General features: G+C 37.2%; 2 protein-coding genes across 9 annotated transcripts; one reads left to right on the top strand and one right to left on the bottom strand.

Moving 5' to 3' along the window:
- The first annotated feature begins 35,636 nt into the window (after positions 1-35,636).
- RALYL (RALY RNA binding protein like) lies at positions 35,637-443,423 on the top strand. 8 transcript variants are annotated; one of them, XM_074883741.1, is made up of 13 exons: positions 35,637-36,250; positions 37,161-37,247; positions 177,798-177,844; positions 180,490-180,621; positions 225,963-226,241; positions 350,428-350,503; positions 372,635-372,667; positions 404,409-404,456; positions 408,720-408,883; positions 409,538-409,618; positions 417,244-417,357; positions 421,512-421,690; positions 440,263-443,423. In XM_074883741.1, the coding sequence occupies exons 5-13, from the start codon at positions 225,986-225,988 to the stop codon at positions 440,278-440,280; spliced, it is 969 nt and encodes a 322-aa protein (XP_074739842.1). In that variant the 5' UTR covers positions 35,637-36,250; positions 37,161-37,247; positions 177,798-177,844; positions 180,490-180,621; positions 225,963-225,985; the 3' UTR covers positions 440,281-443,423. The 8 variants fall into 8 exon arrangements, with proteins under 8 accessions (XP_074739842.1, XP_074739823.1, XP_074739851.1 ...); XM_074883722.1 differs by lacking the exon at positions 177,798-177,844 and having other exon boundaries at positions 35,637-37,247; XM_074883750.1 differs by lacking the exons at positions 177,798-177,844; positions 180,490-180,621 and having other exon boundaries at positions 35,638-36,250; positions 37,071-37,247.
- An 86,359-nt stretch (positions 443,424-529,782) lies between these two features.
- Positions 529,783-540,479, bottom strand: SLC7A13 (solute carrier family 7 member 13). The gene is made up of 4 exons (XM_074883799.1): positions 539,693-540,479; positions 537,033-537,164; positions 534,978-535,342; positions 529,783-534,232 (listed from the first exon to the last, which is right to left on the bottom strand). The coding sequence occupies exons 1-4, from the start codon at positions 540,414-540,416 to the stop codon at positions 533,987-533,989; spliced, it is 1,467 nt and encodes a 488-aa protein (XP_074739900.1). The 5' UTR covers positions 540,417-540,479; the 3' UTR covers positions 529,783-533,986.
- Positions 540,480-545,292: the final 4,813 nt, after the last annotated feature.

Here is a 545,292-nt window from a genome sequence, read left to right on the forward strand (position 1 = left end):
GGGAAACAGGCAGAAAAATGGGGAAGTAAACAAACAGAATTGTGAGGCACAGTCTGAATAAAGGATTTGATTGAAAGGTGGGAACTTGATGACTCCCTGGAAACAGGAATTCAGAAATAGCACAAATGCATAAATGTTCAATGACGTAGTTAATAGAATCAACATGAACTTAAATAAAGGAACAAAATTAAAGGAGAATAGGCAACTTGAGTTCCAAAAAAGTTATGCAGGGTGAGATCTACATGCATGGCACTGAACTGAAACTCAATCAAGTTAACATCAACTCATGTATTACAGTCCTGAAAGCAGAATAACAGAGGGGTAAAACCACTCTGACTATGAAATATATACTTTTTTTCTTTCTGTATTGGAGATAGCTTGTCCTCCATTGCCCCTGGCAGTTCTTTACTTTTTTTTTTTTTTTTTTTGATGTGTGGGTGGGACTAAAGACATTTGCTACAAAAATACTATTTTTTAAGAAATCACAAATTTACTGAAAAATGCTTATTAAATATATCACATGAAAGGGCAAGACCAGTAAGGAAGGTAGCAGAGGGAAAGGATCCAAGTCTTAAAAGTTAATTGTCTGCAGCAGTTCAACTAGTTTTCACTTTAGCTGAAAAGGGATTTCTTGTCAGCTGGATTTTCAAAGTGCAGGCATGTATATGGATCCTTAAACTACAGTACCATTCATTTTCTCAGGCACAAGCCACCAAATAACAGTACTTAAAGATGCTACTGAAATGTATTTACTTAAAGGATCTGTCTAGAGGTTGTCATTTCTTTACATTGTTATCTTACATTTTGATAAAATGTATCACAAGTCCAATGTATTCTTGTTTCCTTATGACACTGTGCTTTTATAGCCAAGAGAGTCTGATGAGATAGCTGTATAAAGGTCGTCAAGGGGACATAATGGAAAAATATCTTTCTGGCTGTTCTTCTGAATTTATAGAACAGTTTCATTTAGTTGAAAAATAAAGATTTAAAATTGTATTACCATTAAAATGTATCATCTTTTTATGGTTAATGGTGGTATAGTAATATGTTCAAGAACACAAGTAGTTCATAGGGCATTCTCCAACTAGCAGCATTATTAAGTAATGACCTACAAATATTGACATTTGCAAGATATAAAAGGACATTCTTGCACCACATACTAAAGTTGTGCATTTATCTCTTTTCACTCCTTTCTTCAAATGAAGTTATACAGTGATAGCATCCAAATGGCTATCTATTGCAAAGGCTATAAATGCTGCAATAACAAAGTTAATAGGATAATTCTAAGTTGCCATTCTGAAATACTGATTAAAGCAATTGTTACATTGAAATGGTTGTGTCTGTTTATAGGGCATAAATTTGAAGACAATTCTACATAAACACATTAAGAACTGTATTTCAGTGGCATTACAGCCTTCCAAGGAACTGAAAACTGATAACTAATAACTGATAACTAATGACTGATAGATAAATTTGGTATTACTCAGACTCATAGAAGCAAATTAAAATGAAATAAAAATATAAAATCTCGTCTCCTATAAGCCTCTGAAATTTTAGCATATGTATTGCTTTTGAAGAACTGAAATCTATTCATAAAGTTTGTGCAGAAACATATCTTCACAATACTATAGTAGGAGATTTAGGCATGATAAGCAAATAAGAAGTGAGACAGAGGAAAATGAACTGATTTATCAAACAATCAAAACTAGTATGAATGAAAAAGAGGTAGTAGGGCTTGAATACCTGACTTTCAGAAGAAGGTATGATATACCAGACATTCTGACTTTCAATACTTAAAAATTATGCAGTTAAAAATCAATGAGACAGATCTAGACTGGATAAAGGTAATGCATCAGTTACTGTGTAAGTTAAAATTTCCTTGATTTCTTAGCTAAAAAGAGATTCAGGGACAGCAAACTGCACATCCTGAAGTTCACTGTAAGAAGAGTGTCATCTTTTTTCATTCTAGCACATGATGTTATCTCCTCCTCAAATCACTCTATCAGACAAATGGGAATTCACTGATGGACAGGTCATAATTCACAGTCTGCTTCTTTAGGTGTTGAATACTGATGTTATTAGGATGATTCTTCTTTCCTACCATAGTAGCCTGCAAATGCAGAGAATAATTCTCATATCACAGGCTGTGGCTGTCACAATTAAACTAACATGGAGGCAAAAGCTTTAGGACTTCCTTTCTTTCTGAAAAATAAACATCAAGCTGTGATTGCCTGAGTCACAATTTGGTTACTGTTATGTTATTTGGGCTATTTGGCAAACTATGTACTGCCTTTACTTAGAGCTGACAATATATGTTATTTAACCTTGAGTTAAATCACTGCTATTCACAGGGCCTGTATCACTCACAACTTTAAAATCTGATTATAGCAACATATTTTAATTTTAAACTCTATAGGAATATAATGAGAAAATGGTGCAGAAGGAGCATAAACATGGCTGCCTACATCAGCAACAAACATACTGTGCATTGTGCATAGGCTTCAAGAACAAAGGTGCCTTCCAGGATTACAGTAAGTCTTATGCCTATAAAGCTGTCCTTTGCTGCTGTGGGAAGGTTGCAAATAGAAAAAAGGCTCAAATTTGATTAGTCAGTATAAATGACAGGTTCACAAAACTATTTATGCCCACAAACACCACATTTAAGTATGATCTGAAAATACTGTAAGCAGTGATTTTACATTTTTCCACAAATCATCAATAAATTATAATTCAGGCCAATACTAGACCTATGTGTCATACTTAATCTCTATAAAATAATGTTTCCATTTCTAAACGTTTTTTATCTATGTGGTATTTTTTTATTAATTTAATTTAGGTAGAATTTATTTTATTTTTAATTGTGCTTCTATTTTCAATGAAAATACTATAAAAACTTCATTAAATGCACTTATCAACCAAACCCATAATATCATTTTAAAAATGTATTGGGTTTGTTACTCACTTCTGGGCCATAAAACTACCCTGTTTATAGTCAGTTTGGTTATGTTCCTTTAATTCTGCACTTATTGTTCCCTGTTTCACTTTTTGCATTGTCTAGTTGTTGGTAACCATCCTAAAGTGAATTACATCACCCAGATCTGGTTTTTTTGCTCAAGTAGTGGTACAGGTTTTTCTAGTTGGTCCATCAAGCCTGAGACAACTTACTAGCTTGCTACTTAGTGATAATAAATAGTACTCACGGTTTCAGAGAGCTCATCAGATTCATTGACAGATTTTTCAGTAGTTTTCACTTCTGGTAATCCTTGACTTTTATGTTATAAATATTTATCAGTTGTTCCTCAATGAACCCCTTGGTAACAACTGTATCTGCTCTTCCTTCCAAATACTAAGTGGGAATTTATTTTGACTGCTTAAGACTGTTCTGAGTTATTGTAAACTATCAGCTTTATCTATGCTAATAGTGATAAAATTGTTAGAATTTTACATGTCTGTACTCTATCCATGTCCTTAGTAAAGGAAATAGATCCTGACCATAGACTGGTTTTCATGAACACTTTTAACTTACTTATGCTCCCAGATATTTTCCCATTTGTTATTTTTGTTAGGTTTTTAATGACCACATTCTCTCTTAAGAGAGTTAGCTTTAAAATAAAAGAGCCACCTTCTGTGAAAGCAGAATTGTGTGTTTTATGACGGTTAGGTGGCTCTTAATAAAATGTGTTCACTTTCTCCATTATCATTAACATTCTTCCCACCCAATTTTGTAGCTGATGGGTTTCAGCATCAGGAAACTGATCCTTTTAGAGTAGAAAGACACTTATCATAGGCTGGGACTATGCTACATTTTTCATATAACATAATAAACAACATCTAAGAAAACCATCATTTTTAGGGCAGCAATCAATGAGACTTTCCTGAGTTTGAATTGGTATTACTACACTTTTCTGGTTTCTTTTTTAGAAAACTCAAAGTTTCAATAGATAATAGAGTCTTAGCATTTGAGCTATCTGTGATAAAATATAAAAAGTGTAACTCTGTATGTAATATGGATAGAAATTTAAGAAATGCTCATCTTGTCTTACAAACTGATGATCTGTAACACATATTTCATTAGCATCTTCTCTGAAGTATCAACTAGAACACTGATCCATGACAGTATCACAGGTCCTGTTTTTCTGAAGGGTCAATCATTCTAAAATGCTTTATGACTAGAGCTGTCTGATATATTGTTTTTTTCTCCAAATATTAATTCTGGGACAAAAGTGGTCTTGCGCTACATTGTTCATACATCATTTTGATAAAGTTTCATAGGAATATTCTGTGTGTGAAAGACTTTTGAATCCTAGACAAATGAATTTATGGATTGGGATGTGTGAGAGACCTGAACGTACCCTTTAAAAAAGCAGGCTTGCATATATTTTCCACATATAAAAGTAAGAAGTTTTGTAATGGTTCTGATTCTGCCATCCCAACATTATCCAACTACAAGTTATGTGTGTACAGAAAGTTTGCTACTTTGGCTACCACTCTGGTTGAGAAAGAGGGCTGAGGACTTTGATCTGATGGTAGTTAATTTCTTCCCAAAGTGGCTACCTAGTAAAGACTAGTTGCCAAAATTATGAACTGAACACCAGTCAATGCAATTACATAGCAATCAACACTGTATTCTTTTGTTCAATGTAAAATTAGAAATCATAATTAGCAAAAACTAATCTATCACGTGGTTTAATCCATAGAAATTTCAGTGTAAATATGTTATATTGATTACATAATTTGAGTGCATCTCCGGACTTGTTATATTTTCAGACAAGCAGCTTCAAGTTTTCCTTGTAAATGTAATGCAAGGTAAGATAAAACTTCTGATTCACATAAAGTTAATATCACCGAGATTTCACCCTCTTTCATTGATTTTTTTTTTGATGAATATTCTTTTATTTCCAAGGAATAAAAAGGGTTGGACAGAGAACAGGATAATTATAAAAAACTGGGACAATATCAATATCATTTAAGAGCTGGGTTTAAAACAGTGGGTTAGATCATCAAGCCTTATACAAAATGAGTAATGAAAACATGACTAAGAACTAATCCCAGATGAATTGAACTGAGAACAGCATGGGAAACAGATCCCCACAGATCAATAAGTAAAGTTAAAAAATCAAAAGTTATTAACTCGTTCACAGACTACATGAAATGCCAGGTAATACAGCCAGCCTTTTTGTATTATTGTTTTCTATTTAGGCAAGTAGGAGCAGCATGCAATGTTTTTATCATGTTATTAGTTTCACTTGTTAAAGTAATCTCATGTTTGCCTGGGCATCTGCAGGTAACTTTGGACTGCTGTAACCAACTTCACAAACTGATATAGTCTGCTTTTGGGAAGAATGATATTGAGTTCTAATAAGATCCAGATGGTAGAATAGTCTTTGAGATTTCATTGCTGTTTGCTGCTGTAACATCTACCACTCCAATCAGAGACCAAAACACCACTGTAGACAATATTAGACAAGCACAAAAGAAAACAGCACTTCAAAAAGGCAACAGACAAATGAGGAAATAAAAGGTAACTGCAAGACAGTTTGAGGCAGAAAAACAATCAGAGATTTCAGCAGTGCCAAATATATCAGACCTGTTGCTGCTGCATCATACATTTCATGCCAAAAAAGGAAAGGCTTTGCATTGACTTCTAACTGGAGGGCTATAAAAGCACTGTCCACCAACAGACTCTAATTCTGAACCAGTTACCCAATTAGAAATAGATCTCTGTAACTGGGAGTCTTGAATTCCAATAGAACAGCCAAAAAAGAGTCTCTGCTGTTCTAAAAAATGCCAGATTAGGAAGTATAGTAATGCTGTATACTCTTACTGTATCTATATAGAATGTAATATCAGAATTCCCTTGCATATAAATAGGGTATTTTAGTGTTCATGTCCTGACATGTACCCATGACAGTTTGGTCAAAGCTAAGATATGTGCATAACTTCTGAAGTTGAAATGTAACATAGCAAAAATATATTTTTAAACAGACATATCATCATAAATATAAAACCAGATCTATACAAATAAGCAAGAAAGAAAAACTCACTTTTAGAGAAAACTAAAATCAAAAATGATCAGATTCTATATCATCAGTATCCTGGTTTGAGTGAGTGGCAGGGGTTTTTTGGTAGCAGGGAAGGGGGCTACAGCAGTGGTCCCTGTGAGAAACTTCTCGAAGCTTCCCCAGCTCCAAGTAGGACCCACCTTCGCACCAAGGCTGGGCCAATTATCTACACCTCTGTGATAACGTATTTAAGGGGAACCTGGGAGGAGTTGTGAGGAGTAGTTGTGAGGAAAACATCTGTGTGAACACTGAGGTCAGTGGAAGAAAGGAGGAGAAGGCAGGGGAGGTGCATCAGTGCACGCCCCCTGCAGCCCATGGTGAGATGGCAGGGCTGCCCCCCTCGCCACCCATGGAGGTCTATGGTGGAGCAGATACTGAGTTGCAGCATGTGGGGGGCCCCACACCAGAACATGTGACTCCACCTGAAGAAGGACAAGACCCTATGGGACAGCTAGAATTTATTTAGATATTTAGATAATAATAATCTCATTATATTTAATATTACAAACTTTCAGACCCCTGTTACAGAGGCTCTTAAATAAACCACCAAAAATTAAAAATTTATAATTAACACAATTAACTAGCTCTCCGTAAATTACAGGTTCAAATGTCAGTGAGAGAACAGAACAACTTTCTAGGGTTTAACGGCAACCCAAAATGCAGAACACAGCCCCACTCCCTAGGGTTTAACGCCAACCCAAAACGCTTTATCACTCACCTGACAAGTGAGGGCTCTCAACCTCAAGGACCTGCTCAGGGCAGCGTCCCGACCCAAGGTCCCTCGAGGAGTTTCCTTGGGCAGCGTCCTGACCCAAGGGGAGAATCCTCACCCGCAGCGTGCTGCTCCAGAGGACAAGCTCCAAATGGCTCCCCAGGAGACTGCATTTATACCCAGGCCGAATCTGACCTGTAGTCAATAGCGGCTCCAATTGGCCAAAGGCCCCAACTACCGGGAAGCCCTGAGAACAAAGGCAGTCAGGAGCTGCTACACCTCAGCAGCCAAGAAGCTCTGTTTTCATTGGGCAGGTGCACCTGCCACAAGCCCTCCAGTGATTGATACAGAACTTTCTCCATTTTTAAAAGACAAAAAAAGCATACGGCGGTTTTGTGATGATCCACTACAGAAATGCAAATGTTCAAGTATCAAATTATGTATAGTTAATAAGCCATTTCTGTCCATCCTTCCACTGCAGTCTACTTGATCAACATTGTTTTAAGTTTATCATTAAAACTGTTAATCTGAAAGCAGAATCATAAAGTTTAAGAGTATCCATCAATATCTTTAAGAACAAAAAGGAATTTGGAATAGGTGTGATGAAAATTCATCTGAGATGAAATAAAGCAAAATTAATAGTCTGCTGCCTCATCCAGGTACATGAAATACGTCATAGGTCTGGTCTGAAAAATCAGGAATGAGTGACTGCTTAATATAATATTTTCATATCTCTGTTAAGGTAAAAAATGTTAATATATTGAAAGATACCTGAATCTTGGAAGTCATTAGAATGTATGAGCTGAAGAAACAACAATACACATTTCAAAATGGACAGGGAGTATGAAAGTCTTAGGGAAAAGAACACTTTCTAGAATATGATAAAGTGTTAATAAATGGGGTCATTCAGATTATACTAAAAAATCTATTAGCTAAAGAAGTATCCTATTGTGTCATAAATTCAAAATAATAATTCACAGCTTGTATTTGTTTAAATAATTTTTCTGCATGTGGGAATTTGCAATCTCATCCAGGCACATATTAGTTGCAAAATCAAGGCCTAAAATGAGTTGATTCATTCACTCTGAGTAGCTACAGGTGAATCAGAATATAAATATAATAATTAAAAAAAAAATTAGCTCCAGTCTTTACCTTCTTCTCCTAGAAAAAAAGAAAAAAAAAAAAAAGCTGCAAGATTTCACCCTCCTTGTTAGTGTTCTTGGCTGAAATTATCTCCGGGTCTGCTCTTCCTTACATACCACAGCATCCCATAGGTGCTTCGGTAGCAAAGACAGACTTATAAATACACAATGCAGAAATACTCGACAGTCTCAGGAATGGCTTTGAGAAGTATGATTATGAACAGCCGCAGCCCAGAGCAGTAGGCAAAACACATTCCTTCAGACAGGCTTCCCAGAATAGCAACAACAAGCCAAAAGACATTCAGTCTCACTAGAGCAGAGGTGGAAAACATAAGAGGAGGATGATCTGCCTATACAGTTTGAATAAAATACTGAAGTGTTTTAAGACTGCGTCACGTGGTAGTAGCATATAACACTCTAACTGGACACACATCAGTACTGGGGGGGACAGACACAAGGTTCCCATCTCAGTCCAACTTTTTACAATTTTGGGGAATTCATATCTAGAATTCTTATTTAGAGCTCTCTTTAGTTATAAATAATGTAAGAAATGCAATATTCCATCCTTATCCCAAATTCAAAGTACAATCACATAAAAGAAAAAAAAAATTTAAAAAATGTACCATTTTATTTATCTATTTTGTTTTGCCTTATTTATTTCTGACTGTGTGGCAGCTCTGTAGACCATTATGCCATCCTGGAAATTTAAATAATAATATGAAAGAAAAGATTATGTTCCAGAACTCCAAAGATTCTTGAGATATTAGATAAGCGTGAAATTTTCACTCTTTTCTTCTGAAAGCTGAACACATACCTCTTTACTATGATACAGAAGTTCTCAAGCCATTCGTGTGTTCAGGAAGCCTTTTTCCAGAAAGTTATTTATCTCCTCCTATAGCATTTGACAGAGTGATTTCTCAGAATATGAACTGATAATATTGTTCCCCAGAATTACAGTTTTTAAGAAATATCTCTTGACTGACATTCAATTTTAATAACTTTCCAACTTTTAGGCAGTAGGAGTTATGGGCTTCATTCCCTTTAGCAAATACTTCACTTGTGTTCAGTAGAGCCTCATGAAAGCACTGCAGAGCTGCTTTTTTACTTTTCAAGGTCTGAAAAATTAAAATAAAAAATCCCTCTTGTAAATGAGGTGCAAAGTCTTAGTAAAAAACAAACCAAAAATATGCAGTATGGCTCAAGGTGATAATTTTTTCAGTGTGGGTATTTCTAATTTATTACAGCATTACAGAAGCTCACTTTTCGTGGTTGTTTTTTTTCTTTTTTTTTTAACTTTCCAATTTTCCATGTTAAGAGTAATACTAAATTTCTACTTTAAAAATGCTGGAATCCCATTTTGGGGTCCTTTTATAATGTATGTTTCTAAACTGTTGCAAGATAAACTTTTTCACAATTTGCTTCACTTTTGGTAAACTGATGTCCTCTGTCTGAAAGAAAAAAACATTATCTTCCAACTAGCTGAAATTCTTGAGACTTTAGCTCTGGTTTCATGCATTTAATTTTAAGATCAAGTGTTGAAAATTTGGTTCCAAAGGTTGTCTTTCCCTTTTCTTGTGTTTTGATTTTTGTTGGTTTGTTGGGGTTTTTTTCCCCAAATATGATAGAAAGGCAGGTTTTCAAAGGTTGTGCTATGGAACTTAGAGATAATATGACATTCTTAGACAACAAGTATGGGCAAACATTAAACATTAATAGGAAACTAGAGCCCTGCAAAACTTAGGATGTTTCAGTGTCACCTGTCTCATGCCAGACCTATCATAAGTGACAGACTGTGAGATGCTGTGCTGGTTTTGGTTGGGATAGAGTTAATTTTCTTCGCAGTAGTTGGTATGAGGCTATGTTTTGTATTTGTGCTGGAAACAGTGTTGATAATACCCGGACATTTTCCTTACTGCTGAGCAGTGTTTACACAGAGTCAAGGCCTTTTTTGCTTCTCACCCCACTCCACTAGCGAGTAGGCTGGGGGTGCACAAGGAGTTGGGAGGGGATACAGCCGGGACAGCTGACCCCAACTGACCAAAGGGATACTCCATACCGTGTGACGTCACGCTCAGCAGTATAAAACTTAGGGAAGAAGAAGGAAGGGGGGATGTTGGAGCGATGGCACTTGTCTTCCCAAGTAACCATTACACGTGATGGAGCCCTGCTTTCCTGGAGATGGCCAAACACCTGCCTGCCCATGGGAAGTATTGAATGAATTCCTTGTTTTGCTTTGCTTATGCATGCAATTTTTGCTTTACCTATTAAACTGTCTTTATATCAACCCACAAGTTTTCTCACTTTTACTCTTCTGATTCTCTCCCTCATCCCACCAGGGGGGACTGAGCGAGCAGCTGTGTGGGGCTTAGTTGCCAGTCGGAGTTAAAGCATGATAGATGCCAATAAAGGGCACAGACATACAGATTTTACAAAGTGCTCCTTCTTTCAAAAAAATAAGGTCTAGAGTATGTAAACAAAAATGTGATACATTTTTAAAATGGATCAGTGAAAGCTCTGTATTTAATTTTACAAAATATTTCTTTCTTTAATATGATATTTTGCCTATTGCCCTTCTAAAGTGTGTTACAATTAATATATTAAAGTATTTGAACAAACCTTTTGAAATTCAAAGAAAAATATAAATGAGTGATCACTTAACACCAATAAGCTCTTTCCAAGTTAATAAAACACCTATCCATATTTTTTGCAAAATATATGAACATCAAGGCTTCCTAATTTAGCAAGTTAAGGAGAGAGACTACTTAACAATCAAATATGTAAACCATTTATTTTCTGCAGAAAGTATACCTGTGACTAAATTAATCACATAATTTCCTCAACATTCTTGAATCCTCTTTCGCAAAGTTAAAAAGCAATTTTTGTGTTAATTATATATGTAAAGGTGTCCAATAAAGAAAAAATACCAAAAAGTCAGCTTAGTGTATCATGGAAATGATAATGCCAACAATGAACTATAGAAATCATATAAAATAACATTTTATTTTTGAAGAGGACTTTGAACATAGCAGTAAACTTATTTGTTGGTATGTATATCTGCACTCCTTACAGTCTGTAATAGGGGAAACTGAGATTTTCGTGATAATGCATCTCTTTGTATGGATAACTAGACTATAATAAAAGTGTCAATGTGTATAAATACAACAGCATTACAACAGAAATACTTTAATTTAGAAGTGCTTTGGCTCTAATAAAGAGAAAGATATGTTTCAATTCTGCATTGTTTGTTTCAAGTCTCAGACAACATTTGAATCTTCCCTTTCATTTAAATGGCAATGATGCAAGTTATGTTACTTCAGTTGTTTGATATTAATGCTAAACAGATGGAAGCCAGACATAGGGTAAGCATTTATAACATGAAGGGCAATTCATATTTCCCACAAATATGGAGGTATTTGCACTTAATGTTTACAGCAGTCTGAGTATGACACTAGTCAAACAAATCTTAGAATAAATATTGGTTGGTCACTGAAAGTTACTCTGTTTTATCAAAGGTTTAAAGACAGTTGCTCTTTACTGTGTTTCCCCAAAGATTTCCTTAATAATCACACTTGCTCCCCAGCTCTCAGACACTAAAATTTTCAGCAGTCCTACCCAGACTCAGGGCCTCCTAGAAAGAGACAGTTGTTAATACTTAAACTTGGATAGGTAATACAAAAGAGTACGTAATTTAACGGTTGGGTTTAAGATTAGAGGCTGTAGCAACTTCACAATGTCTCAAAAGTCAATGAAAATGCTTTTGTTGATGTCTGTGGCTTAGTACCTTTCTAAGAAACAATTGGTAGAGTTTGGAGGAAAGCCCAGACAATAAGGTAGGTACATTCATCTAACTTTTGAGGTGGTCATGCTAAACTCATTCTTACCACCCAAACTGGAAATAGGCACAATTTGGTAGACTTTTTTGAAGGTCATCCAAAAATTTTTTGAATTGTGCCTAAGGCTTCACTGACTCTTATCAGTCAGATTTTTACTAGTTACAGAAGGAGTCTATGGTGACAGGCTCAGAATGGGATGTCCATATATTATCAAGTGAATTCCTGATAGTCTGAGAAAAGGGCACAGGATTCTGCTGAGAGGTCAGAAGGACTTAAATGATACTCCTCAGCTTATCCATTAATGTTCCTCTCAACATGTGACCACAATTGTAAATTAACTGGACTGGCTACAGTGTGTTGTTCTAAAATTTTCTAAATTGTTTCTAAATGTTTCTAAAATTTTGAAGTCTTTTTTAGTGTTTTTTCACCAGTGTGATACTGCCTTTCTTGCCCACCTGATGATCCATGCTGCAGTTCTTGCATCACAGACGATGTAACCCATTTCTATGTTTCAGTCTGAAACTATGATTATAAAATGCACTCAGTATAGTTACACTAAACATGTTTTGCACTTGTGATGTTGTCTTTATAGATGTCAGACAACACTATTTTTCTTTGTAATCTGATACTGAAATTAAGTGTCCATAAATTTACATTACATTAATTTGTCATTGTAGTTAGGAATTGATATTCTAGCTATTTGCAGTGAGGTCATTCTAAAAATTTCATATAAAAACCATAGACTTTTATTGATTTATCACCCTTCTTTGATGGAGTTCACTTCCACACTCCAAAAACCTACTGTGGAACATTATCAATTGATTTGTAATGATACTCAGAGCTGCTACTGCCTTGTAAATATTAAGCAGTGCAATAAATGAACTTAAGTCCTGCAGAAAAGTAGAAAGCATTTTTTGCTGCCACATAGAAAAATATCATAATGGTTCCAACTACACTGATTATTTTTAATAGTAAGGAAAGAGCATACACTAAATCATACAAGGAGAAAATCAAAGGAACAGAAGTCTGTGAGCAACCATGATTCTCCAAGGAAATTAATAGACATTTATAAGAACATTTTACTTTGTGTAAGAAATGCTTCCCTTGCTGGATAAAAGTAAGTAACTGAACATGTTCAAAGAATTTTTAAATTAAGCTATGAGATAAAAAGCAGTTTAACAGTTCAAAGATTCCTAATGAGTAATACATACTTCTAGAACAATAACAACTCCAAAGTTACTAAAAGCTATTATCAACAGATATGGCAAATCTATTGCTGACAAAGTGCAGATACTGTATAAAAATCATGCTAGTGTAGGAGTTCCATCTGCATAAAATTGAATAGGATTTCAGGATTTAGCTCATGCAGTGTTATTTCTTCAATAACTCATTTCAATCTCTGCAAACACTACTGCACTGAAACTAATAAATTAGTTAGGAAGAAAAAAACCAAGACAATATGACAATACATTTCAAGTTGTTAATCAGTGAATAGTCCTTACTTGAGCTACCATCTTACCCCTATATATACTTTCCTATGTGGGGTCCTCAAAGCCCTGCATACTTAAAAGGTCAACTCACATTCTGAAAAATGACCTAATATTCATAAACTTCTTGCAAACAAAGCCTTCTGCTAAATTTTAGTGAGAAGTCTAGTTAAGCCTTGAGAATCTCCTAACCTGAAATATTATATACTGGGGAGATAAAGAACCCCCCTGAGACAGGGACATTTCATTCCCCACTCTCCCACACTCATGCCATAAAGCCCGTTCCCATTTCCAGTTCAGCCAGAGGCAGTAATAGTAATACATTCATTTCCTATGCAAATTATAATTAAAAAAAAATCTCAATATTTACCTCCTTTGCAAAATAATTTAGATAGAACTCAGGGAATAACAGATGGTTTTGTTTAGTTGCTGAACCAAAAATCAAGGGAAGAGGAGGTGAGTGACCCCAAACAGAAAAACAAAGCACAACCAATTAAATTTTGTGTCAAATTGAAATCTACAATTTCATTGTAAATGCAGACATGCTATGCCTTCTTTATTTTAGACTGCAATTAATTGCTGAGTTATATTGGTTTTGTTTTTAATAATATATTGCTTTATTTTTTATAATATAAAATATTTTTCTGGCTGAGACTTAGCAGAATTCTACCCAATTTTGTGAGTAGTTTGAGTCCTCCAAATCTGCATATTTCTGGTGAATTTAGTATTTTTTAAAACAGATCTGCCACCTCTAATATTATTAGTCCTATCTCATAGCTAGCAAAACCTGAGATACCCAGAGAAGTAGATTGCCCTGAATGAGTCAGCATTTCCCAGCAGACCTGGGAAAACAAGAATATCTCCTGGGGTTTCGTTAAGAGCCCTACCAGTGCTCTGCCTGCACACTGCCCCCTGCTACAGCAGATCAGAGCAACGTGGCTTACCAGTACTAAGCAGCTAAATACATTAAATCCATTCAGATATTCTGAGGTAATCTTCCTGTGGTCCCTGACAGAAATCTTGAAAATATCCCCAAGTTAAAATATGAGGTTAGTTTTAGTTCCTGGCTTTTGATTCACGTATTAGTAACCCTCAGGTTTCATATTTAAAAGAGGAAAAATTAACTTCCATATTATCAAGAAGCTAGTTTTGCGGGAATTAAGGTTGTTTTGCTTCCAGTCCTCTGCAAGGGCCTTATTCCCTTGGTTTTGTTTAATTTGATTAGTTTGTTTGCTTTTGATCTGTACATAATATTCAAAAGCTCGTATCTCAAGCTCTAGGCATCCTTGCCATATAGTTAACAAGCAATCATGTATTAATTATAAAACCAGCAATTTAATTTTAACTTCCACAACAAAAGATAACCAAACAAGAAAATTAATCTAACTTTTCACATCCTATAAAGAAAATTTCTTCTCACATACTTCCCAAAGATCCACAGATGAAAAAATTAATGTCCAACAGATATTTTCTTGAAGTTAAGGAGTAGGTTCAGAACAAATCAAGGGACTTCACACAGACTGCCAAATGTTATTAAGTTAAGAGAGATCTGCTCAAAGATTTCTTATGATCACATTATCCATTTTGAAAGACAGTCAGGGTCCTATATTAAAAGTGACTCTACACTGGTCCAGAAATGAGCAGAGTCTGAAGTGCTATGGGCTAAACTGAAGAAGTATGTTCTTATATCTTCCAGACCTTATAACAAGATGAAACAGATAAGAGGAATAAAACATTAGAAGAATAGATATATGTCTGGCAAAGGAGGCAAGAAAAGACCTAGAGACTTCACCAGTGAAGCAGTTCAGTGTATACAACCACCTCTTTATGAAGGGAGGAGGAAGTAAGGATAAATTTACAGCTGACAATACCAGAGCAAGTTCAGCTACTGGATTTCTTGGAATGTTATCAGGTAGTTCCTGTATCAAAAATAAAAACTACCAACTCCCCCAATGTAAGCAGTTTTATAAAATCCAGGTTGAAGTACTCTGTAAACTTCCATGGTACTTATTGGCACTCCGGCCAACCCCAGTTTCAATTGAAGTGTAAGTTTTTGAGAAAATTCTTGCCAAAAATCCCTGGCACCATTTGGTATCCTAAGACTGTGCTACCAGGGGAACTGGATGACACTATAAAGATGCTAAGTAAATTCAAAACAAACACCAGGATGCATTTCTTTATGCAAAAGGTAGCTGAGCTATGAAATATTTTGTGAAAGGATGTTAGAAGTTTACGTAAGCTATTGCTTTGTTCGTGAGATCTGTTGAGGGCTACTAAAGAGACAGAAAGTATATTCAACTCTGGCAGTTCTTGAGATAGAAGAGTGATGTAAGAGAAAGTATAATATATTCTTATGTTCTTATACTCTTACCTTTACACTTGCTTTTGACCACTTTCAGAAATAATATGAAGCTAGATAGGCCTTTGATCTGTTGTAGCATGGCCATTCTAACCTTTTTTATACTCAAAATCCAGTGTACGAATTAAGAGAAACAGGTAACTTTCAGAACAACAAACTGTAACTGATGATAAGGCAAAAAAAAATCTGTCAAATAAGTGAAATGTGAAATAATCACAGAAAAGACTTTGTGTGTGTGAAGTTGTATTCTCCATCTGAAAATACTGGAATAAACATTCAGTGCTTTGATGTTGTAGATTTACTTTTTATCAAAGTTAATTCAGAATTCTGTACTCAATTTGTTATTGTCTTCTTAATTACTGCCAACAAAACAATACAGATTGGTATACAAAATCTGTGGCTTGAGGAATTTTCTTCCCTTAAGAAGATTATTTTAAAATTTGTCAACATCACCATGCAACTCATCTGCAAAAAAGTAGCAAAGACTCTTATGGATAGTCATAGAAAGAAATGTATTTTGGCCTATGTTTTGTCTGAAGTGTTTTTGCCATACTAATGAAACTAGTAATTCATTACTAAGGCTTGAAGGAAAAAAAAAAAAAAAAAGTGAATATACATAGAAGATACCTTCTAAATGTGCAGATTTCAGGCAGAATGAACCTGCTTTGTACCTTAGTGTTCTAGCAGAAACTGAATTTAAGAATAATGACCTGCATTTCCCAGGTTTGACTGCAAACAGTGAACTGAACTGAAATTTCCCCCGTCCTTTGCTCCAGAAAGGAATTTTTAACATGATGATGTTTATTCCTGCTGTCTTCTAAAGATCCTGAACAAGTATTCTGAAATGTCTAGAAGCACCAATTCAAGAATATCTTACTTTTTTATTTGCTTTGAAATGTTCCCTATATACAAGGAAATATGCTTCTAGTAGAGAAGCCTGAATGCTCCTGTCACAGGATATTCAGCAAGATGAAAGGAGTTATAGCACAAAAGAATTCTACCATTGAAGTCCTACTGACTTTAGGCAAGAGACTTTTGAGAACAACTTCTCCAAACTTAGAATTTTGAGTTTAATTTTAGTTTAATGTCCCAAGTGTGTTTTTGCAAAACAGGAGCTCTTTGTAAGATTCCAGAACCTCCCTATGCTCCCCTCACACCCTGCAATAAATCAATCACAACTACTATGGTAGGAGCTGCAGTACGGAATGATGTTTTTCTAGGCATGTGGTCATGCCCTTAATTCCCTTCCCATAGTTCAAATTGGAAATCACAAAAATAAATAAATATATGAGGAAAGTGAGGAAGGAACGTATGTAGAGAGATTATTCTGGCTTTATACGCAGAAGAGGGTTTTACTAAATATAATGAAATCCATCAGAACTTTAGAAAAATACAACTGCTAATCTTTGCATTTGTAAAACAAGATCATTATCAAGTGTACAAAGCACAGCTGACATACCTGGAAGAGCAATTGTTTTCTTTGTGAGTGAGTTGGGGGGATTTCTTCTAAGATTCTTTGCTTCATTACGCATGTTGAAATTAATTTTCAGCTTTTTTCTCTCACATGTCCTGATTATATAACAATATCTCTTTAACATGGACTTTTTATGTCAAATTAATTTCAATATTTATTTTGCATTTGTAATCACCATTTGTTAAAAATGCATCCTTGCACTTAAGGTAGAACATTGCTCTCCAATTTTTGTGCAGTTACTCCCATTGACTCAATTTTTAATCAAATGAAGTTAACAGCTTTTGTAAAGTTTGCTTGAAAAAAATCTAGTGTCAGGGAAGTCAAGAGAGATTCCATTCCTTAATCTCACTTAAATTCACAATACCTTCCTCCTTTTCCTATATTCTGAATAAATAAAAAATAACAATATTATGCTGATTTGTAAATGCACTGAACAAGTTGCTATGTGGAGGTCACTGAGTACCTACTTTCACAATGAGCAAGTTGGAATACTGTAGCCAGTATCTGAGAATACTTTGGTTTGGGAATCAATGCCATAAATGTTCCCACACAGTTTGCTTTCAAGGCCAAACAAAGAACTAGAGGGATTCATAAGCATTTTTATTGTTAGCAGTTCTGGATGTTACTGTTTGAATCTTTCATGATGCTGATACCCAAAAGTACAGTATCATCAAATATCATGATATTATATCAATATTTCTCTGAATGGTGAGGGCTCAGTGAAGCTCTGGGAGCTGTGAGTGAGCATGCAGATCTTTTTATCGCTCTGCAATGCTAGTCCCTGTGTTGGTAGAACTTTCATCCCCTCACTAAAATCACAGCACAAGAAGAGTTGTGTCTTTTCTTTTCCCCCTACCACCCACTGTACCTTCTCCTCCTCTTCCATTCATCCCATAGAAAGAAATTAGGCCATCAGTGTTTTGACTGTGTCTCACTCTAGGTGGTGGGCAGACATGTGGTTGAGGAGATTGTGTGGACTGGGGATGCTGAATAATGAATTGCTGAAGGGGAGGACTGTGAGAGGACTTGTCCCACAGATCTGAAGAAAATGGAGATGGGGGAAGCAGAAGACACAGGAGACCTTCCACAACCTAGTAGACCAGGACATTACCTATAGCAAGCATAAAGCCACCTGATGTCTCTATCTAATGCTCTATGGCTTCAAACACCCCCAGGACACACAGGTGAAATTCAGAAATAAAGAGAAATGACATAAATAATTCAGTGCTAAAAAAATTTTCTTCCTTGAGGGACAATCTCTTGAGTTTGGGTGTATGAATCATGTTACTTAAACTCTTTGATTTGCCTGAGCCTTTCACAGTTTTAATCCAATTGCTATTTTCATGGCTTCACATACCACAGTGGTAGGCACTTTACAAATGCAAAGTATTCATGATGAAATAAAATGAGACTCTGAAAGTAGAACAGAAGTGATAAGACTTCCTTAGAAAAAGTGTGTTTGATCACTCTGCCCTTCTCAATAATCCAGAAGAGTTCCACCTTCTCCCTTCAAAATGAATGTTCATCGCAAATTATTTTGCCTGGTTGCATTACTGCTGTGTGCTCTGTTATGGTCAGGATTCTGCATGAAATAAAATAAAAAAGTGAGGGATTGAATCTTTATGTGATACCCATCATGCAGTGGTAAGGAAACTTCATTTCTGCTGTATCTTTTTAACACCTACATTTCTCAATCTTATTTTCTGTTCCGCTTTTAACTGTAAGAATCTATCTAGATTTAAAAGACACAGGGGCAATATGTGAAGGTCTGGTAGGAATTAGGCAGTCAAGGCTCTCTTAGAAAACCCTGAACACTGCTGTTCCTCTCCACAGGAATCCGGCAGAGACTGGCCAAATGAACAAGGACTTGCCAGATGGAAAGTTAGAAGTGTGGCCTTTTTCCCAACAGAATGCAGAATTGTAAAAGAGAAAAAGTTGTTCAAGTGCTATTCAATAAGTTATTCCTACCCAAAAGGATTTCCAGGTTAACTTCAATAATTTTTTATGATAGGTTCCTCCTTTTTAGGAGGACTTCATGGAAACACTGTCAAATTCATAAAATGTTAAGAGCAGTGTTACTTTGGTTCTCTTCTTTAAAGGATCTACAATAATAATCATAATCATCATAATCACCATCTCATCTATAGATCTCTTTCAAAAATCAAAAAATCATTTCTCTCAAACATGTTCTTTGCAGTCTCCTCTAAGCCACAGCATCTGAAGAACATTGTTTTTCTAAATCACTTGATGTTAAGAAAAGTTCCATGTGGAAATTACATGTAATAAACAATGATTTTTAATCACAACTATTCAAGGACACTATGTTTTAGGAAAATGCTTCTTAAGAAGGACATGTTAAATCCTATCTTGCCTTCAGCAATGCAAGCACTTGTGTTTTAACTTTTTTGTTTTAACTCTTTTTTGTTTTAATGTTTCAGCAATTTGTTCTGTTTTAATCTGTTCTCTTTCACTTCTCTACTGAGTATTGATGAACTAGACAGTCTATCACAGTAGTTACAAAGAACCTAAATCTAACTCCAACAGCTTATGTCAAAAACCTTAACAGTTTTTGATCACCATCTGTGTGATTTTATAGACATTAACATACCATTAATATTACCATTAACTTACATTAACAAATGTATTATGATAAAAAAATAATGAAGTGATCCAATGAATCTTGCTCATGCAAGTTAGATTTAATCTATTGTGATTCAGACCTTGAGTAGAAGAGAGAAAAGAATTATAGTGAGAATCTTTAAAATGAGAATACTCTAAATAACGATTTCTCTCTATATAAAGCAATGTAGTTTTAACATTATGGTATTTGCACAGTTGCATCATTCCATAAACAAAAAACCAAAAAGCTCTGAATAGGAATATAGAACTTTGGTTGACTGAATTTTGTTTCGACTAGAATGAGGTGAATTGAATGAACTCTAAAGTAGTCAGCAGTTACTAAACCATTTCACTTATTCAAGCATTTAAATATGCATGTAGGAAGACTAATATATAAAAGTTCCTATTTTAAAAGATCTTGGTGTAGCTATAATGAGACATATCGGCGCCACATTCAAAAAAAAAAGTTCCACATGATGTAAATCTCATGGTTCACCTCCTTCTCTCCTAATATTTTCCCCTCTTGAATCCAGTAATGTCACCATGAATGTCAAGATCTAAGAATTAGTAGTGTGTTAGAAGCTAATAGTCTGTGAAAGTGAACTCAGTATAGAAGACAGTAAATACTTTACATAGGTTTAATAGATCAGTATAACACTAGAAAACAAGAGATTTGTTTGCATGAAACAACCCAGCTTCTGCTTGTATTTACACCAGACCAAATACAATTTCAATTGTGGTGGAAAGCTTTTCTATACTATTTATTAAAACACAGTATAGCCAAATATTCAACATCACATTTTGCAGAAACAGTAATAAAACCAAAGATTAAGTTTACACACAAGGCATTTTATGAATCAGCAGCTATCTCATACAGACAGCTAAAGTAAAGAGAATCAAAAAGTGGGCATAAGCAAGCAAGTAACTGTATAGAACAGAAAACATCTTTTTTCCTTGGATTTAAGACCTGATCAGTGGTTGCAAAGTTTCATAAATGTACTGAAAAACAGTTCAAATTATTTAACCATATAGTCTAGTGTTTTTATGAAATTATATTTTTCAAAATATTCAATTTCAGCTGTTTGAGTACATATGTCCATCATCGCTGATTCAAGACATCACGACAAAATTCCAGCAATCTGAAAACATCCCACAAGAAGCAAAGGTTTACTGACACTTTCAAACATCTGGCTTTATTTTCATAATACAAGCTGTCTGAAAAAAAGCATCTGTAAAGACTTGATAAACACATTTAGAGGAATTATTATCCAATTCTGACATTCCATCTTAAAAAGTATGCCAATCAAGGAGCACAAGCTGTTGCTTCTTTTCCAAAAAGCAAAACGAATGTGTGCTTATTAAAACTCCTGATAAAATTTAAAGAAGGAATCCAAACAAACCCATCTTTCATTAAAATTTTTAAAAACTCAAATGTATATAAATAAGCCTGAACTCATTTGTTTTTCTCCACAGTGCTCAGTTTCTCAGAGACTCTTCATTACAGTCAGGAACTTCAAGCATTGATCTATACATATCTGAGTTGGCTTTGATCACTCCTTCTTGTCACAAGCATATTCTGCACACAGAGGCTAGGCAGTTGTCTCATTAATAACATCATTCAAAAGTTTTATAAAACATGCTAATGCATTTAACTGACTTAATCAGTTCTTATCATCAGGAAAATATACCCATTCAGTCAGTAGCCATACTATATATATATGTTATTGTGCATTTATAGGAATGACAATCTAACATTATTAAAAGCTGCACTCAGCTGAAGTCTGAGCTTTTTGGGTTTGACCACTGAGCTTTCAAATAATTACATAGTTTGACTTTTACGAAGCCTATATCCTGACTCTAGAACTCTGAGTTTTTAAGCACTAATCTCAAAGATTAAATTCCAAGTTTTGACAGCACCTTTGGACAAGTGAGGATTTGGATGTGACACCTTCCTCTCTGCCCTTCTGTAGAAGCTGTCATTATGTTGGTTCGGCTGAACAAGTTCACATAAAGGAGAGCTGTAAAGTTAGCACATACAGGGAGGGCTCCCAAAGGCGGGCAGCATCCCTGCCACTGGTCAAAAGTAAAGAAAAACATTGCTGTAGTGTTATACACAATTGATGAACTACACGGGGTACAAAAAAAAAACCTAGCAAGATTTCAGTAAGAATTGCAAGTCTGGTTGAAAAGTCTATTCCCTTTATACACTCTTGCAGAGGTACAGTGTTTATCAGGGTGTGTTCTCCCATTAATAAGACTGGCACTCCAAAGACATCTGTCTTTAAAGACATTGACTATACCTCACATGCAGTCTTACCTTTTCTTGCTCAAGCAAAGTATCATGGTGGGGTTTCTCTGCTTTTCAAGGAAGGGAAATACACAGTAGAGTGTTGTTTGTTTGTCACATCCCCTTTCTGGGGGGAAGACACAGGATTTGTCCTGGCTTCTGTCAAACTCCCCTTGTCTCCAGCTTACTCCACACTATTTCCCATAAAGGGAAACTAGGGTACTGCCAGTACAGAAAGTGCTTTAATGCATAATATTGATATGTATGTATTTCATGTCTTCAAGTTCTGTGCTTAGTATCTACGCACAAATTTGACTAAAGGCTACAGTTTCTATAATCTTTGAGAGTCCCTAGCCAATGTTCATGACAAAGCAAGGAACAATGTAGCATTACCTATTTTAGAGGATCCATTTTCAAATACAGTGTAGGGCAGCCGTACCTTCAATATTTCAAATTTAGAAAACATGGTTGTTTGTCTCTATGAGAAGAATCACCATATTACCTGTAGATCTTACATGTAGATATTGAAGAGTCCTATTTACAAACACAAAAGCTACTAGTCCCAAGGTCCCTTGATTATTCCTGAGGAAGTAAACAGTTTCCTGGGCTGTACATCCACTGCTTTCCATTAGCGTATATTACCACATGTGATTCCAGTCCACTTAGTAGGAAAAAGCCAAATAGGAAAGTATTTCCATTGTGACAAACATGTGTTAGTCGAAGTAGAAAACACTGGAGATGCTATTTCTCTTGACCACATTTGTTGCAACCAACGTGTATGTCTCTTACAGGAGAGATTATAGCTCATTTGAGTAAGGAAAACTGGTATGTGGAAACAGAGAGAAGCACCTGAACATCATCTCTATGCTGTGTTCTTCATCCTGTTCTAATGATCTAATAATCTTCCAATCCCTCTAACTTTTCATACAATGCATTGGCAGGTTATAGAAATGTATTGCACACTTTTCTGTGCAATGAAGATTTGCACAGACCTAATTACAGTAAACATTCTTAAAGAATTGCACACTAACAAAAAGGAGCTATTGAATTTGTTCACACATACAGGACATGCGCTGCAAAGACATGCTCTGTAAATTTCTCTTTCTCTGTAAACGTATATTCATCTATGCATAAATAGCCAAAATTACTTGCGAAGCCAACAGATTGTGAGCCAGAATGCAATCCTCACTGAAAAGACAGTTAAAGAGTGGTCCTTTCTCCATGCATGCCTATTTTGCATTCAGGCAATGGATTCAGAGGGGATTCTATCAGACTGAAGAAAGCTTTTTACTCTCATTTATGCAGGCTCAAACTCTGGGAATTATAGATACTCCTGAGACATACTTTATGATTGTTCATTGTCTTTGGAAAAGGGGAGACAATAGAGAGCTTTAGTCTTTCAACAGATTACAAAAGCAAATCTAAATATTTTAAGGGATTCGGCTGCCATGGTAAGGAGTTACTGATTCATAAATCAAATAAAATGAAATTCTCTTTACTCTTCCATTTGCCAATTCAATGACTTATAGCTACACAACAGAGACATTACTGAGGCAACTTGTGTTCCTGACTGCTATCCTGTTGCCAGCTGTCCTGTCTCCTGACCAAGTCTGTTAAGCACTATGCACGTTCTGAGACCATATAAAATCTCAGCAGACACAGATGAATGCCTCACAACCTATGACTTCCTACTTTACTTTTCCAAAAATGCCAACAGGCAATCTCTGAGAAATTATCAAGAGGAATATTACTGCTGTGAGGCATGCTCCATTTTTATTATCAGGTCAATATCCTCCACAGCACTGCTTATCTTCTTAAAACTTTCACATAGTTTCTCTGATTACCAACTTTTTTTTTACGTTACTGCAATTTTGAATTCAAAAAATTCCTTACCATACTCACTTTACTAGAACTACCTATGGCCTGACCTAAAATTTTTCACTTCTCCTACTTCAGGCAATTTCTAACCCAAGCACTAATTTTTTTACTCCTTTTACTTTCTCAAGCACTTCCATATTTGTATTCATGACTAACTCTTGGCTTTAATTCTCTATCCTTTTTCCTCTAATTCTTACAGATTTCACCTATATCTCCTGCAGCTTCTCTCTAACCTCTATTACTTGGTTTATTTTCTCTCTCCCTCTCAAGAATGTTCAAAAAGAGGTTGAAAAAAATACACCTTACTTATCTTCTAAACCATTTTGCAGGTTATTTGCTGGTTTATTACCCAAATTCAAAGCTCTTCCTCTAGTCCTTAACCTTCTCCAAATTTTCTTTGGATTTCTTGAGTCTGTAGGTTACATTATGTATTGGAAGCTTTTTTTTGGAAAACAATGTGAATTTATAGGTCTGGCTACACAATGCGAAGGTTTCCACTTACAAGATGATTGCTTGTCACCACTGATCCTGATTAGCTGGTACCATCACTTCAGACTTCCCAGCATAACACCAAGTATAGCTAGTATTTAGTGATCCTTATCCACTTAAACACTTTAACATTGTCTCCTTTTTAAAAAATCTGGATAATTTTGACAAAACCAGATCAACTGCATATACAGTTATGTCACTTTATTTGAGAAACCTCTAGCAGGAGAGAGGTGGGGGAGCAGAGATAAATAGCCATGAGGGTGGGCTGGTTACCCTGGCTAGGCTGAAGTCAGAGTAGCGTGACCAGTAGTCCAATTCTTTAACTCCCAGTCTCACCCTCAGAGAAACAAAACTAAATAAAAAAAGGAGGGATAAACAAAATGTATCATCACAAAGCCTTTGCTCACTTCTTTATCCCTCTACTCCATCATTATTTCCTTCTGAAACTTCACTCTTTCTAAAGCATAAGCAATTATCTTACATATTGATGAAGCTACAAGAGTATTTTCAGCTTTAAAATGTTAATGGCAATCCACATTGTAAAAAATTCCTCCCACAGCTTGAAGTGGTGGTGAGGCCAAAAGGGATCTCCACTGACTTGGAAACCTTTCCTACAAATTTTTAATAATATAAGTACTGTTTAGTCACAAAATCATTCACCTCAAATCAATACTTCTACTTGTATGAAGATCATTTAAATGAATACTTGCAACACAGAGACTCCTGGGTTTTTTTAAGAACCTTGGTTTCCTACAGATTTAAATTATTTAAATGGTATGTTTTCTTCTCTGTGTATATTATCTGTATGTACATTATTTTAACTCATATAAAGAAAATGGACATGTAAAAATGTATGTGCTGCTTATATTCAAAGTTAAATTGTTTTTCATGTTGATGTACAGCTTTTTTATAATTGGAATATTTTAATATCAGATAACAATCACAGAATATGCTTCTTACATGCAGACAATTACAACATTTTGACAGGGAGTGGAAATCTTATTTTGTTGTGACAAATGAACGTCATATTTACAAAGCACAGATTTATTTGTTGCTACAAATTATATGAATGCCTATATTCTAATTATGGTTCTAGAAACCATAAAAAAATCAGTATTTCTACAAATTGCTTACATTATCAACAGTATTACATTTGGCAATCTTCAGACTGGTTCATTTTTTCCTGATCTCCTCCTTTTATCCTTCCTCTATTTTTGTCATTCTCATTCATAAAAATGGTCACCAGAACCCACTGGTTTCTCCTGGGTTTATATCATTCTTTCTGAGCTGCAGTGCAACTCCCTATCAGCATCACTATAAACCAAGAATATATACTTCCTTCTTGAACAGATAAGTAAGACAGTCTGTAGATGAGAGAGGAATATATGAATAGAAATGCATTTTAATCCAACATGCAGTCATGTTGTAGAATACAGAGGGAAAAAATATTAGGCAAGTGTGAGTAAGTAAAAAAAAAAATATTACTAGGCTACTTTCTTACTTCTACCTTCCCTTTGTATAGCTAATATCAGCAAATCATTGATAGTGATTTAATGCTTCACTGTAGGATTGCTATGTTATTAGCATTACCAATTGCACTGCAGGTGACTTTCTTGATATGGTAGATGTTGGCTAAGAACTAGCATTCCTGTAAAAGTTATAATTCTACCTTGAGAGGTCTCTAATTATTCCTTTTGGAAACTTCTAAAAACAAGGCAATCAACAGTTGTTTCCTCCAAAGTCGCCTTGATACTTGTATTTCCCGTATGTATTTTCAGAAATGAAGAAAAAGTTCTCCTAGTGACACTTTCCAAAGTTTTCTGATAGACATGCCTTTGTACTTGAGCAGGTCTGCTTCTGAGAAAAATGCTGCATGTTAAGAGTTTCAAAAGCCATAGGAGGAAGGATTTTTCTTTAAATGAAGTTCTAGGGAAAAACAATACCTTCTCTAGAAATAACCTGTGATGTTCCTCCCTTTGTACTGATGTTCTGTCTTGTATTCTAATAGACATAAAAATTATCTAAAATTTTCTATTACAGTTGCAAGGCATTTCCCAATTTAAGTAGGAAAATACGGGCTTCAAAAATTTGCTAGTAATGAATATCATACATCACTAGCAATAGGTTTATGATATCCTAACGAGTTAGTGCTGGCATGCAGGCTTTCCTCACTTGCTTTATATTTTACATTACTTTTTGATCAAGGACTTCCATCTGACAAAAGTGCTGTAAGAACTGAGGAACCTGGAAGGCAAAGAGGTAGAATCATGTTCCCTCAGCATGTGACATTTCATTTGGGATTCTGGAGACTGAGCTTCTGCTAACAGGTCAGTGACCAGACTAAAGCAGTGGCCAGCACCGTTTGGTCTGTGTAAGCAGTAGGGTAGATACAGCCCATTCCACCTTAAGTCCTCCCTTTTCTCTACAGGTACTAATCACTGCTAGTACTAGACTAACATTGTCCTCCTGCATGAATGCATGTGAATGCACACATTCTGTTCCACTAAAGGTGCCCCAGAACCAGGTCTCTGGGAGTTTGCAAGTGTTTGTCTAGTGTGAGCCAAAAATTAGGCTAATAATTCAACAATATGGGTGTTTGAGCTATAAATATTCCCTAGCATTGTTTCATTTCCTGGCAGAGACTTAGATCTTGAGCTGTCGTTGAAAGCGGAACTGTTCCTACAGCGCAGTAGCACTGGGTGTAGTGGGTGTCATGCACCAGCAGTTGTAGGGTGTAGACAGCATTCACCTGAATACTTGATTCTCTTACTATTACTTTGGTGATTAGGCATTTTATTCAACACATTTCTGGAGTTTGCTTTAAGTCTATCCAGTTCAAATGTTCTCATTCAGTGTGTGAAACTGGGGAAATGGTTTAGCATGTAGAAAAAAAAGAAGCAGATGCTAAAACTGCTGGAGTGGTGGGGGAAAGCGAAGCTTTAACACGTGAGCTACTCTATTTTTTAAACAGGTATATGCTGTATCTTCTACAAGAAATTTTGTTCTCTGGAATGGAAACACTGTCAAAGTAACCATACACAAACACAATGGCAACTAAGTGCTTGTTTCTTTGGCTGTTACTACAATAGCAAAGCTACCCATTACAGGGTGAACACAAATTTGTCTCTCTTTCACAGTGAGGTGTATTTTAACAGAAAAGTGGAAGCTTTTTTGATATCTAAATTGGTAATGCTCTTGAGTAGCATGGGCTTGATTGTCAAAATATTTGGGTACCCATAACAACAATTTAATGGTTACTTGGAGTTTCTGAAGATCAGACTACACCAAGTTCTTACATAAATGGTAATTTCATGGACAATTTATGGTTTTGTTTTTCTTTTTTTTTTTTTTTTTTTTAATGGAACACACATGCAAATTTGGAGATTTCTTTCTTTTGAGGGAGATGGTGATGGTGTTGGTAAGCAGAGTATAGATTGAATTGGGTATCAGTGGTCTTTGCAGCAATTACCTACCTAAAGGAGCTGGCAGATTTGAAGAATCTTGATCTTTTCCAAGATTTATTTGTGCTGAAACTCCTGCTTTAATCTCATAGAAAATAATGGGATTTGTTTGGATGGCTTTGTATATCTTCTCTCCATTTGCTTGTAACATAGTGTGGTGGGTTGACCTTGGCTGGACATCAGGTGCCCACTCAGCCGCTCTCTCACTCCCCTCCTCAGCAGGACAGAGTGGGAGAAAATAAGATGAAAAAAAACCTCATGGGTCAAGACAAAGGCAGTTTAATAAAGCAAAAGCTGCATGCAGAAGCAAAAGAAGACAAAAGATTTTACTCTCTACTTCCCATCAGCAAGCAATGTCTGGCCACTTCCCAGGAAGCAGGGCTTCAGTATGCATAGCAGCTGCTCTGGAAGACAAAGGTCATAAATAATGAATGCCCTCATTCCTTCTCCTTTCTCTTAGCTTTTATTGCTGAGCATGACATCATATAGTAAGGAATATCCCTTTGGTCAGTTTGGGTCAGCTGTCCTGGCTATGCCCCCTCCCAAGATCTTGCCCAGCCCCAGCCTACTGGTGAGGAGGGAAATGTTGAGACAGCCTTGATGCTGTGGGAGCACTGCTCAGCAGTAGCCAAAACACTGGTGTGTTATCAACACCTTTCCAGCCACCAATACAAAGCACAGCACTATGAGGGCTGCTATGGGGAAAGTTAACTCCATCCCAGCCAGACCCAATACACATAGTCAATTCACATCAAACACAATAACTGCCAGTAATTGGCATCCACCAAAAAAGATAACAAAGTCTAAAGTTTGAAAAGGTAGACTTGAAAGAGATTTGAGTTTAGAATTGTAAATGATTCTAGGTATATAACTTCTGTTAAGAGCAATTGTATTTGTATGTTTCATGATGACTATGTATTTCAGGCTGGATTGTGCCTTTGGGCATTATCCTGTAATGGAAGTAATTTGTGATGTAAGCCAGAAGGAGGATCGTTCCCAAGCACAGTTTTCCAGGCTTTCTCCGTGTTGGCTAGAGGGAAGGGAGTGTGCCGCATGAGTCATTTACAAGCTGCAAGGCGCTCAAAGAGCTGCAGCAGTGCAGAGATTCAGCTATATGAGAGAGCCAAACACAAAACCCAAAAAATCTTAATGCAGCTGCATTGACAAAGGTGGGGGGAAAGGGAAATCTGTCTTGTGCAGATTTGCTAGATGGTCTCACAGGCTAATGATTTACCTCCAAGGAACAGTGGGATGCTGTCCTAGAACATAATACTTGATAAGTAGGAGATGGAGGAAAGAAACTGTGATTGTGAAAGAGAGCTTGTGTTTTTCAGGATAAAAATAAGAGAAGATAAATTAATAAATGTTACTCAGCATGCCGATGTATGTTTTCAAAATTACTGACCTCAACTTACCTGATATAATTATAGAGTAAGTCTTCTCCTGTCTAGAAATTCTCTGCGTTTATGCACGGCACATGAGGTTAGTCAGACACGCTCTATTACAAATTGTCTTTCCACTTTAAAAAACAAAAAAAAAAAAGTTTAATATAATTTTTTTTGAAGGAGTCCTTTACCTGTATTTTGCCTAGAGGCTGACACTGAGTGCTTAGCACTCTTACGTGATGTTTCCAGTCCTCTCCAGGACAACACATGAATAAAACAACATACATAAAAATCCTCTATCCTCCAGCCATACTGCTACGGACTACGATCCTGTCAGAACTCGTTAGCTAGCTAAGATTAGCTCTTGTTCATAACTAGAATGCAGGGTCAAAAAAAGAAAATGGTAAAGCAGGTTATGTGATGCAGGCAGACCTATGTATGGATATATGTGCATTTCCTGCATGCAAAATGGTGCTTATGAACAGTGGAACACTAATAACTATTTTTTTTCAGGAAATTCCTAGATTAGAATTGCCTATACAACCTTATTTTACCTCTTAGTGCACAATTATTATGATCAAGACCAGCTGTATAGTCACATACTTATTTCTTCATCTATCCTTGCCTTATGCAATACTCACAAATGGTACTCAGGATGGAAAACAGTGCCCTGTAGTAAAGGAGAACACTGTGTGTACCTCATATCTTATTCACATCTCTGAAAACTGAAGCAGCTGAAAGCAAGAACAATGATTGTTGCAAGTTTAGGGAGATGAATACTTGGCTGGTAAACTGAGTTCTAACTGACACAGAAGCACGTTATGGTTGCTGAGTCACTGAAACTAGACTTAGAAAGTTTAATTTAATGTATGTTTGTCCATATTATGGGTGTCCAACTTGAGCATGTGGGATCTGATTCACAGACGACAAAGCTCTTTCTTTCCCATTGTTTCTACCAAAGCCAGGTTTCTCAGTTTAGAAGTCATTTTTTAAAAAACTCTCCAACTCCATTTCTCATATTGCCAGAAATTTTTAATGTTCTTTTTTTCTCTTTTTAATCTTCTACAACACATATAATTTTCTTCTTGAGTTACTACTTGTTCTTGCAAAGGCACACTTTCCAATGTTGTGTCTGATGAACCTATAAATGCACCCTCTCAGCTTTCAGTGTCGTTACGTTCAACCATAAGTGCCAGTCATTAGCCATCATTTAATTCTGGTTGATACACCACAATTAAAACAAACAAACAAACAAAACAAAAATCCAACCCACCAAACAAACACACCCCCCCAAAAAACCCATACAAAACCAAAAAACAAGCAACCCTGAAAGTATGTTTTGAATTCTCTTTATATAGAAAGATTGTCATATAGAAAATTAATGCATAAGAACAGATGGTGCAGACCAGTGAATTTGATCATAAGCTGCCTTATCTCATACTGTTCTCAGACTTATTTACTGCAAAACTCACAAAACGAGACATGCTTATTATAAGTTGTACTCATTAATTAACCCTTTCAAGAAAAGAGCAAATTAAAAGAGCAAAAGGCAACAATTTTGAAACTAGGAAGATGTTTGGGGTACACAAGATTCTCACTGATTTTTAATGTAGATGTCACTTGATTCATTTATATAAAATAGCATGTGAAAGTAGTAATTTTGAGGACATAAAGCTTGCATGCTGTGTGCTCTGACCATGACTGTTTCAAAAAGCATAGTACACAAAGGCTGAAAGATCTAACTTTCCACAGTACAAAGTGTTCAATAGTTAAAAACTCCTCCTCTCGAAAACCCCTCTGACCTAACAAAAGAAGCTAAAAAGGGTACCATGAAAGTGTTGAAGATTTCCTACTTTTTATTCCATTCCCCTACATAGTGGGTGTAACATTCAGGTACTTTATTTGTATTTTACTTTATTTGCTCTTATTTCTTCTGTCATTTATTACTGGACTTTTTTACCTGCATTGTGCTCTGCCACTTGGAAATTTCAGCTGAAAAGCTTGTAATAGAAGTGAGTTAGCTCCACTATATAGATAAATACAGTGTCTTAAAAGCACTATAAGAGAAGTAGAAGGAGAAAAAGTGCAGAATTTTGTGAAATTTGACGATTCTGTAGAAAAAAGAACAACAATGAAAACATGCAGAGAAAAACAGATGAAGAAAAAGTCTTTTAAAAATATGTTTCAGTCTAAAGTAATATCCCATATTTATCAACATGGACTGGACTTGATTTTTAACATGTGAAGTAGTTCTCTAAGGTATTCTCTGATTCTCTCTAAGGTATAGCAATTTAATCAAAACAATACCAAGACATAAATGGATTTAAATGATGATAGCTAACTCTACATTAATTTGACAGTTTGAGAAATGCTGAGTTGTCTCTTCCTTTAACAGTTTAACAATGTAATATCTTGGCTAACTTCAAGTAGTTCTTTCATTTAGCTTTTATTGCCAGTCAACTAGTTTTCCCTTTCCTGTTGTCATGGTAGACACAAACAACACATACAAACAAAATACCCCACAGCCTTATAACCCTATAGTTACACTGGAATGTCTCGAAGGGATTACATACAAAGTAGCCATTAAAGCAGGGTCAGGCTGCTGTATCTGCAAAAAGGACCACTATTTGTTTTATCATTGTTATTATTACAGTTGTTATTATTGCATCTGATGTTTTGGCTGACTTCTGCCAGTGCAATAGGAAATCCTAGTAACTGCAACTTGAGCTCAGGCTTGCAGGCTGCTGAGTCATGCTGATGGATCTGTGCAAAGCCAGTATGTTAGTGCTGGACTCCAACTAATTGCTTACTACCTGCAAGGTGAAGCTTTTTTGTTTTAGGAAAGTGTAAGTGCAGTGAAAGTGATGTAAAAAAACCCCAAGCTGTGTGCTTCTCCAATACTAGCATCAGTGGAAAGGGAAGAAAATTGCCAAAGCAAGGTGTATATACAGCAGCAGCCCTGTGCTGAGAGCATAGATGTTTAAATGCAATCAAGAAAAACAGATTATAGGCAATGAGATAAACTTAGCATGTACTTATTTCTGCTCCTACGAGGGGGCGGGAGGGGGGAAGGGAGTGGTACTGCAGAGGTGCAGGAAAGGCATGTGAAATACTTGGATTGTACGGCATGACTAACAAGAACAGCAAGCCCAGCATAAGCCACAGAGCACTGGCTGTGAAGTACAATGCTTGGGAACCTTAGGAAGCATCTCTCTTGCTGGTAGCCAAGGCAGAGGCACAGAAGTGCTGGTTCAGACACTTTCTGCCCAGAATTCTTGGTTACTTTTAAGGATAACCCTTAGTCATGTTGCAATGGAGCTCAGCTGCTGTGCTGCAGAATGAGAAATGGAAAGCCTAAAAAATGCCAGCAGGCACTTTATTTGCATGAATTGGATTGCACATGAACACTTATGCCCTCGAAACGATCGAAGTGGCACTCCTTTTCCTTCTTTTTCAACTGCATTCTTTTACTGTATACTTTGTTGAGCACTGCACATAACCAAGCTATAATGTGTGCAATGTGCTGAACTTTCCCTCATTTTGGCGTACAACTGCTCTTGGAGGAAACTTCCAGCAGGAGTAGCCATAAAGTAGACACTGATGAATAAAGGCTTCCTGTGATTCTGTGAAAACAGCATTCTCCCAAGCTCTTACTTGCTTGCTTGCAACCTATTCCAAACACGTATTCTTGCCAAACTTCTTGCAGCTCTTACTCCCTAATGTTTACTTCACCTTAATGAATTGTAAGCAGAAAAGTAACAGAAGCATATTTTGGTGATTCCTTATGTAAACCTAAGGTTAAGTCCTTAGGAACCAGTTCATTTTGACAATATTTACAATGCTAACTATAGCAGGAAGTGATTTTGTCACAATTTCTGAGCCCGAATCCCCCTCAGCTCTGTCTCTAGACCTGGTCTGGGACAGCTCAGTGCACTGCCCCTGGGATTTAAAGCCACCCCTAAGCCCTGCACCTTTAACTGTTTATGTCCAAGTTTACCCAATGTATCATCATGACTTTTTAACTCATTTATAGTTTATGCATTATGCATGTTTACCTTATTCCTAGTTCTTGGAATCTAATGAGTAAACAATACTTAAAATATATTGTCTAAAATGTATGTATCCAGTTTCCTATATATGTGTCAACATGATCCAAATTTACAAGTCAGATCTATTATACCACTTTGCATTATTAAAACATCATCCTTTCACTTTTGTTGTTGTTGTTATTTCAGGAAGACATATGTGCTCAAAATTACACAAACAGTAATGAAAACTAAAAAGCAACACAATATAGGATTGTTATTTAGGCCTCAATTCTGCAAACATGTTTTGATACTTAAGTATCATTTAAAAAATACCTTGGATATTGAACTGTATTTCTGCATGCAGTACCTAATGCTGTTCAAAATCAGAGTGCACCATCCAAGGAAATACATCTCCCACACCTGAAATTTCAAGACATGATAGTTTGTGATACCATCATGACAATATGAGTTCATTGTCATACGTATGTACATCGTACAGTTCAGTTGGTTAGTTCTGACACCAACCATTTTAATTTCTTGTAGATTTTGAATCTTTAAGGACTTCCTTTGTGTTTGTTTGTTTGTTTTAAACCTTCTCAGATGTGCACCTCTACTCCTGAGAGTCAAACTTAGCAGGAGGAGAACAACTAGAACTGGCATGAAATGCCAGAACAAGCCCAGTGCCAAAATAAAAAGCAAGTAAGAAAACGTAACTGTTTATATATATTTTTTAAACTTCGGCCAGTGTTCTTTTCAAACTTCATAAAAGAAGTTGAGAGTAAAGAAGAAAAGGAGCATTTCTTTTCATTTACTGGAAACACTGGGGAAGAGATAAAGGACGGGAAAGAAAGAAAGAAAGAAAAGAAAGAAAGAAATGGTCAGGGCAAAGGAAAAAGCGCTGTGTGAGGATGTGAAGAAGGCAGGCTGGTGCCCTCACCAGTCTTTTATATAGCAGGGCATCCTCTCACTGGCCAGAGTAATTTTTATAGAGTAATAACCTGACTGTATCTCCTGCCTCCTGACCCGGATGAAAAGAGAGGGGCTCTAAAAAAAAAGTGAGTGAGGAAGAAGGGGGGAGGAGGGAGTGGGGAAGTATTGCCTACATCGTTCCCTCCCATCACAGCACCTGGTTTATGGATGCACACTTCTAGTCTTCTATTAATTTATCTCATACAGATGCCTCTGGCTGCTCTTCCTTCTACTACTGAAGCAGTGATTACGTAAATTTTTTGGGGAGATTGTTAGCTGTGAACATTTTGGGGGCCAGTGGAGTGAGGCCACAGCGTTTGCCGGCCGAGCCGAGGCAGCGGGCTGGGGCCTGGCAGTGCTGTGCGCAGGTCTTGCTTCAGCTGGAGCCAGAGCGAAGCTGCTCGCAGCCCCAGCCGCCGCTCTCTGCGACTGCTGTGTTTGTTAATAAGGAGACAGGCGAGGAGAGCTAAAAAGGGAAAAGCGAGCATCTTGAGGAAACTCTCAGCAACAGTAGCATACAGCCTGCTCCAGTAGATTTCTTGTCTGTTAAAGGCAAGCGGAGAGAGCTGCCACCAGCCCAAACCTAGAGCTGCTTCAGGGCCGCCCCTGTGTGCTTTGGGGCCCAGCCCCAAATACTTCCATCGCGATGAGGAGGCTGCGGGCAGGTGCCTGTGGTGCCCTGGGAGGGTGCCACCGGGGTCACCCCGCCGCAGAGCCCCCTGCCCTGCGCCACGCTGCTTGCCACTGCGGACTGCTGCCGGTGTGCCCCCCTCCTAAAACACTTGTTTCCTTCCCACCTCGGCCAATAACTTTGTTATGGGGAGCAACAGCCCTGCCACTGGGAGGACGGGAGGAGGGAGCGGCCATGAAGCAGGGCAGAGGCCAAGAAACGAGGGAAATAATGGATGGGACAGCTGGCACCTGTCCCTCTCTCCCCAGCCCCAGACGTGAAACGCTCTCCGGCAGGGGACGGGGGGGCACAGGTCCTGCTCAGGCGTGACGGGTGGCACAGCGACCCCGCCCCAGTGCACGGCACGGACCCGCTCCGAGCGGCGCACACACGCGGAGCACGAGTGGCAGCAGGGGAGCCCCGACGCACGACCCCCCCCCCCTTCCAGCCGCAGCGGCGGGAGCGGCGCCCCTGTGAGCAAACCCTGGGCCGGAGCGGCGGGAGGGGGTCCCCGCTCCGCGCCTTGCCGGCCTGCCGGGGTACCCCCGCGCGCGCGCGCACGCTGAGCCGGAGCTGCAGGAGGGCACCCCCGTGCACACGCGGGGCATCGCGGCGGGCACCCCCTGCAGACGGCGGGCTGGGCGGCGGGGCTCCCCCTCGGCGTGCGCGCACACGGGGCACACCCCGGCACAGCCCCCCCCGCCCCCCCCTCCCCCCCCCCGCCGGAGCGGCAGGAGGGGGTAACCCGAGCGCACACACCACGGAGCGCGGCGCTGGACCGGGGCCGGGGCACGGCACACCGCCCCCCCCGGGCAGACGCCGGCCCCGCTCCGCTCCGCGCTCCGCCCGCCGGCCGCCCCAGTCCCGGGGGCGAGCGGCGCCGCACCGGCGGGGCCGGCGGGGCAGAGGGCGGCGGCGGGGCCGCCCCGGCCCGAGGGCAACAGGCGGGCGGCGCCGGGCGGCAACTTCGCGCGGCGCCGGCGAGCAAGTTGCGCTGCCGCGCAAGACGCGCCCGCCTCCGCACCTCGCCCGCGCAGCCGGCTGCGTGCCCGCGCCTGGGTGCGAGTGAGTGAGTGAGTGAGTGTGCGAGTGCGTGTGCGAGTGGCACCTGCCGAGGCCGGGCCGCCGCCGTGCCGCGGGTGCGGAGAGCAGGAGGGAGGCGGCGGGCTCGGGCGGGCTGGGTCCGCGCAGGGTCCGCGCCGGGTCCGCGCCCGGCGCCGCCGCCGCCGCTGCGCCCTCCCGGCTGCGAGTCCGCCCGGCTCCGGATCACGTGGCGGTTGCCGGAGGCAGAGACTAGAGAGGAGAGAAAAAAAAAAGCGCCTCATTCCTTCTTCCACCGCCATACTGTATTTTATAGTAACTCTCATTTTTATTCCTCCCTTTTACTCCCGCTCGGTGAGTACCTTTCCGCTGACATTCTTGTCCTCCTTTTTTTGTCCTGTTTTTTTTTTCTTCCTTTTGGTTTTTTTGGGGGTTTTTTTTTGTTTTTTTCTTCTTTTTTTTTTTTTTTTCTTCCTCTTTGATTATTGTTTAAATGGATTTGATCTTTTGCTGATGACAAGTTTTTTTTCCTAGCATGCGATGGTTACTAAACTGTGAGCAAAAGGTGCTGCTGGGGCCGGGAGTCACTGGGAATGAAAAATGATAATACTAATAATACAGACTTGCCAGTCCAGCAACAACTGATATACATTTAGTAGCTATATATCTATATATGCAACTGGTTTTGTTGTGGCACGGAAAAGCGATGTGAAATATGATGCTTATTTTTTAAAGATAAGAGAAAAGGCATGTTTCTAACTCTTTTTGCAGAGGATTTTCTCTGGTGTTGTTTTATTTTTATTTTTGGGTGTTTTTTAAGGGGTTCTTTTTTGTAAAGAGATGGGAATTGCAAATGCATTTCACAGCAGTGTTTACACAGAGTTTGTAATCTTGCAATACTGGTGGAAGCCACAGAGCAAGATGTTAATTTTATTATTTTTGTTATTGTTTCCTTTTTTTTTGACACTCAGTGCAATCAGCAGGGGTTTTTTTTCTTCTTTTTCAGTTTTTGATGCCTGTTTATAATGTGAAACTTTTCTTGCAGCATGTTACAGTTATCATTTTTAAATACTTTTTTCCTCCTTAAAGATAACAAAGCAAAACAGAAAGCCAAAGAGATGATCCTTACTTTTGCATATTTTGCACCTTGACTTTTTTATTCTTTTGCCAGCAGTATTTTATGATGGTTATTATTATCATGATGATGATGATGATGATAGATATATACATATATACAAATAAATACATTTTCAAATGATGGCAGTGGAAGGTTTTCCTGGAGAATGAAGTGCGGTTTGGTTTCCTTGTCAACGGAAGATGAAGTGAACAACTGAACATCTCCCCAGTGCAGGTACTTCATCTCCTTGTAGGCGTTTCCACGCTGTGTAAATTACATTGTGAGATTTTTATTTTTTTTTTTTTTAAAAGAAATCTCTTTCCACCCATAACTAAAGGTTTCTGTGCAATACACATGAGGACTGAACTAAATATCTCTGCCTCGTGATTGCTTGGATGTGTGCAAAATGTTGCACTAATTGAGCCTAGGTCGGTTAAGCTGAAGAGAGGTGTTTTATGTGCTGTACTGTATAGAGGGGAAGGCAGCTGGGGAAAAAATATCCAGACACCCCCCCCCCCGCCCCCCCCCCCCCCCCCCCCAACCTTTCCCGTTTAAAAAAAAAAAAAAAACCTAAACCCCAAACCGAAACTGATGAAACCTTGAGATCCTCATTATGAGTACAAATACTTACAGGACTTTAGACAAAACCAAAAACCCTGGCCCTGTATCGTGATAACTCGTGTGTTTGTGTGTGTCTGTTTAAAAATTATCCATTAGAAAATAGCTGTGAGAGAAACAGTAAAGAAGGCTCCCTTGGAGAGCTGGCTCACTGCCACATGAGGCATATTTCGTAGCCCTAAGGGCAGCAAAACCCTTATATCCAACTTCTGCTCCTCATATTAAAAAGGCATAAACAAGGCAGCAGGTTGCCTCTTATGAATTTAATTCATTGGGATGGAGATTAATCAGAAGCAGATATTTGCTTGAAGGTGTTTCGTTTTGTTTTGATGATTATTAATGCCACTGGCTGACAGGGAATGGGAAACTGTTACTTTCCGTGACGGTCACTGAGAGTTCAGGATTGGAGAAGAAACTGTTACTTTTCATTGAGAGCACTTAAACGCTTAACAGAGGCTGCCCCTGATGTAGAGACAGGATATTGGTTATCTAAAATACAATTTGGAAAGATTTTTCCAGTTAACAGGTTTCTTTTCTTATTTTTTTTTTTTCCCAGAAAGAGATATAGTACAATATTATGCGAAGGTTGAAGTGCTGAATGCTTGGATCTGCAGTGTTCTCTGTTGTTTACTTTATTGTGATGAGATTGCTTAATGTATTTTATATAAACAGCTTTTAGGGATCTATAACTGACTATAAAGATAGGCTGTGTATTCAGATGTGGAAACTAAAGTAAGTTACAGGGGATATATTTCTTTTCTCACTGTGGTATAAGCAAAAATAATTCGTAGAACTACAAATGCATTTGGAAGTTTGAGGCTTCGAACACTTATATTTACATTCTTGTAACTTAACAGCTTCCTTTAAAGTAGAAAGTGTGGATAAGAAGTCTTCAGCATTCTCTTGTGCAATTAGTCATGTTGAAAAATAAATACATTCATTTGTCTCTGTAGAAACATAACTATTAAGTATTTACAGTGGCTTTTTCCAGCTTAAATGTAATAAAAATGTTTAACATATTTATGCACTACTTCTGCTTTGACATGATGGAATACTTTTGGCAGTATATTGGGGTCAATAATCCATGTGTCTAGAAAACACTGTCTAGATATTTGCATGATAGATTATGATGACTTCTCTGAAACAGCGACGATCTGTTGTGTCAGTGCTCCACATTTCAAGAAGACTCAGCCTGCTTATTTTTATATTGTTTAATTTGAAACAAGCCATTAAAATACAAGAGTGATTGAAACTTTATTCTCCATCCCTCTTTTTATTTCCATCCCTCCTTATTTTTAATTTAAAGTTTTTCATTAAATTATGTGGAACTGCCAGTAAGCAAAATATTTTTGATATTGCTAAAGCACTGAAATAAAGTAACTAGGCTAGCAGTTTCCAGAATTACGTTCCTTTTGTCCTTTCTTTTAATATTGCAGGTGTGTTGTGTGAGTAATTTTGTACAGATAGTTGCTGACTGAAGATCTAGTCCTGCTCACCTAGTCTTATTTTGAAGTCTGAGAAAGTTTTAGGAGTGCACTGTTTTCAGCACCCAGATTTCATCTACAAAACACCTGTTGTCTGAGCTGCATGGTAATTAATATACATACATTTCATTTGCAGCGATCTGAGGTGTGATTTTGTATATATCAAATGGCCTAGGGACTTTAAGATAGGAATAAAGGAGCTAATTTTGAAAGAGGATACCTCTCCCTCCTGCAGTATGTGAGCACAATAGGATTTGGGTTGGTGGAATCTGTTCCAGCTTGGTGTTTCAATAGTTATGCTATGACTAATGCTGTTGAAAGCATGTTTGGAAAGCCATAGTTAATGTAAAAGACAATTGCCCTTTTGTACTTTTGAGGTTAATAAAAATTTTGTCTAAGAATTGCAGCATTGTTTCTACAAGTGATGATACAATTACATTTCTTATCTTTAGTGTGAGATGGACTTGTACTACCATAACTGCTGAAAGAGATGAGTATCCAGACTTAAATGACATGTATTTTTCTTTACATCTGTTCCGATATTCAGGGGAGCTTAGGAATTTAAGATACCTTTGTAAAGGTTTGTAAACTGAAAGCTTTAGAAAGCAATTTTTCTTTTCTTTCTTCATAACTAACTGCTATTAACAGCACTTACTAGCAAATAAGAATGAACAGGTGAACAGAAGTTACTAACTTTATAGTGCCCAGAGCGCTGACTCATAAATACAGGTTTTTAGCTGATGTAGTGGCCTGAACTGGCAACAGAAGCATATCTTCTCACATTTTCTACATAGAAAATAGGACTAGAGGGGCCTGTGGAGTCATCAACCCTGTTTTGCTGTGATGCTAGACTGGTCGTCTTATTTTGTTCAGATTCAGCAAGCTCTGGTTTAAATTTAGCTGGGGCATCACTCCCACTGCACCTCTTTGAAGGTTAGGCAGAACCTCACTATTCAGGCTGTTAGAAACCTCATTGCCACCCTAAATTTATTCTCAGACAGTTTACGCTCCTTTTATTTTTGTGTCAGTGCTGTCCCTAAACAGTAAGGTTCCTTCTCCACGTCTGCTCCTCTTCAGAGTATATTTCTAGAGAGCAGTCACAGCCCCTTTTCACTCACGTTTGCTGGGCTTACTGGGAGAGGTTCCCGATCGTGTGGCCAGCACTGGCTCTGACCAAAGTCATGCTGCAGCAGAAACAAGGCAGCGGCATTCAAATCCTCTTCTGCCCAAGCCGGTCTGTTCTGCTTTCAGTTGCAAACATGGCAGTCTGGTTTGTGGCTCTCACATCAGCCGGAATGTTTCTACCCGGAGTTGTGCTTGTGGACATGCCTTCTGCTGTTGGAACAGGCTTTGCACTGTGCAGACCTTCCCTTTGCTCTGCCTAACCAATCTCAATTTCTCTTGCTAGAACGTAATGGCAAAGTACTCTGAGGAATTTCTCCTGCAACACTCTGATGTTAAACTCCCAAGAATCTTCTACTTATTGTTTTAGTATTTTGTATTCATATCAGCCAGGGGAACCTGAATGGGCTTGAGGCAATGCTGTATCGGGGACTGTCTTCTATCAGGAATAAATGTGAAAGTTGGCTACAATGCTTTTTAAAATAGCTTTTCCTTATTAGTTTCTTCCCAGATTGCTTATACCTTAGTGCTCTAGTCTTCTAAAGCATTATTCTAAAAGCAGTTTATTTCTCTTTTACAGTGTAATTTTTCCTATTTTCTTCATTCCCTGCCTTCTGGGTTTCAAAAGATAAAAAGATAAAAAAGCTTAGTAGTGTTTAAAGTGTAGGATTGTAAAGACTGATAGTTCTGCCCCCAGATGAATGTTTTTAACTTCCCTTGGTCTTCTTAGAGGATGTGGTGCTCTGTCAAATTCGGGAGCTGAATCCTTTATGTTTTAAGTACTTATAGAATTTCTGAACAGCAGGCTAAAGATGACTATTTCCTGATGAAAAATGTGTTCTGTGACACTGTCTACATAGTCATTCAGTTTGTAACTTCCTTAAGCTCCCATCTAGACTGATAGAAGAAAACAAAATGCTACTTTAAAATGGTATGAAGATTACAATGTAACATTTTCACCTTTGTAAAGTACCAGTATTATTTTATGGTCTTTGAACAGTTAAGGAAGTAAAATGGCTTGAAGATTGTTGCTTTGCATATACACACATTAGAATAATTTGTACCATTTTTTTTCTTGTCTTTACTCTTTCCTGTTTCAAAATGACACTCTAATCTCTATAATGTATTTAATCCGTCAAAAGCATTTATACTGAGGTTTTGGAAGTATTTTCTAAGAAAATTTATTTTTGCACAATGAAGTGTGTTTTTCCATCTCAATGAATCATCTGCCAACAATTAAAACAAAAAATCAAGTAGACCTTCAAATTATTAAGTGAATCTCAGGTTGCTTAGTGTAAATACAATTAATTTGTTTCTATCATTATGATATTCTGTGATAGAAAGATAGGTAGATGAATAGATAGAATCATATAGATAGATATTTTTGGAGATGTTTTTAGTGTGATAGAGAACTAACGGAAATCTTACATTCATTAATTATCTTTTAGGGCTGAACCAAAAATTTTGTTTAAGAATGAACAGTTTAACTTTCCCTGTGTAGTAAATTTGTACACGCCGATATTAGCTACTGCCACTTGACAAAAGCTACAGAGTTACATTGCCTCCATGATACTCCTCCAAGTGTCTCCCCAGCATCCAACCCAGGCTCCTTGCGTGCTGGCTGGTCTGCCAGGATGTCAGGGCTTAACCTTTCTGCAATTACATTTCAGTTTCAGGAACAGAGTTTTTTGCTCTGGTGTAGTTCGTTCATGGTTATGGTAGCAAACAATAATTTCTACTCTAATTTGGCTGGTAGAGGTTTGAAGAAGCAGAGGTGGCTTTCATGTGAGTGATGACCAACAGTAGGTATGAACATGGTGGAATATGAATGACACTCACCAGGCTCTTTATTTTTCCTTTGCACACTCATGAGTCTTTCTCCCAAAATACCTAAAGCTCTGAGTAAATTTGGTTTATATCAGTGGCCCTTCCCAGGTGGCCTTCTCCTGTTGTCAGTGATTATTGGCTCTACTGATGTGCAGTCTCTGAGCAACCAAGTCAATGGGAAGCTCTGAAAACAGCTGAGACTTTGCATGGGCAGTTCTGTGGTTCTCTGAGAACTGCTTACAGTCCCTTAGACAGCCATAGCTTATCAAAGGCAGTACAGGCCATTATTATTATTTAAAGACCAAGAAACTATAAAGGATCCAAGCATAATTATTTGACCTTAATAATTATTAAATGACTTGGTGAAAGTCAGGTCTCAGTCTTCCAACTGCGCCCCATACCAACAGCCTTTATTTGAGCCTGTTCAGTCACATTGGTTGCTTTAGTTAAGATCCTCCCTTAGGTCAGGCATGTGCTTTGTGTTGTGCAGGGTCAACAAAAAGGGGCTATATGGCACAAATCAAATATTAATGGAATTCTTCACCTGACTGAAGCAAGGCTAAATTTGTTCTGTACAAAAACATTGCACTAACACATTTCATTCAGTAAAAAGGTGCCTCCATTTTTGCTGAGAGTCTTGCAGAGAAGCTGAACAGCATCTGTGTCAAATAGATACAAGACACATATTGGTAAATAGTGATAACTTTACTATTTGGAAGAGGCACTGCACGTGTATTACTTGCATGTGGTATATTTAGGTTGACTTAAGAGATGGAGTTTCACTCTCAAAGAATTATGTTTGCATGATATTGACAATGCTGGTCGTTCTTTCTGTTTGGTTGTGTTATAATGGAGTTCAAAAGTACTAAAATGTTTGCACTACCCTAGGCATCCTCTTTATTAGAACAATATGAATTAATCAAATGCAAAAAATCAAAATGCATTCATGTAACAAAAATAGTTTTGTGCATTTTTGCATGCCAGGCCTGCACTCAGGGGTTACCAAATGCTAACAGCTCTTCCGTGGGTAGAGGGAGTTATAGTAACTCGCTGACATTTTACAATGAAACACTGTGCTTTTAGTAATTACAACATCATGCTTCTAAGCTTTATCCGTAATGCAGAGTTACTTTTTATAAAAGAAAAGGAATTCTACCTAGTTACAATATTTTATCAAAAGATCCTTCACCCAATAAATATTGGGATAGGAGTTATATAACATTTAAAAATGTGCTGTGCAAACTGTCATGCAGTGTCTATGAAATAGATACCCTGAAGGTATAATTAAAACAAAACTTCCTGTTTTGGTACTGATGAATGGAATTAATTATACTGTGTTCTAAGTAACAAAAATATCAGTGCTGTTATCTCATTTCTCATCTTGTATTTGCCACTGATTTCACAGGGTAGAACTCAACACTTGAGATGTTTCACAGTAGGTCAGTTTTCTAATGTACTTTCTACTGTGTACTCTCTACTGTATAAATTCACATCCACTTTTTTTTTTTTTTCAAACTGCAGAAGAAGAAGGATGTAATTATGTTTTATTCCTGCATATACAACTTCCAGTTAAATGGGAGCTCTGTAAATGGGACAACTGCAAGATTGGCTCTGAAGAGGTTAGCATCTTCTAGTTGTGCAATTGTAAGTTGTAGACAATTAGTGTATATTATGCACAATTAAAAGAGACGCTACATTTAAATTTTGATGTTATGTCACTTTTGCTTTCGGGGAATAGTTCATCAGGACATTGATGCCATTTTTATTGTTTATTATTTTATGAGAAATGCATGCTGTGTTACCATTCATCAGCATGTACCAGCTGTGGTGGGTGATATAGAAACAGAAAGGTGCAGAATTAAACCATGGTCCTATTAAAATCAGTGATACATATACTGGTCAAATTTTCCTGTCAAAATATTTTTTTCCTGTAGATTTTTGATAAAGTGATTCACACAAAAGGCTCAATTCATCTCACTTAACCTTGCTGTTTAAAAAATAGGTTTTCAGAGCTAAGCTAGTCATCATTTTAGCCATCTAAAAGTTAGTCATTGAAGTCTAACACAGTCGCTCAAGGCTTTGTAGTCAATGGAGATATATAGACACCTTCAGAGAAGTACAGATTATATCCCATGAGAGGCATCTATGGATAGCTGAGATGAACAACCTTCATAAAATGCCTCTCTCTTTTCACTCATGAGAGAGAACCTAGATGGGACATTTAAACTAGATTACTAACTTCTTAATGGATGAAGTTAGAGGAGATGAATCTCATTCTTCCCACCCCATCTGTTGAAATACTAATTTCTTAATAAAATATTTGGATGAAAACTTATTTTTTGTCCACGAAAATCTTCATGGCTTTAAGTTTTTACTTGAATTTCTTTTTAACTTCTGCAGTAATTTTTTTACAGAAATGCAAATGTCTTTCTAAACATTTTGAATCAGTTCTAGACTATGATAAAATTCCCAAAGATTTCTGTTGGGGCCAAGATGTCACACTTCTTTTCCATTGCTTCACCCAGTTTTCTGTTTATAATATAATCCTACAACTTGATCAAGTTTGTGAACTGAGGTGATACAGGCAATGTAGGTTAAATATTTAGCTATTAGTGGCATGCTGCTAATATCCTCATGTACATGCTTGTTATAAAAGATTCCAGTAAAACCCGTGGTTTTGAATATCCAGATGTTCAAATCCAGGGAAATTTTTTATTTTTCCCTGTCTCAGGTAATTTTCTAGAGAAGATTGGAATTTTATAACACTGAGTGTTAAGCTTTGTATAAATCAGCTCCTAAACAGTTTACTTCAGTGACTTCCTTTAGATCCATCCCAAGTCATTGTGAGTAGCAGGATGTAAAAGCATGAGCCAATTTGTGTCACTTCCCAGTATGCTATGATATTATCCTCTTTTTCCACAAACTTCGAATTCTGCTATTTCTTTCAATATGTGTTTGGGCTTTCTGTAAGATTTTGTACAGGTACTGAAATATGTGAACATAGTGTATATATTTCCACCATGGGGTTTGTCTTATTCTCAGAGCAGCATTATCTGAGTGCCTGGACAAATGTCATCAAAGCTGCTCACAAAGGCCATATTTTTCACTGACAGCATAGTATGAAACTGAAAAAAAGCTGAATCAAAATTAGAAATTAACTGTTTGGTATAATAGGAATAAGCACAGAACTCGGTGTAGTAAGAGTTAATTGCACAAATACCATAGTGTTACTACTATGATGAAGTAAGATGCAGCTATGAGCTCTAACAGCCACATTATAATGGTTTGTACAGATTCAGAAATCTTACGGACTTGTGAGAATTGAGGACTTAAGAAGTTGGAGTTCTCAGCACTCTGAAATCACTGCTTCAGATAAGTGTAGTAATATGCTCTGGGGACTATAAATTGTCAGCTGCAGCTACTGTGTCATAGGATCATAGAATCATAGCACATGTTATACACTTCACCACCACTTGGCCTTCATCTTTGTTCCTCGCAATGTATCTATATTTCTACCTTAGGTTTTTGTACTGTCCCTAAAAAATGCATTTTCTGAGCAGTATTCACGTAAAACAGATTTACAAGGATAAAACCCTTTACTGACTTGATGAAGGTTTTTCCTCTTTTCCCTGTTTCATTTATGCACCATAACGTTTCCTTTTTCACTCACTTTTCAGTCTCAGCTCAGAGTTAGGAGCACAGTGTTGCCACAGGAATATAATGTTCTCATGACCATACAGTATCAGGACATAGATGAACACAACTAGATTTCTCAATGAGAGTAGGGCATATAAGCCAAACTCTGCTATTTGATATAGCTGGGTCTAACTCTGCCAGCTGCTCTGGGTGAGTAGGTGGTCCAGGGACCCTGAATGAGAATACATGTTCAGGAACATGCTTGTGAAAGGAGAGATTACAAGAAAAATAATTACAGTTTTGTTTAAGGAAATTTAAGGAAAAGCTATTTCAGGAATGCCACTTTATTTTTTTGGTTTGTTAACATCCTATATATAGTGTGACATTTCATCTCAGAATTTTTAAAATGGGTTCAGAAATTCCTGATACTTGGTCACAAATATTAATGAATGTTGTAAATATTCATTATAATCAGAATAAGACTGGCTACTTTTCACTTTCAGACCTTTTAAGATCAAAATCAGCCCTGCCATAGAGACCCATGTCACACTGGTTTGCAGTGACAGAAGAAAGTATATTTTAAAATGTGGGGTGTGTTCCTTTGAATTTCTGGATCCTTTTTATCTTTTATTTGTAATTTTTTTTATTTCAGACTTGCTGGACCTTCCCTCCTGCTCTGGACCTCTCCCCTGGCGTCGGCACAGCTCAGAAGGATGAAAGAAAAGGAAGCAGTAGGAGAGGGATGGAAGAGGGGAGAGGAGTAGAAAGAGAAGGAGGAGGGACAGCAATAGAAATGGAGAAAACAATCCCCAGCGGTTCAGTTAAGGCTCCAGACAATGGGGATGTTTGCAGTCCCCGCTCCTCCTCACCTTCACCTCAGGCTCAGGCCACTCTCCCTCTCCACCACCTTAACTTTCATCAGCACTACAGATATTTCACTACTCATTTCTATTTTTAATTAAGGAATGAAACCAGAACAATTAAAATCTTGCAAACAACAAAATGTAGCCCTCTTCTCACAAATTATAACATGATGCTATTCATGTAACTTGTCCTTGAAGTAGTGTTATTTTCCTCCTAGTAAAGCAGATTTCCTTCTTTAACTATGAAAGTATGGAATGGTTTCATACTTCATGAGTGAGACAAAATAAAGGGTTAGGTTTCTCATTCCTTTTATAGCCAAGGTGAGCCCTTTACATCAGCGTGCACATGAATTTGTTTCAGTTTTATTCATCTAGATCCAAAACCAGACTTTCTACTGGTCTTTATTTGTTTATTTTTTACCTTCCCTTCTTTCAACGCTTTACTTCCAGGGGTCCTTCTTACTCCTCATCATCTTAGTAAGAGTATAAATTAAAAACTATTCCTAATTCTTTCAGTTAGTTTGAAATTTGCAGTGTATTATTCAGCTTTGTAGACCAAATACTCCCACCAGGGTAAAAAATGCAATCTGATTTTTTTCTGTGCAGTGTGACTATCAGACAGACAAGGAACAGGGACTGCACTACTCAATGAGGGTCTGGCACTTGGCTTGGTCCTGGCATCTGGCTTTTCTTCCCAGCTGGAAGGCCAGCCACTGTGAAGGTGGAAAAGCACTCAGATTAAAAGGACTCTTTAGCCAAACGTCTTTTCATTCCTTATATATACCTGCCACCTCACAGCCGTTCCCACCAGGAATCCCATCTACCTGACAAGGTTGTTTTCAGAGTGTTAATAGAAAGGGCAGGTCCAGTAATTGGTCTTTCTAAGAAGGAAATATAGAGCTTAAATTGGTCCTATGGCTCCCCTATACCAATCTGACTCATACAACAAAGCCACTAAGCCAGTACGTAAAAAGTCCAGACTTAATTTTTAAATGGCAAATACTAGGAATTCCCAAATACTTATTATGTACTATAATCAATGGTAATTGAGTGAAGAAAGGTGTTAGATTTCAACAGATTTTGGATGAAACAGGTATTCAGATATACAGATGCTGGTGAAACAGGTCCAGAGCAGAACAATCAGGTCCAAAAGGCTGAAATAAATTTTATATCCTAAAAAGACTTTTTAAAAAAGTACTATAGACAAAATTATTAGGTATTGTGCAAATCTAAATGCAATAGGTCAAATGGGAACATGCTATTAAATAAAAATACAGTACATAAAACTGCAAGAAAACAATTACTTCTTTCAGGGATTTTATGTTTAAGGATATGTTAAATTTTGTTAACATATAGGACAGCTTAATTTTACATTTTCTCGAAAGATACACTCTAAACTGATGCAATTGACTGTTGTCTTACTACCTGACTAGAAACCTTAAATGTTAGTTGGTATTGAAGTCTGCCTGAGGTATTGTTCTTATAGTTTGTTTAGATTTTGTTTATTTGTGCCCAATTTACTTAAGTCACACACTTGAATAGTAGGTTTCTGTTTTCAGCAGGATACTCAGAGCCCCTAAACTTGGTACTTCGGGTCTCTGAGCAGTCTCTACGAAAAGTGGGCACCTTGAAGGAGCCCTTTGGGACAACTTGGTGAGGTACCCATATTCCCCATACTGAGATCTGTGGCTGCTTGAACCAGGTAATTACTTTTGGCACATCACTCCCCTGCAGTTTGTTAAAGGGGAGGGTTCACTGAAGACTTCCCTGGACCTTCAGGAACTTATGGTCTGAGGTGGAGCTTATTTTTTTTAAGGCAGGTAACACTGGTGCAGAAATCTGCATATGTCTTTGAAATTTAGACTATGTTTTCCAGCCTTAAGTCTTATTTAAGGTCAATTAAGGGAAGCCTACCTTAACTTTAGGTAACTTTAGCTGATAATACAACAGAAGTTGTGCAATTTGAAACTCATCCTCAACTGCCATTGAAATATAATGCAATCCATTTCATGCTTCAGAATTTAGAGTAATTTGCAAAGGGGAGAAATTTGACTTTTTTCCTCCTGTAAGTAGATATTTTGAAGCCACTGGTGCTGGTGAGGTCAGTAAGACTGCCCACACAAGTAAGATGAAGAAGGAGCTGTGGAAATGGATCTGAAGCAAATATTTTTCAAATCAGACTTCCTTGGACTGACTCAAATCCTTTGCCTTTCCTCAGTTCTACCATCCTATCATCTCTGCCACAAATATATATTTTAACTTTGTAGTTTGCTTTGCAACTTTTATCTTCTTCAGAGTGCGAAAAAAATAATTTCATGTAGCAATTGCTATTTCACTTCAAAGTGTAACTACAGTATAATCCATAATCATCAATTTCTTTTATGACCAGCTGTTTGCTATTATTTTTTACAGCCTTGCAGTGCGTCAATAAAGTATCTTTATAGAAGTGGAGTAATAGAGTTGGCACCTTTGAAACTAGGAACTTCCTACTGAAAACTTGGAAAGCTTTGATCCTTTCTTGAAAGGGTAGTACTCTTTACATATGTTTATAAACTCCCCTTTCAAATGAAATACTTTGTGACATATGATACTTAAATACATGTGATATAAAATGTATCTCATGGTATTGGATGCTACATGTAACGTGTAAGTTTTGAAATAAATTACATTAATCGTCTGGTATTAGACTTCATCTGTGAAATTCAAAGCAAGATTTGCCTGTTAACTCTGCTGCTCACACAGAGCAACAAGCATAAGTACTTTTGAAAGTCAAGAGAATTTTGGCCAGCTCTACTAAATACAGAATTAAAGGCCTGACTTACCTCAGCATCTTTATGGTAAAGATTTACTGTGTGCAGAATGTAGATTACTGTATATGATGGCAATCTCTATTTGGCCCAGAAAACAGAATTATGGTGGAAACAAGGCTGAATGAAAGTTGCCATCATCATCAATAATTCATATATGAAAGATAATTTAAGTAAATATGCCAAGGAAAAGGTATATCAGGTGCACTTTGAACATAAAATGTGTGGCTTTCTATGTGTAACTTGTAGCAAGACTGCGCCCACCTAGAAACTGGGAGTCAGGTACTGCTCTGACTTGCAGTTTTGCAACAGTTGGGGCGTGAACCCATTTGGATTCCACCACAATAGATTTTTATCTGAGAACATAATTTCTTATTTTGATTTTTTTTTTTTAATATTAAAGATGAGAAATTGTGTATGAAATTTCCTCATAAAAGTCTATCTTTTCCAGTCTCATGTATTTTGAATAGTACAGAGTGTACCATGTTATGTAGAAGGTGTACCTATGTAACTATATCCAAGGATACTCCCTGTCTTGTAATTAAGTCTATAACAACTTTGTTATTGATTTCATTGGGAGCAAGACCAGGCTTCTGTTTTCAATGCAGTAGGCTGCGTTTCTGATATAAATGTGGAACAGGGCATTAACTCAATAGAACAGACAGTCTGGTACCTGTTGAATCAGGGATTCTGATAATGGCATAATAAAGATCTGATTTAATATAAAAAATGCAATGTTGTTTTTCCTAGTAAATGAGTTGGTATATATTTTTTTCTGGTATACTGAAAGTGAAAAAGAGCTGATGTAGTGGGTCAAACTCAAGGTCCAGCTAGCTCATTGTTCTGTTTCTGATGGTAGCAAAGAATAAGAAAAAAATTACATTCTCGCAAGAGGTTACTTTCTAGTAGAATATATAGAATACCAGAATAATAATGCAAGAATAAACTATACTGGCCTATAGTTTATAGTTTATTTTATACTTCATCAATATTAGTAAATTGATACAGAAATTGATACCTTGTACAATTAGATACATATCAGGACAGATCACATTATCTTACCAAACAGAGTAAATATAATATCTATTAATGATCATATCAATTAACAGCAACTTCATATTCTGTAGAAAAACAAGACCTCAAAATACACTGTAGAAAGTATGCTTAAAGCAGAAACACATTTTTTAAAATTAAAAAATAAATATACATTTACAATATATTTGCAAGATAATGTAGGAATACATTATTAGATTAGTATTGCAACTCAGATCAAACTCCTGAAGTAATTTCAAATAATAGGAGTTTGTAATTTCCTAAATTCTGTCATTTCCTAACTTTGTATTCCTTGACTTTGCCAACCTACTTAACTTTTTTTCAATGTAGTGTTTTTTGAATGTATATGTGTACAGTCTATATTTACTATATTGAGGGAGATTACATGTCTAGACACATATGTGTGAAGTTTCATTATGAAATATGTAGCAATCATAGCATAAAAAGACAATTACTTATGAAAATTGTTTTGGAGCATTGCCTCCTTGTAGCTTTTTACTGAAGCTATAAATTTGAGTTTCCCATATTTTCTGTTTGCACCATTGTATGAAGAAGTAAAAACAGTAAGATTGTGAAGTAGAAGCGTGCTTTAATGAACAGAGCAGACCACTCAAGCTTGGTCATATCTGTATCTCAGCAGAAACTCTGGGAGGAGGTCCTCTGGTTTTTGTGAACTTCAGCTTCCAATATGTGTTCACCTATTTACATTTAGAGCAGTAACATTTCTTTAAGGATTTACTTTATTAGTCAAATTTTATCTGAGAATTTTAAAGCCTTTGTGCTTTACAAATGCTTATCATTTAAGTAATGATAACATAAGAAAACTTTATTGATTTGTGTTGCCAAAGTGCATAGGAACCCAGGCATGAAACAAGACTAGAAGCTTATTAAAAAAATAGAGGGTGAGTTTCAACCTCAAAACCATATGATTTATATGCAGCTTGCAACTCACCATGAGTGCTCAGGATTCTGCAGTAGGGTATGTATTCAATAATAACAATTATTTCTTCAAAATAATACACACAATGTAAATATTTAAATTCTTTTCAATGTGAAATCATCTGAAGTATTTGCATGCATTACCTCTTCTGAACTCATTCAGTCACAACCTCTCACAGCAGTATATTGCAAATATATTCAGAGAAAATATCCTTACCCATTCAAAAATATCATAGAATCACAGAATGGTTTGGGTTGGAAGGGACCTTAAAGATCATCTAGTTCCAACCCCCCTGCCATGGGCAGGGACACCTTCCACTAGACCAGGTTACTCAAAGCCCCATCCAACCTGGCCTTGAATACTTCCTGAGAGGGGCCATCCACAACCTCACTGGAACAACCTGTTCCAGTGCCTCACCACCCTCACAGTCAAGAATTTCTTCCACATATCTAATCTAAATCTTCCTTCTTTCAGTTTAAAACCGTGACCCCTCGTCCTATCACTACACTCCCTTATAAAGAGTCCCTCCCCATCTTTCCTGTAGCCCCCTTTAAGTACTGGAAGGCCACTATAAGGTCTCCCCAGAGCCTTCCCTTCTCCAGGCTGAACAACCCCAACTGTCTCAGCCTGTCCTCACAAGTGAGGTGCTCCAGCCCCCTGAGCATCTTCATGGCCTCCTCTGGACTCGCTCGAGCAGGTCCATGTCCTTCTTATGTTGGGGGCCCCATAGCTGGAAACAGTACTGCAGGTGGGGTCTCAGAACAGCGGAGTAGAGAGGGAGAATTACTTCCCTCGAGATTAGCAATTTTTCTTTCATGCTATATATTTTGTACATAAGCCTTCTGCTATACTAGAGATATCGTACCATTGTCCTTGTATCATTTTTATAAGTCCCCAGATAGTTCTTTCACTTAGAGATTTTTTTATGTTACTGTCTTTCTCAACACCTTTTAACAAAGTTCAGCCTAAAAAAAAGGAAAATAAAAAAGTGTTTTTATTAATAGAATAATAACAGAATATTTCAGAGCAGGTGAAGCAGAAAGAGACATCAAAGCCAAGTTAAAAAATAGTGAAATTATCACAATGAAATTTTCATTTTTAAATGAGCTGACTTATGTGGAAGTAGTTACATTCCAATAGTTAAAGAGAATCTATGAGAAGCTGCTGAAGTTGTTCCTTCATATACCATATAAATATATATATATAATATATCCTCTATCTTACATGATCTTATCTTGTATGATGTATGGTGTAAGATAAGATGTAAATTTCTGTTTATTTACAGCAGAGTCAGTTTGGTTTTTTGCCAAGAACAATGTATTAGACCACAACTGAATCATTAAAAAGGAAGATACTTGTTTTGAGAAGCAAAACTAAAAGAAATAATTTTCTTTCAGTGAAACCAAATGTTAGTTGATATGAATTAATAGAAAGATATTGCATGACCTAATAGTCTGGCTTAAACACGAAGTTTCATTTGCACGTTTAGTCTCCATCTAGCTGATGCAAAGCACACAAGGCCTGTGGTAGGGCAGGGAGTGATGTGACTTTTGGCTTTAGACAAGATTCCCCTTGGTTGTGTAGGTAAGGACTGCTCTCCTGCCGACCAGCAAACATGGACGTCTTTTAAAGTTTCATATTTTAAGTTTATACTTTACATGATCACATAATTAAATATGGTCAACTCCTACAACTCACCAGTTTGTCTAGGAATAATATATAGATATTTTGTAGACAAAAATTACTGTGCAGTTGAAATGCAAATGTTGTGTCTTGGGGGAAAATTCCCTTCATAATACCTTATTCTACATCACTATATTGAAAACCGCTGTAGCACCAGATAAGATAAAGTGTGATTTCTTGTAAATCAGTATTGATGTTTTCTTTAGTCAGATTCTCATCCAATTACTAAAGTCAGACTTAACTAGACAGTAAAATTTTTTTGAGATTCTAGATTCAAATGTCTGCTGTAGGACATCTACAATTGCCACTTTTTATATGTCAACCATAGGCAAAATTTTGTAACATTTAGGGTGCAGTTTAAAATGAAATCTTGTTGCAAAATAAATTAAGCCAGAATTCTGTAATTTTTTTTTCTATAAAGACCTGGAGGAATGTTGCCATTGTCTGATTTTTTATTGATGTAAAACACTTGTCCTTTGTCAAATCCCAACACAACGAATTTTCCCCATCTTACTATAAAAATTGTTTATAAATTAGAGTATTTTGGACTGTGGTGATATTGTGTGTATAGGAAAGGATTATAATCCAAACCAGTAATTTTCAAAAACATGTCAGCAAAAAAAAAAAATAATTATTTGAATATTTGGGGTTACATAGGTTCTTTCTGGTTTTAGATAATATTCTTAATGAAATTGATTATTTTTACAAAGTCATGTTTATTTAGAAAAATGAACAACGAGAAGTTTTCTTGTACACAGCGGAAGGCAGGCAATGGGAGAGAACTTTGTCATTCAGTTTCTAGGCTTCTTTTAGGCCACATTTTTCCCAAACACATTTTCCCAGCCTTTTTTTTTTGAGGACACATTTACAATGTAGACACTTGTGCAGTCCCTCTGCCCACTGCAGCTTCAATGTCTCTAAGATCTTGGAGTGTTTATGTGACTTTCAGGAGACTCTGGGTATGGTTTATTAGGTCAAATTCAAGGCTGGGTTAGTGCGACCTCAAACCTGCAGTTCAAACTTCTTTTTTCAGCTCACTCCTCTGTAAAATCTTCTGTCTAAACAAGTACTCCCTAAACCCCTTGCAAAGGATCAGTGTTTTGGACTGCAGGCACAGTTTTTCCAGTAGGAAGTTACAGCATAAAGAAAGAGAATTTCCTCGTCCATTGAACTAGAATGAAGGTCATTTGCTGGAAAACAGGAGGCTGATCAGCAACACCTGTTTCTTTTACTGAACATATATTAATTAATTCATCTAGTGGGGACTTCCCTGTTAATTTCTTTCTTATGATTATGAGGGCTGAAGGTTATATTGATTGCACTTTCAAAATAAACACTGGTGTTAGTTTGTTTAAGAGCACAGAAATAAAAAAATCATTGGAGTGCAAATATGGGATATCATATTTTCTTTACAGAAAGCTGAGAATATTAAAATAATTTCCCTGTTCCTGTAAACTGTCCATTTATTATGGCTCATTTCTTCTGCATACATACACCGCAGTTAACCTTCTTTGAGCTAAACAAACTAATCCAGTGGTGGGCTTCAACCTTTGACCACCCATGAGAGTATAGTTACATTTTATGGGACACATTGAGGAGTCTTCCCTCCTGATATATAGGAGAATGCTGTAAGAAAGAAAAAAAACATGTAGAATCTGCAAAGGTACTGGACAGAGGGAAGAGCATATTATCTAACAGAAGGATGTGCATGCTCAACAGAAACAATTAATGCCTGGATGTACACTATGATTCCCCTCCACCCTTCTCCTTTCCTCCCTTTAGGATTTCAGTTTCACATGGAAGCATCCTTCTGTCAATTGTATACGTCCCTCTACAGAGCTACTAACATATCTGAAATCTTTCCACCAGTCCTGTAAAATTAAATGCAAATAATCCCATAAGCAAATAGTAAAAGACAAAAAGGCTACCAAAGCTAATGTTTTTTTTAAGTTAAGCTAAAATTTTAAAAATACTGTGGCCTGGACATTTTTAGACATAGTGACCAATATTTGCAGCTAGTATAAATTGGCAGCATGTCTTCATTAAATCAATGGAGAATTGATTACCTGATTCCATGCTCATAACTTGTTCATAGCAAATGTAATGGGATTTGCTTCCTTTTAGTGATAAGTTGTGGAAAATAGGATGATTAGTTCTATACTGGGAAGATAATTTCGGTCTTATTGCAGAGTGACTAATGGAGCTTTAAAAATGTTGAGGTATTGCATATGTGTGCTGTATGTGGAGGGTGGGGGAAAATGTGATGCACATGAAACCTGAGCACAGAAACTATGAACTTGGAAACCATCTTTTTAGTGAAAGCTATTTAACTCTAGAGCCTCTCCTTTGCATTTTGAGAGGATTTAGAAGAATGCATTATTCATAGAGAAAGAATAGTTAGAAAGTCAGTTGTTTCTGATGAAGGGTGGTGGGCACAAGCTTGCATATTTTTTAGCCATTTTATGCTACACGCTACTGCAGAAAAATCTGTCTTGTGCTTTGAATAGTGTATTGATTATAATCAATCAGACATTTTACATAGACTAAAGTATGCCCTTCTTAGCACAAACTGCATTGACAAAGAGAGTGTATTAATAAATCCTAGAAATTTTGTCATTAATTAGGCTCACTTAAATGTAAAGTATAAATGTGCCATCATTCAATAGCCCGGTTTTTAGATGGATTATTGGAGATACAATGGAGCATGTTATTATATTAAATCTTGAGAAGGGTTAAATAACAGAAGGGTTCAAGTGATACAGTTTTCAGATGTTCAGCTGTCAAAACACCATTTTTCTGATTGCTTTGCTTTGGATCAAGAATTGCAATTTGCTTTGGGAAGTATGATTTGGTGCCAGTATAGCTGAGAGGGGTTAAAGGATCATGCCATGCAAGACACAATTTTAACTATAGGATCAGATCTTTTGAGAAAAAAAGATGTTCTCTCTCTCTTTTGATAAAGAGAAAAATATCCATAAGTTGAAAAAGTCATTACTGTAACACTTTTTTTCTCTTCTGTGTTTTAGAACCAATATTATTTTTTTCCATTGGTATGTGTAATGACCCATCGTTAATATATGCTACTTAACTTAATCTCTCTGAAACCCAGCTTATTTTTTCCCAACATTGAAATGGGAGTAAAACCCTTCATCATCAAAATTATTGTTGATGATTCATATATTGAGTTATCCATCACTGTGTAAGATTTAAAAGCAAATATTTTAGCAGCTGTGTTTTCAACCACTGTCACAAAGTTGTCTATAGATATGTCGAAAAGGTAGCCCACAATACTAGTAAACCTACAATCTATTCTGGGTGTTGTGCTCAGCTAAAACTCACTCAGACTGGTAGAAAGAGAAAATATATGGCTGGAAGGTGTGGAATAACTGTCTTTACCACTCATTGTTTCCTTTTTGGCAAAGCCCTTGTAGCTAGCAGTATTCTCTACATTAGCACTGGTGGACACATGTTCTGAAAGAGTTTTTTCTTCTGGAATAACACATTAACCTGTTGAGACCTGGGAGAGCTGAGTGGTTTAAATGAATAGGCAGTGGCCTCTGTGAAGGTGATATTATCTTACATATAGGTAATAGCTTTTTTTGTTGTGTTAGAATGTGACACAAGAGAGGCTTTGAAATGAATCAGAGGTAGGTTCTACTCATGCCGGACCTCTGTCTGAAATTGCCTCTGATCAGCCAAAAAGGAAAGGCATCCCTGTGAAATGATGGATGGATTTGTCTGGTTAGGAAAAAACACAGTGACAGCCAACCAAAAATTTCCTACATACATATTTAACCAAAAATACTAAACAATACGCTTCATTTTGTCACTGGAAACATTTTGTTATGGGATGATGATTCATCACTGAACTTTGCTCTCTGCCAATGGAACAGCTCTCTTGGGAGAAAAATATAATCTATATCTGTCTTATTTGTTTGACAAGCCAAAAAAAATCAAGAAGCAGACTTCTGCTTTTGTTTCAGTGATTTAAAGTATTTTTTCTAACTTTTTATTCAAAGAAGCTGTTTGTAAATCTAGTCTAGAAAAATGCTGTTTTTATAAGCTTCAGCACCATGTTTCATTTGGAGTGAATGAATTATTCCTTGCCAACAGACAGCTGTAAATACATAAAATGCTCAAGCTTTTTGAGGCTTGGCTCAAATGCCAGCACAAAATCAATGTTAAAAATCAATGCCTTATATGTGCAGTACTTTACTTAATCATTTAAAAAAATTATTTCAGTGAGACATAGAGGGCCAGATCCAGAGCAAATTGTCAGAAATAGTTTAGCTTCTGTAGAGTTCTATTGATTTATTCCTGTGCTAGATCTGGCCCACTGTGGAAACTAAATTTAATATAACTGTATTTTGTAATGTATTTATTTATTAGTACTGAACATCATTACATTTTCCACAACCACAAAAGTGGATTATGTTCATGGCAAATTCTTTACATACATAGAATGTGTAGTTGTGTCTTACATGCAACAAAATTACACTTGACATTTATAAGCTCAGGACTGAGTTTTGCATTTCATTTTGTCTAATTTATAAAACAAGTTCATTTCTAAAGTTACACCACTGATTACAACTACTAATTTGCATAAATGATTAGGACACGTCTTGTGAATTGGGGATTATAAATGAAAATTGCAGCAAGTATGATCTTTCAGAAATATACTTTCTACATTAATTTGGTATAGATTATTCACATTTAATAATGTAGGATAAACCACTTAGTATCATGCTTTAAATATTTTGTAAGTATATCTTGGGAAAGCACAGAACTACTAGTAGACATCACTACAGCTCTCTGCTATTGAAACATTGACAATAAATAGGGAAGGCTGTTCAGAAATTGTTTCTTAAACCTAATTCAGTATGTCTTGTGCTTATCCATGCATTCTGTTGCACTATTGGGATTATTAGGTGGTGCAAATGCTGTGGATTCCAGTGCTGGGTGTGGAATTAACCACAGAGTAAATTCTCTGGTATAGATGAAGAGTCAGACTTTCAGAAATGATAACTATGATGCTATTGACTTTACTTGCAGCTGATAGTGCTCATTATCTCTAAAAAATCAGGAAATAATTCAAGTGGAAATTAAAATATGTTACATTATAAAAACGATCATGTTAATATTATTGTGAATGCACTTTCTCAATTCCTGGCATCATGCATTTGAAATTCTTTACTTAATACTTCGTCAAGGTAATTGCCCTCATTTAATATCAGTCAGCCCAATCCTCATGAAAAATATCCATTAAACTCAGTAATAATTTTCAGTCAAGTAAAAAAAAATACAGACTGCATCTTGTATGACTTTTTTCCTTTTTAGCAGAACATCCATTTCTAAGGTAAGTAAACTGGCTATTGTAATCTCTTTAATTGTTATACTGTTTTCTCTGGTTAATAACTAATACTTCTTTTAATTTGCTTTCTATCTATGATACCTCATTTATTATAATTTGCTATAGCCTGTATTTAATACCTAGAACTATTATTGTACAGAATATATTAATTAGGTCATACAGCAGTTTATATCATTGGGTGAGAAAGCTGAAGCAAGGTAATTTATCCTGCATAAAAGGGCATTATGAATCATGGCCAGTTGCCATTTGTGCACAAGCAAATGTGGGTTTCCATACTTAAAATATGAAGTTGTCCTATGGTATTTTTTGTCACACTTTTGATCAAGACAGATTTTTGTTAGTAATATAAGGAAAACTGTGTTCTTCAGTTTGCAAAGCTGATTGATTACATATTGAGACTACTCACCAGATTAGACATCACATGTCAAGGCATAGACTGGATAACTTTTTGAGGTCTCTTCTAATTCGCTTTCATGTTTCTGTAATTAATTGAAGTAATGAATAATACAATGCATTTTCATGTTTGTGAAAGATTATAGGCAGCCCCTGTTAAAATTCAACAGTATATGACCATGTTTATATTTTATCTGTTATATATTTGTCTATTCTGTTTATTTTTTCTTCTGTCCTTTTAGAATTCACTCTTTTGTAAAGGATTAGTGTCCTGGTTTTGGCTGGGATAGAGTTAATTACAGAATGTTATCAGTGTTAGTTGTTTCACTTCGTAACAGCAACAATACCAGCTAATATTACACTCAGGAACCTAAGACAGCATTAATTAAATTTTGCCATCAAGAATATGAGTATTTCTCATCAAGGAAAAATTAGTTTGTGATTAAAAGAGCTGAAACCCTGTTGTCCCAAAATTCAGCATTTGTGGCAATGTGTAATTCAGTTATGCCTTTGAACATCATGGCAGTGTTATGAAATAAATGAATATATGTATATCTTGAGCAGGCATTTTGTTGTTAATTATATTTAAAGTTTGGAGTGTATAGTTTTCTGTTCCATTTGAAATAATGGAATTTGATTCACTAATCATATACTTGAATACATTAAAGGGGAAACAGTGTCTTTATGGTTATCTCATGAAGATTGTACAGCAATGGAAAAAACTCTGTTAAAAATGGAGACTAAACAGGGACTAGTTTGCAAACTGAGGAAGACATGTAATACACAGTCATGAGAAAACATTTTGCTTCATACCTGGCATTCATTCACAACAGCTTTGTGTGATATTATTTGTGTAAAAGGGCATATGGTTATCTTTGCACTCCTTAAAGTGGTTCTCTGTGCCGGAGGGCTGCTCAAAAATTCCCTTTGCTGCCGGTAACTAAGGAGTTATTACCACATTCAGAGACTGCTAGGAAGGCTGAATCCTGTCCTATTTCCCCTGGCCATTCTCTGTACTAGTTGCGAGGAAGGGAAATTTTGTGGCCCTTACTCTGGAGCCTTGGCATCACTGCGGGATCTCTCCACACTGTGCTCATCACCCCTGCGTCCCGCTTTCTGCCTTTAGCATGCTGTGGAGCAACTGCAGTGCTCTGAAGCCTGTCTGTTGGTTGTAGGTGAACATTTATTCACAGCTGTAAAATAAGCCTGGTAAAGACAAGTGTTAAACCTGAGAGAGAGAGTTAAATCCTCATTCTGAGGTAGTTAAAGGCAAGGTTTCCATTAACACCTGCAAGCCCATGATTTTGTCTTGGCTGCATTGCAAGGATCTCCCTGCCCGAAGCTGCTTCTCTTCTAGACAGACATACTGGGATCAGTCTACGTAGTGACAGATCCATTGGACAAATTTGTTTTGCTTATGCAGAACCAAAGTAAATAAGATCTACAAAAGACTCCTGCAAGCAGTTTGGGGAATAACATCGAGTCTCAGCATGAATTGCTACAGCTCTCTCAAAACACATTGCTTTGTAAAGAGGGAACATTTTCCATATTAGCTCTACTGAACTGATTGTCATTCCCTTTCATGCTGCAAAAGCTTATATTTTCTTGTTCAGATCTGTGTTTTCTGGAGTACAGCATTCTTATATGTCTTTTAATAACTGGTTCAATAATATAGCATTTCATTTCAATAGTTGAGGAAGACTGGAGTCTCAAGTCTTACTAGAGTGAACCTCCCTTTAGTTTTAAACAGAGATTTGACTGAATGAAATAACCTGTATTTGATGAAACTGTTCTTCAAGAGGGGACAGGGCAGACTGCACAGTAGTTTTTTGGCCATGAAGTCAGCTGTATGAAGGCAAGGTAAGCTGACAGATTGAATGGTTCCACCAAACCCATTATTACTATTGCTTTTCTGGGTCAGAATACAAATCCAGTAAAGGCAACAACTGCTTTGACAGAATATGAGATTACAGTAGTCCTGCTATAATCCCTGTTTTTAGATGAGACAAGGGGAGGTGTTTTTCATTCTCATCAGCAGTTGAGAAGGTTATGTTTACTAAGACTGGGTGCAAAAGAGTTATCATCATCTCCAAGGAAGCATGCAGGACTCGAGTAAATTTGCCAAATATGCTCAAATTAGAGCTGTCATTTATCTGTGAGTGAACAGATGGGAACCATGAATGAAGACCATAGCCTTCAAATGTCATCAGGAAAAAAATTCAGGTAGAAACAGAAAGCCCATCTAGGAGAAGCAGCAGCATGATAGCCCTAGACATCATGTTTGTTTAAAATTGGAGGACCGATCAGACAACTATTTCAGGTGGATCTTGTACATATGTATATGACTGATTAAAATAATTTTCTCAGTAAAAAAAAAGTGGTTTATGACTAAGAAAGAATTGCCAGTATTTTTTTGTAGGTGACTAAGTTGTCATCTGGGAAAGGAATCCATGCTAGTAGTAGTATACATTCCTGTATACCATGTTTCATTTTAATAATGATTAATTAAAATAACCGACACCATAACTCCTTTCATTCTTTTGTATTTTCTCATGTACTTTCTCCCTGTGGGACTAAGCACAAGTTTTCAGTTGAGTTCACAAGGTATTAGGTACCTCAGATTTTATACACATTCACTTTGAAACATTTGAAACCATATTTTCATTTAAATGTTTTCATTACAATCAAATCAAGATAGATATCTAGAAATGCAGATTACCCAAATTAATGAATATTTTTAGATATTAAAATTGTTATGGAAACTAATATATATGTTGAGTACAGCGCTGCGCTGGAAATAATTAGAAAGGAAAATATGGGGCTTAGTGAAAAGAATCATAAAGAGGGTAAGGAATTTGCAAATAAGCAGATGACAGCAGTGTCAAATTGGGATGTATTGTGCTGCAGGGAGTTTACAACTGGAACTTTATGGAAATAATTCTGAGATTTTTTTTTTAATAATTTCACTATTGATATTGGTAAATACTGGGAGTGTGCTGGTGAAATTTACTCATATCAGGCAGAATGGCATCAATAATACAGAGGAAGAGTAGGATATCATATAGGAGAAGGTGAGTAGCCTTTAGGATTGGGCTAATAGAAATGCAGTTAAATATTAAGTGAGGGCCACTTATTATTATTTTTCAGCATAAGATCCCTTCCAGTCCTGTATATTTTAGCTCTTATTAATTATGGATAGTTTATATTTTGTGCTGCCTCTGGTTGGTTTTTAACTATTTTGAAAATCACACCCCTTAGGGGTGTGATTTTTTTTTTTTTTTTGTTAACACAACTGGAAAATGGTGAAATTATTTTTTCAATAAAAATAACTTCTAAACAGAATTACCTAAACATGAAAAAGTCATACTCACTGAATTGTAAACCCCCAAAAGCAAAAATATATAATGAAAGCTGAAAAATATTTCAGCTTTTATAACACCAGCAGCCAACCTAAAAGGAGTTGAGTCTTCTAAAACAGATGCTGTCTTGTGATGGAAGATAGATTAGCCTGTGAGTCTGAATAAACGTTGTCTCTAATTAGTATGCAAATCTCACCTGCTCCAGGGTTCTTCCTCTTTCAAAAACTATGATCTATTTAGTGTTTCTGTGTTTTCTGGTGAATAATCTCACCCACGAGGTTTCTTTTTCATTCCAATTTTCTTCATACCTGTAATTTTCAAAGCATGCTGTACTGTTTTACGTCAATGTTTTCTTCAAAGCACCAAGCTGAGAAATGTTAGCATTTCAGATATTAAACAAATCCTGAAAACATATCCAAACATTTAATAATAAAAATATTTTTACTTAATCCTATAAAATTCTGTATTGCAACATGTATATTATACATGCAAAATACAAACAGTCCAGAGAGGACCTCAGATGTTGAATGAGTTTAATTCATCTTGTAAGCATTTGAGTTGATTAGCAGAATATTTGATATCAGAATGTTAAATAAAATATATAAATGCCTTTAAAATCCAATCTTATACCATTGAAAATAGTGATGATTTCACCAGAAGAAGGATCACATCTTAGTCAATGGCATGTCAGCATGCTATGACATACAGAAGTTTTCTAAATTTCTGTAAAATTCTGAAAAAATATTAACCTACTCAAACCTGATTCCTCCTTCCCCTCCCTTTTTGCTGATATGATTCCCTGTGTATCAGCATGGAACATAAATGAAGTATCTAAACAGTTGGACCTGATTCACGATGTGGATCTCTTGAGGGATATATTCACATCATCCAACTTCAGACAACTCCTTTCTGGACTCTGACTACCTTTTGAAGGAAGCAGCCCTTTTTCTGCTGTCTAGATAGGAAAGTTAGTCTTCTAAGTTTAAATAGTCAAAATCTTCATAAGCTGACTACCCTCCACTATGTAAGCAACCCTCTGGGGCTGAATGCATGTGCACATACACACTCACATGCCCACACACTCGTGATCATGACCTGTGATGGCAATTCCTGCATGTTTAGATGTCCCTCCAAATGCAATGGATGAGAAGACTGTGCATTACACCTTAGACTGTATATATTTATATACAGTGATTGTCTATATCTGCTGTCATGTGGCAAGAAACTTATTTGGAGTGTTGTATGAGTACTGCGGGACTATTTGATGGAGTAATCTCTGTTCTATGAATTGCATGAAGTCATTTAGCTACGCCCATTCTATATGCATAATTCCTTTTTAGTGGCCTTGAAATAATGAAAAAGGAATTCATGACACCTGTATTTTATTTTCCAGTTGTGTGCAGCATGCATCTTTGGACAAGTCACTTAGATGCAGATCCTGAAAGATTTTCAGGTCTCCAATTAATTCCAAAGGCATCTTTAAAGGTTTGGGCTTTAATCTTTCTAGCCTTTGATATCCTTAGCTGCAAGATGAAAATGTTTCTGTGAACATATCTTTGCAGCCCCTTGGAGACTCTTGCATGAAAGGTCCTGTAAACGTGTAAACCATTTTTTTATTTTTTTCTTATTGGCCACTAAAGAGAATTTTGCATGGAATATAAGCATTTGGAACTACAGGGGTTTGCAATGTTTATCAGAAGCAAGAAATTTGCCCTACATATTTGTGTAACTATTACAAAATTGAAGCACCAAATATAAATAATGCATGAAAATATTTAAAGTATGTTTTCCCTACTATTTTTTATTATTTTATCTGATTGAATAGGCAGCAGTGTTGAAGCTCTGTTTAGAAACTGTCTCAGTCTCCTAGGAATGGTGCTTCTTAGTAAAAGGTAGCAATAGAAAATTGTTTTAGCATTAGTTATTCACCTGATTCTAGTTCAGCACTCAGAAGTGAAACCAGCAATCTTGTTTGTTAAAGACAATGCACAGAAGTATATTACAGGTGCCAATCTATAAAATTGTCTGAGACGGAGAAGAGTAATAGGTCAAAGAGAAGCTATAAGCCCAAATAGTCAAGAAAGAGAAGGCTCTGCACCACCATTTCCAGAACAATCACTGTGATTTTGATTTGGGGTATAAGAATGCACAGAAATCGGTGGAAGCTTCGTGTTTAGCAACACATAAATGTGAAGGCATCAGTCTGTGCTCTTCAGTGCCAGCCAGGTAGGTGGCAGGTCCTCTGCAGCTGTAATACACTGGCCTGGAGAAATAGGAGTAGGTGACTGTGTCTGGAGTGGTGTGTGGTACCATGGGGTGTCTTGCTGCTGAACAGTCACACAAGGTCCTGCTGAGGAAGAGGTTTATTTTTCCCATCTCACTCTCTTGGTTGCTACAGGTTAGCCCTATGCAGCCTGTTTAAAGATTCTTGTCCAATAAATGCCAAAACTGGGATGAATCCTGCCTGGCTCAGAAACAGTGCACAACATAGGTTGAGCATTGGAACTGCAAAAAGTCATGTTGCAAGTAAGCTATATTCTCATAATGAATAAAAAAAATTCTCAGCTATGCTCTGTCACATACTAAGAATACATTAAAGTTACATATATGAAAAGGATAGAGGGAAATACTTGTGTCAGAGATCAATAATCTTCAGATCAAATAGACGTTGTGTTTACATCAGTGGAAGGAATTTACTAGAGTTTGGACTCACATGATAATGATAAAATATAAATGATAACAAATATTATATATTTATCAAAGTATAGTAGTATATAATACCTGATACACTTCAGCTGAGCTGTCTAAAAATGCTTTACAAACTGTTATCACTGGTGATGAAACAGACTTTTCAATATGAGTCAGTGTCAATCTTATGTTGGTTAGTGGATACACTGAAATTTATGTGAGAATTATGGACTAAATATCATCTTTAGAAGGAGAAAGACCTCATTTGGTAAAGTAGGAAAGAGGCCTCAGCTCTGCTGAAAGAGGTGGAAACTCTCTGTGCCTCACCAGATTCAACTCTGAGTATTCATTTTAATGTAGGACTTTAAAGAATGATTTCTGGAAAATTTTAATTTTAAATAAAAGAAGAAAGCTAAAATTTGTTAAAAAATTAAGTTGAGATTTTTTTCACAGTTCAGATTAAATTAGGATCCAGCTAATAAAGAAACTACCCAAACCTCATCATTTTTGTGACTTTTGAACAGTTTTGTACTTTTCATCTTTATGTTTCCTGGTTTAGTTCTGTATTCCTGTTGGACAAATTATTTGCATTATGGTAGGCTTTTATACAAAAAAGGCTTATAAAATCAGGTTAGAGCAGTATGGTTTCAAAGAAGACTAAAGCAAGACCAGCAAGAACATTTCTACTGAAGGTCTAGGAATAATTTGCAGTAATGCAATAAAATTCCACGCATGTAATTAAGGGCTAAAGAAAAAGACGCTGAAGTAAATTTACTCCTGAATTTAGTGCTGAGAAAGCAATATTCAAGAGAATACAATGAATGACCTTTTCAGCTCATTATTACAAATACATCTTTGGACCTAACATTATTGGTTATAATTCTAACTCAGCTGATTAGTGTAACTGTATTACCTTCAAAACACTACTGGCTAACACAAGTGAGATTCTTTGTATTCTGCTTCTTCCCTTCCAGACTTGGTGTTTCCTATTGCTCTCCAAAGGGTTAAGCTTAGAAGGAATCATAAAGTAGCCACACATCCTGTGAGAATTCTGTTTCTTTCCCTTTCCCTCTTGTGCAGATGGGTTGAGAGAGAGAGGTGCTCTTGAGGCAGGTTTCTCGGGCAGACATGAAACCAGACCAGATGCTAGCAGACCAAGCAGTGATGCATACACTTCACTTTTTTTTTTTTTCCTTTCTGTTAAATACATTTGTTATCCTGAATCAAGTCTTTGTCCTCAGATGACAATTAATATATTTTATTTAGAATGCTGAGCCATCATCAGCTTTAAAGATGCATGGTGGGTAGGGTGAGTTTCACCCACCCCCTATACCTCATTAACTTTAAACTTCATTAATTTTCTATAGGCAGGAAAAAAAAGTGAAAACCTCTTTAAAAACTGAAATTTCAGAATTTGCCAGTGATTTTTTGTGAAGAATAAAATGAAAAAAAGAATTAAATAAAATGTTTATAGGGAGTGCTTATTACACTTACTTATATTCAGGAAGAAATCAAAGCTAAGGATATTTGATACAAAGGGAATGAGAAAAAGTAGTGTGTTTTGGTACTTAAAACCAGCCTTCAATTCTCTTAATAAAAACCAGAATAAACTGTTTACTGTCAAAGAAGGTTTATACAACTTCTTTGAAAATGGCATTGAAAAATTGTCACTTGGCAAACTTTCAAAGCACAACATCCTATCTGCTGTAGCACACACCTATACCCCATTTGCTCCTACCAAAGCCTAAAGGAAGCCTGAATATCACACAAAATCTCATTTCTGTCAGCTAAATTGATTTGGTGAAGATGCAGAAACAATTTCATCTAGAGGATAGCACAGTTGCTGATCTAAAGAAAACATTCTCCAAATGACTTGCAAGCCTTATAATTTCCTAGTTTGTGTTTGGGAAATGCTGTCTTGAATATAAAAATTCAAGCTTTTGCAAATGAACTCTCTTTAAAAAATCTACTTATTTTTTCACCAATAATATCCCGTTCTAATTTTTTGTGAGAGTTTTCCCTGGGTACTCCTTGTCTTAGATGAACAATCAAAAAAGCCAGCACACATTTTTAGCTTCATCCCTGTTTCTTTTTCATTGTAGCCAAGTTCATCTGTATGCCACAGAATTGTCGAACAAAGAAGCATCACTTTCAAATATTCACAAGGGAAGGAAATGATGTTTCCCTTGTGTGGGCTTCTTTTTATTTTTGTTTTTGGTCTTTTTGATGTTCCAGTTTGCTGTACAGCTATAATCTCTCCTGCTTTGTAGGGTGTGTGTAATAAATGGGGTTTGAAGTTCCTTAAACATTTTAGCTTCGCTTCAGCTATTAATCTCAGCAGCCATTTATTGGTTTGTATGCTACAAAGCAATGGAGATTATCCTTTAATTAATTCCATTGAGGGGTTCAGCTGCTACCATCAACCACAATATGGTTTCATAAATTAATATTGTAGGGGAAATATAATGCAATTTATTATAACATTTATATTAAAATGCAAGTAATAATACTAGAAATCCACTGTAACAAAAGGAGATATATATATATATGTGTATCTCCCAAATGCAGTGATTAAAAGAACAATTGCGTATTACATTTTCATATTTTCATTTTATTTAACTGTTTTAAGTATATTTCAGAATCCATCAGAAAATAAAAAGATAATGTTTTCTTGACTTCTACATAGGTAGCCATCTTCAAAATTATGAAATGACACCTTACATCTAGATATATGAAAAATATATCATTGATCTTTAGAGCTTTGCTTGAGATCAAACTTTCTCACTAATTTGTTTGTACTATTGTAGCTTAATCAGTTATAATCATGCATATTTGTACACGTGAACATTTTTTTGAGTACTTGAGGGACAACATCAAATACTGCCTAAAGCATTGCCAAAATCTCTGGAAGCTGAAAGTGCTTGGCATAGGCACCTTTTCTGCAACAGAGGACTGATTATGTTAAAAAATATGCTAACAAGGGTGTTTTCTCTAGCATGACACTATACTGAGTTTAGCTTTTACTTTGAAAAAGACAACAGTTATGGCCTGATTCAAAACTAATTTGTGTGCTAGTAGTGTTGGTGTAAGGAGAATAAGTTTGACTGCCAGGACAATGCTGTGCAATTTTACTTTCTTTGATGTTGTTAAGTGTTAAGATTTCAGTTGTACCTAACTTCTAATGGAGGTAGCAGAAATAAGTAGGGAGGTAAGATGGTTCTTCTGTGCCCACCCAGACTAAGTCAGAAGCTAGGCAGACCTCAGGAAGCCCAGATCAGTTAAAATTGGCAAAATAAGGTGTTGTTATCAGTGGTGCTCCTTTCCTGAGTACTGCTTTCAGTAGGATTTCTTGTAGATTGGCAACCTTATATTAACCAGAGTGTGTGTTCTCCCTAAAAGTCTTCATATAGCATTATTAATTAAGTTAATTAATTAAGTAGAATCCTTAAGACAATCTGCAGAAATAGCTTTATTAAACCCCTGAGCATTGTAAGATATTGCAAAGCCTCTTTGTGGATTCGATGTAAATCTAATATTTCACTGATCTGGGCAAAGAAATGCAGAGCTTAAAATGGAAAAGTTTTCTATACTAATTATAACTTTTTTGGTTATACAAATCAGAAGTGCTGAGTTATTTTTCATCTTAATAGATAGACATTCCTGTGTTTTCTGGCAGTGTAGGTCCAGTTTATTGATCAAGTTTTGCAAGGACAGAAGCAGAGCTCTGTGCTGAAATATTATTGAATCTGCTGCTTTGAGAATTGCAGTGTGTAACAATAGAAATTACAGCTACTCAGTGTCATGTAGAAGCTGATGGAAAACACTGTGTGGCTTAGAAGCTTAAATCCTCACACAGGGTTAGTGTAAAAGTAGACTCATGCCAGCTATCCAGGCTCTGATGTGTCAGTGATGTGCAGACGTATTTGTGTTGTGACGAATGTTGCACAATGGCACCAAAATCATGTTCTCAGCAAAAGAAGCCCTGGGAAGGTACGTGTGTACCTAAGCAGCTAACAACAGAGAAAAAATGCTGCCAGGACATACTGTTTAAATGCAATCCACCTAGCAAGAGCTACCACTGAGGTCTGCTCAGGAACTGATATTACAGTCCATGGGCTGCAGTCACCATCCAGGCTGAATGTGTTCGCTTCACAGAAGACCCAGGGCATGAGGTTGTTCCCAGGAGCAGATCCAAGGTTCCACTCCTTCCTCTGGTGGTTGACATAATTCATTCCAGAAAACCAGAATCTAGAGTGGAAACGTACCCAACAGGACCCGTTTAGTACTTGTAGATGAAATGACAATCTTAATTTCATAATAGACAAGATACAGTTTGTAATCTGTGTGTTTACAAATGGGTCTTATTTGTTTATTGTTTTTTTAGATTTCTTTGAGTTTTTCTGTCACTTGTTCATCTTAGTTCCCAGTTCATACAAAGCAGCAAGGCTCTGCAATATATATTATAGAAAAAACGTACAACTAATTTAGAAATGGAAAACTACTCTCAAAGCATAGACTTTGTGATCATCTTTCCATAATTTCTGTTTTACTACTTGCAATAGCCGTTATTATTTTTTGACTCAGGTTGTTTTTTTTATTTTCAGTTAACATACTATGGTGATATGGTGAACTGAAAAACACTGGATCGACTGATAAATCTGACCTTCATCAGATTTGTATTGAGTCTTTAATACTAGTATGTGGAGCAGTTCAGAAGCATTGCAAGATTATCTTCATGACTCACAATAGCTGTGAAGTCACAATACCATATATATATATATATATATAGTTTGCCATCTGCACTGACTAATAATATTAATTCATCTGATGACAGGATGAGAAGGAAAACCAGTTCATTGAATAAGAGAAATTGAAAACATGGTTCAAAGCCTTCTCAGTCAAATTGTCCAGGAAAAGACATGATACACCCGATTTATTAATGTTGGGTTTGACACTGTATTTAATTATTTAACAGAAAAACTTTGGCAGCTTAATTACAGTGTATAGTTAGACTTTAGTGAACCTGGGTTTTCTGGCTTCTAGCCAATAAAAATGATTTAATATTTGCTTGTCTTATTTTTATCTGTATAAAGTAGTACATCTGAACAAAAGGATAACCTTTTGAAAACAAAAGTTAATGCCTTACAGGTTCAGATCTTTACTTGTGATGGTCTCTTTAGTAGCTTGTTATCATTCTCATGTTATAACATTGAATGACTAATCAAATGAAAAATCTGGTTCCTACATGCAAATCCCATATGTTAACAATGGTCTATTTAAATCTTTAAAACAAGGTATAAGTCATGGATAGGGCCATGAAATAGATCGCTAATACACATTAAGTTTTAATACAGGAGCTTAAAAGGAAAAGAAAATTTTTTTGGAGAACTGCTCAGTGACAAATTATGATAACTAGGAATGTCATTACTGTTTGTATATCCTTTTAGGATATATCTCTAATAGCTGGTGGCACGGGGATAGCAGAAAGTGTTATACATGTGACTGTTCTCCCACAGTTAAGCACAGAAGCACTGGAAAGGATCCAGGAGCATTACTCGCCACATGGTACCTGGCCTTTCACATTGCATGGGCTTCATGGACTCATTGCACTTGGGACTGCACACAATGGATTCTCCCTCTTCATTTAATGCATATGAGCAGCAGCATTGGGAATCTGGGTTGAGATACCAGAACAATTAATCTAACCCACCACACAATTGGAAAAGGAAATTTGTGTCCCCCCACAGAAGACAAAAGTGTTACATTTGTGTCTTTCTGAATATGAAGTTTCTAAAAACAGAAACCTTGAAAATCAGGGATGTGGAGTTAGGGTGCACACCAAGGTACAATGCCCTAACCTTCATCCCCGAGATGGGTACTAGACAACCAGAGCAGGCAGCTCTTACCCATTTCAGTATGAAGAAGTGAGGATACATGTGCCACAGGTACATGTGGCATGAGGCACTTTGGGCAGAGTTAAGGGTGATCATCAGCTCCAAAAGTTTTGGTTTTGCTGAAGTTTTAATGTCACATTCATGTGTAACATCACATTAATGAGAAATCATTTATGAAATTATGTTTATCAGTTCACCCTGCAGTTGAGGCATGCCTGTGATTAGCTAAAGGCAGAGATGTTATGTGATTCTGAAATGCTTTTTCCCTTTCTTAGATCATCTTCTAACAACATGTCTGAATGAGCTGTCTATGACAGATGAGAAAGAAAAAACACAGAAATATCTTAAGTGTTAGGACATGGTGTTTACTACCAGGCTAAGATGTGTGAATCTCCTTATGCTTCTTTGTGGCATCTTTTGACTGTCTTGTCACTATTTTCCCTTCATCTTCTCTCATTCTTGTTCAGTTAGACCATTAGGCCTCAAGAATCCTGCAGCAAGTTATAGGTCTGCTCCTTGTTCTCTCACTCCTTTTGCCTCATTTTGCACCACAGACAACAGATCCAGCATAGTAACTTATTTCTCTTTTTAAATATTGCTCTGCTCGCCCCCAGAAAAAACAAAATTCTCAGTAAAAGTACAGGCTGTGGAGTAACTATAGAAGTTAAAAACAATTAAGAAATGTTTTAGTATTATCAGAGTTATGGCTTGAACATTATGCCTGTGGAAAATATAAGTGAATGTGTCAATAATAAAATGATTTGGAAAAGCTATAGATATCAGACTAGGATGACTACAAGCTGAGAACCTCAACTGTATGGAGTACTTTTTGAAGCACACCAAATCACAGGATAACCCAAGTAAACATGGACTTCATAGTATAGAAGTACCTAACTTTAAGCCCAGAAGAGAACTCTGAAGTCTTTTTTTTATACTGTACTATTCGAGAATTGCTTTTTAGATAAGCCTTGAATTGGAGTGAAGTAAATTCTTCCTGTAAGTGTTTCCCTTTCTTCAGGAAGCAATAAGTGGTAAGTTTTGATATCAGTCCTGTTGCTGTATCCACCTGTAGAGTTTATGATACAGGATGTAGAGCTTTCTCTGAATAGGGTATATGCATCCCTGCAGTCAAAAGATGGAGAGAACCTGACTAGCCCAGGAAGCATGATGTACTTAACATCTAGAATGTCTTACCTTTGTAATGCAGTGGGAATGGTTTCTGTGTTGGACCAGGTGATGAAGTCCCAGTGCAAGACAACATTCAGGAGAGATGTTTATTCACTTAATTTTTTCTGGTCTAGAAGCCAATGTACTTAATGCAATCAATAAAAGGGCTGATTAATTATGACTGACAGGAGCATCATAAGGAAAGCCTGAGTACAACACAATTGTACACAGGAATGATTGCCAGCATTACATCTGGGAACAAATGAGGAAATGGGGACGAATGAGACCTCCACTAATGTCTCCCCCTTCCACCTCCATTGCACCACCCAGTTTCAGCGGAAACAGAATGTTAATTAAACAACTGAGAAGGTGATTGTGCTCAAGGATTTTGAAGCAATTTATCACACATTTGCTACATTATGTAGTGAATTCCTCAGCATCATGCAGGATCAAGGGATATGAGAGCATGATGGACAGATAAAGTAATGGAAAAGCAAGGTGTTATAGTGGTATGGACAAATTGGACAATAAACATAAAATGAAAGCATCCCCATTTCATAGAGAATAGGGCTAACTACAGAAAGTTCTTTGTTTTCACAAAGGTTTATGTGTTCATACAGGGTAATTATTGAAGTTCTGTTGAAACCAGTGTAATTATGTTGATTTACACACACACAAAATCTGACCTAAATAGGAAAACAGGAAAAGAAAAGCATTTCCTCCCTCTCCTCCATTATCTAATCTTCCTTGAAATGTGACAAGGTCCTCATGCAAAATGAAAGCAGATTTAGAAATAGTGAGAACATCTGAAAAAAATAGACTGTTCCAGGGATTTGTAATAATGATTTCTCCTGACTATCACACTCTCTTAGATAAAATAGACGAAAATTTCTACCTGCAAACAGCAGATTCAGTAGCTCTCTAGAGGTTTAATCTTTCACAGATAGCAAGAAATCTGAGCTGAGTAAAAACCCAGAGCTCTGCATAATATAAGTTTCTGATGGAATGATGTTCTGTTTTGTGAACTACACCATTTATCTTTATTTCTTTGTAGGTGATGCTTTCTGTGAATACTTCTGAACTGGGCCATGATAAGAGTAAAAGCAGATGCAGAAAGTCTGTATGATATAAATAATGATTCTGCTTGACAAAGTACTTTTGACATTTTAAGAGGGATACTGTTGAGCAATTTGCTCTGGTTTGTTGCTCTCCCATGAAAGAGCTAATTTAGTCCAGTTAAAAGGCAGCTTTCTCATTGGCTCTGAAAAAAATCAGTACTTCGTATGCAGTCCATATCCACAGCTTACTTGGGAGCTGGCTTTATTAACAAAATGCTAGCCCACTCCTTCTCTGGCATGGCAAAGTCCTGGTGGATTCTTTGTCTAGCACCTATGTCTCCTCCTGCAGAAACACACTCTAAATCCACTTATGCAGTTAATAAACCAGAGCTATAAAAATCTGCATGTCAAAGACCAGCAATAATAGTGATGATTACATTTTTTCTTGCTGTTGAGTTTATCTGCCATGTTTTAGGAGGTCACTAAATGAAAAAAAAAAAAAAACAAAAACAAAAAAAGAACAAATAAAAAAACATGCCAGCTGATCTAAGATCTAAGGAAGAAACTAAGGAAGTTTAGGCATCAACTTTTTCAGCTAAGGTGCTGAGGGGAAACTTGTCATTAGAGGCATTTTAGAGTGAACTGACAATGTGAGCTGCACTCTAACATCCCCGTGAGGGTTCCCAAGGCCATCACTGAGATTAGCTTTGCAAATCTCATGCCCGTGAATTCACTTCTGGTCCTCCAAAGGATCCCATGTGCTGTCCTCAGGGCTCAAGCAACATGGGGTGCTGCAGGTACAATATTGTAGAGCCCATCACACTGCCAGCTACTGGTGTTTCAAGCAGGTACAATGCATTCTCAGCCATACTTGAGACCATGCATTAAGAGTTTGTCTAGGATATGGAGAACTAATTAACTCTCTCTCCATCACCCACCTGTATTGTCAAAGATGATGAATCAAGAGAAGGGCCTGGCATCTCTACTATATGCAGGAATAGGGAAAATACAATACATAGAATTTAGCACAGCACAGTGCAGGTCTGTAAGTAGAGCTTTTAGCTAATAGAGGTTATAACTATTAATAACAGTCAGTCCCTCAAATACTGTGATTAGTGTTTTGTCCTCCTCTCTTCTTTAATAAACCCTTCTAACAATCTATTTTTTGTTTTCATTTGAGTGGTATATTTCCTTTGATTTTCTTCAGAAAACAGTAATTCTGTCCTCTGCCAATATATCTATGGCTTAGTCTACTTGCCATTCTTCGTTCTTATAGTTTGATTATCAGGTTTCATTGATGCTTTGTTAATAAACTACATTCATGCTCTCTGAGCATCCAGTCTTGCTATCTAATAAGGTCACAGACCTTATATAATACAAAGACCGTTAGCTGAGGTGATTATTTTGAGATATTTTGCCTCACTGACTGCAGTTGAGATAGAATAAAGCCTATCCTTTAAAATGGATTTTTTACCTCCATTATTAATTCAGCTTAGTGCCATATCTTTAATATTATGTCGGTGAGAAAATAAAGTGGGGTATGATATTAACATGTATCCTAGCCATTTCAGGTATACTCCTGAAATAAAAAGGATATCTTTGTGGGTGTTGTGAAACAGACTGTACAAACTGATGTAAAGGAATTTATCTGGTTTTTGTTTCCTTGCTTGTTTGTAAATCTCATTTCCCTAGCTTGGGTTGTATCTTTGGCTGATATTGGATATTCTATTGTCATTTATGATACTTATTTGCAAAAATTAAATTTATTTCAGGTCTGAAGCCAACTTTCTGTAATAAATATATGTGTTTGAATAGAACTTTTTTTAGTTTTCTTCAACCAGGAAATTTTCCTTAAAATTAAATTTGGTAACAAGTTTATTGGACTTTTATTTTCTTTTGAGGATTTTCAATTAATGTGTTAATTGAACTCTAGCATGCACTAAAAATACTGAAGTTTCCAGTTGATTTACAAAAAAGTACATGGGTTACAAGTGTCTCTCAACACATCTGCTGTTTGGGAGACAACACACAGAGGATAGATTTTGCCTAATCTGTGGTCAGCTCTTGACCGTTGGATAAGACTCCTAGAAAAGTTAACTATCATTTAATGTGCCTGTGATACAGATACATGCCATTTAGTATCTAACAGTGCTATCAATTTATATAGGTTTCAGTTATTAAGATTTTGGTTAAAGGATACTTGAATCTAATTGAGTGGATGATCATATATAATGTTTTAGTTTAGATTTTGTTGTGAGGAAATACTTTCTTTTTTTCTCTTAACTTATTTGATGACCACGGTAGAAAAATCCCAAGATGTTAATAAGACTATATTTGGCAATGTGAGTGGAGATGGGAAAATACACTATAAATCACAAGTTTCAGTGGACTACGAGGGAGACTATGACATTCCAGCTAAATATACACAAGGAAAATGGTACGTGTAAGGCAAAACATCATAAGTGAGCTCATTTGCCTTTGCTCTTGAGAATTTTCAGTACAGTCTTTGTTTCAGCTAAATAGGGCTTTATTATTTTAATTAGTTTAATGTCTTTGGCAGGGAACTGTTTTTGGAACAATACATGGATAGGATGAGGATAAAATATAAGGAAATAGCACCTCAATATCACTGAATTAGCCCATCAGTAGAAATCATTTGTGATGTTAGGTATGCTTGGCAGAAAGCTTGCAGCAGCACTGCTATGTTAGTTATCAGCCTAGATCTATATATGTTACATCTCTAACATGACAAATAATTACTTAGAAAACGAAAAGGATGGATTATTTTTTTAAAATCACTTACAAACAAAGGAAGTATCAAGAAGGATAATTGCAAGAAACATTTAAAATGAACATAAAAAGACTGTGACAAGATGCTATCATTTAACTGGTAATGCTTTACTTAAAAATGGAGAATAATTTTATTCTTTGTGATGTGCTTAAGGAACTTTTTCTCTAATATATTAGACATATTACCTGTAATTATTAACCTCATCTAGATACAGATTCTCTGCTGTGGGTCTTCCTGAGAAGCTCATGGAGAGCCATTTCGCACCTGAAATAAATCTAGTCTTTCCTATAGTGCAGTAGTCAATAGTTTAGTATGTGTTGGAACAGACTGTCTAAAACAGCCCCCACTTGTGTATTAACTGGAGCAATGTTTCTTCATTGGCCTATATGCAAACTTACAAAGAAAATGCTGTAATTGCTCCTGGAAAGATGAGCAGAGCCCATGGCAAGGCAGAGAGGCAGATGCTTCGTTTCATTCAGGACTAGTGTCTGGGGCTGGGCTGCCATTTCTCACAACCCAGAGCTTTCTGCTTAGATGCAGATGGGAACAAATGACTGATGTGGTCTTCTGTAAGGCTTGCATTGGTCTTCTTGATGGGAAGGAGTAAGAAAAATAGTAGATATATTGCACTGTTAGGAAATACTTTTTAAACACACACTACTCTGCAGTTTTCTGACATTTTTTCACCCTCGAGTTACTGTATAATTCAATTCCAGGCATCATGACTTTTTGGTCAGTAGAAGGAAATATACTAAAATCACCTTTTTGAACATGATTGCTCTCACTTATCCTCATTCTCACTTTCCAGCATTTAATTTGATTTGTAATCTTTATTTAAAGAACAATAAAGATGAGAGTCTTTATATATTGAAAAACTCATAAATTTGTAGTGAAAATCATTTCAGGAAGAAAGAAGCTATACAACAGAGCTATTAAACTTGTTGTCAGTAGGATTCAGCCTGTAAGACTTTCACATTCACATGAACAACGCTGGTAAGAGAGTAAAGAAAAAGCATTTTATACAGTGCCATGTTATACACCTAATAAAAAAACTACACGTGCTGGTAAGTTTATTGCAAGATTGTACAATTAACCTTTTTGGTTCTAGTCTTCCTTTGTACTGCTTATGTTTCTGTGAATCACTAATAGTTTGTGGCAATGGGGGTGTGTGTGTTTGGTTACATTGTATTTGGAATCAGAAAAAAAATTTTGATAAAATGTAGATGGTGTTTTCAATACAAGTTGATCTTAATGCTGTCCCAGCCAAATGTAAGTTTTTTTCAGTAGAATCTTGTGTAAGGTATTAAAGTATTACTGTACATAAGCAAGTGACATTTTTTAAGTAGTTCTCACAGGTAGAAAGTAATATATTGACTAATACTTTTGTTATTTTACCCTTCTAATCATTTTATATCCTTAAACTTCATTAACTTTTCATTATGGGAGCTTTCCTACATAAGCACCCCAGCACTGTCCAAAAGATCATCTTTCTTTTTCTATGCTGTTCATTTACATTTGGGGGGAGTCTGATTCTAGTTTTACTTCTGGTTATCTCCACTGACTTTATGATTTCATGACTCCTTCTACATGGAGAGTAAACAAGATTTATCAGCATAAATAACAGCAGAATTAGACTCACAAAGTTAAACCCTATATTTTAATATTTGTACAAATGAAGGTACTGTCCTTTTCCCTGTCAGTTTCATCTTCCTTACACTGTGGACTTCCTTGGTACTTCTAAAACTTAACATATTAAATGGGACTTAATTTCTGATTATACCAACTCCTCCTTCCCTTTTTCTCTTCCTTGATATATTCAACTTGGGCCAAACCATAAGAGGTTTATTATACTCATGAAAATGCAGCAGCATTACCTCATTACACTAGAATTTATGTGCAAGAATTAAAAGAAACATTTGGAGGGCTATTTAAAACAGATATAAATATATCTGCCATGATTAAAGATAAGTAATTTAATTTAACAGAAACTGTTAAATAAACAGCATGTTGTAATAGGTGGCAGAGTTCTGATGCCAATAAGGGAGGCTGCCAGAGGCTTTCAATCATAAGCCTCCGTTTTCAGTTACTGATAGCTCTGCCAAAAGTAAACCATTGTGCCTCTAATACTCTGTGCTGAATATATCCCTCAGATATTTTGTTAAAGTTTTCATTAAAATGATCTTTTTCTTAAGAAAGCTTAAGAATAGAAAACCTGTCCCTCCAGCTTTGCCCTCTCATGCCATGTAGGAAGGATGAAGGGGAAAAAGGAAATGTCTGGAGGCCAGGAATGGGTCTGTATGTGGACAGGACAGGAGCAAGAGGGACTGTGGTAAAGAAAGATGTTAAGGGGAAGAGTATAGATAGAGCTGAAATAAATGTTCCTGAGGAAGATTCAAGAAATTGAATAGGGGGGAATAACAGCACCTATGCTAAGGGATAGAGTGAGGGCTTACATGGGGTAAGAGAGAGGAGTAAGCTGTGGGGCAACATAGGAAGAGGCAGAGAGGAGCTGGCTGAGGAAATGAATTTGGGAGATGTAGTAGGAAAAGAACTAAATAGGAGGCCAGGATGAGGGAAAGACTCACAGGGAACTCGGTGCAGAAGTGTTTTAAACCCCCAGAATTTAGTAATTTTATTATTTTTTTAAAGATATAGCAATGAATTCTATCATTCATGAATGTCTGCTTTCCCTTATTTAGAAAATAGCAGAGAAATTTAAGTGTGCCTTAATTCCCTGAAAGGTAGGACCAGCTGGAGGCTAGCAGTGTTACCAGTGTCATCACTGGTTCAAGTACTTGCAGAAACTTCAGCATGACTATCCTTGCTGAGTACCCCAAAGAGATCAGCTTCTTTCAGCAGCTTTATATGGTTAATTTTTTTGTAAAGGCTTATTATTACACTGCCTCCGAACTGTGCCAAAGAAACACTAAGGCTGCAACTGAGGAACCCAGAAATTATGAAACACCTGAACTAAGGTTACTCAGGCAACCTGAATTATCACCCCAGGTGTGTATTCATTTTGATCCAGTCTTTCACTCCACCACCACGACATGGTTTTTTGCATTCTACATCTCCATTCAACTCTGGATCTTTACAGGGCAAAAGCCCTTGTCCTCTGCCCTTGTCACATCCTTCCTCAGGACCAGAACTGCATGTCTGCTTCATGGTGAAGGATTAAAGACTTTCAAGTGGTTTTCAGTAAACAGATTTTCATAGTGAGCCTTTTTCTTGCTCATGTCTTAAGATCTCTGTGTGAAAACACAATTATATGCCTACCTTGTTGCTTAATGAGTTTTGATAAATGTCATTGATTAAATACAGCATTGTGCCTTATTTTCTGCCACAGAATTTTTTTAAAAAAAGTATTAGTTTAGTCTGTAAAGCCATAGCATGTAATTTAGTGATAAATTATTCTGTATCTCTTTTACTATATTACTAACATATTACAAAGGCATTATAATAAGCAAAGAAGAATAATTACATGCAAGTGTATACATAAATGTAACACTACACAGATTATGAACATTTCACTGACTTCATCAAAGACATTAAAATCACCAAAGCACTGAAAACACATTAAAATGACATATTTTGAACTGCGTTCTACTATGAATGGTTTGGTGGGGTGTTTTTTTGGTCTTGTTGGTAGAGAGCAAAGTCATCCATGATAATGTGAGACAATTGTTGTTGGTTATTAAGCTGTATTTCCTGGTCCATGTCTGTTAGTAGGAGAAGGATGAAGAACCATGTAGTGGAAATTGTGAGGTACGTGATGATACGGGAAATGTTCCCTCAGACAGCTGTTTTTCTGCACAGAGAATCTTTGTGAAGAGCCTGCAGAGGTTTTGCTTGTTAAAGTACTTTCAGCTGAAGTAGTCCCAAGCCTTTTTTCTAGAAAGCATCAACTCACAGGCACTGTAATATCTCGCTCAGTGCTCCACTGCACTTTGGTGAAGTTTTGCGAAAGAATTCTTCTGCTGGTAGCTTAAATCATTACAGTCTTAGCAGGGATTGTAATGCTGCCTGTTCCCAGCCTTAGCAAGTGTTTTGTTGAAAACCATGTGCTATATGATGTTAAAACCATCATGCTAGAATGCAACCCATTGTAGAAATCAGTGTCTTTGCCAAAAATCAAAGAAATCAACACTTTTAGCAAAATCAACATACATATTACAGTCATCCACATTAACAAAATGAAGGTTATATTAATTCATAGATAAGTGTCCCTTCTAATAGCTTATTAAATGGTAGAATTGTTGTGGCTGTGACAGTAAAAGAATACAAAAGTGACAACAGTTCTTCCTACAAGCATCTTTAAATAGTTACATTCTGTCTTCTTGACATCAACCCATGTCATTCCTAGTTTTAATATGCATACAAAAATAGCATATTTTTCCTACCTCATTAGCACAACAGTATAAAACCCTGAAAATGAAAGCTATACTGGCATTTTTTTTTTTTAAGAAAAAACTCAGATGAAGGAAAAATATGTATAAATCTAATACATCTCTGTCTAGGCTCTATCTGTTGCATGTACTAAAATAACATGAGCTTGTATTAAATATCTTCAAACCAGAGCCAGATGAGAACTAATTTCCATTTACCACATTAGTAATGGAAATATTTTAACCTTTTATGGAAGAGCAGATTTTTTGAATAGTAGTAGCTTCCAAATCCTTTCTGTTTCAATGTTTAACTCATTTGATTTTGCAGTTTCACTAAAATTATAAAGAAAGATGCATATTGTGCGAAGAATAAGGTTATGGAGTGCCTGCAGAAATACAGGGAAAGAGACAGGAGAGTTCATGGAATTATTGAATAGCTCAGGAAGAATATAAATTTATTCATACCTGTGAATAGATACATATTTTTAATCTTTGGTATCAATGTTACTGCAATTACAAGTGAGTTGCAGATATGCTAAAGCATAGCCTTTCCCTCTTAGTGTTGATCACACAGGACAAGTGCCAGGTGTTGTCTCAGCTCAAAAATAGCACTACAGATCTCTCCACGACTAAGTCTGTAGACACCACCTTCCGAAGAGAAGCTGCTTTTAAATCCTCCTTGCACCCACTGATCAGCCAGACAGTTTCTTTTCTCCATGAGAGGATGAAGTTCAGGTTGTGCCTGCCCAAAGACATCAGGCTCCTAGGCATACCAATTAATTTAATCTAGCTTGGCCCATCATAAAGACACATCACAAGGCATTAATACAGGAAGGAGACAGACCCCTGAAGGTGCAGGACTAGGGAAAACCTATTTATCCTGAGGCTGTTAATGGATGAGATTGATCTAAATGTTATCTATACTGAAAGAGTTCACAAGTCTCTGGCCCCAAAACCTTCCTTTTGCTTGTGAGCCTTAACAGCTGTACTCTTCATGTTCACAAGAGAGAAAACATGTCACACACTGCAAGAGAAAGAAAAACCTGATTTGCTGAGGTGAGGTGCATTTAACAAAATGCTAGATAAAGAATTTTCAAGGCTGTTATGGAGGTGAAGAGTAACTTTTGGAAATTATAAAGAAATGACAAAATGAACAGAAAACTAGTCAAATGTTAAATAAGGTCTCCTACCTTATTTCACTGGAAGAAGACAACTATCAATTCCAAAAGCTTCATGAATCATACAACTTAAAAAATATTCTATAAAATATTTTTGGATGGAAGGAGCATGCCAACTTTCATGAAGTGATCTGGAATTCATGAAGAAATTTCATGATAATGTCAAAAGCTGTTTTCCTGTGGTTCTCAAATAGACACCTAGATAGAGTTTCTGAAAACAACCCTCCCTCTCTAGGTCAACAGTGAATTTTCTGTGCTGCCGGAGGACTGTTTTTCTGCTCTCTGCTCAGGGCTAAGAAGGAAAATCACAGAGGGGAGAAAGAAGAGAGCTGGGAAATGGACAGGAATAATCAGGAGAAACAGAAGGATAATTAACATAATTATTTGTCATCACTTGGACAACTATATTTCTCAAAACTATATTTCTTGAAGTAATCGGATAATTTATATCCAATAATTTATATCCAATTAGTAAGAATTGTGCATAAAATGAGAAAATAATTTTGGATGAGTGGAACCTGATTGTTTTGAAATAAATATTCAAGAAGTATATCTATTGCTCTAAGAAAAATCAGCTAGAGTGGGATTTTCTAAAGATTTAGCAAAGAAGTTGGTCATAAAGACATTTTGTCTCTCTGATTTCCCTAAATGTTTCTTGAAAAATAGAATGAAAATTACTGTATATAAAGATTGCTTTGTGTTTCTTGGAAGTCACCATTCATTTTCCAAAGGAGCCAGTACAGGAAACACAAACTGGAGTTAGATGTGAAAGAAAAAGAAGACAGTCAAGGCAGTAATAATATTATCCTCTCTTTTATAGAGATGAGAATGAATTGAAAGTCCGTTTTAGAAAGCCGGGAAGAAAGATGTGGTTTTTTGTGCATTGAATTCTTCAAAGTCATATACAACCAATAGCAAAGGTTTTAAGGGGCATCAGACAGTCAAAAGAAAAACTTGTTTTGTTCTTAACAAATCTCAATACTTTTTTATTTTCTGTAGTTGATGTTTCTGCTTAAGATTTGGATAATTTTAATTATATTTTACTGATTAATTGGTTTAAATTGGCAGGAAATATGGTAAAAGGGATGACAAAGAAGACTTATTTCTGTATGATAACTCTGACATTACAAAATAGTTCAGTTTGATTATAAAGGGCATGTCTGACGTTGAAATTTAATGAATTCCGCTCCATCTCATGCAACCTGTACAATCTGAAACTGATAACTGCAGAAGGCAAACTTCCTTCTGCTGGTGGTACTAGAAATAAGCATATATAATCATCCAGACATTCAATGTTTGTATACTCAAACCAAATTTTCTGGATTATTGTAATGGAGCAGTGGTATCCCTGAGTCTTACCACCTTTCAGGAACATAGAGCAGAATTTTGGCAAAGTGAACTGCAAATGAATGATAATGAGTGACCTGAGATTAGTTTTTCACCTGTTGCATGGCCCCAGTTTAAAATTGTATAAAAGGGCTCCACACCTTCATGGAAGCCATTTGAATGTTTCTTGTTTACAATGAGCTCTGACAACTTGTCTCTGGTGTTAATGCAAAATTTCATCTCACGTCTGAACTATAGAATTAACTGGGAAATGTCAAAGCTACTTGAAAAGTCTCTGTAGCAAAGATTTCTCTGAACAGGATTTTCATAAACAATGAAAGTCAATTAAATACTTGGTATAAAAATAAAAAAAATCATAAAAACCAACGTAAAAGTGTTTGGAACCCACCTTCCGTAGCTAGCAGATAATGCAAATTAGTGGCAATTGCTTCCTCTGAGCCTCTGGGAGGGAGAAAATTAGCAACACTAAAATGAACACCTTGCCTAGATTTTTGTACCTTTTGAGCTTCCTGTAAGCAGCCTGGATTTTTAATTTAAAAGACTTAATAAATGCTGAACATTTTTTGAAAAGACCCCAGGATGACCCTCACCCTGTGCTATGAGGCTGCAGCTTCCTGCTATAGGAGTGGTTTCAAATGTCCAGACCTTCAGAGAGATTAGGTAGCCTCTCCTCTGTTCTAGCATCTAATTTTTTCAAAGCATAAATATGCATGGAGATAGAAGCAAAACTAACTGTGTCATTAAAACAATTATTTGAAACTATATGCCAAAGAGAGTAACTCTGTTGTAGGAAACATATGTCACTTTTGCTAGCAGATTCAGTTTTCATTTCTAACCCAATTAAAAAATATTTTGTTGAGAATAACTGTTACTTGCAGATTAACAATCCAACATTATATGTCTTTCAATTAATTAATTATGAAGGATATTTCTATTCTAGGTCCTACAACGTAAGGATAAATCTCGGCTTCAGTGATGTATTAATAAGCAATGCCAAAACATGTAATGATTCATTGCTTTCATTTAATGACTCAGAAATATTTGATACTCTTGAAGTATTAGGAATGTTCCACCATCCCTCCATGCTCAAATTTCTAATATATTTTAAGGAAAGGAGCTTGAAACTTGGGGTATATATTTTTTCTTGAAACTTGGGATAAATATTTTTATAAGATTTAATAAGAAGCTGAGTATCTTTTCAACATTAAATATGACTGACTGAATTATACAATGGAAAATGTTATTTTTAATTTTACATCTATTTAACTAGAGATTGCTTATAATGTATGGGTTATCTCAAACACAACACATGATAAAAATTGTCAGATATACAGTGGTGCTATCATACAGATATTTTTGCATTTCTCACATGTCTTGAGGGAGTGTCTTCTAACTGAGTAAGTGAAAAATGCTGACATTTGGTATTTACAGTGGCTTTATTTTTCTCTTCCAATGTGTGTATTTTCGGTAAGGGTGTTTATTTATTAACCCATTAATAATACATTGCCCAACTCATTAATAATATTTTGCCCATATGTCCTCTTAAAATTATTCTATCATAATTTTATATTTTGTTGTCATAAAGCACCAATACATAACAGAATTGACTATAGATGAATAGCAGTACTTAGAGCAATGAACAATGACAGAATTTAATTAATGCTTCTAATAAATAGGAAGAAAATGTTTTAATGTGTGGGGTTTTATCCTTTTCTTAATGTCACTATTTAAGCTCATGAAAAAACCCTCATCTTATAAAAGTGAATTGTTGGAACAAAATTTCAAGTAAATATTTTCTAGAAGACCAGTAAATAAATAGTAAAGAAAACACTATAAATTAAAATACCTATATAATGGAGTTTCTTGGACGAATTTAATTGGAGAAAAAAACCTATCAATTTTAAAGCTTTTTCTGTTGGGTGCTCTAGAAAGTTTATCTTCTAATGCGTCTCTTTTGATCATTGTTCTAGTTATTGTTAGCTGTTTTTTCTTTTCATTGTTTTTTGTGTATAAATTTGCAAGTTCAGTTTTTCCCTTCCTGGAACCTTTCACAAACTTTCTTGGTTTTATGCATTCTATAGGACGTGAGGTGTTGCATGGATTTTATTCTTACTTTATCAAAATAAATAATGGATCAGGCTCATGTTTTGATCTGCCTTTTGTGAAATCTAGAAGAAAAAGTAGAAGGTGTGGAAATAAGTCAAGAGCCATCTACAATTGCCTACACCTGTTAGCCAGTTTTCTGTCAAGAGTGGGGCTGTCTACAGGAATCTAACCCTAAAATAGTACTTGATATTGCCACATTACTTTTCCCAGAAATATTTCAAAAGCCACATAGCACAGGCAAGAATGATTTCCCTGGTCATAGAAAACACACCTAAACCTGAAGTAGTATCTCTAAATAAACAGTTTGAGTTAACTCTGAACAAAAAGTCTGTAATAGGAAGAAAAGGTACCATGTCCAGTTGAATCTGCAGCAAGAGTCACAGAAGGCCAAGTACTAACACAGAGATTGCAATTTGCACAGGAATACATGGTTTAAAAATTGTGAATTATTTGCAAGCAGTTAAGTAGTACTTGTTTCAGTAGTGCTGACAGACTGTTACTCAGTCTACTTGAGTAACAGTAAAAGTTACTCATGTTGCTCTTAGCTCTAGTAAATATCTTTCCCTGAAGCCTAGATTTTAAAAGGTGATTGTTTTTCTTTTTTTTTTTTTTTTAATCAACATCATATGTATATATCCATGAATATATACAATTTAAAATTAATCTGTTTAAAATGAAATTTGATCTTGATAGTTACATTTCTGGCTAAAAACTATTTATTTACATTTTTTATTTAAATGAAAATCAGGTATTACTAATTTAATTACATTCAAAAACAGAATAAAACCAACATATTCAGTATTTTTATTTTCGTACTTTACAGCAGCAAAAAACCTCAGAATTAACAATTTTTTAACTTATAACTAGTGTCTTTCTTCAGTGAGACTTTTCTATGTCTTCACTGGTTTGGATTTATCTAATAAATAAGATGAAAGCAAATGTTTTTTCATTTAGACACATTCATTTGAAGCTGAAGGACAAATAGAGGGAGAAAAATACAGGAAAGATTTTTTTATATATATACTTTGGAAAATAAAACAAAACAAACAACAAAAAAAATGGTGGGAGAGGATGGAACCTGTTAGTATCCAAACAGCCCAAGTAAGGAGCTCAGAAAATCACTTAGTCCAAACTGATTTTCAGAGCTGTGAGCTCAGACCAGGCTGCTCAGGGCTGCATCATGTTGGGGCTTGGAAACCTCTGAGGATGGAGCCAGCACAGCCTCCCTGGGCAACTTGCACCCTTGCCCAGCCCTGTCCCTCTGTGACAAAGCGTTGCCATTGGTTCTTCTGTCTTTGAGGTAGAATCTGAAAGAGGGGAGTGATAACACTTCAAATGACAGGAATAAGATGTACTGAAGGTCATGGGTAGGGGACTTGAGGTCCTTCTCAGTTTGGCTCCTCACACATCATAGGAGCAGACCCTGAAGATGTTTATGTAGTGAAAATGCAGGACCCAATGGAAACAATTTCTTATTCTTCAGATTCAGTGTAGAACTAGAAAAAAAATCTTGACTTAAACATTATACTATTGACTAGAGTAGTGGCAAACAGCTGTTTTCAAGGGCAGTATCTCCTGATTTTCTCTAATAGAAACAGTATAATTAAGATGTAAAATACTTATGTTATTGCACATTAAGACGAGACCTGCAAGACTTAATGTATTACATTAAAAAGCTAATTGAATTGAAATTTATGACCTGGTGGTCATTTAAGTGCTGACTTATAAAACACTCTCCATTGTATCTGCAACATATAGACTAAAATTCCACAGAATATTTGTGCTGGATTGATTTACGAAAGTATATAAAGTGATCAACTTTATCAAGCAAAGGGAAAACTTACCAAGTTTGTTATTAATTCAATGGACAAGCTTAGTTATGAAATCTTACTTCATTCTGTAAGCAAACTGTTGAGGTTTTGCCCTTTTAGCATTACTTTAGCCATGTTATTTAAATTCTTGTGTAATTATAAACCACACTTTCTCAATAACACAAAGATTCACGTCATTAAGTTTTAATTAATAGCACAGACTGATTAGCAGTGGCTGAATACCATCAAAGTGACTTCTTTAATCTTAAGTGACTTCTTTAAACTTTTCAGAAGTCTGACAAATGAATAAATGTGTTCAGAATTCAACTTAAAAGTCTCACAGACACAACCTATACTGATATTATTTCAGCTTTTCAGTGTCTGTGGATGTAAGATTTCTCCAGGGGAGATCAAAATATTATTTAAGAGGAAATACGTGTTATGTCTATCACATGTATCTGAAGTTATTGTATTTTATAGATCTCAATCTAACAAATTTTAGTTGTGAAGATTCTTTCATTATATTACCAATCTGTTACAAAATTATATTATAATTTATATTCTTCTAAATTTTGGTGGTAATGGCTGTTGTATAAAATCTTTTAGAATATTTGTGGAAGCTGTTTACTGTCTAGTATATTAATAGAGAGGTAATATTATAATTTTACAGCTAGCTAAAAACAACAATAAAAGTCACCTTTATTTTGTGACTCTCTCCTCTAGTGTGCTCTTGTGATGAGAATAAAGTAGTCTGTTAAATTTATGGGAAATCTCTTTATAGGGAAACAAGACTTTATAGAATACTTAGTTTGGTGAGCAATTAACATTTTTGACTTAATGTAGGATAAATTCAGTATTTCAATAAACTGACTTATTTAATAGTTCAGTTTTAGAGTTAAATGTAGAGAAGGGAAAACAGCTATCACAGTAATGAATATGTTTTTGTTGAAATAATTTATTAAAATTCAGACCCAGAGTAAGAGTGTACCTGCCTTCTGTGATTATGTTCCCTGCAACACAGCATACTATAACCACCAAAATAATCTGAGTTCTCATTTACAGTTATGATTGAAAAACATTGGATTTAATAATTAGGAATTCACAACTTGAAGCTATTTGAGATTTCTGTGAAACTGAAATGCACTCTGCAGGAAAGAAAAAAAAAATCTTTTCTGGAAATAAGTTCCTTTCCATTTAACTGATGCCGTAAAGTGCAAGAGGAATAACACCTGAAATAACTTTATAAGGTTTAGAATGCTTAGAGTTCTGTTCTTATATTTTATTACCAGCAGTCATGTATCACTTTTTATTATTGGTTGTTTATGGTTCCAATTCCTCAGCCTCTAGGCCCTGCCACCATAACTTCCAGAAATATTCTGCTACCAGAGTTAGCATAAGATATGAGACATTGTTATCCAAGAATAAGCCATACCTCTGGCTTATTCTTGGAGGAAATGACATGGTAGTAAAACAAAGGGAAGAACATGAAATGGACGCTGATGGCCAATGTTTTCTAACTCCCTAAGGCTGGGTGTAAGTATGAATTGTGTGAACAGCTCTTGGCTCAGTGCCCCTGTGAGGCTTGGCTGTGTACAGGCACCCTCCGGTGCACTGGTGTGTCGAGAAGGAATCTGCACATATGGGCTACACCACACTGAGCCACTGCACAATCAGTCAGATCTGTGAGCAGGACACTTGCAATTCATCCAAGTGCTGAAGGTCCATGGCTTACCATGTAGACATGGACTAAGTGACTGAGACAAGATCCATTGTGTAAAAATATAATGCACTGGGTAAATGTTCTTTAGGCAGTGTTTGGGTAAACACAGTGAATACAGCCAAAGAAAGAAGAGCGGTGCAGCTTCTTCCCCAGTATAGGACACTGGATGTCAATGATGGAGAGCTGCAGGTCTCACAGCTCACCCTGGTTAAATGTTTCAAGGAGGGACACATGAAAACCATTCCAGACAAACGTTTCTTGCTCTGCAGGGCTTTCCACTGGAGCAGACATGAAGATAGAGGAATTTGTCTTACATTTTATTTCCCTCCTAGGCCTCATTCAGAATTGTAGGTAGGCACTCTCCGAATTCAGGAATTGCAGGTTAGAAAAAACACTGGTAATGCATTTTATTCAATAACTTTTGACATGAAACACGAATCTAGAATCTAGAATCTAGAATCGAATAGCATAGCATAGCATAGCATAGGAATAGAATAGAATAGAATAGAATAGAATAGAATAGAATAGAATAGAATAGAATAGAATAGAATAGAATAGAATAGAATAGAATAGAATAGAATAGAATAGAATAGAATAGAATAGTTCAGATTGGAAGGCACCTTGAAAGATCCTCTGGTCCAAACTTTCATGTGAAAGGGCACCTAGATATTGGCCCAACACTAGCAGGGAATTCGTACCTACCTCACCCTATCTAAGGGCACTGGCCATATGTACATGGGAATAATAATAATTATTATTAAACCCATATTATTGTTGATTTTTTGTTGTTGTTGAGGAATTTAATTTCTTCTTCTAAAACAAAGGAGTTACTTTTGATAGAGTTTCTGGGAACAAGGGGAAGTATGCTTGCTGGTTGCATATGTGTGGGGTATGTGAGAGCTGTAGGTATTTATGGTGGTTTTCATGTTGAAACCAGATCTAGTTACAGCAGTTCTTGAGTAACTGAGAAGCAGCAATCAAGGCTTGACCACTGCTTTGAGCATAGATATACTATGTTCTGTCATATTCACATTGTAAGCCCTCTTCTGGATCTGGCTGTCACATCCTCTTTCAGATGCAATTTAGATTAAAAATGTTCAAGGACTTCATTTTTGAAAGCACTTAGACAAAGTGAGACCAATAGTAGAATGCTCAGAATATCTGATTATATTACATTTCTAATTTCCACTTGTGTTCAACCCATGTCAGCTGACCCTTACATACTATTATGTATCTAATTTCATCTGTGGGTGCTTGGATAATTCTAGTTTGACTGTACATCTCCCTTGTTTTTCTTTAATATTTTACCTTAGTTTAAGAAATCATGCTGATGTGGCAGTCAAGAAACTTTGAAGAACCAGGCTGCACATAGGGAGAGTTGCTTTCAAAGCATACTAACGCTGACAGTTCAGTTTCATTTTGAATTGTGAAGGTCTAGTTTTCTTTGTAATCATGCTAGGCATTTGATGTCGATATTATCTTGTGGTAGTGTTCCATGAGTTAATTATATGTTAAGATGGTATTCTTCTTTGTCATGAAAGTATGTGTGCTGCAATAGCTCTGTACCTAAGCATGGGAAACAACCCTGCAGATGCTACTCTGCATATGGAAAAAAAAGAAAAATGTCTGCTGAACTTTCCATATAGAGAAGGCAAGTTTTACACTTAAAAAAGAGATTCAACAGTATCTTAGATTAATAGAAATACAATCTCCAGACTTTAATATTTAATGCATAACAACATTCACCAGTGGTAATACAGCAATGATAATGAACTGCAATAAGAAATATACAATTTTTTTTCCCTACTGATAAACCTTTACAAGACAGGTTGCAATCTCTCTCCCTCTTATTCGCTTTTGGTTTTGTAGCATGAAATGTAGTATGTATAAACTCTATTTAGAAAGATAATTTGCCACAAAATTTTTTGCAATGTGAAAGGTTACTTATTCACAGAAAGTCAAGCAGTAAAGCAGAAAATGTCTGTGTGAATGAGATTTTTTTGGGTGTATAATGTCATATTCTCTGCAGTACAGGAGGAACTAAATGCTGTTAGAAGCAGTAAAACTCATTTCTTCTTATTATTGTAATACTGACCTTGGTATTTTGTAAAACAGCCCCCCATTTAAAAATAAAAAATGAACAAAATAAATGAACTGTTCAGATTACAAAACAAATGCTTAAGAGATACTTAGGGACCAGTAAAGAGGACTCTAATTTCCTGTGTTTTTCTGTCCTCTAAATGGAGTTTTGAAGTATAACATCATACACAGCCACTGGGAATTTCAGATCCATAGAACTCTCTACCTTGTTTCAAGCAGTAGAAATAAATGTTGGAGATTTTACAGCAAAGATGTTAAAAAAACCAAGCCCTCCTATTAATCACCCAAACCATTACAAGCCATATCAATATGTAAGAAAACAAGAAAAATAAAATCATTTAAAAATAAATAAAAACACTTTAAAAGTACCCTAAATACAACACTGCATAGCAAAAAAATCCCCAAACCTGAAACACTTCCTTCTTACAAGAAAGTGCACTGTATTTTCCTGCTCCTTATAACCCTTTGAATGTACAAAGGACTGGATATAGTCTCACTTGGTTGTTTGTGCTTATGTCATGGTCTTATCTTAAATGACTCAGATGACTTATGTCAACCAAACAAAAAAAGACAACTAATGTAAGAGTGAAGACGGGTATGGTATCTTTCACTAGGTGTCTGCATAAAAAACTAAACCATCATTATATCTCACGGTGATGCAATCATTGACAAAATGTAAGGCGATGCTAATATATATGTAAGCTCTGCTGTCTCTGTATGATGGGTACTTAGCTAGTACATAAACAAGCACCTACATGTAGGCACCTAACTTAAGTGTCTTAATTTTTGAGCGGAATCCTACTCTTTATCTATGGAGATTTATATAAAGTGTTGTTTATATCAGAATGTGAAATTCAAGATTTCAATGACATAGATAAAAAGGATTTAACATATTACAGATATAAAAAAATCTCCATATCTAACAGATATCCACCAATTTAATAGAGGCCCAGTGACTTGATTTTATTAGTTGAATGTGAAATTCAGATAATGTTCGTGGGCTTCATTTGGATTAAAAAATCAAAGAGAAAAAAATTACATCAAGTTCAATATACATTTTTTATGTAAGTGTGAGCTCAAATCCAATGCTAAATGACCTCTGATTTTTATGTGGGGAGAATAAGGGTGCAAGGCTTCTTATTTACAGTGATAGATTTTTCTGAATGAACCATTTTATCAACAGCTTCTTACAAGTGAAGAAAACTGGGAGAATGTAATGATGCTTATAAAAAATGATGTCAGGAAATTTCTGGGGTTTGGGAAATGCACAAAAAGAGACCCCAGTCAACTGGCTGGAAAGTTTGATTTCACACAAAATACAGGAGAATTAAATGAATGTTTCACAGCTGCTCAGTTCAGACTCTCATTTTCCATTCCAGATATCTTGCAAACAGACACATTTCTGGGCATCTCATGTCACAGATCAGTGCTTCAACCCTCAGCTTGCATAGTAAATGACTTATTCTTACTTAGGTCTCAGCCATACCCCAGATTTCTGTTCTAGTCAGTATGGAGGTTAAAGCATGATCCAGCATGAATACACCTGTGCATAAAAAAACCCAACACTACCTATAGTGCACTAAAAACTCTTTTTTTTTTTTTTTAAATACAAAGGCAAAGTACGATTGATACAAAATGCAGTCAGTAAGAACAATTTGCCACTGTAGCATAATTTTGTATTAATAAAACATCTTTCTTGTGGATATACATTTTCTCTTTCTTTCTGGAAGCTGTTATACTTTATAAAAGTACTCTAATATTCACTGGATGAAAGGGAGAGGGGCTAACATTTGCCACAAGGCTGAGGGTAGTAGCCTTAGATATAGCTAATCAAAATCTATGTTTGTGGCTACCTTAGAATGTCAGGATGAAAACACCCAAGTTTGGGTTTCCCAGTGAACAACAAGACAGCGCCTGTTTTGAGGTACTTCTCACTAGCTCATCCTATTTCTCCTTTTGCTTTGGTGCTAGAAAACTAGAACTGAAAGTCATGGATGTTCAAAGAACTGAAACTAGAACAAATGTTCAAAGTGACAAAGTGGCAAAAATGGTCTGGACTCTTCCTGTTTCTCCCTGGTCTGGCAAACACATCTAAATAATACCCAAAGGGCAACATTTGCAGCAGTGGAGCTGCTTTGTTCCCCTGACTGAATCATTGCTCAATAACCTTATCTTTAGTAACAATTTCCCTTTTTCATGTTGTGCAGGCCCAGCGAATCTTAGGTAACATGGCTTCAGGCTCAGTACAGTACTTAGGCACACATCCTGTGGTAGATTTACTAAGATACAAGAAGATTAATCTCAAGGGCAACACACAGAATCTTGGACAAGTCTCTTACAGATTCACTTTTAATGTTATCACTTCAAAGGATCATTTCTCATATCCAGTCATAAATTTCCAAAAGACTATGTCATTAAAAAAATAAGAATTAGGTCAAATATGGGATTTTGGCACCTGGTTAAGCAATATACAACAGTCGTATTGTCTCATGTTGGTTATAAAGATCATAAATTTACAGGACAATATGGACATGGAAAAGCAGGATGAGAGACTTTCAGGGTGTGGATGTTCTAGTGCTACCAGCTGTTTCATAGCTGCTTTTGCTTTGAATATTACTGTGCCTCTTGATACTGCTATAGAAATGACCAAGGTTTTCCTCTTGATAATTCGTTCTGATTAGTTTTTTTGGTTTGGAATAGATTTTCTTATTGAATATAACTGGCTGTTTTTATTGCTATCATTAACCACTAATCCAAATTTTCCCTTCTCTTGCTCTTAAATCAAAAATTGAAGGAGTCCACACCACAACAAAAGAGTTTTTAAAATATATAATTTTAAAAATTTTAAATTTAGAAATATAAAATAGGGAGAAATTTCAATAAAATATTTGTTAAAAAGTTCACCTATCACTTTCCGATAATTTCCCTGACTGGAATAGTGACTCCGTGTTGGCCAGTGCTTATAGATCTATGAAGTAGCTTTTCTTTCTAAAACATTGCAGGGACTGCTCAAGTAGAGGAAATTCCTGTCTAACATTTTCAGATTTTTATAAGCCACAGATATCCAAATTAAAAAAATCTTCAAAAGCTTTTAAGAATTGAACAATGTAGATGGTGGTATAAAGATTGGTACTGAATCTGCATCAGTTTAGACTTATTCTATTCTAGTGTTGAAATTTTACTTTGTCTGGAAAAGAACAGAAATACCAGAAACCTGTGTCGTAAAACATGACTGGCAGTCACATGTTGAGGATGAAAAAGTAATTCTACATATATGAGTTCTTTCAATTACGGGAAATATGTGAACTTGTGATAGATGATGTATTCAACCCACTTCATAATAAAGAATGGACTGATACAAAGATTAATGAGAAGGGTAGAATTTTAATCGTTGTCTTTTTATTCAGCAAAGAGTTGGTCCTGAATATAATTACACGGATAAAGAAAGTCTGCCTTTTTGAAGAAGAAATGGATTTTTTTTTTTTTTTAACTGACCCTTTTTGGCATTTGCTGGAAGTTTAATTCCTGAAATAAGAGTTCTCTTCTACAAACAGAGAGCAGTGTTTTAGCACAGAGAGTTCCCACTATGTTATTTGAAGAACTGGGAATTATTTGTATTTCTGTCATGAAATGAAAATTGTTCTGAAACTAGAATATCACCTTGAAAAGGTGAATAGACTAACTTGTTAATAACCATCTTCAAGAGCTGGTCAAAGTGGACAAGAAGGGTCTATCAGAGCAAGAGAAATCCCCAAGGAAAATTTTACCGACTCTGACTTTTTACACCTAAAATCTCCTCAGGATAATAATAACAACACTGTGTCCATTGCAAGCAGCCCCCTGGCCCACAGGAACAGCAGAGTACAGAAACTGGCAGAATGGTTAATTCTGCTCCTCATCTTGTCATGACTTTTAGTAGGACAGAAAGGCAAAATACATTAACCATTATTCTAATATAGCAATGAGTCAAGAAAATTATGGGGTACTTCTTTAAGTGCTTAGATATGCAACTGAAAAATCAGTCTTAACTGGGATACTCATGTAGTATGAGACTTGTGTCTATAGAAGTCAGAGGTCATAGCATTCCTTTGCTTCAGTTTCCCTGTTTTTACAGTGAAGGCCTGATCTTTTTTTATTCCTCTTTAAAATTGTTGCAATGGTGACTTGACTAGTAATCACAGATGACTATGAACAGCTAAAGGACTATGAAAATATGAAGTTTTTGTTCTTGTTACTGTTTTTTATGTTACATTGTTCTCTCATCCTCCCTACTAAGTATGAAATATAATTTGTACAATAAATGTATTATGGCCTTAATCCATGATATTATAATTTTAGAAGCCATAACGGTGTGCTTTACTTACTTCATAAATATACATGGGTAGCTAGATTTAAACTCTTTTTCTAATTAAAGTGATGGGGTCAATAGTTTCCCTTCAGCTTTCTGGTTTTGTGTCAGCACAGAGCTTTCCTGAGGCTTACTCCCGGAGTCAAAATGTTCTTAACACTGACTTGGGAGCAGCATTAGCTCCCAAATAAATGCATCTTCTCTATTAAACCCCTAGACCTCCCTTTATGCTCAAGATTAAGCAGAATCTCCTATCTACTGGGGCTAACAATTCCTTTCTATTTCAAGATAAATTAAATTCAAACACAATAAATATCAGAGGCAAAACAATGCAATGCAGATTTATTTGTATGATTATAGCCTCATATAAATTTATAGTTCTTCACAATTTTTTAATTACTTCTGTTATTAAACCTCTGTATAGAATCAATAAGAGTTTGGGACAAAAACCCACAATGTTTAGCATTTCATAGCAAAAATAACCTTTAGCAACCACCTGACATTTCTCATCTTGCCTTGAGTTTACTTCAAAGGAAAAAGTCAGTGGACAAAACTTGGAAATCTCAGATGTCTCCCAACCTTAATCCCAATTTAAGACTTCAGATAGCTAGAAAGGTTTCTGTCTTTAACTGATCATTTTCTGTGCAAGCTAGGAGAAAACAGAAGGAAAGAAGAGTGAAAAGTATCATAAAACTGAATTACTTTTTCCCCTTTTATTTTTAGCTTTGTCTGCTTTGTGGGAGCTGAAGGGTGCAGAGGGCTATAAACTTGCTTCTGCCTGTGAAAGGTAACAATTGCATTTGACAGCATCCTGGCATCCACCAAAAGGGCTTGACAAACCATGTCCTTGTGCTATGATAGTTGAAATTCCTCCTCTGATTCAGAAAAGATTCTACTTCACATTTTCCAGGTCACTGTATTGTAAGGAAGGGACATCTTAACTGTGGTGGCCGGAAACAATGACCTTGATAACAAGGTATGTAGAGAGAACCAGATGTTCACTCTAATATGAAGGCTTTTATTAGATATATATTACTTCATTAAGGAATATCACCAGTTTGACCCATAGACCATATTCCAGGCAAACTTCCATACAATTTGTTGTGTACATATCAGTCAGCAGAAGTCACAAGTTTCAGATTACTTAGTTCATCAGATTAGTCTTGGACTTTCTATATTTAAAGTAGAAGAGCAGTGATATCAGTTCTTTATAAATACATTAGAATTTAATTCTTACTGATTTCAAAACTGTCTATCAAGACCAAAAATTCTGTGCACATATTTTTAAGACAGAAGTTGGTTTTTTGGTATGCAAGGTAATACTATTGCTATTTAAATTGCGTGTCTCTTGAAATGAAAATGATAACTAACCAGCAGCTAATAATTTATCAGCATCTTCAGGATATTTGTTAAGAAGTGGTATTCCTCCTTTCTCTGACCTAAAGGAATTCTCTCAATGAGTGCTCTTACTTAAGAAGCTTTTAACTGAGAAAAAGCCATTAAACCAGACTGTAGTTAAGTATACATTTGGCAGCTAAGACTTCTTGCACATGATGGTTAGGAGAATCTGCAACACAGATCCCTGCAGATTTATTCCCAAAACTGCTGAAACAATGGGAAGTCTGTCATTATCGTGTAGCAATTTGGGCTCTGCTCCAAATGTGAAAATTCCTTTCAATGTGTGAATACTGCAACTGTATTGAGTTGATTATTTGTTATGAAATTTAGGTGTTTGCTTAAAGTTGTTTGCTCAAAGTTACTGGTGTCACGTGAAAAATGTTAATGAGAGAAGAAGAGGACTAGGGTTTCCAAGGTAAAACGAATAGGACAGAGGTAAGACAGTGTAGGAAAGGAAACTGGTGAGCAGCCCACAGGGAGTTCTCCAGAATCAGCTTTAATTAATGTTCCAGTCCACAATCCTTGTACAAAAGCTGAGATCTGATAGAGATTACTAACAGCATAAGGCTATCCTTTATCATTTTAACTCAAAGGAATACATCATAAATGAGATGAATGTCATCAAAGATTGGAGTAATAGAAATGGCCTGAAGTATAATCGTGTAAAAAGGCAAGGCCAGGAATGTGGGGTTACTTAATGAAACCTCTAATTAAAAATTAAGTGCTTATCAGTAATAGATCACTGAGAAAGAGAGGGCCTTCAGGATCATCCCAGAAATACTATCAGGCACAAATATTTTGCAGCCATGGAAAAGACAAGTGTGTAACTAAAATTTATCAGAGATGTTTTCAACAGAACAAGGGTATAGCTATACTTGCTGACCAGCCACAGGCAAGGCCTCATCTCAAATACAATACTTTTGTTTAGAAAATGTGATTTCAAACTTGAATAAGTGCAGAGAAGGATTGCAAAATTAATGATAGGGAGACAGAATCTATGATACCAAGTAAGTGTGAAAGGGATCGTTTCATTTAACCTGAGGCTGAGAAGAGAGAGAATTGCTTTGTGTAGGTAGAAGAGTACATGTAAACTCTAAGGAAAGAAGAAAAAAAAAAAACCAAAACATCTGAAATATAATTTATTCTGAGCAGTAGAAGAAATGCATCTAGAATGTGCCCGAATAAATTCTGATGAGAAGTTGGATACTGGATCATTAAAGCACTGGGGTTCTGAAAACACTCCCCAGAAGTAGTGGAAGAAAAAAACCCTTAACTACTCTCACAGTGCTAGAGTTGGCATCTGTGAGGGATGGCACTTGTTTTCTCTTGTGACCAGCAGGAAGCTGGATGTGCTTTGGGGAAGCTGGGGCTCAGCCATTTTCATATCAATGTGGGAACAAAAAGGTGGGGAATTCATCAGCAGATGACAAAATCAGTATATTATCTATCCCTTCGGATAGTTACTTGTATGCTTTAATAGGGGTTCAGAAGAAATTTCTGTGAAGGTCAAGCAGGCTAAGACTGAAATTTCTTATTTGCTTTCCTCATAGTATCAAACATAGATTATTTTCATAGTATTTTGCAAGCTGGTGATACTGCACTGTTCCAGTGGGTTCAGAAGTCCTCCAAAGTTAAACATCTGCTACCATAGTGGTAGCATACTGATTTCCCAAATCCCAGAGATTCAAGATAGCAGATGGAGACTAAATCTCAGCAGATGAGGTCACTTTACCTATCACGGCCCTTTTTATCTAACAAGATTCATAACTGCACTGAAAAATTGCCAATTCTTTAAAATTAGTTTTTTCAGAAAGACCTATACTGTCCAATGCTGAACTTAGTTTCTGAACATCTGAACAGCTACAGCTAAGTCTATAAATAAAAACTGTGAAGTGATATTTAATTCCATTACTTCAGTGGTTCATCCTTTCATCTATGACACAACCAAAAGTATAAATTTGCAGAAATAAATATTTGCCTTTTTTTTTTTAAAAAAAAGGGGGGGGGGGAGTAACTGAATGGTTCTAAATAAAAATAGAAAAATATATGAGTGAAAGATTACTCTAATTTTTAATTGAGACTGTCAGTATCAAAGTTCCTTCTTCCAGCAAGATCTGTAACAAAAGAGAATGCACGATACTGAAAAATGTTTACAGGCTTGTTAGCTGAATATGGCAAGCTGATCCTGGCATTGCTAGACTCACATATCTGGAAATTTAAGTAGTCTCAGCAAAGGGAAAATAGTCCATTAAAGCTTCAGTGACTATCATTAGGGTAAATTAAGTCTTTAATATGGTTTCCTTTCATGCCTTTTTCAGCTAGTAAATTTAATTCTCAATAACAGTTTATTTCTTGAGATGTAAAAGTCAATGTCATAAAATGCCATTTGAAATTTTTGAGAGCCCACTATAACTGTCTTTTAAGTTTTCTTGACTAGCACAGAAAATATGGAACAACTATTAAACTGCTGTTCCCCTAATAAACATTAATTATAAGACAGCAGGTAATTAATCACTGATAATGAGCTATAGATGACTTTTAATGGTCAGCTAATAGTGTCATGGGCCTTTAATACTGAAAATAATTAAAATTAATGACAGATTGTATGGTGAATATGCATGATAAAAATGTGCTTATGGTTCAAAAAGCAGGCACCCAAATATAGGAGGAATATCTTTCCCTGTGACCATGACACTTTAGGTTAGTGCTTAGGGCACTTTCAAGGGGGGAAAACATGAATTATTGTCCCAGTTTTAAGGATCATTTGAAACAGGGCTTGGATTTGGGTTACAACTTACTATTGTTGTTTTTTCCTCTGAAAGTCAAAGTCTAATCAGCATACTGTAGTTATTCTCCATTGTTGTTCTTCCTGGTACAAGAAATCTTTAATTATAGCATGGAGAGTGAATCCTTAATGGGAAAGAAAACTTTTCCATCACCTTTCCATTTCTGGAGCAACCTATAGATGATTACTAATTCACTCGTTATAAAACAGAGATGTGACTTGAAATCTCTCCCTGTCTGCAAAGAAAATGTAATTCTGGCCTTTCCTTTTGTCCTGGTTTTGGTTGGGATAGAGTTTTGGTTTGGATAGAGTTTTGGTTTGGTTTTTTTAATTTCCTTCTTAGCATCTAGAATGTGCTTTGTTTTCGATTCAGTATGGGATTTGATACAAGAGGACTACTGATCATGTACTGATGTTTTCAGTTGTTGCTAAGAAATCAAGGACTTTTCAACTTTCCATGTCCTGCTAGTATGCAGGTACATGAGAAGCTGGGAGGGAGCACAGCCAAAACAATGGACCCAAACTGGCTAATGGAATGTTCCATATCTGTCACGTCCCTTTTGCTTTCTCAAGCTGTTTTTCTTAGTTTCTCGCAGGCCTGGTTTCTCGTCTCTCACATCATCATATATTGTCATGCTAAGTATATGTGCTTATATAACCCAATAAGGGTTGATCGGGAAGCTCACTCTGGCTTCTGGGAGTGTGGTTTCAGGATTCTCTCTTCTCTGGGATCACTAGCCAGGAACAGACTGGGCATTGTTCAGCAGGTGGTGAGCAATCATTGTACATTACTCATTTGTATTTTTTATTATCACTATTATTATTATCATCATTATTTTAATTTTACTTTATTTCAACTATTAAATTGTTTTTATCTCAACATGTGAGTCTCCTTACACTCATGCCTCCAACTCTCTCTCCCATTCTTCGGGGGCTGGGGAAGGTGAGTGAGCGGCTGCATGGTGTTTGGCTGCCAGCTGGGTTTAAACCATGACACCTTCCTAGATGGTACCAAGTGTGATACTGCTCTGTAATGTTCTGTCTTTTGGGGAGGAAGAGCAGCTCTTTAACAGAAACAGAGTTATGGCCCTGAAAGGGTTTTCGAAGCCATCAACAATTTGCACCTTAATATTGTTCAGAATGAAAAAGCTTGTTTGCACATCCTATCCTGTTGGGTCACTTCAGCACCCTAGCATTCAGCTGGCTAGTTGTTGGGAAAAAAACTCTGCCCATGTACACTCTGGTAGCCTGAAGATTTGCCAGTTCTGGTAAATTCTCTCTGGCCTGATAGGCACACAGCACAGCACAACACAGTTTGCATCTCTAGGACTAGATTTTCTCCTGAAACAGGTCTAAGCTTTGTCCTCAAACAAGTCTCACCCATACTGACTAGTTACTTCAATACATTATCTCCCAAACCATGTTTGACATTGTTGGGAAAGTGCTAGTTTGCCAAGGCCAAAGCCATGTCAGGGAGTGTGCTAATAATTAAATAACACAGACAACTGTGGGATGGAGCTTAAGCCCATGTCCTGCCACTCTCCAGTTTGCTATTATAGATAGTGTTTGGTATCTAGCTTATGTCATTACAGATTCTGGGACCAGAACCTACATATTAGGTCTTACCATGCTGGTGTTAAAACATTTTCTTCAAGTAGCCTCTTCACTGTTAGTAGCCAAATTAATAATTAAGAATACTAATGTTAAGGACACATAGAAAAGCAATTTACTAAAAGTAAGAAAATTCAGGACAATTTGGGGAATAAACTTTTTCAAATTTTGTTTCTAACACAGTGTATAAAAGGCACTGATAAGTATAGGGTTTTATATGTCAGAAGCAAAAGAACCAGTTCATCAAGGTGGGAACAGATGTGAATTCAATCTCTAAGTGGTCTTGTTTTTGCAATAATTTTCCTACTTTATGCTGTCCCCTTCTATTTTTTTAGCCCCTGTCAACATGCCATGTCATCATGACATGTATTAAATCCCAATCAGTCAAATATTTGCATAGGTGAGCAGCTTTACAAATGCCAGCAGCCACAATCAAGCAAGTTTGACTGCCCATGTGAGTAGTCTCTTGCATTTGCAAGCTTTTTTGAGAGTTCACGTGAGATTGCAAAGTCTTTGCAGGTGGTACAGTAATAGTGAAACTTTAGGTTTTATTCTAATTTTACACCAGGATTATTCCATTCACATCACTGGTGGAGATACTTTCACTTTGCAGTTATGTAAACAAAAGTCCATGGTGTTCAGTATTTTTCTGGGTGTTGTACAAACAGGTAAGGTAATAGGTTTTTAATATAAACCTCAATCATCTAGTCTAATTAAGAAATCACACAGAACACCACAGAATTAATATTATTGATTTTTTAGTAGTTCTTCATTTGCTTTCTGGATTAGCAAAAGATTCTTAGTATTGTAAATGAGCAACTTGAAAAGGTCATAGAAAGTAGGTGAGGAAGGGAAGGAGGAAAAGAAAGTCTGGGAGCAGAGATGCAGGGAAGAAGGAGCAGGAGTGAATAATAAGAAAATTATGAAGAAAATCAAGAAACAGAAGAGAAGACTGGGGTAAGAAAGGGAAGAACATGAAAACAAGAAAGAGAGGAAGTAGAAAGATGAGATCTATACTAATCACATTCACAAGGGGATCACGAATTCACAAGGGGATGCTTCACCTCAAAAGTGTACTTGTAAAGATGCCGATAAATCTGAATCAACATTTAACAAGCCAGCCCATCCAGTGCAACTCCTGCATGGCACACCCAAACAACCCATATGCACACCTGCTGTCTTGCTTCTCGTGCTGCCCTTAAACCCTTCCAAGACCTCTCTTAAAAATTTCTCCTCTTTTCTCTGAAGAATCCATTTCAGAAGACAGACTGCACTTGTGTTCCTCCCCCCATGCTTGCTGTCCCTCCTCAGGTCCAGCAGTGGGTGAGAGAAGAAATCTGAGTGCTAATGAAAAGGACATTTCGTATTATGGAATAAACCCTTCACTCAAACACAGAGTGAGACTTTTTACCATGGCCTGTAGTGACAGGACAAGGGACAATGCTTTTAAACTGAAAGAGGGTAGGTAGTTTAGGTTGGACAAGAGGAAGAAATTTTTTACAATGAGAGTGGTGAGATACTGGAACATGGAGAAGCTGTGGCTGCCCCCTCCCTGGAAGTGTTCAAGGTCAGGTTGGACGGGGCTTTGAGCAACCTGGTCTAGTGGAAGGTGTCCCTGCCCATGGCAGGGGGGTTGGACCAGATGATCTTTAAAGGTCCCTTCTGACCCAAACCATCTGTGATTCTGTGATAATCACCTTTCAAGTTGTCTTGGACTGGATTTCTGTGCTTTGTTGGGCTTTTTTAAACCAATGTTTTGGTTATATTTCACTAGAATAAAAAAAAATAAAAGGCAAATATGAAATATAAAAAAAGGTTTTATATCACCATTCAGCTGACAGTGTTGGTAGTTATAGCTGATGTCCTGAAAGTCAAATAATGAAATAATAGTGTTACATTTCAGTATGCCTTGACAATAAGATCAGGCCAATACCCTACCAACAACAAAAGGAGAAATTTATTTAAATCACAACTGTACATAAATGATAGAAAATTAATCATGATATTGCCTTGTCAAAGGCACTGTTTTCAAGGTTGAATATTTGGCAATATGACATCTTTTTTTTTAATTTTTAATATTAATAATGTTGCTAGTATTAATGATAATATTTGTAATTAAAGATGATTTCTTACAAGGACATCTGGGTCATTTGAAACTTTCAGAAAGATTGTAGTGTTTTGGATGAGCGCTCATATGAGCTTGCTGCCAAATTTCAGATAAAACATAAAACCAACCTTCTGACGGCTTGTAGTCATTAAAGAGAAGAAGATACTTTTTGGAAGAGTTGCAATGTAAAGCACCCACTGTGTTGGCCAAATTCCAATGTGGAAAATTACATTCTGCCTACTGACAATAGTCTCTTCTATTTCAAAAAGCCAGTCCTGTTTTTCACCTACTGTCCTAGATATTAGACATGTGTCTAACCTGGAGCGTGGTGCTAAATCCATCACATGCTTATCTACCTTGCTGAATTGTCACCCTGATTCATCTATTAACTCTATTAAATATATGTCCCATTTTTAATAAGTGGGATGGCAATTTAACTTCTATATAATATACAATAAAGTATTACACATAACATCCAGATTCAGAAGCTAATAACTCAGGAAAGTGACATGCTAGGTTTCTTGTATTAATGATACATCTATTGTAATAAACTTTTCTTGTATTCTGTGAAACACATTTAAACACATATGTAAGATGCTCTTCCTTTCAACAGTTGAGTACTTGAACAGTTTTAGTCACCTGCAAAATCCCATCAACTTTGAGTTGCAGATATACAAATCACATTTTTTATTTATAAAGAGGAAGGATGAGAATTTTAAAAGCTCAAATTACTTAATTGTTCTGCTGCCAACACCGAACTTTGAGCTGATTTAGAATAATGTTGAAACCCTCCACAAATACCTCAATTGCAAAGGCAAGTGATTAGTACTTCCTTAACTCTTTAAAGACAGTCATGTTGAAACAGAACGTAAGTCTTTTTGAGCAATAAGGTGACTGTCAGTGGAAAGGATAATGCATATGTGCAAGCTGATATTGTAATGTACAGCTCCAGCAGTCCCAGAGCTCAAGCAGCAGCAGCTACAATGGTTCATGAAAGCACCATGGGATCTTACAGGAGGAACGGCAAAGTACAGCTAGATCATTGCCACTATTTCAGTAATAGGGCTCCAATTAGGACAGGATTGTTTTTTCCTTGTTTTGCCCTGTAATTACATATAATATCCTTGATAAGACTAAGTCCTGTGATAAATTCTGCATTTTTGCTTAGCTTAAAATAACAAATGTACATGTTTTCAGATAAGCAGATAATTTAAAATCTCACCATCAAACTCATGTGTCAGGACTTCTTCAAAGACTGAAATCAGATTCTGTTTCACGTTCAGGCATATAATTTTTGCAATGGAAAGAGACATAATGCTTCCATAGCAACACATTAAATACATCAAGTCTAAGCCTTGAGAACTACAGACATAACTTTAACAGGAATGTTCAATGATTATTAAGAAAAAAGGTTTTTGTTTATGCTTCATATATATATATATGCAAGTACATCTAGTATTTCTTATTGATGATTGAGCGAAATTTACTCTATACACCAGTGAAGCTAAAGACAGCCCCCATCCCTGCCTTATGTATTGTACAAAATCTATTAGTAGATGGACATTTAATAGCTGTACAAGTGTATCTTAATGAACCTTAGGATGGTATAGTTTTCCTTGTAATTGCTGACAACTATGTTGCTTTACATTTAAGATCATGCATGCTTATCAGAGATGCCATTGACTTGTACTTGTTCTGTTTATTGATTGCTTAATTAGTTTCCAAGATAGCTAATCAGGGACAGATGCAAGTGTTTAAGCATCTCTTGCTGTGTCTTACTCTGAGCACAAAATTGTGGAGCAGCTGTGTGATTTGAAGAACTAAATTAACCCCACTGAACTGAACTAGTTTGAATCATGATATAGGGTACAATGTTGGTGTCGCAATACTCTCTATATAATGTGAAATTAGTTTGAGGGAAGCTGGTATGCTGACTCATCCTCCAAAAAGTAACTGGAAAGAAGGCTTTCTTAGTTTTCCAAATGATAATGCAAAGATCTTTTTTCCTCTTCCTTCTACACTATTGTTTGCTAAATGTAGACTTTAACCTCAGAATAAAAAGGGTTTTGCTCACAATAACAACCTCTAGGGATTTCTCTGTCACAAAAATAAAATCAAGTAAATGTCAACATTCTTAGTAGGGAACTTTATACATCACTGATGAAGCTGGGTAAATAATGGACTGTGGAGGGTGGTATCTGTCTCAGAAATTTAAAAACAGTTTAAGCTAACACAATGTTTTGTTTTGACAAAAACAAAATTCTTTTAAATTGGTTCTTTTAAAGTGGTAACAAGTGTTTATCTTTAATAAAAGTACAGAAAATGTTGAGAAAAAAAAAAGTTTCAAACTAAAAAATCCAAATGTTTTTGGATGAAAATCTTGATATTACAGTTATAAATTTTCTGAGATACTCCTTAATGTATATCTCAGCGTAACTGATGCAAATTCACATTATTTGGGCTTATTAAATCTGCTTTATAAAACAAAGTGCTTGGTGTAAAAGGTATCACAGAGCTCTACCCATAATAATACTAATACCATGTATAAGAATAGTCTGGCTGTCTAAGCATTGACCTAAGGGTAGGCATTCCATATTTATAATTAGATATTAATAACTACTTCTCATGCTATTAAAATCTAAAAAAACCCTCTTTTCCAGGTTTGTCCTCATAATAGAAATGAACCATAGACCCATTCAGAAAGAAATTATTCTCATGTTATATTGAAGTATTTGATGTTAATATAGGAAAGAACATTCATTGCTGCATAACTGTTTACATAGAATTCAAGCCTTACTATCAGAGTGACCCCTGATAGTTTTACCAGGGGTTCAGTGTATTTTTACAATTACTTCTTGAAAGATGATCAGGAAAGCTCTGCACATTAGCAGAGATCTGCAAAAGTTTAATGCATGTTTTTTAGCCCTTTTCCCAATATATGCTTAAGAGTCCATACTCAAAAGTGTGTCTTTATTATCTGAGAAACTGCTCTGCCATGTTACCCACAGCTGTTTAATATGACATCAGAGCAATGGTGTTGAAGGCTCCTATTGTATGTGTAGGCAGGAGAGATGTGAAGATACGATTAGTAATCAATCTCACATTTATACTCAAAGGACACTGAACCAAGACAGCACTTTAATAGAAGTCAGTGAATAAAAAAAAAAAAAAGGGGGGGGGAGAAAAAAAAGTTTTTAAAATTCTTTACTAAAAATAATTTGTCACAAATGAGACTTTGAAATAAGGAACATCTTAAATGTTGTCAGAAAATTCATGCATCATTTTTATTCTCAACAAATATATCAGCCTATGATTAACTTACACATATATATGAACATTTAATTTTTTTCTAATGCAACATATATACAAGTTCATCTATACACTCTTTAATAATAGAGTATTACTACTAAAATATTGATTCCTGCATCAATCACCATTTAAAAAAAGAATAAACTTGGAAGAGAGCATGTCTGAACCTAGTGCTTGAAAGAGGCTCTACCAGCTATTTATCACTCACCAATATTTTGCCTGAAGTTCTGAAATCAGTCATAAGATAATATCAAGATAAGTCATGACTTCAAAACTCCTTAAGTTGTTTAATGATGCTTTTTTGTCTTGAGTCATACTTTTTCCTGAAGTGTTTTTGCTACTGAAGCCACTAAGAATTCAGATTTCATTCTGACTTTTTGTTTCAGTGATAAAAATTAACCATTTTGCTAAATATTCCCATTAAAGGACATAGCCAGGATGAGTAACTCCTCTGTATTGACAAGTTAATAATTTTACTAATCTAGGGGTTATTTTATTATTTGAAATCACATTCAGACTAAAATTTTATTATACTGAAGTCAGTAACTCTTAAAATAAAAATGCTTGGCCATTCCCATTTGCTTATAGCAACACAAGTGAAGTTAAGATGTTTCCAGTGAATACCTCTACTGGCTTTATTTCCTCATCTATTTCTACTTTAATATGAGTGGGAATAATAATTCCATAAATACTGTAAATTTACATTCAAATAAACATAGCTGAACATGGAACATGGAGCAAAACAAACTCAGGAAATATTACCACTACACAGTATTTTTAGCTATTTCTATTTTACATCAAAAGAATCATGATTCTGATTAGTAGAACTAGAGAAGGAACATCTTACAATCCTATCTTTGAAGAAAATTAAGCATCTCCAGAAGAAGCACAAAATATGTGTTGACTTTTCAAAAAGTGTACAGCAGTCTGCTAAAACATTTTGTTGGTAGAACACAAAGAATGCAAAAAAGTGATGGCATTGCAGTCTGACAAATAAAAAGAGAAACTGTGGAAATTTAAGAATAACTAGTAATAGAATCTGAAAATTGGAGGACTGCCAGATTTACTTGATATTATTTGCATGACTTGCATAGCCAGATCTTGTAGTAGTTTGGGGACATATAATACAATAGTCAGTGCAATATAACTATAATCCTGTTGCAAACCCTAACTACAGACCGATGAGTAAAAATGACTTGCGGTAGTCATTTGTTCTCCTGAGCAGCCAGTACATCCAAATCACCATTTACTGTAAGCACCAAGAGTTTTCACAATACAGGAAGAGATTATATATTAGCATCAGGCTCTCCAGAGTCATTGGATATAGAGGATTAATTTAATAGGTCTACTTAGAGTCAACACCAGGTCCCAACTCTTAATAATATAAACCTAGAGACAAGGGGACTTTAGAAAAAATCAAAATAACAACTGGGATGTGGATGAACATTTTATCATATTATTGCTATGGCTCAATAACTGTTTTCTAGAAAGGCATCTATCCAACACATTGATTTTCAAACCTGCTATACACTTCATTTCTTGATGCAATGTGATCATGCACTAAGCGATATTCTGAAAAGTTGAAAAATAGTATATTTGTCTAAGTGCTGGTCTAAGATGCTCGGTGTTATCTGAAAGAACATGTCATTAGTTCCCCTAACTTTACTGAAGCTCTTCAAAGCTACCAGCTTAAAATAGACAAATAAATGTGTTACTTAATAAAGCTCCAACATTTAATTATAGCCAGCCTCAAATCATTTTAAACTGGTAATCAAACTTTTTTTTTCCCAACCTTAAACCAACTACATTCCTAGATAGACATTTGAGAAGCCAATGACTTTCTGCTCTCCCTTGTGCCACTTAGGGAGCACGCGGAGGCGACAGTAACATGAGTACTTCAGCAAATGGTACAAACAGCCAAGAACAAACAGTTCCTGGAGTCTCCAGTGGCACAGACAGTAGCAGGGTAACATTGCCTCTCTCTATTTGCCAAAAGCATTTCAAAGATGATGTTCCGTATCCTTGGAAATGTCAGGATTAGTTGATTTCCAACACTGCAAGCCCACGCTTTACAAAAAATTTTCTAGTATTGCATAGTTTAATTTCAAATCTACCCCAGGATTCTTGTCCCTGATATTAGATGCGTACATAGATTAGATAGCTCTGCAAGAGTGAATTCATGTATGTCTGGTTTTAATTGCAGAAGTGGATTTATTGATGAACAGTTTTTCTCAATATGATAGTTACTAGTAACTCCGTAGTCTCTGGAAAATTGTGCTATCTTTTATTTAAGGTAAAAATAACCCACTAAAAGCAGATTAATTCAAAATTTATTAGACTTGAGAAATTAAAATTCTTCAGTCTATGCCTGAACAACTGAATTATACCCTAACTCCTCAAACTACTGAATTTTAAGTATTCAAATAAATTTCTTTGCTCAATGGGATTTTTAGACAAATATCTATTTGCAATTTGTGCCTGTTTTGCAAAGATTTAATAGTGAGGAAGAGCAGAATGAAAAAGAAACAGTTTCAGTAATGATGTAGGCTGCATGTTCAGAAAAAGTAACAACCTGTTCATTTAGTCAAACAGCTCTTAATGATCTATACTTAATGCAATTTCATATGTTGCTTGCCAGGTGAGAGAAGAATACTGAAGTGTAAAAATAAAAAGAATCTCATTCCCCTCTCCAATCTGCTCAACAAGAAATGCAGGGACAGCAGAAGCAGCACTTCGTGTACAGGTGGTCCTGAGGCTGTTCCAGTCCAACTTCAGGACTGTTCAGCAGCTGCTGCTCAGAAGACTCCACAACACATTGTTAATACTGCTTAAACAGCATTAACTTTGGCCCAGTTACCATGCACTGAACTGAGTTAAATATGATGCTGCATAGAAAAACTGATTTTTGGCTATTAAACCCCTGTCCTCCATTAAGCTGAGAAAGCTCAGCTGAATACCCACAGAGATGCTTCTGAGGTCTATTAAGAGGGAACAGCATGGAGCTTGCAGTTGCATCAAAGATATTGTATCAGATCAGTGCTACATAACAAATTATCACAGTCTTAAATGGTGAAGAAAGAACAGCGTGATTATGGGAGCTGATATAATTAATGTTTCCACTTTAATAGTTATCATTTGGAGAGTTTTAGTTTCACAGTATGTAAGTAGCTTAAAGAAATATTTCTGTTGGGTATTGTACTCTTAGTGTTGACTTATAGACAATCATTTGCTGAGTAAGTTCCAGCATTGATAATGATACTCAAAACTATAAACACGCCAAACTAATTCGTACATTTGATCTTTTTTACTTGTCAGAGAACTATTTTTCTGTGTATTGTACACTCTGATTGATTTTTGAAAAGCTTGTTGGTTTCTGTGGAGTCCAACTAACATCCAAGCTTCTTGACAATATGTCTTAATTTAAAAAAAAAAAAAAAAATCAATAACATAAGAACAATCAATTTAAAGTTCAAAACAGTTCATTTCTTAGTCTCTGCTTATGGAAACAAACACCTGTTATGCTCCAGGCAGTTCTGCCTGGGCTCTTTTCAAAGGAATTCTTCCATGCATGATACCTGTGTGACAGACTGCATACTGCATGTTTCATTCATGCCAGACTCTTCTCAGCGGTGCCCACGGACAAGACAAGTGAAATGGACACAGATTAAGAAATATGAAATTTCATCTGAACACAAGAATCATAGAATCATAGAATGGTTTGGGTTGGAAGGGACCTTAAAGACCATCTAGTTCCAACCCCCCTGCCATGGGCAGGGACACCTTCCACTAGACCAGGTTGCTCAAAGCCCCGTCCAACCTGGCCTTGAACACTTCCAGGAAGGGGGCAGCCACAGCTTCTCTGGGTAGCCTGTTCCAGGGTCTCGCCACCCTTACAGTAAAAAGCTTCTTCCTTACATCTAATTTGAATCTACTCTCTTTCAGTTAAAATCCATTACCCCTTGTCCTATTACTGGAAAAAAACCTTTCTATTGTGAAGGTTGTTAAACACTGGCAGAGGTTGTCCAGAGAGGTTGTGGAGTCTCTATCCTTGGAGATATTCAAATGATATCTGGACATTGATCTGGGAAAACAGTCTAGCTGGCCCTTCTTGAGTAGTGGGGGTGGACTAGATGATCTCAGGAGGTCCCTTTCAACCTCAACAATTCTGAACTCCATGCTATGATAAAGCAGCTGTGAGCTGTGGAGCTTCAAGTTTCTGAAGGAGTTCAATGAGTACTTGCTTGGGACTGCTGCATCACAACAACCATGCAGAAGGTATTTCATTGTATTTCCATCCTAGTCACATCTGAAAACTTGCTTGCTTGTGAAGCCACGTGTCTCTGTAGGCTTTACAAGCAGCTGAGATACATGGAAGTATTTGTCTTGAAACTTCAATGATATGAGTGCAAGGTGATGACAAACAATACTAATCTGAAGTTTGCAGTTTTTAAAAGGCACCCACATGCATGTCTGTGCCAGGGAGCAGCAAGAAGCCATGAGGGAAGATGAGCTGGGATTTGAGAGCAGGTATGGCATGAGTAGGACAGTGCCCTCCCTGATGATGCATCAGTGCTGGGTAGTGAGAGAGACAGGGTCCACTGACAGTGCCCAGCAAGATGAGATAATGAGTCAAGTCCAAGGTGAGCCCAAGGATCCCTTCAGGAAGGGTAATAGGCATAGCTGGAGACAAGGCTGCCTACAGCATAGGTGTAAGGTCTACTCAGGAAACCCATAAACCAGGACAGCAGGAGACAGGTCTGGGCTCAGGACACATACAACTTAACTCAAGGCAGGTCTGGGTGTCCAGGCAGGAACATGAACAAAACCCCTGTGCCCACGGGCAGAGGGGGTGGGTGGTAGCAGTATATGCTACTGTTATGTACTGTTCATATGTGTCAATGATCTGAAACAGTTTTCTTTAAACCTTCATTTTTTATGCAGCCAGCAAGAACTTACTAGAAGTGTGAGTCTAAATCCTGTCCAGTAAAAGCAAGTCCTTCCACTGACTTCAGTAGACATATATCAAGTCCTTGTGCAGCACTATCTAAACAAATAGAGAAAAGTCTTTTGGCAAAGAGACATTTTGATATACAAGGTCCAACTAATCCTTAGATGAGAACTAAAAATTAACTTGTGGGTTGCAGCCTCTTCAGTCTGATTTTTTATTAGATACAAATAATCTTAATTTTTTCCTCTGAACCAGCTTTTCAATGGCTCTTCTTGTAGCTGTCATGCAGTTTTAATACACAATGAACATTCATTACAGCAACATTAATCTGGCAGACATTACACTTCAAATAATTGTTGCCTGCCTTAATTCCTGGTTTGTCCTTTTGTAAGCATTAATTACATATGTCAACAACAATCAGTTTAGAGTAAGATAATTGCAGGTATGGAAAAAGGTTACTCTTAGCAAATATGTACTCGAAAGATAATGTCTTTATAGTATTAGGATTTTATTTACTTCAAGAGCTTCATGAATTTGTTGGAGGCCCCTTAGCTTACTTATATGAACCAAATGGACAGTCCATTATAATTTTTTGTGTATGTGCTTCTCACACTAGCTAACAGATTTGGTTGGGGTTTTTTTTCATAGCAAACAAGATGTTGATGTTTGTTCGTGATTTGGAACAAATGTGTAGATATTTATAGATATATATTTCACTCTAATATGTTAAAAGAACTACTCAATAATATGCCTTTTTGAAGATACACCTAACACTTTTTGCCAGATTGCCTCAAATGCAATAATTTTGATAAAAATTTCCGGTGTCAATGCCACTGCTCATGTATTTCATCATACAGATGTTTAGCATTCTGTTAGCTGTGGATCCTGTGCATTTTTCAGGATCTGCAAGCATGCTCTGAATTATTTTTTTAGATCCTTGTTTTCATTTGCTTTACTCACAAAGACAAATCAAGTGTGTCTGCATCATCCATGACAGACTTATATAAATATTATTAAAAATATGAAGTGAAAGTGAACCAATAAACTCTCTAGTTATTTTGATACAGCATTTCATTATTTTTACAGGCAGAAAGCTTTCCTAATATCTTATACCTCTACAAATTAGAAATCTTGTTGTGCTATTCCCAGTGGGGCATAGAGGACAACTGATCTGTATTTTCATGTAATAATAAAACTTGTCATTTAAACTTGCTAGACAACTTTTTTCATGTCACCACTTCATCTTCTTCACAGTGGACATTTCCAATTTATTCAGTTTTTATTCACAGGTCATGTTTTATAAACTTTTGATAATTTCATACACCTATGCTTAGTATTAACCTCCCAGATCCCTCCCATTTGTCTTTGGGCATACTGGGACCCATCTCCTGGCTGAATCTTCACCAACATCTAGCAGAATGATATAGCAGAATGACATAGCACCCCTCTGTTCTTCATAAAACATTTCTCTTTAAACCTGTCAGAGTGACACTGTTTTCTCTTGAAGCAATAGTGTGTTGGTATTATTTGACCAATATGAAGTTTGTGGGCCAGTATAACTTCTAGGTCATTTTATGTTGCACTGCTACATACCTACTTTTCCACAAATAATTCATCATCTGCTCCAGCTCCCTAGAGCTGATCTTTTGTTCTTGTTCAGCTCAGCCACATGCATCACATAGTAGGTCTCTAGAAAGCAGAGCATCAGTAGTTATAGACCTAACATGCTGTCCTTGAAATAGGGGAAAACAGGTAACTGCTACCTGTCAATTTAAAAAAAAATCTGCAAGACAAACATTGCTCCAGACTACCAGAACCATCTCAAACCATAGTTATAATCTTCTAACAAACAAAATGATGACTTTTTTCAACATATGTGATTATACTTATGAGAATGAATAAAGTATTTTTTTTCTTGTATACACTGAATTCAGGTTAAAACTCCAGAAACAACCATAGGGGAAACTTGCTTTTGAACCATAGCATATTCAAAGTCATAACGGTGAGATTATGAGATAGCTCTTTCAGCAGCTGAGTGAATGCTTTATACATCACCAGTACAAGTTTTATTTTTTATTATCTAGGGTTTCCAGAGATTTTTTTTTCCTAGACTGTTTTACTCAAATATTAACTACATAGGAACATAAATTACTTGTTTTTCTGTGTCTGTCCCCACCCTATCAGTGGTGTATTTCAGGCAGCTGGAAGAGTCTTTTTGAACAATTTCTTGTATGATAACTTGTATTGAAATGCCTTAAACTGACAACGAGCCGAAGAACAGGATACTGAATAAGCTAAAATGGGTATCAACCTTCTGTATAAGATGGTTAAGGCATATATATATATATATAAGCTCATTATTAAGACCTTATCAGATTTTAAGTTATTAAGGGATTTTTTAAAAAGATAATTACTTTTTATCTACTCATGAAATCTACCGATGCAGCGCATTAATAAAACATCTAGCACTTTCAGAAAAGGTTGATAATTAGTTGTCAGCACTTAACTACTAAGGACAGCTGTAGAGGATATATTCTTAACTTATATTTTATTCAGGTACTAATGGTTAATGTTAGAAGCATAATTAGCATACTAGGACATGATGATTCATGCTTTTATTGATTTTGTTGCAGCCAACTTTATGCTTCTATGCCAAAATTGTCATATTGATTATTTGTGGCTACTGGTATGCAGCCCTTACATCAGATTTCTGTCTAGACAGTAACAACTTCTATAAAATATTTAGTAAGAGTCTCCATGACCCAGGAGTTTTCTTGAAGCTTAGTTTTTCTTCTTTATTTTCACTTTAAAGGCTGTGAGCAACTGAAAATGCCGTGTGATTTTTTGATTTGGAGACCATGAGTAATATTTTTCTGGGGGCTATATTTTTCTGAATGTTATTTTAAATATGCAGAGTATATTATGGAACTGAAGAATTTTAGCATATTGTGTCTACTAATCATAAAGGAGGTGCAGGATATGGGGGCTGTTAAGAACATTTCACATCAGCAGAAATCTTAAACACTTAAGCCAGACATCTTGAATGTAAAGAATACATTTTTTTCTAGTATAATATATTTAATCCATCAGTTAGCTCTGAAGAATTAAGAGCTAGATGATCTTTCATGTGGGAAATACCCATGCAGAGGACACCAAAACCTGTCAAATTCTAAAGAGGCTTTGCTTTCAGAAAAATTTGCTTATCCATGTAGTCGAATATACTTGAGATCAACCACAGTCATCTCTCTGGAAATGGGAGTTCGGGAGAGTAATGACACACTTCCCTCCAGGCTTCTGGAACCACCTAATTCAAGTGTGATGCAGAGGGGCTCAGTCTAGAACCATATGGAGAAAAGAGAAAGAGAGAAAGGTACATCCTGAGATCCGAGGCAGCTGACTTGGCATCTAAAATAGGGAAATGTCAAAAACATGGACTTTTTTTTCATGAATCTTCATTCTTTGATATCATAGCTACAACTGCCTATGTGCTGATATTTGTAATAGTTGCCACACAAAAAGGTTATTATATGGGCATCTAGTTTGCATAGACTGGTGGACCTATATTTATACTGAATTTATATCCTTGAATGTCAGAAGAAAACCCAGATACAATGCAGGGCAGAAACCCAAGATGCTAATAGGATCATACGGTGTGCTCACATCCCACCCAGAAAATACAAGCAATCAAGACTTAATGTGGCTTATGAATCACATCTGCCCTGACTGTTAGACAGAGATGTTGTCAAGGAGCTGGTAAATGGGGCAAGGTCTTACCACGGTTAGGAAATAAATTATGGTATGTCTGGAATATGGGAGATTTTCTTCAGTTACTTTAGGAAAAAAGACACAAAAAGCCATTATCAGGAGCAGAGAAAAGGGTGTTTAAGAGTTTCTTTATTCATTCAAGGTAAACTGTGTCCAGATAAGACTTGTTATAAGAATGAAAATAGTAAGAAGGTAGTGCTACATGTAGATTTAAAGCAAAGAAATGTCTTCCATTCTCATCTATGTATACATGAGATATTTCTAACACAGTGTTTGTAAGCATTTGTTACAATTCAAAATACCAGCTGAATCAATACCCACCAGTGTGCTCACTATTTACGAGCATCCATGTGAATGTGACTTGTCTTGCATATGCCTTTTGGGAAGGTCTATTTGAATTTGTAATCTTATGTGCATGCAAACACATGCATTAGAGGGAACAAGCATATTTGCTATCCATTGCTCATCATTTGTCACTCCTTTTTAAAAAAGTTTTAATCATTCACTGAAGGCACAGTGTAATATGCCTAAGGAGACCAATCACACAATTTAATGACCACAAAAAGTTGAACTGAATGATACTCAATGACCTCGAAGATGAAAATATTTTCTGTTATTTACTGAATACTTGCTGCTATGACCACACAACATGTACAGTAACTGGGCCATATTTTGCAATGCTTTATTGACAAAAAGAAAAGGTATCATTGTCAGTTTGGGGGTTGTTTGGGGTTTTTCTGTGTGATTTTGGGTTTTTTTGTGAATAAATCAGCTTTACAATTTAGTTTGCAATCTTTTAGGTCAAAAAGTTTTCCTCACATTCTAGGCACATAGCCAGTGTTAATACTAAATAAATAATAATGATAATCAGAGTACAAAGAGGGACAAAGTCAATTGCAAAGATGTGGAGAAACGTCTTTTTACAACATTGTCTCTAGCTACAGAAAGGTAAATCATGGTGAAACATGAATGCTGAACTACAGGAGAAGGTCTGAAGCTACAAGTCGTATTACTGGGATATTTGTAGATGTACCACGAGTTTTACACTGGAATGAGACCTAAGATAAAGAGAAAATGCTAAACATTTGAATTCTAGTTTATAGCCAAGTGGAGACATATTAAAAAGAAGTGAGTTCATTGGTTTTTATTTCAAACAGATCTCTATCAAATTAGCTACAACAAACTGGAAACTTTCTGAGCTGAGATTTGGTTTAGTTGCTACAGCCTTCATTCTAGTATTTAAAAAATAGTCTGAGCAAAGGACTGAATTTCCCAGTCCCACCAGAACTGGTTTAAAGTGACATGATGGCAGGGAGTCATCATTTATGCGTACTTTGTTTTATGAAATCAAAATAAACTATAACCTTTCTGCTAGGAGTCAGTAACAAAAAGGGCTATGGTGAAAATAGATGGACGATCCCCTATAAATTTAATCAATAAATGTGCTTCAACCTTCACTTGGAAACCTGGAAAAACTAAATATCTCTGCTGGGCACTCATGAAAGATAATGGTTTCTCCTCTTGTGAGCTCTCAGTCTATAACAAAAACCTTATTGATGGAAAAGGAAAAGAAAATGGATTGGGAAAATAATATCTAAGGATACCAACAAATAAAGGCTATTTATTAACAGCCTTGTAGTTTCTTGGACAGTGGGTTTTTCCTTAGTATTCCTGTCTGTCAGATGGAGCAAAATAATAAAAGACCTTTCATGTGAATTGTCTGAAAAAAATGAGGTTTTGATTTAGAATTGTTTTAATCCAGTCTCAGTTCAAATTAAACGGAATCTTCCCCTTCCCCTTCCCCCCCCCCCCCCCCCTCCTTTTTGGTTTTGATTTCTGTTACATTTTAACTTCTAAGACAGGTTACTTACAAATGTTGAAGCATACATTTCCAAAATCAGATGAGTTTACTCCATCCTTTAAGGGATACATAACTGATGCATAGCTGCAGTGGATCTGAGGACCCTTGGCAGATGACATCAGATGGGCTGCTCCAGAGCCACAAGGTTACAGACATCTCTTCAGACTGAAAAAATCCAGGTCCCTCAGCCTCTTATATTGCCCCAAACCATCCTTGCAGCTCTCCACACAGCTCGTTCCAGTTTGATTGCTCCAGTTTGTACTAGGGGACCCCAAGTTGTATGTGGTACTCCAGATGCAGCTTTACAAGCACAGAATAAAGGGGAATAATCACCTCCATTTACCTCCTGCAAACATCAGTGTAAAACAGGACCTTATCTGAACTGGTATAACTTTGTTGCTGCCTTCTGCAACTTAGCCTCAGAGGGAAATTTAAGTTGTTCCCAGAACCCTAGAGGTCTTCAAAATGCAACAAAAGCATTCCTCACCCACATATTGAGTAATTTTTTTTTAAACTACTAGTTTTTGCCTTGAGAATGCTTCAGGCCCTCTCTTCCTCTGTGATCTCTTCAAGACTAAGAAGCCAAATTCTCTCCACAACATCATTGAAGTTCTAAATAAGCACTCCCCATGCTGCCCCACATACTCAAATGAGGGTGTGCTTTATGTCTTCTGTATACAAGAAATCTTTTTTATTTTATTTTTTTCTCCAGGAAAGCTAGCAAATAATGTATACTGAGATACTATTAATTCTTTCTTTATTTTGCCTGTGCTAGCAGTATCCAAAATGAACAAACTAAAACTAACAAAATTTTGACCCTCCTTCCAGAAAAGACAAACACTTAAAGATAAAATAGTTCATACAGCTTTTAAAGTAAAGAAACTTTCTGAAGATTATCCATCTATGTAGGTATTATACCTGGATACACAACATTTATGTTATTCTTTTTGCCTATATGATACCTGTCTAGAATAAGAGTAAGGGTTTTTTGATAACTTTTCAGTACATTGGATGAAAAAGAAGTATGACAGCAGAAAATATCTGATAAATTAAATTTGACATGTTTTTTATCTATATAAAATGGATGCTGAACAGCTGGTAATTGTGAATATTTTAGCAGTCATTTTTGATGTGGAATATTGCTTCTGTGCTCAACATTAATGAGATGTGAGTTGTACTTCATCAAATTGACAGTTCTCAGGTTCTTTTGATGAGTGCGTGATACGTGTCTCAGAATAGTGGGTAATGGATACATTTACCTGTGAAGAGAAGAAAAAATTCTTAGTTTCATTACCTGCTAGTGACCTAATTTGGCCATGGATTATGAAGCTGTGCAACGAATATATGGGTACATATAAATAGAATAGCTAGAAAAAGTATAGGTAAAAACAAATAGAAAAATCTATTCAAAATAATATAAAACATGAGCCTTTCTCTAAAGGAGCAGGAAATAAAATACACATCTTACAAAAAATAAGTAGACCTAGAATCTGATCAACAATTTAGGAACATTTACCTTTAGTGAATGACTAGGATTTCCCCTTCCGTAAAACTTTTAGCTGCCGTATTTATTTTATTGAGTCTGTATTGTTGTTATTGAAAAAACAAGTTGTAATGATACAAGAAATTAGCTGTTGGCTCATTAGAAGTTTCAGAGAGAAGTCAGAGGGATTATTCAAATATTTAATGTTATTAACCCACATAAGCAGGATTAGTACCTTTGATTGCTTGATTGCACTGTGAAAAGAATATAAAGAAACTATGACTGTTCATACGCATGTTTAGGAAGATGATTATAAAGCCATCCACAGTTGCATCAGTCAGATGCATATATGATTTTGACTAGATCTGCTTGAGGTCAGTGAGTGAGCTGTCATGTCTCACCATACAGTTCTTGGGTTTTTTAATGTTTTTTAATTGTGAATCATGGTTCCTTGCACACACACTAGCATATAAAATTAATTTTGCCATCCTTACCTGTACCAGGGGCCTAAGGCTTTGAATTTCTTTTTCTGATGGTGAACCTGCAAAACAGTCTAGAAAATCCCAGTAGAAGCAATGGAAGAAAAGGCTAGGCATCTGTAAACTGATTTATCAACACTGCTGGTGGAAACTGGAAAGGTAAAAATTTGATGAAAATGTCATGCTCCTGACTTCCAGGTATGAAACCATAATAATATGTAGGTATCCACATTCTACCAAATGAATTCAGGATTATTGTATGATGAGTGATGGTCACAGTAGGACGCTGGTAAATAACCAGCTGCTAGCTTTGAGGTTCTGCGGTGCCAAACTCCAATGGAATTAACTGAAGGTATTTTGAAGAATTTATTTTGGTTTTCTAGACAAAGGAATTGTTGTACTTCTCATTTCTCTAAACTTCATAAAATGTTACACAGAAAAGTATTTGTTACAATGTAATTATTAGGAGAACTGTAAATGAAAAAAAATGTGATAAAGGGATTCATGTGCTAAAAACAAAAATTAGCAGGTACTATAAAAATGCAGGAGACTCAGTTATACAGGAAAAAACTGGATGTCCTTGAACTCTGGAGTAAAAGAACTTGGATGAAATTCAACAGTGAAAAACCCAAACATGCAATGGCCTTATTAATAATAACACCATCATAAGAATCGCCAACATAACACACAGGAAAAATCCTGGAGTCTGAAAGAGTCATGGGACTTAAAAAGTGCTGAAAGCAGAATAGTACCTTAGTAACCATCAGGTCTGTGACTGAAACCACAACATAAGAACGTGATAGGTGAATGCAAGCTCTCAGGATCTCATTTCTGATTTAGGACCTAATATAGCAATAAATGGAAAACATACATGCTTTAAACTTGCTAACTACCAGTCCAGGTTGCTACAAATCTGAAATCTTTATACCTTACAAAACTTTCCCTCTCATCTGAAATTTAAAAAAAAACCCCAAACATGATTGCTTTAATTGTCTTAGTCTCAGTTTAATTTAGGTGAAATTTCTCTCCACCTTCTACATCTTCACAAAGGTGTTAAGGACAAGAAAAGGCACTGGAGACCTTTCCTCATCTCTGATGAGGATAACAATGAAAATGATTTGTTAATACCACAACACTGAATTTAATTTCTAAGACTGAGAGCTTCCTTGCAATGAACAGAGACACCATCTAAAAGTTTATTGCATTTTTAAATATGGTCTGATTAATGGGCACAGTTCCACCCCATGAAGACCTGGCTTATATCTACCTATAGAGAAAGGTTTTAGTAAACCTCTACAGGAGTTGATGAGTACAGGTAATTATTTTCCAAGTCTAAGATCTCTTCAAGCATTATGCGTGTCTAACCCAGATTCATTTTTTAAACAAATGGTAAAGCTATGAAGATTTTAGAGGTTTCTGCTATAAATATAGAAGAGACAGTAAAAATTACAAATGCAATTTTAATTACTGTATCAATAGCTCTATTTTAACAAGGTTTAAAGAGCATAAATATTTGATTCTGCTCCTCAAATGAACGCAGATAAATAAGTAAAAGCAATAATTTTTCTATTTCTGAACACTGATTTGACGGACCTCAGCGGGTTACAGAACACAGTTGCAGACTGAAAGGTGAAATATACGAGTTTTAATGAATCTCAAGAATCTGCTGTAGCATAGCCTCGATTATAATAAAATTTCTAAAGCTGTGTTTTTTTAAAACAAAATCACAAATCAGGCTTCAAAGTAACAATTTTTTTTTAAATTAATAAATATTGAATGTTTTGATTAATCTCTTGATGTGAGTTTGTAGCATATATTTTGCTTACAGCTCAGCCACAAACTGTAATCATAAACTTCAGATATCTAATAGCTATTCAAACTGAAAACAAAATATTCCAGTAATTTGCAGATCTTTGTGTTGCAGGTTTTAAGAAAAACACCATATATTGTGACACACATCGTAAAATTAAGTCATATGGCAGTGCTGCACTGTTTGGGAACATTTGCACTTTAGGAGGCTGGCAGATTCCAGATGAGGCAGTTTGTGGTACCTCTTTGGCTTTATCACATTAACTTTGGAACTGTGCTGTAGGAAAACACTTTCTGGTTGTACAAGCAAATAAATAACTAATGATTTTAGTACTACTTGCATTTAGTGTTTTATGAAGCAAAGATCAAAACTAGGAAAGTAGTAATATTTTCAAAGAGTATATTGTGAATTATAATGATGAGAACAACACCTAGACTATTGATTAAAAGGATTTCAACATTCTTATGAGATAAAAAGATCTTAAATGAATGTTAGGTATGTAATAATAATTTATTTTGGTTACTTACACTCAAAAACTTACATAATTAATTAATATATTTAGCAGTACATGTGTTTCTCTATCAGAATTGTTATATTTTTAAAGATAATTTCATTAGGAAGATAGAGTCTCAGTTTCAAATAATGTAGTTTGCAATTGTATTCAGTACAATTTTTTGTCCAGTCACAAAGTCCATGTTAATTAAAATCCATTGTATGAATTTTGAAATTTCATCTCTGAAAATTTCAAACTTTCTGCTGTTATGCTGGATAAATCTTAGAAATTTGAAAATGTTATGCTGTGCTCAGAATGATTGTGTGATCCCAAACCTGCATAGTGCTGTGCTCCTCATATTTTGGCTGAAGTTAGTAAGAAATATAATAGTCAACATTTTTCCCTACATATTTCCCTTGAAAAAAGTTGCACAATCACTGTATCCTCTCTCTTCCTGTATTTCTTATGTTTTTTAACAGAAGTGTCTTAAGAGTTACAGCAATACACACTGAGAAAGAATGTCTCAGTCCCATAGCCTACAATTTTGTGAATCCTGTTAGGAAGGCATATATATGGTATCAAATTTTGTAAGGATAGAAATGAAAACTGATTTCCAGAATTTTTAAAAATTATTTGATATGCTTACGTTGTACACTCACTAACTTTTTCTTCTGGATCCATTAGTCAGTGAAACTGATGATGGCATTCTACATGACACTAAAACCTAGTAAATCAGCTCCTAGCTAGTCAGTAATTATGAATGACTAAACAGATGAAAAAAACATATATACATAATTCTGAATACATTAGCACTCACCTTTCAATAGGGTCATGGTTAGAATGAACCAGGTACTGGTGTTTGGGTTACTTCTTATGGTCAAACTGTCATTTCACAGATATACTCTTAAAATATTATGGCAATAGTTTTCTTTGTATTCTAATTTATTTATGCATTGAAATAGACATCCTCAAATAGAATTTAATCCAGTCCTTTATTTTTTCCTCTGTGTGTTCTACTTTCCACATCTTTATGTCATAGACAATCATTTAAAAAGGAAAGTTCACAATGTCATTTTGCCTGAGACTATTAACTTGACTGCAACCCTGCCTGTTTTATCTGCAAAAACGTAGATCCTCCTCAGGGTTTCCAACCAGATGGACTACTGCTAGTACATCGAACTGCCAGCCAAAAGAGCTGATTTCTGACAGGCATAAATAGGGGTTAGAAAAGGATTTTTCAGATACAGAAATTAAACAATGTCTTTTTAACAGTGCTGCTTTTCCCACTCATTGCCTTAAAAACTGGGAGTGCATTCTTCTTTATTTTGCTTGGTAGATTCATAAATAGAATACTTTAAGAATGAGGTTTATATTTTAAGTAGTTTGTTTAAAATGTAGATATTTCTCTGGCTGCCTCCAAATTTTTTTCCCTCTAATAAAATCTGAAAAATATGAAATATTTTCTTTGCTATTGTAGTCTTACCATAATAACTGTATTTGCATCATATTCTGCTTATCACCATCTTTTATATCTACCAATTAATCATTTGTGAGGCTAGCTGGCCTAATTTTGAATGTGAGATAACGATTATTATTCTAAAATGATCTGTTGGGGCTTTTTTTAAAGTTCCTTCAGAAATAAATATTATGAAATATTTCAGACAAATTTTTCTGTTATGACAAATAAACCTTTACTTTGGCTTTCAGAGCATGAAAATCACATCCTTATAGCTTTTAGAATTTTACTTTTTAACAGAAAAAGCAATGCTGATATAGTGCAGTGCTGATAATTTTTCTCTTTTCTGTAACAGAAGTTTAAGGCATCATGCTATTCTTAAGTAGCTTAAATGATGGAAGTCAAATTATAGAGGAGATATGGGGAAGAGTAAAATTTTTTCTCAGCACAAAACATCTTTTTTCTTTTGAACACAATCACAGTATGTTGAATATATATGAACACAATATATGAACACAATACATATTTCAAGGTTTAGTAGTTTGACACTCAAATCAACAATATTTCTCTAAGAAGCTCCCCATTCTTTTTGTGCCTAGACAGCTGAACAGGGACAAGAATCAATATCTAGAGGGGGCATACGATAGTACATTCTCTTCAAGGCATGGTCTCAGAAGTAAAATGTGCTTTCTGATATACTGTTATCAGTTGGTCATATGTTCTGATTCTGTTTATGTAGAAATAAATGTCCCAGATGTGCACTGACACCTGGAAGTTGCATTTCCACTTACATGTATCATATGCATTTCAGTCAAGGTATATATTCAGAGATTTTAGAATATTCTCATTTTGAAGCTGTAAAAAGAAGATCCAAACTCTAATTTGATTCCAAATAGTGTTTTTCCCTACTTCTCTATGCATAATTATTTTATACTGATGAGAAAGACTGATGAGAAAGACTGATCCAACAATAATGAAGTCAGTGTAAAATTACTATCAGATTTTATATGTTTTGCATTAAGTTGCAGAAGACCAACTATAGCAGATTATGTGGAAACAGGTTAAACTTTACTAAGATTTAAGTGAATTACAAGATGGCTTGCCATGAACCTCTGTCATCACAAGTCATAACAGATTCATCTAGGGGCCCAGGACAAAACTAAAATAACTTAATAGGTAGGCAGTACTGATGTCACAGAATGACAAATAAATAACATACCAAAAATAGATATGAAATCACTATTTTGTAGAGTGGAGACAAATCCCTGTAGTAGGAGAGGCTATCAGGAAGATTGTGAATAGTATACTAAAGGTTTGAGAGGGAAGTTTATAGTCAAGATAATGACAAAGGTCTGTACTACAAATATAAACACGGAGTCTGAGTTAAGACAGCAAATAAAAATTATTACACATTTAATTGCCCTTAAAAAAACAAACAGTGCTTGGACTGAAGAGGTAAAATAAGCCTTTACTCTACTTGATCAGATCAACCCCTCTCCAAAATTGATGTAAGGGATTCACTGAACTTTTTAAATGGATTTATCTGTATGTTTTACTTCTGTGAAAATGCTCACAAGTAGCTAATATTAAAATTAGATGTAAAAGACCAAAAAAGATATTTAAATCGAGTCTTGGCTCAAGGTGTCCATTTCTGATACAGGTGAAGTTAGGATTTTTTTACTGATTTCTGTAGCGACATAGAAAGATGATAGGCAAATAATTTACTTACAGATTTTCTTTGATAGGATACTCTCATACAAGTTTATGGTTTGCCACAGGTAAAAATAGTATTAAAAAAAAAACCAAAAATGAAGGGACTGAAAGAGCCTAAAGAGAGTGCATGCAGTATTGTTATTGTCAGCTTTTTCTGAGACAACAGTAGATGGTGCCTATAAATACTTTGTGTCTAGGGTTCCACTCACAGAGTTTGTAAGAGTGTAGGAAAACAAGTAGAATAAGCAAACAAGGAATGGTGGATACTTTAGAAGAACCTATACTTATCTTTCTTGGCTAAGAACAAAAAGGAAGTGTTATGACTGAGCTGAAGCAGGAATATATTAAAAAGATTAGAACCTGAGGAGATCTGTGGAGAGGTGAGCTAGGATGTTAAAACAAATGAGCTGAAGAAGGTGCTGACCATAGGAAGAGACTAATCACATAGAAAGTGAATAGATGAAAACTAAACAAGTCAATAGAGAAATTACCATTGACAAGAACAGAAGACTTTGTGGTATTTATGTCAAGGTTGTCAGAGAGCTAGTTGCTTTTTGGCACTGTTTTTAATGTTTGTATATGTTCTTTTCCATATTAAATAGTAAATATATAAAATGATTGCAGCTCATGCCAATCCAAAATGTAAAAATAACATGACTGACAGAGGTAGATAGAGTCAAAACTAACAAATGGGAAACTTTACCACTGCAAATAGTAGGGAAAAAAACCTCCGAACATGAAATGGTAAAAAACATAAAATCGCAAAGACTGTTGAAGTTATCTGCCATAGGTTGGAAAGCAGTGAAGAAAATATAGCGGAGTACTGCTAAAAAAAAGTTCTGGATCTTTCATTTTCAGGTGTCCAAGTGGATACACATTAATGACCTCTTAATAATAGTAAGCACTATATGTATCTCAGACCCTTTTAACACATCTCTAGTTATTCGAAATGGGAGTCACTGGTATTTTCCAAATACACTCTGACAGTCTTACCTTGTATGTCTTAGCAAGAAAATTACCACTGGAGTTCAAGGAAATGAGATAGCTGAAATAAATGTTGCAATCTGAACATTCATTCAGACGGTTTAAGACAACAGGAAAATTTCCAATCTAAGAGTTTAAAAGACTGATAAATATCTACTAGGAGGAAACAGAGGGAGAATCCTTACAAAAGGCACTTCTAATCCTACATTGCTTTGCCTGGCAATACGTATTTCAGATCATATATTTTAGCTATTGAACTAGTGTGGTCGTTTCAGAATACCACTTCTTTGGTTACAGATCAATCAAGAGAGACTTCTTTCCTTACTGCACAAAGTTCCTGAAGAGAGCTTCAGCTATATCGTGTCTTGAAGCAATATGCTTTTTTAACTGTCTTATTGTTGGAAATAATGGAAGTAAAATAAGAACAGAAGAACAATCAAAAAAATCACTGTCATGTCTAGCTTAGAGTGCCAGTTCTGCACAGGTTGAAATCTGAGCCTGGCTAAAACTACCCATGTGTGCGAAATCTGTCTAGCAGGGTGCTAAATGACTTTTCTTTTGTCTCCAAAGCAGAGATTATTTTCAAATTAATCAGATAAATGTGCTACACTCTGAATTAGCTCAATATACCACCAAACCAATTCCATGTCCAACATTTTCTGAGTGAGAAAGCTCCCAGTGATGCCCCAAGGAACAGTAATGTGCTCAGAGCACAGCTGAGGCACACAGGTTGTATACAACAGATGGTAACAAGCATGTGTTTTAGGCAGAGCTGCATGACATTTACTCTAAAAGTGTTACTTTTTCTTAATATCTTTTCTTGGTGTTTTCACTATGCTGCCAATCCTCATTCAAAAGCTGGGGAGTGTTTGCTTCATACAGGAAGCCTGAGAAGGAGCCTTCTTCATCAGTAGTCACTTGTTCCTCTCTTAGTTGTTCATTAACACACTGCAGAGGCCTTTCCCTGAATCATAGTTTGGAAATTATCACTTCTTATTTCTCAGTAATTTGGCATTAGTTGAAAATAAGAAAGCTGTATAAAAAGTTTCAGGAAAAATAATCTACCAATTTCTGTACACAGAATTGCTTTGTTACTTGCCCATTAGAAATGCTTCTAAGTGAGCTATCTTAGCTTAGATCCCCATGTAGACTTCCCACTGCTTAAAATAAGAAAACCATTACTTTCTGAAATCACCATTGCTTTTATGAGACTTATCAGGTGATGAGGGCAAAGGACATTCAACATCCCAGCCAGCTCTTTCCTGCTTTTGAGCACCAAGTACCTCTGCAGTATCAGGTACAAATGAGCTATTTAGCAATCTTGTCATATCTGTGTTTATAGCACTCTGAGTTTACAGCAGATATGCTAATGTGAACAGAGCCTCTCCTACTTTGTGTTGATGCACAGTCTTCTTTCTGTACATATTCAGGGGATTTTAGATTTGATTTTTGGGGAAAATTGCCTTTTAAAGATGGAAATTGTGATGAATGTCAGGAAAACTTGAGAACAACTGTAGTGAGCAGAGCATGGTCACATCAATGCTTGACCTTACAAGAAGTCATCTTGCAGTTCATTTTCATTGTGGCATGTGTGTTTCTTGCCAACATTTCACAAAAACATTTCTGTCTGAAACAGCTCTCTAGTGTGGAGATATATCAAGCTCCATTAACAAGGAAGCCAGCTGTACTGTTTATAGGTGTATTAGATTTTTTTGATTATGAATAAAGTTTTATGCAGTAGATGGGAGAACTAGCATAGATATTCCTGAGACTTGTCACTGTCAGGGACTTTAAAGCAAGAGTTTTGTAATTTGTAGAACTTTTTTATTCAAGCTTCAGATCTTTCATTCATATTAATTCATACTCCTTAGGTTTCACTACTGAAAAAAAACATCCCTCCTCCTCTGGAGAATTGAAAACAGCAGAGAATAAACTTAAAATCCAGTGACAAAACAATAAAAAAAACCCCAAACTTTTCTGAAATTTAAATACCTTGCAAGCAAGGACATGCTCACTGAACACTGATCAACATGCTGTGAGCACAGACATAAGGCTGCTCCTCTAACTTTGTGCTATTCAAGAATTCAGAGAACTGTCCAACGCTCTCCCCAACCTTTGATCTGTGCCACAGCCAGGAGTAGCCCAAGTGGGACAGAGATGGCTGGGGCACAGGAGCTGACACACATCCAGCCCCATCTTTGCAGGCTTCTCAGGCTAAAGCTCTCTTGTTTTTCCAAGTAAGGAAGAAAAGGCATCTCACTCAGGTCTTTGCAATTTTTTCCTCCAAAGCAAGTTTCAGTTTTCAGACAAAACCTTCAATAAAAACAATCTGTAGGAACCCAGAAGATATATATATTCAAGGACTAACTTCTTTCTCCAGTGGAAATTTTTAGCTCATTCAGGATTAAACAAAGCACTGTACCAGATGAATCCAATAAGCAATCAGAACTGGATAAATCCACAAATACCTTATTACAATCTAGTACCGCCTTTTTTTCTTTTTATTCTTTTGAGAAGTACGCAATTGTCACCAGGGCATTGGTTGAAGAAAAGGATTATTTTATCCTTCATGTGAGTGTGGAAAGATCGTAAAAAAAATAGTTTTTCAGTACTAAAAAACTGATATTGTGAATTAACTTTTTGCAGAATCAAGGGATTGAGGAGGAATTGGTGCTACAGTTTAAGTGCTCTGAGGACTGTGTCCGTTGGAGAACTTTTTGACCCTCTAGGCTGATGTCAGTCCCTTATTCCCATTAGTTGGTTTATGTTTTCCTATCTCACCCAGAGGTTTGTTGGGTTTTTTTAAATGATTAAAGGAGTTGTAGCAAGAATGTTCTGTGCTAATATAAGTCTTACGCTAACTTAATTTAGTCAGTATTTCCTATTTTTCCTTGTTCTAAACAAAAGTGAGAGACTCTGAAGTCCTGATGACTGTATTACTATGTCAAATAGGAAAATATCCTCTTTGACATTTCCCACACATGCAACTTTCTTTTTTTTTTTTTTTTTTTTTTTAACTCAAGTTGTTTAACCTTGCTTAAATCATGACAGCAATTGAGGTTAATTTAAATGAACTGCATACTCCTATAAATTAGTAAATAAGACAGTCAATTAACCAAATTAAATCTTATTGGAAATTGGCTGCTGCCATCTGGAAATTTTTTATTAGACTTTATAGTTGGCATGACCTTTAGAGTGGAGCCAGCAGGATTTTTTATTTCTCTAAGAAATGCTTGACTTAGAAGAATGAAGTATTTGTAAAGCATTTTTAATATTCCTGCACTTGCTGGATAACTATAGTGGGATATAATATATTCCTGTCAGTGAAGAGGCAGTTGAATAGGTATGGAGTTTCTTACTGTAAAACCTGAATTACACGTCTATGAGCCGGAATCTGTTAATCTGTGATTGTTTTTTTCTGTATTATCTTATACAGTCTTCTAATACACTGTGGAATCTATCATAGTAAGATTGGCCTTTATCTGTCAATCACTAATCTGCTTAACTTCTTTTTAAATTACCAGGTTTGTTTTACCTTTAAAACTTCCAGGGAAATCAGAGGTATGCTTATATTGAAAAATGATGGTTTAAGGAATTATTTCAGTGGTTTCCAAGCCATCCTCTCTATGGGCAGCTTGGAAGTGTGTTGTCTGGACAAAGCATTGCATATTTGTACATGCTTTCCCTTGCCCTGTGAAAACAACAGGGTGATGGGGTTATGGGGGGTAGCTTGTTCAGTGCTAGCTTGGGGGTCATGGTATAATTTTGGGGCAGATAAAGTGTCTGTGTTACTGCATGAAATTGCCCTTACCTTTAGTGGGTGGCCTCATTCAGGATGCTTAACCTGCAGCCTGTATAGGTCTGTAGATGGCAGCTTATATTGATGTTGTCTCCTCCTTCTGGTAGACCTGTTTCCTCAGGGACTTTGGCAGCAAGTGATAGACTGCCCAGGTAGGTTGCCCAAAAAGGTTGTGGTTTCTCCATCTTTGGAGATATTCAAAAGCCATATCGACGTATCCTGAGCAACTGACTCTAGTTGTTCCTGAGTAAGAGGTGAGGTGTGGACAAGATGATCTTAAGATGTCACTTCCAACTTCAGGCATTCTGTGATTGAATAACCCATGCTCACGGCCACTGCAGCTCCTTATGAGTTGTCTCAAAGTGCCTTCTTTGTCATAACATAGGGTCACATTCTTCAACATGATCAGGTAACAGACCCTAGCAAAGAAAGTAATGATAGAAAAGAGTTGCCAAACTCCTGAGTTGTTGACCTAAGCCCTGGCCTTTTGCCTGGCTCTGAGAAGCCCCTGGGATAAAATTATTTGCTTCAAGTCATAAACTGCTTTTGCCTCTGTCAAGAAATGTGCTACATGATGCATGACTAATACCCAGTAAAGCTGTCACTGTACTACACCCATATGCATGAACAGAAGTGCTGTGGTGCCCAGATGCCACAGAACTGGTCATACGGCTGGGAAGTTCTCTTAACTGGGGGAAGAGTTCTGTTTTTTCAAGCTGAAGAGAGCACCAGAACTATACAAACACAAGTAGGAATTTTTCTTTTTTTTTTTTTTTTTTTTTTCCCCCAGAGATCAACCGGAACCAGTTTGGGAAAAGAAGGGATTTGGAAAAAAGGGCACTATTGTGGCATGGGTAACAAAAACTTTGTATGGATACATATGCTTCATATATAAGTGCTATTGAAGCACAGAATGGTTTCACCACACTTAAGGATCTAGCCCTACATGGTCAATGAATGTGATTTCTTTTTACTGTATTTCCAGTGATGTCCAATGGATGGGTATTGCTCTAAAATGGACTTCAGACTTTGTGCTGTTCTCCCTTTCCTAAAATAATTACCATAGATAAACATTGCTTAGTGTAAGATCTCCAGCTTTTCATATTTAGAGAACTTGCTTGAACAAATCATGAACGGTTCAATAACTACTTGGAATGCATCAAATTACTGGGGAACTAAAAGACTAGGTTGAGCAAAATCTTGCTAATGACTGAGGTCCAGCATGTAAGAGCCTCTAAGCTGTCTTCCCTAACTGGCTCTTGGCAATTTGGCAACTACTGACAACACGTAGAATTCGTGTCACATTTCCTGGAAATGTATCTGCTACCAGAGTTATGTCCTGGGGGGATTTTATGTGATGCTGACAGAACTGAAGAACTCCACTGTAGAAAAATTTTGCACCCTTCTAAGGGGCAGCAAGTGGCTGAATGAGCAGGGAGAGAATATCTGCTGCAAGGATTTCATGGGATCTTTTCTACAAAGAAACAAGAGAATGCTAGAATTGCTCTGACCCTTAGGTGTATATATTTTTCCTGAATTCCACAGGACTGTCAGCATATTGCAAGACAAACTGGGGTCTGGAGACACTTACAGAGGCACTTACAGTGCTGAGGTGTCCTAACTCTATTCCTTCTTATGAGGAAAGACTCGGACTTCTGCTGACTTCAGAGGTCAGATTTGTCTTAGTCCTTTTTAATTGATAAGCTGAGTATCTAAGGAGCCTTGTAGAATGAAATAATGTGGAAACAAAGCTGTATATGACAGTGGAAAGGTTTGTTTGTGGTGAGGTAAGGATCCATTTAATTGCATTCATTAGGTAATATGAAAGCACTGAGTGTCTGCTACATTCATTCAGGTACACCCTTGGGACTCCTGTTTTTGGGGGATGACTAAAAGCTAGCTTGCCCTGCCTCAATCAGAAGGCAGAGTGAGTTTCTGAGATGCTATGGTTAATGTGTACTGTACTGTTTCCACACTTCTGACATAACTTTGTAAACCAGTTTTCCAATACACGGTTCCACAACATAATTTTTTGTTTATTTTAAAAGATAGGGTGGTGTTTTATTTCTAGCTGTTTTCACAACAGAACCTTTATTTCATTAACTTTCTTCAGAGTGTCTTCTAGGTAATAATTTTTATTTGTGATAAGTAGCAGATAAGAGGTTTTTGAATTCTGCTAAACCACTGAAAGTAATGATTGGGAATGTCAATAATTTATACCACTTTCTTGCAAGTGTCTCCTGTATAAACATGAAAACTAGGCATTAATCTTATACTCTTGCACACTCTATGCTGGACAAAAATGTTAGCTGATCTCTTTTGCAAAGATATGCTTAAATACACAAATCACACTATATTAAGGGTAGTGTGAATATACACTTATTGTGATTAAAATAAAATACATAAGTGAAATGTGCATCAAAAGCTTATAAATTCTTAATGTCATTAGGTCTGCCCAGAGATGCTAATTTCTCTTGGTCTCAAACTGCAGCATTCGTTTGCTTCTAATTGTAACAGTATTTCTGCTTGCTTCAGAATTTTTCCTAATTACCAGATTTGATAGATCTGTGGAACTGAATATATTTATACATCTACCACCACGCCTGGAAGCATGAGAAAGCAATAAATAGATAAGCTGTCTCTTCAGCTCCACTGGTGCTTTGCAGTCCCTACGATGCTGTATCAGAGATCCAGAATATTAAATTACCTGACAGTCATTAAGTCCTAAAACCTGGATATACTAATAATGTGTATTAAATATTTTACTTAAATTGAAGGCATATTATCTGTCTTTGTCCTTGTCTTTGTTACTAAATTTAACTAATACTAAATTTTAATGTATTTCTCTAAAAATATATGCATAATAAAAGATTTCATAGCAAAGATTAAGTTTTGGGGATGAATGAAACCTTACGATGTACTGAGTGCAGGTAGTTTGTTTACTCCTAAACTAAACTGTCCCTTGCAATTGGAACTGGGCTTCTTAGGTGTCTCTTTGCTGTTTAGCAACTTTAAAGTAATATCAGGCTACTCTTCAAGGAAACATTGTATGAAGTCACTCAGATTTTTAGCCTCTTATTCTATAAAATACCAAGCTTATGAATATTTCTTTTTCTGAAAGCATTCAGTGGTACATTAGTGTAATGAGCAAAGTTTCATTGGCTTCCTCTTTTCTATAGATATCCATCATAATGTCACAGTTCCTCTGCTGAAAATAGTTCAATATGAAAACAAAATTAAAACAATTGACTGTTGTCTTTCTTTTTCTTGTCAGCGCTGTGGAAACAAAAGTCAATATATTGGAATAAAGATAGGGCGAGTTTTAACATGAGATGTGGGCTCTTTGGTTTTTCTAAGGAAACCCTGCTACTGCTTTCTATAGGAGGCAGTTCTTGACCCTTCCTTTTCTATAGAGCTGCGAGTCCTTCCCTTTGGCCAAGGAAGAGATTATAAACAATTTTACATCCTAATTTAGTTATCACCAAAAGATGATACTATGTAGTTTATGAGGTTTTTATATGTTTTTTTTTTAGTATTATGCTATAGCAAAGAAGGAGAAAGCCTTCCAAAAGAGGAAAAGAAATTGCCATCTTGTGTGGTGTGATGGGGAAAATTCATGGGAGACTCAAATTCTCTTCCCATTAGGCAGTTAAGTGGATCTTTTTACTCCCTAAAATTAAATTTTGTTTGCTTTGACTTCTGAAAAATCAGGGAAGGAGAAAAACAACCTGTGAATGTTTAATGTATCTTTCTGGGAAAAGATGAAAATGAAAATGAGAAGTTGAGGTCTATGAAAGTGATTGGGAAGCCAAGACAATTTTGCTAGTAATTATACTCACAGTTCTATAGAAGACCAAGTGATACTGGAAAACAATATGGCAATTATTAGTTAATTTTCTCCTGTGTTCATGTGGAATTTTATTCTAGCATATATGGTTAATTTACTTAGCTTCCCTGTATTTCATGGTGTTTCAGAACAACTTGTTCACTGTACAGAATTCTTTCTTATTAAGTAAGATTTATTTCTTATTTAACTATATAAAAGACAAGTTATTGAAGGTAGATAGAAAAATCTTAAAACCATTTTAGATACTAAAGAGGACAAATATAATTTTTTAAAGTTACATAATTATCACTTTGAGTCTTTGAGAGACTAACCTTTCTTGCAGGAATATGAATTGCAAATGTCTAGTTTGAAATAATTGAGGGTTAAAAAGCTATGAGTGGCAGTTTAAGTATACGGTAAAATAATCGGTTGTTTAGAGTGTTATCTTTTTCTCAGAAACTTTATATTTTATGCCTATATTATCTCAGTACAGTTTTTTCTCTGAGGTCCTATCTGACTGAAGTTGTATGGAGTGGAACATGCATGTTTTGATAAGTAACTCTTGTGCCATATTTATTTCTCAGTGTGGTACATAGCAAGTTTTGCTTTCTCCACGTACTGTAATTTGTTTGTCATAAACTTCATGAAACATCAAGGGAGACTATTGCAGCTGACAGAAACGGGTGCTGCACCACTGATTTAAATGGATTTTTGCCTGCCTACATCCATCATAGATTTGGTTGTCTTCCAAAATATTTTTTCTGTCGGAAATGACAATTTCAGCCTGTTCCACTGGTAATATTGCTAGAATTAATGGTGGTATTATGCAGTGAAATGTAACTGGCCAGATTCTACCAATTGGTTTTCTTATTAGACAATCTTATTTTTGCTTATATTGCAATGCTTCTATTTTATGACAAATGCAGGTTTTTTGAAATTAATTCCAGTGCAGCAAAAAAAATAAACCTTTCTGTTTTGATGGTCTTACCCAACCTTCATTACTGTGTTGATATGCATAGAGACTGCTGCTGCAAACAACACTTTGCTAGCCAGTCATTCTGACAATATTGCTTTCCCTTTGCTGCATCAGATGTTAAATTGTCTCTGCTTTCAAGGCCCTTCACAATATCATTCCTCCCTGCTTATTTCCCACTCGGTGTCAAATTCCTCACTCCTGCTCCCAAACGGCTCCCAACGTCAGCATCGTCCCTGCTTTCTGCTATGTGTTTCAGCAAACCCTCCTTTCTCTTGCACCACCTCTCATGCTTGAGAAGAGATTTTTGTAAATGCCTGTTGGGCTACTTCATTATCCTCTTCAAATCCCTGCTTGACTCCCCTTTGCTCTGATGCCTTCAGGGATCGTGCCGACAGTTAGCCTGGTGATGTGTTATGACTACTGCCAATATGGTCCCACAGTTTCTGTGTGCTCCCCTGTCTGCATCCATCTGTTCTCTCTCCTCTCGCACTCAGGATATGCTTATGCTCCTGTCACTGTTGCTGGGGGAATGACAGGAGAACTGAAGTAACTTCACATTAGCTAGCAAGGATGCAAGCAGCTGGGAGCTCAGCATGGGTCGACCTTGCCCGGTCCCGGGGTGCAGCATAGCTCTAGCCCTGGCCCTAGGGAGCAGGAACTCCTCATCAGCTGTCCTTACTAAGCATGTACGCAGGGATTCTGCCCTATAGTCAGGGTTGTGTATTGAACTTTTCCACTCTTCAGGTAACTTTCATCCAGCTTTAAAAATCTGACTTGTATGAGACAATCATCTGCAATTGAGTAAGTATTAGAGAAAACAGAAGGTAATGTACTTTTTTTTTATCACTAAATTGCTACTGATTCTCTGATAAATAAGATAGAGGCACACAAAGTGAAAAGGATGTGCAACTCCAATACATATCAAATAGAAATCAGAAGTTTTCAAGTCCAAGATAGCAATATTGACTAAAGATTGCAAAGAAAAAATTCCATGTGTTGGTGTTGACAAATACTATCTCAGTAAATGTGAAAAGATGATTTCACAAAATCAGCAACACATTGACATAACCAAATAGTTGATGTTTTAAAGTTGTGCACAAATACAAATAGAACAGATAATAAATAGATGATACAAAGACCAAGTTCTACATCACTGAAGATATTTGAGTACCTCCTGTACTGGGCAGCATGTCTTGGCTGTTAGCTGGGCATGATTGAGCCTTCTTTGGGAGCTTCTACCACAGTTGTGCTTATTGCCTAGTACTATCAGACCATAAAGTAACCCTGTGCATTCTTGGAAGTTAGGCATTCAGGTATCTTTACCTGTGCTTAAGAGCCCTAAGAAGCTATTTAATATCAGTACAATATAGAATTACTCTGAAGATTTGAGGAATAGATATCCTAAAGCCACAGAGCGTATATAACTCTCCCTAATCGAATAAGCAGTTAACTTTTGGATAGACACTGTTTAGAGCATTTCCATTTAGGAGGGCTGGGTTCAAGGCTTTCTGTGGATTTAGCTGGATTACATTTTGTTCAAAAGGTTTGGGATGTATTACAAAATGTTTATTTTACTGATTTTCTAGAAAAGAAAGGTTTTTATTTGAAAAATGTGTTTGACCATCAGAGTCATTTCACCTAATATCGGCCAATTTGCTTTGTATAGAATTTCTTGTTATATAGGGGACCAAAAATAATTTCTAGTTTTGTAGACAGATACCTTTGGAGTTTTCAGGCAAAAGTAAATTTTTATGCCTAGCTTTAACAAAACTAACAAACAAAACCAACCAACCAACCAAAACTCCCCAAAACACCCCGCTCCCCAAATCTAATACTTGAGTATAATTTAATATCCTTGGCCTTCTCTGGGGGAGATAAAAATATTTTTTTCCTTTTAAGTAATTCTGAAATGCTTGTATGACTACCTGAATAATGAATGGAAAGAAGTTGCAATCAAGTACTGCTTCAAATGAGAGCTAGGCAAGACAATAGATAAATTATTCTCTAGAAAGATTATGAAGTACCTAGACAACTGAAGTGTTAAATAAATTCAATATGTAACCCTTATTCTTATTAAGAGTTATAAGAAGAATCTATTTTGAGATCATTAGTCTGAAATCTGGATGTAACTGATACTGGTGTTATTACCAATTAGTAACTTGCGACATATGGTGGTAGTATCATTAGAGATAATAATAGGTAAGGCTCTTAAACGATACTTGCAGTTTTGCAGTGTTAACCTCTGACTCAAGTGGATCAAGAAATTGTTCCTAACAGAGTCGAGCATTCTTACTAGGAGAATAAAAAACAATGAAGTGTAGGGATATGGACCTTTGTTTTAATCTGACAGCAATATTATCATTACTGATGCATTGGCTTCCACACTTGCTTATTTAAATAAAGTTTTAGAAAAGTGACTATAGTTAGTACTGCAAAATATGTTTTAAATGTCTTCTGTTCTTTTCAGTGGAACGTGGATGTTTGTCTTAGCTGCGGGGTTTTGGGGAAAAGTAATGTATTGGGTGGAAGATTAGGACACTAGTAACAACAGGGAGAGCTGAATATGTCTGACCACAGACATAAGTACTTTTCAGGAACGCTTATTAGATATGAACTATTGCTGGAATTAAACACATAACTCACTGAAGTTAGAAGTCTGAAATGGGGAAGTCTTTCTAAACTTGAGGTGGTGAAAGGGGCAGTATTGGTATAGCAGGTCTAGTGACTTGTTGTAAGACTTTTCTCAGATGGTCCCTGCTTGCCCATCTTTCAATCCTTGTCTCAGAACAGGTATAACAAAGAAATTATTTTTCAAGGGATATCACAACTCAGTGTTTAGCTGACTTCACTGTCACATTGGGACTACTTATTTAAACATGTCAACTTATCTCCTCTGCAGTTTAATTAGTAAACAGACTTCCACAGTTCATAATAGTACCCTTTAACACCTATTTTACTACTTAGTCTCACTCTTTTTTTAATTAAGTGTTTTCCCCCAGCATGTACATAAATAACCTGCAAATAATATTCCACCTAGGTTTTATTTCTAGGTAGTATCTAGAAATAACACTAACATCTCCAGCTATTATGTCTTATTACATAATGATTTAATATGATTTTTTGGAATATTGGACACATGTAAATGTGAAAACAGAAAACTAAATTTAAAAATTTGTTATTACTTTTGGGAATTTTTTAAACAAAAGTTTTTTTGGTCAAAAGTAGCCATGCATAACCTTCAGAAAAAGGACCAAGTCAAGTAGTCCTATACATTTTTCTGCTTTTCACTGTTACTTACCAATAACCTCCAGAAGTGGTTCATAGCTAGTCATTACAAAAGCCAAATATTAAATATACTTACATTCCCACTGAGATTTTTCTTTTTTCTTTACAAGCAAACATTACAGCTACCTCTTACAAGAAGCACTTGATTTTAAGGGCCTGATACAATACCCATTAATGCTAATGTGAGTCTTTCCATTGACTTCTGTCAAATTTCAGATTGTCTTGCACATTTAATTAATATGAGAGGTTACTGATATTTTTTGATAACTTAGTCATGTTGAGGACCTAAATATATACTGCTGATATGCTTTTCCATACAATACTTATTGGCGCAATATAGACTGTATTACTTTAATACTGAAAAGTACAATCTACACTGTCTGAATGGAAAAGCAGGCTGCACAACATTTCTGAATCTCTAGATTCAGTTATGCTGTGTTATAACTCTTACTGGGGAAATACATGCCTAGAAAAACATGATTTGAAGGGAACTTAAGAAACTTCTCAAGATGATCATGATAGGAAAGAATACCCATTTTCTCCATTAATTATTTCAAATGGCCATTGTGGCTTCCTGAAAAACATTCTTGTGAGCAAAGCAGTTTCAGTCACTTAAAACAAGGTGACATGGTCAGTTTTTGGAAGGGGCACATCTCAGAAGTAGTGTGGGGGAGAAATGGCCGGCTGCTGCAGTCAGAGGTGGCTCTGACCACGTGTAGCCCAGTGCAGTCAGGAAGCACTAAGGTCCCTTAGGATGAACAGCTATATACTAAAGCTCCACATCTTTGAACAGATCTTCAGCTAATGCAGGTTTTGTCATAGTGACATTTGCTATAGATTTGCCCCTAGCACTGCTGACCTGCCAAACCCCGATGTAACTAATGTTTGTTCTCTGTTGACACTTGACATTCTCATGAATATTTAATAACTCTGGCTCCTTCTTCTTTTGTTAGACATTTGATGGTACCTTAAATGCTGCTTTACTGCTATAAATAGCTTAAACTTTTTGGCTTACTGCATAAAGAACCGTTTATAGATGACAGTAACAGATAATCAAGTAGTCTTACCAAAATTAGTATAATTTTTACTTTATATTTTGGACCTCAGACCTAGAAACATTTTAGCATTGGGGTTCCCAACAGAATACTTTCTGCTGCTTTTGGCTCATGTTGAAGATTTCCACTGGATAACCTTTTGTTGTACAAGATAATTGTGCATTCAGAATGTATTCAGGAGTGTGAATAGTAAAGCAATTCAGTAATCATGAAAACACTTTCATTTAGGGAAAGAATGCTATAGTCTTGCCTTGTTCTTACTGTGGTCTTGCCACTAAGAGCTTAAGAAGGTCTTCAAAACAGTAGCTAAAAATCAGTAGCATTTGATAATAACTTGCAATACTTTTCTTCAGAACGTTAAGATTTTAAAAGTAAAACTTGATTCTAAACCAGATTTTTTTGAGTGAGGATTAGATCAAAGGAGTGATGGAAAAAGACTTGATACACTTGAAGGGAAGATGACTGTACAACACGTGTAATATTTGTTGGTCTGACTGCCTGTACAACACCTTTACCGTGATTGTAACTGGAGAGAAGGTGCTTCAGTGTTGGAAGGTTGAGCCATGGACAATCTTGGTCTGGAGGTGCAGAGTCAAGGGGGGAACATAGGAAGTTTACTTGCCATAAGGTTTTTCTCCAAAAGACATCATAATAAGCCAGTAACCGAAAGAGGGGAGGAATTCTTCCTTCTTCTCCTTTCTCTTTTCTTACTCCAAGTTCCACAACACAAACATGGATCAACGTTTGTATCCCAAAATACAAACTGTCTAGACATGCAACAAAGACCATCCATTTCCCATAATGATTTTGATGGTCTGATCTTGCTATGACATGGTAGCTTGAAAGAAGAATCTGTGCCTTGGGACACTATACACATCTTTGAATCATCATCTTTGCATACCTTAAATACACTACCCCGTATTTTAGAGAGATTAACAAAGTTTAAGTCTTTGGGGCCAAAGCAGTTACTGTAACTCTGTCTAATTTAAAAGGCTCAAACCAAATCTGGAACAACAAATTAGAGTTTCTGATATAAAAGAATGACATTTCAAGGAAAGATGGAATTCCCAGTTATTGTGGTTTGGGGGTTTTTGTTGGGGTTTTTTTGTGGAGGTGAGGGGTGGTAAGCTTAATTTGGAGAATATGTGATTAACAACAACTAATTGAATGCACACATTGCTCATAGAAGTAATCTATGTGGAGCTGACGAAACATTTTTCACTAGTAAAATTTCTATGTATGGAGAATGTCTGTAAAATGTGGGGGAAATATATTCTGAAATTATTCATCAAAAATAAATGCTTATTTTTAAGGATTTTTTTCCCAGGGGAAAAAAAAAAAAAAAAAAAAGAAAGGATATTTTAGGGGTTTGTACATAGCTAGACAATGCAGCAAAAACTGTTCATGTGATGTCAGTGGAAAAAACTAGTTCCTACAACTTGTCTTTCTTAATGGACTGTTACTGCAGCAATTTTCTGCAAAGGTCTGACCATTGCTGATTCAAAAATCTTAATTATAACAAAGTCTTAATCTTTTTATTGCAATTTTAAAAGACTTAATGTAGACTGACAGTTTACAAACTTGAACTGACAGCATTTGTAACACTTTTAGCACCACCGTGAATAAGATGCAGGTTCTGTTCCCATTAGTTATTTCCACAGAAGTATCTGTGTCATTCATTAGGGAGGAATTCAGTTCTGCACGATGTCATTGATGAAAATGAAATTTGCTTTAATAAAACTCTGTCTTAAATATTAACAGTTAAGGGCTCTTATATTTCTATCACGTTAGGTTGTTGTCCAAAGGAAATCTCTTGCTCCTCTCTTCAGTTCATATGAATTCTTTTTTCCTTCCTAAACGATACATTATTCAGTAAATTACAATAAAATTCTAATAGCAGAACTTCAAACAGAAGGATAGAGAGATTCAGTTCTGTCCTAACAATTTATCCATAATTTATTGAAGGTTGAGTGTTATGTCATGTTCTATTTTATCTTAAAATACTTTTATTTCTCCAAATTCAAGGAAATGTAGATACCCCAATTTTCAACGTCACACTCATTTGGCATATCGTAATTTTAGATCTCTTCAGATATCTTTTATGTGATTACAACAGAACTTACAAGATTTTCACATTAATCTTTGAGATGAACATTTAAGGGATGCACTACTCAGTTACAAGGTTGTGTGACCTTACTGCAATGTATGTGAAACAGGCTTTTCTGATGGGTCCCTTCCCTTGTTGTTTCTGTTTCAGGGATAACATGGTAGAGCTGAGTTTCTCTGATTTCCTGCTGTATTTCTGGTAGCTCTGCGTGAATGGTGCTGGATGAGCAAGTGCTGCCCTGCACTCTGAACTGGCTAAATATGAGGCACTGCCAAACCCAAAGTGATTCTGTAAGCTCGGGCAGAGAGCTGTACTCTCCCATGTCTGTAGGGTGTTCAGAATGGATCTGCTTTTGGAATTCAGCTGCTTTGCTTCTGTAAAGCTCCAAAAGTGGGACACAAGACCTTTATGTGTCCAAGGATTCACTTTTTATGTGCCTTCATCTTCAGGGCTATGCATTATAGGATGAATTTAAAATCCCAATGCTAAGCACTAATTTAAATCATAATGAAATAAATCTTACCTTAAATAATCAATTTTTAATTTTCTATAGTAATGGTTATTTTTATTAAGCAGCTATAAAAATAAAACCGTTTTAAAACAGTGTATTGTAGCATAATATAGTGCTAGAACTGAATACACTACTGTTTTCAAATGACCAGGAAAATATATTGTATTGTAGTTGGAATAAACACTTTCACATGAAGAAGATATTCTTTCCCACATGCCAGCTAAACTTATATAAAAGTATATAAACTAAAGTTTTCATGTGCCACCACATGCATTCACACATCTGCACACACGTGCATATACATACACTATCTATGGAAATAAAAAGTTATAAGTGTTACAATCATCTCAAAGATCAGGGCTAGTACTTAAATCCTTTTGGAGAGCACTGATTTTTTCCCAGAACACTGTCCTTGCTTCTATATCAGCATTATAGATGCCTGTAAAATATACTATATTGGCATTTCGAGTGTTTCTGTTAGTTAAAAAAATGATATTTTTGTCCGCGTAACTAAGGCAGAAGCAGTTGACCTGTACTATTTTAGGTGGAATTTCTGAAGAGCTTTTTAATATTATGTGGTTAGTTCAACAATGTAAAATCTCTTTTAAAAAGATTTATTTAAAACAGAGTTCGATGTTAATATATATTTTAATCAATTCCACCTAGCCATGTTCTTGTGGAATATTAACATGTATCATTGTTCTGCTGAATCAAAGTCTTCTTAGAGAGAACTGTCTCATCTTTTTGGAACACTTGAATAACACAAATCATTATGCAAAGTACGCATAGATTTAGCCTGTTGCTGGACATGCAGCTATGGACAGGAACAAACACTTTACCTGGGTCAAAAATGGGCCAGGTATTTAACTTTTTGATAACTATAGGTTATCAGATTTCCCTTTCATTTGTTGATGTGTTTTGCTGTGGTGCCCATTCTGGAGATTAATGAAAACAGGTCAGATATTCAGAAAATGTGAAATAACAAGGAAAGGGATGCTGGATTTCACTTTGGTGAATAGTAATGCATATGATGCACTTAAAGCAAATAATTTAGCTCTGAATTAATTTGAATCAGAAATATGTTGAATGAATGTACTGGAATTATAATGTCTAGTAAAGAACATCACTGTACAGATATTTTTAAAAACCTTACATAGAATAAATAGTAGTCTGTTCAGCACGTGCTTTCCTTTATGAAGAAAAAGACAACAGAACCAAAATGACACAAACAGCATCTTGAAGGCCCTGGAGCCACTTGAAACAAAGTATTAGTTTTCAAATTTTCCCGTACATATATGTGTGTGTGTGTGTGAAAGGACAAAATATTGTGCATCCCTTTCTCAAAACTTAAACCAACAGTAATTCCAGACAATTAAATGGGTAGAATTGACAAGATTTTTTATTTTACTGTGTCTGTCAATCATGTCAGAACATAAAGATTTTAAAGGAAAAACTCCTAATTTTGATTCATCCAAATGACTTTCTGTTCTTCTTTAAAAATTCATAGAATCATTTTAAAAAAACTTTGAGTGGATGCAATTTTCATTAGGTGGATTTTTCTTTTTTAATTACTCTTATTTTTTTTCCTAATCTTAACAAAATTAGGATCAGGATTTATGATTAATATTTAATCTACATAATAAACCTGTGGGGTTTTTTTAAACTCTGGGGTGTTAGGTTATGTTTTCTTAATATTTTTCATACACTTCATTATTAGCTAGATTTGATCTTGAGTATATGTCAGTTTAACCAATATGAATATAACAAAAGGTAAGTATCAGTGTCATTGGCAACCTGTTCCAATTCCATTTATATTTGGTGACTGGATTCCAATACCCTGTTTATGCATAACATTCCTTGTTGGTTGCCACTTAGATATTATGTTATTCAAATCTAGTTAGGTGGTTCATGTCAAAAATGATGCTAGTACTGTGCAAACAGCATAAATTATCTTCACTCACTTGTAAATACCCATGTTTGTTTATCAGCTGGTGTATACCTTCTTGAATTTAAATCTATCTTATATTACCCAGCAAACAATGTTGGTCTACTCTTGTAATAATAATTACTTTGACAGGAGAAAATTTTAAAAATCCACAGAAACATATGATATTATAGTTATCTCCACTTACTAAAGTTTCTAGTTTTTTAAAGAAGAAGAAGGTTTGGTTTTGGTGGAATGTAATTGTTAAAGTAACTCCAGTAAGATACCACCAGTCTGAAGAATTCATGCCAAGAAAATAGCTTTATTGGGTTTTGCTCTAAGATGATATGTAGTAAAGTGAACAAAATCTTTTTTTATATGTTCAGCCTGAAAAAGATGGCTGAGAAGCAACTGGGAGCTATATGACCAAAAAGGAGTGAGGTCAGCATCCTGTGGCTTGGATACCAATATGTCTTATGGTTCATACAATAAGAAAACGTGAGAAAGAAGTAGCTTGTCACTTTGTGCTTCAGGTAGCAACCCACAAATGTTGGAGAGAGTTTTATTCTAACGCTTTTAGCCTTTCTTGATGTAATATCTCTCACTACACTGCAGAATTCTTCATGCTAGTCTATCTATCTCCTCTGTATTTTATCCTGTCACTCCTCGTATTTCCAACTGGAAGATGGAAAGCTTTGTTTGGGCAAATCTGTGTTAGGAAGAAAGTGCTCTGGTAGCAGCCTGGAATTGAAAGATGCACATACATGCACATACATGTATGTGTATATAAATATATGTGTGTATGCGTGTATATGTGTATGTATTTTAATACTTGCCATTCCTGAAACAGTTGACTCATGGATAGGCAGAAGGTAGAAGGATAGCTGTGGAAGGCAGAAAGCACAACTTAGAATAGCTATGAATTAGTGGTTTAAGGAATTGTCCAGGAAGAAGAGTAACTAACGATGCAACTGAGCCATAACCTCCTCAATTTATTTGATTTTAGGGATAAACTGACTAATTGCTGTCTGGAACTAAACCCTTTATTGGAAGCTGTTATTAAGATCCAGTTAAGAATATGAGTGTAAAAGTTTCCTTGTTATCTGTAAATGGACGGCATTTAAAAAATACAACAGTACTTTCAGTGAATAGTGTCATGACTTTGGGAAAGCTGTTTCAACTGAAGTTCAGAGGACCTAAAAGATATATACACTTTCTGCTTATCTCAGGGCACAAAAAAACAGTGTAAGCACATAGAATGGTCCATGCAGAGAACTGTAATCAACAATCTTTGTTGCTGGACCTCAGTTTGTAAGACCTGGCAGACTTGAAGGCATATAGAGGATTTTTAACTTATATAAGAGAGAAATTCACATAGATCTGTATTTCACACTTTAAATTGAGGATCTTCTACAGCTACTGAGTTTTCCAGTTGAAGGAATAGCTTCTTACAAATCTCTTAAGGTTTCTAAAAGAATTTTGTATGCAGTTTTTCCTGCAACATCAGATGTGGTATACGTTTCAGTGCTGTCCATCTCTCCATATATGAAGAACTACTGGATAAAATTCTGATACTATTGAAGTTGATAGGAAGTATCCCACTGGTTCCAGCAGGTAAAGGTTTTCATTTCATTAGTCTGTATTAAAGAAAAAGAAGCCAGTGAGCCAAATTGTCTGACATTTTCAACTTTGGAACTGCAAGCAGTACATTAACATACATTGTTTGACAAGTTTCTTACTCTCTTTTAAAACAAGTCTGCAGAGCTTGAGCTGTGCCCTTTTAAGAGCACAGAACCAGTCTTGAAGAACACAAAGCTCATGGCTACAGCACTGGTAATACAAAAAAAATAGCTGGGATTTTGGTCCTAAGAAGAACACCTTTTACCTGCAGTGTCCATATCAGTCATCCTCTGTGCTCAGATGAACAAGTATTCAACTATTTCCCATGCTACACTGCAAATAGCCTGAATCCTAACTTTAATTGATATCCGTTGGCTGACTTATCTTCCCCTCTGTTTAATGTTGGTTTTACATCTTTCAACAACTGTTCTCTCATGATCCTTCTCCTTCAAAGTGAAATCTTATTCTGCAAATGTTGTTTGCATCCCCAGCTTTCCTCTACAGAAAAGCAGATAGGATCTGACTGCAAACAATGGCTTGTCACTTAATGTCTCTGAGCTTCCTTATAAATATAGTGAAGGGTACCGCAGAAAGTGGGAAGTTTGCTATCTTCATATCTTGCCAGTGTTCTTGCTGGAGGCATAGTAAGGTCTGAAATATATTTAGGTCACTAGTCTGAGGACAGTTACTTTCAAAAAACCCAATCAAAAATAAAACCTATGTAAGGAGGAATAGGAGGTAAAAATAAAAATACACTCAAAAGCACTCTTCAAATAACTTTGAGGCTAGGAAAACTGATGAGATATAGTAGCCATGAAAATGTTCCCTCTTCCCAATGAAATGGGAAAACTGATTAGGTTTTAATAAATGCTGATATTTACTAGGCAAAAAATTCTGGCTAGCATTATAAATTTCTTACTACATGGATGGCCTTATTTGATAAGCTGTGGTTGCAAATTCACTGTGTTTGAAAACAGAAAGCCAGTTCTGAAGCTGTTTGGCATGCATAGACAGCCTTATAAAATGTGTACATCTTTTGCAGATGAGAGGAAAAGACAATGTCTATTTCAGCTAGCAGTTTTTAATTTAAGCTATTAAACTTTAGGGTGTATTTGTTTAATAAGTATTACAACAATAACTATTATTTAATCTTTAGTATTTAATCTGTTTAAACTTTAGGATGAACAGACAAGTTCCTGTTATTGACTTAAAGCCATGTATAGAGGTTACTGAATTGACTGTATTGGCAGGTCCATATGCAACCTGTTTAAGTCATAATTTGAAATATAATCTAAAAGCCTGGAAAGAGCAAGAAGGGAGCAGACAGAAGATGGTAAAAATAAAAGTGGCTGTATAAGTCTTCCTCAAACAACCATAACACTATAGTTGTGATTGCAATCTTTATATTTTGATTGGGAAACATAATGTATTTTGTGTCAAAGTGAACGGGAAGCTTGTACATCTGGTCTGTCCAGCGTTTCACCCTAACTCCTCCCTTCCCACCGAGCACTATTTTCTCCAAAACTGACAGATACTGATCACCAAGTAGAAAACCTAAATTTCTATGTCACTAAGGTTGATTGGACAGATTATCAGAGACCAAGGAGCATCTTTTAAAAAATTAGGTTATACTTGAAACTTCAAAAGCAAAAAATCATTACAAGGAGTGAATAAAATCTTTACAGGTTTTATAGTCATTGGGGTGACAAACAGATGGGGGTTTTTGGTGTTTTGGTCCAAAATATAACTAAGCAGCAAGATCAGTGAAATATAAGGTTTTACAAATACTTGGGCTCTTCATTCTTCAAATGCTTAAGAGGTTAGATTCTAGTTTTTAATAATATCAGGTAATACATGAAATTACAATGATCTAATTTTTCATTACACAAATTAGCTATAAAGTGGTTTAGATAAACATAAGAACATTAGTGGTGTTCACAGCATCTTCAAAAAGCACTATTTCCATGATGGTAAAGGTTTTCTATTTCACAATTTATCATATGAAAAGTTTTTAATTTGCCAAACCCCATACATCGTGCATACAGATGAACAGAGAGAATACATTAATGAGGCAGATCACCCTGAAATGGATAGAATTAGCAACATCTGTAAACTCAGATTTTCAGTGATACTGAATTTAAGAGTTATCACATGAATCATACATAATTTATTTGGATTCTTAGTGAATAATAAAATATAAGAAGGTAAAATGTACATGCAGCTTTACATTAGAAGAATTACCAGTTCACCTTAATGCATTTCAAAATCAGTGGTCTCCCAGCGAATCATAGATTTCCTAATACACATGGGTAGAGAAATAATTGTTATGGATCTTCTGAAACTACAGCTGATGAGACAAAACATTTTTTTAAAATATAGGTTTAAATCAACTAAACCATGAAATATGCAAGAACTGTAATATTTAAGCAGTGTGTTTTACTTTGGATTAGTAAAAGATCAAATTCTTTTTAGAAAACCCAGAAATAAAATTTAGTAAAATCATTATTAAACTTGAATGCAGAAGTAGAATATCATCACTACTGGAATTCGTTTCACAATAGTAACCCTGAGATCAGGACAGTGGGACAGATTTGCAGGAAATCAGAGCAAATTAACATCTCTTGCTTTGAATTACTCACCTATATGTATGGATAGAAGATTTCTGCCCTGAAGGTTTTTACAGCACAAGTCATTCATGTGAAGTGTTGAGGGGGGAGAAGAAGGAATGTTTCAGAGGGGAAAGTGCTTTGTGTTGAAGCACTTTCAAAAATGGATTATACTGTTATCCGCTTGAAAGTGATCTTTGTTTCTAAGGCAATTTCATTTGGTATTCTAATCCTTTCAGGTGTTGATGTTTGCTTTGCCGTATTGAATCTGGAATAGGATTTTTGCATGCTTCCTTGGGTTTTCTAGCCATTAAAATAGTCTGTGCCAGTCAACTGGCATAAAATTGGTGTTATTGTGCCATGTGATTCCTTGTGTATTCCTGTGAAGCCCAGCAGATGCCTTCTGTAGTTGGCTTAAAGTGTGGCTGCAGTTGCAAAAGTGTCTACATGTAGAAGAGCAGTTTGGGAACCAGTTTCCAGAAACAAGGGGTGTAAAGGTGATAAAACTGGCTCCTTGGCTTATTTACACTTATTCCAGGCAAAACAAACTGATAAACTGGGTATCCACAAAAGGGCAATTGTTATTTATACTACTGATGTGAAGTGTATGCAATAATTGGAGAGGAGCATGGATTTTGTACCAATTGCATAGACTATTAGAGAATTCTCTTCTTTCACGTCAGTGACTTAATGAAAATTTTCTAAAGTTATTTCTAATCCATTTTTTTATTTGTTAAATAACATGGACTGAAGATGCAGAAGCCAAATCTTGAAATGCATTTCAGTGATCACTTAGAGCATTAACAAAGGAGGTGCGTTGTGACCACGAAGCAATCTTTAATTCTGTATCTACAGCAAAAGCAATATGACAAAAACCCAGTAAACATTGAAAGCTAACAGTCAGCAAAATTATTCATCTTTCATGGGGAAAGACTCCTATTTTACTAACAGATGGGTAAAGAAAGTTTTGAAACTTTCTCTAGCACAAATTACTTCAGAAGAAAAAGAACAATACAAACACAACTGGTGATAGTGAAGTCTTTCTTTTTCTTTTTCTTTTTCTTTTTCTTTTTCTTTTTCTTTTTCTTTTTCTTTTTCTTTTTCTTTTTCTTTTTCTTTTTCTTTTTCTTTTTCTTTTTCTTTTTCTTTTTCTTTTTCTTTTTCTTTTTCTTTTTCTTTTTCTTTTTTCTTTTTCTTTTTCTTTTATTATGCTGCAGTTTTCCGGAAGAAAAAGAGCTATGAATGGAGGGTGGATGGAATTGGTTTTCTGCTTTTGTTAACTTAGGCTTTTCCTTGGTCTCTGAAGGCATTTTAAGTTTTTTAACATAATTTTGAGCACAACAGTCTTTTTAGGTAGCTTGGTGCCCTTGGCCCTTAAATCATAGCTACTTGCTGAGTTATGTTTGCCTCTCTGCCCAGAGCAAGATGTGGCAGGAACCTCCCTTTACAAGAGTTCAATCCAGGACATGAGAGATTTCCCATATCACAAACTGGACAGGAAAGAGTGAAAAGTAACAGTAAGCAGAGTATTTTCTGAATTGGCTTATAAAGGGTACATGAGTAAGCATGTCCTACTAGAATGCAAGGTAGATTCACAAATGCATCCTTAGTCACCGTACCATGGGAGATAGAAATTGCTAGCACAGGCTGGATAATTTCAGTGGCTGTGCTTTTATTTTAAAGGAGAAAAGTGGTGTGTGTGGGGGAAGCAGAGGTGTGGGCATCAAATTAGAAGTCATAATTACCAGAAGTTAGTCAGAATTTTTTCTTCCTCCCCTTTCTCCCAAGCAAAGTTGAAGGAGGACATCATGCATCCCCTGCCCTCTTCATGGTGTTCTGACCATCTTCAGCATGGGATTTGGTTGCTACTAGGAATCCATTTATCTTGAGAGTCAATCATGGAGGATGGGAAAGGAAACGGTGATGACTCCTTCAGTATAGTAGAATAAGCAAAACAGAGATTCAGTCCTTCCTCAGCTGTCTGACATTTCCATCTCATAGAATTACATTTAGTTCTCCATTTGATAGACCTCAAAGCATAGACCAGATTCTCAATGTGAAACTTTTTCGTGTCAGCACTGATGTTCATTTTTCTTGGCCTGCACCGACATGGATGAAACTTTTGTGTAATAAATGAGGGGGGTTTGGGGCCTTATTTTTTGAGCAGATGGTTTGCTTACATTGGCATATAAGGCACAGGACTTGCAGATTTTAACATGTGTGGGGACAGATGCATTTTTGGTGCATCCACATCTTGTAGTTATTCTTCAGTCAAGATGAATTCCACTACTTTTCTTACACTGCAGTCCTAGAGAAAGGGTACCCCTCTCTGTCTTTGGCTCTAGCATTGCCAAGTAACTTCTACCATATCAGCAGAGGGAGCAGAGACATGTTTCAATTTTGTGTATGTAATGTTAATTCTACCCAAATGTCTCAAAAGTACAGGGTAAAAGTTCCTAAAATTCACTTAAAATAACTATGTTAATCCATAGATAGCTCTAAGATGTGTTACAAAATATCACCTTGGTGCTAGAAAGGAATGTTTTGCCAAATAGTTGTTCTTTGTATCTGGTACTGAATAATTTCATAGCCTTTCTGTGTTTAAAATGCTTGTCTCTGAACAGCAATATTTACTATGGAAGCTATGTGAATTTTTCTCAAATGTATCTGTAGTCCCTGTTAACAGATGTATGGAAAGACTCCTTAACCTTTCAGCATTCTGAGAAATCAACATAAGAGTGAGGAAATAAGACCTGAAAAAATTAAGTGACTTGCCTTATGAAAATCTTTTATCTGAAAATTTTAGATATCCCGAGCCTGAGATGTCTTATGCAGACACTTGTCCTCTTTCTTCAGAATAACGCAGACTTCTGCACGTACTTTGGCTTCAAATTGCGACACTAATCAGGGAGCAGCTTTCATACGTAAATACTCTAAATGTATACAAGTATTAACTACTTTGCTTTACTACAGTTGAGTCAGATTCAGATAATATGTACTTCATAACTGAAAAATTCTTCTCCAGTATGCCTTTGCAGTAAGTAGTACTATATATCTATACCTTCATTAGTGTTGTCTATGAGAATACCTTTTTCTAAGAGACTTTTATCACAGGTCTACTACTCTACAAAAGTAAGATTTATGCTCTTATTATTGAGATAGAAATGTACATTTTCTTATCTATCCAATTTATGAAGGAATTATGTTTTTTCATTGTGTAGAACAGGAAAAAAAAATTGCTGCATAAACCATCTCAAGTATGTGGTCCTACACAACAAAACTTAAATGATTTATTCCGATTAGTTTATCATATATCAGAGTGCCCATGCACTCATGTTGTTAATCAGTAACACAGAAGAATGGACTCATTGTTTACCAGCAACACAGAAGATCTTTGATTAAAGACACCAGTTTCCCTAAATTTGTGAAAGCTGGTGCTATTGCTGAATTTTTAATTCATATCCTCTCTCTCTCCTCTTCACATATTTGTGGATAAGTGGTTAAAATGAACTACATTCAGAATAAGTCAGCAGCTGGCTTAGAAGGAAGATGCTATTTGATGACAGTGCTGGCTTGTCACCGACATCCCAGACAAATCAACCATGCATTTTAGGAGTATCTATTTTATAAAGAGGATTTGCTGTAACAGGAACATACAAAACCTTGATTCCCACAGTGAAATGACCAGCTATGATACATAATAAATGATTTTTTGCCTGGTCTTTAAAAGCTGAAAAATTCTTGTTAGGTAAGTGCCATCATAACACTAGCCCTGCATTCTGTACATTTTCTTGACTTTCATACTTTATTCTAATTGAATTGCAGCTTATTATAGCTATTTTAAGAATCAATACTCCTTCACAGGGACAGGATGAATAAGAATCAATCTGAACACTTCAGATCTTTCGTCAGGAATTGCTTCAAATAGCAGCCCTTTCTCTGCAGTAATCTGCGATTCTGTTAGCAGCATCAGTCACTGACAACAAGACACCTGAACTGTGTTTCTTTTCCTGTTCATTGGGATCTTTCATTGTTACAGAGACTGATATTCTTTCTTATAAGGTTAGAAAAGATCCATAATAGCTTTCATACCATTATATTTTAAACTCTAGACTTCATTAAAACACTCTTTAGTTCCTTTACTTCCAGCCTCCTTGCTGCTTATGAATTATTCAGGGTAGATTTCACTTGAGGTAAATAGTTTGATTTGAAGGTTTTTGTATCTGGATTTAGATGCAACGAGAAGTGTTAAACGCTCAGAATTTTAAGTGAGGAGAATTGCAGAGGCTCAGCTATTAAGATGGAAGACATTTGCCGTTAGTGCTCTGGGGCTGCCATTGAGATCTCAGTGCGGTGCTATTTGTCATTCTGAAGTAGGTAGGCATTATGATGCCTGGAGTATAAATCAGCCTTTACATGGTGTCAAGTCCTGAAGCACTTTGAACACTCTAATCCACTTCTGAGTTAACAGAACATTTTTGGTTTTACAAGCTTTAAAGTTTCCCTTTTTATTTAACCCTGTCATCATGTTATTAATCATCATTATTTTCTAAAATTTTATATACCTCCCCAAATACAGTTCTTAATGTTTTCGCTTCAAAGTTGTGATGATTTCACTGAGATGACCTTTAGCTTCATTCATCTAGAAGAGATGCAGTTTCAGCAAAATTAATTTTATTAATTCTCCTCATGTAAAGAGGAATACTGTCTTTTCCTACTAGCAGGCTGGGCAGGCCAACTCTATTTGGCTACTGCACCAAAGGATGCTGTCTGTTCTTTGTCTCCTTTGTCCACTTCTGTGTAGTATCACATTAGTGTTACCTCCTGGACAAAACTGAAATGGAAGACTGGCAGTTTCTATGTGGCTGGTTTTGCCATATGCCTGCAGTCCAGTAGTCAATATTAGCTCAGCACAGCAAAGCAAACTCTTTTAAATGTTGATTGCCTTCTTTCATCTGGGCACCTAGCCCCCATATAAAGGGTCAGTTCAGAAACTGTACATACTGTAGGATGTCAGTTCATTGAATTTGAGTTTCTGTTCTTGCACTGGTTGACTGAATGCTTTAACCATCAGAGAGCATTTTGTTTATTGCATATTGCTATATACAGTCTTATATAGACTTTAGTCAGTACAATTGTGCAGTCAGTTGAACTTACAATGTTTTTACAGGTGGAGTTGTTAGCATTAATGAAGTCCATTAAAATCACTTGATTTGCCTGCCAGGCAGCACAGCCTGCATGTACTGGCTGCATGCCTTCAATTGCTAATACACAGCAATGGAGTCAGAGTTATGAAAGAGCCAGTTACTCCCCATGAACTGGCAGTAACACCACTTCAGCTGGATATGTTAGTACCAACCTACTTCTGTGCTGTGCACTAAAACCCCACTCTGGTGGAGTGGTGCTAGGAGCTCTCTGCTGTGCCAGCCAGCCTGGGTGGAGGGGAAAGAGCTGGATTCACTCAGTTCAAGGTATTACCGCTCACTTTGGAGCAATGCAGATTACACTTTCAATTCTTTAGTCTGTGGAATGGAGACTCCTGAAAAGGCAGGAGATCACTGAGGACAGTGTTGACAGATTTATTTGTTTATGTATTTATTTAATGCTGCTTCTTAAATTTCACACAGTGGAACATAAGTGTTCCAGATCTAATTAATCTAAGAGATTGTAGGCCAAAGTTAAGTCACTGCTATCTCTGCTAGAAAGTTTCTTTTCCTATACAGACACTTAAAGTTGTTGTTTTCATTAAAGTGCTCATGTTCAGTAAGGAAGTATAATAGTTCCGTGGCAGAGTGATTGCTTGTGTTAGCAGTAGCACATTGAAGTTATATGACCTCTCATTAATCTGCACTTTGATAAGGTTCTGGAGTGGTAGGATTAATGACATTCCACTGTAAATTATTCAAATCCCTGCCTGTGCGCTGACTAGCTCTTTGGAGAAACATGCAAGTGATACTGAATCTTTTACTGCCTTAGAGAATAACTACAGCAATCCAGAGACAGAAATTTGCTCATCTGTATTGTGGGTCATGTGAATCTGCCTAATAGTAGGCAGACTTTGTTTCTTTATTTTTCTGCACATGATTTGATTTCTAAAAGTATTCTACTCATACAAAGGCTGTTTTTCCTATTCCCCCATCCTTTTCATTTCAGCTTTTGGGTCCCATACAGCATGCTGGGAGCTAAGTACCTAGACTAGCTTGGTGACATTAACTTCATTTGGTCCACAAGGCTTTTGTGGCTGCTTATGTTTCCCTTGTGCCACGTCAGCCTCATCAAATCCTATTTTTCCTCTTGGCTCCTTTCTGTCAGCCTGCATTCTTCTGAGCATTGTCTCTTCAGCCATATCTCATCCCATGCAGTGCTTTCAATTCTTTTTACCAGCATTACCTCCCCTGTGAGGATTATAAACCCTGCTCCTGGTGCAGCAAAACTATGTGGATTTCATGGCCAGGACAACCTTTCTCTATAGAAAAGAAAAATGAGCATGTCCCTCTCACATTTTAAGATCTCTTCCAGAAATTCATGGACCTGAATGTCAGAGGGACTATTAGTATTTCTGGTACAGTGCTATATAACAGCCCACAGAATTACTCCCTCAGTCATCCCTCTATCCAGCTGAGTAAGCTGTGATTAAAAGGTATCCTGGATCAATTTACAGGAAACAATATATCTAACAACGGAGAGTTTTCCACATCCTTTAACCTTCATTGATTACATGTTTATCAAGTGTTCAGCTGGGAGTCTAACACCTACTCATGACTTTCATAGCTGTTTCTTAGACATAAGAAAAATAGTTTATTCTAGTTGCAAGTAGTACTGTGTACTATATTCATGTCACTTGGACATTTTGTCAGGTCAAAACCAAATCCTTGTGCATGACAAGTTAACTCTAACCTCTTTCAAATTTTCAATTTCTTAAGTGTAAAAACTGAATACAGTATAGACTGTTGTCTCAGTGTTATACACAGAGTCATCCTGCCTGAAAATTTCTGCTCTCTATATTGAGGAATTGTGTTAGCCATTGTTGTAGTAGCTTTCTGTTGAGACTTAATGTTCATTAGAGGAAAGCTCAAATAAAGCCAGTTGGTGATACTGTCAAAAGGTGAACTTCCTGCAGTGGAGCGCAGCATTGAGCAATGTCAGCTGATACACCTCCCTGGTTAAGGAGTGTTTTCTCCTCAGCACAGTACTATGCCTAAGTTCTGCTGATAATTTCTACGGATAGGAGTCATCCTTTAATTTGGTTGTGTATGGTCCTAAGGCTGCTGTGGTATCCTGGGTGTGAGTGAGTATCACTGCACAAGAAGGGACGGCTCCCCAGGGACTCTACCTTACCTATCATCACTGGGCATCTCCGCACCATACTTTAGTAAACATTATGGAGTAATCCTGTGATGAGTTACATTCTGGTGTACAACATGTGTGGTGCCTAGGCCGCTTCTCAGCAGTTTGCAAACCACTGCTCTCCCTTTTTCAAGTTCATAGCAGGGTGACACTAATGAAAAAGCTCACAAACCTTATCTCTACTACTCTCCTTCCCACAAATTTTAGACTGTTTCCAATTAAAAGAGCTCACTTTTTATTCTTGATTGTCCATTGTTACTGAAAATAGTGATCAAAAATTTTCATTTTACTGCCATAAAACAATCTTTAGAATTAACTATTTATGTATCTAGAAGTTGCTGGTAGACTTTCTACACCAGTGCCTTTGGATTGCTCAGTGTTCTTCAGCCCATGAGAATACTGCTGTTTGCTGAGCTCATACTTCTCAAATTACATTAGCCTGCTTTAACAACACAAAAACAGATTTCAGGGACTTTGCTTAAAATCTTTTACGGCAGTTTGCCTTTGAAACTGCTACAAAAATGTAATGGCTTTTCATTTTGATTTGCTGGCAAGAAACAAGTTGACTGCCCTTTCTTTGGAAAACTTAAAGGCTGAACAGAAAATTATTTTGCTGACACACCAAATGCTTTTTGCAACTGAACTGATTTTGTTCAGTAATAAAAGTTGATTGGTATAATGAAAGAATGTTTTATGTAAGCATCACACTACTGCAGGCCCCCAGCCTTCACTGAGACACTCAGGCCACACTCTGAACCCACTTGAATCAACAGGCTTAACCACATGGTACATACTGCAGTACAGAAAGCTCAGAGCAAAAGATGTCAGCCTCCAATTATTTCTCTTTTTATTTTTTATATGTCCAAATTAGGTAACATGCTGTTCCCTTCTATCCTCTCTGAAATGTATGCATGAGTATATATTTATGTAGAGATGCATATATTCACATATAAACACACAGATATGTATGTACATATGTATTAATAGTATGCTTTCAATTTATTTTCAGCAGTCTAGTTTCTATTTGGCTGAGGACCTGTGGCTGCTATCTCACTGTTAACTTAGCTATGTCAGAAGACATCATTGTCCAATCTCCTTTCATCTCTGTATTCCCCAAATGGATGATGCAGTAATCTAGGGAAGAAGGCCTGAGAACTGTTAACATGTTAGTGGCTGGTAGTTTCTAAGCAAGTTTTCTGAGAAGCAAAAAAAAAAGGCACTGTTATACTTCCCAGTGTACGGCAGGAAAGGATACAACCATTACAAAAACTATTGCTGTTTTCTTACTGAAACTCAAGAAATCACTGATGTTTTATATGGCCAGCTCTGTCCCAACTAATATAAGCTTAAGCTAAAGATAGATGCCTTGATAACTGCCTGTTCACTAATGGTTTTGGCTTGTGCAGTTTAAGATTGCTATTCATTCGTTTATTTAGATACTCCTCTTTTTTCTACTGCCTTCTTTATCTTCTGTTACTGAAGCATTTAAATCTAAGAACTTTTATTCCCATATGCCATAATTGAGTTTAAATGTTAATTTTCCCAATTTCCTGAAATGTATGGTTAACAGGAGTTTCATATCTTAAGCAATAATGATATTTTTTTGCACCAGAACAATAAAAAATGCTCATCCAATTTCTGTTTCAAGTAATGGAAGCTACCCACTTCACTTAACTACTAACACTTCACTCATTTTCTCTATCAACCTGATGAAATTCCTCTGAAGTCTCCACATAGTTCTACAGAAGGTTCCCATTGCCTGATGCTGTTGACCACAGAGGTACCTGACATTTCTCTTACTCATTACTCTTTCAGTTTCTTTTTTGCTTGAAATTTATTTTAGATTATTAGATCCTTCTTTTTTCTCTTTGATTGTTATTAAAAATTATTTTTACTCTGTCAGCTTAGAAACACAGAAATGGAAGGATCTCTGAGCTAACAAAGTCTAGTCCCTTGCTGCTGTTGTAAGAACCAGCTCATATAACACCCTTAGCTAGCCAATGAAGCTGTAAAAATCACCATCTCTTTTTCCCAAGAAGTCTTGATTTATTCAGGATTCCATTCATGTAAGTGACTGCACTTCCCTTGTCCATGTATACTGTCTTTTGAAGTTGTTTGTGATTGTGGCTAGTTTCTGGCTTCACAGAGGAAGGGAAAAATGTCTGCATGGGCTTAAGAAGGTTTCCTGATGAAGGACTCTTAGTCCCGTGAATTATCACAAAAATCATAGGTTTTACTCAGATGAGTCTGCCTTTGATAAACTTATTCCCTCTGCCTGTTGTGACAGTCCAGATGTGCCACTGTTGCTGTTTCACCCTGTCTAGGGGGCAGAGAAGTTGATGGTCTCTGTAGGTGCAGAGCGGTTTTGTTTGGTTTTCATGCTGGTCACACACAGTAGAAGGCTCCTTTAAATAGGGCTGGCAGAAGTCCATGCTGTCCCTCACTGTGGGAGCAATTAACTCTATTATACAGATAACCAAGCTCATAGAAATGAGGTATGGGTACCATTACATGCCCCTGCAACATTTGTTTAATTGCTAAAGCGCTTGTTTATGCACTGCTTTGCTGGAAGAAAATGTATTAAACTATAAAACAATGATCTGTCAGATATAAAGCCTGCAACCTTGGGGGGATCATTACAGGGCTCAGATCAGAAGAATTTAAGAAACTTTGTCATATATCAAATGTCTGAGACCTAAGCTTCATCTTGCAGTTAGCTATAAGGCAGTTTTATGGACTGTCAGTATGAAGAGAGTATTTACATATTTTTATCAGCCAGTAATTGGGTTTTTTATCATTTGTGTTTTCTGTCTTCTTGAATTACACTATATCATGTTGTTCATAAGAAACTGCAGCATTGTCATGTTAACAGGCATTGCTATGTTACCTCAAAACATCTGATTTACTTCCTTGTAGTTGTTCGGTGGAACAATGAAATTAATGAATTGTGTTCAAGCCAGTGGCAGCTTTGATGTTTTTTAGCTGGCAGAGATATCAACAGAAAATGTTATGGTAGATGTGAGTATGCAAATGTGTATAATCCAATGGAGGTTTAACAGTACAAAAAAGAAATAACATATGTTATTCATCAAGCTAAAACTAACTACAGAAGAATAAGTAAGTGCTCTACACAGGTAAAGATAAAAAATGATCAATACCTTGTAGACTTCTCCTATATGTTTCTTTCCAAGCCAGTCTTGTTTGCCCCATGCCTGTTTTTGCAGGCTTGGATATAGCCAGTGAAATCACCACTGGAGGCTACTGCTCAGGATTATACAGAGATTCAAATATGAAACTTGTTGCATGTTGTGATACCTGCATTTCACAATTATCTCTGGAGACAATTAGGAGAACGTTGCAAGGTCCTTTCAAGGTAATTGTCATTCTTCATCATTCCGCAGAACAAATTTTAGCAGGGTTTATGAGGTTTTAGGGGGGATTGAAACCACTGTACCCTAGATAAGACCCATCTCTGGTTGAAGCCTTATTAAATTAAAAGATATTTGTTCTTGCAAATATGTGTCAAACTTGCATCTTGAATATGTGTATGTAAAATGTAATAGCCTATGTATGTATTCATAATGAGATACACTGGTCTGCCTTACATTTATTGGGTTAGTCACATAATTTTAATTGGTGCAAGGCACAATTAATTTACTGCTTTATGATTTCTGATAAACCTTTGTGGAGCATAAGCTGCTGTACTCAAGAGATCTGGTCAAGAGACGCTGTACTCAAGAGATGTGGCAGTTGCATCTGCTTTAGCATAAGCTGTTATTTAAGGCTGAAAGTTCTTTCTTAGTTGACTGTTATGTTTACCATGTGTTACCTTTGTTATTGTGTATTTAGATGCCAAAATTTTAAAAAGTGGAAAAAGTAGCATACTTTCTGTCCCTATGGGCTTGTTAGAGTAATTATGACTCCTTAAGTAAATTCAAGGTTCTGGAAAATAAAACATGATCTTAAGTCTAAACAAATTGTCTAAATTATGATTTTTTTTTTTAATTTAAGACTATTTTATTATGTAATTTTTTTAATACTGATTGTTCTTGGGAAAGTCAGTGCAGAAATTACTTCTACTGGGAATCTACACCTTCCCATACCAACAGTATTAATTACTTCCAGTCCTCTTTAGGTTTTAGACCTGAAATCTCTCAGTCCTTGAGGGTTAAGTGTAAAATACTATTTTCAAGCTACCTAAAGACATCTATTAATGCTAACGATCTTTGGAATGAAAGAAGGTGGTATCACTTATAGAGGTGGTGAGAATATCTGTTTTAAATTATGGTATGTTCTATTTTACAATCAGTTTTAAATCTTATCTGAAGTTGAAACACCAGCACACTTCTGAAATGTCCAAAAAATTTTCCATGTTCATGTGTCACTCAAGTATTGATCCTGGCTGCCTCTGAAACTTTGAAATCTAATGAGCTCACAGCCCAAGGTCTTGTAGCTACAGGCTATTTCTTCCAATATCTCATAATATTCTTGCTTGTTTTTAAAACTACCTATACCTATTTCTCATTTTAGGTTAGATAACCTTGGACCATCAAACTGTAAGCTGTGGTTAAAATTAACAGTCCTTTGACTTGCACAGTGACTTTTCAGAACTTTCAGCACTGATCATATGCCACTTTGCTCAGTGTGACTAACTTGCTTTGACTGTATATTTCAGTTGTGCAGATACGAGCTTTAAAAATTCATTGCAGACTTCCTTCAATCCAAAAAATAAATATCTGCATACACAACCCTGGTTCTGAATTTTTTTTACCATCTTTTTCCTCCCTCATTCACAGTACTTTTTTAAGAGAAGATAAAACTCTCCAGAGATAGCAATCATCAGTATTGGTATAAACTGTCAATTTTGGGCTGATGTTCCCCGGTATTCCTTACATTTGGGTATCTCAGAACAACCCATTCACACACCTTTGTGAGCTAAAATGAGAACTGGGGAATACTATGACATGTACCTGAGGCTTTTCTGGTTCTATAAGCTTCTTGCTATGCTTTTATAACAACCACATTTGCATTGAGCTATTTCTGTTAGCAGAAATCTATCTCTGCTACCTGGAAGCCACTTGGACTTCATGGCTTCTGAGAGCTCTCTGACATGGAAATCAGAGATGCTCCATCTCTACAAAAGCTTCTGACTGAAGTGCTGCAGCTAATGAGCAAACCTCTAGACCTGAAGGCATGGTTTTGGAGCAGGAGAACAAGTGCTTTTCAGTGAGGTCATACCTGATCTGTGTAACAAGAACTTTCTTATACAGAACAGACCTTTTTGGATTTGTGTGAGCAAACTTTTCCTGTGTCACAATACAAGCTTCCAGAAACAGGCTGCTCTGTACACAAAACTACTTCCCCCAGACTGTTCATCATTGCAGTGAAGAAAGCAAACTTTTAGGCCAATCTAGAGAAATTGGGATGTAGTTTTTAAGTGGCACAGGCTGAGAAAATGAGCTAATACACCAGAATAATAAACATCTTTTATAACAGTGAGATTTTGAGTTATTCTAAGAAAACTCATACACTATCCCTCCATAGCTTGTTCTGAGGTAATTGATCAAGTATGATGTGAGTACTGCTCTCTAAATTCTGCATGCTTTGGTGGCCACAAAGGATAGATGAAATTAGGTATCATACTCAGACATTTGTACAAGACATTGCTGGTTAATGACATTTTAACCAACAAGATATTAGTGGCCATTGTTTTGGATGATGCACCCCAGGCTGTCCTACCATGATCAGTCAAGCCAAAACCTGAACACATAACCATTAGGAAAACAGAACTTAATTATTTACCTATTAGTTACAAATTTTTGTGTGGCGCTGTTAAGAGGCCAAAGATAATAAAGAATTGCTCATACTGTTGTTTGTATGTCAATAGCACAAATGTCATAGTGTGTGCAAGACTGTGCAGGCCAGCATGTGACCATTTTTCTGAGGGAGGGGATCCTCAGCATTGCTGCCTTCCAGAATCAGTTTCCACAGTGACAAAACAATCCTTCAGAACAGGTGTAGGGAAGCTAGCCCAGGGCATGGTCCTTTTTCTATACCAACAGAAATGTAATAGTTGCTTAAATACCCTCATGAAGGCATCATCTATGCTTTGATATGTTTACCTTTCAAAATGAGTCAGGAAGTATATCATGACTGATATTTTGTTATGCATTGATTGGTAACCTCTATGGATTTCTGTATCTGTCCTTATGGCCATTCATGTGTGCACATTTTTAGATCACGAGATTCTGTTCAACTAGAAATGATTGTTTTTTCTGATGTTTGTTTTTTTTTCTCTAGACTTTAGTACCTTAACAACCAAGCTATCTTCTATTATGTGAATGGGTATTTCAAGAACAGCAGACATTTTAGGAAGCTCATATCTCTCTTAGCAGTTTTCAAAGTATTTGCTTAGAAGTATAATGCACTGCAAAACCAATAGCCATCATCATCATCATCACAAAACACAATATATTGAGGAAGAGAGTCCATCCACATAGGCTGATGATCTAGAAGCTATGGCTGCTGGTCTGCTTGTTTACCTTGATAGTCTTGTGTATGTGGTATAGTTTACAAAGAGGTTAATGCAATAATTTCTTCCTCCAAATTAATAAAAACTGGTGGACATTTGACTTAGGGATTTACTTTCCCATTGTGCTAAGAAAGCAATTCTAAATACCTGTGATTGCTGTTGCATTTTTACCTCTTTGGACTAATTTAAAAATCCCCACTTCTTCCGTGAAAAATGCTGTGAAACACACAAAAGTCCTTATTGACCTCACTTAGGTCTTTGACCTGACCTTGCCGAATTCACGTTCTTTAATGAGAGAAAATAAAAAACTTGAAAATGTTAAGGTCTATTAAACTAGATCAACCTAATAAGGTTGTGTGTAGGTTACAGAAGACAGAAACTCACAACTAGTGAGAAGTTAAAATCACTGGCAGAGCAACATTTGCCTGTGGCAAATTTTCAAATAGAAACTCTACTCTTTGTTACTGTTATAACCTGTACTAATAGAAAGTGGAAAAATGTAGTTTTTCATAGCTTAAAGGAAAGCTTGTGTATTGTCACAGATCCTTCATGGAAAATAAAATTAGCAAAATATTCATATAGCATAAGAAAAATCAATTATGCCATGCCTAGTAAATGATTAATTTGCCAATAATTTACTGCTTTTTATTTAAAAAATAAATCTTCCTGTTCAAGCATAATTGAGAAAATCTATTACTGCAAAATGGTTCTAGGGAATTGTTTGCTTCTTCAGGGGTCCAAGTCCTCTTGCACAAAGAAAAAAAAAGAAAAAGAAAAAAATCCCCAGCAGTTAGATGTCTGACTGTGCTGAGAGAGAAGGATAGGATAAATTTCAGCATAAATCTGTCCTGCATGCCTTCTGTGTAATGTCTGGACCATAGATGTAAGGAATAAATTATTTTTCCCAGACACTTTTCACTTCTATCTACTGCTCTCAAACAAAACAAGAAAGTATGATGGAATAAAAGTTTGATCCTAAAATACTGTCATTAAGTTGTGTAGTCTTATCCATGGTACAAGATTAATTGCATAAAGATATATGTTGTATATTTATTCAGACTCTAAGAATACAAAAAACATGACTGGTCTCAGCCTTCCTATGCAATACAGAGTAGAAAGAAACCAATGTAATAAAATGGTTTTAACAAATGACTTAATTTCCACAGAGTGAATGTAACTAAAGCCTTAGGCATTTTTGTTTATTTCCCATTTCTAGGATTAGCCAGTTCTAGGGCAGGAGGAGAGAAATTAATATAATGACCTCTTATATTTTTATCTTCATTTTATTGATCCTAAATAAGCTCAGTATATTTGGAGGATGAATTCTATTAAGTAGAAAAAAGTCAAGGGATTTAGAAAGGCACACTTAGAAAAACCTAATTTTTGACTAATAATTTATAGTCACCATGGAAGTTACTGAGACAGTCATAAGAGATATGAACATTCTTTGCAGAGGAAGAGGAACAAGAGAGGACCTTGAGCTTAAATTGCCACGAAGTCATGGTATTTATTAGAGGAAGTATTTCACTTTATCTAAGACAGAAGAAGAAGACATGTTACTATGTTTTGATGGTTTTTCTCACTTCACAGGAGAGAAGGGAGATGAGGGAGAAAAGAGATAGGAGAAAGAGATAAAGGAGAAAGAAAACTCATATAAGGAGGAAACAAATCCTTCTTTTTCACTGTGTAATAATCTTACATTGGGGGCATGGACAAGATGAACTCCAAAGGTCCTTCCCACCCTCAACCATTCTGTGACTTTCTGTTTAAAGGTGAGGGCTAGAAAATAAGATTCATAATTTTCATTTTATGTAACAATTTCTTTTAAACAGAATTTTTCCTTTACGATATATTGGTCTGATCAATAAGTATTCCAGGTTAAAGACATGGCACACATCGGGGGATACTGAAAATATTTCCAACTAGAGTATTTTCTGGAATGACTCAATTCAACAGAAATATGAGTAGCATACTATAATGATGTATTTTAATATATTTCAGAAACATCTGCTATTTGCTAGTCTTGGCTACTGGAGCAGGCAAGTCAGTGGTCTAAATCAATGAAACTATATTATTAGGATACTGCGATACAGAAGCAAGGTGAGAGCTGATGTCCTTCAGATTAGGTTACTTTCTGTATGTATTTAACTTCTCCCCTATCTCCTGACTATAATAAATTATAGCACAGAGATGCTTATTTAAATGTTTTAAAGACATAAACCAATGAAATAAAGCAAGTATATTTTAGTACAACATGAAAGGAATAGAGCTTATACAGGTATATTCTGCCTTAATTCCTGACTTTTGTCATGTATAAAAAGGGAGCAAAAAGATATGGGATGAATTGAGTTATTCTTGTGGGAATGAGAAAACTCTCATTTCTAAGTCCATATATATAGACTTATTTTTCCTCTGAGTCAGAGAACAATGCAAACTGGCTGTTGAGGGGAGTCCATGCACATGTTTTGATATTGTTTAATAAACAATATTATACAGAGAGAAAGCTAGCAGCTGTCCTTTTTTTCTTCTGTCCATAAATCTGCCACATCACTGAATCTGACAAAGTGAAACTCTCTACCTTTCAGTTTGTGCATAACACTGTTGCCAAACTTCATAAAGATATTTTATGGCCTGTTGAAGTGCTAAGACACCAGACTTCATGAAATATGAAGTCTCTAAATGGATTTGAGCTATATCACTTGAGGAGTCTAAAAAATATCACTGGGAGTCACAGCTATTAGTGACAGCGCTGTGGAAAAATCTCACTCTGCTCTGTTATAAAATATCCAAGCACTGGTGCTGCTAATGATGAGCAATTTTCACCCAGACACTGAATTATGGTATCTAGGTCCAGGATGCTTGGGTCATTTAAGCATCCTTTGTATGGCAAAAAGAGTAGTGGCTACGGATTTCTCACTGCCTTGGTCTGTGTGAAAGGTAGGGTACGAGGTATTGGTTATCCATCAGCACAAGCTCACCAAAGCAGGAACTGCTGTAGTCCCATGCTTTCTACTTCTCTTGCTCAGGCATTTCTCGTTTTAGCTCCTACAGATACTGATTCTGCACCACCAAGCAATGAGCTGCTTCAGAAAGATATGATTGAAAGGTCAAACCACCATTTTCCTTGAATTAGCTTCTGAAATGTCCTTGTATGCAACCACATGAGTATCAGGACTTTCACAAGGGAAGGTGTGAGAATCACATTTGGGGAGCCAGTACTGTGACAGTCCCAGCATACTGTACCTGAAGCACTGCAAAACCCCACTAGCAGTATTTCTGTTGTTATTTTATGGTCTCATAACCTCATGTTCCATCAGTCCAAGTCATGCAGCACTGATTTCTGCCCCTCCATCCCCCAGGTACATGTTGCCAAGATATAACCACTGCCAAGACTCCAACTCTGTAAGAAGTTCATTTAGAGTTCACCTCTTCAAGAACACATACAAAGCAAAAAAGGCCTCTGCCCTCAGACCTAGCAAAAGAATGCACTGATCCAACAAAACAAAATGTCTGTGTTCATTTATTTTTTTCATTCAAAGCATTTTTTGGTTCAAGTCAGTCTTCCAGTGTGTACGTCAGCCTAATTCTTCTCTTACTTTCCTGTAGGGAGATTTCTACTCCAGGACGTGGATTTAGCCAATCCCAAATTTATCACCCAGCTAAAACATGTTTTTACATCCTTGCCTCCATTCTCCCCTATAACTGATTGCAGGCAACTTTATTCCAGATTCTTCAGTAAATCCAGATAGAAAATATCAAATAACAACATTGCTGAGATGACCAAAGCTCAGTTATGAGGTGATACCTGGGATTCAGGATGTGAGTTAGTAGCTACCCCTGAGTCCTTTCACACATCCCTGGGGGAAGATAGTTTGTCAAGTTTAATGTCTTAGTTGCTTGGCCTGTATCAAACTTCTTAGGAAGATTTTTGTCTGGAGCAGATATGCTTATATTAAAATGAATAACTTTTTTCTATTAATTTGATCTTGTTTTAAGAAATCCTTTGTTTAAGTGGTTGACTGTGGTGTGTTGATCTTGTCTTGTTGTAAGGTGCTCACCAACACGATCTATCACTCTACCTCCATCAAGAGTATAGGGTGAGAAAATATAATTAAAATCTCATGGGTTGAGATAAGGACAAGGAGAGCACTCAGTAATCAGTCATAGGCAAAACACAGTTGACTTGGGGAAGATTAATTTAAGTTATCACCAGCTAACAACATAGTAAGATAATGAGAAATATGAACAAATCTAAATACACCATCCCCCCGCCACCCCCCCCTCCCCCCCCCCCCTTCTTGTCCATCTTGAAGCCATCTGGAACTGGGTCTGTCCAACATGGGGGCAGCTTCTGGTGCCTTTTCACAGAAGCCACCCTTGCAGCCCCCTCCCACAACCAAAAACTTGCCATGTAAACTCAATATGCTAATCCATAAAACTGTAACAAGAACAATAGAAAATTATTTTCAGTAAAATCCAAAAGAAAAAAACTAAAATAGTATTCCAGAGGCCCTCCAATTTGGTTTAGGATCAATCGGTCATTCAAATTAACTGAAGACATCATGCTTTTTTTTTTTTTTTTGCCAAGGTACTAGAAGTATGAAAAGTCTTTGGAATACAGTTTCATTCCCTTCCCAACTAGATAAGTAGCCCAGTCCGACTTAAATAGTTGCCTATTCCCCTAGCATCGTTCATCTTCGGTCTGTGCACCAGCCTGAAAAATAATAAAAAGTATGTGTATATGTTCTGGAGAGACAAGGGGAAAGCGCATTTCTCCTGAAAGACAAAGCTAAAATTTCTTCTTCCTTTCCCACTGTGTCAAAACAGATTGCTGCTAGGCTCAGCTGAGAAAGAGTGGAAATTTTGCATTAGCTCTGGTAGAGGGTGATAGAAGTTCATCTAAACATGTAAGCTCTTCATATTCTGTCTGCTAGAAGCTGCTCTCCTAATAGTCATGACAGCCTAAATGGACACTGTCAGTGTATGTTAGTCCTTGAAAACATCAGCTGATAGTGTGGTAAAGCCATCAGGAGGGGCAGCCCTGAGGGGCAACAGAGTTGAAAGAAAACTGAAATCTGAAGGTCTATCAGGGTTGTTACTGGCAGCTTCCACACAGCGTTGATGGATGATGTGATGTATTCTCTCTATGGTTTAATGTTTAAGCAAGAAAAATCTTCACATAAGTGATGACGTTTCAGCTGTCCATGTCTCTAAGCATAGTCCCATGTATTCTACAATACTTTAAGCTCAAGGCAGTAGTTACTATGACCATATGCCCATGCAATTGGGAGTACTTCACAATAAGGTTCCAACTCTCACTCAAGCGTGGTGGTGAAAATGTTTCTCCATCACTGCTGTTTGTCTACCAGAGGACCAAAAGAAATAGTCATGTTTTGGAAGGGGCTTCTCAGAAGTTTTGGTTTACCTTCTGGGGATGTGAGTTCTGTTATTTCCTCTCTTTTGTCATCATCCTGTTTTTATTTTCACCAAACTAGCTGTCACATCAACATTTGAAAATTTTGATTCTTTGGAGCAGCTGTGTTAATTTGATTCATGACCAATGGCTGAGTTATGAGGGAGACTTTGTAGATGATAGATCAAAGAGGAACAAAGAGTGAGGATATTTTGTTCTTACTTGTTTTTCTGTCTGACTTAACTTCCAAAGTCCTCTTATTTTCTCTTTTGTTTTCTGCTGCCTAGACTTTGGTCTGCAAATATCAGTGTATCATAGAATCTGTCCAAATTTGTTTTTTCCCTTACCTGAAGAGAAATAAAATTGCTCTTCAACTTCAAACTTTTGAACAGGCTTGTGGGAGGCTACATGCAATATTTTTGACTTGTATTTTTCTTCAGTGGGACAGAAGCTCCTCAAATTTCTTCTACTTTCTCTCCTCCTAGAGTTTAAAACCCCCTTCTTTCCTAGGTATTAGGCTTTCCTTCTCAACATGCTTGATTTTTGTGTGAGGATTTTTTCCCCATTTTTTCCCTTTTTATCACTATTTTAACAGGATACTTATACTGAAACTGAAGGTAATTATTCTGCTGTTTTCTATTAACTCATTCCATAAGCTGATTTCAACTGTTCCAAATTGGATTAAAAAACTGAAAGAAATATCAGCTGTCATGCTTCCAGGCATTTGGTGACTTTGCAGGATTAGGAATACACTTATCTAATAAGTGTTTTTTTCCATAAAACTGTCTGATACAGCAGTTCAGAATTTGCCTGGAAGCAGCTAATATTAGCCAATGTTGAAAAGAGGATAACAACACTTCATATACCATTGATATAATCAACGTAACAAATCCCCTCTTCTATGACTCTGTTTCTTGTGCCTATGCCATTGCACATCGCACCTGTACAGGTCTTCATTTACACTTGTGCTGTAAGGATATTTGAGAAAATCACCTGCTTTAAACTTGTCTTTTGTTTTCTTAAATTTGCCAACAGGTAGTAAGCACAAGCCAGGCTTCTCTTAGCATAGCTCTGAAATAGAGAAGAAAATCAAGAAACATTAATGCTGACTGTAAATGGGTATTTAATCATTTGTTATAATGATGAGGCATACTATAGTAGTCAGTATAATGCTCATTATCCAGTGCAGAGAGTGATTTGTATTCATTAATATATTCACAGGTTTATATTCAAACATCTCCATGAGCTGGGAAAGTTAATGTGCAAATGAAACAATAAAAAATATATTTAGAAGAAATCCTGTTAGGGGTTAGGTGAGAAATAAAAACTACTTGAAGGAAGGTAACATGTTTTTTTAAAATTAATTTTAACTGTTTGAGGCTAAGCTGCTGCATTGCATGTGCTAAATCAAAGGAACTTTTTACTGAGTAGAAATGGAGACAGTTGATGATGATTACTGGCAGCAATAGTAATCACTATCAATTATTAAATTCTTCTGATGAAATTAAGAAGCTACTTATCATAGAGGCAGAGGTGGATTAGCCTTTAAAATAAATAAAAGACAAAGTACTGGAACAAGCAGAGTGTCTCAATTTGCATTAGGTGCCAACACAAACTCAGCCCTACAGAAAGACTGGACCACCATGGCAAGGATGGGGTTTTTTTCTGCCTTTCTCTTCTCCTCCCCTTCCCTTCCCACCTTCAGCTGGAGAGCAAAGGGAAGGTTTTGATGACCTTGATACATTTCCATGTCTCTTCTTCGGAGATGCAAACAGACCTTATAAAGTTCACATGTGCATATTAAGCCTATAACCATCTGCTGCAATTATGAACAACGTGGTGGTTAAGTTTAGCATTTGGAGAGGAGGTCTGAAGGTCAGCTGCGCTTCAACTCTAACGAAGTATCTTAGGTTGACTTGAATAAGTGAAAAATAACAGCAATAAATGAGCACCTAATTTTTTAAGTGGGTTAACTTGTGGGGTATTTAAGTCAGGACTAGAACCAGAAGAGGATGATATGCTCATATCTCAGATATAACAAGAATTAGAACATTCTTAATATCCTTAAGATGCTGAACTATCTTCTTGACAGTTTTTTTTTTAATTTTTTAATTGTGATATTGTGAAAAGAGGAGACTCATACCTTAGCATGCATTTGCTGTATCTTGAGCAGAACTCTTGTTATTTATTTGGTTTTTGGAACCCATTGCTTCCTTTCCTGCATGAGGAGATGGAATATATTAAGTAGCAAGCGCTCTTGGTGGGTTGTAGGAACAACCAGCTCTCCAGAATATGAGTGCCTGTTGTGTAAACTCTGGGTGTTTGTGACTCATATTTTAGTATTCTGTGAAAGCATGCATCTAGGTAGCTCTGTGGGTTTCAAATGTTTATTTTCTTTATATAGTTGCTCATTGCCTAGATGCTAACAAGTTTTTGTGAAGTTTCAATTCTGAGAGGTGCCACCACATGTTTTTTCTAGAAACCATAATTATGATAACAAAGTACATTCTTTCTAAGAATGTTTCAGTTACTTAGATTAAAAGGATATCAAGAATTACACAGTAGTCTCCTTATGGAAATTCCCTGTTTGGCCAGGGTTTGCTACGTTCAGTGTGGATGTTTAGTGTATCCACTCAGTTTTGGCAAATTAGGGTAAAGTAAGTCTAGCTCCATCACAATGTGATAAACACTTCTTTTAAAGTGCTCTGTGCTCTTGTGAACAGGTGATCAAAGTCTGGGCATGCAGCCCAGGGACTCTGGGGGATGGTGAGAAGTATTATAAGTACAAACAAGCGGAGGAATGATTCAATACAGTGTTTAGACTCTTTCTGTTGCATGCCCAATACAAGAAAGGAAGAGCTATTCATGAGCAAGGGGCAACCTATCATTATCCAAAAAGTTTTGAAGTATCTGAAGTACAAGCAGGGAAGCTAATACTGCTGCCACAGCTTCTCAGACTTGCAGATTATGTTCACTGACATGGTGTGAAGGAGTATAGAAAGGTGGAGAAGTTGAAGGAACAGCCTCACCTATAATTTATAGGCAATGTTTCTTTTATGAGATGGAATATTTAGAAATTAGCAATAACTTTACCAAAGACCTGCTCAAGTTCACTGGAAAATATTTGGACTGTAAATGCCCTTGTTTTTTTCTGGGAGGTGAGAAAAGGTGTAAGGAACAGAGAGCTGTCTGAATTGTTATGACAGCCCTCCTGATGCCCATTGAGCCTGGACTCAGCTCCTGATCTCTTCATAAAGCAGGACAATCACAGATTGTTAACAATAACTTCAAGGTATTGTTTTTATATCACTTTGCCACTTGGTCAATGAGCATGATTCTGCAGATGCTGTTTCTTGTTTTGCTTTTATTTACTTACATAGGGAACTGTGTAAATATGACTCAACGTGTACTGTTTTATCTGAGATTTAGAGAACTTTGAATACTTTGAAATTAATTGTTTTCCAACACTGCTTTTTCTTGCTTCTATTCAACTCAAGCAGTTGAGTTACTAAATAGTTTCATGTGCCTTTAAATTCAAAAATATAAAAATACCTTAAATTTCTGATTATGTAAAAAACACACTTAAACTTTTAATACAAAATGAGAAAATGCATGTAGAAATCCTATTCTATGCTGTTTGTTCAGTACTGAAACATACTTGTAGTCTTATTTTATATCTTTGTGAATGATTGTGAAAGTTTATAAGAAGTTTCCTTTTGTTAAAAAAACCAAACACAACCTCCCCAAAACTTTTAAGTACTTGACACTTCTGCACATTTTCAGAAGTCTTTTTCAAACCATGATTTAAATAGAGCACAGGCCTTCATCAGGGCTATTTTATATTTACAAAATAATTTAATTCTCAGTGGGTCCTATTCTAGTTTTTACAGGTTTTAGATGGTCTTAGTTCTGATGTGAAAAGTAAATGAGATAATCAGACTCTAAGTTCTAAGGATATAAGTTGGAAAATATTGCTTAGTTTATTAATATTGGAGGTTTTAGTGCTTCTATAATGGGTTCCAACTCTGTTATAATCCATAGCAAAAAACTTTCTAATAATTAGTTTCAGCTGTTAAGATTTCAGTGCTTTCTTCTTTATTGAATATTCATTTCCATCTCAGCTGAGGTCTTTGTGTTGATCTCAAGGGAACAAAGCTTTCAGACCATTACTTCATAGTTTTTATTTCTTTCAGGATAAAGATTTAGGGCCTAATGACAAAATAATGCTCCATGAATCCTCATTAGAATGCTTTACTCGGCTGGTCCCTCCCACAGTCAGGCTACTTGTGTGCATTAATCTGCTGTGTACATTGATACTGATCAAATACTATATTAGCTCTGGAGGAGACTGTGAACTGCTCCAGTCCTGGAACTGAATTGGAGCTGTGTTTGACAGACAGCTCTGCTCTGGTCTATCTCAGCACCAACATTCTCACCTAATTAATCCTTATAAAAAAAAATTTTTAAATCCATCTGTGTAATGATCAAAAAAAAGTTAAATTAAGAAGTAAATGTTAATATATGAGTAACAAATATTACTCTGATACTCCATGTTTAATATTAAGTAGTGGTTATGTCATCTGGAGCTGAGAAGGGGAGGAAAAGGGAGGGCAGTCTGCCTACTAACGGGCATTAGGTTATATACTTGATGTCAATCCCATAGAAATTGTAACAATTTTTCTGCAATCCTCACAGGTACACCACTGGCTTATGTGAGTAGCTGAAGTATATATCATGAAGAGTTACACAACTTTTCTAGAAAAGCAAGCTGCAATATTGATTACAAATGAGCTATTGCACTCCAAATTATTCTCTAACTGTGTAAACCAACAGGTGTGTGTGCTGAGCCTGAGAGACTGCTAATTTTTGCAGTTTTGAGGATTTGGTATTCTGCTGGGGGGGGGGGGGGGGCTGTCTTCATATAAAAGGGGACGAAAGAGAGTCAGCTGAAGTAATGCAATTAACTATTTGTACATTCTCAGTCTATTATTTAATGGTAAATTTAACTCACTGAATTGTTTCTGAAAGATTGCAGCTATTTCAACTCCTTAAGTAACATTGGAGTAATGATCATTGTTAGAACAGTTACAAAGGTAACAGACTTAAAACTTATCCTGTAATATTTATGCTTCCCTGCTTACTTTGGGATTCTGTAAGTATTAAATGAGTGACATCTTACCCTTCTTAAAATGCCCATCTTGCACTTCTCAAAGTGTTGCACTTACTCTGAGAGGAGAAATCCACATATGCCTTTTAGCTGTGACTTCAGTGATGTCTGCAACGTATGATTTCAGAATCATCTCCTTTGTAAGCAGGCTGACCTCTAGACTTGTGTTAGTTTCTGCTCTGTGATACTGACCTATATGCTTTTCTATTGCGTGATTGAATAATAATAATACTAATAATGATTATAGAGAGTGTTCTTCACAAGGCCTTCAAAACGTGCTTTGTAGTTGGCATATGGTGTTTCTTATTAGTTATTAGTTATAACTTATTAGTTATTTCTAATTAGTTGATTCAGTCCTTGAAAACATAGGTATTCAGCTATAAGCTACCCCTTGGACTTCAGGTTGCTGAAGTTCTTTACGCATCCATTGCCATTCTGCTAGTGTTGTCTTGGAGGAAAAATTGTAAGTAACTTAAATGCCACTTGAAACATGCATCAGAAATATAATTGATATGGTTTTTCTTGTTCAAAGTAACAGCTAAACCCTCCCAGTAGTTAGAAATAGCAACAGGTTGTAAATTGAATATTGTCTAGTGCTGTAAGGTTTCCTTCTTGTTTTAGCACATGACTAGAAATGCTAGGTGGGGAGAGGTGAATCTTCTGAATATTCTGTGTACAGTTACTAATAAAAGAGAACAGGGAGTAAAAAAGCTCTGTAGGTCACCCCAAATAGGAGTCAGACCTTGAATGATTACAACCTTCATGAATGATGTCTGTGCTCTGCTTAATATGGGATTAGAAAAATGAATTAGTGTGAAGCAAAACTGCAGTTTTGCCTGACTTAAATACTCAAAATATTAGATATACTCAAATTGTGTAACTTTAACTGCTACTTTTCCAGAAGTTTCAACTTGCAGATATTTCCTTTCAGCCATGAGACCTAAAAACAACAGTAAGACTTTTGATTAAAAAAAATGTGATTGTCAATGGCTCATGAAGGTAGGAAAATCTCAATAATTCAAATGTCATGATTTTCCAGTAAACTGTGTGTATCTAATATTCTGTGATTTGAGTATTTTTGAGTAACAAACTTCTGAAAATTGCGGTTGGTGTATTAATTTTTATGAATATTACTCCTCTTTCTATCTTTCCATCTATTTCAATTAAACTATAGTGATTTGGTCAGAGATGGAAAATGAAAGTAGTCAATTTGTTTTGGAGGAGAATTCTTCAGTTGATTTTCAGCCTTAGTCGTGTTATCTATTTCTTTGTAACCTGCTTTACATACTATCATAGAGCTAGTTATTAAAAAAAAAAAAAAAAATTAAAAAAAGCCAAACCCAAACTGAAACTTCATTGTAGTTCAGTAGAATGGTGCAGTATTAAGTTGATACACACACATGTTTGTTTGTTTGTGTATGTGGGGATGAAATGAAGAGGAATTTTCTTCAGAAAGAAGTCCTGCAAGTGTGTCTCATGCATGTCAATTCCCAGTTCTGTAACTAAAGTTCATAGATACATGAAATTTTCACTAATTCCTCAGTTCTTAAAACTAAAATTACACTGATAGTTTAGTTGTTTTTTCAGATATTTGTTATTCCAGAACTACCAAATGCAATGATCTGGGCCTTGTAATGCAATGATCTTTTTCAGCTTGTTGAATCTGGTACTTGAACTTTATGCAAAATTAAATTCAAATTCTAATGATAGCCACTCTTTAGCTATTCTTTTTAAAATCTACTGTAAGACCGATTGTTATGAACATTGAAGTGTTCACAGGAGACAGGAGTCTGAGGCTATGGTCAAGGACAAGTAGACAATCCATCGTTTTCAAAACGTCTGGTAGGTCAAGTTGTATACAAACCTTTTTCTCTTTTGGGGAAGACATCTCAACATTTTTCCCCTTATCAGAAATGAAATGCAATGTATCTTTCCAAGAGAGAAGTTGTCTGGTGTTTTTAGGATAATCTAATTCCATTAATAAAAGCATAATTACTCACTGCTCATGTTTGACATTGATTACTTACTTAGAAAAATATTTGGATTTTTCTTCCTTTTGTATTCTTTTTTTTTTTTTTGTCAGCAGTTAATGTTACAGACAGCCGTTATAACACTTGTCTCCAGAAGCTTTAATACCGTGATGTTTGCCCATGCTAGACATGTTATACTAGATACGAGATGGCTATCTCTGCCAGCAAGCCTTACTGTCTTGGAGACTGCTTCCTTGATTTATACCGAACTGGCTTCTCTGAAAATAGCTTGCTTGTACAGGCTTTTATCCAATCTGGAATGCTCTTGATGAAGGCAGAGACATGGGAAGAAATTGTACAGTGCTAATGCTGATGTTGCAAATTTCTGATAAGTTTGTGCTAAACCTAAACAGGGAAACCATAGATCCCATAAAGGTAGGTGGCCACTGAAATACACAGTTACAACAGTACACTGAACTGCAAGTTGATGTACATGTCAGTAGTTCAAAGCTATTCAATGTTTTTTCTATGAATACTGTGCTGGTTTTGTCTAACCCTTTGAAATAAGATTTTATCAAAATTCCCTAACACAGAAAGCTTCATAGTTCTGGTCCTGTTCATAAGCAAAAACTTCATAAACTAGTAAAGTTAACTAAGAACAGTTCTCCATTTAGGGGCATGCACTTTCTAAGAATTTAACTGAAATTCCATCTTCTCTTTTATGGAATATGCTCAAAAAAACCCAAAAAATCCAACAACAAAACAAACATTACTTGTCTTTGGGTTTCACCTTATCATTTTGCCTATAATGTTTCTACTAGCACTATAGGAATCTGAGGTACTAACGAATAAGTAGTTGTATTTAGAAGTCTTACTAACTTTGTTTCTGTGTCTTTGTTCTGTATTTAGTATATGAAGTGAATATTTATTTTCTAAAACTTGAAAAATGAATGCCGTGAAATCAAACTCTAATAGGACTTTAAGAGATTAAAGTGCTTGTGTCTATTTTTTATTGTGATCATCCATTTTGAAATGAAGCAGGTATGCAAAGATGTTTCTTTGAAGTATTTTGAAGTTGGAAATGGTGTTGAAAGAAAACATTTCAAAGAAGTATACTGAGCTTTGCTGCAGTAGCTGATACTGCAGCATGTTGTCGTTAGAAAACGGATACATTACAACTTTTGAAGGATAATTGTTCAACCAAATGAATGTGCAGTCAAATGTTGAATTTAAGAAAGTAGATGTCAGTCTTTGAAGCAATGCTGCCATCATGATGCTTGGAATAATAATAATAACTAAGTTCAGAGGTGGATTTAGGTGTGTTTTAAAGCAAATGTAGTGTCTATCATAAAATGACAATAACTGAAGTCTTTATGCAAGCTTTTCTGTTTCTGCAAATTAAGATATAAATAGCAGATAAATTGGTGTATTTTGTTTAAGTAGCACTTGAAATCAAATGAAATTAGGTTTTATATGGAATATAAGTGAATCTTCATTTCTAAAGACAATAGATCATAATCTATAAAGATTTTAAAACCAGCCTAGAAAAGGGCACAATTACAGTGCTAGGAGGAACAAAGTTAGAAACTTCAGAGTTTTTGCATAACAAATTTTATGTTTGGATGATGAGAATATGAAAGTTTGGTAGCATGGTTGTAATTTCTAGACCTCTTAGTGAGAATAGTCTGCTTAAATTCTTCCAAAACAAATCATTGTGGGAAAAAAAATGGTATTTTAAGCTGTTGATACTTTTATAAAGTAAAAATAGCATGAAGAGCAATAGTTATCTATAGATTTGAACATTGGTATGCTTCATAGCTGAAAATTTCATCCATAATCTGTCTTTACTAACTCAAAAATTATGAGCAGTGCAGAATGATAAAAATAAGTGCTATTGACCTCCAGTATAGGAAAGGAAATTTATCAGCTTTATCTACACTACTAGAGAAAAGCTTTTGTTGCATTTTATGTTATATGCAATATATATTCATATTAAAAATACTTTAACAAGCTGGATTCTAATCTACTAAATACAGCTGCTGCTGTTAGCTTTGGTACTGTGCCCCCTTGGAGTCACATTTAGGTGTTACCCCCTTAAAGGTTATGAGACTGTCCTTTATTTTACTTCTTAAGGTCAAATTCTGCCTTCAAAACCTGTACTAGACTCCAGCTGCTGAAGTGTATCTGAGGGCATAATTTCTGCCTTAAGTGTTTGTCATTGGAACTACATGTTTAAAACCTGGGAGGAATTCTGCTTTCAGTTGCAATCATGTAGCTAAATTTAGTCCAGGAGGGGACTTTAGGAATACAGATGCTTTTAAAAGTGTGCTTCTTAAAGTGCCTTTTGTTGTTCATTTCATTATTTTGCTGTGCTGGGAGATAAACTAGATGTGGCATGTACCAGTTTTAGACAAAGACTAAAACCTGACAACAGTTAGAAAAGATTTCTACAGAAACTTTGGGACTCTGAAAATGTGTCTTAAAATCTGTCATCAAAGTAGTCAAGTTTTCTAAACTAAAATTGTTTTCTGTCAATTATTTTAATCTCAAAAAGTTAATATGTAGTTCTTTTATCTCACTTCTGTTCTATAAGAACCTTTTCTTTGTAACCATGTATAATGTATGATTTCAAGACTCAGTATAGGATAACTCAAGGTCTCTATCTCCAGAACATTTCCATCCCCTTCGAAGAAGAATATGGTTTTCTTCCTTTTCCCTTCCTGCTCCCAGAAAGCAATGGGACACAACAAGCTGCATCTAAAAGACATAAATTCTGCCTTTTTTTTTTTTTTTACCTCACCCAAAGATTTAAAAACCAGTGGGAACATCACTTAGTAGGAATTACACTTCCAAGATTGTTCCCATAAGTTATAGTACATTTCTCTTAAAGCAATGTAATCATAAGTTTCATGTACCCAGAGCTCTTGGGTGTCAAAACACCCAAAAAGATCAGATTTGGTCTCAATGAAAAGATGAGCATCTTATCACCTGAGGTTTACATATTTATGTAAAAAATTGTTAAATGCATGTAAAGAGATGAGAAAATGGTTACCAACAGACCTGAGTGGTCAGTGACTGAAATAACATTTAAAGACTGATTATTAAAGACTAATAACCTTGGGAATTGTGACAGCTGGTTTTATCACAGTAATATTTTGCTGTAATTATGGTGGCATAAGGAAGTGGGTAAGAGAACCTGTGGTTTCAACATGAAATTTAGCCCAATTCCATGTCAGGTTAGAACAAACAACTCCTGGCAGTGTGGAAATGGAAAGCAAGAAACATTTCTCTTGTTCAGCCTTAATAAATCTCAAAGTTCAATTTGATATTAGAATAAAGGTTATGGCTGGGCTTTAAATGATAGTGTATAAAATGAAGTTCACACTTAGGAACAATATTTAAGAAGAAACATTTACTTCCATTTACGCCCTCTCTGGCTACTTTATACAAAGATGCATTTAGAGTGCAATAAACTATAGTAATTTGATGCTTTCCAGGATGAAGAGAGGCCACAGGCTACAGAACAATTAAGGGAGAGTATCTTGCCGGCAGGACCAGACTGAATGCAGAGGTGTCAGTCAAGCCTCACACAATTCTAATGAAACCACAGGAGTAGAACCAGAACTAGAGCTTATACATTTCCATATTCTAGAGTATTTCTACATGAACTTGCTTCTACTAAAATGGTTAAAACATAAAAACTTTCTTAACTTCGGCAGATTTGTGTTTGTGTGTACACATTTTGCAAATAAGGGTGCGCATAATGCCTTTTTAAACTTTATTTCAGGGTACTACTTGTCCAAATTTAAATTGCAAGTAAGTGTTTCTTCTTAATGTAACCAAGACTGACCTTCTTAAATGAATAAATTCAAGTGGGGAAAAATAGCTATTGGTTAGAAATGTGTTGTGACATAGCTGTCAGGTATGAAATCTACTATCAGTTGATTGAAATGAAAATAATTTTAATGGAAAATGTGTAGAATAAATGAAGATACAGACTGATTAAATCTTGATACTTGCAGAATGTGAAAACATGTAGATTTTACATAATAGAAACAGGGAAATTGCCAAAGATATGGAAGAGCTCATAATGAGGAAGCACCAACCATCAAGAAAGAGGAAATCTGAATGCAGCTAGTGAATGTTAGCGCTCTACCTCCATTTGTTCAAGGCCAGCCAGGAATGGTCCTATTCTCACCAATTTCAGTGAAACAGCCAATGGCTGCAGGACTCAGATCTTAGGAAGGAGTTCTTTGATCAAGAGGTTTGAGAGGTTTTTAGGAGATCAAAGTGGAAAAGCTTTAACCCATCTGTGTGATGTGCATTTTGAATCAAAATGCCCTAATTCTCCTTTTGATAACAAAAAGAGAAGGCAGGATGAAGTGAGGAGATGAAGAAAAAAGAAAACAGGGAGCTTCGTATTTCTTGAAAGAATATTAGCTTTCATAGTGACCACTTGACATCAAAGAAGAATGCTATAGATCATTCCATGGAAGGATTACATAAAGATGAAATTGCAGTGAGAATAAAGGATTGACTTTCATAGCTTTCAATTCAAAAAAATTGTCCAGTAAGGAGAATTAGTACAAGTATAATCACATATTTAATCTGTGATCCATTTGAAACTTGTTTCTGGACATCTGCCTTAACCTAATCATTTACTAATTCTACCTTGTTAATGTGTTTTTTAAACAGAGAGCAATATTTGGATTTTGGGAACTTCAATAAGCAAAAATATACAGGTGAGGTTGAATTTGTAATGTTCCCCAAAGATGTGATTGGCAATATGGAAGTCATAATTATTCCAAATAAAAATGATACAGTAGTTCACAATCCTAAACTTGGGTTATTATTTGCAGCATCTTACTAAAGAGAAATTACAGTAAACTGCTAAAAATCACATAAATATTTTTTAAGGAGACTGAAGAAAAATTATGTGAATTTAAAGTTCCTTCTTTCTATGACTAATAAAAACCCAGTTAAAAATATGTGCTTTCTGAAATGTAATGTATTTGTTCCATGAAGATAGCTAATAATCCGAACTCTGTATATGCATCTGTTTAGCCTCAATGAATGTATTCAGGACTGGGACACTAGCATCCTAGATCCAATCTAAATGCAAAGACCAGTGTAAATCTACAGTTCTAAGCCATGAAACTGGTAGTAGCGTGCGAGAAAGATGTTGTCATAACTCCTGAAGACCTTAGTTCAAAAGCAATACATCTGCAGGAGTACTTGACAAAAAAAAATATACAATCAACTCTTTTCAGCCTACCATAGTGATATGCACATTTAGATGCTTAGGAGTAAGCAGTTTCAAATAAAAGTAACAGATTCTGGAAACTAGTGGAACAGACTCAGATTTGACTCAAGCAGACACCTTATCAGTCTATTCAGAGAGGAACTACTACTGACACATGGATACTGACTAAAAAGTAGATGCAACTCATAAAAATCTCTGTTCTGTTTTTGAAATGGACCAGCCCTGATGCTGCAGCCAGTGTTTGCTCAGCCACGAATGCTAATTTGGCACTAAATTATGTTAATCTGGTTTGGGGAATGTGGGCCAAACTATTATGTGCCAAATCCTGGCCTTTGTAGAAGCACAAATGTAAGCAAGCAAATGATGTGATGAAGAGCAGGCTGGTCAATAACCCTGCACTGCAATTCTCTCTTTCTTTCCACCAGAACAGTAAACTTTAGTGTCACTGCAAGTTTCATAAGAAAAAAATTGGCGTGGGTGGAAGGGGATTCTACTCATGCTGATATGTAAGTTATACTATATTTAGTGAGGAGATATCTTCTTGAAAATATTTCCAATGTTTTCTACATTGTTGCTCTATTGCATCAACTCATTGAAAAGAATTCAACCTTGGTAGCTTAGTATTAGCCCAGATCCCTACGTCACTCCATAAAAACCTGGTAAACAGCCAGAGCCCTTGACAGTTGGTGGACAGCAGAGGAAAACTTTGCTTGAAGCTGCAAATGATGAAAGAAAATTTGAACATGGATACCTAATCACTTATTAGTGAATATTATTTATCATTATGTCTAATATTAACATAATATAATAAATTGAAAATATTTAAATCTCTAGAGTTTTTATATCAGAGTAGTAGTCCTTCACTAAAGCATTCTACTTTCACCAGTTTTCATAGGTCATCAGCTTCTCTGCTGATACATATTACCAGATGGTCCTTGGACTGTGCTGCAAAAATGCAAATATATCGGTAAAATCTGGCTTTCATAAAGAGATGTTCTGTTGAAGTCTGTGATATATTCTTGAGTACGTGCATGTACAAAAACTTTGCGCAAAATAAGAGGCCACCAGTAATGTGAAGCTTATGACAATAAGACATTGTCTGGCTGAAAATAAACTTTTGTATTCAAAGTTAAAAGAGACCCCCAACAGAATGTATTAACTAAGGAATCTGGATTTTCTGTGCTATCTTTTTTCCAAATAAAAGCAACACTTGCTTGATGTTTTGTAGTTTTTATTCCTTGTTGTGAAGTGTGGATGTTAAACTAATTGGAAAAAAGATGAGTTTTCTCCAAAGTACCTTTGATCAACAACATATGTGGGTTTGCACATTCTTATCTGAAAAGTCAGCATTAACAGTCTAATTCCCCTCTATGCACTCTGGATATACAGTTTTATGCAAGTCTTCCATTTTACGCTGTGTATAATGTCCAAATGCTATAGAAAACATGAACTATCTATAAGATGCAGCATATGTTCACGGACAGGAATACAATAAAAATAATAAAAGAGCCATGTAATTTGATTACGTTGCAGTTTACATTTATGCTAAGGCCAAGGAGGAAACTGTGAGGATGATACCTGCTTAAAAGGACCCAGGAGATCAGGCAAAACTTTGACAGGAGAAATCAGAAGTGTGCAGTCCAGTGAAGAATTAAACTACTGGGAGTAATAATATGGGCTGATGCACTCAATATAGCAGTAATGCCCTCTGAGAAGGATAGGAAATAATTCAGTTCCTCTAGGCTGCACAGAAGCTAAATACAGTATGACAAGAAATAGTAGCAGTACTCATTATGTCTGATTGCTAATTACCCCTTTGAATGATTCAGTTTTGCCTGCTACTAGATAATTAGTTTAGTAATTTATGGCTGCAGCACAAACTAGTATTTTAATTTTCACTGCACAGTTTTCACAACACCTACAGTTCAGATAATATCTCCCTTTTTATTCAATTTCAAATTGCTTTTTTGATAGCTGATGGAGGGGAAAAAACAAGCAATTCTTTCAATTTCCTAGCATAGCTTTAATGTTAAATTACATATTTTTATGTAATTTTATTCCAATGTAAACTATATAAGTGTAGACAACAACTGTACCTGAGCTCTTAACATGGTTTCTTTATAGATTTGGGAACGGATCCTGGAAACACTTGTACAGGAATATTTTCTGTAGTAAAGTTGCTCATTGTCTCTGCTCAGACTGGAATAAAGCTACTCCTGTGTATGACTGTTGCCAGGATTAGACCCTTGGGATAAAGTAAGTTTATTTTTTGCATTGTTTTTGCAATTGCACAGATGTTTCTGCACTCCCCAATTGTTTTGCTTACAAGGATTGATTCTTCTATATAAGGAAGGTACAGACTTCAATTGGTGACATTGAGAATGTGGCTCTTAGTGTATTGGTTGGTGGGATTTAAAAAGTTCAGCAGTTTTCACAAATAGCTTTATATTTCTTATAAAATCAACTACTTCTTAGTTCACTCAAGCATGAAAGCTAATTCTAATAGGTATTCAGAGATATATATTTGGTAATTTGTGAGCTGTGTTGTTTTTCTAATAAAGCTACCACATAGTAATTTGGACTGCCAATGGAAGATGTGTATCTAAGTACCAGTAAGGATCAAGGTCATATTTTAATTATTTGTAAAATGTTTTAAACCTCAATTTTGCTTTGCTGATTTAACCAAAATACTATTCTTTTGTCATTATGTGACTTTGTGTGAGATTTGTGTGACTGTTTCCTCCCTTCTTATGAACAGGCCTACCTGTGTTTGATACACACCATCACTTATTATCCATAAGTTTATTTTGATCATATTTCAAATAGCATAATAAAATCTTAAATATAGACAGGACACAGTCTGATCCTTTTTTTTTTTCTTGTTTTTCTTTTTTTTTTGTTTTAAAAATCTTTCTATACTCTTTTCTCCTGTGTCTTTGGAGAGACATACTCTGGTAGTGCCTAGGGACTACTTAAAATGAGGCTATCCTGTGTGGAGCAGTTCACAAAGTAACAGGCAGTTTACCCAAGATACTTTCAATCTACATAGACTAGGTAAGTATAAGATTTGTTCTGAGGTATGGAAGGGGCAGCAACTGAGTCATGGGGAAGCTGCATGACTTATCCAACTGGGTGTAACACAGCAGCAGCAAAGGTGCTGTGGGTAACATGGCATGTGGACTAAATAGAGGGAGGGACCAAGGAGCCAACCAAAAGAACAAAGAAAGTCTACTCAAAAGCACATATAGTTTTGCATGGCTGAAATCTCTGCTTTTTCAGAGATCTCAGCAATCTTTAGTTGCTGTTGCTCCCTCTCTTGTTACAGTCACCTTAGTTGTAAGTAAACTGCTGCTGCTTCACTTCAGCAGACAGTTTTTTCTGCTTTTCCTCCTGTATATCTCTGTTTTGTAATGATCATTTTTCTTTCTCTACCAAGAGAACCAGATTGAACAAAGCAAGTTTGCTCTTAAATTTCCTGTTAATCTCTGTGCTAGTTAAGGAATAAGTGTATAGAGAAATGAAAGATGGCTCTGTAGGATGCACATCTTCTTTTTTCAAAGGGTGAAAAAAATTCAATGCCTTCTCCTGGCCTTGGAGGAAATTAGCAAAGCTTTTCTTGTACCCAGTGGTGTTATATTTCAATGGCGTTTTGTCATCCTTTGGAGGCAGATTTCAGGGCCAGGTCTCCTCTTTTGAGGAACAGCTTTCTTTACAGAGCAATGTTGGTTAACCTTCAGAGGCAGTTCAGGAAAGACATCCTTGAACTTGACCTGTGAGGTCCTACTTCTCAAAGAGACCACTGGTTTTTGAGTTTTCCTCCCACAATGTCCAAGGAGCCAAACACAGGGCCGTGGCAGAGTCTCAAGCACAGTCACAAAACAGTCAGGACTGCTTAGTCAACGGCATGTGCCCTGCTGTGCTGTGTCCTGTGTTAACCAGCACCTCATTGCAGGGTGCAGTCTGCAAGCACCACAAAGCAGGCCTGGTCTGAACATAGATGCTTCATTTTGGGAAGGGAAGAAAAGGAAGGCAGGAGTTTAGCCAGGTGGATGAAAACTGTGCAGCGCCTCTCTTCTTTAAGGTCAGAAGGCAAGCCTTGGCAACCTGTAATTTTAATATAGCTCTAACCAGCACTTCTTTAAGCAAGAGGTAAAACTGGCAAAAACATGTGCTTGCACAGGATTTGTCAATGTATTCTTCATTTTTTGTGCACAGAGTAAATTCTTTGTAATGTTGGGGTACTTGTTCTCATGAGCAAAAATGGTGGTTATAAACAAATGAATCTTATCTCATCTCAAAATCTTTTTTATTGTCTGGCCTTTTTTCTGTTATGTGAATCCCTTTCTTCACCTTTACTATATAATGGGAATATCCACGTGCTGTATCACATTTTGGTCTCACGAGGTTTCGTGCTTTGTGGGAGGTAAAGAGCTTGGAAGGAGCAAGTAGTGAAACAGGAAATTGGTGCTGAGAAATGGAGTGGTTCATGTTTGTTGATTTCATAGAAGAGACCAAATAATTTGAATGGAGACCTTGAGGTAACCTATGCAAATGAAAAACTTGATAGGAAAGTCACATTGTTCAGCTTTCACATTCACATTTATCAATCTAAGAGGTGCATTAGCAGGCTATGATTTTGTCAGCACAAGACCATTTTTATTGAAAAATGTGTGCATTTGTTGACTGTTTCATATTGAGTTTAGCATTTCAGAGTTCACATTCCAAAGAAAGAAGAGGTCTGTACTAAACATTGGATTATGACAAGCCTCTTTGCAGAAGTAATTATGTGATTTTCTTGTTCAGGGACAGCAACTGAGATACTTGGAATATCAAAGGAAGCATAAAAGTGTGTTCAAAATCATTGCATTACCATTCCTAGCACATTAACACTGTTACAGACAAATCAGTTGGGACTAGCGGGCAAATATTTAGATTATTAAAATGAGTTTTTCCTTATGGGCAGCAGTGCAGATTGTTTGCAGGTACTGTATTACTGAGAAAAATATTTGGCATTATGAGTTTATCAAGCTTGCTTTATTCATGTTATTTTGTTTTCACTGCAATTCGATAACATAATGTCTGTGGCTTGTACTTGCAGCAAGCTTTCTGTCCTCTTCCTGATGTTTACCAGCACTGGATCAATGTTATAAAGGGCAACTCTGACACCGTTATTTCTGTGAACATCAAGCTTGTGTTTATTATAGAATTAAACTGCACCCTTTATGGCCAACAGTCTAACTTTTGAAATATGTATTCTCCGACCCATTTAATAAGTAGTTCGCTACAGACTGAATGTAGTGACTCTTTTCCATTACCAGTTGCACAAAGAAGAGGCTGTTCCTGGTAAAGCAAGCTGTCACAGCATCATCTTGACCTTTCCAACTTTGGAGCAACTGTTTAAATTCTTTCTACCTGGCAGAGATTTTCACTTTCATGGTCATAACAGCCTATCCGTCTGCTTTTTCTGTTAGCTGTCTTCTGCTAGACATGAATATTGCATGAGAATAAATGTATACACAAGTAGTACAATTGGAATTTTCCTTGTTGGTGCCACATTGCCAGATGAAAGCACCCAAATAGTGTGTCGAAAACTACATCCACTTCATATTTTCTGTGATGGGGAGGGAGAAGGTAAAGCAACTAGGGCTAGTTCTGCATTCTGAGGATCCTGTGGGCAAAAGCAGCTTGGGAAACATGATACAGGTAGATTTAGATTGGACATAAGGAAGAAATTTTTTACAGTGAGGGTGGTGAGACACTGGAACAGGTTGCCGAGAGAAGTTGTGGATGCCATATCATTGGAATTGTTCAAGGTCAGGTCGGATGCGGTTTTGTGCGTGATGTGGTGGAAGATGACCCTGCCCATGGCAGAGGGGGTTGGACTAGATGATCTTTAAGGGTCTCTTCCAACTCAAACCATTCTGTGATTCCATGATTCTATATGGATGTTCCTTCCCAGTATTGTAGTAGCACCTTAGAAACTTTTGATGGGCAATGAAATTTAGAGCAGCCATAAAAGTAAAGTCAAGCTGGTGCACAGCAAACCTAAGGTGGTAAAATGTCAAAACATTTAAAGATACTTCCATACTCCTGACTCATACTTAAAGATATTGTTGATTCATTCCTGCAAAAAGGTAATAATGTTTTATTCTACAAAAAAGCCCACAGAAACTAGTGAACTATGATTTCTAGGACTACAGCCTTCATTTTGGGTTAGGTCTATACACTTGGTAACCCTCTTCATTACATGAGAAAGTGTTTTGTTTGCTGGTATCTCAGCTGAAAAACAATGTTCTTGATGTTTCATATTTGGAGAATAATCATTACAATGACGCTGGATACTACCTCCACTGGAGTGGTGGCTATATAACCTGGTGGTTAAACTTGTCTTCAGAGGTGCACTGCACCTTGATCCGCTGAAAGTGAGTGATTTAGATACACATGCTCTGGCAGTTCTGGACATGCTCCAAAGGCAAAACTTTACAGAGAACCACCATACTTTGAGTCAAAAAGGAAGTCAGATGAAACACCAGAGAAATGGGTAACTTTGTGCATATCATCTTCAATTCTGTCACTATGAGGAATAAACTGTAATAATTAGATTAGAGGTCACTGTAACTGGACAAATAACAAATCTTTGATTTTTCTGTACTTATACGGATGCAAGAATTAATTATTACTCTGAAAGATATTTCTGTAGCTGACAAGTTACATGATTGCTTTAGTATGCTGTCCTTGAGGCTCAGTTATAATTTGGATTCATGACTATGTCTATACTGTTATACTTGCCTGGCATACACGTCTGAGCATGGACTTGCCTCATGGTGCCAGTTTTGTGTGAACTCTGGGTCATAGCTAGGTTGGTGTAGAAATAAGCACCCCTTCATTTAAACTAAGAACTCTCCTGTGTGTTTTCAGTGCCTTCTAAAAGGGTACTATAGGAGTACTGCAGCACAAAGGAATTGGTGTTTCTGTAATTTGCTTATGTTATTCTAGAGTAGAAACAAGTAAGAAAGCTTTCTCAAGATGTGTTGCTGGGCTAATATAGGCATAGCTTTTCAAGCCAAAGAGAGAACCTTTTTAGAATGTGGGATGCGATTTTTCTACTGCAGTTTTGTGCTGAAACTCATATATCATTTGTAAATTCTGTTTTCTGAGTCATGTAGCTCTGGACTGCTTCTAAAGAAAAATGCAAATTGGGGGGGGGGGGGGGGGAAGTAATGTGATAGAGACAGGCTTCAAAATTCTGTTGTTTTTTTCTTTTGCCATGCTTATAGTAGGAGGTTGCATAGCAATAGATAAAGCTGGTGGTTCTGAGTAACCTGTGTTGAATTCCAAATTATTTTATTTTTTGGCAGTGGCCCAATCAAATAAACATTGCCAGGGATTGTGTAAAGTATCCCAGTAAGTCAGCCGGCATACAGAATACTTAGAATGAAAATGTTTTCAGTTATTGTCTTGGAAAAAGCCTTTGTATTGATAGTCTATTTTCTTTTAGCTGTGGGAACAAAAACCCTAATTTTATGGCCATTAAAATGTTTGCCATGAACATCTAATGCTGAGAAATTTTTTTCAGAGTCAGAATTCCACTGAATTTCAATTTCCTCCTGTTGAGTTTAGATGCAAACATTGTAGTAAAAAGTAAACACAACCAGTAAGGTGTTAAAGTGATCCTGGCTGGTCATATGGCTGCTGGAGCAAGAGGGAAAAAAAAGACTGAAATGAGAGGGAAGAGCGTGACACTCTGTCCTGGCTGACTGGAGCTCAGAAAGCATCTGGGGATCATTGCCATGTGTTTTGTGGTTGACTTGCTGTTGCTTTGTGGATAATAAACAAGCCCCATGGAGAGGGCTCTCAGAGGATTACAGCTTGGAGCTCTGTGCTGCTCCCCTTGCTGTTGTGAGTGCCCACTGACATGCAGCAGCAGCACCAGAACTGCCTTTGTGGTCCTACTTGGCACATGGGGACATTCTCACCCCAGTGGCAGGGAGTAGGGAAAAACAATTAGTCTGAAGGATCAGGGCCTGAGGAGGAATTGGGTCAGAGATAAGATAAAAGAGAGGTATAAGAAAAAATGGCAGTGTTCTGTGTTATCCTGCAGAACAGGGATGCTTCAACCTCAGAGGCCTATGTAAGATGCCCACTTACATGTCTGCAAAATTGAATTAGTGTATGTGCCCTCTTTGTTCAGCTAAACTGTTCTCTTCATGCTCTCAAAAGACTGTTTGCATTTGCGGTACCTTTGTTCCATAATATGCTGAAAATAGTTGGAAAGAGCTCACAGGGAAAGCTTCTGACATCAGGTCTGCTGAGGCATTTTTGGATTCACCAGTGGGTAACGGAATCATACAGCCTTTCATGATGTCTCAGCTCTTCTTGGGAATCAGACAGGTCTGGTTTAGTGAGTGTTTCAGGATTGTGTAAATGGCAATGAAAAGAAACGTGAAATTAATTGATGTTGTTGTTACATCAATAACAGAATACACTTTCAACATATATAATCTCTGAGCGATAACAGAGATGGGTTTAACATTGATTCAAAGATTTTATTTTCTAAGCACAACTCTTAAGGGCATTTGTTTTTCAATGTCAATTACTCTAAGAATGTAAAATGGAATGATAATTTTTTTTATATGATGAATATTTCAAACTTTCCTTTTTTCTACCTACATTATTCTTCATTATATTTTTACTTGTGGCACTATCTCTACAATATTCATTTAATTTAGATCAGTGAATACAAGTTATTTATGATTTCAAATAAAATCTCTTATAAGTCAGTCTGTCAGCAGACCAGTCTTTTGGAAAAATGAAAGGTACAGTGGAAAAAGAATCTACATTTATCTTTATTACATCTTTATTGCACACAGTTTATAGCCAGTGATATTTGTATGTGTGTGTCTCTGTGTGTGTGAGAGAGAAAAACTACCGTGCAGTGACATTTTGCTAAAAGTATTTTAAAAAATACAAAAAGGAAGAAATGGTTTGGAATTTAACTAAACTGGAATTATTTTGAATTACTAAGAATTAGAGTGAATTCAGCTGGAAGCACATTTTGGTCTGACATTTGATTTTGGGAATTAGAACTGTTTGTTCCTTCTTCGTTTACATCATGGAAGGGAGCAAAAGGAGAGAGCTGGCAAAAAAATGGAAAGTAATGTAGAAATTACAGAAGGAAAAAAGGCAGTAAAGTCACTATTTATTTTATTTCATGGTAAAGGTTCAGTAAGCAAGCACTAGTATCAAGGAACTTCAATCAGAAGTTAAAGATCACCTTTTGCAGGAAGGGTGCCAGTCACATGGAACAAACCTGGACAAAAGATAGGGAATTTACATTAAATTTAAAATTCTTGTCCTCTGAAGCCCAAGTGGAGGGTGTTCTCCCAGATGCAGTAAAGCATAGTCCTACTGAGGACGGGGAACATCCAAGGTACAGGTTTCATGTCATGTGCTGTGGATACATCTGTGCTTGGTGTGATTCTACATCCTGGATGCTCATCTTAACTGTACCAATGACTGGGACTGTAAATGTGGTGATTCTCAAAAGCAGAGGTCTGTACCACCCCAGTTTTAAGTTTCTCTTTATGCAATAATTGCAGTGCCCATTTTGTCATTTTGGGGGGATTTAGTGACCCAGTGTGGAACCACTTAAACTGTATTTTATGCAGTAAATTATTCTCTCACTGTAATTTTCTAATACAGACAGAAGAAACCAACCTGCTGAACTATGGATACTGGTGATGTCCTTAACCTGAGCCCATTGTACTAAGACAAGCAGGGCAAAGCTGGGACTTTTTCTGTTGCCAACTTCAAGTCTAGTAGATTTACATTCTGAAATATGTCAGAAGATTGTTGTTAGAGACTTTCTATTTAATCATCAGCAAATTAATTTAATGTCTGAAGACTCCTGTGAACAGAGATATTTTACATCTGATCTGATTGATAGGTTCTCTGCCATCCAGTTTCCATTGGCATAAGGTTCTCATACAGGACTGAGGATTGCTCTGAGACCATGATTGGATTTTAAATGGTTATATCTCTCTACATCCTTCAGGCAAGGAGTTTGAATGGGTACTTCTTTCCACTAGTGTCCAATTAACAGTGCAAAGTACAATGGTGGAATCTGTGCCTGGGAAAGGTTTTACATGCTTTGCTCTTTAATTCACATGTTAAAAGAAAATGCTATCCCCTTCAAAGATGACATACAGAAAATGGATTCACTTATCAAATGTCTCTCTACAAGAACACAGAATTTTGCTTATGTAGGTGCATTTAATCTTATGCATCTTTTATTTATGAAGCTCCCAAAAGAGCAGAGTTTAATTTCTTCAAACGCATTCCCAAAGCAAAGACATGAAAACACCTTTCTTATTAGAAAAATCCACAAACTCGTATTTATCTAAAAATAATTATATCATAGAATCATAAACTCATAGAACAGTTTGGGTTGGAAGGGATCTTAAAGATCATCTAGTTCCAACCCCCCTGCCAGGGCCAGGGACACCTTCCACTAGACCAGGTTGCTCAAAACCTCATCCAACCTGGCCTTGAAAACTTCCAGGGAGGGGGCAGCCACAGCTTCTCTGGGCAACCTGTGCCAGTGTCTCACCACCCTCACAGTGAAGAACTTCTTCCTTACATCTAATCTAAATCTACCCTCTTTCAGTTTAAAGCCATTACCCCTTGTCCTATCACTACATGCCCTTGTAAAAAGTCCCTCCCCATCTTTCTTTTGGGTCCCCTTTAGGTACTGGAAGGCTGCTGTAAGGTTTCCGTGGAGCCTTCTCTTCTCTAGGCTGAACAACCCCAAGTCTCTCAGATTGTCCTCATAGGGGAGGTGCTCCAGACCCCTGATCATCTTCGTGGCCTCTTCTGGACTCACTCCGAAGGTCCATGTCCTTCTTATGTTGGTCAACCCAGAGCTGAACATAGTACTCCTGGTGGGGTCTCATGGAAGCAGAGTAGAGGGGAAGAATCCCCTCCCTCAATCTGCCAGCCATGTTTCTTTTGATGCAGCCCAGGATATGGCTGGCTTTCTGGGCTGCAAGTACACATTGCCGGGTCATGCTGAGCTTCTCATCAAACAACACCCCCAAGTCCTCCTCCTCAGGGCTGCTCTCAATGCATTCTCTGCCCAGCCTGTATTTGTGCTTGGGATTGTCCTGACCAAGCACTTGGCCTTGTAGAACTTCGTGAGATTTGCACAGGCCCACCTCTCAAGACTGTCAAAGTCCCTCTGGATGACATCCCTTTCCTCCAGCGTGTTGACCACACGACACAGCTTGGTGGCTTTGGCAAATTTGCTGAGGGTGCACCCAATCCCACTGTTCATGTTGCCGACAAAGATGTTGAACAGTGCCTGTCCCAATACCAACCCCTGAGGAATATCACTCATCACTGCTCTCCACTTGGACATTGAACCATTGATGGCAACTCTTTGAGTGTGACCATCCAGCCAACTCCTATTCACCAAGTGGTCCATCCATCAAATCCATGTGTCTCCAATTTAGAGATGAAGATGTCATGCAGGACAGTGTGAAATGCTTTGCACAAGTCCAGGTAGATGATGTCGGTTGCTCTTTCTTCTCTTGTCCACCAGCACAGTAACCCCATTGTAGAAGGCCATTAAATTCGTCAGGCATGATCTGCCCGTAGAGAAGCCATGTTGGCTGTCACTAACCATTTCCTTATTTTCCATGTGCCCTAGCATATTTTTCAGGAGGATCTGCGCCATGATCTTGCTGAGCACAGAGGTGAAACTGAATGGCCTGTAGTTCCCCAGGTCTTCCTTTTTTCCCTTTATAAAAGTATCTGAGAAACGTAGGCACAATATTATTTCTAGCAAGGCTCTACTTTAGACATTGATTACTGCACATTAACTGCCAGTTTCTAAGCCAATAATGATGGGATGTTTACAATGTAAACTTAAACAAGCCAGCCTGGAATTTAACTGCTGGCTTTAAGATGAATACTGTATAAAAAAAGATAAATGGAATAAAATTTTAATTGAAATAAAATAAAATAAATTAAAATTTAAAATAAAATAAAATAAAATTTATTTCTATTAGAGTTATCACTGACATTTGAGAGATGGTCACGTACATCACCTCTCCCCATAAGAAAGATTTAAGTTATAGATCTTCTCACTCTCTCTTTTTGTCTTAATTTAATGCAGAATTTCAGGCAGAATTTGCTCTGCTTGTTGCTTTTGGATACAACTCTTTGGACCCTAAATCAAACGTGTTTCAGACTTTGTGAAAGTCAAAGACATTTTCAGTTAATACTTCTAACAATGCAAGCTTTTCTAATTTTTTAATATACCTTCTGATTGATTGTTGTATGCATTTATACATCTATATGCAAAAAACCACATGCACACCCATGTGCACATGACTTACTACATTAGAGATTCACTAGAATTTAACCTTCTATTTAAAACAAGCCAACAGGAAAATAAAAACACAGCTACTTTCATTCTCTGTTCAGGAAAACCAATCTTGAACACATGATCTTGTGATCCAATACAGAAAGTAAATAAAATAGATATGTTCTAAAGTATTTCTGGAGCTTTTAATACAATTTATCATATACATTAAATAATATACATTAAATTAGTAACAAATGTATGTATTTTTATTAGTAGTGAAATAGAATATCTTCCTCCACTATCGTATTTAAGTAAACTTGTTCTGAAAAATTTGAAGATTGCTTCCTGGTTAATACTACATACCAGTTGCAGCAATATCCCCACTATGCTAGTACTTTGTCTATCACTGAAGATGGGTAACGTCATCCTCCTGCCTGTACAGGTTCATTGCACAAAACGTCAGCCTGGACTTGGGTTGCATCTTGTCCCATTTGAGTTTACAAACAGCTGAGTCTTCCTGAGTGGACTATTTTTTTTGTATGCCGGTTCTTCTTATCAGGACCTGTTTAGGGGGGATCATCTTTACCAAAATGGAAAGTGAAATATGACAAATATTAACTGCAACTCATAATTGCAATTTTTTCTTTTTCTTTTCCCTAGAGACTCAGATATGATGGTAATGAGTAATCTTAAAAATAAAATTTACCAGTTTTATTCTTTTTCACAGGACTTTTCTTCTTTTAATCTGATTAACCCTTCTCTAAGGTGTCTAACTTGTCAAAAGGTATGAATGTATGAATCAGTAACAGTCCTTCAAATAGATCCTACCATAGGTTATGGGAACTCCAGAGATACAGCTATGTAACCATTTTTCTCCCTTTCCTACAATGGAAAAAGAATTCATTGTGCTGACTGTATGTGTAGATATTGTTCCAAATGAATTAAAGAAAAATTATGTCCAGTACACTCAATTCTGTACCCTTAATTGGAAAATGAACATGGTTTGTCTTTGTTCTAAATAGATTATGAAAAACTCTGTTAGAAAGTAAAGCTTTTAATGACAATTGCTATCATTTTTATTTTCAAATTAATTTCAGAGTTTATTCATACAGATTATGCATTTCTACTTTGAACTGCTAAATCTCTCTCTCTTTTCTGGTTTAGGGCCAAATAACCCCAAATATCTTAAAATACAAGTTCAAATAGTCCACATTTATAAATTGCGTGTATAAAAGATATAGAACCATCCTACAATTTATACTGCATAGGCTTAAAAATAATTGTGTTCTTATCTGCTGGGTGGTCTTCTTTTATGGAATTTGATAATAATGAAATCAGTGGATCCCTGTAAACTTGATAGCTATATCTGAGAAGATGATACCACTCTATAAAAATACAGTTTGAAGCCTGGGACTGACCAGCTTTTATATAGAAGAGAAACTAACAGTCAAAATGTCTGGCAAACACAGATTGCAAAAACTTCTTTGGTTATAGTATTTTAATGTCAGTGCATATAACTAAATGTATATATTTAACATATATATTTAGTATTCATATATATATAACAACACCTTGTTGGTTATTGTTTTTTAGTTGCAGTAATTCAGGAAAAGTTCTTTACTTTGGAAAACACCTTTGTAAAAGGCTAATATTTTAGCATGTCAGCTCTAAAGACTTCATAATACCAGGACTCCGTACTGAAATGCAAATCGAACCTCTCTCATATTTTTATGGAAATAGGGCTGCCTGCCTGTGTCTACCAACCTGATCTAGTGACCCAGGTGAAGCTCAACTATGTAGCTGTACTCGAGGGGGAGCAAGGTGTTAAAAAGGCAAAATACTTTTCCTTCTCTGCCACATGTTCACAGTTCTCTCTTCTTGGCAGCTTTTCTGTGATTCCTTTAAGCAATTCCAGTAAATAAACTGGCAGTTTTCTGGTTCACCCCATGGGACTGCTGTTATGCTCAATGAAAGGCATTTTCCTTCTGAGTTTCCCTGTTCTCAGGGACAGTATCTGAGTTATCTCATATTGGTTTTGATTCTTATCCAGACATTTTTTGAGTGTGAGCATCAACATGTGGCCACTTTGGAAACCATTTCTATATCCAGTCTAGCAACAAGGGTAATGCTGCTCTGACAGAAGTTTCCTGACAGGGCTGTCTAGGGTACTGAGCAACGTCTCATGGCTCACTGGTGCTCCCTAGTTCTGCCAAACATGCAGAGCTTGGTGGGAGCCTAGTCCATGGTTCAGAATCAGAATTGCTGTGACCATGCAATAAATGTGAGCATGACATTCATCAAAACATGAGTTTTCATCACCCTTTTTGAAACAGCAGTTAAACTCCCTGTTTTCTTGATGTGTTTGTACTGATACATTTTGATGCATGGTGGTGGTTTTGGAGTATTCCATATGATTTTTGAAGAGAATAATCCTAAATAAAAAGAATGTATAGTAAAGCCTGATGAAGATGAACAATGCATCTCAGAAACCCCAGGGCCTCTACAGGGATCAGAGTTGCTGACATATCATCATGCCAGCTACCAGAGAGATTGTGAAAAAGGCAGTGAAAAAGCAAATATTTTTTGTATGGTAATAAAAATCTCTTAGTCATACCAATGGATGAAAAGAGATAAAGATAACCTTCCAGTTCCAACACATTCATTTTATAAATGAATGAAACTTATCAATTGAACAAAACTTTGGATTTTAAAAAATGAGGTAGCTGACAGATATGTAAATTAAGTTAATTTTGTTTGGTTTGCATTTCAAAATCAACTTTCATAATAGTTGCCACATGTAAATTCAAGTTAATGTTATGTGCCCCCAAAACAAGAGTGCTGCAAAATCTTTGTCCTGCCACTGGAGATAAGTATTAGCAGGATTGGATAGTTAGTTATTCCAAGATAAGGGGCACAGGTGCTGATCTGATGAATTTATTTTGGATGACTGTGGAATGTTTTTCCTTTTGATGTGTGTGTATATGTGGTGGTGTTGGGAAACTACTGTTTTAGGGTTAGTATTTTTGCAAGTTAAAAAAAAAAAAAGAAAGAAAAAAAAAAAAGAAAAAGCTGGTCAGAGGTTTAGCTCCCTTTCCTGAAGTTAATAAATATTCTAAAGAAGAATGTGTATTTTTGGGTGAGGAGTATGAAGAGGGAAGTGTTGAACTAGCAAGAGAGATTAAAGGGGAAAAAAATTTAAAAAGAAATGGAGAAGTATTTTTCTCCACAGGCTGTTAGAGAAGCAGGGAGTGATGGAGTGGGTGTTCAAGAAATGCAGCAAATTGGCAGAATAGAAGCTAATCAGGCAGGAAGGAGAAGATTATGGATGATTAGGGACCTAGGCAAAAGCTGCTTATGTTGCTGGAGAAGGGGGCTAGAGAGCAGATGTGGCCTATAAATGGCCACTTCTTTAAAGCTCCTATTTGATACAAAACAGCAAGACTGTAGGTGCACTGGATAGGAGAGCAAGTCACGATGGCATGAGCGTGAAATGGCTCTGAGACAGAAGGGAGCTGAGTGTTGCTGGAAGGAGCAGAGATGGGGTATGCTCCAGGCCTGTGTGAAGTGAGGAGCTGCTTTGAGTGGCACTCTGCAATGAGCAGCAGCAACTCTGGCCGAGCTGCTTGTCTTCCCTGTGGCAAAGCCGTGCTAAGACAGCCTGGTGACAGTCAGAGGCAGGAAATACGGAGGAGGTTGCAAATCCAGGAGGGAGATTCCTCCCTGTCCCACCTACTCTGCTAGCAGTGGGTGTAGCAAACCAGACTCCACGTCTCACACCATACTTTCCTGCCTTGCTGCATCTCATCTTCAGCTTCTTTTCTTTCTCAGGACAGCAGCAACAAGGCCTGTCCCTGAGGCAGCAAAATTCAACATTGACTTGATCTTGGTCTTGCAGAATGAAAGGATGGGGGAGAAAAACAAATTTGATATGAGATACAGAATGGGAAACTGTTGAAAATGGAGTTGTAAAACTGGAAGCAGAATGATTGTCAATAGCCCTACTAGATAGAGCAATAGCCCTACTTTGGGATTGAGAAGAAAAGTACGCTTCAGGGGGAACATTTTCGCTCTCCTAGGCTAAATATTCCACTCTTTTCCTTAAATTCTTCAAAAGTAAGTTTGACTGCACTGTTTGCTTTGAAAACTCAGAAGAAAATTGACAAATATATTTTACTAGTCCTTTAATGATTCCATGTCACCTCCAGGAGTTACATGTATGGTTTCTAGTTTGTGTGTGCTATGACCTAAGTTATAAGTTGCTTGTCACAAAGAAATAGAAATTATTAACAATTATGAGATACCGACATCTGTTTCTTAAGCATTCTTTAAACAGATTAATCCAGTGTGATAATTAAATAATTAATCTTTTTGCTGTCTCACACCTTTTAAAGACATCCCCTTGTGTCTTCATTGTAAGCAAGATTAATTTTCTCTTGAAAAACCTGCTTTTTGGCCATTAGTATTCTTCTTCCTTCTTTCTCAACAAATTAACCTGGACTTAAAGATTTCAATGGAATATTATATAGTTTTTAAGCCTTGCTTATTGCAGCTTTAGATCAAGTTGAAAGTGAAGGCAAGAGCACATCTGTTGAGTGGGCACGAATGAAAATAGTCATTCAACTTTTAGCTGTCAGCAAAAGAAATAAGGCACAAGGTAAAGTCAAAATTTTTCTATAGTTGACAATTCTGTTGTAAAATCACATGTTTATGTTTTTTCTGAAATTATATGCGTCTTGCCTGCCTATTTAACGTAAATTACGCTCCTTCATTTTTTCCCAGTAACTCTTCAAATTGTCATTTCCTTTGATCTTTTTAAGGTATATCAGCAATATTACAATGAGTCACAGTTCTCACCAATCATCTCACCTTTGGCTTGCATTCAATAGCCTGCTTTTCCAAGTCTGAAAGTTATTTCATGTTCTTTTTCTTCGCTTCTAATTCAACACACATTGTGTATAATTGCAGGGTAGAGTGATGATTACTCTCCAAAGAATTACAATCAAACTTGGCTTGTTAGTGTATAAAGCTCTGGCTGTTAATCACAATCATTTAAGCAGTAGCTAACCCTCACTAAAACACAGATGGCATGTTGTTAGCATTTCAAGCTACCCAACTCAGACATTGTTGATGTATCCCAGAGAGGACTTTGTTATGCTTTTCAACACTGCTTCTCTTCTGTAACGCTGAACAGTATTTGCTGGGTTTGATACCCTCTCAGACACTTAGGATGAACACATGAATACTGTACAGCTGTAGCAGCTCATGCAAATAAAAACACTTTTTTTTTTTTTTCTACTGAAAATGAAGAATTTAACCGTACAACCCAGATTGAATACAAAAAGGAAGAAAAAACCCAATATAAACAAGAAGTTGTCTTGATTAAAACTAGTAAGTAAGTTAAAATATGTACATATTTGACTTAAGAAAACCTTGGCAAGCTTGATCAGTAATGGTAATTTGAGAAGGTCCCATGTTTGCTGGCTGAGTGTCCTAAGGTCTGGTGATTTTCAACAAGCCATAAAATAAATAACTATTTTTTCAAGTGCTACTGACCTAAATAAAAACTCAAATACTGTCTATCAAAGAGTAGAATGAATCTTACCATCAGTGCCAAGCCCCTAAGCAAGGATTTTTAATAAGAATGATGAAATGCTTGATACAATATGACAATACAATTTACAAAATCCTGTATTTCTCTGAAAACATGTGTTTTGCAAAGGTTTAAAGTGACTACATGCAGAAAAGCTGAATTCTTACACTGTAGAAAAGGATTCTCTGAAAGGCCAGGGTGTGAGCAAAAGACAAAAGACAAAGATTCTTGCTGCTGTACATGTTTTCTACATAGACACAAAAACCTCTTTTTGTTCTGGAGCGCTATGTGTGCAGCAAAAAACCACAATTACTGAGAAGCTGTGATTCCTGGTCCTCTATATTGTATGATTCTTAAGTTGTCACAGAGGCCTTACTGATGAAATCCACATTCCAGCCATGTTACATATATGATTCAGGGGCTTTTGCCTCAATACAGTGACACAGTACAAGGCAACATACAAGAAAAAACATACTTCTGTTGTTTCCCAGAGCTGATATGCTTTCAGATTATTCTTTATAGCACTGATCATCAGAAGTACACCTTCATTTCATTTCAGATAAGGTGTAGTATCCACATAGTTGTCTACAAAGAATATAGTCCATGTCATATGTAGCTGCTTTTCCACTTGCAATAGGCATGTACTTTCTCTGTTGTGCTCAATGTTCATCTTGATTTCTTTGATCTGAAATGAGGGGTGATATTGAATATAGTATAATTTGAATCCAGCACCCTCATACCACTCAGGACAAAGATTGTCTTACCTCAGCAATCAGGGAATTGAAGTTTTGAGACAAATTCTGACCTTCTCACAACATGGGTTTCTGCATCAAACACCTTGAAATTGAGTTTATTTGTACAGCAGCAAGTTTAATGTCAAGTGCTTGAATGAAAATTGAATTAATTTGTTGCTTTCATTAATTGACCTCCTTTAATTTTCAAACTTTACATGTTTGTTTAATCTTAATACCTTTTGATTTATTCATGAAATGTTGCTCTTCTGCGCTTTGTAATAATCTCTGTCTATTCAAGCATTTTTAATGTGATATTCTCCATCCCAAGTTTTTAATGAGGTTTCTTATGTATGTATTTTTTAAATAAAAATCATGGAGGATTTTTTTATATTCATTAACTGAATATTAGAAACCATGCCTGGTTAGGAAAATCTCATCAATTTAAGGTTCCAGAATAGGTCACCAAGTGTCATTCCAATAAAAATGAAATTTGCATGCAATGCTTCATTTGCAAGGAGTGCTTGTTTATCTTCTCTGGCATTTATTACAGTGATCAAGCAACTGAAATAATCTACATATTATGCAAACCAGTCTTTTTCCCAGGAAAGTTTTCAGGCTTTTTATATTAAGAAAAAAATTAATGCAAAGCCTTGTAAGATAGCATGAGAAAAGAAATGGATCTTGTCACAAGAAATTCTCGTTACTGCTGTTGCAAGTGACTAACCTATTTTGGGAAATTAGAGATTCTGATATTATGGGTTACATCATAAAATTGTTTTATTGTGAGTGTTCTTAGCAGCATGAAGAATTGGTCTATTTCCTTCCTGGCTAATTGGATTATTGCCCATGCTACCACTGTAACCACAAAGATGACTAAAAGAATTGGAGCTTTAGAAAATGGAGGTTTGACAATTAAGTGAGTTCTTAGCCAAAGAAGAGGGAAAGTTTAGATCAGCCAGGAAAAGAAATCTAACAGTACCTGTATCTTTACAGCCAAGAGTGTGAAGATATTGAAGGATGAAAATGCTTGTAGCAAATGGTTGAAAATCAGTCTAGAAACATATAAAAAGCTCTTTTTAGTCTTGATTTGGGGACATCTTTTGAAAAAGCTTTTCTTACCAGGTAAAATTATTAGCTTTAGCTTTATAAAAACAAGACTCACAAGCCTATCAGAAGTAAGTATAATACTCCTGCAATGTAGATGTATAGGTGGTAGAAAGCATTTTGGGCCAGCTTTCTGGAATCAGGTTCCTATTTGTACAGTACTTGCTGCAGGATCCTTTCTATACAAGAAATGTGAGTCATGGTGGCAAGTCTTATATAATAGAAGGAAACTGCAAAGGAACAGACCTTTACTAAGTAAAAATACTTTTTAACAAAATGTACAGTTCACATGGCTTTAATTACAACCTGGGAAAGAGCAACCTTCTTGAAGTAGAACTTTAACAAATACTGAAAATCTCATTGTCATTCTCTTAGTTTGTCCATTTAGTTTCCCTGACTTATCTATGGAGAGGTAGAGTCCACTCCAGAGAGCAATTTGGAGCATTGCAATTGAGCTTCTTGATCCGAGCTGCCCTCAGGACTGAGTAAGGATCTTGGGGAGACCAGTGAGATATGTAAGGTACAGATGTGTGGAAAGAGCAGACACATTTCTGCCTATTGTGATATTACATCAGAGACTGAATGGAAATTACTCCCTCCTGGTGCTTCACACTCCTCAAGCTAACGGGTCTATTTATCTGAATAGGTGCTACTTGCACGAATTTTGCCAGAGTAACCCATCACTCAGAGGTACATGGTTGGCAGATCAATGGCTGTCTATTTCATAGAACCATCTTTTTTAACAGCTTTTACATGATTGAAAGCATAAATTGCACTTTGAAAATAACAAACTGTAAAGTTATTGTCTGTCACTGTTGTGCCATCCGCCATTCCTTCAACTGTTATAACCTCTCCTTGTGTCTTATCTGAAATGAGATCATAAATTCTCCAAGGAAGGATTTGTCTCTTAAAATAGCACTTGTACAGTGATTAGCACTTTGGGGTGCTGAACTTTAATAGAGTTTTCTGATCTTGCCATAGCATAGCAAATAGTCACCAAAGTATGGAAAATAGATCCAGAGGGGATTTTGAGACCATATAATCTGTTCCTTGCTCTGAAACAAGGTTAAAATATGTCTTTCAAGAATGATATTGATATATGTCCAACCTTAAAGACTTCCAGTGATGGGGATCCCACAACCTCTCAAGACAGGTATCTTCAGGGGCTTTAGTGTACATTTCTATTGTCTCTACTATGTACATTTTGTTACTGTTTTTACCTGCATTCCTTGCTGTAATTTAACTTAACATTTTTTGTCCTTTCTATCAGGGATATGGAGAGTATATTATTTCCTGCTATATGGATATAGAGACTACATTCTTTCTGCTATAAAAGCAGAAACCTTTTATGTATTTAAAGTCTGACCATCTTCTGACTTGGTGGTCTCCTTTGACTGTGAATTAAGTGCAAATAGCAAATAAAAAACCCATGATGCTTAAAAAAAGACAAAACCAAAAAAACCCAGCTTGTTAGGAGAGGTAAAAATTAGGCTAGGCAGTGTAAAGATAACAGGTGAGACACTGAAATTTTCCTTCTGACTCATCAAACTCCAAAGCCACAAACTGTATGGGTAATTGTTTCTCTTGCACATTTACAATAGAAGGTGCCTGACAGTGCTTTGTGAACTACAGAGGATATCACGGGCATGGTCTCAAGGGCTTTAGAACTAATGTGGATGTTTCCACTTCATTACTTTCAATGGACCACAGTCTTATCTGTCTGCATTAATGAATGGTTACCCCTCTGGAAGACATGCTACTGGTTATATTCTAATGATGACATAATTAGGAAGCAGAAATAGATCTCGGTGAGAGGACTGCCTGTAGCCACGACCCGCAGGCTCCTTGTTTTGATTGTGCACAAATCCAGGATTGCTGAAGTATGGAAAGATAAACTGTATGGTGTTAGAGAAAGTGTCAGAGCGATAAAAATTATTGTCTGTATTTTTTTGGAACACACTCTTGTGTTGCAGTTTTGGATGCTGATTTTTCAAGAACATTTTCATTTTAAGATGATGTCTGGAATGTAGGTTGGAGATCAGTGCCGCAAGCTGTGTCAGTAGCTCTAGCATTAGAAATATTTCCTTAGGTTATTCCAAATTATATTTAAAAGCGAAATTTTATTAACCTGTTTTAATAATAGAAAAATAATGAATTACAGTACAGTATAAAGAAGAGTGGGTGCTTTTTTTCTGGGAATTAAGTTCTGAATAGAAAACCAGCATCTCTGGGTAGTAAAAATGGAGCTGAAAGCAAAGTGTTGGTTTGAGTAGAGCTAACCAATAAGCATTAGAATAATGCTATGATTGAATGAACAATCAGATAACAGGAATAATACATGAAATACGATGTATGCTGGCTGTTAAGAATTTGGCCCGCAAGAGGCAAATGTAAGGCAACTGTACAGACCACACCATATCTCCTGTCTTTTTGTTTGCATGGCTACGCCAACCTGCTCACAGTCATTACTGTTTACAAAAAAATAAACCTCAAAACTGGAAAACGTACCCAATACAATGTTAAACCTTGAGACTCAAATGCCTTGCTGTGTTATGTAATCTTACTTTCATATATAGCAGATCATAATTCATAAATTGTCTCAGATTATATGTATCCATATTCTAGTTTTCTTTAATGTAGTAATCCAACAACAATTTAACTGAAATGGGAAGTCTAAAATAAGACAATTCAGTAAACTATCTAGGTCTTTCAGGTTATTTTTTTTCTTTATTATTTCTATTATGACAACAAGTTTCATATATTTTCAGCTAGACATGTCTGAAACAAGTTAGTCTTTCTTCTTCTCAGACACTGACTTCTCTGCTCTATATGGGAGTAAGTGGGTTATATCTCTCCAATCTTTGTGAGTGCCAGGAACCAAGGAATTGAGCTGCTTATGCGATAGGATGTGTTAAAATGCATTATCCAGAATAATTAGCACTGCTAGTTGTATAATTATGATTAAATGTGATTTAAATGGCTGTTTAAAAGTAAGCAACAGAAGGTTCCTACCAGAAGTAGCCTTCTAATAAAAGCAGTGTAGAACAGAATGTTATACCAAATTGCCAGTTCTTTTCAGATCCTTGTGTAAACTAGATGTCCTGACTAGCTATCCCATTTGCTACAAATAACATATTTTCTTTGGATTTGAAGTTTTTATTTTTTATATTTATAGATCCAGTACCATTAGTTGAATAATGTCAGTATAATAAATGTAATTTATTAATAATTTCATCTCTGCCTTGATCTTCAGAAGTTATCAATGTCAAAAGTATAATTTTGCTTTTTTCTGTGATCTCTGTGTTCACATATGATACAGAACAGTCCAAATTATTTATTGCAGTTTGTGAATCACTATGGAAATCCTCCCTCTGCAACTTGAAGTTTGTTGTTTGTAACTGACTATTTGCTTTTTAAATTGCTTACAGTAGTCACATCCTGTTGTGTTTGCTACTGACTATCCCCCAGATCCCTGAGCAATTTCTGAGCAGGGTGCTCTACACTGCCAGCAAAGATCCTCAGACCAGTGCATATTCATACATATATTTATGAAGTTTTTTTGATGGACAATGATCACAAAAAGATAACTGTTTTTCATCCAGTTTTGAAAAAGCAATATTATATTAATACAACTTTATGAAAGAACAACTTGATTTTTGTAAATTTTGAGAATTCTAGGTTGTCATTATGTTGTGGCTGTTCTGTATTTTCTGTTGCCATAACTCTGCATAGGATCTTACATGTTTTAACCAAAAGAAATATTATTTCACCTTCCTTTTATCCTCTACTACCCAGCTCCAGTTCTTAGACTTAAGTAATTTAACTAGATCCTGCAGCTTGTAGCCAGTTTAAATACCATGATACTTTGTGGTCCCATTGAAATAACAGGGATTACTTGTGCAGTGAGCTTTGATTCAGCCTGACTGAAGGTAACAAAGTGGATCTCCTGGTTTTTATGGGAGAGGCAAATTCATCTATGGATGTACTGGATTTAGTGGTAGCCTATAGAAGTTTTTATTATCCCTTGTTACTTGCAGGTAGAATTTGGTACTTGTAATATCAATTTGGGACACTTAACCTGAGACTGAGACTATGTTTAAAGTAGGGGAGGGTGGTATTGCTGTCACCCAGGAAAAGCAATTAGATCACTGTACAACAGGCTGAAGAGAGACTGGATCTTTTGGAAGAGAGCTTTAATCCACACTCTGTTGCTCAAAGGAATGATGGCACCTGTGATCATGTCAGCTGGTTTCAGTCGTTGTCCCATTGTAGCTGCCCTGTGGTCACAGCATGAGATAGGCAACAATCTCTCCAGAGCAGGCACTACTGGCAGGTCTAGGAGATTATTTGTTTGTGACTGCATAGCTGTGTTTTTGTAATCTGTCTCCATTCTTTTTTTATAAAAGCATTGTAATAGTTCTTCTACAGCTTTGCAGGTACCATTCTGTTTACACACATACATACATATGCGTTTGTGTCCATTACTTTACCTTTTTAACACTCTAAACTCCAAATTATTTCTATTTCCCCTATTTATCTGATATAAACAATGACGCTAGTTGAAGGGAATTCCATTCACTTCCTTTTGGAGTATAAAATTAGCACAGATGAAAAGCAAAGTACTTTCTGTGATGACTTCTATGATTTTGAGGAATACCTAAGAAGCGGTGTTTTTATCATCAAGGTATGTATATGTAAATTTGGTATAACTTCAGATACAGATGCAAAAGCACATTAAGAATAAGTGGACTTTCTTCCAATTACATGTAAGCAGCTCTAGCCAGTTCCAGAAATGTCTTAGAGAGAGTATACACTTTATTCTTTTCCAATTTCCACTTTCCCTTACCTGCAGGGTAAGTTTCCCAATAATAGGGATTATTCTGAAATAAGGATCTTCAATTTTTTTTACTTTTTTAAGTAACAAAAATGAGAAATTCATTAATATTCATGCCTGCAATCTAAACTGTGTATTAATTTTTGAACCCAATTCTGTTACCGCTAAAATGTAGTGAACACCAAAGGTACGAAATCAGTAAGAATAATTGTGCAAGTGATTTTTATGTGACTGAGAATATGAATGTGACTGACTGGGGTCTAAAGTCAAATTGTGAACAGTTTTCAACTTCCCATAAGGTGACATTTGAAAGTGTGAACTAAATTAGAATTTAAACTGCCTCTGTCATTATTCTAATCTGCAGTACAAAAGTGTAGTTTGTGAAGAAGCAATTGCCTGTCCTAAACTATGTGATCTATCCTGGGAGCCCAATCTTCCTGCCCTACTACCTGACATTGGTTACCTCTGAAGTCCTTGGACTGGCAGGGCATTTTCTGCTCAGCTCCAAGTAGCTAGGCTGGGACTCATTTCAAAGAGGTGCAGATCAACAAGGGATATTTCATTCTTTCATATACATTTCAATGTAATCACTCATTTTAGTCTCGATTGTCATCCTCTGAATTTGGTTTTATTCAGTGTGTCAAATTTGTACACATAATAAGCTATTTTATGCCTTATGAAGGCAACAGATGTAAAAGGCATATTGTGGATTATTCTCTGTGCTTTGCTTCTGTTGGCCATTCTCAGAAGAATAAGCTCTAAAGCTAGTTATGTTTTTTATATGATTTTAAACAGTTATTTCTGTAGTTTGCTGTTTTTCCAATGATGCAACTGATAGAAGTTGGAGTCTAGAGCACAAATCAAGGATGCTTTTTCAGGAGAAAGGAATTATGAATAATATCAAAATTTGAGGGAACTTGTTTAGGACCTATATTCAAAAATCACACCCAGGTGTTTGTAAAATACCTGCCTCTATGGTGAAAACTTTTCTGATGCTTTCATGAACACATCCTTCTTCCCATTGCACTGATATAGAACTTCTTGAGTGTCTTTCCATCTCAGTCTCATTTTCCAGTGATATAAACTAAAAATATAAACTAAAAGTATTTCAGGGACACTGTTTTGTAAGTGCTGGCCAGATCTCTTGTACATGTTTTGCTTTATTTCTCTGTGGAACAAGAGGTAGAAGAGATAAGAACACAGAAGGAGTTATAGACTGAGCTTATGAAAGGAATATCAGGGAGGTTTAGGTAGATAAGTGAAGATTAAAAATAATTTTGTTACTATGCAACTTGATTCCCTAAATCTTCATCTCGCTGCAGTGCAACTCTTCTGTCCTTTGTGAAAGCATTATGAATTTTGAAGATTTTCTGTCCAATATCTATGATGAACACTAAATTTACTTAGTTTTTATTAATTACCAGAGAAAGGTCAAAGTCCACTACATAGCTTTTTCAAACTAAGAAGGTTTATTTTGACCCTGTTAGCATACATAAGCCATCAAAAGTTTAATAATATGTTCTTAAAGACTCATTTTTTTTTCTTTGTACCTCATCTTACAGTGTGATATGATTATATGAAAATATTGACTTTTTCTTTCGACTTTTTTTTTTTTCCTTAATCTAAGTTTCCAGTCCTACATATTAAGGGGGAGAAAAAAAAACAACAACCAACCAGCCAACAACAACAAACCCATGAGAATCAACCAAAATTTAAATTGCAAATTGTAAAGTTTCAGACTCTGGGATTCTAAAATGTTTAAAGGAACTTTAATATTTAAATAATTTCTTTTTAGCGACAGCTCAGAAAACTTGGATCCTTGTAGGTGTCATACCTTTTAAACCCTGTTGGAATAAGCAGTTTTATCCAAAACCATTAATACAAACCAAAAAATAAAAAATCATTTGATTTCAGAAATGCAGAATTCTTCTTGTAGAGATGTACTGTAAATATCGGTCAGGATTTGCCTATGCAAAACATGTTTATATTACTCATCTTTGGGTACTAGAGATGGTGTTATCTACACAAAGGTTTAAATAAGATCACTTTTAAGAAATCCTGCCCAACTTCTGTCTTAGTGAAAATTTTCAAAAAATGTTTGTATGTGATTACAAACCATATATGCCTATAGAAAATATCTAGAATAAATTGTGAAGTACAGCTGCCGGTGAGAAACTCTGAGAACGTATCTATTTTGTAAAGAATTGGTATCAGTGCTTCAGTGCTATTGCTTGAAGTAATTGTGTCTTCAGAGATCTACCAGAGAAGAGGACCATGCCACAAAATGTTCCTGGCATGTGTGATGGATTCTATACTTGTTAAATATTCATATCTGTGGCAGTGGCAGTGTGATGAATAGCTTTTGTTTGGAGGGGGGGAGGGGGCAGCGGTGTTGATTCAATTGTTTTATTAGTGTTTCTTCGTCAAACAAAAGTTTGTTTGTTTGTTTGTTTGCTTTATCAGGATGTAAAGTCAACTTCAGAATTTGGGAAATGACAGCTTTTTCACTGTACTCTTTTAATTGTAATTGCCCTGCTTTGGGCTATGGGCCATCAGGCAGATTTTGGATTAAATTATTACACACAGACTTTTTTCCACAGGATCACTGCTTCATTCAGTTCCCTGGATAGATGACAGCGTTCAATTAATTATCAGTAATCAATAGGTTTTTCTAATTTGATGAAAAAGTAGCTCTTTTGCATTCAAAACATGTTTTGCATATAGAACTTTTCATTTCCTCATGAGCTTTCTGATGGCACTGGCCACTATATTACTGAGTTCTCATGCCATATGGCTGGGGGAAGACATTATTCTGTTTTCCTAGGGAAACAGAGTTGAAGAAATATTAGAGATCAGAACCATTGCTGATTTCGAGTCAAAATTTGAGGCATACAGGACTAGTTTCTTCATTTTGCCGATATGTTGGACAAGGAGGAAAAACTCTTCAGCACAAAAGCCCATCAGGTCACCAGTTACTTAGGACAAGCCTGAACTTTACTGTATTTGAAATGAGACACAGAGAAATGTTCCAAGAGAAATTTGGCTTAAGTACCACATTTTGCATCACAATGGAACAGGAAGAGGGGGAAGAAATAGATTTTCTGGAGTGTCATTACTTTTATTCTGAGTGTCCACACTCATACTGCAGCCTCTTATTTATGTTGCCAGCTCCAGCAAAGGAGAAAAGAATCACAAAAGCAATTACTTTTATTATAAAACCTGATTCACTCAACCACAGATGCATGCAATGCACTCTATGCAAATGAAGCTGTGGTTTTAGTATCTTTACTGCTTTTCTAACTTAGGATTTTGTTTGCACATAATGAATGTTTACAAATAGGTAATATTTATCACCATAGATATAAAGTGAAGCTTCTGAAGCTATTAAAATAACTTTTTCTTAGGCAGGGAGAGAACACCTAAGAATCTTGTTGTGAGAGGCATTTCTTGTTTTCACACTCCTGAGAGAAAAATTACTCCATCTATAAATGTTTTTTTCTGAATTCAACTTGTTTTTCCACTGCGCTTTTTAACCATTTTGATACTCCCAGCATTGAGCATTCTGTTTCCTTTCAAAGTTAGACCCCTAGTGTTTCAAAGCTTGAATTCAGTCTATTTTGTTTACCTGGGTCTCAGGGTGGCAGTCAACTGAGGGGGAAAACACCTTTAGATAAAGAGGTTCTGACCGTTTCCAACAGGAGAATAGAGATCATAAAGGAAAATTAGAGAAAGAAGCTATTACATCTGTTAAAAACATGGTGAAGGAAGGTCAGAAGTGCTAATGAGAGATCAAAATGTTTAATCTTATTTCACTTCCAGAAATCCTGTTAAACCAAATATTTTTTTTCAAATATGGCTATGTTTCTCTGTGCTTATTTTAATTCTTTTCTACTTACCTAAGCCATTACAGAAATCAATCAGAGCTTTGGGCATAAGGAAACTGCCCCACTATAACTTCAAAGAACAACCTTTTTATTCTGGGTACCCACAGCTAACACTGTGCTCTTGGGGTTATGAAACGCTCCTGCTCTGCTCTTCTCTGTCAGAACAGGCAAGGGGAATGAAAAGAGGGAATTAGAGCCCAAAATATCAGTGGATATTTTTTGCCTGTAGAGCAATTATGTTAGAACTTCCTTCTGCACTGTAGGTGCATGCTCCAGTGGACTCATTTTCAATGTTTTCTCTATCTTATATCCCCTAAATGACATATTTGGCAATATCAGCATCATGCAATCACAAACATTCTCTGAAAACATTGGTGGAAACATTGGCAGGAAAATAATTCACTTGGAACTTGGGAGAAGCTGGACAATGAGGAAAGTCATGTAGATGTGTTTTCTACTTTTTAGTTTTTCCCCACTGGTCTGTCATGAAAGGTTGTGACAGGGAACAGGGAGGCTGTTTGCTGTACTGAGTGCTGTTAGAATGAAAAAAAATCCAAAATGAAATAAGCAGTGGGTACAATTCATTGCACTATTTCAGTCAGAAATTGCTGCCACATGGACTCAGACTTTCTAATGACTTTTCACAATCAGCCATCTGTAAGCCTCCAATTGGTATGGTGCCTGCAGTATTTATTTTGAAATGCTATATAAACTCACAGCATCTGGAAATACCCACAGTACATACTGTGCAACCATAAACTATATAAATGCTGGGGAGGATTCAACAGACTCTTCTATAAAAAAAATTTTTTGTTGAAACATGCAGAAGAAGGTCAGAATGGAATAAGGTTCATCCAAGTGTAGGTGACATTGTGTGCATCCTTTTAAAATTTCCCTATCATTGTGGACATTCTCGTTCTTTGAGAAATAATAAAAAATCTTGGTGACAACTTTAGCTAACAAATATTAAAAAGGAGTAAACCAAAATATTCATAAGAGAGATTTTGCAAGAAGTTGTAATGGAATGTCATTATAGTGTTCTCCATTTTCATTTAAGTCTTTCTGTTAGCCATTTTGGCTGTATTTCAAATGGAATTACATGTGTGTATAAATACTTGATCGGGATTTAAGGCTGAGTCCATGTGTCTATAAAGGTATTTTCAGAAAATTATTTAAATTTTAGAACTTTGCTAGATTGTTGTTATGCTGGGGAGACAACCTCTTTCCCAGTAGGAGACATTGTGAAAGCAAATTGGTTAATGTTTGTGAGATGATGACGCTTGGTGAATGTGGAGCAATTACTGAAAAACTACAAAATTTTCAGGCACGTGCACTTAACATTATGTCAAATTTATCATATTATTTCAGTGTGAAAAATGGAGAGAGAATAAAAATCAAAGCATTTTAGATGGACACTTCCTAAAATAGCTTTGAATTTTTCCACACACTGATGTTTTAAAATGTCTGTCTTCCTGTCTTGTTTTGTCTTCTAGCTTTTACTCAAGACAATATATTTCCCCCAGTTTTTCACTTTGGTTTGAGAGGAGGAAAATATTTTTGGTTTTAATTAACATGAAACATTTATTTTTGCACTTCAATGGGCAGGAAATTGAAAAGTCTACTCCATAGCTTTTCCTGAAGTATATTCTGTTAAGAACAGGTGGAACAGGTATTCTCTGGCACCCTTTATGTCATTTGGTTGATTCTATAATTACAAACTAATTAAAAACGTACCACAATTTGCAAATTTTTAGTTTCTAAAGATTCTTTAGATATTACTAGCTGGAAAAAAGTTTGTTATGCATCTCTTCAACATTTGTATAGTAAACACTTTAAAGTATATTTGACTTCATAAACTATATATATAGAGAGAGAAGGAGGATGTATATTTGAATTTAGAGGATCATTAACCAAGCTCGTAGCAGTTGCTTTATAATCCTTACAGCTGAGTTCTCTGAGAGAGTGCTAATATTTTCAGATTCTCAGCAGAATTTTTCTGCTATTTACCTTAAAGATTTAGTGAATTTGTAGCACAGAGAAGGAAAAAACCAAAAAAGTCTTGAGATCTTTCTGAAAAGGTAGCTAGATAGTTGTTCATATAGGCAGCATGGAAATATGCTTTTCTCTTCTATTTTTGGACAGTTTGGATTACAGAAAATTCTGACTACATGTGGATCTATTTCTTCATGCTTTACTTACTGAAGTGTAAGGATGAAGGCAAAAACCATGAAAGTATTTATGGTAACACTAACACCAAAAATCAGATGATTTTTATACATATATGGCATGTTTTTGTCAATGATACTTTGTGAAAAGTTCATTATACAGTTAATAAGAAATTCCATCATCAAACTTAACTTATGATAACTTTTATAAAGTAGAACTTTTCATACAAACAGAAATACAGAGGCAGAGGTAAATGTTCTTCTAACATCTATGATACCTTAGGCAGGCAAGTTAGTAGAAATGCCCAGTTTCCTGAGAAATCAAATACAGTTTAATATAGACATAGGTAATTCTATAAAAGTATGTAAATGACCATATGATAAATCACCTTAACTGTAGGCTAAAAGTTACATTGTCAGCAGTAGAAGAAATATAGTATTGTTTTAAAAAATTGGAGGAAATCATTGAACACATTTGAAATCAGTACAAAATCCGTCTGAATAAAACCTATATTCTTTTGACTTGTGAAAATCCAAGGCTAAAAGTAAAACTATAATATAATAGCTTAGTGATTACAATGAAAATACACTTTAGAAAGCATCTCTTTGAATTCTAGAAAATGTTTCATAAAATTTGGTTAAATGGAACCTGAATTCCTCATATTAACTTCAGTCTTGCATTGCATATGCTGCTAGATGCATCAGCCTGGCTTGCCAGGAAAGCTAAGGGAAGTCCTTTGTCTGAAACAGACACCTATACAAATAGACGATGTCTACAGCTTTTTTTTCAGTAGCATTACCAATCCTGTGAGTTATAAAATCTTGGCAGATTCATTCAGCTCTCTCAAACACAAATGTAATAAGGGCATCTCATTTGTTTTAATCATAGTCTTTCTTTTTTAGTCTGTCTAGACTATTTTAACAAGCACAGAGTCATGCTTTGCTTATGGTGGTTGGCATGCTTCTATTTGCCCATTGTTATTTCAGGTTAAGTTTCTAATGTGCAATGTACCAGAACTTGGATGCAAACGTCTGGTTGACTTTGTGCTGCAACACATTTTTACATATAAAATATGAATTTAGAAACTGTAACTACCCCAGAATTAAAGGCCTACTTTTCCCTCTCAGTCAGAGTTCCTTTAAATGAAAAATCAGTGTACCTTTCCCTTGCAGAGGTGAATTGCAACACCCTGGTTGAGTCCCTGCAAAAGATATATAAATGTCTATTTTTATGTATTAGATATAGATCATGATAGGATATTTTAGGATGTCAACATCACTTCATTAAATATTGATGGAATCTTATTTAGAAATACATTTTAAAATGAGAAGTCTGATACTCCCATCCTATTTATCCTAAACTTTACAGAATTAAAATATTTTTTAAAAACCCTGCAAGTAAAATAGAGGGAACTACTTCTGCATATTTTGCAAAGATAGAACAGTACATATACAGATAAGAAAGATGATTAGACTTTACATTCTGACCCTGTGTTGTAGCTATCACCCTTTAAGTTGTCAAGGGTTGTTTCTCTGTTCTTAATTATTATTTACAATTCCTCCCTCCTACCATGTTTCCCAAAAATAAAACGTTCCTGGCAAAAGGCATGTGGAAATGACTCATCCTCTAATTCTTCAGTATGTGAGGAAAAAGCTTCATTTTCCAAAATGCCATTGTTAATAACAGTACTTTCCATTTAATCCCACTATATTTTGCTATACCAAATCCTTCAGTATTTCAGTATTTTAGGATTTCACATCAATGAGATTAGAATATGAATTGTTTCTGAATACTTCAAACTGCCTTTCTTCCTAAACCATGGACACAACTAAAGACATAGTTTCTACTGTTTTGAAGGTATTTATCTTCGGTTGTCAGTTCATTTAAATTTAGGTGGGGAATGATATTAGAGAGACAAAAAAAAACCAAAAAAGGTGTGATGCACTTTCACAGACCTCTGGTGGTCAAGGAATAAATTTAATTATAGGAGGTTCAGGACATTATATTTTTAAAGCTATTTTGTATGGTGTTTAAAATTAAACCATAATTTAACAGGTTAGTCTTAGAGCGAGTGGATTGTATTTTCTCCATTTGGGGAGATCTGCCAAGTTCTGCCTTCTGTAAAGAATAGGCCTTGTCTCAAAATTTTATGTTGTTGTTCTCTTTCCAAGACAAGATCTGGGGGTGGGAGATAATTTTATATGTCCAATATATGAACAGATTGACAATGTTACATTAGATATTTTCCCATTTTTCTATGGAACTTCTTGGAGGGATTGTCTTGGTAGTCAGAGACTGAACTGTGCAGAAACACTTCTAAATCTTTACACTTTGCAAAGCAATTGTTCTTCTGGACAAGGTTATTTCAAATCTCTGCTTTAGCTATTGTAACAAGACTGCCTGTGTTACTCATACTTTCATGTAGATTAATGTATCCCTTCATACTCATGTCAAACAGTCCAAACATGTAAGTTATACACCTGAGAATTTATAGGTCAGACAGCAACAAACAAGAGGAAAACAAGGGTTTTGGCTCTGTCAGACATCTTTACTGTCCTTAGATCCTACAGTCTATACTTTACCTTTCGTATAAGTCACAGCATTTCACAGGTCTCTGGTGTACTTCTGCAGCAAGGAAAGCAAGAATTAGTGCAGACCTACATAATTTGTTGCTGTTCTGAAGATGTGTGCACACACAGAACTCCTAATTCATCTTGGACTGGTAGTAAAGGCCTCAATTTCCAAAAGAACTTCAGCATTTCAGAATGAGTGGCTTGTTCAGAGCATTTTCCAAATATTCGGAAGACAGGAAAATGCATCATACAGTAAGTTGTTATTTTTAGATTACCCATATATAAAGCCCAGAAATGGCTGCAATTTTCCACTCTTTCTTAAATGCGTTTCTTTACACTCTTTTTTATTATACCCTTTAGAGGAGTTGACAGACAGAAAAAGAAATAGCTCAATAAAAACTACTGGAAACGTCTAAGGAAATCACTTATATAGTGAAATTTTGTCCAGATCCTTCTCCTAACCATGATAAATATTTTTGTTGTGAAGGTACTTTTCCTTTTATAGAAGCTGATAACACTTAACTTTCCTTTATGTAAATATTAAAGATAGGGGTGAAAGTAACTTATTGATTAAAGTGAAAGAAATAAGGGACTAGTAACCACTTCATCAAACACCTTTTCTTCTTAAGGGTCCTAGCTCTTTCTACAACAAAAAATATAAAAATAGAACAGTAAAAAGCATTAAATCAGTACCTTTCTGTTATAAATATACAAATAATTTTAAAAGCAAGTTCTGACATAAATTGAAGGTGGGCTAATTTTAAAGTTTTAATTTCCAGAAGCAGGTGCATTCCACTTTCTCTTCTAAATGTTAACTGTACCTATTGATCTGACATTGTGGTTTCTTACTCCACAACTTCTGGTAAATTTTCCAAATAATCAAGAGTTGAATAACTTATCAGAACATCTGTAATTGACATAAAATCACTTTTAGAGAAACATGGCAAGAATGGATAATAATAATAAAAGGCTATTTTAAGTGGCACAATTTAATAATGATGACAGTGATGTTACTCAGCTACAGCTTACTTTTAGAATTTAAAATAATTTCAGTGATGTTTTTCTTCAAAGCGATTGATATAACATGTGCAAGAATTGACAAGCAGTTCCATCCTTACATGACAGTTCTCATCACTTACACAAACGAGATATGTAGGAATTGGTGTTATACTGCTAACAAAGCAGCAATACTCTTTTGAAAAGGAGTAAAATGCTCTTCAGTGGGATTTTTTTTTTTTCCAAAAGGACTATAAGAATACATAATCTCATTAGGAGAATAACTAGCAGTATTAATGAAAATCAAAGACTGTATGTTGTATGCAATGTGGTCGGGGAACTGAGACCTGCATGTTAAATGGCCAGTGTGGTCCCTGCTGAGTATGTTTTAGTTTCAAAATAATTATCTCTGTCAAATAATTAAATATTTGTTGACAAGACCAAGTTAAGTGCATGCAGCATCTCATGAGTTGTAATTAGTTGGGATGTTAAGATAATATGGACTGAAAATAATCAATGTGAGCTGCCAAAGCTGATCACTTAAGCTAAGTTAAAAAACACAAACAACTTTCTTTCATAGATTTCATACACACTTATAATTAGCTTTTCCTGCTATCACAGAATCATTCAGGTTGGAAAAGATCATCAAGTCCAACCATCAGCCCTACTCTACAAAGTTCTCCCCTACGCCATATCCCCCAACATCTCATCCATTTCAGCTCTGAGTAGCCAAGTTTCATTGGTATGAATATTTTTGAACATTTATTTGAGAGCTTCCTGAGCAAACTTGGTGGAAGAAACACACTGAAAGTCAATTGGAAGCAAATGATCACATTGGACATACTAGATCAAACTAAATCTAGATAAACTGGATAAAATTAAAGAATATTTAGAATATTTAATATTGAAATTCAAATGCTATCAAAGAGCTGTTTGTAACTGATCTATATTTACAATAAAAAATATCCCTATTCAGTGCAAGCTGTTGAATAAGAAAACTGAAAGCACATCTGTTCAGATTCACTTGGGGGAAGAACATAAAAACAACAGCAAAACCCCTCTCCTTTCAATTTAAAACTTTTCCTGTCCCAGTTAAGTCAATGAAAGCTATGCTGTGGTTTAAAGCAGAGTTACTTTAATAATGAGTCCTTCTAATAATATCATCCATTAGACCAGAGGTTAGATAATGTGACAGCAAGAGCTATAGAAAAATCTTTATAGGGTAGAAAATTTGAGGGATAAATTATTCATTGTAAATTATTTGCTCTAACCAGTTTTTACTGCACTCTTATCAGATACTTTACAGCTTTACAGCATGATGTTGGAGATTGAGTATAATCAATAGAATAAATTATTTAAATGTAAGATTCATAGGGAGGCTTCTTTATACTCAAATTTGTCCAATCTCCTGCAATACCAGGGAGATAACATGAAGTACATTTATGTTAAATATTCTGGATTTTAATGATTTCTACTGAGGTTTCCAAAAATTGTCTTTACAGCCGTGTATTTTTTTGTCTTAAAAATAAATCATAATTCACTTTGCATCTTGAAAATTTAGTGGAAATATTTTCCTTTTTCTTTTTTTTTTTTTTTTTTTTGTCCTGTCCTATATGTATCTATAGTGTGGAAAGAGAAAAAACAATATACTGCATACTGTGTTACTAGAATAATTGTTTTATAGTCTTTAAAAATGCTATACAGCTGAAAAATCTAGTGCTGTTCCTTCTGAAGCACATTAAGATGCAAAAATTCAGTTTAATTGCAGTTAAAATCCTACTTGTTTGCCATTGACTTTGGCAGGGCCACAGTTTCACTCAGAGCACTAATATAGTCAGCTCCTGATAGAGAATGACAGATTATGTTCACTTCAGGTGCTGTTGGTCACAGTGCTTACAAGACCACACTCTTTTAGGCACAATGTAGAGTAATATCGAGTAAAAAAAAAGAGGTTCTGATACAAATAAACTAGCCAGTTACTGGACAGGCCCATAGGTAACAAAACCAAAAACAGTGTGACAAACATCATACCAGCATCACTCTTGTAAGGTTGAGGAGGAGGAAAATCTGTAGGAAGGACTCAGAGGAATGGAAGAAACAAAGTGTACTCAAGGAAGAAATGGTGTGATTGGATTTGAGCAGAGTAAGGTAGACATGGGAAGAAGCAATGAATATATGAGACAGGTCATAAAGGAGTAAGGTAATGAAAATATGACATTTATGATACAACAAGTCAGTATAAGAATAGAGAATGACACTTTAGACTTACACCTGAATATAAACTGATTTTTTTCTGAGCTGTCTCTTTGCAAAGGGTTAACCAAAACCAGGAATATGCAGCCAGCACCAAATTCTAGAGCATTCAAGTGTATACAGATTTGGATCCCAGAGGTGGAGTTACCTGCTGACATTAAATTATTAGGTGCTGTCCTGGAAAATCACCATTTGCTCAAATAACACCGCTAGAAAAGATACATTGACAACAAGGTTTGTATGGTTTGCATCAAAAAGTCTGTATTAATGTAGTTGATTAATGTTCAGATAATATTTTTAAGAAAATGTCTTTGGCATAGTGTTATTTCATTGTGTTTGCTTAAATGAGTCTCTAAAAGAGCATTAAATAAATAAAAAAATTATCTGAGTAGGGACTATTATTATTGTGTTTGGGCATCAGATGTCTTCTAGAGTAAAATCACAGCTTCACTAAGACTTAGTAGTATCCCAAACTAAACTAAAATCTCATATGTATCTACTTGCTGCAGCAAATGCTTACTGCTGAGATTATAACAATTAAGAAATATTGGAAAAAATTTCTCATCTAATTTTTGTTTGGCTTTTCACAAAATGTTAAAAAGGGAATAGATAAGACTTGTGAGTATATATAATGCATTTTAAAGAGAAAAATTAAAGTTCTCAATAATACACACAGTATTTGAACACATTGATTTTAACACGTTCCTTAACTATCTAGCAGATTTATTATATGGTATGGGGCACAGTGTAAGAACTGCAGGCTTTGTGATCTCTCAGTAACAATGAAAATGTTACTATGCTAGGTTTCATTTAATTCCCATGTCTCAGCACAGAACTGAAAAGCAAACATCCAGATATAATTTTTTTTTTGCATTAAAAGGTAAGTGCCTAGTAAGGCTTTGGCATGAAAATTCCCATAGATTTAACTATGAAGTAAATGTTAAACGTTTGAAGATAGTCTAGGAAGGGACATGTAAGGGTGAGACCCTGAAGCAACCACACTACAGTGACTACTAAGAGAGCCAAGGCACACGCTCAGGAGACCAAGAATGAACATTCTAATTTTCAGCAACAAAGAATTGAATGAAGCTTTCCATTGTTTCAGTGAATGTCCTAAATGTTGAACTATCAGTTAAAACACAGGGAAAGGCACCACAAATAGGTTTTGTGTCCTCAATAGTCATGACAGAGGAAAATTACTGAAATAGTCTCTGCGGGTAAGACAGATCAATGAATGAATTTGTGCAGATTTAGACACGCTATATATATATCAAGCCACTCAGTCCTGAAAAATTTTAAAGAGATTTCTGCAGAACATTAGACTATTTGTGAGCTTAAATGTCAGAAACCAACATGCAATTAAACTTCAGATACCTTCAGGATTAGATGATAGAGGAAGAAGAGTTCCACAGGTAGCTTTGAAGTTGTGTTTATGAAATGGTAGAAGCCCAGGAGAGTCTATGGATCTAGTTTGTAAGGATTTTGTTCATGGTTGCATGACTGTAGAGGAAAAAGGAGCTGAAGTCAGATCCGAATACAAGACTGACTTTAAGATTCTACCAACATCATAATTAGATCTATATTCAGATTTTCTTTCAGTTTTTCTTCATCAGATGCCTGTATGCTGTATATATAGATGATGGGAATTTTCATAATCCCATGCAGAAGATTCCATTGCCACATTGTGGATGCAATGTACTCTGAAGTTTATCAAGGAAAGGAATTTCAGGTGTCTTGTTGCTTAACCTCAGTGGTGAGAGAGAATATGTCTTGTTTCTGGACTACCTTTATAATCATAAACTGTGATATATGCACATGATATTCAGCATGTGTAAAGATAGACTAAACTTTCTAGATAGACTAGAAAGTCATTCAGGTGCTTTGTGGTGAATGATAGCCTATTGTCTTGGGTTCCTGACTCAGGATGTACTGTATAGGCTAAGAAATAAAACCAAGGCTCTGCAGGGATGTGGTAGTCTACCATATGTTGCCTGCAGATGTGCTTGTGTTTTAAAGACACAGTTTATACATGATTGACACAAAAATCTAGCCAGACTGAATAAATGGGGTAAAATAATGGGATGGATAAAACAAAAGCACAATATGTCAGTGATTTACTGCATCATTTTGGGAAAGTTACTGGCAAAACTAGAGTCAGATATGAGAATTTCTTGGTTGTCAGTGCTAGCTTTTCTACCTGTAAGTCAGACACATAATATGGTCACCTGGCATAAATTCCCAAGATAGACTTCTGAGAGGGACATTATGGAGTAAATACAACAGTAAATGTGATTCTATTTTGCCTCTGATTATGAAATTCAAGTACTCTTAAATACCTCTCTCCATTATGAAAGACAAATAATTATTTTGGTCAACTAATATGGGAGAAAAATTATAAAAAATACTCATGAATAAAAATACTTAGAAATATACAGATGTAAGTGGTATGGACAGGAAAAACAAAGATATCACTAATCCTTAAAACAAAGTCCTATGTTTTCAATTAAACTGTGTATTTTCTATTAAAGTTCCTAGTGCCACAGAATTTTTGTGGTGTTTTGCATTCTTTCATTTCATTCATGCAACAACCCACTGAGCTGAAACATCATCAGTATTATTGCCAGTTTCTGAAGAAAGAGGACAAGGTGGAGATATTAAGTGGCTTGCATAAGGCTCCTTATCAAGTCTGTACCAGAGCTAGGATTACAGTTTGGAAGCTCTTGACTTCTTGTTTGGTATTCAGCAGCCTAGACTGTGACATTCCACAAACCCAATTTCAAACTCTTATAAAATAATAGAGGAAACATAAAGGAGTAAAATTCTAGTAAAAATAGTGTTACGGAAATTTTTCTTGGAGGCTTCAGTAGAATAAAATTGGCTGAAATAGTCCATCCATGAATCATTTATAGCAATTCCAGAATCAATAAAGATCAGGTGTTACTTTAAAAAAACATGACAAATTTACCAAAAGAATCTTCTTGCCTTAAGAATCATTTAAAAAATTAATTTGTATTTGCCCAGCTATGTTTAATGTCACATGTCCTGAAAAACAGCTTAGTAGGTAATGGAGAAGGTTTGTAATGAGAACTGTTTTGTAGGGGAAACATCTAAGCATGCCATGGGTATCCTTATTAGACCTGGTTTGAAATAATGGCTTTAAATTCTAAAGCATTAAAAAATCCACTGATTAAAATTTCAGATGTATTTTGGGACTGTAAACTCCTTTGAGGGCAGAGAAAACTGGTGAAGTCTATTAGTAAGGTTAGAAATATAAAAAACTATAGTAGGTGACTGTCTTACTTGCCAAGGCTCATTTAATCCTAACAGTGATATGAAGCTGAAGATCAAGCAAAAACACAGAGGAAGCAAGACTGCGAAATGAGACCAAACAATCTCAGTGAACATGAGATTGGCTTGTATGTTATATGACAGCAAATATAGCTAAGATTGTTTTTAGGCAATCCATAGTATCACCAAGACACCAAGTGAAGAGGAAGACAGCAGTCGTGCACCACTTACTGTCACTATACCTAAAACTGAAGATTGAAAACAGATTTAGGCCACAGAAACTGCAGAAAGTCAGAAATGCATTAAAAATTATTAAGAAGCCAGCAGAAATGACTGATGAGGGAAGATTAAAATAACTTGCTGTATAAATGATAAACGATGACTCAGAGGAGATGAGATAGCTGGCTACAAATAGATCTGGTCAAAATATTGGAAGTGAAGGGAAAAGTCACCAACTTTTGTCTGCCTTTTTCTTTTAAAAAAAACAAAAAAACCCCCAAAAAAACCCAAAACCAACAAAAAAGTCATGTTCAGTTCTATCTCCAAAAGCCTGACTAACAGCACATAAAGGCAGCACATCCCAAGATGAAAAGATTTCATTATTAGTTTCCTGGATAGACATATCCAACGAATAGATCGCAATCAAGATATGTTAAAGAGCAGTATAAAAGTTAACCCTTTATTTGTCTGCCTTGCATTAGTGTCAAAATATCCTGATTGCACTCTCTTTTCTGGTGATATTTTAAAAGCTGAGGCATTACCTGAGGGATAATACCAAAGGTCCCATTCTGGAATTTGCTAATTGACCTCAATGTCCAGGTCTCTCAAGTATTCCCTGGAAAGGCATATTTCTTTATGTGATTAGACAGGTAAGGTAACATCTTTACCCTATTTTAAACACCACTTTGCTTAGAATCCCAAATAAGTCTAATGTGGTTTTTTAGATTTGGTTTTAATACTTTTCCCCTAAATTCACTGTATTATTTACATAGATATACTGGTATGTGCTATCATCATTATTTTCTTATCTTAGCCAACAGGATTATAGTTTGATTTTGCAGTTGATAAGTAGAGAAATCCTTGTATTTAACAGGGGTTAAATATGATGGGGGAAAGGCACCCATATCTGAGTGCTCCTCAAAAAATTATATTATGGAATTGTATTTCTTTACATGATTATGTAAAGATCATTTTCTATATGCTGAGAACAAAGAGTATGTGAATGGGAGGGAAAATCCCTATAACTCTGCTGACAGATTGTGTTTTCTTCTGCCCATTTGTAAGGGAGAAGGTCCCAGCACCATGAGCTAATGTGGGGTAATAAGAAGATGTATATTCTGTCCACCTGTACAGACCTCAGACCTTCTTCTCTTTCCTCTCCCTCCTTGGAGGTGGTGGTGCTCCTGAGACAGAGTGCACATCTCCCCCTTAGTCTTTCAAATGTTTAAACAACTAACCCAAAATAATGTATTCCTAAAAGTGGTTTATGATATTTGTCTGTATGGTATCATAAATACGTAGTTATTTTATTTTTTTAATTATATTTTATTCACCCTCCCCAAAGAGAGAGTATTTATCTCTTTGAGAAGAGTGACAACAGGAGATGAAGTGTGATCTGTTACATCATTTTATTTTTTAGTCATTCGTTTTCTACAAGATGTGGCATAGCAAGTATTGATGCATTTTGTCATTTATACGGCTCCAGAAATTCCGACTTGAAGGGAATGTTGTCTGTGTTATAGACGTGATGTGTCAACCTCTTCTTAAAAATAATTGAAAGGGAAACTTAAAGCTAAACCATAAAAAAATAAAATAAAAATAAAAAGGCAGGTTATCTTGGAGAGAGAGGAAAAGCAGATTCTTTGACTTTAATGAGGACTGGAAAAGCCCAGAATATTTTGATTTGGATTTAACTAACCATCTTATGAATAACTTTTTTCTTTATTTGTGTGACCTAGATATAGTAATTCATTAAAAATGAATTTAAAATATAAAGAAGAAAGGATGCTCCAAGGCAAAATATATTTTATCTGATAGTTTTCTGTTCTCTCTCTTCCCTCCTTCTATCCCTTCTCCCCACCATGAAATATCTGATATTCTTACTTCCAACAGGTATGTAAAATTTTACAGGGGACTGATTTAACTGAGATAAAATAGTTTTAAATGACTGCTTATTAAAGGAATTAGCATGAATATTGAATTTTCTCCATGAAATATTAGTATCGGTGCAAGATAAATCTATGCTGTAGGACATTTCACCCACAGAAGGACACTTCCAATGTTTAAAAATCTTAAATTCATCTGCAACAGTGCAAAAGTATTAATGTTGTCACTGTTGCTAAAAAGTAATTCAAAAGGAGAGAAAATATATTATGGACTTAATTTTTTTTCTTATTAAACATTTTAATATTTACTGATTCTTAAACCTTAAAGATACTAAATCACAGAAAAGCTCAACTGTTAAAGCAATAATTGAATCTTGATATTTACAGAAGTTCAGCTATTAACTGTGGCTGGATAATAGAAGGGCAGAGAGAAATTGCTTGGAAATGCTGAAGACAGTACCATGTGTTTTGGGTCAGAGACTGACCATGTGTCACAGTGTTACATTTTGTCCTTCTAGAACATGTTTGATATTTGCCAGAATGCCCATGTTCAGTTTGACCCCCAAACATCCTAACAAATATTTTTTTACAGGCTGTACTTTTTATTGTGGATTTCATTGTTGTGACAGATATCATTGCCCAACCACATATCTGTTTAGGTCTTTCTCTGTCTTGGAAGTATTTGCAATTATCAAATGTGTCTATGCATCTTACTGTGAAAACTTTATTATTGTAAATAGTAAAAATTAAGATTTGGAATTTAGTGGTGCTTAGAATAAACTGTGAATGATTGGAATTTTCATATTTAAAAATCTTTCTCCATAGAATTAGTCTTTTGCTATCACACAAACCTGATAAAGAGTGTTGATTATTTCCTAGCTCCACATATGATCTAAAACTGAATTTTGGGGGGGGCGGGAATTAAAGGGTATTTCATTTCTCCTAACATTTTCTTTGTAAATGTAATAAGTACATAGAAGTTTGATATTAAATCTCTCTCAGTGTAAGTACCACGGTTCTAACTATTTTCAGAAAGCGCTTAAGTTTTCTTTAAAGCTTTTCAGTTTTCTTGTTTCATTTTTTCCTTGGTAGACTCTATTTTCCTAAAGTCACTGAAAGTAATATTTACTTCATTGAAAAGTTATATATTTTTTTTTCTATTTGCTTAAAAGAAGCAAATGGTTTATTTACAAAAGAAAAAAAAAAAAAAGCTCCAAGATAAAAGCATGTAAATATGCAGAAGCTCCTGAAAGTATTGCTAAATTTGTTGAATGCAATTTTTTTTAAAGTGAAACTGAATATAGATTTTACAAAAAAAAAAAAAAAATCAATGTAAATCTTTTCTAACTTCTTTTAAAGAAATTTAATTCTAACAGAATTGTTACAGGTGAGCCTCATTGGTCTATCCAGCATAGGAAAATTTCAGAGACAAATTTTCAGTATTCAGTAGAAATTTAACTGAGCTAATGAGTTCCCATCAGTCTTTTAAGATGAGAAACTGTTGTACAACTAGGAAGATGCTGAAGTGGATTGCTCTCAAAATCCCTATAAACAGCTTAGGTCCTCAAGTCTCCATCTGTCCCAAATTGTTTTGCAGTTTGACCAAAATGCTGTCTCTTCAAAGACACATTTTGCATTTTGCTGTGAAGAGTCATTGGTAAAATGCGTAAGCAGCAGAGGGAGCAGTGATCCAATAAGACTATCATGGACCCTTCAATACCCCCAATAGGAATGCCTGGGAGATACTGGGATGTAGAATTTGACAACTTGTTCCCTTTTCCTTTGCTTCAAGTCCTGTGTTCTTCCCTGCCCTGGGATACAGCACAACTGTAAAAAGGATCACTGTTTTCACTATTCTGAGCCATAGGAGGAACATATATGAGTGGGAGATGTGGGTTCAAATGTTCATCTTATGGTCTAAAGATGAGTTTCACAGCCACACAGCAATGCTTTGTCATGCTGGTGCTTAACTGACCTTCATCAGAAAATGTTGGAAAAGTGAAGGAAGCCAGGGCTTAAAATCTGTCCCCCTTCAAATTGACTGGTTTAGACTCGTCCCATGTGTGTGCTGGACAATAGGAATCTCATTTTAGTAATTTGTATTTTCATTCCTGTTTAACATGTTAGAAATTTTAATGTTTAATACAGGTTTGCAAACTTTACTCTTTGAATCAAAGATCTATATAGTAATGGAAATGGTCTCATTTATAACTTTTAGATTCAAGTACACCAAGACTTAAACTAGTTAATTTTGGGTAAAATAATTAAATCAACCACTAAAATGATGTAGCATATAATAAGGTGTAGTCAATAAATAAATATGATGAAGTATATTGACAGCTAGATGTTATTCATAAAGCATTTAAGAGACATATTTGGCATATAGAAGATATTAATTACCAGAAAGGGTCACTGCAGTAATAGGAAGTTAACAAGATACCTTATTAAAGGCTGCAAGGAAATAAGATTATTTCAGATATGTTTCTCTCACTTCTTAATTTATTTCTGTGGTTCTATGAGTTACAATGTTTCTGATTTTACTGATAGCTCAGAGAAGATAGGTATAATTCAGTATTCAGAGATGCATATTGTAAGTGAGGTGTAAAACGTACCATAAGTTCTTTCTCATTATAATGAAGATCCCATGTATCTTTAATTTTTATGAAATGGTCACAATACTATTGTACGTCAATGAGTGAGGCAATCAAATCTCAATTATTCACATGTTAATATTATTTTCACGCTTTGAATTTCTGCAGCATGTTTTCCTGACTGCTCATTTGAATATGAGAGAACCCATCAGACAACTTCTTTTCTTTGTGTTATAAAAATATTGTAAATTTGCATTGCAAAGAACAACTACAAGAGAGAAATATTCAATTCCTAGTCAAAGCCTATTTAATTTAGTGCATAGTAAAACTGGGAAAAAATAAAATGAAGGTTTCTATCAAATAAAAAAAGGACTAGTTCACTAAATCCCATGTTAAATGGCTGAACAATGAAGGAAATACAGACTGTAGTACTCTGGTGTTTTGAAAACAGTTCTGATGGTAATAACTGAAGAGTGTCATTGTGTAAAATTTTCATGAAAGTCTTGTCTGGCAGAAGATTTTCTGTAGATTTTGTCCCCTTGTCATTTTTATTATCAGTGTATCGGTTGTGCCAAAACATACCAGCTGAGGTCACATCATTCTGTTAGAAGATTTATAAAAATAGATTGAGAGACATCTCTTAGTCAAAAAAATGCAAGTCTGAAGTCTGAAAAGTAGAAACAGAGACACAAAAAAGTGTCTTACTGAGAGTCATACAGTAGGCTAGTGGAAGAGACGGGTCTATCAGTCATGTCTACTGCTTTCTAGACCAGTGGTCTTACTTGTGAGACACTACCTCTGTGAGTTTAGTAAAACCAGTTCAGCCACACAGCTGATAAACGTACACAGACAACATTAACAAGATGCTAAGAATTATATAGGGACAGATACAGCTTTTTTTTCTGAATCTTCACAAAAGTGAACACAGTATTGTCCGTGTTAACTTTTCCCAACAGAAGTGGTATTTACACACTGAAGTGTTGTGCATCTTGGCACCTCAGGGAATACCAGTGGTTCCCTGTTCACCAGCTACTAGAATGCATTAACTTTTATCTTTATGACTGGCTATTCAGCCATGTTACCTCTTCAATTTGGGTCATTAGGGCTCTTTAAGTTAACATGGCTAAGTTATTGTAATTTTGACTGCTGTATAAATACAGGTTTATCTAAGATGGGTTTAAGCTTGCTAGTTCTCAGATAATATCAGCAATCTACTTTATGCCAGCATGGAGTTCAATGTGCATTATATTTATGTTTTGTAGATGGTTTGCCTTCAAACTATTATGGTACCAAGCATACTATTATGACTGTTCTCTATATTCAAGTTAGCTATATATAAAAATGACTTCAACATGCATGATCTGCACAGCAATCTAGAAATATACAGTATTGAGTCTATCGTATGATAAAGCTCAGAGGCTTTTCATCAAGGCAATTTTCCTGGTTTTCCATGATGAAATTTGTGCATGTATACAGTATCTTGTGTTTCCAGAATGTATTTAGAATTAATAAGCTTACAAAAAAACATTTTTTCTTGTTTTCTAGAGTGTTTTCTCTAAATGCTGTAATATGAAGTAAACTGTCATATTGTTAAGCAAGTGAAAGCTATTTGACTGATACCTCCGCTGCATGCATTTATATAATAAAGCAGACTGTTTACTAGGACTTGGGAGGACTGCCCACACATCTCCATTGCACATTCTTACCTGAAGGGTAGGATTTGGATCCTGTGTGATGGAGATGGTCAAAGTGCTGATGGCTGTGGTCATGGCCATTTTGTTCACTAGGAATTGTGCAGAGTCCAGTAACAATGGTTTCTTTTTTCGTCAGTCTAGCTTAATATATGGTAGCTGTTGATTTAAAATATGAAACTTCTGCTAGTTAGTATCAAGATTTAGGTGTCCAGAATAGACGTCATTATTCCTTTTCATCCTGAGAAATGAACTGAGCTTTAACTGTGAGCAGTATTTAACTGGATTCTCTTCCTGTCTGAGCTGTTGCTGTGATATGATCAAAAGTATGAACAGGTTAAAAAATAGTAACATAATTCTTAGCTGTAGGACATGGCCTATATTTGACTACTGTCTAAATGACCTCCTTCTTACAAAATAAGATTTCACTACTTAGAGGTATGCATATTTTTGACATTTCTGTTGTCTAATATAGCCAAAGAAAACCCAGCAGAGACATGGGACAACTTTTTTTCATTTTACCTCCATCTAATTAAATGGATGTAAATGGAGGGACCTGCTGGCAGGTGGAATTTGCGTACATATTAAGAAAATCATGTACACTTCAGAAGTGTGAAGCTAAATGAACACAAAAAGTGTTGGGTTTTTTTTATTTTGCCAAAACTTTTCCAGGAATAACATGGATATTTCTGTTTGAGATATGCTAGGATGCATTTAGTCTTGTGACAGAGGAAAGAGCAAAGCAGCAAGCAAATCTGTGTTCCTATAATTAAGAAAGTTTGTTTTCATACTTTTTAATTCCAGAAACATAAGCCACCTGTGCTTCCCTTGTCCTTTCTCTTTTCTTTTTTGTACTGAATTAATAGGCAAAAGTGTTCTGATAGAAACATACTGACTGCAGTAAAGAACTGTATGTTACCCCCTCTGCAATCCTCATGATGGTCAGTGATATTTAACTAGTGAGAAATGTGCTCTGGCTGACACCAAACAAAAGCAGAGTTGTCTTTCATTTTTAGTTTGTTCTCTATATGGCCTTGAATATTCATTTCTTTGACATAAGATAATGATTCATTCTCTTGTTTTGCAGTTTCTAGATGGCTAGGTGCTTAAAAAGTCAATACTGAATTTCTAAGCACAAATCCACATATGATTACAGTAAAGCTCCACTATCACAGCATTGTATTAAGAGATGTATTGGTATATTTTATATTTATAAAATAAAAAAATTTAGTTTTACTTACGAGCAGTATTTTAAATTTGCTATCTTGGTTTTATTGAAAATAATTTTTAGAAGGTGTAACTGTTCTGAGTTTAGATCCACTCTAAGTGAAAAATGAAAAGCGAATTATTGCTGGAAAAATCATCCAAAGTCAGGGTAACTGTATGATTTGAAACATAATTCTCTTCATTCTTTATTTAAGGGTTAAAGACAAGTCATCCAACCATGACCGGCAAAACACAGACCAGCAATGTCACCAATAAGAATGACCCAAAATCCATCAACTCCAGAGTCTTCATTGGCAATCTGAACACAGCCATTGTCAAGAAAGGTGATATCGAAGCGATCTTTGCAAAGTATGGGAAAATAGTTGGCTGCTCAGTGCACAAAGGTTATGCATTTGTACAGTACATGAGCGAGAGGCACGCAAGGGCTGCAGTGGCAGGAGAGAATGCCAGGATCATCGCAGGGCAGCCACTAGGTAAGAGTTTGTTCATATCATTGGAATATTGTTTTCTCCTTCTTTTCTATTTGAAATATCATCTGCTCATGGTGCCTTGGGAAATAGTAAGTTTGTTTTGCCATTGTTCCATCTAAGTCTATTTCCAGGATGTTGGATCTGGCAGAATTTTCAAAGTGTTAGATGTTACCTGGATATTACAAAATATTTAGTGCTATAAACTGCTGATTTATTAAATACATCACTTCTGACTTATTTGTACTTCTGTGTGTAATCTCATTGTTATGAACACGATTACTCATGTGAGGAAAATGTAAGCATTTTCTCTTAGACTCTAGTTAGTAAATTTAATGTGATATAAGAAGAAATGTCTAATAGATATGATTATCTTGCATTTAATGAATCTAAAATAATATCCAGCCCAGTGGAGTGTCAGTTTTTACACAGAAGCAAAAAGAAGAGTTTTGTCAGTCCTTGAAATTGTACCAAATCAAACTGCAATGATGTTATTCATTTACAGAAGTTTATTATTTAAAACTTTGGAACTTTTATTGTTAAAAACTTAAAAACTTCTCTAAATGAATTGGTTGAATGAATCTATGTTGTAGTTATTCCCACACAATATTGTCGCCAAATTTTTAAAAAAGTGTAATATTTTTGTTTTCCAATGCTTTGTCATGAATGCTTACTTGAGATTTCATTGTTTCTTATTGCAAGTGTTACCTCTGAAAGCTATTTGCAATTAGATATGGAGGATGTGAATGATAAAAACATGTGGGGTACAGTACTAACCCCATCTGTAATATACATAGTAATGACGGACAGTACAACAAGATGTTTGGTAGGAGCCAGAGATCTTTCACTAGACCTCTGAACGATATTGCTCATATCCAAACCCGTGTGTGTAATGGCTATGTCAAGAAAAGGTGAAGTGTAGCTACTGCTTTGGCTTTAACAAGTCATAAAGAATGGATACAGCTTATTCATTTTCAATTTCTCAGGCTGTGGAAATCTATTTTTCTGATTATTTGTAAAAATTGGGGCATTTGTGTTAGATGGGTTGTGTTTTGTCACAGCTGCTCAGCAGTAATTTAAAGTTTTATAACCCCTGTATTTTGGGTTCAAAAGAAAAACAGATTAAATAAATCCAATTACATTTTAGGGGAGATTACTTTGCAAGTTTTTTAGGAAAAGTTATATATATGAGTGAAATAAAAGGTCTCAAGTGATAAATGCAAGGCAGCAAAGTCAGTCTGTGGGATGGCATTATTAGAAGATGTTTCCTGGAGCAGCGGTCTCCGAGCAATAGGCCATGTAATGCCATCAGTGCATTATTTACAGCTCCTTGCACACTGGTCTGACCAGATTTTTTAAACTGTGTTTTCCTAAGGCAATAGATCTGTTATTACTATGACTACTGTTGCTAGTCTGTTTTACTATTTCTTGTGGCATCTATAATATGCCAAGTGCTTTGTAGAAAGAGATGCTCTTCTCAGAGTACTTTTGTGCTTTGTATAGAAGGTAAGTGAAGTTGTTGTAAAAGAAATTAAGAGATCAATAACTGCTTGAATTGTTCAAATCTTTTAATAATAACAGACAGTTTATTCAATACTAAATTTCAACTGTATAATCTTAAAATACTTTGCTTTTCTGCAAAGTCTTGTGATGGCATATTTCATGCCTCAATTCCTGATGTATCAAGGAATATGAAGAATAAGCAAGGCAAAATCTTTTTTTAGCCGTTCCAAACTTCATTTACTCTTTTTGTATATGAAATACGGTTGTCATTGGTATTGTTTGACAAAGAGAATGTCTTTTTAAAAGTGGTATTTCACGTTAGACAAACTGTTTCCATAAATTCTTTTTAATATCAGTAGACATTAACAGTCACCTCAGAATAATGAGGATCTGATAGAATTTCCTTGGCATTATGACCCAGAAGAAAAACTTATGTGAAAACTGCATTTGAATGAAAGAAGGTAACATGTAGACTCATTACTCAATGAAAAATTACTTTCTTCTCTGTCCTGAGAGCCTTGCATTCTGAAATAAACAGAACTTATCATTTTATATCAACAATCAAGGTATGGAAAAGGGACAAGAAAAGCCTTTTACAGATGTACAAATAAACTTGATTAGAATAGCTGAATTTTCTTTTAAATGGAATTAGAGTATAGGAGTAATATAATGTGACCTGGATGGTAGTCAGTTGTGGAAAGCTGTTTGAACAAAAGAATGTTTGAAAAACATTATCCTATAGTATATGCCTGATAGTACTATGCACTCTAGTACTCAGTACCTCACAAAGGAAGGAATAATTTAATTTAGACCTCATTATTAATCTACATTAGTTCTTTCATGGTTTTGGCAAACTGACCATTTATGTTAGCTCCTGTCTTCTATGGAGTCCTGCTGTTCAAAATTATGATATCCTCTACAGCAGCTTTACCTGCAAGTCAGAAAATGTTCACATATTTGTAACTGAAATTAAAAATTGAACTTGTAAATTCCTATAGTTGTATACAATGCTGCACAATTCACTGAAGATCCTGCCAATGCTTCTTCTGAGGTGGAGTCCCAAAGTCTTAGGCTCCACAGGTACATAAAAGACATTTTGTTTGACAAATTCCTCAGAAGTACAAATCTAAAGCACTGGTAGTGCCCTCCATCTTGCCAGCTTCCTGTGGGTCATCATAATTGGCCTGCTGGCCTCTGAACAACTCTCAAGCTCCTACTGATGTGTTTGGTGGCCAATGATATGCAATGGCTATGCTGTGGATATTATAACTTCAGGGAAGTGGATTTCATGAGCTGTGTGATTATTTCCAAGTTTTCTGTTCCATGAAGAACAACATGTTCTGAAAAACTGTGGGGAAGAGATCATAAAAGAACACAAAAAACATGCTTAAGAAATTTATTGGTATTATTGTGAAGTTCAGTGTAGTTTCTTGAAGTGATATTATAATCTTCATGGAAATAGCTTGTTTTCCTGCTCACAGGGCAGGGAGAGGTCAGTATTGGGCACAGGAGTCTGCTTCACAATGGTTATTTTGTGAATTTCTTCAAGCTGGAACCAAGAACATGTTCAAGTTGGTCTAGGACAAAACTAAACTACAAGTTATGTTCCCAGCTGTGGGAACACACCCACATAATCCTCTCTGCTGTATCACCTCAAAAGTTTAAACACATCTGAGTTAGACAACATTTGCCCATATTCGCCTCTTTGCCACAAGAGGCAAAGAGACAGGGTGAAGAGGAATTCTTCTGAGGAAATACTAAGCCTGTCCATGAGCTTTAGCAAGGGTGATTTCACCCCTCTGTAGTGAGAGAACTAGAGACCTGCTTCTTCCAAAGCAAATGGTGCAAGACCCTCACTGCAGCTGTGGGTTGAACAAGCTGCAGCAAGAATGAAACTTTGGGGTACATGATGGAGAATACAGTTCTTCACCTAATATTTTCTCCTGCTTTCATAGTTTTTCATAAGGGTCACAACGACGCTATTTTAACTTCTTTATCCATTCCAGCACACATGAATTCTGTGAAGTCAAATACCACGTAAAATACATTTAATGTTCTGTAACTTTATGTTATATATTCCTGTTTACCCTGTGCAGTTGACAAATATATGTAACAGCTTCCATCTAAAATTCTGGTATAGCTATCACAGCAACTTCTACATCATAATGTCTCCTTGATTTGCTTGGTTTATAGTTCAAAGTCTTATGTTTTATAATTATATGACCTAATTTTTTTTTCCTCTTTCATGCACAATTTTAAATCAGAATAATTCCTTTAACCTCAGAATATGTTTTAATTTACCCCAGAATAAGAGCCTGACCAACACACAGGCACCTTGAGAAAGCAAATTAAATGCTGCAAGGCTAGTACTTTTGGTGTCTTCGGTTGCTTTCTTTAACATACTATGCAATTTCATTCTTGGAGGCTAATAAAAAGGAAAAAGATTACAGTACCAAGAGTATGAAAGACACTGTAGTTCTTCAGTTGATGCCCTTTTTAACTAATAAATTATTTCCACTCTATCTTCAATCCTGTTTTGTTGCTGTAAGTATTATTCACGTATGTCTGCCTTCAGGTCTAAATTAGATGCAGTCTCTGAGTACCAAGTGAGTGCATATTGACATGTAGTCTAAGGCAAGATAGTGGTTGCAGATAATTATTTTGGGTGACATACTCTATTGCACATCCTTTTGAGAAGCATAGAAGCCCTGCAGGGGCTTTCTAAACAATGACTACCTAGTAGAAAACATCCAAGGAGGAGAGCAGGTAATAAGGAGAGCTTTTAGAGAGACTTGACATATACCTTTATTGTAAATTGAATTGACGTGACAATAGGGCTGGTTTTCCTTTTGTTTCCCTTGTCTCTACTCAAAACAGATCCTCTCTATTTTATACTTATAATGTCTAGCAACACTGAGAGATTTAACTACAAATTTGCAGAACTAGGATTATCCAGAGTGAATTAATTTTTTCACCTCAGTCCGAAATCCAGACAACATTAATTATGTCATGAATATTTGTATTAAAAAAAAAAAAAAAAAAAACCAACACAAAAAACCCCAAAACTTACGCTGTTTTAGTGAACTCATATGTGAAAAATGCACTTTGGCTTTAAAAATGACACATTTATCCAAATTTTCTTCATGACTAAGTTTTCTTTGAACCAGTGGTACACTGAGAAAGGAAATTAAAAACTGAATTAGTGATTATTCAGTTTTGACTTTGCCATCAGCCTTCAGTCAGTAACACTCAAATACAGCAATCATTCATTTGTACCAACATAACTCATGACTTATTGAAGCAGTCTTGTTATTCCTACTCACCTACCTCCAGCTACCATAATGGCAGGATATACCTGTGCAGGATAACAGGAAAGCAACGCTGTCTTGTTTTAAAGTGTATGGTGGAAGAGCAACTGAAAATGTTTCTTATTTTGCTTCTGGCAAATCTATAAACACTTAAGTTTTAATGTGGGTCAAAACATTCTAGACAACAACAAAGGCTGTCTTAGAGAAATCCCAGAGATTGTACTGATACAATGAAAAAGTGGGCATGTTTTGGTATTTTAATGTATATTTTAATGAGACCTTAAAAATAGCAAACTTTACATACATAAAATCATTCATGATATATTCAAACTATATTTCAAGTCTTACACTTTTAGGAGATAGGATATTGCATGTTCATATTACTGGCCCAGAAATGGTGATACACTTTACAGAAGATCCTTTGTCCCATTGTAACTTTTGTAGATGTACATTCTAATGTTTTGCACTTACCAGCATTGCACCATGAGTAAATAATCTGAGGACTGTAACTCAGTAATATGCAAGTAATTGTCTATCAAGTGAGACTTAGACTGCTATTTAAGTTCTGATAAGCAATAATAACTATACATTGTATGTTTTTCAACATTTAAATGTTGTACCTCAAAGAATATTTTATTCTTCTGGTATAATAATCCTGACTTTTCTGAATAGTGTTTAAGCACTTAAATGTTTAATACACTTGTGAAATGCTGTATATAATTATCATGGGAGTTTAAACAAAAAAAAAATATGTTTAAATAAGAAAATACTTGAATCAGCAGAAAATATTAATCCATAAACTTATCCACAAACCTATAAAACCTGGGAGATGTCATAGAGCTTGACTTATTGTGGGGATGACTTTTACATTTGCTGAACTCATATAACTATGTGCAGAATACTTCCCCAAATGGAATCAATTACTATTGTAAAATAGCTGTCAACATGAGGGCCAAGTTTTGAGAAAGTTTATGTGATCCAATATTTTTATGTTGAACAAAACATAAAGTAATGATAAAGAATAAATTTAAATACCAAGTGGTGTTCTTACAAAAACAAACAAACAAACGTTCTTGGTTTCAGCTGGGATGGAGTTACTTTTCTTCCTGGTAGCTGATATAATGTGTTTTGGATTTAGTATGAGAACGATGTTGATAACACACAGATGGTTTTAGTTGTTGCTATGTAGTGTTTATACTAAGTTAAGGTTTTTTCAGCTTCTCATGTCCTGCCAGCAAGAATGCTGGAGGAGCACAAGAGTCTGTGATGGGACACAGCCAGGACAGCTGACCCAAACTGGCCAAAGGAATATTCTGTACCATGTCACATCATGCCCAGTATATAAACTCGGGCGATTTGGCTGGGAGGGCCAGGTCGCTGCTAGGGGAACTTGCTGAGCATCAGTCAGCGGGTGGTGAGCAATCGCATTGTGCATCACTTGTCTTTCGTGGGGTTTATTTCACTCTCTTTTTGTTATCTTCCTTTTCATTATAGTTATTATTATTTTATATTTTATTTCAATTATTAGACTGTTTTTATCTCAACTCATGAGTTTTACTTGTTCTCAGTTCTCCTCCCCATCCCACCAGAGTAGTGGGGAGGAGTGAGCGAACAACTGCATGGTGCTTAGTTTCTGGCTGGGGTTAAACCATGGCAAAAACAAACAATCAAAACCCACAAGAATTATGTATATGTAGTCATGACGAAAATAATGTCTTCAATGTCTCAGGAACCTAGACTGAAACTAAGGATATCAACTTAAACCTGTGCTGTCTTTGTTAAAGTCTTTTCCACTAAATCACTTCTTAGTCAGTGTCCTCATCGTCCAGCCCTCAGGCATGAACAGAATATTACAGAACTTCTCAAAAATTATTAATTAACCTTCCACAGCTTAGTTCTGTGGTTGTTAAATTTTACCCACTAGAACGGACTCTTTAATCCTATTTCAATCTGTTCCCATATTTGGGAACCAGTGTAATCCTGTTTCAGTCTACTCCTGCATGCAAGAACAGGGACCCTGTCTAAATCTAGCTCATAGGTCTCCACCTTCTTGATGACCACCCATGTCCTTGTGGTCTTGGTGCGGCCTGTGTAACAGCAGACTTGTCAAGTCTCACTGTAGGGGATCATTGCTCATAGGGGTCTTCTGATATTGGATAATTTCCATATGTCCATTCCCATTACACATTTTGGTGTGTCCCAATACTTTGATACTTTCTGTTGTTGAATCAGTAAGGTTCATTGTGGCTATAGTCTACAGCCATAACAGCAGACTATGCTACAGCACTACAACACAGTTTCTTTCCTTATGCTCTTGAACCTAAGAAGATGATTAACTCTTGTTGTCATTCCATAGTCCTGTTTGTTCTGTGTGTTTTTAATCAGTGTTTTATCATCCTGTAGTCACATTGACATGAACCATTTCAAGAAACTGCAATTTAGATCTGACTTTCTGGCAGAACTAAAAGCTTTTCATGTTCAGAAAAGTACAAGTGCATATTAAGAAAATAGATTAGCTATGAGGTGAACTCATGAGAGCAAAGCTTTACTTTTTGATTGCTTGGGGTCTCGTCCTGTGAAATTCTTCATATATTCCTAAACTATGATAAACTAAAATTTGAAAAGTTGTGCCTGACACAAGATTGTGTACTCCGAACAGCCTGATGTCAGTTCATGCAAATGTTAAATATTTCCTCCGTCATAATGCAAAGAATAATGATCTGATCGCTTGCCATCAGCAGGTGTTTTTGTGAGAAAAACTTTCCTTCAAGGCTGTATACAGATGCATATAAGGATTCACTTAGTCTTCTGCATGGCCAGTTCATCTTTAAAATCATGGACAAGATGGTGTTATGGGATCTTTCTGTGTCTTTCTCTGCTGCTTGACATATCTGTATATAGCACAGGATTTCATCTACATTAAACGTTACTTTTTTCACTTCATCCTTGGGTTTCATAACATGCTACACTTTAAATCCCTCAAATCTGCTCGCAAACAAATATTTACCTGTTCATGAGTCTGATATATCCATTGTAATGTTGTAAGTTCTTTTCAAAACCTTTAGATGGCGTTACCTCAAATTTCCCAGTACTTCAGCCTTTACTCCATGATATCTTGATGAGATTTTTTTAGTAAACAGTTATCTAGTAGTTCCTTCTTGATTTGAACAGAACTTTGTTTTATTTCTGTTGCAGCTCTATAAGAAATTAGAGAAATTGTTTTCCTTTGTGGCAGACAAAATCCTTTACATTTTCTTAAATATGTAATGTTTTGATTAGTGACTGCTGGGATCATTAAAATTTGTATAGTTAGTCTATAAAGTTTCATTCTGAACTGTCATAACATCATGCGGTGATAAAAACACTGTCATGATAGATTCTCTCATAACTTTCATTTCAGTGTCTCATGTGGGATGTACTGTATAAAAAAAAATTATCTCAAGGGTGCTCTGCAATCTTTGGTATTGTCCTAGGAAGTCTACAGCTTCACTTCTTTGCTTGATCTAGCTTGATTCAACTTCCATGCATTTGGCTTAATTCACTTAAACACAATCTCATCTGGACTGAGTCTGATATTTTCTATTTGATCATTTGACAATACTTTCTTCACTATTTCATCATATACTGATAGAGTTAGTGCTGCTAATATGTCTTTATCATGATTTTATATGTGTGCCTGCCACATCTCCACATTTTCTTATTCTGTTGTTAAAACATTTCACTTGCTGACCTTCTTCCAAAAGGCATACAGAGAAATTAATATCTGTTCCAGGGTGTATGGAAAGAGCACAGGTCAGATGATTTCTCATCTAAATCTGACTTGCCAATATTTGTCTTTCTAATCTGCAATTGGAAGTATGGGGGGGTTTTAACAGGTATTCCGCACTGAATGGGTGACAGGATAGAGTAATGCTATTTTAGTGTACTGCAGAATCCAGGCAAATCCCAGCCCTGCTATTTGTCTTTTGGACTATGACTGCTAAACCCATGAAATAGCTTTCCCTCCCAAGACATCACTCAGCTGTTTGGAGGAGAAAATATAGGAAATATTCCTCCTACTACAATACTGATGTAGCAGACAAAAATCCTTCACCTGATCATAGTCTCAGTTCATGGAGGCAGCTCTGCAGCATAATGAACTTTTAGGATCAGCCCTTCTCTCTTTCTTTCCCTTCTTAACAGCAAGGTCAACTAAAATGTAAATGTTCTTTTTCTGTTTAGCTTAACTAAGACAAGAAATGCTTGTGAAGGCATATTGGCTATCTCAGATTTGAATTCATGTCTTAAGCCTCCTTTCATTTCACACCTAAGGAAAATACAACAGAAGATATCTGTTTCTGTCTCATCAAGGGTCTATCTCAGGTTTCACATTTAATCCTACGATTCCTCCAACAATAGACAACTTCATCAACAAAACTGTGTAAATCATGTATATTGGGGAAAAAAAATATTAACACCTTATTAGCAACTCAATTATTTTTCAGCACTTCATACCCACAAAGTGAAATTCACAGACAAAAAAAAGGGGGAGATATGACAAACAAGGTGCTCAGATTCTATACTACTGCTCTTTCCTTCCCCAGAGAAATCTCAGTTTTACTGAGGTCCAACACGGGCTTACAAAGTTCTGAGTAAAACTCAGTTTCTAGGTATTTTAATGACTCAGAACTGAACACTGTTCATGTTCTTGATCGTTACAACTCTTTAAATTACTTTAGTCTCTTCTAGAAAATTAATGGCAGCTGAATCAGACTTTTTTCCATTGCAAGACCTGTAATTTTCAAAAGGCCAACTGAAAAAGAATTAGTCTGGTTTTTAGTATAAAGCTGGATATTTTCACATCTGTTTTAAGTTGTGTAGAGTCCCTCTATACCTTGCAGAATACCCCGTATTACTTACTTACAAAATTATAATGTATCTATAAGAAGACACTGTTGAAGTTCAAACCCAGCCTGGAATTTCTAATTTGACATATATGTAAACTTAGATTTATGAGTCCTGAGTTTTCTCCCACCAGATGATAACAGCCAGATAACAGAAAGCTGAGAACATACGCTAGATTGTTCCAGAAAGAAGTACAAACATTTCCACAACTAATCCTCACTAGTGCTAGCTAAAACATGTCTCCCAGCTACCAATAAAGCTATCCTGCTTCATATTTCCTAATTAGCTTGATGACAGCTAGCTTTCTTTATGCCCCACTCCATTGCACAGCATAGACATATCTTTTATCACACTGTAACAAAAAAAAAAAAAAGGACAAATTTAATTTTATGTATCTATGAAAGCTGGACAGGACTTGCTTGAATGTCTCTGCTATGATAAGATCCATCTCTTTCCTTTTTCTTTTTTTTTTTTTTTAAGTGTGAGATGGTGTGCTTAAACACTTAATATATTTTGTTTTCCTTTGCGTTAATCTCAGCATTTTAATTATTTTTTTTACTCTATTTCTGTTGCTTATTTATCTAGTCTTCTCCCTGATGTAAGGTTTCACTGACTGACGTTATCCAAAGACACTTTTGTTATGATCATAGTCATTCCTATGTGTTGTTAAAATCTCATTGAAAAGAGAGCATTTCCAATTGACTGCTGAGGTAATTTGTTGTAGACATCTGTCCCAGCTCTCCTACTGTTTGCAGTTAAATGGAAAATTTTAAGTCTCTTGTGCTTTCTTTCAGTCCGCTCTTGATACTTCATACAAATATGAAAGAGAGAGGAACAGAACTTAGTGAGTTTGAAGTCTTGAAACAAATTTGGGAAGTGTATAATGTTTTCTAGTTCTATTACCTTAAGTTTTCTGGACTCAAGGTCACTTCTCACTTCATGAAATCTATGTCTGTTTACTTAGTCTTTCAGGTGTAGCACACAATATTTGACTGAAAAAAGCAAATGTGAAACAAAGAGTAGATAACAAACAGATACTAAATGACAAGAAAACCTGTATTTGGCAAAATCTGAAGCCATTTCAGGATGTAATTCACTTCACAGTTGTACTCTAGGTGATAATTCAACATCTTAAATTTTAAAGAAACACTTCAAAATACTTACTTTTAATTATTTCTTCAGCTAAACATTATCCCTTGATTTGACACTGTCATAGAATTGTTGAATTATAGAATAATTTAGGTTGGAAGGGACTTCTAAAGTTCATCTAGCCCAACTTCCTGCTCAAAACAGGGCTGACTCAAAGCAGTGACAGTCCAGATTTGTTTTCAGCCACTTTATAATGCACCCACGCAGGTCATACCTCCCAGTCTTGGCTGCAAGGATGCTATGGGAGATTGTGTCAAAGACCTTGCTAAAGTCAAGGTGAAGAGAACTTACACTACCTCTTCCCTCATCCACTAAATCATTCATCCCATTGTAGAAAGCTCATTGGGCCGGTCAAGCATAATTTCCCCCAGCAAGTGTACTGGCTGCTCCTAGCCATCTTGTCCTTATGAGGCTGGACATGGCTCCCAGGATGATTTGCTTGTAATTGTCCAGTCTGTCTTATCTGTTTGGTCCCTCTTCAAAACTAAAAGCCATCCTGACCACACAAGTAGATCTGACATATATGTTGCAACAGCAACAGATTTATTGTCCTGCTCCAAGCTGCATAGGTCAGGCACAGGGCTCCCAAAAACCTTGAGGACATGATTTGCTTCTCTTCACATTCCTTTTTCACCCTCAACTTTTCCAAGTTCTGCCCCTTTACCTCCTAAAAAAGTCTGCTCCTATCTACCTCTAACTCATTTTTCCTGGTTTTCTTAACTTTACAAATTTATTTGGTATTTATAAAAGATTGTCCTAGAAATGTCTCTGTTATTCATGAATTCTGTTAAGGTCATAAAACCCTGCCCTTGTTTTTTAAATCTGTAACATTTTGCCATGTTCACGTTACTACCTTTTAGTGATGCCAGAGGTGGGGATTAGCCATCTGCATGCAAACCTTAACAATTCCAATGAAGTGAAGTGATGTTAATTATTCCTGCAATTCCCCTATTTCTTGCGTTCTTTGAAGATGGGTGTGACATTTGCCTTTTTCCAGTCATCAGGGAGCTCTCTTGATGTCTCCAGCCATTTAAAGGCGATAAAGAGCAGCCCCACAACAGTATCAGCCAGTTCTCTTACTACCCCTGATTGCGTTTTGTGAAGTGTCATAGGGGGGTTGATAATTATTTTAATAATAGGTATTTATATTTCAGCCCTTCACTATGCAAAGAAAAACAGATGTCACACTAGCTTTTAACAAAATCAGTAAATTCCTTGGTGTTTTCCATTTTCCACAAAAGGAATATTGCTTACTTTTATTTTTAGTCAAGACAAGAGTAACAAGATTGTGAATTTAAATCTGATTTCAAAAGCATTTTGTTTTCTAAGTGAACTACAAAGAAATAGATGATAAAGACCTTTGAGGTTACAGTGACTCTGGCAGATGATCTGGATGGTATCCATAAAGGGAACAGTTCTCCTGAAAAGAGTAGAAGAAAATACAGGAAAGGAGTAATGCAATGGTGCTCTGCAAATCTGTGCAATGTTAATGATTGGTATTTTGGAACCTTATGAAGCTGGGCTATAGGGGTAGTAGGTAGGATGTTCCTTTTCTTCGCTAGTGAAACAGGTCAGTTAAAAGAAATGAAAGAATATATTATAGAAACAACAATTACTAGATATAAATTAGATAGATTTGGAATGAGATAAATATTTATGTAAGGTGAAAGATTTACTTTGAATTGGAACTCCTTATCTAAAAATGCACCTTAAAAGGCACAATTACAATATTGATTAGAACAATTAAGAGGATACTTTAAACAGATGCCATTTTAGAAATTCAGAAATCTAGCAAAAGTGTGGGGTTTTGTTTTGGTTTTGGTTTTGATTTTGTTTTCTGTTTGGGTTTCTTGTTAGTTTCTTTGGGTTTGGTTTGGGTTGGGTTTTTTACCTAATATACTTTAGTGCATCTGACAGATGGGACAAATTACCGTTCTAGAGTGTCAAAGAGTCACTCCTAACTGATATACCTAGTGGGAAAATTACTATTTGCCTTTGTCCAACTTTGAAAAACAAGCTCAGTGCTAGATGATCTTGCTGCAGTTCTAGGAGTTTCAATTGAAGGGACCTAGTTATATCTTGACTTGCAGCAATGAAATTTGACAATTGTGTAAATAAAACCACATCTATGTCTTAGGCAAATTATTGATGTTAGAAACCGCATGGAGTTAGTTTGGTTTGGATTGGGGTTTCTTAATTGCAAAAAAATAACTATTTTAGATTTTTTTTAAACTTAAAAAAATATTATTCCAAGAACGATTATTTAAAAAATTGTATTAGCAAAACCTTAACAGTGAAACTGAATGTGGTTTTCCTATATAAACCATGTGTATAATAACATTATGCCCCAACTTTTAATTTTGAAGCAACTATGTATGAAGACCCCAAAGTGAACTCTGCTGAAGCTTAAGCCATCCTCACCTGTTAAAATTCAATTCTAATAATGTTTTCAAAAGAGCATGAAAAAGGAGTTTATGGAAACACTTCCATGTCACCACTTCACCACTTTTGTGGAAGCCAGACTAGTTTTGTGGGTAAAAGGGTAGTTGCTGTTCTAGATTTTTGCTTTCTGGGGGTTCATTTTGATTCTTGGCCAGGTTTGTTCAAAATTATTAGAGAAAAGTTAAATGCAAACAATAAAATTACAGTAAGATAAAATCAGCACTCATACTAATTGCAGCAGCTGGAAAAGCAGTTGTGAATTTTTACAGCCTGACTTTAGAGGTCTTTATTTTTTGTTAATTGGCACTTACTGCTGCTTTATTTGTTATCTAGTCTTAAATTTTGGTTTTGATGTATTTATATCTACAGGCAGACAAGGAAGAAAAGGCAGAAAAATGGGATTTTTTTAGATGTAAATAATCAAAGTGGTTATGAATGTTTTCTTTGGTATAATGTGCTACATGAGGTAAGAATTTCAGTCTAATCTGCTGGAATTTTAAAACTATTTTGATCCTAGACAAAGTCTCTGTGTATAAGAAAGTCTTCCAAAAAAAAAAAAACAAAACCAAAAGAGAAAAATAACAAGAAAGACACTATTTCCATAAGGAACATATTGACCATAATATAGTGGACAATAACAATATCAGCTTCACCACAAAATCCTGCTCTCTTTTTTTCTACCAACAGAACAGAAATCCATTAATAACAACAAAACTGTTTTTTAAACAGAATGTTCCCATTATATCACCCTTTCACCTTTCTCTTTTGCTTTTCATCTGACATCCTTGATTTTTATTAACACTTACTATACTTATGGAGAATAACTTCTTTGCTTCTTTACACTGATATCATCATTTTGCTCATCATTCACTCAGTCCAAAACCATATTTTGACTCTTTCAGTAAAATTCCTGCATTTCCAGTTTTTATTTACCTCTCCCTGAAAAATCTACTTTCTTCTTTTTCTTACCCTAGCAAGTATCTATTTAACCAACAGCTCTTGCTCCCTTGTTATTTGCCTTGTTCCTCAGATCTGTTCCCTTCAGCTTCTAACAGGGAGCTTTGGTAATCCTGTACACTTTCAGTTCCCATTGAGGGGTCAGCATCCCTGTAAGGATGGAGGTGCAGGACTGCATGGTCATACCAGGTATGGCAAAAGCTCTGATGCAGGTTCCCACCACACTTTTTCATGAAAAACAAAAAGATTGGCAGTTCCTCATTGACTGACTTACTCAAAACATGACAAAAGACACATTAAATCCAATTTTCTCATAGTAACAGCGTCATAAGTACTATCATTTTACAAAAGCAAAGATGTGGTTCATTCGGGTGTGTTCAGACTATACGGCTAAAGCGCATAAGCTACTGGGCAAGAATGTTTTGTAAAAAGCCAAATCACAGGAGTTGATCTCACCATGATTAATATTCAGTTGAGTGGAATAATACACAGAGCAGAAAGGTGAAGCATTGTAATTTATTGTAACTTCATGTCTTTTCTCTGTGAAATTGTACACTACCTTGGAAGCAATGCCTGAAAGGGTAATTGGTTCAGGGCCTGGCCTAGTGTCACAGATACTGATGGATTTAACCACAGTCTCAGTAGCAAGACAGCAGCTTTAACTCCTTCAAGAGTTAAGTATTCTCCCAGTCCCGGTCAATGTGCTACATGAATTTTGTGAAAGGGCAGTCTGGGAATAGTAATTCACAGAGAATGTAATTGTTTTTTTTTCTTTTTAGTGATTATGTAAAATTACCAGTAGTCTTCCAAGCCATCTGTTTTAAATTTTGATGATATGCAGTATATCTATAGTGAGATACTTTGACAATGAACTGCATCACCACTGTATACAATATATTTATTCCAGTAAAAGTTCATTAGTATTCACAGGGATCCTCTGGCTTTGTGATACTAGCAGAAAATGTCAAATTGTTCTTAGAATTTATAAGAAGGTATAAAATTCATGAGCTGAGACAATGAAAATCCCAGAGAAATGATGGCTTCCATATTTTGTACTCATTTTGGCATATGATTTCTTTATGTCTACAGAAATGAAGGCTAGTCACCTAACCTTTCATCAAGTCAGCATTTTCTGAAATACAAAGACATGGGAAGTGCTTACTAATGATTGCTTGGCACCCATCCTAATATATCTAGAATGAGAACAGCAAGAGAAAAAAATACAGCAAGTTCCATAGTATGGCATTCAGATCCCAGTTTATTCACTTCAATAAAGCTTCCTTCAGAATACATGCCATTATGCTCTTGGCATCTTGGTAAGAAGAGAATGTCTTAGTGTCCTTCAAGAATCTAGAAATTTAACTTAGATTTTTATTTTTTCAAATAAAATAATGGGAAAGAGAGAAGGGTACCAAATATGTGTAAAAAGAAAATAGATACTTCACTGAGACTTCTTGTGCTTAATTTGAATGCAAGCCAAATGTCTATCTATTACAAAATACAATTTCCTAATTCCAAAGCCTGTTGCAGAAGAAATCAGTATTGATAGATAGAGAAGAACCAATTATGTTACAAAAATGCACTGGTTGATTAGGTACAAATGGTCACAAGCTGCTCTTATTTAGTACATTTGCTGCTCATAAAGGTCGATTTTATAAACCTTGAAAGAAGACATGAGCAAGTTCAATTTAGAGAAAGAGCTGAAATGGGCAAATACGAACAGAAACAATTAAAATATTTTAATTGTTGCCAAAAGAGAAATAATCTTGAAAAGAAACTGGTCTGCTTGAAACTATAAAAAACTCACAGTCTGAGAAAGCTGTAGGTAACTGAAACAATAAAATATGTAGAAAAACTAAATTAGATTAGATCTATGAGTATTATAAGTATAAAGAACAAAGAGAATTTGAAAGAAGTGTATCAATGCATTGCTGAGAAGAAATGTGGGGTATTTATTTTAGTTTCAATATAGATGTATATGTAAGGTTTTTCTTCCCCTGTATTTGGCAATTGCCAGATACATTCAGATCACACAATGATGGTGACATAGTTTCCATTCCAGAATTCATTACAGAGGTATAAAAAAGTTATCTTTAAATTCTGAAAAGTAATCTTCATCCCTGAATTTCTAAAGAACTAACAGGGATGTTCTCCAGGGAGATTCTCAGCTGCTAATATTTGGAGAGTTATCTTCAGTAAGTCTTGAAATGGAGTAAAAGTTTCAGAAAGGTAGAATTTTCACAGGGAAAAAATGTTCAGTTCACATATTTTAAAACAAATCAGGAGTGAAGTGGCTTATTGATTTATTAACAACACAGAATTAATTGGAACTCATGATCCATATCAATAGCAAGAGATCAACCTCAATGCTAGGCACTTGTAAAATTTTAAGAAATGTTACCAACAGTTTGAAATCCCCCTCTAGAATTAATCCCAACAGAACACATCCCTGTTGTGGGAGATGCATGCCCCACCTTCCCCCCTGCTATCACCCAGGGGTGGATGGCAGCCCTTGGGAGGTGATCGTGAGCTCCTGGGTTGCAGGTCCCAGGGTACCCCCATCTTGGCTGTGGGTGAGATAGAGGCAGCAGCTGGGGGTGCCCATGGGAAGGCCATCCTGCCAGGTCCAGGCAAAGCCCCTGGGCCATGGGGGCCATGACAGGCTCACTCAACACGCCCACTGCCCTAATCCTCTCTTCTGCCCACTACAAATTTGTGTTTCACTTGCATTTCTGTTTAGCTGACTTTTTTTTTTCCAAAAAACTTCTGGTAATTCCCCAGTTACTGTTTAATCCAGTCAATGATTATTTTCCTCTTTACCAAGATCAGTTTTGGGTAAATGCTGTCTCAGGTTGTTTGGACATCCCACATCCTTACACTCGGTCCTGTCTTGTTGGCTGCAGTTATCCTGGCCTATTTGCCAAGGGTGGGCCCTGCGAGCACACCCACTAGAAAAAAAATGAACATTATATAAGTAATTAAAAATGGTAAAAGGACGAAGCTGTGTAACATTAGTCCTGTCATAATTGTTTTAAATTGCAGGGAAAAATAGTGAAATTGCTGCTGTGGGGCTTGACTGATCAAGAATGAACATGGGGATAATGTTACTAAAGTCAGCATGACTTTACTGAAAATAGTGCTTGAGAAATTAAATATGTATCCTTTTTTATATTTTAACACCATATAGTAAGGCTGAACTCATGTAACATACTTCTGCAAGGCACTTGATTCATTCCAAGTGGAAATCTGATTAAGAAACTGTCTTATGACATAGGTATGGTGCATGCCAAATGGATTAAAAACTAGTCTCAAAAGACTGGTAAATGGGAAGTAATTGTAGAGCAGATGTGTGTCTTTTGTGCAGTTCATGGTAGAATCAGTTTTTTAATCATTCTTTTACCCAGTCAGAAAGACAACAAAAATCACTGATAAATTCTGTAGATGGCACAAAGTTGCTTGGGTTCATGAATGATGAAGAAAACAGGACATTGATATCAAAATAGAAAATAAATACCAAAATGGGAGGAAGAGTGAAAGTGTGACTGCACTAAGTATAACATCTAACATGATGATCAACTCTTCAGCATGGGAGAGAAAGGTGTAACCAAATCTGAAGGCTGGAAACTGAAGTGAGAAAAAGCAAACCTCAAAATAGAACACATTTTTAACAGTGAGGCCATTAGGAACAGTTTACTAAAAGTTTCAGTCAAAATTTCTAAAGTAAGCATTGGATATTATCATAAAGGATATGCCCTAGCTCAGCTCAGAATTAAATCAAGGAAGTTCTGTGGTCTGTTATACCAAACCAGACTGGAAATTTTTGTCTGGACCAGCCATGGAAACCTCCAAAGACAGAGATTCTGCAGTCTCTTTGGATAAATACAGTAAATAAAGAAAAAAAAAAAAGAAAAGAAAAGCTTCTAATTTTATTAAGGTCTCTAGTGATTTAAGTCTGCTATTAATAACAAATCTATAGAAATTACACAAATGGTCTTGTTGTGTCAGCACCTTTGGAAATTAGATTAGCAATATCCACCTAACGACAAGCTTGGCTTAATTTAGCCAACAGAAATAAGTAGCTTTTTCCCAGTGACATTTACAATTAAACAAACGAGGGAGTGAATGGAATTTAGAAAACTGAGCTTTCTACACCACTGAATGTCTCTTTTTATATATTAGTTACAAGGTCTTTTTTACATTTAGGTAGATATCAACAGGACTGGTAATAATCTGGAAGAAAATTTAAAAATTGTGAATAGGATCAACCTTGCTTTAGCTTTCTGGGCTACAGAAGCAAAAGATTTCCCCATCAGGCCCATAACTTTTATTTTATTGCAACCTACTTTTTCATTCCAGACAAGCAGAGACATATTTGCACCCAACTTTCCAACCATTGTAGCCATAAAGTTATTTGTACTTAGGAAAAAAAAGACAGACAACATAATAATGTCATTAGCTTTATACCATCTTAATGTCTTAAGTGTTTTTTTTCTTAAGATGAAATTAACCCCAGTGCAAAGGGCTACAATCAAATTTGTTTGAAGAAAGTGCACTGCTCTTGCTAGGATTGCTGCTTCTTGAAACTTCCATTAGTGATCTCATTCTTCTTCTATAGCTATGTTCTACTTTAAATTACCACAGTACGTCAAATGATGATCACACATCCACCACATTCCCGAATGTTTTCTCTTCAGAGAAGTCTTGCAAAATTTAGCAGAGAATACGATAAGTCTTCTCGAATTCCTTCCTCAAATGATTAATCCCTGATGGTTCTTTATTGTGTGTCTGGGCAGACACCAGGTCAGAAAAGATTAGGGTTTTACTGCCCTCATATTTCAGATCCTTATTTTAGTAGTTGCAGCCAGGATTCTTTCTCTTTCTCTTATATCAGAGTGTAGCAATTACAGCCCTCTCACATTACCCTGAAATGCTGTTCCCCTCATGGGCATCCTGTAATTTCTCTTCCCAAGCAGCACATCTTGCCAGATGAGAGCTCAGCCACACAGAGGTCTTAGAATAATTTGAAGTTTCATTACTGTATTTTTTTCAGTTAGCTATTTAGCCCAATACACGTTTATGAAAGCATATTTGGAAAAAAATATGCTTTTTTATGCATCTGAGTAAAAACTATTTTTAATATGGAATTTTACAAACAATATAATAGTTGAAAATATTTTTTCTTTACCTTCTTCACCCAATTCCAGTCAGGCTGTAGCTGCAGAGGGAATTTGTTTTACAATGCAGACACATCTCTTCCAATATCTTATGGCATAAAAACCCCAGTGGATTTTTAATTTGCATAACATTACACATATTTGCATAAAATATTGCCCAGTGGTACTAAGAGCACCAGTTTCTCCCTAAGTCCCAATTAATTAATCTGTGTCCCTCCAGACCTACAGCAATTTATTATACATTCTTAGTATAGCAACATCAATTAATTATATGCTTCCCAGCCCCACATCAATCATTTTGTGCCCTCCAGAGAGTTTTGCACCTCTCCCAGCCCCACATCTGGCTGAAAACACACCCTCTTCTTTTTCCATAGCTGAAGAGGCCTCTCAGCCATTTTGCCAGTCAGCAGAGATCTCTAGGAACTCCCTGCTCTTGCTGTAGCCCATCAAGGTCTGAAGTTTTGGGGTTGGCAGGATAAAACCTGAGCAGCCATATTGCTGACTGTCCAAGGACTGGGAGAGTGGTGTAACTAATTTTTTGTCCTCTTTCCTTTTTTCCCCATCCCTCTTGTGAAATGAATAGAAATGCTTGCACATTGCCGCTATTGACATGTATTCATTTGATTTGGTGTTATTTAGCTCCTGTTCCTAGCACATTTTGTCCAAAAGTTTGGGTTCTGACCGTGCCACATACGGAAGGTGTTATGAGAGTAGCCCATTGATTTCACACTCAGAAAAGGTGGGAGAATCTTAACTTTTTAGTTTGATCCTTCCCCACATCCCACAGGCCCATCTGCAGTCATACTTGGGACCAAAAACTTCAGTCAGCCTCAAATGATCTACACATTCAAACCGTGATCCAGACATTGGTTCAGGCTGAATGGCACTTGCTTAAGTATAGGGAATGAAAATGTTGCAAGGTGGTGAAAAGACATATACAAAAGGCAGACTCTAAGCGGTGGCTGGAGAAAAATAGTGGATGAGGTATTCCTGACTATTTTACATCAACCCTTTTACAGAAGGTTTACCTTGTTTGTTTATTTATTTATTTATTATGGTCTATGTGAAACTAAACCCTTTGCACTTGGGGGAAAACAGTTGCTCATGTCACATGTCCATCAGAGTGGTCTTGGACTAGATTACAAATTTTAGCTGGCAATTAATTTTATTCAGTGAGGTTTTCAGGAAAGGTGAGGTTTCCAAAGATTTTCCTTTTACCTTTACTGTCAGTACAAAGGTCAAACTCATGGTTGCAGGAAAGGAGTAGGAGGGAACTGAAAGTATGGCTTCTATCTCAGCGCACCCCTTGGCTGAATAAGGTCAATACACCAAGGAGCAGCACGCTAACCTGACTAAAATATTTAACATTTTTCTTCTGTCTTTCCTTTTTACCTAGCTTCTAGAACAACTTTAAATCCTTCTGTATGGCTTCCATTACTTGTACGGCATTTCTAGGCCCCTTTAGGTGCACCGTACATCATCCTTCTGTTCATTAAATTTAAATTGTGCTTGCCATAAAGTAGTTATGGATTTTAAGTTTGCAAGGGGAATATACCTACTTTTTCTCTGCAACAGTCTTTATATGTTGAATATTTATATCCATTTGTGTTTGTTCTGACATAAGAAGGGTAGGCCTGCCAAGGGTCCCCTTGTGACTATAAACTCAAGCTTTAAAATGTAGCTTACCTAAGTTTTTTATTAACTGCTACCTATCACTGTTGTATTGTCTTTATGCCCCTGGGGCTGAATCAACACCTTCAAAGTATTCCTCTGTCCCTCACTGAGAGATACATATTTCTTCCATGGATTCTGAAGCAGTACAGCAGGAACAGGGCAGTGTTTGGCCATGACTTGCACGGCCAGGGCAGGTCACTGAGATATTTTTAGAGAGCAGTGAAAATATATATTAAAAACTACTGGCAAGACAATTTGATGGGGATGGGAGAGAACAGACATTTTTCTGCCTTAGCTTGCTATGCTGTCTCTTCTTTATCTCGTTTTCCTCCTTACACAGTCATAAAAACAGAGACCTGAAACGTATATATGAAAATCCAGGTGTTCAGCTCCATTAATATTGTGCAACTCAGTAATTGATTTTGCTAAATCTGCACCATTCACAGAAAACTGATTGCTTATTTTAATTTTAAAAAAAAGAATACTTTTTTTTCTGATTCATCAAGTACTCTTTGCTGGTTTTGCTACTAGATAACATTCATGTATTAAGAATCTGTTTTCCCTTTTCTTCTCTGTGTGGTCCACTCTGGCATCAGAGATGGTCCTTCTTATTTTAAGAGGGAAAAATAACTCAAGTCATAGATATCCTTGAATCCCAACAATATACATGGATCTTTTATTTCCCTTAGATTCCCCTCCAGAAAACTTATTTCATATAAGTGTAGGAGATTTCTGTAGAGTATATCCTTCCCTATAGACAATATTTAAAATCTGGCTTGTTCAGTATGTGGCTTCTGGATCAAATACAGTCCATGAAGCTGAAATAGATGACTGACTGACACAGAAAAAAAAAAAAAAAAAAAAAAAGTGTTTCTACCTGAAGAAGCTTATTGTTTGTTTTGTAAGTTAGAAGCAGAGGAAGCCTTGCTGGCTGCTGGAGGCTACCCTGAGACTAGTGCTTTGTGTGGGAAACCAGACATGGCTTCCAAGGAAAGCAGTAAGAGACCAGATACAATGTGGGGAGCTGCTGGCAGATCACACCTGAAAATTGGTCCTTTCCCTCCTGTGGTGGCAACTTGGAGAAGCTGGAGGGAAGCCAAGAAGGCAGTAGAGTCTTAGGCAGACTGGGAGGTGAGAAAGAGTTGAACTGTTTGTGGGTAGCAGGGATGTGAGGCACATGAGCCAGGGAGGATGGTCAGTTGTGCTTGGAGAAGAGTGGAGCAAAGAGAAACAGGGGAAATGGGGACATGGGGCACTAGGAAAGAGATGTGAATGCAGCTGGGGCAAAAGCACAGGGATCTCAAATCTTGGTTTCTTTCTAGAATGGGAAATGGAGAAAAGCAAGGCAGTCCTTGAGGAAACTGGGATTGCATGGATCACTGGGAGGTAGCTGTAAAAGGAACCAGAAGATATTGCTGAAAACAGGGCATGACATTGCAAATATTAGATCTGTGATGAAAATGAGGGGGAAATAATTTCAAAACAGTATGCTTTAGAAAAACTAATCGAACAGCTGGCAGGCACTAACTACATCTCAATAGTGTTGTTATTTGCTCTTCCTTGGTGAGTTTCAGGCAATTGTGGGGATCCAGAACAACAGACATAAAGCTGAATGATGATAGGCAACACTTAAACCCTTTCAGTTTAGGAATACTTTGCTCTGAGAGAGATATTAAGGATTCACAAGGTTGTTAAGACTCATTTAAATTTTCTGTCATATTAAAACATGTTAACTTCTTCCAAAAACTCTGATTTCACAGCTGGACCTGTCCTCCTTCTCCATTCTTTATGAAGTCCAACAATATCGCTGAAGGAGAGTACCACCAAACATATATGGCCAATGTCTAGTGTTACTGCACCCAGTATTGCTCTCAAATAGCACTAAATAATCTTTCTCCTCAGTTCAAGGTCTTATGAAAGATCAGCAAGTGAGTGAAGATGAACTTTTTAACAGTGAAGAGAAGGTTGATGCGGGCAAAAAGGAAAGACTTTTAAGAATTCATAACCTTGAGATTTCATTCTCTACTGAACACATCTGCCTTTAGATGATAGAGACAGTCGGCAGACTTTCTATTTCACTGAACTTCTGCTGCTTCAAGAGTTATTGTTACTTTTGGACACTGAAATAGGCAGGGATCCAAAAAGCATTTATTTCCCACTATGCTTGGAAGGGTACTCTACTTTGTCACATTAGATTTAAACTTATCCACAGTGATGCACACCTCTGTGACCTGCAGGCATGATTAAATGTTGCACCTATGAATGAAATCACCACGCAAAAATAAGTGTTCTAGATGGTTCAAACTTGACAAAGAGCACATCACAGTGTGGTTCTGCTCTCTGCTCATGCTCCTCACAAAGAGAGAAAGCTTTATCCTCATCAGGGTCTTCTTTAGCACCACTTACTTTTTTTAGGTAATTGGATCCTCCTCCAATGTTAGAGCTCACTGAAGCAACAGGATGATTAGATTGAGACATGCATATGCTTAGGAGGTGAGTGTTTCAAAGATAGGCTGAGAAGCCTAGTTGAAGAGGAGATCTGTGTGTCAGTGATTCTCCAACAGAACAGAATGCAAATACCGCATCTTGGTCAGAATATCCCACAGAATCACAGGATCACAAAATTGTCCTGACATCATCTTGTCTTGACTCCCTTATTCAAGCATGCCTTCAAAATAATTGCTTTTTAGGAAGGGTGACACAGGATCTTGGAGTTACTTGAAAAAAAGGGAAGTTGAACAATGCTTAGAGATATTACTAAACATACATACATACATACATACATACATACATAAATAAGGTAAGGCAAGACCATCTACTAGCATTGTCAAATTTGACCAGCTGTATGGTATGGTATGCTACCATCATGTCCAGACAAAGTGCCTTAATCTATTCATATTTTATTGTGGTTTCTGTGTTTGTGATAGATGTTACTTGTTTGCTTTACTTCAGATTACTGCCTCAGTGGTGCTGTTCTGGTCAAGGTAGCTGTTGCATTAGTTTCCGTACCTGTTTAAAGCTCAAAGCATTGTCAAGACAGTGATAGAAGAAAATTTGACAGCATGTGTGCACAAAATCCAACACATCTGGGAACATTCAGAATTATGCATACACTCCGCAAGGGACATTCTGCCTGAATGGTAAAAGTACTAAGTCATTTGGTTTTATCGTAGAACCATCTGTGAAACACAAATAAAGGTGGGCTGATACATCCCACACACATCAGACTCATTACACACGCTCTCTCCCAGGAATAAATATAGCCCATCTAAACTTGCAGACATCTGACAGAATATATCTCTTGATCTTATATAACTTTAATTTGCTGAAAGGGTTTCCCATTTAACGAGCATAGGACTGGACAGATTTGATAAATATTTTTTCATTGTAAGTATTGAGGGCAGGAAATATTTCTGTATCACGTTCTAGATTTTATTCATTCTTAAACCTGCCATACAAAACTTAATTTGTCTTAATTTATTAATTTATTTATTTCTGATTTTGCATCAGGTGCTATAATTCTGGTTTATTGTTGATATTTAATATTACATGCAATTATGTGTAAAATTAAATTTATTTCTATTCCTTAATCCAGATGTGTTTTAGGAACAGTGAGTAGGATTTGTTCCATTCTTATCAGCAAGCAAGGCTTTTTCTTTTCCTGAATCATAAAAAAACCTGTGTCAGGCAGATTGCAAACTGTTTTCTCTGGTGTTTGAAATTTTTTAGGAGCCTGTTTAAGAACATTGACTGGAGATTTAGAAAGTCCCAACAGTTACCTCTCTACACCATAATACAGGTAGTGTAGTCACTTTAGCTATTCTTGTAATGTTGGCAAATAATGTAGCAAATGAAATATGTTTTCTGGACATTTTGAATGTTTCAGCCACTGCCTCTGAGTAAAGAATAGTTCAAAGTTTCTATCAAAATCAATCAACTCCAGTTCTTATTTGAAACACCAAATACAGGAATCAAAGCAAAGAAGTTTTTATCATTTTTTGACTGGTGAATCATTTAAATTAGAAAAAACACCAAATCTGTATTTTGTTCTAGATAATTAGTTTTATCTTTTAACGTACAGCTAGAGCTGATGATTACTAATGTTTATTTTCTACATTTTAGTACATGTGGTTGATTAAAAAATATTTTGTAACAGAACGCATCTCTGGATTACAAAACTCATTCACATGAGAATCGACCTTCCTTTCACATCTGCAGAATTGTGAATGTGTTTTAACATTATCAGGTCAATCTGCTTAGCAAAAGCACATTTATTTCAGGGAGTTCAGGAATAAACCTGATTACACCAAACATTCTCAGATATTGTGTCACTTAACCCCACAAATGAAAAAATAAGAAGTGTTTGAAATCACACAGGAGCTATAATCCCTTTTTGCACACCTTTGTGGCTTTTCTGCTTTGGAATAGTTACACAATCTACTTTTTTAAACCAGCGGTAAGGACAGCCACACACAAAAAAATGTAGTCCTTGAAACCTTCATGAACAATATCTGAAGCGGGGCGGGGGGAGCAGCTGCTGTGCACAACCTTATCTCTATTCATATGTGAAATGATGCCACCATTGAGTTGAGGTAATCTTGCAGGATGCAACTGCAGTTAAATAGAGAAATTTAACTTTCAAGAGGTATTCTGATGTGATTAGTCCAAAATAAGTGTAATTAGGCTATCCATACAAGTTAAAATAAATATTTTCTAAAGTAATTCCTGGTGAAATATCTTACTCTACCTGTACTGCCAACTATGTCATTTGACTGTACTCGATTCAGATCTTTATTTAGATAAAAGCAGCTTTAGACTTTTTTCATTCTTCACGACCTTTATATCTCATTTAGTCTGAAAATTGACTGCTGCTCAACATATTTCTTCTGTACTAAAAGCTGTAACTCTGCAGGGCTCATATTTAAAGGGTTCTAAAGAGCTATTTCCTAGGAATCAGGAAAAAGGGCTGTCAATCTAGCTACTTACAGACTGTTTTTACTATAGCATTTGATTTGGAAATGGTCAAATATTTTAGTAGACAACTTGTTTGCATGTTTGTGGGGTGGAATGGGGAGAACTTTACAGGTAAAATTGTGTTTGTCTTGGCCACTACGTTTTAATGTAGATTTTTAAACATGGATTTACAGAACAAGAAACGAGAGACCTACCTTATGTATTATTGCATTACTACATGTTTACACAGAAGTGGTATTTAGCTGCACAAGACCCACACTTGAACAAAAAGGTAGTATGCATGAACTCAGTGTGCTTTATATCAAAATCTGTAGTTCTAATATCATACTATTTTCTTAGTTTATACCTCCACACAGTCATTGACCCAGAAGAGACTGTGGAAAGCTAAGAAGTTACTCTGTGAAAATTTGTTGTGGTTTTTTTCAATTGCAATTGCTTTTCTGCAGAATTGTAAGAGCTGCAATGAAATTTTCTCCATAAAGGTCACCTTGGATCTAGACAGGTTCTCAGCTACCAGCTTCACCACCCCCCATTGCCCCTGAAATCGGAGACACACCCATTTTGGGAAGAAAAAGAGAGTCGTGCTGCAAAGCAACAAAGTCTGCTATTTAGGGCACTGACCTGGATTGAAGTCCCTGATCAGGCTGATACAATAGAGACCTGAATCTGGCTTTCTCAATTTTCAAGCGAATGCCCTAATTACAAGGCTGTTAGCTTCTCTGCATTCAGATTCACTCCTTTTCATTAGAGAAAGTGTCCGATTCCTATTATGGATTTTGAAATGCAAACAATTTTTACAATATTGAAATGGAATGACATATTGTTTTTCAGTCAATTAAAAAAAAAAATAAGAAAAAGAAAAAGACCCAACCACCACAACCTCAAATATGACAGAAAGGTAGAGAACAAAATTACCTGAATATCTTTTCTACCGTGGCATTTCAATATAATTCACTAGAAGGTTTTAAGGGTTCATTTTGTTTTGCGTTTTTGTGTGTGTGTTTGGTTTGTATTCCAGCATTTAAATCAAGGACCATTAAAAATAATATCCTGCTTTGAACTTCTATCTCTTGCAATAGATTGGTCAGGATCTTGAAGATGTAGGGTATCAGAAAGAGATAGAAATAGGTGTTAAACCAGAAAGGAGGAAAAGAACGAAAAAAATAATTATTTTTTACTGCAGTTCTAGTAAACTATATTACCATTTGAACTTTATACATTTGGTCTTGACAGAAAAACTTTTTAAAAATGCATTCAACTTCTGTTGCTTGTAATGGAACACTGAAAGAAAAAGTGAAAGATGGACCCTTACTATTCACATGCACTAATATGCCAGAACTTTCACATTTAAACATGTCTAATCTCTGAAACAAACAAAAAGAGGAACACTTATAAATATGTATTTTCTGTGTTAATTGGTAAGTATAGAAATCTGGATGCTAAAGAAATTATTTGTTTAGGATTGGAAAACAGCAAATTACAGAAACAAATTGAGAATATACTAACTCAAAAAACCGAATTCCACTTTCCACATATTTTAAGGAGAGAAGGGTCCACTACAATAATTTAGGCAGATCTCTAAATAATATAAACTATAAGACTTTCTAGAAATAATTCCTGACATAAGCCTGACAACTTTGACTAGCCACAGAGCACATCTTTTCTAATAAACATGCCCCTTTAATTAGGAAAAAAAAAAAACAAACCACACCAAACCAAAAACCTTGAGGTTAGACAGCCATTGAAACAATAAGTTCTACCATGTTCTTTGCACGTGTTTCTCAAGCCTGAGTTTTGTGCAGTGTCAAATTCCAGCTGCTGGATCTTGTTACATTTTTGTTTGAAATGCCCTCTTGTCATATTATTATTTTTTCATCACTAGGCAAGGTGGGAGAGACTCTATTCAGAAATTTTAAGGGGAAGAAACCAACTGCTCTGTTATAGAAACTTTCTCTGGTTCAAGTTCACCTATTGACTGCTCTTTGGGTATCTCCAGTGCTGTCTTCGACACTTTATTCATTATTTCTGAGTGAGAGAAATTAGTTTAAATGAGGCATACAATAAAATAAACAATATGAGATCCAAGTCATTAGTTTTTCTGTCGAGTTCAATAGGACCTGGGAAAGAACTATTATATCAGGATGGTGTCTATGCATTTGAGGATTTTGTGTCTCCAGGTTGATTTGCAGACAGACACTGAAACTCGTGAGCACCAGGGGACAGTCCTGAAAAAAACCAGCTTTTACTCATTTATAATAACAACTGCAGTAGTGGGACAGGAGAGAATCTTGCAATAAGGTATTTATCTATAATCAAAGAAGGAGAAAAACATTAGACAAATATAGTAACAACTCAAAACCAGTGGAATTCCTACTCACACTTCTCCTGGGAAAGGATGGAAAAATCACCTGTACCCAGACAGATTTTTAAATATTTGTGCCTTGTATTTGGAGGACATTGTGTTGGAGGACATTGTGTTCTTTTAGCTCTCCAGAAATGAGATTACAAGGCTTGGGGAAGAACTATTTTGTTGTTTAGTACTTAGTCATGCATTTGACCTCAGGGAGTCCATCTTCTTACCTACTTCTCTAGTCAGGGACTGTATTTACCTATTCCCATGGCGGAAAAATCTTTATACCCATTTCATCTTTTCTGAATCTTTTTTCCCTGATTTTTAGCCTTAGAGACTCAAATGCTTCTGGGTTTTTATTATTATTATTATTTTTTAATGAACAGAAGGAAGCTAGTAGAAATTTAGGTAGATATTTAGGGTTTGAAAGGAGGATTGTTCTGTCTTCTTTTCCCCACCCCAGTTTTTAACAAAGTATATAGTCTTTGATATTAACCTACTAAAAATTCATAAACAGTTGTTGTCAGTACTATTGGTATAGAACTACACACAATCCCAGTTGAAATTGAATCTCAAATTTTACATAGGATTTGATTGCAAACCAGATGTTCAAGAGTCTTCTATACAAGGAGGAATTTATTCTTTTTTTGAGGATCTGAACTAAGTTCTCTACTCAAGGTAATGTAGGCTAAAGACTTGCTAGTATTCCTTGGATGGGTGAGGGACAGCACTTCTTTCTGTAATTTTGTATCGGTATGTATGAGTCCATCATTTTACATTTTTTATAAAAAGTAACTGCAGTCCTGAGGGGAAAAAAGTAAGTGCTGTTGGGGCACTAGTAACAATAGTTGTCACCAGGAAATTAAGCAATTCAGGATTTACTTGCTATCTCATGCTGGTTTCTTGCTCATTTCATCAGTGAACAAGTTACTTTCCACATTTTTTTTTGTTGCTAGATGCAGTATAACATCACTTACAAGAAAACCCTGTATTTTGTTATGAAACTGGTTGTGTTAAAATTCCTTCTAGTCATGTTACTGTTTTGCGTTCCTTAAGAATTCTTGTATCTAAATATGAAGATAAGCAAATCACACATATATACAATTCATAAGTATTAGCATGTACATTGTCTGTATGTTTATATATTACTTCCACAACTCCATTGCTTCTAATTCCATTACATCTATTGCAGACTTAGGTGGCTAGAGGTAAGACTCATGAAACATAAATGTATGAGAGGAAGTAAGAAAAATGTCCCAGCCAGACCCTGATACTATATAGAATATTCATTTAGGTCATGTTTTAAGTGGTGCTAGTAATTTATTTTTATTAAGATGAAATGTTAGGTTGGTAAAAAATGAATACAGACAGCATTTCAGCAGCTATAGAGGTTAATCAAAAACTTCATATTTAACCTCATCTTAACTGAAATATTTTGTAATAAATGTTTTGCTACATCTTCAATTGTATGTTGTTCCCACCTTGCTCCAGCACTCCAGAATAGAACTGTATGGTGGAAAACACATGCTAATGGTGCATTGGATGAGCATTATCAGTGGAATAGATTCCTTAAATGTTTTTATGCTTGCTTGACTACTGAGTTGCCTTGCAGAAGTGTTTCCCTGGTTTCTGCTCTTAGAACTTGATTAGCATGCCCTAGCACAAGTGCTTCTGCTTACATGGCATTTTTAACTAAGAATTTTTCTGATCTCTTTATGCAAAAAATATTTTAATAAAGTTAAAAAAATGGATTAGATACTAGGTAACATTTTAAGATAATGGCATTTTAATTGCAAAATTACTGAGCAATTCTCATAAATTGAGTTACATATCACCCATAGCTGTAAAGAGAATTAATTTATCATGATTAATGTTATAGTGAAAACCACATGAATTAATGATGACTGGCCACCTACTTTAGAATGTTTCCAAACTAAGGTAATATCACAGTACCTATTAACTAATTCTGAATTATACTGTAACATCTAAAGAAGACTAGGCTTGTTAACAAGTGACTGAAAGCCAGATGAATTAGGTATTATATGTCTGGCCAAATGAGGAACAAATCAGTTTCTTGAGAAAGGTCACTTCAAAAACTCAGTTACTGCATTCAGACCTCATTGACAACATATGTTGTCATGCTAGACTGTTGCATTAAATATTTTACATGCAAGATATTCCTACATTAGAGCTGGATGAGTGCTTTCCTTTCCTGACGAGAGGAGGGTCTGCCAAAGTGTGGCCAGGGAATTTCTTGACTCTAACATCACTGAGTCTTCTCTTGAAGATCTTGTAACAGTGCTCTGCTGTCTGCACGATAGCATAGATGTACAGCATGTAGTACAAAGCTTAGTGTGTCTTAGCACTGTGCAGTAACAGGGAAAGTATGCCCAGCAGAACAAAAGACACTTTCTGGCTCAAAATTTCACCTGATAGCATGGGCTGCTACACAAGTTGGCATGGACTATATTTTGGGCTAAGGGTGTAACAGTTAGCAAGCTAAGCTGTCTTTGCCTCATTCAACTCCTCTGATTAACATAAACTCCTCCCTAAATAAATTAAAATACAGATTCCAGTAAAAGTCTTCTGCATTTCCTGATTTAGAAAAAAATAAGTAAATCATCATCCTTTTAACTTTTAGAAGGATTCATATTTAGAAGTATGTTTTCTGTAACACAATAGATTCACGCATAGTGGGTCAGAATTGAGAAACTATTTAATAGTGAACTTTTAGGTGTTTTTCGAAACACCAGACTGTTTCTTCTTAAAGTCACATAGCAGGACACATCTTCACCATTGGATTATGTTAATAGTTATTAGCTAATAGTTATTAGCAAAATAGAGAATCTGAAGAGACAGTGTTTACTAGCCTTAGGATCTCATAAAGTGGGAAAGCATGACAAGAGCTTGTCTAATTACCCTTTCAGCCGTAAGGCAAGATTTGTAATACTGGATTATTCATAAGACTTACTTTTAGGTCATTCTAAGCTAATCCTAGACATCTTTAATGATTTGACAGAGTTAAGAGTGGGCAGCAGAGGGATGTTTTCTCAGAGTCATGTTTTCTCAGCAAGAGTTGATTTAAGTATGAATTACCTTTCTTATACATGATCACTGCCCCAAAGCATGGTTTCCATTCTCCACCTGTAAAGTGTCTAGAACATGAAGAAAAGCCAGTTATTGTTTAAAAAATTAGTCTCTACTTAATAGGTGCTCTAAAAAGTCTCAAGGCAACATCCTATGAGTTTATGACTGGATGAGGTGTGATGAGATAGACTTCCACTTCCTTGGTCAGCCAACAAACAACTTTGGAAGACTTTGTCCTTTGAAAATGATCGTCAGTTGACTTTTCATGTATAAAACTGCCTTCTTCTAGCCTATCAGTCAACCAGTATTGTCCCTAGCAGGAAAGTGGAGATATTCTTTCAATGATGGTCCCTACCACCTCCCACTTAACTTCCTTGGGAGCTAGTTCTGTCCTTGCCCTTTAGAAGAAGATTATATACACTCAACCTCTTCATCTTCACACATAGACTCTAACTGCAAAAGGTTCATAAATTAACAGTTATGCTGCTGTAGCCAGAACACTGTTGCTCTAGAAACTTGCTGATGAGCTCAACCAGTTATCTCCAGTCTGAGCCCAAGGACAAACGTATTATACACATCATGCAGGTTTACCAGTTCTGTGCACATAATTTAGAAGGGTACTCAAATGTTTTAAATCTATTAAAAAACAGATTGCAAAAATAGATTGAATTAGCATTCACTTACCAAAATTAAATATATAGGTGTAGGAAGCATAGGTGTAAACATTGTTTCAACAGCCTTACCAGAATTCACCAGAAGACAATTACAGTTCTGATGTCAGGTTTTAAAGTTATACTTTTGTGCAGTACAAAAGGTTTATAACTTTCAGTATAAAAGATACTGGCCGATCCTAGTTCAAATCTCTGCTTCCACTGGGTCAAAGAGCAGGTTCATAACTTTTGATCCTTAATCATTCTAAATGAGGTTCAGAAAAAACTGGAAATCAGTCCTTGAACCTTTCAGCTCTAGAGATGCACTTTCTCTGAGAGCATGTGACTAAAAACTCCTTTCAAATAAATCACAAAAAACATTTTAAATCAAAAATGTATTTGGATTAAATAAGACTTTATACAGGAGTGTTTATCCTGTTTGAGTGCAGCAGTTACTTGGGTCACTAGTTTTCATACTAGTTGGAGTTGCCCTTATTTGCTTAATAAAAACAAAATCTTGAAAACAAGCTCCCCAGATATTTTTGTGATTAACTAAAAATATTTTCTAGACGTTGTTGAATAAGAGGACTTGTTCCAATTAGAACTAGATGAATACTTCTTCTTCAGGATCTCCTGAGAGCTGTTGACCCTGCATAGCCAGGAAAGCAAAGGGCAAAAACTGATTTCTGCCAACAATTATTGCAAGTTAGAGATTATGGAAGCATAATTCAACATATTTGTTTCCAACGTATCGTTTTTTTCTTTGTACTTTCCTCTCCCCAGGTTGGAAATGGTTGTTCCTGCCTAGTTTTCTCCATAGATTTTATCTACCCTCACTAATTTAGAGTACATTTTCAGTTTTGGAATGTTTAAAGGTCTGTGGAAACTATGCACAATGTATTTCTCACTCAATATAGATTGAAACACATGGAAATATCTATACAAGATATATAGTATTTCTGAAAAGAAAGGTAAACCTGAATTTCTTTCCACAAGAACCCATCATCCTTTTTCACGGCAGCAGTTTTTCTGCAGTTTTCCAGGCACTAGTGCCAGTCTATAATTAGTTACTTCCTTGCAGCTGCAGCAACGGATGTGCACTTTCAGTATGCAGATGTAGGCAGACAGTTTGGTCAATATCATGCTCTCCCTTCTAGTGCTGGGCTCTCCAGCACAAGGAAGGGCCACGCTTGTCATGCAGGTAAATAACAGAGCAAGCTGTCTGCTGTGATAGATACAGACTTGGACATCTGCTCCTTGCCATTAATCAGTCAGGGGGGCTGATAGGGAAATTTGTGACAGGCCAGTGTAAGCTGATGGCTGAGGGAAGATGAAAGTGAGTTCTGCAGCCTGAAATATGCTGATTCTGTTTCAGCCAGAGAGAGAGAAATACTCTAAATTTTTTTGATAGATGCAGGAAAAGAAAATACAGGGATGTCTTCAAATATTTCCAGTTTCAAGGTTGTTCAGCAACTTCTAATAGCTCTATTTGGGTATGAGACTGTTCCCTAAGGCAAATACCAGGGTTGTCTAGTGAGGTCTGAAACTCTGCCCACCAGTTTATAATGTGGATTTCCACCATCACTTCCAGTTGACTTTCCTTGCTTGACAAAGTTTCTCATAGTTATTTTCTTATAATGCATTGTGTAAGGCATGTTTATTTGGTATACTTTAAAAGAAGTATGGTACAGTATAAACTCCTAGGAGTCCTCAGATAGCAAAGCCATGACTGCTATGGGTTTCTCTCCTTTGTGTGATTGTCCATAGGCATATTTGGGCATGCACAGGGTTAGACACATTTACAGTGTCTTCAGGTGGAATCTGTGCAGCTGAACCGTTTTCCAGGGAAAGGATACTCATGTTTTTTTCCCAGTGCTACGGAAGGTATTAAAAAAAGGATGACTCCATGGGAGGCATTGTGTAATTTGCTGCTCTTTATTCACTGTTAGATATGGGGGTGGCAGTATTTGATTTGAAGATTTGTCTTCAGCATAACATTTATTGGTTTTTGGGATAGACTGGTTTCCTATGGCATTCCAGTGAAGCCTACTAAATTTAAAGTCCTGAGTAGCCTGTGAAGGTTCTCCCATTTATGGCCACATTCCCACTAGGGGTGGAAGGAATGTTGCTTTCTAACTTGCCTGATGACAGCACACAGTCTGAAGTGGTACTTCTGTAGTACTAATGCTGATACTTCTGAGCAAGCACATAGAGGGAAATGGTCTTTGACTAAAGAGCCTGAGACCTACAGATACTTAAGAGTACTTGTTGTGCAACTGTTTGTACAACCTTGTTTGCAGGGAAAAAAAAGATATATAACTTGTTTATGAAGCCAAGAATTTGTTTTTAGCATAACTGAACTGAAATCTCAAGTCTAATCATAGAATTGTTTTTTGTTTTCACCATGGCTCATTTTTATGTTTGCTAAAACACTTTTACACCTTTGATATTTCTTCATTGGTCTGCAACTGTATGTTACATCCAAATGTGATACATAGGGTGCCTTTGAACTATGTTAGACGCTATTTCATTGTTCACTTTATTCCCCCTAAAATCAGATTTGTCCAGCTCCAGATCTGCATTTCTTTATCTGACCATTGGTTACCCTCTGCCCCATCTCTTATCATCTCATGCCTATCTCCTCTGCATGGTTTCCTACGTCCCCACTTCTCAAAGCCTCTGCTATCACACCAAGCCTTCATTTACCAATGTGCATCATTACATTAGAGTCCTAGGTATCTCATTCTACACAGAGTAACTATTTCTTACTTACAGAGCACTTAGGCTACCTCAAGTTCAGTTCAAGAAAGCTTCACCTGCTGCAAGCTTACTGCTTCCTAACAGCTCATTTGTCAGAAAAGCTCATGCTCAGCTTATTAGCAGCCCATTTTTACAGTCATTATCCATGCTTCCACAACATCTGGCTAAGTGTTGTACTCCAGATTGTGGTTGTTCTGGGAAGGAGTTTTAGTGACTTGAAAAGGCTGTTTAAGTCATGGTTATAATCCTCCCTCTGCCTCTTATCAGTGGGGTGATTCTGGGGAAGCAGCTATCTCCCTTCTACTTTTTCTATGCCCTTAACAGACCCTGAACTACTTTGAGTAAAGACCATAATTTTATTTGTTCCTGTAGTCTAGATAAGTGAGTAGTCAACCTCAGATGAAAATTAATTTCTGTAAGAATTACTTAGCAATATAGTTTTCCCTTTCTGAACTATTGTCTCTGCGTAAGTGGTTTTGTAGTGCCTTAGATGATCTTGTAATGAACTGGAAAGGTTTTATTCATCAGTGTGTGTTCTTCATGTATGCCATAGTTAGCAAATAACTTTCTCTTATATAAAATCTTCTGCAGAACTAGGACCATGCCCAAAGTTTAATTTCAGAAAAAATTTTCCAAAACTTCTGGATATAAATTCCACATCATTTATTTAGGTTTATCTTTTTAATGCAAAAGAGATAAAAGCGTTGTTTAAATTTTGACCATTTTGTTTCATCCCAGTAAAACCGTATCCTAATTTTCTGAGTTCTGTGAATATGAATCCTTTCTTATGTCTATTTACTCTAATTTAATCTGCCTTTTGTTCTCTTTTAAAGTCTTTTATCCTCTTTTTAATAAAGCAGATAGAGTGCTCAGTTATACAGGTAGCAAAATACCCATCTGCTCGTTAGGATTTCCAAACTGCCCAGTAATGTTTTGTCATTTCTCACCCATTCATTCTTGGAAACGATGTTCCTACAAATGACAGTACAGCAGCAAAAATGTGATTGAAGTCACTCAACTCACAGAACATACCCCAGTCTACCAGTGAGATGCATCTGAACAGTCCAAACACTAAACAACTGCCAGCTGAGACACTGGTTGGCATATCTAGCAATGATTTCTGCCGAACCTGCTTTCTGACAGTCACTACTTTTCTTCTCTTGATTCTATTGCCTTCCTTGTCGTCTTGTTTACTGAACTTTGGGCTGTACATAACAGCTGACAGGTGTTTTCCCAGAGGTGATACAAATGCCCTGGCTCAGCCATTATCTGACAGTTTTCAGGTCATCCCATACCAAGCAAGTGATAGATAGGCTATAAGACAAGTAAGCAAACAGTTACACTTGGCACAATTGCAGGCTTTCTGGAGGGAAAGAAACAGTCAATCTCACAATTGTAGTATGCCTGACACTACCCAACTATTTGCAAAGTGCATTCGGGGAGTTCAGACAAGGAATAGTGTTGACTGACAAAAGCTAAGCAGAAAAGGCTAAATGTCAGACTCTTTGCAGCAGCTCCGTAAGAGCCTGGCAGATGAAGTGAAGTCTGGAATGTAGAATGATGGGAGAGTGATGAGAGACAGAAAGAAGGATGGCAGTAGTGCTACAAAGGGTTATTTTTTAAAACCTTTATACTGGCTTTAATCAGTTCTGCTTTTAAAATCAACCATTAAATTAACTGTTGAATTTTATTAAAAGCATTAAGAACTTTGGAATTGTTAGAGAATAGGACCTATATAGTTAGATCTATCCTGCTGAAGATTTTTCAGCCTTTTTAAACTAAGGAAAGGTGATTTCAACAGCAGTTCAGTGTTAGAATAAAACTGACTGCATGAGTGGGACGCATTTTAGTAGTATGCAGGAAAATGCACAAAGGATGCAATATATTCACAAGTCTTACAGCATGATCTCCCACAGTATACCTATATATCCAAATTGGTGGCATCTGCATAAATGAAGTATAAAGTGGGTGGAAAGTTGCCTAAATTGCCAGGCTCAAAGGATTGTGAACAGTGGTACAAAGTCCAAGTACTGTTTGGTTACTAGTGATGTATCTCAGCAATCAACAGTGTTCATGCTTTTATTTGTGTCCCAGATGATGGAGAGGACTGCCTTCTCAGCAACCTTGCAGATGGCACCAAACTGATAGTCTGGGGTGGTTGACACACTGGAGGCCAAGGCTGTTATTCTGATGGACCTGGACAGCACAGAGAAATGGTCTGGCAGGAATCTCATGAAGTTCAGCAAAAGGGACAATGAAATCCTGTATCCTGTACCTGTATATACCCATGCAACAGTACAGGCCAACTACTTAGACAGGAGTTTTCTGAGAAACGATCTGGAGGTCCCCATGACTAAATTGTGCCTCTGTGACAAAGAAGGCTCGTGGCATACTGGGCTATATTAGGGAAAGTGTAGGCAGCAGGCAGAAGGCAGTGTTTTTTCCTTTCTATCTGGCATTTATGAGATGACATCCAGAATACTGTTTGGGTGCAGTTTGGGGCTTGCTGGTACAAGAAAGATATTGACATACCAGAGAGTGCCTAGTGAAGGGCCATCAGGAAAGTCATGGGCACGCAACATACATGACAGCACATAGCATACAAAAACAGACTGAGGAAGCTGTGTTTGTTCAGCCTGAAGAGAGGATTCAGTTACGTCTTATTCAGTCAGCTACCTAATGGGAGGGCATAAAGAAGACATAGCTACTTTCTTCCCAGAGGTGCACACAGAGGGGAGGCAATGGACAAAGTTTCCACATCAGAAATCATAACCAGATATAAGGAAAAAACTTACCACCATAAAAGTGTTCAAACCATGGAATAGGTTGTCCAGAGGGCTGTGAGTTCTTCTTTGGAGATATTCAAAACTTGACTGAATAAGGCCCCAAGCAACATGAACTATTTGTCCTTTCTTCGAGTAGAGGATAGGATTAGATAACCTCAAGATGTTCCTTTTAACCTTAATTATTTTAACAGTCTATATAAACATCAAAAGCAGTGACAAAAAAAAAATGAGAAAGTGTTGATTAGGAGAATGGGAAAAATTCTTTAAAAGATGAAAGAAATTTCTTTTGTTTCATTAGTCTCTAAAGAAAAAAGAAAAGAAAATTCCAGCTTTCAGAACTTTGAGTTATTTTCAGTGCAGCAAAAGACAGGTTTTACTTCCACGAGGATGTCTACACTTTAAATATACACATATAAAAGCAGAAGATCAACACTAATAGCAGCAGACTTCCACAGTCTAAGGTGAAACCACTGTTAGACAAAATCAAAGTTTAGAATTCCAGCAATTATTTTCCTCAGTATAGGGTAGTTTTAGGGAAAAGAAGGGAAGATTTGCCCAGCAGATTGCTTTTCAGTGAGGAGCACATGCTTTACAAAACTCATCACTGAACCGAAGGTAGCTAGGAATTTACCTTGCGACAAACACTCTACTTTCCTACTGCTTGTATTTGGTGTGTATTTGGGATGGAGAAAGGAATGAGGTAAATCTCTGGATACTTTCTCCTTATTACCTAGAGAAGGATAACGGCATCACAGATATTTTTAATTGACATGGTCAACCCCGAAATGGTAATCTGTTTTTCTCTTCATTTCAATAGAAAGACAAACACATCAGGGGAATGACTTTCCTCAGGTGCTATATGTGCATAGGCATGTGCATCTTGGCATTAAAAGTATGTATAGACACTTTAAGAGATTTTAACGCTTAACAGAGGTGTTTATAGTTGTAATGTAAGCTGTTGGGCTGATTCTCAGAAGCTTTAAGAAGTGTCAATGTCAATATCAACAACTCTAGTAATCAGAACACAAATACTCTTTCTTTCTTATTTTGTTTTAAGGTTTTATCCATACTTCTATAGCTCTTGTTTTAGTATTATTTTCAAACATTTTCATATAATTTATTGTTCTTTAAGCTGTCCTTGAAGTTGAAAGAGTGTCCATACTAAGTATCAGAATAAGAAAAAGAGTAAAAATTAGTATAAGAAATTAATACTTGTATGATTAATAATTTAGAGATTTGGTCCTTGAAAGATTAAACTTTAATCATTATGATAATCCCATGAACTTCAGTGACTTTAGCTAGGAATAAGAGATGGTAGTTTCAAACCCAGAAAGATGGTATAATCCTACAATTTGAGATAAGACACAACTTGAAGAATTTCAAATTGGTAGTCTGGTTTCTGGGATGGAGAATAGAAATGCTTCACCTAATACAGTGTGAACACCTAATACTTGTCTCACTATTGAACTTTCAGAGAAGAGTGAGGAATTCCGCTGGTTATTGTTCCCCCAAAGCAGTTGCATTTGCTGTTGGAATTTAAAATTAATTTTCTGAGAAGACACAAGTTTACCTGCTAATTAGATTTTGTAAGATGTGCTTTTTTAGAAATTTACTTTTCTTTTTAGCTCTTTCATTATTTTATTATGTATTAACCAAAGCTCTTTAAAGTTCCAGGGAGTTTGAATTCTATATACAGAAAGTGAAGGTTTATTATTATGCTAAATACTAATCATGGCTGCATCTAACTAAATATAGAAATAGTCTGAATTATTAGCTTTTCCCTAATTTGTATCTTAGAGGTGGCCTAATCCAATCTGCACAAGGTCCCTTTCAGGCCAGTTTTCTTATTGTTATACTGGTTTCTCACCATTAATGAAGAGTGACAGACTAATAAGTATGTAGAGAGTCAGGTCTAACAGAATAATAAATATTTAAAAGTAAAGGTTAGAATTTTAAATGTATGTACCATGAGCTTCAAACACCACCATGCTGAACGTGCTTCCTGAAGGTCTCTCCCTATTCTACATGCAGATATTTTGACCACTAATACTTCACATCAGGACAATTGGTGCTGAAAGTGAATTTATCCACTTTGGGAAGGAGAGGAAGAGTGGGAGCTGCTTAAAAAGTAAGCATTGCATACCTTAAGTTCAGGATTTTAGTTTAACCTAAAATTAAGTATGTTTCTGAATCTGACCCAAATTCTTTTTAATATCCAGTATTTTATTTCATAAGCTGATGAAAAAAGGAAGAAAGTCCCAGCACTCTACACTGCCCATATGAAAAAATTTATAGAAGATAGTGGGAGAATTTAAGAAAGCTCATCATTTATCAACAGCTCCAATTAGAAATAATGCTGAATTATGAAACTGAGTATTCTGAGGCTCAAGCAGGAGATAAAAATATTGTGTTACTAGTTATTAAATAACAGAATTCTGATGGAAATTTAAATGTTATATATATTAAAACAATAATTGAATTTAAAATCTAATCTCAGCTGAGATTAAACAGTGTGTGTAGATTAATGAATGATCTCAAATCATGGTCAAAGGTGAAATGCATTTATTGTAATTGTCATTTATCTCGAGTCAAGGAGGGAAGACTCTTTTATCACACTAATATTAGTAAATAAAATGTTTGTCTGAGCCATCATACTTAAATATTTTTCAGTTTCATGACCTAAAGTTCACAGAATAAAATGATCTCTATAAAAACCTGATTTTACACACATTTCTGCATATTTTACCTTTCCTTTTTAGTTTGGTCAGAGTAGTAGTTACTTGTAGCTTATGATGAAAATCAAGAAGATGGGAGTATGTGAGGAAGATACAGGAGAAGGGTGACGGGATTCTGTGATGTTAATGACTAAGAAGGGCAAGCTCATCCTTCTCTGAGGTTCAGATCTTTTAGCAGGCTTTAATTATGATATTACAAATATGTTGTTACTATATAATTAGTTAATGATACATTTAACTTGGGCTATAAAGAAGATAAATTGTGCATTTACCTTTATCAATCAATAATACTTTAAGTCATTATATGGTTTGAGTTTGGGTTTTTTTAATCCATGTTTGTAACAAAAATTTTTAGGCCTCTTCCATATGAGAGTTATTGATCTTGGTAAGACCCAGATAGGTTATAGCACTTGCGGAACATGAGCTAGTGCTGTCCTCTGCCCAGTTTTTCTTCCCTTAAAACTGTTTCCATCTTTCAACTCCTTGCCTTGTTTTCAGTACCTTGTTGTTGCTGCTGCCTTCCCTCTCCTGTACACAGGGACCAAAGACAACAGCTGTGTCCCAGGTGCAGGGCTGTGAGTTTGCAGTCCAGCCTTTCCTCACCATTCTTGGGACTCTCTTCATGGAGGATTCTGTAGTTTCATTTCGTCTCTGTAATTCCTACCTCACATTGTGCTGCTACCCTCACTGTAAATATTTTTATGTTTAGAGCTGGCAGTTAAAAAAAGGTATGCCAATTAATGCTCAGTATTCTAAAAATTTTATTCTTGGAAAACACCATCTTATATTTATGTATTATAAGAATGTTTCTTGCATAAGGGAAGAAGTTCTGCTCTTCCAGTGAGCAGAAAAATGATGGAATGGGAGTAGATGCGGTTTGTGATTTTGTATCATAAAATAGTGAAAAGACTTTTCTAAGAAAACAACATCCTGAAATCACATTAGTTGGTAGTGATGCCTCTATAAGAAATTAGTTTTTATACAATGCTTTGTCTTAGGATGCAGTGTATTTTACAACAAAAGCTACATCTCTGTTTTATACAGAAAAAGAGAGAAATCACATGGCCTTTTACCTATTACTCTTCAGTAAGTCATTCTGCTTAGTAAGGCAGTCTCATCAGTATTATTTCAGTGCACCATCCTTCAGGCAGCATGTGCTGAATTGTTATACAGGTGTATAATAGAGGGCCATGAAGATGATCAGAGGGCTAGAGCACCTCTCCTATGAGAACAGGCTGAGAGAGTTGAGGTTGTTCAGCCTAGAGAAGAGAAGGCTCCACAGAAACCTTATAGCAGCCTTCCAGTACCTAAAGGGGACCTAAAAGAAAGATGGGGAGGGACTCTTTACTGGGGAGTGTAGTGATAGGACAAGGGGTAATGGCTTCTAAACTGAAAGAGGGTAGATTTAGATTAGATGTAAGGAAGAAATTCTTCACTGTGAGCATGGTGAGACACTGGAACAGGTCACCCAGAGAAGCTGTGGCTGCCCCCTCCCTGGAAGTTTTCAAGGCCAGGATGGACGGGGCTTTGAGCAACCTGGTCTAGTGGAAGGTCTCCCTGCCCATGGAAGGGAGGGTGGAGTAGATGATCTTTAGGACCTTTCCAACCCAAACCATTCTATGATTCTGTTTCACCCCTGAAGCCTTAGTTCAAAGAATGAAGGGCCTCTGCTCTATCCTCTAAAATATAAGGATACAGAAATATGCTTATTCAGAAATGTCCCAGATAAAATAAAAAAAACCATGAGAGGGTTGGTGTTTTGCTGTGGTTTTTTTCCCATTTATTATTTCATTGTTTGATTGGTTGGTTGGTTGGTGGTTTTTTTTTAAATATGCATATATCCAGTCATTTCTTCTTATAAGGAAAAGGGAGAATAAAAAATTAAATTCTGATGATCTGCTAAGTCCATAGGTGCTAGTGCTAAATAAAACATAAAATATTGCAAAATTATACTAATTGACCATCACTATCAGAAGGTGAATGGGAAGAACAAGGAATATATAAAGATGTCATATTGCTGTTCTTATTTTTAGAATTACATGATCTAGTACAAAATCAGTGTAGAAGAAGGGTTTGGATGATGCAATTCCCAGACTGCAAGTGTAGTATACAGAGTACATGCTAATTTTGAAAGCGAAGGGGGTATGTAGAGCAACCTTTCCTTGCAACACAGACAGATCAGAATTGCTGAATATCTTCCAGAAGAAGAAATGTTTAGTTAAAATGTTCAACCCTAAGTTGCTTTGTCTGTTTGCGAGTCTCTTTCTTTTTTTCTTTTTTCCTTTTTTTTTTTTTTTTTTTTTTCTCCAAGAAGGCCACGTTAGCCTTCTAAGAGAAAGACATAGTATTAAATATTAGGTCTTTGCTACCTGGAGTACACACCACACAAGGGACCCAGTAAACCATTGCAGGAAACCTGAAGCATAAACACACTGATTTCAGAAAAGGGATAGGGAAAGATGGACAACTCTGCGATGTCACTGTCCTGATAGTGAAATACAGACATTTTACTTGGAAAAATATGAAAATAGTAGATTCTTGTATTGCTCCGTTCATTCCTCTTCACTTTTTTCATCTTCTCCAGAAAGCAGCAGATCAAGACAGTGTTGGTGAGAGGTAAGAATGGATCCAGACACTGAGGTAAATGTCTGAAGTTACAGGTCCAGGTGCACAGACTCGCAGCTGGGCCGCAAGATACAGGGCCAGCTGACCATTTTACAGACACTATAACCATCTACCACAACCTTCACAAAGAATGCAGTGCCAGTGAATAATCCTTTGATATCAAAGCTAGCTATTCATCACACGCATGCAGGGACTAAGAAATTCTCAGTGCCCAGAGGTGACAAGAGCCATCTCAACCAACCTCTGGTGACAGGCAGCTCCCTGCTTAGTCTTCTTTTAAGAGAAGACTCCAGCCAGACCCCACCTGGACGACTCTGGGCAATAACTTTTCAAATGTTTTGTTGAATGTAACTGTATTGCCACTGGACAGAAAAACAGGGTGGTTGAGTCACAGCCTTGAGGGATAAAATGGTCTTAAGCATACTATTTTCCAGTCTCCCCAGTGTGTTCTCTGACAGGAGCAACAGAGGATGTGAGGCAGATATTTTTTTGAGGGCATAACTGACAGTTTTGAAAGTCATATTCATGCCAATTTGAAAGAATTTGAAGGTATTCTTGTACAACATATACATTTGGGGATATATTTGTGTCAAAATATCATTTCAAGTAGAATCTTGCTGCAGTGAGGGAATGGGTCTTTGAAAGTGCTCAGTCACATGGGAGCCCCTCCAATCCCCTGCTCCCTTGTAACTGCAAGTTTGTATCTGTCTCAAGACATGGATGCTCTAGAAAATGTCACAGTGAAGTTTATAGTATCAGTCAATGGCAAAATGTCCAACTGTTTAAAAAGCAGTGTTCATCATCTTGTAAGAGATATTAATCTTTCCCTCTTAGACAAAAAGCTAGAAGTCATGAAGAAATCCTTGAAGAAAAGGGCAGTCTAAAAACCTTAAAAATACATAGAGAATCTTGAAGGCTCAGAAGAAGGTCTGCGGCAGACCTTAGTAAAATCGATCTATACAACTCTTGTTGTTTCCACAAACAAAATCACTTTGACTGTGCATGTCAGGTGCTGCTGAGTTTGAATAAAAAAAATTAAAAAAAAAAAAAAAAAAAAAAAAGGAAGGAAAAGAGGAGAAGGGAGTAATTCATCAGGAGCCATGTTTACATCTAGTCTATGGTGCTAATTTTTTTCTTCTTAATTTTGTCTTGAAATATCTTGAATGTACCATGCTAGGTAAAATGGAAAGGAACCAGGATGAATATCCTGACTTCTTTCTCCAAAGCTGAAGGTCTGCTAGGCTATGGCACATGTTTTTGTCTGTCATAAGACACGTGTCCTCATGACTAGACCATTTGTCTCTGGGACCCCTCTACTGGATCTCAAAGATGTGACAAATGTGAAAGAGAGCTCTCCAGCTTTTCTACCTTCTTGTTTTCTCACCAGTTCCTGATCCCAATGAAAATTACCAAGTTTCCTAAGTGCTGGGCTCTATAAAGTCATCCGCCTCTTCCTTCCTTTCTTAAGAGTGAAGCATGCATTATCTATAGCCCTTCCCTGGGTTGGGGGCAGTGGCTGGCTCTCATGAGCTGCAGACTTCATTTCACTGGCTCCATACAGTCTTTGCACCTGTTCATCACATTGCTCTATGTCATAAAAAACACCAGCAAAAGTAAGGTGAGAAGGAAATATAACATCTCCCCTAGCTGGTGACAGGATTTTTCTGGTCCTTAGTAAATGTAAATATGTAGGGTCTTAATAACATGGAACATTTTAATGAACCTACTCATAGTAACGATAATGTTGTGCATCGGTGCTGGAGACAAAATGATTACATTTATAGAACTGTTATCCAAGTGTACTACAAAAATGTCAACAGAAGAAAAAAAAAAAGCTTTATGCTGGATTGTTATTTAAATCATGTCTGTTTTGATAAGAGAGGGTCCAGTGGCCCTACTGTGATAATGTTACAGGGCATGCTTATAATGTGAGCGTTAAAGGGATTAAAACAACCATGCACGCATGCCGTGTTTCATAAAATATTAAAAAGTCACATATTTGCATATTATACAGCTGGTTGCAAAGCCATCAATCATCATATTATCTGTACATTGAGGATGATAAATGGTTTTCATTCTAATGAGAGAAACTAATCACATGGAGAAATGAAGAGGGCATGCAGCATAAAAGCTTTGGCTCCAAAAGCTATAGATTATTATTAATATTATACATTTCTCTCTGATTTGGAAACTTCTGTTCTTCATTTGTACACATGCCTTTCTACATTCGTGACTTTGAGAAAAGGTCAGGACATTAATTTTTTTATTCTTAATAAAATGGCACTGGAAAAGCAGGAAAAGGTTAAAAATATTAAGCAACTTGAAATCAGCTTATGTGAATTTTTCTGAATTACCCAGGACAGACCATTTATTTTTCATCCCTAAAATGTGACAGCAGAAAAGCAGACAAAGGTTAAAAATAGCAAGGTAGAAGCCTCTTACCTAAGTATTTTTGTAAGTTATCTAACACAGCTCTATAGCAAATCACTATGCACTATATTGTTTGCCTGCTAAATGAGAAAGTGAGTTACTTCTAAAAATGTTATAAAATATGAATTTTTTCATATGTCAGTAGTTATAACAAGATAACTACTGGCATTAAAAATAATTACAATTATTATGTTTAGGCTTCTGACTCTTACAGTCCAGTAGGGTGGTAAGATCACACAGTACCATGTGGAAGAAAAAAGGACTAGTTTTCTAATGGGGTGCAATGGGTAGAGACAATTGTGTGGGAATGGAGAGGAAGAAGGCAGAGTAACAGAAATACAACTGTTCGTACACTGGTCAGCTGCATCAGTGAGCAATCAAGAAAAAAAAACAAGAGAGTACTTTACAAAGTATCTGTATTTCTATATGTATTTTTCAGAATTAATTAGTGACTTTATATTGTTCCTCAATGTATGTAATGCTGTGCTGAATTCAGAAATTTAGAAAAACGGAAGTAAACAATCTTAATAATAAGGTCATACTAAATAACCTGACATAAAAGTTTTCTCTAAGATGTGAAAAGGTGAAAGAGTACAGACCAGACTGAATTGTGTGTTTCAACATGTATGTCCCAGGATATTGTTTGAAAAGAAAATTTGTGAAGCTCTTTCTTGTTGCCATTTGGAAGTGATGCTGTGGCAATGATCTTTACTGATTGCTGCTCAACAACTTTGTGCCGAATAGTATTAATTCCTGGAATGTTTTAAATGTAACAGATTCGGAACAGTCAGCTACAAATAGGACAATTCACATCCAAGAACTGAGTCTAATGTTCAACCAGTCATGGTCTGGTATTTAATAATTTATGAGGTTTTAAAGGAACACACTCAATAGGATTTAGGAAATATTGCTTTACTAGGAATAGGCGTGAGTGTGGGAGTAGGAGTAAGAGAAAAAGGAAGAAGCCTTTTGGAAAGACTGTTTATAAGGTGCAAACACTGGTTTTGTTCAGCCTATAGCACTTAGATGTGGCCCATCATTAAAACATATGGTACCTTTCCTGAGGAACCACCAGATGCTCCTGTGTCAGGTGAGGGATGTAACTGTGAACACCGGGTCAGAAGATGGGGTGCTGTGTGTCACTCATGTTCTGAAGTGGACAAGCAAGTTTTTGATCGGGAATCTGTACTGCTTTAGCTGGAGCAAAGGATGGCACTCCAGAAGGATATCTCTAGGACAGTATTTCCAGTTATAGATGACAGACTGGCCATGTTGTTATGCTTGCTGCAGTTCTCAGGTTACCTGCAATTTTCTCTCCATCACAATATCTTTGTGACAAGCCAGTGGGATTCATCTTAAAAAATGAGTTCCAGTGATTTTTCCTCTCCAAACTCATCACTTTTCCCAGAGGAGGACTAAAATAAAAGCTTTAAAGTATGTGCGTTGGTGTAACTTTGATCCAGAATAAGAATGCAACTAAGCAAGAACCTGGGTTTAAGCACCTGGGCCAGATATAATATGGGTCTTGGAGAACCTAGTAAGCCTTATATACTCTTATCTTCAGCTGGGAACTTTTTTGTTGGTCATAGCCTGTCAGAACTCTCATAGTATTTATTGTGTTACACCATAACAGAGCCATCACTCTCCTTTTTGCTCTTTCTTCTCCCATCCCCAGCTCCTCACTGTCATTCAATACAGTTTCGAGTCTTCTGATGTTTTAGACACTAACCTGCAAAAAAAAAAATAGCTTTCAGGAGAGAGGAAATTAAAAGATACTCATATAAAATAAGCAGCTGTTATTGACCATTATTACAGATTTGTCTTTAACTTCAGGGGAAAGTCTTTTTTAAACATTTGTCCATGTATGCATGTTTTAAAAGATATTTAAATGATAAGTAATAAATAGAATTTGAATATCCCCTAATTTCTGTCACAGCTTCTTCAAAGACTCTATATATTAGGTATAGGAGAACTGGATCCTCATACAGCTAAATGCCTCCTTACAGAGACATCCTTATTCAGCCATGTGTCTTTCTAATGTATTTCTTGCCTCTTCAGTTATAATACTGCAGCTGTGAAACATTCATTAGTATACTGATGCTTTGCTGATGTATTACTTTCAAAATATAAGATGTTGCAATGTAGCTACAGTATTTCTTTTTCAACTGCAAAGCTCAGCAATATTCAGTTCAGAGTAAGTGCAGAAACACCCACTTCTGGTTTTTGTAGTCCCAAATACAGTTTTACCTGGTATACTTCAGAAGGTTTTGTGGTTCACATCTTCATTAAAGAGAGTGCTTATTGTTCAAGTGTCACATCAGAAAGAAAATAAAGACATATAGAAGATTATAGTTAGTGAATAACTACACTATGGAGTTTATTTTAAAATAACATGTGTTTTCTGATATGGAAGTGTGTGCAAGGATGAACTAGGAGAGAAAAGCCACTATCCCATGAGACAAAAAAACTGCACGCATTTGCTTTTTCATTACAGAAACAAAATTGGTTGTGTGATGAATCCTCCTGATTAAACAAAAGATCACAAAAAAGTGGCATAGCCCCCTAGTGCTAAAAAGTGGATTTGCACTACTACTCTACAGGCTTAAAAGCAGAACAAGTTTTTGGGTGACTTGAACATCATGAGGAGGCCGGGTATACAATAATGCATCCTGTCTAAAAAAAAAAAAAAAAAAATGAAGAAAATTTGCCCTGGCCTTAAAGTACTTTTTTGCTTGTCCTGGGAAAAGAAGAGTATGAAAATTAAACTGAAAATTTAAAAAAACCCACCACAAATAACATAAGTCACTGAAGGATGCCATTTTGTAAATCTGTTACTCTCAATTCAAACAGAAGCTTCAGTATTGAGGTTTCTTTATCCAAGACTCATCCCATGTTTTTATGATCAGTCATCACTTACACTGACCTTCAGTATTTAATCTTTGTATTTTCACAGTTATCCAATAAGTTTCTGGACAGGAGTTTGATTAGTTTAAAAAAGGGATTAAATGGTGCCACCACACAGTGTATCAAGGGGCCCTTTCAAGGGATAGGTTCCTCCAAGCACATACAGAAGTGTTTCTAGGCATGAAACATCAATCTGTAAATGACAATAAATTTGGAGAGTTAGAAGAGTTTCAATGTAATCAAGAGCTAGGAATTTAGAATAAGATCTGAAGCCTTTTCACTTAAGAATGGTTGTGACTTTTTAATACTGCTTGCACAAAATGTGTATGTTATGTAAGGCTGTAATGCTCTCTGCCTGTAATGTTCTCTGCTGAATTGGTCAGTACATCTCAAAAGCTGTTTTGTTCAAAAGGAAAAAAAAAAAAAAAGAAAAAAGAAAAAAAAGGAGCCATTTAATTTCAGTAGTTTGACCATGGTTGGCTAACAACCGTTGGTTATAAAATAGGAATTTTTTTCCTTTTAAAGACTAACAAAAAGCTCAGCTACAGCAATGGAATATTACAATGTAATGAACACCTAAACCTGTTTGCATTGTCATTAAGAAAAAAAATGTGCAACCTTAACTAACCTTTCTTTCTCTGTTGCAGTCTTTAAATCTGTAATTATATTACCTTCAGTATACATCTATCCAAGGTTATCCGAAACAAATGCATTGTATAATACTCTATTATGTACTTCGTAAATATGGGCTTGCATAATGTGCATATGTCTTTGTATGTAGTCACCAGATTGATAGACATTTTAGCCATACCATAGCCAAATTGGTAAAGCTTTACATTGAACATAATTTGTATATGAATCCTTGGCTTTTCAGAGCAGTAATTTTTATTTAATATTGAATTACTTAGTGCCTTCAAGATCTATTTTTTTATACCTATTTATCACATGGCAATGTACATTAGCAGCAGAAATCAATTGGCAAAATGGAATAGAGTTTGAAAGTAAAGACAATAGAAACACTGTGACCAAAACCACACGTCTCCAGGCCTGTCACAAATAACAATTTAATCAAGAGAAAGTGGCACCAATAGGGCTTCTGGGTCACACTGAAAAATTAGCCTTCTGGCTTTATTAGTTGCTCCTATAACCCTTTTCATGCAAGTTTCCAGTCTGTTCATCTCCAGATCCAAAATTACAGACTGTAACCAATGTATTTTATTCATGCAGAAGTAAATCATTAAAACTAGCTTTCAAATAGGATGAAATGTCTTTGTTTGGAACATGACCTTACATGCACACTTTTTTATTAACCTGGGTATTTACAAGTAGACGACACTTAGAGCTGGAAGACTGAGCAATCATTGTTATGATATCTGGTTCCTATATGTTAAAATACATAGCAGTGTGAGAGAGATGGTGAAAATATCAGTCTCCCTGTGTTTGAAAAAATTTAAAATTATTTCACAGAAAAAAAAAAAAGACTGTTTGTGAAGAACAAAATAATTGAAATAACGTTCACTTACAACTCCACAATAAGTTGAAGAGTACGGTAATAACAAGACCATTACATTTACTTTCAGGGTTAAAATTAGGCAAATTCAGTTCTCGTGTGCTCAAGGCAATAACATCCTGATGATGAGGCTGTGTTAACGAGTATGTGAAAGGGACCCACAACCTTACATTATATTTTTCCCTAAGTCTTGTACATTTCAGTGTACGGTGTACCAAGGATGTCATTACTTCCTCATTGATTTGACTATGAGGTTGTAGTTCTTAATAGAAAAGGTAATTTCTTTTAAAATTAAGATCTCATTTTAATCTATGCTTTCCTGCTTCACAAAAGTCAATCTTTTCTAGTAGATGATAAGTTCAATAATTCCAGCTGAAATCAATAGCAATTAAATCATCAGTACCTGTCACTTCAAAGTTTGGGCTCACTGTGAATAGTTCTATTTTAGCACTTATGTTTAACAGCACATCACTGTACTGTTAAAGCACTTCCAGTACAGCAGTGAGTTCTGTGGCTAATTTCTGTTCCATGTGGTTCCCTCTTTCTAATTTCACCTTCTTAAAGGAAAACTGAATGTGCAAGCAGGGTACCATACTTTGAGAGCTGATTGTTTCTTTATAAACATACTGCCATACTTTGCTATTATTGAAAACAAGACCTTTTTTGTAGTTGGAATGGAAATCTATGAAATTTCTGATTATCCTGAGTTCTTATGGAAGTTTTCTGTGGTGAAAGAGTGATCTTTAAGAAGTCTGTCTCATACACATGAATCTTCCATTTGTAATTAAGAGTTTTAGTGTCCAAAACCAAAAATTGGTCTAAAACTCCAAGTCATCAGATTAATCCTGGTATATTCCTTAAATGCAAAACAGGACTCAAAGAGAGGAAGGATGAAATGCCACATGAGTGATTTGGCTGAGAAGTGGTACACTGCTCAATTATAGTAATATCACATATTCTTATGTGGTGCTTTGTTTTACAAAGATCGCAATGCAGTCTGATTCCACTACCTTCCCGTTCAGTTTCTCTAGCAGGTGGGAGACTAATGGGATGGAGACAGTCTGTGCACCCTTCTTTTTTCTATTAATGCCTGAAGAAGACAGCTTCTTTCCCAAGAAAAAGGCTAAAGCAGATCAGAGCAGTAATAAGTTACAGATGGGTAGGTCCCAGAGGGAATCCCAGACCATAGGAAAAGAAGTGTCTCGGTTTAAATGGATTCTCTTAACTACTGTGATCACAACTCTGGGACTGGGAGGATTCTCAGGAGGTCCATTTTCCTACTCTGAGTCTGGATCAGTACTTTTGGTTCATCTTTGGCAGCCATCCGGTTCAAGTCTCAAACTTCCAGTAAGGGGAATACCATAATCCCCATAGGAAATGCATTTGACAATAAACAAGCCTAAATATGTAATACAAGAATCTCTTTATGTACATTAAAATGTTTACTTCCTTTTATATTTTATGCAGATTAAATAGCAACTGATCATTTTCATTTTTAATATTTGGAGTTTTTAATGTCCCCTTCTTTCTTTCTATTTTTCTAAACTAAAGACATAGATCTTTCAGTATTTCTCAATATATCATATTTTCTAATCTTTGGATCATTTTTGTGTTCTTCCCTGTGTTTTGCTATAGTACCCCAAAAGAGGATGCTATCCTAGTAGATGCCAGACTGCTGACTACTACAAAGGAATAATATGTACAAACTTCCTCAAAAATTTTGTCTTCATATGTGACATTTAAAGAAGCAATATTGAATATCATTAGAAAATTTTTAAAATGTGTTTCTCAACCTCTCGAACTTATTATTATTGCCTAGAACTTACCTTCTCATGCAAATCCCATGTGATCAGTCCTATCACTGCCATATGAGTTGTTTACAACAGAAAATATCAGTTCTTCACAACAGCTAGCCTTTTGCAATGTTATCGTTAAGGAATATTTGTCAAAGAGCTTTGTTTATGCTACAGATTGCCAATCAACCAGCTGCATGGAATGATATAATAAAAATGAGTTTAACTCTGGCAACTATCACAATAACAAGGGAAAATCAATTTCAATGGTCTAAAATGATTTCCTACAAGATACCTATGGATTAGTACTCAGAAATATCGGGTAGGCCCAAAAGTGTTACAGTGTTACTTTAGATTTAGCAAGCTCAGACACATTGTCACTGCTTGTACTTTTTCCATGAGGATGATAACTCCAAGATGACCTTTACTGACTTTATTAGACAAGTGTTTACACTTAACCTAAGCCAGAAGGGCAGAAATAAAACACAGCCTGTTAAATGTGCAATAACGTATTTCATCTAAGTCTGATGAAAACCTTTGCTAGGTTGTCTCAGCCTGACCTCCTTTCTTACGAAAGTTTTTTTTGTGACTCATAAAGAGCTTTTGCATTTAGGGCATTTCAAAGCTGCGACTCAGCAGGAGTCTGTTTAAATGCTTCTGAAGCAGCTCTGTGAAGCACATGGGCACAACTGGAAAAAGTGTAGACTCCTTCAGAAGAGCCAACAAACTAGGCTACCATTTAACCAGCCATCTCCCCCCCCCCCCAAAAAAAAAAAAACTCCATGGCCTTTCCCAGTTGTTCACATCCTTAGTATCAGGTACTGCATTTTGCTCAGCATCATGTGTGTACACTTGTGTTTCCAAACAGGTTTTTTTCCTTTACATTACTATTCTGAGAGCCCCCATACAGCGCTATATGTGAAGCCTCCCATGCAGTGGGAAGGTCACTCCATGACCCTACTAAATACAGACTCAAATATTTTTAATGGATGTGTTTTCAAATCAAATAGATGGTTTCATCATTTTCTGACAATGTAAATTATCACACAATTTTTCCAAGAAAAAAGTTATATTTTTCATATTACAATTCATAGCCACACCATCCTCCCTCCAAGCTTGGAGGAGATGTGAGAGCTTCTTGAGAATGTTTAAATTCTGGAAGGAAACAAACTTGCAAGGCTGGGACCTATGTATATACTGATATGATGGCATTAGAAATCTGCAGATTAATTGGCTGTAACTTACTGATAATATTATTTCAGTGTGCTTGTGTGTGAGTTCACTTGCTACAGTTGTCTTGCTAGTGAACAACCGTGTTTCCAAACTTTTTTGCCCAAAGATGCCCAAAATATGTGTGTATATTTCCCAGACACTATTCATTTTCCATCCAGCTGTGAACACTCACCCTTTCCTACAATCTCTACTTCTTTCTGAAAGAACAGGCAGGCAGAGCAACACCAATTCCTACCACTGCTGTCAGCTAGTCTTTCTCCCTCTCAATGACAGAAACCTTTCCAAGCTGCTCTCTTCCCATTAAAACTGAAATTTTGGCTCAAGGGATGGTGCCCTCCATGTTTGCAGACCCCAGGTGTGCAGAGCACCCACTTCAGAACTGCCTATCAAGTACTGACAGTTGCTGTGATGGCTTCAGACTGGAGGAAGTTTCTGAGCTGCCTAGGTATAGATTTAATACCAGAAAAGCAGGAAAGTAATTAAGCATTTGAGCACCAAGGTGGATACCTACCTATTGCAATTATGAGAGTCTATTATTTCCTATTTTTCTAAAAGTCCTACTGAGACAAGTACATTGTTCTCAGTGGGAGCAGATTACACTCTGAATTAATTACTCTCTAATTAGTAGACTATCCCCATGGTTTCTTGCCCCACACTTTCTCCTGCTGAATTGTTTAGGATAAAGCACTACATATCTTATAACACATTTGATGGGTACTGTTTGCATCAGGAACTGATTGCTTTTCCCTGTCTTTTCTTGCTTTGTAGCCAAAGCACTTATATGACTATGTATTACTCTGGCGTTCAAATAATCTGCAATCCTTAGTGCATTTAGTTTCTTATTCAGGGAAACAGGAATGCAGCTACCTTCAAAAATGAATGAATTGGGCTTAGATAACATAGGAGCCAGATTCACAGAAAGAGTGGGGGCAACAAGGAAAGTTTGCAATACCTTCATTTCAGCTGACTCCCATGGGGACTCTATAGTGCTGACTTGGGCACCTAACATTCCTCTACAACTTAGAGATAAAGTTAAGTGCATTGCAAAGGGATTTATAGCAGCTGGCATCCTGTGCTGGGGAATGTCTAAGTTAACCCACTGTTAATATCAGGGAGAGGCACAGATCTTAAATCTGCCTTTCCTGGGAGATTCAGTACTTCACTCAGAGTTACCAAAGACATTTCCTCCAGCGAGAACTCCGTCCTTCTGCACCCTGGTTGTTTCTTTCTGAGCCAGATAAAGGTCAGCATCTTTCTTAGAGCATTGTTGGAGGAAGGAATGTCCTTTCTTCACACTTTAGCTACATGATCAAGGTTGCGCTATCCATGCTATATAGAGAAGACTCATTTTCAGTGTCACCTGGGGCTATTTGCTATTCTGACGAGGACAGAGAAGGCTCATTATCTCCCTGTGCAGAACTGATCAAGTTTAAAATCATGAACACCTCTGCAGAAGCCTTTTCAGATTTATAAAGGTATAATAGTCTTAACTGTGTATCTTGTAGATGACAGAAAATTACTTTATGTAAAGTATGGAAGGCTGCTATTAGATGCAGTGTTATTTACACCCATTGCTGACAATAATGCCTCATGTATGTCTCACTCATGGCCGACAAGTCAGTACTTGGTAGTCTCTTAGGGAGTGGGCAGAGAGCTAAAACGCCCTCCAGTCTCAGAGGAATAAATATCGCTAATATAGCTCTGTGAATCATAAGCTGCCACTTTGGTTTGAAAACAACAGTTGTGTGTTCTGTTTCTTCACAGCACAGATTTTAGGGTCTTCAGGATTTCCACTGTCAAACCTTCCTTAGTATCTTTTTTAAGTTTACCTTGCCTGAAGATGAGGTTCAAAAAATAGATAATTAAATAGATAAATAATCTTGCCATTCGAACTTCAAGTTACCAGTGTTAGGATTTTGCTGATAAAATAAGGATGTCTTGAGTTGATTTATTTCTGGTAAGAGCTAATGGCAAAGGCTGAAAAAGTAATGAGTATTTCAATGTCTTGACAGAAAGGACCATGCAAGTTTCTCACTGTTCTAACAATTTTAATAATCCCTCCTTTAACAACTTTGAAGTTTATTGATCAAAAATATTTTATATAAATTTGTCACAGAGATAATGTAGGTTAGAATTCCCTTACTTTGTACATATACATATACATATACATATACATATACATATATATTGTGACAAAGACAAAGGAAAATCTCATTCAAAACATATGACCTTAAAATCATGCACAAGATTTGGTCTGTAATACTTCAGAGCTATGCATATTTTTCTCACTGCAGCTGTGGGAAATTTGTCACAGTCCTATTACAGACTCTGCTCCTTAACTAAGAAAAATCTGAAATTTCCTTCAAATCTTCAAAAATAGAAAGCTTATAATTATGCCACACCACTGAGTTGTCTTCCTTTGCCAACAGAAAGCAAACATTTAGTTTCTTGTGTAGAAAACGTTTTCCATTCTTGCACTGTCTCTGCAATGATGCTAAGATTGAGAAAGATGGAACATGCAGCGCCAAAAAAAAAAAAAAAAAAAAAAATGTTTACTGAAAACACAGCAGATTTCAAAAAGAAAGAAAGGATGTTGTTCTCTTCCTTCCTGACTTTCTTTCCTGTGGAGGGCAGCTTGAAATCATCCTAGATTCTTGCAAAGAATTTTTTTATCCCTATTAGTCACTATCTGCAAATATTCTCAGCAGTGCCTATTGCTGTAGAGAGTTTAATGACTCTCAGGTCATTCTCGGGTTGGAATTTAATTATTACCTTACAAATCTTTGCCGATTTCTTTTGATAATTCTTAGTGACATACAGACTTGTATGTTTTTTATGGTGTTTTATGACACTATTTAGCCTAATTATTTCTAAAGCCATATGGCCTAATTTAGGAACTCTAGATTAGTTCTATTTTTAGGTATCTATCAGATTTTAATCTTTCTTCCCCCCTCCCCAGCCCCACCCCTGGTACATAAAACAACCCATACAGTAATGGGTTACACTGCATCATCCAGGTGCAAGACTTCAGAGATCCCAGATGCAACATTTTTTTGAACCATGTAAAATTGCATCATTGGACTCCATTAGTTGTGGCTCTGTTCTGGGATTTCTCCAGGGTATCTGAAGTGTTTTAACTGTAGCTGTCTGAAACACTTTGGTTCTTTTCTGTCTGAGTTGTTCCAGGTACTGACTGTGTTACTAACTTCCATTTCTGGTTTCTGTTTATTATACTTTACAATTATTTTCTGTCCATGATATTTAAAAATACATGCATATTTTATTTTTAGTGCCATTATTTCCTCATAGCTCTTTTACAATTTAATTAAATCTTGTTTTTTTCATGGTATGAACTACATATGCATAGCCTACATTTAGAATTCAAGAAAAAGTATGATTGCTTGTGCAGCCCAATCTAGTAGCATATGCAAAATAAAATTAAATAAGATGGTGAAATAAGAAACATTAAGATGTAAAACATATTGTCCTTGGTGTTTATTGATTTTCACTGAGTCTGGATGTAATATGATAAGTAACACTGTTCATGTATATTTTCTTAATAAAATCCCATGAAATGTTCTGTGTTGCTATTATTTAGGAAGATTTATTTAGTCTGACTGAGGTCTTTGATAAATCAGTAGGATAACAAGAATGTTTTTTGCTTGATTTTCAAATGTTTCTTTTACAGTTAGGCATATTGATAAAGAAAGATTGGCACCTTTCATCACTGTGATTTTAAACTTGTTATTTGTGTTCAGAGTAGCTTGCTTCTTCACTAATTATTGATTTTCAGCAGAGTTGCCTTATATAAAGTTTAGGTGGAAGTTATCCCAGGTGCCCTAAGCATATCAAAGGTGGCTTGTGCAGGGAGCACAAATGCTTCCTGTGCAGATGGAGAACGAGTGGGAAAATGGAGATAGAGGATGGGGATGTTTCTTCTCAACATATTGGCTATTAGAAGTCACGGTGCACAGGTTATTAAAGCTGCATGACTTTAAAGGGAAGAATAAAATGGTTTGGATAGACTACTTAGAGCTCAAAGAAGACATTGTCTGAATCAGAACTCAAGGTAGCATTTTCCATGGAAGGGATTGCATGGTAGCAGGTTAGAGCTGCCCACCTATAAGCTACAGAGAGATTATATTTGATTCTATTCAATTGAATGGATCTATGCAGACACCTATGCAGACTTTCAGACATAGGACAGGTGCATCACTAGACAAACAAAGTCAGTTTTCAATAATTTGAATGCATCCTTCTGTTTGGATGTCCCTTATGAATATTTGTATGCCTCACCAACTCCAAGGCATATGGGAGTGACCTGAGCTACAGTGGGAAGGACCTTGCTGATCTGAAAAAAATATAAAATACAAAGAGAAGACCATAAGGAATCATTTTTGTCTTGAATTGACTTACAAGACCCAACAACTACTGTGATTAGCTGTTTTGGTGTCATTGCCCATAGACCAAGGAATGAACTGTTGTCAGTCCTGCATGTCCAAGATAAAGATAATTAACACTTTTCATTATCTCAGTGCTCTCAGAACAGTTGTCTGGGCTGATACCTCATATGACACTTTCCACTGGGGGAAAAAAAAAAAAAAAAAAAAAAAGGTAAGAATTGCAGAAACCCGCTAAAATCCTGCCATAGCCTGAGATACAGTATGATGGAAGAGATAGGGACAATATTATGGATGGAATGGACAGGCAAAAATATGCATGAGGTAGAGAAAGTAAAGAGATGGTGGTCCTAGAAATGGATATTGGTAGTATTAGAGCAGCAGAGGTCTTGGGAATGAGACAGCACAGAGCCTTCATCAAGAGCATGTGTGGAGAGTGTCAATACATCCTTAAAATGCAGAGGATGTGAGGCAGGTAAGAGGTAGTGTGTGTACTTGGGATGAAAAATTAGAAGACAGAGGAATGCAGGCAACCACTGATGGATAGAGTTAGTTCAGCCTATGGAGGCGACAATGTCTTTTGACCCTTTATCAATAACTGAGTGGAATTTGCTGAGTGCAGGTAAACAGGGGGTGTAATGGGAAAAGATATACACAGTTTCTTGATTGATTAGGATACACTGTCTCAGTCATCCAGCTTCTTCTGCATGACCAGTGGGAATCTCACACACTCCTCCTGAAGTCCTTAAAGCTCTGTGCCAACACCTATGTCCAGCCACAGGAAAGCCATTCACAGAATCAGAGATTTTTTCTGAAGTTTAAATCTAAACTTCAGTCCCATACCCAATAGGATTCAATTAAACTCAGCTAATGGTAAGTCAGTGATCTGCATAGTGACTGGAAAAGAAAGCTCAAAGCTAGCTTGGTGCAAGTTAGCACAGTATGATATGAACTGTATTCAGTTTTCAGGCTAGCTAGCAGCTTTCAGTGGTGTTTTTCTTCTCTTTTTTTCTTTTCCTCTCTATTAATTTTTCAACTCTAATTTAATGCAGCTTTTCTTTTAGCTTTTCTCTTCTCCTGTATCTACTTTCAAGTCTCTTCTAGGCAATATCTGACTTTGTTGTTAAATATTTGCTCACAGTTGTGCTAATGGAGCTGTAGCAGAATACAGAGCAATAGTACCAAACAGGGCCATCCATCTTCAGCCTCTTAAATTATGAAATCTCATCTACAAATAATGAAAATCTTCTATGCCCTACAGGTTCTAGATTCAGATTTGATTCTTTACTTGCAACTGAGAGCTAGCAAGTGCACAAAAAGAGACCTGCCTGTTTGTCAGTGTAATCGTTTTTATGTCGATACAGAGAATAATGTTAGTTATGAAAATAATACTTATTATGTTAGTCTATGTTAGAATTTCTTCTAACACCTAGACAAAACTATCCAAGGAATAGGAATCTCCCTGTCTGGGGGATTACAGAGTTATTTCATCATTCTTTTATTTACTTGTGTGTTTTGTTTGCTTTTATTTACCCATTTATTTTTTCTTCTATTTTATTTGACTGTGTTATGAGAGTTACATCCAATTTCAACGTTTTTTTTCTGAGAAGCAAGTAATAAACCATGTGCTTGCTATTTCCTCTTGCTGAAACAAATGCAGTGTAATCTTTACTCCTAATCATAGGTGGTACTTGAAAACAAAACACAGGATGAGCAGGAAGTATTCTGGATGCACACTGCTGAGGTCCAAACATTGGAAGGTCCTTTGCTGCCACCATCTGATATAATACTCAATTACATTTGCTCATATATTGCCTAGTACTGAGAACTTCAGGAGTTAAGAAAGCCCAGATCTATGAAGGAATCTATGGATGCTCCGTTAGTACAAATGTATGTTGAAGTGAGATTCAAAAATTAAATTTGTGATAATTCCCAAGTTAGATGCCTTTCCAATGAATAGCCTGGGTTGTCAGAAAGAGAGTCACACACCCTCAGAAGCCAGATGAGGATTATGGAGGCTAACCAAGAAAAAACACTAGAGTGAGGATCCCAATTTCCATCTTAGATGTTACTCAGATCTCAGGCTTCAGATCCTGCAACAGATTCTTGATTAAGGTGCGGCTTTGTGCACAAGCAATCACCTTACTTTTTCTCTGGCATAAATGATTAGAGGAAGTTAGATATTTCCCAGAAGGTGGGACATGTAGTATCAGCTGCCTCCTCAGGTGAGCAGCTTCAGAAAATATACCTTCTCCTTTCAAGCATTACCAAATACCAGGAAAGACTGAGACAACCTGCAGACAGGACTCCTCCTGCTGAAGATATCAGGAAAGAATAAGACATTCATGGGCCGAGTTGTACTAGGGACTTTAATGCAATGGTTGAGACTATTTACATAATTTGTGTTTGTGGTGGTTGCCACAAGTGCCAGGTACCCACCAAGTCGCTCTATCACTTCCCCCGCCTTCCCCCTTTTTTTTCTCAACAGGGCAAAGAGGGGAAAGAAAATAAGATAGGAAAAAAACCCCAACCCTTGTGGGTAAAACAAAAACAGTTTTAATATAAGCAAAGCAAAGGTCCACATGCGGAAGCAAAAAAAAGAGAACAGATTTATTCTCTACTTCCCATTAACAGGTGATGCCGGGCCTTCTCAGGAAGCAGGGCTCCGATATGCGTAGTGGTTGCCTCGGAGGACCAAGGGTGACCCCACCCCCTTCCTCCTTTTTCCCAGCTTTATACTTGAGCAGATGTCATATGGTATGGAATATCCCTTTGGTCAGTTCGGGTCAGCTGTCCTGGTTGTGTCCCCTCCCAAGACCTTGCCCACCCCATCCCACTGCAGGGGGAAAATGTCGGAAAGAGCCTTGATGCTGTGTAAGCACTACTCAGCAGTAGCCACAACACCAGTGTGCTATCAACACCCTGCCAGCTCCCAACATAAAACACAGCACCATGAGGGCTGCTATAGGGGAGAAGCAATTCTGGCTCAGCCAGACCCAGTACAGTGTTAAAGCTTCTGGTACTCCATGACCTCTTGAAGTCACATCTTTTAATATAGTCTGTGATCTTTAAAAGTCAGGGTTAAAAGTAGGTTCTTGAATTACTGTCTAGTTATACAAAGAATTGATCTGTTTTTCAAGTATATTGGACACCTAAGATGTTCCATGGTAGGAAACAGTAATCCTCTGAGTTAAGTCTGCAGCACTCAAATATAACACCCAAGGAAAGTCATTTATTCCACAAGAGTTTGTTTTTTAAATTCCAAATGTGAATAATTTTTTTTTTTTTTTGGTAACTTTAAAACATCAACTCAATTATAACCCGGACTGCTTTACCCTTAAGTGATGTGTCCTTTCCTTACTCTGTATGTGATGTGGGAGCAGAAAGTTTATATTGACCCTCAGTAGCTCAACATTTCAGCCAGCTCCATTCTGGCAGGTCCTCTATCCCGAGTCATGTAGCAGCCAAATCTGAACTTGTGGTTCTAGTTACACCTTGCTTACAAAATGGATGTTTGTCCCTGCTCTTTTTTGAACCCTGTTTTTTGGTTTAATGGTGAAAAGTAAAAGAGGAAATAAAATTCAAGCAGTACTTTTTGTGGAAAAAAAAGAACTCAGAAAATGACAGGATGAAGCAGAGCAGTGAAACAGATGTTTGGCATCTGGCCACGGTGGAATGAACTCTCTCCACACTGAATTCTGTATTTTTCTTTCACTGAAAAATAATTAACTTGTAGAGCAGCAGGTTCAGAGAGCCCTGAGTGTGGTGATCGAGGCAATTAGCCCCTATCAGAGTCACTGTTTCAAGCTCTCTGAAAAGTCAACTGAGTATTATTAGTTAGCCCTTTTCAGTTATATGAGCCAGACAACTTATTTTCAAAAATAGAGTTGACGTTCCGGAGCACTTTTCTGAGACAGGGTGAATTCGGTAGCAAACTCCAGTCACGGCATGTGTGAGGTCTTAATTGTGGTATTTACAAAGACGGGAGAAGAGAAAAAGTGCTGCTTTTTTTTTCTTGATTGGAGTCTTTTTATGCACTGCTGACAATCTTCTCCAATCATTGATTATTTGGGAACCTCTTTTTTTTTTTTTTTTTTAACATCTTTTCCCCCATTGCTCCTGGTGTGACAGGTTTGCTGAGACACAGTGACACCCAGTAGCTATACTAAGGCTACTTTGCATTCTTTTCTCGGGTTCTTTAACAATGATATGTAAAATGTATGTAAGATATCTCCTACAAGGAAGAATAGAATTAATTTCCATCAGCTCAGCAGAATTTATAACTTCAACATTGTCTGCCCACATGTAACCCCCTGACTCCATCCTTCAAAACATGAAAAAACAAGCAAGCCTTTCCCTTTGTTCTGAAGTTTTTCCTCTTTCAGAGGAGTGAAGGCTTCACAGCAGAGGACATTTCATTGGGAAGCACCTCAGCATCATAGTTCAACTGCCATAAATGCCAAGAGGAAAGTACCTCATTCATAGTGCCTTAGAACTGAAATCTTTCAGCTTTTTTTGTTGGTTATGTGGTTACTCTTGCTGAGGCTGAGCTATTGGCTTACAGGGAATGGAATGGATAGAAACACGAAGATCTCAAAAGTGTTTCAACAGTCCTACTTCTTGACTGTCCGACAACTGAATCTCTTTCAGTCATGCAGTTTTACTCTCCTGCCAGTCACAAACATACTTGTTTTGTACAGAAGCTTGCAGTTCTGTGTGTTTGGTCTATCTTTGTGTGCTACTGCAGCGTTGCAGCAAGGGACTTGAAGAACATTTTGGAGATCTAGGTACAGAAGAACCCTGAAGTGTACATAGGTATGTACAAAAGCAAAACAGTTAAGGTTACTATGAAGAAATAGGTGAATGAGGAATGAACCAGTCGTTGTTCATTCTGGCAATTGTATTTTAAATTGTTTCCCTGTATGTTATCCAACTGACTTCTCAGTGATCAAATGTCTTAACTGCACTGTATGTTTACTTTATAGCAAGAACATATATAAGCTTAATCAAAATGAGTTTTTATTAGTTGTCTTTTGCTAAAATTTCATGTGCTACTCCAAGAGAGTGGGCTGCAAAGACTTTTTAAGATTCTGCTGACATTCTGCAGTATATACTATATAGCAAGTAGTAAATAATTTTTGCTACATATGTTTAATAGTAATCAACACATATGGTAATTTCTAGCCAGTCTGAATTCAGCCTTTACTTTCTCTGCGTTCAAATAACAGTGTCCTCCGTAATATTCAGGGAAAACTTTCTGAGCTTTCATAAAATGCATTTCTTTTAGGAAACTTTCTCTGTTAGCAACAAACAAAACTCTTCCTAGATTAAAAGACAGACATAATGTTTCTGTTTAAAGAACTGTAAATTATTCATGTGGTAGCATAGTTTATAAGTTACTGAAACTGGTCTTTGAATAAAAGTTTCTTAAAATCCGTTGAGACTAGAGGAAACGGAGAGTTTTGTTTAACTTCTTGTCACAAGCAATTACGACACCTTCAAGGTGGGCTGTGAGTCTATAGTCTAGTCAAACTCCATGGCTTGTTTGTAATTCCATGGTGATCCTAATCATCCAAATCAGCAAACTTGACCCAATTCTGTCCTACAATTAGTTTTTTTTCGGATGAAAACTTGAGGGAGAACCTAAACTTGCCTATGATCAGGATCTTGTTACAACACATGCCTTGAACTGAGATTTTGGTTCCATACTTCTGGAATAGACTGCTGTAAATCCTTTTATTTCCATGATAAACAGGCACTGAGCTGTTCCCTGGGAACAGAATAAATTAAATTTGGTACATGTCTGATGCTCCTTAGAGTCCCTGGGACTCCAGTGAGGCAAGGCAGAGGAGGGGTCCATACTGTACCAAAGCCATACCCAGTTCTTTTCTATTCCATCTGCCCACCCCTGCTCCAGCCACACAGAAATGGTAGCCTGGCAGAAACTGTCATCTTCTTGTTCAATACTTATCATGATGAAATTGTTTGTAGACAAGACCGCAGGGACATTACTGCTAGAGACTGTCTGGACCCTTGGAGCTGTTTTTTATATGCAGCCAACAATGGTTAAAAATGAGACAAACCAAATATACTTCTGTTTATATTTCTATGTTAGTATCTTCATTTTTTTCTTTAGAATGAAGCTTCACAGCTTGCAAATGAATTCTTCAGATATGTCACTAGTGGGATCCCAGCTAAAACAGGTTTTGAGGCTCAAATCTTGCTGCCTAGGTTCAGACTACTTAATTCTTAATATTCATGCAAAGAAACTAGTTGCTAAAATAGACATTAAATCCTCAATTCAAAGATATCCCATATCATCCTTTGTGACTTACTTCACTGTAACGATTTTTGCCTTTGATTGTAAATAAATTGTCTCTACTTCAGTTTCAACACTGTTCTCTTAATTTTGTAATAGAAATTTAATGAACCATGCAAATTCCTAGAAATAAATCTGATCTTGCTGTTGTGATTTAAGTCCAGAGGGTAACTGTGCACCATGCAGCTGCTCACTCACTCCTCACCGCAGTGGGATGGGGAGGAGAAAATATAACAAAAGGCTCAGGGATCAAGGCAAGGACAGGGAGGGATGACTCACTGGTTATGGTCATGGGCAAAGGACAGACTCATTAGGGGAAGAAAAAGAACATCAATTTAACTTGAACACCACCACCACTAATTTACCAATCAAATAGAGTAGGACAGTGAGAAATACAACCACATCTTAAAAACACCTTCCCCCCACTCCTCCCTTCTTCCCGGGCTCAGCTTTGTTCCTGATTTCTCTACCTCATCCCCCCCAGTGATGCAGGGGGGCAGGGGATGGGGTTTGCAGTCAGTTCATCACCTGTTTTCTGCTACTTCTTCCTCCTCAGGTGGATGACTCCTCACACTCCTCCCCTGTTCCAGCATGGCATCCCTCCCATGGGAGACAGTCCTCCACAAACTTCTCTGATATAAGTCCTTCCCACACGCTGCAGCTCTTCATGAACTACCCCAGCATGGGTCCCTGCCATGGGCTGCAGTCCTCCCAGCAACTGACCGCTCCAGCATGGGCTTCCCTCAGAGTCCCAGCCTTCTTCAGGCAGAGCCACCTGCTCCAGTGTGGGGTTCTCCAGCATCTGCTCCACTGGTGACCTCCATGGGCTGCAGGGGCACAGCCTGCCCTCTCACCACAGGCTGCAGGGGAATCTCTGCTACCGCACACCTCCCCCTCTTTCTTCACTGACCTCAGTGTTTGCATAGGCATTTCCCTCACTCCTCCTCCTCCTCTCAGGTTTCCCTTCTTAAATATGTTATCACAGAGGCACAGCCACTGTTGCTAATTGGCTCAGCCTTGCCCAGAGGCAAGTCTAACTTGGACCCAGGGAAGCTTCTAGCAGCTTCTCACAGGAGCCACTCCTCTAGTCCCTCTCCAGCTACGAAAACCCTGCCACACACACCCAATACTCTTGCCCTAAGTACAATTGCCTCCAGGTAAGGTAGAATGGATCTTGTTTTCATTGGGAACTATTTGAACATTTTACTGGTGATGTGTCTTTTCTTTGGTTAATGTAGAAGTTCTCTATCATTAACAAACATGAAGTTTTATTTTTTTCCTAATTCACCTGAAAACTCAAATACAACATACCGTCTACAGGGTTTCATGTCCTAATTCTATCTGTAGTGCTGTGATAAGCATTAAAGCAACAGTAGAAAAAAAAACCCTTTCCAACACCATTTGAACCATACTACATATATATTTATTTTCCTCATTCAACAGAATTCCCTCAGGCTTTTTTCTCTTCTTCAAGTAGATAACAGAGAATAAGGTGATTTTTTTTTTTTTTTTTTTTGAGACAGGAGCTTCATTATAATTAATGGGCATAATGCCCTTTTTATGAATAACAAAATCATTCATAACTCAGTGTTTCCCTTCAGGATTCAGAGCCAAATCCACTGCCATAATCTGGAAGTGAAAATGTTTCGCTACACCTAATAGTCATTAAACTGAACCAGAGAATGTTCCCAGAGTCAGGACCTAAACCATCTATAGCATAAATTGTTAGAATGGTCCCTGGGATGATTTTAACTTGAGCCAACTATCACTTACCTTGCAAAACCAAGGCATGGTTTGGGAATTAGCTTGATCCAAGGATCATTTTAATAAGTACCTGGATGTACCCACCTTGTCTCGGAATAAAAGTGTTTAATTGTATATACATGGGCTATTCCCTGATAGCCTTTAGTGCAAGAGAAAAATCCTAGATGGGTTTCATTTTCAAGTACCCTCTATGGGTTGTTAAGGGGATTTCAACATCCAGAAATTCGCAAACACATATCACTGCCAGTAAGCATCGTTACTCTGGGGGCTTAGATGAGAGCTTGTCAACTGAAGTGTACAAAAAGAATGGCTTTTTTTTTTTTTTTTTTTGAGAATTTTTCTTCCTTAACAGAACAGTGACATTCACTGCATGGGATGGTATGCTAAAAAAACACCTAACCTGTTGCAAGACTTGGGGAAAAAAATGCAATATCATAGCAGTGGAGACGGCCTGAACTTCTTCAAGCAAAAGAAGAATTAACTGTTCCTTCACACTTCACCAGTCAGTCAAGTCTTTGTATAAGCCAAATGAATCTGAATTTATGTCTCTTTTATTGTGGGAGGTCTGGTCAGGTAGCCAGGGGAGAATAAGGCTAGCTGCCTGTAGAAATTAGAAAAATAATTTTAACTGTGGACTGTTTTGGCAGCCACAAATCACCAGAGCGTAGATAGAACCTTTTTATCTGCCTACCATGACAAGTGAAAAGACAGATAGAGGAGCTACTTTTTCAAGTGTATACCACCTGGAGTTTTTCTCTCCTTGGGGACCTCCCTTCAGACAGGGAGGTGGCCACTACAGCTTGTCCATATCCTGTGAGGAGCATCTGGCAGCAAAATCTGCTGCCTTTATCTTCTGTGTTCATTGTGAGAGTTGTAACTTAAACTTTTCACATATTTGTGGTCCCAAGCAATATGAAAAACAGCTTCTTTGTTGATCCATAGCAGCCTTAAAACCTTTTCCCAGCTCTCGTGTTTAAATTTTTGATGACAGTTGGTGAATTTGATGATAAAATCGCTCAGCAAATGTCAGCTATTTGCCAAAAGAAAATATTCCCTGCATCTCCACTGGTTAACAGTTTGGCAGCTGAATCCAAAAAAATGTACAGCCCACCCTATTGCATTCTTTCTTGCTCCGAGCCATTTCTATTCTTGTCTCTGCAGCACGGGTAAAAGTGTATGACACTTTATACTTAAAAATTTTGTTCTGTTTTGTTTTATCCTTAAATACATTGGAGTTGCAGCTCCTCACATGGTGACCACTATAGCATTTGCAGCCTGTTTCGTGTTTTTGTTTGATAGCATAATAACTACTGTTGACCACAAGATGGCAAGGTTTCTTCACTCTTCTGTGACGAGAAGACTATTTTAGGAAAAAGAAAGGGATGTGAAAAGGTGGAAACAGGGTCAAAGGAGGAAATACACATAAGGACTCTGAGTCCCTTTGTTACTGGATTTCCAGTCTCGTGAATAAGCAAATAAATATGATGGTTTTATTACACGATGACAATATATAATGACATTTATTTTACTGAAAATAATTTATGAACATAAAAAAAATCTTAACAGAAACTAAACTTTCATACTAATTCAATCAGTTATTAGAATAGAATTTTTAAGTGAATATTAACAGACTCTGTGGAGCTAAATGTATGCAAGATTCTGCCCAACATATATTGCATTTCAGCAGAATTCCTTTGATTTACACAGAAAAATGTAATCTATTGATTGCAAAATTGATGACAGAAAGATGGAGGCTTTGTTGTCCTACAATTTTGCAAAAATATTCATTTTTTTAATTATTTTTGCCTCAGAATTTCATGGGGAGGGTGACAACTCCTCTATCCTTCTTTTCTCCTGTTACATATCTATTTTTTATGAATATTAAGTTATATAACTTTTGAATCTAGCATGTACTTTTCTACAAAAAAAAATCGGGAAGAATGGCATTATTTAAGCAACTTCTTAAATGATTTTGAGATCCTTTCATCATGACATCATTGAGAAACATTTCAATAATTTCCAAAATATATTTTTCTATAATAAGATTATCGATTTGATTAGCAACTACACAATGTTTCTCAAATTCTATATAGGTAGCACTCACCAAAGAGTTTATCTTAAATTTTCTCTCACTATGTCACAGTTAGCAGGACTTTTCTTTTGCAATTCTCTCAAATTTAATTTAAAAACCTTATTATCACTCAAATTTAATTCTTAATTTTTAAAATTTATTCTCTCATATGTTGTCTATAATACCCATTTATTAGCTAAAAATCCGTAGTCATAGGAAGGTATTCTATATTCTGTAGGCACTTAGGATAAATCTCACGATCGCTTGCCCTTGTTCTTGTGGGAGACTTTAACTTCCCAGACATCTGCTGGAAATACAACACAGCAGAGCGGGACCAGTCCCGGAGATTCCTGGAATGTGTGGGAGAAAACTTCCTGACACAGCTGCTGAGTGAACTGACCAGAGAAGGTGCCCTGATGGATCTCCTCTTTGTGATCAGAGAAGGACTGGTGGATGATGTGGCAGTTAGAGGCTGACTAGGGTACAGCGATCATGAAATAATAGAGTTCTCTATTCTTGGCATCCTGGACTTCCAAAGGGCTGACTTTGATTGTTTAGGCAACTGCTTGACAGAATCCCTTGGGAGACGGTTCTGAAAGGTATAGGGGTCCAGGAAGGCTGGGCACTCTTTAAGAAGAAACTCTTAATGGCACAGGAGCAGGCTGTCCCCAGGTGCTGTAAGAGAAGCCAGCGACAGAGAAGACCAACCTGGCTAAACAGGGAGCTTTGGCTGGAACTCAGGGAGAAAAGGAGAGTTTACTGCCTTTGGAAGAAGGGGCTAGCGACTCACAGTGATTACAAAGATGCTGTGAGGCTATGCAGGGCAGAAATCAGGAGGTCTAAAGCCCAGTTAGAAATTAATCTGGCTTCAGCAATGAAGAACAACAAGAAATGTTTCTATAAGTACGTCAAAAGCAAAAGAAAGACCAGGGAGAGACTCCATCCCCTGCTAGAGACAGGAGGAAACATGGCAATGAGTGATGAGGAAAAGACTGAGGTGCTTAATGCCTTCTTCGCCTTAGTCTTTAATAACAAGACTAGTTGTACTGAGGGAATCCAGACTCCTCAGCCAGAAGACAGAGACTGGGAGAACGACCCCCCCACAATCCAGGAGGAGATAGTCAGTGACCTACTGCATCACATAGACATACACAAGTCTATGGGACCGGATGGGATACACCCGAGGGTGCTGAAGGAGCTGGCTGGGGTGCTCGCCAAGGCGCTTTCCATCATTTACCAGCAGTCCTGGCTGATCAGGGAGGTCCAGACAGATTGGAAATTGGCCAATGTGATGCCCATATATAAGAAGGGTCAGAAGGATGATCTGGGAAATTACAGGTCTGTCAGCTTGACTTCGGTGCCCGGGAAGCTGCTGGAGCAGCTCATCCTGAGTACCATCACACAACACATGCGGGACAAACAGATGATCAGGCCCAGTCAGCATGGGTTTATGAAAGGCAGGTCCTGCTTGACAAATCTGATCTCCTATGACAGGGCAACGTGCTTATTGGATGAGGGAAAGGCTGTGGATGTTGTCTACCTTGACTTTAGTAAGGCCTTTGACACCATTTCCCACAGCATTCTCCTGGCAAAACTGGCTGGTCACGGCTTGGATGCGCACATGCTTTGCTGGGTGAAAAACTCTGGGGCTGGTTGGCCAGGCCCAAAGAGTTGTGGTGAACGGACTTAAATCCAGTTGGCAGCTGGTCACGAGTGGTGTCCCCCGGGGCTCGGTTTTGGGGCCACTCCTGTTTAACAGCTTTATTGATGATCTGGATGAGGGGATCGAGTGCAACCTCAGTAAGTTTGCAGATGACACCAAGTTGGGTGGGAGTGTTGATCTGCTCGAGGGTAGGGAAGCTCTGCAGAGAGATCTGGACAGGCTGGAGCGATGGACTAAGGCCAGCTGTAGGAGTTTCAATAAGGCCAAATACCGGGTTCTGCATTTCAGCCACAACAACCCCCAGCAGCGCTACAGGCTTGGGGAGGAGTGGCTGGAGAGCTGCCAGTCAGAGAGGGACCTGGGGGTGTTGATTGACAGCCGGATAAACATGAGCCAGCAGTGTGCCCAGGTGGTCAAGAAGGCCAATGGCATCCTGGCTTGTATCAGAAATAGCGTGGCCAGCAGGGACAGGGAAGTGATCTTACCCCTGTACTTGGCACTGGTGAGGCCACACCTCGATTCCTGTGTTCAATTTTGGGCCCCTCACTACAAAAAGGACATTGAATTACTCGAGCGTGTCCAAAGAAGGGCAACAAAGCTGGTGAAGGGTCTGGAGCACATGTCGTACGAGGAGCGGCTGAAGGAACTGGGGTTGTTTAGTCTGGAGAAGAGGAGGCTGAGGGGAGATCTCATCGCCCTCTACAACTACCTGAAAGGAGGCTGCAGAGACCTGGGGATGAGTCTCTTTAACCAAGTAACAAGTGACAGGACAAGAGGTAATAGACTGAAGTTGTGCCAGGGAAAGTTTAGACTGGATAGTAGGAAGCATTTCTTTACAGAACGGGTTGTTAGGCGTTGGAATGGGCTGCCCAGGGAGGTAGTGGAGTCCCCATTCCTGGAGGTATTTAAGAGTCGGGTTGACATAGTGCTGAGGGATATGGTGTGGTTGAGAACTGTCAGTGTTAGGTTAATGGTTGGACGAGGTGATCTTCAAGGTATTTTCCAACCTAGATTATTCTGTGATTCTGTATGCCGAAATTCTGTTCACTAATCAAGCCTATCAGCAGACAGTTTTGCTGCCATTATAGGCCAGGCAGTTTTGTTCACCGCCTCCCTCTTCACAGACATATCCACACTCACTGCTTCATGCTTTAAACACTGCATTGAGATAGGTGTTCACTGATCTCATTAATGCATCTAGAGAGATGGAGAAGATTGCTTTTCAATCCAGCTAGCCCAGTGGACAGTACTATCATGTTGGAGGAACATTAATCTAAAACCTGTGGTATTGCCATTAAAGGCCTGAGAGGTGATGGAAGCATAGCAGAAAAAAATAAAAATATGAAAATTATGAAAATACCTTGTGTCCTGGTTTAACCAGGATAGGGTTAAGTTTCCCCAGCAGTGGGGGGGGAGCTCTAGCCGGGTTATTCAGATGCCATGCGGACGTCACATCCTGGCGCGTCACATTTCCTGGCGCGGGAGCGCGGTGCACGCGTGGTTTTGTACATCTGCTCCTCTCACTGTTGTATTTGGTAGCTATTTTGCTCTGTTCATTGCTATCACTATTACTGTTATTGTTATTGTTGTTGTTTGTTGTGTTGCTATTGCACTGTTGTATTAAACCTTTCCTTATTTCAGTCTTGGGGCTTTGTATTTCACTCCCTTTGTGGGGGAGGGGTAGCGGCCGCGTGGTCTCAGACCCCGGCAGGGGCTAAACCATCACACCTTGTAGCCAGAAAATACCTTTCTCCTTTTTTTTTCTGCACACCTCTTGCAGAATGTCCCAGGTATTCGTTGCATCTTGGTTCTGTTACATTGTGTGGCTAATGTAAATTAGAAAGTGTTAAGTTATAAACTGTTTTTTAGAACTGATGCTATCAAAAAAATGCCAAAAATTCAGACACAATCCCTGTAAAAGTAGAACTAAACAATATTTAAACTTTCCTGCCTTATTAAGATAAGTGTGCATGATTTCTGCAGCATTTTACAGAAAACTTTTAATAAACAACCTCAGCAAGGAGATATTTACCTTGAAGTTCCTAATAATTAGCTTCATGCAGAGTTCATTGAAGCTTATTCAAAAACTCTCACTTATTTTAGTGGGATGTGCACCTGGATCTTAGTATATAAAGCTGTTCTGTTCTTCCAGGCTTTTAAATTGATAATGTGTTTGCCTATTGCTAGTAACACTGTATTCTTGAGAAAGAGTTCTTGTTCAAATGAGGCTTTTTTTTTTATCTTGTCTACTATGATCATTCTACAAATCACCTGCTGTAAGATTGTTTGAATTGAGACTAATGGCCTCTGGTTTCAATCATTCATGTACAGTTTCCATTGAAATCAACATGTGACATGTTAGGACAAAGGAACATAAATGTTTTAAAGATGGAGTCTAAAATCTGGTCTTCAGCCCTGACTGATCTTTTTTTCTGACTCCTTAGGAGGTAGCTTCTATACAGGTCTCTCTCTTTCACACTGTTTCAGATCAGGAGCATTTTTGAACTTTCCCCACTTCTGCCATAGTCCCTCTCACAGAAATGCCCGGAATCCCCCTTTGAAAAAACATCCCTTGGACATTTCTTGCTCATAACCAGGTAACTGCAGACCAAGAACACAGCTTACTGTCTTGAGATGTAGAACTGCTCTTTAAAGGCAGTAAGGATTTCACTTTGTAGTGAAATGGTTGGACTGGATGATCTTCAAGGTCTTTTCCAACCTTGATGATTCTGTGATTCTGTGAAAACATGATTTAAAAGACCTGCACCTGTCAACAACTGTCTTCGCCTTTTACATTTGTTTCCTGACAGATATTATCTTCCATTTCAGTAAAGTGTACTTGTCAGTAGTTTCTGTGATATTTCAGTCTCATTCAAGTCTCTCTGCAGACATTCTTATGTTTGCAGTTCAAAATATAACTCAGTTGCCTATTCATTTTATCATCACCAGAATATTAAACTTCTATAACTCCCCAATTGCTTTTTGTCCCCCAAGGCAGGGAGTGCTCTGGCATACCCGTGTAGTTGTTCTTCCCATGATTAACATGGGCAGTTGCCATTATCAGAATCAATATTTTTCCTACATATGTCATGCTAAATCTTTCATATAAGCTGTAAATCTGAGCAAATTTAAGTATCTCCCACTGCTATTACTGGGCTCACAGTTGTCTGAAATTCTCGGCTCCAATAATCAATTAATTTTCTTTACATTTAACTGTTTCTATTACAAGTTCTTATTTCACTGGATCTAACACTTTTTTCAACTAAGACTTCTAAAGAAACAAAGACATGCAAAAAGTATTAGTAATGGGAATTTTATTTGTACTCTGCATGAGATAGGAAGAAGAGAAAGAGTTGTCTATTTCTTGGGGTTCCCCTAAAATGATTGAATAGAAAACTGACTTCACCAGATCTGTGTAAAAATTCTGGTGAGCTGCCTCAGATCCTGAACAAAAAACATCTTTGCTGTTTTTGTCCTAATGCTTGTCAGACAACTGCTCTCTGAATCTCTTTTTTCCAGTATGTGTTGTCCAGTTTTTCAGGCTGCAAAATGCAACGTTTGCATTTTATGCCTTCCCACTTTGAGGCACCACCCTAAGACGATAGACCTCTTCAACTGTAGTGTTATTAAAAGCCAATATCTTCCTTGGGTGTAAGGGGTTTTCAGGCAAGAAGTACCGCAACTCAAAACCAGCAGATTAGAGAAAACAATTGCAATGTCAAATTACAACCCCAGGGTATAATTTGGCCATATTAATTTGAATTTAAGCGACCCAGTCGTACTGATTCTGCAGCTGGCTACTATAGAGAATTACTTTTTCCCTATTATAAATTAAAAGTGCCTACCTTAATTTATAATATAATTCCAAGATTTTTGTATGGCAGCTTTTTTTTTTTTCCTCATTTTAATGCACTAACAACAATCAGAATCCTCTAAACATCTTCATTTCTAATGTATGATGGCAATATAAACAGGTAGATCTACTGAAAACCCCCACATCCCCACAAAGAACAACACAAAAATTTAAAAAGCAAGTGGAAATAATCACAGTTATAATTCAGACAAGAAATTTCTGATTACATCAAGTACCACAGGCACAAAGCTCGGAGGAACTCGCTTCTAGGGGAACTTTTACTTTGGGAGTTGCAATGGAAGCCCCTGTCAGCAGATGGCACTGGAGACACAGCTGTGAGACTGAAGTGGTCCTCAGAGCAAGAGTTCGGAGATTTAAGTTTAAAGATTTTATTCGTCTTAAATGTTTCCTTAGAGCAAAGTGTCATAGCTGAGGGTCACTCCCTCTGCCTTGTATTATAAATTCTTGTGAAACTGGGTCTGACCCATCAGTCATGTAAGTGTCACTGACTGCAGTTTCACGACCTATTTTCCATAGGTGAAATTCAGACAGATTGCAAAAGCAAAGTTTGTTTTGTCACATTTTGAGTTATTTGGGGAAATAAAGACATTTGCTTTAAAAAAAGAGGGTATTTGATGAGGAGGAAGGAAGGGAAATCAGGAAGAAATATTGCTGGAGAGACTGACTATTATTTAACAAAACCACGCAAGTGTCTGTGAGATTTAGAGTCTGGCTGGGGGTCCTACACAACCAGCTGAAAGCTGGGTTTATTTTCTTGGAGATACTTGCCTGAGAAACTGAGTGTTTGTTATTTTTTTCAGCACCCTCAAGCTCAGGTCTTAGACTGCACTTCATGTAATATCTAGGTTCTCTGGGCCATTTGAGTCTCACAGAGAAGTTGGGAGTCCTTGCACCTTCAGGGGCTTAGAGGATAAGCAAAAGAAACTAAAATGTAGGAAGACAGCCAAGGAAGACTCCACCTTTATTTGAGTCATTATACAGGCAGTAATGAATTAAAATTAACTGAAATAGGCTTGCTCAAAGCTGTACCTCCTGTTGATCTGAACTGCTGAAGACAAAATGCCTTGGGTCAGATTGTTCTGACAAAATTAACTAAAACTTTGATAACAAAAATAGATGTTCTGCCTCACTCCATCTTATCCAGGATGCTATCAGTGTTCCTGCTTTTCTCTCTGGCTCATCATGTCCAACAGCTTCCCCTTGCACTCATATAGTTTCTCTGATTCTCCACAGGGTCTCATGCTTAAATTTTAACATCTGGTACTTGCGACTACTGTTATGTAGAGTTTTCTTGAGCATGTTGTTTTATTTGATTCTTTGTGGATATTAAATATGCATGTGGAAATCCCATTCCATGCATATTTCCCAGCTTGGAGAAAACTTAGGTGTTTTTTTCTTCTTTTTTTTTAATAATTTTTGTAATGGCTTATAGAAAATTGAGGAAAAATATTACAAGAGATTTGAGTTTTACATATTTGGCTATAAAAAATAATTCCCAGTGAAAATTCTTAGACAAGAGAGGAGCAAAAGACATCTAGTGAACAGTAACAGAATAAGAGTATGTGATAGACAGAGACTAGGCATTTCTTATGGCAACTTCAATGATTGAAACATGGCATGTATAAGAAAAGCAATAGATTTGCAAATATTAGTGAGAGAAGAAAGGAAGAGCAAAAAAGGGCCAAATTTGCTGGTGAAGGTGCAGCTGCCAGACAATACTTACAGCTATATAAGAAGAATTTTCTGTGATAAATAAACTGAGAAAATAGTATTTTGTATCAATTTTGATTTTGATGATAGAAATAAGTGAGGAGAAAAAGATAATTTTGAAACTGACCTGGGAAATAATAAGTGAAATCTAATCACTGACAGAATATACATGAATATGAATGACAGTTCAGTGTCAAAACTGAGAAAAAAACAAGCTCACTTACTGACAATAAATAGTCCCATCTATCTCACCCATTCTGGAAAATTGGTGTAATGGATAGAAAGGACAGCTTAATGTAAAGAAGTGGGGAACTTCTTTAGTACTAGGGTTGAAGAGCAGCCTTAACTTGCAGGAGAATCAATACAATATATCATCTCTAGGAGGCCAAATGTGCAAAACAATTTAATGCAGAGCACTGAGTGTTGAATATTGCCTAGGTGGTTTTGTACAACAGGCCATGGGCTACAGCTTAAAGAAAACATCACAAATCAAGTCCAAACAAAATAGCCAATGATCACTCACATATAATCTGGAGGGAAATCATCTTTCACCATTACTTTCTTTTTGGTTGATTTGCCTTAAATTCATATTAGCATGTTCAGATTACAGATGTTGAGGCTCACTCAAGAGTAATTAATGGCTAATCTGGGTAGGAAATTATAACTACATTGGTGATAACTCTCTATAATTATCTGCAGTCTTTTAAGGAAGGAACGTTATCTTGGTCATGACTGGGTTTTGATTTAGAGTATCTTAAATTTGCAATTCATGTCTGTTTCAAATACATCCTTATTTTTCATATAAATGGTGAATCACCTTTTCAATCTTACATCTATTTGAACAAAGTTGTTTGTTCATTCATCCACACTGATCACTTTAAAATAAAAGGTTAGATGGGCCACTCCACCTATGTTTTAGTAGTTTCTTTGTGTGAGTTATCATACAGATCACTTACACAAAGGATAGAATGGTCCAAATCCAGCATAGGTTACCTCTCTATGTCTTCCAGTTTTTTACAGATTAGGTCCAGCTGACATGTAAAATCAAGTTTGGAAGGGTTCTTGGAGCTTGGAAAAAGCATATGTTTGTTATATAGCATCTGGTTCTGACACTTATCTGATACAAGTAACATTGCATATAAAAATAAAGATAACTCTTAATTAGTAAAGTATCCATTTATTTAAATTCCTTAACATTTACTGGGAGAGACTGAATACTTTACTTGTTTGGATGGTTTGGATTCTTTCTGGTTTTTAATGGTGCCTTTGTAGACAAATTCATTTGTTTTAAATTGCTATATTTTTTAATTGGATTATTATGAAATGCTGCCAAAATGTCTAGTGAGGTTAGACATTAAAATGCAATGACATTTTTCTTTAGATGGAATGGAGTCATCTCAATGTGTAATAAGGTGTGCTGATGTTTCAATAGGTGCCATTTCTTTTAAAATGCTAAACCCCTTTTTTCAGTCATCTATAACTTTGCAAAACAAGAAAATACACCTGAATTACAAAAGGAACTTTTAAAGCTGTATTTGTCATTATGACAATTTAATTCTACTTTCCTTTTATTTTGCTTAACATGTGATGCTCTATATTTGCTAGTATCTCAAGACTGATCCTAGATCATGGTTTAAGGGTACATCACTTTATAGGTGCAATTACTAAGGGAACTCCTAAAAGCTTTGCTTAAATTTAGACACCTATTTTTCAGCAGTTTTCTGAAGGCCTGCACATTAGTGTATTCTAGTGCAATCATCCTTGGAAATATTGACTCCATTGAGAATTTCAAGACTACTTCCAATAAGATGCTTTTACCAAAAGTGAAAAGATTGGGCAGTGAAATGGTATGATTAGTCATATGTTTAGCCAGAGATACCAGTTACAGATCAAATTTATCCCTCTATTTGAAAGATTAGGCTATTAAGTTCACTGAATTGGAAAATTAAGAATTGTGAGCCAAATGTTCAGTTAATTTAAATTAAAATAATTGTGATGATTTTCCTGGATTTATGTTGCATAACGTAGAACCTCCCACATCATGAAACTCAGTCATCCATGAATGCAGGCAACTAAGTCATATAATAACCTTTAATTTACAACAGCTGAAAATTCGACTATTTTCTTAAAAAAATACTGCATTCTTGAACCTTACCCTGTGTTTTCTGTATGATAATTTATAAGAAACATAATCCTTTTCCCCTTCCCCCAAGTCAGGTGTTTTAAAAATTACTAATTTGATGTTATTTAGAAGTCATTCCTCTATTAACATTTGAAATATAATTTCACTAACATTTATTAGTCTCAGTAAGGGCTGTTTAATAGACCTGTGTCTTGCTAGCCTCTTTAAAAATGTTAATCTCTTTAAAAATAATCATCACGTGTTCTGTTGCTGTCAGAACAATGTGGAGTTTGTGGCACTGTTCTGCAGGGGGGGATGTAACTGTGAGAAAATTTATCAAAAATACGCTTGGCAGGACTATATTTCTGAAATGGACCCTTCCATCCAGTGCACCGATTTCCAACACCTCCCATTCCCATTTGGTCACATCTGCTATATTTTGACTGATGTTCAAAATATTCAGAGGTAGAGTGTTGACAAAAGCCATATGAAACTCTGAAAATAAATATTTCAGTGTATTTGGTTTTCTGGTCCACAGTATGGCTTGGAGAAAATGTCATGTTTTCTGCAATAATTTTCATATCAGTTAACCCTACCTCAGTTTTTCACATGGATTTATTTTTGCATTTACTGGAAATTGCTGAAAATGTCAATTATAGCTTTTATTGTGTGTGGTTTAGATTAAAATTGGACCAATTTGGTTTCCTATATGTCTGACATGAACTGCTTTGCCTTTTCCAAGCACCCGGGAATGTTTGCCAGACAGAATCAAGTCTGCTTACTCCCTGGGAAAATCTGACAGTGTAATGGTTTTTTCATTTAGTCATAGAATCTTTTATGCTGGAAAATACCTTTAAGATCATCAAGTCCAACTGTAAACCTAACTCTGCCAAGCCACCACTCAGATGAAACCCTTAAAACCACAGTGAAAGTGTCAAACCACCAGGAAAGGCAACCGACTAAGTTCAATGCCAATCAGAACAGCAAAACAAAATCTTCTCATGCTCTTTTTTCTAGCATTTGATTCCAAGTTCAGCAGGACCTTTATTCTCCAAACCTTAGTTTCTTAAATATCTGGGTCATAAGTACTGTATCGCTCCAGAATAAATAATGTTCAGGACTTATCACTTTGTTATGTGAATGGAATAGTCTAAGTTTTCCATTTAGAAGACAGCAAAATTACATGGTACTGGTTTTCATTTGACAAAAAGTAAACTAAATCTGGACTGGCTTGGATCTATGTTTCAAGCAATAATGCGGAGGTGGCCTTAAATGAAAGATTTTGACTCAGTGTAAAATGTGGACCATTCATAGCTTTTTTTTATGGTGTGTAAAAACATTTTCAGCTTAAGGTTTTGTCTGATTTTAATTAGTCTCCCACAAAGTTTAATGTTCTTGTCATACTTCAGAGAAAAGGTTCTCATTTTAGTGCATTCTAATTATAATTCTCCTTTCTGTAAATCATTGCTCTGAGGGAGGAAACCCTTTTTGAGAAGACTTGTAACTTTTCTTATCTTTTTTAGAAGTCAGTATAGTCAACATTTGCGACTAATCTTGTGCAAGCTTCTTAAGCTACCTTACTCTTTTAGTAATGGCAGGAAGGAGGTATGCATTCAGTGCAACAATAGTTAAACTGGATCCTATGAATATTAGTTTCAAAATAATTTGTTATGCCTTTTATATTCTAAGACTTGAGCAGGAATTTCAGTCTAGAGGTAAACGGTGAGTAATAACACTGCCTTTCTTAAATCCTTCTCTTTCTTACTTTGCTACAGCAACATAGAGGGTCTTTCTTATCTATAAAGCCAAACTTCATTAAAAATTATAAACATGGTTTGTCTGGTGTAGCTGAACCAACAACAGAATGAACCAAGAACAGAAATTTTCAAGAATGTAAGTGATCTGGGGACAGATTTTTCAAAACTGACTTTGGATATCCCTACAGTTTTGGTATCTTCTCTGAGCAGGCAATCTCCAGAAGCTGCTATTCTCATGCTGTCTGAAATGGTTTTACCCTTCAAAGGTGTCACAGAACAGGGAATAGAAAATTTGGCACCTAAATTCTTCAATGCCTAAGATTTTAGGCTAGAGTTTAATAAAGCATCTTGCTATACCTCTGTTTCTCATTTGCACATAGTCACTTAACTATCCACTTTGATGAGAAAACGTTTTTCCTGGTAATTCCAAAAGGGGATAAAAATGTTCTTTATTTCCTCCACTGCACTGACATCTCTCTTCAATTTGTTTTCAGGTCATTGAGAACACATTTCTGTTTTCTGGACTTCAGTATCCCATTGAAAAGGGTTGCTATGTGTGTTTTTAGCAGTTAGTTCACAGTATGATCTGATAATTAGTAGTAAAACCTGGAGGTGAGAAGTACTAGTCTTTCCAAGTTCCTCTTACTTCTTGTGGTTTTGAAACATCCCTAACTAGAGAATGTGTTTGCTTTAGAAGTACTTTATCATACAAAAGCATATTCTGATGCCCTTTATTACTAAGAATTCTTTTATTTCCTGAAAATATTGCGTTTCTAGCTGTTAGCCAGAATTTTTTAAACACAAAATGTATTTCAAAAGTTTGATATCCTTTTCTCAAACAGGTAAACAACATATTTAAATCCTTTCACTGAAAAAGTAGAGCTTAGGGTGTCAAATGCTACATAGCACTATTGTGCTATAATACCAGTCTTGATTGAGTTTATTTGACCTTAAAATATAACCAAAGAATTTCGCTAGCTATGATCATAGAGAAAATATCCTGTGTCTATATGGGATACTATTGACTCAGAAATTGTCTTTGATTTAGTTGTAATGTTTAGAGAAGTTGCCATATATCTGGCATATTCTAAAAACTGAACCTATGAATTCAGCTGACTCAAAGCACATGTAATCCCACCACAGGCATGTAGTCTCATTTAGACTAAGGCAAAGGTGTTTCTTCTCCAGCCATCCACCAATATAATTAAGACAGTGAATAGGATACATTAATAAGTTTAATGTAGTAACTTCTCGTTAGCACTTTCCCCACCCTGCTACACCACATAGGCACAAACACATGCACACAAGCCCTAAAAAAAAAAAAAAAAAAAAAAAAAACCAAACAAAACCAAAAAAACCCCAAACAAAAGTAGGAGCAGTTGTGAAGTTGGAGTCACACTGGTATTTTGCACAAAGTGAGCAGAGCCCTGTAAATCAAAGGATGTTGTATGTGTGCCGTTAGGGTTACATCCTTTAGCATGGTCTGGTGGTGAATTGATATAATACAGCTTTTTCCATCACTCCAAAAATCAATCTTCTTCTTCTACCTTTTGTCTCTGTTAAAGGCCTTATCCTCCCTCTCAAGCCAGCCATTACACTGATTGATTGTGACTAAAATTGTCTTGAGTCCTACACAATGAGAAAGAACATTCCCATACAATGAGAAAAGAAAGTGGAACATTTTCAGCTTTCTCTTGATTGTTGTTATAAAAGCATTAGTCTGAAATGAAAGGTTGAAGCAGCAGCTGTTCATTGGCTGTACCATAAAACATCATCAGTTTGCATTGCTGTGAGCCCTAAACTGACATTTTAAGTGCCTCATTTGTTCACAAGAGGTTCTTTCTCAAGCTCTCCCTGTTTTGTTTTGTAGACAAAGTGAGACAACATTCACTAGAGTGAAGAACTGCAAATGCATTTTGAACATGTGTTAAAGCTGTTTCAATAAACATGTAAAAACTTTTAAAAAGGATCTCATAGTGCAATAGTGATGATAGCAAATAGTTTCTTCAAATAGCTATGTCTGAAAAACCTGTTTGAGGTGTTCAAGTACTTCTGAGCCCTTAAGCGGAATCAAGATAAATGAATTTGAGGTGTAGTTTTGCAACGTTCTTGGATTATCCAAGTATGGATTCTGTGCTGAAGGTTTGTCCCATTAAATTTAGTATGCTGAAGTGTCTCATCAGTGTGATAATTAAAAGAAATGTGAAAAGGAAAACAGGGCAGCATTGGATTGCATATCACTAATCAAATTGAAATGGATATCATGTGTTTGCAGAATATGACACAGTGGGTGTAATTCCCATTAAGAACAGTTTTCTATACTGAAGTGGAATGAGTTTGTTACTTAAGCAGAATCAAGATAGATTGATAGAAAAAGCTGTCTCTAAAATCTCTTACGAAAACTCACCGATATTCAAAATTTTGTTTCAATGGAAATGATATGCATGAACATTTTTTATTAAATCCACAACTGAGTTCATACTAGTCTATTAAAAGCCTGAATATTATTTTTTAATGCAGCAGATCTGCTTTTGATCCATGTCTGGTATTTGTCCACCCTTTTATATCTGCAGTATCCTATAAGATCTACCAGATCTGAGATGATGGAAAATGGTGCCTGCTACAGGCATCACAACTTATTTCAGATTTGTCAACAATAATGAACAAAAAATTTCTATTACTGAATGACTTTCTGACAGTTTTCCACTAGGAGTAAAAATTTACCAACTGGATAAAAATTATTACATTTTGAAATGCTGATTCTAGACACATTAGGATTGTTTCAATGACCTAGGCTAATGAAATTCTCAACGTGCTACTAACTAGCACAGATAAAAATTGTTACCATAAATCTAATAGCCATTTTTGTATAATTTTGCATTAAATGAATATGTTTCCAAGTACAGGATTGTGTCTGTGTTGTATTTAGGAAAATCTGTGAACTGTAACTTTAGTATGTTGTGCAAATCATTAAAGACCATGATCATTGAAAAGATTATTGTAAGGTGAAATATAGGGAAGATTTTCCAGTAATATGGCTCATAAATTTAATTATTAAGAATTAGTTTAATGATCAGAAAAACACAGATTAGCTCTTTATACATCATTTGCATTCTAAATTATATTAATGTAAATCCTGAAGAAAAGATGGTTTTGAGTGGAATCTTGGTTTATATTTGGAAAACAATTTGAGACACAAACCTTCGAACTCCTTTTAATGGAAGGGAAGCATGTTTTAGTCCCATAATCTGAGAAGTCTGAAGCACAACGTCTCTTAAGACTGTCTCAATTGTTAAAAAGATGCTTAGAAATAGCATGGAAGTAACTAAGAAGTATTGCTGCTGGATGGTGACAACCTCATCAAGATGAAATAAAAGATGATGAATAGTCCCAGCCAAACTAGCAACTAAAGCATGTAGCAGAACAAATGAAAGCCTGTCAGGACTAGATAAAACCTGGCTAAAATAAAATTAAAGATGAGATGAAAAGAAGTCAGGACTTAGGAAAAACAAAACAAAACAAAACAAACCATTAAAATTGCTCAAAACCAAAAGGAAACTATCCAAGAACAAACTTGTCAAGAACTGAGATGGATTAGGAAAGAAACTGATCTAAGATAGAAAGAACAAACTTGGATCTTACAGAGTGTGTAAAGCAAATGAAACGAGTCAGAATGGCATCTGAGATTGATTTACCATTTTTCCACTTGCCAAAGCAGAAGGAAAGATGTGTTTTTCCACTGTAGAATCTATCATATAGAATATCTAACTCTGAGCCTGAAGTTTAACTGTTTTTTCAGACATTTCAGAGAGGAATATCTTATTATACCTGGTTTAAGATAATAGCTAAATATTTCTCAGATGGAGGAACAGAAATCTTTATGTTATTACTATGGGTATAAAGGGACCTTTACTTAATGTGTACAGTACTTTTTTTTTAAAAAAAAAAAGGAAGATCTCTCAGGCATTCGTAACTATATTAATCATTTTTTGAACTGGTAATAGAATAGAATTGGCCAAGTTTCACTCAAGGGTTTATTAGACAGTGTAAATAATGAGAAGGAAGTTAAAGTTGGGAAAGTATCAAACCTCTCTAAAGCCCCTGTCAATCTTTGGGACTGGGGACAAAGTTGCAGAGCAGCTCTTTGTGTAAAACCATCATTCTGAATTTCAAAGTGGAAGGTTCAGGTTTCCAGCATATCCCTGCGTTGTAGTTCCTCTGAATCTGGTGGAAGTCACCCAAATGTGGTTGAGGACACAGTGCAATCTGAAGGGTATTCAGTTAGCAGACCAGTGCCTGTAGCTGGAAAGATTCAGACCAGAGTTCAACAACAGGTGATCTCATTCATTCCCAGTTGGAGAATCCACTCCAGTGTCAAAAGCAGAGGTTGGTTTCCCAGAATTCCCTAAAGTAGGTAGAGAATATTATATGCTTCACACTCATTGGTGTCAAGTCTCCCATGTCATGTTAGTCTCCTCCTGTTTGAAATGTGCCATTAATATTAAGTAGGCTGAAGGACTAACATGGACTGAATCTTGGCTAGTGCTGAATTTTATTGCTATTTTATCTGGACATATGGTATCACAAATAAAGCTTGGAAGAAATGACTATATGTTATCTTATCCATCTTCTAGGCAGGCTCCTCTGAGATACTTAACCTATTCTAAAATCCTTTAGCACTTCTTGGGCAATGTATAGCTACCCTTACAAATAACAAAGTTAGTTTCCAAATAACTAATTTAAATATCTGTTGATACAGTGTATGTCCATGACTGTTCTAACATCCAGAGACACAGAAAATGGCTTATTCACTAACTCTTCCTTTTTTTTTTTTTTTTTTTTTTTTTGTGTGTGTGTGTGTGTGTGTGAACCTTTCATGTATTTAAGGACTGAAGTTATGAAGTACCTCTACTTAGTTGGGTTTTTTTTTCTAATCTTCTGTCATTCTTTGAAATTCCTATCGTTACTAATAGATAAAGATTTTACTTTCAGACATGCAGATGTCAATTCCAACCTTACACTTGTAGGAAGTGACACTGTAAACTTTGGAAATTGTTAGTCACAGAAAAATAGCCAAATACATTTCCAATGCTCTTGGACGAATGAGAACGTGCTGTGAACAGGGCAAGGGACAGGAGAAAGAACCAGTACAGGTTCCTACCTGAGAAAGAAGGTGGCAGGCTTTGTTTCATACCTCTCTGATCATATTACTAAATGGAAATAACAACATCTGACAAAAAGAGTTCAGTCTAATGAGGCAAGTTTGATAATGAATTCCTTAAAGATTAAAGATAAATGCTAGTATAACAATGAGAAAAATGATATTCTAGTGAAGAAGCTTCATTGAAAAAGAAACCTGCCTATGGTAAAAGTAGGACCAGTACCTTGGGGGCTTTCTCCTGCTATCTAAAAAAGAATTTTTTGTGGTGAAGTGTCATTACTGTCTGATAGTAATGAACCAAAGTAACACAGGTCAGCAGAAATATAGAGGATAATAGAGAGAAGAAACAACAAACAGCTCCAGGAAAAATTAATCCTTTCTGATGTTTTTTTCTAAATTAGTAGATGATGAGAATGCTGTGAATGTAACAGATTTCATTCTAATGCGGCTTTTGATGAATGCTTGACTTCTTCATGAAATCTTGTGAACCCTATATTCTTCTGGATATGAAAACTTGGGCAAAGTAAAAACTAACTGAAGTAAAAGAAGTCTGTTAAAACATTTTGACAGGCTTTTTGGCTTTAGGAAATGGAAGTTCTGATTTGAAAGTGTTATGCTGCATTATTTTGCTTTTATCCACACAATTTTTTAATCCACACAATTTTTTAATCCACACAATCAGCTGTGGATTGTGTACTAACAAATAGTGGTGTCTTTGAGGATATTTAAAAATTCTCAGTCATACATCTTACCATTTTCTCTTTCCACATAATTCTGACTGCAATCAATCACAGTCCTGCCACAGTCAGGATTTTTTCCTGTTCCCCACCTGGATTTCAGTGGACCTCTGTAGGGGTTCTCCTCCACATGGATCCATCAACTCTTACAGGGTCAAAGCCTGAGAGTTCAGGTGGGGACCACTTTGAAACAATGACCCTAAGTATAAAAACACCAGAGAATAATGACAGTTATCAAAGAGAGTTTAGAATATAAACTTTTTGGACTGGGTTCTGTTGCCTAAATATTTGCACAGAGCCATTTAAGATAGCCTCGGCTTCAGCAGAGTGCTCCAGAACATTGTAAGTTTCCCACAGGTCCCTGTGTGGATGTCTCAGATGCCATAAATCATCAAAGTAGTGCTAGACATGAATGTTTAGGCAGCTGAACTGAGTCCTTTACAGGTAACCTTTTAATAACATTTTCCTTCTTTGGCACGCTCATCAGTCTGTATTTCTGGTTGGCTTCAGGAATGCTAGCTAGCTTTGCTGTCTCTTGAAAAGCATTTGTGGAACGCCTTGATTCTATCTTACAGTTCTAAGCATGAGAATTACAAATTTTGCTCTTTCTTATTCTGCTTGCCACAGTTTGTTCAGTATTGTACCAGTGTTAGTCAGGAGTATAGTTTGGCCAATGTTTTAAGCTCTATCCTCATTAGCTCATAAAGAGAATATGGTATCATAAACCTGCCCTAATAGCTAAATGGCATTTCTTGGTAAAGTGAATTTTGTTTATCTAATATTACACTGTATTAAAAGCATTATTGTCAGATAATTGTCCAAATTTTTAACAGTAAAAGGTGCACACGTCAATTACATAATTTTAACACATCAATAATTGTATCAAGGAGTGTTTATTACTTGGAAGAGATTAAAAGTTGATCCCTACACATATCATTTATTTCAAGAAAAAAATGAATTCATATTCATAGATATAATATTTTCTTAGCTGACATCATGAAAATAACCATAGTGGAAGCTATAAAAGGATATTATCTAAGAAAACTCTTTGGGTGCATTGAATTCAACACTGAGAGACAGAACATGCTTTAAGCCTCCTCCACCTTCCTTTTTTGTCTAAGAGTTGATAATTAAAAATAAAATTGAGGATACAGCCCAGGCAAAGTGTTTATTGATGAGTAATATGTGACATTCAAGTCAGCAGTTATATTTGTAAAGTATCTGTATTTTTTCTTTTCCTCTACTTAGGAAACAGTTTGAGGAATTTATTGCCATATTCAAAGAAAAACTCCTTATTGGGACCTGTAGGGGGGGGAGAACAGAAAAGTGAGAGTGATATGGAATGTGCATATGTGGACATTATTTTGTTTTACCACCAGCAGCAATGAACTGATAGAATTCATTCCAACAGAGGGTTTTAAGAATATTTTAAACATTTGTAATCATTTAAGAAGATGTAGAAAAGTAATAAGTGTAATGTGAGTAGGTGACTTTTGTTGATGAGAGGTTCCATTCATTTCTTCCCACCTCACTAAGCTTGCTGCACTTAACCAGCCATATGCAAGATTCTGACTTTTTTTAAAGCTGTAATAGTGTGAGAGTGAATTTTAAACTCTCCTAACAGAGAACAGCAACACACAGAAACAGGACGCTGCTGTGCCCACTCAAAGCTACCCAGCACATTCAAGTACTTTTTTTGCAATATTTTTTATGAACAGACCTAGAATGATTCACTAAACAGAGTGTATTTACATTATTTTTAGCAAATACATTTCACTGTACTGAAGAAGTAATCAGAGTTGCAATCAACACAAAGAAAAACCAATAAAGACTGTGTTTTCAGAGATCACTGATTTAAAACAAATTAATTCTTGTCCCATTAAATTTCCATTGAGTTTATATTTTTGTAACATTTCAAAGATATTTGCATACAAATACATGGTTGTAATAGAATAATGCACAAAAGAACAGTAGAAAAATATATATGTTATTGCATGTGCTATGTATAATATAATATAAAGAGCTAGTAATCTAGGTTAAACATGATAAAAACTAACAAAAAAATAGCCTTTAATGATAAGGGAAAAAAATGAGTTCTGTTGTTAAGATCTAATGTGGGTTGAGTTAAAAAATTGAGGACATCTTACCAAATCAGTGAAAGAAGAAAAATTTGAACTGAATAATATGGATGAGAGCTTCAGGTAGAACTAGGAAAAGAGCAAGAAAAGGAAACAAAGATTGCTACACAAAGCAGTAAATCTAAAGGGAGATCACAGATCGCTGTAGTTTGAGTCAGATCACAGACCTGATTCGGCTGGAAAATAACTAAGAGGAAAAAATAAAGCAGGGAAAATCTGGAATTACCCTCAGCACATATAAATTGCTGCAGAAATACTGACTTCAATGGATATAAACCGCACAGTGCTGTTTGAGTATATGGCATGCAGGATTTTTCTATATGGTACAGACATTTTGTCTGCCTCTATGTTTAGCAATGACTTACCAAATTTTTTCCTTCCTATCAGTGTTGATGTGCTTCATAAATTTCCACCTTTCTGCTGACCTCCACAATAGAGATGGTGTTATTTCAACTGTGGCATTTTGAGATGACTGTAGTTGAAATACTAAATAAATTTTAAAAATGCATACATTGCTTTCACTTTCTTCAGGCTACACTTTATCCTCAGATATGCTGATACAAATCCAAAACAAATGAAAAGATATGTGGTCAGATTTTGACAGAGAGAGAAAAAGTAGATGAATAGAGCCAATATAAAGTAAAGATTTCACTTCAGTAGATAGGGGTGTGCCATTGTAAGGATATGTAAATACTGAAGAACTGAAATTTAAATTATGTATAAAGCTAAAAATTATTATACTGGAGATATAAAAAAAAAATCTAAGGGGGGAAAAAAGATGGAAACAGCATAATTTTAGGGTAGTCATTCCTTTTAGTTTCTTTTTTTTTTCATTAAGAAAATTACTGTAGGTCAATATTTTTCAATACATGCTGCAAATTGTTCCTGCCTTTGAAAAGGAGTTTTTTACTTTCTTGAAACATGAATGATCTGTAGGCAGCAGATGTTAATTATTTATGTAAACCAAAGATATTAACTTGAGATTTCTTTGAGAAGTTTAGAGAGCTGTTGTCAATCTATGTATTTTAAACAACAATAAGAATATTATTATTATTATTACTTTTCAAAACATTTCAGTCACTATATTATTTTTACATTACTGCACCGTCTATCACTAATCCTTTGACACTTCTGTATTTGCTGTATGTAGGATCAAGATCTCAGAACATGAAGGGCACCTCAAAACATGAATTTCTTAAAACATTAAGAAATACTTTCACACAATTTTACTCAAGGCAGATTTATTGCTGAATGAACTGGAATTTCCACCTCTTTCAGCTTCATAGATGGCACTGGCATCTTCTTTCTTGAATGTTGTCATAACTCTCATCTCCCCAACATGGCAAGAATTCCTTCCCCTGTCCCCTGTTCCCTTTAGGAAGATGTCTGGATTCTTTGAAATGGTGACATACATGTATGTGGAAGATCATACAATGCTGACACTTTTATTTCCCATGGCCTTGTGATTCTGATTCAACAGACTAACAGGCAGTGAAGCAGTCATAAAAATTAGCAATCAGCAGGATGCTGCTTAAATAACTTTCCCCAAATTAAACCATTGAAAGATAATGCAGAAGTAAACATAGACATGGGAAAAAAAAAAAAAAAAAGGCATTTTATATGTTATTTCCTGAATAACCTATTAATGAGCTTAGACCTGCAATCAGGATTTCATTGATCAACATGTGTTGATGGTTTTTTAGCAGTAATTTTGCTTGAAAATTTAGTCCAAAATATTTTAGTGTCCTCATACACATAATTCTAAGACCTCACAATGAAAAGTTAGTTTTTATTAGTTTATGAGGTCATTTATGCAATTTTGGTTATATCAGGGCTTTTTTGAGGATTCTTGATGTCGACTATTGAATAGCACATTACTCCGTTTTGTCTGATTACATGATTCTATATGCTTTCCAGGTTTTATTAGCTGGTATCAAACACATGTGAAAAAATACAGAAATAAATATATTTGGTCTCTGAGCTTTGTAACAGAAAATAGTTAGAGCCAGTAGCATCTCCCCTGGATTTTAGGAGAATGGTATTACCCTGCCTTTCTCTGAGAGATTGCTGGTTACCTTCTGTCAGTGAGAAACTGTCTCACTGCAAAGCAGAAGCACGATCTCATCTCTTTTGTCTGTGTTCAAGGCATTTACTTCTTAGAAAGTGGAATTTCTTCAGAATGACTATGTACAAGAGCAAACGCAGAAACCAAAGATGTAAGTAAATTGTAAAGTTTTTTTAATGTTCTTACAGAGGAGGGAAAATAAATCTCCAGTTTCATTAAAAACCATGCTTTACTTTACCCTGCTATGGTTAAATAAAACCAGGAACAGTATTCCCTGCCAATTATCCCACTGTATCTGTATGTTAAGTGCATGAAAGAGCTTTAAAATAAAAAAATACCTCACTTGTTACTATGGAAACCCTAAGTGATTGCTTTATAATATCAATAAAGAAATAGAGATCAAATATAAGTTTAGTTCAGAACAACATCCTTTATTTGGGGCTTAATGACTGGTTAGCTGTAGTCTTTGACTTGGCAGGGTTGACACGCTTTCACTTGGTGGACTTTTTATGTGGTTCACTTTAGGGAACCAGTGATACCAGAACTTTAAAGTCAGTTATTTTATTTTCCTTCACCACAACTTTCAGAAGAATTAACTAGTTTTCTTAAAACACAAAAAAAAAAACCTGGGGGGGGGTGGGGTGGAACGTGGCGTGGGGTGGGGGGTTCGGGGGGGTGGAGAGCAGGGTAGCATGCATGTGTCTCTGTTGTGTATTTAAGACACTCCAGCTCTGAAAATTCACTGGCTTCTAAATGCATGAGGTTCCAGTCAAGCACCTGTTTGACTTTTTAAATTGCTATGGCATCAGCCAGTGGAATTTCAGTATCAATATTTTCTCCTCCAGAATATTAGGGAAGACTGACTGAGGTAAGTAAAAATGAAGTGCCATGGGTCAGGTCTTGAAGTATGTGTTCCTGTAAGGAAATCTAGCAAGAAGCCAAGTTATAAATGGAGAGCATGTTTGAGCCTGAGAAAAAAAGACATTCCTCTAAGAAAAATGCCATGTAGGGACTGTGTGCTTTCAGGGAGAGTACAAGAGGAGAGGAGTATCAATTCAAAAGAAGATAAGCTTGGACTTTATTTGGACAGGAGCATTGTTACTATTCAGAGTTGAAGGCATATATACAGCTGTATCACTGACCTCAGATTCTGGACCTTAGAGCTTAATCTGTACAGGTGTCCTTCAGTTTTTCTTGCCTAAAACAAATGGATGTGTTGCATGTAGAAAGTTTGCAGGACAGATCTCTGCTAAAATCTCTGCAATAGAAATCAATCATTTGCTTCACATTCAATAAAATAAATTATACATTTTTTTCCTCTAGCAGCAGTGAAAGAAAATTATATACAGGCAGATTATAATTAATCTACTTCTTTTTAACATACTAATTGCTCTCACCGTTATTGTGTAAACCGGGAGCTCTTTCTATAGCCAGCTGCATTCTTGCATTCTCTCCTGTTCAAGCCTGGTTATGGTGTACAATAAGAAAATTTGTGACTGGGTAGCTGAGTTGCTAGTTTTTTGTTGTAGGGATATAGCATTCATGAAAACTGCACAAGATGTTTTTAAGAATGCTTTTATGAAGAGAACCTGCTTTATTCCCCTTTCCCCTCCACCCCTGTTGACTCCAAGGAAAATCTGATTTGTCAAGAGAAAAAACTAAAAGAAAAACCAGAAACCTAATTAGAATAAAATTTGTAATTATAAGGGTGGCTGTTGCAATTTTTTTGTTTTCACAACTGTTGATTTTAAGATCCAAATCAATAAAATATTTCAAAAATATTTCAAATTGTATACATGGATGCTTCATTAATACTTCTTAGCTAATTAGCAACTGCAAAAGTCTTAACAGACAAACAAAACAATTTGAGTAATTTTCATATTGCTCCTATTCTTATCATTCAAAGGCTTTTTTGAAAGATAGATTTCATCTAAGCAATTGTTATTCTGAAATATAAGGGATAATGGTAGCAGCTGTGTTAAACAGTAGACAAGTACTACATTTTCTGTCCATTACCTTTAATACATGTTCTATTTCAAACTTGAAAGCATTTTTGGTGGCCCTTAATAAACAATAATAAAATATATTTAGTGTATAATTTTCAATATATGCAGGGTAAACCTTGAATTTTATATCTCCTCACTACCTCTCAATAAAACACATGAACATGTGAAAAGTGAGATTTGTGGCTTTTTCTTATTCATTGAAGTTCTGCTTCTGGATTTAGTACACTCTGAACAGGATTGTAAACATTGCTTTCCTAACCCATTTTTTTATTTAATGTTTGAAGAAGGGCAAAGGGCATAAAGACGTTTTGTACTTAATTTAAAAACACATCAGATTAGAGAGTAGGATAGAAAACATAGAGACACGATGACCTTTTTCTAACATAAAAAAAAAAAAAAAGGAATCCCCAGTTCCAATTTCTGTCCCAGGTACAAAACTGTTGCTAGAGGACTAGATGCAAAAAAAATTAGTCTACTTACCTGTCTGTATGAATGGGATAAATGTTCCATATATATTTTTTCAGCTGCAGCATCATACACAGGTCTTCTAAGTTCATAACTAGTCTTAATGTTTTACTTTCATTGTAACTTTGGTTTTCATTCTAGTCAAAGTAGTACTCATGTTAAGTTAACACACTTTATTTATTCCATACATGGTTGTAACTAATGAGAATTAAAAATAAATATCACAGTAAATTTTGAAACTTACATCACTAAATAAACAAAATTCAGATCGAAGCTATTTCTGTATGAGTGCTTTTGTGTACCTACCTACACACACACACAGAGTCTCCATGTGTACATTTGTCTGCACAACCAGATTAAAAGGATGCTTTATGCTTAATTCAGGATGTTAATTAATTAAAGATATCCTCAATTCTAGCTGATAGGCTGAATTCTCATTTCAGTGAATGGACCTAATGACTGAGTGAGGGAAAAGCATTGTAAAAAATGCAATCATATAAACACTGAAAAACTGATTAACACGTGTGGTAAAGCTTTTCTGAAATAAAAGGTTTGAATCTTAGACTGACCTGCTTTGGGCTGCTGCTGAGGATGGTCAGGATAAGCCTTGCGGTAGGCTGCAGTGCACATGTGGGTCTTCTCCATGGAGAGGCAGTCATTCACATTTTCTAGAGGTGCCATGCCTCCAAGCCTCCTCTCATGAAGCAAGTAGCAGGCATCCATTTTTCACCAGTCTTTCTTGTAGACTTCATTGTTACAGGAATCAAAGCAGGCTACTACCCTTGAAGACAATAACATTGAAAAAAACTGACACCTATAAACCAACTTTAAGAAATTCACATTATTTATTCATGGTTGGTGTAGCTTCACAACTTAAAGCAGGAACACCTTGTGGAGGGCAGGAGGAGATGGGAGAGTGATGCCTGGAGTGCAGAAGCTGGTGTGGGACTTCCCTGCTACACAGCTGAACCAGGGGTCAGAAAGTTAAGCCAAAGATGGAAAACTTAAGGGGGAAAATAGGGCTTTTTTTTTGCTTTCATCAGCTTCATATTTTCAGTGTTTCATGGGATCTTTTATTCATGTCGGCAGTGACAATCAGAGCACAATGGCCATTGAGGCAAAGAGCAGTTACTTTAGAATATTAGGAACCATTGATGAAGTCAAAGATTATCGTAAGTGCAGCTATAGATCCCATCCCTTTCCAAGGGGTTAATTCCAAGGCATCGATCCCAAACTTGTTCCTGACAATATGAAGAATCCTGTCAACATCAAATGGCCTTGAAATTGTGCTCCAAATGCATTAATGACTTCTGCCATGGCTTGGTTACCAGATCCATGTAAAATATCTGTTTCCATTGCATATTACAGTTTGCTTAGCTGAAATAGTCATTGCTACTTTTTATGCTGACATGCTGTGAACAGTAATTTTTTTTTAAAGTATCATCCAGATCTTGTGAAGATTCTGCTTCTTTTAAAACCAACAGATGATTAGTTATATTTCAGGGGCTTTTTAAAAAGAGTAATGAGAGGGGAGACATCATACTTCCTTTTATTCTGGAGATTTCTCTCTCCTCATAGGAGACATGTCACAACTTTACCTAATCAAGTAGATTATGATTCTTTGCCCTCAGTCTCCAATTTCATTTGTCCAGACCTAGGTTTCCCTGAATGCAGAGTGCTGTAGAAGGTAGTATGTGCATTTATTAAAGGGTTAAATAAGTGATAATAAAATGAACATAAAGTAAATTATTTTCAGAAGTTATGCAGGTAGCTGCTGCAATGTAGAATGTATGTGGCTGTCACAGAAGGTCATAATATTTTTGGTTTAAACTAGTGCTGTATTTAGAGATGTGCTGTCCGCAGATGTGTCACCTGATGTATGTTTTTCAAGTATCCTTGTCTTGCTGAAGAAAGAATTCTGTGAGTACTGATAACATCTAATGAGAAATTCTGTGAAATTCCAGTTTGTAGGAGTATTTTGTCCTATCAGCATTCTTTGATCTATTGCATTGCCTGCTATATTTTCTTTATTGATAAGGTCCCACTTGCCATCTTTTCATCACGGATTTGCTGTTCTCATCTTCTTTGTCCACATTTACAGATAGCATAATCACTTTCAGCCTTAAAAAATAGAGTTGGCATCTGTTGAGTCTTGTTATATTACAGTTTGATCAGCCCATGATTACTTCCATCTTTTTCCTCTTAGGGCAATAAAGAACCCTCAGTACTGAGGCTGCTGCTGCTCAAAGAAAATATCAGCCTTTAATACAGTGTGCGCTAGGAGTTAGTGACTGGAAAACCAAATCTCACTGGGGAAAACAAGTGTAGTTACTGACCCAGATACATATAAGAAAACTCTGCCTCTTTCTTTAAAACATCAGAGACCCAGACAACAAGGGAATATCTCTTCAGCATGTTATAGAGACAGCTTTCTTCATGTAAAGCTATCCTAGAATAGCCCCAGGATATTCTATTGCTGCATACCTTTTGAGGAAGTAGAGTTCAGCACAATTAAGTGTATCAGTAATAAGGCTGAGCAAGAAGACACTCATGACCTGCAGGAGTACAGATGTCATTGAATATTCACATCACATGGATAACATCTTTATACAAAAAAAAAAAAAAAAAAAATAATTGCTACTCAACAAATCAGGGGCTTCAGGGATAGTAGTACTCTTCTCACAGCTTTGAAGGGAATTCATTGTGACCTGAGAAAGTTGGCTTGCTTGAAATTATTAATTTCCCAATGTTACTAAACAGTAAAACTCAAGACATATGTTCTTCAGTGCAGCATGCAGGGTAAATAAGCTAGAATTTTTCCTTCCACACTTTTTCAAATGTCTGTATAGACTTCTAAACCAGACATGTTTTTTCTGCTTCTAGACTGTACAAGTGAATCAAAAGTGTTAAAAGATAACTATTTCAGAAAGCATCTTTTGAGAGATTAATAATCTGACCAAACTCTGCATGCGCAATTTATCTGATGCATCCCACTGCTCAGTGGGAGTCTGCCTCGGGAAGAAAAGTAGAATTTTTGTCCCTGTAGAGTAAATGCCAGGAGAAAATATTAAAAATGAAAAGGAAAGCTTGGGGAATCAAGAACTTACAATCTATCTTGAAAAAGGGAGAAAAAGAAATAAACAGTGCAAGCACAGATTCAGAAGTGACTTCTCAAAAAAATGTCTGAGAGTAGAAGTCAGAACCTGAAACGCAAGTGGAGAACATAACAAAGAAATCCAGCCTGTCACTTCAATTTTATGAAGGAGAAATTTAGGGCAGCAAAAACCCTTAGTAACAGCTTTGGCTTCATTAAAGAAGTTACAGTTTTAATGTTGGTCTTCTTTATTTTGCATAAGTACGTTAGTAGAATAGTGGACAATATACGATTCAACAAAAAGAATAATTGGAAAGCTAGGGAGATCTCATAAAAATATGCCAGCTATTGTTAAGGATGATAAAAAGGGAGTTATTGAAAAAGATGATCACATGCAAATCATGTAATTTGGATTATGGGATTTGAAGTGTATCAGGGGAATTAGCAAATGATTGTACCACACCATTGAAAGTTTGTATTTGAAAGGTCATTGAAAACAAAGAAGGTATCAGAAATATAAATGTAATACTGGTTTTCACACACACATAGAATTCCAGTTCTCAACTCTGCTCAGGCTGGCAGCAAATGTTACTATGTTCATTGATAACACAATTTACCATTAGTGAAACAGCACTTACTCTATATTGGTTAGTTTTCTAAAAGGAATAAAAACTTACAAGTTCTCAGACTGTACTCCAGTAATGACCTGAGATCTGGGAAAAGTAGTAAAATAGTTTTAAAAAGTGAAGTCTAGTAAAATAACAAACAACAAGTTGAAGATAATCATAGTCTAAAGCAATCTATATAGAAAGACAATTCTGGCTCTTAAATTGAGCAAACAGAAGTCCAGTGGTTAGAACCTAAAGTTAGATGACTGCAGGTTAAGTTAAAATATAAATTTTCTGAGTGTAATCAGTCACAGAGATAATTTATTAAAAGTACTTGCAATTTCTGCTCTCCATCACTTAGATTTTGAATCCAGCTTTCCCACCTATTTTAAAAGGTCTCTTTAAACATGTACTATGGACCTGATTACAAAGTATCTATTCAGAACTTACAGTATATGTGCAAGCTTAAAAGAGTATTATTGTCATAAAACCTCTAAAACCTATAAAATTCTGGAAATCTTGAGGACACTCCAGCCTTCCTCTATTAAAATCTCTGTATGCCTCTGTAGCAGTGCCATCTACCTGTCTACTCTGAAAAAGAATAAAAATCCTTGAGGGGTTCAGAACACAGAGAATTTTTACTCTTAAGGGAAAATCTGCCATTGTTTACTTTCAAATAAAGTACCAACATTTTTTTAAAAAGACTTGCATGACTGCATATGTAAGCAGTACAAGTACTAATTTTAAGCACACTTTTTTTCTTCATAGCTGACCTAATTTTTTTTTCAGTTGCCTTTCATGTACTTTCTCTGTAGGAACAGAGCAGGAAACACCTCCATCTTACCTTCAGTATAGGTCTTCAGACAAAACCTGTGTCTCTGCCTCTTCCCATAGTCAAAACTACTGGCAGGCAGAAATCTCAACCTTTCCAATATGTGCAATCTTTTCTCAACAAAACACTGGAAGTTTTTATTACAAAATTAAACATACAAAATGAAAAAAATCAGAAGACTCCTAATAAATGTTTCAGTAACATACCTCCAGCTTTAACCAGTGATGAGATCAAGCTGAGTATGTGCATATTGACACATTCACAAGGAAAAAATCATAAAGTTTTAAAAAATACCTTTCAAGTCTCTCAAATTATTATCCAAAATCTGATAAACCATTACAGGTATATTTACTGGTTGTGAAGCACCAGCCAAGACCTAAATGCTACATAAACTTCAACATTTTTTCAGTAGTTTTATCTTTGAGGTTCTTTGACAGTAAAATACAGAAATATTTTTCTGTATGTTACTTTGGAAACATTTTCCCTCTTCCTTCCATATACAGCCCAGAAGGGACAGAGATCTGAGGTACATTAGTCATTACAGTGAAGATTGTGAGCACACATGACTAATATTTAGACTTCAGTTCCTATCTGAGGAGCATTCAGGGTCACATTTTTAGTTTTGAAGAACTTACCTTTTTGGCCTTAAATTTCTGTTTTCTTCTGATTTATCCAACTGATTTATTCTGGGGTTTTTTTCAGTTATTACTGTGTTAAACATTCTGAAAAATGTGCTGCATTGTCAGTTTATTTTGTGGATTATGGTTATAGATTTTTCTGCCCCTGCTTAAAATTAAGGTGGCATCTCTTCCTCATTGTCCTTTGCAGAAGCTTGCCATGATCTCTACAAACTATTCTTTGTTTTTTCTTGAGCTTCCCACAAAATAAAGTCTGCCTAGTGCTGCTTTTAACCAAAAATAAATAAATGGATAAATAAATAAATAAATAATGAATACATATTGTGGTATAATCTTTTTTGACCCTGGTGAGTTCGAAATTGCCTTAGAAAATCATCCAACTGTAATTCTTTAAATAGAACGCCCATTGTTCTCCAAATTATTGGTATCTGTCTTATTAATAGTTTCCAAAGGCAATTCTATTGCTGATTTTCATTCACCTCCAGGTCTGTCATAAAGCTGGGTCAAGTTGTAACCTTCTAGCTTGATTTTACTGCTTGTGTTCAGATATTATTTTCTTAGGACTCACTGAAGGTTTTGCACAGCTATTTGCAACACTTTGGTTTTGCTATATTTTTATTGTGTTACTGCAGGGCAGCATGTGCTATCAGCACAGAACTGAAACTTAATGCCAGCGTCTCAACACTCAGCAGTCTTGTTTATTATTCTGAAAATGGTCTTTCAACTTTATGAGCCATGTTTTTTGACTTAAAGTCTACCATTTAAAAAAAATAAAATTCAGGGAGAGAGTGGTAGGGTAAGGGAGATACCTTCCTGCTTGCCCTCAGTGGCTGAACAAAAAGCCAGAGAAAATCTCAGTGATTTAGTACTGGTCACTTGTATAATGGGATGCCTGCCCTGAGAAACAGAAGCATACGTTATGATTGCATTTCTGATGTACTAAGTACTGATTTGATTGGCTTTCCCAATGAATATCATTCTATATGTTACCTTTAACATACTTGATCAGGATTATGTCTTATAAAGACGGACTCATGCCAGCATGGATCTAAGCTCTAGCACTTTTTTTCTTACTCAGACATTCCTTAAAATTTAAATAGTTTTCAAGCATTAAGATATGTTTGTCTACAAATCCCTTTCATGAAAGCAGAAAATCTATCAAGCTTTTTGCCATTGTCCTTACATCCTTGGTACTCACTGATCTGATCAGCTTTCTAGGAGGAACATGCTACAGTGTCACAGTCCCCAGTAATCTATATTTTGATATATATGTCACCTGTGATGTACCACACATACTGCATTGCACTTGACAGTGATCAGGTGGTGCAGATGCCACAAGTAGGAAAGAAAACTTTTTTTATAGTAGGTTCATTGGTGAGTAGCTAGAGGCATGCAATGAGTAGATAACATACAGTCACCAGTGCATTCTGTAACAGTTTGAGAGTAATTGTGCACATGCAATAATTTTTAATTTTTTATAAAATTTGGGAAAAAAAGCCTTCTGAGCATGGTTGCAGAAATTAGTGTATATGTTACAGGTATGTCAAGTGAATTTTTAGAAAATCTTGATTGTCATAGACAAGCTGTTGTAAACACTCATGTTCAAAATAAGCCTCCTTGAGTTCTCTTTGATTTCTGTCACAAAGTAAATATTTTCCTGCTGTTTTCACACATTTTGCTTATACTTGACCAAAAAATGCCCAGACAATAAATTATTTCTAGTCTACAGAGGTATGAACATTAATATATCTGCTTTTATGAAGTATCTCCTGTATGTTAGAATAATCCCTTCAGTGAATAATTGAAAAATCTTTTTTTCCAAATTACTATTGTGATAGCAATTTTCTTTTGAAAAGTAAACACAAAATCTTTTATATTGCCTTATTACGATAAGTTGGATTTATACTTTGATCGGGGTCTTTTTAAAAAATGAGGAAGACTATCTCATGAAATGCAGGTTCTATTGGATGGACCTGCCCATAAATCCTGCATGAATTTCCACTCTGTAAATGTTTGTGTGGTCACTATGAAATCTGATTTCTTTCATCCTTTTCACAAAAATATATTGCCATCGATATTTGTATCGTTTTTTTAACCTTTTCCTGAATATATATATGCACATTCTTACTCAGAATGCTTAGTAGAATTCAGTTATCAAAATATTTTATTAGCCAAAAATGCTATTAATAATTAAAACCCAATTCCACAGAATGTACTGTCCATATTCAAACAAAAGATATCTACTATAGAATTAACTATATTTTACTATATGCTCAGCTACTCTCCACAGATTCTTTTAGCTCAAATAGGCAACTTGAAGCACATAAACTGTCTACAAAAAATTATACTTTCAAAAGAAGTTGTACGTATAAACACAGAAATACAAATAAATGGGAAAAAAAGGAAAAATCATGCATGTAACTGGCTTACAATTTTTGCAGAGGTTTACATTTCCCTTATGTAACATTCTTCCTGCCAGCAATTTATAACCCAGGAACATGATGAACAAGTGCTATATGCTGAGAATTTAAAACTGAAGGGAAGTGGCTGATATATATAATTCCCCATTATAACTTATTTCTGACTCATTTAATGCAGTTAAAAACAAAGATATTCTGTGCATAGCTAGCTTACATGTAAGTGATATACACTATCCATGGCTATCTGCAGAATTTAAGACATGCATCAGAAAGTGGGAGGGAAAAATGTCCGTGACAATTTGCCAGTCAGTTCCAGCAAGCAGACTTTTAACACCATTTTGTGCCTTTGAACATCCCCTCCAGGTGTTCTTTTTGTTTTATTGATTCGTTTTATAAGAATCTAAAGTATTGGCCATGTAATCCTGAAATGAATGGCAAAATTCACATTGGCTGAAATAGTGTTGAATCAAGGCTTTATTGCTTAGAAAAGTGTGGCAATTATGTTGTCCTACACACTGCATTCACAGAAAACAGCTATGTAACATGCCTCAGGAGCCCTTCCTTTGAGATTTAACGCAGATTTGAAGGGAATGTCTTACAAGTGAATGCCCATTTATTCTGTTTCTTCAGCCACTTGGTTGGAGCATCTGTTGAAACTTCCACAAATGTGTCCAATTTACTACCATTTGCTGTAGTGGTTTGCTGAGAAAAATTAATACGAACAGCTACTCTTGTTGCACACAAGCTACCACACAGCCATTAATGTTTTGGAGTTACTTTGGAGTAACTTTGATGTTGTACCATCAAATGTACTTTAGTCTCCCAAGTAATCTGATTTTCTTACCTGTGACTTTTTAAAAACTCCAGGATCTACTTTGTATGTAAAAAATTTTCCAGGTTATTATTGTTCATATATAGAGTTATAAATACACACTAAGACATCATTTAAACTGATTAGTGAAGTCATTTCTCCCCAGGTTCTAGTCTAGTTAAGCACACGGTGGTCCCATCCAACTCCATACTCTGGTTTTCCTTTGTGGAGAGCAGAGTCTAGGAATGGGCAAAAGTGAGGACATCCTTGGAGCTCTCCCCAGCAGGGAACTGGGATGTTGGCAAGAAAGTAACCATGCGTTGTGCTCAAAAGCACATCTGCATCCTTTAAGTTAGGCCATGTAAGCATCAGGTCATGGACAGTTGCAGAAGCCAAGTTGCATTTACATAGTTGGCAGACAACTTGTTTCATTGCAAAAAATAAATACTGATAATATATTATGAGATACAATATTTTAGACAATCCTTCTTGGGAAATTATGTAGTTAGGCCTTAAGAATATACTGTACAAAAGACTGATGTTTTTTAAGAGATGTGGGTTGGTTTGGGGGCATTACCTGAATCTTCAAAGATCTGTCCCCCAGTTTGGTCCCTCTTCACCTAATAGAGGTAAAAGAAACTTGGCAAGTCAGTTTTGTATGTCTTTTATCAAACGGGCATAGAAAAACAGCAGAAAAGTGTGTGCATGTATTTTCATTCTCTCAGTTCTGAAAAGTCACCAGCCCAATCAGTTTAAAATACATTTAGTAAAGGAAAATAGATTTTTTTAATAACCACATATTTGGCTGTGCTTCAAGCAAATACAAATTAAGCAGCCAATTCATAAACCCTGCCATAACTGGTTTTTTAAGGGAAGATATAACCCATTCAGAATACACTCATACTGCTCACTGTTATACTATAAATTTTCTAAACATAAATTATTCAGAAACATTAGAAAATTTATGTAATTTAACACTTCATTGACAGCACATGAACATGGTGCTCTGGGCTCTAGAAAATATGAAAGAAGAACAAAATGGTTTATGACAGAGCTCATGTCTATATTGAAGTTCAAAGGATTTAATACCATCCTATCAAGGTGAAGATTTTTAAAAAGACTATTTAGGGGTCTTTGATGGAGATGTTAGAGTCAAAACATAGTAGTGATCTTTCTTTCCATTTAATGCTGTCACGGCAAAGTCAGTGTGATATATTGAAGGATTTATCCCAATGATGAATGAAAGTTCTAGAAATTAGAGAAAATCTTTTGCTGTCCTTACTAACTTCTTAAAAACAACACCGGTAATAATAATAAAGCTCATTGAAACGTTCTATAGAGAGGCTCACAGTTGTAGACTATATAAATAGAATATTGTCTGAGACTGTGATCTCTGGGCTTAAATCTAAACTCTTAATGATCAAAGGTAATAGTAGAACAAGCTGATTAAAGATCAACCTCAGAACCAGAGGAAGCCTCGTCCCACATCCCTCCCATTGAATTGTATCCTTCTCAACTTTTCTATAACTCCAGTAAGATAAGGGCACGTACCTCAAACGTGCTTTTATTTTATTCTCTTAGTAACAATCTGTTTCTATCTATAATCCTTTAACAAAGCAACCATTTATCACTTATTTCTTCAAAACTATTCTGTATAATTAAATGCTGTTTGATCTTTTATGCATTAATTTGCATTTCTTGTTATGTGTCAATAAGTGTCAATAAGTCAGTCAAGTGTAGGGAAAAAGAGAGATTGGTAAAGAGAGTAAATGGAGCTCAGTTCCATTCTGCACTGAGAGCATTATGCTATTTTGGCCAGAAACCTGCAGTTTGGAGAAGTAACAGTTCCCCTCTTGACTCTGTGAAAACAAAGTTGAAGCTAGTCTTGGAAAAGGGAACAGCATCCCTGTTTTTTCCTTGGAAGGAGATCACACGCTTGCAACTTCATCAGTGTGCTCACTGAGAGGATTTGGGGGTAGTTTGCACAGTGTCCTCTTTTTTTTCTCTTTACGTAGCAAAAATATTCACAAAATTGGAACAGCACAAGCTGACTTTATGAAAGATTATAAATCTACATTACTTCTGCTATGTTCCTCTTCAGCTCACAACTTTACCTACAAGGACCAGGGATTCTCTATCTGAAATATAGCTCAAACAGCTGGAAACTCAGCAGGTTGCAATGAACCCAGAAATACTAAAGATAGCTATATCTCCTATATGTCTTTCATAAATTTTAATTAATTTCCCCAGTGGAACGATTTCAGAGCTACTTCAGTAATTCGGGTGATATTTATAAGGCCTGAGAAAGTTGTACTCTGAAGAGATTCATTAATTATGGAGCATAACTTCATCAGTTTTTTCCTGATGTGCAATCAACCTGCTATTTATCATGCCCTTAATTTTATGGCATGTTAGGCTGCTACACAGTCTTAAATGTGTGTGCCTAATTAATGCTGCCTGATTTCATCAACACACATGAGTTACTTCTTCTGGCACCTTTCATTCATTATCAGTACAACAATATTGTTCAGGTGTGGTACATAACAAGTATTATTTTTTTCCTTGATACACAAATTGTAGCCTTATCTTGTAATGTATAACTACTAGCAAGGTCCTTAAATAAAAAATGAGACTGCAGTCCCATGACAAAAGACCAACCAAGAATACATGCAGGTCACACCTGTTTCATTTCCACAGCTGTATAAACTTGATTTGCCACAAAGCTGGTTAATTATTTTGATTGCTGAATCGGTCTAGTCAGGAAAGTAGAGAGTATTAAACAAGGACATTGATAAGCTTGGGATGTGCCTGTGTGAATGAGTAATTAGCTTGATGCATGTTTTAATCAAAGCTGAATGAACGTGGCCTTTGCTAGATAGTACTTCTGCTCGTGCAATGGAAGACATATGTTTCTTCAAAAATTTAAGTTTAAACTCCTCTAAGAAATGTAATTTTGGTGTTTACCGTGATCCTGACAAGTGTTGCTATTAAGTTTATTACTGTGAGTCTGTGAGTCCCCTGGATTTAGGAATACAAGTCTCTATGACAGATTGTAAAACTGTCAGGCCCTGGATATATATGGTGAAGTCCATGAGTGCCACCGAAGCTTGCATGCTAAACCTGTCAGCATTAACCAAAGAAGCAAAAGGCTAATCTGGATGATAAACTACCCATGTAAATGCAGCTTAATCCTTCTCTGCTTGTAAAAATGGTCATAGGTAATATTCTTAATAATTTCAAATTTTTAAGTATGAAATCACTGCAGTTTATTGGGGGCATACCCTGAAATCTGTATACAGTGCTTAGTGCTAAATTGGTTAACACCAGACTAGACTGTTCAACAAACTGACACCTCAGATGTTAGATGCAAATGAAGTTTGAGAATAACCACTGTAGATTACTAAAAAATTTGGTTCCAGACTTCCAAAATATGAAATTGTATATTTTTTTAAAGCAAAACACATTCTTTATGTTAATACAAAATAAGATCAGAAATGTTCTTTTTGTTGTATAAATCTTGAAATGAATGAAGCTATATATAGATATTGATATCCATGTTTTGTGGCTGATTTATTATCCAGTTTGTGCCATTTCTAGTTACACTGGCTGGTACAAAATCCTGTGAATATATTAATCCCTCTGTATCAGAACTAAGCTGATTGCTAGCTGGGGCTTAAGATATCCTCTTTGTAGCAGATATGTGCTGACAGTATTTATCATCAGAATCCCCGTACAAGGTGTTTATCATGGGCCATGTGCTTCCAGGGTAGTGTAATTTTTCCCATTTAAACATAGCCACCTGTGATAAACACACCCTGTGCAGGAGACAAAATCCTCTATCAGATCTCCACGCGGACACACTCAGATGCTCTTTCTGAACAAATACTCTCCTGCTCTGAAGTTCCAGTGAAGTTCTGAGGACAGAAGTTTTTCTGGGGTATGCTGACAGTTTCCATGGGGAGTCCTTTTGAGGTAAAGGAGTCTCTATTTCAGGAGTAAAGTGTTTACCAGTTCACCAGTGTTTACACATGGGTGCTCTGGGTCAGCTGTGAATTTAATTAGAGATGGAGTAGCAGCAGAGGCAAGGAATTTGCTATGCCTCTGTCCTTGGGTTTGGAAGACCATTTGATCCCTCTTTTGAGAAGCTCATTGCACTATTGGGAAGTATTAAAGATGTGGAAGAGGAAGGAGAAGGATGAGAAAGTAAGACCTATGCATCACTTCATAAATCAAGTGGGAGAGGGAGAAGTGTTGTTCTCAGTTTATGGGTGGTAGTCAACAGTGTATCCCACAGATCACAGCTGTTTTCCCCCGAGCTCTGCCTTTAGTCAATGTTGTGTTGATGGTCTCAGAAGCTCCTTCTGGCTTGCTTAATCCTACCAGCAGAGATCCAAATTGCTTAGAACTAACACAGTTATTACATTAGTCATGTAATTTGACAACAGCATGGGAGTCAAACTATGCAAAACTCCTGTCTGTACTATACAATTGTTATTTCTGTGATCAGAAAGCAGATATCTCATTTAGCAGAGCAACTTGTGTTGAGAGATAAAAGTGCAACATTTTTAATTAATTACCATGCTAGAAATTTGAAATTAGATATAATTGGTTTTGACTAAGAAATTAACTGTAATGTGGCTTTCTTTAGGTCATTTGCATTAGAAGGGTAGATTGCTGGTATATTGCAAGTTGTTTGCCATCCTCTACAGTTACAGTGATTTTACAAAATCGAGTTTTCCTGAGGGCAGAATCTATCAATAAAATATTTTCACATGGTTTAAAATTTCTCCCAACCAACACTTCATACAGTTGATTGGTCTTGGCTTTTCCTCAGGATCATGATTTTGTAACTGTGATTAATTCTTACTGCTTCTTCAATTTTTTTTCTTGTTTTAAAGTTATATTAGAACAAGTTCAGGAAAAAAAATACAGATATTTGCTTTTATGATGTTCTTTGTAAATAACCGTACTGAAAAAAGGTACCAGAACAGTAATACTCTTATGGGTTTTGAAATCACTGTATATTTTTAATACGCAAGCATAACAAGCTTATATTATACATAAAAAATTTCTTTCAATGTTTGCCTTCTGTAAACTAAAGCAACTCAATTGGTAGTAGCAACAACAAGAGCTTTGTGTAATACAATGCCTAAAAGGCTGAGTTCTGCCTACATTACAAGTTCTGCCATCACTATAGATAGTTTTAGATTAGCCTGAATATCTATTCATTTTGTGTTTTAAAGTTATAGCAATAAATGACAGTTTGGATACTTTAAACTTGATATCTATATCATCTGACATTAATTGCTGCTGTTATTGGGGAGGACTTGAATATTCAAGCAATAAATATTACAGAAGAGAACTCATTAGTCAAAGCTTTTATATGGACAATCTTGACAGTCTAAGTCTTTCTTTCCTGAGAGATACTTTTTCTGGTAATATGCACAAAATTGCTTAATTCCATAGTTATAGGCAGGATTTCAGGGATACAAAGACTAAAAAACAGGTTAAGGTAAGACAAATGATATGAATGATACCTGCTTTTAAATTGTTATTTCTAAAATCAGTTGATCCCATTTGCATTTTTTGGAAAAAGGAAAGAATTATTTTACCAAGCAGGATCACATCCTCTTTACTTCTTTTACAGAAAGTTTGTCAAGGCCACAGTCTATGAGTTTGCATGTGCTATGCCCTCTTCCTTGTTTCATTTTTCTCCTTCCTCTTTCCTTCTCACTCAGCAACACTTTATATGGTAAACAGACAAAAGAATTATCAACCTCTCAGTCAAGGTCATATCAACATGACAAGCATATTACAGCTGATCTAAGGTACCTCAAGTGTATCTGGATATTCTCTGTCCTCTGTAGATTAGTTGTCCTCCCATTAAATATCCCTGTGAAGACTGATTAGCTCAGGCCTTCCCTTGTTTCCTTCTCAAAACCTCCTATTTTAGGTTCTGTAATGTTACTTGTATCTTAAATCTTCCAGAAATAATAATTTCCTGCAAAAATGGTCAGAGTATTTATTTATTCCAAATTTTCATATTTTGCTGGTGGTTTTATTGGTGATAGATGAAGGTAGGGGTTAACCCTGATGAACCTGTATTTAGAGACAAGCGACTTGATTTTCCTACATCATCTTAAATTTTTCTTTATACTGAATAGGAATCAGAGATGGATAGAAATCTGCTACATTCATAGCTAGTGAATTATGCACAAAGGCAGGTACTAAACATGAGAAAATTAATTAACATGTAAAGATTTTTCAAGCAAAATTGGGAAAAGAAAATGCAAACCATGTCCAGATAATAATTTAACCATTTTAATTGTTATGTACAAAGTAAAATATGCAATTATTGGGTGTATTTATGCAACTATTTTGAAATCTTAGTATTTTTAGTAGTAACATGTTCAAGATTACAGTCGGTAATTATTCATTTACTCTCAGAAAATTACAGGGCAACATATAAACTGTGACATTTCTCTTCTAAGAACATGTCATGCTTGGTTTTTAGATGTCAGTGGCTTTATCTTGCAGGATCCTAAAAGGAGATCAGCTAGTAAATATGCTATGTCATAGCACAAGGGGCATCCATGCAGTCAGGAGGAACATGCCCAGAGCTCAGCCTCAATGTGATGTAAGTGGGATTGACAGGACTGGGTGCAGTGTCGAAGTGTGAAAAGGCAACATCTAGAAGAAAGTGACACTGGTCAAGTACACTGTATTACTTATCACTAAGCTCAGAGCTGCAAAATCCACACGTTAACACTCACTGGACAAATTAAAACGTGTTCTTCGTATCTATGTTATTCATTTTTTGTAGGGAGTTGGAAGGAAATGGCAGTTTATTACTGCATGAGGTTGTGTTGGCTATTCATAGCTCATATACTTGAGCAGCTGGATATAGCTCAATAACAAAAATATTTATATTTTATTCCTTTCTTTGTTCTTGTGGTATTTCTTATCCTCTGATTGTTTACTGCTTCTTCTTGTTTGCCATTATGGAGTTTCTAGAGCATATAAAATAACTCACTGTATTCTTCTTTCCTCCTGATACACCACTTTCCTCCACTGCTGAGATGGTAGAAAGAAGTAATCATTGTAGTGTATAGGTATAATTACTCTTTGTGATTTAGGATAGTACTCACAAATTGGTTTATTGAAGTGCTTGATAATACCACAGATATGCAAAGTACATAAAGGCCATTTTTATGTTCATGAAGCATGATATTTTAGATCAAGACTAGCTAAATGTGGACTTCTGGACAAAGTTTATAGGATAATTTTTGTCATATTTATTATCTTGTGTATACAGTAAAGTTGATGAGTTTGAACTTGAACTGCCTCTTTTTCTTGGCTGCCTCTGTCTCTTCCCACCACCATTACAGCTTTTAGATCTTATTACCAGTATGGTGAGTGTTTTTCCTCTTTCTTGGTAGTTAAAGAAACAGTATTCTTAATTCTATGCCAGTTTTACAACTCTACACACAGTCATCCTTTAGTTTATTACTGTTTCTTTAAGCAGAAGAATTAACACAATAATATATGCCTAAACTTGAGAAAACCAAGCAACAGTAAAACTTTCTTAGCTAAACTTCAATTTCACAGGTACAAGCATTTTAGATATTAGGAATAAACGAAGAACCTGTTCTCTTCTTTTGAACTAGTTCTGTTCCTAGTATGTTGCTAAATGACATGCTCCGCTACCCATGCTTTTTATGCCAAATGGATTTTCCCTTCAGCTTTTATAGTATTAATATCCATAATTTCTCAAATGTACACCTATCATTTGGGATTTTTGTTACTTTCAGTGTGCCATTTCGGAAGATTTTGTCCTTTCCTTTCATCACCATGCTAACAATTATTATCTAAGGTTTACAGATAAAGTAAAAGTATATTTAGAATGGAATTTAGAGATCAGTGGTGAGATGAGAGAAATAATTACTGTTAGCAACAGGCTGCTCATGATTAGAAGGGAAAGAGTAAGACAGAAGTTTCCTACTTTTCCTTTTTAATCTCCTGTTCACAAGGCCTTCTGTTTATTATCTTGTTTCTAATTTTTTTTCAAAATGGCAGGAAGACTCATATATGTCATATGTTGAGTCCTGATATCCAAATAAAGACCAGCATTTGACTGCAGTCCCTTCCCAGAAGAAAGATAACAAACTCTTGAGTCCTAGTTAAAATGGCAGAGTGCAAAATGTTGTTGCAAGAAATTATATCTACATGAGAAATTTGAAGAAACTCTTTAAAAAGATAGACTCCTTGTTGTTATTTATTAAACTCCTAATCTCAATTGCCATTTTCTTTCCAAAGTGTTTACAGATTTGACTTTTTTCCTGAAGACTATCTTGGTTCAATTATAATTCAAAAAAGAATTCAAGTAGTAGCAATAATCCATTTTGTCTCAGTGGAGTTAGAGCTGAAAGAAATAAAATCTGGTCCCAGCTCTGTCTCCCTTGCTGTGGAAGAACTTAAATCCAAAAGCACAGAATACTTTTATACAATAAAGTGTTGGGACATAGTTGTAGGAGTAAAGCCATATGACACATTTCATATATCCCAGAGAACTGAAGAGAAGTGCCGTGAGATTCAGAAATGGACGGTAGGAGCAGCTCCAGAGACATCCTCCCATAATGGACTGGAAGTTGAGCTAAGAGAGCACCCTTGGCTACTCAGCTTTCTTCCCTACCTGCTTTTGGATTATCCAGCTCCCACATGTTAGCACTGGCTCACGCAGATGCACCCCAGGGACGAAAAAAACCTTGAATTTTTCACAAATCTATGTTGACCTTATCTGTGCCATCATATAGTGATGGGCATGGTAACCTATTTTATTTGTAATATTCAAATTTTTTGCCAATTAGTTTTCCAATTTCATATGGAGCTGTAAGAAAGAGTGAAGGAAAAGATAGAATGGTGTTTATTATTTTTATTATTGTTTTTTAATGGTTTGGCAATTCATCTTTTGGAGTAATTAGTTTAGAGATGTGCATACTTAACAAATTAAATTACAGATCTTAGTTTTTGGTTGATCAGTGGATGAAACCATTGGAACAAATAAAAACTGTCACTCCCAAAAGTATTTTTAGTTTTGACAAAGTTACAACCTAGTTGTAGAGAGATAACTCTGATGCCATAGTTTAAAACAGCTTATCTTTCATCTTGTGTTTGCATTGTAACTCAGGTATGGCCATTTCAGTAAAAGGAAGTTGCTGCTGTTGTTGATCTGTGAGAAAAATGCTGGGTTTACTACTGAACCATGTCATGCAGTGACAAGGTCAATAAGCAAATATTTCAATTAGCATTGGAGAAACCTGTATTAAATGTTCCTGGTCACAAGTGGTGTTCCTCAGGGCTCGGTGTTGGGACCATTTCTGTTCAACATCTTTATTGATGATCTTGATAAGGACATAGAGTGTATCATCAGTAAGTTCGCAGATGACACCAAGTTAAGCAGGAATGTCGATCTGTATGAAGATAGGCAGGCTCTACAGAGAGACTTGGATAGATTGGATTGGTGGGCCAACGTTAACGGCATGAGCTTCAACAAGGACAAGTGCCAGCTCCTGCACTTGGGCCACAACAACCCCATGCATCACTACAGGCTTGGGGAGGTGTGGCTGAAGAGCTGTGTGGAAGAGAAGGGTCTGGGGGTTCTAATTGACAAGCAGCTGAACATGAGCCAGCAGTGTGCCCACGTGGCCAAGAAAGCCAACAGCATCCTGGTTATTAGAAATAATGTGACCAGCAGAAGTAGGGTGATGATAGTCCCCCTGTACTCTGCACTGGTGAGGCCACACCTTGAGTATTGTGTCCAGTTTTGGGCACCTCAATACGAGAGGGATATCAAGGTGCTGGAGCGAGTGCAGAGGGCAACGAAGCTGGTGAAGGGCCTGGAGAACAAATTCTATGAGGAGCGATTGAAGGAGCTGGGACTGTTCAGTTTGAGGAGGAGAAGGCTGAGGGGAGACCTCATCAATCTCTACAACTACCTGAAAGGACATTGTAGAGAAGTTGGTGCTGGTCTCTTCTCACAGGTGATTAGTGACAGAACGAGGGGGAATGGCTTTAAACTTCAACAAGGGAGGTTTAGACTGGACATTAGCAAAAAAATTTTCACAGAAAGAGTGGTCAGACAGTGGAATAGACTGCCCAGGGAGGTGGTGGAGTCACCATCCTTGGATGTGTTTAAGGGTTGTTTAGATGAGATGCTGGGGGATATGGTGTAGGGGAGAACTTTGTAGAGTAGGGCTGATGGTTGGGCTTGATGATCCCAAGGGTCTTTTCCAACCTGAATGGTTCTATGATTCTATGGTTTTATGGATGCACCAACACTTCCCCAGTGTGTAATCCCCCACTGTGACATGGTGTGATACTGCTGGACACAGCAGACACCTTGGTGGCACATGTGTTCCCAGGGGGACATGTGACTGCTCTGGGATGGAGCTGCCGGAGGTCCATGTGGCTTGAGTGTTAGCATGTCAGAATGGGTGTGGGGTATGAGAGGTGGAGTCCTGTGCCTACCAAGGAGGCACCATGTATTTCAAGGTGGCACAATAAATATGAAAGCTCGTGGCCCAATACAACCTTGCTTATGACAGTCTTATGTCACACCTGTTCGGTCTTCACGATATGGATTGCCTGTAAGAAAGCTTGGGTTTTATGTAGCTCACTAAGAGAAAAGACTGATTTTTCAAAAGCAATTGGCATAAAATGAGTCTTGTTCTTGGGAATAAAAAAGGAAATAAAGGCTACTGACTTTTTCAGATATGAGTTTAAGAGAAAGAAGGGGAGAAACAGCTGAATTTTCAAAGTAAATAAAAGCTGAGCTGTTCTCAAAATACAGCTGGTTCTATCGTTCTGTTTTGTTGTTTGAGAGGTTTTTACTACTGCTGCATAAATTGATACTGATTAATGACTGGCAGAATTTTGTCCAAAATTCAGTTTTTTGGATATGCTACCCACTGGTCAGCAGTGCTATGTCTTCCTTATTGCCTATTTCACAGAAGTGTGGATCATTACCTTTCTACTGCTGTTCACAGTACAGGGACTTAACACCAAAAATTTCTTGTATGATTTCTATTGTTGAACAAAATAGTAGCTATTGACATAACTTATTAAGTAGACATAAATACACCTAGTAAACAGTAGAATAAAATATTTTATTATTTTATTTAAAAAATTAACACTGTATTTTTAATTTAGATTAAACTTTAAGAATTGGTGCCAAGGTGTATTTTCTTGGACACATAAATGTAATATTTTATTTGAACTTTAGATAGATTCCTTTCATTGCTGGGATGACAGTGACTGAACTATAGAAGTGACAATATGAGCAAAAGACCTGTGATTCACTTCTTCCCAATATTATCATATATCAGAATAAATGTTCATACTTAACTTTCAGTAGAACCAGCAAAAACAAAGACTAGTGAAAGATCCCATACTATTCTGCAGATACTGCATTCTGTAAAACTGCAAAATTTTGCCAGATTCAAAATTTAAAATATTATTATTTAATATGTATTGGTACATTAAGTATATTTACACCTCTAGCATGGTTATTTTTCCAGTGCTTTGTTTTTTGTACACTGATTGCTTTTTTATTTTTTCTCTCAATTTAAAAATAATTAAATAGAATTGAATTCAGCTAAAGATGTGATAACTAGAACCTTTCCTAGATTAGAAAAGCTTGGAACCTGGTAATCTGTGTATGGGGTAGGCTTTTCATATGCAAATGCTCCAACAGTTAGTTCTCTTGATAATGCATGAAATATACATTCAGGTATTTGCAAATGCAAGATTACATGCATGCACCATAGAACTTCATCACACTCTTCTGTGAAAATCAAGACCTCAGTTTCATCCTTAGAGTCCTAGGGGATGTCTGTGCCATGGTAGATAATTTCTGCATCCATACCGCTGTAATACGCTGTCACACATGCCAGAAAATTTTCACAGGCAACCCACAGACTCATATGTGAGCTGCCTGTGAAGCAATCAGAGTATGGAGAAAGGCAGAAGTAAAGCAGGACGTACCCAGTTTATGAACATTATGAGACCTGAGTGGAATATTTATATTCTTAATGGGCTGGTCTTAATTCACTTGCCCTCCTGTTCCCCGTCTACTATACAGCAGGCTGTATCCCTCTCTGACAGCTGAAGTCTATGTCAAAGACAGTACTAATCCCTACCGTGCCTGCCCTCGCTCGTTGTTCTGCCGTGGCAGCAATACCATTTCAGTTTTGGCTGGCATCCTAGCAGAAAAAAAATGTGCTGTGCACCATCCATCACAACTGTCCTTGTCAGCACGTGTCACGAGGGGTAACATGTCCTGAAGAACCTATTGAACCCAAGCCTGAGCCATTGTTATCTGCAAGTAGTTTTTGTTTTCCTTTAGGGATATTCCTTCATACTCAACTGTATTACTCACCTTCCCAGAACTGCAACACGTATCAGAGAAACAAAACACAACATTTTTAATTTAGAGACTACAGCCATACATTAATTATTCTATGTAATAACTTGTGGGCATATTTATTTTGCACATCTTGGAGAGAGAATTACAGACTTTCAATACCTGAACAGGGTTTGGGGAGCTGTGATCTCATAAGTGCAGTAAGTTTAAACAGTGTTTTCATTTAGGAGAGGAGTCAAATATTAAACTAATTATTTGAATGTAAGTAAAAAAAAGATAGAGACCTTTCTTGGTTACTTGCTGCAAACAGAACAGTTAGACCAGCCTCTATTTCCAGACAAACCTAAATGAAAAACTGTGCTGAAAGAAAACATGAATCCACTTCAAATAGTGATGCATCCCTCCCACATCAGAATTTGGGAATATCTTGAAATGAGCACTGGGTTTCTAGTAGGTAACTGATGCTTGATCTTGGCCAGTATCCACTTATATGAGCTGAAGATGAGAAGCATTTCCTGATTCAGGATTTTTTTCTATTATTCTCAGTCTTTAGAACTCTTTGAAGTGTGAAAAAAAGAATTCTGGGGAATAACACCAAAATAAAGAATATAATGTGTCCACAAAAAGGGTTAATTGTCATTATTGATCCTGGAGCCATTATGGTGGTGATTCAGTATCCTACTTAATAACATAAAATGAAGTAATGAACAGAGTTACTACAATTTATTGTTTCCCGATGTTATTTTCATTTCTTTGTGGATCACTGTATAAAAAGAAAATGAGCTAGAGATGGAGGGGCAGCAGCTGCTAAGACAGCAATGCAGTCCTGTGTGGAGCATACTGACTGGACAGTACAGCACAGATAATGCAATGCCATGCACTCAAGCACACAGCCGTTCTCTGTAGAACACTTTTTCCATAAATACAGCTGCAAACATCATACAATCAGCTGGAATTTCCCATTGTCATTTTGGAACACCTGCATTACAGGATGTGACATCATGAATCCCTGGGAGGCTTTGTTGCTGGATGTACTTTTTCCTTTTCCCTAAAATAAAACAACTTAGGTTGACAGTGGCCATAGCAAGAGACAAATGTAAAAAGTCACAATGTTCTTCTTACTGGAGTTTACTAGACTCCACCTCAATAAGTTTAAAAAAAAAAAAAAAAAAAAAAGACAAGTCTTCTGATTATTATAGAATACATGATTGAAGAGTGAAAAGTAACAACACTGACCTAAATATGGTTTTACTGCAGACTTAAGTTCAAGGTTACAGTAACACTGAGAGCTTTTGAAACTCTCATCCAAAGTTTTCTCTTTTCTTACATGAGCACTGCTTTTCCATTCTGGCCTAATTGCTTGGAAAATAGTTACAAATATTTTTAAGTATGCAATTATAAATGCTTATAATATTGATAAGTAGTATCAGGCATTATGGGAAAGTGTTGTAAGGTTGAGGTTACAACAGAGTGAAGGTATGGACAGCTAGCTGTAGACCATTGGGCCAACGTATATCAGGCCAGTATAAATATTTTTAGGGTTTAGTTGTATCTCTGGCTCTGCTTACAAGCAAAAAATATGTCATAATGTTAACTGCAGTGTCTGATAAGGAGCTGAATATTAGGAAGCGAAAGATTAGGAGACTGTGCTGAAGCAGTGTTGTGTTGAATCACATATATTTTTATTCAGAGGGATTATTCAGCCCAGTGTTTTTCTCTGGCCACTTTTGTTTGCTGCAATGCAAGATTTAGGGATCTTTCTTTAGACTTAAACCAAATTAAAATAACAATGCTAAGGCTTTAAAAAATCTGCCTGTATCTTTCCTTGTACTTCGTTTCTCATTTTAAATGACAGGCATGAGATTAGCAGTTTATGCAGTATGTCCAGAAGATTAATGTTTCCAGGTGAGTTTAGAGAGCTGTTTCATTTGATCAGCCACTGGAATTTCTCATTGCACTGGGGGGCGGGGGGGGGGGGGGGGGGGGGGAAGGGAAAAAAAAAAAGAAAGAATCAAAAGTTCTAAAAGCTGTAGGCACCAAGGTTTAAGATAGATCTACGACACCAGTCTTCCCTTAGCCATAATGATAGAAAACAATTTCAGATATGACATTTCTGAGTCTAAGGAATGTTTTGTTTGCTATATTAAAGCAATTGACTCCAGCATCCACTTCAACAGAAATAATTTAACTCCAGATTCAAGAATTCAATATTCCTCAGTGTTCCTTTGCAACCTTCTATTTTCAGAAACTGTGTGATAAAGATGAATTGCAAAAGTTAACAGAAATTGTTCCAGTCGAAAATACATGCTTCTACCGCAAATATTTTCACATACATGTATACATGTACAAATATATGAGGGAAAAGGAAAATGCAGGAACCTTGGGTAAGGGTTAGCAACCTGTGTGAAAATTTTAATCTCAGAGGGTTGGGGTGGGGGTTGTATCTGTTTTAATTTCATGACCAAGTTGTAGAACACTATGGCTTCTTATGAGATGACATAAAATGAGGATTCTGGACTCCTTACAGAAATCTGATATAAGTCCAAAAAGCCTTCGAGGAAGAAAATGTCCAAGAGGTGTTTATTGTCTTGCCTAGCTCTATATATTTCTTATGCCAACTGCAGTAGAGATTAGTTTTGGAAGCCTTTTTACAAATATTTGTGCTGTGTGTTTATGTGCAGTTTGCTCAAAATAATCACATTCTGAAGAAATAAATTGGAAATGTAATGGTGTCATAGATTTCCAGGGAAAAGAATTAACTCAGAGTGGAAGAGTTCTTGGTTCCCATGGTCTTTGAGCCAAAATGACATATTTTCTTTGTGGGTAATGGAGATCTATTTTTTGTATGGCAAAGCTAATGCAGATAGAAAATGTCACTGGGAAGCACGGAAAAATGTGGATCCAGTTAATGTAAGAGGATGGTGAATGACCAATTTGAGAGCTTCTCTAGCACTGTGTATTAATATGCACGGTAATTTATACTTTTACTTCTTTAAAAATAAAATAGAATATGTCATATGGTCTTTTTGGTAGTACCTTTGATATTCAAACTCAATTTAATGAATTTCAAAATAATTATTTCCTAATATGATTTTTAGTAACCTATTACAATGTTTCCTGGTATTATTTCATGACATATGCAAATTAATGTCATTAATAATATATAGTACACCTTAAACCTCTTGTGAGAGAACTTCTGAAGCATCATATAAAGTTCAACTGCATGCAAGACAAAATGCAGGGAGAAGGATGATATTTTATGTTTAGAGAAAGGGTTTCTGACATGATTTCTATAATTTTTGTTATTACTGATGGATAAAATGAATAGTGTTTGAAAAAGGGGTTGAGGGGATAAAGAGTGGGGAGATTATAACACCAAAACACAGCCCACTTCTTGTTGAGAAACACTTTTTTTTCTTAAAAACATACACCAGTGTGATACATTAGTAAGAATAACAGAGCAATGGGACATTCATGTAATTAGCAAGGTTATTTGAAGTTGTAGTGAGTTCCAGTTCCAGTTAGTACCAGTTAGGTATTATCGAAATCAGTATAGGAGGAAAGATAAAACATCATGCTTTAGGATTTAGAGTAATTCTAAACTACCTAGCATTTTAGGAGGAGAATCATGCTGAGATGATAAGAGAATGGAGGGTAAATAATCTTGTTCCTAACTAGCGTGAGGTTCTCGCATTTCCTTCCAAAGCATCTGGGGCAGCTGGAGGCAGAAAACTACGGTACATGAACCATCAGTCTGAGAAGATATTGTATTTTCTCTATTCCTATCAACTATTTTTATATTTTCCTTGAAGAAATGCCAAAGAAACCTGAATAAAGCAACACCACATATTGTTTATTTTGAAGTTTGTCAGTATTTCCAATTATTATATGTCCTGCCTTTGCAATAGACTTCTATGTCATTGTAGTTTTGTTGTCAAATTGAATACACTGGGGAACTTCATGCACTGGTAATGAGAGTTAGTATGTGACTAGAACCCAAGCATTGCTAATACAGAAATAATGGATTTGGCATATTATTTGTTTGTAACTCATCTGCAATTCCAAAGTGTATTTCAAGCTTTGTATTTTGAACATCCTCTATAGATCCCCTAATCCAGATAAACCTGGAACATGAAGAACATGGGCAGAAATAGGATATATAGAAAAGAGAATGGAACAGCTGGAAGTAGCTGAGAGTTATTGTTTTGGGCAGGGAGTTTGTTGAGGTGAGGTGGAGCCAAGATGAAAGCTTAGATCACTGCAAAGAGAAGAACAGTGAAGAATAGAGGAAGGATTTCAGAACAAAGAATTAAGAAAAAAATCAGGTGTGTTTTAGAAAGGAATAGTAGTGGAAAGTGGTGGAAGTGCACTTGGGGCTGTAGAGGTCCATTCCTGTCTCCACTGCCAGCTTCCTGTGATCTGTGGATGTCATTTTTCAAGACACAGTGAAATCCACAGCGTGATTCCTCTCTGATCTGTTGTCAGCCTGGATGAAAGCCTCCAACCTATGGGAATACCCTCAAGGTCAGACCTAACTTTGAAGGTTTTGGTAGCAAAGTTCAGGGTATCAAAAATGTACCCAACCCTTAGTGATTACTTTTATGCCAACAAACCCCAGGAGCAAAAACAGGTACAGTAGCCAACCTTTCATAGAGACACATTTTGCCCTCCTACCTAACAGCACCTTGAAACTTCCCATCCACATCCTCTGCCCTACACCATCTCCTGCTGCCTCTGCCCCATGCCCCTGGGGCTGCTGGGTCCTCCTGCCCAAACCAGGACAGACTCCAGGTCTGTTGTGATGTGCAGAATGAGCTGTGCATTGGAAAGCACAGAAAGCCTTGGGAACATTCACTTTTAAAAATTATGAGGAAAGGCACTCCAAATGTAAGCAAATTTTATTGGAACATCCAAGAAATATGGTTAACAAATGCAGTCAAAAACATGTTGGTAATTTTTGGCAAAATATAGTTATTGTGATGGTTATTTTAGGAATAATACTTTTTGTTTCTGTTTGCATTAATAAAGTTAACCATCTGCAGGAAAAATAGTGAGAACGACAAAGAGATTGGGGCAATGGGGATAGTGAACTCATTTGTACACTACAGATTTCAATTGTCATGAAAAACTGTTACTTGAGGGATGAAGCTAACATTAGTAGAAGAGTTAGATAAAAGGCTATGGGGCAGACAAAGTAGCCAAGTATTAGAAGAGAGAAAGAAAAATATATTTTGAGGAAGAGTTGAAAATTACTGAGGTTCAGGCTATGTTCCCTATAATAAATCATACTGAAATCTGAAAGAGGTAGATGAGGGACTTTCATACTATATCCCCACTACACTGTTTAATGTCACTGCTTGAGGCTAATTTCAATGCTGAGATACTCAGACATCTAGTCAACATTAAGCTTCGTCTTATGGTAATAACTATCTTTTGTTACCAAAGAAAAGCAGCAGAGAGTGTGTTGGCTGCTGCCCTGTAATGACTGTGCTTGATCTGAAAGAAGACAGGTGCTCTATTTTCTGTTTGTAAACAGCATGATCAAGAGGAGGCAAAGAAAGCAAGGTGCTCCTTGCACACCTCACAGTCTGCATAAAGCTGTAACTCAAGGATCAGTTCTGTTTCCCACTAATAGCAGCAAGGAGAAGGTACACTGCAAGCAGGGATTGAGATCATATGAGAGTCACAACTTGAACATTTTTTTGGCTGGCTAAACTTACTTTAAAACAGTTGTCTTTTTTTCTTGAAGGCAACAGAAAGTTCCTGATGTACTTTTCCATTGCCTTCCTATATCCTCATGGCAATGTTAATCTTCTGCCTGAGCAGAATTGGCCAGTCCATGTGTTAAATAAGTATTTGGCAGGTAGAAATCTTGTTCTCTGGGTGGGAAACAGAGCAGCTGAAAGCTTGATTAAAATAAAAGGACCTTCTTACAGGGAGACTATAATTGCCTGCATCTGTAGTTTGGCTCTGGTGGAGTGAAGTGCTCATATGACAGCCAGCTTCATGGCTGCCATGGTACAAATGAAACTAGGGGTTTCCACAGCTAACACCCAAACTCCCACAGCTCTTAGAGCTGGTCTGCAGATAAGTGGCTGTGGCCCTATAGTCCCCTCTAGCTAAGTCTGAATCTCTTGCACCTGCAAAAGAGCAGCATTAATCTTCCAGAAAGCCACAAGCGCAGTGCTGAGAAGGAGGAGGTGTGGAGGATTGTCAGCAACAGGGCTTTCTTCCCATAGGAAGCTCTTCACAAGACATGCTCTTTTCTCAGTGATGTCCCTTCCCCTGCAGCCCAGTACTCCTACCTTCCCCCGCTGTGGTTCCTGCCCCATCACAGTACTTGATTTGCAGGGATTCAAGCACCAGCAGAGAAGCAGTTTATCAGGTCTCAGCCACAGACTCTGCAATCACAGTGGAATTGATGAGCAGTCTTCATGAGGCCACAAATTAACATTCTCCCCTTCCCCAGGCAGAAGTGAGGCCTCTCTCAGGGCATAACATGGACTATTGTTAGTCACACACCCAATGGGGCCAGGAAGGTCTGCCCAGTGACTATGCCATTACTTGGGTGGGAAGTGCATGGTTGGCAGCAAGCAGAGAAAAAACAAGGCAGGCCAATGCTCCATGTCAGCTATGAAACATGTCAGCATCTGATCCGAAGCTAAGGGAGAGACTGTTGTCGCCAGTACCCTGAAGGAACAGTTTGTGATGGGTGTATAGACAGGACAGGATTTCCCCTTTTAGCTGTCATCTGTCCTCACACCAACCCAGTTCCCTGGGGAACAGAAAGAGACTTTCCAGCAAGACAACACTCCTGTTACTGAATGGTGTTAAGAATGATAGCTTATATAATCCTATAGCCTCATTTCATTTTAGCAGTATTTAATGAAAGAAGAGATGGTTGAACAAAGCAATTTCATATACTATTCAACAAGCAGCTCCTTCTGTATGAAGCATTAACAATAGCTGTCATCTTTGTACAAAAAAAGGCTTCCAATTACTTCAGTGCTAAGAGAAAATCCAAATGCAGCTGAGAGCCCCACAAGAAAATTATTTTTAATACCGTTATGGAAAAGGAAAATGTGCGACCCAGACCTTCATTTAATATTTTACTAGCCTTGAAAGTTAATTTGAGTTTGTGTTCAATTTTCTGGGAAGTTTCTTCTTTAGAGCTGTGCAGTTTGGGCACAGAATTGAACAGAACTGGGAACTATCCCTTCCTCTCTACTTTTTTCACATGCTAGAGACAGGGAAAAGGGAGGAAATGGCATGTAATTAATGTAAAATATAAAGAAAAAAAGGAAGTCTATGATGTAAGAAATGTCATATAACTTCATTAAAATTCCTTTAGTACACAGCAGGGAGATTTATAGGACTGGTAGAAGGAAGAGTATAAAAGAAAGACAGATTAGGTTTAGCTCTGCTGGTGTTCACTTATACTATAAATCATATGACTAGAGGCTGTCTCTAAATTGCATCTACCTCTTGGTCTTTCTCTTCTGTCCTGTATATTTTAGGTCATCTGAAAAAGTAAAGAACGCATCCTGATCTCCCTATATCCATAACTTTGCCTGGATATAGATTGTGCATTCATTGTGTGAATTCTTTCTCTGTATGTTAGTTTTAATTATAATTTCTTCCATTAAAGTTTGGTCTAAAGCAGAGCTGGTCTGAAAGTACACAATGACATCCTTTCTCATCCAAAATTTTAAGTCAAGCAACTCTGGGATTTTACAAGGAATGTATCAGTTTCTGCAACCATTCACAAGAATGGGTGGAAGAGCATCTAATGAAACATGTCTTAGAAAAATATCTGTTGAGCTACAGAGTTTTCCTAGCTCCAGGTCTTGCTTGGTTTCCAGTCTTTCTGACATGGAGCCCATGCTCAGAAGCCACATCAGTAATTCTTAATTATAGGTACTTGGAATCATTCTCTTTCACTGGGTCTTATGGTGAAAAGCAGAGTGGCCACAATTAAAATGCCAATCAATTACCCTAGTTCATGTCAGTTCTCCACCTATACCTAGACATTTCATGGGAGTGTACTTACTAACTGGGGATGAAAGTCATGCCAGAAGCCACTTTTGTACAAGAGATGACTGAGTACTAGAGCCTAAGAAGGGCACTATTTAATTTTATAGTATAGATGTAGCCTGAGGAACAGCTCCTGGATTTGCAGCAGAAAGCCTCGAAGTCCCAGTTTTCATGGGTTGAGTTAGTGTCCATCAAAGCTTCCAGTTTCAGGCATTTGTTTTTGTGAACCAAAATGGTTGATTGGTTTTGATTGGATTATTTTTCAATAAAACTTTTTAAAGAATCTGAAGGGCAGGTATACTGAAAAGTAGTGAAATAATTCTGGAGTATGAATACGCTTTAGGTATTGTTGCTTACACTTACAAATCTTGTTTAAAGGCAACTGTTGTCTTCAGGACCAGATTCTCAGATTGCTTTGACAGCGAAACGATGAACAAAGCCAAGACTAGCTGATATTGCTTTTCCAAAAATGGGAAGCTCATGCACCAGAGTCTCCTTGGTCCTTATTCTACTTCCTAGAGGAGGTAGGTGGGCAGCAGTAGGAAATAGTGATGGGAGAAAGGTAGATCATGCTGTGTTGAGCTGCTCTTTCATACAAATTTATGTAGTTACTGAATACAATCACTGTTCTCTCTAAATGGTTTGCATATTCTTTTTTTCAAGTCAATATTTTTTTCTCATTCCTAGAAAATTTTCAGTATAATTAGAAATAAAATACCATGTTTGAAATTAGATATATTCTGCTGTTGACACACAAACTTGAATGAAATCTAGATCTCATACCTTGACTAACCTCTGCTGTGCTAACAGGAATAGACAGAACTGAAGATGCATTTCTTCTAATAAAGGAAGTAATCTCTTTTGATTTTGAAAGCACAGAGAGCAGGCTGCTGCATTACAGTGTGCTTTTTCTTCACAGTGATTTTTGTATTCACAGTGATTCCTTAATATTTTGAATTTCAGTGTTGAATTTATCTTAAAGTTGATGTCTAAGTAAACATTTATGATATATGAGCAGAGAAAATAATGTGAGAGTCCCTGAGCTGCTCCATTCCCACATAGAAGCAAAGTGAATGTCTGTGTCCTTTGCCAAGTTGTCTGGTTCATATTCATGTACAAGTGCAGTAGCTAATTTTACAGCATAAGGAGTGATACCTCTCTGCATTCCTTGGGGTGGAATCGTTAGCTCAGGTAAATCTCTGTGCTGCAGCCAACAAATTTAATTGACACAGTTTATGACCTAGTAGATGTAAATGTCTGCTGTGAAACTAATGATGGATGAAGCAAGAGAACAAGTTATCTCACAAGATTTCCAGTTGGGCTAGAAATAATCTATCCTGTGAAATGTTGACAAGTTCACTTCTAACCTTAGTTAGAAAATTGAGGTTGGAGTAGATAGTGCTGAAAAATAATGGGGTGAAAATCTGTTCTAACTTTTCAAACCATTTCCTACATCCATTCTTAACTTACTACAAGGTGCTTGGGGAGTTGCAGAGCTATTCAATCACTTTCATACTAACAGAAAAGCCCCATGTGCACAGCTTTTCTATGAACTATTTCCTGTGTTAAAGAGAAATTCTGGCTATTACTGTCTGTATAACATAGTTCACTGTTTTCGGCTAGTACATTTAGAGATTTATTTGAGTGCAAGCGAATCTTAACTGATTCTGAACATCTTTACAGCTCTGTTTTCTTTCTGACAGTATTTGATTAAAATAAGGGGAACACATAATAAACAGCCCTTAGTCTTTTACACTACTTGTCTTTGTTAAAAGTGGGTGTTGTAGAGCTGCAAATGTAGGGTTACAAGAATAATCATCAAGATAGTATTGATCTACCCCGAAAGGATGTGAAAAAGTTTTAGAAGTCCTTTAGTGTTCATATGCCTAAGAATAGTGACCTGGGCTGTAGCTCTGAAAGAGAAGATGAGACACATGAAAAATATGTGAAGATGAATCACACAGCCTCAGGTATTTCCCAAGAACAGATTATAATTCTACTTTTTTTCCTAAAATCTGACCCAGTTGTAGTAGGAGACGGTGAAAGTCAATACAGTCGATGACCTTAAAGCTGACATATTAAAATAGTGTGAAAAGGTCTAATTATCGTAAAGGTCACAGGATAAAAATTTCATTCCAATTCTGTTACTTCCAGGAGCCAATGGAAATGCAGAACAGCTATCAAAAGTCCTCAGTGGCTTTCAGAAATGCTTGACGTTTACTTTGTTGGGTCAACATTAGTAGAATTTATATTTCTTTAAATAAGGGAATCATAGCTGAATTTTAAACAACCATGAAAGAGGAAGATTAATATATATTTAATAAAGCTCTTGCTAAAAATTAAGGGCAGAAAAGCCTTTCAAGGAGGTGTGAAAACTGTCTCCAATATTAATCCAACTTCAGAGAGACAATTAAAAATGAAATATAATATTTTTTTGAAAACTATGATTTAAGAGTAATACAGCTTCTACCAAAGGAACTACAATCAGATTTAATTCCAAAATGATTTATATGGAGAAAATTTTACCAAAAACTATATTTTTTTATTAAACAGTTCTACACAAAAACTTTTCATTTCAGGACCTTGTATATTTTTAAATAAATGTTTTTTCTAGCTCAAAATAGAAAATATGTTTAAAATTCTTTTAAATGTTTGAAACATTAAATTTCCAATGGAAAAATCTTTTCTGTCAAAAAATTTGAGAGACATATATTTTCAATGTTTCTGATTGTTAAAAAAAGTCAGATGGATTATTTTTTCCACTTTGTGTGAAATAAAAGTATCCAGTCAGTAAGTTTCAGGCTTTTATGGCAGCTTTTGAGGTCAAGAATAGCTTAAATAAAAATGCTTGAGATTTTAGCATCAATGCGCTGGGCAATGATGCTTCTTCATTCTACACCTCAGCTTTCTACTTCTCTTTTCCCTCCACTACACTCAATTTCAGGTTAAACATAGACTTTACCACAAACATGTTCTTCCTTGAAAGTCTTGATCACCAGGTAATTCCACGGTAAATGGGATACGTTGTTCTGTCACAACAATTTTATGCTAAAACAACTCTGATGATTTTGTCAAATGTTACTCTTCTGTATATTAGTGAAACTGAGGAGAAATTTAGCTGCAGCATCACTCAGATGGCATGGAATTTGTTTCCCAATCAGAAGTTTTACTTTATCCATGTGATTTATTGTAATGTCAACTTTGCAACATTCAGTCAGAGGAAGGAAGCTTTTTAATATAGGTTTGTGTTTATATAGACAGCTTCCTAAGCTCAAGCAAGGTATTCTACATAGAAGGGTCTGTGTTTCTTTCTCCATGGGTGACTGTTACAAGCAATCAAAATGATGGACGTGTATTTCCTGGTATGCCTTTGATCATGTTTCAGGAGAAGTGAGTAATTTGAGAACCAGCATGACTACTGTCTATATAAGCTTGACATATTTTTAAATTTCAAGGATAAATACACAGCCATAATGTAAGTGAACTTTTAAAAAGCATGAACAATATTTCTGGTGTTAAGAATTATAAGTACCTGCATAAGATAAAGCATGTACAAAAACAGATTTTCTCTTTCTCCATACAATTTTTAAAGCCAGTGCATTTCTATACTCAGAACCAAAAAGAAAAAAAAAAAAAAAAGATGTATTTAGATGTATTTGGGGTAGGAAATAGATAGTCTCTTATTTGGTTTTGAAAAGTCTCTTTTTGAGTGGATAGTGAAGAGGCAGTTAAAGATCAGTGTGCATTTCTCTAGATCCTAAAGAGGAAATCTTCAGAACCATTATAGTCCTCCACAATAGAATTTGACTTGAGATCATAGTTTGTCTCAACATCTAAGTTACCATTTAAATCTCCTCCTGTAATAGAAATGCATTACTGGCTTCAGCTTCATGAGTGAAAACTCATGTATGTTTAAAAAATGTCATTTCTTTCTGTTACTAATAACTGACATTTTGCCTAAAATCTTCATGCGTTACAGTAAGAATTTTTAGGGAAGTTTTATAGCATCAGTTCAGGAGTGGTAAAAACTAGATAGGTGTTTTAGGTATGCTGTTAGTTTTCACTGTCTATTACTCATTTTCAGTGTCTTGAAGGTGACTTTGCAAATTAACTTTCAGACATTTGGCTTATTAACATCAAATGTTTGCTTTTAGATATCAACATGGCAGGAGAACCAAAACCATACAGACCAAAACCTGGCAACAAGAGACCACTTTCAGCACTTTACAGGTAAGTGAGATTTCATTTTAACTTACTACAATTCAATTTTTATTAGAAAAATTACGGTAACCAGAAATGCATTTACCAATGTCACTGTGTACCCCATGAATGAGACAAAGGAATTTTTTTCCATTCACTCTTTGATGTTTGTACAAAATATAATCAAGCTCCTGTACACACCTGAAGTTTTTGAATGTGAGTAAAAAAGCTGGTATTGTAGTGTCTGACACTACCTGTATCTGTTGACTCATTCCAGAGCAAACTGTTCTAATTTCCGGAGATAAAGACTGTCCATATAATGTCTGTCCTAAAAAACTAGCTTAGGTTAACTAGGAGTAAGCCCAGCAAACAAAATTCCTGCCTGATACTTAGATGCAATGACCACAATATGCACATAAAGCCCCTCTTTTTGTTGGAAACAAACATCAGAATTTATGTTTGCTATAAAAAGAATAAAATACTTAGGATATTTAAATGATAATGCAGGCATTTGGAAGAATAGGTATAACTAAAGAGTTGGACTAGAACTTTATTTCGTAGTGAAATACTTTATGTTTTACTGAGGTCAAAAAGCTGGTCTCTACCTTCCCAGTATTCACACCATGGATGTTATTTGTCAATACAAGAACAATCCAAAGGAAGGGGTTGCAGCTATAAACTGTAAGTGTATTACACATAGAGTCTTGCTGTACTAAAAAGCTATTAGAAAAGATGTTTGACAGTGACACACCTTTAGGTTGAAGTAGCAGAATGCAGTCACCTTAGCCTTTGTTTCAGGGGTGCTAAAGCCACTGGGGTTGTGCTTGGTGAATGTTAAGTTCTGTAAGACCCCACCCAAGTGCTCAATCTGGAATTCAAGCTTTGGTTTTAAATATGAGTTGCATTAAAAAGATGTCTGTTTATTTATTTGTTTATGCAGTGGTAATTTAATTTTCCCTCCACACCTCCTTTTACTTCCTCAGTGAAAATGGAGGCACAGAAGAGAAGAAGACTTTAGGCCCATATAAAAGTGTAATGTTTAACAAAGTTATAATGAAGTACACAATAAAATTATAAATCTGTAATTTACTAAATCTACTGACAAAGAGATTGGTGTGGTGATCTGTGAAGTGTTTATTAATGTCCCCACTTCTAGTACTAGAATCAATATTTTTTTGTTATTTTTTTTTTAGTTGAGTGCTATTCCAATTTTTAATCCTTATGTTTTATTGCTTGGCTATGGCCTTGTTCTTGTGACTTTTTTATGTGCAAGGATCGGTGAAATAGCTAATAATTTCACAGCAACAGAACTGGTTTCTCATTGAATTCTATGTTAAGGGTGAGAACCAGCTTCTAACAAGACCAGACTTCTGTCTTGTTCAGGAGGACATTGACAGTGTCTTTCTCCTATTCCCAGCTGCCTTTTTTCATACAGCTTGTACAAACTTGAAGAAACCCCCACTTTTTTTTTTTTTTCAAAATCAATTAAGCTTAGTGAAGCATTACAGGTTGTTAGGGGGATTGACAGGCAAACATGAACACATATATTTCTGCTCAATAAACCTCACTTCTCATAAAAGTACTACAGAATTTATGCTCTAGATCCATGAAAGGAGTTAGGGCTGATTTCTACCATGGCTGAAATGCAGATAGACTGGCTCTGGCACCAACAGCTCAAAAGTGAAATCAGACATACTTGAGCAGGACTTTCTCAAGCCTGGTCTGATTTAAAAGCTTCAGATGGAAATTCAAGGGTAGGATCTCAGAATGAGACAGCCAGGAGCATTTTAGATCTGAGCCTGTGTGCTACATAGTAGTAATGTGAAGTTTTATCATATAGTTGCCCTTAGCTGAACTAATAGAAATATCATTTTTGGAGAAGAGTACCCCTGTTTTATCATTACTTTCAACTGCAAGCTGTAAAACTCTATAGTTACTGATATCCATGGTCTACTGTGTCCCTGTGTCAGTATTTCAAAAGATTTTTGAAAATGTTCTATGGTTTCTGACATGTATATGAACTTCCACCTCTGAGCTTCTGAATGGTTTCTCATAAATACTTGTTTTACAAACAAGACGGGGTAAGACAGAGACCTGTGAAAAGTTTTACGGGAACTTTAAAGAGAAAAAATATTTTAGGTTATGTCCTTTCACAGATCTAGTACAGACTCTTTTCTCTAGAAGATTATGAGAGGCTTCTTTAAGCAACTAACAGAAGACTTCATCTGATGGTATTGGAGAACTTTCATCATCTCAGTGTCTGTTATATGTGAGGAGATCAAAGATTTATAAAGTTCTTGACAACATTGAGAACATGTACTTATTTCAAGACATTGTACTGGGTCTGGCTGAGATGGAGTTAACTTTCTTCATAGGATCCCATATGGTGTTGTGTTATGAATTTGTTACTAAAACACACCAATGTTTTGGCTGTTGCTGAACAGTGTTTGCACAGCATCAAGGCTTTCTCTTCTTCCTATTCTGCTTTCCCAATGAATAGGCTGGGGGTGGACAATAGGTTGGGAAGGAATACAGCTGACACAGCTGACCCAAACTGGCCAAAGGGATGTTCTATGTCATATAACATCATGGTGAGAAATAAAAAGTGGGGAGGTTTTTCCTTCCAAAGTAGCTGTTCCTTGGAGACTGCCTGGGCTGTTTGTGGGATGTAGAAAGTAACTGTCTTTGCATCACTTGGTTTTTTCCCTCCTTTCTTTTCTCATTACACTGCATTTATCTTAACTCATGAGGTTTTTTTCACTTTTGCTCTTCCTATTCTCTCCTTCATCCTAGGGGACAATGGTAGGGGAGTGAGATAGTGATTGTGTGGGTGCTTAGCTGCTGGCCAGGGTCAACGCACAAGATGGAGAATGTTAAGAGGGAAGTGGTTACTTTAGAGTTGATTTTGACTAAGAGAGGTATTGGTTAAAAATTTAGTTATCACAAAATATTCACTGTGAAAAGGGATGACTGAGAGCAGTAGAAACAAGATAATGGATTTCAGAAACGACAGGCTTCAATGAGCTCAAAGAAGTGGTAAGCAGGTTATCCTGGAAAGAAATTTTAGGGACAAAAGGAGTGCAGAAAATCTTGCATTGACTGTGCATAAGGTAGAACAGAAAATTGTCCTGAAGCAGAAGTAGTAGAATAAAGGAATAATATCGCTGCATCAAGTTTCTTTAACATCCTGAAAAGTGAAAAGTAATTGTACAAAATGTGGAACCAAAACCCCATGACTGGAAGTGAGTAGAAAAGAACAGCAGAGACATCTAACAGGATGTCAGAAAGTCTAAGGCACATAACAGTATAAAAGGCAACAAAAAGATGGTCATTAGAATAACTTCCTTTGCGTTTTTATACTGCTGTTACTTAGCAGGAAAGGAGAGCAGATAGTAGATGATATAGAATAGTCTCTTTTGCTTTAGCAAAAGAGGTTAGTTGACTGGCTATTTAAGAAAATCAATTTTAACCAGAGGGTATGCAATAAAAGAATTGTCTAACCAGTATTTGAATAAGTGAATTCAATGGAAATGGTATGATGAGATTCACCCTAGAGTGTTTAAAGGACTAGCTGTGTGGACTATTAGTGATTGTTTTCAAAAACTTATGGAGGTCACATAAGGTAGAAAACCAGTGGGTATGGGCAGGAGTTATACCTATTTTTAAAAAGAGGAGGACCCATAAAATTATCAGGTCAGCCCAGCTTTGATTCCCAGAAATATACTAGAACAAATCATTAAACAATCAATTTATCACCACCTAGAGGATAATAAGATGGTAAAAAAAATCAGGATCAAATTAAGTTGAAGCAATATAATTTCCTTCTCTGACAAGATAGCTGATTTAGTGGGTAAAGAGGAAGCAGTAGATGTGCTATATGGTCATTTAAACAAGCTTTGACACTTACCACATGTGGAGTTTTCATAAGCATGTTCAGGAAACTTGGCTAGAAGAAATTGTCTTAAGGAAGACATCCAATAGAAAAACAGTGACTGTGTACAACATAGTATTAAAAATAACAACTATTGTTTGTTCAGTCTCCTTTGTTACAGATTTTTAAAGAGTATCTTTGGATATTTAAGAACAGTTTTAAGGTAAGCAAGTAGGAGTGCTGCACATGGTTGCATGATTTTATTTATTGTGAAGTGCTTGAGGCTTCAAACTTGTTCAAAATACTCTGCATCTCTGAGAAGAAACCTGCATCACATTTATAGCTGGATATGCACATGAGTAATTAATATAGAGCAAGCAATGTCTGTGATGTGTTATACCCATGTAATTTGCTTGTGTCAAAGTCATTACATTACTTTTGCCTGGAATGGTATAAGAATACTTCGTCATGCCTCAGTTCAAGATATACATTTTTTTTTAACCTTTATATTTCTATATTCTGTGTGGAAATAGTCTCATTTAATCTCACCTATGTGAAATTTAGCATGGGCCTAAATGTGAGACACATCATTTTTCAGCTATAGGAATATATAGATACAAGACAGATAAGCATATATCATTTCTTCTTTGATTTATACATGCAGTCATTTATATATCCAGACTCTCCTTTATTCTCCAGTTTATTATTCCATTTATATTTCTTTTCACATATTTTTGATGCTAGCATCCTTGGTACAGTTCATAGAAAAAAAGGACGCAGCTAAAAGTGATACAGAGAATTTAAAAGGCATCATGGACTTAATGATGTCAGCAAAAAGTTTTGTCATTCACTGGACTAGAATTTACTTCCACTTCTTCTTCTCACTTAAATGTAATTTAATACCTTAATTCCTACCAGATGAAAATCCCACTGATCACAACCCTTTACTGCTGGAGAGCAGACTTGCACTGCTTGGAATAATCCCATGGGTCACTGTCCCAGAGAAAAGAAGGGGCCAGGATAGCTGGCTGATTTCCAAGGATCACCTCCTTCAAGTTCAAGAACAGTTCATCCTAATGTACAAGAAATCAAGCAAAGGTAGCAAATGACTTCCACAGATGAACAAGGAGCTCCTGAAAAACTTAAGACATACAAAAAAGGCATAAAAAGGTAGAAGTAGAAACAGGTGGCCTGGGAGATATATAGATACACCGTCTAGTCATACAGGGAGGGAGTTAGAGTGCTGTGGGAGTTGGCCAATGTCATTGCAAGGCCACTCAATCCATAATAAAAAAACTTCCATTTGGATTGGGCCTTAAAAATACTTGGAGAACAGAAAGATTTAGGCTTTGCTTCAGAAAGCTGCTAAACACATTATTAACTTTAAGCATACTCATTGAAAAACTACAGACATGCTTAGGGTAGTGCTCAGGAAACAACTTAAATCTAACATAGCTGTTAGCTCCAGCAGCATTCCTCCTGATTTGCATTGATGTTCAGTATGTAAAGGGGAACTTAAATCCCAGAAGGTTCCAAATTGTTGTGAATTTCCTTTCTTAGCACAGCACTTCTGCAGAAAACCAAATGTCTGACAAATCTGCATCTTAAAATTATTTTACATCTTGTTATTTAGGTCTAACTTCAAGCAGAAGTTAACTTTACTGGCTAATTTTCATATCTTTGAAACACAAGGTAAAGATTAAAGGTGCTGACACCAATGTGTTAAAGCACTCTTTGGGAGCATTGTTATAGTAAAATAAAGGATCACACTTTGCCTTTTTAATTTAGTGGTGTTTTGATCACTATTTCACTAAAGCAGTTCTATGTCAGCATATGAGTGTCCATTTGGTGTTTTTTTCCTCTGTGTTTATGCCCCAACATACCAAAGCAGAATCAACCACAAATACTCTGATGGACTGGCATTCTGTTCCTCTACATCATAAAAAAATATTTTAGTATTTATTTATAATTTCAGTCCACCACCATGCTATATGAGGTGTTAAAAACATGTCCAAAAGCTTTTTCTCTGCTTCATAGGTCTTTTTTGGGGTTACTAAAACAGGACAAGTCTCTCTAGTTCTTAACTCTGGAGGTTGCTAATGGCTCCATCCCCAGTTGCTCCAGGAGTGGGTCGAAGCCCCAGGCCAGGCGGAGCAGAGCCACCTGCACAGACTGCTTGTGGCGTGTATTGCCTCAGGATGGACTCACTATGTCCCCTCTGTACAGCTGTTGGCGTGGGGGTTGGCTCAAATTCTTCTCTGGCACCCCCCTCTAGCAGTAACAAAGATGGGGGGATTTGAGCAGAATGGGGGAGGAGGGCACTTATTTTTAAGTCTCTTGAAATAATGAAAAGTGTACTACAGGCTAGTAGAATGGAGGGAGTTTTAGTGGCATGAAAATGAGTTCGGCTACTGCAGGTCCCTCTGCATGAGGTGGTGGTGGGGACCTGCTGGAGACCATGGGGGGTATGGGGAGCCAAAACTAGTGCAGTGATACTGGTACAACTAGGAAGGAGTTGGGAGCAAACTGTCCCAGATCACATCCACATATGCTTTCTGAGAAAACTAGTTTACCAAAGAACCTCCCAGGAGTGAACAAATATTTGTATAATGCAGGAAAGCAGGGGACTAGGGTTTGGAAGAAAACTGGGAAGGCAAGTTACTTGGCACTGCCAGGGTAACTAGTCACAGTCTTTGCTCTCCACAATTTAATATTGTAGTTGACCTATAAACATTTCCAAGATCAATTTAGCTAAGACTAAGCCTCCCTCTGTGGGTTATTTTTACCCTTGCCAAACTCCAAGCTTCCTTATAAGGCCACAATAAGCAAAACTGGCCTTGCCCCAGTGCCACATCTTGAAGGCCCAGTGAGGAGTTATTCAAGACCCACTCCTCCCAGTATTCCCATTGCTGGCTGGGCATGAAGATGCCTAGCCTGGGATCCATCCAGCTGAGGCACGTCCTGGAGTGAGGTCATTAGCAGAATGGATTTAGTGGATGGATTAACAAGACCAGGAAATCATCTCTCACCATGTTATCTTGGCTGGCTGGATCTCCACCCAGTGGTGGTTGAGTTCCTGTAGCACCGCCTGTCTATAGCACACGGTGGCCCTGGCAAAGGCATCCCCTTGAGGGCAAGTTCTTTGCAAGCTGGTCTCTGAAGTTTCAGGCTGACAGTTCAGCACTCCCTGAGTGGTATTAGATATCACAGTCATTTCCCATTCCCAACCGCTTCTACATGTAATGCAATTGAAATGTATATTCAGCATGTTTGATTGCACATGCTACTAATTAGCTGTATTAAACTTCACTTTAAGCCTTTACTTTACAATTTCATAAGTCCCATGGCCTCTGGAAGAAATTATTTTATTTAAATGTCTAATATTAATATACTGGAAAGAGATGCTCTTTTATTTACAGGTGTCCTGGTTTTAGTGAATGGCAGGGGTTTTTTGTAGTAGTAGGGGAGGGGGCTACAGCAGTGGCACCCTGTGAGAAGCTTTCAAAGCTCCCCCTGGTTCCAAGTCGGACATGCCTTTGCACCAAGGCCAGGCCAATTCGTTGCCCCTCTGCAATAACATATTTAAGAAGGGGACCCTTGGAGGAGTTACTGTGAGGAGAACATCTGTGCGAACACTGAGGTCAGTGGAAGAAAGGAGAAGGAAGATGGGGGGAGATGCACCAGAGCAGAGACTCCCCTGTATCCCGTGCTGAGCTGACAAGGCTGCCCCTCTCTGCCACCCATGGGGATCTACAGTGGAGCAGATACTGATTTGCAGCCTGTGGGGCCCTCCACGCTGACCCAGGTGGCTGCACCCGAAGGAGGCCGGGATCCTGTTGGAAGAAGTCCTCCTGCTGGGAGGACTGCAACATGTGGGGGTTACCCACATGCCCGTGGGATGACTCATGTCAGAGTTGGTATGTGAAGGACTGTCTTCTGTGAGACAGGGACCGTGATGGGACAGCAGAATACCAGCAGTTCCCCCACCAACAGGACTGACCCCACCCCCATTCCCTGCCCCCTGCACCACTGATGGGGAGTAGGTAGAGATATTGGGAGCAAAACTGAGCCTGGGAAGAAGGGAGGGATGGGGCAAGGTGTTTTCAAGATGTGGTAATGCCTCCATGGTCCTACTCTATCTATTAAGTGGTGGTATTGTTAATGTCTGTATTAAATTTATGTTCTCTTTTTTACTTCCTCTAATGAGTCTGGGTTTTGCCTGTGCTTTAAAGGATGACGTCATCCCTCCTTGTCCTTATCCCAAATTCCTGAGTCTTTTGCTTCCCTCCTTCTTAGCGCTGGGGGGAAGGTGGGAGTGAACAGCATCTTTGCTTATTTTCCACTTCTCAGTGTTGGGGGGGAAGGGGGGAGTGAGAAGCTGCGTGGTGCTTATTTGCCTTCTGAGCTCAAACCACAACAACAGGGTATGATTATATCAAAGTTTTATTTTTCTTTAACAAAAATACTTTACCAGTTTCCTCAGTACATTTTACTTTTATAATCTCAGTCACAAAAATGAATGGATTATGTCACACATCTTGCATTTACTTTGGCTTTGCAGTTTTACTTTGCAGCAGGGGCTTAAAGAACTGCTTACAGTCTCTCTCTACTTGCTCTCTCCTTCTCAGATTTATTTTAAGATACCATTTATAGAGTTTGGTGTGGTTTGGTTTGCCTCTCAGTCCGTAGAGCCATACATTATTTTGAGTTGTTTTTCTGAGCGCTCCCGGGCACCTTTCATTTCAGGAGAAAATGTGAAAGGCGCAGTGATGGGCAATGTGATCACTTCTTCCAGGATAGGAGGCTTCTTGAGATTGTTCCTCCAATTTGAAAACGTAACATAAACTCAACAAATTCTGTGCCAAACAAGCATTACTATTCTATTTGAACACTGCAGTATTTTGCATAATTGCTGCTGTAGTGTGCCATTGGCAGTGTATTAGCAATATGATTTAACCTACAGCATATAATAAAAATAACTGCAGGTATAAGGATCTTTCTTGATTGAATATTGTCATAGTTGTTCAACAAGTGGTTTCTTTATTCTTTATTTTTCTTAATGCATTTGTGTATCCATTTTTATAACTGGTTTACAAGAGCCTACAGATACAGTCCAGACAACAGAAAACAAACCTGATCAATTATTTTCTGATACTTTACATTTGCATTAAATTGTGATTATGCCTCTTACTTTATTCTACATACTGAATGAAAAAAAAATTATACTTATGGAACATAGCCTTTTGAAGAATACATCATATAAAGATTACATAGTGTGATATTTCTTGAATCAAAGTGCTGCTTTTGTAAAGAAATGTATATTCTTGATGCCTTTGATTACCTTCCTTCATGAAGCTGTTTTATTTTAGTACAATAGAATTAATCTGAGTGTCGCTCTACAGTTCTTCTCCTGACAAACGATCTAGCTTCCATAAAAAAACATTTCTAAGCGTGTTTAAATGGAGATAATTTTAAGTCCAGTAGGATATCATTTACATTCATTTCAACAAAAAATGTTCTCAGTGATCACATTTGAAATAGTCATTATTTTAAAGAAAAAATGGTCATTTAGTCTGAAATTCTCACTTAAAATTCGCAACAAACAATGCAAATTTTGCTTGTGTCAAGAACTTAAGTAACATTCTCAATGTTAAAAGGCACAAATACAAAGCTACAGCAGATCTAGTGAATCAGTTTGGTCTGAATTTTTGTTTATTTTCTTCCAAGGAAAAAACTCATGTCAAATAGCTAATATAAGAATAAGAAAAAAGTATCTGCTGATGGAAGGCAGCATATGCAACTCTGCATTTCTGAATTATGTTGGTGTAACTGCAATCAGGTGGGTCCCCGAGATGTTTAAAGTACAAATCCATGTGGGAAGGTTTGGGAGAGCCAGCCGAGGACATGTTTGCCTTCACATGATCCAGAGCATGAATGTGCAGCACCTGATAAGTGTAGAGAGGGGAAAATGGTGGGGCAGGGGAGTGTGTCTCAGTTCCTTTGTAACATTCAGGATAACCTTTGCTTCTAGAGACAAATCACAGTTAGAGAAAAAATTCAAAAGACCAAAATATATCAGATACACTTGCTTAATTTGTTCTTTCTGTCATATTATTTCTAACTTGTGTAGTAACTCCGATAACAACTAGGACAACAAAACTGTTTTTTTTTCTTTTTAAAATCTTCCCCTTCACTACTTTAAAAATACTGCTAATTCCCTTTTAGAATCTGTCACTAGGGCAGATATTCCTTCTCAGATTATCAGTATATCCTAAATCTTGCTTTTTTCTCATGTTTGTATTCACCTTCAATGGGGGTTTTTAAGCTATGGTCTTGACTTAGATCCATTTTGAAGTATGGACCTGTTGGAATGAGTTCAGAGCAGGCCACGAAGATGATCAGGGGGCTGGAGCACCTCTCTTATGAGGACAGGCTGAGAGAGTTGGTGTTGTTCAGCCTGCAGAACAGAAGACTAGGGGAAGACCTTATAAGACCCTTCCAGTACTTAAAGGGGACTACAGGAAAGATGGGGAGGGATGTTTTACAAGGGCATGAAGTGATAGGACAAGGGGTAATGGCTTTAAACTGAAAGAGTATATTTAGATTAGATGTAAGGAAGAAGTTTGCCACTGGGAGGGTGGTGAGACACTGGAACAGGCTGTCCAGAGAAGCTGTGGCTGCCCCCTCCCTGGAAGTGTTCAAGGCCAGGTTGGACGGGGCTTTGAGCAACCTGGTCTAGTGGAAGGTGTCCCTGCCCATGGTAGGGGGGTTGGAACTAGATGATCTTTAAGATCCCTTCCAACCTGAACCATTCTATGAGTCTATGATTCTATGTCCCACATAAAGACTAGCACTTGCTTTTGTTCCCATTGCCCCTCAAGTTATTCTTTAGACTTAACACAGTCTTTTCTCGGTCTATTTTTTTTTATTTGTTAAGAGGAAGCCTGTGACATCAGCTTACACATATATACAGAGGAGATGCACCCCTTTTCCTAATCAGTACTTTTCCTCTGGCAGAAGATGATATATGATATCACATCACTGATGTTGTTTTCTTCCACAAAAGCCCAGACACCATAATCACAATCATGCTCAAAGATTAGCAAGTTTGGAGAAGAATAGCCTGTTCTCTTATTATTGGTTTTTTTTTTTCCTGGTGTTTAATCTTCTTTCATACTTTTTTCATCTCCTATGAAACCTGATAAATATACTATAGCTAAAGTAACTAATTGTAAAATCAACTCTTTTTTTCATGTTTTTTAATCACTGTTTATATCACAGTGGAACAGAAAACATATTCACAACTTTCTAATGGCACTGAAATGATTATGACTCCTTTCTTCTCCAGGAATATATGCTGCTAATATGAATGAAAAAACTTTGGTTTATAATTCAAAAAGTAAATTCCTAAAAGATCCAGAGAATTGCTGGTTTTGCCTGCAGGCAAACAGAAATAGTACTTTTAGTCATTCATTCAGTTTAAATCTTGACAGTCTAAATCCTGTTCCTATCACTTATTACATGCAAGATTTCTACCCTTTGTTATTGCATGGCTTCTTGCACTTGATTTAAGAAATAATCAAATTTGGATTCAGTGTGTTTTAGCAGAAAGACAATGTCTTCTGTAGATACTGAGCTGGTTTTCATCTTAAAAAGGATAGTGCCTACAACATATTAAAAAGAATCAGAAACAGATGCCATGGTAATTTTTTCACATTTGAGTTTTAGTGAAGCAGTCATCATAGAAATAGTATCTGGTTTTGCAACCACTGCTGTTTGGTAACTGTCTTATTAACTTTACAGAGGTCTTAAAAGTAAGGACATAGGGTTCATGACACAGAATAGAGAAGGGCCTTTCCTAACATTGCAAATGCACAGCAGGATTCTTCATTTTCAGGAATTTAGTAAACACTTAATTGCAGCAGTAATCAGAGATGTAGGGGAAGGCTGTGCCTCAGAGCACCACTTTGTGGGCTCATAAATAGTCATTGGTTCTCGCATAATCTAACACCTCTAATTGTATAGAAGGATGTAATTCAGTCTGGGAGCTGCTGATGTAACGCAGGGGCACAGTTTAGGTGACTTACAAACAACAATAGAAATATGATGATGTGTTATAGATTTAGTATTCTTTGAATAAATAAGAAAGCCTGGATAAATGAGAGGCTGTAACTTGACATATATTTTAAAGTCTCATGAATAATATCAGAAGAAGAGATTTAAAGCATACTTAATTTAAGAGAAAATGGATTGTTAAGTACAATTACAATAGCATGGAAGATTATGCTGCGTACAACATAGAGGGACAATAGCAACATATTAATATGCAGTGAATTATTAACAATTAAATTACCCCACAAGTTTATTTCTTGGTGAATTCTGATAGTTTTGGAGTATACTGTATGAAAATATTTTATCCAGGCAGGCAGGACTGACACTTAGATAGTGTTGTTGGTGCATAATGTCAAATGTGATTTTGTTTTTTAAAGAATAGGTTACAAATTGCATGCCTTTCTGGTAGATTATGTTGCTGTTATTGCCAGAACTTCTGGCAAAAGCATTGGCAATTTTACTGAAAAGTAACAAATGTACATGTGCAAATTTATTATGAGTCCTAAGAAATGAGCAATTTCTAATATCTGTTGGCATAAAAATGTATGTTGTGTTTTTCAGTCTTGCAAGAGTGAGATTATTCTAAGAAACAGCATGACAAACATGAATCATGCATTGTCAGAACAGTGTCCCTCCTGTAACTACTTTTAAGTGTTAGTAGTGTCATTGAGGGAAAAGGAGATTAAGCCTCTACCCTTGGGATCCTCAAAGGCAATGCCTGCATTAACCTTCATCTATTTGTGACTACAAATAGCCATGCATTAAAGTAGTATTGATTGTGTGCATTAGATCAGTCAACACTGTTTTGTTCAGCCCACCCTGATGAACTCACTCTAGACATTTTTAGACCAGTACATATTGACCTGAATGTTCTTACTTTGATTTAAAACAGAAGAGGGTCAGGTGACATCAGTTTCATGCAAAGAATGATTAAAGCTGCCAGAAAGAGAACTTTAAGGTAGATAGCGAAGTACACCACTATATTTGTTTTCAAAATTCTTTCTTTTTTTAGGAGGATAGATTTTTGCAAAATTTAGCAACTATTAGCATATCACAGGGAAAAGTAAATTAAAACTGACAGCGATGTCATGGAGTTACTTTCATTCTCCAGAATTTGTTTCCTTTGCTTACTTGAATAAAGTTACCAAATTGAGCATGTTTTCAGTTTGGGAAGGGGATCAGAGTTAGGAGTGTTCTTACCTGAAGGAAAATGAGTTCTTATTCTTGATTCTTGCAAGAATCTCACCTTTAATCTCAGCATTCATTTCTACATGACTGGAAACTTCATGCAGATGTGGTATACAGATTAAATTCAGTGAGGCTTACTTATCACTCCATTTGGCTTCAGGAGACTTCTCTTGGGTGGTGTGGGAAGAATCAGTAGTCTGTAACTATCTAAGAAGGTGTTCATATGTAGAGTCTGAATAAATTTCTCTCCAAGTCACAACTTAGCTTTTCTCAGACACACTTACCAATATTTATCTCAGCTATGAGAAACCGTGCCACTGTTCATGTTGTCTTTGCGATTTATGAATAGGAAAATACACTAAAGTCAGGTACCAACTATAATCAACTACTGAAACACTATTAGATGGATATGATATAATTTTTTTAGTTCTGGCTCTCTGAAAATATTGTATTATTATACAGCCTTCAAATGACTTAGAACTCTTGTGCTTTCCTCTCTTCTCACTGCCTAAAATTTAAGCCACACATTAATGAGGATTATTGGAAACTACTTCCTTTAGTGTTCTTCCCCATGTCTCCCTTTCCTACCACAACCCCAAACCCTCCCATCCCGTGTGTTATAACAGCAGTGCGCTCAGTATCCAACACGGCAAAGTACATTTTTACTGGTATATCAAAACGCACTTTTGCTTATGTTGGTTTATGTTTCATCCTAGCCTCTTGCTGTTGTGAAAATTAGCATAAGGAAGAAGTAGTCACTTTAAAGCACTCCCTCCCTGTATTGAAAGCTACCTTTTACTCAGTTTTTCAACTGTCAAATTTTAGAGGTAATTCTGGACAGATTATTCAGTCATACTCTGCTAACTGATGGCTAAAGATTATATGTCCTATTAATTCATGATGAAATAAATCCTAGGGGCACCTGAAACCTGTACTTATGGCAAGAATTTGATGACTACAAATTATGTAACAAGATTCAGATGTTGCTAGGAAAGTAGCTAAATTTGGTCATATGCTACATACCTCTGTAACAAAATTATATTATAGACGAAGGCAGAAGAAATTAAAAAGGACAAACCTTGTTTTATTTTGGGCTGACTTTGAAAACTCCCATTATATTTTATCTGGTTGTTAGTGCGTGGTGACAGCATGCTAGGTTGGACAGTTTGACATCAGGTACTGTAGACAGTATCCTATGTTAAGTGTTCCCTGAAAACCTTTTCCCTCACAGAGTGCTCTGGCACTACCCTATCATGGGCATAGATGTTAAGTAGAACTGGCTAAATAAAATGTACTGCATCAAGTCAGTGATTTTTACAGGTTTTTTGTTTTAATTAAAAAATTGAAAATTAAAAAAAAAAAACTTGATCTTTTTGCACATGCCTTTTTGTTGTCCAGACATATAAAATGCTTAAAAATCATATGATATATATGCTGAGCCATATATTTCATTCTTTTCACTTCAAAACTCTGAAAAGGGTAAAGGTAGCTCTGTCTTGAAGTATATTAAATGCAGAGTAACTGCATTAGTCACACCAAACCCTAGGGTAAGCCCAAGCTCTCGTAGACAGAAAATGCTCCAACCACTCTGTCTCATGGGGACCAACCATAATTTCAGTTTTCTGTACCACCAGAATTTAGGTTGTGTAAGATCCACATCACCTACAGATATACTGGAAAGTTAACTTCTTTAGGGTGCATTTTTTTCCTCGTGGGGCTGAGAAAAACCTGATGCTTCAAGAAGTGATCGAAGTTATTCTCAATGTTAAATAATTAACCTTGTCAGAAATCATAAGACATTAGAAAAAATGTGGGGATTTTGTCAGTCAGAATGCATAATGTGTTCCAATACTTTCATAAGGGACTAAATACATATTTTATATATATATTAAGGATATGATATATATATGATATATATATTAAGGATATGATATATATTATATATATATCACATATATATCATATATATATCACATATATATTAAGGATATGATATATATATTTTATATTATATATTAAGGATATGATAAGAACCATATTTAAGTAAACCTCAGTTTATGCCTAGAGTGCTTACTAGTGTAGTAGCTTACTTATTGAATTAATTCTTCAGTAATTAGTAAAATCTAATTTTAGTAAAGTTAAGTATTCCAATTGTGAACATTAATCAAATTTGAATTAACTATGATCTGAGAGTAGAAGAGATGAAGCATGTGTTGATTGAAGGACACTGCTCATTGCCACTTCAGTGATTCAGAGAAGCTAAACAAAAAAGGAGAATGAAGGAGAACCTGAAGTATTTCTGTGTGAGTTGCAACATCAGTTTTTACAGTAACATATGATGTACCGGTGTTATGGCATCAGCTTGTGTTCTTCACATAATAGTTGTGCCTCAAGCGAGATGTTGGGACATGCCAGTAATTAATATAGGCTGAAATGGAAGTTAACCTGAAACAGATATTGGAAAGCACCTGTATGATTTAGGACCTGCTTGGCAAGCAGTGATTAGCTCCTGTAAGCTAAAGACTTCTTTCAAAATGGGAATTAGATGGAACTTGCAAGACATTACATAGCAAAAGATATTTCTCAGGAGTGAAGCATCAATAGCTTACAGGCATGATTATTTAGTCTGGTAGACTTTGTACTTGGTTCCTCCTGTGTCATCTGGTATTTGTCTCAGACTCATATTCTGTGACTCCAGTGAGCTGTTGCAGACCGATAGCTCCCAAGGTCTGCATATGCAGAAATTTTAGGTTTCTCGTCATGAAGCAGAAAAGATCTTAATGACAGAAACTCTGACTTCTAGATCACTAGCAGGAATCCCCAGAGTTGGAAGCATCAGCTGCAACCTGTTTTCAAGGTTGAACTTCCTATTTCACAAAGGATACATGGAGGACCTAATAACCTCTACTTGATATGGCATTTCCACCACTCTAAAGTTCCCTCTCATCTTTTAAAGTCTTAATTACTCTCCTTTTGATTCTCTCCATCTACCCCTACCCTGTTATAAAATACTGTGCCCAAAGCTGGCACAGTGCAGCTACAGAGGGATTCATCAGCTCTGAGGAAAGATGTTTTAGTATGTCCCCACACTAAACAGTATCCTGTTACTCAGTTCTTGCTCTTTTGAAACTTGTATTTTTTGCAACATGTAGCCAGTTGTCCTCAATTCCATATATATATAAAGTAGTTCTTGTTCTCAAATTCTCATTAGACTTTTCTTTTTTAAATTTCATTACACTGATTCGAGACTATTTCTCCAATTTATCAGAAAACTTTCAGATTGTAACTGTTTGAAACACAACTTTTTCTTAGCTATTTTACATGCATAGTCTCTATTTTGATGTTCAAATCATTTATGCAAACCAAAACCAAACAAAACATAGCACTGAGTGTACCTAGTATTTAATGTGCCCATCTCTCCCATTGACATAATTCTTTGTGTATGGGCATGTTGGTATTTTTGGCTTAAAGTATATTTAATTTAAGGGAATTAGATCATATTTTCCCAGCTTGAATATGAGACTCCCATGTAAAGCAATATCAAAAGCTTTAAAAATCAGGCTAAGTCTTACCTATTGGCTGTCTCCTATCCACTAAGTCAGTTATCATGTCAAAGGAGTAAGTTTGCACTGAGAAATGACATTTTGAGTTTGCAGTACTTTAGATTCCATCCATGGTTTGAGTGATGTATTTTATTTTGTACCAGAATTTTTATGTTTCAATAAATAAGAGAAGCATTTATCTCTGTGGAATAGAACTTCCCAGGGCATTCTTATATTTTCATATTAATAAAGTATTTGATATTACACAATAGTCATGAAAACATGTTTGTGTTGTTTTTCTAACCAGAGTCACCAACTGCAGTGTCAACCACCAGCTGGAAGTGTAATGTATTAAATTCTTTAAGAACAATTGTAAAAGTTGACATAAAGCTGTAAATTATTCCTCCATACCTTCTGCTTCTGAAACACTTCTGACAGGTTATATCTTCTATACAGTTGGTCTAACATTTATTTATTCCAGAATATGACAGTGTTTCTTAATAGAACTTGCTAATGTTTATAATGATATTTATGGATGTTTCAGAAGACAGAATAAGCTTCTTCCCTAATTCTAACAGTTACTGATGTCCAGAAAAATTGCCTTGGATTGAAATTACTTTACGTCACAGAAATCATTATAAATGGCGAGGGAGGGAGGGAGGGAGGGAGGGAGGGAGGAAGGAAGGAAGGAAGGAAGGAAGGAAGGAAGGAAGGAAGGAAGGAAGGAAGGAAGGAAGGATTACCTAGCATACACCAGCAATGGCTATTTCAGTCTCAATACATAGTGGAAGTTTCATGAAATAATATTTCTTCTCTAAATTAAGACATGTTTTTATTAGGCCTGCTTGCATTGTGTACAAATACTGAGAGTTACAAAAAGTTATAATGCACATGCTTTAAAAAGAAAGGAATTAGTGGACAAAATGTGAGCAATACTGTTTAAAAATTTCTGAAGGAAGACGTTTTCTGATTACTAATGACTGTTGACTTCAAACCATGAAGCCAACATGCACAGAAAATGCAACCCTGGTTGATTACTGTGAATGGCAAACTACCTCTGTTTGTTTTGAAAGGTCCCTTGAGTTGTCCTTGGTTATAATTTTAAAATTAAATTAATTGACAAACAGGGTGAGCCATAAATCTGTATATTCTTTGACTTCACATATTTTTGTTAAATCTTTGAGCTGTACAGAGCAAAGAGATAGACATGCTTGACAGGTAAATAAGGCAGTCACATCAATCATACAAAATATATATACATTAACACTATACAGCCAATTCATCAAGCAACTGAAGTCCAAAACGCCTTTCAGTTGGCCTGACTTTCCTACATGGCTGGAAAGAAAAGCTTGAATCCTCTGGATTCCTGTCAGAGGTATTAAACTACCTAATCCCCTCAAAAACTGCATGAGTTTTACGGTCAAACAGAAAATGCATTACGTCAACAACACACTCAAGTTATCCTCCTTGGGAATTCTAATTTGAAGGTGATAACCCAAAATGGTGACTCATCTAAAAAAATTTTGGTTCCTGACCATCACTTTCCCTGATTCAGGGTAGAGGTTTTATTATATGAAAAAGCCAGAATAAGAACCCTAACAAATGCCGTAAACTCCACATGTTTTTCTTATTAACTCCTTAGAGATGACATTATATGGTCACCATGAGGAAGAATATGTTGATTAATAATGAGCTACCTTGGAGAATGCTTGGCTAAAATCCATTTGCTTCTGTACAGTGTTGATATTGTTAGATATGTTATCCACTTTGTCCTGTAAATAGGTTTTGGGAAGGACAGGTGAGGATTCCTTAACAAGAAATGATACTGATTTATGTATCTCAGGTCAGACCTCAGATATAAAAAGCCATCTTGTCTGTAATCTTAATAGGACAATTATGCAAGCACAGTGGACTTTACTTTGGAATCTTCCTGTCCTTAAATGATTTGTTTACAAGTCAAAGAGGAATTCACATGCCCTTAGTCTAGTCACGTTTTCTTCTATGTTTGTCTGCAAACCTTGAAAAATTTGTCCGTCTACATGTTCAGTCCATGTCAAAGATGGGATTTAGATAATTGGCATTAATATAAGCAAACTTAGCAGCAAATAAAATCATTAAATACACAATTAGATTAATCAGATCTTGTAAAATGACTGTCCAAGACAGGTTGCAAGGGGTAAAATACTAAATGGGAAATTTCTAGGGTCCTTACTTTAAACACAGATTGTGACAGTACTGTAGCATGTCAATGGATATAAATTGATTGCCTGTGCCTGTTTGGTTTACAGTGACTGAATTTAACTGAGCAATTTACATAGTATAAAAATCCTTTTTCCTCCTGCAAAAACTTATCCATTATATCTAGATAAGAGAGCCAGATCTTTCAGAAAACCTTAGCTCAGAATCAAAGGGAAACACAGCCTCAGTCTGCCATGTCCCAGTCATCCTATTGATTAATCTGCCTCCCTCCTCTCAAAGTGATATATTGCCTTGACATTTTGACATACTGAAATTTTCTGATGGGAAAATGCTTTCAGGAAAGAAAGAAAACTCCTGATCACTCCAGCTTCATTACTATTCCTAAATAATTAAAACTTTAACCTCTCTGTTTACTGTCCAACCTAGTATTTCTTGCATGCTCAATATATTTTTGCAAGAAATAAAATTTCTGTTTTAACATTTTTCTTGAAGGTGTATGGTAGCCCTTCTTACAGTTTATCAGGATTACTCTTTTTGAAATAGCATATTTAATTATGCAAGACCTCCTCAAAACTCTGGAGAATTTGGTGTACTACAGGCTAGGAAAAAAAAATCTATAAAAAATCTAGAATATATATTGATAAATGTCAAGATGACATAGGATGTTATTTTATATGGTGTTGCAGTTTTAAAACCTTTGTATTAATTTGCCATATACTGAAATACCAATTTAAATAAAAGGCCAACAGATAATTGTATTCCTTTACTATGAGGAACACTTGAACTAATTTAAAGTAATGCAGCAAATTATCTAAAACTATTTAGTCAAATACTAGAGAGAGGTCAAACCTAGGGCATCACTATTTAAATCAAATTGAATTCCATCTTGAGAATGGATTTCAAAGAGTTTTTAATCGCAGTATTTTGTCCACAGGGCATTCTATCACACACTTTTCATTTGCAAGTAAAATCCACCAGAATGTCTTCCATTAGGATAGTGCCAGGTCTCTCTTCATTAAAATACTTCTGTATTATGAAGTATGTAAATATGTTCTGAGGCTTTCACTCATTGCTTATTTTGTTTATAGTTAATCTCTTGAGCCAAACACTGGGTACTTCCGAGGTCTGATTAATTTCATTAAGCAGAAAAATGAGAAACAAAACCATAACACTAGTTGGACTGTTCCTCATACACCAGAGAGAAGCTGCAAAAATGATGCAGATGTTTTCCTGTAATGGTGTCATCCACAGCAGGAAAAGCTGGTCCATGAAGCTGGCGTGGTGCTGCACAGAGCCTGCGGGAGAAAGATGCAACCTGCACATGAAGGGTCCCCTCACTTTATTGCTCTCTGGCAGTACTGCCTAAGCACAGAGGATGACAAGCTAAGCATTTTCTTGGTGCTATAAGATTTTGGTGTTCGGCATGGCAGTCTGGGAGGGAAAGCATTCATGACAGTACTGGGAGTGCCCTGGAGTGCCCCTGAGCTGGGGATACCCAGCTTTGTACTTTCATTGCACTTCCAGGTACATACAAGGCTATCAGTGATCCCTTCTATTCTTTTACTTCCATGTGGTTCACAACCCCAGAAAGAAATGGCAAAGGTGAGGTATAGCCATGAGGACAACAGAAAAGTTACTATGTTTTGGATACATTTTGGCCTCTCCTCAAGCCTTATGCAAGTTGTCCTTACCAATGCTGGAAATCTAACCCCAGGAAATTAGGTTTAAAGTACATCAGAAGATGACATTGTAAATGAAGACAGGCTCCTAAGTTATTTTCATTAATGATTCTAGAAAATAAGTAGTAAACACTTTTCAAGAAGATTACATACAGTATTTTTCAATAAAAGACAATCATATAATCCTCTCAAAAGGACAGTGACAGTTTCATCTTTTGTAAATGCCCTTCTCGATAGATGGCAGTAACTGAACTGGTCTATTGGTTTTTGAGTTTTTTGGACAAAACTTTTGCTAAATGAATAACTGCAAACGTACTTGTTTTTTCTACAAAGAAGACTTGCAGAAAAGGTTTGTTCTTAAAACATTGACAAATTATTTACAGTACTTTTGTTTACAATCAGTCCTGTTTACAGTTCTATTTCAGATATTTTGTTGTGTATGACTGAACTGGTTTCAGATGGGAGAGCTCAGCAAAAAATTAAATGTTCAGTTCCAGATATGACATACTTTGCTTTGTTAGAAACACTTTTCTCAAAGGCTACAAAGAGACATTAAGTACCTGGGGTTTTTATTTGCTGTTCTTCCTAACAGTATTTTCAGTGAAAATTAGCACAAAGAGAACTTTTGCATCATTTGCATGTTATGTAACCTCTCAAAATAATTGACTTGTAAATTTGCTTTAAATATGTTTATAAAAGACCCTAAAGTCACGTGCTAATGATCCTAATAAGCAGCTGATATTAATAAACTCATTGCAGCCAGGACACACTGCAAAATTAAGGGCAACCAGTTGCAGGTACTGGAGCAGAAATACAGTACAATAACATAGACAAGGATTTTTAAATATACTCTGGTTGCTTGGAAACTGTTAGGAGAAGGGTCTTCTGCTAGTTTGCAACTGGTGCAGCTCCTTACAGAGACAGCAGCAACAGCAGGGAATTGGAGAACAATGCTTTTAACAACTAGTTTTAGAACTAGGCATGATTCTGGTTCTACCAAACCAGTGGCATCTAGCTCCAGTGCAAGGCTGATTGTGGCAGATATGCCAGAAGTTCTCACAGTAAAGTGACCATGTCATATGAATAGAGGATATGGGAAAGCAGACAAATGGGTGTGGAAGCCCTCAAATAAGGAAAGTTCTTACATCCATAACAAATTTTATGTTTAAAGTTTAAAAAAAAAAAAAAAAAAAAGATTCGATATCTTCCTAATATCATGCTCATGAAGAAAAAAACATTTTACATGAAAAATGCAAAAAAAGGACAAAGTGTTACTTATTCACTCTAGACTGTCTGTGTAAATACCTGCACAAGTCATCTGAACCTGTGAAATTTAAAGGGCCTAGATATGCTTCTTCGTAAATATTTGATTTCTAAACTAAAGTTCAGTTAGGTAAATAGAATCTTGTCCAAGTTAAGTTCCTAACATAATGAATCAAGCCTTTCTATTGTTAGATTGTGTATTGGTCACCACGTAAATTTGATACTGAGAGTTTTAAATTCACCCTATAAATGTTTTGAAATACAATAAATATATATATATTTAAAACTTCTGTTATTCACTTGACAGACTTGAATCAAAGGAGCCTTTCCTGTCCGTTGGGTAAGTAGGAATATGTATATTTCCATGGATATTTATACATTCAACTACCACGCAATGTAATTTATGAGATTATGTTGAGCATAAACACCCTGTTTCAACATTATGGTTATTTATTATACGTAAGAAAATTTTACCTTAGAAAAAGTGGTTATTAGTCAATAAAGTCAGCAGCTGTAGATATCTCCCTTCTTGAAAAATACCAAGAAATATGTTTTGACTCTACTGACTAAAATTTATACTAAAAAACATGTAGGAGTTAAATGTTGCCTTGAAAGGTAGGTGGTTTATTACTTTGTTTTCACTGATCAGAAACCATTTCAAATATTGTCTATACCACTTGTCTAAGCGCCTGAAAAAAGTAATCAATAGTTTCTTTTAAAATTAAAAAATTTTGTGATACTTCAATAACAGAAATAAAATCAAATTCATAAAATAGAAAATATCACATTTTTAGCCTAATTATAGATCAGTACACTGGTTTGCATATTACAGCTATTGTCTTCATAGTCTCATAGCCACTTAACCAGTTATATGATCTCTGTATTTAAATTATTAACTCATCTTTCTAAAAACTTATTTTTAAATGTGACATATTCTGGAAAAAAAAGTGACATTCTTTTATAAAATGTAAAACATTATATATATTAAAGGTAAGTATCTGCATTTTATTTCTGAGTCTGAAGTTCATTTTTCATGTACTGTTTTCCTTGTAGATTCTTTCTTTAAACTTTCTTAAGTTTCCTAACTTTCTCAGTCCCTGTTTTCCTTCAGAACTGTATATTCTTTCTGTCTGTTCATTCTCATTTTTCTTTATTCACACCGTGCTTCATGCTATGAAGAACATAAACTGCAGACAAAAGATCCCATGCAAAATAGATAATTAAGGGTTAATTCTACAATGTAATTATCAGTAGCTTCCAAATTGTTGTATTAACTGCAGATCAAAAAACAACTTCAAGTTCTGAAGTGCCAATTAAAGTTAGCACACAAATTGTGTCAGTTTTGAAAGAGAAACTCAACAAACCAGCATAAGGAGGACTGAGATATGTCTCAGTTTCTATAGCATACAGTAACTTTGGTTTGTTTGAGTATATTTTGAATTATTTGCTTGTCATTTCTGCTTCCTACCAACTCAAAATTATTGAAAAATAAGTTAAATTCTGGTCAAGTTGTGGGATGGGGGATGTGCTCATGGTCTGAATGCTTTGAAATGTCCAAGTTCATTATCACATTAAGTCACTTCTGTTACTGCCTTTCATTACTCCACTTTATAACTTGTCCTACTGAGTTGGTTTTTAAAGGCCTCCACTCTTGTAATGATGTGATTACCTGAACATCTCAACTTTAAGATTAAAAAAGAAGTTGCATGTCATTGCAGCTGAGGACCAAACTTAAAAGTATAAAAATCCAGGAAGCAAATAAAAGACAGAGGTAATAATTATGATTATAACAATTGCCACAAAATAATAAATCCTACTTTTGCAGTTCTTGTCATGATCTTAAGAACTTTGCTGGTGCTTTTAGGATATTTGGGGGTGTCTACCTGGGAGGAAGCATTATATTTATATTTTGGGTTTAGGTTTGTTTCCAGATGAGCAGATCGGTGGCCACTGTGTAAATCCAAATCACCTCCACAGAGTCATGGTATATGACTTTGTTGCTAAATTCTTGGGAAGTCTAATTTGAGCAAATAGACTTAGCTTATTCCCAGAACTTCCCAGAAGTTTGACTGTAATGTATAAGTTCATAATGATAAGGATCAAAAATATAAAAATTGGTCCCCACCTCTGTGTTACTTTTACTGCTGTATTTCCTCCACCCAAAGAAGGGCTTAGGACAGAGGTTAGAGTGCCATGCTCTGAGGAGGGACCCAAGCCAATATCCACCTCCTTACTACTAAGTCAGAGATGCTCCTCCTAGTCCCACAGTAACTGGGGGGTTCGTTTATTCAAAGGATGATTTCTTGTGCCAAGACCTATATCTAAGGTTTTAACCCAGACCGACAGCTGCAACGACTAGGCTTTTAAAATACAGGAAATGTTTGCAGAAGAAATGCTGACTCAGCCTCAGATAGAGTAACTCATGCATGACCTTAATGCCTCTTGCATCCAGAGTTGGTCAACACAGCTATCTAAATTACTTTAGGTTGCCTACAGATGACTCGGTCCTGCACAACGGCCTTTCATTCATCTACCTTCTGGGGCATTTTCATTCTACTGCTTTTTCATTTTGGAGTGCTTAAACTATCAACTTCCTGGTGTTTTTCCATTGTTAATTGTTTTGGTGGGTGAAAGGAACATGAAATGTGGCAGCCTAAGAGCTCGAGACTGCCACACTTTGTTGAGCTCTGCATTTATGTGTTGCAGCATTCCCGTGAGAGATCCACAACGGAAAAGTGGTTCTTAAAATGGTGCATTTTTTCCCCTCTCTCAGAAAGCAGTCACCTACAAAGAGAAGCAGACCCCACCTCTTGGTGTTATAGTTTGTGTCTTGAATGCAAGGAGAGAACAGATCCTGTACTCCCTTGGTAAAGGAAATTCCATTTATCCTTCTTTCTATGCAAAGTGCATAACAAAGAAGAAAAATCCATGCTCCTTTACTCCCTGTGCAAGACAGGCATAATTTGGCACTGAACAGTAACCTCTTTAATGCAACTCTCTAATGGTAGCAATCAGGAGCAAAAATTCATTGAGTATCTGATCTATTCAGATAAGTGTATCTGAATTCAGTGTTATGATTTGGGGATAGAATACAGTTGAATTTGAGATACATGTTGTCTTCCTTTGTCTCTTGGAGGTGAAAATAAAATCTTTAGCTGAAACATCTCTTAACAGTGCTGAATGCTGAGTGTTAGCCTGTAGGGGCACAGGATGCTTCTCCCCACATGTGTTATTTCCACACTTCTGAGGTTTTGTGTCTGAACAAGACATAGAGTTGTCTGGGCTTTCTTCCCTCTTCATGTTATGTAACATTCATGTTCATGTAGGGCTAGAATAAAAAAAACAGTCATGCAAATAGCCAGAATGCCTGGAAGACTTTACCATCAGAAGCAACAGTTCTGGTAAAACTCCACCAAAGTGAAGACTACTGACAATGCATCAAATTAACTTCATGCAGAATTCTTTGAAAGATTCACACCTAGAAAGATCAGGAAGGTCAAGAGGTACAAAAAACTGGGTACTGAAAAATGGACAGCCTAAGACCCAGCTCATATTAAGTTCATCCCAGTTTGTGGCAAAGGATGCATAATATTTTTAAAAAATATATTTAAAATATCAACAACTTTTAATTATCCACACTTGCTCTCCATATTTGGCATTTTGTGCTATGATGTACAATTATCCCCTCAACAAAACTGTTATCATTATCTCTAGATGATTAGATTGATAATCCAGTTACTAACCATTCACCCAGCTATTTCATGGCAGCTGATTTATGGTAACTATCTGAATGTTAAAGTTTAGCCCTTGATAAATTCCAGATAATACAGCATGCAGATTTGTCATGCTATATTATCATCACTCTGAGCCCTAACATTCTACAGTCATTTTGTAAGACACAGACATTGAAGCATCTTTTAAGACCTGTAATATTATTAAATGGCCAAGAGAAATCATAACTATTTTGTAACTGTCTCACACAGTAGAAATCATTTGAATTGATTCTTGTTTGTATCTGACTGTAACTGTATGTAACTTTCATAATAACATCCAGTCTTTATTTTAACACATGCAGTAGTAGAAAATCCAGCAACTAATAAGTTTGTCAAACTTTTAAAAATCTTTGTCTTCTTTGCTAGATGTCATTTAATAATATGTCCCATATTGCTGAATTCAGAAGAGACAGGGAGAGAGAATACAAAACAGAGCTGATTTTTTCTGAGGTTGGTGAGAATTTAGATGCATCTGTTGCCAGCTGCAGAGAATGGGATTACTTCTGGATAAGCAGACAATAGCTCTTCAGTGAGATAGCCTTTGAAAATGCATGTGTTTTATACATCTGGTTGTCAGCTGAGATTCAATCTATTTCTCTTTCTTTTGTGTAGATGTTTAAAAAAAAATACAATACAAACTGCTGACTTTTTCACTCTTTTTTTTTCTTTTTTCAAGATCAGTTGTTTGCTATAAACAATATAAATTGAGGTGGAAAGCCCAGAGAGAGACACAAGTGAAATGAATCCATTGTATGTGTTTATTACATGATGAACAGTTGTCTGTCGTGAGAGAAAGAAGAGAGATACAAGTAAAATTGGCACTAATTGCTGCATTTTTTTACATTCTCACTCAAAAGACTAGAGATCTGTATGAATGATTGCTTTCCTCACCGAGGTCCTGTTTCTAGGAAGTATATGAAAAAATAGAAAATACTGAAAAGCCATGTTTTTGAAATTACAGCTTAATCACAGTACCTTCTGAATCACAGGTACTTCTAGAAGAGATGGAGGAATTTTGGCGGGCTCAGCTTTGGAAGGTCTTCCAAAATACAGAAAGAAAAATTTCTTAACTTTCTTCTGACAGAAGTGTTCTGAGAAACATCTAACAACTGGAATTTGTCACCCACATTTCTTCCTCTTGCCCAGTAGTGTTTTCTTTCTCATAAGGCCATTTTTTCAGACGATCTATAGGAAATTCTGCACTCAGACACTGGTTTGAGGGATCCCATTCTGAAGTGAGATTTTTTAAAAAAAGTCTAGTCCTTGCAGGCTCTGTTAGGATAATATTACAGTCCATTTCCAAAATATTCAGATTCTTTCAATTCACAGTCAGTTTTTGCGTGGTTGGTTGTTTTTTTTTTTTTTACAGACATTAGGTTATAGGGCACAAAACAGAATGTAGCCACATGTCATCCTCTGTACAACAAATACCTTAACACTTGTCCCCCATCCTGATTATCAGATAGCACTAGTGGAAGGAGCAGACACTATTCCTACTATTTCCATCCAGCTTTTGAAAAGACATAACTAAGAAAATTATTTTCCTTCAGCAAAGGAAAAATATAAAAAGAAGATACAGGGTGCATTTTGCACTATTAATATGAAACCAGTAAAACTACCAATCTGAACATAATCTTGCTACTCTCATTCACATTCAGGCCAGGTATTCAGGAGCTGTGTTTTCATGAAAAGCATGGGAGGACAGAGCACACTTGACAATTATTTAAACTGTTTAGAGACAGCCAGTAATTTCTTATGCTTAAAACTACTTGGGCTCTGCAACTTCGATAGGCAGCAGCAGGTCTTCTGCCTTTGCAGAGAATACCCTTTAAAACAACCAACTCTTTAATTATGTGTGAGGTTTAGCCTGGAGGCCAGAAGCAGAGTCAGGGGACTGCAAGGACTCTTCGGTGAGGCTGCCAGGGTAGTCCCCAGAGAGACTGGAGGGATTTGGGAGATGATAACACATATGGAAAGCTGAGGATCTTCATGTGGAAGACACTGAGAATCTATACAGTTTAATTTCAAGCAGTATTATTGATACAATTCTTTTTCAACAATTTACCAAAACTCACAAGGATTAAGATTTTCTATAATTGCCTGTTTTCCATTATTATAGGACTCTGAAACAGTGGATGAATATCACTGTTTCATAAATTTATGAAGTTTTTTTGCTTGAAGATATCTCTGAAGAAGAGACACAGTATCTCTGAAGAAGAAAGCCACAGTAATAATAATGTTGGTCCATTGCCGTTCCTGCATTTGTCAGTGGTTTTGTGTCATTACTCAGTGTTTAAAAATCCCAGATTTTTCTACTCATATGCAACCTAAATAATTATTTTATGGTTCCTCTATTTTCCTGATCTTTTTAATTCTAGACCACTTCCACATTCACACACAGAGAAAAATATATATTGCATAAAAACCAGACTAATATATTTGGCCAAAAAATATAAGTATTTTCCTATTTCCATTAACTTTTATTAGCAACAAAATAAATACACACCTTAATAAATTCTTTTTCCCCTCTCTGACCTTAATAACATTAGTAACAATGTGCTTCATAATTGAGAAAGGCAACAGAGCATGAGATCACTTTTTTTCTCTTCTAGTTATTCTATTTGCCTTTCCCTTTTATTTATTCTCTGTTATTTCTTTCTACCCTTTCATTAGTAATTCTAGGAAAACAATACATATACAAGTCATTCTGGGTTAATGATGAACAGTTCCTCAGTACTGAATATCTATAGTCTCACCTATGTATGAGACAGGATGTTCTCTAGAGGAGGGAAAATGATCTGCAAGAAAATGTTTCTGAAGGAAAGTCAGGAGGCTGAAACATTTTAGAGGGGGAAAAAAATAAAAAGAAATAAACAGGGATGGTGGAACATAGGAATAGAAAGGAAAGTCCAGGGAAAAGGACTACACAAAGAAGCAAAAAGCTTTTTTCTCACGAGGGAAAGTGGGGGGAGGAAGGAAGGACAATATTTGCTGGGTATATAACCTCATTGTGGAACAACACTATTTACTTCAAACTCACTGTGTTTTGCCCAAACAGAAGTCACTGATCCAGGAGATATAGAAAGTGTTTGGAGAAGTCAGTGTTAGCACAATATTCCTATTTCTGAGATATCAACATAACATCTTGGCCCACCAGTCTCTATGGGCTTCTGTGAATATGCACAGTTTACTGTAGCAGGCTAACAGGCACGTGAAACAATTTCATAAATGAGACCTAGCTCCCTACTCACAACACGTCTGAAAATTAAGACAGATTTTCATCCTTCATATGGCTGTGGCCATACGAAAGACTTTATTTATTTTCACAGCATTCCAGATCATTACAAAGAAGTTTTAATTCTACATCTTCTCATTGTTAAATATATTGAAAGAAATAATAATTTTGAAGTATTATATTTTGAAATTCAAATTCCCTGTCATGCTGTTCAAACCAGTCCATATGTATTTTCCCCTTGCTCTTTGCTCTGTTGGTTGGTCTTAGTACTTTTGTATGATAGTAACAATAGAAACTCTTAAGTTCTTAGCATGATAGGTCTTATACAAATATTTGGAGAGGATCTGATGGCTGATCCCTCTGATTCCACCTTTGAAATCAGCTTAATCTTTTTCACTAGCAAGTGAAATCTGAGACTGGTCCATCTACCTAACATGTTACTTGCACTTGTGCTAAGAGAAAGGTGGGGCTGCAAAGAGAAATATATTCTTAAAAGACCAAACCACAGAAAGGCAGTCAGTGCTGCTATGCTAGCTCTTACTTGAAAGTTTGCTTCACACCCTTCTGCAGTAATATAATTTGCAGCTTCTTGGTAAAGAGATTTCTTCTTTGAAGTTTGTCCACCCATGATCACAATAGTAATCAGCAACTGGCCTTGTTTCAAAAGTTATTGCTCTGCACCAGTCTCTGTATACATCAGCTTTCTAAAATGGCTGGTTGTTTTAAAATTTGACTTTCTCTTATAAAGCCCCATCAAGACCACTGCCACAGATCCTAATTTTTCTCTTCTTATCTTTCTGTTTTTTTAAAACAAAGGGAACACATCAAAGAACAAAGCACATGTAAAACAACACTAACCATGCTGGCCAATTGGCTAGGCTGAGTAAGGATAAAGAGGGATTAGGGAGGTAGAAAAAAGATGATATTATTACCTAGATGGTTTCTTAATACATATTTTTCTTTGCAATGTAAAATTATGAAACATATAAAAAAGGGACATGTTTTCCCTTCTGTTCATGTGTTTTTACCACAGTATGTAAGTACCCTTTCTGAGTTTAAATGGGACCATCCTTCCCCTTCCCTGTCTTAGGTTTTCTGTTGAGGGGCAATGTACAACCCTAACAATGAAGGTTACTACCATGAATAGCGATAGGAAGAGGGAAGGATTTTTTTCTTGGTTCTATACCATTTCAAACTTTGATAATTTCACTGGTGTTGTGTCCCACAGAGAGCTGCATCACCAGAGCTGAGATCATGGAAGATATTCTCCAGAGTGATTGTAGAGTTTCCATCTGCTGAGATATCCAAGTCTCAGCTAGGAAAAGCTACAGCTGATCTGGTCTAGCCCTGGGTCTAACCCGTTGGGTAGGAGGCTGTACCAGATACCTACTAGAAGTGTCTCACAGCTCTACAAATAGGCAGGGAAGCCACATTAGCTGTTGGACGTGTGGCATGTATAGTGATACTTTCTGACTCCCCTCTCTGAAATCAGGACAATGGCCTGTCCCAGGGTATGAAGTTTGTTAAGAGAAGAGGCAGTGCAGAAAGGGGCACATCAGAGAGAAGTGTTGCTGACACAGAGCAAATTGGAGCTCCTATTTCTCTCTCATGTTTGTTAAAGGTTTTTTAAAATATATTAAGCTTCGGGCTAGGAGACATTGTCTTTTGTGTTGCTCTGTTGATAGCCTTGTGTATTATAGGAAAAACAACTCACATCTTGCCTTATTGGATAATTAAGCTGTGCATTAGCATGTTGTAATATACCCCTCATTCAAAATAAAACAAAATCAGGACATATCCTGATACTATACAAGCTCTCAAATTGTAAAATTAATCATATCGTAGGTTGTTTTCTACAAATTTAGCTTAATCTGAGATCTGACCTCATTTGCAAACCACTTTTCAACTACATTGGTATAATGCCTTTACACACCTTAATTTGAAAAGAGCAAGGCTGTGTCAAGAGTATTTAGCATCATATTCAATAGCTTCTGTTTGGCCCAAATTGATGTTGATTTAAAAGAGGAGAGTCTTGATTTCATCTGGTTTTGGTTTGTTTTGGTGGGGTTTTTTTGCCTTTGTTCTATTATGAAGTGCAGTTCAAAAGCACTCTGCAGTTACCCATTGAGTTTGGGGATTTTTTTAATCTCAGGTTCAGGCTGGGTTCTTATAGTTCTTATCATTCTGCAAGCCAAAGTGCATCTGTGTCAACATCACCCATACACACTCCCATGGGGACGAACGCACAGGTATAGCGGTTGTAACAATTTTGCTGATGATGTACATGAAACCAAATAGGAATTGTCTTGCCAATAGTATGTTGAGTTTTATTGCTAACAGTTTAATTACTGTGATTCAATTACTTTCATTTGTAAAGTCTTCAGCTTTGGTTCTGAATTCATGTGAGGACTAGTTTTGTTCAATAAAAATAATTCCTTCACAACCACACATTAGAGTAAAATTAAAAGTGGAGATATGCTTTAAATGTCAAGCAGAAATATCAGAGTGGGTCTGTCATGCATGACCAGCAACTGACAGTTTATATTGCTATGGTCATGATTCTGTAGCTAATGTTAAAGCATTTGTTTAATTTAAAAAGTATAAGCCCATTTCCAACAAATATAGTTACTGATTGTTTTTTCTTTCCAGTTGCCTCTGATGCTTTATAAAAAGCAACCTTTCTGAATTCTCTCACACTTGGGTCCTGTAGCCCTTACTCTCAGGGATAAGGATGGGAGGCTAAATCAGCAGTCGTCCTGTAGCTAGCTATTTTTGTCAAACATATCAGAGAATCACAGAATCATCTAGGTTGGAAAAGACCTTGAAGATCACCTAGTCCAACCATTAACCTAACATTGACAGTTCCCAACTACACCATATCCCTAAGCGCTATGTCAATCTGATTCTTAAACAACTCCAGGGATGGGGACTCCACTACCTCCCTGGGCAGCCCATTCCAACGCCTAACTACCTGTTCTGTAAAGAAATGCTTCCTAATATCCAGTCTAAACCTTCCCTGGTGAAACTTGAGGCCATTCCCTCTTGTCCTATCGCTTTTTACTTGATTAAAGAGACTCATCCCCAGCTCTCTGCAACCTCCTTTCAGGTAGTTGTAGAGGGCGATGAGGTCTCCCCTCAGCCTCCTCTTCTCCAGACTAAACAACCCCAGTTCCTTCAGCTGCTCCTTGTACAACATGTGCTCCAGACCCTTCACCAGCTTCGTTGCCCTTCTCTGGACACGCTCAAGTAATTCAATGTCCTTTTTGTAGTGAGGGGCCCAAAACTGAACACAGTAATCGAGGTGCAGCCTCACCAGTGCCGAGTACAGGGGTAAGATCACTTCCCTGTCCCTGCTGGCCATGCTATTTCTGATACAAGCCAGGATGCCATTGGCCTTCTTGGCCACCTGGGCACACTGCTGGCTCATGTTCAGCCGGCTGTTAATCAACACCCCCAGGTCCCTCTCTGACTGGCAGCTCTCCAGCCACTCCTCCCCAAGCCTGTAGCGCTGCTGGGGGTTGTTGTGGCCGAAATGCAGCACCCAGCATTTGGCCTTATTGAAACTCCTACAGTTGGCCTTAGCCCATCACTCCAGCCTGTCCAGGTCTCTCTGCAGAGCCTCCCTACCCTCGAGCAGATCAACACTCCCACCCAACTTGGTGTCATCTGCAAACTTACTGAGGGTGCACTCAATCCCCTCGTCTAGATCATCAATAAAGATGTTAAACAGCAGTGGCCCCAAAACTGAGCCTTGTGGGAAACGGTGTCAAAGGCCTTACTAAAGTCAAAGTAGACAACATCCATAGCCTTTTCCTAATCCAATAAGCAGGTCGCCCTGTCATAGAAGGAGATCAGGTTTGTCAGGCAGGACCTGCCTTTCATAAACCCATGCTGACTGGGCCTGATCATCTGATTATCCTGCATGTGTTGTATGATGGTACTCAGGATGAGCTGCTCTAGCAGCTTCCCGGGCACTGAAGTCAAGCTGACAGGCCTGTAATTTCCCAGATCATCCTTCTGACCCTTCTTATATAGGGGCGTCACATTGGCCAATTTCCAATCTGTCAGGACCTCCCCGGTCAGCCAGGACTGCTGGTAAATGATGGAAAGCGCCTTGGCGAGCACCCCAGCCAGCTCCTTCAGCACCCTCGGGTGTATCCCATCCGGTCCCATAGACTTGTGTATGTCTATGTGATGCAGTAGGTCACTGACTATCTCCTCCTGGGTTGCAGGGGGGTTGTTCTCCCAGTCTCTGTCTTCTGGCTGAGGAGGCTGGTTTCCCTCAGTACAACTAGTCTTGTTATTAAAGACTGAGGCAAAGAAGGCATTAAGCACCTCAGTGTTTTCCTCATCACTTATTACCATGTTTCCTCCTGCATCTAGCAGGGGATGGAGGCTCTCCCTGTCTTTCTTTTGCTACTGACATACTTATAAAAACATTTCTTGTTGTCCTTGATTGCTGAAGCCAGATTAATTTCTAACTGGGCTTTAGACCTCCTGATTTCTGCCCTGCATAGCCTCACAGCCTCTTTGTAATCACTGTGAGTCGCTAGCCCCTTCTTCCAAAGGCAGTAAACTCTCCTTTTCTCCCTGAGTTGCAGCCAAAGCTCCCTGTTTAGCCAGGTTGGTCTTCTTTGTCGCCGGCTTCTCTTACAGCACCTGGGGACAGCCTGCTCCTGTGTCATTAAGAGTTTCTTCTTAAAGAGCGCCCAGCCTTCCTGGAACCCTTTACCCTTCAGGACTGTCTCCCAAGGGATCCTGTCAAGCAGGCGCCTAAACAAGACAAAGTCAACCCTTTGGAAGTCCAGGATGTCAGTTCTGCTTCCCCCTCTCCTGGCCTCTCTAAGAATAGAGAACTCTATTATTTCATGATCGCTGTGCCCTAGTCGGCCTCCAATCACCACATCATCCACCAGTCCTTCTCTGTTCACAAAGAGGAGATCCAGCAGGGCACCTTCTCTGGTTGGTTCTCTCACCAGCTGCATCAGGAAGTTGTCTCCCACACATTCTAGGAACCTCCGGGACTGGTCCCGCTCTGCTGTGTTGTATTTCCAGCAGATGTCTGGGAAGTTGAAGTCTCCCACAAGTACAAGGGCAAGCGATTGTGAGATCTCTCCTAAGTGCCTATAGAATATTTCATTCACCTCTCTGCCCTGTTGGCCTTCCCCCCGATTCTAATGCAAAGACAACATTTTCTTAACCACACAGATAGCCACCAGAAAGTACTTTCAGAGTCCCAGCAAAGTAGGAATTTTATCAGAAGTAGTTATTTGCAAAAAGTAACTACTAGTTATGGTCTTGTTTATTCTCTTGCCATCTGAATCAAGGGACAGAAACTACAGGTAGGCTTCCAGGCACACTATGAACAATAAATAGACAAAATGAAAAATTACCAACTTTTTACCAATTTTTCCTATGAGCTATTTGTTGACTACCTGATACTAGCAAATACCTTCACAGAAATTGGGACCAATACACAAAGGAGGGAAACAAGCATTCCTCAAGTAATGTAATTCATCCTGCAGATCTACCCTTTTTTGGTGTACAAGAGGATGTGGGATGGAAATGGAAGCTGCATCTTCTGAGACAGTGAAGTTAGTGAAGCAAAACTGAGGGTCATCAGTGTGGCTTATATAGCAGTATTATGCCAAAATGTTCACATTTCTTTAGTAGAGATGGAGGAACCTGAGAGGTATTGAATATGGCTTTGGTTCCTCGCAAAACTAATCTTTTTATTCACATACACATACACGCATATTAATCCTAATTATACTTCAAACCTGGAATCAAATACAATTTAGTTTCAAGCAGACCTTGTCTTGGTGTCAGTAGTTAGGTGTATTTCATGTTCTGGCTGATGCTTTATAGGCTATAAAACTGTCTTAGTGTGTAGAGCATTCACAGAAAAATAACATTCCAGTCATGTAAGTCATACAAGGGTGAGTAATGGTAATGCAGTTTTGCTGGGAGAAGGCAAAAATTGTGAGGGGAGTTCAGCAAGAAGGTAAGGGAGGGGGAAGAAGGAGAGAGAGAGAGACCTTAACAGTTTTAATTCCTTCACAGAATCTTGTGGTTTGGGAAGAGATGCTGGAGGCAATTCTCAGCTCTAAATTGTTATGGTAGCTTAATTCAATAGACTCTATAAAACCAAATTTAGTCTAAGATGTGTCTGTATTGTAAACGTCTAATGTGCATTTGCCACAGTGATAAAACACTTGAAATGAAGCTTTCTATAAATGTTTACTAGCCCTGATGCATACCAGTGCAAGCAAAGCCCTAATCTGACAGGGACTGTGACCACATGATCTAGGGACACATGTTACAGAAAATGGAAATAATGGAAGCATAAAGATCCCCAAGCCCTTTTTTTGCACAGCCATTTTCTTAATATCTAAAATGTTATGAAATTAATCTTTAAGGAAGAGAAAAATGGATATACAGATTATTGTCTAAGAACCATGATGGTTACTATATCTTAGTTAAGAGTGATGAATGTCTTTCTAAATGAGAGTCTGAATGTATTAATATTTAATTTTTATATACATATAATCATTTTTGCCAGAGTTCGTAAGACTAAAGAAACATTTGTAAATATGTCCCCAAGCAGGATAAAAAATATTTTCAATTCTAATGTTATAGCCATTGTTATAGCCAATCTTTTGCACAGATATTAGTATTATGTTCTGAACAGACAATAGCAATAAGCTAATGAAACTTGCCCACCTGCTGCAAGAAAGTTGTCAAAATGTGAATCTGTGCAACTGTTTCCTTGGAGCTTAATAGAGTGATATGAAGGAGTCTCCAGAAGAGGTCCTGAAACATCAAGGGAGTACAAGGGAGAAGATGACGAGAAGATCACATAAAATACATACTGAACTCACCAAACTTTTTTTTTTTTTTTGTTAAATATAACAGTCAGACCATGGGCCATTAACATCAGTTATGCTACCAAAATGTTTGACAGAGGTTACATGTGATTTACAAAAGGTGACTACTGTATTTAAGGACCTTAGAGTTGGGAAAAACAACTTAAAGCTGAAGCCAAAAATGTAACCTGATCAAACTCTACATTGGATATGCTCATCAAAAAATCTTGAATGAGGAAGAGAGGAAGTGATTAACACCCCGTATTGTTGGGTGCCCTGATAGTGAACCAGGGAGTGGAGTAAGCCCTTAGAGTGTGGAAGAAACCATAAAGAAATGTACCAGGCAGAGTAAAGCAGGAGAGTACCCATACTGCACTGTCTTCCCTGCCCAGGAAGGCAGGAACACAGCCATATGAGGAAACTTGAGAAAGATCCCTCCCAAAATAAAAAAGACATTCCCCAGAAAAGACAGGCGCAGAACCTCAGTTCTTGCAGATCAGAAAATGTGTCTAAGCAAGTTGCAGAGGCCAAGGGGTCAGTCTTGTAATTTGGCTGAGACAGTAGAGCAGGCAAAAGAAACCTGTATGGGGGTTCCCTAAGGGGCAGAAGGTCTTTTGATAAGTGTCAAACAATACTTCTTTGCAAATTAGAAAAGATATGTAGAAAGTTTTCCGCTAGATGATTCATACTTGCATCATATCTGTGTGACAAGAAATCAGTAGCTCTACCATATGTCCAAAATTGTATAGGTAAACTGCAATACCAATACCATGAAAGGTCACCAGGCTGTTTTGCCACATACTACACTCAGGTGAGTCATCTGGGTCAAAAAATCCTCTTTCCTTTATGAGAATGAATATAATGGAAAAATCCAGACATACATTTAAGATAAATTATTATATCTGATCCCTTGATTTCAACAGCTTTATTCTGGATTTTCAGTGAGGTAGTTCAGGTGGTGACATTTGAATACCCTTCTGTAAATCAAAAGGCCTTTCCATTGATATTTTAGGGGTTTTTTTTTTTGTTACTTTTTATTCTCTTACAGAAAAAAAATGTTTTCTTCACTGTGTATACAGAAAGTGAACACACACAGGCCCTTCTGGAGCACTGAAGTATTAGGAGGCAGAGATTTGTCAGAAACCAAGAAAAGTGTAGTCACATAGTTAACACTGGTCTAGAGCATACACAACTGGTTGTGTGATGCACAGCTCCCCTTTCCACTCATTTCTGACCAGACTGGAATTGAGTTTAGTCCTGTGCTCAGTTATAGAATTTCCTTTGTATCAGATGCACTTTCAATTTCCATTTACCATGGAAATTATTGCACAATAGGTCAGGAGTACAAGAATACTTTCTTAGATTCACAGTATCTGGTATTTCCATTTATATTGTAACTTCACTTGCAAAGTGCACTCTTAGAAAAACAAGCAGTATGTCTTCACAAGCCACTATCAGGACACTGATAGTTATGATGTCTTTCATGTCTTCATTTTGCTGGTTTAAACCTTGAGTTGCTCAATCCAAAATAATTAAATTATACCAGTAAACAGTGTAAATGAGAACAGAAATAAATTTAATTTAAGCCTTCTGACAGTTTGAAAAGGAGAAAGGAAATCATGTGTTGCAATTTTCTAGAAATATTTTTTTTCTTTACGCAAACTCTGACAATGTCACATCATAATTGATTAATCTTTTGTGAATTGTGCTTTACTGTTTCATTCACTGCTTCTAAGACTGCTTCTCTGAAGAGTACATAAAGTTTTCAGAGATCTGGTTTTGTAATCTTAAGTGGTTAGTCTTTCAGCTCCAGTGCTACCACTGTGATTTTAATTTATCAATCTGCTGTTCAGTGAAATGCTGGAGAAACACTTCAAAGCCTAAACCCATCACTTATTCCTATACCTGTCAATGACAATCTTCTGTGTTTGTCAAACCAAGTTAAATGACACTCCTGCAATGTATACAGTATTACTAATAAATTGGATAATCAATCACGTGTGTATGGTTTGACAGTAGTACCTTGAATACACTGAATTTAAAATACATTTTTAAGAAGCAAGACTCATTTTTGTACTAAGAAAAAATGTACCGTATGGACATCAAGAATTTCCCAGTAACTCTGTACAATTAAAGGACACTTTGGGAAATGGTTAGGCCACTGGTTAGGCCACTGAAAAGCTTTTTCACTACATTACTACAAAATGTTCCCATGGGAAACATAAGTAATTGGACATTACTTTCAATGACAGATAAATAGTTTAACAGCAGGAGGCGAAAGGTCAGGGAGACATTAAGTAGATTTACTCAGGTTTCTTTACATACAAAAGCTACTATTTTGTTTCTAAAAAGTATCAGGCTAACAGTGTTAAGTATTGACTGTCCCTGCAGCCACAGTAAGCAGTTTTTATTAGGAGTAATTCTAATACTTAGCTGTACAGAAAATTGTTGGAGCTAAATTTTGCCTTCAAATCCTGCCATCATTTGTGCCTGTCTGGCTGCCATAAACAGCTCCCAGACCAGCTGATCCCCAGAGTCTGGATATTGATCTTGATGTCTTTGCTATCCTCTGCTTCACAAGCTTTGCCTACTCCTCTACAGGAGGAGTACAGGCCCTCCTGGACCTGCTTCTTGTGAACAGGAAAGAGCTTGTGGAGTAAGTAAAGGTTGGAGGCCATCTAGGGTGCAATGATCATGAGATGATTGAATTTTTGATCCTTGGAGAAACAAAGAGACACAGTTTTACTAACTGCCACCTTAGACTTACAGAGGGCAAACTCTGACCTGTTCAAAAGACTGATTGACAAAATCCCTTGGGAGACTGCCCTGAAGGATATGGGAGTCGAGGAAGGCTGGACATACTTCAGGAGAGAAGTCTTAAAGGCACAGGAGCAGGCTGTTCCCATCTGCCGAAAAACAAGCAGGAGGGGAAGGACACCGGCCTGGCTAAACAGGGACCTTTGGCTCAATCTCAAGAACAAAAGGAGAATCTATGACCTTTGGAAGAGGGGCCAGGCCTCTCATGATATCTATAAAGATGTAGTGAAGCTATGCAGGGAGAACATTAGGAGAGCCAAAGCGCAGCTAGAGCTCAACTTGGCTACAGCTGTTAAAGATAATAAAAAATGTTTCTATAAATTCATTAACAGCAAAAGGAGGATTAGGGAAAATCTCCCTCCTTTATCGGATGCACAGGGAAACATGGTAACTAAGGATGAGGAAAAGGCTGAGGTGCTCAACGCCTACTTTGCCTCAGTCTTTAAAAGTGGAACTGGCTGTTCCCTGGACACCCAGCCTCATGAGCTGGGAGATGGGGAGGGGAAGTAGAATGAGGTCAGCACAGTTGAAGAGGAGGTGGTCAGAGACCTGCTACACCGCTTGGATGCACACAAGTCTGTGGGACCGGATGGGTTACACCCAAGGGTGCTGAAGGAGTTGGCAGATGTGCTTGCCAAGCCGCTTTCTATGACTTACCTGAAGTCATGGATAACTGGGGAGGTCCCATTGACTGAAGGGTAGCAAATGTAACACCGATCTACAAGAGTCAGAAAGGAGGATCCAGGAAACTATAGACCTGTCAGTCTGACCTCGGTACTAGGGAAGGTCATGGAGCAGGTCATCTCGAGTGCCATTAAAAGTCATATAATGGACAACCAGGGGATCAGGCCTAGTCAGCATGGGTTTATGAAAGGCAGGTCCTGCCTGACAAACCTGATCTCCTTCTGTGACAGGATGACCAGACTATTGGACAAGGGAAAGGCTGTGGATATTGTCTAGCTGGATCTTCGAAAAGCATTTGACACAGTTCCCCATAGAATTCTCATAGAAAAATTGGCTGCCCACGGCCTGGATGAGCAAACAGTCTGCTGGATCAAGCACTGGCTGGATGGACAGTCGCAGAGAGCAGTGGTCAATGGAGCTAAATCCAGCTGGCGGCTGGTCACAGTGAGTGGTGTTCTTCAAGGGTCAGTGTTGGGACCATTTCTGTTCAACATCTCTATTGATGATCTTGATAAGGACATAGAGTGCATTATCAGTAAATTCGCAGATGACACCAAGTTGAGCGGGAATGTCAATTTGCATGAAGATAGGGAGGCTCTACAGAGAGACTTGGATAGATTGGATTGGTGGGCCAACGTTAACGGCATGAGCTTCAACAAGGACAAGTGCCAGCTCCTGCACTTGGGCCACAACAACCCCATGCATCACTACAGGCTTGGGGAGGTGTGGCTGGAGAGCTGTGTGGAAGAGAAGGGTCTGGGGGTTCTAATTGACAAGCAGCTGAACATGAGCCAGCAGTGTGCCCACGTGGCCAAGAAAGCCAACAGCATCCTGGTTATTAGAAATAATGTGACCAGCAGAAGTAGGGTGATGATAGTCCCCCTGTACTCTGCACTGGTGAGGCCACACCTTGAGTATTGTGTCCAGTTTTGGGCACCTCAATACGAGAGGGATATCAAGGTGCTGGAGCGAGTGCAGAGGGCAACAAAGCTGGTGAAGGGCCTGGAGAATAAATCCTATGAGGAGCAATTGAAGGAGCTGGGATTGTTCAGTTTGAGGAGGAGAAGGCTAAGGGGAGACCTCACCACTCTCTACAGCTACCTGAAAGGACATTGTAGAGAGGTTGGTGCTGGTCTCTTCTCACAGGTGATTAGTGACAGAACAAGGGGGAACGGCTTTAAACTCCAACAGGGGAGGTTTAGACTGGACATTAGGAAAAAATGTTTCACAGAAAGAGTGGTCAGACAGTGGAATAGGCTGCCCAGGGAGGTGGTGGAGTCACCATCCCTGGATGTGTTTAAGGGTTGTTTAGATGAGATGCTGGGGGATGTGGTGTAGGGGAGAACTTTGTAGAGTAGGGCTGATGGTTGGACTCGATGATCCCAAGGGTCTTTTCCAACCTGAATGATTCTATGATTCTGTGAAAGTGTCTAAGTGACTTAATTCTTAATCATGTGTATACAACTTTGAATTTTGTCCAAGGGTTGCCTAAAATTCAGGTCAGAGAGTAAATTCAACAGTTTTCCCAAAATACATTTCATTGGGAAAATAGTTCTCAGGAGAGAGGATGAGGATAAAGAAGGGCTGTATCTGAAGATAGAAAAAAATACAGCCTAATCATATTGCAACTAAATTCTGCTTAGTGTCTGCAGAGGATACTTTAATGGAAAATGGAGGGCTGTATGTCAGCTATTTTATGTATATATGTCTTGCTTGAACAAAATGTACATCTTCAGATTAGATTTGCCAAAAATTTTCAGTTTTGCAGAAAATAAATCTCCATTTACAGTACTACATTCCTTGCTGTACTTTTAAAAACTTGACTCCATACTTCTCCCCCACCTCAGGAAAAAAATAATCAATCTTGTACTTATTAATTGAATGAACATATAGAATAAGTATTTTATTAACTTATGGTTACAAAATGACTATGAAAATTGATTGGTAATTAAAATATACAAATAGTAGGTTACGTTCAATCATTTGGCATTTTGGGACAAGTGGCTGGGGATTTTGGTGATTATTTTTTGTTTTTAACTATACCTATTTGCCTCATAACTGCATTATGTAAATGAATGTAAAATACTTTTCTGCAATTACTTTTCCTCTTCTGGCTCCCTCTTTTTTGCTGTAAAGGACCAAGAATATATTAGTTGAAGGAGTCACTGACAGAATTTGTCTTTTGATAGTAAGTATGTCAGCAAAAAGCAGGCTCTGGAGAATATTCTCTTTCTCTGCAGAGTATACAGCCTGAACTGCAAAACAGAACTGTCCTTCCACTTCTATTAGCATTCTCAGCCTTAACTAAAATAGAATCATCTCTAAAGTAAAGGTAGAATTCAGCCCACCAATTTAATTCATGTCTTTGGGGAATGTAGGTAACCATCCACTGAAAAGTGGCATGAAATCTCCACCTTTTTTTTCAATAGCTCATGAAAGTCATTGCCATCTGATTGATTTTCTAACAGGGAAAGTTTCCATCTCCCAATGGCAATAATCTAGTTACCCTCACTCACTCTCTTTTTTTAACATCACGTCAGTTTAGACTGATTCTCTTTTGCATTCAACAGGAACAATTTCTACCACTCTTTTTACATGACAAGAAAAATTATTTTACAAGTGACTGGAATACTAGTTTCAACCATTAGGTTGATATGTGCCTCCTAAAAAGAGTTTGATTGAAGTAATATTGCTTTTGTATTTAATATTTTTATCCAGCCCTGACAACAGAGAAACAATTGACAGTATAAATGGTGATAGCACTGTCAATAGAATTAAGATACATTATGCCTGGTTTGTCAACATTCGTGATTTACACATACATCTTTGTACCTGTGGAAAGAAAAAGAGATATTAGCTAAGGGTGACTTACATGCAAGACAGAAATTCTTGTTGCTGTGAAAATAACAAAAGCTATTTCTGTTCTGTTCTGCATTAACAAGCCTAAAGTCAGAATAACTCCACTGAAGTCAGTTACACTCACTAGTGCTTGGAGCTAAGTAAATTAAAAGAGGATATGATCATTAGTTTATAAAAATATTTTGTGGGCATAGAACACAGAGTGCAAGAAAGATTACACTGTAATAATATATTTTCAATATATAATATGATCAGATAAATAAAGACATAATAACATCCATGGGTTATTTCAAAGATGCAGAAGCATAATTTTACGTTTGCCTGATTGCACACATGCAACAGCTGATGTGCATAAGAAATTTGAATATGTGCAGCATCGTAACTGTGAAAATATGGTCTTTGGGGAATCCTTTATTCTTCAGGTATACACAATGTAAAGCAGGTGCAGTGTTAAGTGAAACAAAGCTAAAAGAGACAACTTGTACAAGATTGTCTTGATGATACTAGGTTGGAAAAAAGAACCATGACTTTTGCTTAATAGAAACACACTTTATTGATGAGTTCTCTTTGACTCAGTGTGAGCATTACAGTGTCTTTTACTGTCTTCTGTTTTAATAGCAGCATCATGCACAGTTCTGTTGTTAATATTGCAGAGATGGTATATGTTTGTGGGTAAGTAATCTGCCTGTTTACTGTGCCATTAGGAAACCGCTGACTCCACCAGTTCAAAGGCTCGTTTAAACCTCTCTCTGCTTCCGACTTGCTGAGTATTTGGTATTCAACACCGTGCAAGTGATTTCCTGCAGCCTCTGTAACACAGGTTGTTGGGTTGCTAAGGAATAACTCTCAGGAGGTTAAGAGCCCTGCAGTCACCTTGATCTCAGTGCCAGTGATTATCTGTGCTAATTTTCTGCTTCACGTTTTATACTGCAGCACTGACCAAAACTTATGTTGGTCCATTGGTATGCAGAAATGTGAACAACTGTGGCTGTAGATGGAAAGATGCACTGCCTTCTTTCACAGTATAACCTCTTCAACATATTACTACAAATGAAACAGCATCAGTCAACTTAAAGTAAAAAAAAAAAGGAATAAGAAAAAAAAAGCTGAGTGAGATCAGTTGGAAAAACGAGGGTTTTTTTCTCCTAGGTCATCTATTTTAGGGTTGTTTCATTGTCATTGGTTCATAGTCTTTTCAGTACACATGCAGGACAATTGCTTCACAGTAAAAGAACTAGGAACTGCCTTTATAAAATCCCAGACCTCTAAGGGTCTCGCACGATGTCTTGTGTCTCTGGGCTCTTAACTCAGCAATCACAGTGAGGGACAGTTAACCTCAGGAGCTACACCATGTTGCCTCTGTGTTGCCTGTGCTGCCACAGCTGCATCTAGAATTTCAGAGAGGGAAAAAGAGACCCAGATCATGGATGTAAAGGAGGATCCAGATCAACATTCCCCAAAACTTTAAACCCACTTTCCTTTACTTGTCTTATTCCATAAGGGTCAACACCTACAGATAAGTACTATACAGTACTATTCCTCTTCCATCATTTTAATAGATAGCATAGAAGGGTAAATGTCTTTCCTCCGTGACCAACACTTGAATTCCATCAGCTTTCTTCAAGGAGACTAAGTAATGGGAAAGGGAATAAGGAATTGAGCCCCTTGCTCTGTTGAGAGCTCATGGCAGCCCACCCACCTCTAGTACCTCTGGGTGCTATTCCTACCTCAAGGGCCAAGTAGCTGCTGCCACATCTTTTGCAGTGGTCCAAGGCAAGGAGTCCCTTTATGTGCAGAACTGGCTCTTTCCCACTCCATATGAATGGTACTTCCACACAGAAATGCCTTTTGCCAGTGCAGAGATCCAAAATGATCTGTGGGAAAAGCAGAGATTCCCTCTTCACCTCCTGCTGGAGTCCCCAGCACCCATGAGACATGGGATTTAATTAACAGGGATGCAACTGAATTGTGATTATTTCATTTACAATAAACTCAGACTAGAAATGTAAGCAAATCAACTGTTAACTTGTCAGTTGTACTAGCACTGTTAGACACCACAATATGTTTGCATCTCATATCCCAGCCACAGGGTCAATAACCTTTTGGAAGAGAGATGGATAAGAAGGACAAATTGGATAATGTTTGCTGCAGCTAAAGGCATGTATACGCCCATTTCAGAGACTGACTGTCATGCAACATACAGAACACCTGCAGTTACCTCTTATATTGGTAGCAATGGATGCTACTGAACTAAACCATATAAAAATGCAAAGCACCTTAATTTTAAGGTTAGAGGCAACATCTGTAGCAGAGCTGTTGATATACTTCAGCTGTAAAACACTATATGGAAACTGCTGGCATTTCTCTGGGTGAAAATTAAAGCATAATAACAGTATCAGATGCTTCTGAAGAAATTAATACAAATTTCTGAAGAAACTGATACAAATTTACAAGAATTAATAGATTACACTGCCATGTGATAACCAGACTCCAAAATGTGCTTCTATTTTTTCCTGCTCTGGTCCCACAGATAAGCATTACACCATGTGGGTTGAAACTGTCATTTGCAAAGCTGAGGGAACATGAACTGAGCTCAGTTTCAAGACAGAAGTTACCTGAACAGGCAACAGAGCAAAAGAATGAAATTCTTAAGGAATGACTGATATGCAAAACTGCTTCTCTCAAAAGAGAAGTATTATCCAGGATGTCACACTAAATTTAAAAAAAAAAAAAAAAAAAAAAAAAAAGATAAGCCACATTTTTCAACAATATAAAAATTTTCTGCATGAAGAATGCTGTGTCACAGAATCTCCTCAGCAGTACAGTGGCAGAGTGAGAACAGAAGGTAGGGAAGGAGAGAAACAATCATTTGCCACACCAGAAACCCTTTCCTGCATTTTCCTTACCCAAAACCTCCACTGCCTGCAACTAGCCTCATCTGAGGAACCTGTGAACCTTTCGCAATCACTCGACCCTCTCTCTAGCCTACAGACTTTTTCATTAGCATGCTCAGATCTCTGCCTGAGATCTCTCACCCTCCTGTGCACCATCAGTGCCACTATTCCTGGGGATAGTTTTGAGCCATCTCTGTCATAGCATTTGTCCATGAAAAGTTCCACACTCTGAAAGCCCAGTGAAGGGCCAGCAGTACTTATTGTGTCTTATCGGCCAGAGCTGAGTTGCCACAGAAAAATATAGCTGCCCTTCAGCATTACTTTAGCTGGTGCAAAGTGAAATATTCTTCATCAGCTTCATGGTCTTCAACCTTGAAAAACTGAATTTATCTGTTCATTATGCAAATTAAATTAATGTCACACCAGGTGAAAGGTTTCATGTGACAGGCCTTTTAAATTTAATCTTTTTTCTTCAAGTTGTCTGTTATCTTCTGCTTAAAAACACAAATTGAGTATTAAGTATGGGCTTACTGCAGCTATTAATCGTGCAGCTAAATAAAACCACTAGCAAACTGAGAACACTGTAAATAAAATAATAGCTTTGCTACCTGCTACCTCTTAGTTCCAAGTAGACTGGCTATAGAATGAAAGAAAAAATAAGAGCTGTCATATAGATAGGGAAAATTTTGCTAGTTTTGAGTTAAGATACAGAAACATGATCACTATACAAGGTCTAACTATTATTACTTAATATTATTTTGCATCCTCTGCCACACACAGCTTACCTGCTGCTGGGCTCTGGTCTTTCAGGGTTGTTTTATTTAGTAAGTGTTTCACATAAAATTCATATAGGGCTTTCTTTTCTCAAATAAATTACCATCAGGACTACAGTCAGCTTTCTCACCTGGTGAGTCTCATGATATTCACTGCTGGTCCAGTATTATGTGGGTAGACAGTACAACATATCACTGGCACTTGGGCACTTGCATCTGAGGCAGATGTGGCAGAGGTGGAAATTGTCCCCTGACAATCCTTTGATGGATGTTTTTGCCAGTTACTGACAGGGGAAATTCTAAGCCTTCAAAATCAAAACACTGGGATGAAATTATTACTGAGGTAATTTAAGACTGCCAACACTATTTTTTCCCCCTTTTAAGTGTTCAACCTCTGAAGCATAGTAAAGGGAAGAAAAGGGGAAAGAGGCATTATGTGATAAGGAAAAATAATCCCAAGGAACTCCAGAATTCTTGACTCATTTTGAGTCATTTGAGTCAACTGAAGACATTCTGCTCAATCTTCGAGATCAGAAATTATTCACAATCTGTCACAGTAGAGACGGACACAACAAACATCAGATTCTGTAAAATGACCAAAATGGCTGCAAAAGCACCTTTATTGTTCTAACAAGCCTTTTTATAACCTTCTTCAAAGTAGGTGTTCATACAGGATTGGTTTACTTTAGTAACTAACAGTTCACGATTGGGTGATAATTTCTCGCCTGAATCGTCAGGACAGTTCTTATCTTAGTTCTCTAATCTTGTTTCCATGGCACTTCTTGGGACTTTCTGGCCTCTCATGGATACACTTCAGTTAGACTAGAGGCAGACCCGCTGCCTCCCCCAACAATTCCCCCTTTTTGTATTTGTGCTAGAAATATTGTGAGAGCAGTCTTCTGCAGGGCCCTTTGCAGAAGACTGACAAGACAGGGCAACATTAAAAGCACGGTCACAATTATCAAGATCACTACCCCCACAGTTTTGACCAGAGATATCAACCATCCAGAAAGTCCCCAACCTTTAAACATCCTTGTTAACCAATCTAATTCATCATCTTCTGTTAAATGCTTGACACCATCCTTCAGTTGCTGTATGCTTTTGAAAATAGATTCTGAGTGGTCAGACAAATTCATGCAACACATTCCATCAAAATCTTCACATCCATGTCCTTGCGTTAAAAGCAAAAAGTCAATAGCAGCTCTATTCTGTAAAGTAGCATGTCTAACACTATCAACATCAGTTAAAAGGCCACTTAAAGCTAAAGAGGTAGCATTAGTTTGTTTGCTAAGCCAACACCCTAACTTTGTTAGTTTTTTCAATGCAGAGTTACCCAGACATTCTGTTCGGGTTGTGGGACTACCCATCCTTCACCCTGATGCAGGTTCTAGCACAGGCCGAACACACTGCGCAGGAACCCAGCGAGGGCCAGCATCTGTAGAGACACAAGCATAACCCCTGCCCCAGGTTAATAGCTCACATGGTCCACTCCACTGGCCAGTAATTAGATCTCTAACATGCACTTTGACACCCTTTTGCAAATCCTGTTTTGAAAAAAGATAAGAGAAAGGCTGAAAAAGAGGAGGTAGAGAAGAATTATCCCCATAATGGAGAAAGTTAAGAACATAAACTGCTTTATCTAAACATGCCTGTGGTGGTTTCCCAATCATTCCCCCTTTTTGTTTTTGAAGCTGCCGCTTTAACGTGCCATGCACATGCTCAACAATTGCTTGTCCTGTCGGGGAATGGGGAATTCCTGTAACATGAGTAACACCCCACAAATTAAAAAATGTTTGAACTTTCTGTGAAACATATGCTGGGCCATTGTCCATTTTAATTTGGCGTGGCACCCCAAGCATAGAAAAAGCATTTTGGAAATGTCAAATTACATCTTTTCCTGTTTCTCCATTATGTACTGTTGCTACTAAGGTATGAGAATACGTATCAATAGAAACATGAATATATTTCTGTCTGCCAAATTCATTTATATGAGTAACATCAGTTTGCTAAATCTGTAAAGCCTCCATACCTCTGGGATTAGTACCAAAATACACTGGTGTGTGAGTTCCTTGGCAATCAGGGCAGGCAGCTACAATGGAAACAGTTTCTTTAGGAGACAAGCTGAACTGCCGTCATAAAGCTCGGTATCTTTGGTGAAAAAATTGATGTGATAATACAGCTTGTTGCTTTATGTTAGGAACAGTACTCAGAGTCATAGCAGAAACAAGAGTATCCACTTTGGTATTACCTTCTGTATAAAATCCTGGTAAAGTGGTATGACTACGGATGTGCATGATAAAATAAGGTTCTGTCTGTAGTTGAATACTTTTCCAGAGTTCTAAAAGTACATCAAATAATAATTGATTGTCTGACATGGTCAAAACCACTTTGTCTAATCGAGAAACTAAGTTAGCTACATACACTGAGTCAGTTACAATATCTACAGGAGTGGAAAAAATAGAAAGAACAACAGCCATTGCATGCAGCTCTACTACTTGTGGAGAACCATTTTGATATATTACTTTGTTGTTCCAGTTGTTGTTTTCATACCATACTACTGCTGCTTTACCTGTTTTTCCTGAGTCATCTGTAAAAACAGTAAGGCTGTTCACTGGTTCTGGTTGGCTTAAATTTTTCTGACCAAATGGTACTTCTCGAGCAAATTTCAGAAGTGGGTGTGAAGGCAGGTGATATGATATCTGTCCCTGAAAGCCTGCCATGGCTGCTTGCAGCTCATAATTATTCGCCAAACAGCATTCAAAAATACCAATTTTGAACAGGTAAAACAATCGTAGCTGCGTCACGCCCTGTTAGTTCTGTACATCGTTTTCTGGCTTTTATGATTACATCAGCAATAAGCTCAAACAGTCCAGGAGCAGTTTTTCGTGGTCGGAATGACAGAAACATCTATTCCAGAATATGTAATGGGTCATCCCACTCAGGATTCTATTGCACTAAAGCACCAAATGGCACAGTTCTGTCAATTAGTACAAAGAGTTGTACCAATTGAGACAGATCTATTCGAGAAACAAATTTCTCGTGTATAGATCGTTCCACCATGTGAATTACATTTGATGCTTCCTCAGTTAATATTCTGGGTTCCGTTGGATCATTGGAATTTTTTAATAATTCCCATAAAGTTTGCAGTTGCGAATTGGTCAGTCCGAGATAGGGCCTAATCCAATTTAGGGATTCCATTAATTTCTGTACATCATTAAGGGTTTTAACTTCAAGGTTAAGTTTCACAGGTTGAGGCATTACCTGCTTACCTGTAACTGTCATTCCTAGATATTTCCAGGGTTCTACTTTCTGCACCTTTTCAGGGGCAATAACTAATTCATATTGTTGTAACGAATCTCTGGTTAAATTCTCCATGTCATTCAACTGCTCCTTGCTGTGTGATGCTAACAGGATGTCATCCATGTAATGGTAACAATAAATGGTAGGGAATTTTTCCCTTACAGGTGACAAAGCTTCTGCCACAAACCATTGACAAATTGTTGGTGAATTTTTCATGCCCTGCGGCAGAACTCTCCATTGATATCTTTTTGCGGGTTCTGCATGATTGACAGAAGGCACAGAGAATGCAAATTTTTCTCTGTCTTGAGAGGTTAATGGTATTGTAAAAAAACAGTCCTTAAGGTCCATGACAATGATTTCCCAATCTTGAGGGATCATGGTAGGTGAAGGCATGCCTGGTTGCAGAGCCCCCATCGTGGCCATGACAGCATTGACTTGCTGCAGGTCATGTAAAAATCACCATTTTCCTGATTTCTTTTTTATTACAAATACTGGAGTGTTCCATGGGCTCTGAGAGGGTTCAATGAGTCCAGCAGCTAGCTGTTCTGCCACCAATTCTTGCAGGGCTTTTAATTTCTCAATTAGTAGGGGCCACTGATCCACCCACACAGGGTTATTCGTTAACCAAGTTAAAACAAGCGTGGGCTGTCTAACACCCTGCAGCACAGTGGCCCCCATTAAAAATCCGTGGTAATTCTCACCCCCCATTGCGACAAGCAATCTCTCCCCCATAAATTGAGGGGAGTTGCCGTCACATATGGTTTGATGACTGCTTGTTGGCCCTCAGGATTGGTAATCAGAACTGCTGTGGCTGCCGTCCTTGCTTGCGCGGATCCTCCCAGCCCCACTACCCTCGCACCCGCATCCTCTGTTGGCCAGGTGGATGGCCACAGATAATCAGCAATAATAGTCACATCGGCGCCGGTGTCCAGGAGCCCCGCAAGCCTTACTGTGGTCGGCAATTGTCTGTGATTCAACAGTGTACACGTCATATGTGGTCGGGATGATGAAACAGTCTGAGACCAGCAAACTTGAGGGGGTCCCGTAGAGCCGAAGCCTCCATCACATCGCAGTCGCTGTTCTGCTTTTGAAACACAACTTGGAAAAAGAATAAGTTGAGCAATGCGAGTACCTTTTGGGATTGTTACTGGTGGGTAGGGAGTTGAAACCAGCACGCAAATTTGACCAGTAAAATCAGCATCAATAACTCCTACATGCACAATTAGTCCATTTAACGTGCTACTTGATCTTCCTAGTAGCAATGCACTCAGTCCTCGACCTATAGGACCCCTCACATCAAGAGGGACCTTAGCAATGTCTTTGGTGACTATAGTTACTGTGTCAGCGGTGGATACATCCAACCCTGCTGAGCCAGTTGTTGCGGCTGATAGCTGTTCGCAGAGGGGAGTTGGCCGGCTGTCAGGAGGGGATTTGTTGTCCTTGCGTGCCCTTTCGCGCTCTTTTTGTGGTTTCCCTGTAGTGGCTGCCCATTAACATGAAATTTGGAACGACATTGTTTTGCAAAGTGTCCCAGTTTTCCGCATTTGTTGCAATTAGTTCCCAGTGGGATGTTCACCGGTTGTTTACTCGGTGATGTTCTGTTTGGCCAAACTACTTTCATGTGCCCTTCTTTGCCGCACCCAAAGCATTTCTCTGAATTTCTCATATTCAGAGCAGTAGCTAGGGCGGCCCCTTGCGCTGCCATCTGAGCAGCCACCTTATGTTCCACTGTCTCAACCTTAGAACACACAGCCACCATGTCAGGAATAGAAGGATCTCCCGGTAAAGACTGTATTATCTTTTGACAGTCCTCATCAGCATTATCTTTTGCTAACTGTTTGCACAACATTTGCCTTAATGTCTCATCTTCTACCTGTTTTTCCAGTGTGGCAGATATTTTTTTTATAAACTGCAAAAAGGGCTCTCTGGGGCCTTGGCGGATAGCAATGTATCTTTGTTTTGGAGCTGACATTTCCATGGTTCGCTTTAATGCCGTAATTCCTATATGTTGTGCCTGTTCAAGAACAATCGGAGGCCATGTAGCTTGCACTTGAGGGTTACTAAATGGCCCCTCACCAAGCAAAGCATCCTCTCCGAGGCCTAGCCTCGGGTCATCCTGTGGCAGTCGTAAATTATTTTGCGCGGCTGCACATGCCATCTGCCTCCAAGTAGATTGAAACACTTGTAATTGTACAGGCTGAAACAGCCCTTGTGCGAGATGTGTAATGTCATATGGACACAGCAAATCTGTGCTGATTATTCAAATAAGTTGCATCACCTCAGGAGAATTGATTCCAAATTTCTGTGCTTTATTCTGCAAATCCTGCACCACTTTCCAGCTGATTGGATTGTGCTCATCGTGCTTGTTTGTGCCTGCAGCAGCTTTGTAAACAGGGAATGCAGCAGGAGCCTCTGCTGTTATATCTACAGGCTTTGGACATGCCGGTGTTGGAGAGTACGGGCTGAGGCATTCAACCAGATCCCAGTTGCCAGCTTCGGCAGCATACTACCTAACTCCCTCCCACAATCGATCAGGGGATCTTGGGACTACAGTTATTGTGGATGGAGGGAGAGTCCATGGCTGGGCTTTTTTCACTATGGGTTTATCTGTAATATGCAGAGTTCACATAGTGGCAGTTAAAGCTTCTTCTCCCTCACTTTCATTTTCGCTCTCACTTTCCGGCTCTGTGTTATTCGCCGGATTTGCCGTATTTTCCTCCTCGGGAGGGGCCCCTCATCACCCTGCAAAATACTTAATGGCGGAGGAGGAGGAGGTGGGCAAGGGCGTGATCTGCTTTTGCCCATGAGGGGTTTCCTGCCTGCTATCGCCGACGCTGAGGCATCAGCTTCATTTGCCCCTTGGTCACAATCTCTCCCCTTCCTGACATTTTCTGGTTTCTCATCTTTCTTTTGCTCATCATTCGCCTCACATTCTGCTTTCCATTCCTTCAGGGTCTCGCTTAATAGACACCATGTGGTTGCCAACTCACATGCCTCTTTTTGTCCTTTAGAGACCTCATCCTATAGTTTCAATCCTACTGCTTGCCATGCACTCACACTGAATGCAGTAACTGTTGTGGCTTCAAAGCCTTGCATCTTACTCCATATCAAAATCTTTTTCAGGCTTTGTTCTGTGGTTTTAACCCCTTTTCTTTTTAATAGGGCTTTCCAGGTAGACAAAATCGTCTCCTCTTCTTTTGTTAATTGCTGCCCCATAATTACAGTCTCGTTCCCGGTGGCTCACCTTTTTAGGTGTCGAAGTTCAGGTCCGGCCCAAGCAGATTCCCTCTGCTCTCAGCTTCACTGGGCTCCGTCTCTGCAGCTCTTCCCACCGCCGTTATACTTCTCCGCAGCTCTCCCCGCCGCAGAATACGTTGCCTTTAAATGATCACTTCACCCAATCACATCGGGGTTACCATGTGTCGCAGTAGAGACGGACACAACAAACATCAGATTGTGTAAAATGACCAAAATGGCAGCAAAAGCACCTTTGTTGTTCTAACAAGCCTTTTTATAACCTTCTTCAAAGTAGGTGTTCATACAGGATTGGTTTACTTTAGTAACTAACAGTTCACGATTGGGTGATAGTTTCTCGCCTGAATCGTCAGGACAGTTCTTCTTATCTTAGTTCTCTAATCTTGTTTCCATGGCACTTCTCGGGACTTTCTGGCCTCTCATGGATACACTGGAATCTCATCAAGGTCGAATTCTTCTTCAGTTAGACTAGAGGCAGACCCGCTGCCTCCCCCAACAACAATCCATACCACATGAAGACAAATTTCATTAATATGTAGCTACCGTAATTTTTCTCCCATTATTTTCAGTGAATGTTTTCTTCTATGCTTTGTCCTTTCTTACTCTCTTCTTTCTACCTTTCTGCTTTCTTATTTAAAGCTTCTCCTGTTTTGTGATACTTTCTTTATGCTTTTCATTCTTTACTATTCATAATTGTCCTTCTCAGGCAAGTGAAAAACCTGGAGTTTGTGTTACTAGTCTTTCATCAAGCAGAGTACAAATCCCTTGTGACTTTTTCATGCAGATCATTTATAAGCTCTTTGGTTCTATTTTTTTGGATGTGTGAGATAGATAGACTTCATTGTTATTTCTTCACCATAAAGGTAGAAAGTTGCTAATGGAATACAAAACTAGGAACATCAATCTAGGATTCACTTTGCAATTGACAGCTCAAAAATAGTTTTCCCCTGGACATTTGCAATTCCCTATCTATATTTGTTTCCCTTGATGGTGCCTGTCTTTTCACAGATTGGTATGTATATTCTTTTCTGAACCTGAGAGGAAAGGCATCTCTGTAACACTATTGCTTGCATCATTCATTTTCCTAACTTTTTTCCTTTTCTCTTTATAATGAAAAAAGATCTGGCAAACTCAAGGACCAGCAGTCCAACTCTTTTCATGTTTCTCATAAATCAGATTAATTGTCTTATCTCCATTCACCTGCTTTCTCATTTACCAATCTTTCATGTATTTAACAGTTTTCCTAGTCCACTGATTATGCTGTGTTAACCCAGCAAAGAAGAGGGTTTCAGTATTAGAGTGCTCACTTCATTTGATCAGAGAATTACACTATAATGATCCTCTAATTACAGATCTGTCATGCTGTGTTAAATCCTTTCTATATGTGCTGTCAACTGTTTACACTGATCTGCATGCCCCAGACTTCACATTTCCAAATATACTACAGTGATAGCTGACAACAGCATTGACAAACATAATGTACAGTGTATGGTTGTGGAAAAGAAGTAGAAGGACTTTGAAGAATGGCTTGGAATGTGAGAATAAGACAATATTACCACAAATGTTTTAATCAATGTCTATTTTTCTATAAACCAGTTCATTCTTGTTTTTCTGTTTTTCCACAGTGGTTATGTCTTTGATTATGATTACTACAGAGATGACTTCTACAATCGGTATGTGTGGTTATATTTTTGTACATCCTACACCATTTTTACTGTTTGTTTATAATGTAATCACATCGTTTGGTTAGACACGTTTGTTTTGATTTTGCGTATTATTCATTTCATTATTTCTATTGTGTATCAGAAGACTATTTGAATATATCACAAGCAGAGAAGATTACCACCACCAAATGTATGCTCATTAAACAATTCTTTTGGTCTTATTCTTCTCTAAGAGCTTTTGGGGCATTTTCTGTGCTGAACAGTTTAATGGTAGTTTAATTGCTCAGTGTTTCTTCCTACAGAGTTCCTCCAGGATTACTTTCACTGGAACGTATAGCAGCTGTAAAATTCTTCAGTATGACACTCATGTCTTTGTCTTTCAACCATGTGTATGAAAAGATATAGAATGTCTCCTAAAAAATTTGTCTTCGAAGAATGTTTAGAAGTCTAGAAGGACCTTGAGGGAAGCAAAACTACAAGTTGAACAGGGTGTGTGTTTCTATAAGAGGAAAAGAAGTGAGCAATTGGAGACTTGTGCCTTGAGTACATACGTACAGCCTAGCTCAGCACAGTGGAAATTTATTCATTCAGTTGTATCAGAATCACCGCAACACAAGGTTAACATGGATGATGACCACAGATAACCAACTCCTGATCCAGCAGTGTTGGTCTCTGCATTACAGCAGCCTCATTTAGCATAGGCCAAGTGAATCAAAGGGGAACAAAGCATTGCTCCACCATCCTCTTCTAATCTGAGATTTCTTTTATATGAAGCAATGGACAATAACAGGGAAGTAGTTTATGCCCTGAAGTTAAGTTATCATGTGTTATATACCGTTCTGTTTAGGAACACTGTAGGAAAAATATACAATGTTTTCTGGTGGGTTTTTTTTCCTGAGTTTGATTCAATTTTAGCCACTAGTTTTGTGACAGTGAAATGTGTCCATAAATCGATTCAATAGTATAATTTTCTAATTTAGAAATTTTTCAGGATTAAGACAGAACTCATGGTAGAAAACCCAAATATGAGGTTGGTCTCACAAGGCTGGACATGCTGATCTGTTGACAATGAAAACCTTAGGAAGTTAAGGGTGTCTGTTAGATCCAAGTTAATTGAAGTGAAAGATGAAAAACTCTATATGGTAGGCATGGAAAAGAAAATCCCACGGAGAGTTCAATGTACTATCAACATGACTGTGGAAATATAAATTAAGAAATATAGTCATGGTTTTTTTTAATTTCTGAGCTTCTGAACTTTCTGAATTTCTGTGTTTTATCCCAAACCATAGGTTTTCTAATATTCATTAATTTTTCAACCTCCCTGAAGCGAGTATACACCTATCTTATCTTGACTAAAGCAGTCATGGGGTCAGAAAAGGGTGGCAAGCATCACAGAATCACAGAATCATCTAGGTTGGAAAAGACCTTGAAGATCACCTAGTCCAACCATTAACCTAACATTGACAGTTCCCAACTACACCGTATCCCTAAGCATTATGTCAACCCGACTCTTAAACACCTCCAGGGATGGGGACTCCACCACCTCCCTGGGCATCCCATTCCAATGCCTAACAACCCGTTCTGTAAAGAAATGCTTCCTAATATCCAGTCTAAACCTTCCCTGGTGAAACTTGAGGCCATTCCCTCTTGTCCTATCGCTTTTTACTTGATTAAAGAGACTCATCCCCAGCTCTCTGCAGCCTCCTTTCAGGTAGTTGTAGAGGGCGATGAGGTCTCCCCTCAGCCTCCTCTTCTCCAGACTAAACAACCCCAGTTCCCTCAGCCGCTCCTCATACGACATGTGCTCCAGACCCTTCACCAGCTTCGTTGCCCTTCTCTGGACACGCTCGAGTAATTCAATGTCCTTTTTGTAGTGAGGGGCCCAAAACTGAACACAGTAATCGAGGTGTGGCCTCACCAGTGCCGAGTACAGGGGTAAGATCACTTCCCTGTCCCTGCTGGCCACGCTATTTCTGATACAAGCCAGGATGCCATTGGCCTTCTTGGCCACCTGGGCACACTGCTGGCTCATGTTCAGCCGGCTGTCAATCAACACCCCCAGGTCCCTCTCTGACTGGCAGCTCTCCAGCCACTCCTCCCCAAGCCTGTAGCGCTGCTGGGGGTTGTTGTGGCCGAAATGCAGCACCCAGCATTTGGCCTTATTGAAACTCCTACAGTTGGCCTTAGCCCATCGCTCCAGCCTGTCCAGATCTCTCTGCAGAGCCTCCCTACCCTCGAGCAGATCAACACTCCCATCCAACTTGGTGTCATTTGAAAACTTACTGAGGATCCCCTCGTATGGTTAACGCTGTAAAATAAAATCTGTATGAAGACAGATTGACAATATCAGGAATGCATAATTTAGAAAGGTGGGTGAAAGAAAAGGCATTGTTATATACACATTAGTGATTATTGGGATAAATAATTGCTTTAGAACTGAGCATTTCTGTTTATCATTTCTCATATTACAAGCATAAGGAAAAGAGGCAGGGTACTTCAAAACTGATAAAAGGAAGCATTTTTTAAAAGAAAGCGTATTACTGAAATATGTAGAACTTGATGCAACAAAATACCAAGCCCTAAAGCTTTTCATAATTTCAGAAATATAAGTAAGAATAGTAATATTAAATAACAGTCCTTTTATATATTTCAAAAAAGGAAGCATAGTTTTGCATTTCACTAAATTATCTAAACACGAGCTATTGGAAGCTAGAAAAAAATTACCTGTGGAGGAATAATTGCATAATGATCTTTTGCATGATAGCTTACAGTTCTTCTGAAACATTTTTTTCCAATAATGTCAAACAGGAGATTGTGACCAACCTGCAGATCATCCAATATGATAAATGGGGAGTGACAACAAACAATAATATTTCTGTTAGAAGTCCCAAAAATGTTTTAGTGTTCATCTTCATACACAATTATTTAGTTATGCTCACAATGGCTAAAAACTGCTTATTTGGTAAGAATATTCAAGGCGATGGAGTTCAAGTTCAGTGGAGGTGACAGGATCTCTGTGACACATTTTGTAGGCAGCTATGGAAAAGGAAGGAGCTGGTTATATTTCTGTAGGATTACAGTACAGAGAACAGTAAGGATCCTGGGATTTAAACATTAGGTGTTTACTTGCCAGAAAACAGGCTAGAAGACTTAAATTTGATTCTGCTTCCTGGTCAGCAAGCTGTTAAACACTGTGGTGAGTGAACTGCTGTTTCCTGTATATTTTCAAACGTGTATCTATCTGCCCAGCTGGGCGACAGTAGTCAGAACTGTGAAAATTAAACATGCAGTTATAAATTTTCATAATTACTGGTTGCATCATTTGAAAGAAACTTGGAAATACTTAGTGAGAATGTTGCTTGTCCCTCTGCTTCAGTTTCTGAACTGGAAATCTTCATTTTCTGAGCTTTCTTCTCCTGAGTTGTTGTATTCAGAGCCTATATATTTTATGTTCTAAACATATCTGTAGCTTTGATTACCTTTTCTACTGCCTTTATTTTCTTCTACATAGGTTAGTTAACTGCTGTTGATAACTGTGTTTTTAGGATTTGGGTATTCTCTCTGGGAACGTTAGTTCATTTCGGTTGTAGACTATCTTACTGACAGTAATGGTAATTCTCTGACTACCTACTTGCTACAGTGGTTTTGGTTTGAGCAAAACATTTTTTAGTAAGCATGCTTGGGTATTTTAGTGATTCTACATCAATTCATTCTTCAATAAAGAGAGCATATGCTGGGACCTCTTTTCTATGCATTCAGAAGGACATACAGATCCCTCACTATAAAGACTCTTTTGCTATTTTACAAACTCCAGGATATATCTCTATGGTGATGGTTGGCTTTAGAAAAGTTAATTTCTTTTTCTATCTTTAAGGATAGCAGATAGACAACTAGAATTTAAGCCATGCATGTAATAAAGGAACTGAAATGTCAGCACAACAAAATGTACTGCTGTTAGTTGTGTGCAGTGAAATGATGTGGACCTGTGGAAAGCAGGTTATGGATTTTCCATACTGCAGATAAGAGTCCCATAACATATCCCGCATTTAAATTACACAAAAAATCTGAACTGTGAACTGCTCTGTGACTGAAATCTGAACACGGCACTTAATGTGCATAGATCCTTGAAATCTAATTTGACTGTGATATAAAGTGATTATGGTTTCAAAGGGTAATTTTCTCAAAGATAACATGAAAATTTAGTTGACAAGGCTTCCACAACATGAAATCACAGAAGGTTTTATGGAGTCCAGCTGACTTAATCTTTTCTAGGTTGTTTGATTACCACGGCCGTGTACCCCCACCACCCCGTGCAGTGATTCCACTGAAGCGTCCTCGTGTGGCTGTGACAACAACTCGCAGAGGCAAAGGGGTTTTCTCCATGAAAGGAGCATCACGATCCACCTCAAGTGGGGCTTCTTCCTCAGGATCCAAATGTGAGTTGCTCATATCAGCTGAATATTATCAAAACAATTATCCTAGTAATTTCTGCAAGCAGACAGCTTCCACTATATAGCTCTGTTACAGTCATTTCCTACCCTCAGCCTTTAGCTTGAAAAACTGGTTTGATTACCAAAGCTGCCATGCCTTTCCTGAAATTCAAAGAGCACATTGATGTAACTTTTGAAGGAAATCCCTTCAATAACATTTGACCTACTCCCTTGGCCTCAGAAGAAGCCTGTTTAAAATCTCTTATCATCCTGACTGCTTGTGCACCATGAGGTCTTGTGAACAGCTGGTAATAAAGCAGAGTTAATAATCTTGTTATAGGCAGAGGCACACTGATTTCTGTTGAGACTTGAGGATTATATGTGAGCAGGTGCGGGGTGGGCTGGGGGATCATGGGGAGGTTGGGTTGTGTGTGCTTTTTTTGCCAGATTCCTTTGAGGGTAGAAAGAGGCAAAATGTCTTTGTCTGTTCTAAAGGGAGTCCAAAACAGGACTGGCAACTTGGGGTTATTCAACCCTTCTTTGGTGAGTTGGCCTTAGAAGAGCTGATGAACAATAGGCATTCCCTCCTTCATGCTCACCAAGCTCCCCACCCCATAGTATGTCCTGGGAACTTCATCTTCCTCTTCGTGCATCTTTCAGCACCAACCTGTCTTCCCCTGCCCCTTATGTGGAGTGATACTGTCCTTGGAAGCGCCACTGGAAGAGGAAGAGAAAGATCAGGTAGGGATCAGATATTAGAAAGAATGAAGGGACTTCACTAAGAAGCTTGCAGTACCAGACTGGCCAACAAAGCATCATGCTCTCTTACACAGAACCATGAAATAAGTGAATCCACCAACAGTATATCTTATGGCAAGAGGGGTTAATTATGGCATCAACATGAGCCAGTTATAAAATCTGGTTAAATAACATATCCATATCTCACACACTAGCATCTAACAAAGAAGAGGGATCTCTGGTCAGCCCATTAAGATCCATTCTTGATCCTATTATTGTATGAACTAATGGTATCAGAGACCTTGAAAGAAAACATGTAATAAACATGCATGTGACTGAAAGAATGGACATGTAGTAAACGGAGCTAGAGATAAAGTCATACACCAAGGAACACGTTGCTCAAGCCATTCCTTGGAAAGGATGACATCCTGAAAAAGAGAGGCTCTGTTGGCTGTACAGTTGAATCACGCACAAGTCTCCAGTGAATGAATTGGCTAGATGTCCTTTACCAATAAAGGGAGCTTTGATACCTAGCACACAGGAAGACATCTAAATTTAGGTATCGTATTATGGAGCTCACTCACACCCTAAGAGGATGTCTGTGAGTAGCAACACTTCCTTTGTTCTCTAGAGGATGAATATAAGTCTGGACATTTTCATACACATCTTGAACTAATCCATTCATCCATAGGTACTTTTTGTCTTTCCTCAATACTTTAAGTAATTAATTATGACCCTGTATATTAATTTAAAAGAAAACATACAGCTGAAGATCTTCACTTTAGTAGACTTAGAATTTAAATTATTTTGCTAGTCTTTTCCAGCCCTTGGTTTTTCACACAGTGAATCAAGGCTTCAGTAAGTATATACACTTACAGATTCATTCATTAGATCTCCTTTGTTCATCCTTTACCGTTGTGTTATCCATATGAAAAGTTAGTAGTAATAGTGCATTCAATTCACTAACTGTCCTAAAGTGTGGTCTAATAAGAATGGGCTTTTTGGACTCACTTTTCCTTGAGAAGACAAATTATTTTCAGATAAGTTTTTTTTATACATATTTCTCATTGTTCAGAACAAGAATAACTCCAAAACTCTTCTAGAGAGCCAAGGGCCTTAGTATATTCTGATAGATGTCAAGAAAATCTCTCACCCAGGAACCTGGATTTTCATTGTAGTGAATGGAACAGACCATATTACATTAACATATAGATATCTGTTCCTCAGAATAATCACCAAATTTGCTTTATTATTTATTCTGCATTTCAGAAAATGTTTTGTAGTACTGTGTCAGGATTTAAGTAATGCATAATATAGATTATAGGATTCATCCTTAGTCCAAGTACCCATAGCCACTTGCTTTAAGACCTCCAAAACACTGTCTGCATAACATGGCAAATGTTGCCAAACCTGTAAATTATTTAATGGAAGTGCAATCAGGAGTGTAGATATCCTAACAGACAATGTTTGTTATGCCCCTGTGAAAGTGTCCTTCAATGTATTCAGGTGTGATGTGAATTCTAAAAATGTCAGTCTTAGAGCTCCAGATGACAAGATCATCTTTGGATCCAGCTCTTTAACACTGAAGGGAGAGCTGCAAGATGCATCACTAAAAATGTGGGCTGACATTTTGACTCCTGTTGGGCTTCCACCCTCAGTTCTTTACAATTGCAATAGGAACGCAACTGCAGAGACCATTTATCATGCTGGAATAAATTGCAGAAAATATTCTTTCTGCATGCAGCACACCTTTAAAAATCAGGCACACAGTATACAGACTTTCATGCTTGATTTCCCCATAGAATTACTTCCCTTTTTGTCAAGTCCAATGAACCCACCATAAAGGTAGAAACATGATTTTGTTGACTTGGACAGGAATGTAATCAGCTTTTTGCAAGACGTTTATCAGAGAAATAACTGAGCCATTCCCATAGGGGCTTCAAGTTGGAAAGTAGAGAATGTGTGTTTTGTGGCTTCTTTTGCCATTTTCTTGGAAAAGTGGTTATACTGAATTGTGGGGTGAAAAAATTTAATATTTTGTTGCCCCCTTATTCTACACTGCTAATCTGAACCCCTTGAACTAATGTACTGTTGATTCTAATTGTAATTTATTGCTAGATAAATAAAGGATCTCTTCAATAAGCAGAAACATAGTTCGTGAGAAGGAAGTTATTTTGAGTTTTAATGAAATTCAAGACTGTAAACCAGCTTAATCACCGGTTCAGAATTAACTATGTCAAAATGATATTGCCTATGCTTGCAAGATTTCACCCCCAAATAGCAAAACTCTCATGAGATCACATCCCCTAATAGACTTTTCAGATTTAAGTAGAAATCTTATAGGCATAACTGTTCTTATAGCTGTTCTCAACACTGAGACTGGATCCAGAAAATGAACCCATACATCTAGTACTGAAGATCAGAATCAGTGAAATAACCAGGATTAGAGGGACTCACTTCTGAAAACTAGCAGTCCAAAGACAGAAATTTGTTGTGGCACACAGCAAAGATGTTATAAAAACATACTACCAAAAATGCCTTGCTTATTGATGAGTACATCTGCAAAAATAATGTCTGCCAGTGCAGCAAATTCTTGTTCTACCAAAAAGTGGTAATGTGTATTCTAAATTTGCTTCCAAAACAAAATAAGTTAGGAGGATTTAATTTCTTTCTTGAATTTATAATTTTTCAAGGATCAGTTGGCAATATTTTGTTTTCTTTTTAACTCCAAAGACTAGGAAAAAATAAATCAACCTTTCCACATTGTCAGAAGTAACTCACAAAATGAAACATGTTGGTGTGGAAACTACACATAGTAGTTCTTCATGCTAATGGTCTGAAGCAGCAGGTGCAAATTTCTATTTAGAACAGGGAAAAACTCTTTTTTTTTTGACAATATAGAAACTGAAGCTCTTGGAGTATGCACTTTGATTTTACACATATGAAAACAGGAGGAAAACACTAATCAAAATTTTAATACCCTGTGTGCTTGACATTAAGGAGTAGACAAGATGTTACAATATGTACTGAATTATTGTCTCAAGCAAACAAGCAAAACTCTTGTCACACTACAGGTTTTCCATTCTTATGGTCATCTTCATGGCCCTTCTCCCCACGTACCTACTAGAACTCAGTGTTCCTGTACACATTATTCCAGATGACCTCTCATCAGGTCCTCGTACAATGGCATTGTACTTCCCCATCTTTAGCAATACATTATTTGACACATCCTAGCACTGTATTTTCTTTCTCATGGCTGCATTATAGTCATAGCCTATTGTCAACCTGAGATTACAACTACACCCAAGGATAATTCTGTCACTGTCTTTTTTTGCTGATGAGCTTCAACATTAAGTAGAAATTCTGGTGTTAGTCAATCAAGTGTAGGAATTTTTTCAGTGCAATTACATCTTTTTTCTCATGTAGCATTTCTTAAAATCACCTGAATCCTCCTTCCATTCTAGTTCACTCTGAATAGATGATACCTCCCAATTTCATCTCATCAGCAAATTTCACGTTTATTTACTTTTTTCCATCAAAGTTGTTGAAGATATTTAGCCATTTTAATGGCAGTTCTTGAGGAATTTCATTAGTAATTTCTTTCCCTTTCAATACATGCATTTCTGTCATCTGCTGGCCTTTGCTTATTTGCTAATAGGAAAAAAAAAAAAACAAAAACAAAACAGTAAGCTACTTTATTTTCCTATTCCATTACTCAAAAGCAGATGAATAGGTATTTTGGACACATGCAGCTCTGGTTTCATGTTTATGAACTGCTTTATTTAAAAAAAAACATCCGTGAAGCTTTAAAGGAGAATTTATATATTCAAAGCAGGTACCTGAAGTACAGTATTTACAGTTTTTACATTTTGTCTTTGTCATAACACTGTGCTTAAAAATCCTAAAGTTCTTCCCAAGATCTATACCACAAAATCACAAATCACAAAATCACAGAATGGTTGCAGTTGGAAGGGACCTCTGGAGATCATCTGGTCCAATCTGCTCAAGCAGGGCCACCTACAGCAAGTTTCCCAGGATTGTGTCCATACAGCTTTTCAATATATCCAAGGATGGAGACTTCACAGCCTCTCTGGGCCACCTGTGCAACTGTTTGACCACCCTCACAGGAAAAAAAAAAAAAGAAAAAAAACTTTTTTCTTGTGTTTAGATGGAATTTCACATGCTCTAATTTGTGTCAATGGTCCTTGATGTGTTAGTGGGGACTACTGAGAAGAGTCTGACTTTGTCTTCTTCTTTCCCTCTTGTACTGGGGAACCCAGAACTGGATACAGTACTCCAGATATGGCCTCAGAAGTGCTACGTAGATGAGTGCACTGGTTTTGGCTGGGGTAGAGTTCATTTTCTTCACAGTAGTTAGTATGGGGCTATGTTCTGGATTTGTGCTGGAAACAGTGTTGGTAGTACAGGGATGCTTTAGTTATTGCGAAACAGTGCTTGCACAGAGACAAGGCCTTTTCTGCTCCTCATACAGCCCTGCCAGTGAGTAGGCTGGGGGTGCACAGAAGCTGGGAGGGGACACAGCTGGGACAGCTGACCCCAACTGACCAAAGGGATATTCCATACCATATAACATCGTGCTCAGCAATAAACTAGGGGGAAGGTTGGCTGGGGGGCCACTGCTCAGGAATTGGCTAGCCATCGTTCGGTTGGTGGTGAGCAATCGTTTTCATTTGCATCACTTGTCTTTCTTGGGTTTTATTTATCTGTCTTTGTTATTTTCGTTGCTATTATTATTATTATTAATAATAATAATAATAATTTCTCAATTTTTAACTGGTTCTTATCTCAATCTAGAAGTTTTCTCACTTTTACCCTTCCAATTCTCTTTTCCCATCCTGTTGGTGGGGTGAGGAGTGAGTGAGCAGCTGTGTGGTGCTTAGTTGCCAGCTGGGATTAAACTAAAACAAGGGAAAGGATCATCTCCCTCGACCTGCTGGCAACACTCCTAATGCAGCCCAGGATGTTGATGGCCTTCTTTGTCACATTATTACTGGCTCATAGTCAGTTTGTTGTCCTCCAGGACCCTTCATAATTTTTCTTTAGTAATTGTTGCTTACTACAGAAATACCCAATACAACTGACAGTGGAATTTTTACAGGAGAATGATTTTGAAGATTTTTACAATTCTCTGCAAATTAAGACAAAAAGCAACTCAAATAATTACACCATCACAATGTTGGAAACAGGGTATAAATCTGGAACTTGTGCAGATTTCTTGAAATTTTTTCCCTTTTCTCAGTCCTTTTTAGTGTTAACTTGAAGTGGTTAACTGTATGATGGAATGACCTCATTAAATGTGAATGATAAGTTGTAGATTCAGTGACCAAAGCTTGAGGAAACGGTTTTGGCAAAAGGGAATTCTGCAAAGTAGCAATAAAGCTCCTCAGTAGTTTATAGCATCCTTGTTTGTTATTGAATCCTCACTGTTGTGTCTGTGTTTCCTCTGGTGTGGTCTTCCCAAACTGTTTTTTCCCTGAGACACCACAGGGAAGCCCCTTTGAAGCAGAAGGTTTGACAGGATTGAACAGTAACCCTACCTGTGTGCCTGTTTCCTTACCAAACTCAGAAGTGCAAATGTTTTCTGCTTTACTTTTTAGACTGGAAACAAATACCATTAGGTCTTTGTAACATCACTTCTGACTTTTGATCTTGTAGCCTTGGCAAGCCTGCTGTTTGTCAGTCAAGGGAGCACCTCTAACACAACAACTTGGACACATGGGGTGTGTTGCCAGCTGGCTTCATAGCGGGTTGCTGAAAACACTTAGCATTCCCCATTGGACAGTTTCACACCATTTCACCTGGAATCTGTGCCACCTTGTTACTACTCTGCATGGACCAGCCACTGCCCCTGGGGAAGCAGTAACCTTCTACATATACAGTTGTCAGAATCTTAACATTTTATTGCAGACCTGGGGGACTGGACAGTGACATGCTATTTGTCTAACAACATTTGAAGGCCTTGATCTATATACATACAGAATAATTCCATCAAATACTGTATAGCATATAAGGGTCTAGCACAAAGGTTACTTTCAAACTTTTTTCTCTAAATTCTACCATTCATTCAATATAAGATCAGAGGTTTCAGACTATGATAATGTGAAATATGCAATTTCTCAATATGAGCACATGATTAAACAAGTTCATTACTGCATATAGCAACCTACTGCCTTTATCTGACTTGTTACAACTATAATGCACGTGACCCAAACTCTAAGATAAAAAGCTCTGGTTTCAACCTCAGTGAATGTGCTTCATGTTTGAAATAAGGCTGATTTTGAAGCAAACACATACTTATTTACTACCACTGAAGCAGGCAGTAGCTTGCCTGCACACATCATCAGATTTTGACTGTCCAATAAAAAATATCCATGAGACACCATGATGAGATACATGTCCAAGAGTTAATGAATGAGACTCATGTGGCAAGATGAAGTCAGGAGACCCTTTGGACAGAAAGGGAACATGTCCTTCTCCATGGCAGAACATCTTTTTTGCTGGGCTCACTAATGGCCTTCCCATTATGTACCCTCTGGATACACACACCAAAGTCAATGCACATCCTCCTTCAGTAATGGTAAGGATGGATGAGTAATACTGCTCAGCGTTCTTCCATTGCAAGTCCCTCACAGTTTAAGGTGATGGTCCATTTCTTCCTACAAGAGTTGTAAGAGTGACACCTGTGTTACCTACTCTTGGCCTTTATAAATGGATTTATTCTAACATGGGGTTCCCATTTTCTCCTCTTGGCCTTTTCAACATGATAACCCAGCACAGACAGGGCAAGCGGATTTGTTTGGATTATTCTCTGAGCATAAAAACATGTCCTGATAATGCCATAATAATGAGGTCATTCGTGAGTGCATCCAAAGCAGTTACTCCTTATTATGCTACACAATGGGAGTACAATAATGAACATAAATGCAGAGTAATGCAATGCAACTTTAGCTCTTAATTTATATTCGTTGGCTCCATGTCCCTGGATGTGATCATAAAAAGAAATATTTTTGTATATTATCCATAGCTGGAAAAAGTACAAGAAATTACCAGGTCTGAAAGCTTTTGAACTAATAATACTTAACGCCTATTGCAACGAAATTGTTGACTGGAACATAATATTGCATTCCTGGCTGCTCTAGCATTTATGTTACTATTCACTCTTGTTGAAAAATACCTACTGCTACTGTGAGGGATCTTTTTATTATTGTTGCAATTACTACAAAATAGTCCAGCAAAATAGCATTGCAAGACTGTGAACTGTCTGTCATATTTGAATCATTCTTTCACTATAGGCTGTTTTTCAGTAAAAGTTACTTGGATTTACTAAGAATGCCCTTGAGATATTTTGCCTGAAATGCATATTACAGAGCAACACACCTCATATAACCTCTTGCCATTAGTGCTTAGAATCCTGTGATTTCCTAGGATTCAGCATTTTTAACTAATAATGTTCATTTTAAATGTTAAATCCCTAAAAATACTGACAGAAATGAGAGAGTCAACTTTGTGCGACAGAGGGAAGTAAAAAAGAATAAGTTTTGTTCATGGGGGGGGGGGCTGAAAATATAGTTTATTTCATGTTTTGCATCTTTGCTCTCTTTCCACAGTGAAATCAGATGAGTTGCAAACAATCAAGAAGGAATTAACCCAAATCAAAACAAAAATTGACTCCTTGCTAGGGAGACTGGAAAAGATTGAAAAGCAGCAAAAAGCTGAAGCAGGTAGGTGAAAGCAATCTGTAGTCAAATTAATAAAATTAGAACCTAGCTATCAGTCAAATAGGCAGACCAGAGAGAATGGAAGTCTTCCAGAAATTTTGCTACATAATGGAGACCTGACGCCAAGTAAATTAACTCTCAGGTAGAATTATTGGGAAGATAAATTAATATTCTTCACAGAGCATGCAACATCATTTCAATAATTGTTTTCTATGCTGTAGTAGGAAAAAAAAGGAAAATAAAATATTCTTACTAGATGTTCTGAAAACAGAACATCACTAAAAAATGGACTGGACAGAATTAAGTTAGAGGCTGTGGACCTTGGGGATGCTTGTGCTATGCACATTAAGAATTATTAGATGGTCTATATCAGGAATTATTACCTGGGCAATAGGCAATAGTCAGAAGTTGCAGCAAAGGAAATTCTTGTTTGATAAAAAGAAAAGAGATGTAACTAAGGAGTTGCCCAGAGAGACTGTAGTAGCTCCATCCTTGGAGGTGTTCAAAACTCATTGGGCCAAGGCCCCATGGACCTGGACCAAACTTTGAAGAGTGGTTCGGTTTGGAGAGTCCAGAGATACCTTCCAACCAAAGTTATCGTATGAAACTGTGGCAGCTCTGTAAAACCAGTCACACCTCTAGTTCAGCTTCTCTCTGGCTTGAAATATTTTGTTTAGAGACAAACACTGGGAATAACAAAATCCAACACTACTTTTTAATTTAATCAAGATCTTTATTGCTATCATCGCAGTGATCATTTTGTTAGCTTAATGATCTCACCTGGAAGCACTTTAAAGCCATGCTGAGCAGTTATAAAGGATTTATAAGGTTGTATTTTCAACATGGTATATAGAGAAAGCAATCTCAGTTCTTACCATGGTCTATGGTATTTCTTTGGTTATTTACTTATAAATCACATGATATATCTCTGTACAAGACCTGAGTATTAGCAAGCTGATTTTCATGAGACCCAGTGGGGAAATGGAAGCCCTAACTCATGAAAAATCTCAATGATCCTTTTTTTTTCCCCTTCCATTCTCTGATGAAAACTTTTTAGGTATTTTGTGTGAAACATGAAAGAAATTCTGCCTCAGAATCTGCAGATGTCTGGATGTCTGGGCACTCGGATTTGTTTCCCTTGCCTAATTCAAATCAGTTATGTGAAGCCAAAAAGACCCAACAGAACACATAAAGAGAGTTCCATCAAGGCTCTCTAAAATATTGGTGGGAATTAGCAGTTGAGGTTCATGAACCTGACACAAGCGAAATAGGTATTTAGATCTGGATCGCTCCTGCTCCCAAGTACCCATCCTATTTCTTGACTTATTTTAGGGGTATCTCTCTGAACCCAGAAGTTTCCTGCTGGCATTCAAAAATAACTCTAATGAATGTCTTACTAGGGCAGAACTGTACAGAAAAATACTTTGTGGATAACAAGTTAAAGAAAAAAAAAAAAAAAAAACAAAACATATAACCAAAACCAGCTCTTTAAAAACCCCTGCCTCTTATTTCAATCACATTCTAAATTGACAGAAAAGGACCAATCCCTCAGCTGTTATATTTTTCCACACAAAATAAGTTTAGTTGGGTTTTTTTTCAAGGCTAAGGTAAACTATTAGTACAGAGCATGATTATCTCTTTCAGGAGAACCATACACAATATGTGTTCATTATTTTCTATTTTATACTTTATGCAAGTTAGATAAAAGTTGGTATAATCAGTGAAGATGTAATTGCAAGGCACTCCATTGAATCACTTGTGTACTGAAATGCTCTGAGATGGCACAGCCCTACTTTGGGGAGCTTTTATATAAAATCCATTACTATGCAAAACAACCTGCACGTCATTGTACTTTGATATCCAATTTTCACTTTTGCTAAAGGACTGTAGTAAACTCATTTAAATAGAAATCAACTCAAAGAGGAAAACGTTGATTTGTATTGAATCATACTGTTATGCCTTTTGAAGACAAACAATGAATAATATCCTCAGAGATTAAAATCTGGTTTCAAATTGTTCATGTTTTAAAGCGTCAGGTGCAGAACCCATCCTCCATATTCCTTGCCTCTCATCAGAGGATGTGAGGATAAAAAACACTCAGAGATACCAGTAAACTTGGATCCCCATTTAAGTCTCCTGAACTGATGAAGAGTGTTATGCATCCTAGGTGATTAGTCTGCAGATGATGGCTTCCTCAGCTAAAAGATCTGTGTAAGATAAAGCTACATCAGCAGCTGAACTATCTCATCTACAGTGTCAGATGTGAGATGATTTTGTTCCTTCTCTATGGTTTGGCAGTATTATTTCTTACTCCCTCTGCCAGAAGGTGTGGCCTCAGTAAGACTGGGATCAGAGAGAGGATCTATGTCTCGTTTACACAAAACAAAAATCAAGCTATCATCTTGCCCTTTTGGTTTTTTAAGTTTGCATCACTCTCATGAAAAATATTTCTCAGCAAGTATACTGACGACACCAAGCTCTGTGGTGCAGTCGACACACTGGAGGTAAGGGACGCCATCCAGAGGAACCTTGACAGGTTTGAGAAGTGGGCCCATGCAAACCTCATGAAATTCAACAAGGCCAAATGCAAGGTCCTGCACATGGGTCGGGGCAATCCCAAGCACAAATACAGGCTGGGTGAGGAGTGGATTGAGAGCAGCCCTGCGGAGAAGGACTTGGGGGTGTTGGTGGATGAAAACCTGAATATGAGCTGGCAATGTGGGCTCACAGCACAGAAAGCCAATTGTATCCTGGGATGCATCAAAAGAAGCATGGCCAGCAGGTCAAGAAAGGTGATTCTCCCCCTCTCCTCTGCTTTCGTGAGACCTCACCTGGAGTACTGCATTCAGCTCTGGGGACCCCAACATAAGTAGGACGTGGACCTGTTGGAGCTAGTCCAGGGGGCCATGAAGATGATCAGAGGGCTGGAGCACCTCCCTTATGAGGACAAGCTGAGAGAGTTCGGGTTGTTCAGACTGGAGAAGAGAAGGCTCTGGGGAGACCTTCTAGAGCCCTTCCAGTACCTAAAGGGGGCCTACAGGAAAGATGGGGAGGGACGTTTTATAAGGGCATGTAGTGATAGGACAAGGGGTAATGGCTTTAAACTGAAAGAGTATATTTAGATTAGATATAAGGAAGAAATTCTTTACTGTGAGGGTGGTGAGACAGTGGAACAGGTTTCCCAGAGAAGCTGTAGATATTCTCTCCCTGGAAGTGTTCAAGGCCAGGTTGGACGGGGCTTTGAGCAACCTGGTCTAGTGGAAGGTGTCCCTGCCCATGGCAGGGGGGTGGGAACTAGGTGATCTTTAAGATCCCTTCCAACACAAACCTTTCTATGATTCTATGATTGAAACTCCTTATGTGCATAGGAATAAGACTCTGATCCCTTCTACCACTCCTCTGGACAGTCTGTCTCTGTCATTCCTCCTTTAATTTTCTGGATTTCTGCTGGCTGGATAAAATTTCTCAACATATCCAGGAGTCTCCCAATACGTAATCACAATGCAGCTATCTGCACTAAGCCAACCAGAACAGATCCTCTGGGCCTCCATGGAAATGGTCTTTCCTTTCACCACTTGCAAAAATTATAGGAAGCCTATATTTCGGTAATTGGAGAGGGGCATTCTCCAATTATCTCAGCACATTATACCAACAGGGAGAAACTGTTACTTTACTGCAAAAAAAAATGTTCAGTTGTCTAGAAGGACTTGTTGATTATCTGTATGGTTATTGAGATATATTCACAGCAGATTTATGCAAAACCTTGTTCACTTATTGACAATTAACAGCCTTCCACTTCTTAGAGCATAGTGATTTATGTACTTCTCATTGGCTGCAGATAAATATATCGTGACTATGCCAATAGGATTCCCAAGGCAAAGCAAAGTCCAGAAAATCAAAAAAGCTGGATCTGCTGGTAAATCAAACCTTCATCCACTGCATGGGATAGACGAGCATGTTGGTACTATGGTTAATTTATGCATTATTTTTTTAAAACAAGGATTTTGGTCATATTTGCCTGCTAGATATTAACACACTGATTTTTGCAAAGCTAGCACAACTGGAGAGGGGAAGCTTACGTTTCTTCCTCAGAGCACTTTTCTTTGCCACCAATAGGAAAGGTTACTGAATCTCTATAGAGTATGTTTTCCTTACAGAAGCTCAAAAGAAACAAATGGAAGATAATGCTGATTTGATTCAAGAAGAATGCATATCAGAGAATGCAGATAACTCTACAGAAGAGCCAATTGAAGGAGGGCCAGATGCAGATGGGGATGGAGAAGATATGACTGATGGGATAGAGGAGGATTTTGATGAGGATGGCAGCAATGAGCTGGTAAGGAATAATCATGCCATATCTGTCTATACAGTTGCTACAAGTAACCACAGAGAAACAACAATCTGGGTTAACAAAACAAACTCACAGCAGCATTGTGATGGTCTGTAACTATGCCTAGTCCTACATTCTTCATAAACTGTAGTATAAGTTAAGCATAAGCCCTCTGAGGATAAACAAAAAAATATATTTTATTACACTTGGTGATTTTAGAAAGTAAATTAAATGTACTTTAAATTGGTTTACATTTATTATTTTGCATTTACTGAAATGTAGATGAGAAAGGAAAATATGGTGTGCTTTTTTTTTTTTTTAACTGGAGTATTTCAAAATTAAATAAGATTCTAGAATGGACAACTTTCTCATTATGGAGAACTTTCTCATTAGTAAACAGGTGCTCACCCATAATCCTCAATCCCTGTCTTCCATGTGTATCTTCTGCAGGCTGTGTTGGCAGCTACAGATTTTTTTAGTGGAAGGATTTTTCCTTAAGAAATGTTTGGCTAAGTAACATTTGGGTTTTCAGCCTGAGCCTGCACCTTTCATGAAATGTCCATCATGTTCTTAAACCTCTAAGTTCTTCTCATGAATAATTAAAAATTATTTTGAAATTCAGATTTATACTTTTTTATTAATTCCTAATAAGAATGGGTCAGTCACATTGTTTTAGACTCTAATACTCTCCCTCTCTTCCAGGCTTTCATATTTTGCTTTGAGTAGAAATCACTTCTGTTGCTCAGTGTCACTGTCCCTGCTTGTTTTAACACACATGTGATCATGTGTACACTGTCAAAATCATTCAGTGAAGCCAACAGAAGTCAGTCAGCAATGGGCACAGCTGAACCAACGCCCAGTCTGGGGTAACAGGGCATGTGAATAACCAGTATTTTGTACTGCTTACTGCAAATGCAGTTTAAACCTACTGCTAATTTGAGGGCTGTGTCTCTTTAGCCAGCACAAGGCCCTTGAATTTATAAATCCTGAACAACATTATGCCCAGGAGAAGCTACTACAACCTGAATCTCTTCATCTTTTAACATGTGATATAGATGTCACTTTTTCCCAAAGGAACAGGTTCTCCTGTACAGATATGAGGGATGTCTGTAAATTGCCACTCTGAATTTGTAGGAAGTTGAAATCTTGTAATGAATAAATAGTTGTAAATATAATATCCCACGATGGATAGTACCTGATCAGCTGAAGTGATATCAGCAATAGGGGTGATCACAGTTTAACAAGACTGGTGGGTTTTGAACTAATTAGGTGTTAGACCCCTACTGCAGACAACTAAGTGGGGAAGTTAACATACAGTATATTAGCCTTTGATTGTGCAGTGTTGTCATTTCACCCTGTGGATATGACATATTTAGCATATATCTACACTATATAATGAAGCATGATGTAGAATAAATTTTTAATCTAACAAAGGCCTAAGCAGGAATGTTTCTAAAAAGCGAGCAGCACAGGAAGACTCCATTAGCAGTGAAAGTCTGGAATTTGCACATTGCTGCTTCCATGTTAAAAGACCTTTCCAAGATTTATGTTACAGAACTAGTTGAAGTGTGGTGTGTTGCAGACACAGCTCCAGAGAGAGCTCAGAGGTCTGAGACAACACATCTAAGGCATGAGGATGTACCAGCTCCAGTTTCTCTGCATGCCATTACTGAGCCCCTTGAGTGCCAGGAGGACATGGCTCACTGCACATGGAGAGTGGTGTCCTCTGCCTTGCACCCTAACACTCATGAATTATATCCCTACAACCCCAACATGGTGGTAGCAAGGAAAGGCTAAGGAAGAGCACTTAAGTGCATTGTCTCAGTCAAGGACAGCCCGTCCCAGTGCCAAGGCAGTGGAGCCAGTCAGCCTCCTGCGTTCCACCTTCCCAAACACTGGGATCCTCTATTTGAGAAGCTGCCAGTATTGTAGACTTTAAAGCTCAGAACCAAGATTGCCACTGTTGTAAAATCCTTGTGCTTTTCATCCTCCCTTGCCACTTTCCTCAAGCTTTGGAAGAGGCCACTTCACTTTAGTCTTCCTCCCTGCTACAATAGGATAATAACACTTTCTTTTGCAAAGCCTAGGGAGATCAGTGAATGAAAAACTGCAATGGATGGGATAAAGGATTGCTCTGCAAAGGATTACTTAAAAAAAATCTCAGGCAATGGGTGTTTCCCACAGAAAGGCAATTATAAATTGAACTGTGCATCTTCCCTCTACAGTTTTTACCCAAACACAGCAGTATTGGCCAGTACTGTTATAATATGAAGCTGGTAGTTTATGATGTATATTGTAATTTAGTTTAGTTTTCACTTATACTGACACATATTCATGTAGATATAATGTCCAATTCCTATAAATTTTACTTTCCACTCCAATCACTGATAGCTGTATAATGGGAAAGTCAATAAAAATACGATTAAATATATAGTGAATACCCTACTAGGAGTACTTGGGATTTCAGTCTGCTTCTACCCATTCTGTGCCCTGCTATCTGGCATTATTCTTGTTTTGTGAAAAGTAGATTGATAAGATTGTTATAAAACAAGAGGTCCTAACAGATGTTCTCCTGTTTTATGAAGATGAAGTTATTTAGGAAAAAGAGCTGACTAACACCAAATATGTCATTTTGGAATGGAGTCAGTTACGATTCATTTGAGGGGGAAAAAAAAGGTTTTTTAAGCATGAAGAGTGTTAAATATGAAAAAATTAGGACAAACTTTCCATGTGTAAAAACATAACCTTAGACTCAGAATAAGAAATACCCTTCCAAAGGGCATTTTTTAATGAAATCTACGATCTCTTCCAAATAAAAAACTAAAGGGATTTAGGATGATGATGCAAAAAAAATCTTTTCTTTCATCACTAAGAGCAGCAAAGCAAATAGAACATTTGAAATGGGCATAGTTAATGTTCTGAAGTCAGTTCAACACCAAAAATTGGTTGCGAGTCCACTAGTCTGAAAAATATTAGAGGGAGAGAGGAACATGACTTAAATTTAGCTCTTAACCTTTTTTGCAGTGCTTCATCTTTAACTGTAAATCTCCTGCCAAGCCATTTGCCATAAACTTGCTGCAGGACTCTCTTTGCTGAACACAATACTGTTGTCTCTTTTTTGTTGTCTCTTTTTTGTTGCCTCTGTGACCAGCCCTGACTGTCAGTAAAGGGAAGTGTTCAATAAAGGCAGATAGGCTGTCAGAGTCCAGATGCTGCCAGAACGGGACTCAAAAATATATTTCTTTGCAAAGGAAGGGACTATGCAGGATGCATGCTGTGTGTTTAGGTTGTAGGATCCGTTCTTTAAATTCACACTCTGTCTATTTGGAGGAACAGGTTACTGCAGATTAACAGAGTGATGGCAGCTGTCCTCATGCCTGTTTTCAGTCTAGACCAACTGTAAAGACATGTGAAGTAGTTTAGCCTGCAGTCTGAGTTAAGTCAGGCATGGATTTAAGGAGGCTTTAGCCTCCTCATTTACCCGCCTGGCTGCACACACAAAACCACATCACATTCAAGAGCTGCACACCTTCTCCATCCACCATTTAGATCAGGATGCTGTTCATTCCTGCACTGTCATTTTCTATAGACTAAAGACATGCCCACAAACAGTCATTATGGCTCAGCTGAAGTGTGAAAAAGTTTTATGCCACAATAACTTGATTGCCCATCTGAACTCTAATTCAATACATGCTGCATTTGATCGTTAAACATCACCTCTTGGGAAAGTTTCTTTTGTACCAACTGTTTGCCCACAAATGTCTCTCAGTGAGTGTCTCCAGTGCTGCAGACACTCCGGCTTGAGGACCTTTTTAGAATAATCCCCAAAGACTTTTGCTGCACTGACATACTGAAGAGTTCTTTAAATGGTGATTTGAGATATATGATCCAGCTATGTATGGATATGTCAAATAATTGACTTCAACTTGCCCAGTGAAGAGTGTCATACGCTTCCCACCCACCTGCTCTGACACATTGGCCTTCCACTCCCCCTTGTACAAGGGCATGCAATAATATATTGTAGCTATATATATATAAAATAATCACTAACTTGGAATATATATCTCCTGAGCTTACTCTACAACTCATGCCACTTAACTGACCATCAGAGGTAGCTGGAGTGGATGAAAACTTCAGGTCTGTTTCCTTTGCTTCTTTTAGATAAAATACAAATAATTGTTTATCCCAGATTTTACTGGACCCATGAGTCAGGCTTTCTATCCACTCCTCGCATTGAACAGTTACTAGCTGCAGTGAATTAAAAATCTTTGTGTTCCTTCCTAGTGTGAACATATCCACTCTTATTGTTTTTAATCGAAACTGTCCCTCAACATAGCTGTGAAGAAAGAAACACACCTATCCCATCTTGCCTTACAGAAAACAAGCTCCTATGAAGAAAGATCTTCATGTTTACTAAATTCACCTCATACACAAGTCACAAACAGGCCAAAAATCATCAGAACACAAGTCATCAGTGATATGAAGCAGTTTTCAGATGCCTGCCATGGCTTTAAATTGTAAGGAGTGGGAAGGAAAGCCAATAACCTCCTCTTATTCCTGTGGCTGCAGTGCAGAGAGCAGAAAAGTCACCTTTGCAGCACAATCCAAAACATGTTTTGATATTTGAGAAGCAGCTTGGCCTCAGCACCTCTAAAACAAGCCCCTTCTTACTAGAAGTAGCATTAGTAGTGTGTGGCATGGCTGAGAGCATGCAAGAAAAGCATTTCTGAATTAGCGTGTGTGCGGTGGTTTCCTTACTCTGTTGATTTAGCAGCTGTGCATCCCAGTGCAGGCCCAGAGCATTTCATATAACTTCTCTAAACTTGTTTCAAATGGTACTAATAGATCACCGAGGACGCACTGGCTCAAAATGAACTATAACTTATCATCGCAATCCCCTTGTAAATAACAAAGGTGACATCCGATTAATTAGCTGAAAGCCTGAAGTATTGTAGACTTGGGGAAAAAAATCACATTCAGCTAATGCTTAATAAAATGCCAACAAACTAATTAATTGGAATAAGTTATACACAAGCACTCATATCTATATTACATTGCCTGAGAAGAATAGCCTCTATCAAACTGTCAGCATTTCGTAATAAATAACTATAATAATAATAGCACAGCAATGGTTCAGTGGTTAAGCATTCAGCAGAGCAAACAGTGTTTTCTGGTAAAGCATGTGATCCCAATGATTTCAAATACTATAGATTTATGGTGTCGTAACTCAGATCAGACTCTGTTTAGTGCTTGGCTGGAATTTGAAGGATATATTCACAGTTGCAGCATTGTGATTTTATGCTGGTGTAGCTACGCTAAAAATAATGAAGCCACACAAGCATTAGATGGGAGTTCCACAATAATGAGTCACCTTTAATGAGATGTCTTGAGAGGCATTTTTATTAAATTATATCAGAAACAAAAGGTACAGAGACTGTGCAAGGCCCAGTTCTGGTTACAAATGTAGATTTACAGCGGTTATTTCAACAATTATAGTTCCCTTTCTATTAAGTATATTGCAGTCACATTTACCTCTTAAGAATATTTCCTTTGTACTCGTGTCCTTTTCTCCACCTCTGCACTGTATGTTTTCAGTCCAGAAACTGCTACAGACAACAAACTCAGGATAAGCCTCTTGTTGCACTGTTTCATTATGCAATAGTAAAAGCATTATGATATAATAATAGCTATATTTCTTGTGGGAATTGATGCAAATATAATTTAAATCAATGGAACCAACTAGTTTCCCTCTTCTATAAGTAGTTAAAGGGAAATTAATTTAATAGAAAGTCTGTATGAAACACTGAAGCTTTTTTTACTTCCATTATTTTGCATGAGAATTCAACAATGAAAATACTCAGCAGAGAGTAGAATAAGATCTACAGGAAATGAACAAAAATTTGTCTGATGAATTTCAAGTGGTTTAACCCCAATTGTGCATATATCAAATAGCAAGATTGATCAAATATGTGACTGTGTGATAGGATTGATAGAACTTAATTTATTATTGTAATCAAACTGGATTTTTCATTGCCCTTTTAAATACTTCTTTTTTTCTGTCAATAGCATCAGGGCAGACCAGAATGATTCTTCAATTATGAGCAGAATTAGGCTGATTAGGCATGTCAAAAAGATCAATAGCTACTGTGACAATTTGCAGCTTGCTGAGTGCACTTATACAAAGTATTGCTTATAAAAAAAAAAGGACAAAACTAATTAATGGTAATGGCTGAAGCAATGTTGTGCCAGAAATCTTATTTAGATTACTTTAAATATCGTTGAGACCAAGCAAAATTTAGTCTTTTCGGTGCACTGAACATTTTGGGATTCATTGAAATCTTGATTTCAGTATCAGGGGAAACATGAAGCTCTTCACTCCTAAGACAAATGAATAGGTAAAAGATTGTGTTCACTTGATAAATACCAGTGCAAGATGTTTGTACTTGAGCAAGCTAAGAAAGTCACTAGGGGCAGCATACCCGACAGATACTAATGTGTTGTACCTTCCAAAGCTGCAGTAAATCTAATAACCTGTGACTGAAAAAATGGAGGAAGTAATAAAAGCATGTCATGAAATCAAAAATTGTAAGAAACTTCCTGACATGCCCTTTTGTTATATTTAATATATGCAATAGCACAGTAGGCGTATTGTTCACATGCTGTTGCATGAGCCATTGGAAAGGCCTTGCTACCAGCTCCTCCTCCCCTTTTTTCCTGACAGTTGATTTCTCAGAGGAAGACTTCCTAAGTGTGTTCAGGGTTTTAACCAGGTTACTCCTGACTGACTACATAATATTTTTCTAATTATTATTTACATCCTAACCCCTACATATCACACAGGAATCTGCAGAAAATGCAAGCACTGTTATCACGCACTTTGTGTCTCTCTTTCTACTAGACTTCCCTGCCTGTAATTGCATATTTGTAAAATGAATGAGCAAAATAATTTCCTTACCTTTCACATCTATTCCTCTGAATCTTCTCTATATTATTAGTCTTCAGTTTAAAACAAACCAAAACCTCAAAGCATAAAACTTTTAAAACATTTATAATGTAAATAATATAATTAATAATCTTACAGAGTCGATGCAAAAGTGCTTGAAAAGAATGGTTTTTTCTTCTGTTAATCTCTTTTTTAAACAAAGGATGGGGAATCAGGAAATCTGGATCCCATTCTCAGCTTTGCCACTCAGCCAATATGGTGGGCAATGTGCCTCAGCAGATCAAATGTGCATGTAGACTCAGACCCTCTTCCTGAGATCAGACCAACAGGTGCCTTTGACCCTACAGCCCACACGTGGGAAAGGAGCATTCCCCAAATATATGGTTTAAACTTATAAAAATGATATATTTTCCAGTCAAGAAAATTGCAAATTTTATTTTTGACCATTGAACATCATTGAATATACTCTTCAATGAATCTTTTTCACTTTTTCCTTGCACTCTGCCATCAGTCTTGACCTGCTTGAAGTTTCAGTCATCATTTAACTTCCTACACTTTCTGCTAAGAACTATTAGCATGGCCTCTCTTTTTGCAGTCTATCTGTATGCAAGGCAAGTCTGGACAGGTCCCTTTAAGACCCAACTGGGTGCACATTAATAAAACCTGCCAGCAATTTCCAGCAAAATGCCCAGGCACACACAGCAAGAGCAGGAAAAGTGCATCCTCTTCTCCTACTCCCAGTCAATCCCACTAAGCACAGAAAAAACGCCTATGTTCGGCAGTTTAAATGGGGTACGTCCTCTCAGAAAAAATAGATCAGTATAAATATTAAATGCGGAGGGTTTTGTTAGTTTGCTTTATTCCCTGAGAACCACTGTAAGAGCTGGTCACAAAATTATGGCATTTCAACTACCCTAGACAACCTGAAACAATGGATGGTCATAGCCCAATGATGCATGAGACTAGTCCTAATTACACTTATTTAGCAAGTGCCTGTCAATACAGAGTACTGGTTTACATGTGGGATTTACAGACTCGTGAAAGTTTGGCAATATGTCTATTTGGAAACACTAGCACAGGAGATATCTTTGCACTATATGTGACAAATGAAAGAATTTTTAAGTACCTCTTAATGCGCTTTAATGTTTTTCAAAAATTGTCTAAGTGTTTTGCATCAAGCTCATACACTGCCTTCCTGTGGACCTGTGATTTGAAAGGGTAGCTTCTGTGCTTTCTCTGTTTGGGAGGGAACGGGGACTCTGATGTTTGTTGACCCACTGTCAGCAAATTTGTCATTATTTAGTATTCATTATTCATTTTTGTGCTGATATCATTTTGGGATGGGCTTTTTTTTTTTTTTTCTTTCTAGGTAGGATGTTTATCTGAAGCTTTTTAGGCAAGAATAAGATAGTCATTGTGCTTGATGTTTTTGAGATATCAAAATATTTAATTTTAATGGCTCAGCTTCAACTGTCAAAAAACTGTTGTGCCTCCAATAAAAAATAAAAATAAAAAAAAAAGAAAAAAACAAACCAAACCAACCAAACAAACAAAAAAAACAAAAAAACAACCAACCAACCCGTGAATTGATTCAGAGGCAAATAATGTTGTCAGATCAGGGCAAAAATTCTCTGACATGTAAACAAAATACTTGCCTAAATGAGATTAATTCCTCTCTGATATAACGTAATTGATTTTAATATTCAGTACTAGTGGCCTGGTTATATTTATTCTATTTAAGTAAATCAGAATTACCTCCACAGATTTTGCTAGCCTAAAATTTATGAGCATAGAGTCAACCTCTGAGTACAGTACAGAAACGAGGACAACTAAACACCACACAGAAGCAAACCTAGATCCCTTTTCAGAGGAGGGCAATGGTGGCTTATAAAAAAGATCACAAGCTTTTTGCTGTAACTTACGGCTGGTAAAGAAACATCAGATTTAATTGAAATAAATCAACACTTTAAAGACTGATTCCAGTTTCCACACATTAATATTTTTGCCAACGTAATTTTCACTGATTCTGGTGGAATCGCTTCTCTTTTACCTCCCTGTATTTTGGTTGACTCCAATAGACTTTGGATGACTTGTGAAAGGTGCTGGGTTGGGTTGGGTTTGGTTCACTCATTATTCTCCAGTCCTGCACAGAGAGAACAGACATCAGAATAGTAACCCACCATAGATACCAAAGCAGAAGTATGAGGTACAGTAGGAAAGTGGTGAGAGAACAGGAAGGGGACATTGGTGTTTTCTAGGCTCTCACTGGGACACTGAAATCCTCCGCAACAACTCAGGCTGGCCATTGGGTCTGTCTTTGGCTATGGATTTGAGCCTATCAGCTTAATCCTCAAATATTTAGATTCAACTGAAATTGAGCAATTGCCATGCATCACACTTTTCCTGGTGTGTAACTCTTTGAAAGTAAATAGCTTTAGTTTTACAAAACACTCATAGAATCATAATCATTTACGTTGGAAAAGATCTTTAAGATCATTGAGTCCAACCATTAACCTAGCACTACCAAGTTTACCACTAAACCATGTCCCGAAGCGACATATCTACACATCCTTTAAATACCTCCAGGGATGGTGACAACCACTTTCCTGGGCAGTCTGTTCCAATGTTTGACAACCTTTTCAGTGAAGAAATTTTTCCTAATATCCAATCTAAACATTCCCCAGCACAACTTGAGGCCATTTCCTCTTGTCCTATCACTTGCTGACTGGAAGAGACCCACACCCACCTCGCTACAACCTCCTTTTAGGTAGTTGTAAAGTGTGATATGGTTCCCCCTTGGCCTCCTTTCTCCAGGATAAACAACACCAGTTCCCTTAGCCACTCCTCATAAGACTTGTGCTCTAGACCCTCCACCAGCTTTGTTGACCTTTGGATGCGCTCCAGCACCTCAATGTCTTTCTTGCAGTGAGGGCCCCAAAACTGAACACAGTATTCGAGGTGCAGCCTCAGCAGTGCTGAGTACAGGGGAACAATCACTTCCCTAGTTCTACTATCTCTGATACAAGCCAGGATGCTGTTGGACACCTGGCCACCTGGGCACAATGCCAGATCATATTTATCCAGCTGTTGACCAACACCCCCAGGTCCTTTTCCTCCAGGCAGCTTTCCAGCCACTTTTCCCAAGCCTGCAGCATTTCATGGGGTTGTTGTGACCCAAGTGTGGGAGCCAGCAATTAGCCATGTTAAGTCTCATACAATTGGCCTCTGGTCATCAATCCAGCATGTCCAGATTCCTCTGTAGAACCTTCCTAGCCTCAAGCAGATCAACCCTCCCACCCAACTTGGCATAGTCTGCAAACCTACTGAGGCACCCTCGATACCCTTGTCCAGATCATTGATAAAGATACTAAACAGAAATGGCCCCAATACTGTGCCCTGGGGAACACCATTTGTGACAGATGCCAACTGGATTTAACTCCATTCACCCACACTCTTTGGGCCCAGCCATCCAGATGGTCTTTTACTCAGCAAAGCATACACCCATCCAAGCCATGAGCAGCCAGTTTCTCCAGGAGAATGCTGTAGGAAATGGTGCCAAAGGCTTTACTAAAGTCTAGGCAGACATCATCCACAGCCTTTCCCTCATCCACTATACAGGTCACCTTGTCATAGAAGGAGATCAGGTTAGTCAGGCAGGACCTGCTCATTTCATAGGCTTTATCAGTATGCTTGAGCCTCAATAATGTTGAATGAAAAACCCTCAGAGGGAACATTTTTCTGTCAAAAGTCTTCAGGCAAGTAAAGAGGGGTAAACATTGAAAAGCCAAAAGGTTGTTATTTTTCCATCTAAAAAGACACAAATTTTAAATCTTTTTTTATTTTTTCAATAAAAATTGCAGAGCCACTGCAGTTAGTGACCCAATTATTCCAAAAGGTCTGAATTTTTTGAGAAAATATAAATGTGTTACTAAGAAGATTTTCTGCATGATTAATGCCAAAACATGAAAGGCAGATTGAATTTATCTGTACATAGGCATTTACGGACCTTGGAAAGGGAAGTTATTTAGAAGGTGATAGAACTGTAATTGCCATTTCAACAAAAGAGCAATCAGTGAAGAATAAAACAAGCTCAGTCTGCCAAAATGAAGATTTGGAAGTTAATCACATGCCATCTTAGCCAGCCTGTTATGCTGATACGTGTATCTGGGGTTTCCAAATTGTTGTTGCTATTGATTTCTAAAAGTACACTGCAGTTTTATAATGTCCTTCAAAAAGAGTAAGTTGTATTCCAGTCCCAATAAACAGAGAATCAAAGGGCTAAATTCTTCTCTGCTTCCTCTTTGCAGGGTTATACTAATCCCTTCTCAGCTATTAGATGATTCTGCATCATTTGCAGACCACAATGTAACTCCAAGTCCACCATCATGTTTCGTAATTTTTATTTTTAAAGGAATGTCTCTTGAAATACTCATAAAACAAAAATGTTATGTACTACTATGCACTTCGCATTCAAATAAGTATTATGCAGGAAAATACCAAGCAAACCTGTTTAAAATAGGACCAGCTTTTATTGTCATTTCCATCTGGATCACATTCCCAAAGCAAGTCTTTCACAGGTAACAGTCTTCTGCAGGTAACTCTATATCCTCTATGTTTAATTGACTGTCTTAATTCAGTACAGTCTTGTCACCATTTAAGTATCTGTTGTGCATCATTGTTACTCTCATCCCTCTCCTCCTTCCTATGGTTTACCCTGAGCTTTCCCGATATCTCTGCCATCTCACATTAAATGCTTCCAACTGCTTCCTCCAGCAAGCTCTCCTCCTCTTTCCTTTTCTATTAATTTGCTTTTTACCTCGCTCCACCTGGTCTTTATGTTGAGTAAAACTTCTGCCTTCAAGTAACTGAAAAATCTGCCGTTGATTAGATAGGACATTTCTGATCTCATTACCATCATTGCATATAATTTCTTTTTCCTGCATGGGTGCAATTTGTTTTTTGATACCAATCTAAACTCTAATTTGGCAATACTGAGAAAGTTTAGCATGTGTTTTCTGTGTAATTAGTTTAAGGTAGTTCTCCTAGTAAGCTCCTACTTTCATATATTTTAAAAATATACTACTTAAAGTGTGGACATAGTGAGTGACCTCAGGATACAAGTTCCTAAACTGTGTGTTCAAACCCACACCCATGGCATTGATAGGAAAATTTGCTTTCATATTAATACTAATTTCAAATTGCTTTCATATTAATACTAATGGGGCCACCGCCTCACACTGGGAAATTCCTACTCCCCACATCAAGCAGAGGATAATTCAGTAGGAATTTTATTCTAAAACTTCTTGACAGCACCTTGCATCCTAAAATCATCTCCACCATAGCATTTAGAATAATAAAGAATGACCCTTACCATGGATCCTTCTAGGACTCAATTAGACTTGTTTCTCATGGAACAAGCCCAATCCCAAGAAGCAGAAAACACCTAGTCGTCTCCAATGAGTCATACCTCTGGGAATTCGCTATGAATATCCATTCATATTCAGGGTTAAAGGAAAGTGGGACATTTTCCTCTTTGCTGTATTTGGCATTGGATCCCAAGAAGGTGTTGAGTTGCTCTCAAGGCACACTGGTACAATCTGAGGGAACTCTGTGGACAGCATCAGTGAGGCCTTACTGCATTTGGTTTGGCTTTATCAGCCAAAAGAGAACATGAAATAGAGTGTTGGTGGTGGGAGCACGGCTTCACTGTGGGGTAGCCTTGTGAGTGCATTCTGGGTAAAGGCTTCACAGCAATGAGTTCTACAAAAGCTCCACCTTCCCACTTTGCCACCTCTTCTACATTCTTGTGCTTGGAGATCCTGCAGCCCACCCCACACTCTGCAGAAGGTCCAATGCCTCCAGCTTCAGATCCCTCCCATTGTCACCAGAAACTACACTACTAGTCCCCGAGTCTTCTCCTACTACTATAAAGGACCTTGTAGAGGAAGAGTTTGCTGCAAAAAGCAGTTGACTAGAGGGAAAACCCACAGAGCAAAGTGAGGTGGACAGATCCACTTCTTTCCCTCCTCCTTGCTGCCCTCATAGCCCCTCTCAGCAAAACTCTTAAATGACCATGGTGACTCTAATCCCAAAATCATTCCTTCAGCATCACACCTAACCATCATCTCAACTGCAGCATGTCCTCACTGGCACTCTCTGAATATTAGACCCTGTCTCCACCACTACACCCAACAGTATTCATCTCAGATCTGCCTACACAGGACTCTGAGAAAGAAAAGATATGCCTGTCTAGAGAAAAAATCAGTATTTGATAGGGCTATCTCATTCTTCCTGCTGATTTTCCAAGTGAAATAGAACATTTTAATACAAAGGGGATACAAGTTTGTTTTTACTGATGAGTAAAACAGCCATTCTCACATGTACTCACATAAGTACTAACACTTCAAAGCAATTAAACTGTTCACTGAACAGAAAAACGATCCTGTAGTGTTTTCAGCAATTAAAGTATGATTGACAGAGTACAAAAGATAATGATCGGGTTTTATCATTTAAAGAAAGGTTTAAAGAAGGTGCAACTGTTTCCTTTAATTATTCTTTATTAATATTTACCAAACTGTACAACTCTTCCTATTTGTTATATTCAGTGAATATTCTATCACTAGCTCATTATAAAAAGTTTCTTTAGTGCCATGTTGTCTGTCATGTTTTACAAGTGTTACAAATGACAGCAGCAAACCCGTAATACACACTCACGTTCCCCTGCTAACAGCTACTGAACTGAGCATTTATATATCACATGGGGGCATTATACTAAATCACCTATATAACCATGTTACTTAATCAGAGTTTTCATGCTTTAAATCAAGGGACAAAGCACAAGGTGTATCTCAAATGAACACTGCTGTGAAGTTAATGTGATAGCTAATACAAATTCAAGGTTCCATGGTAAGCCCGCTTTGTCGCTTGTGGTTTTCCATTCATGATGATGAACACTGTGTAAAAGACAATAGAAGCGCATGCCCCATGGTACCTTGCACACATAAATTACTGGGTTTTGCACTCAGTGTGAGCTGCCTGTTTAAGAGAAAGGAAGGATATTGTCTTGAGTTAGACACAGAAAATAAACAGAATGGCAATTTGTACTACTCTTTCTGTAATGCATCCTAATTTTTCTCATTTTAGGGAAATATCTGGATCAATAATGGCTAACCAAGATTTGGTGTATTTTTTTCAAAAAGTCTCTTCTGCAAACAGATTCCGTTTTCTACCTCCTTGGCTGTCCAGAAAGTACATTCCATAATCAGAAAAAATTATTATTAGAAATGAAACAGAGTATGCCATCCTAAAGGACATAATAGTGACATTCATGGACCTGGGTTCAGTATTCTCAGTTGTGCAGATAACAATATAGGAGTGAGCATCAGATGCAATCAAAGCAATCACGCTACAATTGCAGTTTGAGGTAGTGAAAATATGAGAGTCAGGGTTGTGAGTGAAAGGACAGTGCAGCAGCTGCATTTCAATGGGGCTTGCAGTTGTTTTGTAGAAAGAGATGTATGGCAGTCACATAACCCACTGCCAAAGCCTAGTCAGACAGCAGCAGCACCCTGGGAAGGTGTCAGGCATCAGGCATCAAGCCTCCTACTCAATAGGAGCCTGACAGAAGTAGAAATGCGATTTTACCTGAAACCAAGCAGTGGTCAGAATTAGCTTCAGGTGCCTCCCTTACAGCTGCTAAATGCAGGACTCCAGTCCTGAGAATGGGTTTGTCTAGCAAGGAAAAAGAGACAGGAGAGCAAGAGGAAGGATATTTGAGGCTTTGAGTTTCAAGCTCATTTGTATATATGCACCGTCATCTATCCATCCACTCTTTAGCTGTATTTTGGGGGAATTTCTAAGATTAATGTTATCATTAAAGTCATTCAGCACAGTTGATTGCTTAAAAACAGATACATTTTGTCAAATGAACATCTTGCATATACTTGTTGGATGCTCTTATTGCATATAATTATTGTGGGGTAAATCATACAGTAAATTCTATAATGTGGGGTAATTCTATTCTCTGGGGTATTTCTCTAAACTACAAGGAAAGATGTTAATCATGTATATCTTTTGTGTCATTTAGTCATGGTGCATTCCTAATACTCCCTTCTAAGGACATATGCTGAATTTACACTCTCAAATAGTAAGATTTATTCCTGCATATCTAGGTCTGGAAGATGAGCATGGTAAAGAAAGTCTAGCACACTTTTCCCATAAACTCTGTGAGAAGGAAACTAGGTATTTATGGGGAACAAGGATCTATCCCTTGTTTACCCTTTTTCAGAACTGTAAGGAAGAAGAAATATACCAGAGCAGGGAAGAGGCTGAGCTCTGCTTGGACCCAGCTAGCAGAGATCAAAACTCATGTCTCCCACAGACAAATAAAATCCACCTGAACTAGTTTAGAAAAGCCAGTAGCGTCCCCCCTGTCACAGAAGTGGTGGTCACCGTTAAAGCTTCCAGCTGCCTCGGGAGGCTGGCGAGAGGGCGTGTGGCCCACCTCATTCTAAAAGAATGGTGTCTGCAGGTCTCTACCATATATTGAGCTTGCCTTCTCAGAAAAGGCTTTTAGGAAAAATACAGAGTGCAAACTATTCCTACTGCATCATGCTTAGTGACTACAAAGCATAGAGCTTAGAGGAAATGGTCATCTGGCAGGTGATCTGATGGCCAGACTGTCCCCCCTTTACATGCAGGACATTCTTAAAGATCTATAGATGTAAAGACTGGAATTATTTAGGCTTTGAAAGGACGTAAGTGATAAAACCATTAAACCTCTAAAAGACAAGATGGAAAGCTCTGTAGATTTTTACTGAATTTTATCTGATTTACTCCATCATTTTTAGTGATTATAGTTTGGGGCCCATTAAGCAGAGCTGCACTTTCATTTAGTGAGTTGTTTAATATTTAATGTTGGCTTTCCAAAGTTATATACATTGTAATAGTGTAAAGTTAAAATTAATTGAATCTAGTATAATTTGAGTCTGGTAAAAATGCTAGAAGGATCATACTGGAACTATAATAACAGTAGCAATAGCATTTCTGGAAGACTGAAATACAGTGTTATGCCTAAGAAGACTCTTTCCAATAGCTCATGCTCAAAAAGCCAACAAGATAGGGAAAAAACAGCAGAAATAATTTCAGGTGGAAAATGAACCAATAAATAGTCCATAACCTATCTCCAGCTTTTTTCTGAGATTATGATGGCAATTAGGACAGTATATACTGTTTCTTTGATATTGTCTACGACTGCCAAGACTATATGCTCAGTTGGAATATTCAGTTCTTAAAATGCATTATGTTCAAATCACACTTTCTGAAGTGGTTTTCTGATAGAACTACATCAAATGAAAGCCACATTGCTGGCTTAAATGTAATTCAGTTCATCCTTGTTGTGTCAGGATGTTTTTTATATATATAACAGGAGGGAAATGAAAAGATTAAAAAAAACATTAGTCATCATGAGGTTTTTTAATATCATCAGCACTACCATAAAGCCAGCTGATAAATTGCATACTATTCAGAGGAAAGAAATAGAATAAAATTAGTATTGCATTACACTAGATTAATCATAGCCCTGGGTTACTGTCATTCTATGGAAAATAAAAGCTTGACTATTTCAGATTTAAAAGTTTCTTCTCAGCCTTTAAGATTATTTGCCTTAAGAGGCAAATAACAAGACCATGTACTGGAGGAAGAACACAAGATTTTGGACTGGTAGGGTTGGTAAATTTTTATCATTGTTTCTAAACAACAGCAAAGCAGCATTGAAGACTTGGATCCAGATGGTTAGCAGTAACGGTTCTTAATAGTAACATAATGAAGCATTTTAGTGTTGGTGACAGGTAAATGCTTGAAAGGTTTATGGCAGGGGAAAAGCTTCAATAAATAACTTGAAAATCTGTCTCTATTCTTACTTGCATAATTATTGCTTTTTATAATGGCATAATGGAACAGCAAAGCATAGGTGAAAAAAAGGCTAGAAAAGAGGAACTCTTTCCAAAGCTAATAGGATGTACAGTGGGATATTTTTACTTCTTGTAAAATGAATAACTATTTAACAATCATTAGGCCTTTCTCAGACTTAAGGGGAGGATTTAAAAATCTTTTTCATACAGCTAAATCTGTCCAGGGATCAGGAGCTAAAAATAGGGGAGATGAAGATTTTTCTCTATGCAAGCAGAGAATAATAGTTTCAGGATATTTTAACTGTAAGAAGTAAGTTCTAGGATCTCTCACATGCGCTTTTCTCCCTAATCCTGGATACCTGTGAAGAGTACAACCAGAAATATGGTGCTCCCTTTGCAATGAGGGGGAAATCTGATAGCTGACTGCTTTAAAGGGTAGGAGGCCAGTCCTGCAGGGACTCTGATGTTTCTGATAAAACCTTTTTCATTGGAAAACAGGTTTTCAATAAATGGAAATTTTAACAGAAATTGTCCTTTTTTTTTTTTTTTTTTTTTTTTTTTTGTCTGGGGAGGAAAAAGACACACTTAAAATTCACTGAAGGAGGGGGAACTTGGCTGTAAAGAACATCTGAAAATTTTTCAGGTTTTGATCAGAAGTGCACCAGGTTTTCTCACTTGCTTTCAGTTTCAGTTATAGAAAATGATACAATCAAAAAAGGAAAAAAAAGTGAAGAAGAAATTGGCTGAAAGATATTTTTCCTGTCAAAAGTAAAAAAAAAACCAAACCCTTAGGTTGAAAATTTCATTTAAAAAAAGAAACCATCTAATTCTGTTAACATTTTCTACTGGCAGTTTTCCAAACAGATGTGATTGGGAAAGTGTTGTCAGTTTTTCTGTGGGTAGGTGAAGCTGGTAAGTTTTATGCTCCCCTGCAGCATCACTGAATACGCAGTTGAAGCTGATAGCATTAATGTGTTGCATAGCAGGACTCTTGGATTTTTAGATACAACCCAGTGGAAGAATACCCCCCAAAAGTGTTGGCTGACACTGGATTTTTGCTATTTCATGCTGTGGCTACTAAAACAACAAAAGAAATCAAAGGATATGCAATTAAAGCTTCTGGCATGTACACAGGAACAATAATAAAATAGACAATGTCAAAAGGGAAGCCACTGAGGAAAGAACCATTAATCTGGTGACTATAAGCATTGTTGAAAGCACACAGTCAATGTAAATGGTCTGGAATAAGGTATATAAATAGTGCAATGGGACTGAAGCAAAGAATCCTACATGCAGTTTATTTAGATTGAATGCTATTATGCAAATAAAGCATTTAATTGCAAAGCAGCTAAAATACATTCTTCTATTTTCTGCTGCTAAAATAGAAATTATTCATCAGTTCTTCACATAGCATTACTGAGGGGAAATATACTTCAGCCTCAATGGTTCTTGCTTGATTCACCCTGGTTATTTCAGGCCATGCAGTCTTAACTTAGGAGTGTTGCACAGCCCTGATTGTCCACTGCTGCAGGTACATGACTTTTCTTTTAGCACTCAAAGGTTTAAGGTGGAAAAGTCTGATAGATACCAATATTTGATTGATTCATGAAAAAGTCAAGTCAGAGTCCTCTTCCCTCTTTTCTCCAGTTGTCTTGGCTTCCTTTTGAGGTTCTGATGGAGGAAATTCTGTACCTTCATACTAAAGTGAACATTTCATTTCTCAGTTTCTACAGATCAAGTGATGAGATGTCATGTGGGAACCCCCTGAAGACTGAGAAGAAAAACTCTGATTCCCCCACAGAAAATTGTGAACTGCAGTTTCTTACTGGCTAGCAACACCTTTGATTCAATTTGTATGAAAACTCAGTTTACTTATTAAAATGGACGTTATTGTTCAAATATTAGAAATTCCATTTCTTATATGTTCTAAGCTGTACAATTGTCAGATTTTTATGGTTTAGATTGTAAATGTGTTTTTCTCTGGCTAATTATTGGTATTATTTTTTTAATTTTGATGTCTTAAAGGCCAATGTACTGTATCATAATAATATGAAGGACATATTTAACAGGTGTGGTAAACACTGTATACAAATGTATATTTCTAAAAGCTATTTTTATGATTAGCATGTTTTACTGTTTTACCATATTTAGAGTCAGGTGATATTGCACTTCTTTGTTTACAGCTTAATTCAAACAAGATCACAATTAAATACATTGTATGGTATTTGCCACTATTTAATTTATTATATTAATCATTGAAAGTAATTATGTTTACTAATAGGGATAGCTGCTAAAAAATAAAAATGTCAAAATGAGAGAGCAATCCTTGATAGCTCTAAATTGGATCCTCCTGTAAATCCCTTTCTTCAGATAAGCACCCTCTGCGATGCCATTCACTAGACAGTTGTTATAGCTGTTCCTGCAAGTCTTTAAAGGCAGTTTGTTGTTAACATATGGAAAGGTTACATGACAGTCAGTCTGCTGTCTAACCAGATAAATTACTTATAGACTGCCAATATCTGACAACCTGAGTTATCCTACTGATTACTTTTCGGTTTATTTTCTGGCAGTAGTCTTTCCATTCCTGAACCCCTAAAGCCCTCCTAAAAGCCTGCAGTTGGAATAATTAATTATTACAGATGTTGTAGGGGGAATCTCAGTATAGAATTTCTTAATAAATCATGTTTCCTTTCAAACAGAATGGATGTATTATTTCTCTTGTGTTACTGAGATATTAAGGGTATGAAAGCATATATGATATGGGCACAAGGTCATCTTCTCTAATGAAGGTACCAACTTGTTCACCATCCCAAAGCTAGACCTCCTTAGCATTGCAGATGACGTGAAACAAGGAATAGATATTTATTTATCTACATCCTTATGTGAGATACACTCCTCTAGAAAGACACATGTCTTTAAAGTGATTGCATGGGAAAAAAATATTTAATAGCTATGGCCTTCCAAGAGAAAGAAGCATTAATTTAAGAAGTACCTTACATAGTTAAGTGAAGCTCAGACCCAGCTGTGTGCCACTCTGCAGCACAGAGCCCTGATATCCACTGATATCCATGGCCATGGGTATTTGGTATTTGGTATCATTCAGCACAATAAAGATGAACCCTTGCCTTGCCCTTTCAATCGTTCCCTGTAGGATGAAAGCAAGAGAAAAATAAAGGTATCAGGGAGACTCTTTAATAGATCAAACTTTCAATTTCTATAAAAAACAGCAGTTTCTGAGATGATAGGTTCACTTCAAACAGTGGGGGTATGAGGACATGGGAGCTCAAGGTCTCCAATCAGTTTCCAGCAAGGGTAGCATCACCAAAGGACTGACATTCTTCAAACATTTGGAAGAAAAGCATATATTTGAATTTAATTATCTATAACTGAGTGGGAATTTACTTCACTAGGAGACTATGTCACATAGCACTCTCAGTTATTTTTGTGTATCTTATATTTAGCTTGTCTATTGTCTGTGGAGTTACATGGTTTACCTAAGTGCTGAGTAGTACCTAGCTACTTAATTAAGGAAAGAATAGTATAAGTAGTTACACCTGAGCATAAAGAATCACAGCTTCAGAATCCACCAAGGCTGCCTCTCCCAGAAAAGTGCAGCAAAAAACATTACTTCTGTGTAAGTGAAATGTTAGGTCAAATCAAAGGGTGAAATATTTCTCCACTTTCTTTCTATTTGTATAGGTTATGATCAATTTTAATTGTAAAAATTAAAAAAAAAAAAAAAAAAAAAAAAAAAAAGAATTGCCATTTTGGGATCTCTATCTTTGGCTGACAGTTAAAAAAAATAACTTCAAACCTTAGCAGCTCAACAGGCATTTTGCCCATTTCAATTATGTAAAATGTTGGCTTGCTTACTTAAAAGATGCAGAATGTCATCCAAGGAGATCAGTTCTGAAGTTGGTATTAATAAACTGTGTATGAGAAACAGCTAGGTGTATCATCTCTTCACCACCTCCATTCCAAATGAGCTAATAACCACAGAAAACACTCTATTAGATTTTTACAAACTCTTGCCAATTATTACGCTTAGATTATATATTCACAGAAATGATTGCACCATCATAATGTCAACACTGTTTCACACCACAGCTTAAGTCCTGAATATATTTTGAACACAAAAAGACACGAGGCACTACTTCGTTTGCAAGCCAGAAGCTTGTTGTGACATGCAGTTGATTACTAGCAAAGTTTTTTAATGGCATGTTTGCTTCAAATTACTACAGAGGATGCTGGTAGCTTCAACAGAGACTGATAATTCTCTACTTTTCATGTGTGCGGTATGCTTGGTGTGGTTTGTCATCACTACCTATATTTGTTTTACATAGGTTTTGTCAGTTGTGGGGTTTTTTAACATTGCTCATCCCTTGCAATATAGAAGAAAAGGAAACATAAAGGATCTTTTCAATTGGTTTGGATAGTCAACAGTCTTATAAAATCCTTTATGGATAGTCCTGAATTAAACCAATTCATTTTCTACACAGATCTATACACTCTGTGTATTTCAGATCTTTGTTTCAAACCTGGGCAGCTGCATGAATGGAAAATATTTACTAAAGCTTTAAAGTTTGGGTCAAGAAAAAATATTTTTACTTTTGTAAACTCTTGTATTACATATTGTTGCAGTTCTTATTAGTTTTCTCTGTAGATCCATTTTTAGTTCTGAAAAATCATTGTACTTAAACTATGTAGATAGCTACAATCTTGTAAGCAGTCATATTTTTAATAGGTGCCACTGCAAGTTAGAATTAATACATTCAAGGTTTGCCCATGTAGAGCAGATTGATGGTTCATTACAGTTTTCTTTAAAATGTTGTAACATAATTTTTACATGTCTGTAAATAAATATTTTCTCTGATTTATGCACTAATTCAGTTTTGTAATTTATTCTCTTACAATGTGACTAAGAAACTTCCCAGGAAAAATATATTTCTCTCATGGAAAAATACCATTTAAAGCTCTTTGATACAACTGTGCTTCACAAACTTTCCAAGCAGAACAAACACACAGGTATCAGAGTATGAAGTACTTATCTTAAGTAAGTAAAAAGGAGAAAAATGTGGTAAATACTGCTATCATTTTAATAGTTTAAAAAATTTAAGGACCAGTCCTGTGTTAAAAAATGACTGAGAAATGTGACAAACTTCCTAAAAAGACGGAATTCTTCAGTGGGGTGAGAGAGAAAGAGAAAGCCCAGTGGTGATATTTCATTAAATTTGAGGAATGCATTTTCTTAATCTTGGAAGCTTCTAAGTTTCATGTATCACTAAAGTAGCATGAATATAACTTATGAAAACCGTGTTAATAACAGCTCTAATTTTTTGTTCAGTATTCAAGCACATTTTTTATTCATAGTTTATTATTCCATTCACAAGGTGCTGCTCTACAGATAAACTAAGGAAAATTGGTCCCCAAAGTCTATGAGAATGTTTATTAAATTATATTGGAATTGTTCGGAAGCAAGACTATTTTGAAATGTCTGTGATTTATATATGGCATGTAATTTTCTACATTTTTAAATGTATTGTCTTTATTGTTACAACTATGCGAGATTTTGCTCAAGTTTGTGAACTTTATAAACAACTTTCTCTTATGCATGATACAGAGCCAATTCCTCATTCAAAAAGAACCCTGCTACAGATTAAATAGTAGCCACTTAAAGTAATTTCCAATTCCTTTTTAGTGGAGAACATAGCCTGAGAACTTCAAAAGTTTCCAGTTTCCATGTTCAGAAGAATCTTCAGTAGTCTAGAAAATTTAAATAAGGAATACATCTGTTTTCAGAGGAAAGAGGGTAATAAAGTAAGATAATTTCATTTTCTGTACTTGTTTGTCAAGACCTTATGTAATAAACATCACAAAAAAAATTCTCTTTGATAATCTTAAATTCTGTGTTGGATGATACTGCATGAAGGCAATTATTGAAATTAAGGCATCAATCAGCCAAGAATAAGCAGGGGGTGCATCCTGGATAGGATTAGATGCATAAAACATCAAACAATCTAACAATCTAACATTTTATGGACAAATTAGAAATATTTTGGAACAGAGAAATACTTAACCATTTGCGTGATTAGTAATAAAGTATAGAAAACATAATTATGCAATTAAGTTGTAGTCAGGATTATAGTCCAGAATTTTTTTATTTGCTCATATGAAGATTCATTCTGAACCTCATTCATTGCCATTAGGGACAAAGACAAATATTTTTGAGTTTTGAACCTACTGGGAAAACCATTGTAAAAGTAATGCAAAATTATCAGAGGAGTGGAGAAGTTTTCCACATAAGTAATGGAATCCTGTCTCTTTGCCTTAAGAGTCCAAAAAGGTAGCTCCAAAGCAAAGGAGTGAAAATATTTTCTTCTCATAAATTCTTTATTCTGAGACAGTAACCTTGTTCCATGTCTGCATAACTTCATACTTTTATCCTCTCTGAAAGAAACTTGTAGGACCTCTCCATGGTAAGAGCTCACCAAAGTAACCCACCCAGAACCAACAGCCCCAGATCAGAAAAAAGCATCTCTATATGGTTAGGATCCCACACAAGAGGAAGGATAGTATGTGTGATGAAACTAAGGGCAGTTGGACACCCTAAACTAGGAGAAAAGATGTCTTTTTCAGCCAGTGGCCTCCAAACTTTACAGTCAGGTAAGGACAGACCTGACTACGGATAGCCTATTCCTAGGGAAAGAAGAGTCCAGCCAAGGCTATGAGTAAAGATGCAGGAAAGATTCTGTACACTAAGTAAAATGAACACAACTTGTCAAGTTAGTACTGTAGCTCTGAGCATTTCTCACCAATGAAATGTTCTGGCCACAAGGATGCGTGAGAGAAAGTAAGAGCACCTGTGGACAACATTTGCAGCCCTGTTCTGGTGATCCATGCCCTCACCAATGACCAGCTCTGGAAAACTGATAAGAAAACCCCTTGAGAAACTGCTTAGAAAAAACACTGGGTGCTAAGAAATAAATACACAAGAAATAAATAGTTACTGGTTTTTGAATGGTGGGATTTGAGACTCATTTGAGACAAAAAGAGCTTGATGTTTTTCATCGATACATATTTGGGGATTGCTATAGTAAATATATATGTGGTTAACCTCTCAAAGAAAGATTGCTGGTCCACACTTGTGTGAACAGAATTAACCCACAATTATCACATAACATTTTAACAGAAAACCTAATTCCCATATCTTCCATCCCATATAAATCCAACTAACCAAGTAAAAATGTTTCTAAAGGTTACATTTAAAACTTCCCGATACTATCCTGGCTATGTATATTTAACAGCCTAAGGTAATGGAGAAGAACCTTTGCATTATCAATCCATGGTGTGTTACTATACGTGAATATATCTATGATGTGTAGCTATGCATATATGGAAAAAAAAATTCTTCCACTGCTTTGTGCTTTAGATAATTTGAAATGTTTCTCCTCAACTAGAGACAACTAATGTTGTGGAAAATAAGAACTGAACTCATCCCTGGGGTGACTGCTGATATCAGTCATTAAATTAGTACCTATGGTGTCTACTCCAACTGGATTCTTAAGCAGAAACTGTGATTGGTGTTCACCCTATGAGGAGTTACTGCAACATTTACCATGCTATTGAAAGACAAAAGAAGTGATACCTCATATTGTTGTTGCTAGTATAGCTACTGCACCAGGAACATGGTGGAACATGGTGGAGAAGCAGAGGAGATACACCAGGGTAGGGCTGCAACTTCAATGGTGCACTGAAACTTGAATGAGCATTGAAAGGGTCTTACCTGGGGATGACTGAGGAAATTACTGAAAGTGGATGTGCTGCACTTGTATTCATTTTACTTTTGAAGAAACCTCCCCCACATATTTATTTATTTATTTTCACATCCCTACCTTTAATGCCATGATTCTGACTATCCTTTCAAGGACTAAGTCTCCAAATTTCCAGGTGACTTTTCTTGAACTTCCCGAGAATTCAACACTTACCATCACATGGAAAACTAATCCACTGTTCTGAGTTTTGGCCTTGTTGTTTAATCCACAAGATGGGGGAGGGATTTAAGGGATTCAAGTCTGTTTACTTGAGTGGCTATATTAACTGTAAATCTATGCTTCCGTTGATGGGAAAACTGTAGAAGAGACAGCTACACTTCTGACACAATCTAAATGCCAGACTCCAAGAAAATGTCCACTTGTTCTGTGAGGAGAGGGCTAGGTAATCACAACAAGATGTCAACTGGGCACTACCACTAGAAAAATTAACCTAGACAGCAGCCCATACTCAAACCACTTCTACTGAACGGCTGATTTTTTGCCAGCAGCAACTGGACACTTTATCTTATACTAGCCTTCCTCCATAGATAAGAGGTTTTATACATTATGCTAGTTTTTATTTTGAAAATAGGTTAAACAGCTCTCAGGTAAATGAGGTAGCACTGTCTTAAACCAGCAAAGAATTTGGCTGAATATTCTGTAAAGTTATTGCAGCTTTAGTTATTTTATCATTCCCATACAGGGTAAGTAATGTTCACTATCTCTGACCAGTAGGTGAAGACCACAAACATTTATTTTCAGAATATTCTTGAGCTTTTAAAGCACATTTTCTTAATTTAATCTCTTTTTTTAATCTAATCTTTCTTGTTACAGGACAGAATTATATAAAAAAAAAATAAACATTTAGCAAATACAACATTCAGAAAGTATTTGCAAAAAAAGAGAAATTTTAATACATAAACACAAATAGGAAACAAGTTTAGTAGAAAGGTACCTTTTTAGACTGACAAGTAGAATTGATAAAAATAGGAAAGCTTTCAGGTATACAAGCCTATCTGTTTGGGTTTTTTTTCTAATTTACCCTTAGACCATCCTTATATAGCTTGATTGCCTTGTCTACAAAAATACTGCTATTAAAAACAGCAAATCAAAATGCAACAGATATGTTCTTATTAGCAATGGAGCTATGCCACAATTCATTTTTCTAGTCAGTCAAAATTCTGATTTATGTAATTGTTACACAAATTATTGTGCATAAAACATGTAAATCAGTGTCTGAAGTGATGAATTTGGGTTGGGGTTTTTTTTCTTTTTTTTTTCCAACAGAAAGTCGTTTGTATTCTGGTCTCCATCAATACTCTACTTAACACAGGAGTACAGAGTTTTATGCAATATGTGATACCAAGCAAATAAACACCTAGACATTTCTCTCTCAATTCTATGCAGGACAACTTTCAGGGAGGTTTACAGACAACTATCTGTTGGGAGGTTTACTGTGTTTGTGACGACATATCTTATTACATGTAATCAATGTATCAGTGTATGAAATGCTGTTTTACAAATCTATTCATTGAGCACTATTATTTAAGGTAACAGGCTTCAGAGAGCAAGTGTATCAGGTCATGTCTCAGGAACACAAAAGTGGTTTTTGACAGTAAGCTATTTAAAATCAGTTGTGCAGATTTCAAGGCTGAGTGACCTTTCAGATTTGGATACTTCTCCCTTTACGTGAGGATCATTTGTAAGTAAGTGAATTGCAAGTTCTGAGTGATTTTTGTGGTAGGCTAACAAGGTAGAAAAACAGTAATCCAGGAGTGCTACCAGCTTAAATGTGGCTCATTCTGAATAATTTGTTCCACTCTGGTTTTGGAGGATCCAAGACATGCCACAGCATTACATGATAGCAGAAGATAATCAATAATGGCAATAATAAAAATGACAAAAATCACTGCTCATGGAATTGCATGCAGGCAGCCATGTAGACTAATGACATTGCTGACTGCTCTATCAGACCTTAAGTACAAGAGAAGCTCTATGAAACCCCATGCAGTGCAGAGCTACAAAGGGAGCACATCTGCTGCTGCTCCCTACTCAAGGGAACAAAGAACTCGAGCAGATGTTAAATTTCCAGCAGCTTCCTCAGATAGCACTTTTCAAAAGTGTCTTTTTATAGGGGACAAGCTCAAGCTTTTTACCCATCACCTATATCACCCTTTTGTGTGTGGTTTGTCTCATCCGTTAAACTACAAGTTTCTTCAGAGAAGAGAAATGTAGTGAAGTGGTCTCCTCCTAGGAATGAAGAGCATGAGTGCACATGCACACATGCACAACCCACAGACTTGCAAATGGAGATCTCTTCCTATCTCCATTGCCTCAGGGCAAACTTCTTGAGGAGTGTGAACCTTCACTTTTCTCAGTGAAGTTGCAAGAGACTGAGTTTGGAGGACTAAAACACTCACAGAGCGTATGAGCTCCTCTTTAAAAATGTTTTTAATAGATTCTTTTTCATCTGCAGACCTCAAGCAGTCACAGAAGAAGAAGGCTGAGTCCTTTCTTGGTTATAGACAGGGAACATAGGGCTTGGAGAGGCCATTTAGCTGGCTCACAGGCTTTTCCTGTCAGCAGCAGCAACAATCTCAGAGAATTGCATAGGATCCTGGCCTGGTAAAATCACTACAGATTGAAAGACTCTTTGATGTTACAGTAGATTGTATCTTTCTGTTTCCTTGTGGGCAGAGTTCTAAAACTAAATATTTCATATCATGCTGGGTATAAATTTTTACTGCTGTGCATAGTAATGGAGTTTAAGTCATAAATCACATTTGCCTTTCCAGCAAAATGCCCCAGTAGGAGTGGTTCTAAACTGACAGTTTTAACCAGGTTTTGGAGCAAGTAGTGTGCAAAAGTAAAATTATCTAATCTCTTCAAGCTAAGGTGGTGTTGTATATTTCCTTCAGCAATGATAACCAGATTTTAGTGGTCTCCATAGCAATGCAGGTGAAAATTTAGAAAGCCATGAATGTATCCAACAGCAAATGCAGAAATGCATAATATTAAGAATGCATCCCAGTGAGGCTTGATTTTCAGGAATGCTAAGAAAATTAAGCCAATATTTGCCATTGAAAAAAATAGGGTTTGGCACTGTGGCATGTTGTCTCTCTGAAAAAGTATCTCTGCTTTCATATTCTTTGAAGATATTTTCAATTCAAACAAATATAAAACTTGCTGAACTATTAATTTTTGTATATTTTCTCTCGTAATTTAGTCAACACTGTATGCTTTAATAAATAAAAATCTCCAAATCACATGGGGCTGGAAATTTGCCAAATAGATTTCAGCCTAAAGTCTTGATGAGATATTTTTATTATTTTTATCAACAATTTTTTTTATTTATTCATATATTTCAAGGCCAATGTGAAGTATGATAATCTGGTCACCAGCATAACCTAGAATACAGAATTCCTCCTACTAATTCCTGAAATGCAAAAACTTAATGTACTCTGTTCTTATGTAACATTAAGATCCTTTACAATACCAAAAGTATCTTTTAGATCCTGTATTATCAGACTCTACCCTTCACAGCCTTTGTTTATAATTAATCTCTTAGACAAAGTCTTTAATTTGAATTTAATATGGATCCTTTCAAGCAGAGAGAGCAGCAGAAGTCCTCCCCAACAAGGTTGCTTTATGCAACACATGGCTGAAAGTTTAAGCACATTTACATAGAATGACAGCGAGCACCAGGGAGACCCATAAGCTAGTACAGTTCTGAACAATAAACCTAACATTGAAGCCTATGTTGACACTTCAGCTGAGATGTAGAAGCAGTATAACCCCATAGGTACTGTGCAGTACCTATACATACACTTATAGTGCTTTTCAGAAGTCAGTGTGTTTGTGGTAGCTTGTTTCACTTTGTGCCCCACAGCTCTCCTGGTACTAGTGTTAGCATATGTGTTGCCAGCTCAGGTTTTTCAGCCCATCCATGGTGCAAAGGAAGGCCAAGATTTTCCCCGCACCTGCTGGTACAGATGTGCCTCTGTGGCACATAATATGGCTGGGCAAGATGATCTCCAGAGGTCTCTTCCTACCTCAACTATTCCATGGTGCTGTGATTCTATGTTATAGTAAAATGACATCCATAGTCTACATTTAAAGGATACTGAAGGTGCTCATGGAGCATGCCAGGATCAGCATGTAACACCCATCTTATATATGTTATTTATTGTAAGAATGTCTTGTGAATACTCAAAATAAAACACATTCTCACCATGATCACTTATTGAAGCAGGACCCTTCTTTTCCCAGTAGAGTCCTGCAGCTGCTGAAGTCATGCTCAGATTGCTTTCTCTCATCTTGTTCAGGATGAATATTCATTCATAGTCAATGAACACTTATTACATGCAAAGAGGCACAGCTTCAGCGGAAAAGAATCAAAAAGTCCTATCTCAGAAAACTCTGGAGCCCTGAATCAGGGAGGTGGTAGTTGGAGACTCAAAGTCTGTGAGGCAGTGAGGGGAGCTGGTCCTGCCTATTCCATATTTGGGTTGTCTATGCTAAGTAATAAGCTACTGGACAAAACAGAGCTACAACAAGAGTGGTATTAGGTAAGCATTCATTTCAGCTGTTTCCATGGGCAAAGAGAAATATTCCTGAGATCCACTGGCAGATGCTTCCCAAGAACACAGTCTATGCATTTGGCCTTCAGGGAACCAAACAACAAATGGTAGTGGCTGTAGGGCACTGCAGAGGGAAAAGCAAAGGGAAGACAGAGAGGAAGAGGCCAGCAAGGGGTTGCCAAGGAATCAGTATTTGACCCAAGAAGCAGAAAACATGGGTAAGTATCTCAGGGAAGACTGTAGGGCTGTTGGAAGGCAGAGTGAGAGGTTATCCCGTTGCCAAAATGCCATGGGATAAAAATCCATGTTTTGTGCAGAATCCAGAGTAAAACATCTAAAGGCATACATGAGATAGTCCTACCAAAAATATAAGAGGGAGAGAGTTCCTGTATGCGCACAGACAGGGTGTGGACATGAGCTTTGTCAACAGGGCACTCAGAGTTATTAAGTCTAAGACAACTTAGCTCGAGTCCAGTCTGAGTGTTTTCTTGCTTCCTGAACCAAAGGGGCATGGGTAGGACTACAGTTGAGGGCAAGCTCTGAGGATTTCAGGATTGAACTGAGGCATCTATATACCACAACAAGTATTTCAGTGGTTGCAGTCCTCATGGTTTGACTTGGAGATGTACATCAGTCCTACTGGAGTCAAGGGCAATACCATACACTTAACTCCTCAGGCATACCTCATTAGGATCCCGAAACAGAGACACCAAGGAAACAATTTATATGCCTAAATTGTTGGTGTCTAGTTTCATTTTAGATCCTCCATAGAAAAATAAAGCTCACATAGTCCTGTCCATACCTGCCAGTCCCAGGAAGGTGTTTCAGTTACTCAGGATATTTGAAATGGCATAGATAAGGATGTTTAGTTTCCTGAATGGGCCCTCAAATTTTAACTGTGGTGTTCTGATAGGATAACTGGGGGAAGATGCCAGTAAAAAGGGCTGAGGAACAGAAGGAAAAGTTTTAACTGAGGAAGTATATGTTCAAACTGTAACTTGCAGCTGTATAACTCACATTCATGTCAGCAACAGTTTCCAAAAATCCGCGCATATAATTGAGAATTTCTTAAAGTCATAGAAAACTGGAAAAAGTAGGTTGGACAAAGCTTATGAAAAAGTTGGCAGCAATAATCTCAAAGTTATTGGTGAATACTATAATAGTTAAGAAAAGAAGGAACTGGAACTCTGATCTGGTGTTACCCACTGAAAAAAGAATTAGATATAGCATGTGTTAAATTATCCTTTTATCACCTATTATCAATAATAGGTGCCGAAGTCTGGCGTTCATTATTGCCATTAGATGGACTGTACTCTAGTCACACCTAGGCTCAATTATTGCCACAGTGCTAACTGCAGCAGGTTATTTCAAAATATACCCCAGCCTGTGCCATCTTTGTACTGCTGGGCTCCCAATTAAAATAAAATTACTGAAGGCTCATTTTCTCAGCTTAGCTCTCTAGGAGCTTGAAAAACAAGAATGATTTCTCACCATGAACTGTGAAATTAACATAAAAGTGGTGTAGACTTCTTTCTTCTGGTTTAGAGTTAGATACACTTTGCTCAGTAAAGCTACACCAAAGCAGCCCTGTAACCCAGCTGCAAACCTGGCTGAAAAGCAGTCAGCACTGACCAACAGTCATTTTCAGAGAAGGAAGGGCTGAGTCCCAGGAGCAATCCCTACCATGAGGTCTGTGGGAATCATCCCCACTAGAGCTTTATGAACCTCACAGACATCTTTCTTTGTCCTTGTCTTAGTAGCAGCAGATTAATGCCAAGGGGGTAACTACAGCTTCATACAAACTTGTTTATGCATGAAATGTAATGAGTTTCTTTCTTAATAGCAGTTAAATTCATTATAGAGATCTTGTGCATTCTTGCTGTTGTGAAATATACTCCGGGCATTTCTCTGGCTCTCACAGGGACAGCCATGTGAAAGAACATAAAAATGAGCGGGTAGAAGAAAGGTACAAGATTTTTTACAAGACACTGGCCTTTTTTGTGTGTTTTTTCAAAGACATACCTGTTCTTATATTAGTATCACCTTGATATTTAACAGCCTCTACTGTTCTTGTCTTGTATATTGTTCTGTTAAACTTTTGTTGCACCATATACTCATGCTCACATACTCATGTATCTACTACAAAAGCTTCTGTTGAGAGTCCCATCAGCTAAAACAGCATTAGAAATACTAATTTTGAGAAAGGTGTAACAGTTTTTGAACCATGTCCAGCTTTATTATTTGAGTAAAAACCAAAAATACAAATACAAAAATGCAGAGCCTTTGCACTTCGTTAAAAACTATTCCTCAGCTCTCAGTTTTCAGTGTTCTTCCTGGCTAAAACTGAGGATCCTGATAGAATTGCAGTATCTGAGCCAGTTTCCCTGAATTATAATTATAATGTCATTTGTTTCTTTGTGAGTTAGATAATAAAAGCCAAGAGCTTGCATAGCAATCAGAAAGGGATTAGCCATTCTGTGGATAATGAAAACTTTCAGCATTTGTGTTAATGTTTCAGAGATTTTTATTGATAGCTTTAATATTTCTATATCTTAAAAGCAAGAATGAAAACATCTGTACTTCTCATGGAATGAAACACTTTGGGAAAATTAGAAAATTCTGAGCATTTCAGTTGAATGTTTGCTTTTTAAGGAAAAAATGGCATTCCTACAGCTACATAATTTGTTTCAGATTATTGAACTAAAATATCTTGTTTCAAATCAGTTCAATTTAAGGTAATTCACTAGACCACAGAAGTTACCATTTATATGGCAGTTCTTTATTTTCCTATAGATTAGATTTTATTGTTTCTCATGCTGCATGAGAAGTATGGCCTAACCTATTGTCCATAACAGAGGTCAATCAGAGAAGAGCTGCATGCATCATAAGATTTCAATTAGACGTGATTCATATGTATAAAGGTTACATGTATCTGTCATGCACCGTAAGATCAGAGTCAGGGGCTGTAAACAACTCAGATTTTGGCAAAATGCATTTTATGACAGAGAGAAACTAAGATTACATCAGAAACTACATAAAATCTAGTTTATTTGTGAGTTAAAATAATTAGAAGTATATTTAATTAATTAATCAATCACAAATTTAATCAAGCAGAGAAACTGCACACTGTCGAGAGCAGACCCAAAGAAGCAAATTGCAAGTAATTATATAAAGGCGAGATACAAAATGTAAACAGCTGCTTTGACATTAGTGTTCATATCGGATCATAAAAAGGAGCTATGAAGACAGGCCAGACACCTTCTGGGAGACTGCAGTGGCCTTCTGAGATTTCTGGAGGGTTTTGGAGTGTCCAGGTCAGGACAGTGTCAGTCACATAAACCAGCGGGAAGGCAGCAGAGTTGGAACTGGCCTGCAGCTAGGACTGTTAGTTGCAAGTTTTACTCTTCTTTTTTTAGGGTAAAATAAAACCTATTAGTTTAAACTAGACCAATCTGATACCTGCAGGTGAGGGGAAGTTCCCCAGCTGAGGATTACCTGAAGCAGTGGCAGTGCTGCCCACTACCCTGCATCAGCCACAGTGATCTTATAGACTTGGTTGAATAAACTGGCTGAGCTAATGGAAAGATACTCCTAATTTGTTAGGGGAGGCAAGGGGGAGGGAGTCTGGGGTTTTTTCAAGGTCAGACTTCCAGCCTTCTCCTAGCTCAGCTGCATGGTCACAACACAAAGGAGGCAGTGGGAGGCCAGGAAAAAGAAGAAGAGCAGGAAAGCCCCTTTGGAATTTCTCTGATCTTGCATCCGGTGAAGATGATCAGTCAGGGCTTTTCATTTCCTTCCAAGGTTAATCCACATAGGTTAGTTCAATCCAATGCAAACTATGCCCCAACGCTTTGAGGTGCAGCACAGCATGGAGCAGAGTTCAAGGTACTGGGTTCTCCTGGTCTTACTACTAACGTGATACCCCCAGGGAGCTAGTACTTCAACAGACAAGCAAATTTTTGAAAAGCTGTGTTCATATTCTTTATTTGCAATTTCAATTACTTGCTTTACAGATGAGCCCCTTCTGTTTAGTGTAAAACCAAAAGTGTAGATAGGTCTGTATCTTCAAACTTCAATGTGGAAACAGTTTTCCCACAGTATTGACTGTTTACAAAATTTTAATGTTCAAAAAAATGTAGATTAACATGCATTTAAGACCTTTTGAATGACTTCTGATTATAAGACTCTGGAAGACCTTCAGTTAGGGAGATACTCCTAGTTTTTAATCCTGAAAGGCTCCTTTCTTTCTTGTAATTTGTAATTTAAAACACTAAAATCTAGTATTTTCATAAACAAAAATTCACTTCAAAGGAAGTGTCTCGATCCACTGTCGGGGGCAGTTTTGATACGACCCCAAGAGCGAGATTAAGACATAAACAAGGTCAAATGCCGTATACCCAAAACAAGTTTTTATTCTTAAAAAGGTGAAGAGGGGTAGCGATAGGACAGAATGGAAGGAAAAGACAGAAATAAAGCAAGGATGCGGGATAGGGCTGCAAGAATAGTCACCACCATGGATCCAGCGGCGTCCCGTTGGTCCTCAGTCTTCAGTTCTTTGGTGGTGGGTGCACACGGATCTGGCTTCGATGGTGGATGCACCCTGAGCAAAACTTTCTGCTGCCTTTTTAAATTCATCGTATCCGCTGATTAGCATATCTGCCCACCTTTAGTTTTTTTTTCTCTGTCCCACAGGTTTTGTTGCATCTGGCTTCAGGGCAGGAACGTTTGCCTGTTGTCAGTTCATTAGCAATGGCATGCATGGGGTCTGGCCTACACAACAGAGCCACAAATGGCTACAGGATGGGGCCAACTCAGTACGGGTCTGCCCTTTGAGGCTTGTCTAAAGAGTCCGGACAATGCAACCGCAGAGAAGTGGGGGGGTGCATCCTTCAATACACTCCCGCTTCTCTGGGCGACATCCCCCAGACCAATCCAGAGGCCGCAGCAGCTTCTCTTGGAGGTTTGCACAGACACAAGCAAGCTTTGAGGCAGTCATGGGACATTTCAGTCTCTCACACCACCCCGTGGCTCAAAGATTGCTTTAGGACCCATGGTGGCTTTAGGAAAGGATAGCTGTTTAGAAAAGGCCAGAAAAGAGCATTTTATAATTCATCCAATGAAATAGCAATCAATTGTATAAAATATGAATTCATCCAATGAAGTAGGAATCAATTATATAAAATATGAAACAATATATAGCAGGAAGAAGAAACATTAACATGACAAACTCATATAGCAAAAGAAAACAGGGAAAAAACATCTGTCCATACAATTTTCACAACTGAAGGTTTTGGCTGGTACACCACATGGACATATTTAACATTGTCCAGTGATGAGGTGGCTATAAATTGCATGTTGGTCACAACGCATTGAATTAATTGAATAAAGCAGAGAATAATATGTGGCAAAAACAGTAATAAGGCCAAACTGTACAACAAATAGAACAATATTAATACTAACAATGGTTAACAATATTCTAACCAAACATATAACAAAGGTAACAATAACAGTATCAATTAACAGTGTTTTAACCTAACATGTTTAACTAAAATGTGTCCCAGGCTGGGCCTAAGGACATGCTCCCAGCCCTTGGGGATTGGGAGGAGAAGGTGGTTGTCCACAAAAACAAGTACAACTATGAAACCGGTTACATGTACATGTTACAAGACCAACACATGCATATCACAAGGGAAACCATAGCAAGAGCTTCCAGAGTAACCTCCACAAAATTAAGTATCAAAAGGGTATACATTTGTGGTTGTTGTTGTCAATTGTGGAGCTGAAGGTGGTTGGGCTCGCTGGAGCTGAGGTCTGCCTGCACAGCAGGAAAATGTATTTCCATGCTCTCAGCCCAGAGTGCATGTGTAGTTTGGACCTGGGTAGTTACATTTCGCCTTCATGGGTAGCTCACTGCTATGCTTATCCCCAACAAAGCAGTGAGTGGGCTGTTATACCACCCCGTGACTAGAATGGTGGCCATTGTAAGTGAGAAAAGAACACATGCATTTATACAACCTGTATGATAGATGGTGCCTTTTCATGTATGGCACGGATCTGTTTAACGCCATCGGGCGAAGCAGTAGAGACAAATTACATATTCGATACAACACTTTGAATCAATTGTATAAAACATGGAATTAAACAAGGTAAAAACACTACCATAGCCAAGCCACATAACATATAAAACAAGATACCCTTAACCCATGGAGCACCTGGAAGCCATGAGAAGGGATCAAATTCCCAACCTTTCCAGGTTTGAACAGGGACATGGGCTAGTTTCCTAATCCCAGAAGTTATTTGTTTGACCACCTGACCATTGTCGTCAATTTTTAAACAACAGTTTGAATCATTTAATTTACCACAAATACCCCCTTCTTCAGCTAACAGGTAATCGAGAACCATACGATGTTGGAATATTGCAATTCGCATTTGCGTGGCCTGGTCTGCTAATAGATCCAGGGCACGAGTGGTATCATTGGTGATAATTTCTAAAACAGCTTGTAATTGAATAATGCGATTCAAATTATAAATAGGTTCTCGAGCACCACTAATGACTTCATTGGGGTTCCAGGTGGCAGGCCCATAATGTTGCATGATCCGTTGAGGGGTCCATTCATCTCTTCCCCAATTTTGGGTACTACCACCTGTCAGGGTGGTGTCAATAGATCGTTTATTTCGAATTAGGTGATCATACACTTTAATTCCTAACCCATCACCCTGGGTTTCTGGTAATAAGAAAAACAATGGTCTAATATACCCTATGTAACATATTCCTATCCAATTTGGAGGCAGTCTCTGGTAGGCATGTTGCCCACAAATCCAGTAATGACCTTTTAAAGCCCAGGCCCCATTGGAAAGGGACCTTCCCATGACTCAGTGTCTATTGGTTGTTCATAATATAAATGGTTTTCAGGTCATAGAGGTCCTCCCACCACAGTCATTTCCCCTTCAAAGTCACAATAACTACATCTCCAGGCTCCTGTGTTGGGTCGTCATTTACAGTTGCACCCCCAATCGCCCTTACCCGTTCAGCTGGTTGCAGACCAAAATTTGTCAAAATAAGTTCAGGTTCCATTTTGGAGTTGCCATGCCCACTGATACACCCATACTATATGGTTTTTATCTGTACTATTAGCTTGTAGACAATTTCCAAACAACACATCAAAGAACTGGTCTCGCATTACTGCTTTACAACCTTCCCCTATAGGTTCTTGGTATGAACATTTTACCCAACTGTAGGAGTCTGGGCCGCGCTGGGAGAAAGTTAGTGCAGACAGAAGAATGGACGAAGACAAGGCCAGCAAAATAAGGCTGGCAAAAACACACAAGACAGCAGATAAGTGAGAAACACCTGTGGTCAGCAAAAGCACACAAGTCTGAGCAAAACAGGGTATGAGATAAGGGAGTTTTGGCAAGTTTTGGGCTTTACGTGCTAATTGCAATTAACCAATGCAAATGCTTGTAGAGCGTGAACAGCGCGTGTAGATGACCTGTAGCCTATTAGAAGATAGATGAGTGCGTGTACGGAACTTAGTAGAGTATAAATGTAACCAGAAAAGGAATAGAAAAAAAACTAGAACAATAATATATAATAAAAAGATGGACGACCTGATCATCACATTGGTGTTGCGTCGTTTCTGTTCCCGCACAGAGAAATAAGGACCCCGGCTAATGGTGACTCCGACACCCAACTATTGTTAGTGAGTTTTACATGTGTTCAGTTCCATCTCCCTTGGTATTTAGAACAATCATAGGGTCTGCAATAGGGATCATAACAATCAAAGCCTGGAGATAAAGTCCATTCACAAATACTCTCCCTGACTCGTACTCCTCTCTCTTTTGTCCGGTTAAGGCAATAAATACCTTTTCCAGGAAAATGGAGTCACCAGGGATCGGCATCCTCAGTCCAGAATCTCATCCCATCATGGACTGTACTCAAATTGCTGACCCACCACTTAGGTTGCACCGGTTGGGCCAGCCATGGCCAATCCTCGAATCCTCCTGGACCTCCACACACCCAACAATTAGTAAGGTTAAATGCACTGGCAACAGAATGACCTAAAGCCACAAATTTGTTTTCCCCCCATTCTCAGTTAACACTTAGAGAGCCGAAGCTTCCCCAGGAACTGAGAGAGAGGAGAACGGTTGCCCAAAGCAGTTTCTGCGATGATAGACAGTACATCCTGAAAATATTAATAAAGCAGTAACCAGTGTCACAATGCATATAGTTAAGACTTTCATCCCTTCTGTGTTGAGGGCTGTGGTCCATGTCAGAGCCAATCGATACCTACAAAAGAAAACACAACATCCTTGGTTCGATATGTGGAACTGGAAGCAGGTTATGGTTAGAAAGATGGAATAATCCATCTTGTGTTAATCTTATGTTCCTTTCTGTAGGCATCTTTTGCCTTCCAGGCATATTTGTTTATCGGAGTTTCCAACAGCAGGGGCACAGCTCCCACCATGGGGAGTTTGACCAAAACTGGTTGGCCTGGAAAGTGCGATGGATTTTTAGGAGGATCAGAGCCGTATGGGGCTGGCATAATGGTTGGGGCCTTCAGACAGAATGCTGTAATTTTGGGGCATCCGTTCATCCCCCAGTGACTATTAACACTAGTCACCGTATCCCATAGTCACTCGGCCCATCCTGATTTATGTGGCTTAAGGAAGCGCTTTAACAAACTGTTCGTCCTTTCCACAATTCCGTTTGCCTGTGGATAATATGGAGTGTGGAACACCATGAAATCCCCTCTCGAGCTGCCCACTCTTGGACTAATTTGGCAGTGAAGTAGGAACCATTGTCTGATTGGATTGAATGCGGTTTGGGGAAGGTGCCAAACCACCCCTTCAGAGCTTTCACTGTGTTTTCCCTTGTTGCTCTAGTAAATGCCTCGGCTTGGACCAGCCCAGACACTATCTCTACCCCAAACAGCACATAATGCTTTCCTTCTGATTTCCGGAAAGGGCCAGTATAATCCACTTGCCAGGCCTCCCATAGCCCTTTCCCTTCCCTTAAGTGCAGGGGATCACTTCTAGGGGATATTTTTCTAAGCAGGTACGACATTGTTCACAAGCAAACACACAAGTTTTACATTCTTCTCTAGTAACTGGCCAGCCTTGGGCGTGGGCCTCACAATAGAGATCCTTGGCCCCGGAGTGTTTTCTTTTCACATGTAGCCATTCTAGCAACCGTTCCCAATCCTCTGCTATTTGGTCATTCTGCAGGGGAACCAGCACGGCTAGTTCATCAGCTTTGCCATTCCACTGGCTTGCAGGGGTATCATCCTGCTGGTGGGAAACCACCCATGCTATCGCAAAATCCCCACGTTTGGCAATATCTAATATTTCTTGCTATTTCTCCTTTTACCACACTGGCACCCAGTTTACCTCCCAGTTGTTCTGTTCCCAAAAAAGGAGCCATTCTGTGCACCCTTTGAATACTGCAAATAAATCTGTGTAAATATACACTGGAGTTCTCGTCCTTTCTTCGCTATTGAACACACTCCATACTGCTACCAACTCCCCGACTTGAGCACTACCCTTGCCCTCAGTAATTGTTTCCTTTTTAGTATCCACATTAATAGCTACAGCCCAATACTTACACTGTTTGCCCTCTCACTTAGCAGAGGCGTCTGTGAACCACACGTTCTGCAGTTCTTCTGAAAAGGGTGGGGCAGTTCTGACAACTGAAGGAGGAGGAGTATCTCTGTCCAGAAGTTTTGCCACTTCTTCCTGTATGTTTAACACCTTAGGGGTACCCTCAGTGACTGTGAAAACATTACAATAATGCTCAATTTTAGTGTACCATTTCCTTACGGTGTGGCAGGTGCATCCGCCCAGTGAAAGCAGAGCTTCCTGGCTGCTGAAGTGTGGCAGCTTCTGGCTGTCTTTGTTTTCAAGGTCTCGCGGTAGTTGAGACCTTTGACCAATGGGAGCCGCTATTGACTACAGGTCAGATTCGGCCTGGCTATAAATGGAGTCCCCTGGGGGAGCCATTTGGAGCTCGTCCCCGTGGAGCAGCACGCTGCAGTCGAGGACTCTCCCCTTGGGTCAGGACGCTGCCCAAGGAAACTCCTTGAGGTGCCTTGGGTCGGGACGCTGCCCTGAGTAGGTCCTCGAGGTTGAGAGCCCTCACTTATCAGGTGAGTGATAGAGTGTTTTGGGTTGTCGTTAAACCCTAGGTAGTGAAGTTTTGTTCTGCATTTGGGGTTGCCGTTAAACCCTAGGGAGTGAGGCTTTGTAAAGTGTTTTGGGTTGCTGTTAAACCTCAGGAAGTTGTTCTGTTCTCCTCTCGCAGACATTCGAATCTGTAATTTACGGAGAGCTGGTTGGCTGTGTTATTAAAAATAATTTTTTTTATTTTTTTATATTGGTGGTTGGTTGCTCATTTGGAAGCCTCTGTAACATATGGTATCCCTTTGGGCCACCCCGTCAGGCGGAGGACATCCTGCCAACACAGGCTTAATTACCTTAAAGGATCCCCTCAAGACTATAGGTTGTTGGCGTATGGTCCACTCTGCTTCTCTAAGAGCCAAACTCACTACAAACAGACCCTTTTCCCAACTGGAATACCGTTTTTCAGCATTCTTAAAACTCGTAGAGTAAAACCCAATCGGGCAGGCAGGACCATCTGGTCCCTTTTGCCAAAAATGAACTGACAATCCTGAGCATGCAAACCCCCATTCAATCCGGACAGGGTCAGTGGGGTGAATAGGGCCCAAAGCTTGATGGGTGCTACCTTCAAACACCAACAGTTGCAATGCCTCATTGTGGGCTAGAGTCCACTTCCAAGCTGCCACTTTCCGCAACAGATTATATAAGGGTCGTGTAATTATTGCAAAGTCCGGGATATGCTTTCTCCAAAAAACCAATAGTCTTAAGGCACGTTGCAGTTCTTTCTTATTTTCTGGGATTTTTACCTGATCTAATGCTGAGAGGGTGTCCAGAGGAATACAGACTGACCCTCCTTTCCACCAGATGCCTAAAAACTTAACCTCACTGGCAGGAGCTTGAATTTTCTCCTTGGGTATTTGAAGGCCTATTTCTTCCAGATGGTTGATGATTTTATCCTACATAGTCTGCCCTGAGGCCATGACATGTCCCCCTATTAATATGTCATCGATATACTGGTAGACCTTGATCTCCCTTTCTGACGGAATTATTGCCAATTCCTGTGCTAGGGCATGGTGGGCCAGGGTAGGCGAGTGTTTATATTCCTGGGGCAAGGGGGTAAAGGTATACTGTTGCCTTTCCCAAGTGAAAGCTAATTGATTTTGATCACCCTCTTGGAGCAGAACCATAAAGAACATGTCTTTCACATCAATAGTTGCTAAGATGGGGTGGGCCTGTTCTTCAATGATTACAATTAATTTGGCTATGTTAGGTACAGCCACAGTCCGGGGGCCAGTGTTTGCATTCAGACGCCGATAGTCAACAGTCAATTGCCATTTTCCATTAGGTTTGCGTACTGGCCACACTGGTGAATTATATGGGGAATGGGTAAACACCAGAATTCCCCGTTGTTTGAGATCCTCAATCACTGGCTTATCCCTTTCCTGGCCCCTAATGGCAATGGGTGGGGTTTCACATTGGTAATTTGGAGAGGGGAAGGGTAGGTGTGGCTTGCAATAAGCGCACCTCCACCCAGGGCATCTTGACCGATTGCCTGATCTGGGGAATGCCAAAAGTCCATGAATTTCCCTGGGTGTCATGCCACTGCCTGCCTTTTAACACATCTATACCTAAAAGATTCATCTGAAAAGATCCTATGGCCACCATGGTGTTGACAGGGTTTTCCTCTCCTGGTAACCATAGCGTCACCGAAGTAACAGGCATTGACTGTGTTCTTCCCAGGGCATTTAAGACAATTAGCTTCCTAGAGGGAATCAAGACACCGCATTGTTCTGCTTCGGTCCGAATTAGCACAGTGATTTGTGCCCCAGTATCAATTTAAAAAGTTACCGGCCTTTTCCTTGGTCCCACAGCAACTGTAATCAGTAAAACCCCTTTTATATTCAAGGTGAGTTGTCTTAAAAACATCCATGCTCCGTTCCCCCCGCCACCTTTGGGGGATGGAAGGTCTTGTTTCCTGCCACCTTCTTTTGCCTGGCCAGCTCCTCCTCAAGGTCTATCAAAGGTGGAGCATTAGGGGTTGGTCCAAAAGCGACTTTTCGCTCTGACCATTCCTGCACAAGTTTTTCTAATTTTTGGGTTGGGACTCCGTCCATCAAGTCCCAGGGAATGCCTTTCTGAAGCCCTAGATGCCATAGCCCCTGTCAAGTTAGGGGCCTCCCTCTTCTTTGGTTAGGGGCCTCCCTCTTCTTTGGTTATTGCCTCGCAGCAGCCCCGAAATCAGACACATCTTCCACCACTTACTGTAACTCTCCAAGTTGGAATTTTCAGAGAAATACAGGGAAGCTTGATCCCTCCTGACATATTGGAGCAGCTGAGCATCTAATTCTTGTAGCTCTCTTTAGAAAAATCTCAGGTGTGAGGCAGCTTTAGGCTACTCTTTGAAAAAAAATAAATCAAACTTTCCTCTCGGACACCTATTTACTTGCTAAAAGGAGTTCAATCTCCTTCTCCATTTAATAAACAAAAAAAATTATCTGATGCAATCATCATGATTGCCTTAATATTGACTCTGGTACCTGTGAGGCATTTCTGGATTTCTGGGGACTGAATGTTGTTTATGAACAGCTTGATTTTTCAATACACAATTTCATTTTCTCTCACTCTTTCTAATTCTACTTGAAGTTTATATATTTTCCATTACTGTAAAATTGACAGTCTTTGAATACACCAAATATAAAGACACTATTAAATGGCATTTATAAGCATCACTTTATGTGGAAAGAAATCACTGAAAGATCTGTTGAGTTTATAACTGGGAAAGCAGAACAATTCTTTCTTTCCAACATAAAAAGCCTTTTTTATCTAAGCAAAGACTTATAGCAAGTGGAAGTTCAATATCATGCCTTTGAGAATTACTATCTGTTTAGACCAAAGTAAAACTATTTGAAAGGAAGTATTAAATAGTGAGAAGTAGTTATGCGTGGTAATTTTCTAAAATATTTGGATTTCTCCTTTCAGTCTCAGTCACTTTTCTATCTGCGGTATCCTCTCTACTTCATATCCAGTTCACAATTTAAAATCTGAAGGAGTCTTTGAAGTATGTCATTTATAGCAAAAAGCACAGACAGAATACTACTGTTTTTTTTTCCCCTGGTGCACTGAAGGATAAAAGCATTGAGACCCTTGATTGTGCACCTAGACCCATATGGAAAAGCATTGCCTAATTCCCTGCACTGAAGGAGTGATAAAGATGGAGTTATATTTACGATTCTGTTTATACTGCTGATATGCTGTCCTCAAGATATGACAAATTTATCTTACTCATATCATGTCATGATAAAATATCTTAACAAATATTATCTATATATTACAATAGCTGTTTTTTTCAGAAGAGGGTTGACTTCACTTGGAAGAAGCAGACAGCAAGTCTGTTTCCCAAGGGTGCTATAAGGGAAGATATATTCCTTCTCCCTCTGTCCTCCACACAGCACTGCAAATTCATGCAAACTCAGTGGTCATGTTTTACCTCTAGACAGGTTTTCTACATTGCTAGCTTCTGCTGCTTTCAAGGGTCTGACAGCTTCCCTAAAATAAACCAGATAAACCCAGTAGAGGGTTTCTAAATTATTAAAATGAGATATACACCACATCATCATTATTAGGTTTTCTAAGAGATTATACATATAGAATACATATAGAATACAAATGGTGTTCCCCAGGGCACAGTATTGGGGCCATTTCTGTTTAATATCTTTATCAATGATCTGGACAAGGGTATCGAGGGTGCCTCAGTAGGTTTGCAGACTATGCCAAGTTGGGTGGGAGGGTTGATCTGCTTGAGGCTAGGAAGGTTCTACAGAGGAATATGGACAGGCTGGATTGATGAGCAGAGGCCAATTATATGAGACTTAACATGGCTAATTGCTGGCTCCCACACTTGGGTCACAACAACCCCACGAAATGCTACAGGCTTGGGGAAGAGTGGCTGGAAAGCTGCCTGGAGGAAAAGGACCTGGGGGTGTTTGTCAACAGCTGGATAAATATGATCTGGCATTGTGCCCAGGTGGCCAGGTGTCCAACAGCATCCTGGCTTGTATCAGAGATAGAATGTCCAGCAGGACTAGGGAAGTGATTGTTCCCCTGTACTCAGCACTGGTGAGGCCGCATCTCAAATACTGCGTTCAGTTTTGGGGCCCTCACTGCAAAAAAGACATTGAGGTGCTTGAGCGCATCCAAAGGTCAACGAAGCTGGTGAAGGGTCTAGAGCACAAGTCTTATGAGGAGCAGCTGAAGGAGCTGGGATTGTTTAGTCTGGAGAAAAGGAGGCTCAGGGGAGACCATAACGTGCTTTACAACTACCTGAAAGGAGGTTGGAAGGTTGTAGTGAGGTGGATGTTGGTCTCTTCTCCCAAGTAACAAGCAAAGGAAAACTTTCTTCACTGAATGGGTTGCCAAACATTGGAACAGGCTGCCCAGGGAAGTGGTTGAGTCACCATCCCTGGAGGTACTTAAAAGACGTGTACATGTGACACTTAGGGACATGCTTTAGTGGTGGAATTGGCAGTGTTAGGTTTGCAGTTGGACTTGATGGTCTGAAGGGTCTTCTCCAACCTAAATTATTCTATGCTTCTATTCTATGATTAGATGTAGATATGAAAGAGAGAGAGAGGATCCTAAAAACAAAAAAAAAAATAAAAACAAATAGTTTTTGCTTGAGTATGTATAGTTTTGCAGCACTCAGGCACTGAACAGTCACAGGTTGCTTCCTGTCCCTGTCCTGACAAACCTGTTCAAACACAGCCTTCAGAAAGTGTGTGCAGATGCAGTAATACTAGCCATGGTTAACATACCTGCCTTGTTCTGAACCAGGTCCTTGGTGGCATCTGGCAATCTCAGACCTTGTGTCTGCTGTATGAGAACCTGCAAGTCTCACACAGCACCACATCACATATGGTTTGGGACAAGTTCCTGTTGTTCCTGTTTCAGAAGAGCCTATATGATTTGTAGTTACTTGTGATCCCTCTACTGCTGTGGTGGTTTGACCTTGGCTAAATGCCCGGTACCCACCAAGTCGCTCTATCACTCCCCCCCCCTTTCCCCTTTTTTTCTCAATAGGGCAAAGAAGGGAAAGAAAATAAGATAGGAAAACAAAACAACCCTTGTGGGTAAAACAACAGCAGTTTTAATATAAGCAAAGCGAAGCAAAGGTCCGCGTGCGGAAGCAAAAAAAGAAAACAGATTTATTCTCTACTTCCCATTAACAGGTGATGTCAGGCCTTCTCAGGAAGCAGGGCTCCAATACGCGTAGTGGTTGCCTCGGAGGACCAAGGGTGACCCCACCCCCTTCCTCCTTTCTCCCAGCTTTATACTTGAGCAGACGTCATAGGGTATGGAATATCCCTTTGGTCAGTTCGGGTCAGCTGTCCTGGTTGTGTCCCCTCCCAAGATCTTGCCCACCCCGTCCCACTGTGGGAGGGGAAATGTCAGAAAGAGCCTTGGTGCTGTGTAAGCACTACTCAGCAGTAGCCACAACACCAGTGTGCTATCAACACCCTGCCAGCTCCCAGCATAAAACACAGCACCATGAGGGCTGCTACAGGGGAAAACCAATTCTGGCTCAGCCAGACCCGATACAGTCTCCACCCCTTATTCCATACCATTTACGTCATGCCCAGGTCCCCCATAACACTCATTTATTCATTCCGTAAGCTTTCTTCACTCCTCCAGATGTTCAGTGACTTGGCTGCCATCTGTCAAGATGGATGTTCAGGACAGGAGCAGTATGTTTGACTGTTGGACTCCAGCACCGGCTAGGTTTGGGTCATCATCGCATGTATCTGGTTCACTCTTCGTCGTTCCTACTTCCTCCATCACTTCCTACAACTTACAACTCAGCCCACAGATTATTTTCCCCCCAAGGTTAAATCTCCTTGAGGCACACACTGAGTAGCCCCATTCTCCCGCATTACCCACCAAGTACATCCAGGTCCCTGAGCAAAAACAATCCCACGAGTGGGCTTGCCTTTTCCCAAGGGAGGAGCAATCCATACTGCCTTCCCCAGCCATTTCCCTGTGTGTACTACAGGGACCTTATCTCCTCCCACAGTATGAAGGGGTTTTGTTTGGGCAGGACCAGGACGGTTAACAGATCCTCTGGTATTAATTAGCCAAGTGGCTTCTGCTAAATTTATATCCCAGTGTTTCCATCCCCCATTGTCCAATGCTCTCAACATAGTCTTCAACAGTCCATTGTATCTTTCAATCTTTCCAGACGCTTGTGGGTAATAAGGGATGTGATACACCCACTCAATGCCATGTTTCTTTGCCCAGGAGTTTATGAGATTATTTCGAAAATGGGTTCCATTGTCTGATTCGATTCTTTCAGGAGTACCATGTCGCCATAAAATTTGCCTTTCAAGACCTAAGATGGTATTTCGGGCAGTGGCATGATTTACAGGGTACGTCTCAAGCCAACCAGTAGTTGCTTCCACCATGGTGAGTATGTAGCGCTTGCCTTGGCGTGTTCGTGGCAATGGTCCAATATAGTCAATTTGCCAGGCCTCACCATATCGAAAACTCAGCCATCGCCCTCTGTTCCAGGGAGACTTTACTCGTGTGGCTCGCTTGATTGCAGCACATGTTTCGCATTCATGAGTGACCTGTGAGATGGCCTCCATGGTCAGGTCCACCCCTCGATCACGAGCCCATCTGTACGTTGCATCTCTCCCGAGATGCCCGGATGTTTCATGGGCCCATCGAGCTACAAATAGCTCACCCTTGCGCTCCCAGTCCAGGTCCAGCTGAGCTACTTCAATTTTAGCAGCCTTGTCTACTTGCTCATTGTTTTGATGTTCTTCGGTGGCACAGCTTTTGGGCACGTGGGCACCTACATGACGTACCTTTAGAGCCACGTTTTCCACTCGGGCAGCGATGTCCTGCCACAGTGCAGCAGCCCAGATGGGTTTACCTCTGCGCTGCCAATTGGTCTTCTTCCACTCCTGTAGCCACCCCCACAGGGCATTAGCCACCATCCAGGAGTCAGTGTAGAGATACAGTACTGGCCACTTTTCTCGTTCAGCAATCTTTAGGGCTAGTTGGATCACTTTTACTTCTGCAAACTGACTTGACTCGCCCTCTCCTTCAGTGGCTTCAACGACTTGTCTTGTGGGGCTCCACACAGCAGCTTTCCACTTTTGATGGTTTCCTACCACACGACAGGATCCATCAGTAAACAGAGCATACCGCCTTTCATCTTCTGGTAATTCGTTATATGGTGGTGCTTCTTGGGCACGAGCCACCTCCTCAGGCAGTGCTCCAAAATCTCTACCTTCTGGCCAGTCCATGATCTCTTCCAGGATTCCTGGACGGTTGGGTTTTCCCAGTCGAGCTCGTTGCGTGATTAACGCTACCCATTTACTCCAGGTAGCACTGGTTGCATGGTGTGTAGAAGGGATGTTTCCTTTGAACATCCAATGTAGTACAGGCAATCGCGGTGCCAAGAGGAGCTGTGCTTCTGTACCAACAACTTCGGAAGCAGCTCGAATCCCCTCATATGCTGCCAGTATCTCCTTTTCAGTTGGAGTGTAGTGGGCTTCTGATCCTCGATATCCCCGGCTCCAAAATCCTAATGGTCGACCCCGAGTTTCACCTGCTATCTTCTGCCAGAGGCTCCATGTGAGGCCATGCTCCCCAGTTGATGTGTAAAGTACATTTTGCACATCTGGTCCTGTCTGAACAGGCCCAAGAGCTACCGCCCGAGCTATCTCCTGTTTGATGTGCTCAAAGGCTTGTTGTTGCTCAAGACCCCACTCAAAATTGTTCTTCTTTCGGGTTACTTGATAGAGAGGGCTCACCAGCTGACTGTAACCTGGAATGTGCATCCTCCAAAATCCCACAAGTCCTAAGAAAGCTTGTGTTTCCTTCTTGTTGGTCGGTGGAGACATAGCTGCTATCTTGTTGACAACCTCCATAGGCACATGGCGGCGTCCATCTTGCCATTTTATTCCCAAGAACTGAATCTCCTGTGCTGGTCCCTTGACCTTGCTTTTCTTTATGGCAAACCCAGCTCTCAGAAGAATCTCAATTACTTTTTGTCCTTTCTTGAACACTTCTTCTGCCTTGTTGCCCCACACAATGATGTCATCGATGTACTGTAGATGTTCAGGGGCATCACCCTTTTCCAGTGCAGTTTGAATTAGTCCATGACAAATAGTGGGGCTGTGCTTCCACCCCTGGGGTAGTCGATTCCAGGTATATTGGACACCCCTCCACGTGAAAGCAAACTGTGGCCTGCACTCTTCTGCCAAAGGAATTGAAAAGAATGCATTGGCGATGTCGATTGTGGCGTACCACTTGGCTGCCTTTGACTCTAGTTCATACTGGAGCTCTAACATATCTGGTACAGCAGCACTCAGTGGTGGCGTCACTTCGTTCAGGCCACGATAGTCTACTGTCAACCTCCACCCTCCGTCAGACTTTCGCACTGGCCATATTGGGCTATTAAAAGGCGAATGTGTCTTACTGATGACACCTTGGGTCTCCAGTTAACGGATCAGTTCTTGGATGGGAGCCAGAGAGTCTCGGTTCGTGCGATACTGCCGTCGGTGCACGGTCCTCATAGCAATTGGCACCTGTTGTTCTTTAACTCGCAACAGTCCTACAACAAAAGGATCTCCTGAGAGGCCAGGCAGATTAGACAACTGTTTGACCTTCTCTGTGTTCACACTGTCCACACCAAAAGCCCATCGGTATCCTTTTGGGTCTTTGAAATACCCCCTCTTGAGGTAGTCAATGCCCAAGATACAAGGGGCTTCTGGGCCAGTTACAATGGGATGTTTTTCCCACTTATCCCCGGTCAAGCTAACCTCGGCCTCCAGTACTGACAGTTCTTGACATCCGCCTGTCACTCCTGAGATCCAGATAGGTTCTGCCCCTCTATAACTTGATGGCATTAATGTACACTGTGCCCCGGTATCGATTAAAGCCTGGTACTTCTGTGGATTTGATGTGCCAGGCCATCGAATCCACACTGTCCAATACACCCGATCATCCCTTTCCTCCTCCTGGCTGGAGGCAGGGGCCCTCTATTCCTGTTCTTGGTCAGAGTATTCACTGTCTGACCCTTGCTGTGCCAGGCCGGAAACTCCTTCATCAGGGCCAAGGGAGGTGATCTCAGTCTTCCTGTATCTGGGAGATCGCTGATTACTTTCTTGCGGTTTCACGCCAGCTACATTAACAACCTTCTTGGATGTCTTCTTCTTGGCAGGTGTCTTTCCTCGCAATTCATGTACACAAGCTTCCAATTTGAAGGTGGGTTGACCATCCCACTTCCTCATGTCCTCCCCCTGGTCACGCAGGAAGAACCAAAGTTCGCCACGTGTCATGCGCCTAGGTTTCCCTTTCCCTCTGACTGGGGTGGAAGAGAACCGACTTCTTGGGGTGCTCCTGACATCTAAGGCACTCGCCCGTAGAGATGAGGAGGTTCCAAGACTCTCTTCAAAGTTCTGAATCCAGGAAGAGACTGCCTCCACAGTTGGCGTACATCTTAGTCCTTCTCCCATATCCATTTCTGGATAGTACATCGCAGCCAAGCCCGCAGAATACGAGGATGGTGCACCTTTAATCACCTTCCTCCACATGGCCCGTGTGCACAGGACATCCTCTGGATTTTTAGGGGCTTCATCATTATCTGGATCACTATAGATGACTTCCAGCACTGCTAGTTCTCTCAGGTACTGGACACCTTCATCCGCAGTAGCCCACTTCCCTGGGGAGTTGTCCGTAAGATCTTCCTTGAAAGGATATCTTGCTTTAACACTTGAAAGGAGCCGTCTCCACAGACTGCAAATTCCTGTTTCTTTTCCAATTCCCCTTTCAATTCCTCGATCTCTAGCAAGGGAACCCAGCTGTTGGGCTTCCTTACCTTCCAGCTGCTGAGCATCAGCCCCATTATCCCAGCATCGAAGCAGCCAGGCAGCAATCCGCTCACCCAGCTGGCGGCTATAGTCTTTCCGCAGATCTCGCAGTTCTGATGATGTCAGGGACCGGGTAGTTTCTGCCTCCTGTTTGAGTTCTGTTATTCCCTCTTCTGACCCCTTTGCTGAAGGACCCGCTTCTTCCTCCTCTTTTTCGTCCCTTATTAATCGAGGGTATGGACCTGTTGTTCTCCTTGTCCACTGTTTCTTTTTTACTACTGGGGCAATCTCTGCTGTTATTGTTTTTGTTTGAGTTCCCGTTTCCACCACAGTCCTTTGAGAGCACTGAACTGCAGCTCGATAAGCATAGGCCAGGCCCCAGTACAGCGCTAGGAGTTGCTGATTTTCATCGGGATAGACAAGGCACCCTTCTATCAGGTGTTGTGTCAGTTTTGCGGGGTTGCTTGCCTGTTCAGGGGTAAGATCCCAGGCTACAGGAGGTGATAACCGTCCTAGGAATCTGCCCAAATCCTTCCACTCCCCCTGCCACCCAGGGACAGGCCGCCTCAGGGCACATTTTGGTATTCTCTCACCCAAAATTTGCTTTCTCTTACACCAAAAACCTAACAAGCTCCACACAGCCCACAATAGGCGAATAGCATTAATGAACAGTATCAAAGAGCTAACATAAGGATTAATAAGTACTTCGGGAGCTTGCAGAATAAAACCACTCATGATGTTCCCAATTTCTTCCAGCATGTTCCCGAGCTTAGCAAAATAAAGATAAGCAGAGCAATAAACAAACCCGTGACCAGCACAAGAGCTTGTCGCTTACTAACTGCTATAGCTATAGCACAATTAATATAAAACTGCCGTTGTCCCGCCCCGCGTTGGGCGCTGTGGTGGTTTAGCCCCTGCCGGGGTCTGAGACCATGCGGCCGCTGCCCCTCCCCCACAAAGGGAGTGAAATACAAAGCCCCAAGACTGAAATAAGGAAAGGTTTAATACAACAGTGCAATAGCAACACAACAAACAACAACAATAACAATAACAGTAATAGTGATAGCAATGAACAGAGCAAAATAGCTACCAAATACAGCAGTTTGAAGCACGATGTACAAAACCACGAGTGCACCGCGCTCCGCGCCAGGAAAATGTGACCTGCCAGGATGTGACGTCGGCATGGTATCTGAATAACCCGGCTAGAGCTTCCCCCCCCACTGCTGGGGAAACTTAACCCTATCCTGGTTAAACCAGGACAGGCGCCAAAATAGACTGTGGTGGTTTGACGTTGGCTAAATGCCAGGTACCCACCAAGTCGCTCTATCACTTCCCCCCCCTTTCCCCTTTTTTTCTCAATAGGGCAAAGAAGGGAAAGAAAATAAGATAGGAAAACAAAACAACCCTTGTGGGTAAAACAACAGCAGTTTTAATATAAGCAAAGCGAAGCAAAGGTCCGTGCGCGGAAGCAAAAAAAAGAACACAGATTTATTCTCTACTTCCCATTAACAGGTGATGCCGGGCCTTCTCAGGAAGCAGGGCTCCGATACGCGTAGTGGTTGCCTCGGAGGACCAAGGGTGACCCCACCCCCTTCCTCCTTTCTCCCAGCTTTATACTGAGCAGACGTCATATGGTATGGAATATCCCTTTGGTCAGTTCGGGTCAGCTGTCCTGGTTGTGTCCCCTCCCAAGATCTTGCCCACCCCGTCCCACTGTGGGAGGGGAAATGTCAGAAAGAGCCTTGGTGCTGTGTGAGCACTACTCAGCAGTAGCCACAACACCAGTGTGCTATCAACACCCTGCCAGCTCCCAACATAAAACACAGCACCATGAGGGCTGCTACAGGGGAAAACCAATTCTGGCTCAGCCAGACCCGATACAACTGCGTACCTCAGGAATATATCTTCGGTGTATGAAATGGTATGCCAGCATTACCACCATGATCCGCATGTCTAGGAGACAGGCTGAAGAGACACTGGAGTTGTGACTGTATATTTATTTTAAATCTGGACCTGAACACAGATTACAAACTTTGGAAATGTCCATTTTGATTCCCTGACCTGCATGATACACACACGTGCAATTTGGTGGAACTGAAGACAACATTGTCTCTTGAGGTTGTAATAACAGCACAAGGAAGCAAGGACAATGTAAATAGGTTTTCTCTCTTCCCTTGCTACGCATTTATTCTTGTTATTGGAATGAACCAATAACTGCTCTTTCCAGGGCCTTCTAAGTACTAATTTCACAAAGAAGGGAGAAATAAGTTTCTTGAGGAGTAAGTTGCATAAAGTCAAAGCTATGATTTCTAGGCAAAATAGTACACTGCAGTGCTGCTTTCTTCACTGTTATCTTCTCTTTCAGTGTATATATCTGAATTAAACCTAGAAATATTTTAACATTCTCCGAAGTCAGTGAAATGGCATTTTTATTTGCTTGCATACTTTTTGCAGAACTTTTCATGAACCCACACTACTCAGTTAGTACTCAGTACTAACAATGTGGTGTTATACTGCCTTCTGCAACGAAAGAAGGAAATTTTACACACTTATTATAACCATGTTAGCATCTCTTGAAATGCTGCTTTGAAGCATAATTTGTGAAATAATGGGTGTAACTAGCTTATTTGTTGAAAAGGTGGTATTACGGCTCAGTCACATCCTGTCTGGGCAGTTGGAATGTTTTCACACAACTACCTCTTTGCTACAGCAGGTGCTTTTGTTTTGTCCATCATTTGTAACACTGAGATTAAATTCAGTTTAAAAATCCTGCTTGTGGATCAGGCAAAATAAACACATCTGCCTTTGGCTTTGCATGGAGAAGTTCCACATGTTTTCGTACTCAAGATACTTGAGAATTCAATGGTGACACATGTAGGTTGATAGTAATCTTATGACCAATATACTGATCCCTGCAGTGTTGGACAGCATGTCAGATCTATCTTCTGGAGTATATCTTCCTTCTCACTTACTGTGGCACAAATAGATTACCCACAGAAATCTTCAGTAGCTGTATCTCCATGTGTTTGCAAGGGTCACAGCAATGCAGAACGGTCTGCACTGGTACACGCAGGTAGGAATGTGTAACTTCTCCATCTCTCTCTGTGGATATGATATTGCATTTGTTCAAAGCCAGTTCAGCCAAAAGGATGGCAGGTACCCAGTTAGGTACTGTGAACTGCTGTGACTTGCTTTGCAGGAACCATAAAGAAAAGAGTACATCTATGCATCCAGTTTTTACATCCAAGAGATTCATACTAAACAAACTCTGAGACCTGGAGGAAATTGTGAGGACTGCTCCAACACTGGAGAAGCCAGAGACCTTCTCTAGACTAGAAACCCAGAGTATAAGGAGCTACTTATCCACAAGGTAGACTACCTTTCAATCATTTTTTTTTAATGTTGTCTCACCCTTTCATCTGTACTCAGTAGACCTGACTTTTCTTTTTAAAGTTACTATGTGATAGCAAAGTGTTTCACATTCTAATAAAACAGTGCTAGAATGAAAAAGAAAGAGTGGTGTGTTTCTTTCCCAGAAAGGGTGGGTGGTTTCCTTTCCTTGCTCTGGCTGGCATGGGTCCCTTGTGCTTCCCATTCCCATAGAGCACCTCTGCCAACCTGCTTTTTGAGTTGGGCTCAGGTGATACGCTGCCTAAACAAGGCTGTCTGTAGGTAAATTCGGGCTGATGGGGAAGTCTGGGAAAGCAAGCAGAGGGTCTGACAGTTTTTGTCTTCTCCCACTACTGACTGATGATTAGAGAATAACACCACCAGAATGATTATGCAAAATTATGGTGTGGAAAATCTTGCATTCGCTTTCACTGCAAAATGCATTTTGATGAAGCAGATTAATTGTTGTACTTCTGTGGTACTTTACTGCTCTTTCTTCTTTTGTTGTAGCACTTAGTGGTAAATTGAAATTATACAAATGGTATCCAGGATATTTTTTCCTGCCTTTTTCTCTGTATGTGTGAATATGTGTTCTAGTTCTTCAGACCCAAGAAAGTGTGTAAAAGCTACAAAATGACCTTTCCCAATTCCTTTAAAAGAAAAAAAAAAAAAAAAAAAGAAGAAAAAAAATCAAACATAAGTGATAGACATGATTCACACCACAGTAAAAGGAAGGAAAACCATGCCAGTAGTGATATTTTTAAAGTTTGAAATTTCCAGCTTTTGTGAAATAGGAAAACTTCTGCTAGACCAAGAACTGTAAATGAGTTTCAGTGGGTTTGTGTGACTTCAAGAGTAAGAAAGCAGAATTAGACTATGTCAGTTATGCCAGATAGTAGGGAGGGAAGGTTTTTTGGTTGGTTTTCTTTTTGGATCCTAATCAAATTTCTGCAGCTTTCTAACTGTACTGAATATAGTTTGAAAATACAGAATGGTCTTTATTTCTTAAGGGCTGCCTTGGCAGGTGATGCAAACTTGGATTATTTCTTTATCAATCTGTGCATGAGAACATCTGGAAAGTGGAGACAGTTCTCTCAGGGAAGAGACATCTGCAGCTCCTTTTTTCTGCAAAGTGTGAGACTGATGATTTTGAGGGTTTGATGAGGTTTCACAGTGATATTTTGACTGAATGAATACACAGTAAAATGTTGTTGTTACCCAAAATCAGCATAGCAGCTGCAGTACCTAAAATGTTTCAGGACTCCTTTTTAGTAAGTTGTATAGTCCACTTATGAACCAGTCTTCAGACATGCGGATCAACTAATTGTATCTGCAGAAACTCCTCTGCTCCCCTATGTTAGTGCAGGTCCTTAAAGTTCAGTGGCTTTGCTTCAATTATCAGCAGAAGAAGAACACTTCTTTTAATTTATTACGCATTCCCCAGAGTCTATATGAGAGGTGTTTCTCAGATAAAAACAAATAAATAAATAAAAGGGCTTCACAGTCAGGTGACCAAGTGAACCAATTGATCATGAGTTGCCAGTCAGGCAGAAACTCCAGGGTTTCTTTTCTACTGCTGTGTTATTCCTTCACAGAGTACATAAATTGTAGAATTTGAACTTCAACCACACAAATCAAAAGATTGTGAGAACTGACTCATTCTGTATTTATACCTTATACCTGAGCATTGTCTCCAATACCAGAATTTTGACAAGCCTTGAAAAGACAGAAAAATACTTCTAGAGTGTAGCTGTATGAAGCAAATGTGTGAAGCTATTATGTTTTTATCTTAGAGGAAGTGGACTTTTTCTTCCATTATTGATCAGACCATTTTAAGCGAACATTTCCAAGAGTGTTATATCAGCTAGTGTGCCTTGTGCAGGTGGAGCAAAGGGTTCAAAACAAAGATAATGCTGAATCCTCTTTGACTGTTGCAAAGCTGGATCTGTAAACACAAGTCACTGGCATCTGGTTTCTATGAGTGGCCAGTGTTGTATATTTCAGAAAAGTTGCTTGTGGCTTCAACTTCTCCTTTTGTCTAGGTAGAGCTATCACTGCTGTGAGTGGGCAAGCTACCTGTACAGATGTGATGAGATCCGTGAATAGTCATTGACACAGAAGACTATTCTTTAGGATCTATATAAAATCTGGGAGTGGAAAAGTTGGTAAACACATATAGAAATGAGGATAAATTGTTAGACTTTGCAAAATTTTTATAATGACACCTAATAATAAGTGGACAGTAAGTGATGTCTGGTACCTGAAACCAGCACAGCTACCAATTTCTGACAATGCCACATGCTTTTGAGAAATAGATCTAGTTACATTTTCATGTTGGTTTAAGAAGCTGCAAATAGTGAAGCATTTTAAACTCTGAACAGAATACAGAGAGTATCTTTCTATAGCAAAACCACACCACATCAAAGTATAATCAGATGCTTTCAATGTCCTATAATAACTAAGATCTTGAAAAATTTTATAATGAAGACAAAAATGAAAATGTGATTATTAAAAAAGAAGATATTTAGTCATATTTTAAAATTAACTGTCTTACTGAACAATTACTACCTAATTATTAATATCACAACTCTTGACCTTCAGAAGACACTTGCTTTCATCTAAATCTACTTCTTCCTTGTACTGTATTTTGCTTCTTTAAAAAACAATGAATCTTTCTTATTAATATCTGTGGATCAAGAAGAATGCATTCTCATCTGGTAGAGGTATTTATAGCATATACTGAAGTACAGATACTAATTTACTTTGAGTTTTTTGCTCATAGTACTTGATTTTCTCTGAGGCAGGTTAACTATACATGATAAAAACAATCTTCTCTTAAGATCCATCAACCTCAAATATCTCTGTGTGAAGGATACAGCATAGAATGAAAATTATTTAGCCTTACTGCAATTTGTGACTTGAATGAGACAAAAAATAAGAGGATAATGGGGGTGGGGATGGTGGGGATGGATAAGAGTAAAATACCAGTCTTTAATAAATTTTAGAAGTGAAGTCTGATTGATTTTCATCAATTTTTTTTGTCTTAGTATACAACCAGCAAATTCTAGAGAGTTCATCTTTCCTGTGAAAGAAGGGCCAACCACTGGACTGGGAGAGACATTGCAGAATTGACATGGTTGCTGTAATACAATAGTTGGTGCTACCTTGGGTGGTTTGCACTCTGCTGTGTTCTACAATGCAGCCTTCAGTCTGAAAAATGTGTATGCAGATCCCATGCCACTTAGGAAATCACCTCCAGTCAGCGTTGGAAGCGCACTGTGCAGTGCAGTGCAGAAAAATACTTCCAAATCTTGCTTGACATGCTGGTTGGGCTGCCACATATTTTAAACAACTAGGGAGACATTTTCTCTAGGAATGTATTTTTATCCATGGCAGTGCTTCAGATGCTACGTAGAGAGATTTTTGTTGAACTCATTTTTAGCCTTGGCTTTGAGCCAGCCTTAGATATATCGGTTCTCTTATTGCTTTACACTATCCCTACAGATCTCACAGGAAAAAAGACACAGTGATTGAAGAGAAACCTCTACTATAACACTGATGTTTTACTTTATCTTTGAGGGATTTGAGTGGGGTGACACATCACACTAAAAGATATAGTTTGAAAAAAGAAAAAATGAAAAATGTTTAAATTCATCTGAAATGAAGGGGTTATTTTGAATTGTGATTTTTTGGGGATAGACTATAAGTCTCAGGCACAGTGAGGAGAAGGAATTGTTCTGACCTTGGCAAGGTTAATCATATGTGTTTGTCCACCACCAATAGCAAATTATTATCTACACACATATTTGTGGCACCTAAATTACATTTCTTATTACCCACCTGAGAAAGCAGAGAATATAGCACAGGTAGTAGTTGTTTTACTGCTACATGACAACATGCCCGTTCCCAGAAAAGTATATTTGAAGGAGACCGTCAACACTATTCAAAAGTTCTTTTCCTACCATGGTATCATTTGATGCTGGACAACTTTATATCTAATTTTTTCTACAGTAAATATAGTATAAAAGAAATAAGAGAAAAATAGAAATACAATTCAACCATAATGCTTGGTCTAGTAAAATCTGTCATTTGATTCATGATCAGTTGCCTAAAATTTAATTTAAAGGTAGATATACATATCAAAATTACAAAAGTTCTCTGTGTTAGAGAAATTCTTCCATTTCCCTGAATTCTGGTCCTTTAACTGTACATATGAATCCAGGAACTTTACAACAAATTATTAAAAAAATCTATTGTTTCTTCTTTTCTAATAAGTATAATCAACATGTTGCTGTTACTGACCTAATTATACTGCAGGGTGTGCTGCTATTGAGGGGATATTTGGGTTATTTATATGTTTGTCTGTGTGGACAAAACCATTATCTGACAGGCTGACTGAATTTACTATTGTAGGCTACAGATATATCCGTAACTCAGCTCTGCAAGAACAAAAAGCTATTGTACAGAATCGAATAAGGTCTTTTGGAAAGTAAAGTTGTCCTGTTCCACATGAACACTTGAAAGGTAAGATGTTTTTTCAGTCTGAAAATAAATTTAATTCCAGTCTTCCAGGTGTATAAAACTGCATAAACCAAGCAGAATTATCATAGCTGTGTAACTTATTCTGCAATTAATATTAGCTAGTGGTTTTCAGGGTAGCTGGCTATGTAAATGAACATTTCTTAGGACCTGGTATCTTCCATAATATTGCAGAACACCACAATGTTTGTTTGTTTGTTTCATCCAACAGACTCCAAAGCATTCACAGTGAGATAATTTTAAGTGACATTGGAAGTGAGCATCCTTGGTGGGAATACTATGTCTGTAATCAAAAAATACATCAGGATCCATATATTAAATCAGGCATAAAACCTACAAGGTAGTAAGTTTTAGATGACATGAGTGTAGCTGTTCTACCAGCACATGCATAACTACACTCCAAATTTTTGTCTTTCTATTGTGATGGACACAGAACCTTAGAAATGTTGGCTGGAAGGACCTTTGGAGATCATCTAGTCCATCATCCTGCTCAGAGCAAGACTATTCCCATGACTACATCAGGTCAGCTGTGGCCATATCTGAGTCTTGAAAACAATCAGGAATGGAGGTTTAGTGGCCTCTCTGGTGAACTTGTTGCCACACCCTGCTCAGACGAGGGAGACAAGTGACTCAGATTCACAAATCCCCAACAGAGTGGACAATGGTGAGACAAGTCTCAAAGTCCAGACATTTATTAACTTCCCCCAAGGTACTAATTGGACACACGATAATTGGCTAAGTATATAATGAGCTGTGGCAAGCAATACAGTATGCCTTGCGTTGCTTAATGGTAGTGAAGGAAAAGGGGAAAAAGGAAAGGAGGGAGATGAAGAGAATAGAAGAATAGAGATCACCAGTCCGGGTTCCTGCGTCAGTCCCACCAGCGAGGGTTCTAGGAGGCATCCGTCTTCTTCACTTCACTCTCCAGACCAACCCCCCCTTGCCCCCCTTCACTTTATACACATTTTCCTTGGATCTGTCCCCTAGGTTGACCCACATACCTACATATCCCATGTATGGGGAGGGGTAAGGTGTTTCATGGGATGATGTAATTAGCATGAACTTGTTAGTCTTCCTTAGCATATTGAGGGGTGTTAACTTTAATATGCATTTCATGGATAATGAAGCAAAGGTCATTCACGGGACAGATGGCCTTTGAAATTTGACCAGGTGCACCAGAGCAGAGCTGTCCTGTCTCCACAGGGCTCTCCCCTCCAGCTGCATCCTGTGTTACTCGGGCAGCCTTATCAGTTTCGACCTCCACACTATCCAACCCATGACTATAGTTACATTACTTGCGAGTGTTTGAGACATTCCTTAGCTCAGAGGGCCTCCACTCCCCCCGCTATCCTTTATCTCTTTCTGAGGCTGTTTTTCTCAGTCCTTGTTTCTTGCAGACCTGTTTCTTTCAGGACCTGTTTTTACAAGTCATCTCTCACACTTGTTTCAGTACTGCACTATTCAGGTGAAAAGGTATTTCCTAATGCCCAGTCCAAACTGCAAAAGTAGCAATTTCTGGTCACTGCCCCTTTTATATTACTTGTTGCTACTAGTTTTGATGGGTTTCTAACCCCCATTCCAGTAGTTGTAGGCTGCTATCTTACTGGCCCTTAGCTCCTCTTTACCAGACTAAATAAAACCAGATGCTTCATCCTCTCCTTGCGGACTACATGCTCTATGCCTCTGGCCAGTAGTAGTCTTTCACTTGTCCCTCTCCAGTTTCTCAACATCCCTTTTCAACAGAACACTGGACTGCTATCTGGGTTGAAAAAGTCTCATTCATCCAGCCTGGTCTTGTCAGCTTTACAGTGAGAATGCTGTAATTCTCCTCCTCCTCCTTGCCTGTCTCAAAGAAGGATGTAGTGTTGGCTCTTGTTCCAGTCAGCAAGAACCTCCTCTGATAAATATGATTTTTCTTAGATGATAGGTGAGTCTCACCATCACTTCAACAAACTCCTTCAGTACCATCAGGTGTACCCCATCCAGTCCTACAAATCTGAAGGCATTCAGCTACTCTAAATAGTTTTGTAGAGCTTTTACTCCCCAACTGTCATCTACTTCTCTCCTTCCCAATCATATTGATAGAAGCAGAGGTCCCAGGAGAGGGCTTCACTTGTAAGGACTGAGACAAAAAACATGTTGAGTATTTCAGCTTCCTGGTTTGCTCAGTGCCGTGGTGTTCTCCCTCCAGATGTACAAAGGCCCACCATGAGGGCAAGAAATAGCTATTTAAGGCTCGCCACCACCTCCTCTGCCCCAGGTGAACAGTTACAGACCTCCACCATGCCATAACAAAATTAGTCCCATCTTACCTTGACCTCTGGTTTCTTACTGGAGTTTTTCAACATTCAAGGGTGCCCTTGACAGAAAGTGTAATTATCCCTCCTTTTCCTGCCCTTCTGTCCATGTTGAACAGCCCATTTTATCCATGCCTGTGCTACACTTGTTCATGCCATCCCTCTTCCACTTGCACTCATCTCTTTGTGGCACTGATCCTAGTTGTAAAAGCTGAGATATCTGGCCCGGGATCTTTCCTCAACAGGACTTGTTTGTCCTCTGAAGAAATGGAGCTGCAGGGTGAAATGGAGCCTTCCTCTCACTGCCAGAAGTCACAGGCTCCCTCCCTGCTGGATGAGTGTCCTCTTGCTGCTCCTGTGTTGCCTTCCCACCCCCAAGGTGGCTCTTGCCTTAGCAGAGTCTCCTGAAGATCCTATCGGTGCCTCATCTGTCATCCTTGATACAAAAAAGGCTGTTCATTTCTTGGCTAGGATTGTTTTGTTTCTTTTAATGAACTGAAGGCAAGCATGAAGTAGAAGAGATCTCTGACTTTGGGTTCCCTCATTTCATTTTTCAGTCTGAACCCCAGGAACATTGATATGCAATATGGATAAAATTGTCTGGCTTGAGCAGATGGGAAGTCAGACTAGCTGACTTCACAGTTACCTATGTACTTAAAATCTATGGTGTACAATAGTTTCTCCTCGTCTTTAATTATTTGTGAAGCAGAATCCTCTTACAGCTGTGAAGAACACAAAAGAAGGAGGTGTGTAGGAAGAAATGCAGTTGAAATTCTCCAGTGTAAGTCTAAGCTTGCAGAGAAAGAGAGCATCAAATGTGTAGAGCCTGCTTTTTGGAGCTGAAATGCTATCCAGCTGTGCCTGCAGAGAGAGGAAAAGCTAATGAGCTGGTGTCCTACTGTGGGAGTGTGTGCTGGGGATCTCTGAAATCTAGCAGAGCAGAAGAGATTTTTCTCTCTATTTTGGGGTGAATCATACCTCAGTGCATGTTTCTCATTTTTATTATGTTCCAGTGGAGAAACTAAACTGTGTGTATTTGTTGCTGTGAAATAGTTTCTCTGCTCTAACAGAAATAAATCTTGTGACAAACTGACACACTTTTTCCTCAAAGACAGCAGAACAGACATGTATTTTTAGGAACAGAGGCAACCTCAAGTGATCCACTCAGTCTCTGAGTGAACCTCTTGTCTGCCACTCGACACAATTCAGTCACAAGGTGCTTGAATTTCAAGTCACAAGGTGCTTCAGGGTAGGCTGCTCTGGAATAAAATCCTGATGGAGACAGTCAGTTTGGAGTCTCACCTGCCAATGGCTGGTTTGTGCTTTGAAACATATTTTTAATTCCTCTGCTGTAACTCTAATCTTTTGGAGACACCATGCTAAGCTTCCCAATAGTGTAAGTTATTGAAGTTAATAATTATTACACAATAATGTAAGTTATTGAAGTTAATAAGTGAAGTTACTAAAGTCTTTCATTAGTTGCTCACATATAGACTGAATACCTCGAGCATTATCAGTCTTTTCTGGAACACAGTAAAGATTACGAGCATATGCCCTCCACTGAGATGAGTTCTTCCTGTCTATTCTAAATGTTAGACATACATGTGACACTGAAAACATTAACAATAAATCATGCTGCTAGTTTTCTTCTTGGACAGTATGAGAGGTTGATAGAGACTCTTGAATTTTATGGAGCTTCAGGAGTGATTCAAACAGTAAATCAGTAAAGCTTACCTTTGTTCTTTAACATATGTATATAGACCCACAAGTGGGGAGTGGAACCAGACCATTCCCAACCGATGTAGGTTGACCTGGAATCACTGAAATCAAGATGTGTGTTGATTTACACCAGCTGAAGTTACAGCCCATAATATTTAAATTGTATGCAAGCAAATGGCCTGTGGCTTGGAGTTTTGCATATCCTGATGTAAAAAGGTCCTGATTCATAAAGCACTCTTCTCAAGTGCCACTGACTTGAACATTTAACTAAAAGGAGAGAGAAGGATACAGGCTTATTGAATAGTGTCCTTTAAAGGAAAAAAACTCTCTACTATAATTCTTCTTTCTCTAAATCCTCCACAGTCTTAACTGTGGCTGAGAGATTTAAGATAGGATTATATCAGGCTTTACCCAGCAAGGCCTACAATTAGTTTTTAAGGCAATACTCATATTTTTACCGTACCAGGAAAAGCAGCAAAATTTATGGATCATTAGGCCAGTAAAGCTGAGAGGAAAGTAGTTGCAGTTACTTTAGACAAGAAATGAATGCACCTATTTTTCTCAGATTTTTATGTTCTGAGTTTATACTGTATGTCACTGCCTCCATAATTCTGAAAACTGCTACTTTTTTATAATTTTCTCTTTTTCCAGTGTTAAATTTCTAGCACTGCTTGAAGAGAAGGATTGTTACAAGAGAGATAAGGAATAAATTATTATCACATTACTTGTCTGGATTCTCTTATTTTGGTATTTATTTGAGGCTCTCTGAAAGCTGCTACCACCTTTCAGGGAAAATTATAATAACACAAGCTCTGAAAATGTCTATATGTCTGTTACCATAAAGTAATCCCATCTTCATCAGCGTAATGCGAAGCTAGAAATCATAACAGCAGGTTTGACAGAAGCTTATCTTAATTAAGATAATTACACTGTCTTAATTAATTTAAAATAGATTAGGAACATTGATTAGTCTAATAAATATTCCTAATTATATGTTAATTTGCTTAATACTCTAAAATTATAGGTATGCTGCATGAAATGCCCTTGGGCTGGTGTACCTGAGACCAGTGTCCCATGACCACAGTAGATGCTTCTCCTGGGCCCACCTCTGAGTTCAGCACCATAATCCTGAGTAGTCATTTTGGCATCAAGGATGCCAGGCTTGCTACATATACAAGAGTTTTGCAAAACTAAGGCCTTGCTTAGTAATCCCTTGAGACTGACAGTTTTCACGTGTAGTCTCTCACTACTTTATGGAATGTCTTGCAATTAATAAGAAACTTAGCAACAAGGTTCACATACATTCACAAACCTCCATGAGTATAGCAGACTGAGGCAGCAACTTAAAAAATCAGATTTCAAATGCTATGATTTAACATTCCCAAAATCTGCATTTTTTTGTCTTTAGAACATCAAAATCATATAACTCTTTCCCCTTTTTCCAGTCTGACCTGAAAAAAAAGTCAATTTTATTTATGTGTGTTTCTCTCTTTGTAATACTATTTTGACAGCGAATCTGATTCCTTCAGTGCCAATACTGCTACCTTTTTCTCTTATCTCAGCAAGTATTGTCTCCAGTTTTGCAAAGGAATTTCACTTTCACCTCATGGAGTCCAACATGAATAATATGAAACACCCAGACACAATGCTAACAACGGAAACCTATAGCAATTATTCCAATTACTGAAGAAAGAGAACCAAAAAGATCCAGTACTTCACTATGATTATCTATGATTCTGCTGAAATTATATGCATTATAATGACACTTTCAACATAGTGTGTGCATGCCTAATAATTCAGAAGAATTTATTCCCAGAGACCTGTCCCATGATTTATCAGAACTGCACGCATTTCCACATAAAAGATTCAAGAGTTTAATTTTAAAACATGCTTTGTATGTGAACCCTGAGCATGTTACCATTTTCATTCAAGTGCATTACTAGATATTCATAAAAAGACCACTTTGCAGATAGCTTCCGGGCAAGCAGCAGTGCGGTGCTACTGCAAGTCTACAAGTAATTTGACTCATCTACATGTAGTTTGACTCATAGAATCATAATTTCTCTAGGAAACGCCCTCGGAAGGGAGCAAATTAAACCAGGTTGCAACATATATTCTTCAGTTTACCTACATTTCCCACTCTGTGGGAAACTGAGAGACATACAGCAAAGTCAAGATCTCTCTTCTGCCAGCATACACAGGAAAGAGAATTAGTGGTCAGATACTGTACGCCAAAACACTGCTTTCAAGAATGCGGTCTGGTGCAGGGCAGAATAGTTCCTTATGCTTGTTTACTCCCTTGCAAATCATGGCCATTGTTTAAACCCTTCATGTCTCTGCCATCCTTTGATCACTCTCTCTCCAGTTTGTCATGAATCAGAGAAACAGATCTTTTTCTCAGCCTTCCCCCCTTAGCTTCTCAGAGCATAGGTTAAACAGTAGTTTATTTGAAAGCATGATTAGCATGGTAGCAAAGGTGTCCAGCTGCATCCAGAGGCATTATGTGACACAGCAAAACTCCTAGAGTCTTATTTCACCAATGCTCCATGGAGGCAGTAAATTAAGCCAAGTTACAACTTAGACTCATGCGTAAAAGAGCCATAAATAGGCTGTTCCTTCATTTTGGGTTTTTAATATGCTGTTTGACACAGTTCTTCAGTGAATGGCTTAAAATATCAGATGTAAGCCTATGTGCTGTTCTGTGGATTAGCTGTTATGTCTTATTGGCTGCTCACTCTTTAAAAGTCACATAACCATACAACCTTATTTCCATGAACTGGAGGCATCCTCCGTTTGTTCATAAATTATACAGGTAAGAGCAAGAACCAGCTTTACAGCAGAGAACTGTAGTGGCTTTCTATGCATGACACCACTCACAGTGACACTTCTTACTTTCACTGAATGGTCTTGTAAATAAAGTTTAAAATACCAGAGCCCCCTATGAAGCACACCTACAAGCTGCACTCTCAAGTTCTTCTGAATCTTTCATAGCTGTATTTTCCCTAGAGTGATTTTAGATCATATTCAGAATAAGATATAGAAGAAATAAGTTAGCCTTCACTATAAATTGAACTACGCTGACCACTGGTGAAACAGTGACATCCAACTGTCCTTTGTTGCCCACTCATTACCTTGATTATCACAAGACATCTTGTGAGGCCAGTAAGAAACCACTTCAAGATGCATTTGATTCAGTTCCTTTTTCTTATACCCTTGCCTTCCCAGTTAGTTTTGGCAAATAGCAATAAATAATTAGTTTCCTATAAAACTATAGCTAATTTCTTCTCTAATTTATCTTTAAGTACTTTTAACCAGCACTGAGGTAGTATAGTCAAATGAAGTAAATATACATAAATGTCTAAACCAAGAAAATAACAGCCTATATATCGATGGCCTTTATTTTTCTATAATAACAAGGTTCTTCTTCCCTGAAATTGGATTGATAGCCTTCTTTGAGAACAGCCAAAAATTGGATTGGCTTAAGCTACATTTTAACATTTATTTTCCTCATTAGTGGATATCCATAAAAACCACTGCTGCATTTAACAATAAGTTTTCCTCACAAGTTGAGAGGAATAAGATGCTGGATTTAAACCTGTTAATTTTTGCTTTGAGATAAAATTAGACCATCTAAGCATTGTTAAATCTGTGAAAATAGTGAGATAATTGCTTTTCTTACTTTCCAGCAGATCCAAGAAAACATTTCAAAATTATGGTAAATAGGAAGCAACATTTGGAGGAAGGAGAATACTTTTGACTAATCAAAATAATTCTGAACTGATATGTTAGTCATGACATGATCTCTGCAGTTTACATCTCAGGCTTTTAAAAAGGTTAGTTTAACAAAAACAATGAAGATTGAGAAAGAAAGATTTCAGGGGCAAGCAGGTCCCAGGCAGCACTCAAAGCAAAGCAGCTTTGTGCTCTAAACATAGTGGGGTTAATTTTTCACTTAATTTTACACAGAAGGACACCTGCTCTTCTCCTTGAGGACACAGATCAAGGCTTTTGACACTCAGGAGAGTGCCCCCATTCCTGAGCTCTAGGATTTTAGGAGATGGGATTCAAGCTCAGGTTGCCCTGGATGCAGAAAACAGAATAAAAATTCTTGGCGCCCACAAGAAGGGTATTATAAGGTATAGGGCTTTGCCATAGTGCTCTAAAGAGCTTCTGTTGAATCACAGTCCTGATAAGTGCAGTGAGCCAGCAAAGATGTTTCAGGGAAAAAAAAATATTTTACAAAACATTTATTTTAAGATGCGACATGTAGAAATTGTTTATCTCACATTCATTGGAGAAAGATCGGGTATTTCTTTGGTTCTGTGAGAACAAAAGGTGTATATATACTTTTATATTTCTACTTTCAGAGTTCTGATGTTGCAGGAAATGATGCCAGTTATGGAAGGTAACAAGCAAATAAGGAAGCACCAGCAGTCTGAGCAATTTTACTACTTTGGCCTTTTCAAAGAAAAGAAATAATTAATTTTTGTAAGCAAATTGGAAGCGTAACTTCTAACTAAAATAGGGCACCAAGGAGGACTAACTAAAAACTTTTTTGGCAAAGTCCAAGACTAAAAATCAAAATACAGTCAATTAGAAAAATTAATCCACTGTTCTCATTTAGACAAAGACTATGTTTATGAAACTGGAAATTAAAGACAATTAAAAAGAAGGAACAGAGACTTGGGTTTTGGGAGGTTTCTTCTTATTTGACATAAACTATTTCCAATTTACAATAACACAAAATTTCCCCTTGGTTGATACATGGGGGTTTTGAAATTAATCTTTTCTGGCTTTTTCCCTACAGACATCGGGTAAAAATCTATGCAGTTATAGAAAAAAATGGTTTATTTTCCTGCAATTTGGAAAATGTTATGTAATGGCTTTCATGGTTTTAAAATTGTAATAAAATTAGGGTGTAATCTTTCCTCTTTGATCATAAAGTAAAAATGTTTTTGTCATACTGACTACTTTGGCCTTGAGCCTTTGATGTCACTCTTCTTAAATACATGCATTTTAGTCATGCCATCCAAAGAAAACTTCAGCTAGAGTACCTGTACTTGGTAAGACCACCAGACAGTTTTTCTTGTGTTTAGTACCACTGACTGCAGTTCACAGAAGCATTCCACATTGATAGAATTAACTGAATAAATTTTAAAAAAACCTGGACAGTTTCTAGCTTCGTTTACAGCGGTTACCACACCCTTCCTCAGATTTGTTCATAAGCTCATCAGGGGCACAGTGTGGCTTTTTGCAGTTCAGGCAAGACCTGACACCTTTCAGGTCACTTACCTGCTCTTGAAAAGCAAACTGTGTATTTTATCAGCTGAAATCTCTCTTACCCATCACCACAGTATTCTACTGTAAGATGTTAGAAGATATGAGTAAATAATAATAAAATATATTATACACAACTGAAGTATAATAAACCCCTCGGATCTCATAGGTATTTAATCAGAAAACAATCTGCAAATAAATGATTTATTCATGATTCCAGTGTATTGACTGCCATCAGGCAGGCATTGTAAAATACAAATATTGAAATGATACAGAAATGGTGATGCAGGAAAGAATGTATTTAACTGCAGACAAATCCCAAGACAACACTCTGATAGTTTTAAAGGTATTCGAAGTATTTTATATCATCATAAAAACTGCTGCAGAGCATAAGGTATTTCTTTGGCTACAGTGAACCATGAATAATATTGCAGAAATGCTTAATTTCATTTAATAGCATTGAGATGTGCATTTCATATAGGAGATAGCCTGACTGCTTAGAAAATTTGATTCACAGCAGTCCCCAGTGAAACTGGTCAAATAATCTATTGTGAATAAAACCTATTGTAAATTTGGCCATTTCTCATAGAATAATAACCCATGAATAACTTTTTTCATTATTCAGCCAGCTCTAGACCACAGTATATTTATTTCTGATGAAGGTACTAAATGATTTGAGAAACCTTTGAGTGGAGAGTTATACAGCTTCACTTAAACTTTGCACTCATTTAGGGATGGTGCTGTGACTGAATACTGAGTTGTATCATATATGGCACATATGTAAAGTAGAGAAAATTCCATAAATTTGCCAGACTATTAAAAAAAATACTCAGGAAAAGACTTTGAAAAATTCATAATAATTAAGTGAATGACATTGTAAGTGAATAGAAATTTTGGGCCAAACTCTATAATAGCAGCTGATGGCCCTCTGTCTACAGCATTTTGTATTGTGCAAACTGTCCAGCCATTAGATGTTGTGCCATGTCCTTCCTTTTATGTTGCATTTCAAGTTTCAAGAATATTTAGTGGTGTAAACAAAAAAAAAAAAAGTATTGTGGGGGTAAAAAGTGTTCCCATTCTACATTCAAATGAAATCAAGAAATGCTTTTTGCAGGAAAATGTGAGAGTGGCAGGCACCTTCATCTCTGCTTTCCCTGAGAATAAGCAAAGCTTTACTGCATTCAGAGCAGACATTATCCAGGTTGACTGGACATTAAGTTTTGACACAATTGCAAATTTGTTCCTCTATCCTGGCATGAAAAGGGGATCTGAGCTTCAGCACTGGTTCCTTTGTCAAAGTATATAACCCACTGCAAAGGATATGTCCAGACTTCTCCTATAGCCAATAGAGACAAATAGGTGCATCCAGGAGCTGTTTCACCCAAGACAGTTACCAGGAAACATTTTTCTCTGTTTAGTAAAGCATCTGCCTAAATGAAGGTTTTATACTTCATTCTCAACCTCTAGTTGGCTGAAAGTAGGTGAGACAACTGCTATCCTTGGTTTGTATCTTCCCTTTGGGAAAGCAAGCAGAGCAGTGCCCTACCCACTACAATACTGGCGATGTACTTTTCTCAGCCTCATGTGTTAGAGCTATTCTGGGTTATAAGAAAGTACCCAGTAAAGCAGTAAGTTGAACCTGTATCTCCTACACCCACACTCAGTGCCAGAGCCATTGGACCACTAGGTATATGGGCACTGATATTTTTGGTGTATTTCATTTTTTCAAGTTTGTTCCATTGAAAAACTTCAGCCCACCAAATAGATATTTTCTGACAATTATCAAAAGTAAGAAAAAAATCTGACTTTACTTACTACTAAATGTTTGCATTTAAGAAATCATGCTTACTAATGCATTCAATCTGCAAATCCAATTGTCTTTATTGCTTTCTACTAACAATATCACTCCTTTTCAGTGGGATTGTCCTCACCACTTGCCATTCCAGTCTCATGAAAAAACTGTCCATCTATAAGCCTCTGATTTATACTTCACTGTCTTCTCTTTAGATTATAGATAATGTTCTTAAAATTAGTACAGGGCCAGTAGAAACAGAAAACCTAGTATATTTTTGAACGGTGTCCAGATGACTGCTAAGCATCCCAGGTCATATGTTCCTTTTAAGCATTCTTCTCCCTGTCTGTCTCTGGAAGCAACCTTCATAGTTCAGGGAATGCCTTTACATATTTTCTATATTTTTCAGAGTTTTCAGAGATAAGTTTAAGCACATTTTGCCTCCTTCCAAAGCCATGAAAACCATTGGTTGCCCTATTTCTAAGAAGCATGGGCTACTGCTGCAATGCACTTATCTACAGATTACTGTAAGCACATTTCTTTCATTTGAAAAAGGTATTCAGTTTTTCCCACGTAAGTCAGCAGCTAGAGCGAAAAGTGATTAGACATGAAAAGAATAAGCAAAAAAGCATATGTATTGATATCTTAATCTTTTCAAACTACAGTACCAGAAAACTGGTGATAAATGATAGTTTTCAAACCATAATAAAATTAACATAAATTTCACTTCATAGTAGGTGAACATTCTCCCTGCTGATTTCATAGCAGAAAAACTGGGAAGTCAAATTATTGAGAGACTAAGTGTTTCAAATATAGCAAGAAACAAGCACATTCATATTTATAGAGATAATATTGTTCCTTCAAATCAGACTGTCAGTTCTCACTTCTTGATAACAAATGTATGTTATTACAATGCTTACGACTGCTACAGAATATTTATTAAGACATGTTTTATTCCCTTAATTATGTCCACAAGGCACACATTTATAGGAACAGAAGAATTGGAGAAAACATGTCTTCCTGCATTTATGGACTCACAGTTGACACTTTAATTTCTGTAGAATGTTGTCAATACCGCACAATGCAACAGGGATCATTAAGACAAAGAAGATGAGATGAACTGACAGAGGGTGGAAAACTGTTTGAAATTTTAACTGAATGATGCCTAAGCCTATTTGCCAAGTTCATTGAAGCTGTGGGGCTGTCTGCTGTTTTGCACAACACCATCTTGCACTGTGTGCGCTAAAAAATTCTGTTCTTCACTAGATAAAACTACTTCTACGGTCTTTGATCTAATTGATAAAAGGAAACTAATGGTGTGTTTCATAACTGTGAATTAGGGAATGTAGCTGTTAAATTAACAAATGTTCACAGACATGCTGTGGTTTCTCTTGGAAAATATCACAGGGGATCCTCCTTTATTCAATAATTTGGTTGCAATCTAAATTCTGTTTGAGGATCTGCATCTATATCATACTGAATATTTTCTGTGCTCATTAGAAAAAGCTGAAGGAGATTGAGATTTACTGAAGGAATACAGTCATGCCATGATTCCCCATAAAATACATATGAATAATGTGTTTATGCATTTAGAACGATATGTATGCATAGGCTTAATGTAAGGACACACTCACTGAGGTGTCTTTACTCTGTTGTACCTTATATTTTGTCAGAATGTCTTTGGACTTTCTCTGAAATGTTTTTGCAACACTTTATAATAACTGTGTTCATAAGATTGTTAGAGTTTGGGTTCTTGTGTTTCTTTTTAATGCTTTTCCCTACACAATAATAGAACAAAAAGTTGTTATTTGGTGTTTGGATTTTTGTATTTCTTTTTTTCTGATCTCTCCACATAATGTTTTTCTCTACACAACAACAGGAAAAAAAGTTATTTTATGCTTCATTAGGCTGGGTGACATATTCTTCCAAGATCCAATGGTCAGCAGTATTTTCAGCAAATTGTGTGTTACACTTGACTGCAGTTTAGAGGAAATTATAGAACAAGCAACTACAGAATACAACAGGTCTAATTATATTGACAAACTTTCTTTTCTGTTCACATGCCAGTCATAAACAGACCTTGATTTCTGTGTACATATTTGATATTCATAAGTATTTGCCAGACACCTTGGATAAATGATACACTGGTTTGTTGGTATCTGTTTGTCCTGCATGTTTATGACTGATCACCTAAGCCAGAATATATTATTTCTACTTCCCACTTTGAGAAATGTTTTAACCGATGAACAAAAACCAGTGCAAGTTCTTGCTCTTGAGTACGTAGTATGCTTTCAAATAGAGTATATATTGTGCATTTAAAAAAAATTCTCCCTTTTGAATTTTATTGCTGTGCTCATTTCTCATAGCACTTCTCATGTTGCCCTACTCAGTGCAGAATCCTGTCATCAGAATTTTAAATAACAATAAATTAAGTCCAACGAGGTAGTAAATATAACAGAATTTATTAATATCTCTTTGGAATTCAAACAGCAAACTTCTGCATGGCAAAGTTGCTAAGTATAATGATTTGCTTTCTGAAAAACAAACTAGAAGTCTATGGAGAGCTCTTTCTGAAAACAATAACCAGTCACAAATCTCCACAGTATACCTCATAACTGCAAGGAACACTTCTAGTTTGAATGTTTCAAGGCACACTGGGCAAAAGACACTAGCTTTACACATCACTATGTCATCAGATGTCATTTGCCTAGAAATGTTAAAACAATACCACCAAAAAGCTTGTGATAGTTTGGAAATATTTTAGTTCAATATTGTGATAAACCATCCACGTCCAATTTAAAGAAATTATGTGACTGGTTCATACCAACTAACTGGCTGATAGTTGGCAATGATGCAAAATATTTTCTCTTGTAATCCTATAAAACTGGCCCAAGACTGTAATGTCCCCATCCTTCACTGAAATATTATAATCTGTCATTTCAAGATGTCAGTGCTAGAAGTTTCCCTTACATTTTTGCCAAGGCTGTTTCCTCTTTAAGGCTAGTGGAAGCATTATTTTGAAATACAGTTTAAAAACAGGTTGTAAAATGTTTTCAAGTTCTGAACATAGATGAAGCACTTGCAATTTGGCAGATTCATTTTTCCCTCAAGATGAGTGTGCTACATCATTGAGATTAAATATAGTTAAACTGTCATGGTTCTTAGCTTATTGCTTTGTTTCTCTAAACTCACTTCTACAGGTAGTCTTTAAAAATGAGTTAGCACAGAGGGTCAGCAAGAAATCTGAGTCTACTGGAATCCATTTTAAAAGATCAACTCTGACTGTTTTCAATTTCATCATCACATCTTAATGATCCATAAAGTGATAAAGAAATGGACTACTCAAATCAAACAAATGCACATAGTATCCACCTACCAAGGACAAAGCAATCTCTTCTCTATACTAGAAACAAAACTGATCCCCAGATAAAACTCCTGACAGACATTTACGCTATAGCAGAAAAGTCCAAACAGAAGAGAAATTGTCATCCACCTTTAAAGACCAAATTATTACCTTATTATTAATTCAAATGCCCTATATCCTCACCTTAACTTTGAAGCTTGACTTTGAAAAATGACCCTGCAGTTTGTTCATGTGTTGGCATAGATGCCTAATTCTGTGTCACATTCTCATGGATTCTGCAGTTCTGAACAAGCAAATACTCCTAGTTAACATGAGAAATGGCTGACTTCTAAAACCTAGGGGCCAATGGACAGCAACTTCTTGCCCTTAAGCAGCAATTTGAGGTCCACAAAATTATTCCACTGCTAGACAACTGTTTTTTTCAAAATTTCTCATTCTTTTTATCAACCTGTAAAGTGTGTTCTGATTCACCTTTATGTGTGCTTTTCCTTGGGCATCCACAGTTGACCCCTGTTTCTGACTAGTGTGGTGCCTGAGCTCTGGGGAGCGTGGCAAACCACCCAGGGCTCTCACCAGCACAGGCAACCAGCCAAGATACTGGCTGTGAGCTTTGCCTCCAACCAGTTCTCACTGCACAGCTGCTCTCTGTTCATCTCCACTGAGATCTCCAAGCTGAAGATGTGCACAGTGGCTAGCAGACAGTGAAGTATTCAGTTATGTTGATGCCACAATGTGCACTACAGAAGCTGTTGTCAATTATTGGCTCTGGGAAGAGACAAAAAGGCCAGACACCTTCCCAGCCAAGAGTGGCATATTTCTGGAGGAACTAGCTCAGATTCACAGCCAAGTGTTGGGTGAGCTCTGCACCCCTCAGGGTCTGTGCAGCCCCATCATTGATCAACCTCATGCACACTGTGGATCCCACTGTGAGGAACTGTACAGAGAGCTCATCACAAAAATTAGAAAACTAACTTCTGTTCTTTATAAAGCTTCTAACCACACTAATCTCCATGACATGCGAGCAACTCTCAGCAGAAGACCAGGCAATGTGCTGCTCATCTTTTACACATCTGCTCTGCATCTTCTCCTTGGATGAAAAGCGCAGCACAGAGTAGAAGATGGAATGCTTCTGATGAGCTTTAATTCACGGCCTTTGGGTAGGGACCAAGCAAGGAAGGTTCTGGTTATCTGTGTCTGTGACATATGATGGCACAAGATGCAGTAACACATGAGAGCAGAAAGGTGAGGTAGATACTGTTTTGAGCAGTTAAAAATAAAAGTCTACATTTGAATGGACATATGAAGAGAAGGAAGGTAGTATGGGATGCAAGAAGATAAATACTCATAAGCAGGGCTCCTGCTTAACACTCATAAAAAATAAATGCATATGGACATGCATACGGACATTGCATTTGTTTTCTGTTTGGAGTTGTTCAGAGATTTGTGATGTGTACTCTGGTCACAAATTTCAAGTGTTGCTCTATAACCTTGACAGATAAAGGTAGGCCTTAAAAAAAGGAACAAAAAGTCAGGAAAGGCAAGAAGAGGAGGGGAGAGAGAGAAGAGATGAGGATAAGAGAGGGAGAGGGAAGATTCCTTTTCTCTGGAAACTGGGGCTTTCCATCAAACATTAAGTAATAGTTTAAATAAAACCTTAAGTCTTCATGACACTTTATGAATGAAAGCAATAACATAAAAATAGCTGCATTAAACTGACAAAAGTCTTGGTTTAGTATTTTATATTACAGATACTGAAACATTCAGTTGTAGCCATAATGACTAAACAGTCTTGTTGGATGAAGACCCTAAAAGAATAATCTCTAGAAGGATTAACTGGTTTTCTTCACGAAAATCACAGTGAAGTTTGCTTTCCAGTGCTTACAAGCCTTTCTTTTTAACAGAACTTCATTTTAGTAATTAGTGTCAAAAGTGTCTATCAACTGTTAAGTGTTTCACTTTAATTGTCATTCTCTTCCCTATAATCTAGTTCTGGATAAAGCAGTGTTTGTCAGAAGTATTTTCATGAAAACTGTTTAAACTGTTGTACAAACAAGCACTTCAGTTATTAAAAGAGAATATAATAGAACAAACTTATGAAATACAAGCTAGTGAGACAAATATTTTACCCTAAATTGTCCTCTTTAAAAATAAACACTATTTCTGTATTCCTCCTTCACTTAGCAGTAGCTAAAGTTTTCTGGAGAAGTCTTATTTTGTTGAAAATTAGTAACATAACGCATCAGGCCTAGATTCTAGTCTGGTTTATTCACAAAAAATAGTTAATCCATGTTTACTTGAGCAATACAATAAAACAGACATGAGGCATATGTGGGGTAACATCCTGGACACACTGAAGTCGGTGTTGCCTCATTATTTACTGGCATTTACAAACCTAAATATTTTTTTTAAAGTGTGAAACTTTTATTAAATATTGATTATCTATACTCTGATTTATGATAAAACAGACACTAGTCATTATCACTTAGTTTATCATATGTCTAGCTAATAATATCAGATTATCAATTCTTTTAAAAATTAAATAGTAAATCCCAGTAAGAATACCTAGGAAGTTAAGAGAAAGCAAGTTGATCCTTTTGCTTTAAAGTCATATTGGCTGTTCACTGCTAAGAGACTTGAGGAGTTATTCAGTGTTCTGTAGACTTCTAAAGGGAACCAAAAGTTGATAAAACTATTTCTGCCACAGTAAATTATGTACTGTATACATTTTCCACACATGGAAGACCATTTATCCAAATGAAGAATCCTCCTGTAGCCAAGGCAATAAAGTAGTGAATGTTCTTAACATTAGAGCTGAATCCTGATAAATGCCCTTATCAAAATTTGAATGCCAAAAGCGTTCTTGTAATTAGGTAATTTTACAAGTGTTGTCTGCTACCCATAACGACTCTTATCAGGTATCCTAAAATAAGCCAGTACACTCATCCAGATGCCTAGCCAGTTCATGAAAGACATACAGCATCAGCTAATGTGCATATTCTGTGTGTCCTTGGGACTGAGCCTTCTGGTCTCTGGCATGGGACAGCACAGGGCCTAATGCTCACCCAGCATCTAGCCTTGATACCGAGTCAGGATTGGGCTACCATGTGCACTTGGATATAGGCCCTCCAAACTCCCTTATGATCTGCCAACTGGGACACAACCAGAGAATGCCAGGAAGGAAATGGCTAATGAAATGCCCTGCTTGTTTCAAAAGAAGAAACAGATCCTTCCTTCCACCGCTATTTTTACAATGATGTAAAAATCAGTGGCTACTAGTCCTGAGATTTCCAAAGGTCTCTCAAGATAGTAACTTTGTTTAACATGTGATATGGTTGTTTTAACTGAGCAGCATCTTATTCCACAAGGGATACTACTGAAGTCAACAGATAATCATGGAGTAAGATGTTACTGTGAGAGAATGCTGTCAGCATCTGGTCCCTGGTCAAAATCAACATGTTTTCAAAAATATTTTCATGAAAGGGGGGCTGGTGGAAGAGAATGGTTTAAACAGAAGATCTGCATTCCTTTCTCTGAGGGAGCAGTGGAGACAGGTAGACAGGGTACAATGTTTCTGCCTCCTTGCAGAGTGGGGAACTAATGCAAAGAGTCTCTGCAATTCCACCCAAGTGCTCAACCAGCCTCTGGAGATGGGGAAGAGGTAAACCCTCAAATAGAGTGGCAACCCCCTGCCTTCTATCTGTTGTCTGGTCTGTTAGGAAAAACGGAGAAAAGATGTGTGAAAGAGGATATCTTCACCTTGGATTTATGTCAACACTGTTGAGATCCAGGAAGAAACAGTTGACCAACTGCTTATGCCAGGGAAGAAAAAAAATCAAGTTCTTAAAATGCTATCAAAAGGCCTCCAAATAAAAGCTACTGTAGAGTTGATAATGAGCAATGTTTTTGAAGACAACACTAGTGATACCCCCATAAAAAGTGTTGTTTTATGGTTAGGGAATATGACAGAAAGTTTAGGAAGGTTGGGAGGATGAATAAACCATTGAATGAAAGAAATATACCTTTTATGTAAATAGCAGATTGAGTACTTTATTTTCTGAGTACTTTATTTTCAACTTTTGAGGGAAAAAGAGTATTGATGATTTAATAGCAGGAACTGATGATTTGCTATTGAAAATTTAATACCTGGTGTTAAAAACATATGCATCCACAGTAAAAGATGAAAGCCTTGTGTAGTCATTATCTTGAGCACTGAGCTTTTATATAAACTCACATCATGGGACCATAATGTTACTGTCAATTATTATTCTTTTTCATTCATTACTCAGAGGAAAGTAAAACATGATGTGGATTTTTTTAGAGTTGTGGAATTATTTGGGAAACTATAGAGTCAACAGAGAATCACTCTCCTCAGTGGCTTTAACTGAAGCTAGTTAATTAAGCACGCAAGCATTGGCTTGATAACTGGGTAAGACAAAAGACTACTTGTGCCATAATGGACTTAGAATTTTGAAAATAACATCTTAGCGTATTTTTTCTAACTTCTTTTCAGAGATACCTTGTAGTGCAACTTTTTTTTTTTTCCTTTATAACTGTTCTGTGGCACAAATCTTTTGGAATAGTATATACATTTTGATTGTTATTAACTTCTACTTTTCACAGCTACTTTAACTCATCTACCTAATTGTGACCAAAGTTGCTCAAAATTGACCAAGTTATAAGACCTCAAACCTTTGAAACCGTAATCCTTTGCTGCTGCATAATGTGAAGGTCATGCTGGGCATGTCTGTCTCACACTGTCTCACAACTTCAGGTTCTATTCTCGTCTTTCCCTATAGTGGCCACTTGGATGGATTTGAAGGACAGGACCCTATGCTGTTAGCAATGAATGCTCCATATTGCTGCAAGTCATGTCACAGGCATGGGAAAAATGTGAGCTGTGTGACTTGATGAGCATGCCTGCAGAGAAGCCAGAAAGGGTAGGGACAACACTTCTCCAAGGGGGTTTCTATCTACCCAGAAAGAGGATTGAGGGCAGTTGTAGCTCCTCTATTGAAGACTAGGAATAGGAGGAATGTCCCTTGGATGCAAATGATATAGCATACAGGGGCTAAAGGTTGGCATAGAGCCAAATGAAGGAGTCCATAATGAACAGAGAAAAGGGGGACATAGCAGTTTGTCTGCATTTGAAGGGTGCTGGGACTCTGCATTGGCCACCCTGAACATGGCAGCAGTCCTAGGGGCTCTGACACAGCACTTGATTCCTGGTTGCTCCACAGGCAAAAAAAGTGTGAGGACATCAGTGAGGTTGGGAAACCACTGGAAACCACTGCCAGCCAGTGGAGATGACAGCAGCCTATAAGATGGAGTTGCTGGCAGTAGAGCTAGGGAGATTTCAGGAACCTGGTACACTTTCTTTTCGTACACAGCTCGTTCCGTACATACTGATAAGAATCATAGAATCATTCAGGTTGGAAAAGACCCTTTGGATCATCAAATCCAACCATCAGCCCTACTCTACAAAGTTCTCCCCTACACCATATCCCCCAACATCTCATCTAAATGACCCTTAAACACATCCAGGGATGGTGACTCCACCACCTCCCTGGGCAGCCTATTCCACTGTCTGACCACTCTTTCTGTGAAACATTTTTTCCTAATGTCCAGTCTAAACCTCCCCTGTTGGAGTTTAAAGCCGTTCCCCCTTGTTCTGTCACTAATCACCTGTGAGAAGAGACCAGCACCAACCTCTCTACAATGTCCTTTCAGGTAGCTGTAGAGAGTGATGAGGTCTCCCCTTAGCCTTCCCTTCCTCAAACTGAACAGTCCCAGCTCCCTCAATCTCTCCTCACAGGATTTGGTCTCCAGGCCCTTCACCAGCTTCGTTGCCCTCCTCTGCACTCGCTCCAGCACCTCGATATCTGTCCAAAACTGGACACAATACTCAAGATGTGGCCTCACCAGTGCAGAGTACAGGGGGACTATCATCACCCTACTTCTGCTGGTCACATTATTCCTAATACAAGCCAGGATGCCGTTGGCTTTCTTGGCCACCTGGGCACACTGCTGGCTCATGTTCAGCTGCTTGTCAATTACAATCCCCAGATCCTTCTCTTCCAGACAGCTCTCCAGCCACACCTCCCCAAGCCTCTAGTGATGCACGGGGTTGTTGTGGCCCAAGTGCAGGACCTGGCACTTGGCCTTGTTGAAGCTCATGCCGTTAACGTTGGCCCACCGATCCAATCTATCCAAGTCTCTCTGTAGAGCCTCCCTATCTTCATGCAGATCGACACTCCCGCTTAACTTGGTGTCATCTGCGAATTTACTGATAATGCACTCTATGTCCTTATCAAGATCATCAATAAAGATGTTGAACAGAAATGGTCCCAACACCAAGCCTTGAGGAACACAGGGCAGCACAGCAACAAGCTTTGTGCCTGCCACACCACTTCCTGGGCCATTGCCACTGGGACCAACTTCTCCTGACAGCACTGACTGCAGACACAGATATCTTACCTAAATCAACAAAAGGGAGTTCTTTAGAAATAAACCATGGGAGAAGAAAATTTGTGATTTCTTGCAGACAGTCTGAAAAATCCCATGATCTTTCTCATAAAGAGTTTCCTTTCCTTTATAAAGCGAAATGTTGTTCTGGCTTTTTTAAATACTCTTGAAGTCAATTCTTGGCAAAAGGACCCCTTGAATGGTAAAGATCAAATCAAATTTCAGGAGAAAAGGAGACATATAAAAGTGCAGAAGAGTGGATATGAAGTTCTTTTACCAAGGAATAACTGAAGTTAAATCCTTAAGAGGACAGCTAAGGCTGAGAGCAGTGGTGCTTAGAGGGCTGAACTTGGCATGCAAGAACACTGCACACAGACCAGGATTAGAAATGAAAGCTGCATGATGCTTTTGCAAACTGAGCTCATGAAAAACCATAACAGTACCAAGTACAAACCCTGCCAGTCATTGGGAGGTTTGCCATTTATTGCAAAAGCTGATTACACTTCATTATCTCTTCTTTATCAAGTGATATGGCATGCTTTTCAGTTGTGAATGCCTGGCTAGATGGGAGCCAAGCTTGGTAATGCAAAAAACCCAGATTTTCCATGCACCAAAATGACAGGATGTAGAGGATCTTTGAAAGCTGTAAAATAGCATTAGTCAGAGATAATAAATAGAAATTTTCCTCTGTGTTCATTAATAACACGGGGAATGGGAACGGCACTGGCTTTTTCAGAGCTGAAAAATATAAATCAGATGAGGCAAACTAACTTAAAATGCAAAATCTCTTGTCAGATTCCAGAGCATTTGTGGTATCAGAAGAAAACTGACAGACAAAATACCAATGCATATTTTCATTGCATATGCGTTAACTTCAGTGAATATTTAATGAATTAATGGAAGTTATTCTACGCAGCTATTTTGATAATGCAAAACAAGAGGTAATTATTTAACTGGCAAATTTGTTTGGCAGACTTTTTTGTAGCTTTGAGCAACAGCTGAGAATAATGCATTTTAAATTTAAAAGAGCAAGACAGTGTCATGAAACACAGGATCTATAATGAAGATTTCGGCAGATGGGATATGAGTGAAGAACTCTAGTATAAAGTGCTAAAATAAAAAATAATTTAAAAGAGGAACACTTTAAAAAAAAAAAAAAAAGAACCCAAGTTTATTAAGGCTGTTAACAATATGATTTTCTGCCAACTGTTTCCTGTTTGTTCCTCCACTGAGAAATCTGGAAATAATAATGGCAAAGAAACAATTATCTCAGAAGCAGATTTTAGAAAAGAACATGAATTTTATTATGCCAAATTAAATTCATCTCTCAATAAAAATGCCTCATTCACCTTTCAGCAGAAAGATACTGTTTTGTACTCTACAAGAAAGCTGTGCTCCTTCTAAAAGACAGAGGCAAAAAATATACCAGAAAGATGGTTTCTTTCCAAAACCAAAAGCTGGTTTGTTATTTTATTGGCTTGATTAAAGGTATTGCTCCTCACTTGAGATCCTTCCTCATTTACATACTCAGAATACCATGGTAGCAAAAACTTGATCACTAAGAATACACCACACATCTTGAAGAACACTTTTCAGTGCAAAATTATAATTGACAGCTGTGACATTTATTTGTAGAAGAAAACTATATGCCTGGATACATGCCTGGATTTGCCTTTTAGTGTACAGCATAGCTTAAATGGATAGTTCTATCTATAAATTATTTGTTAGAGAAAATTCAATTGTTATTTAGTGCATTTTGCCCATAGCCACTACCGTGCTACTACTGTGTTGATGCAAACCATTCCCAGGTCCTTTAAGTCATGGCCCCAGACCTAAAACTTTCTGTGACAGGATGTGAATAGTGAGATTGAGAAGAGACTTGAAGGTTGTGTGACACTGGTATGGGTACAAGTTACTGGAAACTTCCTGTTTAGAGTCATATAACTGAGACATAGCACTGGCCAATTCTCAAGAGCCAGTACCTAAAAAGTTATCACCATGTGCCTCCTTCTCCACATCAAACACAGTCAAACATAAACAGCCATCTGCAAGGCAGGTGTGTGGTCTAAGCTCAATATCTAGTCCTTCTCCGAGAGAGACCTTGATTTATCCCACAGGTCTTAGTCCCCTGTTTTCTGGAGGTGCTTATCCCTCACCACCATTACAGAAAGGGCCTAACAGCATATCTCATACTGGCCCAGTGATATTTGCCATGGAAAAGGTAGGTGAAATGAATACCACTCACAGGCAGTTGCATATACTAGGTACATGTGACCTGGGGAATCTTGGCAGTAGTTCATCTGATTTTAGTCATTCAGTTTGCAGAATGAAAAAAATTTAACAAACAAACAAAAAAACAAACAAACAAAAATCTTAACAGGATCTGTTAGCACGGGAAGCTTGACATACACACAGTGAAATAACTTCCAGTGAAGAAAAGTGATGGAAAATACTAGGTGTTTATCTGAAATAGGTGACAAAATTTATTAACTTATTATTTGAATACTTTAGGCAAGCTATTTCAGTCATCTCTACTACCACATAAATTATCTAAAAAGAATGCAAATAACCAGCCAGTACTGCATAGCTGTTACATTAGTAGAGCAGCTGGATGCAACATTAAAGTCCTCATAAACGAGAGGAATTATTGTTTTTATTCTACAGTATGACACTTGAATAAGAGTTTAAAAGTAGCATTAATTTTCTTGATTAAAGATTAACAAGGTTAAGTGTTTAATTGATATTTTAACTGGATAGCAAGGAGAGAAATTCTGCAGTTTGGAGTTGAATGAATTTCGTGGAACATGAAAACACAGTTCTTTGTCTAACTTAAAATTAAATAGCTAACACAAATTGCATTTGTTTAGGAACATACTGATCTAGATTTAGGAAAATAAGGGGATCTGATAAAAGTGTATTTTGATTCCTATGCTTTGTTTCTGTCTCAACTGTTTTTCTGCTTCACAGACACTAAATCGTGTGTAACTAATCTTAGAAGTTTAATGACCTTTCAAGTTTAGCTCAAGAAGTTAATGATGCTGATATAACATTACTTCATCCATGAAATGGTGTCCTCTTAAGAACCCTAAAATATCTCTTTACCTGCCAACTGTCCTTCTCTCAGTGCACCAACACATTTCTGGACCTACATTTTTGTTCATATAATTTCAATAATTTCTTTCTCTTGTCTATGATATAGGTTTTATCCCTTTCCACAAACTTCTGCTGCTCCATCTGTATCTTTTTTTAAAATGTTTTTTCTTCTTTAGCTGTAGTTTCCTTTTAATTTAGGTGTTTCATTTTGCCTTATATTAGTAAAAAACAAAACAAAACAAAACAAAACAAACAAAACAGAACAAACAAACAAAAAAACCCAAACAAACAAAAAAAAAAACACACAAAAAAAAAACAAACAAAGAAACCCAAACCCTGTAAAACCTTGTCCATCTCTGAACTGGATGCCTCACTTCTCCTGACTTCCTTTTTCAGTCTCTACTAATTTTACCCTGTTCCATAGTTCAGCTTAGTCCAGAAAGTGGCTAACAGGCTTACTCATTGTCCTAAGATGTTTCTGTTACCACTTTTGCTCATTATACTGGAATGAGATATTAAAGAATTTCTGGCTACGTGGGTGGTAACTACATTGTCAGACAGTGATTCTTGAGGAACATTTTTTATAACAGCAATATAAGCATTTTCTTAATTTCAACAGTAACTCATACTTTGTATGAATTCATACTTTGTATTAATTATTCCAGATAATTGTCCAGATTTTCACTCCTGTTATCCAAGTAATATTGGATTAACACAGCTGTGCTTTTCTGACTCACCGGTTTGTGACTATTTAAATCTGTGAAACATGCTAATATTTAGTATTTGTCAAGAAGCTGTTTAATGCAATGTCTACTGGTTGATAATGTCACTATGTTTAGAGAAGTTGCTTGATTTTAAAACTTTACTGCATAGTAACACCAATCTGAAAGATGAAGCTATGCAATACATGTCATAGTGTATAGGGACTGGATAAAATTCAGCTGTTGGATTAAAGATGAGACAAAAAAACCTCATAGGCAACATTAAGAACCTTCCATTTTCAGCATCAGCATCTGCAGTAGCAGATGTTGATCAAACTACATGTCTTAATAACTTTACTATGAAATGTTGACGGATACAGACCAGATTCTCACTCCCAAATCCATTTAAGGTAGATTGGTGAACTCAGAGCTCACTTTCAATAAGTGGAGCAGAGAGGGCTACTTTCCTTGGGAAAGGTGAATTAAGACTATGTTTCTACACTATTTTTGTATATTCAGAGATACCCAACACAACTCAGACTTTTTGCAGACAAGTCAGGAAAAGAGAATCAAGGGACTTTCATTGATGAACATATGTATCTCCTTCTGAAGGTTGTTTAGAACTCCTCAGATTTGCAGAAGTAGTGCCATCAGCTCCTCTTTAAACAAAACAAAACTGTAAGAGAGCAAAAGGAGTAGAATCTTTTGACTTAGTTTTTGATATTGCGGTAGTGTTGAAATGAGTAAACCTCAGAAAAGTCACCTTTAGCAATAGAGAGTGATGATGTACAGAGCAGTGGGAGTTGTGGTGGCATGCTGACCAGAGCTAAAACCACTTTGGCCTATCTGGGTTTTGAATCCATGCACCAGAGGAAAGGAGATGTCTTTCTACAAAGGGAAATGCGTTACTTCACATGATGTGTATATGGCATATCTGTCACATGTGCATTACCATCATACCTGTGCAGATTGGTATGCAGGGGGACCAACAGATACAGACAGACCATTTAACATAATTAAATCTTGTTCAACTTCAATAAAATTGGCTGGAAACAACTAGGACCATAAAGGGTAAGCAACTGGTGGCTTCAAGTGAAACACTCCTTCAGCTACAGAAACTGTAGGCACTCTGCAAATGTCTTCATACGCAATAACTGGGATAACTTTATGTGTTATGAAATAATTCTTTTAAGGCTTACTGGGAAATGGTATGCAGTTGTAATTAATAAACATAAAAGCAGTATTTACAACTCATGACACTTAGCAGAGATTCTAAAATCATCACAATCTGAATTCAGTTGCTGTAAAACGTGTTCTATGGAGATCCAAGAAAAAACTCTCCAAGTTTCCCTGATGTAAAGGGAAATCAAAAAAGACCAGAAGAGAACAAGAGCACTGATCTGTACCTGCTTTGATACACTCACTTCTCTTTGATCCTTGGTAGCTCAGTTATTTAGTTTTGTTGAAGCTGATTGTGGGATCTCCATGTCATACAAAAAAACTTTATAGTCTGTTGTTTCAAGTGGAAAAGGGCTGCTGCTGGAGGATAACAAAAAAGAGATAGCCATCCACTCTAAACTTTACAGACTTCACCTAGAACCTCCTAACAGTATCTTAATTTTCTCTTTGCAATAAATATAAAGAGGTACCTTTGTCTTTTGCATTAAAACTTAATTGACTGTTTACACTTGATGTCTCAACTGGATAGGAAGAAAGACGTCTCCCCAGATTAGATTGCTTTCTTCCAGATGTCAGACATACACTGATTTCTAGCTACAAATGTTGATCCTTCATCAAACTGCAAACTTCAACATGGTCACAACCGTGATAATGGTCATGATATTAATGGTCCTAATCTCTTCTATCACTTTGATATATTCAAAATCATCAATTTGTCTCCCATTTAATTTTAGGAATTTTGTTCTACCTTTTCCAGCAGACTGAAAATTGACAAATATTGTTTTATAGGAATATACTTTTCAGTGGACATCTTTTCCCTGCAAGACCCAACTCTACAAACTGATTGACTAATTCATTTAAAATGCACTGACAAAAGGCCAGCTGCAAAAGCAACTACACTAAACTGCTTCTTTCCCATCAACACAATAGAGAATCCAGATATTTATTATTTGGATTTGATTGTTCACAGCTGGTGCTTTCATCAGCCAAGCATAAATATTGGATGTTGGACCCATGCCACAAAATTCATCTTCAAATTGTAATGCCCCAAAACAAATTTTGTGGGGTTCAGATGGAGAATTTTTTTTTTCTTAATATAATAACAAAGGATAATTTGTAAATTGGGTTCTGAGGTCAAATTCCAGCCTCTCCCAGATCTATAAATAATAGGTTATAGTGACTTAATTTGAGCACTTCTGTAGTCAGTACACTTACACACTAATGACACAAGAAAGGTTAACCTCGACAACTTAGAATCATAGAATAGTTTGGGTTGGAAGTGACTTGAAGCACTTGTGTTTTAAACATAAATCTGGACCTACTGAGTACAATATCTTCACAGTCACCTGCTTTGTCTCTGAAAGAAGCGTCTCTCTAAATCTAACCTTTAGCCTGAACCTTTGGGTGTACAGCACAACACACAGAAGCAGCCACAGGCATTTTAAGAAGAAAAGAATATTTCACTTAGGAACCTATAAAAATTTGATTCCTCATTTAAGTCACACTTCATTGATGTTAATTATCTTTATTTCCATTTTTTTGTGTATGTGAAAGGGCACTGATGTAAAAAACAATATAGGTCAGAACTCATTTAATCAGCATTTTGGCAAAGGAAAAGGCCATTCTATATTGTAGCACTGGCTGTTTGCCTTATGTTATCAATCTTTTCAAACATGGGAATTCAAGCTAAAGCAATAAAATATGAACTTCCAATCTTTTTATTTTTTCCAAAAGAATACTGAAAAGGCCACATTAGTCAGAAGAAATATTGAATAAACTGAATAGTAGGATGAATATGAGTTTCTACGTGTGTATCCTCCTTCCTTTTCTAATTTAAGGTGATAAAAAATTTCAAATTAAATATCTGCTCTCATATCGGTTTGGGTAATCTCCAGAAAGGTATTCTGTTATGTACAGGTTCTAGTCAATTTAGCTGTACCTTTGAGCTGGTCAAATCAAAAAGTAGTGTTTATCCAGGCCAGCAAATATATTACTTGGAGCATAGCACTTCCAGCATGAAAGATCCCCAACTGCTTTTACAAACTCTAGTTTACTCTTGTTTAGTCATACTATTTTCTAGTGGAATACATCCACTGTTTTGATGGATCATAGCATCAATCTAAGAGCATAGTGAGAACACAGCAGTAGAGGATGGGAACTGAAGTATTCTGGATTTACATTGAATGACAGAAGGTTTTAAGTGGATTTGCTACATATCGAGAAAGTGTGTACGAGCCGAAAGAACAGTGTCAGTCTTGCCAACCACCCAAACAAAATTGCTTTGATTAAAGAAGTTGACACGTTGAGAAGAGTACATTCAAGTTTTAATACTTAATCATGTTTCTAATTACAATTATTTCTGGCTGTTGTGTGCAACTCAGCATCAATCTGGATGATGTGAGCATTCAGGAAAAGTCAAAAACATTATAGCAATGTCTTTAAACACTAAAGGCAACTTACACCATTGCGCAAACTAAGTACCAATTTTTGTCTCTGAGACAACCACTGTTTCTCTTGGTTAGCCAACTCAAACAAGAGCAAGCTGGGAGCTTTCCAGGCATGGCAGGCTGGCATCTGTAACACACCAGCAAGTAGCTTCACAAAACATATGGGATTTTTTTTGCAGCGCAGCATGAGACTTGAAATGAAGACTAAAGATGGGGGGGTTGTCTGTGATATCAGCAAGACCTTCCTCTGGAGGATCTGAGTGATGTTCACCTATACTATGTTTCACATCAATTTCATGATGACACTTGTTAAAAGAGAGGATACCAGAGTGAATAAAAAAATTAGAATAAAAAATACTTTTTTTCCTTGTCATAGTTGTCCTTCCTGTTCTATGCTTTGAGCAATTCACTGATTTTCAGAGAGCAGTATGTCTAATAAATATGTAACCTTTTTCTTCAGATGTATCTACAACTACATTAACAGCTTTAAAATATTTAAGTTAGTTTTAAACTGATACTACTATCTGATATTATGAATGAGTTACCTAGAAAAGGAAGTTAGATATGTGATGCAAAACTGAACTTAGCTGTTACTCATAATGAAATGTAAACATGTGTTGAGTTTTTAAACTATGACCATGGCTTTATCATCTTTCAACTTTAATGTGAGAGGGATTTAGCCCTTACTTGAACAGGTTTAAAGAATATGTATGTATACATAAGCAAATTCTTGGGATTTGATTAATGTGATGTTAAAAATACAATAGCTTTGATTTCTTTCCATGTAAAACAGTTGATATAATTTCCTTTCATTTATTTCCGGAGTTTGAGACTGAATATATCAAATATTTTACTCTTGCTATTATAATCCTATCAAACACAATGTATCTACCTTTCCTACATGTCATTCTACTAGGAAAAACTTCCTTGACTTACAAAAATGAAATATCAAGTCCATGAGTCAGCATCACAACTGAAATAAGAATCTGGCCAAACTCATGAAAGGAAAATCAAATAATCTGCTGATTCTATCATATTCGCATTTTCACAGAATTCTACCCCAAGACCACAATCTTTTTTAACATTTATGTTTGCTGAATCCAGACTTTTGCTCTGGATAATGATACTGTAGATGAATCCAAGAAAAGGATAGCCATTACAGTTATTCTCCCAAAAAAGATTAGAGAACCACTTAGGTATGAAATAGACAATTTGAGAGCAGAAAGTCTTTATAATTACAAACAGAAGTAGACGGAGTAGGTAGCTGACGAGGAAATGGAAAAGCCTGAGGAGGGCAGGGTCCTTGCTCCCTTCACAACCTCTGCTACTGCCCTGGGTGTAGGGGCTAGTTTGGGAGAGAAAGAAGGGCAGCTCCCAGCCCTGCCCTCACCTGGCAGTGAGGGAATGAACTGCATGCTGCCAAGGGCTGGGAGGAGACACCTGCTCAGAGGAGAAGGTAATGCATAATAGTGAGGGGAAACATAAAGATCTCATTTCTCCCTGGAGATCTGTGAGTGAAGCCGACCTCCATGCTTTGCCACTTTATGGTTGTCACCCACCACCCCCTGAAACCTACCCTTGCCATCCCATCCCCCACCCCCCACCCCCACGCCTGCAGCCCCTCCTGGGATTCACTCTATGCCCCCACACCCTGAGCAGTGCCATCCACAGAGGTGAAGGAAAAGATCACTGACATCATCATCTTGGTGAAGAACTTCCATTTTGTTTGCATTGCTACAAAACCGTGAGCTGGCTCTGGGAAGAAAGCCCACTTTGAAGTTGAAATTGCTTTGAGCACTGTGGTTTTTAATGGCCCACATTGGCCAGCTTTTCCTCTTGCTTAAACTTACTGTAAATTTAAATGAATCCTGCTTAAACTGCAGTGACACAAGTGAATGATTAATCAAACTTAATGAATCCCTATTTGAAATTGTTTCTGAAGAGGTTTCACAGTGCATCACTGAGTGGCAAATCTTTGGTGGAGTTTTTGTCTTAAGCAAAGAATACTGAATGGTATGCTACACAAGACTCAGACCAGTGGAGAAAGCAAAGGAGGAACAGGAATTTTCAGACTAAAATGATAAAGAAACCTAGGCATGTATATATTATCTAGCTTGAATTACTGCAGCTCTGCATTTTATACATGGACCACAGTAATACGGAATTAGACTAGAAAATAAACCCAAGACAAAGTTTTTATTTGCATAAAAAAACAGCTTTATCAAGAATACAGTTATTATTTCCTCCTTTGTCATTGCTGGCACTGTGAAACATAGTTTACTAATGCACGTTTGAGACGGGCATGGTGGGTATGGCATACTGAGAGTCTTTAGGCTTACCTTGAACTCAGGGCTCTGCACTGCCTATGAACCCACCAGTCCTCAGCTCCTTTAACTTATGTCCAGGTTTGGAAACTTTCTCCTCTTCCACTTCTTCTCTGAAGGAGGCATCCTAGACAAAAGTAAGGTATGGATTTGCACCCTAAAACCTGACCATGACTTTGCCATCTGTATAGTACAAAAATATGTTTTCTTCTTAGGAAGTCAGTAATTGGTAGGAAATGAACAGGGCTCCAAATACATTAATTCCACATGCTACTAATTTATCTCTGAAAGCATTCAAAGCAGTTTCCTCTTGTGCCTAGTAATAGAAATTCATTGTCTCTCTGAGAATTCTGCCTTTCTTCAGATACTCCTATCAAGAGTCACCAGGTTCTCTAAAACTGGTTATGTATTCACAGTTTTATAACGAGATAAATTGCTTTTCCTTGTTCTGTCTTCTTATTAAGGTCTTCTTATTAAGGTCAGAGATTATATAGGAGATTACATATTTGTCCCCAAAGAGAAAGTGATTTATAGCCTTTGCCAGAGAGGTATAAAAAGCTGGAACATATTTTCTTTCTTCTTTCCTATGAAAAGTATTAGAGGAGAGTTTTAAAAAGTTATATTGAATGTCTGGATGTGAACAATATTTAAGCACTAACAGCAATATAATAATATTACTACACTCCAGACCTTCTATATGACAGGTTCAGCTTTTCACAGCTGAAACGCAAAGTTTAATAATGTCTTTTTTGTTCTTCACTGGGTTTTTTCTTTTTATTTTTAAATGATAGTTATAAAAGCCTGGGATTCCATTTTAAAAACAAAACATTTGTTCTTGAAGTAGTTATGGATAGGTTGATAACTATTTATTTTTTTAAATTCTAGCACTGCACTGAGCAAGCACACGTGCAGGCATATTCAGTGGGGAGGGCATGATCTAGAAACAGACTGCTTGCTGATGAGTGAGTAAAAGCTGTAGAATGTTAACTGATCCATCCATACGAACAACTCTTGAAGACCTAAGAGATGGCTCTCTCTGCCCGGCTCTCTCCGGACAGACGCTCCCGTGCAGCGGCACCATCAGCTGTGACATGATCCTGCCATGCTGGCACCGGAGCTGTGGCAGGATGGATTTTACCCCATCGCCCAGCAGCCTGAGGTCTGGAAAGATTCAGCCACGATGCTCAGCATAGGTTGTTCCAGGCACATTAACTGCTGCATTTAGATGGGTCTGGCCAGCCCAGGTAGGCACAAACTCATGGCAGTTCCTGCTGCCTTGGAAGACAAATACATGAAATTAAGATGCTCGCATTAGTAAAAAGTTAAACCCTCTGCAAGAAAAGCATGCCTATGGAAAAGCAAGAGCCATGAACACCCCCACATGTGACAGAAGCTGCAAAAGGGGCTAAAAGTGCATTTCACAGTTGCTACAGGGATTAGTCCCATCCCACAATTAGTTTGGATACAAAGCCCTTTCATGTCAAATAGAAAGTTCCTCAGAAAAACTTCAGTGGCTTTTGACCCTGGCCACAGAGAGGAAAAAGCTGTGGGACACTGTAAATCCTGAATCAGCTTTTGGTTAGTATGCTCTAAGAGTATGGCTTCATATGCTTACGTTAATTGAAAGCACAGTGCTTGCATAATGTCTTCAAGTTGCCTTTTGAAATTAGCTCTGCTACTTAGTAGTTTTCACTGAAAAGCAAGGGAAAACTGTCTCACCATTGTATTGATAGCACAAAAGGAATCACTTTCATAGTATTGAAGGGGACTATAGCTGATGTAAAGATTGAAGCATGTATTGACCTTAGGAAGAAGACTGTAATTTTCCGTATCAGAAACACAGTGTCCCCAAAAAATCTTTTCCAGCCCCAGAAAAGCTTTCAGCAGTTATTTTGAAGCCTTACCTCTAAGCTGATAGAACTCATAAGCTAAAAGTCTGTACATGGACTGGGAAACATTTGCTAATTAGGAACAACAACACTCATAATATAGCCAAAAGGCTAGAGAGCGCTGATTTTTTAATTTTACTTCCCTACAGGAGAGGTTTCAGGGGGATTAAGATATGACAAATATTTGCACGGTAGTAAATTCCTTTTCCAAATTGCCTGTTTCTCACTTAACATATCCCCACTGGACTTTGTAATAAAGTCAGCTCACATCTTTCCATTCACATCACTGGACTTATGAGGTGGACTGGTGTTAACAGGACAGAAGTGCTCTTTCTGTGGAGGATTTAGAAATCGATGTATCATGGTCTTTTCAATTTAATTTAAATTCAGGAGAAAAAATAAGAATATTGTAAATATGATTTTCATAAGAACACAAAACATATGTATCAAACAACTGTACTGGATCACCAAAGGATATTCTAGCTCCTAGCGTCCTACTTCCAACACTGGCCAGTGGCAAGTGCTTAACAAAATACAGAAAGGAAAGGAAGCATGTTGTGAATACTTTCCCAGGGTACTTTCTCAGCCTCTAGCAATCTGTAGCACTAACATTTACTAAGCTAGAGATACAACTTCTAATAATCCACAATGGATTTTCCTTTGTTGATCTGTCTGGGGTTTTTTTGAATCATAGTAAAATTCTAGCATTCACAACATCCAGTGGTAAGAAATTCCACAGATTAACTATTCATCATGTGAAAAACACCTTCACTTTTGCTTTTGCTGCCAACTGTCTTGAAAAATACAGAGAAGAAACATTTTCCCTGTCCACTTCGTCTATGCCATTCACAATTTTACAAGCCTCTTTTTGTATTTTCACTCAGTTCTCTCTTTTCCAGGCTAAACTACTTAGTATCTATGACTAGTAAGGAGCCAGTCTTCGTTTACCCTTGCAACCCTTGGATCTTTTCTGCTTTTAGTATGTCCTTCTGAAATAGGATTGAAACTGCACATACTGGTTTTAACTTACAAAAAGACATGGTGCTGTGCTCTGTTTTGTTCTCTGCTCCTTTTCTGATCATTCCTCTGGCATGGTATTTGCTTCATTCTGTTACTGCTACTGGGCTCAGAGCTGATATTTTCATTAAAAGAACCTGCTTTAACCCCAAGGTCACTTTCTGAAGCCTGCTCATATCCCATCATTTCCCAACATTTTAAATAAGGATCATTTTTTTCCAGTGTGCACCATTTTATTACTCTCATCGTATATAAGGCAAACTGCATACTGGACTCACTTATGAAGACTGTGGCCAGAAGATCAAGGCAAGTTGCTGTGCTCCTCAGCACCGGGGTCTAGTCTGGGGCTCCTCAGTTTAAGATTGACGAGAAAGGGGAAAGCCAGGGGAGGGCTTCCAAGGGGTAAAGAGCACCATGAGAAGGGGCTGCAGGAGCTGGGCAAAGAGGAGACACTGCAAGACCAACCAGCAGTTACTTGAAGGGTAGTTGCAAAGGTGACAAATCCAACAGCTCCTCAGTAGTGGCAAATGATGTAACAAGGGGCCACACATTGCAGCAAGGGAGACTGAGGCTGGACATAAGGAAAAACTTTTTCACGGGGAACGTAGTGCGAGTTTCCCAAAAGGGCTGTGAAATCTCCATCTTTGGGAGCTTTCAAGATTTGTGCCCTGACATTGGCCCAGCTGACTTGGTCTGGTGTTGGTGATGGTCCCACATTGAGCAGCAGATCGGACTTGATGACTGCCAGAGGTTCTCCCAACCAACAGTACTGTAAATCTGTGACTGAATGACTACAGTTTTTACACTGGGTATGATACTTGTTGACCTGTTTCTTGAGTTAATGGTGTAGCAAAGCTATCTGAATATCTTAATGAGTATGCAGCTTAATTAGATGTCTGTAGTTGTGCATCCTAGCTTTAAAAAGACACATCCTTGAGATTTAGAAGATGGTAGAAGCAGCAGTGAAAAATCCAGTGAAATACCATATTACTTCACAGAGCTCACATACTTGCAGTAAGAATTTGTTTGAATTGACAATAATTTACCTCTAAGAATTTACATGTTTTAAAAATATTCATGTAGGAGCATTTGTGGGTTTGCATCTTCAAAAAGAAGAGAAAGCTCTTAAAAGAAAGTGTCTTTAGCACTTAACCACTGGGATTGATCACTGTAACTCACACAATGTGGTTTAGGCAACCAGTCAGGCAGATCAATGGATCCCAATCTCCTTTGTTGGTTGATTCAGTGCACTACAAGCATGGGAGATGCTGAAGACTTTGAAACCTTCAGAGATGAAAGAGGAGTAAGCAGGTCTCAAATGTTTTAAATATTTGAATATTTCTCCACCACCTCTTTCCCAAGAGTTTATATTGCATTTAATAAGGTTCATGAACTCATGATTTAAAAATAGCTATTTTCTCTCAGTACTAAAAAAAAGAGACAGTAATAGATCAGGTTTATTTCCAGTAATCAGACTCCACAATCAGTTTTATTTTATCTTATTCACAATATAAATGTCACTTTTCTGTCTTCTCCTTGCTGCTTTTATTCTAATTCCCATTGCAGTGAAAAAGTGACTAGAAAAGCATTTCTAGCATAAATTAAAGTGTGAATGCAAAAAATCTTTGTTCTAGTTTATATTAGTGAACCATCTTCTCTAAGCATTGGCATAAAGAAAGGAAATTTTACAGAAAATACTGCAAAGTGTATGTTTGAAGATAACTACATTTAAGTTTGTAAGACATATTTAATGCGTGCAGCTTTAATAATATGCAACCAAAAATGTTTTATAAGTATAAAACTGTTTACAATATGTTAAGGAAAAGATAAAGATTATTGTACTGACCAGGACAGGTAAATATTTTTCAAGAAAAATAACCACAATATAGGCCATGTCCCTGTTTGCATTGAATAGCACTTCACTCTTAGGAACATAATTCACTGTCAATAATGCAATACATAAGTTTTGCTTTCTTACTGTCTGAATCTTTTCTGCTCCTTTCTTGGTTTCTTTTTCCACACTAATTTCCAACGTTTTTACAAATACTGTTCTTTATATTGCTTTTCAGAAAGAGCAAAAAATTTATCATATTAGTGCTTTGATTTAGCACAGTATATTTCATTACCAGATTTGATTATGATAACCTTTAAAATTTGCTTCATGGTGTGAACAGAAGCAGTAGAAAATTCAAAATTCTTTTATTGAATTAATTTATTAACCTTCACAATGTTTGCTTAAAATTAACTGTTTACTAGACAGTTCACTTGCCAGATATATATAGGAAATGCAGAAGAGGTGGAGATAGGAACAAGACAAAACGATTTTAAAATGAAAACATATGATGCTATTCTGTGTGATCTTGGACTCGTGGACTTCTTTTAAATAAAAGCAAATACTTCAGCAAGTACATAATCATAGAATCATAGAATACCATGTTGTAAGGGACCTCAAATATTACCTGGTCCAACCTCTCTTGGCAAAAGCACGGTCCAGACAAGATGGCCCAGCACCCTGTCCAGCTGAATCTTAAAACTGTCCAGTGTTGGGGAATCCACCACTTCCCTGGGGAGATTATTCCAATGGCTGATTATTCTCATTGTGAAAAAAACGTTCCTCTTGTGCCCAATCGGAATCTCCCCAAGGTAACTTGTGCCCATTACGCCTCATCTTTTCCATGTGATTCCTTGCAAAAAGGGAGTCTCCATCTTCTTCGTAGCCATCCTCTAAAATAATAAGTGGCACTGGCAAGAATGAAAACTTTACTGACATGGTATGCTTTCATACTACTGCAAAATGAAGAAACGCTATTGCAAAATGATGCATCTAAATGATAAATTCTACCATTTCTCAGGTAATAGGGGCTGAAATGGCCTTCAACATAATTTTCACTAGTTTAAGCTTTATTCTAACTATGTTATCTCACATAGCGGTAAGATGATGTGGAAGCCCATGCCAACATACTTCGGCAGCCAATGATTTGATTAAGGAGGGGGCAATACCTCTCCATCTCTATACACATGGAAAAAGAAAAGAGTGACTTCCTGCTTTGTTTCTCATCAAGTCAATGAGCTAGAAAAGTGGAGATTTAACAGATCAGTCATCTCGCCCAGAATCCTTGGAGGTGTCTTTTCTCCACCTTCTCCACCCCTTTAAAAAATTTCTTGTAGGAGACATCCATTACCAGTGACACAAATCAAGCTTGGACCCTTTTAGAGGACAGCATCATAACTTCAGGTGTGACACTGATGATGGAGATGGGGACAAAGGCTAGGAAAGCCTTGGTAAATGTGCTACAAGTGTTCCTGAAACAGAAATCACAGAACAGAAAAGTAGGTGCAGTCTGGAGGCCAAGGCACCATAAAGGGAGAGCTCCAGCATCAGGCTCGCCCAGGGCAGCAGCCTTGGGACTGACCTAGGAGCATGTATGGGGCCATCAGAGCCACACTGAACCTTTCTGCTCCATTTTCTTCTCCAAAACACCCTGTACACAGAGACAGGGAGTGGATGATGCAAAACTAGTGAAGTTGGCTTTTTCACCAGAGGCTCCCTGTATGTCAGTAGAAGTGGCAGCTCCCTTACCATCAGATTTCCAGCTGGCTTCCAGCAACAAAGCAGTGTGATGCACCTGCAATGGGCACTTAAGGGTCTAAAGGGACACCAAATTCTGGGAGAAAGGAAAGCCCAGTTAAAGCTGCTGCTCCAACTCGGGCTGCTGAAACACTAAGAGAAGCCATGGGGGAAAAAAAGGGGCTTATTCCTGCATTTTAGTTCTGTTGATCTGTGTGTTTATGTTACAGGCTTTCAGTTTGCCCTTCTGAGAATCCTACACTGTCATGCAGTCCCCTTGTTTTGGGAACACATGCAGAACGTTTGAAAGCTCCCATTATTTATCCAGAAATTCAGATTACAGCAACTACTGATTGCATGAGGATGTGCGAGAACAGTGGTGTAATACTAAATACTGCAGCAGTTACTGTGGTTCTTCAGTGCACAAAGGGACTGAAAAGAAGAGATGTTACATGCAAGTACAGTAAGAGGAAAAAACTGAAAAGTCCTAAAAAGCTAAGGAAAAATTTCAAGAGACAGATTCTGGTGTCAAAAGAGACTACTGCAATAGGTTAATTTTAAACAATGTCATTTGGATTGCTATAAGACAAAGGAACAAATCTCCTTAACATGTGAAAATGTTCTAAGAGATGCATTATAATAAATTTAATTAGAATGTTTTAGAAATGTAGGAAAAACACCCTCAAAAGATCTTCAAGGAGTTAAAATACAGGCAGGGTGTTCTTAAATGCATTAATGTTTATGCGGAATGAAACAAGACCCTTGCATCCTATATATGATTCAAGCCAATAAAGAAATAAACCCCTGATATGTTAATGGGAGACTATTTATTGGTTTCACTGGGATTTCACCCCAACAAGCTTCAGATATAGTCCTACTTTAATTTAAAGTTGAATTTGCAAACTTAAATCCATATGTTTTATTCGAGGAAGATGTCTTAAGCTGCATTGAAACCCAGCAGACAAAGATAAATGATGCTTTCCTGCCCGTTTCCTAGTTTCTCACTTTTTACACACTTCACATCAGCTCACAGACAGCTGCTCACTGATCAACACCACTCTGTGGTTACCTGCAGGTTTATTTCTGCCTGTTCCTGTGCTAGATCACTGATCTCTGCTTTGTACTGTTAGCTTACACTAAATTCAGCTTACCCCAGCTTGAGTCCAGAGCAGAAAAGCCTTCTGGCTCTGAGGGAATTAACCTTTCATTTGTCGACCTGTTTGACCACCTCAGCTGGTGTTAGATCACAAACAGGGAAATTGCACTTCTGGTTTTGGCTGGGATAGAGTTAATTTCTTCATAGTAGCTGGTATGGGGCTATGTTTTGGATTTGTGCTGAAAACAGTGTTGATAACGCAGAGAAGTTTTCGTCATTGCTGAGCAGTGCTTACACAGAGTCAAGACCTTTTCTGCTTCTCACACTGCCCCACCATGACAGCTTCTTAAAATAAATGCACAGAGGATGGGGTCAGACATTGCGGATGTGGTGAGGGCTACTGGTTCCTGACACCTCCACTGGTCCCAGGAAACCTCCTCTCAGAGATCTTCACTGCCATGTCAGTGCAGATTAAGGCTGCCTGACCCTCACACAAAGTCCCAGACAAGGAAGATGCAAGTACCAATACCCACCCGATCTTCAGCTGGAGTGGCTGGAAAGGCATGGAGAGGTTGAAGCAGTAAATTTGTCCTTTACACCTACATTAAGTAAATTCATTGGCTTTAAGGATATATACATGTTTTTCTAGATTACTGTCTAGAGCACTGGGAAAGAACAGGTAAAGGCTGCAGCACTAATAATAAATCAGTGAGCTTTCCAACCAGTCAAGTAAAGGATTAGAGAGGGAGGCTTCTCTGTCTCCAGTGCTGCTTAAAAAGAAGAGTGACTTTTGTTTCTGCCCTCACCTTGCTGTTAATGGATTTCTCTGATGAAAGACCTTCAGCATTTAATTGAAGGGAGTGAAGGGAGATGCCTCCACTAGACCAGACACAAAGGAAACTGTGATCTGAGACACACCCTTGTCTTTGAGGGTTGCTGCTGACACCTCCTACCTGAAGATGGTGGTTTATGTGGCTCTCAGTCCAAGATGGCTAAGTTGCACCATTGACCATGCAGAAATCATGGTGGCAGGTCATTTGAAACTTTTTCAGACATCTCCATATGATGCTGAGATCTCAATATACCTTTCCAAAAACCCACTCCCAGGTCTGGATTACTTGATCAAGATTTACAAAAAAACCATTGTGACATGATCAAGGGACTGGATGCACTTCAACTAGGTCCCAGTTAAGGTTAAGAACCTGATACCAGCTTTGTACTGGTTCTGCCACATACTTGACCATACGAATAATTCTGAATAACTTATTGAAATATCTGGCTATTATTATTATGCATGCAAGTTCTGAAAACAAAGAGCAAAATCAAAATGAGTCCTTAATTTAGGACTCAAATTACACTTGAGTCTGATTTAGAATAGTTGAGTAGGAACCACATGTTGCCAAGCATTTTAGGAAATGAGGATTTGCAAGACTAAAAGATCAATTAAAAAGCTGATCTTTAGGTTCTTTTTCCTTAAGGAAAAGCCTCGTCTCTAGGGGTTAATGTTGATATTGATTATATATAAAATCCCACAGATCAATTATGCTCATAGAGATGATGTCCCAAATATTGATTTTTGCGATTGTGCAGTTTTTTAAAAGACTGTAAGCCTAAAGTTAGCAAGGTTGAAGTTAGTAATAAGCAGGGAATGTGTCAGTGGCTTTCAGCTCCTAAGAATATTTAGTGTTTCCTCCAACTAAAACATGGGCATTATCTTGATTACAGGAAAAAGGCTAAAAAAAAAAGACATATCAAAGTATCTGGATGACACTGAGAGAATCAAGAAGAAGCAGAGGCTTTCTCCGAAATATATAAATTCAAATTATTGCAAGCATGATAAGGTACCACAAACACAGTGTACTCTTCTATTGCACTGGGAAAGTGATTTTGAACTATGTTAAAGGTAATAACGACAATGCAATAAGCTTATAATTTTTTAAGGCATTTGGCTTGGTCTTACTTTATATTTAAATTCCAAAAACGGGAAGTACACAAAACTACCACACCATATGCTAAATGGATTAAAAGCCAGTAAATCACAAAATGTAATTGTGAACAAGAATGCACTGTGGTGGTGCAACTCCCTCCCTGCTCCCGGGCTACTTGGTGCTTGGTGCGATTCCCCCTCCCTGGGCCACATACCAACCTAAAATGGATTGAAAAAGGCAGCAGACCAGAGCATTAAGGCACCCCCTTAGTGGACCTGGCTCCTGCCTCCCCTATCGCTTGGGAATAGTAATGACCATCACCTCCTGACAGCCCAGTACATCTGTACCTGGGTTGTGGCCCAAAGGGGAGAGACCAGAACTTCAGAATCTAGCAAGTTCTGGGCCTGTGCAATTGGTGGAAGGTACCACAGTATTTTGTCATCCAAGTCAGGCTGAAATGAAAGAGTACCTGATGAAAACTAATTGTCTCGGACCCTATAAAAAGTGACCCTAAGCCCCTTTGAGCTCTCCTGGATTGAAGTTGGGATGCCTCTCAGGTTTAAAGACCATCAGCCGACAAAGGGCCAGGGTGAAGTCTGACTTCCCAAGGCTCAGTTATTGCCTGTTGAGGAATGCTGATGCACTGTGAGAATTTAAACTCGAGGGAAATTTTAACTATAGGCTAGCCTCTTCCACCCACCTCTCTACCTATCTATGTGTTTGAATATGCACATTTGTCTTCATGAATGTGGGTGTCCACATATTTCTGTCTGTCTCTGTGTGTGTACAGTTTGTGTTTATAGATATGTACATACATATACATTGATTTAAGTAAGGTACCTTGTAGTAAGTTAGTGTGAATCTCGGCATTCTCAAATCTGTAATGAAGTCACTGTTTCAATTACAACATATTCTACCAAATCACCTTTTTAATCTTTAAATTGGTCAATCATTCAGTGCTGCTAAAATTCAACCTTTTGATCCACCTCACAGCATTAATAAAACGTGAATTGCTGCTAAATCGTAACCGTGTCAAATACTTCATCTCTGACAAACTGGCATAGTCAGCAGGATGACAAGCAAAATCACCAAATATTTACAAAAACATGGTATCCAGCCAAATCCCACCTTCACAGAGGACTGGATTTGTAATAATTGACATAACTGGGAAGCGCTAGAAAAACAGTTAACTGATGCTAGAGGTTCAACTAAAGTTGAAAAAGATAAAGTTATAATTTGTAAAATCTTGGGAATGTGCCTAGAAGCTACTTATCAGGAAAGATGAAAACTTACCCATAAAATACAAGACTTGCAGGATGAGATTGAGAGGTACAAATCTACCAAGATGCTGTTATCAATTAAAATAGAACAACTGCAAAAACAACTTAAGGAATCTCAACTAAAGCAACAAAAACTGGGAGAATGCATTAAAATTATGCTAATGCAACCTCCAAAACCCCATGACATAATTCAAATTAGAAAATTAATTGTGTCTCACAAAGATTAGGATGGTAATATTTGGGGTGATTCAATTAATAATAGCTCAGACCAAGACAATTCTTTCCATCCACCTGAGCCTCCCCCACTCACAGTCAGACAAATTATTAAAACAGAAGAAACTGTAGGAGCTCAAGGCAATGCAGGAAAACACTCCAGTAAAAAAAACCCATTTGATCTGATTCCGAGAGCCAATTTACAAGATCGTTACAACTGTAAGCCTGGAGAAACTGAAAACCTACAGAGAGTCTCTCTAACCAGGGCAATGCTAAGCACCGATGAAGCCAGTGACTATTAGGTTCCTAGTGTCTTTTTAAATGCTGGCCCCAACACCCCAAATGACCCCCACTCACTAACAAGCAGAGTGGCATATTGGGCTGGTGGCATCAATGTATCGATGTCTTAGAGAGAGGAGAACCTCTGCTACCTATCAAATCTATAAATGAGCTCTCCACAGCTTTTACAAAGGCTTCCTGTATTCAAGCCATGCAGCAGCATGATCCCATTGATGTTCCTGTCTCAGCACCTGTAGCTCCCACTATACTGAAACGGTTGATAAAAGGAGTCCCTGCCACACTCAAACGTTTTCTCATTGCAAAGCAAAATGAAATCCAGAGGGACTTAATTCATAATGAATTAGTAAACTTAACACAGGTCATTAGAGATGGTGAGGAAGAACTATAACGAAGGGAGGTCCCCACCTGGGCAGTGTTAATGCATGAAGTTATAAATCATGTGCAAGAAATGGGATGGGACAAAATTCCCACTGGAACAAAAAACACAGGTTGTGTTGTTAGGCAAATTAAACAATCACATCAGAACAGCTCTCAAGAACCAAAATCCTCTGACTGACAAAGGGCCAGGAGTGGAAAAATGAGCTATGGAAACAAGCATTGGCACTAGGAATTCCTAGAGCCGCAATTCAGAGACAGCCTACCGGTGTTATTCTGAGACTAATTCAAGTGTTTCAGAAACATGACACTCCAAATACTCCAACTGCTCCGTTGCCGACTCCTAAAGGGAGAGATAACCCTTTCCTTCCTCATAGGGATCAATTACAAGACACAAGACTAAAAAAATAATAGTGCCTGGACAGCAATTGGGCCTGACTTTCTGGCAAGTAGAAGCTTATCAATAGCTAAATGACAATGGCTCTTATGTTTTAATTCCAGTTGGTCCTCAACAACAATTAAGAAAATTTTTAATAAATACCAGAGCACAAATTTCAATAATTACACAACAGGATGGCAACAAGCTGCGTATATGACCTAGACAAAAAAGTATTAAAATTACTGGAGTTACAGGAACTTGTACTGTGTGCCAAACTGCAAAAGTTAATTTATGGCTCCCTGGCAAAAAGCATATGACATCTCTTTACTTTGCAGTTAAAGATCACCATGAAAATATCCTAGATTTTGATGCTTTGAACGGCTGGACCTGGCATCTGCTGGACAGCAGTTTATGGTCTTCTGATTCGAATGCCAAGCCTCACCCTAATAACAAACAACAAACTGCCACAATACATGTGTTCCATGCAGCCCCAGTACTTCCCAAATCAAAGATCAACAATGTCCTGCAGTATCCAATTTCTGCTGCAGCACGGACTGGGATTTCTGAAGTAATTACAGATTTAGAAAAACAACAAATTATTTCCAGAACTCAATCCCCATATAACTCTCCAGTTTGGTCAGTCCATAAACTGGATGGGAGATGGCATTTAACAATTGATTATTGGTGCTTAAATGCCAATACAGCCCCATTGACAGCTGCAGTCCCCAGTACTGCAACTTTGACAGCTACATTATAATTGATGCACATCCTTGGATAGCAATGCTAAATGTGAAAGATATGTTCCTCATGGTCCCCTTGCACGAAGAAGATAAAGAAAAATTTGCTCTTACATGGGAGGGTACCCAATATACCTTTAACAGATTCCCACAGGGATATAAACACTCACCCGCAATTGCTCATGCTGCACTTGCTGAACTCTTACAGACATTTTTGCTCCCTGAAGAGGTAAAATTATATCAGTATATAGATGATACTCTAATTGGAGGAACCTCCCCTGAAAAGGTGGGAGAAGCAGCAGCAACAGTTTGGCAAACATTGCATGAAGCAAAAATTGAAATTACACCTGAAAAATGTCAGGGACCAAGCAAAGAAGTAAATTTCTGAGCACTTGGTGGATTGCTGGAAGCGCAGCAATCCCACCAGACACTCCAAATAAAATAGAACAATCACAGATGCCCCAATATAGAAAAGAATTACAACAATGGGTGCTTTAGATTACTGGAGAAAACATGTACCTGGATTCTCCATCATTGCCCAGCCACTGTATTAACTTCTACAAAAGGGAGAACTGTGGAAATGGGACTCAGAGCATGAAGAGGCAGTCAAAACCCTAATACAGGAATTTTAAAAACATATCAATCTCTCATATCAATCTGTCCATCCTTACAACTCTATTGTATGGAGTTTCTATTACATTGGGTTTCACAGAACACAGTACTTACTGTAATCTATTTGAAATCAGTCCTGACGGAACAAAAGAGCTCTATAGTTTAACTTGACTTCATTCAAAGAAACAGAAAAGAAGTATTCTGAGTGGGAAAAGGGTCTTTTGTCTTTAGTCCATGCAATTAAACAAGTTGAGAAAATACACTAAGAATGAGCCATTCAGACTAGAGTTCCATTTAATTTATTAGATGCAATTCTAAAAGAGACTGCTCCTCCTGAAGGAATTACGCAAAGGAAAATGTATGACTATCTAGTGGGAGTAGCAGATGAAATGTAATTGACTGAAGGACACACACAAGTTTCTAAATTGCAAATGCCTCTTAACACTGACCCGCTAGCATTACAACAACCATTTAAACCTTCACCAATGTTAAATGCACTCCCTTTTCACTGAAGATACCCTGACTGAGGGCATTTGTTTTACTGATGCCTCAGCAAAGAGAGTGGACAGTAGATGGCAATATAAAGCTGTCTCATTGGAAATTCAAACTGGTAAACAATTTATCAAAGAGGGGGAGGGCAGCGCCCAAGTAGGAAAATTAAAAGTGGTTGTTTTAGCAGCACAAAATAAAGCAAAAGTCATATATGTGACTCTTATGCTGTTTGGACAGGTGCCACACAGTGGCTTTGTCAATGGGAAGCTCTAAATTGGGAAATAAATAGATCCCCAATCTGGAGAACTGAAGACTGGCAATTACTATTACATATATCCAGGAAAACACCATTCCAAATAGTAAGGGTGAAAGCTCATGTCAGCAATAAAACAGCCACAAATTGGAACCAAAAGGTAGATGAATTGATGAAAATAAAAATTGAAAATTCTTTCAACTCCACATGGTATTTATTGGGAGAATGGTTACATAAAAAATTAGGCCACACAGGCTGAGAAGCACTTTATTTTACAGCTCAAAGCTGAGGCTGGCCCCTCAGTAGAAAAACATGTGAAACCATCCTTACCAAATGCCCCCAGTGTAAATTAAAATTACAAACAGATCACCCTGCTAAAGCTCCACCTTTGCACATTAGCGAAGGAAAAACTCTATGGTCTACTTGACAAATTGATTACACTGGTACTTTAAAATCTTCTGCCGGGTACAATTATATCTTAACAGGTGTAGAAAGATTATCTGGATGCCTTACAGATACCAAATGCTGAAAGGCTGATGGACAAAATACCATCCGAGCTCTCTCTTCATGGTTCGCAATTTTACACATTCCTGACACCATCCAAAGTCATAATGGCTCACATTTTACTAGCAAAGAAGTACAAGAATGGGCAAAACAAGAAGGAATAAAATTGGTATTTCACACACCTTATTCACAATCTAATCATATAGTCCAACGAGTTAATAGACTACTGAAAAAAAATCTTAAACCACATGAAGGGCAATGGGACAACCATCTTTCTAAAACTTTACAGAAACTAAATAATCAGTACGGTCCCTACGGGAGTCCAATTACTCAAGCCTTTTTAACACCTCCTCTAGAGAAGCCCGTAAACAACAGACATACCTGGTCTTCAGTGAAACTGGGACAGCCTGTGATGGTAAAATCACCAACTGTGGGAACAATACCAGTAATCCTAATTAAACCACGAGGATTTCTAACATGGGATCCTATTGACAATGATGGAATAGAACACAAAATCAGTACCAGATGGATTTATCCTGTATCATAAAAGGGGTAACCTGTTTGGCCTTCCCCACCGAGGCCATGTTCTTTTTCTTTCTCTTAACAGAAATTATAAACTCCACCAGTGACATTGTGGGAACAAACAACACAGCTAATGATCCCACTAATAGCATTGTGGAAGCAGTCCTGATCTTCAACATCAGCACCTTCACAGCATTGTGCCTACATCTTCTCTCCCTCACTGCATTGATCTTCTGGGATACACATCAATGGCAATGACAATGATGGCTATATGCCCTTCCCCACTCTCCCTGCTCATTGGAGTGACTATATTCACAATGGCCCAAGCACAAGATCCCTGGGACAGTGCACTAGTAAGATACCCTAGAAGCATTGGAACACCACAAAGCAAGGCAGGCCTAAACCTTTCTGCTTTAGTTTTACATGGAAATGAAGTATACTGAAAAGATAAATGGGGCTGGGATGACTCTCATTGGATGGCTCAACTCCAAGCCATTCCAGGAGGGAAAATACAAATTGGATGCCAGATAATCAGTGGATCTACTTACCATAGGCCAACCAAAATGAAAGTATTTTATACTGATATTTCCGGACCAAAACCCAACAATAACGATTGTTATAAAATTACGGAACTAAATTTAGATTGTTGGTATAATTTCATCTTTATGAAGCCTATAATTGCATTTTGTATTTGGGGCTATAAAAACACAGACTGATTATCTGATTTTACAGTTGGCACATGTAATATATGGAACCTGTGCACAACAGGATGGCCATGGATCCATGCTCATATTGGCTATAATGGATATGTGCCCTATACTTATCCTGCCAAATCTCTAAATTTATCTGTAGTAGTGTTACGCAGTAACTTTGCCTTCTATAAACCATAATGGATTATAAAATATGAAGATTGACAAATTCCATCTCTAAAAGGGACAAGTGGAGACACCATTAAATAGGATGCCGAATTGAAAACCACACTGAGTGTGCAACAGCTTTACATATTACTGTGGAATACACTGGAAAAAAACTCAAACACGATTTTGACCACAGACATGCTTGTCCTTACGGACATGAATGTTAGTATACCTTTACCATATTCTGCTCAGCACTCATAATGTGTTTTTGGGCCAACCCCGAATTGCATTCCAGCTTGGCTCTCCAGTTCAAAATCTAAATTGAACAGCCATTTTTACCAACTCAGCCTCCTATTAAACTGTCTCCTCATATTTATAACACAGGCCCTTACAGGATGTAAAATATAGGACAACAGTGAGTTCTCTTTAACCCTAGTTGGTCTCTAAAAAAGGGTGGAGCTAGTGCTGCACATTGATGTGTCAGCAATTAAATCAGATTGTTCTGCCTTTTTGGGCGTTGCTTACACTGGTGGGCTAAGATGGTTATATGGACGATCTTTAAAACAATCCTGACGTATATACAGTGGGACACCACCATGTTATTGGGAACAGGATCAGGAGTACTAAATAGCATAGACACTGAATTCCTAATGAACAAACTAACTGCTACTACCAACAACCTAACAAAATTGGAACACCCCCTGAAGTCATCTTTATTTGCCTTAGAAGCAAGTCAATGGCTCCTATCAGACCTTTTACCTCACTGGAAATGAACTGAAGAAAATTATCATCAATTAATTGTAAAAGCCCTTGGAACAACCCAAGGTAATACCTCTCTTGCCTTGAGTTGTATCCAAGCACAACTGTGGACACAGTCTATAGTAGCAGTCATTATTAGAGGAGAAGGAAGGACCCTACCCACTGAGATTCATAAATTGATTTGGGACAATGTTGCAGAATTTGAAAAGGAGTTTCAATCATGGTGGCACTTAGTCAATTTCACATATCACGCAGAAGTGATAAGATTGTCACCTTTGTCCTCACCATATGCAATGCTTCGGTGTACAGAATATATCCAATCACTGCATTGGGACTGAATCACAATGGAACTGTGCTCTATCCCTTAGAGCACAGAGCGTGGGCCCATCAAAAAGAGGAAAAGTGGCAAACAGTTGATGTAAATGCATGCATTGTGCGAGAAATACAAGGTTTCATTTGTGAAAGTAATACTCTCGAAGCTCAACACATCTGTTTGGACATGGAACAAAACATTTGCCACTTTGAAATCCACCCAAATGAGGCTCCTGAAACCGTGGTCATATATGATGGAAAAGGATGTGTCTGCATGTGAACATTGTGTAATGTGAACATTACTAATAGATAACTTTGTTTACAACATAACAAATCACTTTGATCTATGTGTATGTAATATCGCTATGATTATTGATTGTGATTTTAATTTCTCTGCACCAATAACTACTCACAATGACTTAACTTTTCATTACATGCTATATTGCAAGCTACAACTTACACCTATTGGAATGAATCTAACTATAATCAAACAACTCCTCCACCACCCTGATTTAATCAACTTTCTGCAACAAGCACGAGAAACCAGACAAAAGACTCTTATCACAGTCCATCATGATATTAAATATTGATGTATTTCTTTAATATTATAATGGACTGTGGTAAGTGTTGAAAAGAGTCAAAAGGGATGGAGAACACTGTGGCAGGTGCACCCACCCAATGAAAACAGAGCTTCTTGGTTGCTGAAGTGCAGCAGCTCCTGACTGCCTTTGTTCTCAGGGCTTCGCAGTAATTGGGGCCTTTGGCCAATGGGAGCCACTATTGACTACAGGTCAGATTTGGCCTGGCTATAAATGGAGTCCCCTGGGGAGCCATTTGGAGCTCGTCCCCTGGAGCTGCACGTTGCGGTGGAGGACTCTCCCCTTGGGTCAGGACGCTGCCCAAGGAAACTCCTCGAGGTGCCTTGGGTCGGGACGCTGCCCTGAGCAGGTCCTCGAGGTTGAGAGCCCTCACTGGTTAGGTGAGTGATAAAGCATTTTGGGTTGCCATTAAACCCTAGGAAGCTGTTCTGTTCTCCTCTCACAGACATTCAAACCTGTAATTTATGGAGAGCTAGTTAATTGTGTTAATAATAAATTTTTAATTTTTGGTGGTTGGTTGTTTATTTGAGAGCCTCTGTAACAAACACCAATGGGGAAAGTTCAATTTGGATGGTCTCCAACAGCAACTGGGACACTGAGCCTGATGTTGTTTCCTGGCGTGATTTTATTGACTGCTGTTATACTATGCAAGTCATGTTTATAGTATGCGGGACATGACACCCATCCAAAACAAGAAATACAAGTCATGTTTCCAGGATGTGAGAGCCTGTCCTGGGAATCCCTGCTTTGGAGCAGATGTTAGAAGCCTTGGCAAATAACTAGCTAAGAATAACTCCTTAGAGTGACACTGTGGCCAGACTTGGAATATAATTTATGCAGTCCAAGAAAAAATTCCTGTTTCACCCTACAAGAACTCCACATTACATCATTTGTGTGACTGCTTCTTAGATACTAAGCCCAGTTTTAGTGTTCTCAGAGGATGCTGATCAAGCTCACTTAAGAGAAAATGAAGAAAGAATCACATAATCAATCTCATTAAATAAACTGAAAAAAACCCCTAATTTCAGTGAAGATTTCCCCCTGTGAACAGGGAAAGTTCTGTAATGACTTGGTCAGTCTAATAAAATCTATATGGTGAACAGAAACTCAATAACAGCGAACAAAGAATGAGCTAAAACCAAACCAGAAAGTCAAAGGAGACAAATTCAGAAGGGAAATACTTTTAGGAATGCATTTTTTACACATCAGAACAATTACCCAGGCTTGAGTATTAGTGGAAACAAAAACTTAAAACAACCAGCAAGTCGAAGATAACAGGCAGTAAACCTGTATGGCAACTAACACACAGAGGAGATGCCATTTCTGACAGCAAATTTTAAAACTTCTTGTGCTGGAGACAAAACTGAAGACCACAATGCGGTGTCCTGCATGTTTTCATGTTTGGGTAACTTTATGAGTATTTCACATGCACTTGCTGCACCAGCTCTGCCAAACTAGTCCAACCACTGTCTGCAACAAGGATAAACTGCAGATCAGAAAGGCATCTTTTACAAAGACTGAAATACATATAATCAAACTCAACTGACACATTTTGGCAGATGTCACGTTTATCCTCAGCAGTTTTTGAAAGTAAATTTGAAATGATGCCATAGCCTTTTTGGCTTAAAATGAGCTCCAGACCACAAAGTGAAATGATTAGACAATTTGAGGAAAAAAAAATAGAGCTGTCAAAAAGTGCTGCATAAGAGAAACTTTTAAAGATTTATAGGAAGGGGTTTGAGAAATTTCTGCTGGAAAGTATGTCAAAGTCTGCAACTTAATTGTTGCAAAACGGGATTAAGAAGAAATGGGAGAAATAAAAATTATTCTCATGTTCCTTGAGTATATTTTTATTTTTAATGAGCTCTGAATGAACATATTGAGCCTAGCAAAATAATGTATATATGTACTTCCAATTTAGTCTGAATCTCTTCAAATTTCAGGTCCAGGATCTTGCTGTATCTTTATCTCCTGAAGAGCTGATTAGTAATATTTTTCTCCACATCAAGTCAAGCAGTTTCCATCTGGATAAGCTAAATTATCCAAATTCCAGCTATCATTCATGGTTAGTTTCATGTCATTAACTGTCTGCTGTTGGAAACGATTCAGGGAGAAATCACAGACTCTTCTCCCATTGTTGAGAGAGAACTGGAACCAGTTCTTCAGAAGAGGTCTAAGCATTGCTGCCAATGCAACACAGAGAAGCAGGATCTCACTGAAGATCAGTTCAGTTGACCTTTCACGATGACTGTGGACCACTTCTCATAGTCACTGGCAACAAAACTGATCTAATAGTGTGCTGCCACCAGAAAAGGGGCAGTGATTTTAGCTATTACATATAGGACCATAACTTTTGCAGAGTACATTGTTTGCTTCTGCTCAGCTGATCACAAAATCCTCATTTGTTTTGGCTCCATGCTTTGTCATCTTAATTTTTTTTGCCATTTACCATTTTAATCATGCATAAACTTCAGCAATAGCTCCATTTTTACAGACCACTGACAGGCACATGAAAGAGTGTAGAAACAAGGTCTGATCTCTGTGGGTCTGCTTTGGAGACTCCTTTTCACAGGTTAAACTGAGATCTCATTTGCCAGTTTCTAAAGCATTTAATGTGTCATGTTGATTTTGTCATCTTCCAGATATTTCATAAGACTTTTCTCACCTCATTTCAAGTAAAGAAGTTTGAGTATTATACATCAACATTATTATCCTTTAATCAACCAAAATTACAGAAAATATAATGTGAAGCTGGTTTGATAGGATTATTTTCCATAAACACAAATGAACTAGTACTAATTATGCTACTCTATTTTAATTCTTTATTAACTCAGGTTTGTATTAGCTGTTCCATTATTTTTCCAAGCATTTATATCACACTGACAAGCCTATAATTATTTGGGTCATCTCTTTTATTCTTTTTAAATATTGGCATGTTAACTTTCTTTTGCTCTCCTGAAACTTCCTGTGTTGCAAGAGTTATTGAAAATCAACATTAATAGTCAAGCTCCTCACCAGTGCCTTTAAACCTGTCGGATACAGGTTATCCAAACCTGCTAATTTAAAAATGTTTAATTTCCTGTTCCAAAGCAGAATAGAAACAGCTTTAAAGTTCTGGAAGCACATACAGCTCTTACTCTTCCATATCAAGCCAGTAAGAAATGGGAATGCTCAGGGGCCCCCATCATTTGGAATAAGTCATAGAGGGCAATGACAAGAATAATTTCTGACTGCGATCTGGAAGAGGAGGTGACAAGTGAATACTCTAACCTGTAAATTGTTAAAACACAATTATTTTTCTTTTAGCAGATGTGGAAACTGATGTGGGGAACCTTAGCAATGCCCACAGTGCACATATCAAACCTAAGATTAGAAGTCAGAAGGTCTGAGCTCTGCCATGCCTAACAGTTATAGGCAGTTCCTCACACACCCTCCCTTGTGTAAACCAGAGGTTCCAACCAAAATCACCACCTCAAAGCACAAAAATGAAAACTGTTTATTATTAGTTGATTATCTTTTTATTGGAATCACAGTTGACAGTAACTATGAAGAGGGAAGTAAATCAATTAATTGCTGATTTTTTTTTGCCTCAGAGTGAAATTTTTTTGTAAAGCAGTCAGGACACCTGGAGTTAGCACGGTGTATAACTAGAAGTGATTTCTAAAGTAAGACTGGTTATCATTTGGTTTTTTTTACATTGTCTTTTTATAGAGATAATGGCAAAAAAAAAAATATGCAGACTTACATACAAATATTGTGTTAGGAACCTAGAAAAACACCGAGGGACTTTATATGACAAACTGGGCCAGTACAGAATTGAAAAACAAATACCACATTTTAAGTTTATTTGTTGTAAGGTTGAACTTCTGAAACATGCAAGTATGCATGAGCTTAAAAGAATTATGAAGTCAAAGGTAAAAAAAAAAATTAAAAATTTAAATAAATGTCTGATATAGTCTAGTACTAAAACATTCACATTTCTGTATAGTATTTTCTGAGGCATGTTCAAGTAAGAAAGCAGCTGAGACCAACTAGTGTCACTGAAAACAAGCTATAAAGTTAAAATATTGAATTGCTCTTGGCCAAAGTAGCTAATACGAGTTATAAATTTGAATTCACTTCCTTTATGCTTAGTGCTTGGAAATGTGGAATGATCCAGCAACAATAAGAAATATATATAAATTGAATATTGTATTTGCTTCTTTGTGATTTAGCATTCTAAAACACTCAAGCAAAAGAAAGGTTGCATTACGAGAACATCAAGCAGCTCATTCAGAAGACAGGCAATACTGTATCTGAGATTGCTTTTATAATGTCAATTCAGCTCAGCTGTGTGAGTCCCTTTCCAAACAGCGGGTCATTTAATGTGAGCATTCCTTTTCAGAAGACCTCTACCTCACTCACATCTGGGAAAAAGTCAATAGTTTATGTTGAAAAAGACACTAAATATGAGGTAGAAAATCCCTCATTTGCTGTAGAAATGGAATTTGATGTATTTTTTGATCTATTTTCTAGATTTTGGTTAAAAGAAAAACTATCGACTTTGTATTACAAAAAGATACATAGATGCAATTTATTTCATACTACATTTCATGGGGACTTCTGCATTTCCTAATTTGTTGAAACTGTTAAACCGCTAAATTCAAAGATTGTATCATTAACAGATACATGTTCCAATTACCCAAACATACCCTGACATATGTATTCACTAGGTACCAAACTCCTTATGGAATTCAAGTGTATAAACAAGCTCAAGTAGATCTACTGACAAGAAATTACATAGAAACTATACATCCAATTGAGCAACATCCCCCTGATGTCTGCTTTTTCTAACCATGTGGTCTATGACACAATATTACTGTCCCATACACTTATGACTTCCATTTTTATTTACATATGAAAATGTCTTTCAAAAGTCACTTGATCAAGATCAGTTGAAAATCTGTGTCACTGCCAGGCACCATATCTGCATTTATAAACACCTGGTTGGTGCTTTAGTCGCAGTAAAATCCTTCCTTCCTTTTAATTCTCACAAGAATTCAGTTCTTAAAATACTACTCCTACAAAAGTTTGTCAAATCTTGTAATTTTTTTTAATTTAAATCACAAGAGAAATGTTTTTCTGATAGCACTATTGAGTGAAATTAACACTGATTCCTGCCTTGCTTTCATCAGGACCCAGACTCCAGCTCAGCTGTATTCACTTCACTCATCACTTGCATGGACTTTTCTTCCTACAGCATTTTAAAAGGTCTAATTTTTACCTAGACTTTTTACTTTACTTTAAATTTTAATTCTGTGTACACCTCCAGCTGTGAGAAAAACCACTTTATTCATTTGTTTTCATTTGGGGGCTTGTTCCAGTGCAAAGTCAAATCTTCTTAAACCTTGAATTGGTTCCCGGCATTGTTGATGGGTACCCTATATTTGCTTAGCTCTGTATAAAGTATCTATCATTCTGACCTCTAAACTATTGATATATCAGAGAATTGAATCTTCTATCAATAATTTTTTCATTCTGCTGTAAGTGTTATAATACAATGCTGTGTAAAATTATTTCTCTCACCAATACAACATCCAGCAGCCCAGAGTATCATGGTGTAAGACAGATGTTAGTCTGGAGCCATCTACTGTTTGTATTGCTCAACTCTAATAGATTTGATTACACACATAATTTTATTGTAATTACAAAAATAACAGTATATATATGAATAGATTAATCACCTAAGTATGTGATGTTTCTTCTGTACTAGTTCTTTGGTATTAAGTTTAAATACTCAGTGAACTTAATATGGCCCAATTATCAAAATAAAAAAGAATATATTTATCTTGCTTTAATGAAACAAATAAAAATGGAGGGGAGGGAAGCTAAAAAAGCTCTTATTTCTCAACACTGAAAAGAAACCAAAGAATAAGATAATATTCATGCTAAGATGTAAACAATTTAGTAAAGTAATCCACATCTTAGTTTTATTGCTGTGACAAAAAGGATAAATAATTTTTACTGCCTTATTTGATGCTTCGTAAGATTTCACCCTGAATTTGTATGTGTTGTTCTAAAATAAGATGGACCATGTACAGTTTTCTTCAGATTAAAAAAGGTCTCAGTCAATTTTACGACATTCTTCAAAGGTTCTTATTAAAAATAAATTCAGATAAAAAGGGTAGCAGATGAACATAAGTATAAAGCTTTTAAAACCAGAAGTTCTAATACACAAGCTACTAGAAAATAAAAATAATCCAGACAATTTAGTTTGGAGACCAAAACTACATTTATATAATGATGCTGTTATGTATGTATTTACCCATTTATTATATGATAATATTGATAATTATTTGTGCTGTAATTTAGTCTTATTTCTATTATTGCAAGACTATATGCAACTTTAACTGTGTCTTCAGGGACAAGAGCAAACATTTTACAGATTTTACCAGTTTAAGAGAGATTCTTTGCACCTATTAAATAAGCATACATATATATCTACGTATATGTATGTATACACAGACACAAAAATATACACATATTAACTCATTATGCTAATGTCTATACATACATACGCATGTATGTATTATACATGTACATGCATGTATATATACATATAAGTGCATATATGTGCATATATGTATATACATGTATATATGTATGCAACATATTAATCTATATACTTATATACATATAAACACATGCATGTACGCCTATGTATCACACCTAACATCTAACTTGTACCTTCTAGAATCTCAGTTAAACAAAATCCTCTGTTGGCTGTTAGTGGTACTGGGATAAACATTTGCCATTATTCACACTTGCCCTCAGCAGATCCATCAGCAGGGGAGACTTCCAACAGCAGCTGTAAGTGGCAAGTAATTTTATCAAGAAATGCAAAATGCAATTTAAAATGTATAAAAGGCAGATAAACAATAAGGCTTCCCAGCATAAACAGGAAAGCATAAACGTATTGCAGGTTTGGAGACCAGACTATGGGAGCTAAAACTAAAAAGAAAGACATTGCCACCATCACAAACGGAATGGGTAGAAACACCTGCAAGAGAAAGAAAGAAACTGGTTTAGGAAATAAACTGACCAACTGTGATTTTATGCTTCATTATAAGAGTAATAAGGCATTCTTTGCCACACTAGAGTACCATTTCTCATGCTGCTGCAACCTCACCCAGGATGAGATTCATCTGACCTCAAATTGCCTACAAGATAAACATATTTTCTAAAATACTTGTTCAGGCTCCTTCTGTCATCAAGGGGGAGAGATAGGCAGTACCTGAAAACCATTTGTCCACATATGATCTTATGGGCTCCTAAAAGAAACTCAGGGTTTCTAGGGTGCCTAGAAGAAGTCTACACTAACCCAGCTTTGTGACAGCTAGATTGAGAGGAAATTAAACCTATCCTTAATGTCTGCGGTTGTGTCAGGAAAGATGAGAGTAGATAAAGGTTTAATTAACCATCAATGGCAAGCTTGGATCCCACACTGTTCTGGTTACTGCTCCACACTACTATGGATTCACACTGTTTGCACATGAGCCCCATTCTGCATATATCCATCTCTTGTTTTCAAATGCAAGTTCTCTGGAGCAGAGACCATTTGTTTGTTTCTTTTCCTTCTACAGTGAAGCAAAGTTTCTGAATAACGCTCTAAACATTGGTGATTATTATTATGTGTACTTTTGTAGTGACTATCCACTTCTGACTTGCACTTATTCCATAACTTATGCACGCTACCCACCACTCAAAAAAATCTCTAAAAATATTTTGTAACTTTTTCCATTTACTTTGTATGGTCGATGTAGATGAGGTTCCCGGTATCGAAGTACAATCAGGCTTGCACAAGTCAATCCAATCATAAGCCAGGCAGAAAATCCAAAGTAATTTGTTAACATAATAAGGTCAGAGGGGATGATAAAAATGGATGCAATGGTGGTTGAAAAAATCATGGCTGGTGCTGGAGTACAGGAGTGGACGTTAAGCATGGATATTAAAACAGGCAAATGTCCTGACTGACTTCCAGCATAGCTTAATCGACCTAGTGTGAACATGCTGCTGTTGAGGGCACCAAATATTGAGACAGCAACAGAGAGAGGAATTATCCAGGCAACAGAGGGGATCACTCGATCAGCCCACGTGACTGCCACAGCAACTGCAAGAAAGCAAAGCATTAGGGTAGTGTCAGTACCATGTTCTGAATTACTGACAGACTCAATAGAAATGAAATTTGTAAAATACAAGAAACATCTATTATTTACCAGCAACATCTGCATTTTTGTTACAGTAGTCAAACATGACTAATCTAATCCTAAGGGTATTTAATTCAGGAGCCAAAAATTTCCAGAGAGGGATGACAGTGGGAAGGAGTGCTGCCTGCCAGAGCAAGCCAGGTAAACCTGCTGGGGCCAATACTGTGGTAATGGACTGCCCAGTGGGAGAAGGCTGCATCTCACTGCAATGAATCAAAGGTACATATGCAGGCAAGGCCATGCAGGGAAACAAAATGAACGCATTAGTCCTGGGCATGACCACCGTGGTGACATGATCTACTGTTATGAGCAAACTGCCAACATGAGCACATGTACATGCAGAGACAGGTCACCAAGCATGTTATTAATGAGGTTTTGCTTTGGGTGGAACTGGGAAATGTGAGATTATTTCTGAATAAGAGATATTCAGTACTGCTTGGAAATTAGCTATAGCCCATACTGTAGTGAGGACTAATACTTAGTGTGTCTATAACCAACTGCCGTGAGGAATATAGGTCTTGCAGTGACCTGTGCAGCATAGGAAGTTATCAGAGATGGGGTAAACACACCTCACTCCCCCCAAAATGTAGTGAAAGAACAAGAACCACAGCAATGTATAGCAACATTTGAAACAAGAGCTATAATTTTAAGGCTATCTCCTCAGCTGACATAGATAAACACAGCTCCCCTGGTATGTTTGGAGTTGGTCATGCCAGCTGGGAAGCTGCTATTCACAGATACTCTGGTATTTGCTGCCTCTTTCATTGTAGGGTGGATCTGCAAATGTATGCATCTCTCCCAGCAGTTAGCTTGACAATGGCTGAGTGATAATACAAAGTTGCTAAGTGACAGCTACACTGCTCCCATTTATGTTATTGAGCTGTTTTCACAGGAAAAAAAATAACTGATCCATCCAAATGAGGTATGTATTTTGTGACTCCTGGAGACAAGGTTTGACAGCTCAGTCTCATTAGACTGGTTTTTAAAAGCTGCTGTTTGGACAATCAAGGATTGGACTTTTCATGGACAGCTTATTGGTACAGGATCTGAGACAGGCTTTACATACATTGGACTTTTGTATAGGCTCTTCTAAGGAATCACAATATTTACCATGAATAACACACACACACACAAAGTGGCTACATTTTTGTCTCTGTAGTCTTTTCTATATTACTTATCATGGTAGACTTGTCCACCTCCTAAACAATAATGGCTTTAGCCTGAGACACCATGAGGTAGGGAAGGAAGGAGGAGAGAGGATTAAAACTACGGGAAAACAAAGGCCTCCTCTATACTCAACAGAGACCTGATCTTCACCTGATTTTCCAGGTTCTAATACCCTTCTGATTTCTTTTTAGACAGTGCAAGTATGAGCCAACGTTTTCAGCACCTAATAATATCTCTCTGCATTCAGTCCAACTTGTGTCATACAGTAAAATTAAACAAGAATTCTCTATTAAAACTTAGAACAAAACCCAAACTTCCTGACTGTGAAGTTAGGTCAGCAGAAGTAACCCAATAAACTGACATCAGATGGGTATGTTAATGGCTCACACCTTTCTTTAAAAAAAAAAAAAAAAAAAAAATCCATACCTGAAGAGACAATTTCCTTCGGTGTGAGAACAGTCAGATATGAGATGTTCACCAGTAAATAAAAAACAATTACTGCAGGAACAGCAGTCATCACAGTTAAGGGGATATTTCTGCTAGGGTTTTTCATCTCTTCTGAAAAATACAGTTTAAAAAGACTAATAAAGCAAGTAGTGTAGCTTCTGCAAGTCTGTTTCAGTAGTGAATCTGCACAGAGCTTGACAACCCTGATACCAAAGTCCTGCCCCAACCTCTAACCATGGCTGATAAGCTACAATGATTGTGAGGTCCTACAGTTGTTCTCAAATAGTTTATTATCAAAGAAACTTATACAATTTTTTTTTCTTATTTAGCTATTTTTTAACTATCTTGGAAGAAGGGGTGGATAGAGGTCTGACAGACTGATAAAAAAATTACAAAAGGACTGATAACTTTGATTTGATTAAACACATATTTGACTTACATTACAAAATAGATTTGGTAAGAAATTTTCAAGTAGACATACTTTTTAAATCACTAGCTTAAACTTGAGACTCTAAAGTCAGATTATTTACTCCTATATCACCTCATAAGTCCTCATCTGAAACTTTCTGTGTATTTTCCTATTCCTGCACAAAACCTTTCTCTTTGACCTTATACCAGGAAATACAGAAAAAGTAACAGGAGAGACTGAAGGTACTGACAGAAGAGCAGTAATGCAGTGGTTTTAAAAGGGGGCCATTCCCAGATGGATTCTGCTGTAGATTATCTTTTCTGGGGCAAAGTTGGCAGAGGAAAACTGTTTAGTGCTAAGCCTGGCATCTTAGCTTAAAACTACTCTTACAAAATAAGAAAAAACTCCAAATTTTGCAGCTGAACAACTGAGGCACTGGCACACATTCCTGACCATGTTGATAGTCCCAGTGAAAGATGGAGCTGATTTCCAGAACCCTAATAATTCATCCACATCTCAGTCACAAAGGGTCTTTTTCGTCTGTTTCACTCCTTCATCCCTTCCCTTTCACTCCCTCTCCCCTTCGCGCTTCCCTCAGCATTTACAGAACACTTCCTGAGTATTACCAACCAATAACTCACAAAGGGGAAGAAGTGAAAAGTCAAATGTGTGACTCACTTAAGCTATTTTTAGGAGACAGAAATCCATTTCCTCCCTCAAACATAATTTTTGTCTCCTGCCCAGAACATCCGCTTTGAGTCTGGCCCAGCACCGGCTGTAAGTGCAGAGCCAGAGGAACTGAGTGAGCACGACAGCAGAATTCAGATACCAACTATTGGGGAATTTGGGATTTATTTCAAATGTAAGAAATACACTTGGTAATTTTGAGCCCAGAAGAGGACAATCACCAAAATTGCCAATTTAAATTTATCTTTCCATTTGTTTTGTTGCTTGTTACAGTCCTGCTGTCCAGCTGGCACCTGATGCTTTAGCTGAAGATCACAGGAATTAAGTTATTGCTGAAGAATGGGAAATTCAGTCCAGAAGGGGACTATTGCATAGGTTGCATCTGCCTAAACAGCTGTGCTCCCCAGTGTATGGTATTTATTACTACTGCTGATCAGAAAATAAATTAATATTTTACCAATAATTTTGTATTTTCTCAGGCTTACAAAGCTAAGCACTTGCCTTTAAGGAAATTCTAAGATTCTAAAATTATACTTTGCTGATTTATATCACCTTTTTTATTGCAGCATATTGTTAATGCTGAATAGCTGGATTGTAATAATAACAGTAATTTTTTTAAACATTAACCCAATTTTCACACTGTTCTCACCATTGAACTTTGTGTTATGCATTTCACACATTCAGTTTATTTAATGTTTTACATGTGATAGAGGTCAATGTATAAATAGGGTTAAAGATATAAGAGAAACATCCACTCGCTTACAAGTTAATTCTATAAATCTGATAATTCTATAAAATACTATTCATTTAACTTATGATGTGCATAACTGACATTATGAACATTATCTCTGTAGTTTTCATGAAAAAATTATTTATTACTGCCATATGAGTCATTAGGTACAGAATACGATAAGTAAATAGATATTCAAAAAGGTTTTGAATGTTTAAAATTGAGCACAAGTTATATGAAAGGATTTATACCACTTTCCTTAGATTCTTCATCACCTTCTGTGCAAAACTCTATTTTCCAAAAAAAGTGACTACCCTATATATCCCATAAAATTACTATATTTTAACACAGTTCAAAATGAATTTGTCCATGTACAAACCAGCTGCATAACCTCAAAGAAGGCACAGGTATTTAAATACAAATTAATTATCTTTTTTGATTTGGTCCTTACTGTGCACGTAGTTTGGCATGGATATCTTAATAGTATTCTAAAAATGCACTGACACTGAGAAAGACAAAATGCAACTTTTTAAGGTATGAAAACATCTGTTTATGCATGAGATTTTAAATTAACTATTTTGATTTCTCTTGTACTCCTCTGGAAATGTCAGTATGATTCTGGAGACTGCACAAGAAGCAAGAAACTTCCCTAGAAAGGAATGACAACTCTTCTACCAGCCCCAAAAAACACAGGACTCACATAAAACATGAGAGACCCTACGGTCTTGAAGGAGAGACAAGTTCTACCAAGATGAGCTGAGGAACATAAGAATGGCAGAGCAGAACGAAATCTAAAAAGGAGGAGTGAGATACCTGCCATATAATTGAGGGACCACCAGCCACCATATGCATACAGTCCTTGGAAGAAGGCTTCGGCAACCTGTGACGCGTTGGGGATCTCTGAGCCGAACGCATCCTCAAACCTGGCCAGGCTCTCCTTTCTCCTGCCAATGAGGAGAACTATGCCGCCAATGGCGATTACAGACAAGGCCATCATCTTCAGCAGAGTGAAGACTGTCTGCACCCATGCAGCCATTTTGACACTGCGACCATTCAAAATCCCCAGGGACCAGAGAACGGCCAAGGCCAAGCATTTCTTCAGAACTTCTGGAGCAGGACAAATGCCGTAGAAGGGCTGGGTGGCGTACTCAGCAAACAGCAAGGCTCGAGCAGCATTTGATGCTGGCTTGGTAAACGTTGACGTCCAGATAAACATGAAGGCGGGTAGGGATCCAAGGCCTCTTTTAATATGGCTGTATTCTCCTCCAGAGAAGGGCAGAGCGGTTCCCAGCTCCGCATAGCAGAGGGAACCCATCAGAGAAACCAGCCCAGATGCAGTCCAGATCGTCAGTGCGACACCAACGTTGAGTAAGGAATGCTTTAACACCCCCATGGGAGACACAAAGATCCCTGCCCCTACAATTGATCCTATAATAAAACTTACCCCATCAAAATAACCTATATTTCTTTTGAGTTGCATCTTGTCTTTTTCTTTTCTTTTCACATCTTTGGGATGATCGCTTTTTCCTTTTCCCATTTTTTTTCTGTTTTTTTCACAGCAGGTTATATAACTTCAGAGGCTGGATTACATGTATTTGCCTCTCCCTTTGTTGTTAGCAGAATGTTATGGCCCTACTTGCTAGTCAAATGTTATGGGAAGCCTGGCTTAATCATTCAGAAAAGAGAGCATACTTTGGGTTTTGATGTCTTCTGTGTGAAGATGATTAACCAAATACTTCAAGAAACACTGGCAAATCATGTACATGTTGGTTTAATATGTACTTCAGAAATTATTAAGGTCTGGAGGTATTTTTAAAGAAAACACCATAACAAATAATGCACAGTAAATGCTCATTTCTCAGTTGATTTTTATCAAAGGATTTCAATTTTTTTTTATGTATGTCTTCAGAGACAACTGCGAGAGGTGGGGAAAGGGGAAAGGTATGGCAGCATGAAGAAAGGAATCAGCCCTTCTTATACAGTGACATGGGCATTAGTTGAGCAGCCTGGTACTATTTTTCCACTGTCAGTACATAAAATGGACAGTGATAACCAGTGATCACCAGTAAGTTTTGCCAAATTCTCATCAGTCACTGGGTATACTGGAGCTTGTTTATACTTCACTCATTATACACTGCCCTAGAAACAAAATTACCAGTTTATTCTCAGTTTTTCTTGAGCACTCATCGTTATAGTAGTACCAAGCACTTCCTAAGCAGGTATTAATCTTCGGACAGTGCTGTGAGGGGAAGGGGCTGTATCACTGTTTCCACTGTCTGTACGGGGGCTGTGGAACAGAAAGATCAAGGTTGAAAGTTCCCACCAGTTTGGTGTGTGCCTTTTAAGGTGTGGCCACTGATTTTTCTTTGTATTTAATAATCTGAGGTATATTTCATGTTCAAAATACAGAAAAGGAGTTCATCTTCAATCACATGTGGATATACCACTGCCATAGACTTCTGCCCCAAGAAAAATGTATTTATTCTTTTTAAGTGATGTAGATAAAAATGGGCAGAAAGATGGAAACTAACTGAAAAAGAAGCTCGGCATATACCTTACGGGTTGTTAAGCGCCCAAACTAGTAGCTGCAAAGCTCTTACTTTTTACCAGTCAAGTTGTAGAACCAGTTTTGTCTCGAAGATCAAAGCTCAGTAACACACCAAACAAAACTCACAGCTTTTACAGGGCCCAACTTGAAAGACATAGTAGTTCAGATCAGTCCTGAACAGTAGGATTTTCACTCAAGTACAAAATAAATTCGTCTGAAAAATTAGGTTTATGTAATATGCCATCATGTAAAAGATCTTTAGTTAAAATAGACATGTGCAGAGACCGATATTTTTTTAATTCTTTCAATGACTTGGTTAAAGTGGGTTCCCATCACCACACAGAAACTATGCAGCACGGTCAGTGACAGAATCCACAGCTCCAGGGCAGCTTTTAACCATAAGACAATTCTTCCATTTTCTGCAAATCACTGCAGCACTCACTATATACTTTCACCTTCAAAAAATCATGAAGTCCTACAAACTACAAAAATTTTAGTTCTACACAAAACACACCTGTATTTATAAAAGTTTGCATGCATTTTAAGTTGCATTTATTCACTTTATAAAATGCAATATTTAAGTTCAAGTATGCATTTACTATGTATTATGAATAATTCATAATAATTCAAATATTTATTCACCAGTATTTGCGAAATGGAAATTAAGTGCGACAAATGTTTTACATGGCTAAAATATGTAATTTCCTATTTTATTTCAGTGCCTTTTCTGAGTCTCCTTCTCTGTAAATGCACACATATTTTTTGATATCCAGCAATCTTCCAACACTTTATTTTGGGTGTTCAGACATGTACAGCTGGATTTGAATTACTATTTTAAAACAAATCAATATTACACTAAATGGCGGCTTAAAGTACAGATGCAATTGATTTTATTTCGCTTTTCATCCTAACGTATGTTAATTTCTAGTATAAAAAAAGACATTTCCAAAATCTCCCAAGCAGCAGATTAGTAAGGATTTTTTACTTCTGACAAAGCTGCCTGATTTCAGAAAACCCCACTGAGATTATTACTTTCTTGTGTGTGCTTTCTGCCTACCTCAGATAAACGTTTCTAGGTTTTCAGCTAAATGCTTCAGAGATTTATGCAAAGTATGCTTTTCATTTTGCTGTGTTATTGCCAGAGTAGGAGGAGGTAAGAGCAGAGATAATGACAACATTCCTACAAATCCAACAAAAACTGACATTCTGGAAACAGTACGCTAACATGAGCATTACTGGGGCAGAACTCAGTGAAACACAGCTGGTTACACAACAGGTAGTTTTCAGCCAAACTGCTTTCTTTTTCAATATGTAAGGGCAGAGTCTTTTGAAGCAAATCATAAATAGTCACTTCCCAGGTTTTCTGTAAGATGTGCAACTTCTCCCTCCATCTGAGAGGATAAATTGCCACAGTCTATATGATTATCTCAAGGTCTCATATGTCCATGTCTCCTGCCTCACACCCAACTATATACTCAATATTTGGTCACATTCACTTTGATGATATTATCCAGACTCAACCACCGAATACAGGGCAAAGATAAATGATTAAAATAACCTAGACACGTTTGTAAGACAAGATTCCCCTGATACATGGAGTAGACTGAAAGGTTATATCATCCTCAAAATAAAATGCCAAAGTACTGCAATTTTTATAGTCTACAGGGAACAACGACATTTCTTCTGAGTGCCAACTACTCAGTTCTCTTTGACAGTAAAATGAGGTCAAGAGAGTGCTATGTAAGAGCTATGGTTGAAAGCTGAAACTTCAGCTGATCATTTCGAGTTCTCCCGGCAGTTAGGATTTTCCCTTTTAATTTGCTTTCTAAATTCTTTTAGCCTTCAATGTCAAGGTTTTCATTATCAACTAATGCTTATCGTGACTGATACCTTCAGTCACTGTAGTTTCACTAGACTTGAGAAACCAATACAGAAAAGTAATGGAAGAGTATTTTTGTTCCCTAAAATGGGTATGTATTATCTCCTAACTGTAATTAACTGAATTTCAATGTGCTTGGATAAGGAGTCTCAATTTCAGTCTTGTCAAGAATTATCTGTGCGTACTCACTAGGTCTTTCCTATGATCCACTCACTGATTAGATGGACTAGAAAGAAGCCCATTTGTCTAAACAATGTCAGATTTTAAAACATTTACTTAGTTCCTTTTCAATTAACTACATGGAGTTTCAGGCACCGTATTGACTTATCTCTGCATCATCCCAAATCCTTTAAGGGGAGAAGATGTAGAAAAAATTAGAACCTAATTAGTCTTGTAAAGTTTCAACAAATACTCTTCTTGTGTTGTCTCTGAAGAAGCTTCCTGCTGCTAACTAAGGATAAAGAAGCAGAGGAACAAAGGAAAAAGCTGAAGAGACCTTCTAGGAAGAAAAGTCACGGTTAATCTTCCTTGGCATACATCAAGGGACATAGTATATTTGATATGACTGACAAATTTTATTTACAAACCTTTTTTTCTCCTTTCCTTTTGCTCACCTTTTGTTGGGAATATAACATTTCACAGTAGTTTTCTTTGCCTTGCCTTCTGAAAGGAGCTCAACGGCTGTTCAAGGATTTCTGTAAGTCCCATTAGATAGAAACCATTTGCCACACTGGACCCCATGATGTATTCACAAACTTTTATTCAGAAAATGAGTCTGCAAACAGAGGCATGTGACAAATCTGCCGCCTTGGCAATACTCTTTTTCTTACATCTACCTTTTAATAAAAGGCATAAGGATCTACTTGTTTCCCTGGCAGGTACGTCTTTTGCCTTTTACTATTGATCGAGAAACAGACCCCCACATAGTAGTCAGCTAATGGAATACCAAAAAACAGGGGGAAGTCACTGCCCTGTGACATGCTATAATGTTTGCACTTGCACCCTATACAGCTGTTCATACTAGCCATAGAGTTTACTTAAGTATTTCTTTTTGATAAAATATCAATGCATGTTTGCATGAGCTGCTGTATACATTCTTTGTTGGGCTATAATGTATAAAGAAAAGTATGATGGATTTTTTGCTGTAATCAGTGGCTGGTGAGCATGTCCAGCAGTAGCACTCATCTGTGTAAATGCAGATATTTAAAAACTGTCTAGATTTTGTTAGGCCTCCCCTGTGGTAAATAGTGTGAGATGGGCTGAGACTCATCCAATCCCAGCAATGGCTGTATGAAATGCCCACTGGAAATGATTCCCCTTCTACTTCTAGGTGGTTAGATGCATCTACCCCTTCCCATATCGGGTCAGGCTTTCATTTTCTACATCAAATACTCAGCATTGCACTGTAAGCTTATACAGTGATGCTATAGCACCCTGAAAAATAAAGCCATTCATGGAGAAATGTCAATATAGTAAAGAGGTACTACAATAGCACTGATATTAAAAAGCATGTACAGTGCCTAGTCCAAGTAAGAAGCCTATCAGGACATCTAGTTCAGCCTTACTGAAATTGCTTAATCAAAATTCACCTTTAGCTACTTTTCTCTTAAAAATCCTAGTTGTACTGTAACAGCCAGTGCCTTGTCACTAGTTACAGTCACCTCGCAGCTCTCCCCAGCCATTCAGGCAGGCCATGCTGAGCAAGATCCCCCAGTCACAGCCGGTAGAAATCTCCCAGCAGCCCAGCAGAGTTCTGGGATTTTTCTGCTCTTCAGGATCCAGCGGGGGTCACATCATGCACAAACACCACGGTGGGAGCCCCACATTTCAGCACAGTGGCCCTGTGCAGGCAGGCCCATGAACAGGTAGTGAACCAACACTCAAAGTGCTGGCAGAGCTTCAATGCATTAGAAAACTCTTCTACAGAATGAACCTGTGGCCCCTGCCAACGTGAGGCCAGGCCAGGCCAGGCCCACTTGAGCCAGT

This window comes from Strix uralensis, chromosome 1 (genome assembly GCF_047716275.1).
Source record: "Strix uralensis isolate ZFMK-TIS-50842 chromosome 1, bStrUra1, whole genome shotgun sequence".
Taxonomy (NCBI): Eukaryota; Metazoa; Chordata; class Aves; order Strigiformes; family Strigidae; genus Strix; species Strix uralensis.

Bases quoted from the DNA above. Each gene is read 5' to 3' on its own strand.
- RALYL (XM_074883722.1), top strand. From the start codon at position 225,986: ATGACCGGCAAAACACAGACCAGCAATGTCACCAATAAGAATGACCCA. The intron at 226,242-350,427 runs GTAAGAGTTTGT...GTTTGCTTTTAG, and splicing joins CATCGCAGGGCAGCCACTAG to ATATCAACATGGCAGGAGAA. The intron at 372,668-404,408 runs GTAAGTAGGAAT...GTTTTTCCACAG, and splicing joins GAGCCTTTCCTGTCCGTTGG to TGGTTATGTCTTTGATTATG.
- SLC7A13 (XM_074883799.1), bottom strand. From the start codon at position 540,416: ATGGGAAAAGGAAAAAGCGATCATCCCAAAGATGTGAAAAGAAAAGAA. The intron at 537,165-539,692 runs GTATCTCACTCC...TGTATTTTTCAG, and splicing joins GTCCCTCAATTATATGGCAG to AAGAGATGAAAAACCCTAGC. The intron at 535,343-537,032 runs GTATGGATTTTT...GCTTTCTTGCAG, and splicing joins GAAGGAAATTGTCTCTTCAG to TTGCTGTGGCAGTCACGTGG.